Genomic DNA, 513,250 nt, shown 5'->3' on the forward strand with positions numbered 1-513,250 from the left:
CATGTCATTTCGCTATTAAAAGAATGGCATAAAAGTGCCATACCCGTAGCGATCGATGGGTTTTTCGGTGTTCCCCCCCCCCCCCCCCCCTCTTTCAGTAATGCAAAAAGACAAAAAGCCGTTCTTTTCTTATTCTTTTTTTTTTAGTTAGTCACACATCTGTACAGATTATGCAAATAAAAACAACTCAATTGACCATTCGTTAAGCTGGTACCACTACCAGCACAATATTCCATTTTCCCAATGTTGTACAGTTCAGGGACCCTGTATTCTTTGCACAGGGGTTATATAACACTACTAGGACTAAAAACATGCATACAAGTTACGTTCATTTACATGTCTATAGAATACAAGGTCTTCTAAAGAGAAATGGAGAATTATTATTTATTTTTTTTTAAATTAGCAAAACATGAAACCATCTGAACCATCTGTTATTCATAGCCAATCTCTGCTGAGTATACATGGACATATATTCGGGGGGGGGGGGGGGGGGGGAGGGGGGATCTGCATCGTACATTATGCATTTAAGTACATGTATGTCACATTATTATCAAGAACTATTGTGAGGTTTTAAAATGAAAACCTATGCACAAAGTGGGTAAAAAAAAGGTTATCACGATATTATACAGTGTGTTGCTTCTGATTTGTGTTGATGTAAAAGAGAATGAAATTTGCATGTACATCACTGGTTGTTAACAAATACCCTCAGGCATGAAAACATAGGATCACTTCTAAGTTTAGTGGCAGAAGAAAGGATAATTCCAAATCAATTCCCATGACCCCCTTAGCAATTGAACTACATTCATTGTATTACACTGTATTACATTGTATTACTTTGTATCACACCAGTGGTGCACCCAGGATTTGGTTATAGGGGGTGGGGCTCACAAATTTGTTTTTCAAATTTTTTTAAAGATTTTTTTTTTTGGGGGGGGACCTATCTGGACGTTGGTGGTACCACTTACATGTACCCCCCTACATGTATTAAACTACTCGAAAATAGGCCACGCACATATCACCAAGGTCAAATCGTGGGACAAAAAAAATACCAAAAAAAAATTGACAACCTCGGGGGGGGGGGGGGGGGGCCTACTCAAGCACCCTGAGGCCGGACAACCACCCCCCTCCCCCCACCCCGGGTGTGCAACTGCATCACACTGTGTTGTGCTTCTTGATGAATCATCGGAATCACATAGGGTAAGAGGGGGTATTTTTGAAGGGGGGGGGGGGAATCCAACCACTTTCTATTAATCACAAACCTGGGGTCTGACTAGGATTGATCATGCTGCAAATCTGCTACAGAAAGCCTACCTTTGAAACAAATACCTGCTATTAAAAACCGGAAGTGGAAAAATCATCAATTTTGAGCAAAAACTTCAAGGAAAATGACGGACATATCATCGTGTTTACGTTGGAAAGATCTTGCAAATGATCAGTGTGCCCTCAATTTGAGATGGAGTTCATTCAAAAGTTGAGTTTCGCAATGCATATTTAAATCGTACGTATTCCTACGACAGAACCACAAGGCGGGAGTCTGTTACACGTTGTACATGTATGTCTTTTCATAACAAGCGTATTGTCATTGAAAATATTTTTCGAAAAGTTTTGCTTTTATTTTTGGGACTCGAGTCTTATCCTTCGCTCGGAGGGTCGAGTCGAGTCTTCTGTTGAGGGACTCAACTCGAGTCCAGTCATTTGCTCGCAGTGACTCTAGTCGAGTCGAGTTACCCATAGGGACTCCGGTCGAGTCGAGTCGCCAAAAATTATGACTTGAGTCAGAGTCATTACAACTCTGGCAACTGCCGGCAGAAGCATAACTTTGGAGGGGGGGGGGGGTAAGGGCACGCCTCCCCTACTTGAAGCCTGTCCCCCCTCCCCTTAGGCCCCTAAGACACACTGCAAACCCTGGCAGCCCAGGGTTTGGTGCGTTAACTCTAAATGACCAAAAGCATGGAGGACGTCACATGTCCCAGTAATGTAGACTGGTGCCTTACCTCTAAGCCATCGTAGTAAGTAATGATCATCATGCTCAGGCTTCAGGGTATCAGACACAGCTGAACGAAACTGGAATAAAATTGTTGAAACAGATTAAATCAATACCCTGACTATTGTTCACTGCAATAAAAAACAGTATAATGTGACCCTCCAGGAAAAAAAATAAACAGTCGGAAATCACACGGCCGTATTTTGACATAAAGCCTATAATGAATGAGAGTTAATTGATGTGAAGGGCATTATACTACACATTTTGTGGGCAAAACCTCTTTAGGAATTGTACTAAATGAATAGAAACCCATACATTGCTAAATTATTAGTATTCGAGCACTTTTAATTTTTTAAGGTAATGCCACACTCTGTGTCTTAACTTCACGGAATGAAATTAATTCGTTATAGGGGCTCATCTGGGGAAAAAAACCTGATTTTTAACGCATCATGCAGTGCACACTACGCTTAACGCAAAACAGACACATGGATTGTGGGGCTAAATCCATCAAATTTGGTCTGAGAACAAATTTCGTGGTCCACTTTTGCGACCCCTTAAATTCGAGCTGTTTGGATGCTAGTAGTGATTTCATTCCTGAAGTGTTCACCTTTTGCGAACGTTGAAGAAACCATTTTTTTTTTGCATTGGTGATTGGCCACCGCTGTTCCCCAGACACACAACATGTATATCGTACACTGTATGAGAACGACACAAAAAAAGGTATTCGTACTCCGTCGTGTCCGATGTAAACAACCAGGGATTTTTCCTCTTTTCCCAGGAACGGTAAGACATTAGCTTGGTTTCCTTTCAACCAGATGTTGGAAATAGGATAAGTAAACAATCCAAAACATGAAATTTTCGGGGATTTCAGGACCCAGTGCCCCTTTAATGGAAAACTGAATTTTGATTTTCAGTTATTTCCTTTGACCCATCCACAATTTCGAAAAAAATAACGACATTATTAAACATTGACTATTCTGAGTGGCCCCTAATACATTGAAAAAAAAACCCATGAATTTGGAACAGAAAAACCTCTTTTTCAATTTTGTGTTTACCTGATGAAGCTTGTGGAGCTGTTCTGCAGTCAACTGAGGCCTAAGTCCATTCATGGTACCTCCTTATTAATGCACTCCTATCCAATTGATGATAACGATTTTCTCAGCAGACTGTTCATTTGCCGATGCAAATTGAGTTCAGCTGTGAAATAGAACAGTGATAGTGAGAATATGCCCTAGAAAACATGAATATACACACAAAAAGATGGCTGCGTGTTTATGGTGTAAATTGAGGACACACACGTGCAACATCATCAATGAATTGAGGACAGGAACAAATCGAGGATGACCTTGATTAGAAAACGTTTACAAAACCAATAAGCTGTTGCAAAAAAGTTAGAGTATAAACAAAGGCAAACGGAAGAGGAACGATAGAAAATCCTCGATTTACACCATAAACAAACATGTCTGCACACGAACATATGTAAATGTTAACCAGCATTTTTCTGAGCTCAATGATGCTAAACTGGATAATTTTGTGGACAATAAAGATGCCTCCTGTATTAAAAAGTACTGGTAGTCCACAATGCGGTATAAACTAGTCTTAGGAGTTACTGTATTGCAAAAGAACTGAGCTTTTCTGAGGTTGAGCAATATTCAGCTGGTGAGCTGGACAAGTTTCTCCGAAGATTTTATGCCCGCGAGGTGCATACTGCAACAGGAAAATTTGGCACATGAATATGTATGAGGTACAGTAAAACAAATATAACATGGTTTATTTCGAGTGGATAGTCCATATTAGATCTCCATGGTATTGAAAGTTTGCCTTGGGAACTAGTCTGTCAACTTCTAATAGTACCTCAGGCAGCTAGTAATAATATCAACTATCCACCCTCAAATCTAGCCCGAGTAATTTATTAGGCCCAAGTTATCGCCTTTTTTTGTTTCGGCATTCGTACAGTTACGGGCCCCTCTTTAGTTTTGTACTGCTATCACACCAACTTTTGTTTAGTACTACTAAATCACGCCAGACCGTGTCCAACATGTCCAAAAGTTAAAAAGGCGATATAACTAAGGGCAAGTTCGCGCAAGGACTATAGTTAACCATTGGTCGACTAACGCTTGCCCGAACTCTGTCTAGTCGACGATGGTTAACTACGCTAGTCGACTTTTTGGAACCAACCTACTGAGGTTGGTTGCTTCGCTGGCAACCATAGCCGCACGCGTTCATATACAGCAGGGAGCCAGGATCCAGACGTTTTGCAATGACATTTTGACAAGCGTTCGACTAGAGACGTTCGCACTTTGCTATTAGTGCGCAGGCGTAAGGTACGTCACAAATCAACCACTAGTCGACTAATGGTCCTTGTCCGAACTTGGCCTTTGTTGGGCCCAAGTAAGACCCGTGAACGTGGCTTGTTGTAAACTACGCCATGCTCTTGTACCATTTCGATCCGAGCGAAATCGTCCTTCCGTTACAAAAACTGAACACAACTGTAATCAAGCTTTCTTGAAGTTGAACGAAATTCAAGGTAAAATCTGGCCCAAGAATTCGCAAGATCTCGACGTCCTGCAACCTCCTCCTGATGCATGTGATTTATTAGACTCACACCAACCTCTTCCCTAGTGCTTACATGTACTTTATTTCCAAACTCGTTTCCATTATACGAAGCAGGAAGTGGAGACGAGGTTGGATATTCCCCAACTGACGCAAGCGCATTGTATTATACCGTCTTATTTCCAGAGTTGTAACGAGTCACTGATTTTTGTGACTCGAGTCGAGTCGAGTCATTTTAAAGAAGTGACTCGAGTCGAGTCGAGTCATTAGGTCAACAAGGTCGAGTCGAGTCGAGTCGAGTCACAGAGTGTGGTCGAGTCGAGTCGAGTCGGGTCGAGTCGAGTCAAGTATTTAGCTCGAGTCAATTCGAGTCACAAATATTTGAACAGTTAATTACAATAAAAAAGCAACAAACACAAGAGAGAAGGAATACAAGGCACCAGTCTATTACGGAAATCCAAAGACATAAAGTATGTTGTATGGTACCCAACCAACAGTTTCCATTGCTAGCTCACGTCACAGATAAGAAGATGTGAAACTTCGGTCTTATAACTGGTTTGGCTTCGGGTCTAGATTTTGTTGTTTGCTGATCGCTGACAACGTTTAAACCTAATTGCATTATACAAAACTGTTTCTGATTATTTAAAGGTGGGCCCGTCCGTATCCATTTTTGTGTGTGAAATCGGGACATGAATTTAGCCAGCGTTCCACCAAGAACTTCAAAATCGCCCGAAACCAATGATGAAACCACGGATTGAGAAATGCGTTTTAAGTCTGGTTCCGGGTTTAGCATTACATGCTATAGAACCACAAGGTGGGAGTCCGCGACACGGTGTATGTTTGTTGTTTCATTATGGAGGAAGGAAACAGACTGCCGCTTGATATAAACGTACATTATTCGCGAACATTAACGTGACGTGAACAAAAACTGGCAACGCGAACGACGCAGCGTAAGTCATTGCAAATATTTTTCGCAAGTAAGTTTTGCTTTTATTTTGGGACTCGAGTCTTATTAGCCTTCCTCGAGTCGAGTCGAGTCATTCTGATGAGGGACTCGAGTCGAGTCGAGTCATTTGCTCGCAGTGACTCGAGTCGAGTCGAGTCATTTACCCGTCGGGACTCGAGTCGAGTCGAGTCGCCAAAAAATGTGACTCGAGTCGGACTCGAGTCGAGTCATTGACTCGAGTCATTACAACTCTGCTTATTTCGTATAATTAGACTGCCGTTTCCTGTCGCAGCTAAGATAAACATCGTTGTAGACAAGTTTCCAGTCCTTTCCTCTCTCACGGCACGTGGGCGCACGGCTCGCCGCAACGCCAAAATAAGAGGAAATCTTATTTTTATTTTTCTGAACAAATAACAAGGACCTACTTTATAAATACGAGGAATTCCTAAGCAAAAACTGCAGAGCAAATTTACACCTTTTGAACATTTAGTTCTTGTGCTTAAATTTATGCACTAAATAAATAAATAATAACACAAACGGGTGGATCTGGCTTTCAATTAATTGAATTCATCAGATAAAAGTATTCTTGTCTTTTTCACTTTAATATATCCCAATGTTATTAAAATTCAGTTAAAAAAATGCAGTCATTACACTTTTCACCTCTTGTGTCACCTTTTGTGTCTTGTGTCGTTAAAATCTAATTTTGACACGTTCGTATGGGTCTTCATTTTCGGCAAATTTCTTCGAAATGACACATCCTGAATACGCGTGAAGGCAAATATAGAAATCTAGGTACATGTACAATGTAAGTACTCAACCTGCATACGAAATAATGAGATTTGAAGGTTTGCATGGTCATGATGGTGGAAAGATACTACAAGATAAGTTTGCGGTAGCACCATGTGAATAAATCTCTTTTGTGAGTATGTGTGGTTCTCCGGTTCTTTTCAGAACCACACATAGGCCTACTCAGAAAAGAGATTTATTCACATAGTGCTACCGCAAACTTATCTTGTCTTAATACGAAATAATGTATGGCGGATCGATTTCGCTAGGTTCGAAGTGACGCAAGAGCGTGGCATACAACGCCACGTTCACGGGTCTAGGCCCAAGTGTCGACTTAGTTTTAGGCTAGCATTAGCAAGCAATTAGGCCTAAGCCTAGGCCTAATTTAATTATATTAAATTTAAACTAATCTTTAATCCCCTTTTTGATCAAAATATTAAATTCACATCACAATGAACTGTACAAAGAAACTGAAATACTGAATTTTACCAACCAATAATATGAAGAAGTCGGCAGTCTGGTTGCAGATCGAGTACTCCGACTGTATTGTGTTACACTGATGTTTGTTCTCTCAATGCTCGTCGAGCGGAGTTTTATTCCGCAAACCAAACGGACATAACGAACATCATGGATATTTACTATTTAGCCTAGGGCCTAATCCGGAACGGCGGAATTAAGCTGAGCTACAGTAACTCTCAGCCTTTTCCAGATAAATCATACCATGACAGCGTTCCATAAACTCTGCATTACATCTGATGGTAGTGGACGTCATATGCATTAACAGCTGGCATGAATATGATTATTATTGATTCCCAGAAATACCCAACAACAAGTTCGCTCTCTCGCACCTTCGTGGCCGGCCGTCGCGTCGATTCGACATAAAATAAACGAAACTTGCGCGCCGGTATATATGGCGCCCTCTACCGCCCAGCGCGAAAGTTTTGCTTGCAAAGTTTTTTCAGAACGGCCTGATTGGATTCGAATGTGCCTTCCGTACCGTCGACGTGCAATCATGGCATTTGGCACACAGTCGGAAGATTTTTGGCTATATAGCTATAGGGCCATCTCAGATTTGTCCTTTGATAAAGGGAGAATAAGGCCAAAAAAAAAAGTCTCCGGTTTCTGGTATGCGCGCGCGTTGCCGTAGCCATGCGCGTCGGCAAAATGAAAAAGGTTTTTTTTCAATGAAAGATGATGTCTCAAAACCGCCAAACTCACTGGTTTGACTGGAATTCTGCTGCTGCGCAATTTCAACGTGTTTTTAGATGGGGTTATGATCGAGAATTAGCTTTATGTGGCCTCTCTGGACTCCCATATATTGCACTAAGTTTAGTCGGGCACCATTTGCAGTCATCAGCCGACATTTGAAGCAAAAAAGTCAGGTAAAAAAAAAAAAAAGCCGCGTCGCCGCACCACTTTTTGGACAAGCTCCATACCAGAAACCGGAGACTTTTTTTTTTGGCCTTACAAGAAATGGCAGCCCTTTTGAATTTTTTTGCTTGTTATTCTACCTATTAATTTTTTTCAAAGGACAAATCTACGGCGACGGATATATCTTTAAGACGTACAATGTGTCAGTGTGCCAACTAAATCATCATACTTTTATCATCAAAGGCAAAATTGACAAGCCGTTGTTTATGTTTATTTATCCCAGCTAGTTTTCCTTTAGTGAAGGCAAACATTTATGGGCAGTACAGTATAGCTGTGGGTATTCCTGCTCGATCAAGTGCTCAAAGATTTTATCCTGAACTTAATTAAACAATTACTCCTTTCCCTTTCATTCATTCAAGTTACAAGACAAAACATTAACATTTTTTAGTCTCCATCACATCTCGAACAAAAGAACTTCATGTCATCGTGTACGTCATGCATCCAGTCTGAAGCCAGACTACAAGCTATCGAAATGATCTTGTAACACTACGATTTAACTTGGATTGACTTGTGATTTGTTATTGACTTGTGATTTATAGAAAAATATTTGGAGAAATTATGCGCGCAAGTAATAGTTATTCACACAGCCACCCCCCCCCCCCCCAATCAAACACATTACAATACGACGACATGGACAGTTCATAAACGGACCAAATTTATAAGGCCCAATTAAACCAATCATGAATCAATATTGTCAATTATTCGGAATTTAAAAGGAATGTCATGTCAACATACAATTGGTCAGTCGAGGCGGGGGCCGGGGGGGGGGGGGGTGGGGGTGGATATAGCCACACCCAACCAGCCCCTTAGATCCGCCTTGCCTGAAAAAGAACAGAACAGATACCACAACAGATCTACGCAAGGCCTGATTTATATATTCGACCTTGTTTGAAGGACCATCAATCAAACACTATAAGTTACACAAGGATCAGTGCTACCAGTTTTGAAATTAGAAGCATTTTTATGAAATATACATGCCCATGGAGAACTGTACTGTTTTTGTATGTCATACCATACATTGTACATGTAAATCACGTTTTTCATTCAAACCCACTGACACACAATGAACATGTATCTCAGCTGTATGCTATCCCCTCTAAAGTGTCTTCAGTATACCATTGAGTAGACTACATGTACACATGTAGATGAAATCATGTGATTTTTTACCACTGATTCCATACATTTTCTCCAAAAATACTTATCAATTTATGGAGTTTTGTGGGTGTATAGGGACCTGTAAACTCCTTAGGGACGGTGATGGGTGTAAGGGTGCATTGGGAGATTTAGACACATTTTTAGACATATCAATATTTTGAAAGTTAAAAAAATCAAATAAATCTGATTTAAATCAAATCAATCTGATTTAAATCAAATAAATCTGAATTTTTTTTTTTTTAATTAAAAATTAAAAAAAAAATCGCCAACCCTGGTTTTTATACTCATACATAACTGTACTACGTAGTACGTGGTTGTTGGTATTTAGGTTTGTTTGTTGTGCTTAACTATTTTGGCTCACCATAAGTTTTTAAGAGCGACCTCTCGTGACATTAAAAAAGTCTGGCGCCGGCCGTTTCTCCCACGTAATATGAGTAGGCGAGACACACCCGATACCAATCTAGTACGTCGCGCAGGTTGTACATTCTGTTACACTTGTGTGTGTGTACGTACGTCAACGGACTTTTATGCATTATGTATTTTTACTAGGTCAAGTTCGTGAGCAGAACTTTTGGACCAATGAAATTCGATTTATTTCGTCAAAGTTCAGGAATCTAGCGGCAGACTGAAAATGCACTGGCAGTAAAACTGTAGATTTACAATCACAAACAGCGTGTAAACTGTTGCTGTGAGTTGTTTCTCACTTCGTCCGAGGATCATGGACATAATGGAGCACGGAGCGAGACTCGCCGTGGGTTCACTCAGCGACTCGGACGGTCAACCATCACCGGTCCCGCACGCTACCGTCATCGTGGTACTCGTAGGATCGGCCATTGCATTCCAGTGTACAAATGTAGCTCTGAATTTTGCCCCCGTTCCAGAGAAACAGGAAAGGGAGAGAAGATTTAGATGGAGAAACATTGTGACATCGTTTATTCACGCTGTCATTTCTGGATTTTCTGCAAGTTATTGGTGAGTTTTTTCATGTTTTTGGTTCGTAAAAATGTTCATTAATAATTTAATAATATAGACCCATGGATTGGAGGAAGGACTGTTAGGAGTATTTTGTTTACATGCACCAGTATGATACTAATTATATTAGTCCTTTCATTAAGAATAAAATTTGCATAAAAAAAGAAACTGGAAAAAACAGCAAGTTATCTTTAATTATTTTATTAAATTACTAAATTTAGGATAAGCTGGATCAATACTAGCATGTTTGGAGGTAAGCTGATTTTCTTTTCTAAAAAGAAAAAAGAATACGGGGCTGAATTTCATGTTTAAATTAAAAGGAGAAATGAGCTTGGACTGCATGGTCAGTCTGAATAATTGAACATAAACTTCTTAATTATGCATAAATTACAATTTTCAATTAAAGGACACACAATTATAATCAACAAAGGATCCCAGTTTTTATAACATTTAATTGCAGGAAAATGTTTCCATCCCAGGCAGCTAGGATTTTTCTTTACATGTACATGTAATTTGTTCACATATTTATGACTATTTTTAAATATATTTTATTTATTTTGTATGTATGTTAATTGGGGGAGGGTGATTATCACTGATGTGAGAAAGGGGCCTATGGATTGGTGAATCCTTGTAAGTTGTATTGTACTACCATCTACATTGTATAGACATAAGACAGGTGCATACAATGTTCCCCAGTACTATGTTCCCCAATACTTACATGTACGTTCCCCAACCCTAATCCTAACTCAAACCATATAACCCAAACCCTAACCCTAACTGTTACCTTAATGAATTTAGGGAACATAGGTACTGGGGAACATCCGACATCTATAGACCACAAACATGTACAGCATTCTTTATTCTGCACTCACTGGGAACAAATGCTTCTTTCAACGGAGTGCATCCATGGAGAAATTTCTCCATGGTGCATCATAGCAGACGGTCCCTGAATGCTGATTGTCCTGTTACATAACTTTCGATTGTCACCTTTGATCCCTATCTTGCTCAAATTCCAGATAGTGTGTGCGTTGCAGTCATCCAGACACTGTGTGCTATATATATAGACTTACCTTGTGCAATTTAAGTCAATATGTACACATTGTATAATAAACTGATATGGAGCTGATAAAACATGTTTTCAGTGATAAGAAGTAATAAAAAACATTTCTGAATAATTGACGTCCTGCATATTAGAGAGGAGAGTCACACACCTTTTTGTTTTTGAATTTTTTTTAAAAACTGATGTTTTTATAGGAACCATGCCAAATATTTACAGGAACACAAGACGTGATGTACACTCATTACAATGCAGCATTCTCATTGTGCATGGTGATAAAATTGCTGTCTACTGCATGACGATTTTTATGATAATACATGCATGTCTACATTCAATTGAAAATATTTCCTTTCAAATTCAGCACAAAACTACCTCAGGCCACTCTGCGTTCTAATCACATTTTTTTTTTCATTGTGGAGAAACTATAGGCCCTATTTAGTTTTTAGTATAAAAATTATTAGTTATTGTGCATTCACCATATTTTGTTGTATACATTTTTCTGTCCAATCTACTTTTCATAATAAACACCTCACTTCGTGGGAAAATATATTAATATTCCTTTTCAACATTTAGCTTTTTGTTGCAGAGAAGATCTTAACAAAATCTTGAAGATGGATTTCATAAATTCTTAAAAGAAAATGTAATGCTTGAAAAATCTTAAAATTGAAGTCTGATTGTCTTGTAAATATTGTGTACGGATTTAACTTGAATTTTTATAGCATGAAAAGAATGTTGTGTTTTCCTAAAAGAAAAGCGTACGATTAATTTACTACATGTTTTTGAAATAAGAGTATTCTCTGTAAACTCCTTGTAAGATGAATTTTTTTTCTAATCGTGAATTGTGAATGCCTTTTCTGCTAACATTTGTGTTGGCTTCAGACCTTTATGTACATCCATACTTTATTTTACTAAAGAAAGGAAGTGATACTATAGAAACCAATTTTGCGACATACTATTGCCATAAATATTTTAATCATGCGTGGAAAGCAAATATCACATAATATGAATTCATATAACATTACATTATACACTGTTGAATTATTGATTGTATGTAAATTCTGTCTGTTGTGCAACAGTCTGGTGCCGTCATACCGGTATTTGTATCCGGAGAAACTTGACTTTATTTCTGGTTGTGGTCGACATATCCTCACTAATGTTTTATGCAGCTTCACGAGATCACTCGTTTTTCATTGTTCTTCAATTGTATGTCAGACGTGCATGAGATCACATTAGATCACGTCCGAGTAACAAAAAGCAAACTTGTCAGCTTGCCAAAAATGCACAAACCAGGGGGGGGGGGGGGTGGGGGGGACAGACAGAAGGTTCGATTTCATCATAGAGCTAGGAACCATGATTTCATCAACACACCAGTTCGCATGGATATGATAAAGCTCGTATGTTGATTTACCACAAATCCTTTCAAAATTCAATCTACCCTCAGCCGTGCAAATTAATGATGCATAACAGTTAACACAAACCTCTGTCAACACGGAAGTCTGGAGAATAAAATGTGGCGGGGAAAATTTTGCTTTCATTAATTGTTTGTTCATCTTGCTGGGATAAACTGTTCACCCCTCAACCTTACTTGGAGATGAGAACACAAATTGTGTTACAGTACTAGGAGGGTTGTTTTGTGGATGCTGGGAGGGGGGGGGGGTTCTTTAAGAAAACACCCCCCCCCCCCCCCCCCAATAAAAAATTGCAAAATTTGTTTCCTTAATTTTGCAATTTTTTATTCTTGAGGAAAATTCTTCTGTGTTGAACATTTTCTGATTATTTTTATATTCTTTCATATTCTCTATAATGAAACTGGTAAAACTAAGCCAAGGTACTATTGCCAATCTACCTACATGTACCTACCTGGATACTTTCAAGGGCTTTTCAGTAAAACACAAAATTAATTTTACAGACTTATACAGGTAGATGTCCTTCAGTGTACAAATCTGAGGACATCAATCAGGAAATGTAATTGAACAAAATAATATGTATACATGTACATGTGTACATGAAACCATCTATTATCTGCAATCGTGTTCCGTTGAGACAATAGGCCCCCTATATCACTATCTTATGGAAACATAACTGTTTTTTCTTTCAGTTTATTTTCATTACTGTTTTCCTTTCACTGAAGTTGAGATAATTACCGGTATCAGTAAAGACATGTAAACACTTAATCATTATTTTTTCAATTTAGTAATGCTGTTTCATGAAGTACATGTATGGAGATGTTTTGACATACAAATTTACTCGATTTTGGCAACAAGTTAATTATATTCACAGGTGTAAGAATGAACCCTGCGTTCAGTGACTTGAGTTTTATATTCTAAATTGAACTAATAATGTAATCCTCTTGACTTAACTTTCCTTGCATTATTTTCAAATTTAGGGTAGCAGATGAAATGTGTAAATATGCTCTTTGGATGAGCTCGGTTCACAAAAGTCACTGTAGTCATTGAACTGATTGAGTGTTTACATAATGATATTTTACAAAATTGATTCAATGCCAAGTTTACAACTTCTTTCAACAATATTTGTATAGATTGAAGTGGTTGTGTGTTGTCAATGTTCGGCGTCAATACATACATGTACATTGTGTAGGTCAGATTGCTAGGCTTGTGTAAGTGCTGAAGTAGAGAGGTCAACTCAGGTCATTCAGGGATTGACGCGGGCTGCAGTCATTTCGTAACATTCTGAATTTATAACAAAAATCTGAAAGGCCATGAAATGAAAATGAACACAATCACAATACATCATCACCAAAAACCATAGATGTAAAACAAAAAAGAATAGAAAAAACAGGGAATCATAAGAAATGAAATACGCAAAATTTGTATTGTATTATTATTTTTTTTACGTGAGTTACAGCATGGAGCTGTATGTCTAGCTCTATGGTTATAGTGATGTTGTGTACCGGGTGTATTCTATTATAATTTATTGTTTGTAGGCCCATTTTCTGAGTAGTGTTATTTTTAGAAATGCCAGAGAAATGTCTTCTTTTTTTTAGTGTGTATATGAATAATAAACTTGAATTTGATTTGATTTGATAATACCAAAGGCTCTTTAATAAAACTTCCTCCTCTGAAATTGTGTCTAAATTAAGAAATTGAACAACATTCTGTAGATTCTGTAGATTAAAGAATCTAAGATTTGGGCAAGTCCATATTAAATGTTTGTTTACATGGAGTTTGGTGCCGCTTGAAATGTGACAGTGCCCTTATAGTTTTCTACATTTGCAGGATTTTTGAAGGATTGAGGAATGCTTGCCTGGAAGGTTTGTCATGTTAATAATTACAGTATTTCCTTTGTGTTTTTTCCCCGTTAGTTTGTACACGTCACCAGAGATACTTGCAGACATCAAACAACATGTGACAACCATGAGCATGGTGCTTGTGGCACTGTCAGTAGGTAAGAAATATGCCCCCCCCCCCATTTTTTTTTATATTTCAAGGTAATTTGTAAACAGACAAAAACAACTTTTTTTATGTGATGAAATGCCTTATGGACTGTAAGTCTCAAGCATCCTGTTAAATCATGGCAACTGATGTGCTCTCATTTTAAAAATGAGTGGAATTTTGGTATCAATTTGCAATGATGGTCGACCATCATTGGGAAAAAAGCTGACTTTTTTCAAACACTGCCACTAATTTACCAAATTTAGTCCACATTTTGTTTGCAATCGGTTACACATCTTGAACAATCCAGCTACATGTAGGCTAGTTCCCTTACATGAACCTGACTTTTCCACGGCGTCTCTAAATTTGCTCCACTTCGTCTGAAGTAGGGACAGGGAACTATGTACAAGAACAACAGGGGTTTTTTTTTTTTTTGGGGGGGGGGGAGTTTCAAGCATCTATTTCAAAACTTTAAACGGGATCAGTGTAATGATATTTGCTATATAACCTCCGCCCAAATCCATCCATTTCTGAAAATGATCTTTCAAATATATGTACTCTAATATTTTATTTAAATTAAATCATATTCCACAAGTATTTCTTCTATTGTTTGTTGGTGTTTCTTTCAAAGCAAATACATGTACGCTGTAATTTAGGCTTTTTTGAGGTGCGGCGGCCACACAAAGAACTCATTGTATAGTATTCTCGCAAACTAAGTAGCATCATCCTATTGTGGCTGGCATACATGCATGTACCTCAAAAAGGCTAAAGGCAGGATTGAAACTACAATGTAATAGGTTGCCATTTGCCTGCTGTACCGGGACACATCAGAAGACAAAGGAAGTCGCTCATTTCCCCTTGCCGTTACCTCCGCAACCCTTTTATACCTTCTTGCTTCACAAGTCAATTAAAGCAAGATAGTTTCTTCCTCCCCCCCCCCCTCCCAAACTTCTAGGCTCAGTGCCAGTTTCTGTATGCATGGTCAACAAACTTTCCTCTGCTTCAAGACTTGTCAATTTTGTGTGATCCTTCCACAGGTTACTTTGTGTATGACCTCATCGATATACTAATCTATCGGCCAATCAGAAATACTTGGCCGTTAGTCATTCATCACGTCGTTGTAAGTACCTTTTTTAATGATTTTCAAATTCAAACCCAACTGATCGACAAAACAATTTAATTTGTTGCATTGTATTTCTAACTCTATTAAATTTACTACTGATTTAAAAAAAAAAATATTCCAAAGCAAAACACAAGCTAGGGCCGCAATGGAAATACATTTTTACAACTTTTGTTTGCGTTATTCCTGCTTTTTCCACTGTATGGGGGACTCTCTATGATGAATTTTTAATTTACAGTTCTAGATCATAATTTTTTTTTGGGGGGGGGGGGGAATGGTACATGTGGAAATTGCAAATAAATCAAATCAAATAAAGAAATTCAATAACAACTTGAGCAAGACCTAGGATTTTCAGCTGACCACCACCAACTTGTTTTTAAGAGCACAGGGTATGAAAGTTTTATTTCAGGACCCCAGACTGGTTACTTTTGTACACAGAACAGTATATCAGGGATCAACAAAGCGGTAGCCCACAAGCCAAATGTTAGTCAAAACAGCGGCGGGCTAGTCAAACTTTGCCTTAAGGCTGGCAAGTCAACAATTATTGGGCTAGATAGGCAAAGATGAAAGGACAGGAAGAAATAAATCGTTAAGTTCAGAAAGCAAACCTGAATCAATCTGTGTCTAATGTTATTAACTGTTTAGGGTTAAATAATTAGATCTGTTTATTAATTTAATACTGACAAGATTGCCTCAGGATACACATTTTACACGTCATGTTCTGTATGCACATTGTTGTTTATGAGACACTCTATAAAAGAAAAACAAAACATGCAGGCTGGTGAAACTGAAAATGCCCGCGGACTATAGATAGCTATTAAGAATAAGCTTAGAGTCTGTTTCATCAGTAACCCGGCCAGCAGTAGTCAATAAAAAAAAAAATAAGGTCGAACCCTGTATCATATTACAGTCGAGTCTCATTAATACAAACTCGTTTAGATACCTAGCCAAATTGTTTGTTATATCAGAATTTTGTATTAAGAGGAACATCAGTCCCATTCATTGTGCACATAAATGCACAGTCGGGACCAAGGCTTTATGTTTGTTATAACCAGAATTTTGTATAAACAGAGTTTGTACTAACGAGATTTGACTGTACAAAACAATCCAAATTCTATTGTAGTTTCCATAATTGCATGCAACTGTATGTAACGTTTGAAATCCTGTAACCTGAAAAAGAGTAGTGCAGCAGATACACAAAAGTATACAACTCGGCAGCACATTATAGTATGTTTGATAATTGATACTACTCACAATAGCTAGCTGTGCAGATACCTGCATCTCTGTAAAATATAAAAGCAGCATGGTTTATGTGACTACACTGTCTGATATTCAAGGTCACATGACTCCGCTTAGCACACAGCAAGCTGTTTCCTCTCTTGCCTATTAAATTTGTAGTTGGAATTGACATGGTGGGTGTCATGGTGGGTGTGCCGAGTGACAGGCTTGGAATGTCCCAGAGGTCACTGAGGTCACACAGGTCATGACCTCAATTGCTTCCAGTCTTGGACTTCTTGTTCTAAATATATGCTAGAATGCCAAGGCTTTTCATCTTCAGAAAGGAAATATAAAAAGGGGATTTGTGTTTGAAATGCGATTGTGATTGAGGGTAGATAAAAACACCCTAAGGTTTGATTGAAAAAAAAATCAGTTACAGTTCAAGATAGTTATATGTACATCAACATATTATGTGATGTGATCGAGCTAAATGAGTCGTTTGTCAGGAACTTTCATTTGGAGATTTGGGCCAAAATAAGGCCACTTCATCACATCACTTCATCACATCTCTTGGTTTTCTAACTTCCATAATTTTTTCAACTAAATCTGGCATCAGCATGCGGTTTTTCACAGCAGTTATGCTGAGATTGTGCTCTTTTCAAATCTGTAAAAAAATTTTTACCAGGGTCGACAAACGACTCGTTTATTTGATCACATCACATATTTGAGAGAGAAAAATATGTTTGAGAATTTCTTGAAAACGTTTCTTTGAAGTTTGTCTTTTGTAACAAACTTCTGCAAAATCAAAGCTAGACCAAATACCTGTACATTGCATAAACTTTTTATGCAATAATTAAATGTCAAACAGCTGAATCTGTGGCCTGTATGAGATACAAACAGTGTACATGTACATGTGACTTTTTTCTCTCTCTTTTTCTTTTTTTAAATCAAATTCTGTTATTTTAATTTTTTAATTAAATAATCGCATTGTCGTTTTTTAAAAAATTATCCACAATCTGGTTATAATTTTTTTCCAGCTAAATTTAAAAGCTCAGTGCAATTGTGTAAAGACTAGAAACGATCAAGAAGAATTCCAAAAAAGAAAAAAGAAAAGTTCCAGTTCTTTCACTCGTTCCTCATCCTTGTTTTACTGGTTTGTTTTCCCGACAGATTTTCTGCTGCTTTGGCATTTGTCTATACCTCCGCGCCTACGTTGGCTACGCTGTGGTAGCATTAGTGGCCGAAACCAATAGTGTATTCCTCCATTTTAGGCAGATTCTACAAATCATGGGCGTCCCAAAGAGCACGCCCATCTTCCGAATGAACAGCGCCATGAACATCACGACGTATTTAATATTCCGCTTCGGGACGCTATTCTGGATGTTCTATTGGCTGCAGACCCATCGGCATGAGGTACCTCTGATACTGTATCTCATAGCCGCCCTCGGATTGGTCGTCATGGTGATCATAAACATGGTGCTTTTTAAACGCCTGCTGATTAGCGATTACTTATCCCCCGGGGATAAACTGAAGAAAGAGAAAAATGTTTTGGAGAAATAGTCCATGTGATTGCTGTCATGATCGATATCCAACATTTACTTTTGGATACACACATTACCGTCATAATGTGTGAATGTAGAGGTAGTCTGTATGAACACATACTGGCGAACACGATTTAGAATTTCGCATGCAACTGCATAACTACATGGAAGTCACAGTACATTGTAGAGCACCATTTCAGTAAACACTGCAGGACAAAAGATTTGGCAGTGTCATGAACATCTACATATTGTAGAGCTCCCACAATTTTGTTCAATTACATAGAGCATTTGTGGCAAAATTTGCTATGAATTTCAGTTTTGAAGCCCCAATGTGTTGGTTTTGTGACTTGTAGTTCTGTATTACAGATGTATATTTGCAAAATCCATGAAGTGATGCATTTCGGATGAAAGCATACGCACCCACTTGTATGTTTGTGAATGGTTATTGATCTCAATGATGCCAGGAATGTGAAGAACTCCCTGCTCAAGTTCCCCCTCAGTGGTTCCAAAGAAAATTGGGGGGGGGGGGGGGGGGGGGGGGGGACCACTGGGAGGGACAATTGAAATCATGGCTATTCGCATCTGACACTCATGCAACAATGCCAAGAGTTTGAACACAGTCAAAAATAAAAGTCATGTGTTGAGTTGTGTACATGAGCCAGTGCAGCCCCGGCACTATCTCCACCACGTAGCTCTGTGAGTTGTGATAAATCAAACACAATGTACATGTAAACGCCATGGTCCAGTGGTTGCGGTGTCTGACTCGTGTACGAAGGTGCTTGGGTTCAAACCCTGCCAGGAACGTGGTGTTTGTGCCCTTGGGCAAGACACTTAACTACAATTGCCTCTCTCCACCCAGGAGTATAAATGGGTACCTGTGAGGGTCGAGGACCGATTGAGCGCTGATATCGGCTGCCGCGCGGTCTTTAAATTTGGCCTGATGAACGGGGTAATACATTGTAATTGTAAAGCACTTTGAGATTGTGGATACGATGGAAAGCGCTATATATCGTTTCGGTTTTGCGGTAACACCATGTGGTAATAACTACTGCTTAGAAGATATTAGTTCTGAGAAGAACTTGTCCTGCTTATTATCAACTTGCTAAGTAGTTTTTTTGTTCTGTTTAGAACAGTCCTGCTGTAAGTTCTAAAAGAACTTGTCTTTGGTCTCAACGTTTCGACTAGCCTGCTCTAGTCATCGTCAGGAGACTGTCTCCTGACGATGACTAGAGCAGGCTAGTCGAAACGTTGAGACCAAAGACAAGTTCTTTTAGAACTTACAGCAGGACTGTTCTAAACAGAACAAAAAAACTACTTAGCAAGTTGATAATAAGCAGGACAAGTTCTTCTCAGAACTAATATCTTCTAAGCAGTAGTTATTACCACATGGTGTTACCGCAAAACCGAAACGATACCGATACCCCACCATGCAAAGCCTCAAATCTTATATAAGCGCTATATAAGCACTATTATTATTATTATAGAGGACAGGATATTTCGTAAATAATTGTACAGTCAGTTTCAATTTGAAATGTGAGAGTGCAAATGGTTGATCACAGTGCCTTGTGCAATTTAGCTACTACCGATGATCCGGTTGTGTTTATAAGGAGTGCCTCAGAACTTGGATCTCTTGGAATGCCGCACTGTGTTTTTCCAACTCTGAACAGTCTGGATGTTCCAATAGATAAATGTTGGCCTGTTCGTTGGGAATGGTTGAGAATGAGAAGTTATCAGATTTTAGGCTTTCATGGATCGGTATGGTTTTAGTTTGTGGTAACACCATGAGGTAATAACTACTGTCCAGTAGATATTTAGTTCTGAAAAGAACTTGTCCTGCTTATTACTATTAAACTTTCACGAGGTAGTTTTTTCTTCTGATAAGAACAGTCCTGCATTAAGTTTTAAAAGTCTTGGTCTCATCGTTTCGACTAGCCTGCTCTATTCTAGAATTTGTTACATTTCTCGCAAGTGTCCGAGCACGAATTCGTAAATGTTGATCACATTTCATCTCCAGCAAGTTCGGCTATGAATAGATTGTGACGTTGACTTTATACGTACTTCACTCTTGAAGACAGACTGGCCTTAACTCAGAAAAAAACTTGTTCCAGTTTGGAACACACTTGGAAAATTGATTGTTCCCTCCAGGAACACCCACGAATGAAACAGGGATATTACGAGTTTTGAGGCACTCTCTTAAAAGTTGATTAAATTGCTTGGTATTCCATCCAATAACTGACAGGGTTTAAGAAGTGAGATTCAAATGAAGGCTGCATTTTGTAAATATATAGTATTCATGTAAAACGCACAAATATAACACCCTATGCAGTTTGTTAACAGTAATTGGTCTGTGATGTGTATATATTACTGGACATTATATAAATTGGTATTGAAACAAATTCATAGTGATATACAGAGATATTCAGTGATACATAACTGGTTGCTTAACTGGTTAATTGTTATAAATCTAGTTTGACTTTCAAGGAAAACTTGAAAGGTAAAAAAAAAACCCAGCTGATAAGTAATTAAAAAATTTGAGAAAATTGTCATGGAATACAATGATATAAGAGTCAGCTGTTTATTGCTTTCAAGCTAATTATTTGTTTGTGTCCTCAGTTACATGTACCTTGTTTGATTTTAATTGTTTCTGATCAATCTGTTCCATGAGCCAGCCAAAATTAAAATCCTAAACCACAAATGAACAGAACTTGTTCTCAATGTTGAAGAATTTGCTTTCCTTATTCAGTACAAAAACCTGTAACTTAAAAACAGTATTATAAAACTTATGAATGCCTGTTTTTCCATTATTATTTTTTTTGGAAAAATTAAGGTGGGGGGGGGGGGGGAAGGAAGGAGGAGTTGTCAAAATAATGGGGGGACAGTAAGGAGAAGACATTTATAATGGCTGTATGGGAGGGACCGGTATTATCAGTATTAAAAATCATTTAGGTTAAAAATGTACTGTACGTGCAACAATGCCTTTTTTTCATACAATTTGTTACTAAACTAAGCCATTTTTTCCCATTCAGTGTCTCATTCAAAACTTGGACACAACTATGTTTTAGTATGAAACTTGAAAATAACACGGAAAGTCATGATGAGAGGTTTGGTTTTTATACATGTATATACATGTAGTTTTTGTTAAAGAGGTTGTGGAATGCTCGAAGACATTTCCGTCATTTTTCATTTATACTACGCAACATTGGGAGTCCTGTTTATTACGTCACGATTTACTATGTTTTGTTTGCTGCCCAAAACGATAACTTTTACACAAATTGAAAGTTCGGGTCGAAACAGGACCTGAAAAACAGCTCTCAAAAGTACCTTTTGTACTCATTTCATGACAGAAACAATAGTCGTTTTTATTTCATCACACCTTAGGCTACATATCCCCGAAAAATGACGGAAATGTCTTCGAGCATTCCACAACCTCTTTAATTCAGGGAATCTGAGGCTGAATGTACAATGTACATATAATTATAAGAACAACTCCACTGTAGGTTCTGGTTCAGCAATCTGACATGAACAAATCATTTTTACAATGAGCTCTTAATTCACAGTAAACAATAGCGGGAATGCAAAGCTTACACCAACATTAACACACCCACAAAAATGTATGTTAGCAATTTTCCATCATAATTTGATAAGAACATGATTATAGATTAAAGGTTTGTTTGTTTTTGTTTGTGTAGTCAACATGGTGAAGTTCTTTTTATTTTTATGTTTGCATGTTTGAATTTACTGAGTGAAATGTGTGTCCTGAAAACTTGACGTTGGGTTCAAATTAAACAAGGATCTATCGGGCCAATAAAAAAAGTCTCCGGTTTCTGGTATGCGCGCGCGTCGCCGTAGCCATGCGCGTCGGCAAAATGAAAAAGTTTTTTTTCAATGAAAGATGATGTCTCAAAACCGCCAAACTCACTGGTTTGACTGGAATCCTGCTGCTGCACAATTTTAACGTGTTTTTAGATTGGGTTATGGTCGAGAATAAGCTTTATGTGGCCTCTCTGGACTCCCATATATTTGCACTAAGTTTAGTCGGGCACCATTTGCAGTCATCAGCCGACATTTGTAGCAAAAAAAATCAGGTAAAAAAAAATTAAAAGCCGCGTCGCCGCACCACATTTTGGGCAAGCTCCATACCAGAAACCGGAGACTTTTTTTTGGGGGGGGGGCCTTAATAACCCCTTGAGTGATGTACTAGGAACCTAGTAAAAATCACTATTATGGTAAACTCTACAACCAAACTGTTGGACTCTGATTATGGTGGTATGCCCAACCCCATAAAAGCATAATCAGTTTACTAGTGCACTCCTCACTCCAACAGAATCAAACAAAACATGCAGTTGGATTTTGAAGGGTTGGGTTGGTTAGGGTTAATAGAAGTCTAATACAAGTAAATACTAGCTTAGAAAAGCTGAATATTTTTGAATTATTTTATGAGTTATAACTTTTAAAATTACTTATTTGTTGCAGCTGAACTTCGTTGCTGACAGAATACTTGATTCAAAGTAATGCCCCAGTGTTTGTTACATTTTAATCGTGAAGTTTGTGTTAATTTAAGGTTACATTTACAGAATGGTAACAGTTGGTAACAATTGTGATTTTGTTTTTACATGTACATGTATTTATTTTCTGTTATAACTTTACAGTGTGCTTGAACATTACCATTTGTTAATGAATTAAAATTGTCAATGTATTTTTGGAGTTGTAATGAATGATTTTCATAATGTAATTATGGCTAATAAAAATCACCGAAGGTTTTCGTATTCCAAATTTGCCAACTTGATTTATTACACTATAAGATTGCTTCCTTACAGTCATCATGACTAATCCTTGAAAATGTTTTTCCGTCATTATCCCAAACACGAGCTTTCTAAGTTTTATTCTGAAATGACAACTGTGATTGGGTGTTGTTGAGTAAAATCCCTCTAGTCGATTTGTGACCTACATGTTGAGGAGCCTTCTTATGTTTGGTCAGTCACAGACAGTCAAAAATGTCTTCCACTTCCCCTGCCATGCCTTTGTACATTTATACACACTAGTCAAAAACAGTCAGATCACATTCGTGTAAACACTGTGACTTGTCAAATTCCATCAACAGACAAAAGAGGTTTGTAGGTACAGCTGGCATATCAATCACCTCCAGTCAAAGCATGGCTATATCAAATTAACAAGGGGATTCTCAACTGTCAAAAACAGTCACGTGATTGATTTTCACTGCTGTGATGGTGAAGCTGAATTGGTCATTTGCTGATAAAATTCCGTTATTTCATTTTCAGATTTCCTAGTGATAATTGCACATTGCGAGGTAAAATTGTGTTTGCTAGTGTTTTTTTGTAATACCAGACAATGCATGACAAAACTAGAAAGCACTCAGAGAGCGCAAACTTCCGCCAAGGCTAAACAATTCCCCGCCATAATTTTTATTGTCAGTACACCCATATACATGTACTTGCATAAATTGTGAAGAATCCTTAAAAAAAGTCCTGGATCGAGACCCAGATCTTGATAACTGCCAAAATCAAATTGATTGGTACCTGTACCAAGGACCACCCCTGAAAAAAAATTGTCATGCAAATCCATCCATAACTTTTTATTTATCTTGTTAACGGACAAACCAACAAACTAACCAAATCCAATGAAAACGTAACATCCTTGGCGGAGGTAACAGCCAAAATAATTTGTGATACAGCAAAATAGCGTTGAGCTAATACATGTACATGTATGCTGTTGAAACATTTTTAAAAAAAGCAAACGGCGAGCGTTTATAACAGAAGTAAATGTAGTTAACACAACTGGAAACAAATTGTTGCCTGGTTACTAAGTTTTATTACCTGTAATAAGCCACTTGCGAGTTAAATTTGAATAAAATCTGGAACGCTGACTTAATACAATGCTTTGCACGTTTTAACCTAGCATTCTCCCGACCAAAGAGACTGTTACTATATCACGTGATTCGGGGCAAGCCTTATGCTAGCAACCCCCAGCTCCGGCATGGTCTGGTGTCTTTGTGCCATTCTCACCCATTGTGAACGATGTATTGGTGCTGAGCGTCTCTTACGTAACTATGCAAGAGCTTGCCCCGAATCATGTGATTAGCAACAGTGTCTTTGGTCTGGAGAATTCACAGTTAAAATGTGCCAAGCATTCTGAGCAAGTCATTGTACCAGACGTTTTTCAGATGTAAATCCCAAAGGGTATAGGTTACACGCAAATGGCTTATTAGCCAAATGATACACATATGTAGTCTAATTACAAAGAAAAAACAGAATCTGATGGCCACTAAGAACTGGATGTGTGAAAGATAATCACAAATCTTGGAGGCCATTTTATTTGCTCTTTCTCATTTCCCCCCCCCCCCCCCCCCCAAAAAATCACATTCCAGTTGTCATGAAAACGAACTAACAAAATAAGCCATCTGGTACCATGACCTGCTCGAATGCTTGGTGTATTTTAACTCTGAATTCTCTAGGCCAAAAAGACTAACTTTATCACGTGAATCGGGGCAAGTCTTACACTAGCAACCCCCAGCTCCGGCATGGTCTGGTGTCTTTGTGCCATTCTCACCCATTGTGAGCAACGTATTGGTGCTGAGCATCTTTTATGTAACTATGCAAGAGCTTGCCCCAAATCATGTGATATAGCAACAGTGTCTTTGGTCTGGAGAATTCAAAGCTAAAACGTACCAAGCATAAGAGCAAGTCAGTGTACCAGATGTTAAAAATTCACTCGCAAAGGGTATAGGTTATTCGCAAATGGCTTATTCCACTATTTACGCTATTCTCATTCCTGGATGTATGCTGTTTGGAGTTGAAAGGCTTTTAAAGTTCAAACTTGCTTTCTACTGCCTTAAAAAGTTGAAGATTTCATTTTAATCTTAAAGACTGTAATCGGTAAGGCTGGTTTATATCTGTGGTCAAAATGCAGTGAATTTCATGATATCGACAACTGTACTAACATTGTGATGCTTTCGTTTTCACTCTTAATTCGGGTTAAATATGTGACCTGCCACCAAAAAAACCAAAACATAAGGGCTGACTTTTTAAGAATTGAGATGTTTTTATTTCTATATCCAGCAGAACAAGAGTTTTCTAATGGTATGTAACATTGGGGGTACTGAAATTGGTAACAGAAATATAGACAGCCAACTAAATTGAAGTTGTTAACATATTTTTTGAGAAAATGGCATTGAAAAATCCCCCAGTTGTATTACAGTGAATGAACAGGAAATTTAAAAAATGGGAAAGAAAAAAATGGGAATGATAGAAAAGGACTTGCAGATTTTCACCTGAAAACAAAAATCAACTGTCCATTCCAACTTAAGGCTCATATTGTGAGTGACAGGTCAAATATATCATCCTGGCTTAAAGAAAATCACAGCTCTCAGTACAAGTGTTTATTTCACCAACAGAGAATCCAAACAACACAGCATAATTCCAAGGAGCTGTTCCAGTTTTACGATCATTTCCCAGTTGATTTCTGTTTCTTAGTCTTACTCATCTTCTGATCCTTCTCATACTGCTCTCGTCTGTTGGTCAGCTTCCGAACCTTCAAAGAGACAAAACAATGAAGTATTATGAGCATTTATTCTAAGAATCCTCCCAAATCTACCAAAATCCAACGCTGTGCAGTGAAGGAAAGGCAAATTCAAGCCCCTTGTCAAGTAGTATTGGTTTGGCTGTACAACACTTCACAACCTTTCAAGTTTTGCACAACCACTTTTGCCCATAGAGGTAGCACCCACACTTCAAATTCCTTAGAGAAGATGAAGTATGGATAACACTTCAAATTCCTGCACAATTCTTTTGTGTGGTTAAAGCTCAGGGCAAGCAGTGTTTTTTTGTGTGCAGTGACTCTCTGTGTGACACAGTTTCATATCACTTCACTTGAAACTGACATGCAGGGTTTTACAGCATTTTACATATGGTTACTACATTCCCGCTAGGAGGGTTAACCATCATAATCAATTCAACCAGGTTTCCGTGCTGGCATTTTTTATTGAGAGGGTGTTACAGGGTTGATTTTTTTTCCAGAGTGCAGTTGAATTTTGTGAATCTAAGTTTGGTGGCAATCCAACAAGGAAAGTTGTGCTTTGTACTATGGCTATGATCATCATGGTCAGGGGGATGTATCATTCCATTGGCCAAATGAAATGTCCTTGGGCAAGACACTTTACAAAGACTGCCTTCGTTTTACCATAAATGCTTATGGTTCTTGTAACAATAGACTGTTTGCAGTGAGCCCGTAGCAGGGCGATTGATAATAATCATAGTTTTCAGGGCCCAAGTTTATGGAGCTCCCCAGCACAGCAACTTGCTAAGAACAGAAAAAAATGCTTAGCAAGGATTGTTTACCAGCCAAGAAGACATGCAATTTATATTGATTGTGACTGGTACTCGGCTGATCGCAGCTTAGCACATAAAATTGCTGAGCAGATTTTGTTCTGCTTCCCTGAAAGTGGACTGTAGTTAACTAGATCCTTGAGAATGGAGCGGAGTTTGGAAGCGATAGAATTTTAAGCTAGTAATCGGTGCCACTGACCTGTTTCTGTTTGGTCTTGCGTTTCTTCATGAGTTTCTGGTACAGCCGTTTGCGTTTCTTGGTCATCATCATTTCTTGCAGGGATCGCTCCATCCTGGCTTCCTTCTCGGCTTCATAGATGACGTTGACTGGCTGCACCTGACCGGCCTCCACAGACAACCTGGAGGATTCGGCCGTCTGAACATCAGGAGAAATCACATCAAAATCAGTCAAAATCAATAACAAAATGTTAATACAGAGGAACACCGCTATAACAAACATCGTGGGATCCACAGAAAGTGTTCGTAATAACGATCCTTCGGTATAGCTATTTTGAACCGCCGGTACCCTCTTTTGACCAATAAAGAACTGGCATTTCTCACATCCTGCGGTCGCACAAGGAGTCGTCAGGAAACTTTAGCTACGGGTGGTTTTCCCTTTTATTCCTTGGGGAAATAATAGCCATCTATCGCTCTTGAACCTTCAAACACGATGTAACCATGGGTGGTTAGATGTTCGGGAATTAAAAGTGGCCCAAATAGTGTTTAATACATGTTAAGCTGTTGACTTTTTCAACAACAATGTTCGGTACGTTTTGTACATTAAAACCGGGAGCCAAGCATGATGTTCGGTATAGCCGAATGTTCGGTATAGCGGTGTTCGGTATAGCGGCGTTCCACTGTAGGGTCAAGACTATTGAACCTGAGGCAAATTGAGCAAAGTATAATTCCAACATCAAACCAAAGACTACAAAAGCAACAGTTGCCGTTCTGAACTGAATTGAGCCCCGATGTAATGTTTATGTCTGTCAGATCCAAAGGTACTATCTAATGACGTACATGTAACTAAAGCTCCGTATGTATATTTGCAGCAATCCTTCCCGACTCCTCCAAAATCCACAACTGCCAAGGAACCTAATGCTACCTCTACTAGCATGAACACTTCTGCTAAATCCCCTCTTAACACCTTGTGGACTTGGAAGGATCACGGAGGGTGAGGGGAAATAGTCTCACCAAGATGAGCATCTAAAGTATTTCAGACTTTAAAAGTATACTAGAGTCCAGGGTTAAATCTAGGCTGTGGCCAGTGTTCAGGTCTAGTCTGGATTCAACCCATTTTCTAGTTTTAGATTCACTTAGAAAAAGTCTGCGTTTTTGCTGTTATTACCCGAGACCCTGATCGAAAGTTTACATCAATACCGGTGGCAAGTAAAGCAGTGTTGCAGTCGAAGTCATCACAAATCCTCCACTTTCAAATCAATTCACAAGCTATTCAGACGATCTGAGTCAAAAGTGGAACAAACTTTCTGACCACTCCTTTGTTGTTCATCACCTACTACTTGTGAATGGACTTGTGATTAACTTTCTACTGGACCTGTCAACCGCCTCAAACAAGTTCAGCGGGCGGCTGCACAATTTGTCTTCAGTGACTTCCGGAGACACATCTGTGTCTGGCTTGATTAGCACCTTGGGTTGGGAGCAGCTCCACACTAGACGTCTGGTCTCACAACTAACCATGTTTTATAAGATTCATCATGAGCTGGTTAACATAGAGTTCCCACCCATCATTCAACCAGCGCCATTATAGGAAGACATGACCACCAGTTGAAGTTCACCATACCAGATGCATCCATAGATCCGTACAATTACTCCTACCCACAATCCATCCGATTATGGAACCAGCTACCAACAACCGCTGTGCTGTCACCATCCATAACCAGTTTCCAGGAAGCCGCCCTTCTAGCTATCAGAGGAATGAGGCTTCCTGTAGGCTCACATCTCCTCTAGTTCATCACAAGTAGTATGTTTTTAATGCACCCTAAGTTCATCGTTCATTGTCTTCGTCGTCCTGCACTGTTTGGTGACCACCTATTTTCTTTCACTTTAATTATGCACTTTGCCTGTGACGTCACTTCTGCACCATCCTAGTATAGCTGACTAGCTGAATAAGGATTTCACCACTCAAGACTCAAGACTTGTGGCGGACTGGACTTAAACACAGTTGTTTAGCTACAGTGTGATTATAAAAAGTTTGGGCTGCAGCTAAGACTCAAATCAACTCTAGACTTGAGCCAGCTTTTCCAGTTATACACCCAAGTAGACTTCACGTCTGTGTTTTTGCTCTCATTACCTAGGACTCGGACCTGCAACGAACTACATCAGTGATAACTAAGTTAGCTAGAGTGTGGTCTTGTTACCTTTTGTTTCTTGTCATGTTTTTGCTCCTTGCGGTCTTGTTTCTTCGCAAGCTGACTCAAGTGTTTCTCTTCAGCCTCAGCAAGATGAGATTCTTCTTCGTCTTCGCTAACCTCCTTGTCATCATCGTCGTCTTCATCATCATTGTCATCGTCTTCTTCGGTATTCTTCCCTGTTGAAAGCAAATATTGTTTAAACTTCACACTTTGTTTAAGGCATACATGTACATAGTTTTATTTGCATTTATCCCAAAAGTAACCTACCAAATTATTGTCTAAAAGCTTACTTGGGTCAAAGATCGTACCGGTACTAAATACCTGTGAAATTATTCCGTCTGGCTCGCTGTCATTTAGGAGAAATTAAGAAATGTAGGTGATTTCCAACGATCAGTCAACTGACTGATTTTGGAATAAAGAGTTCAACTGACAAAATCGTGTTTCGTGATCAAAATATTGTGCATGGTTTTTTTAAAAAACTGTTTTCTCAAAAAGTGTAATTTCCACTGAGCTGAAAGTTAAACAGCTTAGGTTTTAAACACTCTTCTTTGGATTTTGAGTGGTGTTATGACTGGAAACAAACAAAATACTTGAAAAGCAAATGATTCTAAATGCCTTTCACTTGGTAATGACCAACCTCGCATTACATTGTGAAGAGGATTGTAAAGCACAAATGGTAGGTGTACAAAAACCGCTTTGAGTCACCCGATACAACTGCTTTCCTTAGAAATTTCAATGAAGGCATTTACAGATTTGTGTACTAAGTTAATTGAAATCATCTTACTAGCTTATTCAGAAAACGAAATTTGTAAGGTGGGCGGTGAACCCACATACTTGAAAATGCAAGTACAGCTGTTAAATCTCCCCCAACAAAAAATTACAAAATCAAAACAAAAACTTCCATCAACCAAACAGCTTCATCGGCTTTATCATATCAAACAACTAAATGTTCATTTTTGGATGTGAACCCACAAACATGTAAATGCAAGTCAAGCTGCTCTACCACTTACCTGTCTGGATGCCCATCTGTCGGTCTAGCAGTGTCTGCTTCTCTGGAGGTATGTAATCACCCTCTTTCTCCTGAACGAACGGGGAGAGATGAGGAGGTAGAACCACCCCAGGGAAGTATTCCTCGACTGGCAGGAGGAGACGGGCATTGACGCTGTCAATCACCCACTGGGGTTGTATGTAGTATCTGAGGAATAAAACAAGTAGGAATAATGATGAATACGCCCTTGGCGGGATGGGAACCATATACCACTAAAGTGCAAGTACAGCTGCTCAACCACACACTTTCAAGTAACAGCAAATGAACCCCAAGCCCTATAGATTTTGAATGAGAACCTTCTGGAATACTAATCTCTAACACAGCCAGTAACACAATTATTATTGGCTTTTGCTCTTGAACTCTGTAACTTTAAGCACTGTGAATTCAGTAGTGTACATGTATGAAAGCCTGTCAGAAACGTTTCACACGTACATAAACATATCAACATCAGTCACAGTAACACGCTGAGAATCATTTTATAACTCACAAGTTATATAAATTGCGTGCGTGACATTTTGGCTCCGACCCCCTTTCAAAATCTATTCATAAATACCTAAGACAGTTTACGCATTCCTATTGGTCGAGAGCCCGTCACGTGGCCGGTCTTAAACGGATGATAAAGACATGGCTAGCTGGTCTTAAACACTTTTCCAGTGTCACAATAAAATGTGGACTCCTAAAAATCCAGTGCCTCTTATCATTTCATTGGTTGAACGTTCACAATCCTCACGTAGGCATGCGCAACACTACCAGCGAGTCAGAATTTTATAGTTCTAAATTCAAAACGCAAAGCGCCAGGTGCGTTCTGCGCGACATCGCGCAGAACATAAAAGGGTTGTTTACATCCTACTCGCCAGCTGAACACTCCATTATTTTGCAAGAGGGATGTTTCAAAAGCATAAAGTGAATTTGTTGAACAAAATCGGGATGTTTTGAATGAATTATATGATTTTTTTTTACCGAAAAGGTATTTATGAATGGTAATAAATATGTGCTCCGTCGGTATTTATCACTCTGTTTAAGACCACTTAGATTCTGGGTGCTGATATCAGCACCCAGACTCTAAGTGGTCTTAAACAGAGTGATAAAAACCTCCGGAGCACACATTTATTCCCTTATTAAAAGTAACATTATTTCATTTAAGTTGGGGTAGTTTAGAATAAGCTACAAAACATTCTTGTTATGACGCTTCCTGAATCCCACAAAATCCTTCACCATCATTCTTTTCAAGCCCCAACTACAGTAACAGATTGACTGGGCTCTACCTTTCTCAATCCTGCAAAATACCTCAATAACTTCTGGCAGACATGAACATCATGAGGGATAATAACTATGATGTTGCTGGCTTACCTTGAGAGATACTCCTTGCGTTGCTGCGGTCTATCCACAATCTGATGTGTGATGCTTTCATCCTTGACATCGTATGTCGCTCCAATGAACATTGTCTTGTCCCATGAGACCTGACCACCAAAACATCTACAAAGCCAAATTCAAGGGTTACTTGTAATTGCCTAAAAAACTTATACAAGAGTTCATTAAGCATAGTTGTATTTGAAACCCAAAAGCACAATATCCCTAACCCTCCAGGGTATGTTTTCTAGAACCCTGCCAAACGTAGCAACATGCAACACTTGACTAAGTGACAAGCCTGCCAAATGTAGCAAGATCCATCAGGGGGAAAGTCTCATGGCAGCACTGCCTCAGAGTCCGTGGTCACTGAATGCAGCAGGATACGACTCTGGCATTGTTCAATGGGACTTAGCTCTCATTGTTTCAGAGCTGGCCATTCATGCACTGGTGTTGGTAGCTGAATGCATCAAAGTGCACCAGTTCTTTTCCACCCGATGCATCGTTTTGCGTTTGGCAGGGTTAGGGATATTGTATCTAGCTTGTCACATATACTGTGTAAGCATATGCATACCCACCTGGGCACTACTTTTAGCCAAACGGCAGGGACCCTGACACCACGTGTTAGACTTGTGATTATTTGTGGCTTGCATCCATATCAATGCCTGGTGCCTTTGTTTGAAAGTTGTGTAGACAAACAACATATGGGATATGCAACAACAAACTTATAGACTCCTTGCACAAGTACCCCCTCAATGGTTACAAAGGGAGAGTTGGGGGAGACCACTGGGAGGGACTTGATAGACCTTTATCATGCTGCCACCATTTCAGTCATGTTCCCTGTATCCAATAACAGTACTGAACGATACTGTTTTTGTGCAAAAAGGAACCAGACTATTTTTCCTTCCAGCCTCGCTTTGGTTACGTTGATTTGAATGGGAAAAAAATCAAGATGGCCGCCACACAATAATGGTCTATTGGGCGTACATTGCCACCATATACGCGGCACTCGCATGAAGATAACAATAAAATTCTAAGATTTGTTTCTCACCGTATGACAAATGTTAGCATTTCTCTGGGCACTTCTCGTGACAGGAAGAACTTGCATCCTTCAAACAATGTCTTGAACTTGGCTTCCTTGTCTTGCTCTGCTCTGGCTTCTTGCACCGCCTCACTGTCCAGGCTCTGCCAGACAAACAAAAAGTCTAAGTCAACGAAAGTCCTGAGGGTTTACAAAACTAACGGAACACTTCACAACAATGGTATGATTTTGTTTTCAGAAATATTACATTGGATAAAAATCTATTTGGTTAAGACCAGAATTTTTCATTTTGACAACTATTTTATTTTGAAGTCTTAAGCCACCCTCAGGTCGAGTTTGCGATGACACAGATCAGTTGGCGACTGACTTTTCAGGATGAATCTATGCCTGAGCCACGACCGTCGGAAAAAAAATTAGTTGCGGCCCGAGTGTAATTGCGACGACATCAAGACGATCAGAATCAGTTGGCGCTCAAATAAATCAACAATTGCAAGGGTAGGAACATTTCAACTTTTACGACGTGTTCCCGACAGGCGGGAATCAATCAATCGGAATTGGATTAGTGGTCTTAAACATCACTGACTAGTGTTTAAACGGCGGCTTAAGACCACCCACATAATGGGATCTCGATTATTAGGAATGGGTAGATTGTCTCAGGTTTTTACAAATCTTTGTTTAAAATCATAATCACCACATGACTAACCACATAACAACAACATGACAGCTTGCTAATGCCGATTCAGATCAGATAAACTTACCCCACCAGCCATCAGTTCTTCATCCTGCAAGTTGACCTCTTCGTCTTCCTCTTCTGTGATTGGTTCCTTGCTGACCTTTGCCAGGTCATGGGTCAAGGCCGCGACCCTTTCCTCTTCTTCCTCTTTGTCCATGCAGAAATTACTCTCATTCTCCAGCTGTGTCGATGTGCGGGATTTCTCCGTCAATGAAAGCTGTCAATAACAACCACGATACAAAACTTGAGAATTACCCAAAATAACAAATATGGAGATTGATATTGATATTTTATAGAATTTAACCCACAAGTCCATGTCTAGATCTTTTCGTTGTGATGGAGACACCATTACAGATTAGTGGAAATCTTCCTAAAATGTACATGTACCAGACACACACTGAAGAGCAGCGTGGCTATGATGTTTGACTCGTTTGGAATGCTGCGATGGTTTGAACCCGGCCGTGGGGAACATGGTGTTTGTGTTCTTAGGCAAGACAATTTACCTCAATTCCCTCTCTCAACCCAGCAGTATAAATGAGCACTTATGAGGATATAGAACAGGTTGCACTGATCCCAAGCTAATGCACGAAACTAGTGTCATGACATGATGAGCTGGGGTAATAATTGTGAAGTGCTTTGAGACATTTGTATAAAGTGATAAGCATTACATACATGTATTTGATTATTAATGCCATAATTACAGAAGTACCAATACAGAACACCAGCCAGCAAAGTTCCTAATGTACTAGCCTAAAAACAACGCATCATAAGTACAAGCCAATGAATACATAATAACCCAAAGACACAGCTGGTCCTCAGCATTAGTCTCAATTTATATTTGCAGTGCAGAAATAATGGCAAATAGGAATAAAAAGAAAACATCACTGTCACTGGTCTTAGAGGGGCCAGCCTATAATCCTCTCTGTATCTAAGGCCACGTCCGAATTATTCGACTACGGCTGAAAATTACACACGTGGCTATGGAAGCGGCTGCAGCCACTTCACATAGACTTGTGTGTTATTTCTAGCCATAGCCAAGTAATTAGGACGTGACATGACTAACTGACTGACTGTCACTGGTAAATTAGACTTGTACAAGTCTCACCTTGGCCCGAACAATTGAAGTTGCTGGTCCCAGAGGGCCAGCCTACAGTCTTCTATGTACCTATCTCATGACTGAGTGACTGACTGACTCTCCGACTGTCACTTGTGAATTAGACTTTAGCCTCACCTTGGCCAAAAATTTGACTCAAATGACTACCTTTTCAAACCTCTTACACCAAATTAGTCCGAGACCAGCTTTACTGGGCCCAATTTCATGGCTCTGCTAACCACAGAATTCCGCGTTTACGATCACCATTCTGTGCTAATACTGCTAGCATACAAATTCTGTGCTAGCCCTGTAAGCACAGAATCCTTAGTTATGAGATGTGCGCATGTGCAAAAGTGAAACTTCCTGGTTAATTTGTGAAATACGCTTACCGTAAGCACACAACTTTCTGCTACAGTAAGCTGGGATTTTTTTATAACGGTAAGCAGAGCCAAGATATTGGGCCCTGGGCCCAATTTCATAGCGCTGCTTAACAGTTAGCAGAAATGTTGTGCTTACTACATGTATAGCACAAAAACATGCTGCTTAAGCACTATTTCATGGCATGGATGTGCTAACGGTTGCGCGGGCATGGAGATTTCTATTGTGATGTCACTGATTTAAGCAATTTTTCCTCTATGATTAAGCATGCTTTCGCTGTGTTTACTGCCTAACAGTCTCTATGAAATAGATGGAGGCTCGGTAAGCACAAAGTCAGCTGTTAAGCAGCGCTATGAAATTGGGTCCAGGTCTTGCCTAGTCTTTGTTATGAAGTTATTTGAAATACCTTTGGAGGATAGTGCAGGTTGATGGAAGCATAGAGTCTGAAATTGATGAAGCCAAGCAGGTTGCTGTAGAACTCCACAAATGTGGACATGATTCTCAGATCAATGTCTCTCGGCCGCTGCAAATAGAAAATAAAACAAAATCTTTGTATTAAAATCGCATGGTACTACATAGACTGCTTGCACGGTGCCCTCTCACTGAGGGCAGTGTTTGTTGTTTAAATGTAGCAACAATAAAAGTACAAAGTGTCTACTCATGCGTTTCACACAGGAACAAAAACCTGTTCTTAAAGGGAATATACATCATTTGCTTTTGCTGTAATTTTCAGAAATGGATGGAATTGGGGGGTTGGAAATATATAGCAAATATAGTTACACTGACTTTTTTGAGGTTTTGGGTTCGAAAATGCTATAAAAACCAAGAAAAACAATCATTTTCCTGTAGTCTGGTTCCCTGACTCCATTTAAGAAGAAACAGAGCAGTTTACATATATTGGGGAATTGTAAGGTCAGGGAACCAGTCTAGCTGGCTTGTACCCGTTCATAGGTGTGTAATCGATTGCAAACAAGTGCGATGGTCAACTGGGGCCAGTATTTGAAAAAAGCCAGTTTTTTCCAACGCTGATCGGCCGATCAGCGTTGGAAATTGATACAAAAATACCCCTTTTCTTGAAAATGACAGTATACCAGGTGCCATGATTTTACAGGATGCTTTACACTGTCATTCACTAACAGTCCAGCAAGGTATTTCAAAATGATTTGGTAGTTTTATTTTTTGATGTTTGCAAATGTTGTATTTTCCCTTTAAATGTCAAGTTAGATGCAAGGGGTCTAATATTTCATGAATGTTGTTATTAACCCTTCTAGTCTTCTGCACTTCACAACCCTTCATGTTTTGCAAAACCATGATTGCCAGTAGAGTCAGCACCCATTTCAAATTCCTTTGAGGTAATCTGCGGAGTATGGATAACACTTCAAATCCCTGCACAATTCTTTTGTGTGGTTAAGCTCAGGGCACGCAGGCAGATTCAGTCACGCTTCACTGCTCTCCTCAGTGTTGTTTTTTTGTGTGCAGTGACTCTCTTGTGTGACACGGTTACTGTAACACTTCATATCCCTTCACCTGAAACTGACCTGTGGACTTTTGAAGGGTTTTACATATTGCTTTGAATATTGACCTCTCACTGGAGAGTTAATCGCAAGTACTCAGTGCCAGACGCAATCAAACCAGTATGTTTAAGCAGTGTGTCCAGCACACCGAGCTCTTACACAAGAAGACCCAAAGCACCACCTACTGGTTATGCATGGAATCCATACTGCAAACCATGGTATGGAATTTGATTAAGTCACGGTGGTTAGAGTTGATGTTTTCACAGCTGACACGTTTACGTTATTGGCATACCATAAGATCAATATCGCAGGGTGACCAAGATCATCCAAAGCTTGAAAAACAAAACTTATACAGAAAGATTGATGAAGTTGAACATGTACGAATTTGGAAGCAAGACGACGAGGTGACCTGATTGAGGTTTATAAAATCCTAAACGGCTTGGAAGGCATTGAGGAGAGCAAGCTCTTCTAGAGACACGAAAACCCATTCCAAGTCAGAGGTCACAACCTAAAGCTCTACAAACCAGGATTAAAGAAAGGGTTGAACTGCAGAAAAAAACTTCTTGTCCATCCGAGTTATTTCTGAATGGAACAACCTCCCATCACGTGGTGAATGCAGCCTCAACAAACCTGTTTAAGAACCATGATGCCTATTAGAAAGAAATGGGATATGGGGTCAAAGGCTTAGCCTATTCAATCCCCATCAACCTAAGTGTGTAAGTTAGTAAAAGTGACTCAGTGCATGAACAGAAGTTGACGCTTGGTGGCCACCTTTAAACCCCAGTGAGAGGAACACGCCGCATATGTGCACTCGTTCTCATGCATATGGGAGTGGGACAATATATTAGAGTACGCATTACTTGTTATATTCAGAATGATCACAAAACCTATGGCATCTCTGCATGACAGTGGCGGATCTACAGAGGAGTTTAGGTCTAACCCCCCTCCCCTTGTGCCGCAGGGAAAATCATGCAGAAAAACCACATCAATCTCTGTCTTGTCTTACCGAGTAGTTGAAGCTGTAGGGTACGATCCATGTTACGGTTTGTCCTTGAATCTCCCCTTGGTAGTAGATACCTTTGATTGACAAAAACACCTGCAGGAAAATGCAAAACAAAAGCATTTTATTCCTCAGTCATTAAATTCTTTTTATGTTTCACAATCAACCAGAAAATTGCAGTGTTGCTAATGTTGCTAGCATCGCGACTTTGGGCATGGTCCCTGGCTACATGGCATACATACGGGTTTATGGCTTCTGACTAGCACCCCTTGAGCAAAGAGGCTGGATAGTTCAGTTGGTAGAGAAGCGGAAGTGGTATTCCGGAGGCTACAAGTTCAAATATTTCTGCAATCGATTTCTTGTTCAACCTTACATCGATTCAAACCAGAAATTAATAGACTCCATTCAAATGAGCTGAGCCTTTTTGTAAATCTCACAAAATTCAAACCCAAAACAAACGTGTGAAGCCATTTGAAGGCAACTTTTAGACAAACCTTTCTGAGTGCTCTAGAAGCGATGACAAAATTCATAAATTCCACCATCAGCCGACTGCACAGTGGAATCAGTTTGCTTTCCAGTTTGGCGTTCTTCCTCATAGCAGCAAACGTAGCGCACATTGTCAGCGGATCGTCCAGATCGCGCAAGGCATCCACAAAGGTTGGATATCTGATTGATAAAAAGTGGCAAATGAGCAATAAATCCTCCGTCAGTGTCAGTTTCACTGCTACACTCTCTGGCACAGCAAGACACCAAAGCCATGGGAAACTGTGGTGTGCAGTTGCTCAGTCAGGGAGTGTGGCCTACTGGTTAGGGTTCATGACTTATGATTAGAGGTCAGGGATTTGAATCCAGCTGCTGGTCGGATGTTGTGTCCCTGGGCAAGTGACTTTATTTTACCACCACTTGCCTCTCTCCACCCAGGAGTATAAATGGGTACTGGCATTAGCTGGGGAGTAACCTGCGATGGACTGGTATACCATCCAGGGCGAAAAGAAATAAAGTCAGTCATTTCATGCCAAGGAAACCGGAGATATACACCAGCCTGATGGGTCATATTGGCTTGTGACAGACTTTACTAGTAGCTCAGTCACCATCAAAGGGTAATCTTTGAACTATAAGGTACATTTCCACCTGCTATGATTGCAAAGGTAATTGGCATTTGTGTAATGTGTGGGATTATGAGGTTTGTATGTTTGAAAGAAAAAGTGTGGTGCTATGTAGAACATGAATGAGAACACAGCAATGAGTGGGTAAATTAACATACTATACCTCATACATATTCATGAGCGAGAGCCCAATTTTAACTGGTCAATTAATCATCACACGCCACCTGCTAGTTTTGCTATGTACCAAGCAAACCCACAGGGAATCATGCACAGAGTCAATACGAATGCACAGGCAACAATCACATGGGTTACCAATGCGATTGTCAGCTATACCAGTACATGTGCTTTACTAGCAATCGTGGAATTGATGCATATATCGTTACATTTGTATGACAGTCTTATGGGCAGTGGAGACACATGCGATGCTTAGACACCTAGACAGTCAGATCAACTGACAGATAGACAGTGATAGTCACCTTTCTTTGACGATGTGGTCCACGTTATACACAGGTTTATTATCTTCTAATCTGTCCAACCGGCCCCACTCTCTCTTCTTTTTGGCCGTCTTGACTTTCCTGGCAAAAATCTGAAGAAAACAAAAATCAGAGAATCAGAAAATAAGCAAAGTCATTCATATTCTAGCAAGTCAATAAATGCACTGGAATAAGCAAGACTCTCAAAAGTCAAAAGAGTATTCCAGTTTCTTTTAAATTGCGGACCACGGCACATTTATAATTGGAAGAAGTACTGCTACCAGCATCGTGTACCGAGCTGAGATAAGCTTTTCCCAATCAAGACAGAGTGTGTTCCCAATTAGAGAAAAACAATGTCCTTACTAAAACTTCCAAGCACTTTAAATTATGTGATGGTCACTCAAATATGCAGATCCGAAAACCAAAGATGTTGCTCTGAATAACTCACCTTGTGTGCCCTGAATTTATAGATGATTGGTTCATGGGAGAGAAACAAGATATCCTTGCTGCGATAGAATGTTCTCATCGCCCTCTTGCCTTTGTTAGCTTTAGCTGGATTACTGGGCTGGACCGGATAAACCCCCTTGAGGATGCACAGCCGCCTGTGGGGATAAAGACGAGATCAAGATTAGGATCAGGAATTAATAATAAAAATAATATCAAGTTTTCACACTCAGTCAAATACTTTCTAAATGCTTCCGATGTAAAAGCTAAATTTATACACAATTCTTCACTGTTTTTACAAAGTTTCAGACAGACCTTCAATCTTGTATCAGTCATAAAGATACATTGAGAGATTCCAAAGTTGTTAATTTATTTCATTTTCATAATCTTATGTTGAAGCATTTGATGTTGTATTTCTGCAGGGTTGTTCACACCAAAGCTTGACATTTTGTAGCAATTTGTTCTTTACTTAGCTTACACATTTGTGTAAATTTATAATCTTTTGTTGAAGCAGTAACTGGTGACACTTCAGTGTTTTCCATCACCAAACCAGCTCCATATTTGGTAGAAACTTGGTACATGTAGTTTACACATTAAACATCACTTGCCAATCTGGTATATTTCTTGCAATTTTTAATTCTGTCCTGCTTTACCTGAAATCAACCAACGACAGCTGTAGTTTCTTGACTGCCGACGCCCTGGTGATAAAATTTGTGGCTGTTCCACTTGTAAACTGCAAAATAACACAGGCAATAAAACACATGTACACAAATTTTCATGAGCTCATCTAGGGATGTTATACGCATTAAAGCTACATTTTTTAGGCTATCTAGTTTCTCAAAAATCTCATTGAAATTACAAACATGAAAAATGGCATTCTTCTTTTTTTTTCCATTGACTTACACTGTACTTACATGTAGTTGTTAAAATGTCTGCATGTTGCTTATATTATTTGGTTTGGTGTTTATGTGTTGCATGGTACTTTCTTTGCTATTGTAGCCATTTTGCCCCTGTGTTGCATTGGACTTATACTACTTTTGGCACTCTTAAGGTGCATGTGGTATAATAATTTGATATTTTGAATGCTTTTAAATTGGCTTTTTAAGGTTTTAATTGTTTTCTTCTGGCAAATTAACTTGCATTTTAGTTTAGTTTGCTTCCATGTTTAAGTACATGTCACTGTAGCATTTTAAGTAACTTTTATATTGTTATTTTAAGTACTTTTATTGCCAACGTTTCATAGTTTTTATTGTGAGGCGCTTTGAGGTGTTTTACTATTGTTATCGCGCACTGGATCGACCGATCCAAAAGATGGACAGATTGCGCCCAACATAAATACATATTTTATGAACAACTAGTAGACTAGTACTAGTCATGCTAGTAGTAGTACTAGATGTTATTTTTTTATTCTTTTACTTTCAAGTTTCATGTATTGTAGGGGGTCTATTGTAGGCTACAAAATCCATTTGCTGTCATTGGCTGTGTAAAAACTAAAATATCTCAATTCCACTTTTTCACCTATGGTCCTAAACTACCAAAGCAAATGTCAGTAACTGACATAATGAGAAATCATTAGCATTTATTTGTTTGGGGACTTAAAATTCGTTTGGAAATTTTATTTTAATATGTTTAATTGCCTCCTCGTGTTCCTGTACTTCGTGACTTGCAGTTGCATAGGGCCTACTATTCTTTACACATTTGGTCGCAGATCCTTTCATAAATACAGACACAACACAGAGATGTGACACAAATAACAGACATTTGTTCATCATACATATAAAATGATGTAGGCCAATCGGGTGTCGGACGCTTCGCCCCATTTCCACGTCGCCCCATGTCACTTCGCCCCTAACCACTTCGCCCCATCCCCACTTCGCCCCATCCCCACATCGCCCCATCTCCGCTTCGCCCCATCCCCACTTCGCCCCATCCCCGCTTCGCCCCATCCCCACTTCGCCCCATCCCCACTTCGCCCCATTTAGTATGAAAAAGGTGAAGGCTAGGGGTGCAGACCAAATAAACTGCCAAAGACCCCAGATAATAAATGCTCCCAATTCTAGAAACTTAGGAAAAATACAAACTCTCTGATGAGGTGCTCGAGACACAGATGAGAGAAATGATGGCTCTATCCCATTCAGAGACGCCTCTCCTATTGGCTTGTGAATAAAATCATCAGCCGATGGATTCAAAAGAATCCGTAGGTATGGGTCAGTGAAGGAACTCACTGCCTTGAGGAAAATGTTCCGTTCACTCTCCAAGAGTGAAATTAGGATGTCAAAGGTATTGTCGTTCTCAGATAAGTGGGAGATGGGTTGGTATAGCCGGGTTGGGAACAAAGTTGGATCTTTTACTTCAAGCTTTTTTTCTCGGTAGGGGAGAGCCTATAGCTTGAGAGGTTGGTTATGAATTGTTCATTTGGTGATGGGCTAATTCTTTCCGTTGGTTAGCAATGAGTGAATCTGTTGAAATTGTTTTTTTTTAAGCCAAAAAAATAGATGAGATTTTTTTTTTTACATGTAACGGCTGGGGCGAAGTGGGGATGGGGCGAAGTGGGGATGGGGCGAAGTGGGAATGGGGCGAAGTGGGAATGGGGCGAAGTGGGGATGGGGCGATTTGGGAATGGGGCGAAGTGGGGATGGGGCGAAGTGGTTAGGGGCGAAGTGACATGGGGCGACGTGGAAATGGGGCGAAGTGTCCGACATTCGGCCAATCCTACGCAATACGCAAACACCTGGATTTGTACTGTCCGGATACTGGACAACGTCCTAAAATAAGTTCAGCATTGAAAGTGTCAACTTACCTTCTTTTTTTCTCGTCCCATTTTGACGGTCAAGTTATTACGAAACCTCTTGCAAAAGGTTACCGTATATTTGTGCTTAAAATCTGTTTAAAAATGATAAATAAATTCGACAGGACAGACATCAGCAACGCAATGAAAATGAAGTTGCCCAACTTTTTTTTTTTTTTTACACGTGCGTGGAAAGAAGTAGGACGCCCCCAAGAGGCGGAACTTGCACTTGATTTAGTCTGGCAACCATGATGTCATTGAGAAAATGTTCGAAGTTCTCTCAAGGACGTCTAGGTGGTATCGAGCTGATTTTTGTGCGCACAAAATACGTGAGCTGTAGCTGTTCGTTTAATTTTTGTAATTATTGCCAAAAGCAGGCCCTTTTCGTCGCTGAAAGGTAGATAGATTGCGAACTGTTGTGTATGGTATTGTCCAACAGGTGAAAAAGGTTTAATTGTCATTATTTCACATGCTCAATTTATAAATTTTATGATCGGAAGTGATTGTAGTTTTTGGTTTGTTGTGCACTTCAGTCAGAGGATAGGGTGGGGGGGGGGGGCGCTACTACCACGTGTATAGTTTAATTTTTCGAAGTGGCTATCGTTACGGCATTCGTTGTTTAGCGCCCTCAACGATACTTGGGAAAAAATTCCGTACTCGGACGTCACTTTTTCAATTAATTTTCTAGCGCCAAAAGTTACATCTTTTATGGTTATTCCTCCACTTTCCCTCCTCTACTCTCACCCTCTCCTTTCCTTAATTTCTATTTATTATTTTAATTAATCAGTCAGTTACTTCATCGGGATTCGAACCTCTGACGCTTGCTTGATACACGAGACTCTTAACCGCTAGGCCGCGCACGATCGCTGTTGCAAAAATCAATCTTTGGACGTATTTGAAGTATCCATTGAAATAAACTAAATATTCATGAGAAAATAAATATTCATAATGACGTATTGCACTATCATTGGCAGGCTCATGCGACGTCATGGTTGTTGATGTCACGTGTATAACGTGCCGCTGTCTTTTCAGCCACTACAATCAGTTTTGACCGGCTGCTTCAAGTTATTTCTGCACGACGTATGCATCCAAAATGTGCTCTAAAAACACATTTTGAGTAAATTTTTTTCACCTTTACACAGCTTTCTGGATTTCTCTTGGTTCAAACGACAAGGTGAGGTGACAATTAATATGTTTGGCAGCAGACAAATTGACATCCGAGTATGGAACTTTTCCCGATACTTTTTTTATACGCACGCAGGTATATAATTATTTGTTTTCCCATGTTTTGGTGAGCAGTGCGACAGCTCAGTCGATATTAGTGGGTAGGATTTTGCACTGCGAGGTTGCGGGTTCGCATCTCAGTTTTGCACTCGAATTTTTTTCCTTTTCTAACCTGAGGCTTTGGAGGATTTTTTTTAAAAGGGAAATAAAGTTTGAATTTCATAACGTTCAAATTCACTTTTTTCCTTCTAATTAATTTTTTTCTTCGCATGTTTTTATAAAAGTTGCAGTACTACCGTAACAATAGAAAATGGGAAATGCGTTACAGCTGCCGTAACAATAGCCACTGCGTTAATTTTTCAGTTGTCACTTTTACTCTCATTAATTTATTAAATAAGTGGATCTTATTCTTTGAAATCTGTGGGTTTTGAGGATTTTTTTAAAAAGGAAAATAAAGTCTCAGAAGTAAGAACCATTTGGTTGAATGATTGATGGACTGGTTCCAACAGCCAAAGATCGTTATGTTGAATATTACGTCAGGGAACCAGACAGTTCCGTAACAATAGCAGTTGAAAGTACCGTTAGGGCTTCCATAACGATAGCCATGGCAAATAACTAAACTGTGGTGGGCGGAGGTTCAATAAAATAAATGGTCATTGGCATTGGCAAAATGTCTTTTCCCAGACAATTGCAAAATGATAGACCTTCAAATTGGTGAGAAACAGATCTCAAAAAAAGTGTGGTTGGAGTTGAATTATTTTTTGGTTAATTGCGTGATCCAGAACTGTCGATGATCCGGAACTGTCGCACTGACTGTACTAGTATTTCTTGTTCCAGAAAATGGTTTCATTCAATGAAAGCTTTTGAATTGGAAGAAGTTGGCTATTTGACAACATTTGTTTGATGTAAATGATATTTAAATGTTCGCTTCAGGTAGCTCGGAATAACAAGCTCTCTAGGGCTCATGACATGGGAGATTTAGTGGTGAATCTCCCATGTCATGAGCTTTGGAGCAGGGTATTCCAAGCTACGCTTCAAATGTTGTTGTTTTTTTCCAAATCATTTTCTAGTCCAGTGAATGAATAATCCAACTAAATTAGACAATTAAGTTGAAACCCCCCCCCCTTTATTCATCAAAAGGAAATTGTGTGAAGAAATACATCCATTGTCTTTTCTAAATACTATTTGGATTTTTTTTTGCAGTCTTAGATGTTGCTTCCTTTGAGGAAGCTAATTCCCTGATGTCTGACAAAGCAGATGATGAGAACTCTTCCTTGGACACTCTGCTGGGCAAGTATGGAAGCAGCAAGGCATCCATCCAGCTGGCTCAGCACGGAGAATCCCCCACAGATGACTACGAGGAACAAGGGAATAGAGAGGAGTATACCAGTCAGTTCTTGAGAGAGATCAAAGAGCGGGCTCAAGTGAGTGCTGAAGGTCCTTGGGAAGGGGTTTGGCGGGGGGGGGGGGGGGGGGGGGGGGGCTAGTAAAGCATGTGACCATACATTTAGAAAACTGCTGGAAACAATACTAAATCCATGTTGGAGAATGTACATTTTGTGTTTTTAATTTTACATTTTTTGGTATTGTGCTCCACCCTACATTTGTATGTCTCTTATTGTTAGTCTTGGGAAAATTTTTTGTGGCAATTAACTTCAAGATGGGTGCTTGTAGCAATTTTCCTCTTCACTGATAAATGTTCAAATTTAATTACACTTGTATCTTTTGATTAGATTCTGAGTCGTAATGCTGCAAAGACCCGCAAGGCAGCTCTGCAACATGTGGTCAGCGAGGATAGTCACAAGACCAAGGCAGCTGCAGGTGCTACATCATTGGTGAGTTATTACATGTATCATTGTTGAAGTCTAGTCCATCACAGGTCCGTCACAGGTCCGTCACAAGTCCGTCACAAGTCCGTCACAAGTCCGTCACAAGTCCATCACAAGTCCATCACAAGTCCATTACAAGTCCATCAAAAGGCCATTACAAGTCCATCACAAGTCCATCACAAGTCCATCACAAGTCCATCACAAGTCCATCACAAGTCCATCACAGGTCCATTACAAGTCCATCGCAAGTCCATCACAAGTCCATCACAAGTCCATCACAAGTCCATCACAACTCCATCACAAGTCCCTCACAAATCCATCAAAAGTCCATCCCAAGCCCATCCTAAGTCCATCACAAGTCCCTCACAAATCCATCACAAGTCCATCCCAAGTCCATCACAAGTCCATCACAAGTCCGTCACGATTAACCTATCGCGGTAGAATCGCGTCAACGCAGCTTGTGAAATATTATCCAATTACATAATACACAAATGGACGCGGAATGCGCAAAGTCTGAGACAAATCAAACTTAACGTCTAAGGGGCATGGCTAACTCGCAAACGACGATAGGTCAATTCCATCACAAGTCCATCACAAGTGATGAACATCTGTTACTTGCAACTGTAACAGGAGAATGCTGTTGTCAGGTCATTTGAATTGCCAAAATCAATCTCCTTGATATGCTCCAATTTAATGGATATTTGACTGAAGATTTCAGCCACAAATAATTTACACAAGGGTCAGTGTCCAAACCTGGTAGTAAAAGTATGAATATTCCATTTTGTTTTCTGCACAGATTTGGTAAGGCTCCTGGTAAATTGTCCAGGGGTTGGAGTTAATCCAAAGTTAGATAATCAATGTTATAGTCAATCTTTTATCTTTTTCATTTCTTTGCAGGACTTGTTCATGGACGTCATCAGGAGGGCTGACATCTCAGATGAAAGCCAAACCGAAGCTCCAACTCCTCCAACTAGTGATGAGAGTCTCACAGTGTATTCCAACGACGATCTTCTCCCACCAGTTATTCCTCTAGACTCCGCCCCTGGACAAGGGAGGAGGAGGACACTCTGAACATTTCCCATGATTATTATGAGGGTCTTCAGATTGCGCCCTGGGGGACATCAACGACAGAGTCTTATGATGATGACAATGACAGCGATGACAGTGACAGTACCAGTGAGGAACTGATTGACAATGACGGCGACGATGGCATTGACGGCGAGGATGTTGATGGGGGCTGTGAAGACAGGAGAAGCTCAGCTCAGGATTCCAAACATTCTAAACCAGACGCAGATATTTCTTCAGATTTCGACCTCGCATCATATGCATCAAGTTTTACAAAGGTGGATGGTGGGAACGAAGAAGGTGAAAGCATAGATCAGGACCCGCAGTATTGGCCTCAAAGTCAAGCTTCGGGTTTAGAAGACTCTGGAGTGATGAGTTATCGGGGTAAAGCTGCAGGTGAAGAATCTGACATTGATGAAGAAAGTAGAGAAGACAAAGATGATGAGGTGCTTGAGGAGGAAGAAAGATTCAATGAAGATGGCTTTGTTGTGACATTGGAGGATGAGTCTTTACCCCTTGATCAAAATTCATCGAATTTTCATACAAATAGTACTGGAAGACTTGAAGATTCCGAGATGGTCACTGAGACAGATGATGAGGCAGTTCCGGCTGCTTTGAGAGGAATTCCGACAGAGCATGGCTTAGTTGATGGTGACAGGCTTGTGATGAGGCAGGATACGGACGATAATACTGAACAAATGAAGGATGATGGTGTTGCTGATGCTGCTGAATTCAACTTTGAGATGGAAGCTTGTCCAACTGGAATACAAGAGCCTGACATTGATGGTGCCTCATCCTTTCAAGGTATTCGCTCTGCCTCACCTGTTGCAGACATCCCATTCACCAGTCCTCTTGAAGATGTTGATCTTGAGATGAGTGGAAGGAAACATGTTGAGGAGATGGAGGGAGAAAGTAAAAGTGATGATGCAACACACGATTTAGCAGAGGATCCTGAGGCTCACACGTTGGCCTCGGTTAAGAAGCCTGACGATTCTACTAGTGACAATGTTGAGTTGCAGGTGTATACATGGAACCGAGGGGAAAATGATAATGCAGCTGAGAATGCATCCTTCGTTCCTTCTGAAGTTTCAAGTGAGACTGATTTTGATGCAGATGTTCAGGAGCGAGTGTCATCATTCCTGGATGAGATGCTTGGTGGAGAGGTCCCAGAGGAGAGAACACCGGAGGATAACAGGGAGGATAATGATGACGATTCGATGCTGAGAGCCAATCAAGAATTTTTACCTCAGATACGAAAACCTTTGCTCGATTCTGCGAGAGAGACAATTTCGTCAGAACAGGTCGCTAGAAATGAGGAAAATTCTGAAAGAAATGAGGTGGAAGAAAGATGGTCTGTGACAAGGCGGGAGAAGTCTGTTACATCAGTTGATTATTTCTCCTCACTCTTAATTCAAGATGATGAGGGTCCTACGGATGAGACCAGTCGCATCTCTCCAGGAGAAGGTACAGGGAATAGCACAGTAGAGGAGAAAATGATGCAGGAAAACTTGGACAATTCAACGCAAATCAAGGGCACCAACACCAAAGATGAAGAAGTTCATAAAGGAGAGATTGATGACGATGCTTATTTACACCAACCGGATGTTGATGTAGGCCAAAGTAGTATCTTTAAGAAATCAGAAGAGGCGACACAATCACCAAGATTGACAGAGGCTCCACATCCTCCAACTGCAAACCAAACCAGCTCAACAACCAAAGAAACAAAATCTCAGACAGATGTTCAAGACCAAAGCAAAGAAACTCTGCACACATCAGAAAAACAGCCAGTGAGTTCAAAACCAACTCATGCCGATGTAAAACCAAAAAACTTAACTGCAGGTTTGAGTAGAGAGCAACATCACACAACTGAAAATTCTGTAAAATCAAAGAAATATTTGGAGCAGACAAGGACAAACACAGGGCAAGGAAGAAACTGGAATCTCAAAGGTACTACTGGTCATAAAAACATCACTCATCGAGTTGAACATGGGAAAGACCAAGTGAATACGGCTCCAAACTCCACCAGATTTGGGCAGTGGCCAGAACAAATGACAGAAGTACAAAAGCAAGTGCCTCTCAGTCAGGATAAGTTGAACGATGAGTCAGAGTGTCCCAAGGCACCAGGTAACGTCCGTAGCCTGATAGCGAGGTTCAGCAGTGGCAGTGCCAGCCCCAGCCCTGCGGAATCCCCGCGGTCTGACAGGTCCTTCGATTGGACTGTCTCCTTTACTGATGGAAAGCAGAAGTCCAGGGAGAGATTGTCCAGCACTGGAAGCAGCAGCAGTAATCCTGGCAAGAAGACAAAGTCGCCTCAGGTAAGTGATACAAAAAAATGAAGATCTATTGTCTGGCTTTCGTAAACCTGCGTAGGAGCTAATGTGCCTCTGATGAAACTTCTTCTTGTGTATTTGTGATTTTTGTCAAATGACATCCAAACAGGTAGCTTCTAGAACAAAATTAGTTAGTGTAGACTTTGGTCACAACAGTAACAAGAAATACCTCAAAACCCTATAGACCGTGTGCATTCAGCAGCCATTGGTGCTGTTTATGTTTTTGAATTAAGAAACAATGAATGCACAGGAGATGTACTGATGCGTATGCCTGAATTTCAAAGAATCTTTGAGTATGGCCTTTTCCAAAAATTTAGTAGCCCAAAGTTATTACCCGTTTCTCTTTGTTGTTTTTTCCAGCTTCCTTTTGAAAAATCATCAGGTGAAAGTTCCAGCAACCCACAAGACATACCCTGGATGCAGGAAGTGAGAGAGCGTCGAAGGAGGCGAGAACAGGGAACAGTCTGGGGGAAGCTGCCTCGCTAGGTGATGGTGAAGACAGGGTGCAAGACCTAGCCTAACCTTAAGCCTTGTCCGAATTACTTGGCTGCGGCTTGAAAATACACACGTGCCTATATGGAAGTGGCTGCAGCCACATCCTATCCGCTCCGTTCACAAGTACCCCCTCACCGGCAAAGAAAGTACATTTGGGGGTGGCCGACCGACGCCATCTTGCCTGACTGCAATTTTGCCGAGAAGCGCAAAGCTCGGCCACTGCGTGCACATAGTACAAATCCCCTGGTGTACGTGCATCACACACAAGGAATGGTGCGCGTCAACCAGTGAAATGTCCCGCCCATGGGACGTCGTTGCTAGGTAAAAGGGCGCCCTCTTTTGTTTGTGCATGGAGCCCATAGACCTGTGTGTTATTTCTAGCCGTAGCCAAGTAATTTGGATGTGGCTTTGTAGTTGAAATTTAGTCAATCAGCACGAGTCAAATCACAAGTCAGGTTGTAGGTAACACGGCCCAATTTCTTGGTTCTGCTTACAGTTACGGAAAAGTCCCTGCTTCTGTGCTTACAGTAAGCCTATATCATGTGTTAGCAAGAAATGTTGGCTTCTGCGCTTGCATCCATCCCGTAACTAAGGATTCTGTGCTCAACAGGGTTAGCACAGAATTTTTCTGCTACTGGGGTTAGCACAAAATAGTGATCGTAATCACGGAATTCAGTAGCGCCATGAAATTGGGCCGAGGTTGGGAACAATAACAGAGGAAGGATTTTGTCACAGTTCATGTAAATAGCTTTTGATGTGACTAGTCCGAAAGTTTGGGACTCTCAATACTGTGTATGAGAGTTTTAAATATATGTTATGATATGTGCCAGTTATCATGGTTAGGAGAGTGTTCTAATGTGTTTTTTGATATGTGAATAGTTTTCGTTTTGCTGAAATATCACTAATCTTTACTGTGATCCATGGACAAGCTTGAAAAATGGCGTTTGTGTTCAAAATTCTATGACTGGAAAAGCACATGAGTGATTAGAATGATTCTTTCACTAAAAGAAGGCATATTAATTGGGCTTTCATATCCTACATGTAGCTCTGAAAAGCGCTACATGCAAAACTTCTTTAAAAGAAAATAGGGGGCGCCATTTGGGTTTCCTTTTCGTTTTACTCACCCTGTACATTGCGCACACAAATTTTGCCAAATATGAAAATCCCTAACCTGATTAAAAATGTCACTAAGTAGTCAGAGACATTTTTGAACATTTTGAACTCTAAATCTAGTAATACGAAACCATGTTAATTCTTTGTAAATATATCTCGTTACAGGATGAAATATAAGGATAAGGGTGCCATTTAATTAAAAAGATTTTATTAATTTGCACTAAATTGAAATTATGATATCAAAAATATATTTTTAAACGGACTTGTACATATTTCATTGACAGATTTTTTAGTCTAATATATTTTGGATTCTTATAGCTAACTTTATATTACAATACCAGTATCAGGTTCTTATAAAAGTCTTATAAAACATAAAATAATGTACAAAAAAATATTACTATCTCCTACACAGTGTAGTTAATTATTCATTTTGTTCATTATCAGTCAGTTGAAACAACAGTACTATGTACATTTGTCAGTTTACACAAGCTATTCTTTTAAGAAAGTGGTTGAATTTAAAACAGCTTTGCAAATGTAATTGCTGTTCCAATTTCATCTTATAATTTTCAAAAACAATCATTTTGGCAAGAAGCTTCAAAGCCCCCCCCCCCAAACCCCTCACTTTTGCCACAGACCCCGCCCAAAATAAAGCCACTTACCTACTCAGCCTCAAGTGCAATGGGTTCCACCTACAAATGGTTAGATTCAGAATAGGCAGTAATGCAGCTCCTATGAAATCTCTACCAATTTGTTTCTCTGCAACATTATCACAAAATCTAGAGGTTGGACTCTTATTTTCGACTTTGATCCAAACGGGAGCCTAGCTGCAAATAAGGCTGTGGTTTAGCATAGCGGTCTATATCGTGCCAACCAGACTGACCGTGCAGTTCTGTAACTTCCTTCTTGCCTTAGGATAAAACCAGATATTAATTTATGCCCATCTTGACACGTGTACACCGAGGAATAAGAATCAGTCCTGCTGGACTCCTCTTTTGTGAAGTTACCTTGCACAATGTGTAAACTGTACATGCAGCAACTTTAATGTGCACATAAATATGCACATGTATGTTCCTTTCGGGGTTTTGACAATAAGGATTGGAAACCATTTCCAGTGGTATAGTTTGAACTTTAGTCTTCCTCTTTTTTTTGCAATATAAATGTGCATAAGGTACTACATGTAATAAGTAGGTGGTTGGTTTCGAGATTAAATTAACCCATTTAGAGGGATCATGACATGAATTTTACTTTGGAAAAGATTTCTATTCCTATTTCTATTAGATTTGTATTAAAACTTTTTGAAATCACGTTTGGTTAGTTTTTGGAAACGTGTACTTCTTTTTGACATTTTGTGGCGCTATTGCTGTGATGTCAGTTTAGGAACACACTCTTTAAGTTTTGGGGTTTTCTTCAAATTGTGAACTACATTTGCTCATTGAAAACATTTTATGACAAAAGTTTGCTCTCTTACTGTCATGTATTGACACAAGCTTGAATCACCCTAAACAAACAATTTACGACGGCAAAATTTCCAAATAAACCTGGCAACTTTTGGTGCTGAAATAGCTGTTAACACTGAGGTTTCTGTCCAACACGACATCACACTTTTACTCATGAAAGTCGCATCAGCATCAACGCAAAAAGGCAACAAAAAAAAATCTCTAGAAAGTTGCAAAATGATCATTGAAAATAAGAGTCAAATAGGACACACAGGTGCATTTCAATTAACATTACAATAGCTTTAACTGAAATGACCTTACCACGTTTTTATATCATTGGAGATCACAGCTTTGGATTAAAATTACCAAAATGAAGGTTTATTATGTGAACAATTTCGATATGATCTCGGTGTTGTATTTCAAACGTGCATTACGTGTTTTCACGTTCACTCACACCTTCCCCAAAATAATCCTCTCCTTTCCATTTTTCTCATATTAATATGAAATTTGATACTGCATATTGGCTGGAGAAGATTGTAAAATTTAAATGTTGCAAAAAAAAATTAAAATAGTGTTTACGTAACTCATGCAGCGGGGGCAAACATACAAAAACACAAACGCAAAGCTCTTTTATATCGAAAGTTTGTTGGATGTTAACAAATGGATTTTCTTGAAATAGTCATTCTTCATCCTTTTTCCGTTTGAGGTTTTCCTGCATAAATCTCCCTGAATTGGAGTATTTCTTCCCCTACACAATTTTAGAAATATTTCAACACCAGAAATCAAATGGGCAAGCCTCAGTGGAGATAGCTGTTAAAGTACAATCATTGACAATGTACACGTAGTATTACTGGTAGCCTTAACAGGACATCAGATAACTATAGCCCTATATGGTGAGTCAAAAAAGCGGAACTCACCCCCCCCAAAAAAAAAATATATATTTCATATTTAAAAAAAATTATGTAGCACCAAATATATTATAATGACTGGAATGCCAATTTCATAAGCCACTTTTAGATGAAAAAAATTACTGAAATTTCTCAATCCGTTCAAAGAATATCAACATTTAAACGCAATGGCCCTGAAACCTGTTTCGTCCAAAAAGCACGTAGTTTAGTGTGTATTCTGACTGTTTGGAACAAAAAAATGACACTAAATACTTGTTTCAACAACTGTCAACAACTGTAGTGCACAATATGTTTATTAACAACCCTGGTTAGGCAAACAATATGATTTATAAAATCCACTTTTTTAAAAGACGGGCCTTCAAAAAGACTTTGTTGAATATTTTTAACTTTTAAACTGAGGTTTTATCGCAGGTGATGTTTGAAGACAATTGTGACGACGATTCTTGAAATGGCATTTTTTGGACGAAAGAGGTTTCATTGTGTTTAATGGTTATATTCTTTGAACGGATTGAGCAATATGTGTAATTTGTTTATCGAAAAGTAGCTTATGAAATTGACTTTCCAGTCATTATTTTATTTTTGGTGCTACATATTTTTTTAAATATGAAATATATATTTTTTGGTTTGGGTTCCACTCTTTTTGACTCGCCCTGTATAAGAGAGAGAGTGTCTGCAAACTGTTTTTGTCTGCCTCTTAAATAATATAAAATCGGTTAAAATAATATTAAATAAGTAAAAGTATGGCAATAACTGAGTCTGTGGTCACGTAATTACGAGTAATACACTTGCTGCATAATCGCGCGGTTTTGAATCCACAATGCTCTACAGCCCATATTGGAATCTGACCAACATTAGCCTGTACTGGCTAAGCATTGCTCCTACTTTGGAATCAGTTATTCCCTGAGGAAAAAAACGAATTTTGTGTTTGTGTTCATGGCAGTCAAATACAGGTTTTTGCGTAAAAATTTGGTTGTTAATCAATATGTCAGGGTTGGGCATTTTTCATGTCAATTCTTCTAAAATCTTGTTTGTAAAAACACTTGTTTGTTAAATCAGTTTTGAAACGTTTTTGAAAGCAAAAACAAAAACATGTTTTATCTTGTTAAAAAAACCGGGTTTTAAAAGCATTTCTGTTCTTATAAACATGCTATCTATTGGATTTTGCCACCTAAAAAAAACCAGGAAAAAGAATTTCAAGGCATAGACTAAAAATTGTGGTCATGAATGCTTTTAGTAATAAACCTTATATTTAAACTAATGCACAAATGTATACCAATGAAAGACAGGGGTTGCAGGAACATATACCACTATTAACTTAGTAATTATATCAAATAAGGCTATCAAATCGTGTTCATGTATACTTGACGATTGGAATCGACATCACATACATGTAATATCAACACAGACATAGTGACTGAGGTGCAAAGTGCATGTGTCCAGATGATTTTTTTTCTTTCTTTTTAATAATACAATGAATATAATGCTGCACAAGTCCAAATCAATTATTGTACTATGACACCCACATACAAGTACCGGTATTGATCGCACAGTAAGTCAAATTCTTACTTAATTTTCGAAAATTCTGATCATGTTCATCATCGGCCATTCACATCTGACTAAATAGGGCATTCGATTTCAATTTATATAAGCATCCGAGACTTTGCTCCGGGGTCTACCCGATGTTCCCCAACACCGATGTTCCCCGAAATTATAGGGTTAGGGTTATATTAGTAGGGATTTCGGGGAACATCGGTATTGGCGAACGTAGGTATTGGAAAACATATAGGTAGGTATGCATCCCTTTGGTCCTAACGTTCGTTTTCGTTTCGGAGCATTCTATGTGGGTTTTTTTAAATATAGTTTGTAGCATTTTTTATACATTAAGTTTTTTGATTTTTTTGGGGCGGTTGGCGCATTTAAATCAGCGAACGTCGGTCCGTATATGACCATGCTTTTCTTTTCTTATTCGTTTATGGTCAATCCTTTCCAGCATTTGGTCAATCAAACTGATAAGATTTTAAATAATAGATTATTTTCCTATTTTCTTCTGATGTTAATTTTTCCCGCTGATTCACCCATCGATTTCTTGACGTGCAATGCACCGGGGCATTGGCAATGGTCGTGCCATCAGGAACACTTCTCTTGGGTAATTTCTCCACTGTTTTCTTGGGCCACTTCCTTCCATGAGAAGATCACATCTCCACTCATGCAGGTTCATTCCTGCATCTTGTGCGGCTTCTCTGTCCCCGTCTCTTTGCTGCCAATCTGGGAGGGCCCTGGGGCCGTATTCACAAAACGACTTAAGTCATAAAAAAGCAAGCACCCCACTTAAATATGCGACTTAGACTAGTTTTACAATTTAAGCAGTATTCACAAAGCATTTTTACTAAGCGCCCCACTTATTTTCATGACTTAAATCTAAGTGTGGTCGGACCTGTCTTAAGTCAAGTTAAGTGAGGCACTAGGGTGTCATGGCGGCTTTATTCCTTTCCGTTGGTTGGTATTTTTAGGCACAAAATTGGACTTTCTAGGGGTAGAGCGAAATATCGTCAATGACGAATGATTGTAAAAGGAAAGCCAAGTTGAAATTAATGTGTGACAACCCTTAGATTGTAGTTCGTCGACATTCTGACAGTCATTTTCGAACGATTTGTTGATTTTTATGCGGGCGGCACGGGTACGATTGACGAAACCAATGTAATGGCATGCACAGTCCTACCACGTGACTGCCGAAAGGCTATTAATTAAAATTAACTGTCTTACCTTCCAGCGCGTATGACATAAATCATCATGACAATTTGTTTCATACTCGATAGTAAATAAAATGAACAATTCACTTGTAGTTTAGTTGTTCAAACGACCGTTAAAAACTATGGTAAATAACTACATGCACTGAGAGCATACGATGTGCATGACGAACTAGGTGGACGCGCGCGTGACGCAGATAAGTTTTTGTGTATTAAATTGGGCTTGGAAACTGCGTCGCAGAACACGCGCACGCATGATTATGTTAAGGAAGCACGCACATTATTGATTGAACTGCTGCTGCGTAGGAACGTTTATGACGTACATATTTTGTGCATTGAGCAAGAGTGACTGTTTTGAACACTTAAGTTAAGTTGAGCACTAATATAATTGGGGTGCTTAGATCTTTCGTGAATACCATATTAAGCGTCCCACTTAAGTGAGTAGGGTGCTAAGATTTAAGTCTGGCTTAAGTTATCTCTTAAGTTTGAGTTTTGTGAATACGGCCCCTGATCTCTCTTGACTTCAGCTTAGAAGTCAGAGTGATTCATTTCCGTCATGTTTTGGAATGGGGAATATAGAGGGAGTGTTTTAGCTGGATAAGGGGATGGTGGCAAGTGTGTTCACGTGTTCACTAAGAAAGAGAGGTGTGCATCTACGGATTGAATAGGCCTACGCTTAGATATCTCAAACTTTTCTGGGAATAGGGACATGCATAAATGGCTTAAGAGATGCTTGAGAAATGTGAAGTGTGTTTGCCCATTAATGAATGTGAATGCCCGTTAAACCCCTTATGGTTCAGACGAAATTTAATGAACACCACATGCACAATGCTTTTAATTTATTTGAATGCATCTTTTACATGGACGAGTGAAGCGAAAAGACGATAGAACGCTCGGATAGTGGAGTTGAATGATTCTTTTTTATTGTTGTCGAATGCCGATCTGCGTGATCTTTCAATTTAAACTGAATGAGCCAGGCGTTAAATTGAATGAAAACTTGGTGAAACTGGCCGGGAAAACCTACAACATACTTGAAAATGGAAAAAAACTTGGCTTTCTGACTAAAACAGAATGCTCACGTTGATGTAGTGGTTTTCTCTCATCTTTTACACCTGCTAGCGCTGGTGTTCCAATCCTGCTACGGCCACGTGGATTAGAGATATTTTCCCCAGCCCCACCGATTGTGTGGATTTCACCTATATTCTTCGTTAAAAATTCCTTTTTCTTTTGAGTCATAATTATTTGTATTCCGAGGAAAAATGTAAACGTTACTTGTGGTGCATATTTAGTGGGTGCCAATATATTAATTAAACAATAATTTAAATGGTTTCTGTGGCTATCTTTGTCAAAAAAGAAACACAAATTAACAGGCTTTTCTCTAGATATAATACTATAACTTGGGCAGTATTTTTGCTGGTGAAATATGAATAAGGATTGTATTTATTTATAAGGAACCAACACCTGGCTTATCGATAAATATAAACGTGATAATTAAATGCGACGTCACCGTATTGCTCACCTATGGGCCTTATTCACGAGTCGGCCATATTGGATTGAAAGTGAGGTCAAATCGTGATTTTTGGAACTTGTGTAGAGAAATGAGACCAAGTTAATTTCTAATTAATTCCAGTCCGACTTCCGTGAATAATTTGTAATTAAACATTCCTTGGTGTTTAAAGTCAGCTTTAAAAAAAAAATGACGGTAAATAAGGCTGCATTGTGCCTGCATAAATAGTCTGGCGCCATCCCATTCAACAGTGAACAATTAATGAAATACATTCAGGGAACTCGACAAAAATGGCCAACTCGTGAATAAGGACCATTAGCTGTATACAACTGTACTGCCAAACCTGGTTCACTATGGCGACGAAGCAATGAATTCACTGATGTAATTTGTTAATAAGAAGATTGCAGTCACGGAGTATGTTGATGTAGGCCTATCTTGCTGTCACTGAAGCTAACACAGAATGGAGGGGGCCTGGTGCATGGAACCAAAGGTTTTTATAAAGAAAGGATACACTTGGCTACTCGCGTTGTGTATAAGTGCAGCTGCATATAAAGTAATAAAAGCAAATCTAGCCCACTACACATACACCAAATTCCTGACTAGTGTAGTCTACATGAAAAAAATTATACCCACTGGCTTAATCCATCACTAAACCTTGACTATCCACCATATTAACCTTTGCCCTACTCTTTTCCCTGCCTTTCTTCTCAACCTTGCCGGTCCTTGGCTTTCTGTTCTCTCTCACTGACGTCAATGATGGCCATGTCCTGAGCGGCGGTGACCATATGAAGCAGAGTGATAGCTAACTTGGCGAGAGAGACTGGTGCCGAGATGAGGAGGATCAGACGAAAGATGCCGACAGACACAACGGGAACTGCATACAAAAAGAAACAAAACAAAACACACAGAGGAGTTGGAAATGTATTCTTAATGGAATTAATAAGTTGGTGCATCAGATAACAGCTGGATAAAGTCATTTGCTTATTATGGACAGCTGTTGTTATCTTGATTTTTTTTTCAGGTGTGCCCAACAGGTAATCAAACTATAATGAGGCAGATATTGAGGCTCCGTGCAAGAAATATAGCATATTTTCTTATGTTAAGTATTGAAACATTTTAAGGCCCTGATACAGAAAGTGTACATTGTGCCACCAAGGTTTGCATATTTTAGTGAAGGGTAAAAAAGGTTGATGATGCAGTAATGGACCAATCCAGTAAGCCCCTCCCCCTGCGCACGTGGGCAAATTAACACGTGCTCCTCTCCAATGCCACACTGCATTTTCCTGCCGCGCGCATCATACGCGCGTGCACGCATGTCGGACTTTTGTGCACGCATGTCGGACATAAATCATGGCTGTGATTGGTCAGAATACCATGGGGCGGTGCTTACTGAATTGGTCCATTGTAGTAGCTGCACTGTATTGCACTTGCAGATTATTTAAATCCATGCACAGGGTGCGTAAAAAAACGAAACACAAAATAATGTCGGGACCATTGTCTTAATGAAGTTCTGCATGTAGCACTTTCAAAAGTGTTCTTTCAGCAAAACGAAAACAAATCACACAGGGAAGTGTGTGAATTTTCGGATTGCTGAAAGAACGCACATCATCATATCCCATGGACAGAACTTTAAAACGGTGGTTGTATTTAAAATTCCGTAACTTGAAAAGTACATAAGTGATTTTAAATGATTCTTATACTAAAAAAAAGCTTATGAATTGGCCTTTCATATGCTAGATTTTGAAAGTGCTATGCAGAACTTCACTAAAAACCATGTCCAGACATTTGGGTTTCGTATTTTTTTTTACTCACCCTGTATATAATGTGATGTAGCATTTCAACACTATAGATTAAACACAGCTGTGCAACACCTTCGGAAGGTTAGCATTATTGTTCCAACTATATGTAGGCCCCCTACTTACTCAAAGGTCCCTCAGAGAAATACAGCAGGTACAGCATGATGTAGAACAGCTCATTTCCATAAACCAAAACGTCCAGCACCGGCTAGGAAGACAAAGGCGAGGGGAAAAGTAAAATGAGAAAAATCTACTTATAAAAATCCAGGCATCATTATCAAAATTGCAGAGCTGTGAATATAGGTTCATTAACTTGAATGAAAACTGAAAAAGGGTACACCATATTTTAGTCCTGTACGTGTCAGCTTTAAACTGTCCGGTCTATGACTGACTATACCACAACAAGCAGCCTGACCACTGTGAGTTTTTATTTTCCTTAAAAACATACACAAAACCCAGGTTATTGGTCCTATTACAGGCCATATACAGGGTACATTCAAAAGACAAAAAATCTGTTTGCAGAGTAACAGGATCAACTATACATACTACAGCAGAGAATACAATAAAGTGCTCACAAACAAAATACACAGCTAGCGATACAAAAGGAACGTTAAAAAGATATCAGGGCATAATTGCAGCACCTCCGTATCTATACCAACAATTAGGTACTCAAGGCGCTGGTAATTATGTTTATTTGTAAAGACAGATAAATGAAGGTTATGAGAAATGTGAGACTCATTATGAAGCACCTTTATAAATGGTATACAAGGTGCTGAGGCGCATATTGCAGTGCACCTCATATTTAGTTCTAGAACAGAAAATGCAACTTTGCACAGAACAAAACTTACTTTTGAGGTGTAGTAGATGCGTAGGATGGGGTTGCCAGACATGTCAACCAGTTTATGATTGGAAATTCCCTTCAAGATGGAACTATGAACAAAACATACCAACTCGAAATTAATATGAACCATTTATACAGAAACAAATCAGTCATACAAAACCATGTCAGAATTATTGTGTGGCAATATGAGTGTCAATCATAGCACAGGATGAAAGAGGTCTCTGTCATTTTTACTAAGAATGAAATAATCACTACAAAAGGCATTCTGCCTTTTAATAGGGGCGTCAGGTCGACAAAGTGGTATTTTCCTTGTCTCCCGGCACTTCTTTCAACCAGGTTCGAATCCAATCCTGGCCAGAAAGTGATTCGAGGTTTAGTTTCTAACTGAATTCCAGGGTTTTCCTTCCACTTCCGGTTGCAATGCAGTTCTGAGGAATTCCTGTTTTCAGGAATAAGGAGATAATAGTGCGCTCGAACAGTTTTAAGCGTATGGTTTAAAAATGGCTTCAAAAATACCTTTTTGGGCAAGAAGCGATAACAAGTCAAAACGTTTCAAATTTCCGAGGATTTTGTTCAACCATATTACTTCGTGATTGGTGAAGCAAGCGTCTGGCAATGTCTATGGTATGTGCCTCTCGCGCATTGACGCGCGCACGGCATGTACTACACATAGATATAGAACTTAAGTTCTATATCTATGGTACTATGCACGATGTGGCGCGGCGCAGATCACAGTGTTTTACCGGCGGTTTAAAAACCACCCACGTGACAGGCTCTTGACCAATAGGAATGGGTAAACTGTCTAAGGTATTTATGAATAACATTTACAACTTGTTGACCTTTCATGAAGCAGTGCGCATCGACCAATACATCACAGCTTTAGGTCAGGTGCACTGAGAAAATAATGTACACAAACCAAAGTGGGCGCGGGTTTAGGGCCAAATTCAGAGTGGTATGTTACCTATGGACAAAGAGCCAATGGCCTGCCATGTCAATTGTCATAATGAGCTGGAACCAGAACATGTAGTCAGGGTACAAGACCGACAAGGTCACTAGGAGACACATGCTTGCGCATAGGTCTGTCAACAGGTCAAGCATTTCTCCAAACTTGGTCTCTGTATTCAACGAGATAAAGACATCCGTTAAATTTCTTTGATATTGTAGCGAAACATTTGATATTGACAAGCTAGGCTCAGTCGCCATAGTTTAGTTCGTTAATAAGCCGGCCTCAGGTCGACCTTGCGACGACACAGATCAGTCGGCGACTGACTTTTCAGGATCAAGCTGTGCCTGAGCTGCGACCGTCGGGAACATGTCAGTCGCCGATTTTTTTCGAGCGACCTGCGTGTAACTGCGACGAAATTAAGACGATCGGAATAAGTCGGCGCTCACAAAAATCAACAGTCACAAGAGTAGAAAAAAATTCAACTTCTACGACGACGTCGCGATTGTGAGCGCATCAAGATCATCCTTTTCCAATTATGTAGCCAATCAGCACACTTCACCGGCGCTCCGCGTTCCGCGCAACATCACCCAGTACGCGCGCGTCAATCACCATATAAGGAGATTGTTTACTACTACTTGCGAGAGGATATTCATACCATAGCTAGAGGGGTGTTTAAAAAACACAATGAAGTAAAACTGTTCAATGGGAATACAAGTACATGTACATTTAAGACCGTATCAGGGGAATGCGCGCTGATAAAGGCTCGAGCCGAACCGACCAAGCACATAATTATTCCCTTATTGTTGAGGAAGCCACATGACTGTCTATGCTGTGGAATCGTGGTGGATCGTCGCGTCCCGGCCGGTGACATGAGCATGGTTGAGATTATTTTGCGTCGGGATGCCGCTTGTTTCAAGAGAATCACACGATTTCTCAGTTTGGTAACCTGAGTATTATTTTTCTGCTTGATGCTGACAGTTCCGTCGTGGCGCAAGCAAATCGCAGGTCGACCTGAGGCCGGCTTTAGAATCACGTCAACGCAGCTTGTGAAATATTGTCCAATAAAATCCGAGACAAACAAAACATAGTGTACAAAAACTCCATAGGGTTGTCTAAGGGGCGTGGCTAACTCGCAAACGGCGATAGGTCAGTGCACCTCTTTCTGTTCACAAGAGCTGCTGCTGGCGCATAGCACTGACATTTTCCCACTCAGAGACCGTGATTCTAGAACCGTGTCAGTCTCTCAGGAAGAGTCTGGACGTTTCCGGTGAGTGGGAGACCCGATTGGAAACGTGGAAGCTGTTCACGGATCCTACCAATTTTCTTTTAAAAAATCACGACTGGATGTTTTAAAAGGCGATTTGAAGAGGCTTATTTACTCGCACTAGGTTTACCCTTCATGTTATTTAAAAACTACTGTATACGCAGCCCTTTCCAAGAACTAATGATAAATATTTCACAAGAATTGTTAGGAGGGACTCGAACCCACAACTTCCCACTTGCTAGAGCGGACGTATGTTACCAATTCACGAACACGCTTGCTCAGGTCACATGTATAATAGTCTCAATCCCGTTTAGTCGGGCGGACATCCCGTATCTTCTTACATTGCAATGTCTAGTTCCCTGACCTATTTACTTAAGACTCAATGGTTGAGTCTGAAGTAGTGAATGGTAACTCATAGCAACCGATGAAAACTGGTGTGGAAATGAATACATGTCTTCACATGCCATGTCATCAGCTGACGCAATCCCGCCCACCTCTATAGCAGCAGGTACCTCCTTCTATCAATAGCTTCCATTTTGGAAAACCTTTTCAGGGAAGGGCGGGGGACCACTTGAGGAAGAGGGTGTAATGTAGGGGTGGTAAACTGACCTTGGTTCAAGGTCCTTGCTGCAATGCCATCAAATTCATCCAATAAATAACTCAGCAGATAACACCAAGTGGCCGTGACGTAGTCAGTCCGCATGTAATAGAAGGATATCAGCGCCAGGACAATACGACCATATCCTAAAACAAAAAGGAAGCATGTTTTATTTGTTTTTTTTTGTCGTTTTATTTTAGTTAAATCCACCATTGTACTGAACTTTTCAGTATAATGGTGCCTGGGTGTTTAACACATCCGTTCCGAGTAGGCGTTTTGGTGAAGATAATCCCTTCTCATAGTGTCTAAATAGATGGACAAAGGCCCTCTTTAATCAAGAAAACAATTTCAAGCCAAAAAAGTGTGTAGCTACAGGGTGAGTAAAAAAAAAGCGGAACCCAAACACCAAAATTTTTATTTCATATTTAAAAAAATATGTAGCACCAAAAATAATAATGACTGGAAAGCCAATTTCATAAGTTGCTTTTAGATGAAAAAAGTACTGAAATTGGTCAATCCGTTCAAAGAATATCACCATTTAAACACAATGACCCTAAAACCTCTCTCATTAAAAAAAAAATGCGATTTCAAGAATCGTCGTGACAATTGTCTTCAAACATCACCAGTGATAGAATCTCTGTTTAAACGTTAACAATATTCAACAAAGTCCTTTTGTAGGCCCGTCTTTAAAAAAAAGGAGATTTTATAAATCATATTTGTCTTACCAGGGTTGTCAATAAAGGTATTGTGTATTACAGTTGGTGACAGTTGTTGAAACAAATACCCTGTGTCATTTTCTTTGTTGTTCCAAACATTCAAAACACACAATAAATTGCTTTTTTGAGTTCGACTGATGACACCGTAGGAGAAGGACGTGTCCACACAGGGCTCCGTAACTCCTATTGTCAAAAATTACCCTACCGTGTGCATAGCTTACAGCATGCCACCGAAGCAACGTGGTGGGAAAAGGACCGGCCATGCGGCGCCCCCCGACCCGCTCCCTGCAATATCGAGTGACGAAGAGACCGAGACCGAGACCCGTGGTGACAGAAAGGAAGACCATCATGACGAGTTCGAAGTCTTCGTTCGCTCTACTCTGTCTAAGTTACTGGAGGGCCAGCAACAGCTTGAGGTCAAATTGGCAGCTTCTATAGATTTCAACAGTGAAAGGATTGCTGAGCTGGAAAAGGCCGGGGGGGGGGGCCTCGAAAAGTCCGTCGGTTCCCTGAAGTCTGAGCTAGTGGCGGTGAAAGAGCAGCTTACTAAGATGCGAGTGGACCTCAACAAGCAGGAGAGATTCTCCAGAAGAAACAACCTTCGAGTAGTTGGAGTACCCAGGTCGGTCAACGAAACGTGTTCCGAGAAGATTGAGAATATTTTCAAGACCAGTTTCGGCTTGGACACAAATCCCCCGCGAATTGAGCGCGCCCACCGCGACGGGCAAGACCAAAATGGCCGGCCCGCTCACATCTTGGTCAAACTACTCTCCTACCAAGACAAAGTGAAAGTTTTGAAGGAACGCCGCCGTGCCTTGGAGGGGTCCCAACTCTTCATCGTTGATGATCTAACTGCTGAAGACTGGCAAGAAAAGAAGCGCTGGAAAACTGAGGTAAAGGCTTTGTACGATCAAGGAACCAAGTTGCGATTCTTTGCTGGTCGGTGGAGATCGGGCAACGGAGAAGTCTTCACGTTTCGTGATGAGTAACTGAGCTCAACCCACTTTGTGGGTTCATATTCATGTCATATCTAGCTGTTTTGTTTTTGGGGTAATTCAGCTGTTTTATTTTTTATAATCTTTAAAAGTGAGACCCTGTGTGGAAATGTTAGGTCTTTGTCCTTCCAGAGAGTAACAAATAACTGCGGGTAAACTCGTCGACCTAAAGTAGTGAGTTTTATTTTTCGGAATTGTTTTCTTGTTTGTCGGGTTTGGGATAAAATTAGGTTTGGGGTGGTTAACTCTGGTTTTTTTTTTGTGTGCAGCAATTATGGGTATTAGGTGGGTTTCCTTTGGGTTTACTAAACTATGCATAAAACTCGGGGTCATGAACTTATGTAATGTACATGTAGTGAAGTTTTACCTTCTCTTGTGTGGAGAGGAATTTATTACCATGGTTCGATTTGTATTATATTGTTTTTCATTGCTTATTAATGTCCTTTCGTTGCGTATCAGTGTCCAGCTTTGTCACTGTGAAATATTATGGTCTTCATTTAAGTCGCCATTTTGTACCGGGTTATATATCGGGCCAACGCCCATCCTTTTGTGTTATTTGAATATGTAAGGAATGTCTAGCTCCCACCGTTCTAACACAGTTCGCTTACGTAACTTGTCCATTGCTTCAATGAATTGTCGTGGCCTGGCCGACCACTCCAAAAGGAGAGATGTCTTGCATTTTTTGAGGTCCAAGCAGTATTTCATCTATTGTCTGCAAGACATCCATTGTTCAGACTCCATGCAAGACAGGTTTAGGGCTGAGTGGGGGCTGGACTGTTACTTCTCTTCTTATAAAAGTAATGCCAGAGGCGTGGCTATTCTTTTTAACAATACGTTCGATTTTAAAATTCTTGGTTCCAATATTGATGTAAATGGAAATTTTTTGGCTCTTAGTCTTAGTTTGGAAACACATAATCATAATATTACGCTGATTAATTTATATGGTCCAAACAGGGATGATCCAGATTTCTACGAGAATATCAATAATATTATTTCTGAGTTTGATAACCCTCACACAATTATTTGTGGCGACTGGAATTTAGTTTTAGACGGAAATTTAGACTGTGATAAATATCTTCATGTCAACAATCCTTTAGCAAGAAACAGGGTGTTGGGTCTATGTAGGGACCTCGACCTTATTGACCCGTGGCGTATTCAAAACCCAAACTGCAGGAGATATACTTGGAGACAGCATTCTACACTGAAACAGTCTAGGCTGGATTTCTTTTTAATATCTTCTGAACTTAGTTCCAATTTTGTTTCATCTGAAATTGAGCCAGGTTATCGGACAGACCATTCCTTGGTTGATATTTGTTTCGATTTCAATCAGATCGAGAGGGGACCAGGTTATTGGAAATTTAACAATTCGCTTCTTGCAGATAAAACTTATGTTGACCAGGTGAAAAAAAGTTATTACTGATGTTGTAGAAACTTACGCAGCTTTCCCTTATTTACGCTCGAATTTACACACCATTCACCCCAGAGATATTCATTTTATTATTAATGATCAACTTTTTTTTGAAATGCTATTAATGGTGATTAGAACTAAAACAATTTCTTTTGCAGCCTGGAAGAAAAAGAGTGCTTGCAGAGATGAATCTCGTCTCGAAAAGGAAATTAAAGATTTGTCCAATAAGGTTGCTCAAGGTGATGATAGTCTGTTGGGTACATTGAAGTCTAAACAAACTAGCCTTGTTAATCTTCGTAAAACTAAATTGGATGGTGTAATGATTAGATCTAGAACAAGGTGGATGGAACACGGTGAAAAACCATCCAAATACTTCCTTAATATGGAGAAACGTAATTGTATTAACAAGACTTTTAATCGTGTTATTAATGATGATGGTACCGAATTAAAATCCTCTAGGGATATTATACAAGAGGCACGTTATTTTTATAAAAAACTGTACTCGTCTTCAGAAGGGGAAACAACAGTTAATTTACAATCTATTTTTGAGAATTCTAACTCTCCAGATCTTTCAAATAAGGTACGTGATAGCATAGAGGGCCCCCTGTCCCATCAAGAAATATTAAATGTTTTGAAGAACACAAAAAATGGTAAGTCCCCGGGCTCAGATGGTTTTAGTTTTGAATTTTACAAGTTTTTTTTCAACGATTTATCGTGGTATTTATTACGGTCCCTCAATTTTGGTTATGAAACCGGTGAACTTTCTGTTACTCAGCAGTACGGTATTATTACTTTGTTGCCTAAAGGGATAAACCTCGTCAATTTTTAAAGAACTGGAGACCGATCTCACTATTAAACACTTCGTACAAATTAGCTTCTGGATGTATAGCAGAGAGACTTAAAACATGTCTCTCCTCTCTCATTCATGAAAATCAGAAGGGTTTCTTGCAAGGGCGTTATATTGGTGAGAATATTCGTTTAATGTATGATTTGCTTAATTATACAGAAAAACATAAGATTCCTGGTATGTTTTTATTGATTGACTTCGAGAAAGCTTTTGATTCTGTTTCACATGATTTTGTACTCAAAATTTTGAACCAGTTTAATTTTGGTCCTTCTATACAGAAATTGTTTCGGGTTTTTTACAGTGGAGCGACAGCTTCGGTGTTAGTAAATGAATTCTTATCGGAATCATTTAAAATAGGGCGTGGCTGTCGACAAGGTGATGGTTTGAGCCCTTATTTGTTTCTTTTGTGCGCCGAAATTATGGGCATGATGGTTCGTTGTGATGAGATTTTAAGGGGATTTCAGGTAGATGGCAGAGAATATAGACTTTCTCAGTATGCTGATGATACAGTATTATTTTTAGACGGTTCAGAGCGTTCTTTTGATAGAGCCTTCAAGATTTTGGGCGATTTTGCTAGCATTTCTGGCTTTAAAGTAAATATTGAAAAAACCAATGCGGTGTGGATTGGTGGTAATAAGGGTCGACAGAAAGGTCTATGTGATCATATTAATGTGAAGTGGGTTGGTCCTCAAGATTATTTTAGGGCACTTGGTATTGATTTTTCCACCAACCTTGATAATATGACGACTGTGAATTATAATAGAGTTTTTGATTCTACTTGTAGTTTAATTGACCAGTGGTCTAGAAGAAATTTAACCGTTCTTGGCCGTGTTACCATAGTGAAGTCGCTTATTTTATCCAAATTTACTTTCCTTATTTTGTCACTCCCTGATCCACCTTTGTATTTAATTAAGAATCTAAATGTTATGTTGTATAAATTTATCTGGAAAGGTGGCGATAGAGTTGCCAGGAATCAGATGATTCAGAATTATGGTCATGGGGGAGTTAAGATGATTGATTTGCGATCCTACATCAGCGCTCTTTAGTGTACTTGGATCCGTAGATTATTGAACACTAAGGCCTCAGCTTGGCCCAATCTGTTTTATAAGATTACTGAAATTGAGAATGTGCTTTTTGTGGAAGGCGGTCATTCTAGTATTGTTCATTCACTTAAGAGGACAGCTCACCCTAACCAGTTCTGGATTGACGTTCTCAATGCTTGGAGTTCTTTTGTGCAATGCCATGTGCCAGTTAATCAGAATGATCCTCTTAGCAATGTTTTGTGGAAGAACCACAGAATTACGATTGGGAACAATTGCATTTTTTACAAACACTGGGCAAACAAAGGGGCAAACTTTGTGTCTGACCTACTTGACGATAAAGGTGCTTTTTTGAGCTTGGAACACTTTATGTTAAAATTCAGTATTAGGACTAACTTTCTAGAGTATGGTGGAGTTGTCAAGGCCGTCAAAAATTCTTTTCGTGATCTACTTAAAGGGGTTAAGTCAAATATTTGCTTTCCTTTTATCCCATTAAATTTTGAGATACTTTTGTCAGATAAAAAAGGTTCTACCCGTATTTATCATATTTTTACTTCAGGGAAAAAGGTTGCGAGTAAGTTCATTGACAAATGGGAAACAAAATTGAGTATCAATTTCCCTGCCACTAAATGGTCGGTTTTCTGCAGTATGCCCTTTACGATTACTTGTGATACAAAATTACGATGGTTTCAATACAGATTGGTCCATAGAATCCTGGGCGTCAATTCTTATTTGGTAAAGATCGGTAAAGGGGAGAACGACTTGTGTTCCTTCTGTCATGTAGAAAAGGAAACTCTGATTCACTTATTTTGCACTTTTTGAGATTTCTTTATCGTTCTGGACTCAAATTAGTGTTTGGATTAAGGAGACTTTGAATATTAATGTGTTTGTAGATTACGAGATGATTTTATTTGGCATACTTAACAAAAACTGGAGCGCCCTTAATTTATGTCTTCTCCTATGCCGTTACCACATTTACAAAATGAAGATGAATGGTAGTAAACCGTCTCTTTTAGTATTTAAGAATGAGCTAAAGCGATACTATGTATTGGAAAAATTTATATCTATTACAAATGGTGATCTTGCTAAATATAATGCGAAATGGGATCCATTCTCTCTTTTATGTAATGATTAATATATTATTTGTTTATAATTATTGTAAAACGCAAGAGAAACGTTTCTTCTGAATAAATAAGTTTTCCCTGAGGAAAAAGAAAAGAAAAAAAAAAAAATTGCTTTTTTTTTTTGACGACACAGATTTTAGGGTCATTGCGGTTAAAAGGTGATATTATTTGAACGGAATGAGCAATTTTAGTAAATTTTCATAGCTTATAAAAATGAGCGTTCCCAGTCATTATTATTTTTGGTATAGCTATAAAATCGCCTTGCACATGATGTATTCAGAAACCAAATTAATAATAATTGGGGAAAGACGATATTAACAAAAATATTATGAGCAGCTTTCTGTCCAAAAGAAATGTAAGATTTCACTTGCATATTTATGGTAATCTATTAATTACTACTTATTTATTTTTTATATCGAGAACAACAAAGTTCCCTCTTCCCCTAAACAAACCTACAACATAGCAAATTACATCCAGTTTCCATAGCAAATTACATCCAGTAGCCCTTATATATAATAAATTACATCACAATTGCCCGAAATTCCCACTTTGCGCAGGTTCTGTAGTAGAGCCATGTGAGAATATTATCAATTGGTACTTTGAACACAGCCTTTATCTGTAGCAAATTACATCACAATGCCCGTAATTCCCATTTTAATTTGCCCGGGTAAGGTAGTAGCGCGATGTGGCAATATTAACAATGGGAAAATTCCACACCCCATACCTATCAAAAGTACATCAAATTAACAACATTCCCATTTCCCCAGGTTCAGTAGTAGCCCAACGTAGGAATAGTAATTTGAAATCCCCTTAGCTACAGCAATTACATCAACATTTACGGAAATTCCCACTTTGGTTCAGTAGCAGCGCAATGTGGGAATATTACCAATTGGTAATTTTAACACCCCTTATGAATGGCAAATTAAATCAAAATTGCCCGTAATTCCCATTTAACCCAGTTTCGGTAATATCGCAAAGTGTGAATATTACCCCTGTGTCATTTCAACACCCCATACCTATAGAAAAGTACATCCCCACCGTAGTAGCGCAGTGTATGAATATTACGCATGGGCAATTTAACACCAAGTTTTCTATGGAAAAATGTAATCAACATTTCCCGAAATTCCCACTTTGCCCAGGTTCGGTAGTAGCGCAATGTGCATGGAATCTTACTCATGTGTCATTTCAACACCCACCTATCAAAAAGTACATCCGAATTGACCAAAATTACTACTTTGCTCAGGCTCAGTAGTATTACGATGTAGGATTATTACAAATTACTAAATTTGACGCAAATTCAAACTTTGACTAGGGTCAGTGGCAGTGCAATGAAGGAATATTAACAATGGGCAGTTTGGCTGTCTGGTAGAGTATACTTCTGTATAAATGTTCACTGGCCAATCATTAAAGTATGTTGAAAACTTCGTACAATCATTGTCAATATGTAAGTTTTGGATGTATTTCTACTTTGTCTGGCAGTATTGGAATTCCCACTTTGCCGGGTGTGTGAGTTTGTTTATGGTGTAAATTGAGGAAACACACGTGCAACATCATCGGTGAATCGAGGACAGGAACCAAATCGAGGATGACCTTGATTAGAAAATGTGTACAAAACCGATGAGAGCTGTTGCGAACAGGTCTGCCAATTTGTCATGTAAGGCGTACACATTTCAAGTGAAAGAGGTCGAGTGTTTTTATGCCTAGTATGCCTACTTACTCAGCTGAGGCTTTATTTCTCAAATTCAAATTCGCCGCCAAACGTGGCCACTCGAGATACGCCTCAACATTATGCCACACAGACACTTAACTGTAAGGTTTCCAAAAGAATTTGCGATAAAAATGTTCATAATATTATGCTACTTCGGTATTTTCTCCTTGCGCGTCTCCTAGTTCACGTGACCTTTTAGCGCATCCTTGCTCAGCAAAAGATTCTGTCTCTGCACAGTGATATCTCGGCTGTGTTTTGAGATTTGTTCAGACCTGCATACTCTCGTTGAGTCCCACTTTGCATTTGTTACATTTGTAACACATTTTACATTGCTCACTGCTGACTTGAGTTTATTGGTTCGATAACGTTTGCCTTAAATTGTTCGAAGCTTGCTTTGCCACTTCCTACGCATGTGCTACTTTCTGGAGAGAAAGAAAGAAACAAAAATGGAACTGCTGGTTTTTTTTCAACATGCTGTCTTTTTAGACATTACACTGTTACAATTATAATAAATGAAATATGTTTGAATAAACCTCCCGCTACTTACTCATATGCATTTATCTTTGTACGCAGTTGGCTAAATGTAGAATATAAGAAACATTTTTAGACCAAATTCAAGGCCAAATGTAATAGCTTTTTTTCGTTCTTCAATTTTGCTTCATCCGGAAGAATTTTATGCAAGTATTTTCTAATTAACCGAGCACGGGAAAAGTGGCTTCGATTTTTATTTAAGCTGCACAGAAAAATGATGATCAACATGTCATCTTTCATTTTCTTTTCGTTTTTTTTGGTGGGTTGACGATTGACTTTTCGATATATTCTCACCCAAAGAAGACGACCATTTTTTTTCCCAAAGCGGAAAAGTAGCCATCTTGAAAAACGCTCCCTCCACAGCATGGCAAAACAGCGCCACTTTGGAGCCCAATTGCATCCAAAATGCTCAGAATTGGAACCCCCAAATCTGGGCCAGAGGTTCATTGCCATATCTCTTCAATTCCCCATTTTTATCGCTCTCGGAATTCTCCAACATAGAATATTTTGAGGGTATAACTTTTATTCGTGAGCTCAGCAGAAGGATTTAGGCCTATTTACCGGTGTGCACCCTCAAGAGTTCGATAACCGCGCTGTTACGGGATGTACGCATTCGGAGAAACAAAAATTCCTCGCTAACGCGTGAAATACGCTTACCGTTAACACGGAATTTTCTGCTACAGGAAGCAGGGATTGTTCGCTAACTGTAAGCAGAAATGGAGAGCCAAGAAAGTGGGCCCACAGCATTCAGGCAGACTATACAATTCCCAACAAATGGATACCGATACCCATCTGCTGAAATTGTTACTCCACTTTCTACACAACCGATTGCGTGGTTGGATCAAGCAAAATATTTATACATATTGATTGGGCAATGTCTATCCAAATAACCTAACTAAAAATGTACCCAACGTACGTTGGTCGGTTTTTTTTATTACCCAACTTATTAGTTGAACAAACATGCATCAATAATTCGCATATGGAGTTTACCCATACTATTGTGGCGGGACTGTTCCCGAACCAAGTTATTCCTCGGACCAGGGACTACACAAAGCAGTCTAAAGGCTAAGGATGCAGGCTCGTTTTGGGTGGAAATCTACCGCCGCAGGAATTGATCCCTAAACCTTCTGTTAACTAGGCAATAACACAATAACAAGGACAACTGGCAACTGAATGGTCGGTAATCTCAAGTAACACGATGATTTATTTCAGAGACAACAATTAAATGATTAAATGATTTGGGAGTAATTGTCTTGGGTAGCTTTATTACAACCTGTGGTTTTCGAATATGAGCCCTATTTGCAATACACAACTAATATCGCACTGCTCACTCCAATAATCACTGCACAAACTAATGCTGCATTACAGGAACGCTATAGCAATGCACAGACCAATGCTGCAATATAGAAACACTACAGCAACGCAACAACCAATGCTGCACTGCCTAAACAATATCGCATTGCACAGCTCAGTGCCACTGTGGAGATATGGTTTGTGCGCACGTAGCACTACGAAACCATGGGCCCAGCCCCAATCAACCACAATGCACCCACAAGTGTACGGCTAAACTGTCCAACAGTTCGCCCGCGCGTAGCTAGCATATAGCGCAAATCACCATATAGCAATACACGCCACAGCGAGAGCACACTCAACTCACGTTTGTACAGCTCGCTGCCACTTGCCAGAAACCTCAACGCGTACGTACGTAGCAATCTACTTACGCGCATACATAGCACATGCACTAAACCATTATGATGCACTAAACATATGGGGCTTTGTTAACCAATCGCGTGCGTGCATACACGCACACCCTGACTGCTAAGCCACGCCCAGTCACGGGCGTACTATACTACAGTTCATTCATAAGATTAGAATATAATAACATGAACAAGGGCATAAAACTACACTTTCCGTCACACTATTTTGCCCAGCTCTTTTAACGGTCTAGTAGTACCACATGTAGGCCTATTTTGTTGATAAATGTTGTTGAACAATTAATTAACTTACCTATCAGGTTAGGCACAAACAAAAATATGTTTTCAGCCATTTTCCACAGCCTTTCCAGAGAATTTCAAAGAAACGCTTTCCTCATTTGATGAAAAATGCACTAGTGTTTGGATGACGCGTGCCTTTCAGAGGATCTTGGTGCAAGAACAGATTGGGATGAAATTCCTCTTTTACGGCCGGTCCGTGGCAAGCGAGGTTGCTGGTAGTGTGTTGTGTCTTTATGAAAACACCAAATATTTTAATGCAATATAATCAATACAAAAGAGACCTCATTTACATATGAATTGAGTGGCGTTTTATCATGATCAGGCACCTGTCCATTGCATGTGTACACGTTTTCATCATGCATGGCGTTTTGGGCACTTACGTTAATTCGATGGCCTTCAGGTTTCAGGTTAAGGTTTCAGGTTTATTTATTTCCACAGTATTAATCCATCAAAAGTTAATCATAGAAAGTAATATATAATTAAATAAATAAATGGATATATAAAGATGCAATTAACTAACAGGTGACACTGCTTGTAAGCAATGGTCCCTATATAAAGCAAACACGTGCATTGAGCCTACAGAAAGAAGATAAAAGAGAGGGCATAAGATTGGGAGACAAAAATACCAACAGGGTTCAGTGCACATGTTGCTTACAAAAGCTAAGTTTAACTTACAGATGTGAACAAACAAAAACAGACAAGTACCTAAGGGCATGGGTTATATACAATGTAGGCTCGCTAACTGGATTTAAATGAACAATTGCATTGCAGAGATTCAGCTATAAGCTTCTAACAAAATAGATTTGTAAATACGTTTAAAGGTCGAAATGTTTTTAGAGGCTTTAAGTTTATCAGGAAATGAATTCCAAAGCATGGGTCCCTCGTGTTTAACCGTTTTATGGGCAAAAGAAAAGAAGTACGGGTGTATGGAATGTGAACATTAGAGGCTTGACGAGTAAAGAAAGAATGAATTTCGAGATTCCGAGAAAAAATACTTTTAATGGAGGAAGGTATATTGTTACTGGCTACCTTGTACATGAGGGACCCAAGCTGATAATGATAAATATCATCGAGTTTTAAAGTTTTATGTTTTAAAAACAGGGGATCTGTATGTGCTTTAAAACCTGAGAAGTTTATTATTCGAAGGGCCCGTTTCTGCAAGAGGAGAAGTCTGTTTAAATATTTTTCAGCGTCACCTCCCCATGCGATTATCCCACAATTAATGTATGATACAATCAAGGTATTGTACAGAGAATCAAGAACGGGTCCGAGAAAGAAATGTTTAATCTTATTAACAACACCAATATTCTTAGCGATAATTTTACAAATATGATCGATATGACTTTTCCATGTTAGCCCACAATCAATAAATAATCCCAAAAATTTACAGCAAAGAGTTTGTTTAATAATGGAATCGTTAGTCTTGACTTCACATGGAAGTTCACTAGCAGAATTACTAAATAACATGTAGTTTGATTTGCAGTATTAAGGGATAGCCCATTGATGCGAACCAATTCGCAGCAGAAGCTCCTTGTTAACTGTGTGCACAAGGTGATTAATGTCACTATGTGAAAAAAGTAAATTGGAGTCATCAGCAAACAATATAAATGATGGCACATTTTGTAAAGTCGTTAATATATAATGTGAAAAGCAATTGCCTTTATAATTGGCACACACACGTGGACCAGTACCAGCAAAATGTGTGCCAAACACTTCTCTAGCATGTATGTCAGCCAAATAATAAGCAGAATAAATAGATTGGAATGACTGCCAATAGTAATGATTGTCTGCTTCTAGTCAGGTGGCATATGGTCGGAATCATTATTTTAGGAAGGGTGCCTAATTTGCATTAATTGTTAATACCTGCCGTGTAATTATTTATTCCCATATTTGGGTATATTTATATTTCTTGAAAGGTATAGTTTGGGGATTCTACTTACACATTCTTACTTAAATAACGTTTTCTAAAGCATATCAGAGACTGGATGATTACGAGGACATAATAAAGGTAAAAAATGGCTACCTATATTATACCCTAACATTGGGCGCATTTACCTCTTCCTCGGATACCATCAAGTAGTTTTTCCAAAAGTGAGGACATATGTTATATTGCACCTTAGACTGCACAAACTTTGGTTAAAAAAACTCAAGATTGATCCAGGTTCTTGACTAAAAAACATCCAATATATACTGGGATTTTTGTTTGTTATTAAACTAAAACGCAATACATTTTAATTGGGGTGCAAAACATCCAATCCATATTCATTAAACAAAAAACTATGTCTGGATCCCTCAATGATTGGTGTATATTTAAGAATAATTTTAATATTTAAGACTTTATATTATTGCAGTGACTACATTGCAAAACTGTTGATAATTTGCACAGCACAAATATTTTATCAGACATGGTGTGACTAACTCATACAATAATTGCTTGCTGCCCAACGGCCTCTTATAGGCCCTGGGCCCGCAGCCGCTAGCGCGCCCTCTTTGGACTCTGCCGCTATAGTAATTTGCGTCACAAAGCATCCTTCTTAGCATGAACGTCCTCGTTCATAATAGCTCAAGACCTGAGATTCAAAACATTTACTAAAAAAATCCTTATCTAACTTTTAATCCAAACGACGACAAGGTCCATAACTTCAACAAGTCGGGGCCTCTATACACATGCGCCTCATAAAAGAAATGTTAACTTTAGTTTATAAACTTTAATAAAACTCTATATAAAACTTTAAGAAATTGTGGCTTGGAGAAACGAGTCTAACAAGTTGCGTACTCTTCAGATGCGCTGTTACTTAATCTTGGTCGAACTGGACATCGTACACCCTCTCCAACAGCTGCTCACGATCTTTCACACCTCCTAGTACTCGAGGAGGGTAGACGATACTTACTTCACCTGGGTTACCTTGCCCCTCAGTACCTCTTCCAGAGGTGTCACGTGGGTTGGGCGCAGATCATCTATGGCGTGCGAAGGTGATCCGTTATTGGATGCTGCCTCAGCCGGCTCATGTGGTGACAACACTCCCACCTCCTCTTCACTGCTCTCTGCGTTGTCCTGCTGGGCCATTAAGAACATCCCTGAGGCTTACCACCAAGCGGCTTATGCACTGGGGCTGGCATAGCATTTTCTAACAAGGACAAAGAGGCCGGTGACAAAAATAATCCTCCACTGGCCTCCGGTCCAACAATCGAGAGATCAAGGGCCGGGGGCCTCCTTGAGCGACTGTACCTTGAGCGGACTAACGTTTGGCTGGTGGTTCCTTTTGTGCCTCCAGTTCGTTTTGATGAGTCGGTCGCTTCTCTTCTTGTGGTTGTTCATTGATGTCGTCTTTCTGATGGGGTATACTTAGCGCCTCTGCCCATGTCTCAGCATCTCCAAGATCCTTCACCTTCCGTCCATCTGGTCTCTTCAACGCCATCTGTCTGGTCTCCTTTGACTTGTCTACTCCATCCTCACGTCGCCTCTGTTCCCGCTCTCTCTCAGTCATTACGGCTCCGTTACTACCCCCTTTTAAAGTCCTGTGTCAATTTGTATGTCCTCCTCTGCTTTGTTTGACCCGCCTCTTCCATTGTTTGGTCTATCTACTCTTGTTCTACGCATGCTGAACAATAACGTCCTCTGCGGCGTCATCAAGCACCCTATATTTTCCGTTGCCGAACTTGGGCCCATTCCTTTGAGCCTCAATCTTCTCGAAGTTTTCAATTGCTTAAAGGCTGCCCGTATCGCCTCATCAAGTGTAGAAGGGTTGGCCCGGAACGCCTTCTCTCGAATAGACTGACTAGCTTTCGCATTAGAGAAGTGTTCTCTTGCAAGGCGGTCCCTTGCGGTTTCCGTAAACTCCGGGTAGAAAAAGGACGCTAATTCGCGTACCGCCTGGCCGAGCTCCCGTATGGTTTCTTTCGGCTTCTGCCTCGTACTCCTCAGCTCAATGAGGAAATTTTCTGCTCACTTTCCAGGTCCAAAACGCCCATGCAAAAGCTTGAATAACTCTTCTTCTGTCTGTCCCCATGGTGAAGAAGTACCTTTAATGCCGGACCCTGGAGGCTTGCTGACTGATAACTCCGACGCCTCTTCGTCGTTCTATCCATTGGCTATTTTACATGACTCGAAATGTTCCCTGTGGTCTATTAACGGTTGTTTACATAATTCGAATCGGTCTGGGACAATCCTTGGGCGACCCGAGCTCTTTGTCAGCCTCTCTTGTAACTGCTTATCCCCTTTTATTCGTTGGTCTCGTTTGAGAGGCCATGATGGCTCCTGCGCCTCTTATTCATGACCTTGCTGCTCACTTTTCTCTAGTTCATTTATAACTTCCACTGGCTTCGTTAACTCAACGATCGCCTCCACAGGTTGCGCTGCGTCTCTTCTAATGATAGTAGACTGTGCCTGTGCCATCCAAGACTGATTCTTCTTCATGATACACCTCGGAGGCGTCCAGTTACCTCCAGTAGCCTCCTGTCCCATGCCCTGCACCTGGGAAATGTAGGCAAGTCAATGTGTACACCTGAATCCAGATAAATCCCCTGACCTATGCTACACCAAGCATCCCCTAGTCCAGATATCCTACTCATCAATTTCTCTATTGGGTAGCCTCCTGGCGTGGACTCTCCTGCATTGAACGCTGGAGCTCATCCTCCCTTTCCTGAGGTCCACTCGGAGACTGTCAACCTCTCCTTGAAGTTCCTTAGCAGTCTGGTCTGTTATTATTATTAGTTTGTGTCTACGTCTTAATTGAATTTAGTTTTATCTATTTGAGGTGTCTTACTTATTAATGAATTCTGGTCTTTGCCTCCCCAAGCCTCCTGCAGGCACGAGAACATGGACAAATGGTAGCTAGGCGTATAATTCCACTTCTGACACCATTTGTGGCGGGAATATCTGTTACCCATTCCGTAGTCCCTTTCCCGGATAACCCTCTAAGGATCAGTACCCAAGCAGCTGGGAATGCAGAACCGTTTGGATGGAAATGTACCGCCCTATAAGCGAAGCGGCACTCACCCCATGCCTCTCAACCTCCAAGATGGACAAGGACAGACATTTAAATACACAAACAGTCGATGACCTCAATTACTGATTGATTTATTTACACAGAATCACTATATGGTGGACCTTTCGTTAAATTATAATATAGCCTCTAATAAGTGATTGGTCTCCGAGCCTCTCAATTATCTCTCCGTGCCTTCTGATGCCAGCCCGACCTACTCACACCACCCAGCACGCCGGCAGCGAGCGCAATAGCGTGTGTCTCCCTTTGCGTCTACATGTACGTCTGATTCTAGCAACTGCCCCGCGGCCTCTTATGGGGCCCGCAGCCGCTAGTGCGCCATCTATGGACTCTGCCGCTATAAAGTAATTTGCGCCATACTATACACGCCCTCCCGCTTGGTGACTGACCGGCCAGATGTATACAATGGCACTTCCAACGACGCCCCACTTCTATTGTTACAAGGTTACAATGGGAGGGAATGTAGATGGCCGTCATTTCCATGGGATATTTTCAAAATGCCGGTTGTAAGGATCAAACCATTTTTAATGCAGTGAACGGGTAGGCCTGCTAGCATGCTTTACGCCAAGTAGAGACATGGATCAAGCAGTTAAGGTCATGTGCCCCCCGTTAAGGTCATGTGCCCTGCCCCATTCTGGCATGCTCTTTTGGTCCTTGGGCTGCTATTGTATTTAAAACAACAATATTTGTCTATAGACATACGAATCTATCCTAGTCACACGAATCCGTCTTTATATGCTTAAATCCAAGCCTTTTTGTTTTTTAGTTTCAAAAGTAGAAAAATGAAATAGGGGGCAAGTTGTAGGACTAGGGGTGGGAGGAGACTAGATTGCGGACTCACCCAAGTGTGTCACTGTTTTGTTAATAGGTGGGTTGCCATGAACAGTGTTATGAGTTACAGAATGCTTAACTCGGGGAGGAGGGACCTTTTAATTCCTCCACTGAATCCTGCATTGCCAAAATTATATTTAACATCTAAAAAAAGAACTGATTTCGTGATTTTTTCCGATGGCCAAATTATCAGGGGGGGACTGGGGCGACGATGTTTTTATGAGGCGCGTGTGTCCCCCCCCCCCCCCCACGCACCCCCGTAGCTACGCCGCTGCAAGGCAGATAAAAAAAAAAAATTTAACTCGTTTAAATGTTATTTTGCATTAGAGTATATTTCCAGTGATCAAGCGAACATATTTTTTAATGCTCTCAATGTCTGCAAGAAGTTTACTAGTTTGGGGTAAGCTCACGATGGTTTTACGCATTTGCTATGCATTGGTACATGGATGTGTAATGACACCTTTTTCCACACAAATTTGTTTGAAGAAAAAATCAATGACTAATCCAGGTTCTTGACTTCAAATGAAATAAATGAAGGCATATTTGTAATTTTTGGAAAAGTTTAACTCGATCTTTTGTTCATTGGAATAAGATGAAAAATACTTTTCTTGAAGTACACTTAACGTCTGGATCCGTCAATGACTGGTGTTTTTTCCAGGATGTCCTAGTATGTCTCGCCCACATCATCAGCCTAGTTCCGCCCCTCTGGTTGATAAACATACATCTGATTAATGTGCGTCTCAAAGCAAATGGGCACTGGCCTTTTCTAGCATGTATGTCAGCCAAATAAGCAGAATAAATTGATTGGAATGACTTCCCATTGTCATTTGTGTCTGCTTACTCCTCAAAGGACTGATATAAATATGTAAGCCCTAGAGGTATTATTAATATGTACAAAATGCCAAAACTAATTTCAGGAATTGTAGCTCACTTTAGAACAAATAAAAGCCTGATCAACACAGGGAAATCATATTGATTAAGGCATAACTTCAAAACAAACTTTGATTCATGAAAATACACATGTACTTGCAGATATCATACCGAATATATCTCATTACACTTTCAATCTCATTGCCCATGTATTCCCGTACACAATTTAAGTCTACAGTGATATTCCATGCCACCATCCCTTAACCAAACACGATACAGTTTATTACAACCCTCTACACACTGCCTGACACCTTATTTACCAAAGGCAGTAAAAACAGTAACCAAGACAACATCACAGCACAACCATTGCAATCTATATTGATCCCATTGTGATGTGACAATCTTGTCAATTAAGAGCAAGTAGAAGCTGAAGTTTAATATCACTGATGCAATTAATAGCACGGTAGATAGTGTGATGCCTCATTTCTATCAGGACATTTGAAGATCTACCGTCGGTAGCTGTTTGAAGATTGACTAAAAATCTGGTAAAAGTTACAAATTCTATCTTAAAAGACCATACCGTAAAGAGTGCTTATTTTCGTGAATGCTCGAAACCTTATATTTATTGTGACATTCAACAAATACAGCACTTCCTTGGAGCATAGATTTATGCAAGTGAAATATTTGATGGCAGCCGACCAGAAACAGAATGGAAACCGCAGGAGGGCTATTGGGCTCTAAATCAAAGATTCTTCAAGTAGGTTTTCTATTTATTTTGGCATTGTTTTTCGTTGAAAGCTGTAAACAGAGACGTCACTATGACCAACAAACATTCATTGCTGCAGACAATCGTGCACTTCAGACTTCTACATTTAGAAAGGAACAGGTCAAGTCTGCTGTCCGCTGTGTTAGCTACTGTCATGCTGATAACAACTGCCGATCTGTGAATTATCATAAAACAGAACAACTTTGTCAAATGAACAATTTGACAAGGATGAAAAATCCTACTGATTTCATTACACACTACGGCAGTGTGTACTTTGATGATGATGTAGACACATCTTTCTTCTCTCTGCCTCAGTTCAGAGGTTGTGAAGAGGTCCTTCAAGCTGGTCATAATGTGAGTAGTATCTACACGATATTCCCAGCTGGATTCAATGATGGGCTGCAGGTCTACTGTGAGATGGGGACTGATGGTGGAGGATGGATCGTCATTCAGAGGCATCAAGATGGCAGCGTTGACTTCTACCGCAACTCGACTGACTACCAGCTTGGCTTTGGCAGCTTGTCTGGTGAGTTCTGGCTTGGGAATGACAACCTACGCAGCCTGACTGAGACTGAAGGTAAGTGGCAACTACGAATTGACTTAGAGGACTGGGAGAATAACATAGCTTGGGCTGAATATGACGGCTTTCAGATACATGGAGACAACTACACACTCCAAGTCAACTCATACAATACCCACAGCACTGCAGGAGACTCGCTCACATACCACAATGGAATGATGTTTTCATCTAAAGACAAAGACAATGACATCTATGCACAATCCTGTGCCAAACTTTGTAAAGGTGCGTGGTGGTATAAAAAATGTTACCAATCTAATTTGAATGGAAGATTTGGGCAAGGAACTGCTTCGAGTGGTATAGTATGGAAAACTTGGAGGAACAATTACTACAATCTCAGAAGCTCTTCTATGAAAATGCAATATTTCTAGAACAATTACTTGTTCAAAAGTAAAAATTTGATTTCACAAAAGGAACAATTTTATCTGGATTTCTTTGGGGGCAAAGATGCTATGACGTGATCAAAAATTGGTAAAATGTTATTTTTGTATGGAAAAAGACCTGGTTTTTTATTCTAAATTCAGGATTAAAAAAGCAAGACAAATGTGTCAATTTTTTGTATGTTTTGGCATGAAATGTGATGTTATCTATGAAAATATAACAAAATCTAATGTAACGTTTAGTACAGTACGGAGTAACAAAACACGGTGACACTTAAGGCTGCTAAACTGACAGGCTCCTTAAGTATTGTTGATGTACCCTAACGTGGCGCACTTTTTTCGTCTTCGGTGCTTTGCTTGACCAATATTTCACCCTTAAATACCACAGTAAATAAAATTCCATCAAGCTCTAACATTTCCGCGCATAAATCGTACGTACCCGCAACAAAGTTCCAGAAAAGTTCCATTTTGGCGTACTTTTCCGATTGTACTTTGAAGTGCAAAATAAACCCTTTGAAATGCGCCCAAAATTAGGAAAATAATGTTCCGATAAGCTTGTAGTTGGGTATGTGAGTGGAGATATTGATGATTTATAAGAATTTATCAACTTTAAAGAAATTCTTAAATGTTAACGTTGGATTTTTTGAGATTTGTTCAAGTGCCCCACGTTAGGGAACACTCGGCCGAATTTGTGCCAATTTTCCGGACGCCACTGTCTTTTAATTTCAGACTAAATTTCATGATACTGAAATTGTTCACAAAGGTTCAACGGCAAGAATTATGAAGGTATTAGTCCCAGTATTTAACTGAATGAATTTGAAGTTTTTCAACAAAGAGGTTTGGCAACACTGCATGAGGAAAGACGCGGGAAACCTCGAGGTGCGCCACATTAGGGAACACCACTATACTCTAGGGTATATAGGTATACATGTACTATGCTTGCAGTATTATATGTGCAGCTTTTTAGTATTTAGTTTTTCGTTGATAAAAGGGTATGCACCCGTTAGAAGAAATAAATGGTACTATGTGTTGGTGCAATAAGTGTACGTATATGTTGGACGTAATAAGCGGTACTTGTATTAGTAAAATCAGTGTAAGCAGCTGTGATTGGAATAGCTAGTACTATGTTGGTAACATCAGTATGAGCAGCAGTATTGGTTGCATAATTAGAACCATGTTTGTAAAATTGGAGAATACAGCTAAATAGTTTGGCAAAATTTGCTTCAATATTACAACAACAGGGTATGCCCTGGGGTTAGAATTCAAATAATATTGGTTCCATGCTAATACATTAAGTCCATTCAGCCTTTTTTTAATTACCTGTAGAGCTTTAAGAATTGTACGATACTGCAATAATGATGTATAACAATTGGTAGTTTTTAATTTGTTTTAATAAGATCAACAGAATCTACAGCTTCACTTTAAATTCTTGTTGTTTTCCACATGATAAGAGAAATAACAGTAAAAGGAGGAAACCACTCCTAAATTCATTGAGCAATTTTTTTTCAGTCTTGTATCAAACAACAACAAACCTGACATATTGAAAATCAAAGGCCTTGCACTGCTGTATTGATAAAATATAGGAGCTATGGGACTTCATATGAGTGTTTTCATTGCTTACAAATAATAACGTCACGACGAGACTTTAATTAACTCCAATCAATTCCAATTCATTGCACTGAATTCACGTCTGTATTGTACAAACAATTCCTGGAGCAGCAACCGACCACACTAACAATAGGGGTGTCATATGAACACTTTGCTTTTGGAGATGACGAATTGTTATCAGATAATGTGACCACAAACATCCAATCAGCTTTCCAAAAGTCCAATAGGCTTCTAGGGTACTACAAGACCAACCCACATACCAAGTTAACGCTTACAATAGACCATGTGCCCTGTGACGTCATACCAACAGGCAACCGAAGGGCAACTGACGGGTAACCCAAACATTTTCCCACATTAAACACTTGATGACAACACTTTTACACCAATCACATTTCAAGGATCCAAATGCAGCGCAGAAGAGAACATTTTGCTGAAAGTCAAATCAAATCAAATCAATTCGACATATATTTTCACATTGACATCCTCAGTGACAATTCATATACGTATAAAGAAAATATTGATATACAAAACCTTATTCGCTGAACATATGTTAAATTTCAGTCACAGTCCTGCTGGACGTTTTCAACATTTTGTTTTGTCCAAGTAATCCGATTACTACCCAAAATCAAAAGTAAACGTACTTAGATCACAATATCATTTCTCAGAGAAGACTGCTCTATGCCGTTGTGCGGTGACAGTGTTTGCAATAATTAGAACAGTTAGTTTTGCAGCTGCATTAAATGATACCCTTATCACTACATCGGTATCAAAAAAGAAGGGTGAGCAGCAGCAGCCCTCCATGTAAACATACCTGTATAAATGTAAATGAAAAAGTGTAGAGCTTTGTACAGGAAACAGACAAATACAAAACGTAATTTGATTTTCTTTTGTAGTCACTTTTTTCTTTTTTTTCAGGAATGACTTTTAGAAATGTGTGACAAATGATCTACATGCCAGGTGTTTGAATTAGTAAACGTTTTGTACATAGCTTGTTGCTCATTTTTGGGTTATTTCAAAAAATATCAAATCAACTGTGTATTTAGGTTTTGACATGAACTGAAGACAAAATTATGTTATTTGTTTGTAGGTAGTTGTCACAAGTTAAGTTTAAATAGGACATTCACATTAACTTTGCAATTATTGAAGTGATTCTCATTTCAAGTTAACCATTTCGGGGATAACATTTTGTGTGAATTGTAGCAAATCCAATGTAGATTGACTGAATTATTAAAATGAGTGAACTTGTACTGTTATACCAGACACTGTACATACTTGTATATAAACTAAACATCAATGATCGATCCAGGCTCTTGAGAGGAAATGTAGAATTATTTGTTTGTATAATCTAACTTTAAAAGTACTTTTCTCAGTGTAAATCATTTTAAAATATCGAAAGGTTTAAAAATACATATTACTTAAAGTGAATGACAAAGTATTGTAATGCATGCCTGGATCTATCAGTGGTTAGTGGATATACACAATTAATTAGAATATGTAAGAGTTTAATAATAATACCATTATTACATGCACTGAAATATCTAATATATGACGATAATTTTCACTGCACAAAATAAATTATCGGCCGGAATGTTATTTTGATTTGTGTTTCAACAAACGTATCGTACTATGCTGCTAAAATTAGTGAGGCAAGCTATTGTAACGTGTCTGGGTGCGGTCAAGGGCTTTTCAGGGCGGATTTGCTAGGGAGAATTAGGTCGGGTGCTTGTGACAAATAGCTACGGACGTGGACGGCACACAGACAGACAAATGGCAAAGTAAAATAAACACGGACACAGATGTTGGGTTCAGGAACAATTCTTCTTGTGATCGATATAACTTTATTCCACTTTATTCCACTTACATCATTGCACGAGTCACTGGTCTGCCGCACAAGCTGTCCGAATCGTTAGCACGATCCTCTCAGTTCGACGCCCAGCTGGAAAGTGAGCGCGCTACTAAAAGCCCGCGAAAAACCTGGCTTGTTGCCCAATAACACAAGTACAACGCGCGTGTCACGTACGCAGCGCGCAGTGCAGACGTGACCCGGCCGTGTTCGTTACACCACCCCCTCCTTTAAGGGAGATGTGTCCTCACATCGGCCAATTTTAATTAATAAGCAAATCCAACAATATTTTTGTTTTTTACAAACATCAATTATTTCTCTTAAAAATCAGGCAACAATTATTTCTCTTAAAAATCAGGCAACAATTATTTCTAATTATTGATAAACTCCTTATACTGGCACAAATTTTAATCAAAGTATAAAGCTCAAACACTTAAACTTCAAAAACTTTAATGAATGGCAAGTTTTCCATCGGACTTTCTCAGAAGAAATAACTGTTATAAACTTAACAAAATGTCGTCTTTTATTCTCGGAAGACAAATTTATGCTTTCTAAACAAAATATGCCAAACTTTTGGTTCTCAAATATAAACTTCTTTTGCGCAAACAAGACATCAAAATAATTATTTTAGAAACGTCTGAAAGAACTTTATTAATCAAGAAAACCCCTGGGAAGAAATCTGTCTGTTAATTCGCGTAGGCATTATTCGTAAACAAAACGTTCCTTGGTGATCTTGGCTACGACAGTCTTGCCGTCGAACAGCTCCTGTGTGGTGCGCTCCACAACTCGTCCTTCCCCATGCTCTGTCTGCACTCCCTTGTTACGCGTCTCCACCGAAGCCGTTGAAAGAGTCCCCACCATCGATGTCATAGTTGTCACTCTGCGTACAGGGGCCGGGCAATGGTCATTGCGAGTCTCCACGGCCCGACGATCAGCCTTGTCTGGGTGAAGTTGCAAGACGTCGAGGTTCCGTCCAGGCGTACGGGGAACCTCCGGTTCTGTCGAGGACTCGTGTGCGGCCTCCCAGTGGCGATCTAACTCGTGCTTGCGACGAAAGAGGCTCGGACATGACGGACACTTCAACTTCCCTTTTTCGAGATGCTGCTCATCGATGTGTCTTCGCAGGCTGGCTGCACTTGTAAACTGCTTATGGCAGACTTTGCAGGTATGTTCGCCCTGAGGAGAACGGCTTCGAGCTAGGTCTCGTCCCATCTTTCTGAAATGAAATAAACGAAAAGAACCTCTGGTTATGTACATGTATAATTTCTGGTTGGACTTTCCTGCTTGTCTGCATGATAGGCTATAACTGCCATTCTCCATACCGCTGCGGGGGCCGCCGAGGCCGTTTGGGCCTTACTTCTACTACTGGGTTACATTGCAAAGCCAGGGGACCACCCTCAACTTGAGAAATTGGCTCGGAACTAGCGGGTCTGTCCGGGGCCTCAAATTGATTGATATTCTTTGGGCCTATAAGGTCGGGTCCTCGGTCTCCTCTACAGACATCGTCATTCTCCTGGTAGTCACAGTCAGGGCAATTATCACTGAGCCCATCAATATCGGAGTCGTCGTCCTCCGGGCTATGCGGTGATGAATTATCTCCGGGGTTTGGTACTGCCCTGTGTTCATCCGTCTGTGGTTTTAACCACGTTCGGTCTACGTCACCGTGGAATGGCTTCAACCGATTGACGTGAAGCACTCTTGGCTTGTGTCGGGCACTTTTCTGGACTCGGACAAGTACATCACTGAGTACCTTGGTGATAAGAAGAGGGCCGTCCCATTTCGGCTGCAGTTTGGGGGAAAGGCCGACTTTCTTTGTTCCCACCCTCTCCATAACGGCTCCGCCAATCTCGTAGCGCCCTTTTTTTGCTTTGTGGTTGTAGTTGCCGCGCTGGTATTTGGCCGATTTCTTGAGTTGTTCTCTGGCTAACTCATGGATGGCATCAAACTTGTCCCGCAGGTCTTCTACATAGTCTATGGGCACTCTGTCGGATTCTGGCGGGAAACTGCACATCAAGTCCAGCGGGAGCTCCACCTCTCTTCCGAACAGCATCCGGTTTGGCGTCAGGCCAGTACTTTCGTGCACTGAGGCACGATATGCCATCATGACTAACGGAACGTGATTGTCCCAGTCCTTCTGGTTAGCCGCTGTATATGAGGATAGCATGGTCTTTAGCGTCCTGTTAAAACGTTCGACCTGACCATCGCTCTGTGGGTGAAAGGGGGTTGTCCTCGTCTTATCGATTCCAAGTAAGGCACAAATCTCCTGGAACAACCGGCTTTCGAACTGTCTCCCTTGATCACTATGAAGTTGGCGGGGAGTTCCAAATCTACAGACGAACTCCTTCACGAAGATTTCGGCAACTGTCCTTGCATCCATGGTGGCCATCGGATATGCTTCGGTCCACTTTGAGAAATAGTCAGAGATCACCAAAATGTACCGGTTACCCTCGTTCGTCACTGGTAGTGGTCCTGTAATATCTAACGCCACTCTCTCCAGTGGCACACCAGAAATTTGCTGCTTTAAAAATGCCTTCTGGTGTTTAGCCGGTAGTTTTTGTTTGGCACATTCTAGGCATTTTCTGCACCACAGATCGACGGACTTCTTCATCTTTGACCAGTAGAATCGTGCTTTCGCCTTCTCGTACAGCTTCTTGGCACCAAGGTGCCCTCCAGTCGGTGAGTTATGTAGCTGTTGCAAAACTTCCTTTTGCAGTTTTCGGGGTACGACAAGTCGGTAACGGACTTCATCGCCGGTATCGTCTTCCCACTTCTTGTGCAATGCACCCTCCCGAAGGCAAAGTTGATCCCAGGCACCCCACATGCTCTTTAACTCGGCGCTCTCCGGAGAGACTTCTGTCCATTTTGGTTTTGGTTCTTTAGACTCGATCCACCTGATAATCATCCCAAGGCTTCGATCTTGTAATTGCTGTTGGCGCAACGTTTGAGTGGTCATGCTTTGCAGCCAGTTTGGCTCCACAACCCGGGCAACGGCAAGCCTTATCGACAGTTCCCTTGTTGGACTGCTGCTTCCTTCCTTACTTTGTGGCATGTCCGTCTGCTGGTCATTTGCTGAAGGCTCCATTCCTGGCTTAGATGGCAACAGTACTTCGGTAGTGGGGCAGTCACTCTTTACCTCATCATGATCAGTGACTTCACCAGGAACCCATTCACACTGCCTGCACGGCATCCTGGACATGGCATCCGCGTTCCCATGCCTGCGCCCGGGTCGGTGTTCGATCTGAAAATCGTACTCCGCCAAAACCTGAAGCCACCTTGCCACCTGCCCAACAGGTTCCTTGAATCCAAATAACCATCTTATCGCACCGTGGTCCGTCCGGAGCTTGAACCTCTGTCCATACAGGTAAGGCCGGAAGTGCTTTACGAAGAACACCAGTGCGAGCAGTTCCTTCCTCGTTACGCAGTAGTTTCTTTCGCTTTTCGTTAAGGCTCTACTGGCGTTAGCTATGACCTTTTCAGTTCCGTCCTGTCTCTGTGATAATACGGCCCCGATTCCATAATCGCTGGCGTCTGTGTCTAAGATGAATTCGCCGGTCGCTGAGGGATACGCAAGGACTGGCGAGGAGATCAGTCGAAGCTTCAGAGCATCAAACGCCACCTGACATTCATTGGACCAGACAAAAGCATTGCCCTTTTCAGTAAGTCTGTGGAGGGGTCTGGCCAGCTCAGCGAAACTTGGCACAAAGCGGCGATAATAGGACGCGAGACCGAGGAAACTACGGACTTCGTGTAAGTTGCTCGGGACTGGCCAATTCTGTACTTTCTGAACTTTTTCGGGATCTGTCTTGACGCCCTCGTTTGACACAACGTGACCTAGGTAGGAAACCTGTCGCTGCAGCACATGGCATTTTTTCGGCTGAAGTTTTAATCCAGCTTCCTGAATGCGGGCCAGTATCTGCTGCAGGCGTTTAAGATGTTCGTCAAATGTCCGGCTGTAGACAATTATATCATCAAGATAGACCAAGCAGGTCTGCCATTGCAGACCACGGAGGACCCCCTCCATGAGTCTTTCGAATGTGGACGGGGCATTACACAGCCCAAAGGGCATTACCTCGAACTGGTAAAAGCCGCAGTGGGCTGCAAATGCCGTCTTGTCTTTGTGGTCTTCATCCATTGGCAGTTGCCAGTAACCTGAGGCAAGGTCCAAGGTTGTAAAGTACTGGGAACCCGACAACGTGTCTATGGTGTCGTCTATGCGTGGAATCGGGTATGCATCTTTTCGAGTCACTGCATTTAGGCGGCGATAATCCACGCAGAACCGTACGCTGCCGTCCTTTTTCCGGACTAACACGACTGGTGAAGCCCACGGTCCAGAACTCGGCTTGATGATTCCCTTCTTCAGCATCGACTGAATTTCCTCTTCCACTACGGCCCTTTGTCGGATTGGCAGTCGCCTTGCCGGTTGCTTAATGGGAGTGGCAGATCCTGTTTCGATACGGTGCTTAGCTAGCTTTGTACAACCTAAGTCTTCCGAGTTGGCAGAAAACTGATTTTGATACCTGACCAGCAATTCTTTGAGTTGCATTCTTTGCCCGGCGTCTATCTCTTTAGAGCCTTGCTCATAAAGAGTTTGAAGATGAGCTGGTACCGCAACTTCTACGTCCTGGTAGCCTGCTTCGCTTTCAGCTGTAGAGACCAAGTTAACGCGCTCTATCACATTTGTCTGATCGGATTCTGTGTCAATGGCGGGCCCTACTGCATCCACTGTCAGGAATGTCCCTGCTGTGGCACCCTTGTAGAGGGTCACATGGTCGCTGGTTGGATTCCACAGTCTCACTGGCACTGTCTCTTCAGTCGTGCTCACGAGTGACAAGGCCACAATGAGGTTCTCCCTTTGCACCATTCCAGGTGTTGGCTCTATTAACCCATAGGCCACACCTACGTCACTTTCGCCAAGGCTCCCGACTATAACCATCTCAGTCTGTGGTGGGACAACAACAAGTGTTTCCTTCACAGTCACGCGGCAACACTGCAGTGGTTCCGCTGTATCCCTTAGGGAGAGTTCAGTCCCCCTCCACTTCAGACTCTTCCCGTTGATGTCTATAATACAATTCTCCTCCCGTAGAAAGTCAAGCCCCAGTAGCACGTCATTGCTGACATCAGCTATGATGAACTTGTGTGCTATTAGTTGACCTCCCAACTGGAGTTCTGCTCGTACCTCTCCGATTACTGTCAAGTCCTTTTCATCGGCGAGGTGAACCCGGACATCAGATTTGGTTATACCAGCCTGGGCCTCGACAGGCCACTTACTCACGACTTTCTCTGACAGAATAGACGCCGTTGCCCCAGTGTCAATCAGTGCTACGACGTCCATTCCGTTGATGACAGTGTCCATGTGCAATCCTTCTCCAACAACAGTGACACTCCGGCTCAGTAGATCTTTTGTAGGCCCCTCCCTAATAGCTGCGTCTTGGGCCACAGACACAGCTCCTAACAGTTTCCCGTGGGTTTTGTTGGGTTTGAAACTTGAACTGTCGCCTCCCCCTTCTCCTCACTTCTGTCCTTAGCAAGCTGGGGACAATTTGGCTTGATGTGACCATATTCGTCACACTTGTAGCACCTAGGTCCCTTTCCATCGGCTCTTCGATTTTTGCCTTTGTTTCGGGTGTTTATGGACTTCCGCAACTTTTGCAGTTGGTCTGCCAGTTCTTGGACTTGTTGTTGAAGGGCAGTTGCTGTTTGCTGAACATCACTACTGCTTTGCCCTTCTGGAATTACCCGTGCTGCGGCGGCCCGTACTTTCTTAGGCTCAAAGGTGCTGCGGGCCTTTTCGGCCTTTTGTAAAGCTTCTAATTCAACTGCCGCTGCCAGTGCGTCGTCAAGGGTAGTTGTCCTCATTTGAATGACCCGAATCCTGATTTCGCTGTCTTGTAGAGCGTCCAGAAAATGATCCCTACCCATGCGGTCTCTGCTGTCTGCCGAGAGATCGACATAGACTTTGTCCACCAATCGCCTTATGTCTTCAGCCATTTCCACCAAGCTCTCTGTGTTCTTTTGCCTGCGGCTCCTTAGTTGCGCTCTGTGCAATTCCAGTCTGCCCGTAGGGTCGAAACGTGCCTGCAGAGCCTTTACCAACAATTTGTAGTCACCTGTTGTTTCCTTAGGCAAACCACCTAATATCTGTTGAGCAGGACCATTTAGCAATACTGCCAAGTATTGAAGTTTGTCGCGCTCACGCCAGCCGTTCAGTTCGGCGCACAGTTCAAAGTGCTTGTGGTATTAAGCTGTCCATGATGTCTTTCCGTCGTAACGGTCTGGTTTCATCAAAGGTCTCTCCCGCGGTTGGTCTTTCCCTTTTGGTATTTTTGGATTTGGCTGACTAGGCTTTTCCCGATCTACCGTCGGCTCAGTTGGTGTTCCTCGGATTGGACTCAATCTTGACACTTTTTCACAACCTCCTAACGGTTTCGCGATAGGCCTAGGTGCCGTTCTTTTGTCACAGTTAGCAAACGGCTGACTGCTGGTGTAGAAATCCGGTGTCCTGCCTAGGTTACGCTCAGGCTCATGCAAGTAGCAAGACGGGTCGGGAACCAGGGTCGTCCCCAATGGTGCAAACCTCACTGGAGGTTCTATCCCAGGCCACGTAGCGTCAGCAATTCTGTCTGCACGGCCTGGCTCTCTACCTGGACTGTAACTCATATACTCTGTGAGTTGAGGAAAAGGAGGGAAAATTTCGGTCAGCGCCGGCCCTGGTTTCTGGTGAGCAGAGGTAGACTCGCGGGTCGAGGTATTTGTGGCCATCAGGTCACGGCGATTTCCGGCCGCTGCATTCAAAGATGAATGGTCAGCTTCCATGTGATTTGCAAAGGCTTGGCTCGCATTTCCAGACTGCACACCGTAATGCCATGGGTTCATTCCGGCCGGCTTGCCGGTACCGGGGGCTAGGTCAGCTGGCGCTAGTTGTTCGCCGGTGGAACGACGATCACTATATTTGCTGGAGTGCATTTTGTCAGAACGCAGTCCAAACTTGATTCCGCTGTGGTCTGTAGCAGGTGATTTTCCAACCTGCACCTCTTCTGCGAAATGGGTGTTCTTTTCTATGCAAGCATCGGGGCTGATGTGGTCCCTAGGCAGTTGTACGCTGAACCGACTGGGTAAACTTTGGGTTGGATCCGCCCGGAAAGGTTGGTAGCTCTCCATCGGCGGTGAATCAGGAACATAGCTAAACCTTGGTTCGGAGCCTGCGGCGGCATGGCTGGAAATCCTGGAATCTGGAACACCATATGGGGTGCTCTGTCGAGGCACCACTTTCTCTATTCCGGGTCTAGCGGACTCAGTTCCGCTATTCAAGAAATATTGGTCCGGCTGTGAAGCACCACTGGGTTCGTGTTGCATGCTTTTGGTGTTTACTGACTCATATTTGCTGGCTATAGTTGCCGACAGGGTTTCAATTTCTTTACCAACCTCTTCTAACTCTCTGGTGAGTAGCTTATACAACCGACTTTGTCCCTGTGGTGATGAAAGCAGGTGGGAGTCAGTTCCACAGTTCATCGCAAAGGCCATCGTTCTTTCTCTCACAGCAAAATTAATTCTGTCTTTTATTTATTTAGCAGACTACAATGACTGTCTTTCTGAGCGGCTTTATGGTTTCCGGCCGGTTCTGTGATTCTCCGGGCGGCTTTGGAATTCCGGCCGGCTGTCTGGCTCTCGATCCGGGCGGCTTTGGAATTCCGGTTGGCTGGCTCTCTGGGCGGCTTTGGAATTCCGGTCGGCTGGCTCTCGATCCGGGCGGCTTTGGAATTCCGGTTGGCTGGCTTTCCGGGCGGCTTTGGAATTCCGGTTGGCTGGCTCTCCGGGCGGCTTTGGAATTCCGGCCGGTTGTCTGGCTCTCCGGGCGGCTCTGGAATTCCGGCCGGTTGTCTGGCTCTCCGGGCGGCTTTGGAATTCCGGCCGGCTGGCTGGTTCTCCGGGCGGCTTTGGAATTCCGGCCGGCTGGCTGGTTCTCCGGGCGGCTTTGGAATTCCGGCCGGCTGGCTGGTTTTCCGGGCGGCTTTGGAATTCCGGCCGGCTGGCTGGTTTTCCGGGCGGTTTGTCGGACACGGGGGGGGGGATTTGGTTTGAAAATTCCCTACAACCTACGTTCTAAGCCTAGCTTGGATTAAAATCATAACACAAAAGAGTTCATATCCCGCCGCTGCCACCAATGTAACGTGTCTGGGTGCGGTCAAGGGCTTTTCAGGGCGGATTTGCTAGGGAAAATTAGGTCGGGTGCTTGTGACAAATAGCTACGGACGTGGACGGCACACAGACAGACAAATGGCAAAGTAAAATAAACACGGACACAGATGTTGGGTTCAGGAACAATTCTTCTTGTGATCGATATAACTTTATTCCACTTTATTCCACTTACATCTTTCCTGTCAAATAAGTTGCACGAGTCACTAGTCTGCCGCACAAGCTGTCCGAATCGTTAGCACGATCCTCTCAGTTCGACGCCCAGCTGGAAAGTGAGCGCGCTACTAAAAGCCCGCGAAAAACCTGGCTTGTTGCCCAGTAACACAAGTACAACGCGCGTGTCACGTACGCAGCGCGCAGTGCAGACGTGACCCGGCCGTGTTCGTTACACTATGTTAGGTGAAATATATGGTGTATTGTTATTAAAATTAGTGTTTAAAACTGTTTTTAATAAAATATGGTATTGTGTAAGCAAATTTAGTGAAAGCAGCGATCTTGGCTGAAATTACTGGTACCATGCTGGTAAAGTTACAGTGTTAGATATATTAGATGAAATGTTTGGAACTTAAATATCAGTACACATAGACCTAATGCGTTAGGGCGGAGTCAGAGGGCAAAGGTTTCGTATCACGGGCATAGGCATGAGCAAACACTTTGTGAATTGTTGTAAATACATTAATATAACAATGAACAACCTCTGCAATACATGCAACGCAAAATGTTTATTGTTTGTCAAGTCGGTTGAAAACAATTCGTTTAGATGTAATTTGGATTAGATTATAAATCCCAATGTTGAGCCAGACATTTTCTAATGTTCACGATGTCTGAAAATATTTTTTTAGATTGAGGTAAACTTACCGTGGTTCTACTAATTTACTATGTAGAGACATATATGTGTTGTATTGCACCTTACACTGCACAAACTTGTTTGAAAAAATCAATGATTGATCCAGGTTCTTGACTGGAAAAATATATATATTGGGATTTTGTTATAACCTAACTCGAAACATGTTTGTTATTAGACTAAGAAAATATGTTTTAATTGGAGTGAAAAAAAGCCCAATCTATATTCATTAAACAAAAAACTGTGTCTGGATCCCTCAATGATTGGCGTATATTTAAGAATAATTTTAATATTTAAGACTTAAATTATTGCACTGATTACATTGCAAACTGTTGATAATTTGCAGAGCACAAATATTTTATCAGACACGATGTCACTAACTCATGCTTGCTGTAAATTAATTGCAATTTCAATACAATAACATTTAGTTCCATCAAAAGCAAGGTAAAAGAATAACAATAACCATGAGAACGATAATTGATCTATCAGAACACAAGTAATTGGTGATTTGTGAATTCATAAAAAACCCAGAATATGTAGTGTCATGTTCAAGTCTTTAGCCAACTGTAGCACGATGAGGAATCAATAAATGTTTAGTTGATACCGGTCTGGTATATTTGTTTCAACATTTTGTCCATTTTCAGTTGTTAACATTCTGCCTTTAGGAAGTCTACCTAGGATGTCCCGCCTACATCACCAGCCTAGCTCCGCCCATAAGGACGTCGTATTGGAAGAAATCAGACATCAGATTTATAATTGTACCAAATAACATGAACTATTCCTCACATTGTTTTGGGTGCCATTGGGTGGGGGGGGGGGGGCGACGGATTTTTTTTCGGGGTACGTAGGGGGCTGTACGCAGCTGCAGACTGCCTAATACCTTATTTACCAAAGACAGTAAAAATTCTAACAGAGACAACATCATACCATTGCCTTTGCAATCTGTACTCTTATCATGATGTGACAATCTTGTAACTTAAGAGCAAGCAGAAACTGGAGTTTAATATCATTGATGCAATTAACAATAGCTTGGTAGAGTGTGTGTAGCCGCATTTCTAGCAGGACGAAAAAAAAAATTAGCAAATCGATCTAATATGTCAAAGAATAACTGCGCCATCTATGCTTTATCGATATTAAAATTAGGGCCTATATGAGATGGAAACTGCACGACTCCTATCCCTTTTGTCTTGTGACCATGGACTTTCAATTGGACTCACGTTTAATAGCTCCACGTTCCAATTAATGGCAATAGACCAAGGACAGACGTGTAGACGGTGCATTCAATGACATTGATTTGTAACTAGTTCCAGTCAACTGAACTTCATTTCAATTACCAGCCTCAAGCGTGCTTACAATTAATTGCAGGGAGTTAAGAAAATTGGACTCAATATTAATATTAATTTATTAGGGTATTTTATGGTGATGCTCGAACACGATTTCGAGCATGTGACCAGAATCAACCAATCACTCATTCCCACGTCCATTTGCAAGATCGTACGACCGTGGTATCTACTCATTACTATACAGTAATAAGAACACTTCAGTGTTGCGCATCAATTGGACTCCTTTTGCGGAAAAACTCAGTCGTGACATGGCATCTACAGCAATTCTCTGTATACTCGTATACCACGTGGTTTTCTGCAAGATGATTACATTTTCAGTAACCCAAGACTAGACCTAGTTACATCTGCTGAACAGAAAAATAATTTCGGGATGGAAACTTCATGTCTCTATGACCCTGGCAGAGAGATTCTCATCATAAGTTTAGTTATCATGACAGTTCTAGTTCTGGTTTGTGGATTCCAAGGAGATCACTGTGGAAACCGCAAACACATTTTTATTGCTGCAGAAAATCGTGCACTTCAGACTTCTACACTAAGAGAGGGACATGCCAATAGCTCCTTATGTTATTTGTTGAAAGATGGAATGTATTATTTAACTCGACTTCGCCTAGTTGAATGGAACAATCAATCTTTGAACTTATCAAAATATTCTTACCATTCCACTCATAAACATTTGTATACCAATCAATTCCAGTTCATTGAACTGAATTCACTTGTGTATCGTACACAACATTTCCAGCGCAGCAACCCAACACAATATCAACGAGACTGTCATATAAACACTTTGCTTTCGGAGATTAGGAATTGTTCAACTGGAAACATGTGACATCCAATCAGATATCCCCACATCCACAGCAGTATCCTGTAACGTGCATACAGTTTATATTTTCGAGCCTTAACTGAAACCACTAGTACACCGGTGATGCATGGTGGATTGTGAAAGATTCCTCCAGTTTTCAGAACTTCATGTTCTCACGAACAAAAAGCCATATCAAATAGACTGGGGGTTTTTGGGTTGATATTGTGTTTGCAGTTGGATGCAATAATAGGTATTACGTTGGTAAAATTAGTGTTTACTGCTAAGCTGCAATAAATACTTGGTACTTTGTGGTTAGCATTTAAACCATGTTTTAGATGAAGTAATTGGTTATAGTTTGGTAATATACTTAAGACACTGGTTAATAACACTGGTTTGAGACAATAATATAATAATAGTTCATGCTTGACATCGCACAGGTGCAATGTTGGATATTGAAAGACCTTAGTTATCGTGCATTATATTATACTTGAAGTAATCATAACAAAGCTATTCATGAAAACTGAACCTCGAGGAAATATAATATGAGAAATTATATTTTGATGACAGACTCATCATTAAAATGTCAAAGGCTGTTCTATGACAATCAAACAATTTGGAAAACAGGATCAAAGTTTTTAATGTTGAATAAAGGATTTGAATTTCTTTAATTGTGAAGTTTTCATCAGGATTTCTTTAAAAGTAGGAGGGGCAGGAAAACTGATCGATAATTAAACTCTGTAAAAGCAAATCCTTGTTTTTAAATAAAAAATGCCCTTTATCAGATGAAAACGAAAGACAGTGGTACAAGTTTAACTATGAAAAAGTTTTCAAAAAATTAGTTTACGTGTTGATACAGACCTACATTGCATATAAACACAACACAGAAGAATGGCATTTATAAAATAATGAAAAAAAAAACCACGCAAACAATTCAGACAAATGGGTGAAATGTTGGTGAAACTAGTGTGTGCAGCCATAGTGGCGAAATTCATTGGTACTTTGTTGGTACAATCAGTGTGGGGCTTGCAAAAAGGTATTGTCTTAGTAAATGCAGTGCATGTAGCTGTGTTGAGTAATAAGTTTGGTAAAATTGTGCAAATAAAGCGTATCACTATTGATGGAGCAATCGATACACATTACGATGGTACAATACGTCTATGCAGAGAATTTGGATGCATTTGTAGTTTTGTTTTGAAAAAGTGTTTTCTACCACTCTTGATGAAATAATTTATGATGTTGGAACAATGCATTTTGCTGTATTGGGGAATATCCTTGGATATTATTGACGATAAATATCATAAAGAAAGACATAAAATACTCCATTCTGCCAATTTAACAAATTACACTGGAAACTGCGTGACTACTGTCTCGTTTGCCTATTATTTCATATTATGTCTTCAAACTGATGATAACAGGCCGCGGAATAGGTACGTGACGCATTCAATGCTATTTATATCCAATAAGTTCCAGTCAAGTGCACCACTTTTGAAAGGACATGCAATTGAGGAGAGCACTTAGCATAAAATATTGATTGAAAGAGTCGAGTAGGAAACCTGCCATTCACTGGGTCGAAGAGCTTTAAACATGTGACCAGAAACAACCAATCACCCCTTCCCACGTCCATCGGCGATACTGCTGTCTCTGCTTGTCACTTCAGAAAATTGAGCAATTTTACCACACTCTACCATTTGACATCTTACACTGATATCGACTAAACCTTTTTGTCTCGGAAATTGACATACAACAATTCTGAGCATGTTTGTGTATCCCGAGATGTATTAAGTCTTGTTAAAGTGTCAGAACGCCAAATGGTTCAATTTTCTAATCTGATCGAAATCATATCGATATGGAAAAGCCATGTCGTTCATGTCTAAACGGCCCTAGCAACAAGATTCTAATGATCGTGATGATCTTCACTTTTCTCGTTCATGTGGATGCTTTCCAACGGGATCGCTGTGGCAACGTGAAACAAACATTTTTTTCAGCAGACAATCGTGCACTTCAGACTTCTACATTAAGAGAGGAACAGTTCAAGTCTGCTGTCCGCTGTGTTAGCTACTGTCATGCTGATAACAACTGTCGATCTGTGAATTATCATAGACCAGATCAACTTTGTCAAATGAACAATCTGACAAGGTTGCAAAATCCCAATGATTTCATTACACACTACGGCAGTGTGTACATTGATAATGATGCAGACACATCTCTCTTCTCTGTGCCTCAGTTCAGAGGTTGTGATGAGGTCCTTCAAGCTGGTCATAATGTGAGTGGTATCTACACGATATTCCCAGCTGGATTCAATGATGGGCTACAAGTCTACTGTGACATGGAGACTGATGGAGGGGGATGGATCGTCATTCAGAGGCGTCAAGATGGCAGCGTGGACTTCAACCGCAACTGGGCTGACTACCAGGTTGGCTTTGGCGGCTTGTCTGGTGAGTTCTGGCTTGGGAATGACAACCTACGCAGCCTGACTGAGACTGAAGGTAAGTGGCAACTACGAATAGACTTAGAGGACCGGGAGAATAACACGGCCTGGGCTGAATATGACGACTTTCAGATTCATGGAGACAACTACACACTCAGAGTCAACTCGTGCAATATTTACAGCACTGCCGGAGACTCACTCACATACCACAATGGAATGATGTTTTCAACAAAAGACAAGGACAATGATACAAATAGAATGAAGTTCTGTGCCAAATTGCGTGAAGGTGCGTGGTGGTATAAAAATTGTTATGAATCTAATTTGAATGGACGATTTCGGCCAGGAACCACTAGGGATGGTATAGTATGGAAATCGTGGAGGAAAGATTACTATTATCTGAAAGGCTGTTCGATGAAAATCAAACATTTTGAAAAACTAGAAAATAAGGGTGTTAAAAATAAAGAAATTTGATTTGTATCCATTGACAAGTTCCATGGGGGCAGTAAAGCTGTTATTGGTGATCGATATTTGGCAAGACATATTTTTTACAGGAAATGACAAGATTTTTAATTGAGGGTATATACAAATGACAAGAGAGTTGTGGTACGTTTCTTTTCACAAAATGCGGACACTGAATATATGATAGCATTTTGACAAAATATAGTTAGTATTTGGTAGGTATAAAGTGAGAAAGAAAATAATGTAAATATCAATTCCCCTCCCGGAGATGGAAGTTTAGGCTACTAAGTACTACGTTGGTATTGGTAAAATTACTGTTTGATGCTGTACCTCATGAAATAATTTGTTTGTTGAGAAAAGGATATGCACCTGTGTTATTGTCACTATGTTGGTACAATTAATATATGTAGTGAGCGCGGAGTAGTAGCGCCGTGGGGTTTGAGTCTCGTTGGGGGCGAGTTAACATACACACACAGCGGAGATGAAGTTTCACCAGAGAATCACTGATTATTTATTCATTCATTTGTTTATTCGTCTCCATTGGTTTCTAAGAGTCTAAGGGAATGAGGTGGCCAGTCGCTGCACCAGGCTAAGCACGGCAAACAGTATCTTTCATCATGATTTCCAGCGGTATTCGGGGGAATTATCTTTCTATTTTCCCCAATTCGGAGGCCATTTCGCTCGTCTCTCCCCGTGACTGACACAGATTTCTATCCTTCTCGTTTGTCACTAGTTCCAGAGCACTGCCCCGCGAAGCCTGTTTACCGCTGTCTGGGTTACCTCTCCCTTCTCTTAGAGTAATCAGCATTTGTGTCACTCTAAAGATCCTTAGTAATATTCAAAGAGTATACTTAACAACCACATTATGTAAGATACAGTCTTTTATAAGCACCAAACAATAATTAGTGAGGCCCTATATTATCTTACACGACACCGAATGCCAGTCTTGGCAGACATATCCCTGCGCTGCATGGATACACGTTCTATTTTTAGAATATTGTGCACACACCTGGGCAGGCCAGCTTATTGGCAATTTAACGGTGAGTAGGCGAGCGCCCTCTGTTCGCCAAATTTGTGAATGAGCAACAACAAATCACTATCATAAATCATTTCTCCACATATATATCTGTGTTGGATGAAATGACGGACATATACTATGCTGATATTGCATTAGATTATACAACTTTTTGTATTTAAATAATTGGTAAAATTTTAAAGAAGAAATGTATGCGCTTGTGTTGAAAATGAATCAATTGGTACCATGTTGATACAATCGGTCAATGTAGATAATTTGAAAGAATTGTTGGTGCCTTTTAAAGAAACTAGTGTATGCGGTCATGAAAAGTTGTGTTAGTGGTCATGAGAAATGTAATACATGTAATTAGTGATGTTGGAATAATTCTTTCTAAAAAGAAATACAACGAATTTCCTTTTTTTCGTCAATTTAATTCTTTATTTCATATTAAATAAAGGAATAACCCTTAAAAGGAAAAAAACAGTGATTTCTACATTTCACCAACATTTTTAGTTTGATATCTAGTTCCAACATTATGAGATATTATAATTCAAAGGTCATGTTCGTTTAGAGGCATTGACAAAATATGGAGCTTGTCCAAGAGACCTCATATTCATTGATTTCAATGCCTACACATGATGACGTCAGAATGAGACTTTAATTAATTCCAATCATTTCCAGTTCATTAGAAATCCACGTCTGGTTGGTACAAATATTTTTAGAGTAGCAACTGACCACAAAAACAATAGGGGTGCCATATAAACACTTTTCTTTTTAAGATGATGAAGTTCCTATCAGGAACATCTGACCATGAACATCCAATCAGCTTTCCCCACATCCACCATAATTAATTGACATGCTCTAAATGATTATAAGATGGAATTTTTGCATCGGTGCGATATAAATCAAATTAGGTTTTGCCCTTCACCGACGTTTGAACACTGTATACTCAGTGTGTTACCTCCTGCGTGAAAGTTGGAAAAAAATCACTCGGGTGGGACTCCAACCCACGACCTCCTGCTGTCTAGTGCAGATGTCTTACCACTCGACCACCGAGCTAACGGGATCGGTTGGTCGGTTCGAATCTAATGTATATAGCAGCAGGTACCGCATAATCTATTATAATATGGAATGTTGCGTCGGGGTGATATAAATCACTGAATAAGGCAGTAAATGGAGCAATCCTGAGCTGTTTTATATTGTTTGGTGATAACTTTTACTTGATATCTTGTTTGAAAAAAAACCCTGTAGCTGTGTAGCAAGAAATAATGCATGCATATTTGTACTATGAATATATTAAGTATGCGAAGCTGTGTTGGACTATGTTATATATTGGTCATTTTTTGGTGTTTACCGTTCTACTGAATGTACTAATAGGTTGCGATTTTTAAATTAAATGTGCACCTTTGCAGGATAAGGTTTATGCAGATTAATTTTAGGAAAAGTAGATTATTAGTGATATTAATATGTGTAGATGTTTTTAAAAAGAATTTTAACAAATGATATGGACATTAGATAATGTAACTGAGTAAGATATAAGGCTGTACAATTTCGAATAATTTAGTATCGATTACTCGAAACTGCGTGTAACCGAATATTTGGATTTTCAAAACTTCCGGCTGCAACTGCGGGCTGCGCCGGTAAAAAGTTGCACAAAGAGGGCGCCAATTAATATTTGCGTGCGGCAATCGAGTGCTTTGCAGTTAGTATTATACATGTACAGGGTGAGTAGAAAAAAAGAAACCCAAATGTCGGGACTATTGTTTTAGTAAAGTTCTGCATGAAGCACTTTCAAAATGTAGGATATGAAAGCCCAATTCATAAGCTATCAGTTAGTACAAGAATCATTCAAATCACTTATGTACTTTTCAAGTTACGGAATTTTAAACACAACCACCGTTTTAAAGTTCTGTTCACGGATCACACAAAAAGGGTGCGTTCTATCAGCAAAATGAAAACAATTCACACACATCCCTATGTGATTTGTTTTCGTTTTGCTGAAAAAAACCATTTACCTTTTTGTGATCCGTGGACAGATTTTTCAAGCGGTGCTTGTGTTTAACATTCCGCAACTTGAAAAGGACATAAGTGATTTGAATGATTCTTGTACTAACCAACAGTGGTCCCGACATTTGGGTTTCGTTTTTTACTCACCCTGTATAACTGTAAAGGGTTAAAACCTCATAACAGGAAGTGAACAATGAACCACCGTCAACCAAAAGGTTCCCGTCATCAACAAAAAGTGGCACCTGACAATAAAACACCGCAACTTCACGATAAAATAGCATCACAGTCGTGTGTGTATTTAAAACTATTAATTTATTTGAAGAAACAAAAACACACATTATATCAATTAAAAAAAACCTGAATTATACTACTTTATATTAGTAAATGGTTGGTACTATGTTGCTAATATTACTGAGGGAAACTATATCTAGAGTGGCTTTGTCATATTGCTTTAGTGGTACTTTGTAAAAAGCAGTAAGCATGTACCTTATGCGTTTGACAGACAGAGAGAACGAGGGCTAGGATGTTTGTGTTGCTGAAATAGGCATTAGCAAACCCTTCTGAATTATTGTAACTGAATAAAAAAAAAAAAACCTAGAAGACTGTCTTAGATGCCTGCAATGCATAAGGTATATTATTTGTTAATGCAGATTTAAAAAGTCTTTGACAAGTAATTTTGCATGAGAGTATAGCCAATTTATAAGCCAGATGGTTTCTAATGTTTTCAATGTCTGAATGTATTGTAACGGACAGTTGTATAGCCTTTTGTTGCCATGTTAATCTGTTGTAAGCCGCCGGCGGTGCTGAGGGCCGCCGGCGGAGGGCCTCCGGCGGAGTGCCCTCACCTGTTTCTTTTTTGCTGGGCGTGCACCGGAAATTTGGTTCTATTTAGGGATGCTTGTGGTTTGGCGCGCGCGGGAGGGGATTTGGCAAAGTGCCTTGGCGGCCTGTGGATTGTTATACATTGTGATACATTGCTATCTGTAGTGTGTTTTGAAAGAGCACAAGTGTAACGTTGTAGTTGTTGTTGTTTTGACAGTTTCGCGGAAGGTTATCCGCTGAGTTTTGTTGATAAAATAAAAAGTTTTCTTGTTGGAAATCCTGTGTCCGCTCCCCTTTTCCGTTGTTACCGGTCTTGAGGGACAAGAACCCCTGGTCCACGCTACAGTATTATCTTAAATTGAAGTCAATTTACCGTGGTTCTACCAATTTACTTTGTGTTAATGTATGGATGTTTAATGGCACATTTTACTGGACAAGTATGTTTACAAATCTGAATCAATGGTTGATCCAAGTTTTTGAATTGAAATAATATGGAAATATTTGATAAAAATTGGGATAACAAAACTCTGAGCACTTTTGTTATTTGAATAAAATTAAAATAACTTTCATTTTAGAAGGAAATAATCCATTTATTTCTTTAAGTAAAGATTTTGTGTCTGGATCCACCAATGATGAGGGTATATTTAACAATATTTTCAATAGTTAAGACTTTAATTATTGCACTGATTACATGAGATAAGTATAACAAATTTGCCGAAAATTTGCAAAGCACCAAATATTTTATTAGACAGGTTGTCACTGACTCATGCAATTCTTGAAATAAATCAACACCGATTTCAATTCAATAACATTTTTTCCATCATTGGAAAGGTGGAAGAAAATAGTTATAATCATTAGAACGGTAACATAACCATCAGAGCACGGGTAAATGATAACTTGTGATTTCAGTAAAATCCAGAAAATAAAGAAAAGTGTGGTGTTCAATTCCTTAGCCACCTGTAGTGGCGTATGGAATAATGCTTATACCAAGCAAGATGAGGAATCAATAAATGTTCAGTTGACACCGGTCTGGCATATTTGTTTCAACAATTTGTCCATTTTGCAGTTGTTCTCTTTCTGCCTTCGGTAAGGCCTACTTAGGACGTCCTGGTATGTCCCGCTCTCATCATCAGCCTAGCTCCGCCCCTCAGGTTGATGTACTTCATACATATTTAACTGGTGAATTTGGGTCTCAAAGCGAATGAGCATAATAACCCTTCTATGAGCAGTATAAGCAGATAAAATGGATTGTAAGTGACTTCCAATAGCCATTAGTCTCCGCATGCTCCCCAGCGCATTCTTCCAAGCATATATTAAATTCTTATGGCGTATTTACGATGGTATCTTGAAGATGTCACGTAACCCTTGAAGAAAACATTCAAAAGGTGGAACTACTGATATAGAGGTAATATTTAAAAAAAAAAAAGCCGAGACCAGTTTCAGGAATTTAAGCTCAATTCAATGGGAAAAATAAGATTGATGAAAATATACAAATCACAGTGACCAAGGCTTCAAACAAACTTTGATTGATAACCCTTGGGGGAACCCGTGTGCGAACGTTTTCCGAGGGTGGTAAAGGATATCATTAACATTTCTGCTTCTTATTGGTTGGGACTTGTCTAGCACATACTGAATTATTCATGACATACGTGCGCTCTTACATGGCTTTGCGATCGAGGATAGACACACAAAGGGAGAACAAAAGATCATTTCAGTCCTCGAGTACTTAGTCTATGGGAGAGTGTTATATTACAGGGACAAAGGGAATTACAAAGCATTGTGATCAGATGGCCCATTGAAAATCATCTGTTAGGTGACATGGCGAACATCTGTAAATAAAGCTTATTATTATTATTATTATTATTGTCCTTGAGAGTATAGAAATTCGCGACTGTGTGTGCACACTACACACACTGTAAATATAGAGTGGGTACCGTGGGGATACGCTCAAGAGCCATACATGATTTATAGGGAGATATTCAGATTATTTTATCCCCACCTTTTCGAAATTTATTGGAAAAGAGGTGAGCTACTGTTTCTTTGCTTAGAAATGGTTTTGTAAATTAAATACAAAATAAAGACAGCGGAGCAGAGTTAACACGACTTTGGTACTTTAAAGGTACCAAACATCCACGGGATCTTTCTTGAAAAGCTATCATAGCTGAGAAAATTCTAATATGCAAAATGAAGTTTTAGCCTAGCATAATTCCTTTCAACACCCATCACGATACAACTTTTCTTGAAAAGTGCGTGACAATAAAATACAATAGTCATACAATAGACAATGGGTTATAGAACACATAACTTCTGTCATTTTATATCAATAATTTAGTGATCATCTTTTCACATTCACATTGTGCCATTGGTAAATTGAAATATCATTATTTTCAAAATCATTGTCTAAGCTTATCAGACTGAACACATATTTTTGGGAATTCCTTTTGAGATACCACTTCAATACTCATGAATATGAATATCATGACCCTGCCAATATTGGCCAATCAGACTCAAGTTTACAAGCTCGTGCTCCCAACACACAACACTGACCAATTACAATCGTTCCTCTTGGCTTCAGGACTGGTACCTTCAAAACAATTCAAAGTATTAATCGTTTTGGGTTTTATAGATTTCATGTTTGTTTAACGTGACTTCCGGTTTGAGACGTCATCAGTTAAAAATTCGCAAAATGAAAATTCAGTTAGTTTAGACAGGACTCATCACATTCAAAAATGACTTGGGCAGTTCACTATAGTATGGCATTCACCTAAATCAACTAAACGACTGCAGCGACTACAAGATATCAGTGCCAGACTAATCTCTATCACTAGTAAACATTCTCAGATCACTCCTGTATTAGCAGATCTCCACTGACTTCCAGTATTACACAGAATCAAATACAAACTTGGCCTATTCGTTTACAAAATTCTCCACAACAATGCCCCGAAGTATCTCATCGAGCTCATCCACCCGTACTCAACAGCACGCACCGGACTTCGCTCCAATGAGCTCATAATGCTTCACGAGCCCAGGACCTCCACTCTCTGGGGTGCCAGATCCTTTATTGCAGCGTCAGCCAGAGTGTGGAACCAACTCCCTCTGGCTATCAAATCATCTCCATCCATCACAACGTTTAAGACAAACATAAAATCTCACCTGTACAACCAAGCTTACTCTCACAACACACAATCCTAACTCGACTTTCTCCTCAAGCGCCATGAGCACCTTTTTAGGCGGATACTAGCGCTTTACAAATGTTATTTTGTTTATTATTATCAGAATGAAAAATCTTTTAAAAATATATAAATGACACAAATGTATGGATTGATAACACATTACTTACGTTTGATGACGTCACAGCAACAGTGTAGCTGACAAAAAAATATTCGTGCCATTATGATGCCACGAACATCTTTACTGGATACGAACTAATCAAATGATGAATTTGATTTGAAAAAAAAAACACAGAAAATTGATCACTTTCTGATTCTCCTTATATTAACGTCCGGTTTGATGACGTCAGGATGAAGTCTTGAAACTTCGCAAAGTCATTTGCGTTTGTCCAAAGCATATCTAGGAGCAATTTAGTAAAAACTAAATTTGCAAATGGTTTTGAAATTTTAAAAAGTTCTATGACGTGCCGCTAGGGGCCCCTTTCAAGTGCTGACGTCACCTTTTTTGTATTTGGCATCTCTACTAACATTTCCACAATTTGTTTGATTGTAAGTTAGATTCCTGTCTATTCCTGCATTAATTGTACGTCTGATATTCCCGCATGCTGGTCAGTTCCTGTCAAGTAAGAGACCAGAATGCGCTGATCTCGAGCTGCTGCAAAATAATAATGGTCTAATGGCCTGATGAACAGGGGTAATAATTGCTTGGCGCTTTGAGACCTTTGGTATAAAGCGCTATATTATCACCTCATTACTATTATAACGGCTTTGTGGTGTCTCTACCACCTGACACAAAAATGCGAAAGTAGTTAGAAAGAAATGAGCAGCAAAATCATTGACGCACGATCTACCTGGTTTGATACACACTGTTTTACCATCAGAAACATGAAATAGCATGATAATTAAAAATGGTGTCTTAATTTTTTTCACCCCTTAGTTTTAGATGTCTGTATGACGATTACTGGAATTAAAGTTAAAGACTAAAACCTTACATGAAAATTCAAGCCTAAGATATCTCAAATTTAAATATCTCATATGTGGTTGATCAGCAGGATTCCATCAAATATAGAGCAAGGCGAGGGAAACTGCCGCTGGTAACAAAGGACGCCTTGGGGACGACATGTGAATCAACTCCTGTCAATTACCATTAAGTGAACTGCACCGTATTGTGCAGAATGCAATTAACGTCTCGGAGGTTTATTGAATTGTATTTTGTAACCAGTTCTAGAGAGCAGGCAATAATTGGAATACTAGAACGCAATATTAATTCTGAGGCCATACCTTACGTTTGGAGATGAGGGAATCAATTTAAGGCTTACACATGTGACTTGAAGCGTCCAATCAGCTTTCTCCGCGTAGGCCTACATGTCAAGAACTTGTGACAGTGATATTATTTATATTTTGCTAAGCATCGGTTCTCGGGTTTGGGGACATATTACTCCAACACTGCTACAGGTTAAAAGGTTCTTGGTGGTTGATGCTGCATACGATACGATTCTACTTACATTCTAACAAATCTCTCAGCAGTTTGTAAACTTGACACTGGATGCAGCATGCAGCACAGCATTTCCTTAAATTGAGCAAAACATATATGATAAAATATAGAAGTGCCAATATGGAAAATAGACAAAATCTCCACTTCTCTATCATCAAGATAATTAAACTCAGACTGGCGATTGTCTCAGTGCTTGTGCTAACTGTTGAAGGTTTGTACGGAGAACACTGTAGTAACCTCAAGAAAATTTTCATTGCTGCAGACAATCGTGCACTTCAGACTTCTACATTTAGAGAGAAACATGTCAAGTCTGCTGTCCGCTGTGTTAGCTACTGTCATGCTGATGACAACTGCCGATCTGTGAATTATCATAAAACAGATCAACTTTGTCAAATGAACAATTTGACAAGGATGCAATATCCTGCTGATTTCATTACACACTACGGCAGTGTGTACTTTGATGATGATGTAGACACATCTCTCTTCTCTGTGCCTCAGTTCAGAGGTTGTGATGAGGTCCTTCAAGCTGGTCATAATGTGGGTGGTATCTACACGATATTTCCAGCTGGATTCAATAATGGGCTACAGGTCTACTGTGACATGGAGACTGATGGAGGGGGATGGATCGTCATTCAGAGGCGTCAAGATGGCAGCGTTGACTTCTACCGCAACTGGACTGACTACCAGGTTGGCTTTGGCAGCTTGTCTGGTGAGTTCTGGCTTGGAAATGACAACCTACGCAGCCTGACTGAGACTGAAGGTAAGTGGCAACTACGAATTGACTTAGAGGACTGGGAGAATAACACGACCTGGGCTGAATATGACGACTTTCAGATTCATGGAGATAACTACAAACTCCAAGTCAACTCATACAATACCCACAGCACTGCAGGAGACTCACTCACATACCACGATGGAATGATGTTTTCATCTAAAGACAAAGACAATGACATCTATAGAAATTCCTGTGCCAAAATGCGCAGTGGTGCATGGTGGTATAAAAGTTGTTATCGTTCTAATTTGAATGGAAGATTTGGGCAAGGAACTGCTTGGAATGGTATAGTATGGAAGTCTTGGAGAGGCCCGGGTTATAAACTCAGAAGCTGTTCTTTGAAAATAAAACTTTTGATAAACCCAGACAATTAATTGTTCGGTATCAATGAATTGGATTGTGCAAAATTTCATCAATATTTCTTTAGGGTGGGGGTGGAGTGGGCAGAAATGTTATTAGGTACGTTTAATGAATATAATTTTTTGTTTTTTAGGTCGATCCTCAGGATAAACATGACAACAAAAATGTGACAGTTTCGTTCCATAAAATGCAATGTGGAACTGTGTATTATAAAATGAGCAAACGTTAATCTAGTTTTAGTACGGATTTACAAAACAGTGAGAAAGCATAATTAAAATAACAACCACGATATCACACTCGGGCTACTACATGTAAGTAGGTATTGGTAACAATTTAATGCTGTGCCTCATGGTATAAGTTGTGCTTTGTTGATAAAAGGTTACGTAGCTGTGTTGGAAAATACATGGTACCGTGTTATTTAAAACAACTAATGTACATTGCTGTGGTGGTGAAATAATTGATACTATGTTGGCACAATTAGTGTCCGTATGTTGTAGTTCGCGCTTGTGTCCATTCAACACGAGCACGGGGTTTGAAAACGCCCATAATGTAGGTACAGCTATGTTGGATGAAATAACCGGTACACATTCTATTGGTAAATTTTGAGAACACAGCTGTACTAAATTAAATTATTGATACAGTATGTTTTATGTATGTACCCCTGTTGGAATTGAGAAAAAAAGTACAAGAAATGACATTTTGATGACCTACTCAAAAATAACGAAACCTTATGGGGAACATCACTAAAATCTCAAAGGTTGTTTTATGACAATCTAACAATTCGAAAAACAGGAAAATTGATTTGTGCTCGAAATAAAGGATCTGAATTTGTTTAATTATTTAGTTTCCGCCAACATTTCTTTGAAAGGAGGAGGGACAGGGATACTAATTGATAATGCAGCACTTGTAGAAGCATATTATTGGGTTTTGAAAATAAAGCGTGGCGACTATCAGATGAAAATGAAATGCAGTGTTGCAAGTTTCATTAAGACAGAATACTCCAAGAATGTGTTTGTCGTTTTTCTACAGTCATTTAATGTATATCTACAAGCACAGTAGGATAGCATTTATAAAATATTGACAAAACACACAAAATTCAGACAAATGGATGAACCGTTGGTAAAATTAGTATTTGCAGCTATACTGGCTAAATTCATTTGTACTTTGTTGGTAAAATCAGTGTGTAGGGCTTTGTTGCACAAAGGTATTGTCTTTGTAAATATATTGTATGTAGCTGTGTTGAGTAAAAAAAAAATTGGTATAATGGTGCAAATGAAGCGTATCGCTATTGAAGCAAAATGTTCACATTAATGATGGTACAATAAGTCCATACAGATGTTTTGGATGTATTTGTGGTATTGTTTTTGAAAAAGTATTTTCTAACATTTTGGTTGTAATAATTTATGTTGTTGGAATAATGCATGTTGGTTTAATAGAGGAATATCCATGGAAATGATTGACCGTAAATATCATAAAGAATGACATTTAATCTACCCAGAGTTGTAATGAGTCACTTATTTTTGTGACTCGAGTCGAGTCGAGTCATTTTAAAGAAGTGATTCGAGTCGAGTCGAGTCATAGGTGAAGAAGGTCGAGTCGAGTCGAGTCGCGTCGAGTCACAGAGTGTAGTCGAGTCGAGTCGAGTCGAGTTACGTATTTAGCTCGAGTCAATTCGAGTCACAAATATTTGAACACTATACAATAAATACACAGAGGAAAGTTATTTTTCTGCTTTTTTAAATTTTACATTCAGGCTACTTCATGTGGCGACACCACATTTGACTATTTATGAAAATAAAAAGGGGGTGCCAGCTGATCGTCATTCAACTAATGGGGAAACTGATCAAACCACGTATGTATATATGTATACATTATTCGCAAACATTCTAAAGTGACGTGAACAAAAATCGGCACAAAGTCATTGCAAATATTTTTCGCTTTTGCTTTTGCTTTTTTTTTGGGGGGGGGGACTCGAGTCTTATTAGCCTTCTTAAAGTCGAGTCGAGTCATTCTGATGAGTGACTCGAATCGAGTCGAGTCATTTGCTCGAAGTGACTCGAGTCGAGTTGATTCATTTGCCCTTAGGGACTCCAGTCGAGTCAAGTCACCAAAAAATGTGACTCGAGTCGGACCTGAGTCGAGTCATTAACTCGATTCATTACAACTCTGAACATACCCCATTGTGCCAATTTAACAAATTACACTGGGAACTACGTGACTACTGTCTCATTGGCCTATTATTTCATATTATGTCTTCAAACTGATGAAAACAGGCCGCGGAATAGGTACGTAACGCACTCAATGCTATTGCTATTAATATTAAATATTAAATTTGATCCAGTCAAGTGCACCACTTTTGCAAGGACATGCAATTGAGCAGAGCACTTAGCATACAATATTTATTGAATGAGTCGAGTTGGAAACCTGCCTTTCACTGGGTCGTGTTACAATGTTTGAAGTAAGAGCCTTAAACATGTGACCAGAAACAACCAATCACTCCTTTCCGCGTCCATCGGCGATACTGCTGTCTCTGCTTGTCACTTCAGAAAATTTAGCAATTTTACCACACTCTACCATTTGACATCTTACACTGATATCGACAAAACATTTTTGTCTCGGAAATTGACAAACAACAATTCTGAGCATGTTCGTCTACCCCGAGATGTATTAAGTCTTGTTAAAGTGTCAGAAAGCCAAATGGTTCAAATTTTCTAATCTGATCGAAATCATATCGATATGGAAAAGCCATGTCGTTCGTGTCTAAATGGCCCTAGCAACAAGATTCTAATGATCGTGGTGATCTTCACTTTTCTCGTTCATGTGGATGCTTTCCAACGGGATCGCTGTGGCAACGTGAAACAAACATTTTTTTCAGCAGACAATCGTGCACTTCAGACTTCTACATTTAGACAGCAACAGGTCGAGTCTGCTGTCCGCTGTGTTAGCTACTGTCATGCTGATAACAACTGCCGATCTGTGAATTACCATAAAACAGATCAACTTTGTCAAATGAACAATCTGACAAGGATGCAATATCCTGCTGATTTCATTACACACTACGGCAGTGTGTACTTTGATGATGATGTAGACACATCTCTCTTCTCGGTGCCTCTGTTCAGAGGTTGTGATGAGGTCCTTCAAGCTGATCATAATGTTAGTGGTATCTACACCATATTCCCAGCTGGATTCAATGATGGGCTGCAGGTCTACTGTGACATGGAGACTGATGGAGGGGGGTGGATCGTCATTCAGAGGCGTCTAGATGGCAGCGTCGACTTCTACCGCAACTGGGCTGACTACCAGGTTGGCTTTGGCAGCTTGTCTGGTGAGTTCTGGCTTGGGAATGACAACCTACGCAGCCTGACTGAGACTGAAGGTAAGTGGCGACTACGAATTGACTTAGAGGACTGGGAGAATAACACGGCCTGGGCTGAATATGATGACTTTCAGATTCATGGAGATAACTACGTACTCCAAGTCAACTCGTACAATACAAACAGCACTGCAGGAGACTCACTCATCAGACCACACAATGGAATGATGTTTTCATCTAAAGACAAAGACAATGACAACCATGATGATGAATCCTGTGCCATATTGCGTAAAGGTGCGTGGTGGTATAAAAAATGTTACCGATCTAATTTGAATGGAAGATTTGGGCAAGGAACTGGTAGGGATGGTATAGTATGGGTATCTTGGAGAAAGAATTACTATAATCTCAAAAGCTGTTCTTTGAAAATTAAACATAAAGAACAACACTGAGACTGTTGCTCAAAGTCAAGGAATTGGATTTAACTACTCAAAACGTTTTCCTCTAGATTTTTCTTGGGAAATATGAAGAATGATATTTGGTGTTTATATGGTGGCTTTCGGATTCTTTTGATATGAAGCAAATTTTGGTGATTTCTTAAAGGAAAAGGGCCAGGATTCCATTTTAAGAAAGAAAATTACACGAAAATACCAGCAAGAAAATGGCATAAAAAAGATGGCAGGTTTCGTTATATATAATTGGATCTGGTTTATAAAATAGTATTTCAAATATCATTCTAACATCTAGGAAAACATAAATATAATAATGACAAATAAGAATGATGTGTTTGACAAACACAAAAGCCTTGCTGAGCCTATTTTAAATCTTTTGGCTAATCTACACAACTTGATTTGGCAACTCAGGTTTATGAGTTTATGATCAATAATTAATATATATTAATTTAACCATCATGATCTTGACTTTTGACCTTAAGGTCCGTAATCAATGGGCAACTTCGGACCCTAAGACCAACCCACGTACCGTGACAAAATTTGAAGTTGATATGCCAAGGAAATGTAGACAGATTCTGCTAAAACTTTTCTGTTTGACCATAATGACCCTGAACTTTAACCTATAGGTAAAAAACAATAAACTTATAGTGCACTACAAGACCAACCCACATACTAAGTCAAATTTAACAATAGACCATGTGACATGTGACGTCATACCAACAGGCAACCAAAGGGCAACCGACTGGTAACCCAAACATTTGCTCACATTAAACGGTTGATGACACCACTTTTACACCAATCACATTTCAAAAGATCCAAATTCAGCGCAGAACAGAACAGTTTGCTGAAAGTCAAATCAAATCAAATCAAATCAAATCAATTCGACATTTATTTTCACATCGCCATCCTCAGTGGCAATTTATATACGTATAAAGAAATATCTATATACAAAACCGTATTAGCAGAACATGTGTAATATGTTCATATCAACATATCACATATAGGGATCGCATGAATGAGCTGGGGGAAAAATGAGAATAGATAATTAACAATTGGAGGGAGTATGTTATGAGAATCCGGTTCGTTAGTGTAACGTCATCTCAATTCAACCACACGGTGTAGCATATCACAAATGGAACCGGAAGTTAGCGCAGCTTCAGCGTTTAGGGGCGCTAGTAATCAGTGGTGCGTGTGCGTGTATGACGTTTTACAACGAACCGGATATTGAATATGGCAAGTCGGTAGCGGTGGCGATCAAGTTTTAGAATATCGAGTTTGGCCAATAAAGGAGTGGTATGATTAAGGTAACTTGCATTATTAACAATACGAAAAGCTTTTTCTGCAACGTAAACAGTTTGTTGATACCATGCACGTGGGGATACGTGGCCACAACATCTGTTTTGTAAACAAATGCAACATGGTCTTTACCAATAACACTTAAGGAGATTCACTCAAGTTAATACCATGATAGGATTATGTTTTTCACAAAAGACAAAGACATGTTATAAATCAAATATAAATGAAGGAATGAGAAAGGGTAAAGTATCATATTGCATGGCTCACTGGTAGTACATGCGTTTGTAAAAAGTACATCTATGATATATTGCTATTCATTGGTACCGTGCTTGGAAAACTAGTGCAAAAATAATGAGATATAAAAAGGGTTAATAATTTAAAATGTTGGATTGTTAAGTGTGTTTCTTCGGGTTCTATTTGATCAAGGATTGGTCCAGGTTTGTAGAAGCGAAATGCGGAAAACTATGGGAAATATTTATTTCCTCTTCGTAAATTTCAGTTGAAATTGTATGTACTATACGAACTCGCTTGCAAGTGTGTAAGAAGTTACATAATGCGTAATGGGTAAAAGTTTTCTTGGCAGTTGTGTAAAAGTTTACTTGCTGTATGTGTCAATATATTTACACATTTATTATTTAAAAGACAATTAGTAAACTTTACATAACTTTCAAGTGAAAAAATACTATAAAGCACGACCTGTTTCATTTTAACTGTGCAGCATATCACAGCATATAGCTATAAGTTGGAGAAACGAATACGATGACGTCTGTGACAACAGCTACTTTCGGTCTTTGAAGGTAACATTTTCCTCAAGCTCTTTGTGATTGTCATACCCGTCCCCAATCCATAGCAGTTCTTTGACACTTTGCAAGATAAGATACAACAAAAACCCATGGCCCACAGCTCGGCCGTGGCGAGTATGCACGCATGAATGTATACGTGTACATAGGCGAATACAGGTCAACTCGTACGCGAAGCAACTCGTACGCGACCAACTCGTACACAGCATAACTCGTACGTGGACAAATTCATACGCGGTCTAACTCGTACACAGAATTAAACTCGTATACAAATTATATGCGGTCGACGATTCTTGACTTTTTACTGGGAACGGTGTATCGTTCAATTTCTTTAAATTGGCTAACTTTGGCCTGCATACGAGTTGGCTGGCGTACGAGTTGGCCCGCGTACGACATGTACTATGTACGAGTTGTCTCGCTACGAGTTGGTTCACGTACGAGTTGTATAATACGCGCAGTGGCCTAGTTAAACACTACTAATTTAAGAATATCCTCGGGTTTTTATCGTCCAAAGTGTCCAGGCATTTCTGGGGCTTGGGGACGGTAAAACAATCACAAGAGCTTTAGATAATGTTACCTTGAAAGACCGAAATTAGCTGCTGCACATCCCCTCGTTGTTACAGACGTCACGGTGTACTCTATTTTCACTTAATGCTGTGCTGTGCAAACTGCATCGCGTAACCGCGTGTACGTTTTTACCTTGTTTTTAGTAAGTTTTACCTAATTGCAGTACGTTTTTACATAATTGAGGTAAACTGACTGCTTTACTACTTCAATATGTATTTTTCAATTTACATGTTATCGAGGTACTTTTTTCCCGGCGAATTTTACCGAAATTGTGAATTGTTTACATAACAATTTTTACCTAATTATTTGTACATATCTTTTTGAGGGTGTACGACTTTCTGTGCCAGACAAAGTAGCGGGGCATGGTGGTATAGGAATTGTTATGTCTCAAATTTAAATGGACGATTTTGGCGAGGGAACTTTAAGGATCACATAGTATGGCGGGGTTGGAAAAGCAATGACTATAACCTCAAAATCTGTTCAATGAAAATTAAACCTATTTAAAAAACAAAAAACAAATAGCGATGGTGGTTGTAACTGAACAGCCACAATGCTGTTCGGTAAATGTTTTTGGACGGTACAAAATTAGTTTATGGTTTATCCAGAAACAGTGAAATACATGTATGATAAGTAGAGTCTAAAATGATACTTCTGGTAACACCGGTAGTAAGGCCAGGCCACATGAACTTGACCTTCCCACGGACATTTGTTCAGTTCAGTATAACGCAATTTGCAAAACCAACTGGAATCTACCTTATGCCATTGTGGAGATATGGTGGCCGCAAAATTGCCTCATTAAATATTCATGACGTCATAGCATGACAACAATATAATGCACAATAATAACAATGCAAAATCATTATCTTCGCATTTTGCTTCATAATAATACGATTGTTTATTTGTGAGATATGGTAATAAGGTTTAAAATTAACACTTCCGGTTAAAGCAGAAGGGTCACATAACCTTGACATAAGACGTTGTTTTGTAGAGACTTGTTTAAATTTTATTGAGAAGGTACCCTCAGAAATGTGTTGCTCACTTTCTCCGTTCCAGGAATGATATGAATTGATAAAAACGTAATGTCCATAACTTGTTAATCTAATTATTGCAATCAAAATGTCATCATCAATTATTTTAGGTTGTTCTATTTTACCGAAGACAAATGTTGCATATATGTCTGTAAGTAATTATCATGGCCGAAGTAAGAAAAACAACGTTTTTAATTTCATTTTTCCTCTTTAAACTTACTCCCATGATTCTTCTTTTAAGCATTTTGCAGTTAAGTTTTAATGTCTAGAAGTTGTGTGTGTATTGAAGCTAACCAAATGTGGATTCATTGCATTATTAAATTGTGTAAGCATGAAGTGTTATACCAGAAACTGTAGATACTTGTTAATAAATTTAAGATCAAGGATTGATCCAGGTTCTTGAGAGGAAATGCAGGGGGAAATGCAAATTTGGGTTTTTTTGTATAATAATTTTAAAAGTGCCTTTTTTATTTCAATCAATGGAAAACATGTTACATTTAGCGGATCATAATATCGACAATGAGTCGGTATATAAGATTAATTAGATATGAAAGAGATGTATAATTACATATTTTTAATGCACCGAGGTTATTTAATTGGACAATAGTTTGGACAGCACGAATAAATTATATCGAAATCTGTTCTATGAGAAACTTGTCATTTTAAATGGTAACAAAATATCATTGATAAGCTTAATCTTATGGAAGATGTTTAAACAAATGCACATCTGCTGTACGTGGAACTACCATACCACAGTCAAAAAAACTGAAATAAGTTATTTGTTATATGTTGTTAACATGTGTATTTTTGAGTTGCTCTAAAAACATCTTTATCAAAATATTGATTGGTTTTCTTAGTAATTAAAAATTGAGTAGGACTTTAGTAAAACATGCACAGTTTCATGCATTGACTAGAAAAATTGGGTTTTTTTTACTCATTGCAATTTCAGTTATTTGCATAACTATTTTTTCCAAGTCAATAATACTGACTGGAAAAATCTACGCAGATTGACAGATTTTCAGTTGCACCCAGCTGACCTGAATGGCTAGTCAAATTTAACTGGTTGCTAGTCAAATCTGACTACTGCATTTTTAGTAGTGTCGCACAAGCGTTTTGTACTATGCTGTAAAAATTAGTGAGGCAATCTATTTAGGGTGATATAAGTGGTACAATGGTGTTACAATTAGCTATTGAATCTGTATTGCTGAATAAGTATTGTGTTGTGCATGCAGGGAGAAATAACGTACCATATGCTGGTATATAAGATGATAGTTTTCTTACTTTGTAGATATCATTGCGTATAGACCTTGTGCATAAAGGTCGTCAGAGGGCAATGGTCATACGTATAGCTGATATACGCGTGAGCAAACTCTTTGTTAATTATTGTGACTTAATTTAAATAACAAAGAACAGCCTCTACAGCAACTGCAACGACTACGGTCTATTGTTTGTCAAGGCGAATGAAACATTAATTTGAATGTACTTTTGCGATAGATTATAGATCCAATTTTCGAGCCAGGTGTTTTCTAACTTTCTCAGTGTCCATACATGGTTTCTTAGATTGAGGCAACATTACTATGGTTCTTCATATTTACTATGTGTTGAACGGATGTTTCATGACACCTTTATATTGCACAAACTTGTCTAAAACACTTAAATCAATGGTTGATCCATGTATAAATTCTTGACTCCAAAAAGAAAAATACCATATGTAGCAATATTTAAAATTGTTGGTAAAACTAAACTCGAAACACTTTTGTTATTTGAATAAAATGAAAATATCTTTCAATTTACTAGAGAAAAAAAAGAGATTGTTCTTAAATAAAATATTATATCTGGATCAGTCAATGATTGGTGTATATTTAAGAATATTTTTCATATTTATGACTTTAATTGTTGCACTGATTACAATGCATAAGTAAATCCAATATGTCGATAATTTGCACAGCACAAAATATTTTATCAGACAGGATGTCACTGACTCATGTAATACTTGCTGTAAATTATGGCAATGTCAATTCAATAGCATTTATGACAAATGACTATGACAATGATAACAAATTCTTTAGAACAAGGGTAATTGGGGATTTGTGACTTCAATAAAACCAGAAAACAAAGTATCGTGTTCAATTCCTTACTCTTTAGCCAACTGGTGTATGGAACTGTCATGTTTATAGCAAGCAAGATGAGGAATCAATAAATGCTCAGTTGATACCGGTCTGGTATATTTGTTTCAACATTTTGTCCATTTTTCAGATGTTAACTTTCTGCCTTAAGGTCTACCTAGGATGTCTTAGTATGTCACGCCCATATCACCAGCCTAGCCCCGCCCCTCAAGAGGTCATATTGCAAGAAATCAGACATAAGACGTTTTGTACCAATCACATTACATGCTGTGGGAATAATTGGTCACTTTTGTTAAAAAAAAATAAACAAAAACGAATAATTCAGAATCCTTAAAAAATCAACTTCAATGGGCAAAACTTTATCATGGACTTATGATTTATAAATCAACATAAAGAAATAATATGAAATCTACCAAATGACAGTCAGTTGTAAATACCAAATTGCCCCTAATACCAAATATGTCAAATGTTTTTTTCTTTTCATTTTTCTCTTTTTTTTCCATTAAAATGCAAAAGGTTTGTTGGGTTGCCCGATCATGTAATATTTATGAAAATTTCACAAGTTTGAACGTACGGTGCCTTTATGTGTACGTGTGCACTTATAGCAGACCGAGGTTCTAGACCAGTAACTCGTGGTATATACAAGACCATTGTTCTGTCTGGATTAACCTTTCAGTAGGCAAGACTCGAGTGTCTGTACATTGGTGGCCGTTCAGTAAAACAGTATATGTTGTGATCTTCCTATATTTTCGTTTTTATGCATTTTCACTTATGGAGGGTTTGGCAATCTCGATATCACAGTGCGCATGCGGAGAAACACATGAAAAAAATACCTTGCTGGTGATTGACTGTCAGCTACTGACAGGCATGATGTAACGTGTTGGAGCTGAATAATCCATTCAAAGTTCTCGATTATCACGTGGGATAAAAAGCAATGAATATTTTCTTCAAAGCTCAGCGAAACAATGCTCGCCATTGTTTTTCTTTCAAAATTGTCTTTGACGTCAATAAGACTTATCTTAAAATATACTTGGAGATTTTATTATATTTATTTTATATGAGTAGGCTATGGATTGGTTCGACGTACTGAGCACACACGCTGGCAGTTTAATTAAATACATCGCCCCCTTGCAGTTATACCATCCCTCTCATACCCTAGGGCGCCCTCTCCCGGCGAACAAGGCCACTGTGCCAGTGACGAACATCGCGAATTACCGTTGCGCAGGCATAGCTAGTTACAACCACGCGAGGAAGATGTAGTATGTTATTTGCATTTTCATAAGCCCAAGATCTCTTAGCATATTTTGTACCCTCAAAGCAAATATATTCAAGTTTCCCGAATAAAACTGAAATTTTAATTCTAAATAACTCCACGGAGTCAAGATATTCAGCTGTCCGCTATGCCAAGTATCTAGCCTTGTACCATACTGAGGTAAATAGCATTGGACCGTAGCGGATATATCAATATTAAATAACCTCAGTTTGATCTACAAAAAAGCTGTATAAACTGGGGCGTGAGACCACACTGCAGAAACCTTACTCTGAGGTGACACTTCAAGTCAGCTCGTTTTCCGTTCCTATTAGTGGTGTACTATGTGTTCACTCCGAATAGAGCTTTCAGGTATGTATTCAGTAGTAATGTAGTAATGGGTCTTATCAGACAGGATGTCACTGGCACGTGCAATACTTGCCAAAAAAATAATTGCAATTTCAATTCATTGGTATATATTTCCATTAAAAGCAAGGACGAAATGACCATGAAAACGGTAATAAATCCCTTAGAACAAGGGCAAGTGATGATTTGTGACTTCATTAAAAACCAGAAAACAAAGCATCATGTTCATGTTCAATTCCTTACTCCTTAGCCAGCTTTAGTGGTGTATGGAATAATGGTTATACCAAGAAAGATGACGAATGAATAAATGTTCAGTTGATACCGATGTGGTATATTTGTTTCAACATTTTGTCCATTTTTCAGTTGTTAACATTTGCCTTCAGGTCTGCCTAGCTCCGCCCCTCAAGAGGTCATATTGCGAGAAATCAGACATCAGATGTTTTATACCAATCACATCACATGTTTTGGGAATTATTGCTCACTTTTGCTATAAACAAATAATACGAAAACAAATAATCCAGAATCCTTTAAAAACAGAAATCAACTTGAATGGGCCAAATTTCATCGTACACTTATGTTTTTTTAAATCTACATAAAGGAGTTATGTGAAATCTACCACATGTCAGCCAGTTACCAAGTTGCCCCTAAAACTAAAAAGTGTAAATTGTTAAAATATTTATCTTGTATTTCTGCACACAACTTACTTCTACAGTTACATTCAATGCAACCCTCCCTTAAATAAACGTAATTACTTCAACCCCACATCACTGTCTAACTCCTTATTTACCAAAAGCAGTTAAAACATTTACCAAGACAACATCATACCGTTGCCATGGCAATCTGTATTAAACCTTCACGATGTGAAAACCTTGTCAATTAAGACCAAGTAGAAACTGACGTTTAATGCTGTGGCCGTGATAAACGGGAGTCACAATCTTCCTCTGAGGGCGCTGTTTAAAGCGGACAATATAGGCACTTTTTGACAATAGGTGGCGCTTTTCGTGACCGAAATATTGTCGACGTTCGCGCGGGGTTTCAAAAAAGGGCATTTGTCAAAAATGGCGCTCGTGTAAAACAAAATGAGTACTTGTGAAAAAGGGGCACTCGTTACCAAAAATTGCGGGGGGGGGGGGGTAATTACCCTATGGCCCTAGAAAGTGTGTTTTTTACTTAGAGATAGGTCGGTGTTATTAGTAACCACAATGCTTTGCGATTTCTGCGTTTCCTGCCAAACAGTGTGGGTATAGTTAACCCAGACATACACCATGTGTGTTCTAAAATGTGAAATATTATAATTCCATAGCAGTTTTTTTTTCTGAATACGAGAATGGGTGTTTTTTTTACTGGGGCGGTTCGGTATGTGTGAATTATCATTTACGCAAACACGAATCACCCTTTTTGTTATTATAGCCTAATGATGGTAATGGTTTCGTCTGCCTTTGTGGGACTTGCTGGTGCTCAAACAACACCTTCAATCAAGCAGATAGCAGTAGGCCCTAAAGGTGTGTGGGTATAGTTAACCGTCTCAGACAACCGAATCTCGTATCGACCAGTGACCAGAGAGAACGACTTTGGAGCTTGGGTCCACCATCCTTGGTCCAAGAAGGAAGCCATTACTATCATCCCTAATGGGTACATGTGGTCACTTGGTACCAACGGGTATGTTTATCGTGCAAAGGGAATCACCGATTGAAAGATTGAAATGGGCCAGATAGCCTTTTTTCAATAACCTGTAGAGCTTTAAGAATTGTACGATACTGCAATAAAGATGTATAGCAATTGGTAGTTTTTAATTTGTTTTTAATAAGATCAACAGAATCTGCAGCTTCAATTTAAATTCTTGTTGTTTTCCATATGATAAAAAATAACGGTAAAAGGACAAAAACACTCCTAAATTCATTGAACAAATTTGTTTCAGTCTTGTATCACACAACAACAAAACCTGACATATGGAAAATCAAAGGCCTGGTACTGCTGCATTGATAAAATATAGGAGCTATGGGACTTCATATGAGTGTTTTCATTGCCTACAAATAATAACGTCACGACGAGACTTTAATTAACTCCAATCAATTCACGTCTGTATTGTACAAACAATTTCTAGAGCAGCAACCGACCACACTAACAATATGGTTTCCATATAAACACCTTGCTTTTGGAATTGACGAATTGTTATCGGCGAACATGTGACCACAAACATCTTTCCCCACGTCCAAAGCAGTATCACGTAGCTGCCTTCAGTTTATATTACCGAGCCAAAACTTAAAAAACCACTTATACGTACGCTGTTCATGGTGGATGGTGATAGATTACTCCGTGTTTCTGAACTTCAAGTTCTCATGAGTAAAGTGGACTTATGGAATGCACAATTCGGACATCAAGAAGGACAACTCAACAATGACATTCACCTCGATATTGAATGCAGCAATTAGGTGTACAAGTTGAAGCTTGTCAATAATATGCCAATTTGACCTTAAATGTCACCAATGACTTTTGATGATTTGAAAATAAGTCAATACCGGATGGATAAGGCACGATATCTGAACATCTGCTCTAGCACCAAGAATATTCATCTCACCCTGGTGATATTTACAACCTTAACTCTTCTTGAAAGTCTGCAACCTGCAGATTGCTGTGGTAACCTCCAGCTAACATTCATTGCAGCAGACAATCGTGCACTTACGACATCTACATTTAGAGAGGATCAGATCAAGTCTGCTGTCCGCTGTGTTAGCTACTGTCATGCTGATAACAACTGTCGATCTGTGAATTATCATAAAACAGATCAACTTTGTCAAATGAACAATCTGACAAGGATGCAAAATCCCGATGATTTCATTACACACTACGGCAGTGTGTACTTTGATGATGATGTATACACATCTCTCTTCTCTGTGCCTCAGTTCAGAGGTTGTGATGAGGTCCTTCAAGCTGGTCATAATGTGAGTGGTATCTACACGATATTCCCAGCTGGATTCAATGATGCGCTACAGGTCTACTGTGACATGGAGAATGATGGTGGAGGATGGATCGTCATTCAGAGGCGTCAAGATGGCAGCGTTGACTTCAATCGCAACTGGGCTGACTACCAGTTTGGCTTTGGCAGCTTGTCTGGTGAGTTCTGGCTGGGGAATGACAACCTACGCAGCCTGACTGAGACTAAAGGTAAGTGGCAACTACGAATTGACTTAGAGGACTGGGAGAATAACACGGCCTGGGCTGAATATGATGACTTTCAGATTCACGGAAACGACTACATACTCCGGGTCAACTCATACAATACCAACAGCACTGCAAAAGACTCCCTACAAACTCACAGTGGAATGATGTTTTCAACAAAAGACAAGGACAATGATAAAATTAGAAAATCCTGTGCCATACTTCGTACAGGTGCGTGGTGGTATACGAATTGTTATCGATCTAATTTGAATGGAAGATTTGGGCAAGGAAATGATGTGCGTGGTATAGTATGGAAATCGTTGAGAGGAAATCACTATAATCTCAAAAGCTGTTCTTTGAAAATTAAACATTAACTTAATAGCCAAATTGTTGCCGAAAGTCAAGGAATTGGATTGAACTAATCGAAACGTTTACATCCTGATCTTTCTGCGGAAAAGAGAAGAATGCTATGTGGTGTTTATATAATGGTTTTCGGATTCTTTTGATAAAAAGTACATTTTGGGAATTGTTTTTAAGAAAAAGTGCCAGGATTCCATTTTAAGATGGAAAATTACATGAAAATAAAGGCAGGAAAATGGCAGAAAAAGAATGGCAAGTTTCGTTATATACAATTGGATCTGGTTTATGAAATAGTTTTACAAATATTAATTTTAACGTTGTGGAAAACATAAATATAATATGCAACATAATACATATAAGCACGCAATGCACCATTCAAACTTAAGTCACAGTCCTACTTCGGCGTTTTCAACTTTTTTTTCCCAAGTAATCAGATTACTACCCAAAATCAAAAGTAAACGTACTTAGATCACAATATCATTTCTCAGAGAATACTGCTGAATGCCGTTGTGCGTTGACACACATAGATCATGTGAACGAACAGAAGAAGTAAATGAGAATAAATGATTAACAATTTGAGGGAGTATGTTATGAGTATATTTGAACATGAATATACCAAGTCGGTGGTGGAAGAGATCTTTCAGTTTCAGAAAATTGAGTTTGGTAAATAAAGGAGTTGTATGTTTAAGTTAGCTTGCGTTCTTTACAATAGGAACAGCCTTCTTCTGCAACGTAAAAAGTTTGTTGATAACATGTACATGAACGTGACCGCAACATCCGATTTGTAAACAAATGTAACATGGTCCATACCAACAACATTCTAGGAGACTAATCAAAGGTTTGAGAAAGGGAAATTGGATCACATCGCATGGCTCACTCGGAAGAGCAATCACTGCAACCTCAAAAGTTGTTGTATGAAGATAAAACATTAGTATTAAAAAGGGGGGAGGAAAAGTTGATTTCACACCAACTTCGTACTTACAAAACACAATATCAATATTGGTTAAATTAATGTAAATGTGTTGGATAAAATAATATGTCCTTAATCTCAGCAACAGATGTGTATTTAGATATCTGAAGAAATAATGGGAAATAATAATTATTAGGGTAATTTAATAAGCAGCGTTGGATGAAAGAATTGCTGATGTTGCTAAAATTTTCTATGACAGTAGTTGGTGGTCTTCTGAGTTGTCAAATATATTCTGAAGTATTAGGTGGTACAGAAAAATATAGCTTAATTATCATGAAGGATGTGCTGACGGAATACTGAGTGAGTAGGAATTGGGAAAGTAGGACATGCAACATAATACATATAAGCACGCAATGCATCGTTCAAATTTCAGTCACAGTCCTACTGGACGTTTTCAACATTTTGTTTTGTCCAAGTATTCAGATTACTACCCAAAATCAAAAGTAAACGTACTTAGATCACAATATCACTTCTCAGAGAAGACTGCTCTATGCCGTTGTGCAGTGACAGTGTTTGCAATAATTAGAACAGTTAGTTTTGCAGCTGCATTAAATGATACCCTTATCACTACATCGGTATCAAAAAAGAAGGGTGAGCAGCAGCAGCCCTCCATGTAAACATACCTGTTTAAATGTAAATGAAAAAGTGTAGAGCTTTGTACAGGAAACAGACAAATACAAAACGTAATTTGATTTTCTTTTTTAGTCACTTTTTTCTTTTTTTCAGGAATGACTTTTAGAAATTTGTGACAAATGATCTACATGCCAGGTGTTTGAAATAGTAAACGTTTTGTACATAGCTTGTTGCTCGTTTTGGGTTATTTCAAAAATATCAAATCAACTGTGTATTTAGGTTTTGACATGAACTGAAGACAAAATTATGTTATTTGTTTGTAGGTTGTTGTCACAAGTTAAGTTTAAATAGGACATTCACATTAACTTTGCAGTTATTGAAGTGATTCTCATATCAAGTTAACCATTTCGGGGATGACATTTTGTGTGAATTGTAGAAATCCAATGTAGATTGACTGAATTATTAAAATGAGTGAACATGTACTGTTATACCAGACACTGTATATACTTGTATATAAACTACACATCAATGATCGATCCAGGCTCTTGAGAGGAAATGTAGAATTATTTGCTTGTATAATCTAACGTGAAAAGAACTTGTTCAGTGTAAATCATTGTAAAATATCGACAAGTTTAAAAAGACATATTACTTGAAGTGAATGACAAAGTATAGTAATGCATACCTGGATCTATCAGTGGTTAGTGGATATACACAATTAATTAGAAAATGTAAGAGTTTAATAATTACACCCTTTTTTTTACATGCACTGAAATATCTAAAATATGACAATAATTTTCACTGCACAAAATAAATTATCGGCCAGAATGCTATTTTGATCTGTGTTTCAACAAGCGTATGGTACTATGCTGCTGAAATTAGTGAGGCAAGCTATGTTAGGTGAAATATTTGGTGTATTGTTATTAAAATTAGTGTTTAAAACCGTTTTAAATAAAATATGGTATTGTGTTAGCAAAGTTAGTAAAAGCAGCGAGCTTGGCTGAAATAACTGGTACCATGCTGGTAAAATTATAGTGTTAGATATATTAGATGAAATATTTGGAATTTCGTTAAAATCAGTACGCATAGACCTTATGCGTTAGGGCGGAGTCAGAGGGCAAAGGTTTCGTATCGCGGGCATAGGCATGAGCAAACACTTTGTGAATTTTTGTAAATAAATTAATGTAACAATGAACAACCTCTGAAATACATGCAATGCAAAAGGTCTATTGTTTGTCAAGGCGGTTGAAAACAATTCGTTTAGATGTAATTTGGATTAGATTATAAATCCCAATGTTGAGCCAAACATTTTCTATGTTCACAATGTCTGAAAATATTTTCTTAGATTCAGGTAAACTTACCGTGGTTCTACTAATTTACCATGTGAAGACATATTTATGTTGCATTGCACCTTACACTGCACAAACTTGTTCAAAAAAATCAATGATTGATCCAGGTTCTTGACTGAACAAATATACATATTGGGATTTTGTTATAACTTACCTCCAAACATGTTTGTTTTTAGACTTAGAAAATATGTTTTAATTGGAGTGAAAAAAAGCCCAATCTATATTCATTAAACAAAAAACTATGTCTGGATCCCTAAATGATTGGCGTATATTTAAAAATACATTTAATATTTAAGACTTAAATTATTGCACTGATTTCATTGCAAACTGTTGATAATTTGCACAGCACAAATATTTTATCAGACACGATGTCACTAACTCATGCTTTCTGTAAATTAATTGCAATTTCAATACAATAACATTTAGTTCCACCAAAAGCAAGGTAAAAGAAAAACAATAACCAGGAAAACGATAATTGATCTATCAGAACACAAGTAATTGATGATTTGTGAATTCATAAAAAAAAAAAGAATATATAGTGTCGTGTTCAAGTCCTTAGCCAACTGTAGTGGTGTATGGAATTACGCTTATACCAAGCACGATGAGGAATCAATAAATGCTCAGTTGATACCGGTCTGGTATATTTGTTTCAACATTTTGTCCATGTTCAGTTGTTTACATTTCGCCTTTAGGAAGTCTACGTAGGATGTCCTCAAATGTCCCGCCTACATCACCAGCCTAGCTCCGCCCATCAGGACGTTATATTGGAAGAAATCAGACATCAGACTTATAATTGTACCAAATACCATGACACATTTCTGGAACTATTCCTCACATTTATTTTTAAAAAAAAATGATCTGTAATTTGTATTTGGACAACCCGTTTGATTTATGAGTCTGCATGAGGTATCATACGAAATGTATTAAAAGACACTGTCAATCGTCCATAACAATTATTAAATATTGGAAATATTTATTTTGTATTTCTGCACACATTATAATTTTGCTAGCAGCGTATATCCAGCGTTCTTACGGGGGGGGGGTGATATTACAGCGGGGAACGCCGATAAATAATAGCATGCGTGCTGAAAGGTAGACAGGCTTTTTTCACTGGTCACCCGGACTAGCCTCCGTAAAATAAATAAAAGTGTGGGAAAGAGGTTGGTTAGACACGATCTTTTTGGTGGGGCGCCCTTCAAAGCGAACACTATCAAACAAGAGGTGACGTTCTTCCATGGCGGCACAATTAAAGACGTTTGCGCGACATTAAAAAAGTCACTTGTGAAAAAAAGTCGTTCTCGAAAAAAACCCACCAGATTTCCAGTGGGCGGGGGCGGGGCCGACAGATTTTTTTATGGGGGGCTAGGGGGCTGTACGCAGCTGCAGACTGCCTAACACCTACCAAAGACAATAAAAATGCTTACAGAGGGTCAGAGACACCATCGTATACCATTGCCATTGCAATCTGTGCCCTTATCATGATGTGACAACCTTGTCGCAAGCAGAAGCTGGAGTTTAATATCAATGATGCAATTAATAGCATGGTAGATTGTGTGCAGCGGCATTTCTATTTGGATATTTAAAGATGTACCGTCGGTAGCTATGCAATGATTGGCAGTTATCGGGCGACCTTAAAAACTGTTGAATAAAAAATTAAATCTTTAAAACAGTGTGACGAATTTTGTTTTGGGAATGCTCTTAAAATCCTTGGGAAATATTTCACAACAAATGCATGTAAAACATTGGTATGGTTTTCAAAAAGAGCACACTCTTTAAACATGCTGAATCGGGCGAAATAAGTGATGCATTCGTGGATGAAACAACTAAACAACTTGAGCAATGCTGTGCTGAAGGATATACGTTTGCTACTTAATGCTGTGTTCCATGAAATACTTGGAAGTTTGTTGGTAAATTTGATTATGCAATTTTCTATGATGAAATCATTAGTGCTATTGCTTAATTCGTTGAACTATTTAATCTACTTTCGGCTATATAAGATAATTGCGGACGAAATATTTAGCAAATCGAACTGCTCCATCTATGCTTTACTCTTATTGAAATTAGGGCCTATATGAGATGGAAACCGCACGACTCCTATCCGTTTGGTCTTTAGACCCTGGAGTTTAAATTGGACCCACGTTTAATAGCTCCACGTTCCAATTAATGGCAATGGACCAAGGACAGACGTGTAGACTGTGTATTCAATGGCATTGATTGTTAACTACTTCCAGTCAACTGAACTTCATTCGAATTACCTGCCTCAAGCGTGCCTACAATTTATGGTAGAGATTTAAGAAAATTGGACGCAATATTAATATATAGGGTATTTTATGGTGATGCTTAAACGCGATTTTCAGCATGTGACCAGAAGCAACCAATCACTCGTTCCCACGTCCATTGGCAAGATCGTACGACCGTGGTATCCACTCATCACTATACAGTACTACACTTCAGTGTTGCGCATCAATTTGACTCCTAGACTACTGAAAAATAATCTCTCTTGCGGAAAAATCTCAGTCTTGACAGGGTCATCTAGAGCAATATTCTGCAAGGTGTTTACATTTGCAGTAACACAGTACTAGGCCTAGTTACATCTGCTGAACAAAAAAATAATTTTGCGATGGAAACTTCATGTCTCTATGACCCTGGCAGAGAGATTCTCAAAATAAGTTTAGTAATCATGACAGTTCTGGTTCTGGTTAATGGATTCCAAGGAGATCACTGTGGAAACCGCAAACACATTTTTATTGCTGCAGACAATCGTGCACTTCAGACTTCTACATTTAAACAGGAAGAGGTCAAGTCTGCTGTCCGCTGTGTTAGCTACTGTCATGTTGATAACAACTGCCGATCTGTGAATTATCATGAAACAGATCAACTTTGTCAAATGAACAATCTGACAAGGATGCAAAATCCTGCTGATTTCATTACACACTACGGCAGTGTGTACTTTGATGATGATGTAGACACATCTCTCTTCTCGGTGCCTCAGTTCAGAGGTTGTGATGAGGTCCTTCAAGCTGGTCATAAGGTGAGTGGTATCTACACAATATTCCCAGCTGGATTCAATGATGGGCTACAGGTCTGCTGTGACATGGAGACTGATGGAGGGGGGTGGATCGTCATTCAGAGGCGTCAAGATGGCAGCGTTGACTTCTACCGCAACTGGACTGACTACCAGGTTGGCTTTGGCAGCTTGTCTGGTGAGTTCTGGCTTGGAAATGACAACCTACGCAGCCTGACTGAGACTGAAGGTAAGTGGCAACTACGAATTGACTTAGAGGACTGGGAGAATAACACGACCTGGGCTGAATATGACGACTTTCAGATTCATGGAGATAACTACAAACTCCAAGTCAACTCATACAATACCCACAGCACTGCAGGAGACTCATTCACATACCACGATGGAATGATGTTTTCATCTAAAGACAAAGACAATGACATCTATAGAAATTCCTGTGCCAAAATGCGCAGTGGTGCATGGTGGTATAAAAGTTGTTATCGTTCTAATTTGAATGGAAGATTTGGGCAAGGAACTGCTTGGAATGGTATAGTATGGAAGTCTTGGAGAGGCCCGGGTTATAAACTCAGAAGCTGTTCTTTGAAAATAAAACTTTTGATAAACCCAGACAATTAATTGTTCGATATCAATGAATTGGATTGTGCAAAATTTCATCAATATTTCTTTTGGGTGGGGGCGGAGTGGGCAGAAATGTTTTTAGGTACGTTTAATGAATATAATTGTTGTTTTTTAGGTCGATCCTCAGGATAAACATGACAACAAAAATGTGACAGTGTGTTCCATAAAATGCAATGTAGAACTGTATATGATAAAATTAACAAACATTAATTTAGTTTTAGTACAGATTTAGAAAACAGTGAGAAAGCATAGATAAAATAACAACCGCCCCTCCACAATATTAAACTCGGGCTATTACATGTAAGTAATACGTAGGTATTGGTAACAATTTAATGCTGTACTTGGCAAAGCTGTAAAGCTTTAAAGCTGTTCATTGACAATAACATTTTTGGAAAACCCAGACAATTAATTGTTCGAAAGCAAGGAATTGGATTTTGCAAAATTTTATCAATATTTCTTTGGGGTGGGGGGAGGAGGGTGGAGTGAGCAGAAATGTTATTAGGTGATCGTACGTTTGATAAATATGATTTTTGGTGGTTTTTTCTTTATTTTTTTAAGATAAACATTACATCCAAATTGTGACAGTTTCGTCACTAAAATGCAATGTAGAACTGTATATGATAAAATTAACAAACATTAATTTAGTTTTAGTACGGATTTACAAAACAGTGAGTAAACATAAATAAAATAACAACCGCCCCTCCACAATATTAAACTCGGGCTACTTCATGTAAGTAATACGTAGGTATTGGTAACAATTTAATGCTGTACTTCATGGTATAAGTTATTCTTTGTTGATAAAAGGTCACGTAGCTGTGTTGGAAAATACATGGTACTGTGTTAATGAAAACAATTAATGTACATTGCTGTGGTGGTGAAATAACTGATACTATGTTGGCACAATTAGGCGAGCCATCAGATAACAGACCGTTCGGGTACCGGGTCCGGTATGCTAATTTCTTTCACCCCAATCGGTACGAAGCCAGAAGCCACCCGGTCACTGAAGCGTGACGCCCCAATCCGTCCAAACTGGTGAATCAGGGTTTCACAATAGGCAACATAAATTGAAGTCTGGCCATTGTTGGAGGATTATTCAGCCCAGCGGCAACTTCTATGAAGCTCATCACAGTCATTGTTGCCTACTGGAGGATTAGCGCGTCGCAAATTGATTCCTTTGTGATGAGCCAGAGCCATGGTGCAGAAGCCTGGTGGAGTTAATCCAGGCCGATCGGTTCCATGCAAGATCCCAATCCCTTCAACATACTGGGCGGGCTCAACCCCGAACGGTCCGGGGAGGGATTCTAATTTGAGGGCTCGCCTTAGTGTCCGTATGCTGTAGTTTGCACTTGTATCCATTCAACACGAGAACGGGGTTTGAAAACGCCCATAATGTAGGTACAGCTATGTTGGATGAAATAACCGGTACACATTCTATGTTGGTAAAATTTAAGTTCACAGCTGTACTAAATTGAATTATTGATACAGTATTTTTTAAATGTATGCGCCCATGTTGGAATTGAGAAGAAAAGTATGAAAAATGACATTTTGATGACATACTCAACAATAATGAAAACTTAGGGGGAACATCAATAAAATCTCAAAGGTTGTTTTATGACAATCTAACAATTTGAAAACAGGAAAATTGATTTTGTGCTCAAAATAAAGGATCTGAATTTATTAAATCATTAAGTTTCCACCAACATTTCTTTGAAAGGAGGAAGGACAGGGATACTGATTGATAATGCAACACTGTAGAAGCATATCATTGGGTTTTATTTGTAAAGAATGCCGACTATCAGATGGAAATGAAATGCAGTGTTGCAAGTTTCATTAAGACAGAGTATTCCAAAAATCTGTTTGTCGTTTTTTACAGTCACTTTATGTATATGTACAATCACAGCAGGATAGCATTTATAAAATAATGACAAAACACACAAAATTCCGACAAATGGATGAACTGTTGGTAAAACTAGTGCTTGCAGCTATACTGGCTAAATTCATTTGTACTTTGTTGGTACAATCAATGTGTAGGGCTTTATTGCACAAAAGTATTGTCTTTGTAAATATATTGTATGTAGCTGTGTTGAGTAAAAAAAAATTGGTATCATGGTGCAAATGAAGCGTATCGCTAATGAAGCAATATGTTCACATTAATGATGGTACAATAAGTCCATACAGATGTTTTGGATGTATTTGTGGTATTGTTTTTGAAGAAGTATTTTCTAACATTTTGGGCGTAGTAATTTATGATGTTGGAACAATGCATGTTGGTTTAATTGGGGAATATCCTTGGATATTTTTGACGATAAATACCATAAAGAATGACATTTAATATACCCCATTGTGCCAATTTAACAAATTACACTGGAAATTACGTGACTACTATCTCACTTGCCTATCATTTCATATAATGTCTTCAAACTGATAATAACATGCCAAGGAATAGGTACGTGACGCATTCAATGCTATTAATATCCAATTAATTCCAGTCAAGTGCACCACTTTTGCAAGGACAGGCAATTAAGTAGAGCAATTGGCCGACAATATTTATTGAATAAGTCGAGTAGGAAACCTGCTATGCACTGGGTAATTGTTACCATGTTTGATGTAATAAAGAGCCTTGAACATGTGACCAGAAACAACCAATCACTCCTTCCCACGTCCATCGGCGATACTGCTGTCTCTGCTTGTCACTTCAGAAAATTGAGCAATTTTACCACACTCTACCATTTGACATCTTACACTGATATCGACAAAACATTTTTTGTCTCGGAAATTAACATACAATAATTCTGAGCATGTTTGTCTACCCCGAGATGTATTAAATCTTGTTAAAGTGTCAGAAAGCCAAATATTTCAAATTTTCTAAACTGATTGAAATCATCTCGATATGGAAATGCCATGTCGTTCATGTCTAAACGGCCCTAGCAACAAAATTCTAATGATCGTGGTGATCTTCACTTTTCTCGTTAATGTGGATGCTTTCCAACGAGATCGCTGTGGCAACGTGAAACAAACATTTATTGCAGCATACAATCGTGCACTTCAAACTTCTACATTTAGAGAGGAACATGTCAAGTCTGCTGTCCGCTGTGTTAGCTACTGTCATGCTGATAACAACTGCCGATCTGTGAATTATCATAAAACAGATCAACTTTGTCAAATGAACAATCTGACAAGGATGCAAAATCCTGTTGATTTTATTACACACTACGGCAGTGTGTACTTTGATGATGTAGACACATCTCTCTTCTCTGTGCCCCAGTTCAGAGGTTGTGATGAGGTCCTTCAAGCTGGTCATAATGTGAGTGGTATCTACACGATATTCCCAGCTGGATTCAATGACGGGCTTCAGGTCTACTGTGACATGGAGACTGATGGAGGGGGATGGATCGTCATTCAGAGGCGTCAAGATGGCAGTGTTGACTTCTACCGCAACTGGGCTGACTACCATCTTGGCTTTGGCAGCTTGTCTGGTGAGTTCTGGCTGGGGAATGACAACCTACGCAGCCTGACTGAGACTGAAGGTAAGTGGCAACTACGAATTGACTTAGAGGACTTGGAGAATAACACGGCCTGGGCTGAATATGATGACTTTCAGATTCACGGAAACGACTACATACTCCGGGTCAACTCATACAATACCAACAGCACTGCAAAAGACTCCCTACAAACTCACAGTGGAATGATGTTTTCAACAAAAGACAAGGACAATGATAAAATTAGAAAATCCTGTGCCATACTTCGTACAGGTGCGTGGTGGTATACGAATTGTTATCGATCTAATTTGAATGGAAGATTTGGGCAAGGAAATGGTGTGCGTGGTATAGTATGGAAATCTTGGAGAAAGGATCACTATAATCTCAAAAGCTGTACTTTGAAAATTAAACATTAATATAATAGCCAAATTGTTGCACAAAGTCAAGGAATTGGATTGATCTAATCGAAACGTTTACATCCTGATCTTTCTTCGGAAAAGAGAAGAATGCTATTTGATGTTTTTATAATGGCTTTCGGATTCATTTGATAAAAAGTAAAGTTTGGGAATTGTTTTCAAGAAAAAGTGTCTGGATTCCATTTTAAGATTAAATGGAAAATTACATGAAAATAAAGGCAGGGAAAATGGCAGGGAAAAAAATGGCAAGTTTCGTTATATACAATTGGATCCGGCTTATGAAACAGTATTACAAATGTTAACTTTAACGTTTAGGAAAACTTAAATATAATAATGACAAATAAGAATGATGTGTTGACAAACACAAATGTCTTGCTGAGCACATTTTAAATCTTTTGACCAAGCTACACAACTTGATTTGGCAACTGTTTCTGAGTATATGATCGGAAAATAATTGATATTAATTCAACCATCATGATCTTGAACTTGGACGTATAAGGTTCCGTAATCAATGGGCAACTTGGGACCCTAAGACCAACCCACATACCAAATTTGAAGTTGATATGCCAAGGAATTGTAGACATATTCTGCAAAAACTTGTCTATAGTTTTAACCATAATGACCTTGAACTTGTACCTATGGGTCAAAAACAATATGCTTCTAGGCACTTCAAGACTAACCCACATACCAAGTCAACTCTTACAATAGACCATGTGCCCTGTGACGTCATACTAACAGGCTACCGAAGGGCAACCGACGGGTAACCCAAACATTTTCCCACATTAAACAGTTGATGACACCACTCTACACCAATCACATTTCAACTGAAAAGATCCAAATTCAGCCGGCAGTTTGCTTAAGTCAAATTACATGAAAATAAAGAACTAAATGTAAACATTAAATGTCACACATGAAGGAAAACGGTAAAGCAGTGTTTTTGTACCTCTCTCTTGGACAGGACAAGACTTAAAACAACAACACACGGACAAAGATATGTCAAGAGATTTAAAAGTGAGACACTGTACAATGTGTAATATGAAAAGAAAAGAATGACTAAACAAATCAGGAAAGTAAATTCTTAAACAAACGTTTTGATGATCGACTTTTTTTCCATTATTGAGGGCCAATGAAACCACAGTATAGTACACCCTTTTAAACCAATGTTCAGTATTAGGTAAACTGGTTCTGAATGCCACAGTAGTTCGCACAACCTGTGGTGGCAATCAGTCCATCAACAAACAACTTTTGCCATCCGGCCCTGTACCCTGCCACGAGCCTGAGGTTGTTCAGCCGTCGTACACAGTCTTGGGTGATTTAATCTTGCTTCTTTTACTTCCGTACAAAGGAGTTCCAGGAGATTGGAGCAATGGCGGCCTTGACGTGCTTGGTATCTGGTGCTTCCCACTACGGCAAACTCTACTGCTCTCGGGGCTGGTGCATCAGATACCATCCGGAGAATGTGGCCAAGCATTGACTATCTTTGCCTATTGACCTTCTTGACCTTCTTTGAAAGTGGCTCCTCATCGCAAAGTTTGTAGAAAGTTTGGTTGGATATAAGACTGTTGGGCCAACTCTGTCCGGTGATGGTTCTCAGATGTTTGCGGTGGTATGCATCTAGTTTTCCCGAGTACTGCCTTAGTGCAGCCCAGTTGTTGCAGTTAGTGAGGGACACACAGTACGCGTTGCAGAGACGGAGCCTTGTTTTTTTAGGGATCTTGGAATGTTGAGTTCATCACAGTATGACACCACGTTGAAATGAACTGCTTCTAAAAGGGAAGTTCCATTTTGTCTCCTAAATAGATCACATGAAATGAACAGAAGAAGTAAATGAGAATGAATGATAAATATTTCAGGGAGTATGTTATGAGCATGTTTGAACATGAGTAAACCAAGTCGGTGGTGGTAGAGATAATTCAGTTTCAGAACATCAAGTTGGCAGATAAAGGAGTGGCATAATTATTAATTTGCATTATTCACAATACGAACAGCTTTTTTTCTGCAACGTTAAATGTTTCTTGATACCATGTACATGAAGCGTGACCACAACATCCGATGTGTAAACAAATGTAACATTGTCTTTACCAACAACAACATTCTAGGAGACTCACTCAAAGGTATGAGAAAGGGGAATTTAAGGATCACATCGCATGCCTCACTCGGAAGAGCAATCAATACAACCTCACAAGCTGTTGTATGAAAGTAAACACTTCACAGTGGTTTAAAACCATGCATTACCCAAACATCATCGATTTTCTTGAATCATGGTCAAAAATATTATTGAAAACGAATTCAAATGCAATCGATCACCATGTAGAATATGCTGCACGATCCTCAGCACGTGCATTTTTGTCAAAACGATGTAGATTTTGCTATTCTTGAGTTTAACTCGCCGTTGGTGAGTAGCGCCCGCTGTTGACCAATAGTGTACAGTGTGACAACAGTTTTTTATTAAAGGGCGAAACATCGCGGATCTGGGACAACGTACGTTCATTGCACTGTTTTGTGAAATTAAAAGTAAGACTTACCCATATATGTTTTTATTCAATCTACACAAATGGGACTTATCAATTTACTGGAGAATGTCCATTTTCGAAGGAATGCAGAGTAATTTGTAATCTTTTCCCTCGAAATTTGGGAAATAAAATTAATGATGTGGGCGACACAGGTGAAGTAATGTACGTTTTATTCAGTTGATTTTTAATTTTCTCGGCTGTTTGGTTTTAAGGAAAAGAGGGCGATCATGGAACATCATCAAAATGTTAATTCTAATTTTTTTTTATCAAAAAAAATAATAATCATCAGAAGTACTTTTTAACTTACTCTATTAAGTATCGATTAAAGCCTATGTTGGGCTTAGGAAGGTTTATAAAAGTTATCCGTTCCACGGTGTAAGGTGTTTCTTGCTCATGCGATCGCGAAATATGCCTGGTCTGACCGACCAGGAAACTCATCAAGTCACACTTTTTTGTTTGTCAATGGGCCACGTTTTGTAAACTTGTTTCCATTCACTGTTGATTCGATGTAGAATTTTCTCGGTGCATTGGGGTCCAGGATATCAATGGGCAACATATGTGAAGCTAGTAGTAGATCGGTGCCCGCGTTTTACTTTGAGATCCCTTTAAAAAAAATCCACATTTTGTAGCTTCGGCAAGTTTGTTTCTTATAGAAAAAACAACAGTAAAAAAGACCTTACAATTGAGACGAAAGGCTTTTACAGTTAATGGGCAAACCAGGTTTTGCTGTAAATGAAAGTCATACAGAATCGTACTGAACGCTTTCCCCCACTTCATAATGAAATAGAAAGGACCTATTCCCAAATAAACTGTGCTACAATTATACTCCAAAGTGGTAATTAAACACATGACATTTCGAATAAAAGTTAATGTCTGGCATGTGCAAATACCGATGGGTAACGAAAATAATATTTTCTTTATAAAACTTTACTAGACAATTTCGGACATTAGCTGCTCTACATGACATCAAAAGCCTACAAAGAACCTGTATGTGCGAAATTTTCACCTTTATTTTATGCCAAGGACACTCGGTAAAATGTAATATCTATGTACCTGCGGCATGTACATGTCCAATACGTGACGCGCGCTCACTACAGTGCAAGCAGATCAAAAAGGGAATTCCCCTCTTCATGGTTGTCAACAGAGGGCGCTGTTTTTCTTGCTCAGCCGCTGTATTCTGATCACCGGGCCGGCAAAACTGATCGATTTTTCGGAATGAAGGCGATTTTGTGGGATTTTGCGCTATTTTATTTTCACAGCCAGATAGTTGGTCTAACGATTTATGAAGAAAAAAGTGCAAAATACCCTGGCCGTTGGTGGCCGATTGCAAATGTGTCAAGTTTTGGTTTTGTAAAAAAAATTCTTAAAAAAGCGATTTACTCTTTATGTCTACCCTCATTTTACTGACCTCTTGCTATAGCTATCGATATAAATTATATATCAAACGAAAGACTGATAAAAGATTCAGAAAAAATGGGTTACAGAAAATAACAAGTTAAAGGCCCTGGACACAGCAACTTCTTAAATCTCATGAAGCCAAATTATAATCTGCCATTATTGAATAAAGAGGCATGGTAATAAAATGGAAATTTCGAAGTGAATTACACCTCAAAATAACTTTTTGGTGATTTGAATTATATCTTTAGACATGTCAGGTATAAGCAAAAACAAAAACTGGGGGAAAAAACATTGAGGTGAAATGTCCGAGTCTTAAACCACTGTGCACTTAGTATAAAAAAGGGGGAGGAAAAGTTGATTTGACACCAACTTCGGACTTACAAAACACATTATCAATATTGGTTTAATAAATGTAGATGGGTTGGATAAAATAATACTGTGATGTCCTTAATGTAAGCAATAGATGTATATTTTGATATCTGAAGAAAAAATGGGAAATATTATGAGGGTAATTTAAGAAGCAGCGTTGGATGAGCGTTGGATGAAAGAATTGCTGATGTTGCTGAAACGTACTTTGACAGTAGTTGGTGGTCTTCTGCGTTGTCACATATTCAAAAGTATTAGGTGGTACAGAAGGAAACTAGCTTTAGCATCAAGGATGTGCTGACGGAATACTGGGTGAGTAGGGATAGGGAAAGTATGACATGCAACATAATACACATAAGCACGTAATGCATCGTTCAAATTTCAGCCATAGTCCTACTTGGGCATTTTCAACATTTTTTTGGTCCTAGTAATCAGATTACTACCCAAAATCAAGAGCAAACATATTTAGAACACAATATCATTTCTCAGAGAAGACTGCTCTATGCCGTTGTGCGGTGACGGTGTTTGCAATAATTAGAACAGTTAGTTATGCAGCTGCATTAAATGGTATCCTTATTACTACATCGGTATAAAAACAGAAGGATGCGCAGCAGTGACCCACCATTTAAACTTACCTGTATATATTTTATTAACAGAGTGTAAAGTCTTTTGCAGGATACAAGCAAGTCGTTTGATTTTCGTAACACGTCTTTAAAGTGACTTGTCCAAACTCTTTTCAGGAATTGCTTTTAGAAATTTGTGACAAATGATCTACATGCAAGGTGTTTGAATTAGTAAAACATTTTGAATATAGCTTGTTGCTCGTTTTGAGTTATTTCAATAACAATATCAAATCAACTGTGTATTTATATACTTGAACTGCAGACAAAATGTGCTATTTGTTTGTAGGATGTTGTATTAACTGAAGTATACAAAAGGAGTTTCACATTTAATATTAAAGTTACGGCGACCATGGCGTCCATGGTGATGTCTGAACATCATGTGTGCCACCTTTGAACGACCTAGACAACCATTTGGCCTCCTTTGAGCCTCCAACAGCGACCTGGCCAGTTTTATGGTCGCACAAGGGAGGCCCAAAGGTCACAGCCCTGTGTAAAGGGGGTCTAACATGTAGACTAGTACGGTTTTATAATCTTGTTTCCAATCAAGGTTGCAGAAATAAAACCAAGATTATTCAGGCTGTGTGTATAAAACTCTTTTGTTGCCCTCCCTTTCAATAATGTACCCTTTTCTTCTCCACCTGTTTCTGACCCACTATTACCCCCTCCTCCCCATTCAATCTAATACTCTCCTTTGTTCCACCCCCCTTACAGCACACTCCCTTCCATCTACCCCTCATCTGATCCTTGCCACTACACCCCTTTGTTCCCTTATCCCTTGATCTTCACCATACTAGTCTTCCCCCTCCCCCATCCCTATTTAGTGTTTCTCCTTCCAACCCTGCATACTTGTGTGTCCCCTACATATGTGTTTCTAGTTCCTCCGTCTTTTGCCTCTGACGAAGGCCTTGCTAAGCTGAATCATTCAGACATCAGGCCATTTTAGCTTTTGATTTAAAAATAAATATAAAAATATACTCTTTGTTTTGCAACTGGTTTTTACTTTTTTTTAATAACTGAAATCGGTAGGTACTGAAAAATAAAATACCTCGACGGTGTCTGAAAATACACCCAGAATTTCATATTTCAAAGACATATATAACAGAGGTCATGCTGTTTTAAGCAGTCAGACAAAAACAATTCTTTAAAAATATCTTCAAGAAACATATCGGCTTATTTTTTTCTTCTTGAGAACAATATGTTTTTTTTTGTCAATACTCCAAACTCGAACACGTTGATAATAGTATACGCAACCACTTATGCAGTTTTCACGACTGTTCTATTGATCCTTAATTTTCCTGGACCCTTATTATGTTGCTAGTGCTCTTGTCTTCTAATGGTAACCATGACAATTTAAATGACAGACGATAGAAGTACCATTGCTAGGTCTATGTGTAGTATCCACATATTAAGAACAATTGTGCAGGGAATGGTTGAGTGGGTGGAAATAGTAGCTTAATTGTGGCTGAGGGACAGATAAAACAAAACAAAAACAAAAATAACAACGTCACCGAGACAACCTCTGAAATACATGAAACCAGAAGCATGTGACCAGAAGCAACCAATCACTCGTTCCCACGTCCATTGGCAAGAGCGTACGACCGTGGTATCTACTCATCACTACAGTAATAAGAACACTTCAGTGTTGCGCATCAATTGGACTCATAGACTACTGAAAATCAATCGCTTTTGCGGAAAAATCGCAGTCTTGACAGGGCCATCTACAGCAATTCTCTGTATACTCGTATACCACATGGTTTTCTGCAAGATGATTACATTTTCAGTAACCCAGGACTAGACCTAGTTACATCTGCTGAACAGAAAAATAATTTTGGGATGGAAACTTCATGTCTCTATGACCCTGGCAGAGAGATTCTCATCATAAGTTTAGTAATCATGACAGTTCTAGGTCTTGTTAATGGATTCCAAGGAGATCACTGTGGAAACCGCAAACACATTTTTATTGCTGCAGAAAATCGTGCACTTCAGACTTCTACATTAAGAGAGGAGCAGGTCAAGTCTGCTGTCCGCTGTGTTAGCTACTGTCATGCTGATAACAACTGTCGATCTGTGAATTATCATGAAACAGATCAACTTTGTCAAATGAACAATCTGACAAGGATGCAAAATCCTGCTGATTTCTTTACACACTACGGCAGTGTGTACTTTGATGATGATGTACACACATCTCTATTCTCTGTGCCGCAGTTCAGAGGTTGTGATGAGGTCCTTCAAGCTGGTCATAATGTGAGTGGTATCTACACGATATTCACAGCTGGATTCAATGATGGGCTACAGGTCTACTGTGACATGGAGACTGATGGAGGGGGATGGATCGTCATTCAGAGGCGTCAAGATGGCAGCGTTGACTTCTACCGCAACTGGGCTGACTACCAGGTTGGCTTTGGCAGCTTGTCTGGTGAGTTCTGGCTTGGGAATGACAACCTACGCAGCCTGACTGAGACTGAAGGTAAGTGGCAACTTCGAATTGACTTAGAGGACTGGGAGGATAACACGGACTGGGAGAATAACACGGCCTGGGCTGAATATGACGACTTTCAGATTCATGGAGACAACTACACACTCCAAGTCAACTCATACAATACCCACAGCACTGCAGGAGACTCGCTCACATACCACAATGGAACGATGTTTTCAACTAAAGACAAGGACAATGATACATTTAAAAAGAAATTATGTGCCAAACTGCGCAAAGGTGCGTGGTGGTATATACGTTGTTATGAATCTAATTTGAATGGACGATTTGGGCAAGGAACCAATAGGGATGGTATAGTATGGAAATCGTGGAGGAAAGATTACTATAATCTGAAAAGCTGTTCGATGAAAATCAAACATTTTGAAAAACAGGAAAATAAGAATGTTAAAGATGAAGACATTTGATTTGTATCCATTGATAAGTTCCATGGGGGGCAGTAAAGCTGTTATTTGTGATCGATTTTTGGCAAGACATATTTTTAACGGGAAGTGACAAGGTTTTTAATTGAGGGTATAAACAAATGAAAAGAAAGTTGTGGTACGTTTCTTTTCACAAAATGCGGACACTGAATATATGATAGCATTTTGACAAAATATAGTAGGCCTAAGTTTTTGGTACGAATAAAGTGAGAAAGAAAAAAAAAAGGTAAATATCAATTCCCCTCCCAGAGATGGGAGGTTAGGCTACTGAGTACTACGTTGGTATTGGTGAAATTAATGTTTGATGCTCATGAAATAATTTGTTTGTTGAGAAAAGGATGTGCACCTGTGTTTTTGTCACTATGTTGGTACAATTAATGTATCTGTGTTGGATGAAATGACGGACATATACTATGCTGATATTGCATTAGATTATACAACTTTGTGTATTTACATAATTGGTAAAATTTTTAAGAAGAAATGTATGCGCTTGTGTTGAAAATGACTCAATTGGTACCATGTTGATACAATCAGTCCATGTAGATAATTTGAAAGAATTATTGGTGCCTTTTCAAGAAACTAGTGTAAGCGGTCATGAGAAGTTGTGTTAGCGGTCATGAGAAATGTAATACATGCAATTGGTGATGTTGGAATAATTCTTTCTAAAAAAAACAAGATCGTTAACAGAACAACGTTTACACAACGAATTTCCTTTTTTTCGTCAATTCAATTCTTAATTATTTCATATTAAATAAAGGAATAACTCTTAAAAGGAGAAAAACAGTGATTTCTACATTTCACTAACATTTTTAGTTTGATATCTAGTTCCAACATATTATATTAATATAGGTTTTCTCGGTCAATTTCGGCAAATGAGCAGCCAATTTAACCACTATGCTATTCTATTTCGCGCGAAATCAAATGCTACTGAAAAGGGTCATTCGATTTCGTTTTATGACCAGTCAAATGTACTGTTGCGTCATTCGATTTAACAAAATAATCATGCAATTTAACAATTCAACAAAGCAACATTCTAATTCGCAGGAGCTTTTTGAGGCGTGTGGTTAGTCATTCAAATTCATTTTTGGGCAGTCATTTCTGGAATTTGTGCAATCTAAAAAACGCTTTCTTAAATTTTTGTTTCCTTAAGAATGCTGAAGGCATAATTACGGTTCACTTTTTGGTACTTGAGTCACTTTGCCGATGTACTTCGAAGACGAGCTTTCGCTACAGTTTTACACGCATATTTCTAGAAATGGCAGCTCGTGGTCGCTACGCTAGAGTGGCCCAGGTAGATCGAGAAAGGTTGATTGAGGCCTTCGAGGGAAACGAGCAAAACTACCTCGAGCTTGCGGTCAATTTGAACATCAACAAGTCCACAGCCAGATCAATTGTTGCAACATAGTTGAGGACTGGAAGGCGAGAGACGCTGGCAAGAGGAGGAGCAACCCACAGCAAGATGGATGATGAGATGCGAAACAATCTGCAGGGCATCCTTGACGCTAATCCCGTCTTGCCACTTCAACAAATGAAGGCTAGTTTGAGTGAGATCTGCCAGAGAAGTCCCAGGTCCATAGCCAGGGCCTTGGATGGGATGATGATTACACTGAAACTAGTGGAGGACGTCCCTGATGCAAGAAATTCCCCTGAAGTTCTTGATCAACGCGTCCAGTATGGTGAGTACGTGGTTCCTGCAGCATGGTGTTCTGGCGCATCTAGTCTTCATTGACGAGACAGGTTATAACGTCTGGACTCGACGCTCCCAGGGTAGAGCTCCACGAGGGATCGCTGCAAGACGAGTCGTCGACAGACAACGAGGGAGAAATTGCAATGTCACCTTCGCTGTTTCTAGTGAAGTAGGCTTGGTGCACCACCGAATCGCATACGAAACTGTGACGCGAGAGAGATTCGAGGAGTTTCTTGCGGACACAATTCAAGAGTGTGATGCAGTTTTCCCAGACGACGAACCCATTTACCTCATATACGACAATGCGAGGCCTCACGTGCGAGCCCAACTCCCTGAAGGTGCCAAGCCAATGATCCAGCTGAAGTGCCTCCCTCCCTACTCCCCATTCCTGAACAGCACGGAGATGGCACACTCTGCATTCAAGGCTGCAGTTAAACGCATCCTTGGGTTACCTGAATGGCAACAACGTGTCGGAGACAGACAGGCTGCCCAGCAAGCAGGAATGAACATGCAGCAGTGGAGGTGCGATCTCCTTCAACAAGCAGCCATCCAGAGCGTCGATGTCATCACCCAAGTGAAGTGCATGCAGTGGTACAACCATACCCAAACATATATGCCAAGATGTCTGGCACGCCAACAGATTGATGGTTGAGGAAGAAACAACATAAACAATAAAAAACAGGAAAAACATAAAGAAACACCCCATTCAAAAACAATACAAAATTAGGTCTTGGTCAGTTATCCAAAAAAGATTCTCCCCCCCCCCAAAAAAAAAAAGAAATGAAGAAGAAAACAAAGAAGAAGAAAAAACCTCATTGGCCCCATGTAAAGTCTACTGGAAGCATAAATAAAGAAAACAAGGTTTGCCTGAATTAAAGTGAAGATACGAAACAGTTGCCTAGTACAGTTTATCTGTTTATTCGTATTTCTTTAGTCGTACTTATTTGAATTCTTTTTAAGCGAAATTGATTGCCTCTTTACGAAATTGAAAAAAAATTAAATCAGTAAAATCTCCAGTCGAACCAGCTTTGCTAAATTGAATGATGATTGTGTGTCACGAAAAAGAATGACGATATGCTAAATTGAACACAGTGCTACAGAAATTTGAATGCCTCAAAACGAAATTGAATGGCCGAATTCTGAATTTGAAACGCAGTAACAACTGGAGAGGCAAAATAGCTTCAATTCGAACGCACAAAAATTAAATTGGCTGCTCATTTGCAGAAATTGACCGAGAAAACCTATATTAATTCAAAGGTCATGTTCGTGTAGAGGCATTGACAAAATAATATGGAGCTTGTCCAAGGGACCTTATATTCATTGATTTCAATGCCTACACATGATGACGTCACAATGAGACATTAATTAATTCCAATAATTTCCAGTTCATTAGAAATCCACGTCTGGTTGGTAAAGACAATTTTAGAGCAGCAACTGACTACATTAACCATAGGGGTGCCATATAAACACTTTTCTTTTTAAGATGACGAAGTTCCTATCAGGAACATATGACCATGAACATCCAATCAGCGTTCCTCACATCCACCATAATTAATTGACATGCTCTAAATGATTATAAGATGGAATTTTTGCGTCGGGGTGATATAAATCAAATATGGTTTTGCCCTTCACCGACGTTTGAACACTGTATACTCAGTGTGTTACCTCCCGAGTGAAAGTTGGAAAAAAATCACTCGGGTGGGACTCGAACCCACGACCTCCTGCTTTCTGGTTCAGATGTCTTACCACTCGACCACCGAGCTAACAGGATCGGTTGGTCGGTTCGAATCTAATGTACCAGTAATTACAGCTGAACAGTCTGTCCTTGAGATGTTGATGTTCATGGGGATGTGAAGGAAGTGATTGAAAGTTAGGAATCACTTGTACCTGCTTAATTGTGTCATGCGAGTGCTCTTCGTGTTTGCTTCATGCCATAAATTACAACATGGCAACAGAATTTGTTATTGTCACAATCAATTAAAACAATTGGAAACAACATAATTTAAAGAAGGGGAAAACCTTATTTGATGAACTCCATATATTTTTGCCGTTTTTTTAATTTTTACTTTTTTTAATATTGTTTGACTACTTTAAAGTGTAAATCTGATGAAGAAACTCTAACTTAGGAGTACGACAATGTGTACTAGTTTTTGCAAAACTTGAACATGTAGAAACTTGACAAAAGTAAAAAGTTAAAGGTGGATGTTTCATCTGTTATAGGAACTCGGACCCTAAACCCCACAGCCACCCCTTGGTTTCAGCAATGACCACTAACGGATATTTAAATGCAACTTTAATTTTACATTGGACCTCATTGTAAACCTGATTCGAAAAAAAAAATTTGGAGCAAGAAAATATTGATTTATTTTTTAAAATTTCAGTCATGGAATATAGATTTGTACATGTAGACCAAAACATTGAGAGATGGTAGCCAGATATGGATTGGTCTGCCCCCCCATCCCTCTTTGTGATTCTCCTTCCAACCCTGCATGTCTGTGTGTCCCCTACATGTTTGTTTCTTGTTCCTCTGTCATTTACCTCTGAAGAAGGCCTGGCTAAGGCTGAAATGTAATGCCACTTTATTTTTGTTTAATGTCAATAACGTTACATATACTATAGAAGATAGATGAACCATATTTGCCTGATCTATCTTCTGTTAATCTGCCCGCCGTCATCGTCGTCATTAGCATATTTGAGAATATGGCCCACACAATAGAAGGGCGCTGTCACAAACTGAATGTGGTGGGTGAGATGTACTTTTAGGATTCATGGCTCAGTGCCCACGCCTCTCTGTGTTTTGTACCGTGCCATCGTATCGCCCGCATCAGCTACTTTGCTGGGCAATTTACTTGAATATTTTAGTGATTAACAAGTACGACATATTGCCAATTTATTAATAGTTTATTATGATGTCCGTAAACAGCATATTGACATTTAGGAAGGAGACGAGGCAGGCAATTATACTCTATTTTTGTGTGACCATGGCAGTAGCTCAATTTGTGTTTATCACAGATGAAAAGATGTATATATGGCGAGTCAAAATGAAAGTGACCGTATGATAAAAAAAAATGGCAGGCTCCATTTTGTAAAAAATATAATTTGGATAAAGAACATGTTATTGAGTAGTTATTGTGAACATTTCACGTAATTTGCATACTCTATTCCCAAATCGTGTCTATTTCAATAAAGAGATCACAAAATTCAGCTGTCCACCACTAATACCAATTTAACGGTCTACGAATTGATGAATATCCATTAATAAATATAATGAAAAAAAAACTTTTTCCCGCCTCCACGAATAAAGGAAAAATTGAAAATGAAAATAGAAAAAAATCACCAATATTTCTAGGGAAAAAGAGTTGAATTGTTCCCCATATTCAAAATACAAAATCTGACGGTAAAAATAATGTTTCAGTCTTGATTCATTAGATTTAAATCTCAGTTGTATTTAGAATCAATGAGGATGGCTGTAAGTGCTTGTTTCATCAGATCATCCAACAATAAAAACGAGAAATAAGAAGAGGAGCAATGGTTATTGGACTATGCCTCACTCACTAGAAAGTGAAGAGAGACATGTCCATAAGCATCACACTGCAGTCACATCTGCCCTAAACTGATTCTTTACTTAACCCTAAAAGGGCCGGGGTGCGGAATCCACCCCCCTCACTTTTTGGCTGGTCTCGACTCGAGACCAGCCAAAATATCGAGACCAAAGGGGACCTAGACAAAGACCGAGACCACAGCTCCCGAGACCGAGACCGAGACCGAGACCGGCAAAAAGTGGTCTCGAGACCGAGACCGGTCTCGAGACCAACAACACTGTAATGTACATAGCAGCAGGTACCGAATAAACTATTATAAGATGGAATTTAGCGTCGGGGTGATATAAATCACTGAATAAGGCAGTAAATGGAGCAATCTTGAGCTGTTTTATATTGTTTGGTGATAACTGTTACGTGATATCTTGTTTGAAAAAAAAATGTAGCTGTGTAGCAAGAACTAATGCATATTTGTAGTATGAATACATTAAGTATGTGAAGCTGTGTAGGACTATGTTATATATTGGTCATATTTTTTTTTTTTGCAGTTCTACTGAATGCACCAATAGGTTGCAATCTTTAAATTAAAGTGTGCACCTTTGTAGGATAAAGTTTATGCAGATTAATTTTAGGGAAAGTAGATTATTAGTGTTATTGATATGTGTAGATGTTTTTAAAAAGAACTTTTACAAATGATATGGACATTAGATAATGTAACTGTGTAAGATATAAGGCTGTACAATGTCGAATAATTTAGTATCGATTACTCGAAACTGCGTTTGACCGAAAATTTGGATTTTCGAAACTTCTGGCTGCAACTGCGGGCCGCGCCGGTGAAAAGTTGCACAAAGAGCGCGCCAATTAATATTTGCGTGCGGCAATCGAGTACTTTGCAGTTAGTATTATACATGTACAGGGTGAGTAGAAAAAAAGAAACCCAAATGTCGGGACTATTGTTTTAGTGAAGTTCTGCATAAAGCACCTTCAAAATGTAGGATTTAAAAGCCCAATTCATAAGCTATCAGTTAGTACAAGAATCATTCAAATCACTGATGTACTGTGACGAAACAGGGGTACAGGTATATGCAGACTTGTGTAGGAGTCTAGGTCATAGGAATTATTTATGCGCGTGATCTAGGACATCCGGTGCGTGCTTATAATGCCGAAGTGCGCGTGGACCAATCAGCAATAAATTGTGCTGCGTGATCAGGAGATTAATAATTCATGGTGTACAGGGACCAATCAGCACCGCGTATTATGCAGGCTGTGCGCGAATTAGCATGCTGTGGCGTGGGGTCCTGGGATCATCTCTTTAGTTCGCAAGATGGCGTCAATGCAGTAGGAATGCGTTCTGGTGCTGTTGCCAAGTCGCAAGAAGCCAAGCTTCGGGGTTCAGGGACGAGTCAAGTCGCGGTGCCGTTGCTGGGGTCTTCGTTGCTGTTGCGTACTCGGTCGGGAGTAGGAGCTCATCTCTGACGGTGGACGCTCTGGTGCGGCTGGGTTCGGGAGTTGATGCTCTGGGTTTAGCTAGCAGTAAGCTAAGTGTTGTCTAGTAATATATTGAATGAAGTTGTAGCTCAAGGTCTGTTATTCAGTGTCGATTATCTAAGATAATTGGGGACAAAGATTTAGATGGAATACTAGCCGTGAAATAAAGGCTGATTATCGTGATTGCTTGTCGTGGGTTGGACACCATTCGGTGGGGTTTTACGACAGAGGCGATCATTGCCGTAATCATTGAACTAGCTTGCCTGGCGAGTTTACTCTTTGCCGTGTTCTGAGCACTTGTGAGGGTTACCTGTTTCGTGTGAGGGTTATTTGGGTTACAACCTGCTTTGACGCTGAATTGGGTTGAGGGAATGAGGGTTACCTTTCCTCTGTGAGGTTTATTGGGACAGCTCAATCTGTGAGAGGGTTATTGGAACTGTGACACAGGGATTATAATTGTATAAGTTCATTATCATGTGGTGCAGTTGACCACGTGAGGGTTACCTAAGGCGACGTTTACTACAAAGGGTGCAGTTGAACCTTGTTACAAGCAGTGAGGGTTACTGTCTATATGTGAGATATTCCTCGCCTCGTTAATTGCTGTTATTGTGCATTATTGTAGAATATTGTTAAGCTGCAATTATTTACAATAATCTTTTGATGATTGAGATTCTTGAATAAACCTTATCGATAATCGTCTTTGGAATCACTAGTCTCTGTGAGGTTTACTCAGGTTCTCTGTGAGGGTTACCATGTTCACTGAGGGTTACCTAGGTCTGCCGTGAGGGTTACCTGAGTTCACCTTGAGGCCTATTGTCGCTACTTGTATATTGCTCTAATTACATTCAATTGATTACTCAATCACAAAACGGTGGTATATTTACACCAAACGAACAGCCCCTAGGCTTAGTCCGCCGTTCGTTAATTGTCCCCCCTTGCGTATGGGTAGCCGCTCACCCGTTCGTTAGGCTAATAAATATTTTTGTGGGATAATAGGAGTTGGCTAGAGTCGTGGGATAAATAAGACCAGTTTCCCCTGGGTTCCGCCAATCACCGGTTCCGCCACAAATAGTGTCAGGGGTCGGTTTCGCCACAGTACTTTTCAAGTTACGGAATTTTAAACACAACCACCGTTTTAAAGTTCTGTCCACAGATCACACAAAAGGTGTGCGTTCTTTCAGCAAAATGAAAACAATTCACACACATCACTATGTGATTTGTTTTCGTTTTGCTGAAAAAAGCACTTACCTTTTTGTGATCCGTGGACAGATTTTTCAAACGGTGCTTGTGTTTAAAATTCCGCAACTTGAAAAGGACATAAGTGATTTGAATGATTCTTGTACTAACCAACAGTGGTCCCAACATTTGGGTTTCGTTTTTAATCACCCTGTATAACTGTAAAGGGTTAAAACCTCATAAAAGGAAGTGAACAATGAACCACCGTCAACCAAAAGGTTCCCGTCGACAACAATAAAACACCGCAACTTTACTATAAAATAGCATCACAGTCGTGTGTGTATTTAAAACTATTAATTTATTCACAGAAAAAACACACACATTATATCAAGTGAAAAAACTTAAATTCTACTTTTATTAGATTAGTAAACGGTTGGTACTATGTTGCTAATATTACTGAGGGAAACTATATCTAGAGGGCTTTGTTACATTGCTTTAGTGGTACTTTGTAAAAAGCAGTAAGCATAGACCTTATGCGTTTGAGAGGCAGAGAGAACGAGGGCTAGGCTGTTTGTGTTGCTGAAATAGGCATTAGCAAACCCTTCTGAATTATAAACAAAGAAGACCGTCTTAGATGCCTGCAATGCATAAGGTCTGTTATTTGTTAATGCAGATTAAAAAAATCTTTGACAAGTTATTTTGCATGAGAGTATAGCCAATTTATAAGCCAGATGGTTTCTTATGTTCTCAATGTCTGAAAGTATTATCTTAAATAGAAGTCAATTTATCGTGGTTCTACACATTTACTTTGTCTTGATGTAAGGATGTTTAATGGCACATTTAACTGCACAAGTATGTTTACAAATCTGAATCAATGGTTGATCCAGGTTTTTGAATTGAAATAATATGGAAATATTTGATAAAAATTGGAATAACAAAACTCGGGGCAATTGGGTTATTTGCATAAACTTAAAATAACTTTTATTTAGAAGAAAATAATCCATTTATTTCTTTAAGTAAAGATTTAGTGTCTTGATCCACCAATGATGAGGGTATATTTAACAATATTTTCAATAGTTCAGACTTTAATTATTGCACTGATAACATGAGATAAGTATAACAAATTTGTCGAAATTTGCACAGCACCTAACATTTTTGTCACTGACTCCTGCAATTCTTGATATAAATTAACACCGATTTCAATTCAATAACATTTTTTCCATCATTGGAAAGTTTTTTTTACTCACCCTGTATAACTGTAAAGGGTTAAAACCTCATAAAAGTAAGTGAACAATGAACCACAAAGTTCCCGTCGACAACAAAAAGTGGCGCCTGACAATAACACACCGCAAATTTACGATAAATTAGCATCACAGTCGTGTGTGTATTTAAAATTATTAATACATTTGCAGAAAACAAAACACACATAATATCAAGTGAAAAAAACTTAAATTCTACTTTGATTATGTTAGTAAACGGATGGTACTATCTTGCTAATATTACTGATGGAAACTATGTCTAGAGTGGCTTTGTTACATTGCTTTAGTGGTACTTTGTAAAAAGCAGTAAGCATGGACCTTATGCGTTTGACAGGCAGAGAGAACGAGGGCTAGGATGTTTGTGTCGCTGAAATAGGCATTAGCAAACCCTTCTGAATTATTGTAACTGAATAAAAAAAAACCCAAAGAAGACTGTCTTAGATGCCTGCAATGCATTAGGTCTGTTATTTGTTAATGCAGATTAAAAAAATCTTTGACAAGTTATTTTGCATGAGAGTATAGCCAATTTATAAGCCAGATGGTTTCTAATGTCAGTGTATTGTGGTTCTACACATTTACTTTGTGTTGATGTAAGGATGTTTAATGGCACATTTTACTGCACAAGTATGTTTACAAATCTGAATCAATGGTTGATCCAGGTTTTTGAATTGAAATAATATGGAAATATTTGATAAAAATTGGGATAACAAAACTCGGAGCACTTTTGTTATTTGAATAAAATTAAAATAACTTTCATTTTAGAAGGAAATAATCCATTTATTTCTTTAAGCAAAGATTTAGTGTCTGGATCCACCAATGATGAGGGTATATTTAACAATATTTTCAATAGTTAAGACTTTAATTGTTGCACTGATTACATGAGATAAGTATAACAAATTTGTCGAAAATTTGCACAGCACCAAACATTTTATTAGACAGGATGTCACTGACTCATGCGATTCTTGAAAAAAATCAACACCGATTTCAATTCAATAACATTTTTTCCATCATTGGAAAGGTGGAAGAAAATATTTATAATCATTAGAACGGTAACATATCCATCAGAGCACGGGTAAATGATAACTTGTGATTTCAGTAAAAACCAGAAAATAAAGAAAAGTGTGGTGTTCAATTCCTTAGCTACCTGTAGTGGTGTATGGAATAATGCTTATACCAAGCAAGATGAGGAATCAATAAATGTTCAGTTGACACCAGTCTGGCATATTTGTTTCAACAATTTTTCTATTTTGCAGTTGTTCTCTTTCTGCCTTCGGGAAGGCCTACTTAGGACGTCCTAGTATGTCCCGCCCTCATCATCAGCCTAGCTCCGCCCCTCAGGTTGATGTACTTCATAAATATTCAACAGGTGAATTTGCGTCTCAAAGCAAATAGCATAATAACCCTTCTTAAGCATGTATGTCAGCCAAATAAGCAGAATAAATGGATTAGAATGATTTCCCATAGCCATTAGTCTTCGCATGCTCCACAGCGGATTCTTCCAAGCATATATAAAATTCGTATGATGTATTTACGATGGGTATCTTGGAGATGCCAAATAACCCTTGAAGAAAACATTCATAAGATGGAATTACTGATAAAGAGGTAATATTAAAAAAAAAAAAAAAAAAAAAACATGCCAAGATTCGTTTCAGGAATTTTAGCTCCATTCAATGGGAAAAATAAGATTGATGAAAATATACAATTCAAAGTGACCAAGGCTTCAAACGAACTTTGATTGATAACCCTTGGTGTAACCCGTGTGCGAACGTTTTCCGAGGGTGGTAAAAGGATATCATTAACATTTCTGCTTTTTATTGGTTGGGTCTTATCTTGCACATACTGAATTATTCATGACATACGTGCGCTCTTGCATGGCTTTGCGATCGAGGATAGACACACAAAGGAGAACGAAAGATCCTTTCAGTCCTCGAGTGCTTAGTCTATGGGAGAGTGTAATATTACAGGGACAAAGGGAATCACAAATCATTGTCCTTGAGAGTATAGAAATTCGCGACTGTGCGTGCACACTACACACACTGTAAATATAGAGTGGGTACCGTGGGGATACGCTCAAGAGCCATACATGATTTATAGGGAGATATTCAGATTATTTTATCCCTACCTCTTCGAAATTTATTGGAAAAGAGGTGAGCTAATGTTTCTTGGCTTACAAATTGTTTTGTAAATTAAATACAAATAAAGACAGCGGAGCAGAGTAAACATGACTTTGGCACTTTAAAGGTACAAACATCCATTGGATCTTTCTTGAAAAGCTATCATCGTTTTGTAAATATTAAGTTGCAAAATGAAGGTTTAGCCTAGCATAATTCCTTTCAACACCATCATGATACAACTTTTCTTGAAAAGTGCGTGACAATAATTTACAATAGTCAAAATAATAGACAGTGGGTTATAGAACACATGACTTTTGTTATTATATATCAAGAATTTAGTGATCCTCTTTTCACATAAACATTGTGGCATTGGTAAATTGAAATATAATTATTTACAAAATCATTGTCTAAGCTTATCAGACTGAACAAAGTTTCTTGGGAATCCCTTTTGAGATACCATTTCAATACTCATGAATATAAATATCATGACCCTGCCAATATTGGCCAATCACACTCAAGTTTACAAGCTCGTGCTCCCAACACACATCTCTGACCAATTACAATCGTTCCTCTTGTCTTCAGGACTGGTACCTTCAAAACAATTCTAAGTATTTGGGTTTTATAGATTTCATGTTACTTAAACGTGACTTCCGGTTTGAGACGTCATCAGTTGAAAATTCGCAAAATGAAAATTCAGTTAGTTAAGACAGGACTCATCACATTAGAAAATTACTTGGGCAGTTCACTATAGTAGGGCATTAACCTAAATCGACTAAACGACTGCAGCGACTACAAGACATTAGTGCCAGACTAATCTCTATCACTAGTAAACATTCTCAGATCACTCCTGTATTAGCAGATCTCCACTGACTTCCAGTATTACACAGAATCAAATACAAACTTGGCCTATTCGTTTACGAAATTCTCCACAACAATGCGCCGGAGTATCTCATCGAGCTCATCCACCCGTACTCAACAGTACGTGCCGGACTTCGCTCCAGTGAGCTCATGATCTTCACGAGCCCAGGACCTCCACTCTATGGGGTGCCAGATCCTTTACTGCAGCGTCAGCCCGAGTGTGGAACCAACTCCCTCTAGCTATCAAATCATCTCCATCCATCACAACATTTAAGACTAACATAAAATCTCACCTGTACAAACAAGCTTACTCTCACAACACACAATCCTTACTTGACTTTCTCCTCAAGCGCCGTGAGCACCTTTTTAGGTGGATACTGGCGCTTTACAAATGTTTTTTATTGATTATTATTAGAGTGAAAAATCTTTTGAAAGTATATAAATGACACAAATGTATGGATCAATAGCACTTTACTTCCAGTTTGATGACGTTACAGCATATTCAGTGTAGCTGACATAACAATATTCGTGCCATTATGATGCCACGAACATCTTCACTGGATACAAATTAATCAAATGATGAATTTGATTAATTCGTAAACACTGAAAATTGATCATTTTCTGATTCTCCTCATACTAACGTCCGGTTTGATGACGTCATGATGACGTGAAACTTCGCAAAGTCATTTGCGTTTGTCCAAAGACTATCTAGGACCAATTTAGTAAAACAAAATTGCCAACTAGTTTTGAAATTTTAAAAAGTTCAACTTTCTATGACGTGCCGCTAGGGGGCCCCGTTCAAGTGAAAACGTCATCATGCCTTTTTTGTATTTGGCATCTCTAATAACATTTCCACGATTTGTTTGATTGTAAGTTAGATTCCTGTCTATTCCTGCATTAATTGTACGTCTGATATTCCCGCATGCTGGTCTGTTCCTGTCAAGTAAGAGACCAGAATGCGCTGATTTCGAGCTGCTGCAAAATAATAATGGCCTAATGGCCTGATGAACAGGGGTAATATTAGCAAAGCGCTTTGAGACCTTTGGTATAAAGCGCTATATTATCACCACATTTTTATTATAACAGCTTTGTGGTGTCTCTACCACCTGACACGCAAATGCAAAAGTAGTGAAAAAGTAATGAGCAGTAAAGCATTGACGCACGATCTACCTGCTTTGATACACACTGTTTAACCATCAGAACCATGAAAATAGCATGATAATTGAAAATGGTGACTATTTTATTCACCCCTTAATTTTAGATTTCTGTGTAATGATTACTAGAATTAAAGTAAAAGACTAAAACCTTACATGAAAATTCAAGCCTGAGATATCTCACATTTACATATCTCATATGTGGTTGATCACGAGCATCCATCAAATATAGAGCAAGGCGAGGGAAACTGCCGCTCTAACAAAGGACGCCTTGGCGATGACATGTGAATCAACTCCTGTCAATTACCATTAAGTGAACTGCACGGTATTGTCCAGAATGCAATTTACGTCTAGGAGGTTTATTGAATTGTGTTCTGTAACCATTTCTAGAGAGCAGGAAATAATTGGAATACTAGAACGCAATATTAATTCTGAGGCCATACCTTACGTTTGGAGATGAGGGAATCAATTTAAGGCTTACACATGTGACTTGAAGCGGCCAATCAGCTTTCTCCGCGTAGGCCTACATGTCAAGAACTTGTGACAGTGATATTATTTATATTTATTTATAAGCATCGGTTCTCGGATTTATACACATAAGCACGCAATGCATCGTTCAAATTTCAGTCATAGTCCTACTTGGGCATTTTAAACATTTTGTTTTGTCCAAGTAATCAGATTACTACCCAAAATCAAGAGCAAACATACTTAGAACAATATCATTTCTCAGAAAAGACTGCTCTATGCCGTTGTGCGGTGACAGTGCTTGCAATAATTAGAACAGTTAGTTTTGCAGCTGCATTAAATGGTATCCTTATTACTACATCGGTATAAAAAAAAACAGAAGGATGCGCAGCAGTGACCCACCATGTAAACATACCTGTATTCAATTCAATAACAGAGTGTATAGTCTTTTGCAGGATACAAGCAAGTCGTTTGATTTTCGTAACACGTCTTTAAAGTGACTTGTCCAAACTTTTTTCAAGAATTTGTGACAAATGATCTAATAGCAAGGTGTTTGAATTAGTAAAACATTTTGAATATTGCTTGTTGCTCGTTTTGAGATATTTCAATAACAATATCAAATCAACTGTGTATTTATATACTTGAACTGCAGACAAAATGTGCTATTTGTTTGTAGGATGTTGTCATAACTGAAGTATACAAAAGGAGTTTCACTTTTAATATTGAAGTTACGGCGACCATGGCGTCCATGGTGATGTCTGAACATCCTGTGTGCCACCTTTGAACGACCTAGACAACCATTTGGCCTCCTTAGAGCCTCCAACGGCGACCTGGCCAGTTTTATGGTCGCACAAGGGAGGCCCAAAGGTCACAGCCCTGTGTAAAGGGGGTCTAACATGTAGACTAGTACGGTTTTATAATCTTGTTTCCAATTAAAGTTGCAGAAATAAAACCAAGATTATTCAGGCTATGTGTATAAAACTCTTTTGTTGCCCTCCCTTTCAATAATGTACCCTTTTCTTATCCACCTGTTTCTGACCCACTATTACCCCCTCCTCCCCATTCAATCTAATACTCTCCTTTGTTCCACCCCCCTTACAGCACACTCCCTTCCATCTACCCCTCATCTTATCCTTGCCACTACACCCCTTTGTTCCCTTATCCCTTGATCTTCACCATACTAGTCTTCCCCCTCCCCCATCCCTATTTAGTGTTTCTCCTTCCAACCCTGCATACTTGTGTGTCCCCTACATATGTGTTTCTAGTTCCTCCGTCTTTTGCCTCTGACGAAGGCCTTGCTAAGCTGAATCATTCAGGCCATTTTAGTTTTTGATTTAAAAATAAATATAAAATATACTCTTTGTTTTGCAACTGGTTTTTACTTTTTTTAATAACTGAAATCGGTAGGTACTGAAAAATAAAATACCTCGACGGTGACTGAAAAAACACCCAGAACTTCATATTTCAAAAACATTTATAGCAGAGGTCATGCTGTTTTAAGCAGTCAGACAAAAACAATTCTTTAAAAAAATATATTCAAGAAACATATCAGCTTTTGTTTTCTTCTTGAGAACAATATTTTGTTTGTCAATACTCCGAACACGAATTGATGAAAAGCATACGCAACCACTTATGCAGTTTTCACGACGGAGTGTTCCATTGATCCTTAATTTTCCTGGACCCTTATCGTGTTGGTAGTGCTCTTGTCTTCTAATGGTAACCATGACAATTTAAATGACAGACGATAGAAGTACCAATATTGCTAGGTCTATAAGTGTAGTATCCATATATTAAGTACAATGGTGAAGGGAATGGTTGAGTGGGTGGAAATAGTAGCTTAATTGTGGCTGAAGGACAGATAAAACAAAACAAAAACAAAAATAACAACGTCACCGAGACAACCTCTGAAATACATGCAACCAGAAGCATGTGACCAGAAGCAACCAATCACTCGTTCCCACGTCCATTGGCAAGAGCGTACGACCGTGGTATCTACTCATCACTACAGTAATAAGAACACTTCAGTGTTGCGCATCAATTGGACTCCTAGACTACTGAAAAACAATCGCTTTTGCGGAAAAATCGCAGTCTTGACAGGGGCTTCTTCAGCAATACTCTTTGTATACTCGTACACCATGTGGTTTTCTGCAGGGTGTTTAAATTTCCAGTAACCCACTATTATGCCTAGTTACATCTGTTGAACAGAAAAATAATTTTGCGATGAAAACTTCATGTCTGTATGACCCTGCCAGAGAGATTCTCAAGATAAGTTTAGTAATCATAGCAGTCCACGTCCATTGGCAAGATCGTACGACCGTGGTATCTCCTCATCACTATACAGTACTACACTTCAGTGTTGCGCATCAATTGGACTCCTAGACTACTGAAATATAATCTCTCTTGCGGAAAAATCAGTCTTGACAGGAGCATCTAGAGCAATTCTGCAAGGTGTTTAAGTTTTCAGTAACACAGTACTAGGCCTAGTTACATCTGCTGAACAGAAAAATAATTTTGCGATGGAAACTTCATGTCTCTATGACCCTGGCAGAGAGATTTTCAAGATAAGTTTAGTAACCATGGCAGTTCTAATCCTGGTTAATGGATTCCAAGGAGATCACTGTGGAAACCGCAAACACATTTCTATTGCTGCAGACAATCGTGCACTTCAGACTTTTACATTTAGAGAGGAACAGATCAAGTCTGCTGTCCGCTGTGTTAGCTACTGTCATGCTGATAACAACTGCCGATCTGTGAATTATCATAAAACAGATCAACTTTGTCAAATGAACAATCTGACAAGGATGCAATATCCTGCTGATTTCTTTACACACTACGGCAGTGTGTACTTTGATGATGATGTACACACATCTCTATTCTCTGTGCCGCAGTTCAGAGGTTGTGATGAGGTCCTTCAAGCTGGTCATAATGTGAGTGGTATCTACACGATAATCCCAGCTGGATTCAATGATGGGCTACAGGTCTACTGTGACATGGAGACTGATGGAGGGGGATGGATCGTCATTCAGAGGCGTCAAGATGGCAGCGTTGACTTCAGCCGCAACTGGGCTGACTACCAGGTTGGATTTGGCAGCTTGTCTGGTGAGTTCTGGCTTGGGAATGACAACCTACGCAGCCTGACTGAGACTGAAGGTAAGTGGCAGCTACGAATAGACTTAGAGGACTGGGAGTATAACACGGCCTGGGCTGAATATGACGACTTTCAGATTCGTGGAGATAACTACAAACTCCGAATTGACTCATACAACTCCTACAGCACTGCAGGAGACTCACTTACAAGACATAATAAAATGATGTTTTCAACTAAAGACAGGGACAATGACAGAGGTACATCTGACTGTGCCATAGAACACAACGGAGCATGGTGGTTTATTGCTTGTTATCATTCTTATTTGAACGGAAAATTTGGGCAAGGATTAAAGGTTCGGAGTGGCATAGCCTGGAAAACTTGGAGGAACAATAGTAATAATCTCAAAAGCTGTTCGATGAAAATCAAACATTTTGAAAAACAGGAAAACATTTATGTTGATTGAAAATAAAGGAATTTGATTTGATCGGGCGGGTGGCGGGCTGGGTCAGGGATGTTATTAAGTGATCCATATTTGATAAAATATAATTGTTCAAGGAAAATAAGCAGCAGTTCAATTAAGGATAAAAATGACAATAAAGGGGGGGGGGGCAAGTTTCATTTTATAAAACACGTTCGAGTATATTGATCATTGTTGGATGAAAAAAAATACACTTTGTTTCAAATTGTTAGGTGTTAAGCAAAAAATAATTTGTGAGTATTTCCAGCTGTGATTATTTGAAGCTTTATTGGACTTAAACTTGACTCAAGTCGGAATTGCCTTAAGTCGGTATCTAAAAAAAATAAGTTTAAACTAGTGGTTGTAAGAACAACCACACGATCTTGGGCCATGGATTACCGCAAACTTTGCCACACACATCAACTAAAAAAGCATGTTAAAATGCATGTTTGACTTTTTCAACATGCCGCCAGAGGGCGCTCTAACATTTGATTACGTCGCCTGTAACATTTTTTTTGTACAGTACTGTCTAGGCAGACACTCACATCGTTGAAAGCAAGTTTGCAATTTCTGCCAATTGCAAATAAAAAGGCACTTCCGGTTTCGACCGGAAGGAAGGGTCACGTGATTTTGCACTTAACACCGAAAATGAAGACCCTGCAATATTGTATCGATTGCCATAAAAACAAAAATCAAATCTGTAGCAGTTGTTTTATATTGAATTTCAAAGATTAAATCTAGAAATCTTTGATTGCTTGTAATATGATACTTGATACGTTATTACCAGAACGTTCAAGAGCTATGTTAACTGTGGTATATATAGCCAAATCTTGATTATATCTATCACGGTTGATTTTTTTGCCATTTTTGAAGGTTAAAAGATCTTTTTATTGTATTTTTCGGTTTGATGATGTAATCAATTTTTTGTCGCGAACAAGTCTTGTCTGCATTATGGTCATTATGTACATTAATTTTGAAGCGATTACCGCGATTACCGCGATTACCGCGATTAAAATGCCACTAGAGGGCGCTCCAACACTTCATGGCGTCACCCATTTTTATTTTGAAGGTCAATCCAGGCAGACACTAAAATCGTTGAAAGCAAGTTCATATCTTTTTTTCCACTTCAAAGTATTAGGCACTTCCGGTTTCGACCGAAAGGAAGAGTCACGTGATTTTACGCGCACAAGATAAAACGAAGAGCTTGTAGTATCATGTCGATTCCCCCAAAATTCAAGTTCCGGTCTCTCAAGGTTGATTTTATATGGAATTTCAAAGATTAAATTTACTACTTTTGGAGTGCCGTCACGTAATCCAAGATGACGTCATAATGACGTAATTGCAAACAACTACATCTTCAGTGGGTTGTACATTCATGAATTGACAATTGAAGTTCATATATGTTTTCATTTTGACAAACAGTTCTGGAGAAGAACTTGTCTTGAAGAAGAAAAATAACAACAAAAACAAGAATATTGAATTCATACAATTAATTCATAGAATAACAATAGGTGTTGGGCTCAAGGCCAAACACCTAAACAAAAATTACAATAATCACTTAGTTTACATCTTTCCAGAAGCACGACAAGGTGCACCTCAGCACGCGTTCCAATTCAGTGCCGTATTACAATGCGCGCACATGTACATTGTACAACACGCTGTTTCTGTCTTGTATTACGCTCGAGGACAGACCCACAAAAGGTGTGCACATGCATGTGTGTGTGCGTGTACAGATATGCGGTGCCTGAGTAAGCAATTACTGCATCACTTGAAAATAACATGTACATGTACGTTTTTAACATGATGGTCCGGAGTCGACCCAGACCTGGGCCAAGTCTATATTGGACTATGTACTGTATTGATCATTATAATTATTTGTACTTGCGGTACGGCTGAATGCAATAATATGTACTTGACCACAATCTCTGATTTGTAAACAAATGTAACATGGTCTTTACCAACAACACTCTAGGAGACTCACAGCAGCAGCCTACCATGTAAACATACCTGTATAAATGTAAATTAAAAAGTGTAGAGCTTTGTACAGGATACAAACATATACAAAATGTAATTTGATTTTTCTTTTGCAGTCACTTGTCAAATTTTTCCTTTTTTTCAGGAATTACTTTTACAAATGTGTGACAAATGATCTACATGCCAGGTGTTTGAATTAGTAAACGTTTTGTACATAGCTTGTTGCTCATTTTTGGGTTATTTCAAAAAATATCAAATCAACTGTGTATTTAGGATTTGACATGAACTGAAGACAAAATATGTTATTTGTTTGTAAGTCATTGTTATAACTGAAGTTTAAACAGGAAATTCACATTAATTTTGCAGTTACTGAAGTAATTCTCTTTTCAAGTTAACCATTTCGCGGATAACATTTGTGTGAATTGTAGCAAATCCAATGTAGATTGACTGAATTATTAAAATGAGTGAACTTGTACTGTTATACCAGACACTGTATATATTTGTATATAAACTAAACATCAATGATCGATCCAGGCTCTTGAGAGGAAATGTAGAATTATTTGCTTGTATAATCTAACGTGAAAAGAACTTTTTTTCAGTGTAAATCATTTTAAAATATCGAAAGGTTTAAAAAGACATATTACTTGAAGTGAATGACAAAGTATAGTAATGCATGCCTGGATCTATCAGTGGTTAGTGGATATACATAATTAATTAGAATATGTAAGAGTTTAATAATTACACCCTTTTTTACATGCACTGAAATATCTAAAATATGACAATAATTTTCACTGCACAAAATAAATTATCGGCCAGAATGTTATTTTGATCTGTGTTTTAACAAACGTAAGGTACTATGCTGTTCAAATTAGTGAGGCAAGCTATGTTAGGTAAAATTTATGGTGTATTGTTATAAAAATTAGTGTTTAAAACTGTTGGTATTGTGTTAAAATATGGTATTGTGTTAGATAGTTAGTTAGTGAAAGCAGCGATCTTGGCTGAAATAACTGGTACCATGCTGGTAAAATTATAGTGTTAGATATAGATGAAATGTTTGGAACTTAAAAAATCAGTACGCATAGACCTTATGCGTTAGGGCGGAGTCAGAGAGCAAAGGTTTCGTATCACGGGCAAAGGCATGAGCAAACACTTTGAGAATTGTTGTAAATATATTAATATAACAATGAACAACCTCTGAAATACATGCAACGCAAAAGGTCTATTGTTTGTCAAGGCGGTTGAAAACAATTCGTTTAGGTGTAATTTGGATTAGATTATCAATCCAAATGTTGAGCCAGACTTTTTCTAATGTTCACAATGTCTGAAAATATTTTCTTAGATTGAGATAAACTCACCGTGGTTCTACTAATTTACTATGTGAAGACATATATATGTTGTATTGCACCTTACACTGCACAAACTTGTTTGAAAAAATCAATGATTGATCCAGGTTCTTAAAAATAATATATATATTGGGATTTTGTTATATAACTCGAAACATGTTTGTAATTACACTAAGAAAATAAGTTTTAATTGGAGTGAAAAAAAGCCCAATCTATATTCATTAAACAAAGAACTATGTCTGGATCCCTCAATGGTTGGCGTATATTTCAAAATACATTTAATATTTAAGACTTAAATTATTGCACTGATTACATTGCAAACTGTTGATAATTTGCACAGCACAAAATATTTTATCAGACACAATGTCACTGATCGACTTATGTAATACTTGCTGTAAATTATGGCAATTTCAATTCAATAGCATTTATGACAAATGACTATGACACTGATAACAAATTCTTTAGACCACGGGTAATTGGGGATTTGTGACTTCATTAAAACCAGAAAACAAAGTATCGTGTTCAATTCTTTACTCTTTAGCCAACTGTAGTGGTGTATGGAATTGTCATGTTTATAGCAAGAAAGTTGAGGAATCAATAAATACTCAGTTGATACCGGTCTGGTATATTGGTTTCAACATTTTGTCCATTTTTCAGATGTTAACTTACTGCCTTTAGGTCTGCCCAGGATGTCTTATGTTACGCCCATATCACCAGCCTAGCTCCGCCCCTCAAGAGGTCGTATTGCGAGAAATCAGACATCAGACGTTTTGTACCAATCACATCACATGTTTTGGGTATTATTGCTCACTTCTGCTATAAACAAATGATATACAAAAACAAATAATACAGAATCCTTAAAAAATAAACTCCAATGGGCAAAACTTTATTATGGACTTGTGATTTATAAATCTACATAAAAGAATAATATAAAATCTACCAAATGACAGTCAGCTAGTCGTAGTACCAAATTGCCGCTAATACCAAATATGTCAAATGTTAAATATTCATCTTGTACATTGTATTTCTTCACACAACTTACTTCTACTGTTATACTCCATGCCACCTTCCCTTAAACAAACATAGTAAAGTTTACTTCAACCCCACTCTGTCTAGCTCCTAATTTACTAAAAGCAGTTAAAACAGTTACCAAGACAACATCATACCATTGCCATGGAAATCTGTACCGACCCTTCATGGTGTGAAAACCTTGTCATTCAAGACCAAGTAAAAACTGAAGTTTAATACAGTGGCCGTGAATACAAACGGGGGGGGGGGGGGGGGGGGATGCAATCTTCCTCTGAGGGCGCTGTTCAAAGCAGACGATATTACTGACAATAGTCGCCCTTTTCATTGCGGCAATTATTGCCGACGTTCGCCCGAAGCTTCAAAAAGGGCACTCGTCAGAATTAGCGCTCGTGTGAAAAAAATGGGCACTTGTGAAAAAAAGGGCACTCGTTCGTTACAAATAAATGCGGGGGAGGGTAATTACCCCCATCCCCCCCCCCCCCGACACGGAGATAAGTCGGTTAGTTAACACAATACTTTGCGATTTCTGCATTTCCTGCCCAACATTTGTCCCTAGGGCGCCCTCTCCGCGAACAAGTATTGTAGCGGAAAGTGTAGGGACTTATAGCTAGTTTATTAACAACGTCATCCCTATTGCACTAACGTAAATTCACTGTGTGTTGGTGACTGGGCGGAGCATAAGAGCCCAGTGGCTGAATGCGCGTACGCTATTGGTTGCCTAAGGCCCATAGGTTTAGTGCATGCATTTGTGTTTGTGCGGCGTATGCATGTTCACGTGAGGGCTATTCACGTGATCGCGCGAAGGAGTTGTGCTGTGGACAGCGGACGGTACGGTCGTGTATTGCTCGCGTTCTGTGTTTTGGGTAATGCTGACGCGCACTGTGTAAGGCGCTGGCCCTGACTGTGCTGAAGTTACGCTGTGTGATGCTGACGCGCAGCCGTACAAGTGAATGTACGGTACGATGTTGACCCTAGCTTGCATGGGTAAGGCGTAAATCAGGTTAAGGCTGACAGCGTGTATTACTTACATTGGCGTGCATTGCTTACATTGGCGTGTGTTATTTACATTAGGTACATTGTTTACTTAGGTACATTGTTTACTTAGGTACATTGGTTACTTAGTGTACATTGGTTACTGAGTGAACGTTGCTGACTTAGTGTGCATTGTTTACCGCAGTGTACATTGTTGACTAAGCCGTGCATTGTTTACATTAGTGTACATTGTTGACTTAGCAGTGCATTGTTTACAATGGGCGCATTGTTCAAGCTGTGCGCGTTGCTGCTTAGTTGAGCTGTCAGTTAACTCCCAAGTGTAATTAAGTGACCCTGATAATTAACAACCTCATTAAGACTCAATCACTACTGCCTATTTCTTGATTATTGTATAATAAATTACATTCATATTTGTTGTGCCGACAATCCTGTTGTCCAGGTGTATTTGTTGTTGGTTTATTGTGCAATTAACAGTGGGTAATCACAATCATCATAATCGGCGGTATATTTCCTCCAAAACGGACCTGCTCCCTAGGCCTTGAGGTCGCTCTGAGTGGTCTCTCGTCTTGGGAAAGCTTGCGTTCGGGAAGATCAGCTACACTCTAATAGGTGTCAGACTTGGTCCCAACGAACTTAGGTTTGGCCCGGGGAGATCCCCGCCACAAATGGTGTCAGAAGTGGGATGATTTTGATTGATTAAGTGATTTCTCTGCTAAGTTATTTGATTGCACATTGTGTTTTGACTAGTATTGCTAATTGTACTGTGCTTTAATCGGTTGGTTGTTGTTTGTTTTTGTGTGTGTGTGATTGTTGTGGTTGTTTTCAATTATGAGCAGAGGCTCTCAGGGTCAAGCGGGCACCTCAAGTGCTGAGGCCGAGGTGCACGACTGCGAATGGAAGCTCAATTTCTGCAGTGGGAAAAAGATCTCATTGCAAAGAAGTTGAAGGCTGCCATGGAGATGCAGTCGGGTGGTTCCCCAAATGGAAGGAACACGATCACGCCAGGTGGGAGCCGGCGTATGTTCCATCAGGTAGATACCGATGTTGAGCTGAGGTTGCCCGAAGAGACTACTGGGTATGTCTCCGGAGCAACGGGGAAACCAGAGTCAGACACAAAAATGGTGACTGACGGGGCCCACAAACGTGGGAGAGAGGTGAGCTTTATGGAAAGTACGCCTCTGAAAGACTCAGGCTCAAGGATAAAACCCCGAGCAGGGTCGACGCCAATCGCCCTGGAACGCGAGAGTCAAGTCATAGACGACTTGACGCTGTTCCTGTCCGGGAAAGATGGCGTGGAACAGGGTAAGCCAAGTACTAACCCGTTCATTCGGGATAGGGAGAAAGTGAACCCTACACAAGTGCACAGTGATCTGCTAAGTTTCGCAACTCGACCAGTCGAGGCGAAAAACAGCAGTTCAGCTGAAAGAGTGGACAGCTCGTCAGTAGGTCCTTGGCCACTGAAACGAGAGGCACGTGTCCATGGCGACTTAGGTCTGAAGGGAAGTGAAAGGCCACCAAATCGTAGGCCAAACATAACCCCTGACCGGTACAGCAGGAAAGTGCTCTGGAAAGAGTACTTCCGCCATTTTGAGTCATGCCGTGAGGTAAACCAGTGGAGCAAAGAGCAAGCTGCAAAGTGGTTATCCGCAAGCTTGCAAGGGGATGCTCTACGGTTGGTGGGCGACTCTGGGCAAAAGCACACGTACAGTGCGCTTGTCAAGTTGCTTGAGCGTAGGTTTTGGTCAGCTTGACAGAGTGAGAATTATCTCGTTGAGTTAAGACACCGGCGCCAAAAGCAGAAAGAGGGATTGCTCGAATTAGGGCAAGCAATCCATGAGTTAACGGTGCGAGCATACCCTGAAATACAGGAAGAAGCTCGAGAGAAGTTGGCAAAGAACCACTTCATAGATGCCGTTGACAGCCTCTCAATTAGAGAGGGCATCAATAGAGCCCGTCCAAAAACTTTGGACGAAGCAGTCCAGGCTGCCCTGGAGACTGAGAATTTTGACACGGTCGAACAGCACAGATTGCTGGACCGGCAGCCCGCCAAATTGGCAAGGGCTCTGGACTTTGGCACAGAGCGGAGGCTCGTGAATTTAGAGCAAAGTCTTAAAGAGCAGGCCAAGACATTGAAATCTGTGGCCGAGTTGGTCAAGTCATTGTCCGACCAGATCAAAGGCCAGGGTCAAGGCAAGGGCGTGTTGTCTCCCAAGACACACAAGCCCGGGAAAGCCGAACCTGGAACCTTGAAGTGTTTCAAATGTGGTGAGAAAGGGCATTTTGCCCGGGAGTGTAAGTCAGCCCCCCGGAAGACCCGCGGGAAGGCTGAAGGGTCTAGAGGGTCCAAATGCAGACTCCGTGAACCCAAGGGTGGAGAAGTGAGGTCCAAACGTGAGGATGGGCAACGAGTAATTACATGTACTCTGCCTGATCCAAGCCGTGGTCCTCAGTATGGGTTGTTTGTGGATGGGATGGTAAGCGCAACCAAGTGTCGATTCTTGATTGACACGGGGTCCACCGACACTCTAATCAGTAGTGCAGTGTATTACCAAATCCCGAAAGGGAAAAGACCCGTCTTGGAGACGGTAGATGTCCAAGTCAAACAGGTGGACGGAAGCCAGTTAGCTGTGCTTGGCATGGCTCTGGTTGAGGTGCAAGTTGGCAGGACCACGCACCAAGTGAAGGTTGTATTTGCTGAGATCAAATACAGTGGCATCCTGGGCATGGATTTTCTCATGTCAACAGGTGGAAACATAGACTTCCAGTTAAGGGAGTGGAGGCTCAATGGTGAGCGAATCAAGTGCACAAATGATGCAGGCGAGCCCTTTTTGGGTCGTGTGGTAGTTTTTAAAACTAAGGTAACCCCACCAGGTCATGAAGCTGTGGTCCCCGGCAAAATTGCTCGGAAGGGTCCCGACTTGCTCGGGCCAGCCATGGTAAGACCGGTGGAAGGTGGTGGTGACATAGCCAAGAAAGGCTTGAAGTTGGCCAGATCTCTGGTTGAGACTGAAGCCGATGTTGTTCCGCTGCAGGTCTTCCATCCCGGAAGGGAGAAAAGAGTTGGCCTTGAGGGAACAGTAGCGAGAGTGGTCTCCCAAATTGAGGCCAGTCCAATTCATGACGAATTGAACATGAAGGCAAACACAGGGATGGAGTTGCCCCTGTGTTCACAAGACTTAATTGAGTGGGGTACAGCAAATGTAGAGGCTAAGTATAATGTTGATGTCCGGGAATGTTCGAAAGACTTCCAGGATGAATTGTCCAAGGTTGACCATGACATTGGTCGCACGGACGTGATCAGGCATCACATAAGCACTGGTGATGCTGGGTCGATCAAAGAGCACAGAGGCAAAACTAAGCTTCGAAATGCTGATGGGATATCCAGATGGCCATGCAAACAGTGCGGCCGTGATGAAGAATATGAGACAACTGGTGAAATACCCGAGGGTAAACCTCAAGGGAGTGAGTTCTTGGTTAGGGGCGTAGCTGCCCAACCAACCCTGTCACAAGATGCTTTAATAATAGCACAGTTGCAGGATGACACCGTGAGTTGGCTCATAAGGTTGAAAGAAGGGGGTCAAAGTCGACCAGAGTGGAAGACAATCGCCCACTCATCAGCAGCATGCAAGACCAATGGTCGCAGTAGGGCCAGAAGGAAGTCGGCTGCTAAGAGAAGGGTTGCCCCTCATAGCAGAACCGAGTTCGAGTGCCCATGTAACGAGTAGCAAAAGGCTTGCTCGGGCCATTGGACAATGGAACCGTTGGGCATTTCGTTGAAATTCCCAGCAAAATCTGTAAATAGTTGTGTATAAATGTTCATGTTTTTGGTTCGAGCTCAGGAGTTCTGCATGTCGTCATCCTGTGGTAGTCGAGTGTCTTTGCCAAGCTTGGCATGGAGATGGTTAAACCGGCGAAGCAAGCCAGGAGAACCAGTCGTCTAAGGGACGAGCCTGCCCAGAGCTTCAAGGCATCAGCGACACGACTAAAGGAGTCAACCCCATCCATGAAGAGGACTAGGACGGAGACCCGATGCATGATGGTACCACGACCCAGATGTGGCTGGATGGCAACAGAGTCGCCACCGACGAGCACAACAGGGGATACTTCGAGCAGGTCAAGTCTAGGCAGACGAGGTTAGTCCGATGGGAGACAGCGAGCGACGAGCTTCGAACAGTTTCACCGTAAAATGTTGAGTTATAGTTTTCACTAAAATTAAATGTTTATTGTCGATTAGGAAAAATCAATGAATCAAGATTCCTCCATTTTCATAATCTTCAAAATCTTGTAAATTTGTAAGTTTAACGGTTAATGCATCGCCTAATTTCAACAGTTAAATCATCCTCTAAATTTGTGTAAAATGCTGTGTACATTTTCTGTAAAATTCTGGTGGATATTTAATGAGCGAAATTTGATTCAGATTCTGTATAATCTCACCCTGTGAAATTTTGTGAATATTTAATGAGGTAAATTTTGGAGTTCTTGTGTACCTTTGACTGTGCACAGGAATCTTGTGAATATTTAAGGAGCTCAGAAATCTGCCCCCCCCCTTCTTATGTTTTATATTGAATTATAAACAAAAAGTTAAGTCGTATGTTTTCTATTGATTTATAAAGAAAAAGTTAAATCTTATGTTTTCTTTTGAACTTTAAAGGAAAAGTTAAACCTTATGTTTTATATTGAATGATAAAGAGGAAGTTAGGGTTTAGGTACACTTCCCTTTTATTTTTATTATGGTTATGGAGTATGAGGCCATACCCCACCAAGCTCGGGCCTATGTAGCGGAAAGTGTAGGGACTTATAGCTAGTTTATTTACAACGTCATCCCTATTGCACTAACGTAAATTCACTGTGTGTTGGTGACTGGGCGGAGCATAAGAGCCCAGTGGCTGAATGCGCGTACGCTATTGGTTGCCTAAGGCCCATAGGTTTAGTGCATGCATTTGTGTTTGTGCGGCGTATGCATGTTCACGAGGGCTATTCACGTGATCGCGCGAAGGAGTTGTGCTGTGGACAGCGGACGGTACGGTCGTGTATTGCTCGCGTTCTGTGTTTTGGGTAATGCTGACGCGCACTGTGTAAGGCGCTGGCCCTGACTGTGCTGAAGTTACGCTGTGTGATGCTGACGCGCAGCCGTACAAGTGAATGTACGGTACGATGCTGACCCTAGCTTGCATAGGTTAAGGCTGACAGCGTGTATTACTTACATTGGCGTGCATTGCTTACATTGGCGTGTGTTATTTACATTAGGTACATTGTTTACTTAGGTACATTGTTTACTTAGGTACATTGTTTACTTAGTGTACATTGGTTACTGAGTGAACGTTGCTGACTTAGTGTGCATTGTTTACCGCAGTGTACATTGTTGACTAAGCCGTGCATTGTTTACATTAGTGTACATTGTTGACTTAGCAGTGCATTGTTTACATTGGGTGCATTGTTCAAGCTGTGCGCATTGCTGCTTAGTTGAGCTGTCAGTTAACTCCCAAGTGTAATTAAGTGACCCTGATAATTAACAACCTCATTACGACTCAATCACTACTACCTATTTCTTGATTATTGTATAATAAATTACGTTCATATTTGTTGTGCCGACAATCCTGTTGTCCAGGTGTATTTGTTGTTGGTTTATTGTGCAATTAACAGTGGGTAATCACAATCATCATAATCGGCGGTATATTTCCTCCAAAACGGACCTGCTCCCTAGGCCTTGAAGTCGCTCTGAGTGGTCTCTCGTCTTGGGAAAGCTTGCGTTCGGGAAGATCAGCTACACTCTAATAGGTGTCAGACTTGGTCCCAACGAACTTAGGTTTGGCCCGGGGAGATCCCCGCCACAGTATTCAGTTACGGTATTGTGGCGCTGATCGAACCGGGGCTCCCCAAACTCAGGTCGCCCTGGCCTCCTGACTAAACCTTGGGTAAGCCTAGACGAGCGGTGATCTAGGTGACCTAGGGAATGCGTCCGTTCGGAAGGCCGTATGCCGCCAACACGTACAAAGTAGTCTCCTTAAGGGTGTTCACTTAAGGGAGGGACATCAACTGACAGACTGAACAAACGATGAAGGAACAGACACTGACACCTTTATTCATCAGACAACGACGACAATCAAGTTCTTTAATTCTCTATTGGGTTCAATTAGAATGTAAGAGTTAATCAACAATAATTACTGAATGAAACGGCACCTGCGTCAAGGGTGGACTATTCGCAGCGCTCCCCCACGCTCTTTTGCGACTTACTATCAGGCAACCCCAAGTTACCGGCGGCAGGACTCCCGAGGCCCCAGTGGATACAGCCCACGAGGTAGCAACACACGGACCAAGATTCAGATCCCCGGTGTGTCTCCGGCTACTAACCTCCTGTCCTCGCCCAGTCGTCAGCACGTCAGTGCAGCAACACGACAACGCACACACACACGTCCGTTCTCCACGAGACGCCGCAATTCACGTCCGTTCTCGACGACGCGCTGTGACCAACTCCTCCCGCGCGAACGGACCCAACTACAGAGGGCGCTGCGCAAGCTCGCTGCAGCTCGCTCTATAAATAACTCGCTGCAAGCACACCGTTGCGCTACACAGCCTCACCCTTAAGTTCAGGCCGTCCTCGGTCTTAAAAACTGGTATAACTAAAAGCAAAGGATGTGCTTGCTCCTAGCATGAAACAATAATTGTCAAAGTAATTTTCACTTAAGGCAATAAACTTAAGGTGAAGGTGAAACTTTGACACAACTCTAGTCACTTAAGGTAATGAACTTGAGGTAAACATTTGCAGGCATACTAAAGTAAACATCTACTTCGCTGGCAATTTCAGTTCACTTTTTGACTCTAACCAAATGATTTAAATAAAGATCTCTCACCGTACCTCTGTACACTTTACATACACAATGTAAAACTGTTTTACATGCAAAAGGTTCTCATGAAAATAAACACAACTCTGACTTAAGAGTCTTAAAATACAAAAAGGGTTTCAGTAACTTTCAACTTTAAGTAACTTTAAACAACAGTTTAGTCAAGCAACAACTTTGAATAAATCACGCCCTTAAGGTCATGAAAACAAAACTTAAGTTGCAGTTCTTAAGGTTCTTGATCAAGATGAAACTTAAGATGACTTTGCAGATATATAGCTACTGAAGAACAAAACCGGCAGTGAAGTTGACCTCGTAGGTTCTCTCAGTGATTTCTTCAGAAACCTTGACACCGTTCTGGAACCTTGATGTGGTGTGCACCTCCTTGACACGCCGGACCTTTCCAGCCATCATTATCTCCAAGTCGGGGGTGCTGACAGGTACTGCACGCTGTGACCCACGTTCATCTCCACGGATTTTGAACACTCTGGCTGAGGCTGGCTTGGGAGATGAGGTTCCCTGCGCAACACCAGTCGCAGGATAAGTGATGTGGTGCTTCTTCTCCTTACACTTCAGGGAACTTCCTTCAAGGACTCGCCCAAGGCTAATCTGCTGGGAAGGGGATACGGCTGCGGTATTACTCGGCTCACCATGAAGCACAACACGCACATCCTCCTCGTCCTCACTTCCACTCTCGGATTTCAGATCTTGAACAAGGGCCATCATTCCCTTCGGCTTTCCACCAGATCTGTGTTCCAAGGATTGCGGCTGTTGGCTAAGGCACTGATCGACCAACGACAATGAGCACGGGGAAAGGGACAACTCAGGAGCGTCCTCGGTCTCCATCCGTCCAGGAGTTAAGGGTACCGGCCATTTTAAGGCATCCTCGGTCGACGGCTCCTCTTTCCCCGTTTCAGACTCCTCTGCCGCCTTCGGCTGCTTCCCGCTGGGATTCCCAGTATCCTCAGTCATTTCTGAAGCTCGGCGCTTGTCAGGACGATCCTTCTGTCGCTCCTTGTTAGCCTGCCTACTCCCTGCATCAGCCTTTCCACGTTTGTGTTCTTCTTCCGTCTCCGGGTAGATCTTGGCCAAGTCATCCAGAGATGAAGGGTGGTGATTGTTGTAGTGCACCTTCAGATTATCCTTCCTCGTGTAGCCCCGCTCACACTTCAAGCAGAAGAACAAGATCTGCCTTGACCCATGACTACTCTCATGCTTGTCGAACCTCCTCTTGTTTATGAAGGTGTCACCGCACTCCTTACACTTGAAAAGTCGCACTGTGTCCCAGTCCTTGGGTCGACTCCACTCCTTTTTCTTGTCCATCCTTCAGTAGATTTTTCAACTGCAAAACGAAAAATAAACACCAAGGTAAGCCTCCTTAATACTTGTACATCCCCCCTTGAATTTGTCCTGCTTACGTCACTTATGTAATTCTGATCATCTCAATCTTTGATTAACGATAACGCTGAGGTGGCCGCCGCTGGCGCAGTGGGTTCTTTCTCGCCCGCGCTGGGCTTTGCACCACTGGCGCAGGTGCTATTTCAGTTCTAGTCGGTACTGAGGGTTGCACATGTTCCACATGTGCCTCCGGTGTCAAGTTCTCTTGAATTGACTCCTTGCTTCCCATCTGCTCATCTGCTCCTGCTAACTCCTCTGTTTCAGGTAGATTGGCTTCCTCAAGTGACTCTACTTCAGGTGAGGCCTGTGTTTCCTGGTCACTACCTTGGCTCACTTCACTTATCTCTTGCAGCTGAGTTTCGGGAGAAACTTGATTGTCTTCCTCCTGACTACTACTCCTCCTTTTGGCCCAAGGCTTCAACGGTTTTCCCTCATAGGGCTTGAGGCGGTCGCTGTGGACAACCTTCATCTTTTCCCCACTCTTCCCTTGAATCCTATAAGTCACGTCGGATAGTTTGTCCAGTATCAGGTATGGACCTTCCCATCTGCACATCAACTTTGGAGATACCCCTTTCTTTTTCGCTGGGTTAAACAACCAGCAGAACTTGCCCTCGACGAACTGTTCCTTGCAGACGTTCCTGTCGTAGTGGCGCTTCTGCCTCCTGGCACTCTTCGCAAGGCACTTACGGGCTCTGTCATGAGATCGCTGCATCCTCATCCGCATCTCTTGGGCATAGTCCAAGTCTTGCGTCTCCTCCTCTGCAGATGGTTCCCCAATTGTCAGATCAATTGGAAGGGAAACTTCCCTGCCAAGCATGACCATGTTGGGTGTTTCCCCCGTTGATTCCTGTGGAGTACTACGGTACGCCGCTGTTGCAAAAGGCAACTCTCTATCCCAGTCTTTCTTGTTTCCCTGGTCCTTCATCATGATTGCTACAATGTTCACTAGTGTCCGATTAAAGCGCTCGACCATGCCGTCTGATTTAGGGTTGTATGGTGTTGTCCGAGTCTTTTCTACGCCAAGGATCTTACAAACTTCGGCAAGTAAGTTCGCCTCAAAGTTCCTTCCCTGGTCGGTGTGCAACGTCCTGGGAACTCCAAACCTGCACACGAACTCCTCGACAAATCGCACCGCAACGGTGACCGCCTTTTCGTCAGGGATGGGATACGCTTCAAACCATTTACTGAAGTAATCACCGATCACAAGGATGTATCGGTTTCCACTGGTTGTTACAGGGAAGGGCCCACAGATATCCATAGCCACTCGCTCGACAGGTACCCCAAATAAGTGTTGTTGTAGAGGTGCATTTTGCTTCTTGCTCGGCAACTTCCTCGCCGCACATAAGTCGCACCGCCTAATGAAGGACCTGACATCAGCACTAAGGCCTGACCAATGGAACTTAAGGCGTACCTTGGTCATGGTCCGTTTTGTACCCAGGTGACCGCTTGTCCTTACTGCATGCATCTCCCGCAGTATCTCCTCCCGATACTCTTGTGGCACTACAGTCTGCCAATGCACCTCCCGTCCATCGTGGGACTCCCACCGACGCTGCAAGATCCCTTGTCGGACTGTCAATTGTTCCCATTGCAGCCAGTAATTCTTTGCAGCTGTGGATTTTGGAGAAACTATCTCCCAGTCAGGGCGTGTGCCTGCCTCTTCCTTAGCCTGAATAAGCCAGTTCATCTGCTCGTCCTCGAGTTGAGCCCTTCTCCAACCTTCCTTTGAGATTTGGGGTTGCACCCCCACCACGCGTAAGTCTGCTCGAACCTCTGCGTCTTGATCCGAAGTGTCCATCACAACACTTCTTTCCACAGATTTCCCTTCATCTTCGTCACAGCTGATTTCGTCTCTTCCGCACCGTGAGCGGGGTCGGTGTGACAGGCTATCAGCATTCTGGTGTGACTCCCCAGCCCGATGTCTGTCAACACACTTGATCCGCTCCCCATTTACAGTAAATGTCAAGTTTCTAAAATCCAGCCTCCCATTGGTCGGCAACAAGTAATCCATTCCCAGGATTCCTTCGACTTCCAGTTGTGCAAAAACAACACAAACTACTCTCACTGTCTTCCCAACCTGGACCTCTACACAGGCGCTTCCCATAGTCTTGATTAAGGTACCGTCTGCACCATGCACCCCAACTCCTTCAGTGTTCAGCGTAGGTCTTCTTTCTGGTGACATATTGTAGTACGTCGACGCAGAAAGTAAGGTGTTTGTAGCTCCGGTATCGATCAGCATGTTCACCTTCACTCCCCTAACCACAGCAGGTACGAAAAGTCCACTTCCCTGTCGCAGCGTCTCCCTTAAGGTTGGCACCTCAAGGGTGGGCAAGCCTCCTCGCCCGCAACTCAAGGGGGATTCCTTAAGGGTTTCCTCTCCTCGCAGTTGTCTATCACTCTCAAGCGGTACCTGGTGGGTCTTCACTGATCCACCTCCCCTTTGGAGGTGGCCTCCTTTGAATTTGTCTGACCCTTGACTTCTTCCAGCCCTCTCACGGGTCCCTGAGATGGCTGCATGTCGTTTATCCGACATCCTTGATCTCCTGGCCTTCGGCTTCTTGCAGTCTCGCGCAAAATGTCCTTTGCACCTGCAATTGTGGCAAACGTCCTCAGTGTTTGCCTTCCTGCGTCCGAAAGGTCGTATCGTATCCTTGCTCCCAGTAGGAACATTCTCCCCTAGACGGGAAATTATCTGCTGGACAGCTCGATCTACGACTGCCTGATTAACCGGAACCTCTCCCGTAGCCTCCACGGTTGGTTCTGTTTCCACCATTCTTGCATACTTCTTGGTTTTGTCTGCAGCTCGCTGCTCCTCCACCTTGTGGTAGCTCTCAGCAGCCAGAGATGCCTTTATCGAGTCATCCAGGGATGTTGGTTTGGCCCTGAAAATTGCTTCTCTAATTGCCCTATTTCCAACTGAATCCATGAAATGTCCTCTCGCTAATCGATCCCTTCCTTCCTCTGAGAATTCGGGATACGCTAACGCAGAGAGTTCCCTGATACTCTGCCCTAACTCCTGTAATGTCTCTTTTTCTCCCTGCCGACGATGTCGCAGCTCCATTAAATGGTACTCCGCCTGTTGACCTGGGCCGAACCTCTGGTCTAACGAGCTGATTAAATCCCTGAAGGAATATTTCTTACCCTCCGGCTGGCAACCCAACACACTTAAGGCTGGTCCCTGGAGGCTTGCAGCAAGAAACACCTTCGCTTGACCATCGTTCCATCCATTGGCCACACGACAGGCCATGAAGTGTGCCTTGTAGTCCTTCCAAGGCACCTTACCGTTAAATCTATCCGGACAAATGTTCGGTTTCTTCAACTTAATCTCTGTTTCAGCCACGTCCTCCTTGACTGGCTCCGATGTGTTTTTCTCCTTAAGGACCGTTCCTGCAGGTCCATCTTTCTTGGTTGTCTCCAAGGTACATTCCTCTCTCACAGAGGTCGCCATCGTATTGGCTGGTGTTGCTGGCACTGTTCCCAAGGGTGACAGTCTTGGTGTAAGCGAAAACAACTCAGGAGTTTTAATTCCTGGTGTCATTTCCAGTCCACGCTGCGTAGACTCCAGCAACTCCCCTTTTATTTTCTCCAGTTCGTCCTTCAGACGCTGCCTTTCCTCAATGGCATCCTGAAGAAGTTCCTCTCCTCTCTGGTTATCCATCCTAAGAATGGCAATTTCTTCCTCCATCATGTCTGTATTCAGCAGTTCCATTCCCTTTATCCTCGATCCTCAAGGTTCCTGATGTACGCTTTTATCCCACTTCTGACACCAATGTGGCGCTGATCGAACCGGGGCTCCCCAAACTCAGGTCGCCCTGGCCTCCTGACTAAACCTTGGGTAAGCCTAGACGAGCGGTGATCTAGGTGACCTAGGGAATGCGTCCGTTCGGAAGGCCGTATGCCGCCAACACGTACAAAGTAGTCTCCTTAAGGGTGTTCACTTAAGGGAGGGACATCAACTGACAGACTGAACAAACGATGAAGGAACAGACACTGACACCTTTATTCATCAGACAACGACGACAATCAAGTTCTTTAATTCTCTATTGGGTTCAATTAGAATGTAAGAGTTAATCAACAATAATTACTGAATGAAACGGCACCTGCGTCAAGGGTGGACTATTCGCAGCGCTCCCCCACGCTCTTTTGCGACTTACTATCAGGCAACCCCAAGTTACCGGCGGCAGGACTCCCGAGGCCCCAGTGGATACAGCCCACGAGGTAGCAACACACGGACCAAGATTCAGATCCCCGGTGTGTCTCCGGCTACTAACCTCCTGTCCTCGCCCAGTCGTCAGCACGTCAGTGCAGCAACACGACAACGCACACACACACGTCCGTTCTCCACGAGACGCCGCAATTCACGTCCGTTCTCGACGACGCGCTGTGACCAACTCCTCCCGCGCGAACGGACCCAACTACAGAGGGCGCTGCGCAAGCTCGCTGCAGCTCGCTCTATAAATAACTCGCTGCAAGCACACCGTTGCGCTACAGTATTAAAAGGCTATTACATGTACATGCATTATGTCTTAGTTTTTGTCTTACTCAAAAACTACTGGGTACATCTTGGTCAAATTACGACTGATCAGTACAGAAATTCCTTAGCAATCCAGCCAGAATCTTTGTTTGGCCCAAAACAGTGATAATGTGTACAAAATTATGCATTTATGACAAATGATACTGAAAAAAAGTTTCACTTTGTATATGTGCAAGGCGAGTGTGAAGAATAACCTGCAGGGATACAAAACAATAAACAATTTATTTGTTTACCAATTAAAATTGACAAATTATCCAAAATAACTGAAATGTATTCTTGGGGAAATACCCCTAGTTCAACAATATGAATATCTGATATATATAAATATATATACATGTATATTTTTTATTTAACTACAAACTATAATTTCGATGATTTAATCAAGGAAAATGATCTTTTCAAGATGGAGAATCTGTAATATATCAACTGCTCCCTTTTGTCTACAAACAGCTTTTATCATTTCAAGAACAAATGCTCCTAATCCATACAAAGAACACCCAATATATTTCTGGTTAAAAAATCCCAGAGTACATGTACATATATTCAATTTTCGATGTTGGTATACCCAATTCTTGGTAGGCTTATTCACATGACACACCCATTCTATTTATCCGTTGGTACCCATTTCTCGGTAGGCCTATCCACCCGGTACACCCATTCAGCAGGATGGAAGTATCCTCTATAGACAACGTCGTCAGGTGTGGTGTCATAGTGATAATGTCCCCCAGCACCATGATGACTGAAGCAATGGGTATGCTCAATCCTCAAATCTAACCCCTGAAATTCCAACAAAAGAACCATAAATGTCAGTTCTGGCAAAGCTACAGTAGTCAAGTCTTCACAAGTCAATCTTGACATTAAATTCACCTCTGCCCGAAGGGCAACTTCATTTTTAAAACATTCACGAGGCCTGAGTAATACATGAATTGCCATCAAAATATGACACCCAAGTAACCATTTCATATTGGACTGGTAACTTTGAAAACTTCAGCAAAAAAAAATAAAAAAATAATGATATACAAAAATGCAAGTATCTTCAACTCTGTCAACAACTACTTCAAGATGACACAGGTTTTGGAATGAAACACTGATCGCACTTACTTAAGGTCAAAGAGCAAAGCTATTAGGACAGGACCAGAGAATTGAGCTCGAGACTTTTTGACTTCCAGAAATGAACAAAAATACATGTAAAAGAAATAACTCCAACTTACCGGATCATGTGAATAGAAGACACTGAGACAGATGATCGGTGCGTCAAACTCAATAAACTTCAGCCACTCCTCGTTTTCTTTAATGCTGGTGATGGGAGTTGGACAGAAATCAGGCTGGGGGAAATATCAGGAGGACTGGTTGTGTAAATCCTTGGTTAAAAGGGAAACAAGCAGCGGCATAGGCAAGATGGACGGGGCATGGGGGGGGGGGGCTCAGCCCCCACTACAAAATTGTGTGCCCCCCCCCCCCCCCCACTGGAAATTTGTTACTGGAAGTGACCATGGTTGACGGTTTTAACAGAAATTGGGAACCCAAATGTAACATCCACCCCCCCCCCCCCCCCCCCCCCCCAAGGTGAGAAACCTGGCTACACAGCTGGAAACAAATATATATTGGAAAAAACTGGCTTTTTTCAAATATTGCCCCCATTTTACCATATTTAGTTAGTCCACATTTTGTTTGCAATCGATTACACTCCTATGAACGGGTACAAGCCAGCTAGCCTGGCTCCCTGACCTTACAATTCCCCGACGTCTACAAATTAGCTCCGTTTCATCTTAAGTGGGATCGGGGAACCAGACAAGAACATGATTGTTTTGTTTTATTTGTTTCTTCCAGCATCTACGAACACAAAACTTCAAACAAGTCAGTGTAACAATATTTACAATAAAATACCAACCCTCCAAATCCATCCATTTCTGAAGATTACATCAAAAACATGTGTTGTATGTATTCCCTTTAAGTCGATTCAGAATGGCTGTTGACTGGTCTTTTCCTCCAATAATCCTATTTCAAATGTTTGGTCTAGGGTGAGACTTGAGCAAGTCTGATTAATAAGTGAGAGTCAGTGAGTCAGTCGTACAAAGAAGACTTTAGGCTGGCCACTCTGGGACCAGCAAAAAGAAGCAGAAGGAGTAATATGTACCATGATATGTAGCCATGCTTTGCCTTGTTCAATCATAAAACTTCCGCCCAATCCCACCGGCTTCTCTCCATATCGCTCGTTCATCACTTCCCTCATGGCCGCCACAAAATCAGCCTCTCCAGTTCTCTTGCTGGCTTTTACTTCCAATACCTAAGCAGAAACAAACCTTTATCAGTATTGGAACATAATCCACTGGAGAAACCCTGGGTATGTTCTATGCGCTCAAAGTTTTCAAACGGTGTCAAGCCCAATGTAAAGAAATAGTGGATGGACTCTACCTTCCTCAATCCTACAAAATATTCCACTGTGCAGGAGCCCAATGGCATGCTCTTTGTACCTACCAAGTTTCACGTGGCATCAAACCCTATGTACACGTTGAAGTATAGTGGCTGGGCTGTTTCTTCCTCAACCCTACAAAATCCTACAAACTGTTTTAAACTTCATTTCCCCCCCCCCCCCTGTTTTTTTTCTTCTTTTTTTTGAGGTGTTGAAATCCAACCATAAAACATGTTTTTAAAAGACAGGACTAATTTTCAAAACCATGTTTTAAACAGAATAAAAACGTGTATTTTCTGTTTGCTTTCGGTTCGGGTAGGTATCAGTATTAAAACCCTCCTTGGTGTCACATGACCACAACATGCAAATTTCAAACAATTTTACCACATTGTATCACACTGATCTCCCTACAAAAATCTGGATAGCCCATTGGCTGTTAGAAGTCACCGTCTGCCATATACACTCCGAAAACAAAAGCTTTGTAAAGAAATTTGATTGATATCTACACTTTTACAACGGGAATAAATGTGTGCTCCGGAGGTTTTTATCACTCTGTTTAAGACTGCTTAGAGTCTGGGTGCTGATAATTACCCGAGCCGGAGGCGAGGGTAATTATCAGCACCCAGACTCTAAGCAGTCTTAAACTGAGTGATAAATACCAACCGAGCACATATTTATTCCCATTCATAAATACCTTTTTGGTAAAAAAATCAAATAATTCGTTCAAAAATCCCGATTTTGTTCAACAAGTTCTCTTCATGCTTTTTGAAACATCCCTCTAGCAAAATAATGGAATCTTCAGCTGGCGAGTAAGATGTAAACAACCCTTTTATGGAGATTGACGCGCGCGTAGCATGTTCTGCGCGAAGTTGCGCAGAACGCACCTGGGGCGTTGCGTTATGAATTTAGAACTATAAAATTCTGACTCGCTGGTAGTGTTGCGCATGCCTACTTGAGGATTGTGAACGTTCCACCAATAAAACGGTAAGAGGCACTGGATTTTTAGGAGTCCAAATTTTATTGAGACAGTGGAAAAGTGTTTAAGACCAGCTAGCCATGTCTTTATCATCCGTTTAAGACTAGCCACGTGACGTGCTCTTGACCAATAAGAATAGCTAAACTGTCTGAGGTATTTATGAATCAACAATATATTACGTTTTGGTTTAATTTTTTTTAAATGGCAACAAAATATAGTTTATAAAAGAATTCTGTTAAGAAAAAAAAGGTTTAGATACTTTTAGACGACTCTATATTAATTATTTTGAACAATGGGAGTGGTTGAGGCTGGTTTCCTCCCCACATTCAAATGGAAGGATCGGGAACCAGCATGTAGCTTCATTGTTTGTAAAGCTCGGAATGGACAATGAGCTATACAGATTTTATGAATGAAGATCAGTGCATTGCATACCTTTCCTGGTTTGCCTTCTGAACAATAGAGATTAACCATGAGGGCGCACTCCGTACTCGAGCATTTCTCCAATATTGGCTGTCCACTGTCGACGTCTAGTCTGATGTCATGTGTGCAATTGCTGCCTTCCTTAGCAGCTGTTGAGGCTACAAGGTTTGGCATCAGCTGAAATTTTAGAAAAAAACAAACAAACAAATAGATAAAAAATGTATACATAGTTTGCAACTTCTTTGCATCTGAGTGGGTGTACTTCTATCATGAATAGTTATAAGGGGAACAGGGTGTTACAACTGATAATGTAGTAACCAACGGATAATGTATCACCAACCGATAATGTCAAACAAATTGACCGATACTGTATCACCAACCGATAATTTAACAGAAATTGACCGATAGTGTAGTAAAAATGTACTACACTATCAGTCGATTGTTGTTACATTATCAGTCTTAACCGATAATGTAACAAATATTGACCGATAGTGTGGTAACATTTACTGCACTATCGGTCAATTTCTGTTACATTATCGGTTAGTGATACATTATCGGTCATTTTGTGTGACATTATCGGTTGGTGATACATTATCCGTTGGTTACTACATTATCAGTTGTAACACAGGGCAACTTGATATATAAACAGCTCCTTTACTCCTTAATTATTAAGCCATGCAACCCTTCAAGTTTGACTGGTTCGTCCACTTCTTAGACTCGTAATCCTAAAAGTGTTTTTTAACATTTCAGTTTGGAGAGCATTAGATTCCTAGAGAATGAACTACAACTGACTTACGATTTCATTTGTGATTTGACTCGTGACCGTTTCTTTTATTTGACTTGTGATTGACTTATGATTTGACTAATGATTTGACTTATGATTGACTTATGATTTGATTTATGATTGACTTACGATTTGACTTATGATTGACTTATGATTTGACTTGTGGTTGACTCAACAGCTCTTCATATTCCGGATATAAAGAGAAGTGATAAAACAAACCTCACTGTTTACTCCGACGTGTTTATAAGGCCCAGCCCCGGCCCCAATCATAAACGCACCAGGGAGGTCTGCTAACTCAGCGACCTTTTCCATATCGTAAATCTGAAATTGAAACATCAATCATTCACTAACTTTTTAGATCCATCAGAAAAACTGAATATTAAATTACAAGCACAAAAAGCCTTAAAAGGACCCATGATATGAATTTCACTCAATTTGTGTATTGAGTTGAGTTACACGTACTAAAGCCCGGTTCATACTCAGCGCGAAAGCAAAAGTTGAACATATTCCAACACGGGCGAATTTCGCAGCGAATGTTTCATGACGTCAAATTTGCTTCGCATTCGCATGAAGTATGAACCGGGCTTTACTTGGAGGGGGGGGGGGGGGGGAAGAGGGGCGGGGGGCAGGGTGTGGCGAGTCAGCAGAATGGTGTGTCTGCACGTCGGCAAATGTGCTGCAACGAAGAGTGCCACCTATTGTCAAAAAGTGTCCAAGATTGTCCGCTTTTGAACCGCGCCTCCAATACTTCGATATCCACGTAGGTCCCCCAACTTCTTAACCTTCGGGCAGCAAAGTTACCGGAAATATTCCTGGCTACATTTCAATACAGAGTGTCTGTCGCTAAATTTGTTCAATTGTTTCAAGCACACCCATTGATACCTTATCAAGCTTGGGCAGCGGATGAATGTTAGGTATTCCTCCTACATCCACAGCCCTTGAACTCCCACATAATCCTACAAATACCAAGAAATGAAAATGTCAGAATCAAACATTAGCAAATGAGGTAAATAAAATAGGAATTTTTTTGAAGTTGAACAAAGAAATTGACCAAAGCGGGGTTAGAAACTGCGACCTTCGTGTGGGGGCGACAGCCCCCCATGTAACCTTATCGCCCCCCCCCCAGTCGCCCCCCCCCCCCAACTGAGATTTTGAGTTTCTAAAAAAATTATCATTGATCTACATGACGCCCCCCCCCCCCCATGAAATGTTCCAGCCCCCCCCCAGCGCCCCCCCCCCTGAAAAATTCCTGGCTACGCCACTGACCCTGTGTGTGCCTTCTAATTCTAGGAGTGCATTTTAAACATTATTCTCATGTTTGGAGTCAATTATTGTTTTATATTTTTTGCTTGAGAATTCCCTTGTGGGCTTGAAAGCGTGAGAATAACCTGAAATGCGTGAGTCTCACGCTCAATGCGCAAGAGTTGGCAGGCCTGCTTTTTGCAAGCAGGGATTGACCCTTGACAGTTTTGAAATCGGGTGCCAAGGAAGTGCCCTCAATTTGGCGCGTTTGGGTAGGCCTACAAAGCGCCCTCTCCTGCCCATGCACAAATCCATTACGAAGCTGGGTCCCAGTTTTGTAGTTCATACTTCACCTGGTGCTGCTAGAGTGAATGGCTGCTGACTTAAATCTGGACAATCCACAACGCTGACGGACACCGAAGCAAAATATGACTTCAAACCATCCTCCAGAACTACAGTTCACGAAAAGCCAGATAAGTACGTAAATTAGCATCGATTGAAGGTGATGAGCTATGAAATAATTTCCTGAATTGACAAAAATGATCATTTTTCCATGTAACTGAATGAGTTTACATGAGTTCTATAGCCGGGTTATCAAGAAAATACAAATCATTTATGGAAAACTAAAGTAGGCCTAACATTTATTCATAAATTATTGGGAAAAAAACCTAAAACTAAAAGTTTGCACATTCGTTTTGTAGCAACCTACTCAATTAAGATTGAAGAGGTCAAGTATGCGCACGCTTCATACAACCCAAAAATTACTTTCACCTTATTCAGTCTCCCTTTTGAACCCCCACCCCCCCCCCACTACATCTTACCAATTTAATTGTAATTTAATTTTTTATCAATACTCCCCCACTTTACGTTTAACCGATTTTACACCCTCCCCCCACAAAAAAAACCTGGGCAACTTTTTAAAAACAAGTCCCAATTTGGCAATGCCTCTCTCCCCCTCCCCCCCCCCCACCGTACCGCCACAGTACATGTTATTGTTTATAGGTAGGGCATGGAGCTATAAACACATGGCCATGGGTAGGCTAGCCCCACTAGTGTGGCCGCGGTATGCTGCGCTGAACCTCTGGCCACACACCGTGGTCCGCGCACTACGGAGGACGTTTTCGGAAAATATACAGGCAGTTTCTTACATACGGTTGTATTCTACGATGTCCCATCTATCACTTCTGGGATGCTTAGGTGTAATGATGTTCAATTTTCCGAGATATTCTTGAATCTTTCTGGAGCCCATATGCACTCGAGAAACGTCCGGTGATGGCAGCCATTTTGAATGTGACAAGAGATGACCTCAAGCTGTGACGTCGCGTTTATGCAAATTGCTTGTCGAGCGAGGGCGCGAGTTGCAAATGCGACGGCTGTTTCCTGTGTCGCGCGCATCATCTAAGCCGTCGACATCGGTGCCCACACAGTGCATGCGCAGGGTATTATTTTAATTTTTATTTGGAGCAGGAAACAGCCGTCGCATTTGCAACTCGCGCCCTCGCTCGACAAGCAATTTGCATAAACGCGACGTCACAGCTTGAGGTCATCTCTTGTCACATTCAAAATGGCTGCCATCACCAGACGTTTCACAAGTGCATATGAGCTCCAGAAAGATTCAAGAATATCTCGGAAAATTGAACATCATTACACCTAAGCATCCCAGAAGTGATAGATGGGACATCATAGAATACAACCATATGTAAGAAACTGCCTGTAAATTTTATGCAAACTTCGTCCTCAGTAGTGCGCGGTACCACGGTGTGTGGCCAGAGGTTCAGCGCAGCATACCGCGGCCACACTAGTGGGGCTATGGGTAGGCTAACTTTAAAAGAATGTCAGACAAGTCGACCGTTGAGACAACTCGACTCGGGACAAGTCGACCGTTGAGACAAGTCGACCGTTGAGACAAGTCGCCCGTTGAGACAACTCGACTCGGGACAACTCGACCGTTGAGACAGCTCGACTTAACGGAAATGTATACACGTGGAGCGGAAAGTGTTGCATGGCAGGACCGATCCCGGGCGCGGCGCGGGCAAACTTGATGCACAGAGGGCGCGTCGGGCCGGCGCGCCCCGCCCGTGAGGACCGGGCCCAGCCCGGCACGCGGGCACGTCGACCGGGGCGGCAAGTGGGCGCACAGGCCCGGCATAAACGATGTCACCGTGCACGGTACGGCCACGATGACCGACCGGGGATGGGATAAGTGGGCGCACAGGCCCGGCAAAAACGATGTCACCGTGCGCGGTACGGCCACGCTGACCGGGGATAAGTGCACGCACAGGCCCGGCTGCGCTATATCGGCTCTGTTATCATGGTTATATCCAACAACAAAAAACAACTCATGTGTCATCACTCCCAAACGGCGATCAGCCGCCGTAAAAATCCCTGGGACTATCCCCAAAACAAGCAACAAAAACATGCGAGGCGACTTGTCTTAACGGTCGACTTGTCTCAAGGGTCGACTTGTCTTTCCAATTATCGCACATACGGTCGACTTGTCTCAACGGTCGAGTTGTCTCAACGGTCGACTTGTCCCGAGTCGAGTTGTCTCAACGGTCGACTTGTCTGACCCCCCTTTAAAACTTCCTTTTTGCATGCACTGATCAGCTGATCATGCTGATGCAGGCCACTGATGCATATCATGATGCCAACAAAATCACCACTAAAAACTGTGATTTTTATGCCCTAGCTCACCTGTCGCTAGCTCTTCCAGATCTGGAACATGGAGGGCTTTCTTCTCTACTGGCAAACTCATGATCAATCCTAATAAAATATATGAACAATCTACCAAAAAGTGCAGCGTAGCCGTAGTCACGTCTAAGGATTCTCGATATCGCCCAGAATCGAGGCACGTGTTGACACAGACCAGCTGATATGGAGCTATTTTTAGCTCCACTTTTTTGGCTACCACCCCTATGTAAAGGTGGATATTCGGGTGTGTTTGCTCAACAAAAACAGCAAAAATAAATATCTTGTTTTCGAGAAACTTATTAACATATTGTTCATAATATATTTAGGGATTCATAATATATTTAGAATGATGTGTTTTTTTCCCCTTTTATTTAATCAAAGTGGATGTCATTGATAATATTCCACACCACAGATTTGTTTGTGCAAAGTTCCCCCCGCACGTGGCTTGGCCTAATGTAGCGCCCTCAATAGTTTATGTTTCATGAACGTTTGCTTGCAAAAGTTGGGAAGTTGGAGACGTATTGTATCTAGCGGGAAATTTGATATTTTGTTGTAGTGAGTTTTACAATGTATTACTTAGAGTAAAATAGACCTGGGTAACTGTTCAAAATTATGTACAAAATATTGCAACAATGTAGGGCTTGTGACTTTGTTGTGCGAAATGGTGGGGGTGTGTAACAATAGCAAAGTCAAAAGTGGCAAATAGCATTAGCGCTGTGGGATGTCTGTCATGTCTGTATCTGTATCAGTTGCTCCAGCTAAACGGTAGAATCCGCATCCCGCTAGAGTTGGGGCGGCTGTGCTGGAGCTAGTTGACTTAGGTTTTGGTTCCCTCCCCAATGACGTGGTCTACTAAGGCTTGTTTAAACTGGTTTAAGATGTCTTCATATTCTTCATTCTTACGCTGCCCCCCCCCCCCCAGAATTCTTTCCACTACATTATTATTATGTCTCTTATTTTTATATACTTTCATGTCCACTCTACTTTTCATCGTTAAATCTTTTCCTACCCCTAGGTAAGGGACCTTGCGTTGCAACAGTATAATTGTTAAGAATCGGTGAACGAGGATGTAGCTAGACTTGCCAAGCACAGCCGGTGCTCGGCATCGACAAGACCGTTATCTTGTCGCGCATTCTTAAGAATGTGCTCTCAATCTGGAAGAGGTTTTTTGCGAAGATTGCGCAAAGATCCGATTGCGCAATCATAAGAATGTGCATACGCATTCTTATGATTGCGCAAATCACAAGAAAGCGCACAACAACTTCAAACTTTATTGTTTCTAACAAAATTGGAAATGTTTCTCAGTCCCAGATTCATTTCTTGTCAACATTTTTGCAGTGGCCTGCTAGTCTGCTAGTGGAGTGCTATAAAACCTTCAGTGAGATGGTGTATGATGAAAGAAGTGGCGTCAGAATTCTTCAATTTTCTCGACTCTTTTGATCATACAAAATTGTGTTCAAAGGAATTTTTACCCTTTCTACATGTAGGCCTAGCAACAATTTTGTTGGAAACAAATCAAAAGACAATTATACGCAATGTATGACAGTATCTGTGCAAAATATATTCAAATGCATGAATTGAAAAAAAAAAAAAAAAGGAGGCAGCCGGGTACTTCTAGAATTAGAAATAGAAAGCTTCTCTCCGTCAGCAGCCTTCTAATTCTAGAAGTAGCGGCCGGGAAAGAAAAGGAAGCAGGCAGGGATGAAAAACTGGTTTTGTTCTTCTTGGCCTTCTATTCTAAAAATCTTGTTATCCTTGGCATTGTGCAAATTCACTCAACTGTCCAAGACTCAAGCAGTAGAGTATTTATCACACATCTAGCTCCAAAAATTTGCCAAAATGATGACGACTTGACAAAAATACCTCAATATAAATCATGGCACATGGCTGGAGCACACAGTGTGGCATGGAACGATGCACTTGTTGTTGGCAACGTACGCAATGGGCGAGGCCTGATGCAGGGCTTACGCCCGAACAATGACAATAGCCCCAAATATTGTTGAGACAGTCCAAACAGTAGTTGGGCCAATCCTAACTGTAACTGGGATTGTCCAAACTAAAGTTGGGATGATGCCATAGTTGGGCCTTTTTTTGGGGGGGGGGCATAATAGCACCTCTGTCAAACATATGGAAAACTGCAATATTGAGACTTTTTTTCCAAACTAGGAAAGATGTAGTCCAACTAACTTTGACCCTACTTATCGGCTTTCTTAATCTGGCGCCAGATCATGTCCGAATGTTAAAAAGGCGATAAGTAGGGTCAAAGTAACTTGGACAAGGAAAAAATGACAATTTTGTTTAATTATGTTTGGAAAGTGGCATCAGATAAGTAGGGTCAAAGTAACTTGGACACGGCAAAAATGACAATTTTGTTTAATTATGTTTGGAAAGTGGCATCAGGATAAACTACATATTTCCAAACTAAAGTTTGCACTTTCAGGTTTATGATAATTTGGGTGACTGAATTCTCCTTTCCTCTTCCCCACCATAACAAAGGCAAACTTTCTCAAAGCGATGCAACTCATTAACCATGCTATGTTTGAAGACGGTCAGAGCATACTGACCGGAACGTCGAGTTTATACCTCTGGTTCTTTTCAGAACCATTCTCTTAGTTGAGAAATTATTCGCACATGGTGTTTCCGCAAACCTTTCATTATCATGCTATGTTTTGTTTCAGGTTTCCAGAAAGATGAGTGTTGTATCATGACAACTGAGATGAAACAATGACCCTTCTTAGTGTAGGACTGTGCCCAGCATTGACAAAAGAAACAGTAGATGCACTGAATGGTGGAGGAATAAAAACAGGTAGGATGAAATGACAAATCATTTATATGTCAGGAGAAAATGAAGAAAGTTTTTGGAATTTGTCTTTTGAAATTGAACTCAAGTTTTGAAGGAGACTCGGGTAAACTGAGAAATTAATATACATTTTGTGAAAATTCAGAACAAAATTTTGGTTTTGTAGGATAATGAGCAGAATGGATTTTCATTCAATTTTTTTTTTTGTGATTAAAAAAGTATCCCACAACAGAAAAGTTGTGCAAAATTGTTAAATTTTTATTGAAAACTTTTCAAGGGAGCATTTATTACTTGAATTAAACATCTTGCATGAGTGCTTAAGCCATACATTGTGATTACATTTTGAAAAACCTTTATTCGTCTTCGGTTCTGAGGCTGTCTATACACAACTTTGAGAGTTATTTTCAGGCCAGTGACTGGCAGTGCTGTTGTGTTTAATGCCGCGTTTCTTGTGTTATTCATGATTTATTTCCTTCTTCAGTGCTGGATTTTATCTGCGCAGATGTTGAAGACCTGGCTCAGAAATGCTCCATCTCATACAAGGTACAGAAAATGAGAACTGCAGAGAAGCTATTAACCCTAACTCCCTAGCGTCTTTACTAGGAACTGGACCAAGTCTATCAAATTCCATCAATCACTGTGCATCCAATACTGTGCATGACATAATGGAATCCACCACTGACGCACTGGTTGACATCAAGGGCGGATCCAGAACACAATTTTGGGGGGGGGCCAAAAAAAAATTTGGTGCCCCAAAAAATTGAGTCCAAAAAATTACGGCGTGGTTTTTTTTTTGATTCTAGATGCGCTGTGGTGCGATCTGAGGCAATTTCTGACCACTTTAACCAATGTTTTTTTGAGGAAAAGATGGTGGTGTACTCATTGCCTGCATTTATTGCGATGTCACATTAAAAAAAAAAAATTGGTTTCGTTTTGGGGGGGGGGGGGCCCATGGCCCCCTTTGGCCCCCCCCTGGATCCGCCCTTGGTTGACATTCATGGACTTGCTACCGGTACATATGGCTTTTATCACAATAGCAGTACAGGAAGCTAGGCAAAATCAATCGTTTACCCCTATCACTGCTTCAAGCCATTAGGCCCAAGTCCATCATACTCCATCAATATTTAGTCAAACCAGGCGACCTGGACCAATCAAGTCCCCCAAAATCCAACAAAATGGGAGGATGGATTTTGATGGAGTTGGGGTAGTTAGGGTTAAATAGGTTAATTTGTGTAGCAGTACTTTCCTTGCTTCAACCGCTGTGACCCGGGTTTGATTCCTTCCTGGGTCAATATGTGAATTGTATTTTCAGTACCTGCCTGATTCCGTGGTTTTCCCCAGAATATCATTCTGGGGTTTTCCTCCTACCTCTGAAACTGTAATTTCTTCTCAATGTCTTCTCCCTACTAATACAGGGTTTCTTCATGCTTTCGAGCTACAGTGCCTGGGGCGCTTTTGTGGAATCCTTGGTTTTCGTTATAAGAAATAACTGCCAGTTGCCACTTTTCCCAAAATGCTTTGAAGCTCTGGTGCAAATTCACTGAAGTACCAGTTGTGATAACGTGTTTCTTTTTGCTTTTTTCTTCTTCAGGTTTTGCAATCAATCAGGAGATTGTTGCTTGCCCAGTATTCATCCTTCCCCGTCAATGGAGCTGATCTCCATGACGACGTGATGTCATCAGTTGCTATCCTATCAACTGGATGCAGCAGGTACATGTAGACACTTAAGACACAAGTTCTCTCTCGTTAGCTCCAGATCTTACTCAAATGCATTCCTTTGTGACTAGACTTGTGAATGAACTTGTGATGTGCTTGCTACAGACTTGGGGACTTGTGATGGACTTGTGATGGAATGGACTTCAACACTGTTGAAAGTGTCGATCTAACACTAATGTAAGATGCACTCCCTTTATGCAGTTGAAAGTTGGTCGTGCACATTCGTACTCATGAATGAACATTGCTACTTTCATGAACGAACTAGCTAGTGCATGCAGTGTGCATGATGCATCCTTTCTTTGCTCTTGTGAGGTGACGCACTCTCCAGTTGGAAGTTTTGAGATGGCTCGTAACTTAATTAACCCTTTCATTTCCACGTTGTTTATTGACTTGGCTCTCCCAAGGACAAAATTGTTTGTTCAGTCATGCGGAAATCACTACAGCGTGAACAAAATGACCACAAGTGGAAAACTCACTTTTTCAACCCATATTTTCACTGCCAAGTGTGTGTAAATGTTGTTCCTTGAAGTGTACTCTTTTATGTGTTGTAAAAATCAAGTCCAAATGTACAAAAATAAGAAAGTTATGCCTGTTTGTTGATCTGGTCCCATTTATCAAACTGCAAGCCATTTCACCACATGACCAAATGGCACTCCATACCTCAAATTGTGCGTGGATACTTCTAAAACACTTTTCTTAATTTTTTGTAATGGTAACACTATGAGTAAACTACACCATTAGAACGATCCGAAAAAAAACACTCTTTCCGTTGGTATATGGTTGATATAGGGGCGGCCAAACTTATCAACATGCCGCCTGTCTGAAAAGTAGTGAATAAATCTTTGTTGAGTGTGTTCTGTGTGTGGTTTCCCGGTCGGCTAAAGTCGCCTATGGTAAGCAGCAGGGGGTATTCCATGTCGACAAAAGTCACCCATGGTAAGGAAAGGCTTAAGAAGAGTCAGAGAGCAGCTTAATTAACCCAAAGTCTGCCAGACACAACACAGTGCATCAGGTTGGGAAGTGTGTGGGAGCTTGCTGCTAGTACATCAGTTTTAAAGCATTCAATTATGTCCTCAACACACTAACCCAAATCCTCTATTGTTGTTTTTTAGCTAGAAACCCTGCTCAGTAGCCCTTAACACCAGGGCATTAGTGGTAGATTCTGAGACAATGGGAGCTAGTGCCATCCTGTTGTAGTTGGCAATCACAGACTCTGAGGCAGTTTGGCCTTGAGATTTTTGACCCGATTGATCTTGCTGTACTGGGCAGGATTATTTTGACATGTGTTGCATATTGTTTCGTTTAGAAGGGTTTCTTGCTCAAATATTAGGGTTCATGTGATGAGGACACAGAATTGAATGCTTTAAAACTCTTCATTTATGACAAATGTCACTTAATGTCACAAGTTTTGTCCCCACAGTCTTGACGAGTTACTCGATGGAGGTCTGTACACATCAGAGTTGACTGAGATAACAGGAGGTCCAGCAACAGGCAAAACACAGGTAAATTTGGAATTTTTCTCTGGTCAACACTGGGCCCAGTTTCATAGCTGCAAAGCACAGAATTTTCTGCTAACAGAGCCTCCGTCTATTTCATGGAGACCGTAAGCAGTAAGTGCAGCAAAAGGCTTTACCCCCGAGAAAAAAGTTGCCAAAATCTACACTAATAACAATACTGTTTGAACTTTGAAGCAAGGCAACCGACAAATTAGGTTTCAATCTCTATTGCGAATTTTCTAACATTACCAGCAAAATCAATTTTTTGGGTCAAGATGAGACTTATGCAACTTACTTACAACAGAAAGTCAGGGAGTCGGTTGATTCAGTCAGTCAATCAGTCGGTCGAACAGCAAAAATCTAAATTATCAATTGTCAATTTGATCTTTTCAGCTGTGCATGACCACAGCAGCCAGTGTAGCTACTACAGCTCAGCAGAATGTCTTATACATTGATACTAATGGTGGGTTCAGCAGCCAAAGACTACAAGACATCATGGCAGCGAGAGGCAACACAGACAAGGTATGATATCGGTGAATATAGATTCTGACTATTCTGTGTGACCACTCGCAAGAGTTCCATTTAAAAAAATTTTTTTTTTTGGGGGGGGGGGGGGGGGGAAGCTCTAGTGATGCCTTCATCTGAGTATGCACAAGCCCATTGCGTCTTTCTGAGGGTGTTTGATACAAGGAAGCAATGGCTTTCGATTCCTGGGTTCGAATCCTGCCAGGAACATGGTGTTTGTGCCCTTGGGCAAGACACTTAACTACAATTGCCTCTCAACCCAGGAGTATGAATGAGTACCTGTGAGGGTGGAGGGCCGAATGTGCACTGATAATCGGCTGCCGTGTGGTCCCATGGCCTGATGAACGGGGGAATAATTGTAAAGCGCTTTGAGATTGTTGATACAATGGAAAGCGCAATATGAGCGGTACAACTTTTTATTATTTATTTTAGATAAATTCCTGCTGATCTTCTTTGTATCTATCTCACTGACTGACTGACCGACTGACTGATTGTAACTTGTAAATTATTTAGCATGGTTGTTGGCTGATAAGAGAGGCCAATGCTATGGTATAGTATGACCTTATGGGCTTCGTGCGCAAACAAGGGAGGGTGCTTTTTACCACTTCCGAGAGCCCCATGGACGGGACACACCACTTGTGCATGCTGGTTCGCGCGCTTAAATCGTGAAGTACGCACAGAGAATCTTATTCTGAATGTGCACAAAACCATAGCGTCTTCGCGTGAGCGTCATCAGCAATGCATTCCAATGTCTCTCCCAGTGGTCTCCCCCAACTCTCCCTTTCTTGCCGTTGAGGGGGTACTTGTGCACGGAGCCCATAAGGGGCTAAATCTGGCCCATTGTGTAGACCAGATGCATGAAAGGACTTCCAGTGAATAGCCATTTTAAATCGTTTGAATATGATTTTGTGCACTCTGAGACCAGCTTTATTGGGCTCACCTTGTTTTGTTTTCAGAATTTTTGTCTGGGCTTTTCCTCCATTTTTTTAACTGAAGATTGTCTTCTTTCTTTCCGTATGTCCTTGCTTGCAAGGTACAGTGCCTAAATTGGTAATAACTACGACAAATCAATCACTTTTTTCTCTTATAACTGCACAGATCATGGCAGCGGCTTTCCAGAGGCTGCGCTGCGCCAGGACCTTTGACCTTTTTGAACTCCTCAGCTTGTTGGAAATGACCAAGTCGTCCATGGACAGTGGTAGCGATGCCTTCTACGCGTCACTGAAGCTGGTAGTAGTAGACTCGGTGACTGCAGTCGTTGCTCCGGTGCTAGGGGGTCAGCAGACAGAAGGTGGGAAAGATTAGAGTAACTAGAGATATGCAAATTCCCGAGTGCAAACATTTGAGTCTTTTCAGAAACCCACACAGCTCAAATAAATAGATTTATTGCCAAATGGTTTTACCGTGGTCTTTCACTTGACATGCACATAAATTGTTGAAGTAAAATTGTCTTTTGAACTGAAAGTTTAATGCCAGTCAAAACAAAAAAACCTGAACAATTTGACAGACAACATTATATGGAGTGCCGTGGCCTCGTGGTCTGGAGCATTGAATTTGTGGTCTGCGGGTAATTCTGTAGGTTGTGGGTTCGAGTCCAGCCTGGGGTTATGGTGCGTGTGCCCTTGGGCAAGGCACTTTGTCACTCATTGCTTCTCTCCACCCAGCAGTAAATGAGTACCTGTGAGGGCAGAGGTGGTTATTGTAGTTGATTTTAGCTGCTTTCCACCAAAATGGCAGCATCGAGGGAGCTGAGATTGTCTTTGGAATGTTTCACTGACCCAATGAGCAGGGTAATAATGATGTAGCGCCTTGAGCACCAACAATGGTGGATATGTGTGCTTTATATCTACACTTTATTATCTGGTATCTTGGTCTGCAGGTCATGGTATGATGATACACCTTGCTAGATCACTCAAAGCTCTGGCTGTGGAGTATTCAGTCGCTGTTCTTGTGAGTATAAAAAAGGTTTTATTTCTGTTCAGTAATTTGTTAGAATATCTGTGCAACAGGCATGAGATTTTTCAGACTTTTTTCTGAAATCAGACTTTTGAATTTGAGAGAAAGATATTATCAGTACCCAAAGAAATGCATCTTTCAGACCTGTCATACAATTTTCAGACTATTAAATTGAAATGTCATACCTGGTGCAAAAAACGTTGAGGTACTGTCTATAACCCCTTGTTACCACGGCGACTCAAGTCGACAAGATATTTATCTCCTGCTGTTACCATGGGCAACATATTTTCAGGGTTCCCAGCCACTCTGGAAATCAGGGAAAACCTCAGAAAACAGTTTCCATTCTTCCAGTCAGGGAAAACTCAGGGAATTTGGGGAAAACACCAAAACATCTGGGAAACTCAAGGAATTTGACAGTGACCCAGAAGGGAAGGTTTTGGCTAGTTTGGCGTATGTGCGTCTTGTGCCATGTGTCCAAGTTGGGTCCATTGACCGACTGGCTATGGTGGCTTTGGATATCATCAGTATCCTTGCTTTGCTGCAACCACTTCTTGACTTCCCAGCAAAAAACAAAGTGAAAATATTTCTCATGGAAAACTCAGGGAATTTTGTTTTCATATAAGTGCTGGGAACGATGTTTTGTTTTGACAAGGAAACCTTACGCAGAACACCCACACATCAGATACAGTCAGTGGCTTTCAACAAGCTGGCATGTTAGTATGTTTTGCCATCCATACATCAACCGTATACCGTATGTTTGGATTGTTCTGATCGTGTAGGTAATTCATAATGGCTTGCTCTGATAACGTTAGCAATGTTACAGAATTTTGAGAAAACTGCCTCAGACATGGGTCGTTCTATAAATTTAGGGTCCAAGTTTGACATTTGCCCTGTCCCTATTATCTTGGTACTTTGTAATTTGCCATTCAAGTATCATTGAGAATGACTTCAAATGGTTTTTTTTAGTTGTTGGGTAGGTAGTCTGCTATTCATAATCACTCTTGGAGGATGACTGCATTAAGGAGTGCATCAAATGTTTAAAATCATAGGCATCAGATGTAACAGGGACAGGAAAATAGTGTATAGAATGACCCACCTATTCATGCACTGTTTGAGGTATGGAGTGCCATTTAGTCACATGATGAAATACACATGTAGTTTGCAGTTGGTTAAATGGAATTAGAATTGTTTAAATGGCAGTAAGTCTCAATGATTTTGTCCATCTTTAGCTGACCAATAACCAAGTCCGAGGTGACGGTACCCAGCGCAAGCCAGCCCTTGGTCGTACCTGGTCCCATGTACCGCACTGTCGCCTGCTCCTCACTCATGATAGATCGGACGATGCTAGTTTGTGTACTGTTAACCGTCCAATCAACAGGGAGGCCAGGATTATCAAGTCCGGAAGACAGGTGACTGGATTTTCAAAGTTTCTGTAATAATTCACAGAATTACAAACTGTCATGAAAAAAACTTGAAGCTTATCTGTATTTTAGTGAAATATAGTTCATTTCTAACAATGTTAAAAAACAAACTTTAAAAATGAGTTCATAAAAAATGTCTTAGTACGTCCTACACCATGGTGTTTCGGGCCGAATTCTACTACTGCAAAAAAGTTGGATGAAAATCTTAATTTTTTTTTAATCATTGCAGGAACTCAACTGATACGTTTTATCAAAACTAAATTCTGTTTGTTGATCTTAACTATTATTATGCACTGTTGTATTGTCCAAAATGCACATCCGAAAATACTGTCCAAAATACTGTAACGTTTGCAGCCATATTGCTCTAGAACTTAACATTGTTTTACTTTTGAGTTTAAGGTCTTTACATTTACATTGCTTTATTTACAGCCTATCAATGTGAGTTGCACCTTTAAGATTGACGACTCAGGCATCTGCAGTTGACATCCAGTAGCATCATTGTCATATGGTGTAGGAAGAAGTCAACTTTCTGACTTCAAACCTGCTGTTGTAATTTGTTGAAGTCCATGGATTGATCCACATTTCAGTGCACCCTCATGAGCTGAATGGGGTATGATTAGGATCAGGTTGAAAAGGTTGCAATAGCGGTACTTTCCTTGCCTCCCACCGGGTTCGATTCCCGACTAAGCCAACATGTGGATTTGGTTTTCAAGTTCTTGTATCTGATTCTGATCCACAATTTGCATCCTCTAATCCGCCCAACTGGCCCGACGAACAGTGGAACCTGGAATGGAAGAAGAATAACTCATCTCCGCTACATACAGTCACAAACAAAGAAACCTCCAGGCCATAAACTTGACCGTTCCACCTGGGTCAAACTCAACAGACTTTGCTGTGGCTGGTGTCGCACGAAGGACTTCATGGTCATGATTGAGCAGAATAAGAGTCAGGCCTCGTTGAGTGTGACCGCATTCAGACCGTAGAGCACCTGATCTCAAGATGCCGTCTCTACAAAAACCCTCACAGGAAGAATGGCTTGAGGCACTTGAATGAAGACACTAATGACTGGCTGAAGAATCTACAAGTGCACCTGTCATCTTCAAACGAATGACGATCTGAATCTGTGGGTTTTTTCTAAGAATTATTTTTGGGGAGTTTCCCAAAAATGAAATGTCCTTCCTAATAATTCGAGTTTCGTGGACTATCCTTGCTGAATGCCAAATAAAAATTTAAAAATTGTTTTGGATATGTTTACATCTTGGCTTGCAAGTGCTGAAAATATAGAAAATTGCATGTTCGGGACTACTTTTGTGCAGAGACAAATACTAGCAAGTGATTATTGTAGTTTGTGCGTCATTCAGTTAGCAATGGATCATCTTTTTTAGCGAGGGCAAACTCTGACCCACGTAAATCAGATTGTGAGCACCATAGTAAAAAAAAAAAGTGAAAACACTTGAGCTCTCAGGAAGATACTAAATAGCGCCCTCTCTAGTTGTTACAGTGAAGGGATAGACATTTGAGAATCCGTTCTTGTACGGGTGAAAGTCATAAGAGCTGGTGTTGAGTTATGGACTTGGTGCACAAGTGCCCCCTCTACGGTTACAAAGGGAGAGTTGGGGGAAGACCACTGTGAGGGACATTTAAGCCAGCCTACTTCGTGTCATTCCCGCGCACTCGGTACGTTTTCTTTCACACTTTTGTGGTAGGATGTGGCCACATTTTAGACGAGAGATTTCAGAGCTCAACTTTGACGGAAAAACAATATCAAGATAGCTGGATTTTTAATTTCCAATTTTATTTTATTATATACACTTTTACAGCTGTATCAACTGTAAAATAAATAAATCATTAAATGAACGATTGACAGATATCTACAAATGGTAAAAACTCCAAGCAAATTTGGTCACTGAAAAAAAGAAAGATTTTTTTTTAAGTCCTTTTCTCAGTTTGATGACACTCGCTGATCAAAATCACATTTTGGCCTTTGAATCCTGACACACTTTACATGAAACAAAATTATGATAATGTCTGTTCACATGGTCACTTTCAAACACAAGCAAAAAACAAGTTGTATAAGCTTTTTACGATGGAATGTGCGTTGGGGAGATGTAAATTTGTTACTGGGTTTTGCCCTTCACAAACGTATTTATGAACACGCTATATTCAGTGTCCTCGGAGGGCTTGCGAGAAAAATCACAGGCTTACTCGGGTGGGACTCAAACCCACAACCTCCTGCTTACTAGTGCAGACGCCTATAAACTATGTTGAACAAACTGCTTATGCTACATAACATTTAACCATTACAAGACTTGGTAAACTAGCTTCATACGTAGGGATACTCAAAAAGAAAACAAAGCTCTACAAAATGAGTATTAAAAAGGGAGGCAAGTTTTGCGGTTGCAAAAAAAGAAAGTCAAACTTCACATGCAGGGTTTAAAAATAAAGACTTCACCTGTAATTATATTTGTCGATTACAAATATTCAGTCCACAACAAAAGCTCTGGTCCAAAAAACAAGATACTACCTATCAATAAGGTATAATTAGGAGCAAGTTCCAGTGAGGACTATGATTACTATAGTTTGACTAACTTCAATTGAACGTAGGATGGTGGGACTAAGTCTAGTTGACTATTTGGAACCGGAGTTTGGGGCTGAGTTCCATCGCTGGTTACCAATAGCCATGTGAATCACAATGCCAGCAGGGAGCAAGGTTCAAAAGTTTCATGACGACATGTTTTACAAGAGTTTGACCAGAGGCGTAATGTTTACCAGTTGCATCATGCCAAAACCACTTGTCGACTTGTGGTCCTTGAACTTGCTAATGGATTGAACTCATCAAAATAAGTAAACTTACATCAAGACCAAGAAAGAAAGACTTTTGTGCACTTGATGTTGATTTGACATTGTGCATATTTCAGTGTTGTTTCACTGGATGGTTGACAGCGTGTCTTTAGCAGCTTGCATTCTCTTCCTTGCTTTCTGGAACAACTCTGTCATCAAAACAAAAATCACAAAAACTAAAATGAATACAAGGTCTGGGCTTGAAGAACAAAAACAAACTTATTGCCTGTTTTATAAGTTTGGAAAACAGTTTTGAGCCAAATTTTTCTGAATCACAAAGACACTAAAACTTGGATATAATTCCATAAAATTATTAGCAGTATGGATAACTCACCCAGAACATTTTGGACGGATGCTTGCATTGTAAGGCCACTGAAACAGGAAAATCAGGAAAAAAATCAGGTTGCAATCAGTGTAAAAATTGAGGACAGTTATGCGGTAAAAATATAGGGGAACGGGTGGCTTAAATTTTAGGTATCTAAAATTTTATAGAAGTGAGATCAGGAAGAATTTGAAATGTAAAGAAGTGTACACTTTCCATTTACTCTAGTGACCAGTCAAAATGTCCAATACCCCCCCCTCCCCATTTTGTCCCTTCATGGGTGCCAGATTGTTTCACTGCTTACCACATGTATGTCAATAAAAAGTTATTATATAAAAAAAAGTCAATTGTTAAATCCCATACTCCCTCAAAAGTCGCAGAGTTTTCTTCGACGTTTGCACCTAATTCGACAGCTGAAGATTGCCTTTACGTGGCCACTAACATTTACTTTGCCTTCATGTTTGAGATGGCCTTACCCGAGTCTGTCCAGCAATGTGCCCACCTTCCGTCTGGAGTCCACCTTATCCATGAAGATCCTGAAACAAAAAGATCCAGGGATGAGCTGGGAACCATTGTCAGAAACGTGCATATATCACAATTACACAGCCCTGCCAACACTCAATATTGCAATAAATGTTTGTTTTACTATGGAATTACATGGTAGATATGAGAGCAGGGTTTTATGTGTACAAGACTATTTTTAAGCAATTCTAAACTTATTGTTATTGAGAATCTAGTGCAGTTAAAGGTTTATAGGATCTATTGCATTTATCTCTAAATTCATCTCAAAGGAATTAGTATCAGAAAGCTTTACTTGGATAACAGTTTGTTCTGATACTAAATACCCCATGAAATTATTCCGTCTGGCTTGCTGTCATTCAGAAGAAATAAAAAATGTAGGTGACTTCCAGAGATCAGTCAATTGGCTGATTTTTGGAAGTAAAGAAAGCTATTAATGAAATCGTGTTTTGTGATCACAAGGTTGGGCATGGTTTGTTACTGTGTTACTTAGTTCTCAAAAAGTGCAATATCCACTGAGATGATACTTCAACAGGTTAAGTTTTGAACATTTTTCTTTGGATTTTTATTAGTTTATTTGTGTTATGATTAGAAATAAACAAAATGCATGAAAAGGAAATGATCCTATACGCCTTTAAAAATGCCTCCAAGTTACGTGTGGAGACCAGTAGAACATTTGCATGGTGAATGAAATCATTCTTCATGGCAAATTTTTCAGAGCAAAACATTCTTAACCCTTTCGTTATGTTGATGTGCATGTCAAAATAAGCATCTCATATTCCATGCGCGTGCCTGCGTACGAAGTTTATTGTAGACTTGGATTTTTCCGTTTGCATGCACATTTTGGAAGGATGCCTAGAAGTCACCCTTTGCAAAGATCAATTGAGCCTCTAATGTGGCCTTCACAGAAAATAACACCAATGTCTTGCTGGTCCCAGAGGGCCATGTCACTTTGTGACTTAGACGAAGAGAAGATGAAAAGAGCTGGGCAGTGCTATCATATAGGATTACAGCTTTATGCTAATGGCTAAGTTCTCAAGAAGAGAATAAGCAAGATACTCCATATCAAAAAACAATAACGGGGCAAGTTCAGTTAAGACGCAACTTATCTCCTGGATCCAAAGGTTATCAACATCATTTTACTCACTGGCTCTGCTGCAGCACGTTCAAGTTCAATGTGACACTTCCTGTTGCCTCGGTCCGGAACCCAAACCGACTCATCACAGCGCCCTCGTGCGTCGGTGGGACGGCCACGTATGTGGGGTCTTCAAGTTCGGGTGAGCCGCCGATGAAGAAGCGACGCAAGTTGTTGAAGGCGTGTTGGCCCGAGGGTCGCCATGTTTGGACTTCAACTGTGTGAGTACCTAACATGCAAAAGTAAGAGGGGATAACAGTGTGATGAAGCATTTATAAACATGGTTTCAAAACGTGTGGTTTAAAACTACAGTCCATCATTTGCAGCTATCTAAAAGTAACTGATGAAATTACTGTTAAAAAGCATACTTGGTTTAATGATAGCAATGGGACTTGACTCCCTGTGAAATTATTCTTTCTGGCAAGCTATCATTTTGAAGAAAGCAATGAAATAGGCCATTTCCAACGATGTGTCAACAGACGCATTTTTGGAAATTGCCGTTAGTAGTTCGTTTCTAATTTGGCAAAGCGTTGACTCGACGCACACGCGCGTCCGCAAGCATTGACACGACGCACATGTGCGTGTGGTTGCTATAACTTGTCAGTTCAGTGCACGACATCGTGTAGCTGCAATCGGCGGAATGAGAACGTGTTCCGGCCACTGAATTCGGGCGCAATTCAAAACATGACTCGGCAACTTTTGATTTGAAATCAAGATCCTAGAATATTGGGGTTTTTGGGAGGAAAATACAGCATTCACTGAGCTGAAACTTCATCAGGTTAGTTGTTCAGCACCCTTCTTTAGATTTTGAGCGCTTTTGTTGCTTCAAACGAACAAAATGCACACATTACGAATGATGTACTCTACCTCTAAACCGGACAGGGGCCTAGCTGAAGGCGAGGGCTATTTTTGGTGACCTGGCCTCCGACTGGTTTTAGACCACAATATCCCCTTTCACAAATAACTTTATGGTCAAAGACTATAACATGTCAAAGCTATTTTTGGGGGGGGGGACACTTGAGTATGTACCTACCAGGTGTTGATGGAATGGTCAGGTACCCGTACCCCTCTGTGCGATATCTCTGCCAGGAATCAATAGACAGGACCTCTAGGAAGATCTGTGGCCATTGAGGCAGTAGTGGTTCACGCTGGTCAGCCTCGCCCATCTCATCTTGTTTGTAGAACAACTCGAAGTCAAACGGGTAGCAGAAGTAAGCTACATTCTCCTGAACATAGAAAGAAAAAAGTGCTTAATAAACTTCAATAATGAATATAATTTGATAAGCACTATATACACAGTGCTTTCTGAGAAGTTGCAGGAGAAATTTCACAACTTTGGGTGGGACTCGAACCCCCGACCCCCTGCTTACTAGTGCAGATGCCTTACCAATCGACTACTGAACTCACAAGTTCAAATCTAAGCACACTTTGTTAATTGCTTTACATTGTATTAAACTCACTCTGTCAATTTCCTTGGTGCTGCATGTCTGAGTGACACCGGAGAGTTCTTGAGCCGTGTCAGTAGACCAGTCTAAATCAAAGAAGAAAACAAACATTGCCAGAATGAAGACGGACATTTTCAAATGATCAGCTTTCTAGAAATTGAGACTTAATATGTGAACAGTTGTAGTGATATATTTTCTACATCAATTGAAACTATTTTCTCACCAACAGGGGCAAACAATTTACCAGGAAAGAAAACTGCAAAAATTTGAATCTGGGTCACAAAGAACCTGTTAGTTCAGTCATGTATTGACTCCGTGCACAAGTACCCTCTCAACGGTTACAAAGGGAGAGTTGGGGGAGACCACTGGGAGAGACATTCAAACGCATTGCCGACGATGCCTGACACTCACGTGAAGACGCTAAAACAAGTTGTGCGTACTTTGTGCAATAAGCACGCGAGCAAGTACGATCACGCGGTGTGTCTCGTTCACTGGGCTCTCTAAAGTGGTAAAAAAGCGCCCCCTCTTGTTCATGCACGGAGCGCATATTGTATGCAGAATTTGTAATCAGTCAAATACAAATGAAATACGAGATCCGGCACTTGAAGTTTAGGGAAGGAATCTGAGTAACTCTCAACCCAAGTAGTGCCTGTGTGGTCTTAAAGATAAGTTTTTTTTTCCGAAAGAGGAACTATTCCTGCAAAAGCAAAGATTGCCCTTTCAGAGAGCATAATTTGAAGAATGCAAGAATTTTCAACTTACGCTTGGGTAGCTCCACAAAGAAGTGGACGTAGAGATTGTCATACTCGTAGTTCTTCGCGGAGACTATTTCACCGTAGACCAACAGTCTCAGAATTCCAGCTGATACCTGGTGAAATATAATACACTGATAGTAAGGTGTAAAGTTCAACAATAATAATGACTTCAAATTTATTTAGCGCAAATTCTGGTGCAAATGCTCTTTATATTTAACAAGACAAAACAAGCCTATTAAAGCTGGTCCCAGAGCACACAAAATTCTATTAAATTGATTCAGAATGACCATTCACTGGAAGTCTTTTCGTGCATCTGGTCTTCACAAATGGCTGGATTTAGCCCATTCATTGGTTTCACGGGTAATCCTACACTGGGTTATCCTATACAATAGCACTGCCTTGCTGGGCAGTGAGTCAGTAGGTAAGTCAGTCAGTCAAGCAGCTACCTGTTCAAAATCGTGGCCCACCATTGCACCGACGTAATCCATATGCCTCTGATACAACTCTCTAAACATCTTGGTCTCTCTGTCTTGATCTCGTTGAGCCATCGGCTGCGAGGCGAGCTCTAGAGTGTACTCAAACGTGTCGCGTCGTGTGGACTCAGTCACGATGGTGTAGGGTGAACGGTAGCGGTTGAAGTCTGGTGTGACTGACAAAACGCCATGGGTGTCATACTGCCATAAGAAAAGAAACACCAAAGTATAAAACTGGTGTAAATAAATTAGAATGCCTTGCTCAAACACAAATTAGGAATCGCATCAATAATTTAGAAAATCTTCAGAAATAACCAAAACGATCCATGTAAAGTTTTTTAAAAAATGTATCATTGCACTGAATTTCATATCTGTGCAATTTCACAACATTCGTTAAACGAATTGTAACAATGAAAATAGTACAAGGCACTGAATGTTTCTGATATTCATTAGACAATGGCAATTATAAATACCTTGATAGTGCACAGGATGTATTCGTCCAGTACTGTAGGTTCACTGATAACACAAGAAAGAGAAATTTATATTGTGAGTTTAATTGATATACAACAGTTCATGCATTAACGCTCCTGCTATTTAAGCAGTGGCGGACAGTCCAAATTCACTTCCAATTCCCCTGCTATACTTTTAACAAAGGGTAGTCACCAGCAGTCAGATCATATGTCAAGCAAGCACTGTGACTAGTCAAACTGGGTCAACAGACAAAGCAGGCAAGTTGTGGTCACAGCTGTATTATCACTCTCCTGGAGTCAAAAGCATAGCTGTATCAAGTTACTTAAGCAGTCCAAGGCAGTCAATCCTGCTTTATGTGGGCTGGGAATTCTTAAGGGTTGAAAACAGACACTTGACTGATTTTGACTTCAAAGACAACTTGGCACAGAATGTATGTTTGCATAGGAGGGTTAAGCTTGTTCACCTGTATATGTGTAGCATTTGTGCTACATTGTATTACACTGTATTTATTTACTGATGAATTGATACTCACTCTTCCACTGCGCTGAGGTCCGCCATAATGTACATCGTCTGTACTGGAGTGTTGACGACATGAGCGCTACGTTTATGTTCCTCAGAAGGTGCATCAATGACTGGGTTGATCTTAGGTTGGAATGAGCTCGCATCACCATAGCTACAAATACACACAAAGGAGCATTAGCAACATCAGTTGCTTTAATCATTGGTGTATAATTAAAATGTGTAGTTGATGACACAACTTATCTCAAAGCAAAATGTTTTGACTTGCTGTCTGATTTTTATTTTTATAAACTTCAGCCAGATTATGCATTTAATACACACATTGATTCAACACTCTTAAACCGTTGCTATGACGTCACACTATTGTTAAAAGTGCGGATTCGGACTACGAATCTGTTACACTGGTCAAAAAGTGTGGATTCGGAACGACGAATCTTTAGTAAAGTGTGGATTCGGAATTACGAATCCACAGTTTGAACACGTCGGACAATTGTTCTCCATAATGAGCATTAATAGGACCGCCTGTATGAAAACTTTCCTTCCGATTCAGACTCTCCGCCGTCACTGCAAAAACTACTTTGAGTCAGAAAGAAATCGTCGTCTGAACTATCCATGTTGACGGAAGGAGCCTACACACAAAATGACTCGGTTGTACGGGTGTGGCGATACACATACTAAACACGCCACGATGCTTGATTACGTATAAGAGCCTCGAAAAACTCCCTTGTAAATTACCCTAATTGCCACGACTCGACACGAGATATGCCAGTCTTTTCATCTCCACTCACTGGACTGTTAATGACAATACTTCTTTTGATACAATGGTTTAAGTCAGAGAATACACTCGCAAGTGTGGATTCTTCATTTACGAATTCACTCGGCGCTTCGCGCCTCGTGAATTCTTAAATTACGAATCCACACTTTCTCGTGTATGCTCCTAAACATGACAAATGTTCATCTATGGAAAATTCAGACTAGATCACAACGTGCTGTGTGCTGTTCCCACATGGAGTATATGACCTGACGATTTGACCCTCACCCATCTCTTCTCCTCTCTGTCTGTTTTCTCCGCCGGACGTTCTGCATCTTCTGAGTCAGAAAGGAAGGGGTCTCTTTGCTCGATGTGGTTACCTCATTTTGCTGAGGGTAAAAGAAGCACAAAATTTAAAATGTAAAAAAATCGTGGGTTGAAGATTAACCAAAAAAAATAGGGACTGCAGTTCTACACAGCTTCTAAAAGTAACAAACATTCTTCCCAACTGGAATATTTTTCTTGGAAGTTTTTAAGGTTTTCAGCTTATTAGGGAATTATTTTGGGAGGATCGGGGAGGGGTAAGGTGGCATTGTTGGCTCCAGAGTGTCCACTGGCTGACGAACTGGGCCGCTACTTACTGATTTAATCTCCTTCAAACTAAGGGAGAATTTTGAGGGAATGGGGGGGGGGGTATTGAGAAAGGTGCAACCTCGCCACTTGTGTCATTGGTTTCCTGCAGAAAGGGTGATTTTGGCGCATTCAGGTAAATTCCCAGACAAAAAATGCCCATGGCCTAAAAAATAAGTAAGAGATTTTGCAGAGGGAGGAGAAGCCCACTCTCATACCTCCTCAAGACTGGCAAATGTATCGTGGTCCACGTAGGAGAAGATCCTGGTAGTAGACCTCCCGTCTCCATCTTCGTACATTGTCCTGATCTCTCGGTGGTACTTCTCCTCGATGGGTCGGTTACAGTTCTCAGAGTCACGGAAGAGTTCCACCTCACGTTGACTGAAGAGCTTCTGCTGCCATTTCAGGGTGTAGGTCTCGTCATCTTCTGGTCGGACTTGAGCTGTGAAATAAATCATTCCGAACAGGCAGATGGGAAAATGTTAGGACTCAAAGTAAGTATCTGTCACTTTAATTGTGGTACAATAGAACATTGCTTTGACGAGAATGATAGGGTCCACAAAAGAATGCTCGTTATAGTGGTCATTTGTTTTCGGCCACTAGCATGACACTCCCAATTGACAAAATCTTCATTCTACATCATCGATAATAATTTGTTATTTTCACGTTTTGGCGATCGGAGAATTCGTTGCCATCGCGGATCCAATGTTGTAGACCGGTTCCTATCCTTCAACTGCTGTTTGAAACCAGTTCACTATAACTGCGGATGAGATTTGAATTTTTGACGTTTGAATGCAGTTGAGAGGGTTTCTCGATGAGACAAATGGACAATATGAATGTCTTTTCCTGAAGAATTCAGAAATCTTCGGTATAACTGTACATTAAAATTCATGAGTCAAAGGGTGAAGCTCATTATAGCCGAATGTTCGGTATAGTGGTGTTCCTTATAGTGACGTGCGTTATAGCCACGTTCTACTGTATTAACGTAAGAAACACTTTCGGCAGAATATTCAGCCAGTGGCGCACCCAGGATTTGGTTGGGGGGGGGGCTAAAAATTTTTTCAAAAAATGTTGCCCAAAATTTTTGGCCGCAGAAAAAAAAATTGGAGTTTTTTTTAGGGGGGGGGGGGAGGAGGGGGGGCTGACTATTTTGACGTTGGTGGCGCCATTTACACCCCTATTATACTACTCGAAAATAGGCCCCATACATATCACCAATGTCCAATCGTGGGACTACAAAAAAAAAATTACCAAAAAAATAAATAAAAACAATTACAACCTCTTGGGGTGGGGGTGGGGGGGGGGGGGGCTCAAGCCCCCCAAGCACCCTCTCATACATACATTTAATGGAGCGTCGACTGCCCATCTGTCTCATTGCCATTCCTTCATGACTGGGCCCGGCCTCCTCATTAGTATACGCTGTAGGGACTAGACTGGTTCCAGTTACACGCTTCAAGTGTACCCTGAAAGAGCGAAAAAAAATTGTCATGTTAACTTATTACAGCCAGAAATTATTTCTATTTTTTCCCCCTTTAACCAAATGAAAAGTGTCTGGTATACATAACTCCGGCATTTTGCTACTTTTAGAAAAAAATCCAGTTTTGCAAAAATGTAGAAAGTGGCTCAGATAAGGCAGCTGAAATACTTTTAAATAAACATTTTTTTTTATTCCTCACTCTATATATTATGATTTTTGCATTTTTTTTGTAATTTTCATTTTAATAAATAAAATGAAATTTATTGTAATTTATTATGTTAAAGGGGCACTAGGTCCTGAAATCCCTGAAAATTTCATATTTTGGATTGTTTACTTATCCTATTTCAAACATCTGGTTGAAAGGAAACCAACCTAATGTCTTACCGTTCCCGAGAAAAGACAAGAAAAACCCCGGTTGTTTACATCGGACACGACGGAGCAGTAATATGTTTTTCCTGTTATTCCCTGTTTCATTTGTACGATTTACACGTTGTGTGTCCTGGAACAGAGGTGACCAATCACCAATGCAATGTTCCAGGACCCAGTGTCCCTTTACTAATCACATCTAAATTTCATTTAGATTTCATCTTTATTTTCTGACTCATGGCTCTGATGCTTTTTGTTTGTTATTGTTTTTTGGTTTCCAAGGACCAGTACAATCAGCTGTCAAATAATGTAAATAGCCTCACAATACATGTAGGTGGGCGCGGTCATCCAGGAATTTTTGACATTGGCTTATCTAGCTCCCAGACTTATGTTCTTGAAGTTGAAACTCAATCAATGGTTTTTGAGTCTTGAGTACTGAATGGTAACACATAGCAACCAATGAAAACTGGTGTGCAAATGAAAAGATGTTTTCATCGGCTGACGTCAGCCCGCCCACACCTATACTTAAATTACTAAAAAAAAAAATTAGCAAACACAAAAAAAAACTATTATCAGATTCTTACAATCATGACAATGTACATGTATAGTCGGACTCCCTATTATCGCGGCATCCCTATTATCGCGGCATGGGAAATTTCTCTTTTCACAATGTCAAAACTCCTTCAAGTGGCGATTTTTATCCAGTTCACCAGTCATCAAGGATTTTCTACCGAGTTGTATAAAAAGGACGATTAAAAAATGTTGTGTCTTTCGGGACTTTTAACGATTTTAATAAATATTAACGTTTTCCAAAACTGTCTGCTAAAAGGTACCGTTTATATTTTAACATAAATCTTTAATTGCGCTCTGTCCATGAAAGTTCCATTGTCTGGTTCCCTTTCTTCAGCTGCAAATGTAAAATGAAGTCGAACGACGATATTTGCAGCGCGAAATCGTAACAACTTTTACGGGATCAAAATAAGCACCGCGCGTTAGCGAAAATAAAACGGCACACCGTGTAAAGTGAATGGTGCCCTCAATCGCCGATCAGTAGACTTGCCTCAGGGATTTGTGTTCTCCTTTCGGGGGAAGGGCAGGGTCTTAAGAAATCATCCAGCAGAAAATTTGTCTTTAATCAACTTGAACGTTACAGGGAAAATATCAGACTTTATTCAGGGGGTGTTTTGGTCAAAGATAAACTATGAACAAAAAATTTGGGATCATTATAAAAACCACTTCCCGCATACCGCGATAATAGGGAGTCCACCTCCGTTCGCACACGCCGCGCATGTCTATTTTCACAGGCATCGTACACGGAATAAACCACACCACCCGTCAGATTTTTTTATATTAATTTAAAAAGGAAGAGTTATACTACACATAAGACAGGACAATTCTGGAAGGTTAGTGGGCAATCTCTATTCCGAACGAGAAACGTGATAAGTACCGCGATAATACGGCGTTCCATCCTACTAGTACTTCTTAGAATTTTTGTAATTATCCTAATTTATCTGCGATTATGTATTTTCTTGGCCTTCTTTGACAAAAACATGTTGAACATAAGAAGAAAAAAAATAGACAAAGACCTAAGTCCCTGATATAGAAGGCATTGTTAACTTTAACTTAAGAGCAAAACACAAAATACAGTATTGTTGATGTACCCTAACGTGGCGCGGCCCCTAACGTGGCGCACTTTGATTTTTCGCCTGTAGCGCCTAGCTAGAGCAAAAGTTTTAACTGAAATTTCACAGAAAGTGAACTTTCATCAAGTTATAAACACTCCCGTTCATAAATCGCGAGTTTATTTACCCGCTACAAAGTTAAAAGAAAAAATTATTTTGGCGTGATTTTCCGATTTTATTTTCAAGTGCAAAGTGAACCCTTTGAAAATGCCCCGAAAAATAAGAAAACAATTTTGTGACAAACATCTGGCTGGGTATGTAAGTAGAGATAATAATGATTTATCAGAATTTATCAAGTTTTCAGAAATTCTTAAATGTTAATTTGGAATTTTCCGAGATTTATTTAAGTGCGCCACGTTAGGGAACACTCCGCCAAATTGTGCCCAATTTCCGGACGCCACCGTTTTTTTAATTTCGGCTTAAATTTTATGAAACTGAAATTGTTCACAGAGGTTAAACAGCAAGCATTAATAAGGTAAAAGTACCAGTATTTCACTGCATGAATTTGAGGTTTGTCAACAAAGAGGTTTGGCAACACTACACGAGGAAATTTGGGTAAGCTTCGAAGTGCGCCACGTTAGGGAACACGACTATATATATTCAAAAGTTCATTGACCCCATTCGACCTAAACAAAATTAATACAACCACAACGCAGGCCAGCCACGGCTCCTCGTAACAGGAAAACCCTCATTTTTAGTCCATATAAAGTGGGTAATTTGCATTTTTCCACAACCATAGAGGTAAACAATCTTGGCCCCTTTGATCTTGATCCTTACTTGATTTTGAAATTCTTGATAGGATCCCTTGAACGGTAATACGCCGTTCCGAGGTCATTCCCTCCACTGTCTTCCGCCATTTTCCCAAACTGGAATTAGGTTGCCTAGATATTTGGACGAAGGTATTTTCTCCAAAATGAGTAAACAATAACAAGTTATTGTTTTTATCATTTCTCCCTACACATGTAATAAATGGACATTTTATGGTTTATAAAAATTATAAAAACATTAATAAAGAGACTTTTATACTGTTATTTGAATAACTAATTATTATTTTGGAACATGATGGCATTTATTTCTCACCCTCATTTGTGTGCATCCCCATTTTAAAATAGCATGGTCTAACATATTGCACAGTCTGGTATCTATACAGTTATGCTATTTTCGTTATTGAAAATACTTCGTGCGTGACATTGGGTTCCAGACCTAAGGTGAAGGTCGTTGACCTACTTACGACGTCACTGCAAGATGGCGCTCTCTCTAGGCATTTATGGCTAGCAGACAACCGCCAGAAAGGTACGAGATTTCTCCTTTTTCAAAGCTTTATATTGATGTTTTCTTCCGTCTATCGGTTATTTGATTACTAAGGAGTTTTCCTGTGTTCATTATTATGTTTTTAAATACTAAATGTATCAGAAATCAGACGTTACTTTAAGTTCATTCTTCACAAAATTTTCATGTTTTTCAATCATCTGACATTTCTGATTGACAACATGTCACTCATTGTCAATCATGTCAGTAAATTTTTGAAGTGACTATTTTCACGGATGCCGTAGGCCTAATGTGTTTTCAACGGCTAAGAATTGTAACACAACATAACATTGCGAATCTATATCATTATCAAATGAGGCTTTAAATTCCAACAGCGATTGAAGCAGGCTTTTTCGTTACATGACTTTTCCAGAAGGACAAAAGCAACTGACCTCGACATGACGGCAAACTTCAAAAGATCATAACTTAAAAACTACAAAGGTAACACTTATCAAATGTACCTGTCATAACTCCTGATATCTCAGGGTTATACCAACCAGAAATGAATGAAATCGGACAACTAGTTCTGAAGATATTAAAAATGTGATGCAATGCCCAAGCCCAAGGTGCTCCATTTGAAGTGCATCTTCCTCTGTGTGCGAATCCATGGTCATCGCACTTTGGCCCAACTTTGTGGACTTTTCTTGACTCAGACGGAAAGTACTTTTTTCCTGTTTCCATGAATAATAATGGGTTAAAAACCTACCGCTTGAACTTAAATTTACATTCTTGAATCTCTGAAATTAAATCTTTGTGTGTGAGAAGCATCGATCGGCCATTTCGTAAGTGCATGTGCACAATGTCAAATTAGAATTTGTGATGAAAATATGGGCAAAAGAAATTGTACATCCAACTGCTTGTCAGTAACAAGCAAAATTAGACATTAGAGCATCTTTTCAGAAACTTTCATGATATTCCGATGTCTGTGAGCCAACGGAAATAAATCCAATGTAAGTGAAGCGCAGCATGTGATTGTGAGACTGGATCGCTCCGTACTATGTCACTGTCATTGTCACGTGATGTCATGCGGCATTTCACATATTGGTCAATTGAACATGGACAGTAGTGTGCCACAGCTAAATAACGAAAATAATAAGATTACTCATGCATTTTTGTCCATAAAAAGGCACCAGTAGTATCTTCAAAAAAGTGAAATCTTCACTTCTGGTCATCCAATTTTAAAAATTCAAAAAGTTTTTCATTTCTAAAAGCCAGTCTGACATCTTAAAAGCAAATTCAGGTTTAACCCTTACTCTCTGAGGGTAGTTTACTGCATGTCAGTTGGTTATGCCAATGCCCTCCAGCTGCAGTTTATTGGAGGATACTTTGATGTAGCAGTGAAGGCTCCAATTGGCAGGAGTTGGAGGCCCTGGAGGGTGCCTGATACTGACCAGCTGGGGGCACTCACTTTGTTATCAGAGGACTCTCATTGTTCTCTGTGGCATGTATTGGAGTGCCTGTCCAGTTACCCTTGAAATGACATGGCAGATATTGGAGGGCCATGCAAAAAACATAGGAGATTTTCTTGAGGCACAATTGGCATGCGTTGGAGGGTCTAGTAGGGTAAGGGTTAATAAGAGCTAGAAAAAAAAAGAATGTAAAATTGTGTGCCGAACATGCTGGAAGCATGGAAAATGTTGAGTTCGATTCCTAGAAATATCGTTTTACTTTTCACAAAATATGTATTTTCTTACCTTTATTTGAATTACTTATAGGAACTCTGTTGATTGACTGTGCCCCCATAAGTTGTGTGCCACAGATACTGGAATTCCTCTGTAATTAGAGCCACATAGCAACGTGTGCTAAATATCCTGAAAAATTGCATTTCCTGAATTTGAGACAGTTTTTTTTTTTCACCTGGTAATCACTACGGAAGTTTCATATCAGGGAAATCAAAAGCTCAAAGGTGCATGACAAGTATTTAACTATAATTCTGGGAATCTCTGTGTGGCAAATATTAAGTGAAATTGTTTTCTGACAAGTATCTAACTACAGTGTATAAGTCCGGGAATGTCAGGGTGTCTGTGTGTGTGTGTGTATCTGTCTGTCTGTACTTCGATTATCTCCAGAACTGGGCACTGTATGAAGTTTAAAAGTGGCAGGTGTATTGCTTGGGACCGGATGAGCGGTTCTCGAAAAAGCTGCAAAAAGCTGCAATTTAGCCCCATTTGTCTCATAAAAGATTTGGCCTGTGTATGTGTGTGCATAGAGCTAGCTGACCTTCACGGGGAGAGGGGGGCCTATTCCGTTATCAACAGTGGGTACTTCACTGGGGGGCTATTCCATATCAACAATGGGTAAATAAACAATGGCACACCTTTCTTCCTCATGTTTTCTTACTAAAATTCAAGGAATCTCTGTGTGTCTGTCCACAAATGTCTGGTCAACCTGTGACTGTGAGTGTGCGTTCAACCTGTGAAAACAACACCATTGAATCATGTGCGTTGTTTGCATAATTTATGAGCAGTTTCCAAAAACGCTGCAAGCAACCAATCCCAGCAGCCAAGCATTTTGCCTCGTCCGAACAGGCACATTTTCAACAGGTACTGCACTAGTCTAATCTAATTGACGATTACAGCGTGTGAAATTCTCTTAATAATCCTTATGTCATCAAATCTCGACCCATTTCACATGTTCCTAATGCTTGAGCTGAACTTGTTCACTACATGTATGCCTACACTGTCCCCAGTCATTTTTTTTCCATTCATGCTCAGGTCATCTCGCACAGTCTGTGTGTTCTGCATTTTATCAACATTACATGTATGCACTGTATTTAGATTTTTAATTTTTTTCGTCGATATTAAATTTTTCAAGGTACATGCAAATGTACTTGTAGTAAATGTACCGTAGTAAATCAAAACGTGGCATCTGATCAGTAAAATTCTTTCTCAAGTGTCTACAAACACATGTGAAGTGGTATGCCTAGTGCCTACAATGTACATGTACATATGTACATGTACGTACACAAGATTGAACCAGTACTGACCATAGAGGGCGGTATATAGTACATGTACACAAAACTGTGTTTTTAGATACTTGTACATATATATACCTTCAAAACCTTGTTGCTAAAATTAAGTACCACCGGCACATTACATTTTGTTATTAGCCTGCAGCACATGTACATGTACATGTACAATGTAGGTAATTCTCTCTTCATTCCTAATCCCTAAACTATGTGACATCAAGTAAACTGTGAAACATGTGGCAGGTTATTACACTTTCATAACAGAAATATCACTGTATTCCTAAACATTTTTGTTTATTGATTTCTGCACATGTCCCTACTGAATTGTTCATGCAATACATGTACATTGACATTTTCAGGTTAAATCAATTCCATGCTATCCTCTTGTTTTTGTTCAAGAGAACCATTGTCATAAAAGCCTAGACTTGTGCATGCTGGCCTGCATGGCGCCTTTTCCCATCTACATACATCGATTGCCTGAGTATCTGTCAACAGTTTTAAAAGGAACCACAATTTTTACCTTGGAACATATTTTATGCAATTTTCCATTCTTCCGAAATGCATGAAAACTGCAAAAGTTTGCTTTTGGTTAAGATGTTTTTAAAGTGCAATTTTCTTCAAAACTTGAATGTTCCATGCTTTTCTGGTCAACTGAGGGCGCTGTTGCTGTGATTGATGTCAGTAAGGGACAGACTCTTTAGTGAAGAGGTTCCCTGTTCATATTGTTAACCTAAAAGTTTGCTCATGGAAAACATTTGTGCATAAAGTTTGCTCATTGACTTAATGCCATGCACTGAAACATCAGTCAATAACCAAAAGACAGAAAATTTAGCAAAAAAGTCAAAATTCTGACAGCTTTTGTGGCTGAAGCAGCCATAAACACTTAAGTTTAGCCTTGAATGATGCGACAGTTTCGCTCATGAAAAAGGAAATCTGCATGAGCATAAAAACCAAAAAATGTACCAAAAGTAACACCCTTGAAATGGCAATATAAAAATTGAAAATACAGTTAATACATGAAGGACACAAAAGTGCATTTTTAAGGATTGCATTAATCAAATATAATCTATTTCACGGGCATTTATAAAATAAAAAAAAACACAGCTGTGTGGCAGTTGTGCATTCATATCTGATCATGTCAGCTGCAGATTACACGCACTGTACTGTTGAACTGGTATTTTCATCTCATTAGTAATTTAATTGGTTTTTAAATCCAAAAACACCTGTTGATTGTGCTTTAGACCTTTTGATTATAATTAATGAGAATTTAGCATTTTTTAGACTAGGGAATTACAGCCATATCTTATGGGATGGTTGGTCCTGGTAACATAAGTTAGGGTGATAATACTTCGGGTTGAAAGGACAGGACGTTTCTGTGAGAATAAATTTAATTAATGGTTACAATTTACATGTATAAGCATAAAACAGGAAAATTAATTGACCTTGGGATGTTTGTTAGAATATTAAATTGAAAAAAATATATGTCCGTTAAATATACATGTATATCACCTTTTTAGGACGTACTGGTAGGGTACATTCGTCATGGCAGTTTCTTGATTCAACCATAAAATATGTACTCACTAAACAGTGTAAATTGACCAATTTCATATTAAAAGTACATGTAATATATCTAAAAAAAGAAAAGAAAAAGGAAAGTAGGAAACCATTTATTTATTTTTATTCCTTTGAAAGGAATGTTGGTGCAGACAAAATGGGTAATTTACAAATCATTGTGTCCAGGAAAAATAATTATATAAAAGTAATATTGATAGCCATCGCTTTTTGTCTCCTTTTCACTGTAAGGACACAGTCATCTTTCCAGGGGTATTCTTTTGCCATTTTCATGTATCACATTACCCGGTAGCTTTAGTTTGAAAAACAAAAATTATGACATTTTATCCGGCCGAGCTATTTTTAGTCAGTTCTGCCGGTTTTATCCTAGTATCCCTATCTGTCATTGTATCAGGTGAACATTGAACTTCCCTTCAATTCAATAATCAATTTGTCATTTGATATTCTGACAAACAACTAAATAATGAGGGAAAATAGTCTCAATGGAGCTTCAAAGAGTCATTCTTATTCGTCGTTCCGAATCATGCGAGCTATATGTACGTGGGAGGTGGCTGCTTACAGTCAAAGTACAAATATTTGTGACGACGGTAAGGTCCCCCTGCGGGTAAAATACAAAATTCAAATTTTTGGGGGTTTTGAATAACACATTTTTTTTTATTTGAATGGTTTTGCACCTATGTACATTTGTCTGTGTCCCATTTAACCTTATTTTCAGTTTTTGTTTTGCCATTTTCAAGGGTTTAGGCCCTATTGGTGCCTTTTTTGGCTTTTATGCTAATCCCAATTTCCATATTCATGAGCAAATTCAGCAAAACTATCATTCCAGACAAGAAGTTGCTAGAATTTTGGATACTTTGCTGTCATAAATTTCTTTTCTTGGTGGTTCTTTAATTGTGTTTTTGATGGTAAGCCAGTGAGCAACCCTTTTTTTCACAAATGTTTTATGTGACAAATTTTGGGTTCACAATTTAAACAGAAAACCCTAACATGCTTAAACTGAACAGTGTCTTCCTGAAATGACATCACAGCTACATTGCCCTCAGTTGTCTGGAAAAGCATGGACAATTTGTCTAAAGAAGCGCACTTTTCAATAAAATTAACCAAAAAGGAATGTTGAATAGTTTTTATACATTGAAAAGGCGTAGAAAGTTGCACAAAATTTTTGCTCAGAAAAAGTTGTTGCATAAACCCTTCCAGCATTTCAATCAATTGAAGTTTGTAGGTTTTTAATTAACCCTAACCGCCCTGAATCCTCCAAAATCCTTTTTGCAAATTGGAGGAACTTGTAGGATTGAGGTTACATGGCAAAAGTGCGTTGCTGATTTCGGAGTATGCACTGTGTCAAGGTCTTGGGCCGGACCTTGTGTTGTTTATGCTCAGTCGTGCATAAATTTAGTCCTTGATTATACTTGAGATCCTCCGCACTGCTCCAGGATGTCACTGCCTCTGCCTCAACCTATTGACAGTCATAGCCGGAGGATTTTGCAGGATTTAGGCAGTGGTCACCCCTCCATGGACCATATTCAAGAAATAATGGAGGAATTTGCAGGATTGAGGCTATATGCTATTTTTCCATGAGGCCAATTGGAGGATTTTGCAGGATTGAGGCTACATCCTAGCAAAAAGGCCTAGGGAGTTAGGGTTAATTTGTCTGTGTGCTTAGGTGTTTGGAGGAGAAGCCTTCAGTATAGACCTTTAGCATGCTGCTACCATTTCAGTCATGTTCCCCCGTATCCAATAACAGTACTGAATGATAATGTTTTTGGTGCAAAAAGGAGCCAGACTTTTTTTCCTTCCAGCGTCGCTTTGGTTACGTTGATTTGAATTGGAAAAAAATCAAGATGGCCGCAACATGAAAATGGTCTATACCATTGTCTTGTGAAGGTACATTAATAACAATGCAGTATTTTATTACCTTTTGCTGGTCCCAGAGGGCCATCCTTGTCTCTTCTTTCTACCTTACTCACTGATTTACCGACTCACTGACTATAAACTGTCACGTGTGAGCTAGGAAACGCTATCATACAGGACTACCCATTTACGCCAATAAACCATCTGGCCCTCGAAAATGTAGACCAGATGCACCAAAAGACTTCCAGTGAATAATCATTCTGAATCAATTCAAGTGAATTCTGGGATTGAAATTTCTAACTTCTAACTTGTAACTATGGTGTCTTGAAAGTGTCTTACTTGGTCTCTCTGAAATCTAGATTAACATTAAAATATCTGTAGTGAACAGAATCCAACCATGAGGATTTGGAATGATTTTTGGGTTTGTTAGAGTACCAGAGTCCCGGGACATACCGTTATTTCGTTTTACCATTTTTGATTTCCTCAAAAACAAAAACAGTAAACGCACCGTTGACCGTTTTTTCATTTTACAGTTTTGTAAAACGGTCAAACGGTATTAGGTCACAAAAAACAATGACCTTTTTGTTGTTTTTCTTAATTGTTGAAAGCGATAAACGGTTAGTTGCTTCATTTCAGAGTGTTGTTTTACAAGAACATGAGAATGAAAAACGGTCAATAGTCCTGTCGACCATTGTTTTGAATTACAATGTAGGTTAGGCAATTAAGCAATGCACCTAGGAATGTTAATGCGTCCTCATGGGATCGAGTCATTGCCTGGGACCCAATTAAATTACCCTCCTCACATTTCGTTCTCACGACATAGTTTTCGAACTGGCTATTGAAGAGCCGCGCCGAACTCCCATTTCCTTCAAATATCTGCAACTTCTTCAAACATATTACCATCCTGTATCCATTGTAAGTAATGTCCTCCTTTCAAGTTTTCCAGCGCCATTTTTGCTTGCAACTCTTAAGCCCCACCAACTGAATCGCGTGAGAAGGGGGTCACGGTCACGCCAGGAATCATCACACCACGCATTATGCCGAGGTAACACTTTTTCATGTAAAGCATGGTCCCCCTCCATCCCCCTTGCCCAGCACCACAAAATGCACCACGGACTGTTCACTATGACACTGAAAAAAGGTCTGTATTCTATACTGACCGTTTTGCTGTTTTTCAAAGTTATTTGTGTAAAACTGTAAAACAAAAATCATTGATCGTTATGCTGTAATGAATTTGATTAAACTTATAAAACAGAGAAACCGTATTTATCTTAATACCATTTGACCGTTTTACAAAACTGTAAAACGACAAAACGGTCAATGGTTTGTTTACTGTTTTTGTTTTGAGGAAATGCAAAACGGTAAAACGAAATAACGGTATGTCCCGGGATTTACCAGTACTACAGGTGTTATTCATCTGAACTAGGTCATTCTAATACCAACTTTTTTGTCATCAATTGAATCATTGTACCAGTAATTGTGCAAAGGGATGCTTCTATTCACTAGTTGTACCTGGTTGACAAAGGGCATGTTTGAGTAATATTATTCCTCTCAATCAGCACAGCAATCACATTGTTGTCCCCTCACACACACTGACTCCTTTAGTCACTGGATCATGTTTTATTCATGAGAATCCAGGAAAACCAAACCAAACACCCCTGGGACATAACAGTAATGTGTGTCCCTCCCCCCCCCCCCCCCCCCCCATTGATTGGGCGGCAGTGTCATGAATGTCCCACATCAATCAGAGTTGTTTTGACTACGGAAATATGCCAACGAGTCTGATCTTGTGAACTTGGTCCTGATAGCCTGGGCCCCATGAAACATCTCACTATCTTAGAAATATAAATATCATCATAGTAAAGTACATGTAGAACTGCATGTTGCATGGACATACTGAGCTAATTTGTGTCCTCATTAAAAAAATAAGCCTCTGTACTGATGACGTCACACTTTGTTTTTAACGTATGCTTTCTTATGGGAGCCTGGTGTGGACCAAGGTGTTGTAGAAAGCGCCAACAAACTGAGGCTTATTGACCGAGGACCATTCACAGGCTATACATCCATTGACTGTTTGACTTGTAAAGTATCTATTTTCTGTGATTTGCATGTCTTTTTGGGGGGCAGTAAGCATAGAGGCCAAAAAAAAAACCAGTTGTGTTTCCTATTACAAATGTACATTGGTAAAAAATGTATTTTAGGTAAACTATACATTTTTGGTTCAACATTTTTATAGCCAGAAACAAATTAGGGTGGGATGATGATTTTATTTATTTTTTTCATTTTTGAAATTGCTTTTAATTTGTATTTTGTATGGTAAAAATGATACGTATTTTAAAACTTTTTTAAATCTAGAAAATTATTTAAATGAAATAAGTTTCTTCACAAGGTACAAATGTATGTACATTGTAAATCTACCGGTATTTTTTATTGGGTGGAAAACTCTAATTCCTAGGCTTTTGCAAAGAAAAGTTATTAAATTAAGGATTTTACTTTCACGTCTGATCGCTGGGTCAAAGAGAAATTGAAACTCCACTCATTAATCCGACAACACCGTTACACAGCATTCATCACAAAGTCTGCGGAACTGGCTGAGAGATTAGAGGTCAGCCAGGGGTCGTCCAACGTCTCATTCAACAGATGCCGTGGTACATGTTGACCTACAAATAGGCAGAAACAGTACGTGATGACTGCCCTAGTCTTGTGGATCGTACAACCGGAGCGTTCATACTGGGGATGAGTGCTAATACCTATTATGCTTAGAGCAGTGTACATGTAGTGACTGTGCATGTACCGTATATTACATCATGCCGTGGACTGTGGAGGTGCGTGTTGAACAGCTTTGACAGACGTGTTCAGTGGAGATGTGTAACCCCCCAGTGGATATGGCATAATATTAGACGTGCACGTGGAGGGTTAAATGCTCATTAGTCGGTGGAGAGGCTTACGGGGGTGTGCCGATCCATACCGTGTCGCTCCGTGGCCAGTCGTTGAGAGCTCCGCGAGCTGTGTCTCGCAGTCTCGTCGTCTGTCTCGTCGTCTGTCTCGTGGCGATTTCCTTGGAGGGACGGGAAATGAACACCGGCAACTGAATGTATCGTAGACACTTGGCCATGAGGTATAGCATGTATATTGTGTCATCGAGAGTGTTGTACGGTAGATTAAGTACATTGTATAGCAAATGAGACCTTGAGATTGCTTGAATGGATTATGGAAAATCCTGGCCACAGGATATGTGCTGGGAATTGTTAAATTGGCGGATTAATGTGGTTATTGAGCATCTGTTATTCGCATCTGAACATATCAAATGTGGATGTACATGTATTGGTGTAGCAAACATGTAAATTTATGTATGTACATTTATTTGTTTGTGGTGTAAAACGAGGACACTCATGTGAAGCATCAGCAAGTAATTAAGGACAGAGTCAAATTGAGGACGACCTCTATTAGAAACATGTACAAAACCAATGAAGGTGTATCAAAAAGGAATATAGAGCAAAAGGTCAGTGATGAGGAACAATAAAAAAATCCTCGATTTACACCGCAAACAAACATGCTGTATGTGTGTACATAGAGCAAAGTTCCTTGCTCTATGGTGTGTACATGGATGGATACATATGTGTGCATTACTGGTAATGTGAATGATACATGTACGTACATGTACGTACAAATACATGTGAAAATTAATATTGTACCATAGTAATTGAGTACTGAATCGAGGTTCGAATGCATTTGCACTGTATTTCATGTACATGTTCCTACATTTTGTACAAGTATGTATTGCGAAGTATGGAAGTGATACATGTACATTTGTAAAATATAATAAATTACATGTACATGCAGTGTGAAGCCGCACATACATGTACTGCACCTTGTTATAACCCTTAGCCCCTGTACCGCCCCAAACCGCCCTGCTTAATTGTTGCTCCTCATAACTGCCCAACAACTCTTAGGTTGTGTGGATGCACCAGTGAGTAATTGAAGAACAATGTAATGTAGTACGGGTGTCAATGGATTTATACGCAGTAGGATGCAGCTATTATTAGGATGTGAGTCTATTATAAAACCATGCTTATTAGCATTGCTTGTGCCTGTTCAGAATTCGCACTTGCTTCCTTTAAGTTTCATCTATGTTCTTATTTGTACAAGCAGTAAATGAACGGTAAACATTATTAGAACTCATTTTTTTTCTTGAATCAACAGACTATCATATTCAATCGACTTCAACCACATTCAAGTAGACTTGATCAAGTTTTTTTTATGAGGGCAGGTGTGTTTTTTTTAAACAAAATGTTGTACTTGTATCCTTTCCATTTCCAAATATAACGGTACATTGACCGGTATCTTCACAATTTTATATCAACCTGCATATTTCAGATCATTAAATATACATACTGGTAGCTCATTGAAATTTTACTTCCTGCAATATGTTATTTTATTTATTTTTAACCTTTTCTAGGAAATGCAGTTTGAAAGCAGTTCGAAAGGAAAACAGTGGCAATCTGTGTTTGCCATGTTTGCTGGCAGTAAGCAATAAATCACGGTTGCACCATGTAATGGTTGCACCATCTTTTCTGAGTTTATGAGGTTCTTGAAAAGAACCAAGGAAACTCAAAATGTTTTTTTTTTAAATTGCAATCAGCAATTGAAGACGGTCAGAGCATAGGCTTACTGACTGGAACGTCGAGTTTATACCTCTGGTTCTTTTCAGAACCATTCTCTTAGTCAGTTAGTTGGGAAATGATTCGCACATGGTGTTTCCGCAAACCTTTCATTATTTGCAATCAGCATGAGTATTGTTCCTCTACCTCCGAATACACAAGTTTTGGGTTTGGAGTACACAACCACTGAACAAATTGTAGTAATTTTTGTCATGAGGTACCACCAGGCTCTTTCGTCCTTGCCCTACAACGGACTTAACCACTCGACAAACTGTAGTACATGTAATTTTTGTCATGACGTACCACCACGCTCTTTCGTCCTTGCCCTACAACGGACTGAACACACAACAGTACATGTTGTTTGGAAACCATACCCGGTAGCTTAATCACAATACAACGTTTGCGTGAAGCGTAAAGGCTATTGGCAGGGAACACTAAATTGGTCTGCGTCGAACCACGAAGGTTGCCATAAATAGTGACATATATGCTGTCTGCATTTGTGAATGGATTACCTTTCCACATGTCTTGTGGCTTGTTCTTTTTTATGTTCCTTTTTAAAAAAAATGATTTTGATGCGTAGCGATAATGTCACAGTACAAATATGATGTGCATGTTTTAATATTCTTCTCTTGAAATGACATTTGAAAATAATACGATGTAGATTAAGTAGGTTATTGTGCATAGCCATATGAGCTGTGTGCCTTTTATCTTTCTCAGTTCATGTGCGCTTATTGTACATGAACATTTTAAATACAAAATGTTCAGGTTTATGTGTACATAAAACTGTTGTGCATGCATAGTACTGGTGACCATGAGTTTTATTAAATAATAAGATAGTAACTTAGGTGAACATACATGTACATGAATTCTTCTTGATTCTCATCGAGAATGTTTTGATGAAATGTCTCTAACAGAGTATTAATTTTCAAAAAAAAAAATTAATGACTGATCAAAAAATTATGAACGTTGATGATTATCCAACTGCCTTTAATCCTTCAAGATCTAATATATTAGGTTTTTGTTTGGGGTATTATTTTGATGGATACAGGAGGTCCCAATCTTATAATAAGAATACATTTGTACAAATAAATGGAATGAAGTCCATGTACTTGTATGCATGGTGTGAGTTTATGGGATGATAATTTATTGCACAGTTCGGGATTTTGAAGGAATAAGGAGACCTCCTAGCAAAAATACAGTGGAATGTCCACAATGGAGGCCTTTTCTTATAAAATGGAAGTCTATTGGCTAGGGTCGGGAGTACACAAAGCAAATTACATTCAAATGTGCGTACATTTAGCTTATACAGTTGTACATGTAACTATTATTCATACATACACATTATACACGCGCGAAAACCTTACCATTCTTTCTTTCCCATTGTACACGGCAAGGTACATATAAGACATGTCAGGGCAATGAATTGTGGATACAATCCCTAATAGAATTCGCATGAAATCACACTGCAATATTAAACAGGTTAGACCACATTCGTATGTTGTCTGGTAATATTAAATTTGCATTGCAATTTCCACCATGGCCATGCATATTGTTGGTTAATGGCTCCACGCACAGTACCCGTACCGGTACATGTACATTGAGTGGACGTGTACGTTATTACAGCACATGCACACGTTTTCAGTGTGGCCTATTATACAAGCCTTCAGAACATAATCCTGGTGAGTCAACGGTAGATATTGGCTAAAAATAGCTACAGCCCTGGATATTGGAATCATTGTGCTCTGTTACTAGTAGAGACTGTATATTTTTTACATGTACCGGTACATGTACACGTATGTGAGTTAATGATTACAACAAATAAAATTTTAAAAAGTCAAATCTTGGGGAGTCCGGTTGGCGCAGCGGTTCTTTCCTCGCCTTCCACTGCTGTGTTCTGGGTTCGATTCCTGCCCTGGCCACATGTGGATTAATTGAGTTCTCTCTACAGGTTTCTTCAGGCTTTCGAGCTACAGTGCCTAGGGCGCTTTTGAAGAATCATTGGTTTCAGTATCAGAAATAATTAATAATAATAATACAAGTTGAACTCAAACTTAAATTGAGAATTTGAAGTCAAACGAACGGTTGCTTCAAAGTTCCAAGGTCTTGAAATGAGTTCAATTTTGCAAATTTGCAGAGCACAATATGTATTTGCCTTGACATTACAAATTTGCATTCACTTTCAAGCCGTGTATAAACTAGCCATTAGTGTTTAAACGAACATGCATGCACATACTTTATGTATATAAAATGTTTTATTGCTTCTCCCCCTCCCCCCTGTCTCTCATACAGGCCCCCTAGTGGGCAGCCCATGACAGAGACAATGTCCCATTACAAGCGGCCTCGTACCCAGAGCCCTCAGGCCCACCGTGAGATCCCTCAGGGGTATATCTACGTGACTCCTGCCGACCAGCAACGGTTTCCTATGACTGCTGCTGGACAGCACTACTCAGCGATGTACCCACACCAGGCTGCACGGCATCAGGTAGGTAGCGATCAAGTGAGCAACGTGCATGCAGGTCAGACTTTTGTAGACGCATACATGTCGGACATAAATCCAAAGATTTGATTGGTCAAGCCATCACAAGTCAATCACAAGTCATCACAGGTCATCTTAAGCCATCACAAGTCGTCATAAGCCACCACAAGTCCATCACAAGACATCACAAGTCATCACAAGTCATCACAAGTCATCACAAGCCATCACAAGTCATCACAAGTCCATCAAAAGTCCTCACAAGTCAATCACAAGTCATCACAAGCCATCACAAGTCAATCGCAAGCCATCACAAGCCATCACAAGTCCATCAAAAGTCCTCACAAGTCAATCACAAGTCATCACAAGCCATCACAAGTCCATCACAAGTCATCTCAATCCATCACAAGTCATCACAAGTCCATCCAAAATCATCACAAGTCATCACAAGCCATCACAAGTCATCACAAGTCATCACAAGTCAATCACAAGTCGATCACAAGTCATCACAAGTCAATCACAAGTCGATCACAAGTCATCACTAGTCCTCCAGTCCCAAATCAACTCGCAGGCTATTCAAATGAAGTCTGATAAAGGCTTTCCTTTGTTATTGTTCATCCCCGGTTAATTGATAAGACTTCTAAATAGACCTTATTTGGAGCAGCCATCTTAGAGGGCAATGCCTGTGTTTAGCTGGGATTCGCATGAGTGAGCCTTTTGTAGCATTCATTGTTATTAAATTAAAATAATTAAAGATGTCCTCTAAAATTGCTGCTACGCATACTTGTCTATTGACTTGTGATGTACTCGTGACCAGACTTGTGATGTACATGTACTTGTGATCCATTACAAGTACAGGGGCCAATTACACAGCGCTGCTAAGCACAAAAATTTGCTTAGCACAAAAGTCTGGCTTATAAAAGCAGGTTACCAGCCAAAACTCCATGTGAAGTGTATTGCTCATGATCAGTATTCAGCTGTTGTTTGCTTAGCATGAAAATCACATGGAGGTTTGGCTGATAACCTGCTTTTATAATTCAGACTTTTTTGTGCTAAGCAAATTTTAGTGCTTAGCAGCGGCGTGAAATTGGGCTCAGGTCTCGACCACAACACTTAATTAAATCAACTCCTTTAATGTTTAGGAGGAAACTTGTGCTGGACCCTCTTAGCTCTAATGTACATACTTCAATTTAATTGGCTTTTGACTAGCGCCCCTCGAATTTAGACATTGACAAAATGGGGAACCGCCAACATACAATGTAGGGCTGGATAGCTCAGTTGGTAGAGCACCAGAACGGCAATCCGGTGGTCATAGGTTTAAACTCCGCTCAGCTCAATTTCTTTGTTCAACCCTTAAATTACTTCAGTTTATGCTTACAGGGAAACACCGTGTTCAGTACATAAATCAGCATTTCATATCTTTCACATTACATGTATATATCTTCTTGTGAACTTAACTCCATATAACTCTATTTCTCAGATCAGTAAGCTCAGCCAAAAAAATTATTCAAAAAAGTAGCAAACTAAAGAGGCAGTGACATAACAATTGTTATCTCCATTCATGCATAGACACTTTCACTGTGGAATAGGCTTCAGGTTAGCATAATTGTCCCACTTTTTGCCCCATAAGTTGGGCCCCAATACTTCTTCCAACTCACTCTATTGCTCATAGTAAATCGAACAGTTATATGGAACATCTCGCTTTTGAGATAACTTTCTAGAGTCAAACCATTTGGGAGCAGGATTATTTTTAGCAGCTGCCTCCCAAGAGTATGTGCAAGGAAACAGGAAAGATTTCGTTAGGTCCTATGTGAAATCAACCTTGAAGCAAGCACCTTCCCTCTCCAAAATCAGCTGACTTCGTGTAAGCCAAGAACTCAAGATTTTTTTTCTTTCAAAAATGACAAATTTCTAGGGGATAAGTCTAGTAAATCCACTTCCAAATTGGACTTGTCATATTTTTTAGTATTTTTTGGAGGCCGTCAACAGGATTCTCCTAATCAGGTGTCGTTAAACATCTCGCTTCCTATTTTGTCACCCTGCCGTGCCTAATTGAGTGATGTCGTTCATTGTCACTTTTACTCATGTGCGACCTCAGTCAGTGTTGTCGGAGAGTGTCGGGGGATTTACCGGCCGAGTTTTAGTACGAGGAGCTCGGCCGAAGAGAGTGTTTTGGTTGCAGATGGCCCGTGTAAATTGCTTTTCCCTGTGCTGCTAAAGCATGGAAGTGCAGTTCATTAAAGAATAATAGGACAGAAAGAGGTCATTCCCTTCAAAAACATTGCAAAGGCTCCTGACTGTCCCTGTGAAGAATTGTTTGATATACCGGTACTTGTACTTTGATTTAGTTTGTAGTTCAAATCAAAGATATTATCTTTTTATAGCCTAATTAAGATACCGGTACCTGTAAAGTTGAGCTTGTTTGACACTAAATGTAATGTACAAGATGGAGTGAGCCTCTTAAATTTAAATTCACTTTGTTGAAATCTGTTTTGGCAGTTTAGAAAATCCATTGGCCACCAAAGGATTTGGGGCTGTCAGAATTTCTTTAGGTCTGAAAAATTTTGACAAGTCTTGAAATTCTTGTCCTAGAATTATTTGAATGTCTATCAGTGCAGATAGTAGAAATACGATGTACTGCACTATTCTTGATGTACACGTACTGCTATTCTTGATCCCATGGATATCAAATGAAATAATTTGTCCAATTTGCTTGAAATTGTTATATTCCAGTAATTGACCTGATGTTCATTTACCTGTTCTCTCCACATATTCTGTAACTTTTTCTTTTTGAGTTGTCCTTTTTTGAGTTGCGCATTGTATCTTGTGAAAATGCACAATATTAATTGTGTTATTATTATTATTATTATTAGAAAAAATGTTGTTCATGTCTTTATTGCAGAATGTGCAGGATATTATCATGAAGACTAAAACTAGCAGTTGCAAAGCTCAAAATAAAATTGAAAAAAACACCACCAAATTTGTGGAAGCTGAATATGTAATTATTTCAATAATCTGAACAACTAATGTCATTATCTGCAGGAAATAGCGGTTGATTATCGTGATCAGAGAGGAGATCAGTTTAATATTCGAAGACGACCTTCTTTGCTCTCTGAGTTCCAAGGACACACGGGAACAGAACGTGACCGGTAAGTCGTTTTCACTCAACACTTCAGAGAAAGCACGATCAAACACTTAATCCCTTAACAGTCAGTAACCGTTAAAGGGAAGATACAACATTTGCAAACATCACAAAACGAAATGATCAAATTATCGCAAAATACCTTACTGGATTGTTAGGGATGACAGTCTAAAGCATCCTGTAAAATCATGGCTCCTGGTGTGCTGACATTTTTAAGAAAAATGGTATTTTTCCAACGCTGGTCGGCCGACCATCGTTGGAGAAAACTGGCTATTTTTCAAAAATTGCTCCGAATTTTTCATAATTAGTTATTCCGCATTTTCTTTGCAATTGAATACACACCTGTGAAGAGGTACAAGTCTGCTACACTGATTGTCTGACCTTACAATTCCCCAAAGTCTATTAATTGCTCCGTTTTATCTTAAGTGGGGTCAGGGAACCAGACTGCAAATACATGATTGGTTTTCTTGGTTTTTCCAGCATCTACAAGCCCAAACGTGAAAAAAGTCATTTTAACAATATTTGCTATAACATACTAATCCTCCAAATCCATTTATTTCTGAAAATTGCAGCAAAAGCAAATGTTGTACATGTACATTCCCTTTAAAGCTCCTTTTGAATGCTATTCTGACTACCATAATTAGAAGCCATAATTGTGGTGGTGCATACACATGAACTATACTCATGGCTCTGCTTATTATAGCAAAAGATCCCTGCTTACTGTAGCAGAAAATTCTGTGCTTACAGTAAGCATTTTACACTGGTTATCAAAGGGTGTTAGTCACGATATCTAGTGAACGATCCAGAGAAATGATCCAGAACTCCTAGTCTGTAATCTCCTTGACCATTACAAGATGATGCATGTATAAGATTTGGCAAAAGACATTTTCAGGTTTATTCACTGAGCTCATAAATGCTCTGTCACAGACATCACATACGTGTAATGCTGGAATTAAATTACACTTGTCAAATTTTTGACAGCGATATGCGTAAATTATGGTGCGTTCTGGCTGTTAGTCTGTACTTTTGCTGCTGGCTACTTAACATACAGATTTGTTTTCGTTGAGTTTACCGATCTTTTTCGGATGAAGCTGAATCAATCATTCAATTTTCCGCTCTAGGAGCAATGAATACTACAGCTTTGAACCGGTCCGAGCACCACCTGTCACCACACAGACCGAGACGGAGCCAGTCTTGGCCCCAAAGCGCCCTCGACTTTCCATGGAGAGCCAAGAAGACGTCAAGCCAATTAGACCGGTACCCTTGGCCACCGATCCACGCTTGCACATTGCTCAGCCCGAGATCAAGAAGGTACAAATCTCTATTTGTCAACCATCTGTCAATTTTCTGTCAACAATTCGCCAATTCCTACCAACAACTTGCTGTAGATACAGGCACGTGCCGTTTAAAACCCTTGCACGACTGTTAAGAAATTACAGTCAGAGTTGCAGTTTAATCATCCAAACTCAGTAATAAGTCATTCAGTCTCAAGTCGAGGCAAACACTATTCAAATAAACTACGATAGCACTTTCCTTTACCATTGTTAATCTTCTGTTGCTCATTTACATCCATCTACCCAACGATTATGAGCTGTTCAGAGTCAGTGCTTTGGCAGAAAAGATCATGCAGACTGCATTTATTTTACATTGAAAGATTTTGTCTGACTCAAGATCCGACTGGTATACATATCTCTGGGTTATTTTATAAGCTTCCCTGGTTCTCAGTCGGTACCCCACCCCCTTGCCCTGTCATGCCAACCGCAAGACACAGGAAGTCATTAGAATTAGTCTTGGCACCAGCTTGTCTGTGGTTACCAGCCAAGAAGCCGGTGGGGATACGAAAGAAAGTGCACTCTGGAGCCAGGCCTCGTTAATTACCCCTACCTACCTGTGCCTCAGCACCAGGTGTGCGGACATCCTGAGACTGGTTCCTGAATGGGACGGCCCGGAACCAGACCAAGGGGTCAACTTAATGGTGTTTAATAGAAACTGTATCAAGGTAGATTCACTTGACCCAACATGATTCGACTAAACCAACACCAATATGTAAATCCGTCATGTACATGTGGTGCTCCTTCGACCAATAACCTATTTACATGTACAACTTGCCAAAATGCGTGCGCAGTCGCATCTCAAATTTGAAGAGTGTACAAAAATGTACAACCTGTGCAAGAGTGCATGACCTGGTTATTCTTTACGTCTTTACGACTTGGAACAATAGGTTTCCTGTGATGACAGTAACCCGAGGACCTCAGCCCAAGTCCTCGGGAGATTTTCATGTACAAACTTTATGGGACATTTCGAGAAAAAGTTGAAGTACAAAATATAGGAACAAAAAAACAAAACATAACCCCTCCTGCTATCTGAACGGTCACAGACAGTCAAAAAATCAATCCGCTCCCCTGCCATGCCTTTGACACATGCTACATGTAGTCACCAACAGTCGGATTATATTTCCAGCAAGCACTGTGACTAGTCAAATTCAGTCCACAGACAAAAGCAGGCAAGTAGCAGGCACAGCTGGTTTATCAATCACCTACAGTCAAAGCGCCTCAAGTTACATGTACATAAACAGTTACTACCAGTCAGTCCTGCTTATAATAGACCATTAGCATGTTGCGGCCATTTCAATTTTTTTCCCATTCAAATCAACGTAGCCAAAGCAAGGCTGGAAGGAAAAATAGTCTGGTTCCTTTTTGTATGCAAAAAAAATCACTCAGTACTTTTATTGGATGCAGGGAACAAGACTGAAATGGTGGCAGCATGATAAAGGTCTATAGGCTGGGAGCTCTTAACTTTTGAAAACAGTCACTTGATTGATTTTGACTGAATGGACAACTTGGCACATACATGTAACGTACCTTTGCAGAAGTGGGTTAAGTGTCCATGTTACATAGTGGAGTACAACCAGACTATGTGACTGTGCATGACTACATCCATGGGTGGTTGACCAAGAAATTTGAACCAATATGAACCAATGTTTTCACACTGACTGCTGTTGATGCGTTTGCATTGCAAGAGATTCTTACGGCCTCTTCTACAAGAACATAAGGTCATGACCAAAATCATTCCAAATTAAACATAGACACTTTGTTCTGCAGTAACCCCTTTTCATCAACGTTGAACCATTTTTACCCTGTGAAAAGGTATCCAATTACAAACGTTAAACTCCCTCTAATCCCATTCGTCTGAGTTATTCTTCCATGATTCAAGTCTGTTACAATCAACCTGATAATTTCCCACCCCTGGATGTGACGCTGTGACCCTCCATCCCCCATCCACAATAAGGCCTTATCAATCAGCCTGTACTTCCGTTTTCGTGACAAAGAGGCCACAGTTCACTTGAAGCGTGCACGCAAGTTTTGTAGCGAGGGCAAACCAACCACGGCCAGCCGTTGGTTGCACCAGGCCAAAAATAAGTTGGCAGTATCGCGAAGGCCACAGCAGTAAAAGAACCTGTTCTGGTGAAACAGCCTCCTCCTAAATTTCCTGCCAACTTCAACCGATTTAATTTGGTGCAGTTGATTTAGTTTTCATTCCATGACTATTATTTCATTATTAAACATTAGAATGCATTTTTTTTTTTAAATTAAAACAACTGATTGAAAACCTTAGCTTTGAATGCAATTATGAATTACAAGATGAGCATTTACTTTTTTGATTCATAGAAAAGATCAAAGGCCAATGGCATGCTTTTTAGAGAAAAAGAAAGTTGTTTATGCTTCCTTAATTACTCTCAATCATTGGAAAATGTTTTCGCATTTACGAATCAAAGCACTTATGAAAATTGAACTGCTCAAAACAAACTAAATTAATTCACCAAAGTGCTGATGGGTGTCACCCCTGAAACACGTTTTTATTTTCTTGCTGCGATGCGTGCTGGTTTAGCGACTTTAGTCAGTCATCATGCCGGGGTCCTATCACTTCCTAGTCTCAGGCGCCCCTCTTTGCGATAACTTGCTCACCTAGGGGTATAACTTCTGCAGGTGTGCCACGCAACTTTTTTATGCAGTCCATCTGATACTTAAGGGGGTACCGCAAAGCTCATAACCCCCCCCCCCCCCTTGCCTCACCCATGCCTTGATAGCACCTGTCGTTAATTTCAGTGTGGGGTGTAGTCATACCCTCAGTAGCGTGTGAATCAAAGGTGACTTGGCTGTTACACTTTGCCCACGGACCCTCTCATTCATTCATAAACCATGCACAGCATTTGTAGTTAACCCTAATTCCCTAGGCATTTTTGCTAGGATGTAACCTCAATCCTGCAAAATCCTCCAACTGCCTCCATGTAAAAATTGCGTTCAGCCTCAATCCTGTAAAATCCTCCGTTATTTCTTGAATGCGGTCCTTGGAGGGATGACCGCTGCCTCAATCCTGCAAAAATCCTCCAGCAATCACTGTCAATGTGTTGAGGCAGAGCCAGTGACGTCTTGGAGCAGTGCGAAGGATTTCAAGTATAATTAACCGGAAGGCCTAAAATTTATGCACGGCTGAGCATAAACAACACAAGGTCCGGCCTAAGACCTTGACACAGTGCATCCTCCAAAATCAGCCACATATTTTTGCCATATAGCCTCAATCCTGCAAAATCCTCCAGCAATCACTGTCAATATGTTGAGGCAGAGCCATTGACATCCTGGAGCAGTGCGGAGGATTTCAAGTATTTAATCAAGGACTAAATGTATGCACAGCTGAGCGTAAACAACACAAGGTCCAGCCTAAGACCTAGACACAGTGCATCCTCCAAAATCAGCCACACATTTTTGCCATGTAGCCTCAAATCCTCCATTTTGCACAGAGGATTTTGGAGGATTTGGGAAGGTTAGAGTTAATGTAATGGATTCCATGCACGTTCTCCCTCAATGGTTACAAAGGGAGAGTAGGGGAGACCACTAGGGACATTCAAATGCATTGCATTGCATTGCAAACGCATTGCAAATGGCACCTGACGCTCATGCGAAGATGCTAAACACAAGTTTTTGCAGAATCAGAAAAAAACTGATTTGAACCATCTCAAATTGCAACGTGGAACTCCCACAGTGTTCCACTTTTATTTCATAGAGATGACATCTCCAAAAACAAATATTTTAAAATGTGAAAAGTCTAAACAAATGAAGAATCCAATTACATTGTACATACATGGCAGGGCATTTCTCATTATTATAATGTCCCAGACCTGGTTCGATGTTTTTACTGTCTTGTATGGGGTTTGTTTTGAAGCCCAAGGTTTGCTCTGGTGTCTAGACTTCAATCTTGATAAGGAAGCCACACACCTCACAATCAATGTCCGGGATTCCTTGGACAACAGTGTTTTTTTTATTCGAGATAGGAAAGCATTCCTATTTAATGTCGAGTGGCCCCAGCAAAGAAGCCTTATCAATCATTTGACATTTGATTGAACCAGTTGTCAAAACTGATCAAATTTCCAACCAATTCAATTGACACTGATATGTAGAGCCGATGAGAATCTTTCCATCAGTATCTTAACTAGACGAGGCTAACCCAGTAAAGCTGGTCCCAAAGTGCACAATATTCTACTCAATTTGTTCTGTGTAATCCTATAGGATAGCACTGCCCAGATAACACTGAGTCAGTGAGGTACAATGAGGACTAAAGGGTCACCCTCTCTGGGACCACCTAAAAATATGATAATTATAATATTTGTGAAATGTATTTTATCCAATGTTCTTCATAATTTTGATGTACCATAGCACTGCATATAATACCAATTCACGTCCAGACTATAAATGTATAGTGCAGTTGTATTCTGAACTAAGAATCTAGTTTTCTGCACAAAATCAAAGTGATGAAAATCTGTTCCAATCGTATCAATTAATCTATCTTGACACCAACGGTACTTCACCAGACAGGTAACTACCGGTACCAAGATTGCCCACCAAAGAACATTATTTTCTGTGGTGATATGCATTGTCCGATGTCTGTGATAGTCAGGCATGCAACTTTTCCTCGGATCAGCTGATTTCCTCTTTTTTTCACTTCCATTGTGTGCCATTGAAAATAGAAAAACACGGTACAAAGTCTTGGAAAGATTTGAATTTCCTCTTTTTTTTGTGACTTCCCAGTTGCATTCCTGAATAGTAATAATGTGTATCACATCTTACATTTATACACGTCCTGCATTTTGATTGCGTTCACGTGGTTCAGCGACACTCGTCTATTTACACATTCCGACAGTTCCATAATGTTCCTTGACATGCTTGAGGAATGCACCGGTAGGTCACTAGTCTTCAGGAGCAGTCCCTGTATTTACCCAACCCCACCGAGCCCAATCCAAGACATTGAAACATCTCTCCTCACAATCCAAAATATGGTTTAGTTTAATAACTTGCCAGCCCCCTCCAAATCTGTCAGCGTATCAATTTAGCATAAAGTAACAGACTGTTCCCCATAGAGCTCAGCTGCTCATCACTCCACACAGACAGCCCCAGGGCTTGGACAATATTGCACCTGCATTTCATAAAAAAAGACGCCTGGCGAAATTAAAATCTGGAAAATGCGTTCAAATCCTTGGAATGTTAGTGCATGGGGATTCCCAGACAATGCAGGCTAAGTTACTCAAGGTATGGTACATGTACATGTAAGTGTGTATTTGCCTGCAATTGGGGACCCCCTATTGTCCCTCTTTTGTTTGTACTTAAAACTTTTTAGGAAGACCTCCCATATGTTTTGCACACGAAGACCTCCCATATGTTTTGTACAGGTACACAAATCCAAATCGGGGACCGCTCGGGAATTGGGGACCCTATTGTCCTCTATTGTTCAACGTCCCATATTGAAAACGCAAACAGGCACGATAACCACTCTTACAATGAAGTTGTAACAATGAAGTTGATCTGTCACCGCAAAAGGAGCATAAAGTCAGACTTTCTGAAGAAGTTACATGTTTTTACATGTACTTTTCTGGATTCTGCAGAATAAGAGCTTTCTAATGGTGTATAACATTTAAGGGTACTGAGTTTAGTAACATAAAAGTATAGATCGCCAACTAAATTGAAGTTGTAAAACTAACTTATTAGCAAATATATTGTAGCATTTGAAAATCCTGCTGTTGTCATGGTTGTGTTTCGGTGAATGAACAGTCAACTATTAAAACAAGATGAAAGTAGGTTTTAAAGATGTTTGATAGAACCAAAATAAAATTGGAAGAAATGAAAAAAACAAAAAACAGGAGTTACAGATCGAGGTTCACCTGAAAAAAAAATTACAACCCCTTTAAATTTTGGTTTTGCCCACTGTACTGCAAATTGGCATTTTCCGTTTTAATGCTTATTTCGCGGTGACAGGCCACATTTGGAAGTTTAGGTGTTTTAGGATTCTCCTCAGTCTTTACGAGGAATAACGGTATTTAAAAAAAAAACACAAAAAAAGGTCCCACTCTTTGTGCAAATTTTAAAAGTTTAATGAAATTAATGCAAAAGAAGCAAATAATTCAGATCCTACAAATGAATCAATTCATTGTTATTAACTATGAAACAAAAAATATTTTGTACAAAATTTGTGTATAAATACCACCCTCCCCCAACCCGAAAAGTAATATTGCTCAAAATAACAAAGAACAACATGGTCCACATGTGAAGAAAAATGGAAAAGACCGCCTATAAAAAGCCTCTTTCCCTTCCCAATGAAAAACAAAATCTTGGCTTGGCCAGTACACCACTGCATTCTTGCACAACCTATGTGTCGGATGATTCTCATTTGCTTGTATGAAATTTGATCCCAAGTATCTCCAATGAGGGTGGACCGTCTGACATTTCTCCGTTACGCAAACTCACTCGTCAGTCACCAAAACTGGGACACCGCTAAAATCCAACGCGTCCAGCCGATAGAAAAAATGTGGTTAACGTGCCAGCCGGGGAACCGGCCAAATCCAGTGGGATTAGCCGCACACGCCTGACGCAGATACCGGCTAACTGGCACAAGCTTTAATGTTTCCTGATCAAATGACAATGTTTTTAGTCTGTGGAATAAGAGTACTGTGTGTTAAAAGGAGAATATCAAGATATTCTTGTCGGCTCAATTTTGAGTTAAGTCGGGGTTGGTTACTTCCCACAGTCCTGGCAAAATCCTGGAATTTCAAGCTATTATGGAAAGTCATGGAATTTGGGGCTTTTTTTGATACAAGGAGTCATGGAAAGTTCATATTCCAAGACAAAAAGTCATGGAATACTGCACAACCTATACGTGATGATTCGTAATATTTGGCCACAGCTTCCAGTTTGCATTCCAGTTTACTATACTTCATTTTTCATGCATATACAAATATGCTCTATACTCATTTCTCGTGCAATGCACATTTGTGATGCCTCTGTGGTTAGTGGTCAAAAAGTGTGCCTAACTGGAATGCTGAAAGGGAGTGGTGTTCCTTGCCTCCAGAGCAATTGTCTCTAGAAACTGGCCATGATTAGCCCTATTCTGTCCTGCAAAAGTCCTGCAAAAGTCATAGAAAAGTCACGGAAAAGTCAGGGAATTTCATTTCAAGATTTCTGTGGGAACCTTGTATGTGTACTGCCTCGCTTTCAGTCCTTGCATTGTACGCACACCAAATAAATGCAGTCATGTACAGTATTACTTCTCACTGGCTGAACTCCCATTCAATTTGACATAACAATTAAGATGCAGTGACAGTGACGTCATGGAATTTGTCACGTATATTCCCCCCTATTCCTGACTTGTCTTTATCTCTTTATTGTTCTCAGGAGCAGCCGTACTTCCCCAAGGTTGAGAATGTTTCGCCCACCCCCATTGAGCAGGAGTCCCCATCTAAACTGTCCAAGGAAGGCCTGGTCCAATCTATGCAGAGAGTGGATCGGGAGATTGCCAAAGTGGAGAATCAGATCAGTAAACTCAAGAAGAAACAGGTAATGGCAGGCTACATTGGGCTCTCCCACTGACCTACGTGACCCGGCATACATCCGGGTATCGGGAAGTCAGCGCCGCCATTGTAGTAGGCGAAGATTGACTAGTGGCATACATGTAGGTAGTAGGCAAGCTGTGATGGAGGACAAAAACTGTGAGAAAAAGCGGAGCCAACACCCAGTGCTGGGTCGGCACGATTATGACGTCCGTATATGGCACAAGTAGGGACCATTATGCCATTTGATAAGAAGTTGCGGTTATTTTACGTGAAAATAAAGCTCTACTCTCTAGTTTACAACATACCCTTTTCATTTTGGCATATTTGGAGGGGACTCGGATCAACCGAAAAAAAATTGTTTTCGGACAGGCAAACTGTGTATAAATTTTCCATTGATTAGACTATGCAGTTATTCCACACAACTGCAAAAGTGGATCCTTCAATACTGTAACTTCTTACTGTTTCAAACTGTGCAAAACGTTGAGTCCCTCTGGTTCTTTTCAGAACCTCACAAACTCACAAAAGAGATTTGTCACATGGTGCTACCGTAAACCTTTATCTTATTGCTACTTTCACCATACAAACCTTCAAATCTTATCTGACTGGTGAATTACTAATGAATGAACTTGTGACAGACTTGTGACAGACTTGTGATTGACTTGTGACAGACTTGTGACAGACTTGTGACGGACTTGTGACAGACTTGTGACAGACTTGTGACGGACTTGTGACAGACTTGTGACAGACTTGTGATGGACTTGTGACAGACTTGTGACAGACTTGTGACAGACTTGTGACGGACTTGTGGTGGACTCGACTACAACAATACAGCCAATACATTTCACAATCTTGCTCATAGGTCTGTGTAATGGGAAGGGTTGTATTGAAGTTCTCAATACTCAATTCTTGACATTGCTTTCTTTGACCTCAAGCAGCAGGAACTAGAGGAACGAGCAACCAAGCCACCCCAGACAGACAAGCCAGAGTCACCTAGCAGCCTGATACCCGAACCTAAACAACAGAACATCATACAGGTCATATATGCCGAGAACAGGGTGAGTGCCTGATACCAGAACCTCAGCAATAGAACCTCATACAGGTCATATATGCTGAGAACCGGGTGAGTGCCTGATACCCGAACCTAAACAACATAACATCATATAGGTCATACATGTTTATGCTGAGAACAGGGTGAGTGCCTGATACCAGAACCTCGGCAACAGAACCTCAGCAACAGAACCTCATACAGGTCATATATGCTGAGAATAGAGTGAGTGCCTGATACCAGAACCTCAGCAACAGAACCTCATACAGGTCATATATGCTGAGAACAAGGTGAGTGCCTGATACCAGAACCTCAGCAACAGAACCTCATACAGGTCATATATGCTGAGAATAGGGTGAGTGCCTGATACCAGAACCTCAGCAACAGAACCTCATACAGGTCATATATGCTGAGAATAGAGTGAGTGCCTGATACCAGAACCTCAGCAACAGAACCTCATACAGGCCATATATGCTGAGAATAGAGTGAGTGCCTGATACCAGAACCTCAGCAACAGAACCTCATACAGGTCATATATGCTGAGAATAGAGTGAGTGCCTGATACCAGAACCTCAGCAACAGAACCTCATACAGGTCATATATGCTGAGAACAAGGTGAGTGCCTGATACCAGAACCTCAGCAACAGAACCTCATACAGGTCATATATGCTGAGAATAGGGTGAGTGCCTGATACCAGAACCTCAGCAACAGAACCTCATACAGGTCATATATGCTGAGAATAGAGTGAGTGCCTGATACCAGAACCTCAGCAACAGAACCTCATACAGGCCATATATGCTGAGAATAGAGTGAGTGCCTGATACCAGAACCTCAGCAACAGAACCTCATACAGGCCATATATGCTGAGAATAGGGTGAGTGCCTGATACCAGAACCTCAGCAACAGAACCTCATACAGGCCATATATGCTGAGAATAGAGTGAGTGCCTGATACCAGAACCTCAGCAACAGAACCTCATACAGGTCATATATGCTGAGAATAGAGTGAGTGCCTGATACCAGAACCTCAGCAACAGAACCTCATACAGGCCATATATGCTGAGAATAGAGTGAGTGCCTGATACCAGAACCTCAGCAATAGAACCTCATACAGGTCATATATGCTGAGAATAGAGTGAGTGCCTGATACCAGAACCTCAGCAACAGAACCTCATATAGGTCATGTATGCTGAGAATAGGGTGAGTGCCTGATACCAGAACCTCAGCAACAGAACCTCATACAGGTCATATATGCTGAGAACATAATTTTTGTTACTTTTTTCCCTCAGAGAAAGGCTGAAGCAGCTCACAATATGCTTGCCAACCTTGGACCTGGTAATGACTTGGTAAGTTGAAACAGCTTTTTGCAGTAAAATTCTGCATTCTGCAGAAATTGTGTGAATTGAAGACACCCAAGTTTAGGGACACAGTTTTGGAAAACGATGCACCCTCAATAGCAATTTCCTATTACACAGCAACAGGGTCATGGGAAATATGTCATAATCTTGTCCAAACATTTTCAGAATCTTCCAAATATAAAACAAAGGTAGTCTAAAAACAAGTCTAAAACATGTCAAAAAATAATCCAAACATGCCCATAAACAAGTCCACAACACAGTCAAATCATGAAACTTGTCCAGAAGATACAGTAATATCTACATGTACATGTTGCTGTTGAAGCCTTGAGAGTTTTGCCAACTTGACACCAGACAACTTGACCCCGTGACCTCATCCATTATAAAGTTAAAAATAGAGCCATTATCTCATGGTTCTTCCTGTAGTCTCATTAACCAGCCGTCCTGTAAGCCTTCAAAGGTCATTATCTGGGGTCAACTTGAGCCCTAGGTAAGACACAGGCAGACAGTAGGAGAACACAGGAAGAAGACCAATGGTGTTAAAGTTTCTCTCGCCTGTACAAAATTGAAAAAGAAAAAATCAACAATAAAAAAATCACTCATTAGATTATATCAAGTAGACTTTCAGAAAAGCATTTCTTTCATCTGTAAACATTAAGAGCTTGTTTGTATGGGCTGTCACAAGGGCATACAGTGATGAGCACCAGATTTTGCAAAAAAATTGCATGAGATTGAATTCTGTTCAGTGTTTTGCGGTGTTTGTTGGTTATTTTGTATTTTTGAGTATATCTTGAAATATGTCTTGAAACATTAACCCTGACTCCCTACTGTCTTTTACTAAGTACTGGACCGAGTCCGCCAAAATCCATCAATCACACTGCTTCCAATGCATGCTTTGCTTTAGGCCTCCAGGCCCAAGTCCATCATACTCCATCAATATTTAGTCGAACCAAGCCTGCAGGACCAAGTCCCCAAAATCCACCAAAATGGGGGATGGATTTTGGTGGAGTTGGGAAGGGCTAGGGATAATAACTAGTTTTTAATTTTGCGATGTTGACTTTCCGTAGTTTGCCAACCTTACATGGTGCCAACTTTAAAAAGTGCCAAACTTAAAAAGTGCCAAACTTAAAAATTGCCAAGCTATGTTGACAAAGGAAGGTCTATAGCCTCTGGCACAATAAGTTAAGGCTCCATGGCTCCTATGCAATTTGTCATAACATACACTTGATGAAAGCAAAGGACATGAGAAGGCAGAATATAGAAGTTACAATATAAATGGAAAAAAAATATGTAGTACACATGTTAGGCTAACCACATTCCCAGAAGATGATCATTGTAAGACAGTTACCCTGTGATGTGTTCAGTGAGCAGCAAGAGTTGTTCAAGTTGTAGTGAGATACAGATGTCCATAATTCCTGTGACTGTTCATTAAAGGGAAAATACAACGTTTGCAAACATCAAAAAATAAAACTACCAAATCATTTTGAAATACCTTGCTGGACTGTTAGTGAATGACAGTGTAAAGCATCCTGTAAAATCATGGCACCTGGTATACTGTCATTTTCAAGAAAAGTGGTATTTTTGTATCAATTTCCAACGCTGATATGCCGATCAACGTTGGAAACAACTGGCTTTTTTTTCCAAATACTGGCCCCAATTGACCATCGCACTTGTTTGCAATCGATTACAAACCTATGAACGGGTACGAGCCAGCTAGACTGGTTCCCTGACCTTACAATTCCCCAATGTATGTTAAAGGCTCTGTTTCTTCTTATATGGAGTCAGGGAACCAGACTACAGGAAAATGATCGTTTTTCTTGGTTTTTATAGCATTTTCAAACACAAAACCTCAAAAAGTCAGTGTAACTATATTTGCTATATATTTCCAACCCCCCAATTCCATCCATTTCTGAAAATTACAGCAAAAGCAAATGATGTATATTCCCTTTAACCCTAACAGTCCTGAATCCTCCAATTTTAATACAATTTTGCGCACCCCCTAGGAAGTGAGGGTCAAAACAAGGATCAAGTTTTTATAAAAAACAAAGAGTCTGTTCTGATGATGACACATTGCAATTCCAGCATTATGAAAGGAAGTGTAATGTCCTTGACAGAGCCAATTAACCATGATATCTAATTAATGATTCAGAGATATGATCCAAAACTCCTAGTCTGTAATCTCATTGACCATTACTAGATGGTGGATGTATAAGATTTGAAAAGGACATTGTCAGGTTTATTCACTGAGCTATTCAATGCTCTGTCACAGACATTACATAACGCTGGATTGCCCACATAACCAGGAAAAGCCATTCCAAAATACCTTCAATTATCCCTTACCCCTAGTACTTCCTCAGGACTACCCTGCTAAATCCAACAGAGTCCATGCGGTTCAGTTGCCTGCTGAATCCAACATTTTGCATGAGGAATGTACACAAGGGGTTAACTGCTCAATCCAACAGGCTCCATCGGGTATGTGACATTGTTGGATCCTGTTGGATTCAGCAGGGCTAGGGTTAAGTTTAAATCAGAATGACTTTTACCTGCTTCAGTACTTTACGTACATATTCAGTTTTCTAATACATAAAAATAGATCTTTGTTCTCTGGATAGAATTATTCCAAGCTCTCTTCCGGTTTTCTGGACCTAGGGTTCAGATTATTTCAATGACATTTTTTTCAAAACATGCAATTTTGTTTACTCTTAATGCCCACTGGTTGTTCTCTAGGAGTAAATAACCATGAAACGGGGAGAGAAAGCAACTACTGGGGCAAGGACTCCCAAATTGAGAGGAAATCATTTCCATCCTCTTGGGTTTAGAGGAGATTAGTAGAAAATTAGGAGAGCGAGTCGGCACGTATCCAGCCGTCTGCATCTTGTGACATGTTAGTGATCACTCAAGATGAAATCTTTACTTTTCCGTTTGGAAAAGAAAAGCTAAGGGATATAGGAATTAGTGGTGAAGTTATGCCAACATTTTTCTTTTAAAAGCACGAGACTAAATTTTTGGAATTTAATATGTTAATGTGGGTTTGATCCCCAGAGGATTTGAAAATTGAAAACAGTTTGACCATGGCGGAATCTTTCTAATCTTGCCTTGCTGGGAAAAAAATGTCAGACCCTCAAACTGTTTTATTTGTATTTTGCAATTCAGTCTATTCAGTAAGCAGTTTGTAGCAGGTTAATTCTATTTTTGTCCGATGAGAAACTTTGTTATTTTTAGAATTCAAAACTTCTGAAGTTTCAACTTTAAAAAAAGTTTACAAAGGATTTTAAAGTCAAGTATAAAATAGAATCCGAAGACAAAGCAAAGGTTTTGATACCACCCTAACCCCTACCCCCTCTCCACCCCAGCCCCCAACCCCACTCCACCCCATCCCCACCCAAATTCCTAGCCCCACCCCACCCCCACTCTCAACTTCGACTCCCCATCCCATCCCATCCCACCCCAACCCTAACCACTCCCAATTTCCCAACCTCAACCCGACCCCCACCTCCACCCCCGACCCATACCCCATCCCCACCCAACCCACAACCCCACCCCCACCCTAACCCACCCCAACCCACCCCCACCCTACAAGTGCATGAGCCTACTCCTGTGTACCGTATAAGGGAATTTAATACATGAATTACAAAGATTCAAATTGTGAACGACCTGTTGTTTAAAATATTACCAAACTCGGCTTGTAACTGTCACTCAAATAAGTGCATTACAATCCCATCCCTCTACCCCCTCCCCCTAAGGGTCTAGATACCCCATTCTTTTATCCATCCAACCCCTAATCTAATTAGGAAGCGCCACGATGTTATCTCGGACAGTGATTCAAGGCCGATAGGCTGCCCCAGTCATACTCCGGGTTTCGGGCGTCCCCCGGGACCCATCGCAAAAAGAGCGTTGGCACGCATGGCCAATGATAGATGGGTCGGTCTTACGCAGTTTCCCCCCGGGAAAGGGGTTTGGAGTTTTAAGGATGGCATCGTGTAAGGAGCATGGTGGATGCATGCAATCGTCTATACAGTCTGAATCAGTTCAAAGGCGTGACGTTTTGATCTCGGCAAATCTTTGTTAAAGGCAAAATGGCAAAAGCATGGATGAAACTAGAACAGTTTTATGTCGGGTAGAAAGACAAAAAGAGTGGAGAATCAAGAGAAAGATTGAGGTGTAAAGATAGGGGGGCAAGGTAGGAGAATAAGACAGATTTAAAGGAGGTCCCAAAAAACTTTGGAATCTTCCGTGACTGAGTTATTGATAATTGAGCACTTCACCTCCTGATAATGTAGAGGTTATCATTTACAACTGAGGACTTGCAACACATGGTTAATCTGAGGACCTGAACCCAAGTCCTCTGTAGTTTTTTCCAGTCCTCGTTACCTTGAAACTGTGTAAATTTGTCATACAAGTATCATTAAGAATGACATCAAAAATTGGAGTGGTAGTTTACTATTCATTTCACTCTTAGACGTGTTAGAGGACGACTGCATGAAGGAGTGCGTCAAAATTATAGAATCATAGATGTCAGATGTAACAGGAAAAACGTGGACCCCATCTTTATAGAATGGCCCACATTGAATGGAAAGTTTTTAGGTAGCAGACCAGTAAATAAACTTCCATAGACCCTAATGGTAAATGCTCACACTTCAGAAATTCGGGAAAAATACTCACAACTCTCCAAGGTGTTCAAGACACACATCAAATTAAAGCTTATTTCATCATCTTTCATTTTCTTTTCAATTTTCGGGGGGTTAACTGATGACTTTTAGGAGAAATTTCCATCCGAAGATGATCACCCCTGAAAATAGTCCTGAAGCCCATCGCCATGTTGAAAAACGATGCCTACACTCCATTGCAAAATAGAGCGCTTTAAGGGCCCAAAATTCATCCAAATTGAACGGAACTACAAGCTCACCGTCCTATGCACGGCTTCCACCCATATTTTTTACAAACCCTCAAGTTCATGGCCCTCAGCATGCTCAAATACTGAAGATTTTGAGGGCATGCAAATCGTGATTTGGCCGGCGCAGGCAATTTCGGACCGATTTACTGGCCTGCAACCTATTAAGTGCCTTGAATGGAAGGTTTTAAGTACTACTAAAGTCAACCAGCTAGGTGGAAAAGTTGTGATCTTAACTGACCCATTCAGGGGATGATGCAGGGCATTGGAAGAAAGCAAGTCAGTGGCCTTCAGGTCGTTGAACCCAAGGCTTGTTCAATCAGGAGATTTCCTTCAGATCGGGGATTAATACAGCTGCAGGATATATGCTGCAACTGACCTTTGACCTAAGCAGTCACGGGTAGCGAAGCATGTCCAGTCAAGGTTCATGTCAAACTTTCTCAAGAACGGAATCATATATAAGAAAAAATCCACATACTACGGAAAAAGACTGCTGAAAATTAAATGTAAGCAGTCTACACCACATGGTACATGGGCTTCTCATGTGCATTTTTTAAAGCAAAACTCTGTCTTTGGTCAGCATATATTTGTTTTTAGTGACGCCATGGCAACAGCTCCAGGCAGCTAAGTCATTTTCATACCACTGTTTCATAAACTTCTTTTGCTGAAAGTTAATCGATATAGGAAGACAAGTTTGTTGATTAAAGAAAGTGTTGGTTAGCGTATAAAAGATGATGTGTGAATTCATGAGTTGTACAAAGACAGAATCAAAATGGCCGATCTCACTTCAAGCGTCCAACAAAAGAATGACATCTTCAACAAATATTGCCCAAGAACTTCTGCCAATTTACTGAAATACCTCAACATGCCTTGTGAGTCCTCATAGAAACAAACCAGTCCATCTCCGACATATCCTGGAGAAGGATATGCGGTTAGTTTGGCTAAGGTAAACTCCGATTTGGGTTTTGTCGCTAGACAAGGGGGTTGCAGCCTGGGCGTAACATTGAACCGTTTCCCTTAGGGAGACACACTTATTAGCTGCAAGGGAAGGAACACTGTGTGTTTGGTCGGTTTAAATTTAGCAAGGTGACCTTTACGTTTGTCTTTAGCTTTGGGGGAACGTGGGAGAATGCTTCGGATGATAGGCCCTACTGCCTATTTTTAGCGCTGTCATCCAATTCTATTATATTTGCCTATCTATTCTATATTTAGTTTATATGAGTTTTAAATTTCATTAATTGGAAATTTATCATTTCTCAACCCTTAAAAGTTCACCAAGTTGTTGGGAATGAAGAAGCCATAATTTGGAGCTAAGACTTGTGTGATGCAATGTTGCACGCTCTACATGTCATTTCAGCATCTTTCTTGACTGTTCTAAATTCTTACCTTCATATTCATTAAATTTGTCTCATTTATTTTTTTAATAACACTCTTTTAGCAAGAAAATGACAGAAATATTTCTGTAACATTCCTGACCAGCGAAGTCCAAAATTGATTATTCTTTACTCAAAATCTTTCCAATCCCAAATTGCCAATTCCTGAGCTCAAATTTTGTTTCTGTTTTTTTTTCTTCTCAATTTACAGCCGATGTACAACCAGCCGTCTGACAGTGAGCAGTACCAAGAAAATCTTAACACGTAAGTACATGTTGTTGCCATGTGAAGCATTACTATTCCCATTTTATAATATCAGTTTCAAACCCTCACGACCCACAACAGTGGTCGCAACCCTGTAAGCGCTAACCGTAAGCATGGAATTTTCTGCTATAGTAAGCAGAGATTCTTTGCTAACTGTAAGCAGAGCCATGAAATTAGGCCCAGATTTCTGCGGTAAGCAGAACTTGACTCGGAAGCCATTCTGCTCCACGTCAACTTGACAAGTCTCAAATTGACATCGACAGCGGTTGCATGACTGTATAGCCCAGAGGTCGGTGACCGCTAGGTTATCCGGGCCTGCAGATTAGTAAACTGTGTGAACGAGTCCAGGTGTTAAACATAGCCATTATCGTGGGCAACTGGTGTGAGCAGGGAACCATGCATTTGACCTCAGCGAATCTCAGACTTCAAAATCCCAAAGACACATTCCACATTGATTGGTTCGTCAACCACTAGGTTTGCTGCATCCAAACTCGCGTCAACGTAGACTGCTGATATAATATTTATGTTCTTTCCATGAAACATTTCCTGTTGTGTAATTGAGAAATTGCTTTTGGTAATCCTTTTGACCGGATGAAGATTAGTTAAACCAGCATCCTTTTGACCAGATGTATTAGTTGTTTTGATGAGTCCAGCCAGCATGTATCTTTCAACACCAAGGCACTGGGGTTTTACGGAGTATAAGATCACCTGTGGTTAGGGTACCTAGTATCCCCCTTCCCTTGTGCCCACCCTTGTGCTCAGCTTTCTGCCCACCCTTGTGCTACTTCTACCCCTAGGCTAGGGGAGACTTGTGGGGTGAAACGCTAGACCCTACTGTCGGGACTCGAGCCCATGACGAACACTTGTTTTCTCACTGCGTTATTTTTCAAGGACGCGTAGTCTCTAGAAGTCCCCCTTATAATTTCCACCATGTGTTCTTGATCGCCAGCCATCAATCCAAACATGATTAAGATCACCTGTGTTCTCGGAGGTGGGCGTGTGTTATCTTAGCTCATGTTGATGGATGATTTCATCAGCGAACTAACCCCCCCTCCCCAACCCAGTCAGTCCCTTGCTAGTCATCCTAAACCCGCAAGTACGGGTCGTGATGATGTCATCCCGTGTGTTTGCAATGGACCGATTAGTGACCGGATCCATCCGTGCTGGATTTCAATTTGCGAATGCGTAATTTCATTTGGTATGGAAAGCGGGAATTCTCAGAAGTTCAGTTTGGCCTTGACCTTGTGATTAAAACCATGGATAGGCCAACGAGGAAAGATGCTTCTCTTTTTTTAGGGGGGGGGGGCAGGACTGTCCAGACATTTGCCAGGAAATGCTCTGTCTCCCAAGTTGAAGCATTCCTCCATGGTTGAAGCCACTGAGTGATTTTCCACGAGTTGTAATTCAAAATCTGTGGCAGTTTTACCATTTTGCTATGCCAAAATTTACAGGCTGCCATTTACATGTTAAATGTGTGCTTTTGCTAAAACAAAATATATTTTAAACATTCTTACCCATGTGCAGTGTACAGTTTTGTTCAAACAAAAGTGCAGACTCAGAGTTAAATACCTCACTTGAAGGAAAACTCTGTGGTAAACATATGCTAAGCACAAGAAATGTTGACTAGCAAAAATAGGTTACCAGCTAAAATATAAGTTGATTTGTGTTGCTTGCGAGTGGTTCTCAACTAATTGTTACCATTTTCTGCAGAATTCTTCCTGTTGTGCCCCATGTATATTAAAGATTGTTGAAAATACTCGGATATTAGGGATTTCTTTTTCAGTGCGCAAGCATAGGGTTTGTAAATTACATTGAAGATGATGTTGATAAATCTGAGGAGCCTAGGAGCATTTCTCAAAGAGTGAATTTCTGGCTGCCTAGTCAAAACAAAATAAATCCTCTTCTCTGCCATGCCTTTATACACAGTTTAGTCACCAATAGTCAGATCATGTTTCTTGTACAGCTGGCTTATCAATCATCTGCAGTCAAAGCAAAGTTGTATCAAGTCACTTAAACAGTCACAGTCAGTCAATCCTGTTTAATTGTTGAAAAACAGTCATTTGATTGATTTTGTGTGCTGGAATGACCTCGTTGAATTGCTAGCCAGAGAGGGAGAAATAATAGTTTCAGTTCAATTGTTTTGGAGATATGTTTTTTAAGAGATGACAATAATTGTAAAGTTTTACCAAAAACCCTTTTCTGAATATGTTTAAATTTACTTGTACTTGCACTGGTACTGCGGTACATAGCAGAACTGTGAGATAACACGGTTAGTCTGGAGTTAAACCCCATGTTCCTTTAATAATTTAAATCTTGATTCTCTTCCCAGGAATGTGGAGATGAAAAGAAAGCTCATCCTCTATTTCAAACGAAGAAATAGTGCCAAGAAGATGAGGGTATGTCATTTGTTCAGACTTTCACCTCCCAAATAATTCCTTAAGTAGCTTTAACCTCGTTGACAAATTTTAGAAATTACACCCATACAGTTGTGCTGTAAACTGTGAGGCGTCAATTGTTTGTGAATTTCAAAAGTACATTTTTTAATTGTGGAAAATCCAATTTGTTTACTACTTTCTTTTATTTTCTGGTAATGAAACAAAAGTGTGCAGGCACCGTATACCCCAGAAACCTACAAGTCTGTTATGAAGACAAGACACATGAGAAATGGTTATCTTTAGAAGTGGAAGGAATTGTACACGAGAGTGTGCATTTCAAATATGAAACATTAAGTTTTAATCAAAGGTGCTAGCAACAGGATCCATTGACGAGACTCTAAAATTGTACTTAGGTTTCCCCCGTTTTCTCAAAATGTGTAGTATCCACTGAGCTGAAACTACAACAGTTTAGTTGGTGTGCACTCTTCCTAAGATTTTGAGTAATTTTGATGCGTCAGCCTAAAAAAAATGCACAAATTGCAAATGATTCTATGTATGTTTTAGGCTTTGTTCATAGAGGAGAGACTTTAGGGCCACCAACCAACTTCTATTACGTATTTGTGCGTGCATGAAACCAGCTGATTGTGGGCTGGTCTGCAATGTTTTGTTGATCCGTTAATTCCTTCAATTAGCGTGTCAGCTGCGGTTAAGCCGGTTATCTAAAAGCCTTGGATGAGACCTTGCCCTACAGGAGGGATGGGAGGGGGGGGGTGTTGAGAGGGAAGGGGGGGGGGGGAGGGGAAGGATCCTGAATCACTGATAAAGTTGTGTATCTCAACCCCACCCGGAACGCTTCAGGATGAAAAAGTACACTGACCTTTGTCCTAGCACCTGTTTATATACATCCATGCCTTGGAACAAGGATGTCAGATTGCATGAGTTATAATGGGAAGGACGTACTAACGATCAGGGATCTAACCTTAAGCCAGTACTTGGCCTGTTTGAGCTTTTGTAATCTTTTGTCCTTTTCCAAGTAACGGCATTTGTGTCGTATACAAAAAGGTCTCGGTAATAAGAATGAGGGTTAAATCATCGATATACATACACGCAATTTGTACAACGTTTGCACGCACACAGAGCAGCCGAGATTATGTGTGGATTTTGTCTCTTACAAATTTAGATATAACAAAATTCAGCTGTTGCCCTTGTGATTTCCCTGGGTAGCAGGTGGAGGACAAAATTTAAAAAAGAACGAAAACTTAACATTCTAAAGCCAAGTTTGAGTAATCATGTCTCTCTCCCTAATTTTTTTTTTTTTTTGGCAAGGACATTTCAAAACTTTAATCCTAACCCCTTGAGCACTTTTACTTGAAAGTATCCTGAATTCGCCAAAATCCACCAATTTTGTCATGCAATAAAATGTTGGTGTCCTGAGTCCATCAGAATCCACCAGTGAGTCCATCAGAATCCACCAGTGTAGTACATATACCTCGTACACACCACACATTTAACCAAATGTTGAGATCCTGAATCCAGCAACGTCCCCAAACTGCTCAATATAGAGGTATCCTGAATCCATCAAAACCCTGCAGTACATTTAGGCTTACTGTCCTGAATCCATCCAAATCCCCCATTTTTTTTCAATATGGAGGTATCCTGAATCCGCCAAAATCCTCCAAAACAGGGGTGTGGATTTTGATGGTTTCAGGTACGTTAGGGTTAAAGTTGCATTCCCCGTGTCTTTTTTTCAGTTTCATCCCTAAAGGTAGATTTCCAAATAGCAATACAAAAGTTATTCTCCCATCAAGTTCATATAAAACTGAGTGTTGATTTTGAAGGATTTGTATTTCTCACAATTGAATTGTTTGTCACAATTTAGTTTATTTAGTGTCACAGTGCTAGAATTCTTTTCAAAATATAAATCTGTGGGAATCTGGAATCCTCTTTCCTTAAGTTAACCTTATCCCTATGTTTAAAGGTAATATACAACATTTGCAAACATCAACAAACAAAACTACCAAATTATTATGAGGTACCTTACTTGACTGTAAGAGAATAATAGTCTCAAGCATCCTATGAAATCGTGGCACCTGGTGTGCTGTCATTTTCAAGAAAAGTGGTATTTTGTATCAATTTCCAAGGATGGTTGGCCGACCATCATTGGTCCAGCATTTTTCCACATTTTTTCCACATTTTTCCAGCATCTATGAACACAAAACTTTAAGCAGGTCAGTGTAACAATATTTACTATAACAAACTAACCCCCAAATCCATCCAATTCTGAAAATTACAGCAAAAGCAACTTATGTTGTATATTATAACTTATGTTGTATATTACCAGGTACGGTACGTGCAATATTCATACCTTGATGCTACTCTTTCTATTCTTTAGGAGAGATACCTGTGCCAAAGATATGATCAGCTCTTTGGGGTGTGGGAGAAGAGGATGGAACGGCTGGAGAACAATCCCAAGAGAAAGTGAGTACTATGAGAATCTGAAGAGAACATTCTCTTTCCAGATGGTAATCTGAAGAGAACATTCTCTTTCCAGATGGTAAGCTGAAGAGGACATTTTCTTTCCAGGCGGCAATTTGAAGTGCACATTCTCTTTCCAGGGGGCAACTTGAAGAGGATGTTCCCTTTCGGGGGGGGGGGGGCAATCTGAAGAGGATGTTCTCTTTCTAGGGTTCAATTTTAGGTTCTTTCCTGACAACACATTGCTCTTTTTACCATATCGTCACTGTTTTCACGAAGAGGCGAATTTAGTATTTCACTGTCTGAACAAACATTTGAGATAATTGCGTTTAAAGTTGGTCCTTTTTTCATTTGACAATTTGAAACATAAAGATGCATAAAATATGCAAGATTTAGGTATCGGAGGAAAGAAGAGCTTCTAATCTTCCTAAATGTAGCAAACTTTAAGAAAAATAGGTGATTAGTTTTGCAGAATTAATCAATTAAAGAGAAGTGACTGTTCCTGAAAACGCAAAAAAAAACCCAATTAGCAAATTCGCCCCTTCGTGAAAACGCTAAAGTGTCTATGCGCAGATTTCGCCCTTCTGCGATCTGAGTCAATGCATTTTTTGTACAGTACGCGCAGATTCTTCCCCACTGAGCATGCACTTGAAGTTCGCCCCTTTGGGAAAATGTTTTATTGCACGCGCATGGAATTCGCCCTTTCGTGATATACGCGCTATTGTATTACAATGTATTTATTTACTGAAAATTTATTAATACCATAGATTGCGGAAATTCACCCCTTCGTGAAAACACAAAACGGCACTTTGGGCAAATTCGCCCATTCATTAATTAGGTTAATTAAGATTTTAATTAATTTTTTGAAAGTATAGCCTCACCAGGTTGTAGATATTGATATATTTATTCATTTTCACACAAAAAACTAAATTTCTAAAAACAGACGATTTTCATGAAATTCGCCCCTTCGTGAAAACGGTGACGATATATCTGTAGTCAAATATATCTGAGCCCTCTATGGTTTCATGAATTCAACCGGAAGTAAAAACAGTGTTGTAATATAGAGTACAGTGAACAAATGTTGTGAGATAGGAGTTAATTTACCAGGGCCACCCACGTGGTCAATTATATGTAGAATGTTAAAAATAGTAAACTAAATTTCAACAATACCATTATGTTTTATGGTGTAAATTTACAGACCTCACATTTTGTTTTACAATGATAAGCATAAACACCTGTTTGTTTTCAGAGCCAAAGATGCCAAGGTGCGAGAATACTTTGAGAAACAATTCCCAGAGATCCGTAAACAACGAGAACAACAGGAGAGATTCTCCAGGTAAGAAACAGAACTTGCACAGAATTGCACTAGTGCTGTAAAGTTGTTTTGTGATCGATAAGAAACGATGTATAAAACATGTTGCATCATTTATAGTGCGAATTAATCATACCAAAATAATAACCTTTTTTGCAACTTTTCAAATAAACAAGGGAAACTGCCTAGGTTTATTATAATAATTTTAAAATTTGAACAAAAGTTGACTGGAGCAGGGTTTGAACCTGCAACCTCCGGATTGCTGTTCCAGTGCTCTACCGTCTGAGCTATCCATCCCTATGTTTGCAGTTCGCCATTTTGTCCATGTCTTTGTTCAAAGGGCGCTAGACAGAAGCCATCAACCCGTATTTGAAGCTTACGATCAGTGGATGGTACGAGATGTGGCCATTACTTCCACTCATTTCGCACGCGGCCCACACTTGTGTTTTGAAGTTGGAACTTGAATTTGTTTAAGCTTGGTCATATTTTTTTCATTTGTTCATGTTTTTTTTTTTCTAGGGCTGGGACCCGAAGTAGCTGGGGCAACATTGCCCGTAGCGACGCTGAGTTGGCCGAGATTGTAGACGGCTTGAATGAACAGGAAGCCAATGATAGACACATCCGTAGCCTGGCCGTGGTGCCCCCGCTACTGTTTGATGCTGAGCAGAGAAGGGTCAAATTCATCAACAAAAATGGTAAACACAACGTTGCTTTATTCCAAGTTTTCAAAACTTTCAGATGTTTTTTTCAGCTACCAGTGTTTTTACGGCCTGGAAAAAAGTCATGGAATTTTATTTTCAATTTCCTAGTCTGGAAAAGTCAGCAAAAGTGACAGAAAATGGAAATAAATTAATATTAATGTAAACGTAGGCACAGGTTACCGGTCTGTTGCATATGGTGAGGAAAGGATGGCTATAAGGTGAGAAGGGAGGCCATCGCTTGTCAACAAGTCGCCTGTGTGTTATCAGTATCTTAGTTGCTTTGCTGCAACCACCTCTTGACTTCCAAGCAACCTCGTTGAAGTGAAAAGTTTTCTCATAAAATTGTGGAAAATTTGTCAGTGAAAACTCTGTGAATTTTGTTTTCATAAAGTGCTGCTACTTCTATGAATAGCTTTATAATGGAATCCAGTTTAGTTATTTATAGAAGTCTCTAACTTCCCATCATTTTTCCTTGATCCCTTTGAAGGTCTGGTTGAGGATCCTCTGAAGGAACACAAGAATCGTCTACGACTGAACATCTGGGACGACGAGGAGAAGGAGATCTTTAGAGAGAAGTTTATCCTTCATCCCAAGAACTTCCAGCTTGTGGCTTCCTTTCTGGAGAGGAAGGTAAGGACTCATCTCCTTCGAGACTCCAGGATAAGCCGCGGAAGACTTTATCTGCAATAGGGCCATTGTATTGGGACTACTTGTAGGATTCTGAACAACATATGAGTATTTAAGAAATGTTCAGTTTCCCAAACTTGATCGAGTTCAAATACAACTCTTAGTATGCATATCCTAAAACGGGTTGTGTAAAAGTAGCTTTATCTTCTTCATCCTTTTCCTGAATAAGATGAAATTATGATTTTATCAGAAAATTCCAAGCGCCGCACAGCTGTATGAAAAGAATTAAATATAGTTGCTGATGTTCATGTTATGATACTGTGGCTAATTCAGTCAATACTCTTGAAATCCTTGATCCTTTACGTGCCAGCGGCCCGGACCATGTTGTAGCCGCATCCTTTGCAATTCAGCATCCCAACTGCGAGTAAGGATGATTAGCCTCCCAAATTATTTTATTATTATTAAAAATCACTCAAAGCCTCGATCATTTTCTGTCATCCAATTATCCACAAAAATTTAATCAAAGTTCCCCCACAGAGCTTCCAAATGGAAGCCTATTTCCAGACCCAATGTTATCTCCTTCTAATTTTTTCCCTATAAATAACCAAAATCTTATTCATGCTGATCCATCATTTGACAGCCAGGTACGCCTTTCCTTGGCAAGTTGCCAAGTGTCGCTAAACATTCCCCAGGGCCGAATCGAGACGTAGTTGGGCGGAACTCTTAATTCCTCTAATTTCCTCTAATTTAGAAGCAGATTTTGAAGTTCTAACATTTTGCCGTTCGCCAAAAAGTACGGAAGTTCCCTGTATCAAAGTGAAACCTGACCCCACCGTAGTTCCTTTCTTGAAGGCCCCTTGGAAGTTTTAGTTATTTCAATGTGTTTTTTTGGAAGAAACTCCCCTGTCTTATTGATGTGTCTCAAGATTTTTTGGGGGGACTATTGAAACGTCTTCATAATGACAAGTCGCCCAACGGTAGCTAGGGAGACTTTCTGTCCATTAGCAACTATACTCCTTTGTATTACAACGTGTTTATTCACTGATAATCCACAAAAAGTACAGTGCTCGGGCAGTGTAGGGAGTAATAGGCAGGGCGGTTTGGGGCGGTACAAGATGTAACGGTTTAATGCAGATTTTTGTTCATCGGAGTTCAACTGGCAATGTTGAAACACTCAACACGGACATGCTTCTGTCCTCTGATGTTTATTTTACCCCCGCCCCCTTGCCTTTTTATGTATTGTTTGGTCCTGCACAGTATTTTCTAGAAAGTGCACCAAAAATTAGATACAGGTTCCACATGATAACATTATAATATTATAAGATAGAATTCCATCTTATGCGGTACCCGCTGCTATGTGAATCAGATTCGAACCGGCCAACCGATCCCGTTAACTCGGTGGTCGAGTGGTAAGACATCTGCACTAGAAAGTAGGAGGTCGTGGGTTCGAGTCCCACCCGAGTGATTTTTTCCAACTTTCACTCGGGAGGTAACACACTGAGTATACAGTGTTTAAACATTGGTGAAGGGCAAAACCTAATTTGATTTTAATTGTAATAGATTCCCATCCCATGGAGGCATTCCCCATCATCAGTGATTTGTATCTCACATTTATCATCATTCCTAAAACTTTAAAGGCATATACATTGTACATGTAGGATCGTTTACTTTTCATGCATTTTGTTCATTTCCAATAATAACACCACTCAAAACCCTAAGAAGAATGTTCAACACCTAACCTGTTGAAGTTTCAGCTCAGAAGATATTACACTTTTTCAAGAAAACAGTGAAAATCAATGCACAACCTTTTGATCACGAAAAACAATTTCGTCTGTACAAACTCTTTATTTCCAAAACTCAGTCAATTAACTGAATGGGGAAATCACCTTTAAGATTTCTTCTAAATGACAGCAAGCCAGACAGAATCATTTCATGGGATGTTTAGCACCAGTGCGCTCTTTAATCCAATAATCTTTTTGATAATAATTTGGTAGATTACTTTTTAGATAGATGCAAATGATCCAATATGTTTTTTAAAAGTAGTTTGAAAATTTTGCAGTTTTCCAGAGCTATTCCGTTGATATCTTGTTTTCTGTTCTCTTGCCCATTTCAGAGCATTGCAGACTGCGTTCTGTACTACTACCAAACCAAAAAGAACGAGAGTTACAAACAGATGCTGCGTAAAACTCACGTCAGTAAGCGTAAGAAGGGCTTCCCTCCTAAGGCGTCGGTCAGTCGTAATCAGCAGGTGGAGATTGAAGTCAAGGAGGAGAAGGACAAGGACGTGGAGGAATCAACGGACCAGTAAGTTAAACAAGACGAGGCGAGACTAATAAAACTAGTCCTAATGCACAAAATTGTATCTAATTGATTCAGAATGGATATTTTTTGGACGTCTTTTCATACATCATATACGTTTGGTGGACCAGATTTGACCTGTTACAGGGTAAGCCTATACAATAGCACTGCCCAGCTCTCTTCACTAGACAACAACCTAATATTTTTGGCTGTTAGCTGAGTATAGTGATAGTAAGCCCAGAATTCTGAGGTTAGCCGAATTACAAAATTGGGCCCTGGTTTTAAAGGGAATATACATCATTTGCTTTTGCTGTAATTTTCAGAAATGGATGGAATTGGGGGGTTGGCAATATATAGCAAATATAGTTACACTGACTTTTTTGAGGTTTTGGGTTCGAAAACGCTATAAAAACCAAGAAACACAATCATTTTCCTGTAGTCTGGTTCCCTGACTCCTATAAGAAGAAACAGAGCCGTTTACATACATTGGGGAATTGTAAGGTCAGGGAATCAGTCTAGCTGGCTTGTACCCGTTCATAGGTGTGTAATCGATTGCAAACAAGTGCGATGGTCAATTGGGGCCAGTATTTGAAAAAAGCCAGTTTTTTTTCCAACGCTGATCGGCCGATCAGCGTTAGAAATTGATACAAAAATACCACTTTTCTTGAAAATGACAGTATACCAGGTGCCATGATTTTACAGGATGCTTTACACTGTCTTTCACAAACAGTCCAGCAAGGTATTTCAAAATGATTTGGTAGTTTTATTTTTTGATGTTTGCAAATGTTGTATTTTCCCTTTAAATGAGGACTTTACCAACTGAGCTATCCTCCCCTGTACCGGTATGTAAGCCGCCTCCCTGGATATCACTGTGGTCTGGTGTCTTTAGTCCAAACCACGTGGCCAGTGATCAAGCCCAAAAACCAATTTTCTCTTACACCTGACTAATTGAGTCACGTTAAGACTTGGAAATCCTGTCCGTTTGCATTTTCTCTCTAGCCTCAAACCTGGTCTAATCTAACCCTGGTCACATTTGATGTTGGCAACGTGTCTAGACCTGACACATCTTTGGGTAGGATATTATTCTGATGGTTTATGGAAGTCCACAAGGAAAGCACGATTAGTGACATCAGGACCTCATCGGCAAACGTTATTGGAAACTTCCAAAGACTCTCTGACAAAATTTTGTCGAATCATCCAAATGTCTGCATACGTTGTGAATGTTACAGACGAAAGAGTATAATGTGAGCCAATGATGCTTAAAGCCACGAAGGATCATTTGCAATTACCGGGAACATACCTACCAATTTAATGACAGAGACCGTGCTCAAAGTGAAGATAGGGATGGTACCTAATATCCTTTAGGTGGTTTCAAAATAGTGTGCCAGCGGGCACACTTTTTTACGTGCGTTAGCAACTGAATCTAGTTTCGAGATGCAAACAATTGTGCACACGTTTTCTCTGTTTTCTCAAAAAGTACGGTATAGTATCCACTGAGCTGAAATTCAAAGGTTTGCTTTGTCCATAGTGCATGAAAGCTATTCAAGAGAGGACGCCTTTTGACCACTTTGGAGAGCCAAGTAGAGCAGACACACAGTTTGCTAATTTTATTCTGAATGCACGCAAAGCTTTAACGTTTTAGCCGGAGTGTCAGGCGTCATCAGCAGTGCGTTTGAATGTCCCTCCTAGTGGTCTCCCCCAACTCTCCCTTTGTAACCATTGAGGGGGTACTTGTGCACTGAGCCCATCATATACCGGTAGATACCAATTTGCTTGAAACTCCTTCTTTGGGCAAGTTCGCACAAGAATTATTGTCAACCATAGTTCGACTAAGTTAGCCTGAACTCCGTCTAGACGACGATGGTTGGACTACTCTAGTCAACTATTTATGACCAGCCTACCGCGGCTGGTCGCGTCACGATTTATAGCTGGTTATCAATAGCAATTACAATAGCATAGTGCAAAGGAGACCAACTATCAACAAAAATGGTGGAAAAGCGCTAAATTTCATTTTCATTGCACAGTTTTTCCATGTTAGTTTGCGGTTATGTCACTTTTGTCACCATTGTACAATAATATTGGCGATTATGTAAGATGTCTTAAACTATACACTATCAAAATTATTTGTGTAAATGAAGAGAAACAACAAGTGTTGAATAATTGTGCGACCGCCATTTTCTGATGGTCGTTGACATGATAATAGTTTGACTAGAGTGGTTCACACTTCAACTTCAGTGCGAATGTGCTAGGTACGTCACGAACCAACCCCTAGTTAACCACTGGTCCGTGCTCGAACTTGCCCTTAGATTAGGGCGTTGACTTAGTTGAAGAATGCATCATGCGGGTTTACTGCTGATTCCCGCATCCAGGTTAGCTGTTTTGACAGCCTTTATCTAAGTTAAGGACCTGTAAATCCAGGTTAATACCAGTATGTATACAGCCATGAATTGACTCACTGACTCAACCGCATCTGTCGAGGTGACAGGCTGTATCACGTTGCTAACCGCTGCGGTTTTAAACTCCCTGCACCCTCAGGCTATGAACGTCTGATTGGTTGTAGCTGGTACCCGGCGACAGCTACATTAATAATCAGGGATATCCCCTCCGCCCTCTGCATTAATAGATCCTCCTGTTGGCTTTTGTCTGGCGCCATGCCAGCAAGCTCTATTAATAGCCGCTGCTGGAGCAGATCACCAGTTGCCCAGTTCCTGCGTTTGGTTTTTATCATTTCATCATTGCCTGGGGCTCTTTGGCTGGTTATGCAGCGCTTCATTGTTGATTTTGATTACTTCTAGTTTTTTCAGGAAAGTGTAGAGACGTACCATTGAAATCGCTCTGAATTAATCTTGAAATAAGCTTTATGAGTTTCAAGTTTCGACAATTTCTTGATACCCGAAATACTCTTGAGGCAGATAATGTGGTTGCCAAAACAATCTGCTGTGCTGCCATGACAACAAAGACATTTTGTATAGCAGTAACACAGTAATGTGAGGTCCACTTGCAACAATTTGTGTACATTATACAACTTTATACAAAGAACCAATCCAAACATGCACAACAATGATTACATTCTTGGGCATGCAGGTTTTGTGTAATGGATCGTAAGTTGATTGTGTGGCTGCACAACAAATTTTCTTGGAGAAATTAATGGTGTTTTTTAGGCACTGTTGTGAGTTAGGCACTGCTGTATACTTTTTGTAATCATTGCCATTCCATTATTTAAACACTTCAGGAAATAGCTTCATTTTATGTTTAAATGTGTGTGAAACTTAAAGGCAAAACCTCAACTAATAGCAAGAAATATTGTCTTGTAAATCATATATTTGTTGCATGTGAGCCATTGAAACAATTGAGATGGTTTTGTTGAGGTTTCACTTTAAGAAATGAAAATAAGAAATGAGGAGCTGCTGCTTGCTGCTGACCAATGCAGCAGCCCGAAAAGATTTTGATTATTTATGCAAGAAATTCTGCTTTGATTGATGTCGGGCTATCTAACCTCTACCATGTCTACAATTTGTGATTTTTTTACAGGTCCAAGGATAAAGACAAGTCTTCCAAGGACAAAGACAAAGTCAAGGAAGAAATGAAAGACTCCAAAGAGGAAACCAAAGATGACAAGCAGGAGGCAAAAAAGGAGAAAGGGGAGGAGCCAGAGACAGACAAGATGGAGACTGATAGCAAAGATAAGAAGAATGAATTGATGACGAGTGAGAAAGGCGAGGGGAGCAACAAGGAGAGATCCAGTAGCACCCCAATCAAGACGGAACCATGTACCTCTGACTGTAAGTAGGCAAAGGGTCATTGTTTCCCCTAGATTTTGAGAGAGTGGGGCGTACAGTGGTATTCCTAATCAACGTTGGGCCTGAAACCGCACGCTCACTTGCATACTTAAGCTTACTCAATCCAAGCTTGCCAGATACAGATGCACGTACTCACGGACGCTTGATGAAGTCGTATTGAAAATATCCGATGTATTTGTCCGGTCTGACGACTTTGTTACAGAAACAAGTTCAAAGTACTTTTTGTTGCACTTTTTTTGTGAGGTTGTATTTAACGGGGAAAAAAGCCTGAGGTGACAGCTGAAACTTGTGAAAGGGCCACCTTGCAATTTTTCCAAATCCTCCAAAATCTTCTTTGCAAATGGAGGATTTTGCAGGATTGAGGCTATATGGCAAAAATGTGTGGCTGATTTTGGAGAATGCACTGTGTCGAGGTCTTGGGCCGGACCTTGTGTTGTTTATGCTCAGCCTTGTATGAATTTAGGCCTCGATTATACTTGGAAAGCCTTCGCACTGCTCCAGGATGTCACTGGCTCTGCCTCAAAATATGGATGTGATTGCTGGAGGATTTTGCAGGATTGAAGGTGTTTGCCTGAGAGTCTTAAGTTTTGATTCCATCTGTTCCTCAGCCTCCCCCAACACATGTTCCCTGTGCAAAAACCAACTAGACACCTACAGCTTGAGCAGACCGGTCAATGAGAGCAACTGCGATACGTTCGGGGTCAACAAGACCGAGGTCACGCCCAACATGAGGGCGTGCAGTCGCTGCCGATGCAGGTCCATCAAACGCAGGTAGGTCAGAGGTTAATTGGGTCAGGTCAAAGGTCACTTGGGTCGGATCAAGGGTCACAGATGAGTAACCAAACAGCCTAGGGGCATGCAAAACCAGTGGTCAACTACATAGTGCTGTTGACAGAAAACATTGAATGCAACTTGAGATGCAAAGCTGAAATTTGCGCAGAGCTAGACAATACTAACGTGCATTGGTTGGGCTCTGTGCGCGAACAAGAGAGGGCGCTGTTTTGCCACTTTAGGGTTTCACAGTCACAGAAAAAAACGGGGAAAGAAATCCTGGAACTTAAAACTGTCATGGAAATTCATGAAAAAGTCATGGAAAATTGATATTCCTGGAAAAAAGTCATGGAATCCTGCACAACCCGGATGCGCTGATGTATTATAACTGGCTATGGCAGTCTTCCAGTTTGCATTCCAGTTATATTGTACTGTTGCGTGCTGGGTGTACCATTGTCATGTTTAAGGTTAAGCGGTCTTGTGCCATTCTTGAAGACTGAACTGTAGGAACCCTGCTGAAATGTCGTCCTAAATTCCATCAATGTGTTCAGCTTACAATTTTATTGTGTCAGTAATGATAACAATGTGGATTCAGAAAGTGAATATATCCACCAAATAGGTGCCACTACCTGGTACCAAAGTTTGAATTCCCCTTGTCTCGTTGACTTCCGAACTTTGAGGATATGTAAAACCAACGTCAAATATTGTTGTCGATGAATTCCAGCCCTCCAACCGGAGTTTGCCTGCAGAATCAACTGGAGTAAAAATCCCTTCCAAATGTGAAAAGGAAAAAACAGATTGTGTCAATGTCACTAGTCAGGTGGTTATTGGTGTGTTTATTGCCTGCAGTAATACATTATGTCTGCAAGCAGGATATTCAATGAAATCTTCAAAGTTTAAGGATGGCGAGGGTAAAAGGGCGTTTGAATGTACGGTATCCAATTCCTGGAGACGGTTAATGCCTAGCATGTCATTGAAGGTCTTCTCAGGAAATTTTGGGGGATAGGTTCATCCTGCTTTCATTTGATCTTGCGTTTCCTGTGATGACTTTCTTCAAGACGACAATGTTCTCATCCCTTAAAGGTAGACCTCTTCAAGAATCTTGGTGAGGAGGCAGTATACATGCATGAGGCATTGTACATGTAGCACACGGATGAGGGTCCGTTAACCCATAAGCATTTGTATAACATTGCACTACACTGTATTTACTCCTTGACGAATTCATAAGACGAATTCATAAGACGAATTCATAAGACGAATTCATAAGACGAATTCATAAGACCAGACAGTGCTGGGACAGTGTGGGGCAGTACCAGGAGTCACGGGCAGGGCGCTTTGGGGCAGTACAGGAACAAATTGGTTAAACAGAAACTATTTTGTTACATTCTCACTTTTGAAATGTTACAGTTCTTAAGATCATGGTTTAACAATAACTTGTGACAAAGGAATTTCTGTGTAGTGTCCCCCTGTGGCCCTCCCCCTTTCCCCCTCGAACCCGTCCCTTCCCTTCCCAACACCTGTTCCACTGAAAGTCAGTGTTTTACTTTTCATCAAGTGACATTTCCCAACATCTCTTCTATACAATGTGATCAGGCAAAATCGCTCAATTTTTATAACCTGAACATCCCACCACTTTCAAAATGTTCTAGTTTTCCGCCAGCATTTCAAGTACCCCTTATGAACCAGAAACTTTGAAATTTTTTTAAAATCGGATCTTCAGAAACAGTTATCAAGTTCTTTTTCTTAAATCCCCCACCTGATTCCAATTCTAATTGGGGTCATCTGAGAAGTCCCTTTAAATCCGAAGAGTTTATCTGAACCCTTGGTTCAACACCACAGCTTGGCTTCTAGGAATTTTATAACTTCTAGGAATTTTATAACTTTGAGCTGATCCCAAACTGGAATGAGATTGTGCCAAGACTGCGATGAGTTTCTTGTTTGTTTCTGGCACTGAGCCAAAGACGCATGGGAGTATATACCGGGTATTCTCTGAGCTGAGGGACAATGTATTACGATTTAGAAACGTGGTCAAGGGAAGATGTAGATATGAGGCAATGTCAGTTGATTAGATCACGATTGGATGTGGCGGGACAACATGGGATAAACATGTAAAAAAGTTCAAAAGTAAAGGGGATGAACCTGTGTTCACAGCAACGGGGTGGCCATCTCTCTCTCATATGCTGGTGTGGGGGGATCGCCACGCCTCCTCCACAGCGAGTCTGTTGCCTTCCCAGCATTGAATAATGCCGGTACCCATTTAACACCTGGGTTGAGAGGAGTAATTGAGGTAAAGCGCCTTACTCAACATGTGATTTACTAAAAACCTAAAGAAAGGTTGTGTTTCTAACCCTTTAAATTACAGTGCACTTTTTTGAGGGTGATGAAATGAGATTTTTAAAAATGATCGTTTTAACAGAAGAGAGATCCCTTTAAGGCATGTCACCATAACAGCTCTGGCCAACGTAATCAAGTTTAGCGTTCGGCTGGGATCATTAATTCAATTTAGATGCCGCCAATGCTTAAGGTGGCACCAGAGTGAAGCATTGCATGCGTGTCGACAACTAAAACTGCCGCCGCCCCCTAACACGCACAGCTCAGACCTCTCTAACACTTGTTGACGTGACCCAGTCGGTACGCGGAGCTGATGGAATGGTGAAGTTTAAGGCAGTAAAAAAAAAAGTGCCTTGGCCCCCGAGCACGCAAACGGGAAATTACCCTGTGAGTGACTCAGTCAGTCTTCCCGTGCTGAGGCATACCCCACCCTAGTGATAGAGGATCATATCTGGAAAGACTCAGGCCGCAACTGAAGAGGGGTTGCCGCAACGACCTGGATGATTCCAGCAACAGGGTTGCTACAGGGGTAGGGGGACGGGCTGATTATAGGGATCCGTATTTAGCACAACTCTAGGACCTCATTAAAAATGGCGGAAGTGCTGATGGTGTTGTGGTGTTTTATATACTATTTTTTGTATCTTTGGGGTGGATTGTGGTCAAGTTTGTTGGGGGGGGGGTGGTTTCGGAGTTGTGCGTGCCAGATTTCTGTCAGGATAAGTGTCAGGTTAATGATCTATAGGGTGTTGCTAAAGTCAGGAGTCATGATGGTTGGTGGGGGGTGGAATATGGGGTATGTTAAATTGACGTAGCAGTTTTAGTCCTGTTAAGAAACTAAACGTGAGTTTTATTTTATGCGAATGGTGCTGAAAATCTACAGGCCTCCTCGTCGTATTTATTTTTGTTGTATTTCTTTCTAAAGGGAGATCCTCATTTACCTAAGGATAGCTGCACTTGTCAAATTACTATTTTACAAGCTTATCTTTCTGTAATTGAAAGTTCAAATTGTACTCTTTTTCTTGTTCATTTGTTTAGTTTGTTTGCATTACCGGTACCAGCACACAAAAATAAAACTTCGTGTTAATGTGCTACACAATGTGTACAAAATAGATTGAACATGTGCATGTTAAAGGTACAACGTAGAGTAGATCATTTGCAGCTACCGGTATCCAAACAGTAACTGACCAAATTATTGTTAAAAAGCATACTTGGTTTAAAGATAGTAATGTCACTAAACTCCCTGTGAAATTGTTCCTTCTGGCGTGCTGTCCTTTTGAAGAAAACAAACAAGGTCATTGCCAAAGATGAGTCAAGTGACGCATTTTTGGAAATGTTTGTTAGTATTGGGTTTGTAGTTGAGCGAATCTGTGAATGGGTGCGCGTAAACATTGGCACGATGCACACACATGCGCGGTTGCTATTAATCATCGGTTCAGTGCGTGACGCTGCGTAGCTGCAATCGGCTGAATGAGAACGTGTTCTGGAGGCTGGTTTCAGGCGCAATTCCAAATATGACTTGGCAACTTTTAATTTGAAATCGAGATCCTAGTGTAGAATAGTGTTTTCTCGGAATATACAGCATTCACTGAGCTAAAACTTCATCAGGTTAGTCTTTAGATTTTGAGCACTTTTGTTGCTTCAAACGAGACAAAAAATGCAAAAATGACAAATGATATACTCTACCTTTAAATTATAACATATTGGTGTTACCAGTCTTTCAGCGCAGAGTCATGTTTTCACCCCAAAACTCCAAATCACCAATTCCAAAGATTGCAAAGTCAGGCTACAAGTTCTATCTAATTTCCCTAGCTTCCACTGAAAAGCTGTACCCTTTCCTTTCCTTTTAGTTTTTTTTTTATAATCACAATTTTCTCTTTTTTGTCCTCAAATTTCATTGGTCAATGACCCCATCAGGTAAGGTCTAAAATCACCAACGGTCCATCAACACCAAGGTTGAAACGTCGCCTATAATCCCTCTCAATTCGCAAAACAATTCAAGGTGCCTAGCGCCACTCACCTGTCTGTTCTTAAAACGAGGCAAAAATAAGTCTTTTGTCGATGTCTAAAGAGGTCTTAGCCTTCCACGTTGATTGAATAAGACTGACAGGGTTAAATATGTCGCGGCGGCGTCTGTCAGCTGCCGTTTTGAATTTTCAGGGAAAACGTGTGACGGCATTCTAAAGAGACTGGTATTCCACTGGGATGGGTGGAGGGATGTGGATAAAACCCCAGGGAATGAAGACGAGAAAAAAAGATTGATGATCAAAAGAGTTTGGACTGCTGATTGATGGCTTTACTTCTATTTTTTATTGTGGGGGTGAAGAGTAGTGTTCCAAACAAGAGGTTTGGCTCCTGTGCTGAAAATGTTATACAGGTTGAGCAAAAAAAAACGAAACCCAAATGTCAGGACCATTGTTTTAGTGAAGTTCTACATGTAGCACTTTCAAAACCTAGGTTAGAAAGCCCAATTCATGAGCTTTCTTTTAGTATAACAATCATTAAAATCACTTATGTACTTTTCAAGTTACAGAGTTTAAACACAACTGCCGTTTTAAGGTTCTCTCCATGGATCACAAAAAAGTTTAGTGTTCTTTCAGCAAAACGAAAAACAGATCACATAAGGATGTGTGTGAATTGTTTTTATTTTGCTGAAAGAACACACACCTTAAGTACATGAGTGATTGGAATGATTTTTGTACTAAAATAAAGCTTATAAATTGGGCTTTCATCTATCCTAGGTTTTGAAAGTGCTACATGCAGAACTTCACTAAAACAATGGTCCCGACATTTGGGTTTCGGGGTTTTTTTACTCACCCTGTACTGCCCCACTAAATTCAAGTTTTCCCTGTAGTGGAATCCGGCGACCAGAATTACTGTGGTGGTGTCAAACTCACGGGCATACTGCACGTATTCTTAAAGACTAGGCGCACACCCATTTTGGTGTTCCTATTGGTCGAAGGAGCCCGGGGTGTACATGTATGTGTACTACCTGAGCGTGACTCACGTGAGCCTGGTTCCACCGCAGAAAATGGCTGCCGCCGGAATTGTCTATAAAATGTTAAACAAACTTCTATATTTTGGTCATCCTCTCTATCTTGAATGATTTTCTTATTTCTTTTCTTTGTCATGTGCCAATTACTGGTGCGAGAGATGTTGCATCATTATTACCCCCGTTTGTCAGGCCTCTAAACATTCCTAAGAACACCTCAGATCCCTTGGAGAATGCAGCACAATGCTCACATTTTAGGACCTACAGCCAAAAAAAGAATGTCCTTACGGGTACTCATGTAACCCTGCTGGCGAAGAGAAAGTCATGACAAAGTGTCTTGCTTAAGGACACAGGTTTTAAGAGACTGCAGGAGCTTCTTGTCGCCCACATATTATCAAAAAGGTACGTGTACGGTACCGTACCTTGGTGCTCATTAAATTAGTTCACGTCATATGATTATGCAAAAGTTATGCGGCATTTGGAACGGATGACGGATAAACACGCAACAAGCAAGGCTGGAAATATCTGTCAGCAACCCTCTCGCAGCGAGCGAGGCCATAAATGTCAGGGTGTGTACCCGCAGATGACTGCCTGAACCCATCTGGCATCGAGGTTCTGAAAAACAATCCCACAATCCATTCAATCTCAAAATAATCCCGGCGCGAACTGGTTACCCCTAACTCTCTAGGGTGTGGGGAAAATCTTATCAAAATTTAAGAATTCCAAGGATTATTAGGGTTATGACACTATATGAATATCAGTGTCTTATCATAATAAAATATTATCCACTTTTTTTTTTAGATGTCCAATGCCATTCTGCAAGACTCCCCGGAGGCGAGTGAGACGTCTCAAGAGTTTGCCAGCCAAGTGGGCGGAGCTACCCCATGACCAGAAGAAAGGCATCTCTGAGGAGCTAGGTAGGATATTGGTGACTCTTTCGTTTAAATAGTTTTTGATTGCTCAAATATTTCCATCTGCCAGTAAAAGGGTGGAATTTCAGCCAGACTATATCAAAAAAGTCAGTTAGGTTTATTGACCTTACTTGGAATGTCTGGGTCACAGGAAATATACCTAATGTAAACACCGCAAAAAAAAGGAAGTCCACTTTCATTGGAGGGGTCATAATTTTTGAAATCTGATCTTCATATGATAACGTCATTTAGGTAGACCGTGGGGGAATGTTGTTAGCCACATTTTGATTTTTGGTTACGCGTGTGGAAATTTGTGACATGACAATATCGCACTACCGAAACAAATCCCAGGGAATATGGATCGCATAGTGCTTGTATGCATGGGAGCCCGCGGGCTATTCGAATGACCCGAGGACCAATTACGGGCATGTGTGGTTATGCTTAGCAATTTCTCCTCACATTAATCTTTTGAATTTGCAACTTTTCCAACTGCGTAATTTTTCATAAACCGTTGTCAATCTTGGACAATTTACAGTCTTTGGTAGCAAACGGGGTATCAAAATATAGCTTACAAAATTCCCCAAAGGTCTATATAAATGACATGACATCATCATCATAAGACGATCAGATTCAACATTATGACCCCTCTAACGAGTGTGGACTTTCTTTTGTTGTGGTATTTATTATGTTCACGGAGAAAATGTTGGAAAACGCTGTTTACTTGCAGCAGCAGTTTTTGGCCCGTTTTTGCGTATTTCAAGCATCAACTTTGAGCCCGAGACTCTCAACAAAAAACTGGCACCGCATAAAATGTTTTTAGTTCCCTGTGAGATTCACTGTGAGATTTCAGGTTCCATACAAACGTCAGAATTATACACATAACAGTTCTAGCACACACATGTTTGAAGAACATGTTGAAAAGAGAAACGTATGATTGGAGACAACTAGTTCTCCAACAGCTCGATTGTCAAGGATCAAAGTTTGGTACCTCAAAATTCCTTCATGCGGTAATGACAAGAAAACAGCAAATTTTTAAGGTATAGTTGTGTAAACGTTCGTATTCTGCTTTTTAACGATCTTTCCAACTAAAATCATTTGGTAGTATAAGGTTTTTTTAGCCCAAATGGACATAATCTCTTAAAAGTACATGTACTCCTTTGACCTTCCTAGTCTTCTGCACTTCACAACCCTTCAAGGGTTGCAAAACCTCATTTGCCCGTAGAGTTAGCACCCACAGTTCAAATTCCTTTGACGTAACATTCTGTGGAGTATGGATAACACTTCAAATCCCTGCACAATTCTTTTGTGTGGTTAAGCTCAGGGCAAGCCGGCAGATTTGGTCATGCTACACTGTTCTCCAATGTGTTTTTTTAATGTAGTGACTCTCTCTCTGTGACACAGTTACTTGAACACTTCATATCCCTTCACCTGAAACTGACCTGCAGGGTTTTGAAGGGAGGTACCTATTGCTCTGAATATTGACTCCCCACTGGAAGGGTTAATTGATTATTAAACTATCGTGGTAGAAATGTGTCAACGCAGCTTGTGAAATATTGTCCAATTACATGATATACAAATGGACATGGTACACGCAAAATCTGAGACAAACATTACTCAACGTACAAAAGTTCCATAGGATTGTCTACTAAAGGGGCATGGCTAATTTGCAAATGGCGATGGGTCAATTGACTGTATGGTTGATATTTTTACACCAGGCCTACCAGTGGACCAGATCACCAACAAGTGTTGTGCAGCGTGCTTCAATCGTATCGCTAGGAAGCTAGGCACGGACGGGACAGAGCTAGAAGGCACTGGGACCACGCCACCACCGGATGGACAAGAACCAGGTATAAACTTTCAATTTCTGAAGTAAAAAAAGATTCCCATGGACATTTTTCTTGTCTGTGCTACATCACCTATTGACTTCCAAGTAATTGTTAAGTTGAAAATATTCCACATGGAATTTTGGAAATTTAATTATTTTGGGAATAATTCACTGCTTATCAGTCTTACGCATTGTTAAGGCCCAATTTAGTAACTTAGCATACAATTGCCACAAAATTTGCACATCCTGAAAAGATTGTTTGAAAAAACACACAACCTGTGCAAATGTTACTGGTCATTTTGTTTATGATTTCTAATTATTTCTGGTAATAAACCATCAACCATGATTACTCAAAAGTGCCCTATAGGCACTGTGGCTCGCAAGCCTGATGAAACCTGTAGAGAGGAGACAATGAGAAGAAATGACAGTTTTAGAGGTGGGAGGAAAACCCCAGAAGAGTAGTTAGAGGAAAACCCACGGACTCAGGTAGGGACTGAAAACCCAATCCACATATTGGCCCAGGCAGAATTCGAACCTAGGTCACAGCTGTCGAAGGCAAGGAAAGTACCGCTACGCCAACCTGACTCCCCACGCCAACAAGACTTCTCGTCACTAAAGGGAGCGCTTTGCGAAATACAAAAACGAGCTTTGGAGCATCCCAGTAATGTTGGAAAGCCAGCCCAGTAAACAATGCAACTCAGATTGGTGATTGATATAAATTGCCGTTATTGTTATTATTATTATTTTTTATTATATTTATGAATGATAATATTTTCATTTTACACAGGGCATATAGTTACACATTTCATCCACTGTGCCGATTAAAAAATGGAGGTTCTTTTTGTTTGTTTCTGTTGCAGTAATCAATGAAACTTCAAGATGGACTGAAGAGGAGATGGAGATCGCCAAAGAAGGTTTGCTCAAACTCATTTCATTTGATTTCAATTCCAGCAGTACCCATAACTATCAAACCTGCTTACCGTTAGCAAAAAAATTCTGCTTTAAGTGGCGGAAAATTTGGTGCTTATGGTAAGCGTATTTCATGGGATAGCGAGGATGTTTGGCTTCTGCACTTGCATACATCCCATAACTAAGGTTTCTGTGCTTACATGGTTAGCACAGACTTTTTCTGCTAGCGTGGTTAGCACAGATTGGTGATTGTAAGTGCAGAATTGTGTGTTTAGCAGAGCCATGAAAATGGGCCCGTAAAGTGCTAAGGGGAGTCAGGTTGGGGTAGCGGTACTTTCCTCGCCTTCCACCGCTGTGACCGGGGTTCGAATCCCGCCTGGGCCAATATGTGGATTGGGTTTTCAGTCCCTGCCTGATTCCGTGGGTTTCCCCAGAATATTCTTCTGGGCTTTTCCTCCCACTTCTAAAACTGTAACTTCTTCTCATTGTCTTCTCTCAATTTATCCATCCTGTTATTGGCGCTTGCGCTGTTGGATGTGGCTGAAATAAAATAAAATAAAATAAATAAGACAAATTTAATTGTCCTGGTGAAGTACATACATCGATTATGAGATAATAAGATGGCTGTAAAATACCTTACTGATAATGTACCAGAACAAAATTTTTTGACTGATTCTCTAAAATCATGTTGTAAATAAAAGATCAGCTAAAAATTGTTTAGGTGGTTTTTTGAGAACTTTGAAATCCTCTATATACCTTTTGTTTTAGTTAAATGCAACATTTGTAAACATAAAAAAAACAACTACTAAATATTATGAAATACCTTACTTGACTGTACATGTAAGTGAATAATAGTCTCAAGCATCCTGTGAAATCATGGCACCTTGTGTGCTGCCATTTTCAAGAAAAGTGGATTTTTGTATCAATATCCAATGATGGACGGCTAATCATCATTGGAAAAGAACTGACTTTTTTCAAATACTACCTCCAGTTTAGTTCATCCACATTTTGTTTGCAATCGGTAACGCATCTGTGAACAGGTGCAAGCCAGCTAGTCTGGTTCCTTGACCTGACAACCCCCCAACGTCTAAAAATTACTCCATTTGGTCTGAATTAGGGTCAGACAACCAGACTACAAGAACAGCATATTTCACAAAAATGCTTAACTGAATTGACCCAACCCGAATATCCAAACGCAAAACTGAAACCGACCCGACCAAACTGAAATGATGGCGAAATCGACCCGACCCGACCCAAAGTCAGTGTCAGGTTGGGTCAGTTTCGGTTTGAGGTCGGTTTTGTACAACATTATTTCAGACGTGTGTGACATTTTGATCAGTCACTTGTGTGGCATTTTGTAATTAAAAGTATGCTAATTTATGTACAGAAAGTCCATCTTATGAAGCGTCTTAAGAAATATGCATTTTTAGTCTACTTACTAGCAATACTTTAGTGAACAGTAATCATTTGTATTTACATCACATAAAAAACTTCGCACAAAAGTGGAATTTTTGTATCAACTTCCAACAGTAGTCGGCTAACCATCATTGGAAAAAAAAAGACTTTTTTTTTCAAATACTGCCCCCAATTTACCAAATTTAGTTAGTCCACATTTTGTTTGCAATCAGGTACACAACTTTGAACAGGTGCAAGCCAGCTAGTCTGTTTCCCTGAACTGACAACTCTCCAACATGTATAAATTACTCCGTTCGGTCTGAAGTAGGGTCAGACAACCAAACTAAAAGAACAGCCTATATTTCTTGGTTTTTCAGCTTCTATGAACACAAAACTTTAAACAGGTCAAGCATTGTTTTGTGTTTTGGGTTTTTTGTGGGGTTTTTTTCCGTTTTACTTTGGTTTATTTCGGGTTTTACACAAAGAGGGTTAACTTAATTGACCCAACCCGAATCCAAATGCAAAACCAAAACCGATCTGACCCAACTGAAATGATGGAAAAACCGCCCCGACCTGACCCGAATTCGGTTTTGGGTCGGGTCAATTTTGGTTTCGGACCGGTTTGTACAACATTATTTTCAGACTTGCACAGGTGGTATGGTGATCCAAGCGTATACATAATTTGATGCAACTTTTGAGCAGAAAATTTACAATGTACATGTATGTGTGACTGGAATTACGACAAGTTATTGTTAAGTAGATATTTACAATGGAAGGGTTACATGGACACATGTAATTACCTTTGCTGGTTTTCTCACCAAAAAAAGGTAATCACAGTATGCACTGTGTATGTAAACAGTATAATACTCACTCATTGATAAGGACAAACCAAAACCTCATTTCTGTTATCAAATTCTGTTGTCTAATTGTCATTGAGTGTTCTTTTTAACCCTAACTCCCTAGCTTGATTTACTAGGAACCATTCCCATCCTGGCAAATTCCAACTCCATATGGCAAACTGCACACGCATATTTCTGACTTTGATTTTGGAGGTGTGCCAGCCCCTGTCAGTTTAGGGAAACTGTACCCATCCTGACAGATTCCAACAAAACATGCCGTTGGGGTTTGATGGGTTGAGTTCTGTTAGGGTTAATCTTTCATCCCATCGACTACAAGTACGCACATGCTATCACTAAATTATTATTTCTCACCATTCCTTTCCATAGCAATTTTTTTTGTTTTAGTTTCTTAAAATCAAATTTACTTGGCACTCCCATTTGCGTGATCTACATGTACATGTATAAACAGGTTTTCAGACTGTCAGGTTGCAGCTTTAACACTGTTCGTGTCCATCAGTCAGTTTCCACTCGGTTCCCCTTGCATAGATGGCTTGCACTCATCAGTTACCAGAGAACATTGTTCTTGACACCTTTCAAACAATTGACTCTTGATGTGCGTACTGCTGCCCTTGTGCTGATGGCTCGGTGCCAGTCAGCCCAGGACATTGTTCCTGAGTACTTGCAAGTGACTGCTGGCTCTCTGCTGGTTCTGGATGTACACACTGTTCCCCTTGCATGGATGGCTTGTAGTCAGTCAGACTAGAGCATTGTTCCTGATGAGAACTTGCAAGCGCTGGGGTCCCCGCTGGTTCTGCATGTACCTCAACATGCACTTGAACATGCTGCTGACTGTGCATGGATGCCTTACTGCTGCTTTGCCTGGAACATTGATCTTGACAGCTGTCCAGTGACTGCTGACTCTCTGTGTGTTGTGCATGCCCTTGGCTTGGTGGCTTGCTGCTGCTTGGCCTGGCAGCACGGTGCTCTTGGTCATTTTCTGCCTGTGGGATCACGCGAAGCTCAATCTGCTTCCCTGGCTGCGATGGTCGGCTGGGATTCCGTCTTGGGCAGCAACGACTGCACAGTTTCAAGAATGAGAAAGCCTCAACTACAGCTGTACGATAGTCAGCATTTGTGGCACTGTAGACTAGGGGATTGATTGAGCTATTGATGAGTCGCAAGATTTCCATACATAGAACCACAATATGACTTTTTTTCCCAAGTTCTAGAAACGCAACAGCCTGGGCAGGCAAAGAATAATCCATTAACTTGATTACTATACTTGAACCTGCAATGGCCAGTGAGTTCAGAATGAAGAAAACAGCAGTATTGGTTGTAACCATACAGAGGACCTTGCCTGCTGGCTTGGGACGGTTTGGCAACAGGGCTGATTGCTTGCACACTTTCACCAGTACATAGATGTACAAAACAAGAGCGACTATTAAACAGACAATGTTGATAGGGAAATTAATCCAAAAGAGGACATCACGCAAAACACTCTCTGGTAAGAATGCTAGAATCACACCAACAATAATTGTAGGCACCCAGATTCCTGCTGATATCTTTACTGCTCGAGATTTAGAGGCCTTTTCTTTAAATGTCAGAGGATTGCGCACTGCAGAGAATCTCTCAGCTGCTATGGTAACCACAAAGAAATTGGAAGCTGCTAGGAACGTGTACCGCAGAACTTTTAATGCTTTTTTGGCTAGTGAGAAGTTGCACTCTGACATGTACTCTGAAGGTGAACACAGTGCAACTATAAAGTCAGTCATAAGGTAGAGCGAGTCAGCCACAGCCAGATTGGATAAGTAGGTGTTGATGATTGTACGCATGGACTTCACTCGAAGGACTGTGAAGAGAAAGACGAAGTTCAAGAAAAGGCCAAGTGGTGCAATGATATCAATGCTGAGGTACAGTATTTGTTCAAATTGATGAAAACTCTCGGTATAGTCAATCAGGGCCCTCCCTATCGATGAAGAGGAGCCGTTTTGGTAGCCATCACCCATAGTTCATGTTCATTGTAGCATTGATTTCCATGTCTAACATTGTGCTCAGGTGCAACAAAGAGTGGTCTGCCCTATCACAAGATCACTCCAGTTTTATACTAACAGGGATTGTAAGACCTTGAGAAATCTGAAGTTGAAACTAAAAGCTTCTTCACGTTTCCTTCTAATTTGTCCTTCCCTTGTTTCTGTAAGACCAAGTAACAAAATGAACCTGTTTCTTGTCCCCACCTGCTTCCTTTTCCCCACCCACCCCTTTCTTTCTTTTGAAATCATACATTTTGTCTTGGTATATTTTTTCAGCGAAATTGTAGCTATGTATTTTCAAGTTTAAAAGCTTGTAGAAAGGCTGACGTCTCCTTGTGACACAGAAGTTATTAGCAAAAGAGTTGAGAAAATGGAGGAATCCATCCGCCATCTTAGAAAATGTACCATCTTGAGTGGAAGGGCAGCCTCTCCTTTTTTTCCCAAAACATCAGGACAAGAAACTTGTTTTAATTACCTGAGCTACTAAAATGTGACTTTTGTTTTCATTGTTTTCACTGCACTGTAACAAAATCAAACAACAGAGTTTCACCATTGACATTGGAATATGTGAAATGTTTTCTTAGGGTTTTGATTTCCGTTTCATTCGTAAAAATTTTACTATTTTAACAAGAAAATGAAAATGTAAACGAACATGAAAACAAGCAAGATTGTTTCGGGGTTCTCCATATAACTTCTCTTGTCCTTCAGTGTCAGGTCAGTGTCCCTGTACAAAAATATCTTACTGTTTACTCTGTATTGTAATGATGATCTTATTTGATGGAATAACCCTGCAAAAATGTTTGTTCAAGTGAAATGATTAAAACAAACCGGGAAGGCAGATTTAAGAATTCTAGTATTCACTTGGAAATGGCATCAGATTGCAAGTGATCATGGTTCACATTTTTCATTCCAGAGAGTGAGGCAAATTGTGCACCCAGCTCATAGAGGCATGTGATCTTAGGAAATCATAATAGTACCGGAGTCTTATATAACGCACATATCTACCAACAATTAGGTACTCAAGGCGCTGGTAATTAGGTCTATTTTTAAAGACAGGTAAATGAAATTGATGAGAAATATGAGACCCATTATGTAGCACCTTTATAAGGATGTACAAGGTGCTGCGGCGTATGTTGCAGCCACTGCCAGAAACACCGGGGCAAACCCCTTCTCTTAGCGATAAGTGTTGCTGAGTTATTTAACGTGCATTACACAACACACGGGACCTGTGGCTTTACGTCCCATCCGAAGGATGAAGCAATAATGGTAAAGTGCCTTGCTCAAGAGCACAAGGACCATGTTCCCCGTCAGGATTCGAAACCCATGTACCACGGCACACGAGTCAAACACCGTTACCATTGGACCACAACTCCCCAATGAAAAGAAAAGAAAGAACATGAATAAACGTGACTTTTCATTGAAGCGATGAATATTCCAAACTTGAAATTTCTCATGTGTGTTATGATATCTTTGTACACAAGAAGGTCATTTTCGATGAGGTACGAAAATGTATGTACATTTGTTCTAGAATCACGCTTGCAATTGTTAACTCTACAAACTTAGATTGCTGATGTTACAAAACCTGCCCACATTTTGTGAATTCACTTTTTAGTCGCAGTCTCATCTTGAGATGCTGGATCAGTGATTGACCAATGAGTATATTTTTAACCGGAGGACGCGGACTCTATAACACCGCCATGTTGTGCTATAAGGGAGGCAATCATATCGAGTTGCAGGCAATTTGAGGATCTGGTGGCCGAACACTTTGAGTCGTGGATGAAGGTTAAAAAAAGAGTGAAACATATGGACGTTGGTAGATGAATTTGAAAAAAAAAAGGAATTTGGTTTAATGAATATGAGAGATTGTAATGTAGAAGGGAATCGTAAGCTGGTTTGTTGTTACATTGTATACCTCAATCCCTGTATATTTACCTGTCCTTCTTTACTTAACCCCCTACATTATGAACTTCATTAGGAGCCTTCCGAGTCATTCCATGTGAAATAACCCAAAAAATATAATAAGAATAAGACATATTGTTATGGAACTCTGATCATACATTAAATGGATCATTTACATGACTGCACATTAACTAAACAGCATCAACTCATAAAGTAACATTCGGACAAGCCCATGTTCAGTTCATCAGACAGTAGACCTTTACTTAAGTTTTGTTGTTTCTGTCACACATTGACTCGTCCACTGTTTTCTGTTCTGTGAAGGTTTGCTGAAACATGGCCGAGACTGGGCCTCCATCTCCAAATCCGTCGGTACCAAGACAGAAGCTCAGTGCAAGAACTTCTACTTCAACTACAAGAGGAAATTCAACCTGGAGCAGATCCTGGAGGAGCACAACAGGAAAGCCAAGGTATGCTGATGGTAGCAAGGCCCTGCAAACATACAACCTCCTAATGGAACTATGCAGGGTGGATAAAAAAACCGAAACCGAAATATTATTGCTAATTGGAACAAAAGTAGGGCACATGTGAATCAAAGGGAGATATCTTCTATTAGGGTTGAATCTCCTCTTTAAAATGACACCCTGGTCATGTCATTACATTCACGGTTGACTGAGCAGTGACCAATTTTATGAAAGAGTCTATTTAAAGGCTTGCGCCACTTTTCATTGTGAAATCTCTTTTTCCCCCCACCTGCCTTGATTGGCAACCATAGCCTTTCACTCTGTGACAATTGACACAACAAAAACCAAAAATTGAAAATTCTCTTGATAGACCCTTTCAAAAATTGGTCACTGCTCAGTCAACGGTGAATGTAATGACATGATCAGGGGTTATTTTAAAGAGGAGATTCAACCCTAACAAAAGATATCTCCCTTTGATTCACGTGTGCCCTACTTCTGTTCCAATTTATAATAATATCTAGGTTGCGGTTTTTTTATCCACCCTGTAATGTAGATAAACTGTTGTCGAAATGGCGGCGCTCTATGTGCCAAACGAACAAGTGTCACTTGTTGGTAAAGCTCCAAAACAGTTTCGGAGGTCACAGGTTCAAACCCCGCTTTAGTGCTCAACTTTTCAAAAAATGTTGCAGTTCACCTAGTCAGTTTTCCTTTGTGGTTCATTTGCGAATTTGTAATACAAAGCCGTATCCTCTCTGAGAGATCCCTGTTTGCTATTTTCCTGGTCTGCATCGTGACTTTGGGCGTGATCTCTGTCTACCTGGCATACACAGGTTTATGGCTTCTGACTAGTGCCCTTGAACAAAGATATTGACGAATTGGGGAACCGCTTTCAGATTCACACCGTGCTCCAGTCAATTTCTTTGTTCAACTTTTAAGAAAAAACTTTTAAAATCCTCGAAAAAATCAATTGTGACTCGAAGCGAAAGTTTTCCAGCAATATATGGACGAACTGCAGATGTAGAAAAATGGGAAATTTCAGCAATGATGGGAACATTACATTAATTGTGCGTGTCGGCAAATTTGGAAAACATATGAAGGCGACAACTCAGGAAGACAGTTTGCCTTTGTGGCCAGTCTTCACCAAGGTTGGTGGCAAACAGTCGGTCCCACTTTTACAGATGTTGCCAACGTTATGGTAGCTTTGTACATTTTGTTTCTTTTCGGAAGCACTGCAGGTGTTAATCACACAATTGAAAGTTTAGGTTGTGTACGGTGAAGAATAGAATATAGGAGAAATTTGAAGATACACCATGTGAAGTGATTTCTCCGATCATAATATTGAGTTGAACATTATTTCATTTCGTTTCCTGGCGACAGTTGGAGCATACTATCAGAAACCTGGAGTTGTTAGTTCTGATACTTTTAAAAACCAACTCTCTTTTCTTAATTAGTCATTTAAAGGTTTAACCAAAAAAAGCAACAAAGGAGGCAATTTTAAATTGAAAGGGTGACTCAAAGTTATTTGTAGAACTTGAACATATTGCAGTGTGAAATCATACTCTTTATTCTTTAGGCGGAAAGGGAACACCGCATCTCCACCACAGAAAGCACCGTTTCTACGCTGACGGCCATGTCGGATGACGATGATGATTCCATGATGTTCAGCGACGAAGACAACGATGCTGACAATGACCTGGGGAGCTCAGACACTGACAGCGCCAGCGAGAACGAAGGAGATGGCTTGCCCAGAAAGCCTAAGAAAGGAGGCGGAGGAGAGGTGGGTCTTGGAGCAGCTGAGCCAATGGAGGTGGGAGCTCCTAGTGGAGGGCCTGGGATGGCTCCGAGTAGCGCCGGTGGGGACAACAAGGGGAGTTTACCGGACACAGGGCATGACAAAAACCAGTCGGGAAACGACAAGGGTGGTGGTAGGGCAAGCGAACAACAAGAGGGGGCCAGACGCGAGGTTGCAAACCCCGAACAACAACCAAAACAGCAGCAGATGGTAGACGCTGACGCTGCTAAGAAGCCGACATCAGAATCGCAGCAACCTCCTGGTCCATCCTCTCAACCCGACAGGTCATCTCTGACATCAGAGATGCCGTCAACCCATGCCGAACTCCCCCCGGGACCGACCCTCACTTCGTCGCGCCCGCGTGATGATGACGACTCCAGCGCTACCTGCAGTGCAGACGAAGATGTGGAAGCCGTGGTTATCCAAGAACCGACCAACTCCTCAATGATGCCACTGACTCGCAGAGCCCTGGAGAGTCAAGGACAGGGAGGCGACAAAGTCTCCTCAAGCGACGAGAAGCGATACATCCGCTCACTCCACCAGCTTCCAACCAGCAGAGAGCGATTAGGAGAACTCTCCTCCTCATCGCAACCTCCATCCCAGCCGCCAGCTCAGGCCCTACAGGAACGTAGGCAATCTAGGGTGGAGGCCCCTGGGGATGCCACCAGCTCGGGGAAGCCTAACCAGACCCTGGCCGAGTATCTCGGAATGGAAGGCAAGGTCAATAACATCAAGGATTTGATTGACTCAGCCATTGACAGGCATCTTGGTAGGTGTTGACTTTATCTTCTCAATGAATTTCAAGTATTCAAATTTCTGGAGAAATTCTCACCATAATGCAGTTTATAAGAAATTTGGTAAATATACAAGACACATCACCTCATGATAGCCCAACACACATTAACCCACTGCGCACGGGAAGCGGTCATGGCCGCGGCCGCTAATCCTCATTGGAATGCAGTTGCCAGCTGTGGTATGCCGTGGCACACGTCTAGTGGGTAGTTCCACAGCTGCTGCTTTTGTGCAGTCCCGCTACCACACAAAGGCTGTGCAGTCATGCGGGCCACTTGCTCTATGTGTGGAGGAATGTCCCCATTATAACCCGTCCTTAACGTGTTAAAGATGGGTCAGTTGACAAACCCTGGTAAGGAGGTTCTTCAATTGATTTCATGTAACACTATCTTTATACACAGGATTTTTTTTAAGTTTCATAATTTTTTATAGTCTTAGATAAAAAATCTAAAAACCAGTATAGACCATGCCGAGCACGCTAACAACTCTATCACGAAGGCCCCCTTCAATGGTGAAAGCATTGTGCTAGCTATTGTTCAGATCATCCTTTACGGCACAGTTGCTTTGCACAATTATGCGATTGCGTGCATGATGGTTTCTCCATTGAAGGGGGGCTTGTGAGCGTACAGTGAATCATGTGCCCAAATTCGTCTATAATACCTGTTTTGGTGCTTAAAAGGGTCCATGACATGACATTTTCTGAGGAACACATAATATTGTGCAACTTTCTACTCCTCTTAATGTATGTGACTTCCCTTTTTGGTTAATTTTATTGAAAGGTGCACTTCTTTAAACATTCTTTTTTTAAATTCCCATGCTTTTCCAGACAACTGAGGATATTGTTGCAGTGATGTCATTTCAGGAAGAAGTCCCAAATTTGCTCATTTAAAACATTTGTGAGAAAGTTTGCTCACTAGATTACTGTCGTGTACTGACACATCAACGAATCGGCAAAGAAAAGGAAATTGATGACGGCAAAACATCCAAAATTCTGGCAACTTTTGATGCTGAAATAGCTATAACATTGAGATTTCTGCCTGAAATGGCATCAGACCTTTGATCATGAATATAAATATGGAAATTTGCATTCGCATTAAAACCAAAAAGGCACCAAAGTACCCTTAAAATGTCCAAATGATAATTGAAAATAAGGTTAAATGGGACACAAAGGTGCATTTTAAGGATTGCATTAAACAAATTACATTGCATGGGCCCTTTAAATTACATGTGCCTGAAATGGCACTGTTTCATGTGATGATTTCATGACTCAAGTTTCTTTTAATCCTCTTTTTGTCTCCAGGAAATTCCTCCACTGCTAGTTCTCCCGGCCAGCAGGACTCGGTGACAAGCAACCCTTCGAGTCTCTCCGATCCCCGTCGGAGTCCAGCATCTGCCAAGGACCCCAAGGATTCCCAAGAAGGCCGCCGCTCCTCAGAGAGCATGTACAGAGACATGCACTCGGGGCGGAGCTCCTCCTGGGCAGACTCCAGCGACAGCAAAGACCGTCGGCCGTCGGTGTCTAGAGCAGACCCTGGGATGGCGTACGTCTCGCCCCACATCTCCCACACGTCTCAAGTCCATCAGAGAACCCAACAACAGCAACAGAAGCAGCTACAGGATCGGGATGTCTATGAAGTGGGAAGCAGCCACCCGGATATACCCAGTATGAGGTACCCAAGTGGAGCCATCAGTCGGGCGTTGTACCCAGGCACCCGCTACCAACGAGACGCCCATGGAGAGATCTACCCAGACCGGGATCAACACCCTCATGTCTCCTCCCCTCCTGGTGCAGCCACTGGAGCCCGGCCGGCCAGGTCTGGTTCCCCATTTGCCCTGGTACCCATGGACAGGGTTTCACAGTCGCAGCAGCAGCACCGGCCTATCCCGCATCTCAGATCCACGAACGTGCCACCACCCCCTCCGCTGATCAACAAGTTATCACCCAAGGCCATCAAGACTGAGAAGCCATCGCCGCTAGGCCAGCCCCACAGTGGATCTATCACACAGGGTACTCCCATTAACTTCTCCACAGCAGGCAACCCTCCCACAAGGTGCGTTTGAGAGTTGTAGTCGAGTCTAGAACAAATCCATCACAAGTCAAATCACAAGTCAATATCAAGTATGGTCCCAAGTATGGGGGGGAGGGGGGGTTGAACAAGGAATGCCTTTGTCTCTTGGGGTGCTATGGTCCAAGTGTTACAATATTTGACTCCTGTGTCGTGGTACGTGGGTTGGAACTGTGACAGGGAACATGGTGCTTGTGTCCTTGGGCAAGACACTTAACTGCAATTGCCTCTCTCCACTCAGAAGTACAAATGGGTACCTATGAAGGTAGAGACCAGGATGCGCTGATCTCGAGCTGCTGCAGAAAATGGTCTCATTCCTGATGAACAGGGGTAATAATTGTAACGCACTTTGGAACCTTAGGTATAGAGCACTATATAAGCACCCCATTGTTAATTGAAAAGCTGAAAGGTTTTTTTTATAATGAAGCTGAATACTGCTATTTATGCTTTACCCGGCAAACAGTAACCTATACAGTCATTTTGCAATGCATATTTTTGGCTGAATCTCACATGGAATTCCCACTCTTTCTCCAGTCGATATGAGAGGCCCCCAGCGGGCTATGACGGCCTCCTTGTCAAGGGCCAGCCGTCAGCGACATCCCCACGGCAGGAGGGGGTAGCAGGTGGAGGGGGTTCCATTACCCAGGGCACACCCATCAACAGAGGGGGACGGGAGATGCCAGGGTCTATCATGAGGGGGACACCGATGCAATCCCAGTCCCACGAACCCTCCGGATCTAAAGGTATGCATCTGGTGCGAGAATGGGGTGACAAATAATTTTTAGTGTAAAGAATTGTTGGTTCTTAGATAATCTGTGTTTATGGTTTAGTGACGTTTTGGACAGGACATAATCCAGCATAACTGTATGAACTGTTAAAAAAATGTTCTGACCCATTCATTTTTAACCTTAACGTAACAGATATATTCAATATATTTGCACATGTCCTTTTTGTATCGTTACTGCCTCAAAAGCTTCCCATCATTTTGATGTATCGCAAAGCTTTCCCATAATTTTTGATGCGATTATTGTGATAAAAGCTGCAGTGGAGGTAAAAATGATAGTACCATTGAGTAATCGCTCCATGACTGTACCATCGGTAAACTAAATGGTTGTAGGCAATTCAGTTTTCTCCAACACAACAAAGCCGGAGAACAAATGATATTAACTTTCCCCCTGAAATCTATATGTGGGTCACAGAAGGGACTATTGGCATGACTAGGACCCTCAACAGCTCGTAGATTTATGAGCTGGAGATGACCGTTGCTCATTTGACCCTTGTAAAAGTCAGACCTGTACTCATTGCCCGAGGATAATGGCATTGTGGGGGAGTTTCTAGACAGTTGTGAAAAATGCCAAAGTGTGTATGGTTTGATGACTAGTAAAGACTGCCAAAGTGTATGAATTGAAGAAAACGTGTACAAAACCCACAACCTTTAATGTGACCTAACATAACGCCTGATTACGTCATCGTGACGAAAATCTCTGGCATACATCTTCAGGTGGTGGCCCAAGTTTGTGCCAAGTCTGAAGTTGACCGGATTTACGAAAGTTCCAAAGTGCTTTGGTGGAAGGAGAGGAGTCTGAAAAAAAGGGGGAAGGAAAAAAGATTACGGATTTACAAAAGTGCCAAAGTGAGTGGGTAGAAAGAGAGGAGTCTGACAAAAAAGGGGGAAGGAAAAAAGAAAATTTTAACGAAAACAAGAGCTGTTTCGGAGGGAGCTAATATTTTCCCTGGATATATTTTCCCTGACCCTTTCTGCCTTCTCTAGATTCCAGAGTTAACCATGAGAGTCAACGAACCACTCCCAGCGGTTACGAAGCGGGCACATCGAGGAGCACCCCGGTCTCCTATGAAGGGGACCGGCCGCGGGTCACCCAGGCAACCTCCCGTCACGATCAACTCATGCATCGCAGTATATATGAAAACGCATTGGCTAGAGGGTCACCGGTGTATGTGGATACCAGTGGAACTGTGCGAGGTATGCGCGACTGACACTTGTCACAAGTTATCATCTATTTTTGTTGAAGTTCAACAAAAAATTTGACTGGAGTGCGGTTTGAACGTGTTACACGTACCTCTGATTGCTGTGCGGTACTCTACCACCTGAGCTATCCAGCCCTATGTTGGTGGTTCCTCATTTTGTCAATGTCTTTGTTCAAGGGGCACTATTCAGAAGCCATTAACACATATATGCCATGTAGCCAGGGATCACGCCTGCAAACATGGGAAGTAACAAACAAGGATCTTTCAGAGAGGATGCAGCTTTTTTGTTACAGTTTACTGTCTACATGTAGATTTTTTAATAGTCGCATTAAATATCCAGATGAAGTTGTAGACAAGATTATCCACAGTGAGCCCATTGTATTAGACATTAGTCTCAGAATGGTTGACAACTTTCCCAGAATCTTTACACCGTTAGGTTATCATCACTGTTTACAAATTGATAACATCATTGTGGGAAGATTCAAGGGAAGTTGTTCAGAAATCTGGCTATTAACAGATCAATTTGTCTACACATATCCCAGATATTTATATCATTCCTCAAAACCCTCCTATGCAAACATGCATTTTCAATGCACGCACAATGAAAAACCTGTAACTTTGTTGAAATTGTTTTAAACAAGGCTCCATTTTTTTTAGGAGATAAAATGATTTCAGGGGAAGACATTTTTGCTATTTTGGGGGTTTCATATTATTTCAAGTGACATCATTTAACAATCACAACTTCACTGAGATATCCATTGTACAGATCAATAATGAGTGGGATTTAGAGAAATATGAAAGTTGAAAATTTGTAAATTAACTGAAACTCTTTTAACTGAAACTCTTGCAGCAACCAACCCATTTGAGCGTCCCATGCCCCACATGGATCCGTCAGCATTATACTTGGCACACCAACAGCAACGGGATTACATGAATCTGATGGCCAGATCAAGTCAGCCAGACACAACGTCCTTCAACAGCTCCAAGGAAACGCTAGCCGGTATGTCAGGAGAATACTCAACCACTCCATATCGGTCACACTAATTAACCCTTCTGGTCTTTTGCACTTCAAGTTTTGCTTGAACTCTTTTGCCCATGGAGTTAGTTTCGAGTTAGTAAGGGTGACGTCTAAACACGCTAATCCCTCCTGCCTTTGTACACACACACAAAGTCCGTGAAGTCTGTGGAGGAGGACCGTGTGTTGATCATAAATTGTTGTACAATTTACGCTCAAGTGCACAACTCAGAGTACTGAAACATATGAGGTTTCGGCAAGAAATATCGTACAGATACTGTTGAAATGACTCTTGTGAATCAGTATTTTTGGCGTTTAGCTGTACGTCAGAAGTTGGCTGGAAAATTTTGCCTTTTGCAAAAATCGAAGTTTACGGCAAAAAATAATCCCGGCGCCAAGTGTTAGGCTCAGGGCAAGCAGGCAGATTCTGTCATGCTTCACTGCTCTTCACAGTGCAATGTTTTTGGCAGTGCTGTTTGACACTCACATCCATCCTGAAATGATAATGTCTATATTCCAATTTAGCATGCATATCTTTTACTATGCAGGTGATTTTGCAACAGCAAAACAGATGAGCATGCGGACCTCCACAATTGCAGGTACTTGCATACTTGAATTTGTATTTATAACGAAAAAGTAGTTCAGCATTTTGGGGGCAAAGGGACCAGTGCCTGGATTGATTGGTTGTTCAAAGGTTACGGGTTCCAATCCTGTTTGTAATACTCAAATTGAATTCATAGAACGCCTGTAAGCATGACCATAGCCAGCTCTTTAACCAAAACCTTCATGCACAGAAATCAATGAAGCAGATATGGTCTTTGATGAAAGCAACAAGTTATGACTATTTTAATTAAAAAAATCACAAAATTCAGCTGTCCTCTATTGAGCATTTACCATTCTACGAACTGATGAATACCCTTTAAATACAATGAAACGTGGACGTCTTCTGACCTCCATGAGTGAACGAAAACTTGCAAAGGAAAACAGACAAAAATGGCAATCAGTATTTCAGAAAAAAAAAGAGTTGTCTTGTTCCTTTTATTCAAAACACAAAATCTGACAGTAAAGAGTATGTTGCAGTCTCGACTCAAATGATTAAAATCTCATTTGTATTTGAATGCTTGTGTGTAATCTGTAATTCTCACTCAGCTCAATAGCTTCCAATGGCATTCCATGGACATTTATAAAAAAATAAGTTCTTTTAAAAAGTAAAACATGCATAACCTCTGAAAGCATGGATCAATTTCAGTAATCTTTTCTTGTGCAGATGAGTGGAAGAACATGCTCTTTTAAGACACACTTCAATGGTGCCCCAAATTTGATTGCTTTTTAAGTAAAAACAAACTTTGATCCAGGTCATTTTCTTTTTGACTCACCCTACACAGTGGACTAGATCTAGCCCATTGGTTATTAGCGTTGCAGGGTAATCCTATTTTACACTTCTAGAGTAAAATGAGACTAAGCAAGTCTCTTTCACAAGTTACAGTCAGTCAGTGCACAAAGGACTGTAGGCTTGCACCTTTTGGACCATCAAAAATTCTAATGAATGCAAAATGCTTTTTCTGTGTGTACTCTTGCTGTTGTCATTTTATACGTGTCTGTGTGTGTTTCAGTTCACTGTAAGTTCGGTCATCAATCTGAACCAAACTTAAAAGGCGGTCTGTGGAGAGAAGGCCGACGTCCAAAAAATCCTTTCCAATATAGATATTTACGAGGTCTCTGGAGATCTCAGCTCAGTATTACTAATGACTCTAACATGTGGGCCTTTCCACACTAAAGGGGTTCAATAGTGTGACGTGGGATTGGGAAATAAAGCAGGATAATAATATCAAGTTGTTTGTCCTATTTTCCACTTCTACATTCCCAGCCCATTGTTGAGGATTGTGCTTTTAAAGAATTTAAGACTTTCTTGACAAGATATTTATGCTCACAGTGCTACGTACGTAAAAAGGACAGAAAGTTTGCCAGGGGAATGGCGCAAGTTTTACTATGTGTAATCTTTCTGTGTGTAATCTTGTTGTCATTTTATACAATTTTTTAGGGGACTATGCAACAGCCAAACAGATGAGCCAACAGCAACAGCAACAGCAGCAACAACAACAACAGCAGCAGCAGCAGCAGCAGCAGTTGCCGCATCAACTGGTAGGCCAGCCAATCACTCCACAGATGGCACAGCAGATCAGCCAATCAGTGGCCCAGCGTGGTAGCCAGTACCCACCAACCACCACCAAGGATTCCAGACTGTCTCCTAGACGAGAGTCGCCCATGTCTAAGAACTTTCCTCCAGGACAGCAACATGTCTTAGATCCACAGATCCAGCAACAGATGCTGCAACAATATGCACAGGTAGGCATCGGGGGAATCTTTTCCTAAAGACTTCAGTTCTAGAGCTGCGCTGAACCAAATTGTTCCAACGAGTTAGATTCATTACAGGAACAGTTCAACATTTGAAAAAGATAGAAACGACTGTATCCAAAGATCAACTTTCACTGTATTTTTGCAACAGCTCTCAGAGTCTAGAATTCCCATTTGACACTGAAATCTGTTTGAATCAAGAAGAGTTACTCCTAATGCATGTTGGTTCAGCAGGATTCTGGAATGCTAGTCTGAAACATTGGTAATTCTGCTTAATACTTGGAACTTCCCAGATTTTTTAATAATCCTGCACTGTGCAGTAAACTGTTTGGCGCATGTTCTATACATGTACGTCAACTTTCAAGTCTCGAAGACATTAAATAGTGGCAGGGCAATACCTTCCACAATCCTACTGCGAAGTTCCCGAAGGATTTGGAAGCATCTTGGATAGTGAGGGTTAACACATATTCTTTATTAAGTTTGGTAGATTACTGGTGAGATTTTTTTTTCTGCCACAATTGGGTTTTAGGTGCTTTTGATTCTTGTCAGACTGTGCTGCCCAAAAATGCCAGCTACGTAAACCTTTGGTTGCAAACATCCTATAGATGATAATTCTGCATTTGAGCGTTGCTGTTTCTTTTTGTAATAAACAAATACATGTAAATGGAATTCAATCTAGATGACTTAATTCAGTTTTTAAAATGAAGTGGTATGTGATTGATTTGAGATTTGGATTTCCTTTTCTGTCCCTACAGAGTGGACAGATTGTCTACCTGCCCTATTTCCCCCCGGGTCATTCCCACATACTAGCTCATCAGCACTACCCAGGGGGTATCCCCTCCCCCCACCACCCCCACCCCTCCATCAGTCCCCACACCACACAGGCACACCCGTCATCCCAACACCCTGCCCACAGCGACCGACGCACAACCTCTCCAATGCAGCAGCAGCAGCAGCAGCAGAGAGAAGTCACGTCACCGGCTGAACACTACGCCCAGCAGCAAGCCGTGAATTTATCCCACAGATGGCCTGCGCCTCCAAGTGTGGGTGCCGTGCGCTTCAAGCTCCCACCCAGGGGGTCTAGCCCGGGTGCCCATCCGGGCTCGGGGGTGCACCCAGTCACCCATCCGGGTTCCTTCCCATCAACGTGCTCCCATCCTGCAACCGCTGCTCATAGCATCACTACAGTCCACCCAGCCTACTCCGCCCATCTCCCCGGTGCCCATATGGTGGGTAGCAGCCACCCAGGAGCCCATCACATGAGAGGTACAATGGGCGGGAGCATCATGACGGGGACACCCATCAGGCCTCCACCCAGTATCACCTCGGGAACGCCCAATCCAGAGCTGAGGGAGGAAACGCCAAGAAGTCGAGCAGAAAGCACTTCAGGTATGTAGGCTTCTTAGTGCATTCTTGAATACAAATGCAAAGGAACCCAATATAGTATTTATCTTATTATTTACTTGTTTGGTTTAAAAAGGCACCATTACAATAATACAATAATTTAAAATGAATGAGTTACAATGGTTATCACAAAATATTTGGGGAAAAAACAAGGAATGCTATGAGTTTTTAAAAAATAATTTTCCAGACTTTTATAGCAGTTCACTGCCTTAATTTGATGAAATTTAAAGTAAACATAATTGAAATCAAGGTGATTTCATTTTTATTTCATTTCATCAAAATTTATTTCCAATTCCATCAATCAATAGGAATACAATGTATATAAATAAATAGAAGAGGAGGATTTGGAGGCACAGCCAGAAAAGGCACAGCTTGTGTTAGGGAGTGCCCATACAATTACAAACACTGCAGTACAGACTACATTGACAAAGCACAAACAGTGCATATTAAATACACAAAACGAATACACACACGATTCCAGTGGTTGATCCAACGGTTAAAAAGAAAAGAAAATGTTTAGTAAGGATGAATATGATAGTAGAAATTAAAATTTAAAAATCACTTTTGAAGGAGGTAAAATGTAAGATTACGTTAAAAACTGAATAAGCTTTGACTATTCCTGAGACTTGCAGACAAATCACAATCCATTCCAGTGAAGTGGCCCAGAGTGCCTTATACTGTGTTTAAAGGCAGATGTCCTGAACTTGGAGATATGCAGTAGGGAAGATGACCTAGTATTATAGCTGTGTATATTATGATTAGGTTGAACCTAGCCCAGGTTGGACGACATCTTCATTGCATTACGACTGACGTCCAGGGTTAAATTGTACCACCGTAGCGCAACAATTATAACACATTTTTTTCTTCATATTTTTACCTGATGGAGGAAGCCGAAAATTTTGTTAACATATTTCTTGTGTCCAGAATTGTGCAAATTAAGCCGCAAATTTAGACAAAGATGGAAATTTTGATGAGAAACAGACGAGGTTGACGCAGCGAAATTAAAAGGTGTGTCACAGGTGATGCCCTCTGTCATCCAAACAAAACATGTTTTTAATATCCTTGCTACATTGGGCACAGACCCTACTCAACTGGTTCATTTGTATAAATGATGCGTCTACTGTTCATGGTGCCATTTATCATATGCAGAGAGTTACGCTTTCCTTTATTAAACTTGACAGGATCTGGTGGTAGCAAGTCTCCTGGTGCAGCTAGTGGTTCGGAAGCTTTTCGCACACTTGTCCATGTAGCTGCCTCAGCTGAAACACTTGGAACAGCACAGGAAAAAGGTGACCCAACTATAGAATGTACACTTCCATGTAGCAAGGATATTAAAAACATGTCTTGTTTGGGCTTTTGAACCAGTGTATCAATTGAATTATATAAATTGAATGTTTGTCTTTGATTTCAGAAGCAAGAAGACAGCAACAAGCCATTCATGAGAGTAGAGAGCGTGATGCCAGCTCCTCTAGCGAATCCCACGGCTATCCACGACGACCCTACTCAACTGGTTCCAGCCACTCGGGTCCAAGCCAAGAGCGGTGGATCTCTACGTCATCTGATAACCAGATGGCCCATCGGGAAACTGCCCCGTCTGGAAGCAGTCGCTTGACGCCCAAGGGACGGGAATCAGAGAGTAAAGAGAGGAAGGAGGAGGTCAGACACAAGGAGCAACAGCAGAGAAACCACAATATGGAACGAGAAGCCTCAGCCATCTTTGCTGCTCTCTTTGAGAAGGACAAGCAGTCATCCCGGGTCTCAACTGAAGAGGACTCGGAGAGCTCCAGCCGCCCACTGACAGCGGCCAGTCTGATTGATGTGATCATCACACGCTCCATCAACCAACCCATGTTGGACAATCATGACCAAGGGACTGACTCGGACAGCGGTGATGGGTTGTCTGTTGGACCGAGCGTGGCTTCCTCCAAAGAGAAGTCCAGCAAGAATGTGTCCGACTCAGACTCGCTGCAGCCGGAGAATGGAGACAGTAATGCTGTACCCTCATCGTCAACAGAGCGTTCTCCAAGTTCAGGAAAGGATCCGAAGCAACAAGAGAAGGAGGCATCTGGAGAACAGCAGGAAAGGCCTCAGGAAAGCCTGGTCCCGGTGACTTCACCATCCCCACTACCCATTACCCTGGCTGAACACATAGACACTATCATCTCCATGGACTACAATAAATCTGACCAGGTGAGTCAGGCATCTACATCAGCAGCCACTTCTGCCACCGGAAGCTCATCCTTGAAGCGAGATCGTGTAAAGCCATCAGGTGTGGATACCACAGAAAGCCGGGAACAGGGACCATCCTCTAGCTCTCCTCGTGCTAGATACAGGACACCAGATAGTGAAGTCGGATCAACCAATGATGCAGCAAGGAGAAGCAGCCCAGTTGCCTCATCCCTGCAGAGTATCCATGGTGCTCGCAGCAGCAGCAGCAGTAGTGACTCCAGAATGAGGAATTCGGGATTGATGTCTTACGGTGGGCCTGCGGAACCGAGTGTCAATAGCTCCAAAGAAGGTAGTCCAAGAAGCAGGGCTGCCTCCACAGCTTCTGATATATCAAGTGCTTCTGCATCCCCAGCCAGTGCCAGACCGGACAGCTACTCAAACAGGGTTTCCTCCCAGTGGGGTTCACGTAAGGACCAAGAAGCGACATCTGCTGGTAGGGTCTCAAGGAGCTCATCGGAACAGAGTCGAGAGGCTTCACCAGTCAGTGTCAGTGATATGACTCCATCTGCTGTGTCTTGGCAGAGGAAGTATCAACAGGAAGGTAATGGAGCCGACAGCAGTGAGAATGCTACCAGAGGATCCCAGCCACGATTCAGGGTCCACAGCTCTCAGTCAACCTCCCCACACCAGCCAGAAAGCTGGGGAATGGCTGATTCCAACCGGCCACCATCTCGAGGTAGACGCAGGGACTCACCAAAGACCATTGTGGAGCCTGGATCAAGCTCCTCTTCTGTGCTGGATGCAGCCTCAAGCAGCGAAGACAGATCTCGTTTTACTCCTGGTCCTGCAGAGAGTGGAGTCAGCGATAGCCAACGGCAGCTCAGCAGCAGCCAATCAGGCCTCAAGTCCAGATCAGAAGCTGAGAGCTCTCGCAGCAACAACCCAGCTCCCCAGAGCACCTCTCATGAGTACAACTCAGATAGTCCTCTGCAACCTGCTGATAGTATGTCCCAAATGAGACAGTCTCTGATGGGTACAGGCCAATCAGTGGTGAATAGATCTCCAAAGAATGGACAACCTAGCATGCTTCCAAGCAGCAGTCAAGGTAGACAGCCTCAGAGGAAGGACACTGGCTTGTTCCGGTTTGATCTCCAGAAGTCCATCGACCGTATGATTGAATCTCAAGTGAGGATGGAAACACCATCCAGGATGGACCAGCAGGTCAGAATGGATGATTATGTGACGCGGCTTGTGGAGGCTGAGATGTCTAGCTCTCGGTCTTCTCCACAGCGCTGCGATAGCAGAGAGAGCACCAGCACGGCCGAGTCTGGTGCCCTGGAGGTGGATGAAAGCCGACTGTCTGATGTCTCAGACTTGGACAATCACGAGGCAGAATCAATCCAGCAACCAAATGTCTCACAGCAGCGTCCTAGAGGTTCAAGCCCGAGACTGCCTTCCCGAGATAACAGGGATGGGGAAGCAGCTCCAAGTTCAACACCTGTTGATGGTGCTGCAAGGCTGAGTGTGGGCTCTTCAAGTGGAATTGGTAGTAACAGGGCATCAGGTGTTATCTCTCCAAATATAGCCGCACAGCCTCAGCTCGATCCCTCTAACCAACCAAGCCAATCAGTACCCACTTCCTCACCATCCCCTGTCTCTCACCAGGGTTTCCCAACCTCGGGCACCGGGCAGGCAGGGAACCAGTTTGCATATTCAGCCTTATCGTTCAGATCAGCGGCAGGAGTAGCCCCTGCTGCCTCCTCCTCAACAACAAGCTCCGCCCAGAACCATCTAGCCAACGTTCATCTCAGGATCCCCTCCCCCCACCTTGGACCCGCTAGGGGGCCATCACCAGTCCCTGGTCCAGGAATAGCTGGTGTTCGTGAGAGGGAACCAGCACCTTTGCTGTCCTCTCAGTACGAGACCTTATCAGATAGTGATTAACCTAGATAAGTAGGAGATTACAAATAGTGTTGTTTGTTAAGTTGTAGTCGATTACCAACGACTTGGTAATTAATATTGATCTCCAAAGCTTACGGAGAACCTAAGACTGAAGTATGTTTATTTTATGTTTCTTTTGTCAACTTTCTTACTGATATGCACATCTTTGTGATAAAAGATGGACTGACTTTTTTAAACCATGCAAAAAATACTCTCTACAGAAGTACATGTACCATTCGTGGTGAGATGTCTGTTTACAGACACATGGTTACAGGTTATTTGCAGAAAAATCTTTATTTGATCAGATTTAATATGCCGCTAAACAAGTTTGCCCTGTTTTATTGCAGATTTACCATATTTGTAATAACCATCGCTGTACAAGAATGCGTTTCTTTGGGCTAAAAACAAAACGACTAAACAAAACCATTGATTAAAATTAAGAATCTAGCTTTATTTTGATCTTGAAAATGAAAATATGATGCCAGTGTTTCGTGAAAAATTCTGTTAACCTTTGATTGTTACCCTCTCCTTGAGGAAAAAAAATGTCCAAGACATTTTGTCATTCATTTGTAATTTTGTTTTAGTTTTACTGTAGGAAAAAAAACTGTTAAAACAGTCAAACATGTTTTTATTTAGACTTTTAGTTGTGTGTTAAAAGATTAGGAAAAAAATTGTCATTTTGATGAAAAGTGAATGTGGCTGCTTTTTAGTATTATGATAAGTTTGGTTGTTTTAAAAATAGCTTTTGATGGCAAGAATGCTCTGAAATTTTGGCTTGATATTCCAGAGCCATTGTATCACAAACCCTCCAGAATCAATCAAATTCTAACGCTTCTGTTTGATTGTTTTTGATGGTTTCAGGACGTTACAGCCAATTATTTTGCAAGACCATCATTCAATGAATTTTGGGTCCAAAGTGTGATATTTTTTTTTTGTTCCTGTTACCGTGGTACTTTGTCATTTGCCATTCAAGTATCATGAATGACTTCAAACAATAAATTTATTTATTGGGTAGGTAGTTTGCTATTCATAACCACTCTTGGAGGACGACTGCATGAAGGAGTGCATCGGAATTATAAAATCACAGATGTTATATGTAACAGGGACAGGGAAAAAAAGTGGACCCCAAATTTATAGAATAACCCAATAACATAACGTGGGCATTGATGACGAGAGTTGGATTTTTGGGGACTTCCTTGTTGAAAATCATCCCTGTTCTCTTGTGAATATTGTGTGATCACAAGAATTGCCTAGGTTTAGGGTTAACTATTTGTTTTTGATGTTTAGCAAATTTTCCCTCCATAACTGGTTGGTTCTAAGTCCTCCCAAGTCAGTCGTAAGACGTCTCAAGTCACAAGCTCTTCATATGAAGAGGGGCAGCGTTCTCTGTTGCTTGCAACTTGCTGGTGACTTGAATTGTGATTGACTTTACAACTCTGGTTTTGAATTGGCCTAACATTAGCTGGTCACGCACACAAAAGAAAATGTAAAAAATCATGACAGCAAATTTTGTGTTCGCACCCCCTGCTAAAAAAAAGACGTTTGGCTGTTGTGAGAGAAGTGCGTTATCTTATTACAGTGTCAATATGAGTGGAACTTTAGGCTGAAATCTGTAGGTTTAGAAAGCAAAAGTCGGTCCACTAACAAGAAGGGTCACTGAACGCAGTTTCTGATAGAATCGTGTTTGGTATGAAGGATGTACATAAAGTTGTACTGTTGTTTTGCAGCGCTCAAGTCTGCCTGTTCATATTAACTGGCGCTGCAATTTCTCTGAAACTTCAGTGTTAATGATAAGTGTGATGCATGACTGTATGAGTCTCGTTGTTACACAGTCATAGATGCACTCAGTCACTCACAAATCACTTGTGTTATGAGTAAGCCACTAAGAAGTCGAATATCAGCAAGTTTCAGGACCATTTTAGTCAGCTAGTGGTTTATTTGTGACTTAACCCTAACACCGCAAAAAAAGAAAGTCCACACTCATTGGAGGGGTCATAATTTTGAATCTGATCGTCTTTATAATGAAGTCATTTATGTAGACCTTTGGAAATTTTGCTAGCTACATTTTGATACCCATTGCGACTAAAGACTGTGAATCATCAAAGATTGACAATGGTTTATGAAAAATGATGCCGTTTGAAAAGTTGCAAATTTTAAGATTACGCGAGGAGAAATTGCTAAGCGCAAACACACATGCTCGTAATTGGCCCCTATCGACTGCACACTGCCCGAACAAAGCGCGGGTAATTCAATTTCCCGTGCTCCCATGCATACAAGCACTGTGCGATCAATATTTTCTGCCGTTCATTTTGGGCAGTGTTACATTGTCAGGCAGCAATTTCCACTTGCGCACTCTTTAAATTTGCAACTTTTCAAACTGTGTCATTTTTCATAAACTGTTGTCAATGTTGGACGATTTACCTTCTTTGGTAGCAAAGGGGGCATTAAAATGTAGCTAACTTTCCCCAAAGGTCTATATAGATGACGTTAACACAAAACGATCAGATTCCAAAATTATGACTCCTCCAATGAGTGTCGATTTTCTTTTTTGCAGTGTTTACATCTGCAGGAAAGAGTTCCATGTGGACATCACTTGACACCCTGTGCACAAACCCTTTGAGACTAGTCTGATAAAATTCCAAGTGTTTTCTTAATACTTCAGTATTCGCCCTGCTAAATTTGACTTTTTAGGACACGTTATCGCTTTCTGATGGCTGATAGGTCACTGCATGGAAACATTAGTGATGTCCATGTTTGGAATATTTTCCCATCTGCACACACATACATGTACCAACGTGAAAATGCTTTTAGTCAAACGCTGGTTGAAAAGTCATCACAAAAACTTCTCCGTCCTGCTTCCTGAAATTGGACCATTGTTTTGCAGTGCAAGCAGCGCTACTGGTCGGTCCTACTAAAATGCGTCAACAAGCGTCAACCCGTTATTGGGTTATTCAATACGTGAAGCTAGCCATACAACCCATGCGTGAAGTGTACAATGCCAATCCAAACAAGATGGCGGCCAACACTAACTCGACAAACTCGTCGTACATTTCGCGTTGAAAAAACAACTTGTGAAATAATTTTAACTTTAATTTATATGCTGAAGGTGTTCTCTGTCGCTATTTCTACCATATATAGCTTTTTTGATGAACCAAAACTTATACCAAATTTGTTGACGATGGGTTGACGACCGTTGACGCTTGTGGACACCAGTTGACAAATGGTTGTCGCTTAAGACGCATTTTAGTAGGACCCCTACTTGTTAATTTTCACTGGATAATTTATCAAAAAGAGAACAGAAGGGTTTTTTTTTTTGATGATTTTATATGCATGGTTTATGTTGAGCAGTGAGCTTTTTATTAGTGAATACTCACTCAACTCGTTGCTTCTATGGTTTTTATACTTTCAAAGAAAGTTTTGAGAGCTGTCTCGCCTAAATATTACTGCAAGTTACTAACAGCGTAAAGTTTCTAATGTTTTCTTAAAAGGTACAAATTTGTGTGATTGTAAGATACCTATACAAAAAAAAACAAGTATTGATGTTAAACTACCAAAAGTTTGTGATATTTTTGTCAACCAAAGTTTTACCACCTCTGAAGTGTTTTGTTTTCTTGTAATTTGGAACTTGTCACTTTGTTTTTGTTGAGATTTTTTTGGGCGGGAAAATTGAGGTGGAAAAACTAATGTACAGATTTTCTGTTGGTGAAGATATTCATTAAAAACGATGACTGTTGACTGAATATTGCTGGATCAGTGTTATTATTCTTGCACATCAATCACATTTTTGCTTAAAATTGAATTACTGTAGTAATTTCTGTGCTTTGGTTGTACAATATATTTTGACTTAAAATCAGAATATTAAAATCTACATTTAAACTTGACCCCCCCCCCAAAAAAATTGAAAATGTTTATAGCCACACCAAAACTGTCATACAAGACCAAATGCACTAGTGACTGAGTAATGCCAGTCCACATGTGATTTACAACAGACCTCTGTCCAAAATATAAAATAAGAAAAGAAACTTGTCAGTTTTTTAACTGAACTGTTTTAATTCAACAATTAACTCATATGCAATTCACCAATTAAAGGAACGCTTTTACTTTCCCTAGATTCAGTTTTTTTAATAGTTTGAGAGGGCGCTGTAACCAGTCAAAAAATGTTAGGTATAGTGCCCGATCAGGCACTATACTCGCGCGATGTCTTGACGCATGTCTAGTTCACGATGACGCAAATTTCATGCACTAGCCTATATTAGTGAACCCCACGCAGGGGCGTAAATCCGGGGGGGGGGATAGTGGGTATATATCCCCCCCTCCACTTTTGACTAGGGGGGATGAGCTATTGAATCATCCCCCCCCCCCCCACTTTTTCATGGTGAGAAAAAAAAGACAAGTCGACCGTTGAGACAACTCGACTCGAGACAAGTCGACCGTTGAGACAACTCGACCGTTGAGACAAGTCGACTCGCATGTTTTTGAGGTAGTACCGGGGATTTTGACGGGGGGATTATGACGATCGCCGTTTGGCTGATCGCCGTTTCGGAGTTATGGTAGATGAGGTTTTTTTGGTCGGGCCGGGTTGATATACGGTTGGGGTTGCCGCTGGGCGAGATGATAGGTTTAGCTGCATTAGTTTAGAAAAATGATGGCCCTATTCTATTCAAACTTGCCTTTTGTTGCATATAACAGAGTCGATATAGCCCAGTGTGATTGTCCGTGCACATCGTTCTTTTTTTCCGGGCCTGTGTGCGCACTTATCCCGCGCCCGGTCAACGCACGGTACCGGTGTCACATGAAAATCCGACTCCTATGAAAATCGGACCCCTATTTCCCTATTATTGGTTGATCCCTCGCACGTGACAGGTCACTCTCCCGAAACGATCCTAAAAAATAGCCTAGTATCGTACTCACGCGTGCGCAGTACTACCAGTGAGTCCAAATTTCGGGGCCGTATCATAAGTCCGACGCCTCATAGGTCCGACGCCTCATAAGTCCGAAATTTCGGACTTATGAGGTGTCGGACTTATGAGGCATACAATTTATTAATTCCGCTTCATAGATCCGACGCCTCATAAGTCCGACGCCTTATAAGTCCGACAAATTAAACGCCTCGTTTTTACGTTGTCGGACTAATGAGGCGTCGGACTTATGAGGCGTCGGACCTATGAGGCGTCGGACTTATGAGGCGTCGGACCTATGAGGCGTCGGACTTATGAGGCGTCGGACCTTTGAGGCGTCGGACTAATGGGCCTTTATTTGGTTAGGGGATGCGATTTTGTCGGACTTATGAGGCGTCGGACCTATGAGGCGTCGGACTTATGAGCGGACCCCCACATTTCATGGAGTCGGATATTCACGCTACACCTGTCCGCGGCATCTTTCTTGCCGGGCCTGCGCGCCCACTTGCCGGTCAACTTGTCCGTACCGTGCACGGTGACATCGTTTTTGCCGGGCCTGTGCGCGCACTTGTCGCCGGTCAACGTAGCCGTACCGTGCACAGTGGGTGACATCGTTTTTGCTGGGCATGTGCGCCCACTTGCCGCCGCCGCGCCGGTCGACGTGGCCGTGCCGTGCACGGTGTGAGGTCGGTTTGATGCGCTGGTACGGTGCGCGCATACAGTTCGGGATTCGGTACCGCATTAGACCGACCATTGCGTTAATATTATTTCATTATTTGTATACACAAAATATATTTGGACCCAAACTTTGCATTAACACTTAATTATTTTTCTATTTACAGATGATCCAGTGGCTCGCCAATGAACCATTTGTGTTGCTTGAGACGATTCATGAGGTGATCCATATAAAGTGCCGTCCGCGATGAATCGATGTCACTTCAGGATTGACAAGTTCACAAGCATGACGAAAATTAAAAACCCTTAGCTATCAGGTCATAAAGTTATAATCTAAACGCCTTCAAGAACACAGAGATATGAAGACATGTGTTTTAGATCCATCAAGCACTCAGTTAGCAGTCTTAAATAGTTTTCTAAAAACAAATCCCTGTACATCATAACTCATATTTTGTTTATTTGGATAAGAATTTAATAAGAATTCAAAATTTAATAATCGAGATGTTTAGAGATTTGTACACATATGTTTTAGACCAGCACTCGGCAGTCTCAAACAGTTTTCTAAAATCAAATCCTTACCTCGTATACAGTTTATTTGGATAAGAAGTTTATAAAAATGAATTTTGAGTCCTGGCGTTTCCTCAAAAATAGAAAAAAAATATTTAGGTAGACATTGTGGCACACAAACTAACTTCTTTTATAATGGAAATTAATCAAAAATATATATTTGTTATGCACAGGTTTTTCAAATGAAACGCAGTGCAAATGTGATAATTTTCTCTCCTCAAGTATAATACAGAAGCGTGTACATGTACGTGCATTGATATCACAGCTGGTCGTTATTAATCGATCAGCATTTTTTGGCTTTCTGAAACGTTAGGTTCATCATTCTATTATGTCGCCCTGTCACCGAAGTATTCGGTACAGTACAATGTAATAGCTCCGTGGCTGACGACCAGTTGACAGGTGTCAACTACTGCCTGCACGCTGATTGGTCTTCGTTGATACAAAGCGGCGTATTACGGTTGCCGACTTCTGAACCTTGCGCTCTCGTCTGTGGAGAACACCGGACCGCCGGCCCATTGGAAGGGGATTTGAATAGTCCGTGCGCGTTGAGCCAGTGTCGTGATCATAATTAAAACTTCTCTTTGGAAATAAAGAGACTGGCCAAAAACTGCATGGACTAAAATGCCACTAGACATGTATCCGCATCTCTTTGTGAGTGTACATGGTTGATAAAAATAAGTCCAATTGCACAATTGGCCAATTAGTCTGGTGAGGGTTTGGAAACATCCAGGAACTCTTTAAATTATTCCACAATGTATCATTTTAAAGAGAGCAAATTATTACTGTTTTTCTGAAACCTGGTAAAAAGGGCAAAAATGTAATACATGATTCGACTGGTAAGCTATACTCTATATTCTGTCTCTTTTGACTCATTATTGGTAACTGCTGACTGTATGCAAGAGACGTACATGACTTTGTATACGGCCTGATTGGTAAAAAAATAAACCTGTCGGTTTTTATCACCATAGGTGTTTATGTCACCATCAGCCCAGGGATAATCACCAATGTCCATTAATGAATTTTTCCGAGGAACACGATTTGTGCAACTTCCCTCTATCCTTAAAGATAATGTACAACATTTGCTTTTGCTGCAATTTTCAGAAATAAATGGATTTGGAGAATTAGTATGTTATAGCAAATTTGGTTAAACTTACTTGTTTCACGTTTTGGGCTTGTATATGCTGGAAAAACCAATAAACCAATCATGTTCTTGTAGTCCGGCTCCCTGAACGGAGAAATGTAAAGACTTTGGGGAATTGTAAGGTCAAAGAATCACTCTAGCAGGCTTGTACCCCCTTCACAAGTGTGCAATAAATTGCAAAGCAAGTGCGGAATAAACAAGTGAAAAAGTATGAAAACTACATGTATCTGACAACCCTTTGTAGTTAATTTTATTCAAAGTGAACTTCTTTAAACATTTGAATTCCATGCTTTTCCTTGTGGAAACCAACTTTTGCTGTTTGGCTTAGACCTAAGTACCCAATAAAGGAAAATAATAAGGGACACTCGCAGCGTCCCCTAGCAAGCATTTGCAATTGTGCCTAACGTACGTGCGCAACAGAGGTTCAAACAACGTCCCAAATCACAATGACAGCGGCGACGCTTGCGAGCCGTGTGATGTTTTGCGGTTGATTGGCAGTGCAGGTGTCCAAGGTGTCAATCAAACGACGAGCTCACTGACAGTCGGCAAAATTGAACATCACAGGTACGAAATTCCCCTATAAAACCAAGGCATTCCATCAGTCGTCGTCATTCATTCGAAGACACCACTTATATCGTTACAATGCCTGTTCGCACCCGAAAGTTGAAGCCGACTTCCAAGTCCTCTGCGCAGTACCCCTGCATTAGATGTGGGGAGGAAGTCTCCTCCAAGCAGCACGCTTTTCAGTGCGACGGTTGCCACCATTGGCAACACCGGCGTTGTTGCCCAGGTTAGTTTCCCCCTGTATAAAAACATTTTGTTACCGCATAATTTTATATTGAAAATCCAGAGTGCTCCAGGTTATTTTTCTCTCGCATGTTCATGATTGAGTCAAAGACAAATTTCAATTGAACAAGTTGTGAGGACTGACAGGATAGATAACTAAACTAGCTGCCTCTTTGTGATTTATTTTTCTTTCCGCCATAACATTTCAACTTTTGGAGTTGTAGATTGGAACGATTTCCGTTTTCGATGTTCATCTAATGTCGCAGTGGTGTTTTCCACCCCCCCCCCCCCCCACCAAAAAAAAAAAAAAAAAGAACTCGGAGATAACAAAGTTTCTATGTATCTGAAAGCTTAGGCTGATATTCTATGTCATGTACTTGAGCCTTGGCTAGGTATTAATCTATTCCTACAGTTTTGTACCTATATGCATGCTCCACGATATAAGTTAATTTTTGAAAAATGTGAGGAAGCAATAATTTTTTAATGATGTAATAATGGTCATTTTAATCACTTTCCCCGCAATATTTAAGATGGTTAAATTTGTCTGCCAACAGGGGCCATTGTGTTGGGCAGGTTACATCGCCAAAAAGCAATGCATGTACATTTTTGCAACCTCTCCCCTTGCTTTTCACATTAAATTTGGGGTGGAAATTGTTTTTTTGAGGGGGATGAACTTTTCTGCATGCAATTTGTACACAAAAAGTACTTTGACCCTTGAAAAAGTGTTCTATTGTTGTTGTTTTCACATTATTTTCACATTACCAATAACCTTGTTAATTACTTGATTCAGTGGGGTATACATTCATTCCCTGTTACTGGCCGAAATGAAGAATACAAGTATTAGATAAGATAAAAAGGCCATTCAAGGTGCCAAATATATAACATAACAAGGCACATTATGATTTTTTTCTCTCTTGGCAGGTATCACCTTGGCGTTTTACAGAGACGCAATGAAAAGCGAAGACCAATTCGCTTGGAAGTGCACCCTGTGTGTTGCAGCTATGCCAGTGCTAAGGGATCCAACTGCCAATGGAGAACTGGTAAGTTTGCATATTCACTTTGCTTTTAGCGTCGAAGAATTCAATTTCTTGAACTTTTTGAATCCGGACCACTTTCTTGATCACATACCGTACAAATGGATTTGAATTTTAAAAAAAGGAGGAGAGCATATTCAAATTCTACTAAATTCTAGCACCAAACATAACTAGTTTGGTACAAGTTCACACAAGGTTTTGTGATCATACCGTAAACCGTTCGGAAAAAAATTGTGCTTTGTTTTGATTTCAGGCTAATGTCTTCATTTTGAATTCACCTAACTTTGACCTTCCGGTACACCCGGAAGTAAAGGTCAAGCCAGTTTACGTACCAAAAATGTTTTAATAGTTAATGGTCTATCTCATTACAGAATACCATCATCATTGATTATTGAGTTAAAGAGTTATAGGTGAAAGTAATTGATCACTTTTTCAGATAAAATCCCTCGTAATTTGACACCTGATGATGTAATCATGACGTCAGAGTAATATGCACCACTTTGGCTGAGGGCCGATATATATTAAAAGTTACAAGTTCATTCCATTATACCGTTTTGGAGAAAACCCACGGAGAAGTATTGTCCAGAAAAAAAAGGAAAGAAAGAAGATTTAATTGAGAACAAATCCAGACAGTGGTCGGGTTGTGCCCGACCACTCAATAAGTCCCCAGGCTAAACAATTTGCCCCGGTCTTGGCAAACTGCAAAACAACTTTTTGTAGGTTTCAATATCCCGATGTCAATTTGAACATGCTTTCTTCCTATGTTAAATTCAAATCCATTTGTACATGGTATATGTGATAAAGAAAGTGGCCCGGATGAGAGATACTTTTCTTAAAAAGCAAATTTGATACACCAATAAAGCATATCTTTAAAGAGCTTAACATTAGAGAGCATGTCAAACTTTCCTTTGTTTTCTGGGAGTAAGTTCCACTTTTTGAGTGGTCGGGCACAACCCAACCACTCTCTGTTTTTGTTCTGATAAATCTTTCTTTTTTTTCCCAGACAATACTTCTCCGCGGCTTTTCTCCTAAACGGTTCATGATATGAACTTGTAAGTTTCAATATATATCGACCCTCATCCCTAGTGGTGCATATTACTCTGATGTCATGATGATGTCATCGGGTATCAAATTACAAGTGATTTCAGCTGAAAAAGTGATCAATTACTTTAACCTAAAACTCTTGAACAAAATAATCAATGATGTTTGTATTTCGTTATTTTTTGTTGTGTACGTGAACTCGTTTGACCTTTACTTCCGGGTCTACCGGAAGTTCAATTTTGGGTGAATTTACTTATGATAGTGTTTAGTGAGGACTGCCAGACAAAAAAAAGTGGGATGATGTCATCTTTCGAAAGGGCGCCCCCTAGTGGCACATAACACAGTGTTTACTCTTTCTAATTTGAAAACCATCCGTTCAAATTTTACCAAATCGGTCCTTGATGGTCTTTGATTAACCAAAAATAACTTGGCAAGGTTTCAAATTCATGACGTCATCAGACCAGAAGTTACCCCTGTGAGAATTTGAAAAAGACCATATTCTAAAATTCGATTCATGTCGTATATCTTCGTACCAAGTTACGATATCCATTACAATGTTCACTTATTGCTGCCAAATACTGTGACATCATCAAACCGGAAGTTATCATGTTAAACAGCTTGCTTAGACAATAGTGGCCTATATTTCTTAAAAACTTTTTTTTTGTGGGTAATTTTGAAGGACTGATTTGTGTACTGTTCATAATTATGCACTTTTGCCAAGGAGTACCTTTGTGACAAAAGCAAAATAGCCCCCTCTTACATGTATTGATGAGAGGATTTGCTACATTTTCTTGTCACTTTCAATGAACACAAGTATTAACTTCTTGTATGTATTTTTGCAACACGTAATAATGTGCATAAAAACAAGATAGGCTGAATTTCTACTGCATGTTTCCTTTAAAAAAGTGCCTGTCATCAAACTTGCTCGACATTTTCACTGCCACGGTATACCAACAGAAGTGACATTTCAGTGGCTTGTTGAGATGCACTGGTATACTGCAGCTATATTCTCCATTATATACACATGTTTTAATCACAATATTTCTTTTAAATAAAGGTTTCACCAAGAGACCCAAGTGTGACCGGCCAGACTTAAATTCCTGTAATTATGCTGCCAGGTCCCGTCTGTAAAATATTTCTTTGTCGATGTCTGATATTTTTAGCATAAACAGCGATGCGAAAGTTGTCGAAGCATGCGAGCGCCCTCTTGTGTTTTCCGTTGAATAGAGCATACATAGTTGCGTAACAATTTGCATATGACATGCAGTGCGAAAAAGCCTTTTATTCCGTGCAGTGTCTCAAAAGCATAGGGCTTCGGACGCACATTCCGTGAATTTTTCACTAGTTTTCTTGGAGAGTAAGCAAGCATGGGTAGGTCACTTGACTGCTTGTCGTTGCTGCTGCCAGCCACACCTTATTGCGAGCCAGCTTGTCTATATTTTGCTGTTTCTCACGTGGTTTTGCCATGGTTAGCACGCCGCATGTGCATACACATATCGTGTACATGCATATCGTGTAGTTTGCCCAAACATCCCGAGGCATAGGTACACAGGCCGCAACTGCTCCGGTAAGTGTTTCAACTTCATAAATTTTGATGTTATCTTAAATAGCACTTTACGACACATTTTTATGCCATGAATACTCAAGGTTGGAAGCCAAGTCTGTATGAAACATTTTTATGCTATAAAATAAATATCCCAGGTTGAAAGCCAAGTCTATATGAAAATTGTGCATAATATGACTTGAATTTTCGATACCGAACCTTGTAATATTGACTGTGTACTTGCACATACTTCGATCCTAAATATGTTGAATTATAGGGTCAATTCACTTTATTGAACTCAAATTTGGATAGCGTGGATGGAAAGAGAAATAAGAGAATGTTCTAGCCTGAAATGAAACACATGAGACATAAAGAAGGATGTACGAATACAGAATATTGAATACTCTTTTTATGAGCATTGCTGTTTAAAACAAACAAATGTTAAGAAATAGATGTATACTGTATAAAATGCATTATAAATTCATCAATATAGAATAACTACGGATGGGTACACATGTACTGTGGAGATGAAACATTTTGATGGCACTGATGGTTATTTAATATTCCTTCATCGAAACATTAATTAATATTTATGAGATTACTTAATATGTACAGTAATTTTATTACAGCTACTGCTTGTAGTTCTGTGGTTCCTGATGGTCACAAATAGAGAAGCCTTCTCGAGTAGACCAGTGTATCCCTTATCCAGCATCCATAATATTTGGGTACGTGTATAAAACATTATTGCTTGAAATGTGCCTAAGAAATTGGAGATTTAGAGATTAATGTGTTGTAAAATTATTGCATAGCAAGTGCTTATGGAGATTATTTCTCCTTGATTAAATTTTTATGCCTTTAATATTTGTATGCCTCTCGTAAGAAATGTACTTGTAAATTCGCAGCAAAAACATTTCTATGGAACAAATCAATGGAAATTGAGGTTTATAGAACCAGTAAAGCAATTTCTCAAGATAAGATATAACCAAGGATAAGGAGAGATGGTTATTTCAAATAATTAAATAATTGAATATTGGATTCATAGTCATTGTATATTTGTAAATAAATTAATTTCTATTCTTCTGTTTTCTGTTATTACAGACTGCTGAAGAATGACTGTCGTTTTTTTGTAGTTTTTTGTTTTTTGTAGTAATAAAATTTTTATCAATTTATAGTGGAATATATACCCAGTGTCACTTTCAAATTTTCTGCGTAACCTTTCCAGCTCGGTTACAAAAATGGCGTAGTCGGCAGGATGTCATAAAAGGCATCTTAATTTGTGACACTTTGATCAAATATAAACGACAGTCATTATTATCATCATCATCATCATCATCATTATCTTTAATGACAACCTTCTGGAGAGAAGCATCTTTGATCTGAAGGGTGGTTTGCTGCAGCAGTGCGTTTACATCATCTAGTCTCCGGACAGCTGCCCAGATGTTCGTCTGAAGTGAGAGTATTTTTACATGTAGCTACACACATCTTCCCCACAGTTTGGCACCGTCGTCTGAGACAGATTGGAGAGACATTCTTCACATTACCTGTTTTTCAGCCGACCGGCCGTGGAGTGTGCTGCTAGTATTCAGCTATAGAACTCTTTCACTGATGGTGAACTGTAAACATATTCACTGGGAACAATGTCTTGCAGTCAAGATTTTTAACATTTTAATACTGCACATTCATTTGTATTTGCAAAAGTTTTGCGGCATTTTGAACGGATGACGGATAAACAATCTTGGACAATTTACTGTCTTTGGTAGCAAACGGGGTATCAAAATGTAGCTTACAAAATTCCCAAAAGGTCTATATAAATGACATCATCATCATAAGACAATCAGATTCAACATTATGACCCCTCCAATGAGTGTGGACTTTCTTTTGTTGTGGTATTTATTATGTTCACGGAGAAAATATTAGAAATCACTGTTTACTTACATCAGATGCAGCAGCGGTTTTTGGCCATGTTTTTACGTTTTTCAAGCATCAATTTTGAGACCGACTCTCAATAAAAGACTGGTGCTGCATAAAATGTTTTTAAGTTCCCTGTGAGATTCACTGCGAGATATCAGGTTCCATACAAGCTTCAGAATTATACACATGACATTCAAGCACACGCATGTTTGAAGAATAATTTGAAAAGAGAAATGCATGGCTAGAATGACAGGTACCCCGGTAGTTCTCCAACAGCTCGATAGTAATTACACGAAAACAGCAAATTTCCAAAGTATATTTGCGCGAACGTTTGTGTACTACTTTTTAACGACTTTTCAACTAACATTGTTTGGTAGTAAAAGGGTTTTCGAACCCACATAGACAAATTCTCTTGAAGGTGCTCCTTTGACCTTCCTAGTCTTCTACACTTCACAACCCTTCAAGGGTTGCAAAGCCTCATTTGCCCGTAGAGTCAGCACCCACATTTAAATTCCTTTGATGTAATCTGTGGAGTATGGATAACATTTCAAATCCCTGCACAATTCTTTTGTGTGGTTAAGCTCAGGGCACGCAGGCAGATTCAGTCACGCTTCACTGCTCTCCACAGTGCTTTTTTTTAAGGACTCTCTGTGTGACTCAGTTACTTTAACACTTCGTATCCCTTCACCTGAAACTGACCTGCAGGGTTTTGAAGGGAGGTACCTATTGCTCTGAATATTGACTCCCCACTGGAAGGGTTAATTGATTATTAAAGTATTAGTAGAATTGTGTCAACGCAGCTTGTGAAATATTGTCCAATAACATGATATACAAATGGACATGGTACCCCCAAAATCTGAGACAAACAAAACTCACGTACAAAAGTTCCATAGGATTGTCCAAGGGGCATGGCTAATTCGCAAACGGTGATAGGTCAATTGACTGTATGTTGGATGTTTTTACACCAGGCCTACCAGTGGACCAGATCACCAACAAGTGTTGTGCAGCGTGCTTCAATCGTATCGCTAGGAAGCTAGGCACGGACGGGACAGAGCTAGAAGGCACTGGGACCACGCCACCACCGGATGGACAAGAACCAGGTATAAACTTTCAATTTCTGAAGTAAAAAAAAAGATTCCCATAGACATTTTTCTTGTCTGTGCTACATCACCTATTGACTTCCAAGTAACCTCATTAAGTTGAAAATATTCCACATGGAATCTTGGAAATTTAATTATTTTGGGAATAATTCACTGCTTATCAGTCTTGCGCATTGTTAAGGCCCAATTTAGTAACTTGGCATACAATTGCCACAAAATTTGCACATCCTGAAAAGATTTTTTGAAAAACACACACAACCTGTGCAAAATGTTGTTGGTCATTTTGTTTATGATTTCTAATTATTTCGGTAATAAACCATCAACCATGATTACTCAAAAGTGCCCTAGGCACTGTGGCTCGCAAGCCTGACGAAACCTGTAGAGAGGAGACAATGAGAAGAAATGACAGTTTTAGAGGTGGGAGGAAAACCCCAGAAGAATATTCTGAGGAAACCCACAGAATCAGGTAGGGACTGAAAACCCAATCCACATGGTGGCCCAGGCAGGAATCGAAACCCGGGTCACGGGCAGTGGAAGGCGAGAAAAGTACCGCTATGCCAACCAGACTCCATGTCTCTGAAGGGAGTGCATTGTGTGAAATACCAAAGCGAGCTTTCGAGTGTAAAGCCAGCCTAGTAATAGGTCTCTCTCAAATGACATCAGTTCCTACAGACCAGCCACTTGCATCGGCATTTTGAACGTCAACTTGCATAACGCGTATTGGCTGCGTTATATTTCGAACTCGTTTCGAGCAACAAGTGCGCTTGATTGGAACATTTTTAACACTGCCCAAGGCGTGCTTGATTGCGTAAAATACGCACTGCAGTTCTCCTACAGAGATGGCAGTCTTTGAGAGAGGCCTGTCACAACAAAGTGGGCAACTCGGATTGTTCAATATTTATGAATGAATTAATGTGTTCACTGTACACAGGGCATATTACATGTAGTTACACTTGTCATTCACTGTACATACCAAATATAAAATGGAGTTGGATTTTTTTTGTTTCTGCTGCAGTCATCAACGAAACCTCAAGATGGACTGAAGAGGAGATGGAGATTGCCAAAGAAGGTTTGCTTAAAATCTTTTCATTAAATTCCATTCCAGCAGTATCCATGTCTATCAAACCTGCTTAGCAAAAATCCCTGCTTTAAGTAGCAGAAAATTTGGTGCTTATGGTAAGCGTATTTCATGGGATAGTGAGGATGTTTGGCTTCTGCGCATGCGTACATCCGGTAACTAACAATTCTTTGCTTACAGGGTTAGCACAGAGTTTTTCTGCTAGCGTGGTTAGCACAGAATGGTGATTGTAAGCGTGGATTCTGTGGTTAGCAGAGCCATACATTGCGCCCCGTAAAGTGCTAAGGCTGATTTAATTGTCCTGATGAAGTACATACATCAATTATGAGATAATAAGATGGCTGTAAAATACCTTACTGAGAATTTACCAAAAAAAGCATTGTGACTGATTCTCCAAAATCATGTTAAAATAATGATCAGCTAAAATTTGTTTATGTGATTTTTGGAGAACTTTGAAATCCTTTATATACCTTTTGTTTTAGTTAAATGCAACATTTGTAAACATCAAAAAACCAAAAGTACTAAATATTATGAAATACCTTACTTGACTGTACATGTAAGTGAATAATAGTCTCAAGCATCCTGGGAAATCATGGCACCTTGTGTGCTGCCATTTTCAAGAAAAGTGGATTTTTTGTATCAATATCCAATGATGGACGGCTAATCATCATTGGAAAAGAACTGACTTATTTCAAATACTACCTCCAGTTTACCAAATTTAGTTAATCCACATTTTGTTTGCAATCGGTAACGCGTCTGTGAACAGGTGCAAGCCAGTTAGTCTGGTTCCTTGACCTGACAACCCCCCAACGTCTAAAAATTACTCCATATGGTCTGAATTAGGGTCAGACAACCAGACTACAAGAACAGCATATTTTGCAAAAATGCTTAACTGAATTGACCTAACCTGAATATCCAAACGCAAAACTGAAACCTACCCGACCCAACTGAAATGATGGCAAAATCGACCTGACCCGACCAGAGCCAAAGTCAGTGTCAGGTTGGGTCAGTTTCGGTTTGAGGTCAGGTTTGTGCAACATTTTTTCAGACTTGCACAGGTGGTATGGTAATCCAAGTGCGCACATAATTTGATGCAACTTTTTAGCAGAATACATGTATTTACAATGTATGTGTGACAGGAATTACGACAAGGTGTTTTTCGTCTCTTTAAAGGAAATATTTACAATGGAAGGGTTACATGGACACATGTAACTACCTTTGCTGGTTTTCTCACCAAAAGGTAATCACAGTATGCACTGTATATGTAAACAGTATAATAGTACAGTATAAGGACAAACCAAAACCTCATTTCTGTTATCAAATTCTGTTGTCTAATTGTCATGAAGAGTTCTTTTTAACCCTAACTCCCTAGCTTGATCTACTAGGAACCATACCCATCCTGGCAAATTCCAGCACCGTGTTGGAAACTGCACACACACATTTCTGACTTTGTTTCTGGAGGTGTGCCAACCCAATGTAAAAGTCTGTCAGTTTAGGGGTACTGTACCCATCCTGACAGATTCCAACAAATGAATGGGGTTTGATGGGTTGAGTTCTGTTAGGGTTAATCTTTCATACCATCAAATACCAGTACGCATACATCACTAAATTATTAGTTCTCACCATTCCTTTCCAAAGCAAATTTCTTGTTTTAGTTTCTTCACATCAAATTTACTTGGCACTCCTATTTGCGTGATCTATATGTACACGTGTAAACAGGTTTTCAGACTGTCAGGTTGCAGCTTTAACACTGTTCGTGTCCATCAGTCAGTTTCCACTCAGTTCCCACTCAGTTCCCCTTGCATGGATGGCTTGCACTCATCAGTTACCAAAGAACATTGTTCTTGACACCTTTCAAACGATTGACTCTTGATGTGCATACTGCTGCCCTTGTGCTGATGGCTCGGTGCCAGTCAGCCCAGGGCATTGTTCCTGAGTACTTGCAAGTGACTGCTGGCTCTCTGCTGGTTCTGGATGTACACACTGTTCCCCTTGTATAGATGGCTTGCAGTCAGTCAGACTAGAGCATTGTTCCTGATGAGAACTTGCAAGCGCTGGGGTCCCCGCTGGTTCTGCATGTACCTCAACGTGCACTTGAACATGGTGCTGAGTGTGCATGGATGCCTTGCTGCTGTTTTGCCTGGAACATTGTTCTTGACAGCTGTCCTGTGATTGCTGACTCTCTGTGTGTTGTGCATGCCCTTGGCTTGGTGGCTTGCTGCTGCTTGGCCTGGCAGCACGGTGCTCTTGGTCATTTTCTGCCTGTGGAATCACGCGAAGCTCAATCTGCTTCCCTGGCTTCAATGGTCGGCTGGGATTCCGTCTTGGGCAGCAGCGACAGCACAGTTTCAGGAATGAGAAAGCCTCAACTACAGCTGTACGATAGTCAGCGTTTGTGGCACTGTAGACTAGGGAATTGATTGAGCTATTGATGAGTTGCAAGATAACGGTACACAGAGCCACGATCATACCATTTTTTGCGAGTTCTACAGACGCAATAGGCTTGACAGACCCAGAAAAATACACTAATTTGATTGTCATGACTGTATCTGCAATGTCCAACGAGTTCAGAATGAAGAAAACAGCAGTATTGGTTGTAACCATACAGAGGACCTTGCCTGCTGGCTTGGGACGGTTGGGCAAGAGGGCGGATTGCTTGCGAACTTTCACCACTACATAGATGTACAAAACAAGAGAGTGACTATTAAACAGACAATGTTGATAAGAAAATTAATCCAAAGGATGACATAAGAGAAGACAGGCTCTGGTATGAATACCAGAATCACACCAACAATAACTGTTGGCACCCTGATTCCTGCTGATATCTTTGCTGCTCGAGATTTAGAGGCTTTTTTTTTAGATGTCAGAGGATTGCGCACTGCAGAGAATCTCTCAGCTGCTATGGTAACCACAAAGAAATTAGAAGCTGCTAGGAATGTGTACCGCACAATTTGAAATGCTGTTTGGGCTTGTGAGAAGTTGTACTCTGAAGGTGAAAACAGTGCAGCTATAAAGTCAGTCGTAAGGAAGAGCGAGTCAGCCACAGCCAGATTGGATAAGTAGATGTTGATGATTGTACGCATGGACTTCATTCGAATGACTGTGAAGAGAAAGACAAAGTTCAAGAAAAGGCCAAGCGGTGCAATGATTTCCATGCTGAGGTTATATATTTCTATATTTTCATATACACTGTCTTGAAAGTCCCTCCGGAGCCTCTCAATCGATGAAGAGGAGCCGTCTTGGTAGCCATCACCCATAGTTCATGTTCATTGTAGCATTGATGTCCATGTCTAACATTGTGCTCAGGTGCAACAAAGAGTGGTCTGCCCTATCACAAGATCACTCCAGTTTTATACTAACTGGGAATATAAAACCTTGAGAAATCTGGAGTTGAAACTAAAAGCTTCTTCACGTTTCCTTCTTATTTTTCCTTTCCTTGTTTCTGTAAGACCAAGTGAAAATATGAACATGTTTCTTGTTCCTGCCTGCTTCCCTCCCTCACCCACCTCCTTTCTTCATTTTTTAAATCATACATGTACAATATATTTTGTCTTGTTATACAGGATGAGTCAAAAAAGCGGAACCCAAACCCCCAAAAATATTTTTCATATTTAACAAAATATGTAGCACCAAAAATAATAATGACTGGAAAGCCAATTTAAAAAACTACTTTGAGATGAAAAAAATTCCTTAAATTGCTCAATCAGTGCAAAGAATATCAGCATTTAAACACAATGACCCTAAAACCTGTTTCGTCTCCCCCCCCCCCCCCCCAAAAGCAATTCATTGTGTATTCTGACTGTTTGGAACAACAAAGAAAACGAGACAGAATACTTGTTTCAACAGCTGTATTACACAATATCTTTATTAACAACCCTGGTTAGGCAAACAATATGATTTATAAAATCCAATTGTTTTTTAAAGACGGGGCTTCAAAATGACTGTGTTGAATATTTTTAACTTTTAAACTGAGGTTTTATCGCTCGTGATGTTTGAAGACAATTGTGACAACGATTCTTGAAATCGCATTTTTGGACAAAACAGGTTTTGGGGTCATTGTGTCTTAATGGTGATATTCTTTGAACGGATTGAGCAATTTCAGTAATGTTTTCATCTAAAAGTAGCCTATGAAATTGGCTTTCCAGTCATTATTATTTTTGGTGCTCCAGATTTTTTTAAACATCAAATATAACTTTTGGGGTTTGGGTTCCGCATTATTTAACTCGCCCTGTATGTGTCCAGCACAATCATGACAATTCTAGCTATGTATTTGCAAGTTTGAAATCTTGTAGAAAGGGTGACAGCTCCTTTGGACACAGAAGTATGAGGAAAAGAATTGAGAAAATGGAAAAATCCATCCACCATCTTAGAAATCTACCATCTTGAGTAAAAGAAAGGTCCGCCTTTTTTTTCTTTTCAAAAATTCAGGACGAGAAACTTGTTTATTTGGCCTGAGCTACTAAAGTGTAACTTTTGTTTCTGTTGTTTTCACACTGTAATAAAATAATACAACAGAGTGAGAAATGTTTTCTTAAGGTTTTGATTTTAGTTTCATTCGTGAAATATTTACTACATGTATTTTAACAAGAAAATGAAAATGTAAAGGAATATGAAAACAAGCAAGATCGTTTCGGTGTTCTCTTCTCTTATCCTTCAGTGTCAGGTCAGTGTCCCTGTACACAAATGCTGAGTAGGTTGAATTTTTTGCAGCATATCTTACTGTTTCTGTATTGTAATGATGATCTTATTTGATGGAATAACCCTGCAAAAAAGTTTGTTCAAGTTAAATGATTAAAACAAACCGGGAAGGCAGATTTAAGAATTCTAGTATTCACATGGAAATGGCATCAGATTGCAAGTGATCATGGTCCACATTTACAGAATGTATAAACAATGTACAACCTCTGCTTTTGTTTTACTAAATGGGAATTGTTCAGTGGTCACATGTGTGACATTTTGATCAATCACATGTGTGGCATTTTGTAATTAAAAGTATGCTAATTTATGCACAGAAAGTTCATCTTACGAAGCGTCTTAAGAAATTTTGTATTTTTAGTCTACCTACTAGCAACACTTTAGTGAACAGTAATCATTTGTATTTACATCACATAAAAAACTTCGCCCAAAAGTGGAATTTTTGTATCAATTTCCAACAGTAGTCGGCAAACCATCATTGGAAAAAAAAATAACTTTTTTCAAATACTGCCCCCAATTTACCAAATTTAGTTAGTCCACATTTTGTTTGCAATCAGGTACACAACTTTGAACAGGTGCAAGCCAGCTAGTCTGTTTCCCTGAACTGACAACTCTCCAACATGTATAAATTACTCCGTTCGGCCTGAAGTAGGGTCAGACAACCAAACTAAAAGAACAGCCTATTTTTATCGGTTTTTCAGCTTCTATGAACACAAAACTTTAAACAGGTCAAGCATTGTTTTGTGTTTTGGTTTTTTTGTGGGTTTTTTTTCGTTTTACTTTGGTTTATTTCGGGTTTTACACAAAGAGGGTTAACTTAATTGACCCAACCCGAATCCAAATGCAAAACCAACACCCAACTGAAATGATGGAAAAACCGCTCCGACCTGACCCGAATTCGGTTTTGGGTCGGGTCAATTTTGGTTTCGGACCGGTTTGTACAACATTATTTTCAGACTTGCACAGGTGGTATGGTGATCCAAGCGTACACATAATTTGATGCAACTTTTGAGCAGAAAATTTACAATGTACATGTATGTGTGACTGGAATTACGACAAGTTATTGTTAAGTAGATATTTACAATGGAAGGGTTACATGGACACATGTAATTACCTTTGCTGGTTTTCTCATACAAAGATAATCACAGTATGCACTGTGTATGTAAACAGTATAATACTTACTCTTGATAAGTACAAACCAAAACCTCATTTCTGTTATCAAATTCTGTTGCTTAATTGTCATGAAGAGTTCTTTTTAACCCTAACTCCCTAGCATGATTTACATTGTACTAGGAACAATACCCATCCTGGCAAATTCCAGCACCGTGTTGGAAACTGCACACACATATTTCTGACTTTGTTCCTGGAGGTGTGCCAACCCAATGTAAAAGTCTGTCATTTTTAGGGGTACTGTACCCATCCTGACAGATTCCAACAAATGAATGGGGTTTGATGGGTTGAGTTCTGTTAGGGTTAATCTTTCATCCCATCAAATACCAGTACGCATACATCACTAAATTATTAGTTCTCACCGTTCCTTTCCAAAGCAAATTTCTTGTTTTAGTTTCTTCGCATCAAATTTACTTGGCACTCCCATTTGCGTGATCTAAATGTACATGTGTAAACAGGTTTTCAGACTGTCAGGTTACAGCTATAACAATCGTCGTCTCCATCAGTCAGTTTCCACTCGGTTCCCCTTGCATTGATGGCTTGCACTCATCAGTTACCAGAGAACATTGTTCTTGACACCTTTCAAACAATTGACTCTTGATGTACATACTGCTGCCCTTGTGCTGATGGCTCGATGCCAGTCAGCCCAGGACATTGTTCCTGAGTACTTGCAAGTGACTGCTGGCTCTCTGCTGGTTCTGGATGTACACACTGTTCCCCTTGCATGGATGGCTTGCAGTCAGTCAAACTAGAGCATTGTTCCTGATGAGAACTTGCAAGCGCTGGGGTCTCCGCTGGTTCTGCATGTACCTCAACATGCACTTGAACATGCTGCTGACTGTGCATACATGTAGATGCCTTGCTGCTGTTTTGCCTGGAACATTGTTCTTGACAGCTGTCCAGTGACTGCTGACTCTCTGTGTGTTGTACATGCCCTTGGCTTGGTGGCTTGCTGCTGCTTGGCCTGGCAGCACGGTGCTCTTGGTCATTTTCTGCCTGTGGAATCACACGAAGCTCAATCTGCTTCCCTGGCTGCGATGGTCGGCTGGGATTCCGTCTTTGGCAGCAACGACAGCACAGTTTCAGGAATGAGAAAGCCTCAACTACAGCTGTACGATAGTCAGCGTTTGTGGCACTGTAGACTAGGGAATTGATTGAGCTGTTGATGAGTTGCAAGATATTGGAACATGTACTCACAATATCACTTTTTTTCGCAAGTTCTACAAACGCAACAGCCTGGGCAGGCCATGAATAATCTATTAACTTGATTACTATACTTCCAGCTGCAATGGACAGCGAGTTCAGAATGAAGAAAACAGCAGTATTGGTTGTAACCATACAGAGGACCTTGCCTGCTGGCTTGGGACGGTTTGGCAACAGGGCGGATTGCTTGCGTACTTTCACTATTACATAGATGTACAAAGCAAGAGTGACTATTAAACAGACAATGCTGATAAGGAAATGAATCCAAAAGAGGATTTCAGTGAAGACTGTCTCTGGTAAGAATACTAGAATCACACCAACAATAATTGTAGGCACCCAGATTCCTGCTGATATCTTTGCTGCTCGAGATTTAGAGGCCTTTTCTTTAAATGTCAGAGGATTGCGCACTGCAGAGAATCTCTCAGCTGCTATGGTAACCACAAAGAAATTAGAAGCTGCTATGAACGTGTACCGCACACTTAGGATGGCTGTTTGGCCTAGTGTGTTGTATTCTGAAGGTGAAAACAGTGCAGCTATAAAGTCAGTCATAAGGTAGAATGAGTCAGCTACAGCCAGATTGAATAAGTAGATATTGATGATTGTACGCATGGACTTCACTCGAATGACTGTGAAGAGAAAGACAAAGTTCAAGAAGAGGCCTATTGGTGCAACTATTTCAATGCTGAGCTGCAGTATTTGACTAGTTTCTTCTAAACTGTCTTGATAGTCCCTCCAGACTCTGTCAGTCAATGAAGAGGAGCCGTTTTGGTAGCCATCACCCATAGTTCATATTCATTGTAGCATTGATTTCCATGTCTAACATTGTGCTCAGGTGCAACAAAGAGTGGTCTGCCCTATCACAAGATCACTCCAGTTTTATACTAACAGGGAATATAAGACATTGAGAAATCTGGAGTTGAAACTAAAAGTTTCTTCACGTTTCCTTCTAATTTGTCCTTTCCTTGTTTCTGTAAGATCAAGTGAAAAATTAACACGTTTCTTTACCCTGTCTGCTTCCTTTTCCCCACCCACCTCCTTTCTTCATTTTGGATTACATGTACAATATATTTTGTCTTGTTATACAGAGTGAGTCAAAAAACGTGGAAACCAAACCTATTTCGTCTAAAAAAAAACCCAATTTATTGTGTATTCTGAGTGTTTGCAACAACAAAGAAAATGATACAGTATACTTTAAATCTCAACAACTGTATTACACAATATCTTTATTAACAACCCTGGTTAGGCAAACAATATGATTTATGAAATCCCTTTTTTTTTTAAAGACGGGCCTTCAAAATGACTTTGTTGAATGTTTTTAACTTTTAAACTGAGGTTTTATCGCTGGTGATGTTTGAAGATAATTGTGATGAAGATTCTAGAAATCGCATTTTCGGACAAAACAGGTTTTGGGGTCATTGTGTTTAAATGGTGATATTCTTTGAACAGATTGAGCAATTTCAGTAATGTTTTCATCTAAAAGTAGCCTATGAAATTAGCTTTCCAGTCATTATTATTTTTGGTGCTACATATTTTTTAAATATCAAATATAACTTTTGGGGTTTGGGTTCCACACTTTTTTAACTCACCCTGTATGTGTCCAGCAAAATTGTAGCTATGTATTTGCAAGTTTAAAATCTTGTAGAAAGGGTGACAGCTCCTTTGGACACAGAAGTATGAGCAAAACAGTTGAGAAAATGGAGGAATCCATCCGCCATCTTGGAAAATCCGCCATCTTGAGTAAAAGAAAGGGCCGCCTCTTTTTTTTCTCTCAAAAATTCAGGACGAGAAACTTGTTTATTTGGCCTGAGCTACTAAAATGTAACTTTTGTTTCTGTTGTTTTCACAGCACTGTAATAAAATCATACAACAGAGTGAGAAATGTTTTCTTAAGGTTTTGATTTTAGTTTCATTTGTAAAATCTTTACTGTTTTAACAAGAAAATGAAAATGTAAACGAATATGAAAACAAGCAAGATCATTTCGGCGTTCTCCATATATATTCTCTTATCCTTCAGTGTCAGGTCAGCGTCCCTGTACAAAAACGCTGAGTAGTTTGAATTTTTGCAGCATATCTTACTGTTTCTGTATTGTAATGATGATCTTATTTGATGGAATAACCCTGCCAAAATGTTTGTTCTATTTTTAAAGACAGGTAAAAGAAATTGATGAGAAATATGAGACCCATTATGTAGCACCTTTATAAGGACATACAAGATGCTGCGGCGCATATTGCAGCCACTGCCAGAAACACCGGGGCAAACCCTATCTCTTAGCGATAAGTGTTACTGGGTTCTTTAACATGTTTTACACAACACACGGGACCTGTGGCTTTACGTCCCATCCAAAGGATGAAGCAATAATGGTAAAGTGCCTTGCTCAAGAGCACAAGGACCATGTTCCTCGTCAGGATTCGACAGTACCACAGTACACAAGTCAAACACCGTAACCATTGGACCACAGCCCCCCAATGAAAAGAAAAGAAAGAACATGAATAAACGTGACTTTTCATTGAAGCGATGAATATTCAAAACTTGAAATTTCTCATGTGTGTTATGATATCTTTGTACACAAGAAGGTCATTTTGTTTCGATGAGGTACGAAAATGTATGTTGATTTGTTCTAGAATAATGCTTGCAATTGTTAACTCTACAAACTTAGATTGCTGATGTTACAAAACCTGCCCACATTTTGTGAATTCACTTTTTAGTCGCAGTCTCATCTTGAGATGTTGGATCAGTGATTGACCAATGAGTATTTTTTTAACCGGAGGACGCGGACTCTATAACACCGCCATGTTGTGCTATAAGGGAGGCAATCATATCGAGTTGCAGGCAATTTGAGGATCTGGTGGCCGAACACTTTAAGTCGTGGATGGAGGTTGAAAAAGAGTGAAACATGTGGACGTCGGTAGATGAATTTAAAAAAAAAGAAATTTGGTTTGATGAATATGAGAGATTGATGTAGAAGGGAATCATAATCTGGTTTGTTGATATTTACTTGTTCTTCATGCATACCTCTATCCCTATATATTTACCTGTCCTTCTTTCCTTAACCCCAACATTATGAACTTCATTAGGAGCCTTCCGAGTCATTCCATGTGAAATAACCCAAAAAATATAATAAGAATAAAAGGTATTGCTATGGAACTCTGATCATACATTAAATGGATCATTTACATGACTGCACATTAGCTAAACAGCATCAACTCATAAGGTAAAATGCGGATAAGCCCATGTTCTGTTCATCAGACAGTAGACCTTTACTTAAGTTTTGTTGTTTCTGTCACACATTGACTCATCCACTGTTTTCTGTTCTGTGAAGGTTTGCTGAAACATGGCCGAGACTGGGCCTCCATTTCCAAATCCGTCGGTACCAAGACAGAAGCTCAGTGCAAGAACTTCTACTTCAACTACAAGAGGAAATTTAACCTGGAGCAAATCCTGGAGGAGCACAACAGGAAAGCTAAGGTATGCTGATGGTAGCAAGGCCTTGCAAACATACAACCTCCTAATGGAACTATGCAGGGTGGATAAAAAAAACCGAAACCGAAATATTATTGCTAATTGGAACAAAAGTAGGGCACATGTGAATCAAAGAGAGATATCCTCTGTTAGGGTCGAATCTCCTCTTTAAAATGACACCCTGGTCATGTCATTACATTCACGGTTGACTGAGCAGTGACCAATTTTATGAAAGGGTCTATTTAGAGGCTTGCGCCACTTTTCATAGTGAAATCTCTTTTTCCCCCCACCTGCCTTGATTGGCAACCATAGCCTTTCACTCTGTGACAATTGACACAACAAAAACCAAAAATTGAAAATTCTCTTGATAGACCCTTTCAAAAATTGGTCACTGCTCAGTCAACGGTGAATGTAATGACATGATCAGGGGTTATTTTAAAGAGGAGATTCAACCCTAACAAAAGATATCTCCCTTTGATTCACGTGTGCCCTACTTCTGTTCCAATTTATAATAATATCTAGGTTGCGGTTTTTTTATCCACCCTGTAATGTAGATAAACTGTTGTCGAAATGGCGGCGCTCTATGTGCCAAACGAACAAGTGTCACTTGTTGGTAAAGCTCCAAAACAGTTTCGGAGGTCACAGGTTCAAACCCCGCTTTAGTGCTCAACTTTTCAAAAAATGTTGCAGTTCACCTAGTCAGTTTTCCTTTGTGGTTCATTTGCGAATTTGTAATACAAAGCCGTATCCTCTCTGAGAGATCCCTGTTTGCTATTTTCCTGGTCTGCATCGTGACTTTGGACATGATCCCTGTCTACATGGCATACAGGTACACAGGTTTATGGCTTCTGACTAGTGCCCTTTGAACAAAGATATTGACGAATTGGGGAACCGCTTTCAGATTCACACCGTGCTCCAGTCAATTTCTTTGTTCAACTTTTAAGAAAAAACTTTTAAAATCCTCGAAAAAATCAATTGTGACTCGAAGCGAAAGTTTTCCAGCAATATATGGACGAACTGCAGATGTAGAAAAATGGGAAATTTCAGCAATGATGGGAACATTACATTCATTGTGCGTGTCGGCAAATTTGGAAAACATATGAACGCGACAACTCAGGAAGACCGTTTGCCTTTGTGGCAAGTCTTCACCAACGTTGGTGGCAAACAGTCGCTTCCACTTTTACAGATGTTGCCAACGTTATGGTAGCTTTGTACATTTTGTTTCTTTTCGGAAGCACTGCAGGTGTTAATCACACAATTGAAAGTTTAGGTTGTGTACGGTGAAGAATAGAATATAGGAGAAATTTGAAGATACACCATGTGAAGTGATTTCTCCGATCATAATATTGAGTTGAACATTATTTCATTTCGTTTCCTGGCGACAGTTGGAGCATACTATCAGAAACCTGGAGTTGTTAGTTCTGATACTTTTAAAAACCAACTCTCTTTTCTTAATTAGTCATTTAAAGGTTTAACCAAAAAAAGCAACAAAGGAGGCAATTTTAAATTGAAAGGGTGACTCAAAGTTATTTGTAGAACTTGAACATATTGCAGTGTGAAATCATACTCTTTATTCTTTAGGCGGAAAGGGAACACCGCATCTCCACCACAGAAAGCACCGTTTCTACGCTGACGGCCATGTCGGATGACGATGATGATTCCATGATGTTCAGCGACGAAGACAACGATGCTGACAATGACCTGGGGAGCTCAGACACTGACAGCGCCAGCGAGAACGAAGGAGATGGCTTGCCCAGAAAGCCTAAGAAAGGAGGCGGAGGAGAGGTGGATCTTGGAGCAGCTGAGCCGATGGAGGTGGGAGCTCCTAGTGGAGGGTCTGGGATGGCTCCGAGTAGCGCCGGTGGGGACAACAAGGGGAGTTTACCGGACACAGGGCATGACAAAAACCAGTCGGGAAACGACAAGGGTGGTGGTAGGGCAAGCGAACAACAAGAGGGGGCCAGACGCGAGGTTGCAAACCCCGAACAACAACCAAAACAGCAGCAGATGGTAGACGCTGACGCTGCTAAGAAGCCGACATCAGAATCGCAGCAACCTCCTGGTCCATCCTCTCAACCCGACAGGTCATCTCTGACATCAGAGATGCCGTCAACCCATGCCGAACTCCCCCCGGGACCGACCCTCACTTCGTCGCGCCCGCGTGATGATGACGACTCCAGCGCTACCTGCAGTGCAGACGAAGATGTGGAAGCCGTGGTTATCCAAGAACCGACCAACTCCTCAATGATGCCACTGACTCGCAGAGCCCTGGAGAGTCAAGGACAGGGAGGCGACAAAGTCTCCTCAAGCGACGAGAAGCGATACATCCGCTCACTCCACCAGCTTCCAACCAGCAGAGAGCGATTAGGAGAACTCTCCTCCTCATCGCAACCTCCATCCCAGCCGCCAGCTCAGGCCCTACCGGAACGTAGGCAATCTAGGGTGGAGGCCCCTGTGGATGCCACCAGCTCGGGGAAGCCTAACCAGACCCTGGCCGAGTATCTCGGAATGGAAGGCAAAGTCAATAACATCAAGGATTTGATTGACTCGGCCATTGACAGGCATCTTGGTAGGTGTTGACTTTATCTTCTCAATGAATTTCAAGTACCGGTATTCAAGTTTCTGGAAAAATTCTCACCATAATGTAGTTTATAAGAAATTTGGTAAATATACAAGACACATCACCTCATGATAACCCAACACACATTGAAGATGGGTCAGTTGACAAACCCTGGTAAGGAGGTTCCTCAATTGATTTCATGTAACACTATCTTTATACACAGGATTTTTTATAAGTTTCTTAATTTTTTTAAAGATAAAAATCTAAAAACCAGTTATAGACCATTCCGAGCACGCTAACAACTCTATCACGGAGGCCCCCTTCAATGGTGAAAGCATTGTGCTAGCTATTGTTCAGATCGTCCACAATTATGCAATTGCATGCATGATCATTTCTCCTTGAAAAGGGGGCTTGTGAGTGTACAGTGAATCATGTGCCCATATTTGTTTATATTAATATTACCTGTATTTGTACTTAAAGGGTCCATGAGATGAAGGTTTCTTGGAACACATGTTGTGCAACTTTCTACTCCTCTTAAATGTATGAGAACTAGTGGACATCCCTTTGTTGGTTAATTTTATTGAAAAGTGCACTTCTTTAAACATTTTGTAAAAAATCCCATGCTTTTCCAGACAGTTGAGGGTGCTGTTGCTGTGATGTCATTTCAGGAAGTAAGGGTTTTCTGTTCAAAAAATTCCAAAATTTTCTCACTGAAAACATTTGTGAGAAAGTTGGCTCACTGGATTACGCCATGTGCTGACACATCAACGAATTGGCAAAGAAAAGAACATTTATGACAGCAAAACATCCAAACTTTTGATGCTGAAATAGCTGCAACATTGAGATTTCTGCCTGAAATGGCATCAGACCTTTGATCATGAATATAAATATGGAAATTTGCATTCGCATTAAAACCAAAAAGGCACCAAAGTACCCTTAAAATGTCCAAATGATAATTGAAAATAAGGTTAAGTGGGACACAAAGGTGCATTTTTAAGGATTGCATTAAACAAAAATTACATTGCATGGGCCCTTTAAATTACACATGCCTGAAATGGCACTGTTTTCATGTGATGATTTCATGACTCAAATTTCTTGTGATCCACTTTTTGTCTCCTGGAAATTCCTCCACTGCTAGTTCTCCCGGCCAGCAGGACTCGGTGACAAGCAACCCTTCGAGTCTCTCCGATCCCCGTCGGAGTCCAGCATCTGCCAAGGACCCCAAAGATTCCCAAGAAGGCCGCCGCTCCTCAGAGAGCATGTACAGAGACATGCACTCGGGGCGCAGCTCCTCCTGGGCAGACTCCAGCGACAGCAAAGACCGTCGGCCGTCTGTGTCTAGAGCAGACCCTGGCATGGCGTACGTCTCGCCCCACATCTCCCACACATCTCAAGTCCATCAGAGAACCCAACAACAGCAACAGAAGCAGCTGCAGGATCGGGATGTCTATGAAGTGGGAAGCAGCCACCCGGATATACCCAGTATGAGGTACCCAAGCGGAGCCATCGGTCGGGCGTTGTACCCAGGCACCCGCTACCCACGAGACGCCCATGGAGAGATCTACCCAGACCGGGATCAACACCCTCATGTCTCCTCCCCTCCTGGTGTAGCCCCTGGAGCCCGGCCGGCCAGGTCTGGTTCCCCATTTGCCCTGGTACCCATGGACAGGGTTTCACAGTCGCAGCAGCAGCACCGGCCTATCCCGCATTCCAGATCCACGAACGTGCCACCACCCCCTCCGCTGATCAACAAGTTATCACCCAAGGCCATCAAGACTGAGAAGCCATCCCCGCTAGGCCAGCCCCACAGTGGATCTATCACACAGGGTACTCCTATTAACTTCTCCACAGCAGGCAACCCTCCCACAAGGTGCGTTTGAGAGTTGTAGTCAAGTCAAGAACAAATCCATCACAAGTCAAATCACAAGTCAATATCAAATATGGTCCCAAGTATGGGGGGGGAGGGGTTATCAAGGAATGCCTTTGACTCTTGGGGTGCTATGGTCCAAGTGTTACAATATTTGACTCATGTGTCGTGGTACGTGGGTTGGAACTGTGACAGGGAACATGGTGCTTGTGCCCTTGGGCAAGACACTTAACTGCAATTGCCTCTCTCCACTCAGAAGTACAAATGGGTACCTGTGAAGGTAGAGACCAGGATGCGCTGATCTCGAGCTGCTGCAGAAAATGGTCTCATTCCTGATGAACAGGGATAATAATTGTAACGCACTTTGAAACCTTAGGTATAGAGCACTATATAAGCACCCCATTGTTAATTGAAAAGCTGAAAGATTTTTTTTTATAATGAAGCTGAATACTGCTATTTATGCTTTACCCGGCAAACAGTAACCTATGCAGTCATTTTGCAATGCATATTTTTGGCTGAATCTCACATGGAATTCCCACTCTTTCTCCAGTCGATATGAGAGGCCCCCAGCGGGCTATGACGGCCTCCTTGTCAAGGGCCAGCCGTCAGCGACATCCCCACGGCAGGAGGGGGTAGCAGGTGGAGGGGGTTCCATTACCCAGGGCACACCCATCAACAGAGGGGGACGGGAGATGGCAGGGTCTATCATGAGGGGGACACCGATGCAATCCCAGTCCCATGAACCCTCCGGATCTAAAGGTATGCATCTGGTGCGAGAATGGGGTGACAAATAATTTTTAGTGTAAAGAATTGTTGGTTCTTAGATAATCTGTGTTTATGGTTTAGGGACGTTTTAGACAGTGCACAATGTGAACTGTCAAGAAATTGTTCTGACCCATTCATTTTTAACCTTAACGTAACAAATATATTCAAGATATTTGCACATGTCCTTTTTGTATCATTACTGCCTCAAAAGCTTCCCATCATTTTGATGTATCACAAAGCTTTCCCATAATTTTTTTTTTTGTGAATGTAGTGATAAAAGGTGATAATTGTGATAAAAGCTGCAGTTGAGGTAAAATTGATAGTACCATTGAGTTATCGCTCCATGACTGTACCATCGGTAAACTAAATGGTTGTAGGCAATTCAGTTTTTTTCCAACACAACAAAGCCGGAGAGCAAATGATATTAAATTTCCCCCTTAAATCTATATGTGGGTCACAGAAGGGTTTATTGGCATGACTAGGAGCCTCGAGGGCTTGTAGACTTATGAGCAGGAGATGACCATTTTGACATTGCCCATTTGACCCTTGTAGTCAGACCTGTACCTTTTGCCGAGGATAATGGCATTGTGGGGGAGTTTCTAGACAGTTGTGAAAAATGCCCAAGTGTGTATGGTTTGATGACTAGTAAAGTGCCAAAGTGTATGAATTGAAGAAAACGTGTACAAAACCTTTGGAGAAAAAAGCTCTTCTTTAATGTGACGTAACATAATGCCTGATTACATCATCACAATGAAAATGTTCAGCATACACCTTCAGGTGGTGGCCCTAGTGTGTGCCAAGTCTGAAGTCGATCGGATTTATGAAAGTGCCAAAGTGTATGGGTGGAAGGAGAGGAGTCTGAAGGAAGGGAGGGGGAAGGAAAAAAGAAAATGTTAACAAAAACAAGAGCTGTTTGGGTGTATGCACTCTGAAAGAGCGAATAATTTCCCAGGATATATTTTCCCTGACCCTTTCTGCCTTCTCTAGATTCCAGAGTTAACCATGAGAGTCAACGAACCACTCCCAGCGGTTACGAAGCGGGCACATCGAGAAGTACCCCGGTCTCCTATGAAGGGGACCGGCCACGGGTCACCCAGGCAACCTCCCGTCACGATCAACTCATGCATCGCAGTATATATGAAAACGCATTGGCTAGAGGGTCACCGGTGTATGTGGATACCAGTGGAACTGTACGAGGTATGCGTGACTGACACTTGTCACAAGTTATCATCTATTTTTGTTAAAGTTCAACAAAAAATTTGACTGGAGTGCGGTTTGAACGTGTTACACGTACCTCTGATTGCTGTGCGGTACTCTACCACCTGAGCTATCCAGCCCTATGTTGGTGGTTCCTCATTTTGTCAATGTCTTTGTTCAAGGGGCACTATTCAGAAGCCATTAACACATATATGCCATGTAGCCAGGGATCACGCCTGCAAACATGGGAAGTAACAAACAAGGATCTTTCAGAGAGGATGCAGCTTTTTTGTTACAGTTTACTGTCTACATGCAGATTTTTTAATAGTCGCATTAAATATCCAGATGAAGTTGTAGACAAGATTATCCACAGTGAGCCCATTGTATTAGACATTAGTCTCAGAATGGTTGACAACTTTCCCAGAATCTTTACACCGTTAGGTTATCATCACTGTTTACAAATTGATAACATCATTGTGGGAAGATTCAAGGGAAGTTGTTCAGAAATCTGGCTATTAACAGATCAATTTGTCTACACATATCCCAGATATTTATATCATTCCTCAAAACCCTCCTATGCAAACATGCATTTTCAATGCACGCACAATGAAAAACCTGTAACTTTGTTGAAATTGTTTTAAACAAGGCTCCATTTTTTTTAGGAGATAAAATGATTTCAGGGGAAGACATTTTTGCTATTTTGGGGGTTTCATATTATTTCAAGTGACATCATTTAACAATCACAACTTCACTGAGATATCCATTGTACAGATCAATAATGAGTGGGATTTAGAGAAATATGAAAGTTGAAAATTTGTAAATTAACTGAAACTCTTTTAACTGAAACTCTTGCAGCAACCAACCCATTTGAGCGTCCCATGCCCCACATGGATCCGTCAGCATTGTACCTGGCACACCAACAGCAACGGGATTACATGAATCTGATGGCCAGATCAAGTCAGCCAGACACAACGTCCTTCAACAGCTCCAAGGAAACACTAGCCGGTATGTCAGGAGAATACTCAACCACTCCATATTGGTCACACTAATTAACCCTTCTGGTCTTTTGCACTTCAAGTTTTGCTTGAACTCTTTTGCCCACGGAGTTAGTTTCGAGTTAGTAAGGGTGACGTCTAAACATGCTAATCCCTCGTGCCTTTGTACACACACAAAGTCCGTGAAGTCTGTGGAGGAGGACCGTGTGTTGATCATAAATTGTTGTACAATTTACGCTCAAGTGCACAACTCAGAGTACTGAAACATATGAGGTTTCGGCAAGAAATATCGTACAGATACTGTTGTAATGACTCTTGTGAATCAGTATTTTTGGCGTTTAGCTGTACGTCAGAAGTTGGCTGGAAAATTTTGCCTTTTGCAAAAATCGAAGTTTACGGCAAAAAATAATCCCGGCGCCAAGTGTTAGGCTCAGGGCAAGCAGGCAGATTCTGTCATGCTTCACTGCTCTTCACAGTGCAATGTTTTTGGCAGTGCTGTTTGACACTCACATCCATCCTGAAATGATAATGTCTATATTCCAATTTAGCATGCATATCTTTTACTATGCAGGTGATTTTGCAACAGCAAAACAGATGAGCATGCGGACCTCCACAATTGCAGGTACTTGCATACTTGAATTTGTATTTATAACGAAAAAGTAGTTCAGCATTTTGGGGGCAAAGGGACCAGTGCCTGGATTGATTGGTTGTTCAAAGGTTACGGGTTCCAATCCTGTTTGTAATACTCAAATTGAATTCATAGAACGCCTGTAAGCATGACCATAGCCAGCTCTTTAACCAAAACCTTCATGCACAGAAATCAATGAAGCAGATATGGTCTTTGATGAAAGCAACAAGTTATGACTATTTTAATTAAAAAAATCACAAAATTCAGCTGTCCTCTATTGAGCATTTACCATTCTACGAACTGATGAATACCCTTTAAATACAATGAAACGTGGACGTCTTCTGACCTCCATGAGTGAACGAAAACTTGCAAAGGAAAACAGACAAAAATGGCAATCAGTATTTCAGAAAAAAAAAGAGTTGTCTTGTTCCTTTTATTCAAAACACAAAATCTGACAGTAAAGAGTATGTTGCAGTCTCGACTCAAATGATTAAAATCTCATTTGTATTTGAATGCTTGTGTGTAATCTGTAATTCTCACTCAGCTCAATAGCTTCCAATGGCATTCCATGGACATTTATAAAAAAATAAGTTCTTTTAAAAAGTAAAACATGCATAACCTCTGAAAGCATGGATCAATTTCAGTAATCTTTTCTTGTGCAGATGAGTGGAAGAACATGCTCTTTTAAGACACACTTCAATGGTGCCCCAAATTTGATTGCTTTTTAAGTAAAAACAAACTTTGATCCAGGTCATTTTCTTTTTGACTCACCCTACACAGTGGACTAGATCTAGCCCATTGGTTATTAGCGTTGCAGGGTAATCCTATTTTACACTTCTAGAGTAAAATGAGACTAAGCAAGTCTCTTTCACAAGTTACAGTCAGTCAGTGCACAAAGGACTGTAGGCTTGCACCTTTTGGACCATCAAAAATTCTAATGAATGCAAAATGCTTTTTCTGTGTGTACTCTTGCTGTTGTCATTTTATACGTGTCTGTGTGTGTTTCAGTTCACTGTAAGTTCGGTCATCAATCTGAACCAAACTTAAAAGGCGGTCTGTGGAGAGAAGGCCGACGTCCAAAAAATCCTTTCCAATATAGATATTTACGAGGTCTCTGGAGATCTCAGCTCAGTATTACTAATGACTCTAACATGTGGGCCTTTCCACACTAAAGGGGTTCAATAGTGTGACGTGGGATTGGGAAATAAAGCAGGATAATAATATCAAGTTGTTTGTCCTATTTTCCACTTCTACATTCCCAGCCCATTGTTGAGGATTGTGCTTTTAAAGAATTTAAGACTTTCTTGACAAGATATTTATGCTCACAGTGCTACGTACGTAAAAAGGACAGAAAGTTTGCCAGGGGAATGGCGCAAGTTTTACTATGGGTAATCTTTCTGTGTGTAATCTTGTTGTCATTTTATACAATTTTTTAGGGGACTATGCAACAGCCAAACAGATGAGCCAACAGCAACAGCAACAGCAGCAACAACAACAACAGCAGCAGCAGCAGCAGCAGTTGCCGCATCAACTGGTAGGCCAGCCAATCACTCCACAGATGGCACAGCAGATCAGCCAATCAGTGGCCCAGCGTGGTAGCCAGTACCCACCAACCACCACCAAGGATTCCAGACTGTCTCCTAGACGAGAGTCGCCCATGTCTAAGAACTTTCCTCCAGGACAGCAACATGTCTTAGATCCACAGATCCAGCAACAGATGCTGCAACAATATGCACAGGTAGGCATCGGGGGAATCTTTTCCTAAAGACTTCAGTTCTAGAGCTGCGCTGAACCAAATTGTTCCAACGAGTTAGATTCATTACAGGAACAGTTCAACATTTGAAAAAGATAGAAACGACTGTATCCAAAGATCAACTTTCACTGTATTTTTGCAACAACTCTCAGAGTCTAGAATTCCTATTTGACATTGAAATCTGTTTGAATCAAGAAGAGTTACTCCTAATACATTTCGGTTCAGCAGGATTCTGGAATGCTGGTCTGAAACATTGGTAATTCTGCTTAATTCTAGGAACTTCCCAGATTTTTTTATAATCCTGCACTGTGCAGTAAACTGTTTGGCACATGTTCTATACATGCACGTCAACTTTCAAGTCTCGAAGACATTAATTAGTGGCAGGGCTATACCTCCGACATCCTACTGCGAAGTTCCTGACCGATTTGGAAGCATCTTGGATAGTGAGGGTTAACACATATTCTTTATTAAGTTTGGTAGATTAGTGGTGGAGATGTTTTTTTCTGCCACAATTGGGTTTCAGGTGCTTATATTCTTGTCAGACTGTGCTGACCAAAAATGCCAGCTACGTAAACCTTTGGTAGCAAACATCCTGTAGATGATAATTCTGCATTTGAGTGTTGTTTTTCTTTTTAAACACATACATGTAAATGTAATTCAGTCCACTTGACTTAATTTAGTTTTTAATATGAACTGGTTTGTGATTGATTTGAGATTTGGATTTCCTTTTCTGTCCCTACAGAGTGGACAGATTGTCTACCTGCCCTATTTCCCCCCGGGTCATTCCCACATACTAGCTCATCAGCACTACCCAGGGGGTATCCCCTCCCCCCACCACCCCCACCCCTCCATCAGTCCCCACACCACGCAGGCACACCCGTCATCCCAACACCCTGCCCACAGCGACCGACGCACAACCTCTCCAATGCAGCAGCAGCAGCAGCAGCAGCAGAGAGAAGTCACGTCACCGGCTGAACACTACGCCCAGCAGCAAGCCGTGAATTTATCCCACAGATGGCCTGCGCCTCCAAGTGTGGGTGCCGTGCGCTTCAAGCTCCCACCCAGGGGGTCCAGCCCGGGTGCCCATCCGGGCTCGGGGGTGCACCCTGTCACCCATCCGGGTTCCTTCCCATCAACGTGCTCCCATCCTGCCACCGCTGCTCATAGCATCACCACAGTCCACCCGGCCTACTCCGCCCATCTCCCCGGTGCCCATATGGTGGGTAGCAGCCACCCAGGAGCCCATCACATGAGAGGTACAATGGGCGGGAGCATCATGACGGGGACACCCATCAGGCCTCCACCCAGTATCACCTCGGGAACGCCCAATCCAGAGCTGAGGGAGGAAACGCCAAGAAGTCGAGCAGAAAGCACTTCAGGTATGTAGGCTTCTTAGTGCATTCGTGAATACAAATGCAAAGGAACCCAATATAGTATTTATCTTATTATTTACTTGTTTGGTTTAAAAGGGCACCAATACAATAATACAATAATTAAAAATGAATGAGTTACAATGGTTATCACGAAATATTCGGTGAAAAAACAAGAAATGCTATGAGTTTTTAAAAAATAATTTTCCAGACTTTTATAGCAGTTCGTTAATTTGATGAAATTTAAAGTAAACATAATTGAAATCATGGTGATTTCATTTTCATTTCATTTCATCAAAATTTATTTCCAATTCCATCAATCAATAGGAATACAATGTATATAAATAAATAGAAGAGGAGGATTTGGAGGCACAGCCAAAAACGCACAGCTTGTGTTAGGGAGTGCCCATACAATTACAAACACTGCAGTACAGACTAAATTGACAAAGCACAAGAAGTACATATTAAATACACAAAACGAATACACACACGATTCCAGTGGTTGATCCAGCTGTCAAAAAGAAAAGAAAATATTTAATAAGGATGGATATGATAGTAGAAATTAAAATTAAAAAAATCACTTTTGAAGAAGGTAAAACGTAAGATTACGTTGAAAACTGAATAAGCTGCGACTATTCCTGAGACTTGCAGACAAATCACAATCCATTCCGGTGAAGTGTCCCAGAGTGCCTTATACTGTGTTTAAAGGCAGATGTCCCGAACTTGGAGATGTAGGGAAGATGACCTAGTATTATAGCTGTGTATATTATGATTAGGTTGCACCTAGCCCAGGTTGGACGACGTCTTCATTGCATTACGACTGACGTCCAGGGTTAAGTTGTATCACCGTAGCGAAACAATTATAACACATTTTTTTCTTCATATTTTTACCTGATGGAGGAAGCTGAAATTTTGTTAACATATTTCTTGTGTCCAGAATTGTGCAAATTAAGCCGCAAATTTAGACAAAGATGGAAATTTTGATGAGAAACAGACGAGGTTGACGGAGCGAAATTAAAAGGTGTGTCACAGGTGATGCCCTCTGACATCCAAACAAAACATGTTTTTAATATCCTTGCTACATTGGGCACAGACCCTACTCAACTGGTTCATTTGTATAAATGATGCGTCTACTGTTCATGGTGCCATTTATCATATGCAGAGAGTTACGCTTTCCTTTATTAAACTTGACAGGATCTGGTGGTAGCAAGTCTCCTGGTGCAGCTAGTGGTTCGGAAGCTTTTCGCACACTTGTCCATGTAGCTGCCTCAGCTGAAACACTTGGAACAGCACAGGAAAAAGGTGACCCAACTATAGAATGTACACTTCCATGTAGCAAGGATATTAAAAACATGTCTTGTTTGGGCTTTTGAACCAGTGTATCAATTGAATTATATAAATTGAATGTTTGTCTTTGATTTCAGAAGCAAGAAGACAGCAACAAGCCATTCATGAGAGTAGAGAGCGTGATGCCAGCTCCTCTAGCGAATCCCACAGCTATCCACGACGACCATACTCAACTGGTTCCAGCCACTCGGGTCCAAGCCAAGAGCGGTGGATCTCTACGTCATCTGATAACCAGATGGCCCATCGGGAAGCTGCCCCGTCTGGAAGCAGTCGCTTGACGCCCAAGGGACGGGAATCAGAGAGTAAAGAGAGGAAGGAGGAGGTCAGACACAAGGAGCAACAGCAGAGAAACCACAATATGGAACGAGAAGCCTCAGCCATTTTTGCTGCTCTCTTTGAGAAGGACAAGCAGTCATCCCGGGTCTCAACTGAAGAGGACTCGGAGAGCTCCAGCCGCCCACTGACGGCGGCCAGTCTGATTGATGTGATCATCACACGCTCCATCAACCAACCCATGTTGGACAATCATGACCAAGGGACTGACTCGGACAGCGGTGATGGGTTGTCTGTTGGACCGAGCGTGGCTTCCTCCAAAGAGAAGTCCAGCAAGAATGTGTCCGACTCAGACTCGCTGCAGCCGGAGAATGGAGACAGTAATGCTGTACCCTCATCGTCAACAGAGCGTTCTCCAAGTTCAGGAAAGGATCCGAAGCAACAAGAGAAGGAGGCATCTGGAGAACAGCAGGAAAGGCCTCAGGAAAGCCTGGTCCCGGTGACTTCACCATCCCCACTACCCATTACCCTGGCTGAACATATAGACACTATCATCTCCATGGACTACAATAAATCTGACCAGGTGAGTCAGGCATCTACATCAGCAGCCACTTCTGCCACCGGAAGCTCATCCTTGAAGCGAGATCGTGTAAAGCCATCAGGTGTGGATACCACAGAAAGCCGGGAACAGGGACCATCCTCTAGCTCTCCTCGTGCTAGATACAGGACACCAGATAGTGAAGTCGGATCAACCAATGATGCAGCAAGGAGAAGCAGCCCAGTTGCCTCATCCCTGCAGAGTATCCATGGTGCTCGCAGCAGCAGCAGCAGTAGTGACTCCAGAATGAGGAATTCGGGATTGATGTCTTACGGTGGGCCTGCGGAACCGAGTGTCAATAGCTCCAAAGAAGGTAGTCCAAGAAGCAGGGCTGCCTCCACAGCTTCTGATATATCAAGTGCTTCTGCATCCCCAGCCAGTGCCAGACCGGACAGCTACTCAAACAGGGTTTCCTCCCAGTGGGGTTCACGTAAGGACCAAGAAGCGACATCTGCTGGTAGGGTCTCAAGGAGCTCATCGGAACAGAGTCGAGAGGCTTCACCAGTCAGTGTCAGTGATATGACTCCATCTGCTGTGTCTTGGCAGAGGAAGTATCAACAGGAAGGTAATGGAGCCGACAGCAGTGAGAATGCTACCAGAGGATCCCAGCCACGATTCAGGGTCCACAGCTCTCAGTCAACCTCCCCACACCAGCCAGAAAGCTGGGGAATGGCTGATTCCAACCGGCCACCATCTCGAGGTAGACGCAGGGACTCACCAAAGACCATTGTGGAGCCTGGATCAAGCTCCTCTTCTGTGCTGGATGCAGCCTCAAGCAGCGAAGACAGATCTCGTTTTACTCCTGGTCCTGCAGAGAGTGGAGTCAGCGATAGCCAACGGCAGCTCAGCAGCAGCCAATCAGGCCTCAAGTCCAGATCAGAAGCTGAGAGCTCTCGCAGCAACAACCCAGCTCCCCAGAGCACCTCTCATGAGTACAACTCAGATAGTCCTCTGCAACCTGCTGATAGTATGTCCCAAATGAGACAGTCTCTGATGGGTACAGGCCAATCAGTGGTGAATAGATCTCCAAAGAATGGACAACCAAGCATGCTTCCAAGCAGCAGTCAAGGTAGACAGCCTCAGAGGAAGGACACTGGCTTGTTCCGGTTTGATCTCCAGAAGTCCATCGACCGTATGATTGAATCTCAAGTGAGGATGGAGACACCATCCAGGATGGACCAGCAGGTCAGAATGGATGATTATGTGACGCGGCTTGTGGAGGCTGAGATGTCTAGCTCTCGGTCTTCTCCACAGCGCTGCGATAGCAGAGAGAGCACCAGCACGGCCGAGTCTGGTGCCCTGGAGGTGGATGAAAGCCGACTGTCTGATGTCTCAGACTTGGACAATCACGAGGCAGAATCAGTCCAGCAACCAAATGTCTCACAGCAGCGTCCTAGAGGTTCAAGCCCGAGACTGCCTTCCCGAGATAACAGGGAGGGGGAAGCAGCTCCAAGTTCAACACCTGTTGATGGTGCTGCAAGGCTGAGTGTGGGCTCTTCAAGTGGAATTGGTAGTAACAGGGCATCAGGTGTTATCTCTCCAAATATAGCCGCACAGCCTCAGCTCGATCCCTCTAACCAACCAAGCCAATCAGTACCCACTTCCTCACCATCCCCTGTCTCTCACCAGGTTTTCCCAACCTTGGGCACCGGGCAGACAGGGAACCAGTTTGCATATTCAGCCTTATCGTTCAGATCAGCGGCAGGAGTAGCCCCTGCTGCCTCCTCCTCTACAACAAGCTCCGCCCAGAACCATCTAGCCAACGTTCATCTCAGGATCCCCTCCCCCCACCTTGGACCCGCTAGGGGGCCATCACCAGTCCCTGGTCCAGGAATAGCTGGTGTTCGTGAGAGGGAACCAGCACCTTTGCTGTCCTCTCAGTACGAGACCCTATCAGATAGTGATTAACCTAGATAAGTAGGAGATTACAAATAGTGTTGTTTGTTAAGTTGTAGTCGTTATTATTGATTATTGGAATCAACGACTTGGTAATTAATATTGATCTCCAAAGCTTACGGAGAACCTAAGACTGAAGTATGTTTATTTTATGGTTTTTATTGTCAACTTTCTTACTGATATGCACATCTTTGTGATAAAAGATGGACTGACTTTTTTAAACCATGCAAAAGATACTCTCTACAGAAGTACATGTACCATTCGTGGTGAGATGTCTTTTTACAGACACATGGTTACAGGTTATTTGCAGAAAAAAAATCTTTATTTGATCAGATTTAATATGCCGCTAAACAAGTTTGCCCTGTTTTATTGCAGATTTACCATATTTGTAATAACCATCGCTGTACAAGAATGCGTTTCTTTGGGCTAAAAACAAAACGACTAAACAAAACCATGATTCAAATTAAGAATCTAGCTTTATTTTGATCTTGAAAATGAAAATATGATGCCAGTGTTTCGTGAAAAATTCTGTTAACCTTTGATTGTTACCCTTTCCTTGAGGAAAAAAAATGTCCAAGACATTTTGTTATTCATTTGTAATTTTGTTTTAGTTTTACTGTAGAAAAAAACTGTTAAAACAGTCAAACATGGTTTTTTTTAGACTTTTAGTTGTGTGTTAAAAGATTAGGAAAAAATTTGTCATTTTGATGAAAAGTGAATGTGGCTGCTTTTTAGTATTATGATAAGTTTGGTTGTTTTAAAAATAGCTTTTGATGGCAAGAATGCTCTGAAATGTCGGCTTGATATTCCAGAGCCATTGTATCACAAACCCTCCAGAATCCATCAAATTCTGACGCTTCTGTTTGATTGTTTTTGATGGTTTCAGGACGTTACAGCCAATTACTTTGCAAGAGCATCATTCAATGAATTTTGGGTCCAAAGTGTGATATTTTTTTGTTGTTCCTGTTACCTTGGTACTTTGTCATTTGCCATTCAAGTATCATGAATGACTTCAAACAATAAATTTATTTATTGGGTAGGTAGTTTGCTATTCATAACCACTCTTGGAGGATGACTGCATGAAGAAGTGCATCAGAATTATAAAATCACAGATGTTACATGTAACAGGGACAGGAAAAAAAGTGGACCCCAAATTTATAGAATAACCCAATAACATAACGTGGGCATTGATGACGAGAGTTGGATTTTTGGGGACTTCCTTGTCGAAAATCATCCCTGTTCTCGCAAAAATTGCCTGGGTTTAGGGTTAACTATTTGCTTTTGACGTTTAGCAAATTTCCCTCTGTAACTGGTTGGTTCTAAGTCCTCCCAAGTCAGTCGTAAGACGTCTCAAGTCACAAGCTCTTCATATGAAGAGGAGCAGACATAACATTTTCTGTTGCTTGCAATTTGCTGGTGATTTGAATTGTGATTGACTTTACAACTCTGGTTTTGAATTGGCCTAACATTAGCTGGTCACGTACACAAAAGAAAAGTTTAAAAAATCATGACAGCAAATTTTGTGTTCGCACCCCCTGCCAAAAAAAGACGTTTGGCTGTTGTGAGAGAAGTGCGTTATCTTATTACAGTGTCAATATGAGTGGAACTTTAGGCTGAAATCTGTAGGTTTAGAAAGCAAAAGTCGGTCCACTAACGAGAAGGGTCACTGAACGCAGTTTCTGATAGAAACGTGTTTGGTATGAAGGATGTACATAAAGTTGTACTGTTGTTTTGCAGCGCTCAAGTCTGCCTGTTCATATTAACTGGCGCTGCAATTTCTCTGAAACTTCAGTGTTAATGATAAGTGTGATGCATGACTGTATGAGTCTCATTGTTACACAGTCATAGATGCACTCCGTCACTCACAAAGCACTTGTGTTATGAGTAAGCCACTAAGAAGTCGAATATCAGCAAGTTTCAGGACCATTTTAGTCCACTAGTGATTTATTTGTGACTTAATCCTAACACCGCAAAAAAAGAAAGTCCATGCTCATGGGGGGGGGGGTCATAATTTTGAACCTGATCGTCTTTATAATGAAGTCATTTATGTAGACCTTTGGAAAATTTTGCTAGCTACATTTTGATACCCCATTGCGACCAAAGACTGTGAATCATCAAAGATTGATAATGGTTTATGAAAAATGATGCAGTTTGAAAAGTTGCAAAGTTAAAGATTACGCGAGGAGAAATTGCTAAGCGCAAACACACATGCCCATAATTGACCCCTATCGAATGCACACTGCCCGAACAAAGCGCGGGTAATTCAATTTCGCGTGCTCCCATGCATACAAGCACTGTGCGATCGATATTTTCTGCCGTTCATTTTGGGCAGTGTTACATTGTCACGCAGCAATTTTCACTTGCGCACTCTTTAAATTTGCAACTTTTCAAACTGTGTCATTTTTCATAATCTGTTGTCAATGTTGGACGATTTACCTTCTTTGGTAGCAAAGGGGATATCAAAATGTAGCTAACTTTCCCCAAAGGTCTATATAGATGACGTTAACACAAAACGATCAGATTCCAAAATTATGACTCCTCCAATGAGTATCGACTTTCTTTTTTGCGGTGTTTACATATGTAGGAAAGAGTTCCATACCTGGACATCACTTGACACCCTGTGCACAAACCCTATGAGACTGGTCTGAACAATTCCAAGTGTTTTCTTAATACTTCAGTATTCGCCCTGCTAAATTTGACTTTTTAGGACACGTTATCGCTTTCTGATGGCTGATAGGTTACTGCAGGGAAACATTAGTGATGTCCATGTATGGAATTCTTTCCCATCTGCACACACATACATGTACCAACGTGAAAATGCTTTTAGTCAAACACTGGTTGAAAAGTCATCACAAAAACTTCTCCGTCCTGCTTCCTGAAATTGGACCATTGTTTTGCAGTGCAAGCAGCACTACTGGTCGGTCCTACTAAAATGTGTCAACAAGCGTCAACGGTCGTCAACCCGTTATTAGGTTATTCTATACGTGAAGCTAGCCATACAACGCATGCATGAAGTGTACGGTGCCAATCCAAACAAGATGGCGGCCAACACTAACTCGACAAACTCGTCGTACGTTTCGCGTTGAAAAAACAACTTGTGAAATAATGTTAACTTTAATTTATATGCTGAAGGTGTTCTTTGTTGCTATTTCTACCATATAAAGCTGTTTTGATGTTCCAAAACTTATACCAAATTTGTTGACAATGGGTTGACGACCGTTGACGCTTGTGGACGCCAATTGACAAATGGTTGACGTTTAGGACACATTTCAGTAGGACCCTACTTGTTAATTTTCACTGTATAATTTATCAAAACAGAGAACGGAAGGGTGTTTTTTTTTTTTTTTATATACATGGTTTATGTTGAGCAGTGAGCTTTTTATTAGTGAATACGCACTCAACTCGTTGCTTCTATGGTTTTTATACTTTCAAAGAAAGTTTCGAGTGCTGTCTCGCCTAAATATTACTGCAAGTTACTAACAGCGTAAAGTTTCTAATGTTTTCTTAAAAGGTACAAATTTGTGTGATTGTAAGATACCTATACAAAAAAAAACAAGTATTGATGTTAAACTACAAAAAGTTTGTGATATTTTTGTCAACCAAAGTTTTACCACCTCTGAAGTGTTTTGTTTTCTTGTAATTTGGAACTTGTCACTTTGTTTTTGTTGAGATTTTTTTGGGCGGGAAAATTGAGGTGGAAAAACTAATGTACAGATTTTCTGTTGGTGAAGATATTCATTAAAAACGATGACTGTTGACTGAATATTGCTGGATCAGTGTTATTATTCTTGCACATCAATCACATTTTTGCTTAAAATTGAATTACTGTAGTAATTTCTGTGCTTTGGTTGTACAATATGCTTATGATTTTGTTATTTTGACTTAGTCAGAATAATAAAATCTACATGTAAACTTGACCCCCCCCCCAACAAAAAAATAATTGAAAATGTTTATAGCCACACCAAAACTGTCGTACAAGACCAAATGCACTAGTGACTGAGTAATGCCAGTCCACATGTGATTTACAACAGACCTCTGTCCAAAATATAAGATAAGAAACGAAATTTTTCAGAGTTTTATAATTGAACTGTTTTAATAATTCAACAATTAACTCATAAGCAATTCACAAATTTAAGGAACGCTTTTACTTTCCCTAGATTCAGTTTTTTTAATAGTTTGAGAGGGCGCTGTAACCAGTCAAAAAATGTTAGGTATAGTGCCCGATCAGGCACTATACTCGCGCGATGTCTTGACGCATGTCTAGTTCACGATGACGCAAATTTCATGCACTAGCCTATATTAGTGAACCCCACGCAGGGGCGTAAATCCCAGGGGGGGGGGTAGTGGGTATATTCCCCCCCCCCCTCCCCTTTTTGACTAGGGGGATGAGCTATTGAATCATTCCCCCCCCCCCCCCCCCCCCCCACTTTTTCGTGGTGAGAAAAAAAATTGAAGATTTCGAGGTATTTTTCAAAGGGGGTCAGACAAGTCGACCGTTAGACAACTCGACTCGAGACAAGTCGACCGTTGAGACAACTCGACCGCTGAGACAAGTCGACCGTATGTGCGATAAATGGAAAGACAAGTCGACCGCTGAGACAAGTCGACCGCCGAGACAAGTCGACCGCCGAGACAAGTCGACCGCTGAAACAAGTCGACTCGCATGTTTTTGAGGTAGTACCGGGGATTTTGACGGGGGGATTTTGACGATCGCCGTTTGGCTGATCGCCGTTTGGGAGTTATGATACATGAGGGTTTTTTTGGTCGGGCCGGGTTGATATACGGTTGGGGTTGCCGCTGGGCGAGATGATAGGTTTAGCTGCATTAGTTTAGGAAAATGATGGCCCTATTCTATTCAAACTTGCCTTTTGTTGCATAAACAAATATAGCCCAGTGGGATTGTCCGTGCACATCGTTCTTTTTTTTCCGGGCCTGTGTGCGCACTTATCCCGCGCCCGGTCAACGTGGCCGTACCGTGCACGGTACCGGTACGCGGCATCTTTCTTGCCGGGCCTGCGCGCCCACTTGCCGGTCAACTTGTCCGTACCGTGCACGGTGACATCGTTTTTGCCGGGCCTGTGCGCGCACTTGTCGCCGGTCAACGTAGCCGTAACGTGCACAGTGGGTGACATCGTTTTTGCCGGGCATGTGCGCCCACTTGCCGCCGCCGCCGCGCCGGTCGACGTGGCCGTGCCGTGCACGGTGTGACGTCGGTTTGATGCGCTGGTACGGTGCGCGCATACAGTTCGGGATTCGGTACCGCATTAGACCGACCATTGCGTTATTATTATTTCATTATTTGTATACACAAAATATATTTTGACCCAAACTTTGCATTAACACTTAATTATTTTTCTATTTACAGATGATCCAGTGGCTCGCCAATGAACCATTTGTGTTGCTTGAGACGATTCATGAGGTGATCCATATAAAGTGCCGTCCGCGATGAATCGATGTCACTTCAGGATTGACAAGTTCACATGCATGACGAAATTAAAAACCCTTAGCTATCAGGTCATAAAGTTATAATCTAAACGCCTTCAAGAACACAGAGATATGAAGACATGTGTTTTAGATCCATCAAGCACTCAGTTAGCAGTCTTAAATAGTTTTCTAAAAACAAATCCCTGTACATCATAACTCATATTTTGTTTATTTGGATAAGAATTTAATAAGAATTCAAAATTTAATAATCGAGATGTTTAGAGATTTGTACACATATGTTTTAGACCAGCACTCGGCAGTCTCAAACAGTTTTCTAAAATCAAATCCTTACCTCGTATACAGTTTATTTGGATAAGAAGTTTATAAAAATGAATTTTGAGTCCTGGCGTTTCCTCAAAAATAGAAAAAAATATTTAGGTAGACATTGTGACACACAAACTAACTTCTTTTATAATGGAAATTAATCAAAAATATATGTTTGTTATGCACAGGTTTTTCAAATGAAACGCAGTGCAAATGTGATAATTGTCTCTCCTCAAGTATAATACAGAAGCGTGTACATGTACGTGCATTGATATCACAGCTGGTCGTTATTAATTGATCAGCATTTTTTGGCTTTCTGAAACGTTAGGTTCATCATTCTATTATGTCGCCCTGTCACCGAAGTATTCGGTACAGTACAATGTAATAGCTCCGTGGCTGACGACCAGTTGACAGGTGTCAACTACTGCCTGCACGCTGATTGGTCTTCGTTGATACAAAGCGGCGTATTACGGTTGCCGACTTCTGAACCTTGCGCTCTCGTCTGTGGAGAACACCGGACCGCCGGCCCATTGGAAGGGGATTTGAATAGTCCGGGCGCGTTGAGCCAGTGTCGTGATCATAATTAAAACTTCTCTTTGGAAATAAAGAGACTGGCCAAAAACTGCATGGACTAAAATGCCACTAGACATGTATCCGCATCTCTTTGTGAGTGTACATGGTTGATAAAAATCAGTCCAATTGCGCAATTGGCCAATTAGTCTGGTGAGGGTTTGGAAACATCCAGGAACTCTTTAAATTATTCCACAATGTATCATTTTAAAGAGAGCAAATTATTACTGTTTTTCTAAAACCTGGTAAAAAGGGCAAAAATGTAATACATGATTCGACTGGTAAGCTATACTCTATATTCTGTCTCTTTTGACTCATTATTGGTAACTGCTGACTGTACGCAAAAGACGTACATGACTTTGTATACGGCCTGATTGGTAAAAAAATAAACCTGTCGGTTTTTATCACCATAGGTGTTTATGTCACCATCAGCCCAGGGATAATCACCAATGTCCATTAATGAATTTTTCTGAGGAACACGATTTGTGCAACTTCCCTCTATCCTTAAAGAGAATGTACATTACAACATTTGCTTTTGCTGCAATTTTCAGAAATAAATGGATTTGGAGGATTGGTATGAATTATAGCAAATTTTGTTAAACTTACTTGTTTCACGTTTTGGGCTTGTATATGCTTGAAAAACCAATAAACCAATCATGTTCTTGTAGTCCGGCTCCCTGAACGGAGAAATGTAAAGACTTTGGGGAATTGTAAGGTCAAAGAATCAATCTAGCAGGCTTGTACCCCTTCACAAGTGTGCAATAAATTGCAAAGCAAGTGCGGAATAAACAAGTGAAAAAGTATGAAAACTACATGTATCTGACACCCCTTTGTAGTTAATTTTATTCAAAGTGAACTTCTTTAAACATTTGAATTCCATGCTTTTCCTTGTGGAAACCAACTTTTGCTGTTTGGCTTAGGCCAAAAAAAAAAGTCTCCGGTTTCTGGTATGCGCGCGCGTCGCCATAGCCATGCGCGTCGGCAAAATGAAAAAGTTTTTTTTTTCAATGAAAGATGATGTCTCAAAACCGTCAAACTCACTGGTTTGACTGGAATCCTGCTGCTGCACAATTTTAACGTGTTTTTAGATGGGGTTATGGTCGAGAATAAGCTTTATGTGGCCTCTCTGGACTCCCATATATTTGCACTAAGTTTAGTCGGGCACCATTTGCAGTCATCAGCCGACATTTGAAGCAAAAAAATCAGGTAAAAAAAAAAAAGCCGCGTCGCCGCACCACTTTTTGGGCAAGCTCCATACCAGAAACCGGAGACTTTTTTTTTTGGCCTTAGACCTAGGTACCCAATAAAGGAAAATAATAAGGGACACTCGCAGCTTCCCCTAGCAAGCATTTGCAATTGTGCCTAACGTACGTGCATAACAGAGGTTCAAACAACGTCCCAAATCACAATGACAGCGGCGACGCTTGCGAGCCGTGTGATGTTTTGCGGTTGATTGGCAGTGCAGGTGTCCAAGATGTCAATCAAACGACGAGCTCACTGACAGTCGGCAAAATTGAACATCACAGGTACGAAATTCCCCTATAAAACCAAGGCATTCCATTAGTCGTCGTCATTCGTTCGAAGACACCACTTATATCGTTACAATGCCTGTTCGCACCCGAAAGTTGAAGCCGACTTCCAAGTCCTCGGCGCAGTACCCCTGTATTAGATGTGGGGAGGAAGTCTCCTCCAAGCAGCACGCTTTTCAGTGCGACGGTTGCCACCATTGGCAACACCGGCGTTGTTGCCCAGGTTAGTTTCCCCCTGTATAAAAACATTTTGTTACCGCATAATTTTATATTGAAAATCCAGAGTGCTCCAGGTTATTTTTCTCTCGCATGTTCATGATTGAGTCAAAGACAAATTTCAATTGAACAAGTTGTGAGGACTGACAGGATAGATAACTAAACTAGCTGCCTCTTTGTGATTTATTTTTTTTTCCGCCATAACATTTCAACTTTTGGAGTTGTAGATTGGAACGATTTCCGTTTTCGATGTTCATCTAATGTCGCAGTGGTGTTTTCCACCCCCCCCCCCACCAAAAAGAAAAAAGAAAAAAAAGAACTCGGATATAACAAAGTTTCTATGTATCTGAAAGCTTAGGCTTATATTCTATGTCATGTACTTGAGCCTTGGCTAGGTATTAATCTATTCCTACAGTTTTGTACCTATATGCATGCTCCACGATATAAGTTAATTTTTGAAAAATGTGAGGAAGCAATAATTTTTTAATGATGTAATAATGGTCATTTTAATCACTTTCCCCGCAATATTTAAGATGGTTATATTTGTCTGCCAACAGGGGCCATTGTGTGGGGCAGGTTACATCGCCAAAAAGCAATGCATGTACATTTTGCAACCTCTCCCCTTGCTTTTCACATTAAATTTGGGGTGGAAATTGTTTTTTTGAGGGGGGATGAACTTTTCTGCATGCAATTTGTACACAAAAAGTACTTTGACCCTTGAAAAAGTGTTCTATTGTTGTTGTTTTCACATTATTTTCACATTACCAATAACCTTGTTAATTACTTGATTCAGTGGGGTATACATTCATTCCCTGTTACTGGCCGAAATGAAGAATACAAGTATTAGATAAGATAAAAAGGCCATTCAAGGTGCCAAATATATAACATAACAAGGCACATTATGATTTTTTTCTCTCTTGGCAGGTATCACCTTGGCATTTACAGAGACGCAATGAGAAGCGGAGACCAATTCGCTTGGAAGTGCACCCTGTGTGTTGCAGCTATGCCAGTGCTAAGGGATCCAACTGCCAATGGAGAACCGGTAAGTTTGCATATTCACTTTGCTTTTAGCGTCGAAGAATTCAATTTCTTGAACTTTTTGAATCCGGACCACTTTCTTGATCACATACCGTACAAATGGATTTGAATTTTTTTAAAAGGAGGAGAGCATATTCAAATTCTACTAAATTCAAGCACCAAACATAACTAGTTTGGTACAAGTTCACACAAGGTTTTGTGATCATACCGTAAACCGTTCGGAAAAAATTGTGCTTTGTTTTGATTTCAGGCTAATATCTTCATTTTGAATTCACCTAACTTTGACCTTCCGGTACACCCGGAAGTAAAGGTCAAGCCAGTTTACGTACCAAAAATGTTTTAATAGTTAATGGTCTATCTCATTACAGAATACCATCATCATTGATTATTGAGTTCAAGAGTTATAGGTGAAAGTAATTGATCACTTTTTCAGATAAAATCCCTCGTAATTTGACACCTGATGATGTAATCATGACGTCAGAGTAATATGCACCACTTTGGCTGAGGGCCGATATATATTAAAAGTTACAAGTTCATTCCATTATACCGTTTTGGAGAAAACCCACGGAGAAGTATTGTCCAGAAAAAAAAGGAAAGAAAGAAGATTTAATTGAGAACAAATCCAGACAGTGGTCGGGTTGTGCCCGACCACTCAATAAGTCCCCAGGCTAAACAATTTGCCCCGGTCTTGGCAAACTGCAAAACAACTTTTTGTAGGTTTCAATATCCCGATGTCAATTTGAACATGCTTTCTTCCTATGTTAAATTCAAATCCATTTGTACATGGTATATGTGATAAAGAAAGTGGCCCGGATGAGAGATACTTTTCTTAAAAAGCAAATTTGATACACCAATAAAGCATATCTTTAAAGAGCTTAACATTAGAGAGCATGTCAAACTTTCCTTTGTTTTCTGGGAGTAAGTTCCACTTTTTGAGTGGTCGGGCACAACCCAACCACTCTCTGTTTTTGTTCTGATAAATCTTTCTTTTTTTTCCCAGACAATACTTCTCCGCGGCTTTTCTCCTAAACGGTTCATGATATGAACTTGTAAGTTTCAATATATATCGACCCTCATCCCTAGTGGTGCATATTACTCTGATGTCATGATGATGTCATCGGGTATCAAATTACAAGTGATTTCAGCTGAAAAAGTGATCAATTACTTTAACCTAAAACTCTTGAACAAAATAATCAATGATGTTTGTATTTCGTTATTTTTTGTTGTGTACGTGAACTCGTTTGACCTTTACTTCCAGGTCTACCGGAAGTTCAATTTTGGGTGAATTTACTTATGATAGTGTTTAGTGAGGACTGCCAGACAAAAAAAAAGTGGGATGACGCCCCCCCCCCCCCCCCCCGGCCCTTTTAGGGTTAAACAGCTTGCTTAGACAATAGTGGCCTATATTTCTTAAAAACTTTTTTTTTGTGGGTAATTTTGAAGGACTGATTTGTGTACTGTTCATAATTATGCACTTTTGCCAAGGAGTACCTTTGTGACAAAAGCAAAATAGCCCCCCCTCTTACATGTATTGATGAGAGGATTTGCTACATTTTCTTGTCACTTTCGATGAACACAAGTATTAACTTCTTGTATGTATTTTTGCAACACGTAATAACGTGCATAAAAACAAGATAGGCTGAATTTCTACTGCATGTTTCCTTTAAAAAGTGCCTTTTGCTCGACATTTTCACTGCCACGGTATACCAACAGAAGTGACATTTCAGTGGCTTGTTGAGATGCACTGGTATACTGCAGCTATATTTCTCCATTATATACACATGTTTTAATCACAATATTTCTTTTTAATAAAGGTTTCACCAAGAGACCCAAGTGTGACCGGCCAGACTTAAATTCCTGTAATTATGCTGCCAGGTCCCGTCTGTAAAATATTTCTTTGTCGATGTCTGATATTTTTAGCATAAACAGCGATGCGAAAGTTGTCGGAGCATGCGAGCGCCCTCTTGTGTTTTCCGTTGAATAGAGCATACATAGTTGCGTAACAATTTGCATATGACATGCAGTGCGAAAAAGCCTTTTATTCCGTGCAGTGTCTCAAAAGCATAGGGCTTCGGACGCACATTCCGTGAATTTTTCACTAGTTTTTTGGCAAGTAAGCAAGCATGGGTAGGTCACTTGACTGCTTGTCGTTGCTGCTGCCAGCCACACCTTATTGCGAGCCAGCCAGAGAAATAAGAGAATGTTCTAGCCTGAAATGAAACACATGAGACATAAAGAAGGATGTACGAATACAGAATATTGAATACTCTTTTTATGAGCATTGCTGTTTAAAACAAACAAATGTTAAGAAATAGATGTACTGTATAAAATGCATTATAAATTCATCAATATAGAATAACTACGGATGGGTACACATGTACTGTGGAGATGAAACATTTTGATGGCACTGATGGTTATTTAATATTCCTTCATCGAAAACATTTATTAATATTTATGAGATTACTTAATATGTACAGTAATTTTATTACAGCTACTGCTTGTAGTTCTGTGGTTCCTGATGGTCACAAATAGAGAAGCCTTCTCGAGTAGACCAGTGTATCCCTTATCCAGCATCCATAATATTTGGGTACGTGTATAAAACATTATTGCTTGAAATGTGCCTAAGAAATTGGAGATTTAGAGATTTGGAGATTAATGTGTTGTAAAATTATTGCATAGCAAGTGCTTATGGAGATTATTTCTCCTTGATTAAATTTGTATGCCTTTAATATTTTTATGCCTCTCGTAAGAAATGTACTTGTAAATTCGCAGCAAAAACATTTCTATGGAACAAATCAATGGAAATTGAGGTTTATAGAACCAGTAAAGCAATTTCTCAAGATAAGATATAACCAAGGATAAGGAGAGATGGTTATTTCAAATAATTAAATAATTGAATATTGGATTCATAGTCATTGTATATTTGTAAAAAAATTAATTTCTATTCTTCTGTTTTCTGTTATTACAGACTGCTGAAGAATGACTGTCGTTTTTTTGTAGTTTTTTGTTTTTTGTAGTAATAAAATTTTGATCAATTTATAGTGGAATATATACCCAGTGTCACTTTCAAATTTTCTGCGTAACCTTTCCAGCTCGGTTACAAAAATGGCGTAGTCGGCAGGATGTCATAAAAGGCATCTTAATTTGTGACACTTTGATCAAATATAAACGACAGTCATTATTATCATCATCATCATCATCATCATCATTATCTTCAATGACAACCTTCTGGAGAGAAGCATCTTTGATCTGAAGGGTGGTTTGCTGCAGCAGTGCGTTTTACATCATCTAGTCATCTGAAGGATAGTGTAATATATGGCCAAATTGGGAGTTTTAGATTTAAGGTCCATTGAGGTCATCTCATTTCACTAGTCATATACTAATGGTAGACAATCTTTTATCGTGCTCTTGACCATGTGTACATATTATCATTGTCTAACTTCATTCTGAACAACTGGTGAAGGATTTTTTTAAGTAAACATTTCCTGTCCACTGTCTCACTCAGTCTAGAGCTGCCAAGATAATTTTTTGTCTTTTGAGAATATTTTCACCTCTTCAATCATTATACTTCCCCTATTACACAATTTTAATCCCGGATGATTGTGACCGGCCAGACTTAAATTCCTGTAATTATGTTGCCAGGTCCCGTCTGTAAAATATTTCTTTGTCGATGTCTGATACATCACAAAAAAGTTTAGTGTTCTTTCAGCAAAACGAAAACAGATCACATAAGGATGTGTGTGAATTGTTTTCATTTTGCTGAAAGAACACACACCTTAAGTACATGAGTGATTTGAATGATTTTTGTCCTAAAATAAAGCTTATAAATTGGGCTTTCATACCGGTATATCCTAGGTTTTGAAAGTGCTACATGCAGAACTTCACTTAAACAATCCCACAATCCATTCAATCTCAAAATAATCCCGGCACGAACTGGTCACCCCAAACTCTCTAGGGTGTGGGGAAAATCTTTTCAAAATTTCAGGATTCAGGATTATTAGGGTTATGACACTATATGAATATCAGTGTCTTATCATAATAAAATATTATCCACTTTTGTTTTAGATGTCCAATGCCATTCTGCAAGACTCCCCGGAGGCGAGTGAGACGTCTCAAGAGTTTGCCAGCCAAGTGGGCGGAGCTACCCCATGACCAGAAGAAAGGCATCTCTGAGGAGCTAGGTAGGATATTGGTGACTCTTTCGTTTAAATAGTTTGTGAGTGTTCAAATATTTCCATCTGCCAGTTAAAGGGTGGAATTTAGGCCAGACTTTGTTAAAAAAGTCAGTTAGGATTATTGACCTTACTTGAAATGTCTGGGTCACAGGAAATATACCTAATGTAAACACTGCAATAAAAGGAAGTCCACTTTCATTGGAGGGGTCATAATTTTTGAAATCTGATCTTCTTATGATAACGTCATTTAGGTAGACCGTGGGGGAATGTTGTTAGCTACATTTTGAGACCCATTTTTTGGTTACGCGTGTGGAAATTTGTGACATGACAATATCGCACTACCGAAACAAATCCCAGGGAATATGGATCGCATAGTGCTTGTATGCATGGGAGCCCGCGGGCTATTCGAATGACCCAGGGGCCAATTACGGGCATGTGTGGTTACGCTTAGCAATTTCTCCTCACATTAATCTTTTAAATTTGCAACTTTTCCAACTTCAAAACATGATTCAGCAACTTTTGATTTGAAATCGAGATCCTAGAATGTTGTTTTTCTCGGAATATACAGCTGAAGCTGAGCTGAAACTTCATCAGGTTTCAGTACCCTTCTTTAGATTTTCAGCACTTTTGCTGCTTCAAGCGAACAAAATGCATAAATTACAAATGATGGACTATACCTTTAAAGTAGATATTTACAATGGAAGGGTTACATGTACATGGACACATGTAATTACCTTTGCTGGTTTTCTCACCAAAAGGTAATCACAGTATGCACTGTGTATGTAAACAGTATAATACTTGCTCATTGATAAGGACAAACCAGTCCTCATTTCTGTTATCAAATTCTGTTGTCTAATTGTCATGAAGAGTTCTTTTTAACCCTAACTCCCTAGCATGATTTACTAGGAACAATACCCATCCTGGCAAATTCCAGCACCGTGTTGGAAACTGCACACACATATTTCTGACTTTGTTTCTGGAGGTGTGCCAACCCAATGTAAAAGTCTGTCAGTTTAGGGGAACTGTACCCATCCTGACAGATTCCAACAAAACATGGTGTTGGGGTTTGATGGGTTGAGTTCTGTGAGGGTTAATCTTCATCCCATCAACTACGAGTACAGATATGCAATCACTAAATTATTATTTCTCACCGTTCCTTTCCATAGCAAATTTCTTGTTTTGGTTTCTTCACATCAAATTTACTTGGCACTCCTATTTGCGTGATCTACATGTACATGTATAAACAGGTTTTAAGACTGTCATGTTCCAGCTTTAACACTGTTCGTGTCCATCAGTCAGTTTCCACTCAGTTCCCCTTGCATGGATGGCTTGCACTCATCAGTTACCAGAGAACATTGTTCTTGACACCTTTCAAACAATTGACTCTTGATGTGCATACTGCTGCCCTTGTGCTGATGGCTCGGTGCCAGTCAGCCCAGGACATTGTTCCTGAGTACTTGCAAGTGACTGCTGGCTCTCTGCTGGTTCTGGATGTACACACTGTTCCCCTTGCATGGATGGCTTGCAGTCAGTCAGACTAGAGCATTGTTCCCGATGAGAACTTGCAAGCGCTGGGGACCCTGCTGGTTCTGCATGTACCTCAACATGCACTTGAACATGCTGCTGACTGTACATGGATGCCTTGCTGCTGCTTTGCCTGGAACATTGTTCTTGACAGCTGTCCAGTGACTGTTGACTCTCTGTGTGTTGTACATGCCCTTGGCTTGGTGGCTTGCTGCTGCTTGGCCTGGCAGCATGGTGCTCTTGGTCATTGTCTGCCTTTGGAATCACGCGAAGCTCAATCTGCTTCCCTGGCTGGGATGGTCGGCTGGGATTCCATCTTGGGCAGCAGTGACAGCACAGTTTCAGGAATGAGAAAGCCTCAACTACAGCTGTACGATAGTCAGCATTTGTGGCACTGTAGACTAGGGAATTGATTGAGCAATTTATGAGTTGCAAGATTTGGATACATAGATTCACAATATGACTTTTTTTTCCAAGTTCTACATACACAACAGCCTGGGCAGGCCAAGAATAATGAACTACCTTGATTGCAATACTTGCATTTGCAATGGCCAGTGAGTTCAGAATGAAGAAAACAGCAGTATTGGTTACAATCATACAGAGGACCTTGCCTGCTCGCTTGGGACGGTTTGGCAACAGGGCTGATTGCTTGTGCACTTTCACCACTACATAGATGTACAAAACAAGAGTAACTATAAAACAGACAATGCTGGTAAGGAAATGAATCCAAAAGCAGATGTCAATGAAGACAGTGTCTGGTATGAATACCAGAATCACACCAACAATAATTGTTGGCACCCAGATTCCTGCTGATATCTTTGCTGCTCGAGATTTAGAGGCTTTTTCTTTAAATGTCAGAGGATTGCGCACTGCAGAGAATCTCTCAGCTGCTATGGTAACCACAAAGAAATTAGAAGCTGCCAGGAACATGTATCGCATTATTAGAGTGGCTTTCCAGGCTTGTAAAGAGTTGTAATCTGAATGTGAATACAGTGCCCATATAAAGTCAGTCATAAGGTAGAGGGAGTCAGCCACAGCCAGATTGGATAAGTAGATGTTGATGATTGTACGCATGGACTTCACTCGAATGACTGTGAAGAGAAAGACAAAGTTCAAGAAAAGGCCGATTGGTGCAATGATATCAGTGCTGAGGGACTGTATTTGTTGATTTTTATCTAAACTCTCGACAAAGTCCCTCCGGAGCCTCCCAATCGATGAAGAGGAGCCATTTTGGTAGCCATCACCCATAGTTCATGTACATTGTAGCATTGATTTCCATGTCTAACATTGTGCTCAGGTGCAACAAAGAGTGGTCTGCCCTATCACAAGATCACTCCAGTTTTATACTAACAGGGAATATAAGACCTTGAGAAATCCGGAGTTGAAACTAAAAGCTTCTTCACGTTTCCTTCTAATATTTCCTTTCCTTGTTTCTATGAGATCAAGTAAAAAATGAACATGTTTCTTGTCCCTGTCTGCTTCCTTTTCCCCGCCCACCTCCTTTCTTCATTTTGGATCACATGTACAATATATTTTGTCTTGTTTTACAGGATGAGTAAAAAAACGTGGAAACCAAACCTATTTCGTCTAAAAAAAAAAAAAAAAAATATTGTGTATTCTGACTGTTTGGAACAACAAAGAAAATGATACAGTATACTTTAAATCTCAACAACTGTATTACACAATATCTTTATTAACAACCCTGGTTAGGCAAACAATATGATTTATGAAATCCCTTTTTTTTTAAGACGGGCCTTCAAAATGACTTTGTTGATTGTTTTCAACTTTTAAACTGAGGTTTTATCGCTGGTGATGTTTCAAGATAATTGTGACGAGGATTCTTGAAATCGCATTTTCGGACAAAACAGGTTTTGGGGTCATTGTGTTTTAATGGTGATATTCTTTGAACGGATTCAGCAATTTCAGTAATGTTTTCATCTAAAAGTAGCCTATGAAATTAGCTTTCCAGTCATTATTAGTTTTGGTGCTACATATTTTTTAAATATCAAATATAATTTTGGGGGTTTGGGTTCCGCATTTTTTAGCTCACCCTGTATGTGTCCAGCAAAATTGTAGCTATGTATTTGCAAGTTTGAAAGCTTGTAGAAAGGGTGACAGCTCCTTTGGACACAGAAGTATGAGCAAAACAGTTGAGAAAATGGAGGAATCCATCCGCCATTTTGAAAAATCCGCCGTCTTGAGTAAAAGAAAGGGCCGCCTCTTTTTTTCTCTCAAAAATTCAGGACGAGAAACTTGTTCATTTGGCCTGAGCTACTAAAATGTAACTTTTGTTTCTGTTGTTTTCACAGCAGTGTAATAAAATCATACAACAGAGTGAGAAATGTTTTCTTAAGGTTTTGATTTTAGTTTCATTTGTAAAATCTTTACTATTTTAACAAGAAAATGAAAATGTAAACGAATATGAAAACAAGCAAGATCATTTCGGTGTTCTCTTCTCTTATCCTTCAGTGTCAGGTCAGTGTCCCTGTACAAAAACGCCGAGTAGTTTGAATTTTTGCAGCATATCTTACTGTTTTCTCTGTATTGTAATGATGATCTTATTTGATGGAATAACCCTGCCAAAATGTTTGTTCAAGTTAAATGATTAAAACAAACCGGGAAGGCAGATTTAAGAATTCTAGTATTCACATGGAAATGGCATCAGATTGCAAGTGATCATGGTTCACATTTACAGAATGCATAAACAATGTACACCCTCTGCTTTAGTTTTACTAAATGGGAATTGTTCAGTGGTCAAGTGTGTGACATTTTGATCAGTCACTTGTGTGGCATTTTGTAATTAAAATTATTCTAATTTTTGCATGGAAAGACCAACTTATGAAGCATCTTAAGAAATTTGCATTTTTAGTCTACTTACTTGCAACACTTTAGTGAACAGTAATCATTTGTATTTACATCACATAAACACTTCGCCCAAAAGTGGCATTTTTGTATTAATTTTCAACGATAGTCTGCTAACCGGCATTTGGAAATAGACTTTTTTCAAATACTGCCCCCAATTTACCAAATTTAGTTAGTCCATTTTGTTTGCAATCGGGTACACTTCCGTGAACGGGTGTATGCCAGTTAGTCTGGTTTCCTGACTTGACAACTCCCCGACGTCTATAAATTACTCCATTTGGTGTGAAGCAGGGCCAGACGACCAGACTAAAAGAACATCATTTTTTTCCCCGGTTTTTCCAGCTTCTATGAACATAAAACTTGAAACACATCAATCTTGGGGTTTTTTTGGTTAACTTTGGTATTTCAGGGGTTTTTTTTCCAACCCAAATATCTAAATGCCAAATCGAAACCAACCTGACCCAAATGAAATGATGGTAAAAAATGTACAGCATTTTTTTTCAGACTTGCACAGGTGGTATGGTGATTCAAGCGCACACATAATTTGATGCAACTTTTTAGCAGAAAATTTACAATGTACATGTTTGTGTGACTGGAATTACGACAAGTGATTGTTAAGTAGATATTTACATTGTACAATGGAAGGGTTACATGGACACATGTGATTACCTTTGCTGGTTTTCTCACACAAAAGGTAATCACAGTATGCACTGTGTATGTAAACAGTATAATACTTACTCATTGATAAGGACAAACCAAAACCTCATTTCTGTTATCAAATTCTGTTGCTTAATTGTCATGAAGAGTTCTTTTTAACCCTAACTCCCTAGGGGTGCAGACCAGTAAATCGGTCCGAAATTGCCTGCGCCGGCCAAATCACGATTTGCATGCCCTCAAAATCTTCGATATTTGAGCATGCTGTGGGCCATGAACTTGAGGGTTTGTAAAAAATATGGGTGGAAGCCGTGCACAGGACTGGGAGCTTGCAGTTCTGTGTAATTTTGATGTAATTTGGACCCTAAAAGCGCTCTATTTTGCAATGGAGTGTAGGCATCGTTTTTCAAAATGGCGATGGGCTTCAGGACTATTTTCAGGGGTGATCATCTTCAGATGGAAATTTCTCCTAAAAGTCATCAGTTGACCCCCCAAAAATTGAAAAGAAAATGAAAGATGATGAAATAAGCTTTACTTTGATGTGTGTCTCGAACATCTTGGAGAGTTGTGAGTATTTTTCCCGAATTTTTGAAGTGGGAGCATTTAGCATTGGGGTCTATGGAAGTTTATTTACTGGTCTGCTACCTATAGTTTCAAAATGGCGCCTTCCACCGTTTGTTGTCAAATGTTTGCGGAGTGTTTTTTTTTCAGGGGGGGGGGGCGGAACCGGGGGGGGGGGGGGGCAGCGTTTCAAAAGGGGTCACCAATGGCGGTTCCGCAACAAATGCGCCCAAAATCTGAATAGGGCCGATGGACCGTCCTCCGATCACAGCAATTTCGAGCGAACAAGGGGGGGGGGTAATTTGGGGTCGGAAGGAGCAAAAACTCAATAAACGCCCGTTGGGGGCGCCCTACAGTAAGGTAGCCGCAAACAGAGGGCTTGTTTTCAGGCCAGAAATCGCAGTCGGAGATTTTTTTTCTCGCAATTTTTTGATGAAATATGAGTCATCCATCCTTCCTCGTGCCGTACAAGTGGTTTGGAAAATTTTTTCAAAACCTCGCTTCTTTATAGGGTGCAGACCAGTAAATCGGTCCGAAATTGCCTGCGCCGGCCAAATCACGATTTGCATGCCCTCAAAATCTTCGATATTTGAGCATGCTGTGGGCCATGAACTTGAGGGTTTGTAAAAAATATGGGTGGAAGCTGTGCACAGGACTGGGAGCTTGTAGTTCTGTGTAATTTTGATGTAATTTGGACCCTAAAAGTGCTCTATTTTGCAATGGAGTGTAGGCATCGTTTTTCAAAATGGCGATGGGCTTCAGGACTATTTTCAGGGGTGATCGTCTTCAGATGGAAATTTCTCCTAAAAGTCATCAGTTGACCCCCCGAAAATTGAAAAGAAAATGAAAGATGATGAAATAAGCTTTACTTTGATGTGTGTCTCGAACACCTTGGAGAGTTGTGAGTATTTTTCCCGATTTTTTGAAGTGGGAGCATTTAGCATTGGGGTCTATGGAAGTTTACTTACTGGTCTGCTACCCTAGCATGATTTACTAGGAACCATACCCATCCTGGCAAATTCCAACACCATATGGGAAACTGCACACGCATATTTCTGACTTTGTTTCTGGAGGTGTGCCAACCCAATGTAAAAGACTGTCAGTTTAGGGGAACTGCATGTACCCATCCTGACAGATTCCAACAAAACATGCCGTTGGGGTTTGATGGGTTGAGTTCTGTTGGGGTCAATCTTTCATCTATCAACTACAAGTACGCATACTCTATCACTAATTTATTTTCTCACCATTCCTTTCCATAGCAAATTACTTGTTTTAGTTTCTTCACATCAAATTTACTTGGCACTCCCATTTTGCGTTATCTACATTGTACATGTACATGTATAAACAGGTTTTAGACTGTCAGGTTACAGCTTTAACACTCTTCGTGTCCATCAGTCAGTTTCCACTTGGTTCCCCTTGCATGGATGGCTTGCACTCATCAGTTACCAGAGAACATTGTTCTTTACACCTTTCAAACGATTGACTCTTGATGTGCATACTGCTGCCCTTGTGCTGATGGCTCGGTGCCAGTCAGCCCAGGACATTGTTCCTGAGTACTTGCAAGTGGCTGCTGGCTCTCTGCTGGTTCTGGATGTACACACTGTTCCCCTTGCATGGATAGCTTGCAGTCAGTCAGACTAGAGCATTGTTCCTGATGAGAACTTGCAAGCGCTGGGGTCCCCGCTGGTTCTGCATGTACCTCAACATGCACTTGAACATGCTGCTGACTGTGCATGGATGCCTTGCTGCTGCTTTGCCTGGAACATTGGGATCACACGAAGCTCAATCTGCTTCCCTGGCTGCGATGGTCGGCTGGGATTCCGTCTTGGGCAGCAACGACAGCACAGTTTCAAGAATGAGAAAGCCTCAACTACAGCTGTACGATAGTCAGCATTTGTGGCACTGTAGACTAGGGGATTGATTGAGCTATTGATGAGTTGCAAGATTTCCGTACATAGAGTCACGATGGCACTTTTTTCCCCAAGTTCTACATATGCAACAGCCTGGGCAGGCCATGAAAAAGACACTAACTTGATTACTATACTTGCATCTGCAATGGCTAGTGAGTTCAGAATGAAGAAAACAGCAGTATTGGTTGTAACCATACAGAGGACCTTGCCTGCTGGCTTGGGACGGTTTGGCAACAGGACTGATTGCTTGCGAACTTTCACCACTACATAGATGTACAAAACAAGAGTAACTATAAAACAGACAATGCTGATAAGAAAATTAATCCAAAAGAGGACGTCAGTGAAGACAGGCTCTGGTAAGAATATCAGAATCACAGCAACAATAATTGTCGGCACCCAGATTCCTGCTGATATCTTTGCTGCTCGAGATTTAGAGGCCTTTTCTTTAAATGTCAGAGGATTGCGCACTGCAGAGAATCTCTCGGCTGCTATGGTAACCACAAAGAAATAAGAAGCTGCCAGGAACGTGTACCGCAGAATTGGAAATGCTCTTTGGGCTTGTAAGAAGTTGTACTCTGAAGGTGAATACAGTGCCCATATAAAGTCACTCATAAGGTAGAGTGAGTCAGCCACAGCCAGATTGGATAAGTAGATGTTGATGATTGTACGCATGGACTTCACTCGAAGGACTGTGAAGAGAAAGACGAAGTTCAAGAAAAGGCCAAGTGGTGCAATGATATCAATGCTGAGGTACACTTTTTGTTCAGTTTTATGTAAACTCTCGGTATAGTCAATCAGGGCCCTCCATATTGATGAAGAGGAGCTGTCTTGGTATCCATCACCCATAGTTCATGTTCATTGTAGCATTGATTTCCATGTCTAACATTGTGCTCAGGTGCAACAAAGAGTGGTCTGCCCTATCACAAGATCACTCCAGTTTTATACTAACAGGGAATATAAAACCTTGAGAAATCTGGAGTTGAAACGAAAAGCTTCTTCACGTTTCCTTCTTATTTTTCCTTTCCTTGTTTCTGTAAGACCAAATGAAAATATGAACATGTTTCTTGTCCCTGCCTGCTTCCCTCCCTCACCCACCTCCTTTCTTCATTTTATAAATCATACATGTACAGTATATTTTGTCTTGTTATACAGGATGAGTCAAAAAAGCGGAACCCAAACCCCCAAAAATATTAGTCATATTTAACAAAATATGTAGCACCAAAAATAATAATGACTGGAAAGCCAATTTGAAAAACTACTTTAAGATGAAAAAAAATTCCTGAAATTGCTCAATCAGTGCAAAGAATATCAGCATTTAAACACAATGACCCTAAAACCTGTTTCGTCTCCCCCCCCCCCAAAAAAAAGCAATTTATTGTGTATTCTGACTATTTGGAACAACAAAGAAAACGAGACAGAATACTTGTTTCAACAGCTGTATTACACAATATCTTTATTAACAACCCTGGTTAGGCAAACAATAGGATTGATAAAATCCAATTGTTTTTTAAAGACGGGGCTTCAAAATGACTGTGTTGAATATTTTTAACTTTTAAACTGAGGTTTTATCGCTGGTGATGTTTGAAGATAATTGTGACGAAGATTCTAGAAATCGCATTTTCGGACAAAACAGGTTTGGGGGTCATTGTGTTTAAATGGTGATATTCTTTGAACGGATTGAGCAATTTCAGTAATGTTTTCATCTAAAAGTAGCCTATGAAATTGGCTTCCAGTCATTATTATTTTTGGTGCTCCAGATTTTTTTAAACATCAAATATAATTTTTGGGGTTTGGGTTCCACACTTTTTTAGCTCACCCTGTATGTGTCCAGCAAAATTGTAGCTATGTATTTACAAGTTTGAAAGCTTATAGAAAGGGTGACGGCTCCTTTGGACACAGAAGTATGAGCAAAACAGTTGAGAAAATGGAGGAATCCATCCGCCATCTTGGAAAATCCGCCATCTTGAGTAAAAGAAAGGGCCACCTCTTTTTCTTCTCTCAAAAATTCAGGACGAGAAACTTGTTTATTTGGCCTGAGCTACTAAAATGTAACTTTTGTTTCTATTGTTTTCACAGCACTGTAATAAAATCATACAACAGAGTGAGAAATGTTTTCTGAAGGTTTTGATTTTAGTTTCATTTGTAAAATCTTTACTATTTTAACAAGAAAATGAAAATGTAAACGAATATGAAAACAAGCAAGATCGTTTCGGTGTTCTCTATATATATATTCTCTTATCCTTCAGTGTCAGGTCAGTGTCCCTGTACAAAAAGCCGAGTAGTTTGAATGTTTGCAGCATATCTTACTGTCTCTGTATTGTAATGATGATTACAATGATTACAATGATTTCTGTGTTGAGCTGCCCTATTTGTAGAATTTTATCTGAATTGTCTAGATAGTCCCTCCGGAGCCTCCCAATCAATGAAGAGGAGCTGTCTTGGTATCCATCACCCATAGTTCATGTTCATTGTAGCAATGATTCTAACATTGTGCTCAGGTGCAACAAATAGTCACAAGATCACTCCAGGTTTATACTAACAAGGATTGTAAGACCTTGAGAAATCTGGAGTTGAAACTAAAAGCTTCTTCACGTTTCCTTCTAATTTTTCCTTTCCTTGTTCTCGTAAAATCAAGTAAAAAATTAACATGTTTCTCATCCTTGCCTGCTTCCTTTTCCCCGCCCACCACCTTTCTTCATTTTTTAAATCATAGATGTACAATATATTTTGTCTTGTTGTATTTTCCAGCAAAATTGTAGCTATGTATTATGCAAGTTTATAATCCTGTAGAAAGGATGAGGGCTCCTTTGGACTTAGAAGTATGAGCAAAACAGTTGAGAAAATGGTGGAATTCATCTGCCACCTTAGAAATCTACCATCTTGAGTGGAAAAAAAGGGCCGCCTCTTTTTGTTTTTCTCAAAAATTCATGACAAGAAACTTATTTATTTGGCCTGAGATACTAAATGTAACTTTTGTTTCCATTGTTTTCACAGCACTGTAACAAAATCAAACAACAGAGTTTCACCATTGTCATTGGAATATGAGAAATGTTTTCTTAGGGTTTTGATTTTCGTTTCATTCATAAAATTTTTACTTTTTTATCAAAAAAATGAAAATGTAAACGAATATGAAAACAAGCAAGATCATTTCGGTGTTCTCCAAATTCTCTTATCCTTCAGTGTCAGGTCAGCGTCCCTGTACATAAATGCTGAGTAGTTTGAATTTGTGCAGCATATCTTACTGTTTACTCTGTATTGTAATGATGATCTTATTTGATGGAATAACCCTGCCAAAATGTTTGTTCAAGTTAAATAATTAAAACAAACCGGGAAGGCAGATTTAAGAATTCTAGTATTCACATGGAAATGGCATCAGATTGCAAGTGATCATGGTTCACATTTTTCATTCCAGAGAGTGAGGCAAATTGTGCACCTAGCTTAGAGAGGCATGTGATCTAAAGAAATAATAGTACCGGAGTGTTATATAATGCATGTATCTACCAACAATTAGGTACTCAAGGCGCTGGTAATTAGGTCTATTTTTAAAGACAGGTAAATGAAATTTATGAGAAATATGAGACCCATTATGTAGCACCTTTATAAAGGGTATACAAGGTGCTGCGGTGCATATTGCAGCCTCTGCCAGAAACACCGGGGCAAACCCCTTCTCTTAGCGATAAGTGTTATGTGGTTCTTTAACATGCTTTACACAACACACGGGACCTGTGGCTTTACGTCCCATCCGAAGGATGAAGCAATAATGGTAAAGTGCCTTGCTCAAGAGCACAAGGACAATGTTCCCCGTCAGGATTCGAAACCCATGTACCACGGCACACAAGTCAAACACAGTAACCATTGGACCACAGCCCCCCAATGAAAAGAAAAGAAAGAACATGAATAAACATGACTTTTCATTGAAGCGATGAATATTCAAAACTTGAAATTCCTCATTTGTGTTATGATATCTTTGTACACAAGAAGGTCATTTTGTTTCGATGACGTACGAAAATGTATGTACATTTGTTCTAGAATCACGCTTGCAATTGTTAACTCTGCAAACTTAGATTGCTGATGTTACAAAAACGTGCCCGCCAACATTTTGTGAGTTCACTTTTTAGTCGCAGTCTCATCTTGAGATGCTGGATCAGTGATTGACCAATGAGTATATTTTTAACCGGAGGACGTGGACTCTATAACATCGCCATGTTGTGCTATAAGGGAGGCAATCATATAGAGTTGCAGGCAATTTGAGGATCTGGTGGCCGAACACTTTGAGTCGTGGATAGAGGTTGAAAAAGAGTGAAACATGTGGACGTCGGTAGATGAATTTTTTTTAAAAAAGGAATTTGGTTTGATGAATATGAGAGATTGATGTAGAAGGGAATCATAATCTGGTTTGTTGCTATTTATACTTTTTCTTCATGTTTACCTCAATCTCTATATATTTACCTGTCCTTCTTTACTTAACCCCCTACATTATGAACTTCATGAGGAGCCTTCCGAGTCATTCCATGTGAAATAACTCAAAAAATATAATAAGAATAAGACGTATTGCTATGGAACTCTGATCATACATTATATGGATCATTTACATGACTGCACATTAACTAAACAGCATCAACTCATAAAGTAAAATGCGGATAAGCCCATACTCTGTTCATCAAACAGAATAGACCTCTACTTAAGTTTAGTTGTTTGTGTCACACATTGACTCGTCCACTGTTTTCTGTTCTCCAAAGGTTTGCTGAAACATGGCCGAGACTGGGCCTCCATTTCCAAATCCGTCGGTACCAAGACAGAAGCTCAGTGCAAGAACTTCTACTTCAACTACAAGAGGAAATTCAACCTGGAGCAAATCCTGGAGGAGCACAACAGGAAAGCCAAGGTATGCTGATTGTAGCAAGGCCCTGCAAGCAATTTTTTTTTCGTAGGCGGGATGCTCCAAAGTCATGCATAATTCAGTTTTCCTTTGAATCGTCGCAAGATACTTAGGTTGTCATTCTCTTTTTTCCTTTAAAATAAAATTAACGATAAATTCAGAGAAGAAAAACAGTCGCTGAAAGTGAGCAGCGACGACGTGGATTCGAACCAGGGATCTTAGTATCCATAGCCCATCTCGCTAGGCTACTGTGTGGTAGCTCAACGACATCCATACTGGTTGACTATTAAAAAAAAACAACAATGCTCTTGATATCATTCTTCTGTTTCATGAATAAACATACTGGCCCAATCAAAACTATTGAATTATTCATGACTTTCCCTTTGTGGCTCATTTGAAAATTTGTAATACAAAGCCGTATCCTCTCTGAGTGATCCCTGTTTGCTATTTCCCTGGTCTGCATCGTGACTTCGGACATAATCTCTGTCTACATGGCATACACAGGTTTATGGCTTCTGGTAGTGCCCTTTGAACAAAGATATTGACGAATTGGGGAACCGCCAACATAGGCCTAGATAGCTCAGTTGGTAGAGCACTGGAACGGTAATTTGGAGGTTTCAGATTCAAACCCGGCTCAGTCAATTTCTTTGTTCAACTTTTCAGAAAAACGTTTACAATCCAAAAAAAAACCAATTGTGACTCGAAGCGAAAGTTTTCCAGCAATATATGGACGAACTGCAGATGTAGAAAAATGGGAAATTTCAGCAATGATGGGAACATTACATTCATTGTGCATGTCGGCAAATTTGGAAAACATATGAAGGCGACAACTCAGGAAGACCGTTTGCCTTTGTGGCCAGTCTTCACCAACGTTGGTGGCAAACAGTCGGTCCCACTTTTACAGATGTTGCCAACGTTATGGTACAATGTAGCTTTGTACATTTTGTTTCTTTTTGGAAGCACTGCAGGTGTTAATCACACAATTGAAAGTTTAGGTTGTGTACGGTGAAGAATGGAATATAGGACAAATTTGAAGATTCACCATGGGAAGTGATTTCTCCGATCATAATATTGAGTTGAACATTATTTCTTTTCGTTTCCTGGCGACAGTCGGAGCATACTGTCAGAAACATGGAGTTGTTAGTTCCGATACTTCTAAAAACCATCTCTCTTTTCTTAATTAGTCATTTAAAGGTTTAGCCAAAAAAAAGCAAAATATGAGGCAATTTTAAATTGAAAGGGTGAGTCAAAGTTACTTGTAGTACTTGAAAATATTACAGAGTGAAATGATACGCTTTATTCTTTTATAGGTGGAAAGGGAACATCGCATCTCCACGACAGAAAGTACCGTTTCCACGCTGACGGCCATGTCGGATGACGATGATGATTCCATGATGTTCAGCGACGAAGACAACGATGCTGATAATGACTTGGGGAGCTCAGACACTGACAGCGCCAGCGAGAACGAAGGAGATGGCTTGCCCAGAAAGCCTAAGAAAGGAGGCGGAGGAGAGGTGGATCTTGGAGCAGCTCAGCCGATGGAGGTGGGAGCTCCTAGTGGAGGGTCTGGGATGGCTCCGAGTAGCGCCGGTGGGGACAACAAGGGGAGTTTACCGGACACAGGGCATGACAAAAACCAGTCGGGAAACGACAAGGGTGGTGGTAGGGCAAGCGAACAACAAGAGGGGGCCAGACGCGAGGTTGCAAACCCCGAACAACAACCAAAACAGCAGCAGATGGTAGACGCTGACGCTGCTAAGAAGCCGACATCGGAATCGCAGCAACCTCCTGGTCCATCCTCTCAACCCGACAGGTCATCTCTGACATCAGAGATGCCGTCAACCCATGCCGAACTCCCCCCGGGACCGACCCTCACTTCGTCGCGCCCGCGTGATGATGACGACTCCAGCGCTACCTGCAGTGCAGACGAAGATGTGGAAGCCGTGGTTATCCAAGAACCGACCAACTCATCAATGATGCCACTGACTCGCAGAGCCCTGGAGAGTCAAGGACAGGGAGGCGACAAAGTCTCCTCAAGCGACGAGAAGCGATACATCCGCTCACTCCACCAGCTTCCAACCAGCAGAGAGCGATTAGGAGAACTCTCCTCCTCATCGCAACCTCCATCCCAGCCGCCAGCTCAGGCCCTACAGGAACGTAGGCAATCTAGGGTGGAGGCCCCTGGGGATGCCACCAGCTCGGGGAAGCCTAACCAGACCCTGGCCGAGTATCTCGGAATGGAAGGCAAGGTCAATAACATCAAGGATTTGATTGACTCAGCCATTGACAGGCATCTTGGTAGGTGTTGACTTTATCTTCTCAATGAATTTCAAGTATTCAAATTTCTGGAGAAATTCTCACCATAATGCAGTTTATAAGAAATTTGGTAAATATACAAGACACATCACCTCATGATAGCCCAACACACATTAACCCACTGCGCACGGGAAGCGGTCATGGCCGCGGCCGCTAATCCTCATTGGAATGCAGTTGCCAGCTGTGGTATGCCGTGGCACACGTCTAGTGGGTAGTTCCACAGCTGCTGCTTTTGTGCAGTCCCGCTACCACACAAAGGCTGTGCAGTCATGCGGGCCACTTGCTCTATGTGTGGAGGAATGTCCCCATTATAACCCGTCCTTAAGGGGTTAAAGATGGGTCAGTTGACAAACCCTGGTAAGGAGGTTCTTCAATTGATGTCATGTAACACTATCTTTATACACAGGATTTTTTTTAAGTTTCATAATTTTTATAGTCAAAGATAAAAAATCTAAAAACCAGTATAGACCATGCCGAGCACGCTAACAACTCTATCACGAAGGCCCCCTTCAATGGTGAAAGCATTGTGCTAGCTATTGTTCAGATCATCCTTTACGGCACAGTTGCTTTGCACAATTATGCAATTGCATGCATGATGGTTTCTCCATTGAAGGGGGGCTTGTGAGCGTACAGTGAATCATGTGCCCAAATTCGTCTATAATACCTGTTTTGGTGCTTAAAAGGGTCCATGACATGACATTTTCTGAGGAACACATAATATTGTGCAACTTTCTACTCCTCTTAATGTATGTGACATCCCTTTTTGGTTAATTTTATTGAAAGGTGCACTTCTTTAAACATTTTTTTTTAATTCCCATGCTTTTCCAGACAACTGAGGATATTGTTGCAGTGATGTCATTTCAGGAAGACACTGTTCGGTTTAGGCAATTTCTGTTCAGATTTTGAACTCCCAAATGTGCTCATTGAAAACATTTGTGAGAAAGTTTGCTCACTAGATTACTGTCATGTACTGACACATCAACGAATCGGCAAAGAAAAGGAAATTGATGACGGCAAAACATCCAAAATTCTGGCAACTTTTGATGCTGAAATAGCTATAACATTGAGATTTCTGCCTGAAATGGCATCAGACCTTTGATCATGAATATAAATATGGAAATTTGCATTCGCATTAAAACCAAAAAGGCACCAAAGTACCCTTAAAATGTCCAAATGATAATTGAAAATAAGGTTAAATGGGACACAAAGGTGCATTTTTAAGGATTGCATTAAACAAATTACATTGCATGGGCCCTTTAAATTACACGTGCCTGAAATGGCACTGTTTCATGTGATGATTTCATGACTCAAGTTTCTTTTAATCCTCTTTTTGTGTCCAGGAAATTCCTCCACTGCTAGTTCTCCCGGCCAGCAGGACTCGGTGACAAGCAACCCTTCGAGTCTCTCCGATCCCCGTCGGAGTCCAGCATCTGCCAAGGACCCCAAGGATTCCCAAGAAGGCCGCCGCTCCTCAGAGAGCATGTACAGAGACATGCACTCGGGGCGCAGCTCCTCCTGGGCAGACTCCAGCGACAGCAAAGACCGTCGGCCGTCTGTGTCTAGAGCAGACCCTGGCATGGCGTACGTCTCGCCCCACATCTCCCACACATCTCAAGTCCATCAGAGAACCCAACAACAGCAACAGAAGCAGCTACAGGATAGGGATGTCTATGAAGTGGGAAGCAGCCACCCGGATATACCCAGTATGAGGTACCCAAGTGGAGCCATCGGTCGGGCGTTGTACCCAGGCACCCGCTACCAACGAGACGCCCATGGAGAGATCTACCCAGACCGGGATCAACACCCTCATGTCTCCTCCCCTCCTGGAGCCCGGCCGGCCAGGTCTGGTTCCCCATTTGCCCTGGTACCCATGGACAGGGTTTCGCAGTCGCAGCAGCAGCTCCGGCCTAACCCGCTTCTCAGACCCACGAAGGGGAACGTGCCACCACCCCCTCCGCTGATCAACAAGTTATCACCCAAGGCCATCAAGACTGAGAAGCCATCCCCGCTAGGCCAGCCCCACAGTGGATCTATCACACAGGGTACTCCCATTAACTTCTCCACAGCAGGCAACCCTCCCACAAGGTGCGTTTGAGAGTTGTAGTCGAGTCTAGAACAAATCCATCACAAGTCAAATCACAAGTCAATATCAAGTTTGGTCCCAAGTATAGGGGGGGGGTGAACAAGGAATGCCTTTGTCTCTTGGGGTGCTATGGTCCAAGTGTTACAATATTTGACTCATGTGTCGTGGTACGTGGGTTGGAACTGTGACAGGGAACATGGTGCTTGTGTCCTTGGGCACGACACTTAACTGCAATTGCCTCCCTCCACCCAGGAGTGTAAATGGGTACATGTGAAGGTAGAGGCCAGGATGCGCTGATCTCGAGCTGCTGCAGGGTCTCATTCCTGATGAACAGGGATAATAATTGTAAAGCACTTTGAAACCTTAGGTATAGAGCACTATATAAGCACCACATTGTTAATTAAAAAGCTGAAAGGTTTTTTTATAATGAAGCTGAATACTGCTGTTTATGCTTTACCCGGCAAACAGTAACCTATACAGTCATTTTGCAATGCATAGTTTTGGCTGAATCTCACATGGAATATCCACTCTTTCTCCAGTCGATACGAGAGACCCCCAGCGGGCTATGACGGCCTCCTTGTCAAGGGCCAGCCGTCAGCGACATCCCCACGGCAGGAGGGGGTAGCAGGTGGAGGGGGTTCCATTACCCAGGGCACACCCATCAACAGAGGGGGACGGGAGATGGCAGGGTCTATCATGAGGGGGACACCGATGCAATCCCAGTCCCACGAACCCTCCGGATCTAAAGGTATGCATCTGGTGCGAGAATGGGGTGACAAATAATTTTTAGTGTAAAGAATTGTTGGTTCTTAGATAATCTGTGTTTATGGTTTAGTGACGTTTTGGACAGGACATAATCCAGCATAACTGTATGAACTGTTAAAAAAATGTTCTGACCCATTCATTTTTAACCTTAACGTAACAGATATATTCAATATATTTGCACATGTCCTTTTTGTATCGTTACTGCCTCAAAAGCTTCCCATCATTTTGATGTATCGCAAAGCTTTCCCATAGTTTTTGATGCGATTATTGTGATAAAAGCTGCAGTGGAGGTAAAAATGATAGTACCATTGAGTTATCGCTCCATGACTGTACCATCGGTAAACTAAATGGTTGTAGGCAATTCAGTTTTCTCCAACACAACAAAGCCGGAGAACAAATGATATTAACTTTCCCCCTGAAATCTATATGTGGGTCACAGAAGGGACTATTGGCATGACTAGGACCCTCAACAGCTCGTAGATTTATGAGCTGGAGATGACCGTTGCTCATTTGACCCTTGTAAAAGTCAGACCTGTACTCATTGCCCGAGGATAATGGCATTGTGGGGGAGTTTCTAGACAGTTGTGAAAAATGCCAAAGTGTGTATGGTTTGATGACTAGTAAAGACTGCCAAAGTGTATGAATTGAAGAAAACGTGTACAAAACCCACAACCTTTAATGTGACCTAACATAACGCCTGATTACGTCATCGTGACGAAAATCTCTGGCATACATCTTCAGGTGGTGGCCCAAGTTTGTGCCAAGTCTGAAGTTGACCGGATTTACGAAAGTTCCAAAGTGCTTTGGTGGAAGGAGAGGAGTCTGAAAAAAAGGGGGAAGGAAAAAAGATTACGGATTTACAAAAGTGCCAAAGTGAGTGGGTAGAAAGAGAGGAGTCTGACAAAAAAGGGGGAAGGAAAAAAGAAAATTTCAACGAAAACAAGAGCTGTTTCGGAGGGAGCTAATATTTTCCCTGGATATATTTTCCCTGACCCTTTCTGCCTTCTCTAGATTCCAGAGTTAACCATGAGAGTCAACGAACCACTCCCAGCGGTTACGAAGCGGGCACATCGAGGAGTACCCCGGTCTCCTATGAAGGGGACCGGCCACGGGTCACCCAGGCAACCTCCCGTCACGATCAACTCATGCATCGCAGTATATATGAAAACGCATTGGCTAGAGGGTCACCGGTGTATGTGGATACCAGTGGAACTGTACGAGGTATGCGTGACTGACACTTGTCACAAGTTATCATCTATTTTTGTTAAAGTTCAACAAAGAATTTGACTGGAGTGCGGTTTGAACGTGTTACACGTACCTCTGATTGCTGTGCGGTACTCTACCACCTGAGCTATCCAGCCCTATGTTGGTGGTTCCTCATTTTGTCAATGTCTTTGTTCAAGGGGCACTATTCAGAAGCCATTAACACATATATGCCATGTAGCCAGGGATCACGCCCTAAGTCATAATCAGCTGCAAACATGGGAAGTAACAAACAAGGATCTTTCAGAGAGGATGCAGCTTTTTTGTTACAGTTTACAGTCTACTTGTAGATTTTTTAATAGTCGCATTAAATATCCAGATGAAGTTGTAGACAAGATTATCCACAGTGAGCCCATTGTATTAGACATTAGTCTCAGAATGGTTGACAACTTTCCCAGAATCTTTACACCGTTAGGTTATCATCACTGTTTACAAATTCATAACACCATTGTGGGAAGATTTGAGGACAGTTGTTCCGAGTTCTGGCTATTAACAGATCAATTTGTCTACAAATATCCCAGATATTTATATCATTCCTCAAAACCCTCCTATGTAAACATGCATTTTCAATGCACGCACAATGAAAAACCTGTAATTTTGTTGAAATTGTTTTAAACAAGGCTCCATTTTTTTGGGAGATAAAATGACATCAGAAAAAGATATTTTTGCTATTTTGGGGTTTCTATATTATTTTGAGTGACATCATTTAACAATCACAACTTCACTGAGATAACAACCATTATACTTGTACAATGAATGGGATTTAGAGAAATGTAAAATATAAGATTGAACTGAGATTTGAAGGTTTGCATGGTGGAAAGATACTAAGACAAGATAAGTTTGTGCTGACACCATGTGAATAAATCTCTTTTGTGAGTATGTGTGGTTCTGAAAAGAACCGGAGGGACTCAACGTTTCGAACAGTATGCTCTGCCCGTCGTCAGGAGAATGAGGGATTCCAACAATAATGCCATGATTCTCACGCCTCACCGCACCCATCCTTATAACATCGCATCATGATTCTCACGCCTCACCGCACCCATCCTTATAACATCGCATCATCGTTGGAATCCCTCATTCTCCTGACGACGGGCAGAGCATACTGTTCGAAACGTTGAGTCCCTCTGGTTCTTTTCAAAACCACACATACTCATAAGATTGAAAATTTGGTTTTACTGAAACTCTTTTAACGGAAACTCTTGCAGCAACCAACCCATTTGAGCGTCCCATGCCCCACATGGATCCATCAGCATTATACCTGGCACACCAACAGCAACGGGATTACATGAATCTGATGGCCAGATCAAGTCAGCCAGACACAACGTCCTTCAACAGCTCCAAGGAAACACTAGCCGGTATGTCAGGAGAATACTCACCCACTCCATATCGGTCACACTAATTAACCCTTCTGGTCGTTTGCATTTCAAGTTTTGCTTGAACTTTTTGGCCCATAGAGTTAGTTTAGAGTTAGTAAGGGTGGCGTCTAAACACGCTAATCCCTCGTGCCTTTTGTACACACACACAAAGTCTGTGAAGTCTGTGGAGGCGGACCGTGTGTTGATCTTGAATTGGCCGTTGTGCACAGTCTATTGTTGTTCAATTTACGCTCAAGTGCACACTGCGGAGTGTTGAAACGTATGAGGTTTCAGCAAGAAATATCGTACAAATGCTGTTGAAATGACTCTTGTGAATCAGTATTTGTGGCGTTGAGCTGTACGTCAGAAGTTGGCTGGAAGATTTTGCCTTTTGCGAAAATCGAAATTTTCGGCAACAATAATCCCGGCACGAAGTGTTAGGCTCAGGGGCAAGCAGGCAGATTCTGTCACGTTTCACTGCTCTTCAAACTGCAATGTTTTAGGCAGTGCTGTTTGACACTCACATCCATCCTGAAATAATAATGTCGATATTCCAATTCATTATTCATATCTTTTACTATGCAGGTGATTTTGCAACGGCAAAGCAAATGAGCATGCGGACCTCCACAATTGCAGGTACTTGCATACTTGAGTTTCTATTTATAACGAAAAAGTAGTTCAGCATTTTTGGGGGAAAGGGACCAGTGCCTGGATTGATCGGTTGTTCAAAGGTTACAGGTTCCAATCCTGTTTGTAGTACTCAAGTTGAATTCATAGAACGCCATAATGTCAGAAGAACATGGCCATAGCCAGCTCTTTAACCAAAACCTTCATGCACAGAAAACAATGAAGCAGATATGGTCTTTGATGAAAGAAACAAGTTATGACTATTTTAATAAAAAAAATCACAAAATTCAGCTGTCCTCTACTGAGCATTTACCATTCTACGAACTGATGAATACCCTTTAAATACAATGAAACGTGGACGTCTTCTGACCTCCATGAGTGAACGAAAACTTGCAAAGGAAAACAGACAAAAATGGCAATCAGTATTTCAGAAAAAAAAAGAGTTGTCTTGTTCCTTTTATTCAAAACACAAAATCTGACAGTAAAGAGTATGTTGCAGTCTCGACTCAAATGATTAAAATCTCATTTGTATTTGAATGCTTGTGTGTAATCTGTAATTCTCACTCAGCTCAATAGCTTCCAATGGCATTCCATGGACATCTATAAAAAAATAAGTTCTTTTAAAAAGTAAAACATGCATAACCTCTGAAAGCATGGATCAATTTCAGTAATCTTTTCTTGTGCAGATGAGTGGAAGAACATGCTCTTTTAAGACACACTTCAATGGTGCCCCAAATTTGATTGCTTTTTAAGTAAAAACAAACTTTGATCCAGGTCATTTTCTTTTTGACTCACCCTACACAGTGGACTAGATCTAGCCCATTGGTTATTAGCGTTGCAGGGTAATCCTATTTTACACTTCTAGAGTAAAATGAGACTAAGCAAGTCTCTTTCACAAGTTACAGTCAGTCAGTGCACAAAGGACTGTAGGCTTGCACCTTTTGGACCATCAAAAATTCTAATGAATGCAAAATGCTTTTTCTGTGTGTTCTCTTGCTGTTGTCATTTTATACGTGTCTGTGTGTGTGTTTCAGTTCACTGTAAGTTCGGTCATCAATCTGAACCAAACTTAAAAGGCGGTCTGTGGAGAGAAGGCCGACGTCCAAAAAATCCTTTCCAATATAGATATTTACGAGGTCTCTGGAGATCTCAGCTCAGTATTACTAATGACTCTAACATGTGGGCCTTTCCACACTAAAGGGGTTCAATAGTGTGACGTGGGATTGGGAAATAAAGCAGGATAATAATATCAAGTTGTTTGTCCTATTTTCCACTTCTACATTCCCAGCCCATTGTTGAGTATTGTGCTTTTAAAGAATTTAAGACTTTCTTGACAAGATATTTATGCTCACAGTGCTACGTACATAACAAGGACAGAAAGTTTGCCAGGGGAATGGCGCAAGTTTTACTGTGTGTAATCTTTCTGTGTGTAATCTTGTTGTCATTTTATACAATTTTTTAGGGGACTATGCAACAGCCAAACAGATGAGCCAACAGCAACAGCAGCAACAGCAGCAGCAACAACAACAGCAGCAACAGCAGCAGCAGCAGTTGCCGCATCAACTGGTAGGCCAGCCAATCACTCCACAGATGGCACAGCAGATCAGCCAATCAGTGGCCCAGCGTGGCAGCCAGTACCCACCAACCACCACCAAGGATTCCAGACTGTCTCCTAGACGAGAGTCACCCATGTCTAAGAACTTTCCTCCAGGACAGCAACATGTCTTAGATCCACAGATCCAGCAACAGATGCTGCAACAATATGCACAGGTAGGAATCGGGGGAATCTTTTCCTAAAGACTTCAGTTCTAGAGTTGCGCTGAACCAAATTGTTCCAACGAGTTAGATTCATTACAGGAACAGTTCAACATTTGAAAAAGATAGAAACGACTGTATCCAAAGATCAACTTTCACTGTATTTTTGCAACAGCTCTCAGAGTCTAGAATTCCCATTTGACACTGAAATCTGTTTGAATCAAGAAGAGTTACTCCTAATGCATGTTGGTTCAGCAGGATTCTGGACTGCTAGTCTGAAACATTGGTAATTCTGCTTAATACTTGGAACTTCCCAGATTTTTTAATAATCCTGCACTGTGCAGTAAACTGTTTGGCACATGTTCTATACATGTACGTCAACTTTCAAGTCTCGAAGACATTAATTAGTGGCAGGGCTATACCTTCCACAATCCTACTGCGAAGTTCCAGAAGGATTTGGAAGCATCTTGGATAGTGAGGGTTAACACATATTCTTTATTAAGTTTGGTAGATTACTGGTGAGATTTTTTTTTCTGCCACAATTGGGTTTTAGGTGCTTTTGATTCTTGTCAGACTGTGCTGCCCAAAAATGCCAGCTACGTAAACCTTTGGTAGCAAACATCCTGTAGATGATAATTCTGCATTTGAGTGTTGTTTTTCTTTTTAAACACGTACAAGTAAATGTAATTCAGTCCACTTGAATTAATTTAGTTTTTAATATGAACTGGTTTGTGATTGATTTGAGATTTGGATTTCCTTTTCTGTCCCTACAGAGTGGACAGATTGTCTACCTGCCCTATTTCCCCCCGGGTCATTCCCACATACTAGCTCATCAGCACTACCCAGGGGGTATCCCCTCCCCCCACCACCCCCACCCCTCCATCAGTCCCCACACCACGCAGGCACACCCGTCATCCCAACACCCTGCCCACAGCGACCGACGCACAACCTCTCCAATGCAGCAGCAGCAGCAGCAGCAGCAGAGAGAAGTCACGTCACCGGCTGAACACTACGCCCAGCAGCAAGCCGTGAATTTATCCCACAGATGGCCTGCGCCTCCAAGTGTGGGTGCCGTGCGCTTCAAGCTCCCACCCAGGGGTTCCAGCCCGGGTGCCCATCCGGGCTCGGGGGTGCACCCTGTCACCCATCCGGGTTCCTTCCCATCAACATGCTCCCATCCTGCAACCGCTGCTCATAGCATCACTACAGTCCACCCGGCCTACTCCGCCCATCTCTCCGGTGCCCATATGGTGGGTAGCAGCCACCCAGGAGCCCATCACATGAGAGGTACAATGGGTGGGAGCATCATGACGGGGACACCCATCAGGCCTCCACCCAGTATCACCTCGGGAACACCCAATCCAGAGCTGAGGGAGGAAACGCCAAGAAGTCGAGCAGAAAGCACTTCAGGTATGTAGGCTTCTTAGTGCATTCTTGAATACAAATGCAAAGGAACCCAATATAGTATTTATCTTATTATTTACTTGTTTGGTTTAAAAGGGCACCAATACAATACTTCAATAATTTAAAATAAATTAGTTACAATGGTTATCACAAAATATTTGGGGGAAAAAACAAGGAATGGTATGAGTTTTAAAAAAGAATTTTCCAGACTTTTATTGCAGTTCACTGCCTTAATTTGATGAAATTTAAACTATAAACATAATTGAAATCAAGGTGATTTCATTTTCATTTCATTTCATCAAAATTTATTTCCAGTTCCATCAATCAATAGCAATACAATGTATATAAATAAATAGAAGAGGAGGATTTGGAGCACAGCCAAAAAAGCACAGCTCGTGTTAGGGAGTGCCCATACAATTACAAACACTACAGTACAGACTGAATTGACAAAACACAAACAGTACATATTAAATACGCAAAACGAATACATACACGATTCCAGTGGTTGATCCAACGGTGAAAAAGAAAAGAAAATATTTAATAAGGATGGATATGATAGTAGAAATTAAAATTAAAAAATCACTTTTGAAGAGGGTAAAACGTAAGATTACGTTGAAAACTGAATAAGCTGCGACTATTCCTGAGACTTGCAGACAAATCACAATCCATTCTAGTGAAGTGGCCCAGAGTGCCTTATACAGTCGACTCTCGTTATGAAGAACTTTTTTGGACCCAGCCAAATTGTTTCTTATATCAGAATTTTGTATTAAGAGGAACATCAGTCCCATTCATTGTGCACATAAATGCACAGTCGGGACCAAGGCTTTATGTTTGTTATAACCAGAATTTTGTATTAACAGAGTTTGTACTAACGAGAGTCGACTGTACTGTGTTTAAAGGCAGATGTCCTGAACTTGGAGATATGCAGTAGGGAAGATGACCTAGTATTATAGCTGTGTATATTATGATTAGGTTGAACCTAGCCCAGGTTGGACGACGTCTTCATTGCATTACGACTGACGTCCAGGGTATAAATTCTACCACCATGGCGAAACACATTTTTTTATAACACATTTTTTTCATATTTTTACCTGATGGAGGAAGCCGAAATTTTGTTTACATACATGTATTTCTTGTGTCCAGAATTGTGCAAATTAAGCCACAAATTTAGACGAAGATGGAACTTTTGATGAGAAACGGACGAGGTTGACGGAGCAAAATTAACAGGTGTGTCACATCTTGAAAGGGCGCCCTCTGACATCCAAACAAAACATGTTTATAATATCCTTGCTGCATTGGGGCACAGACCCTACTCAACTGGTTCATTGTTATAAATGATGCGTCTACTGTTCATGGTGCCATTTATCATGCAAAGAGTTACGTTTTCCTTTATTAAAATTGACAGGATCTGGTGGTAGCAAGTCTCCTGGTGCAGCTAGTGGTTCGGAAGCTTTTCGCACACTTGTCCATGTAGCTGCCTCAGCTGAAACACTTGGAACAGCACAGGAAAAAGGTGACCCAACTATAGAATGTACACTTCCATGTAGCAAGGATATTAAAAACACGTCTTGTTTGGGCTTTTGAACCAGTGTATAAATTGAATTATATAAATTGAATGTTTGTCTTTGATTTCAGAAGCAAGAAGACAGCAACAAGCCATTCATGAGAGTAGAGAGCGTGATGCCAGCTCCTCTAGCGAATCCCACGGCTATCCACGACGACCCTACTCAACTGGTTCCAGCCACTCGGGTCCAAGCCAAGAGCGGTGGATCTCTACGTCATCTGATAACCAGATGGCCCATCGGGAAGCTGCCCCGTCTGGAAGCAGTCGCTTGACGCCCAAGGGACGGGAATCAGAGAGTAAAGAGAGGAAGGAGGAGGTCAGACACAAGGAGCAACAGCAGAGAAACCACAATATGGAACGAGAAGCCTCAGCCATCTTTGCTGCTCTCTTTGAGAAGGACAAGCAGTCATCCCGGGTCTCAACTGAAGAGGACTCGGAGAGCTCCAGCCGCCCACTTACGGCGGCCAGTCTGATTGATGTGATCATCACACGCTCCATCAACCAACCCATGTTGGACAATCATGACCAAGGGACTGACTCGGACAGCGGTGATGGGTTGTCTGTTGGACCGAGCGTGGCTTCCTCCAAAGAGAAGTCCAGCAAGAATGTGTCCGACTCAGACTCGCTGCAGCCGGAGAATGGAGACAGTAATGCTGTACCCTCATCGTCAACAGAGCGTTCTCCAAGTTCAGGAAAGGATCCGAAGCACCAAGAGCAGGAGGCATCTGGAGAACAGCAGGAGAGGCCTCAGGAAAGCCTGGTCCCGGTGACTTCACCATCCCCACTTCCCATTACCCTGGCTGAACATATAGACACTATCATCTCCATGGACTACAATAAATCTGACCAGGTGAGTCAGGCATCTACATCAGCAGCCGCTTCTGCCACCGGAAGCTCATCCTTGAAGCGAGATCGTGTAAAGTCATCAGGTGTGGATACCACAGAAAGCCGGGAACAGGGACCATCCTCTAGCTCTCCTCGTGCTAGATACAGGACACCCGATAGTGAAGTCGGATCAACCAATGATGCAGCAAGGAGAAGCAGCCCGGTTGCCTCATCCCTGCAGAGTATCCATGGTGCTCGCAGCAGCAGCAGCAGTAGTGACTCCAGAATGAGGAATTCGGGATTGATGTCTTACGGTGGGCCTGCGGAACCGAGTGTCAATAGCTCCAAAGAAGGTAGTCCAAGAAGCAGGGCTGCCTCCACAGCTTCTGATATATCAAGTGCTTCTGCATCCCCAGCCAGTGCCAGACCGGACAGCTACTCCAACAGGGTTTCCTCCCAGTGGGGTTCACGTAAGGACCAAGAAGCGACATCTGCTGGTAGGGTCTCAAGGAGCTCATCGGAACAGAGTCGAGAGGCTTCACCAGTCAGTGTCAGTGATATGACTCCATCTGCTGTGTCTTGGCAGAGGAAGTATCAACAGGAAGGTAATGGAGCCGACAGCAGTGAGAATGCTACCAGAGGATCCCAGCCACGATTCAGGGTCCACAGCTCTCAGTCAACCTCCCCACACCAGCCAGAAAGCTGGGGAATGGCTGATTCCAACCGGCCACCATCCCGAGGTAGACGCAGGGACTCACCAAAGACCATTGTGGAGCCTGGATCAAGCTCCTCTTCTGTGCTGGATGCAGCCTCAAGCAGCGAAGACAGATCTCGTTTTACTCCTGGTCCTGTAGAGAGTGGAGTCAGCGATAGCCAACGGCAGCTCAGCAGCAGCCAATCAGGCCTCAAGTCCAGATCAGAAGCTGAGAGCTCTCGCAGCAACAACCCAGCTCCCCAGAGCACCTCTCATGAGTACAACTCAGATAGTCCTCTGCAACCTGCTGATAGTATGTCCCAAATGAGACAGTCTGTGATGGGTACAGCCCAATCAGTGGTGAATAGATCTCCAAAGAATGGACAACCTAGCATGCTTCCAAGCAGCAGTCAAGGTAGACAGCCTCAGAGGAAGGACACTGGCTTGTTCCGGTTTGATCTTCAGAAGTCCATCGACCGTATGATTGAATCTCAAGTGAGGATGGAGACACCATCCAGGATGGACCAGCAGGTCAGAATGGATGATTATGTGACGCGGCTTGTGGAGGCTGAGATGTCTAGCTCCCGGTCTTCTCCACAGCGCTGCGATAGCAGAGAGAGCACCAGCACGGCCGAGTCTGGTGCCCTGGAGGTGGATGAAAGCCGACTGTCTGATGTCTCAGACTTGGACAATCACGAGGCAGAATCAGTCCAGCAACCAAATGTCTCACAGCAGCGTCCTAGAGGTTCAAGCCCGAGACTGCCTTCCCGAGATAACAGGGATGGGGAAGCAGCTCCAAGTTCAACACCCGTTGATGGTGCTGCAAGGCTGAGTGTGGGCTCTTCAAGTGGAATTGGTAGTAACAGGGCATCAGGTGTTATCTCTCCAAATATAGCCGCACAGCCTCAGCTCGATCCCTCTAACCAACCAAGCCAATCAGTACCCACTTCCTCACCATCCCCTGTCTCTCACCAGGGTTTCCCAACCTCGGGCACCGGGCAGGCAGGGAACCAGTTTGCATATTCAGCCTTATCGTTCAGATCAGCGGCAGGAGTAGCCCCTGCTGCCTCCTCCTCTACAACAAGCTCCGCCCAGAACCATCTAGCCAACGTTCATCTCAGGATCCCCTCCCCCCACCTTGGACCCGCTAGGGGGCCATCACCAGTCCCTGGTCCAGGAATAGCTGGTGTTCGTGAGAGGGAACCAGCACCTTTGCTGTCCTCTCAGTACGAGACCTTATCAGATAGTGATTAACCTAGATAAGTAGGAGATTACAAATAGTGTTGTTTGTTAAGTTGTAGTCGTTATTATTGATTAGTGGAATCAATGACTTGGTAATTAATATTGATCTCCAAAGCTTACGGAGAACCTAAGACTGAAGTACGTTTATTTTATGTTTTTTTGTCAACTTTCTTACTGATATGCACATTTTTGTGATAAAAGATGGACTGACTTTTTAAACCATGCAAAAGATACTCTCTACAGAAGTACATGTACCATTCGTGGTGAGGTGTCTTTTTACAGACACATGGTTACAGGTTATTTGCAGAAAAATCTTTATTTGATCAGATTTAATATATCGCTAAACAAGTTTGCCCTGTTTTATTGCAGATTTACCATATTTGTAATAACCATCGCTGTACAAGAATGCGTTTCTTTGGGCTAAAAACAAAACGACTAAACAAAACCATTGATTCAAATTAAGAATCTAGCTTTATTTTGATCTTGACAATGAAAATATGATGCCAGTGTTTCGTGAAAAATTCTGTTAACCTTTGATTGTTACCCTTTCCTTGAGGAAAAAAAATGTCCAAGACATTTTGTCATTCATTTGTAATTTTGTTTTAGTTTTACTGTAGGAAAAAAAACTGTTAAAACATGTTTTTATTTAGACTTTTAGTTGTGTGTTAAAAGATTAGGAAAAAAATTGTCATTTTGATGAAAAGTGAATGTGGCTGCTTTTTAGTATTATGATAAGTTTGGTTGTTTTAAAAATAGCTTTTGATGGCAAGAATGCTCTGAAATTTTGGCTTGATATTCCAGAGCCATTGTATCACAAACCCTCCAGAATCAATCAAATTCTAACGCTTCTGTTTGATTGTTTTTGATGGTTTCAGGACGTTACAGCCAATTATTTTGCAAGACCATCATTCAATGAATTTTGGGTCCAAAGTGTGATATTTTTTTTGTTGTTCCTGTTACCGTGGTACTTTGTCATTTGCCATTCAAGTATCATGAATGACTTCAAACAATAAATTTATTTATTGGGTAGGTAGTTTGCTATTCATAACCACTCTTGGAGGACGACTGCATGAAGGAGTGCATCGGAATTATAAAATCACAGATGTTATATGTAACAGGGACAGGGAAAAAAAGTGGACCCCAAATTTATAGAATAACCCAATAACATAACGTGGGCATTGATGACGAGAGTTGGATTTTTGGGGACTTCCTTGTTGAAAATCATCCCTGTTCTCTTGTGAATATTGTGTGATCACAAGAATTGCCTAGGTTTAGGGTTAACTATTTGTTTTTGATGTTTAGCAAATTTTCCCTCCATAACTGGTTGGTTCTAAGTCCTCCCAAGTCAGTCGTAAGACGTCTCAAGTCACAAGCTCTTCATATGAAGAGGGGCAGCGTTCTCTGTTGCTTGCAACTTGCTGGTGACTTGAATTGTGATTGACTTTACAACTCTGGTTTTGAATTGGCCTAACATTAGCTGGTCACGCACACAAAAAGAAAATTAAAAAAATCATGACAGCAAATTTTGTGTTCGCACCCCCTGCCAAAAAAAAGACGTTTGGCTGTTGTGAGAGAAGTGTGTTATCTTATTACAGTGTCAATATGAGTGAAACTTTAGGCTGAAATCTGTAGGTTTAGAAAGCAAAAGTCGGTCCACTAACAAGAAGGGTCACTGAACGCAGTTTCTGATAGCATCGTGTTCGGTATGAAGGATGTACATAAAGTTGTACTGTTGTTTTGCAGCGCTCAAGTCTGCCTGTTCATATTAACTGGCGCTGCAATTTCTCTGAAACTTCAGTGTTAATGATAAGTGTAATGTATGACTGTATGAGTCTCGTTGTTACACAGTCATAGATGCACTCAGTCACTCACAAAGCACTTGTGTTACGAGTAAGCCACTAGGAAGTCGAATATGAGCAAGTTTCAGGACCATTTTAGTCAACTAGTGGTTTATTTGTGACTTAACCCTAACACCGCAAAAAAAGAAAGTCCATGCTCATGGGGGGGGGGGGGGGGGCAGGTCATAATTTTGAATCTGATCGTCTTTATAATGAAGTCATTTATGTAGACCTTTGGGAAATTTTGCTAGCTACATTTTGATACCCCATTGCGACCAAAGACTGTGAATCATCAAAGATTGACAATGGTTTATGAAAAATGATGCCGTTTGAAAAGTTGCAAATTTTAAGATTACGCGAGGAGAAATTGCTAAGCGCAAACACACATGCCCGTAATTGGCCCCTATCGACTGCACAATGCCCGGACAAAGCGCGGGTAATTCAATGCTCCCATGCATACAAGCACTGTGCGATCAATATTTTCTGCCGCTCATTTTGGGCAGTGTTACATTGTCACGCAGCAATTTCCACTTGCACACTCTTTAAATTTGCAACTTTTCAAACTGTGTCATTTTTCATAAACTGTTGTCAATGTTGGACGATTTACCTTCTTTGGTAGCAAAGGGGGTATTAAACTGTAGCTAACTTTCCCCAAAGGTCTATATAGATGATGTTAACACAAAACGATCAGATTCCAAAATAATTACCTCCTCCAATGAGTGTGGAATTTCTTCTTTTTTTTCTTTTTTTTGCAGTGTTTACATCTGCAGGAAAGAGTTCCATACATGTGGACATCACTTGACACCCTGTGCACAAACCCTATGAGACTGGTCTGAACAATTCCAAGTGTTTTCTTAATGCTTCAATATTTTCCCTGCTAAATTCGACTTTTTAGGACACGTTATCGCTTTCTGATGGCTGATAGGTCACTGCAGGGAAACATTAGTGATGCCCATGTTTGGAATTCTTTCCCATCTGCACACACATACATGTACCAACGTGAAAATGCTTTTAGTCAAACACTGGTTGAAAAGTCATCACAAAAACTTCTCCGTCCTGCTTCCTGAAATTGGACCATTGTTTTGCAGTGCAAGCAGCACTACTGGTCGGTCCTACTAAAATGCGTCAACAAGCGTCAACGGTCGTCAACCCGTTATTAGGTTATTCTATACGTGAAGCTAGCCATACAATGCGTGCGTGAAGTGTACAGTGCCAATCCAAACAAGATGGCGGCCAACACTAACTCGACAAACTCGTCGTACGTTTCGCGTTGAAACAAAAAAATTGAAATAATTTTAACTTTAATTTATTTGCTGAAGGTGTTCTCTGTCGCTATTTCTACCATATATAGCTTTTTTGATGAACCAAAACTTATACCAAATTTGTTGACGATGGGTTGACGACCGTTGACGCTTGTGGACACCAGTTGACAAATGGTTGACGCTTATAAGACGCATTTTAGTAGGACCCCTACTTGTTAATTTTCACTGGATAATTTATCAAAAAGAGAACAGAAGGTTTTTTTATGATTTTATATGCATGGTTTATGTTGAGCAGTGAGCTTTTTATTAGTGAATACTCAACTCGTTGCTTCTATGGTTTTTATACTTTCAAAGAAAGTTTCGAGAGCTGTCACGCCTAAATATTACTGCAAGTTACTAACAGCATAAAGTTTCTAATGTTTTCTTAAAAGGTACAAATTTGTGTGATTGTAAGATACCTATACAAACAAAAAACAAGTATTGATGTTAAACTGCAAAAAAGTTTGTGATATTTTTGTCAACCAAAGTTTTACCACCTCTGAAGTGTTTTGTTTTCTTGTAATTTGGAACTTGTCACTTTGTTTTTGTTGAGTTTTTTTTGGCGGGAAAATTGAGGTGGAAAAACTAATGTACAGATTTTCTGTTGGTGAAGATATTCATTAAAAACATGACTGTTGACTGAATATTGCTGGATCAGTGTTTTTATTCTTGCACATCAATCACATTTTTGCTTAAAATTGAATTACTGTAGTAATTTCTGTGCTTGGTTGTACAATATATTTTGACTTAAAGTCAGAATAATAAAATCTTGAACCCCCCGCCAAAAAAAAATTGAAAATGTTTATAGCCACACCAAAACTGTCATACAAGACCAAATGCACTAGTGACTGAGTAATGCCAGTCCACATGTGATTTACAACACACCTCTGTCCAAAATATAAAATAAGAAAAGAAACTTTTCAGAGTTTTATAATTGAACTGTTTTAATTCAACAATTAACCCATATGCAATTCAATTAAAGAACGCTTTTACTTTCCCTAGATTCAGTTTTTTTAATAGTTTGAGAGGGCGCTGTAACCAGTCAAAAAATGTTAGGTATAGTGCCCGATCAGGCACTATACTCGCGCGATGTCTTGACGCATGTCTAGTTCACGATGACGCAAATTTCAGGAACTAGCCTATATTAGTGAACCCCACGCAGGGGCGTAAATATCCCCCCCCCCTCCACTTTTTGACTAGGGGGATGAGCTATTGAATCATCCCCCCTCCCCCCCCCCCCCCCCCCCCCCCCCACTTTTTCGTGGTGAGAAAAAAAATCGAAGATTTCGAGGTATTTTTCAAAGGGGGGTCAGACAAGTCGACCGTTGAGACAACTCGACTCGAGATAAGTCGACCGTTGAGACAACTCGACCGTTGAGACAAGTCGACCGTATGTGCGATAAATGGAAAGACAAGTCGACCGTTGAGACAAGTCGACCGTTGAGACAAGTCGACCGTTGAGACAAGTCGACCGTTGAGACAAGTCGACCGTTGAGACAAGTCGACCGTTGAGACAAGTCGACCGTTGAGACAAGTCGACCGTTGAGACAAGTCGACCGTTGAGACAAGTCGACCGTTGAGACAAGTCGACCGTTGAGACAAGTCGACCGTTGAGACAAGTCGACCGTTGAGACAAGTCGACCGTTGAGACAAGTCGACCGTTGAGACAAGTCGACCGTTGAGACAAGTCGACTCGCATGTTTTTGAGGTAGTACCGGGGATTTTGACGGGGGGATTTTGACGATCGCCGTTATGGTAGATGAGGTTTTTTTGGTCGGGCCGGGTTGATATACGGTTGGGGTTGCCGCTGGGCGAGATGATAGGTTTAGCTGCATTAGTTTAGGAAAATGATGGCCCTATTCTATTCAAACTTGCCTTTTGTTGCATATAACAGAGTCGATATAGCGCAGTGTGATTGTCCGTGCACATCGTTCTTTTTTTCCGGGCCTGTGTGCGCACTTATCCCGCGCCCGGTCAACGTGGCCGTACCGTGCACGGTACCGGTACGCGGCATCTTTCTTGCCGGGCCTGCGCGCCCACTTGCCGGTCAACTTGTCCGTACTGTGCACGGTGACATCGTTTTTGCCGGGCCTGTGCGCCCACTTGCCGCCGCCGCGCCGGTCGACGTGGCCGTGCCGTGCACGGTGTGACGTCGGTTTGATGCGCTGGTACGGTGCGCGCATACAGTTCGGGATTCGGTACCGCCTTAGACCGACCATTGCGTTAATATTATTTCATTATTTGTATACACAAAATATATTTTGACCCAAACTTTGCATTAACACTTAATTATTTTTCTATTTACAGATGATCCAGTGGCTCGCCAATGAACCATTTGTGTTGCTTGAGACGATTCATGAGGTGATCCATATAAAGTGCCGTCCGCGATGAATCGATGTCACTTCAGGATTGACAAGTTCACATGCATGACGAAATTAAAAACCCTGTAATAGCTATCAGGTCATAAAGTTATAATCTAAACGCCTTCAAGAACACAGTTAGCAGTCTTAAATAGTTTTCTAAAAACAAATCCCTGTACATCATAACTCATATTTTGTTTATTTGGATAAGAATTGGTCTTCGTTGATACAAAGCGGCGCAAGGCCGTAGGAAGCGGTACGGCAGGTACGGCTATGGCCGTACCAATAATAACAGGCATATCTTCTTTTTTTTTTAAATGTATACAAGGCCTTGCATGGCCCCAAGGGTGGATTTTTTTGTTTTTGGTTTCTAGATGCTCTGTGGTGCGATCTGAGGCAATTTCTGACCACTTAAACCATTTTTTTAAAGGAAAAGATGGTGGTGTATGCAGTACCTGCCTCTATTGCGACGACACTGAAAAAAAATGGGTTCCATTTTTTTTCGGGGGGGGGGGGGGGGCATGGCCCCCGTTGCCCTCCCCCAAATTTTTCTTGTGTTGTTTTTGTGTTTTGTTTTGTTGTTTTAAGGGAAAGGGCGTAATCATATATGTCGCCACTAGGCCTACCTGTTAAGTTAAACGTAATGGCGATTGGCCGCCACCATGAATTTTAGTTGTTCTCAGACTAGTACTTGTGTTTGCTTAAAAAGAAGTGGTTTTCTAAATGAGAAAATAGCAAGGAAGAACCGGTTTTGTGCAAGCAAAATTCATGGAATAATCCGTTGAAGTTAATATCTTGTTGGAAAATTCCAAAATCATTCAAAGAAAGTAATTACCGCTGTGAATCAGAGTTTATGAAGGGACGGAAAGTGGGATTTGCTATCAACAAGACCGTTCGTCATTCTTTACCTGATGGGATGTGAATCGATTGGAGGATGAGAGACTCTGCGAGCTGATGTATTTTTTTTAGAAAAAAAAAAACTTAACAAATACGCTCGGCAGTTCAATCATGTACCCATACCGGTGAATTAAATTTCTAAAAAATACATCAGCCCGCAGAGCCTCTCGTCCTCCAATTTGATTCACATCCCATAAAAGGTAAATAATGAGAAACGGCCCTGTTGATGCTGATAGCAAATCCCACTTTCCGTCCCTTCATAAACTCTGATTCACGGCGGCAACTTTCTTGAAATGATTTTGGAATTTTCCAACAAGATATTAGTATCAACGGATTATTCCCTGAATTTTGCTTGCACAATACCGGTTCTTCCTTGCTATTTTCTCAGCTAGAAAACCACTTCTTTAAAAAAAAAACACCACAAGTACAAGTCTGAGGAAAACTAAAATTCATGGTTAAATTCCATTTAACTTAACGTGCAGTGCATGGCGACATGCATGATTACGCCCTTTCCCTGTAAACACAATCATGGATCAAGCTAAAGAGCACAAATCTAGAAAGAGAGTCAAGCTACAGTTTTTATGTAAAGTTCATCAAGTGACATATACTGGTTAAACTTGCAGATGTGCAGTGCTCCAAAATGTGTCTTGTACAAATTACGAAGAATAAAATTCCCTGTATACATGCATAGTGTGGGGGGGGGGGAGTGGCTTTTGGTTACATTTGGGAGGGATTGGGTCAAATCCTGGATCTGCCTCTGCAGGCCTGCCAACTCTAACACATTGAGCGTAAGACTCACACATTTCAGGTTATTCTCATGCTTTAACGCCGACATAGGATTTCTCACGCAAAAAAAAAATATATATAAAAAGATATTTGACTCCAAACTTAAAAATGATGTTTAAATGATGATAGCTCAAAAAAAGGTTAAAGTGGTCAGAAATTGCCTCAGATCGCATCACAGAGCGTCTGGAATCCAAAATTTTTCGGGGCCCTTAAGCGGGCCCCGAACCCCACGCCGTTAGGGCTTCGCGCTACGCGCTCGCATCAACTGAGCTCCCTGCCCTGAGATGAGCCTGACCAATAAATATTAGCTTCCTACGGGCCTGAAGCGGCGTATTATACGGTTGCCGACTTCTGAACCTTGCGCTCTCGTCTGTGGAGAACACCGGACCGCCGGCCCATTGGAAGGGGATTTGAATAGTCCGGTCGAGCCAGTGTCGTGATCATAATTAAAAACTTCTCTTTGGAAATAAAGAGACTGGCCAAAAACTGCATGGACTAAAATGCCACTAGACATGTATCCGCATCTCTTTGTGAGTGTACATGGTTGATAAAAATAAGTCCAATTGCACAATTGGCCAATTAGTCTGGTGAGGGTTTGGAAACATCCAGGAACTCTTTAAATTATTCCACAATGTATCATTTTAAAGAGAGCAAATTATTACTGTTTTTCTGAAACCTGGTAAAAAGGGCAAAAATGTAATACATGATTCGACTGGTAAGCTATACTCTATATTCTGTCTCTTTTGACTCATTATTGGTAACTGCTGACTGTATGCAAGAGACGTACATGACTTTGTATACGGCCTGATTGGTAAAAAAATAAACCTGTCGGTTTTTATCACCATAGGTGTTTATGTCACCATCAGCCCAGGGATAATCACCAATGTCCATTAATGAATTTTTCTGAGGAACACGATTTGTGCAACTTCCCTCTATCCTTAAAGAGAATGTACAACATTTGCTTTTGCTGCAATTTTCAGAAATAAATGGATTTGGAGGATTAGTATGTTATAGCAAATTTTGTTAAACTTACTTGTTTCACGTTTTGGGCTTGTATATGCTGGAAAAACCAATAAACCAATCATGTTCTTGTAGTCCGGCTCCCTGAACGAAGAAATGTAAAGACTTTGGGGAATTGTAAGGTCAAAGAATCACTCTAGCAGGCTTGTACCCCCTTCACAAGTGTGCAATAAATTGCAAAGCAAGTGCTCAATAAACAAGTGAAAAAGTATGAAAACTACATGTATCTGACACCCCTTTGTAGTTAATTTTATTCAAAGTGAACTTCTTTAAACATTTGAATTCCATGCTTTTCCTTGTGGAAACCAACTTTTGCTGTTTGGCTTAGACCTAGGTACCCAATAAAGGAAAATAATAAGGGACACTCGCAGCGTCCCCTAGCAAGCATTTGCAATTCGTCACCGTTTTCACGAAGAGCCACATATCTCCAAAATTACAATTTTTTTCGATTTTGATTTTTTTTCGATATTTCGCATTAAAACAATGTACTTAACCATTTTTACATGTTTCTGTAAGCAAAACATCATTAATTTCTAAGTTACATTAATGTTGCAAGGGGCAGAAATCTCGATAACTGCATTTTGCGTTTTCACGAAGAGCCACATACATTTTGGCCCTTTGAACGCGTACAAAACCCATTGCACGGAAATACGTAAAAGTAGGTCAAATGAGATTTGCGTTTTCACGAAGAGCCACATATCTTTGTTACATTTTCAGGCGCGCGCGCGTACTCACGCGCGCCTATGGAAATACACGTTGAACAGAAAGGGCCAATATGTCGGAAACGTGAATTTGCGTTTTCACAAAGAGCCACATATCTTTACTAATTAATTTCCACTAATTAACTGCTTTATTTAGTCTTATTATCGGGTTTATGTAAAACTTCAGCTCACGTAGAATCGTGTGATGGTTTTCTTGCTGCACAAAGTTGTTGCAAAGTAGTATTTCTTGCAGTTTTAAAATATGAGAAACTTCTTTTGTGATTATCTCGAAAACACTTTACTTCAAAATCAACATAATATATATAGTATGTGGCTGTTCGTGAAAACGGTGACGAATTGTGCCTAACGTACGTGCATGAACGTCCCAAATCACAATGACAGCGGCGACGCTTGCGAGCCGTATGATGTTTTGCGGTTGATTGGCAGTGCAGGTGTCCAAGATGTCAATCAAACGACGAGCTCACTGACAGTCGGCAAAATTGAACATCACAGGTACGAAATTCCCCTATAAAACCAAGGCATTCCATCAGTCGTCGTCATTCGTTCGAAGACATCACTTATATCGTTACAATGCCTGTTCGCACCCGAAAGTTGAAGCCGACTTCCAAGTCCTCGGCGCAGTACCCCTGTATTAGATGTGGGGAGGAAGTCTCCTCGTAGCAGCACGCTTTTCAGTGCGACGGTTGCCACCATTGGCAACACCGGCGTTGTTGCCCAGGTTAGTTTCCCCCTGTATAAAAACATTTTGTTACCGCATAATTTTATATTGAAAATCCAGAGTGCTCCAGGTTATTTTTCTCTCGCATGTTCATGATTGAGTCAAAGACAAATTTCAATTGAACAAGTTGTGAGGACTGACAGGATAGATAACTAAACTAGCTGCCTCTTTGTGATTTATTTTTCTTTCCGCCATAACATTTCAACTTTTGGAGTTGTAGATTGGAACGATTTCCGTTTTCGATGTTCATCTAATGTCGCAGTGGTGTTTTCCACCCCCCCCCCCCCCCCCCCACCAAAAAGAAAAAAGAAAAAAAAGAACTCGGATATAACAAAGTTTCTATGTATCTGAAAGCTTAGGCTTATATTCTATGTCATGTACTTGAGCCTTGGCTAGGTATTAATCTATTCCTACAGTTTTGTACCTATATGCATGCTCCACGATATAAGTTAATTTCTGAAAAATGTGAGGAAGCAATAATTTTTTAATGATGTAATAATGGTCATTTTAATCACTTTCCCCGCAATATTTAAGATGGTTAAATTTGTCTGCCAACAGGGGCCATTGTGTGGGGCAGGTTACATCGCCAAAAAGCAATACATGTACATTTTGCAACCTCTCCCCTTGCTTTTCACATTAAATTTGGGGTGGAAATGTTTTTTTGAGGGGGGATGAACTTTTCTGCATGCAATTTGTACACAAAAAGTACTTTGACCCTTGAAAAAGTGTTCTATTGTTGTTGTTTTCACATTATTTTCACATTACCAATAACCTTGTTAATTACTTGATTCAGTGGGGTATACATTCATTCCCTGTTACTGGCCGAAATGAAGAATACAAGTATTAGATAAGATAAAAATGCCATTCAAGGTGCCAAATATATAACATAACAAGGCACATTATAATTTTGTTCTCTCTTGGCAGGTATCACCTTGGCGTTTTACAGAGACGCAATGAAAAGCGGAGACCAATTCGCTTGGAAGTGCACCCTGTGTGTTGCAGCTATGCCAGTGCTAAGGGATCCAACTGCCAATGGAGAACCGGTAAGTTTGCATATTCACTTTGCTTTTAGCGTCGAAGAATTCAATTTCTTGAACTTTTTGAATCCGGACCACTTTCTTGATCACATACCGTACAAATGGATTTGAATTTTAAGGAGGAGAGCATATTCAAATTCTACTAAATTCTAGCACCAAACGTAACTAGTTTGGTACAAGTTCACACAAGGTTTTGTGATCATACCGTAAACCGTTCGGAAAAAAATTGTGCTTTGTTTTGATTTCAGGCTAATGTCTTCATTTTGAATTCACCTAACTTTGACCTTCCGGTACACCCGGAAGTAAAGGTCAAGCCAGTTTACGTACCAAAAATGTTAAACAGTTAATGGTCTATCTCATTACAGAATACCATCATCATTGATGATTGAGTTCAAGAGTTATAGGTGAAAGTAATTGATCACTTTTTCAGATAAAATCCCTCGTAATTTGACACCTGATGACGTAATCATGACGTCAGAGTAATATGCACCACTTCGGCTGAGGGCCGATATATATTAAAAGTTACAAGTTCATTCCATATACCGTTTTGGAGAAAACCCACGGAGAAGTATTGTCCGGGAAAAAAAAAGGAAAGAAAGAAGATTTAATTGAGAACAAATCCAGACAGTGGTCGGGTTGTGCCCGACCACTCAATAAGTCCCCAGGCTAAACAATTTGCCCCGGTGTTGGCAAACTGCAAAACAACTTTTTGTAGGTTTCAATATCCCGATGTCAATTTGAACATGCTTTCTTCCTATGTTAAATTCAATTCCATTTGTACATGGTATATGTGTTAAAGAAAGTGGCCCGGATGAGAGATACTTTTCTTAAAAAGCAAATTTGATACACTAATAAAGCATATCTTTAAAGAGCTTAACATTGGAGAGCATGTCAAACTTTCCTTTGTTTTCTGTGAGTAAGTTCCACTTTTTGAGTGGTCGGGCACAACCCAACCACTCTCTGTTTTTGTTCTGATAAATCTTTCTTTTTTTCCGGACAATACTTCTCCGCGGCTTTTCTCCAAAACGGTTCATGATATGAACTTGTAAGTTTCAATATATATCGACCCTCATCCCTAGTGGTGCATATTACTCTGATGTCATGATGACGTCATCGGGTATCAAATTACTAGTGATTTTAGCTGAAAAAGTGATCAATTACTTTAACCTATAACTCTTGAACAAAATAATCAATGATGTTTGTATTTCGTTATTTTTTGTTGTGTACGTGAACTCGTTTGACCTTTACTTCCGGGTCTACCGGAAGGTCAATTTTGGGTGAATTTACTTATGATAGTGTTTAGTGAGGACTGCCAGACAAAAAAAAGTGGGATGACGTCATCTTTCGAAAGGGCGCCCCCTAGTGGCACATAACACAGTGTTTACTCTTTCTAATTTGAAAACCATCCGTTCAAATTTTACCAAATCGGTCCTTGATGTTCTTTGATTAACCAAAAATAACTTGGCAAGGTTTCAAATTCATGACGTCATCAGACCAGAAGTTACCCCTGTGATAATTTGAAAACAACCATATTCTGACATTCGATTCATGTCGTATATCTTCGTACCAAGTTACGATATCCATTACAATGTTCACTTATTGCTGCCAAATACTGTGACATCATCAAACCGGAAGTTATCATGTTAAACAGCTTGCTTAGACAATAGTGGCCTATATTTCTTAAAAACTTTTTTTTTGTGGGTAATTTTGAAGGACTGATTTGTGTACTGTTCATAATTATGCACTTTTGCCAAGGAGTACCTTTGTGACAAAAGCAAAATAGCCCCCTCTTACATGTATTGATGAGAGGATTTGCTACATTTTCTTGTCACTTTCGATGAACACAAGTATTAACTTCTTGTATGTATTTTTGCAACACGTAATAACGTGCATAAAAACAAGATAGGCTGAATTTCTACTGCATGTTTCCTTTAAAAAGTGCCTTTTGCTCGACATTTTCACTGCCACGGTATACCAACAGAAGTGACATTTCAGTGGCTTGTTGAGATGCACTGGTATACTGCAGCTATATTTCTCCATTATATACACATGTTTTAATCACAATATTTCTTTTTAATAAAGGTTTCACCAAGAGACCCAAGTGTGACCGGCCAGACTTAAATTCCTGTAATTATGCTGCCAGGTCCCGTCTGTAAAATATTTCTTTGTCGATGTCTGATATTTTTAGCATAAACAGCGATGCGAAAGTTGTCGGAGCATGCGAGCGCCCTCTTGTGTTTTCCGTTGAATAGAGCATACATAGTTGCGTAACAATTTGCATATGACATGCAGTGCGAAAAAGCCTTTTATTCCGTGCAGTGTCTCAAAAGCATAGGGCTTCGGACGCACATTCCGTGAATTTTTCACTAGTTTTTTGGCAAGTAAGCAAGCATGGGTAGGTCACTTGACTGCTTGTCGTTGCTGCTGCCAGCCACACCTTATTGCGAGCCAGCTTGTCTATATTTTGCTGTTTCTCACGTGGTTTTGCCATGGTTAGCACGCCGCATGTGCATACACATATCGTGTACATGCATATCGTGTAGTTTGCCCAAACATCCCGAGGCATAGGTACACAGGCCACAACTGCTCCGGTAAGTGTTTCAACTTCATAAATTTTGATGTTATCTTAAATAGCACTTTACGACACATTTTTATGCCATGAATACTCAAGGTTGGAAGCCAAGTCTGTATGAAACATTTTTATGCTATAAAATAAATATCCCAGGTTGAAAGCCAAGTCTATATGAAAATTGTGCATAATATGACTTGAATTTTCGATACCGAACCTTGTAATATTGACTGTGTACTTGCACATACTTCGATCCTAAATATGTTGAATTATAGGGTCAATTCACTTTATTGAACTCAAATTTGGATAGCGTGGATGGAAAGAGAAATAAGAGAATGTTCTAGCCTGAAATGAAACACATGAGACATAAAGAAGGATGTACGAATACAGAATATTGAATACTCTTTTTATGAGCATTGCTGTTTAAAACAAACAAATGTTAAGAAATAGATGTACTGTATAAAATGCATTATAAATTCATCAATATAGAATAACTACGGATGGGTACACATGTACTGTGGAGATGAAACATTTTGATGGCACTGATGGTTATTTAATATTCCTTCATCGAAAACATTTATTAATATTTATGAGATTACTTAATATGTACAGTAATTTTATTACAGCTACTGCTTGTAGTTCTGTGGTTCCTGATGGTCACAAATAGAGAAGCCTTCTCGAGTAGACCAGTGTATCCCTTATCCAGCATCCATAATATTTGGGTACGTGTATAAAACATTATTGCTTGAAATGTGCCTAAGAAATTGGAGATTTGGAGATTTAGAGATTTGGAGATTAATGTGTTGTAAAATTATTGCATAGCAAGTGCTTATGGAGATTATTTCTCCTTGATTAAATTTTTATGCCTTTAATATTTTTATGCCTCTCGTAAGAAATGTACTTGTAAATTCGCAGCAAAAACATTGCTATGGAACAAATCAATGGAAATTGAGGTTTATAGAACCAGTAAAGCAATTTCTCAAGATAAGATATAACCAAGGATAAGGAGAGATGGTTATTTCAAATAATTAAATAATTGAATATTGGATTCATAGTCATTGTATATTTGTAAAAAAATTAATTTCTATTCTTCTGTTTTCTGTTATTACAGACTGCTGAAGAATGACTGTCGTTTTTTTGTAGTTTTTCGTTTTTTGTAGTAATAAAATTTTGATCAATTTATAGTGGAATATATACCCAGTGTCACTTTCAAATTTTCTGCGTAACCTTTCCAGCTCGGTTACAAAAATGGCGTAGTCGGCAGGATGTCATAAAAGGCATCTTAATTTGTGACACTTTGATCAAATATAAACGACAGTCATTATTATCATCATCATCATCATCATCATCATTATCTTCAATGACAACCTTCTGGAGAGAAGCATCTTTGATCTGAAGGGTGGTTTGCTGCAGCAGTGCGTTTTACATCATCTAGTCATCTGAAGGATAGTGTAATATATGGCCAAATTGGGAGTTTTAGATTTAAGGTCCATTGAGGTCATCTCATTTCTCTAGTCATATACTAATGGTAGACAATCTTTTATCGTGCTCTTGACCATGTGTACATATTATCATTGTCTAACTTCATTCTGAACAACTGGTGAAGGATTTTTTTAAGTAAACATTTCCTGTCCACTGTCTCACTCAGTCTAGAGCTGCCAAGATAATTTTTTGTCTTTTGAGAATATTTTCACCTCTTCAATCATTATACTTCCCCTATTACACAATTTTAATCCCAGATGATTGTGACCGGCCAGACTTAAATTCCTGTAATTATGTTGCCAGGTCCCGTCTGTAAAATATTTCTTTGTCGATGTCTGATACATCACAAAAAAGTTTAGTGTTCTTTCAGCAAAACGAAAACAGATCACATAAGGATGTGTGTGAATTGTTTTCATTTTGCTGAAAGAACACACACCTTAAGTACATGAGTGATTTGAATGATTTTTGTCCTAAAATAAAGCTTATAAATTGGGCTTTCATACCGGTATATCCTAGGTTTTGAAAGTGCTACATGCAGAACTTCACTTAAACAATCCCACAATCCATTCAATCTCAAAATAATCCCGGCACGAACTGGTTACCCCAAACTCTCTAGGGTGTGGGGAAAATCTTTTCAAAATTTCAGGATTCAGGATTATTAGGGTTATGACACTATATGAATATCAGTGTCTTATCATAATAAAATATTATCCACTTTTGTTTTAGATGTCCAATGCCATTCTGCAAGACTCCCCGGAGGCGAGTGAGACGTCTCAAGAGTTTGCCAGCCAAGTGGGCGGAGCTACCCCATGACCAGAAGAAAGGCATCTCTGAGGAGCTAGGTAGGATATTGGTGACTCTTTCGTTTAAATAGTTTGTGAGTGTTCAAATATTTCCATCTGCCAGTTAAAGGGTGGAATTTAGGCCAGACTTTGTTAAAAAAGTCAGTTAGGATTATTGACCTTACTTGAAATGTCTGGGTGACAGGAAATATACCTAATGTAAACACTGCAATAAAAGGAAGTCCACTTTCATTGGAGGGGTCATAATTTTTGAAATCTGATCTTCTTATGATAACGTCATTTAGGTAGACCGTGGGGGAATGTTGTTAGCTACATTTTGAGACCCATTTTTTGGTTACACGTGTGGAAATTTGTGACATGACAATATCGCACTACCGAAACAAATCCCAGGGAATATGGATCGCATAGTGCTTGTATGCATGGGAGCCCGCGGGCTATTCGAATGACCCAGGGGCCAATTACGGGCATGTGTGGTTATGCTTAACAATTTCTCCTCACATTAATCTTTTAAATTTGCAACTTTTCCAACTTCAAAACATGATTCAGCAACTTTTGATTTGAAATCGAGATCCTAGAATGTTGTTTTTCTCGGAATATACAGCTGAAGCTGAGCTGAAACTTCATCAGGTTTCAGTACCCTTCTTTAGATTTTCAGCACTTTTGCTGCTTCAAGCGAACAAAATGCATAAATTACAAATGATGGACTATACCTTTAAAGTAGATATTTACAATGGAAGGGTTACATGTACATGGACACATGTAATTACCTTTGCTGGTTTTCTCACCAAAAGGTAATCACAGTATGCACTGTGTATGTAAACAGTATAATACTTGCTCATTGATAAGGACAAACCAGTCCTCATTTCTGTTATCAAATTCTGTTGTCTAATTGTCATGAAGAGTTCTTTTTAACCCTAACTCCCTAGCATGATTTACTAGGAACAATACCCATCCTGGCAAATTCCAGCACCGTGTTGGAAACTGCACACACATATTTCTGACTTTGTTTCTGGAGGTGTGCCAACCCAATGTAAAAGTCTGTCAGTTTAGGGGAACTGTACCCATCCTGACAGATTCCAACAAAACATGGTGTTGGGGTTTGATGGGTTGAGTTCTGTGAGAGTTAATCTTCATCCCATCAACTACGAGTACAGATATGCAATCACTAAATTATTATTTCTAACCGTTCCTTTCCATAGCAAATTTCTTGTTTTGGTTTCTTCACATCAAATTTACTTGGCACTCCTATTTGCGTGATCTACATGTACATGTATAAACAGGTTTTAAGACTGTCAGGTTGCAGCTTTAACACTGTTCGTGTCCATCAGTCAGTTTCCACTCAGTTCCCCTTGCATGGATGGCTTGCACTCATCAGTTACCAGAGAACATTGTTCTTGACACCTTTCAAACAATTGACTCTTGATGTGCATACTGCTGCCCTTGTGCTGATGGCTCGGTGCCAGTCAGCCCAGGACATTGTTCCTGAGTACTTGCAAGTGACTGCTGGCTCTCTGCTGGTTCTGGATGTACACACTGTTCCCCTTGCATGGATGGCTTGCAGTCAGTCAGACTAGAGCATTGTTCCCGATGAGAACTTGCAAGCGCTGGGGACCCTGCTGGTTCTGCATGTACCTCAACATGCACTTGAACATGCTGCTGACTGTGCATGGATGCCTTGCTGCTGCTTTGCCTGGAACATTGTTCTTGACGGCTGTCCAGTGACTGTTGACTCTCTGTGTGTTGTACATGCCCTTGGCTTGGTGGCTTGCTGCTGCTTGGCCTGGCAGCATGGTGCTCTTGGTCATTGTCTGCCTTTGGAATCACGCGAAGCTCAATCTGCTTCCCTGGCTGGGATGGTCGGCTGGGATTCCATCTTGGGCAGCAGTGACAGCACAGTTTCAGGAATGAGAAAGCCTCAACTACAGCTGCACGATAGTCAGCGTTTGTGGCGCTGTAGACTAGGGAATTGATTGAGCAATTTATGAGTTGCAAGATTTGGATACATAGATTCACAATATGACTTTTTTTTCCAAGTTCTACATACACAACAGCCTGGGCAGGCCAAGAATAATGAACTACCTTGATTGCAATACTTGCATTTGCAATGGCCAGTGAGTTCAGAATGAAGAAAACAGCAGTATTGGTTACAATCATACAGAGGACCTTGCCTGCTCGCTTGGGACGGTTTGGCAACAGGGCTGATTGCTTGTGCACTTTCACCACTACATAGATGTACAAAACAAGAGTAACTATAAAACAGACAATGCTGGTAAGGAAATGAATCCAAAAGAAGATGTCAATGAAGACAGTGTCTGGTATGAATACCAGAATCACACCAACAATAATTGTTGGCACCCAGATTCCTGCTGATATCTTTGCTGCTCGAGATTTAGAGGCTTTTTCTTTAAATGTCAGAGGATTGCGCACTGCAGAGAATCTCTCGGCTGCTATGGTAACCACAAAGAAATTAGAAGCTGCCAGGAACATGTATCGCATTATTAGAGTGGCTTTCCAGGCTTGTAAAGAGTTGTAATCTGAATGTGAATACAGTGCCCATATAAAGTCAGTCATAAGGTAGAGGGAGTCAGCCACAGCCAGATTGGATAAGTAGATGTTGATGATTGTACGCATGGACTTCACTCGAATGACTGTGAAGAGAAAGACAAGGTTCAAGAAAAGGCCAAGTGGTGCAATGATTTCCGTGCTGAGGTAAAATATTTGATCAGTTTCCTCTTCACTGTCTGTAAAGTCCCTCCAGAGCCTCCCAGTCGATGAAGAGGAGCCGTTTTGGTAGCCATCACCCATAGTTCATGTACATTGTAGCATTGATTTCCATGTCTAACATTGTGCTCAGGTGCAACAAAGAGTGGCCTGCACTATCACAAGATCACTCCAGTTTTATACTAACAGGGAAAATAAGACCTTGAGAAATCTGGAGTTGAAACTAAAAGCTTCTTCACGTTTCCTTCTTATTTTTCCTTTCCTTGTTTCTGTAAGACCAAGTACAAAAATGAACATGTTTCTTGTCCCTGCCTGCTTCCTTCCCTCACCCACCTCCTTTCTTCATTTTTTAAATCATACATGTACAATATATTTTGTCTTGTTATACAGGATGAGTAAAAAAAAGCGGAAACCCAAACCCCCACAAATATATTTCATATTTAACAAAATATGTAGCACCAAAAATAATAATGACTGGAAAGCCAATTTGAAAAACTACTTTAAGATGAAAAAAATACTGAAATTGCTCAATCAGTTCAAAGAATATCAGCATTTAAGCGCAATGACCCTAAAACCTGTTTCGTCCCCCCTCCCCCCCAAGAAAAAAACATCGGTGAAGGGCAAAACCTAATTTGATTAATATCACCCCGACGCAAAATTCCATCTTATAATAGTTCATGCGGTACCCGCTGCTATGTACATCAGATTCGAACCAGCCAACTGATCCCGTTAGCTCGGTGGTCGAGTGGTAAGACATCTGCAGTAGAAAGCCGGAGGTCTTGGGTTCGAGTCCCACCCGAGTGATTTTTTCCAACTTTCACTCGGAAGGTAACACACTGAGTATACAGTGTTTAAACGTCGGTGAAGGGCAAAACCTAATTTGATTTATATCACCCCGACGCAAAATTCCATCTTATAATCACCCTGTATGTGTCCAGCAAAATTGTAGCTATGTATTTGCAAGTTTAAAATCTTGTAGAAAGTGTGACAGCTCCTTTGGACACAGAAGTATGAACAGAAGAGTTGAGAAAATGGAGGAATCCATCAACCATCTTAGAAATCTACCATCTTGAGTGGAAAAAAAGGGCCGCCTCTTTATGTTTTTCTCAAAAATTTGGGACGAGAAACTTATTCATTTGGCCTGAGCTACTAAATGTAACTTTTGTTTCCATTGTTTTCACAGCACTGTTATAAAATCATACAACAGAGTTTCACAATTGACATTGGTGTATGAGAAATGTTTTCATAGGGTTTTGATTTTAGTTTCATTCATAAAATTTTTACTTTTTTAACAAGAAAATGAAAATGTAAACGAATATGAAAACAAGCAAGATCGTTTCGGTGTTCTCTTCTCTTATCCTTCAGTGTCAGGTCAGTGTCCCTGTACAAAATGCTGAGTAGTTTGAATTTCTGCAGCATATCTTACTGTTTCTGTATTGTAATGATGATCTTATTTGATGGAATAACCCTGCAAAAGTGTTTGCTCAATATAAATGATAAAACAAACCGGGAAGGCAGATTTAAGAATTCGAGTATTCACATGGAAATGGCATCAGATTGCAAGTGATCATGGTTGACATTTACAGAATGCATAAACAATGTACACCCTCTGCTTTAGTTTTACTAAACGGGAGTTGTTCAGTGGTCACGTGTGTGACATTTTGATCAGTCACTTGTTGGGACATTTTGTAATTGAAAATATGCTAATTTATGCATGAAAAGACCAACTTATGAAACATCTTAAGAAATTTGCATCTTTAGTCTACTTACTAGCAACACTTTAGTGAACAGTAATCATTTGTATTTACATCACATACAAAACTTCGCCCAAAAGTGTCATTTTTGTATCAATTTCCAACACTAGTCGGCAAACCATCATTGGAAAAAAAAAAATGACTTTTTTCAAATACTGCCCCCAATTTACCAAATTTAGTTAGTCCACATTTTGTTTGCAATCAGGTACACAACCTTGCACAGGTGCAAGCCAGCTAGTCTGGTTCCCTGAACTGACAACTCTCCAACATGTATAAAGTAGGGTCAGACAACCAAACTAAAAGAACAGCATATTTTTCTTGGTTTTTCAGCTTCTATGAACACAAAACTTTAAACAGGTCAAGCAATGTTTCGTGTTTTGGGTTTTTTTTTTTTTTTTTTTTACTTTGGTTTATTTCGGGTTTTTCAGAAAGAGTTTTAACTGAATTGACCCAACCCGAATCCAAATGCAAAACCGAAACTGACCCGACTCAACTGAAATGATGGACAAACTGACCCGACCTGACCCGAAGTCGGTTTTGGGTCGGGTCAATTTTGGTTTCGGATCCAGTTTGTACAACATTATTTCAGACTTGCACAGGTGGTGTGGTGATCCAAGCGCACACATAATTTGATGCAACTTTTTGGCAGAAATTTTACAATGTACATGTTTGTGTGACTGGAATTTCGACAAGTTATTGTTAAAGTAGATATTTACAATGGAAGGGTTACATGGACACATGTAATTACCTTTGCTGGTTTTCTCACAAAAAAGGTAATCACAGTATGCACTGTGTATGTAAACAGTATAATACTTACTCATTTATAAGGACAAACCAGAATCTCATTTCTGTTATCAAATTCTGTTGCTTAATTGTCATGAAGAGTTCTTTTTAACCCTAACTCCCTAACTTGATTTACTAGGAACCATACCCATCCTGGCAAATTCCAACACCATATGGGAAACTGCACACGCATATTTCTGACTCTGTTTCTGGAGGTGTGCCAACCCAATGTAAAAGACTGTCAGTTCAGGGGAACTGTACCCATCCTGACAGATTCCAACAAAAGAATGGGTTTTGATGAATTGAGTTCTGTTAGGGTTAATCTTTCATCCCATCAAATACCAGTACGCATATGCTATCACTAAATTATTATGCTATCACCGTTCCTTTCCATAGCAAATTTCTTGTTTTAGTTTCTTCACATCAAATTTACTTGGCACTCCCATTTGCGTGATCTACATGTACATGTATAAACAGGTTTTCAGACTGTCAGGTTACAGCTTTAACACTATTCATGTCCATCAGTCAGTTTTCACTCGGTTCCCCTTGCATGGATGGCTTGCACTCATCAGTTACCAGAGAACATTGTTCTTGACACCTTTCAAACGATTGACTCTTGATGTACATACTGCTGCCCTTGTGCTGATGGCTCGGTGCCAGTCAGCCCAGGACATTGTTCCTGAGCACTTGCAAGTGACTGCTGGCTCTCTGCTGGTTCTGGATGTACACACTGTTCCCCTTGCATGGATGGCTTGCAGTCAGTCAGACTAGAGCATTGTTCCTGATGAGAACTTGCAGGTTCTGTGCTCCCTGCTGGTTCTGCATGTACCTCAACATGCACTTGAACATGCTGCTGACTGTGCATGGATGCCTTGCTGCTGCTTGGCCTGGAACATTGTTCTTGACAGCTGTCCAGTGACTGCTGACTCTCTGTGTGTTGTACATGCCCTTGGCTTGGTGGCTTGCTGCTGCTTGGCCTGGCAGCACGGTGCTCTTGGTCATTTTCTGCCTTTGGAATCACGCGAAGCTCAATCTGCTTCCCTGGCTGAGATGGTCGGCTGGAATTCCGTCTTGGGCAGCAGCGACAGCACAGTTTCAGGAATGAGAAAGCCTCAACTACAGCTGTACGATAGTCAGCATTTGTGGCGCTGTAGACAAGGGGATTGATGGAGCTATTGATGAGTTGCAAGATAACGGTACACAGAGCCACGATAAAACCATTTTTTGCGAGTTCTACAAACGCCATAGGCTTGGCAGACCCAGAAAAATACACTAATTGGATTGTCATGACTAAATTTGCAATGTCCAACGTGTTCAGAATGAAGAAAACAGCAGTATTGGTTGTAACCATACAGAGGACCTTGCCTGCTTGCTTGGGACGGTTTGGCAACAGGGCTGATTGTTTGCGAACTTTCACCACTACATAGATGTACAAAACAAGAGTAACTATTAAACAGACAATGCTGATAAGGAAATGAATCCAAAAGAGGACGTCAGTGAAGACTGTCTCTGGTAAGAATACTAGAATCACACCAACAATAATTGTCGGCACCCAGATTCCTGTTGATATCTTTGCTGCTCGAGATTTAGAGGCCTTTTCTTTAAATGTCAGAGGATTGCGCACTGCAGAGAATCTCTCAGCTGCTATGGTAACCACAAAGAAATTAGAAGCTGCTAGGAACGTGTACCGCACAATTTTAAATGCTCTTTGGGCTTGTGAAGAGTTGTAATCTGAATGTGAATACAGTGCAGCTATAAAGTCAGTCATAAGGTAGAGGGAGTCAGCCACAGCCAGATTGGATAAGTAGATATTGATGATTGTACGCATGGACTTCACTCGAATGACTGTGAAGAGAAAGACAAAGTTCAAGAAGAGGCCAATTGGTGCAACTATTTCAATGCTGAGCTGCTGTATTTGAACAGTTTCTTCTAAACTGTCTTGAAAGTCCCTCCAGACTCTGTCAGTCAGTGAAGAGGAGCTGTTTTGGTAGCCATCACCCGTAGTCCATGTACATTGTAGCATTGATTTCCATGTCTAACATTGTGCTCAGGTGCAACAAAGAGTGGTCTGCCCTATCACAAGATCACTCCAGTTTTATACTAACAGGGAAAATAAGACCTTGAGAAATCTGGAGTTGAAACTAAAAGCTTCTTCACGTTTCCTTCTAATTTGTCCTTCCCTTGTTTCTGTAAGACCAAGTAACAAAATGAACATGTTTCTTGTCCCCACCTGCTTCCTTTTCCCCGCCCACCTCCTTTCTTTCTTTTGAAATCATACATTTTGTCTTGCTATATTTTTCCAGCGAAATTGTAGCTATGTATTTTCAAGTTTAAAAGCTTGTAGAAAGGTTGACGGCTCCTTTGGACACAGAAGTATGAGCAAAAGAGTTGAGAAAATGAAGGAATCCATCCGCCATCTTAGAAGATGTACCATCTTGAGTGGAAGGGCAGCCTCTCCTTTTTTCCCCAAAACATCAGGACAAGAAACTTGTTTAAATTACCTGAGCTACTAAAATGTGACTTTTGTTTTCATTGTTTTCACAGCACTGTAACAAAATCAAACAACAGAGTTTCACCATTGACATTGGAATATGTGAAATGTTTTCTTAGGGTTTTGATTTTCGTTTCATTCGTAAAAATTTTACTATTTTAACAAGAAAATGAAAATGTAAACGAACATGAAAACAAGCAAGATCGTTTCGGGGTTCTCCATATATATTCTCTTATCCTTCAGTGTCAGGTCAGTGTCCCTGTACAAAAATGCCGAGTAATTTGAATTTTTGCAGCATATCTTACTGTTTACTCTGTATTGTAATGATGATCTTATTTGATGGAATAACCCTGCAAAAATGTTTGTTCAAGTGAAATGATTAAAACAAACCGGGAAGGCAGATTTAAGAATTCTAGTATTCACATGGAAATGGCATCAGATTGCAAGTGATCATGGTTCACATTTTTCATTCCAGAGAGTGAGGCAAATTGTGCTCCTAGCTCAGAGAGGCATGTGATCTTAAGAAATAATAGTACCGGAGTGTTATATAACGCATGTGTCTACCAACAATTAGGTACTCAAGGCGCTGGTAATTAGGTCTATTTTTAAAGACAGGTAAATGAAATTTATGAGAAATATGAGACCCATTATGTAGCACCTTTATAAGGATATACAAGGTGCTGCGGCGCATATTGCAGCCACTGCCAGAAACACCGGGGCAAACCCTTTCTCTTAGCGATAAGTGTTATGTGGTTCTTTAACATGCTTTACACAACACACGGGACCTGTGGCTCTACGTCCCATCCGAAGGATGAAGCAATAATGGTAAAGTGCCTTGCTCAAGAGCACAAGGACCATGTTCCCCGTCAGGATTCGAAACCCATGTACCACGGCACACGAGTCAAACACCGTAACCATTGAACCTAAGCCCCCCCAATGAAAAGAAAAGAAAGAATATGAATAAACGTGACTTTTCATTGAAGCGATGAATATTCAAAACTTGAAATTTCTCATGTGTGTTATGATATCTTTGTACACAAGAAGGTCATTTTGTTTCGATGAGGTAAGAAAATGTATGTACATTTGTTCTAGAATCACGCTTGCAATTGTTAACTCTGCAAACTATTGCTGATGTTGCAAAAACCTGCCCGCCAACATTTTGTGAGTTCACTTTTTAGTCGCAGTCTCATCTTGAGATGTTGGATCAGTGATTGACCAATGAGTATTTTTTTAACCGGAGGACGCGGACTCTATAACACCGCCATGTTGTGCTATAAGGGAGGCAATCATATCGAGTTGCAGGCAATTTGAGGATCTGGTGGCCGAACACTTTGAGTCGTGGATGAAGGTTGAAAAGGAGTGAAACATATGGACGTCGGTAGATGAATTGAAAAAAAAAAAGGGATTTGGTTTGATGAATATGAGAGATTAAGGTTGCAAACTCTGAACAACAACCAAAACAGCAGCAGATGGTAGACGCTGACGCTGCTAAGAAGCCGACATCGGAATCGCAGCAACCTCCTGGTCCATCCTCTAAATTTCCTCTTAAATTTCCCCCTGAAATCTATATGTGGGTCACAGAAGGGTCTATTGGCATGACTAGGAGCCTCGAGGGCTTGTAGACTGATGAGCAGGAGATGACCATTTTGACATTGCCCATTTGACCCTTGTAGTCAGACCTGTACCTTTTGCCGAGGATAATGGCATTGTGGGGGAGTTTCTAGACAGTTGTGAAAAATGCCCAAGTGTGTATGGTTTGATGACTAGTAAAGTGCCAAAGTGTATGAATTGAAGAAAACGTGTACAAAACCTTTGGAGAAAAAGCGCTTCTTTAATGTGACGTAACATAATGCCTGATTACATCATCACAACGAAAATGTTCAGCATACACCTTCAGGTGGTGGCCCTAGTGTGTGCCAAGTCTGAAGTCGATCGGATTTATGAAAGTGCCAAAGTGTATGGGTGGAAGGAGAGGAGTCTGAAGGAAGGGAGGGGGAAGGAAAAAAGAAAATGTTAACAAAAACAAGAGCTGTTTGGGTGTATGCACTCCGAAAGAGCGAATAATTTCCCAGGATATATTTTCCCTGACCCTTTCTGCCTTCTCTAGATTCCAGAGTTAACCATGAGAGTCAACGAACCACTCCCAGCGGTTACGAAGCGGGCACATCGAGAAGTACCCCGGTCTCCTATGAAGGGGACCGGCCACGGGTCACCCAGGCAACCTCCCGTCACGAGCAACTCATGCATCGCAGTATATATGAAAACGCATTGGCTAGAGGGTCACCGGTGTATGTGGATACCAGTGGAACTGTACGAGGTATGCGCGACTGACACTTGTCACAAGTTATCATCTATTTTTGTTAAAGTTCAACAAAAAATTTGACTGGAGTGCGGTTTGAACGTGTTACACGTACCTCTGATTCCTGTGCGGTACTCTACCACCTGAGCTATCCAGCCCTATGTTGGTGGTTCCTCATTTTGTCAATGTCTTTGTTCAAGGGGCACTATTCAGAAGCCATTAACACATATATGCCATGTAGCCAGGGATCACGCCCTAAGTCATAATCAGCTGCAAACATGGGAAGTAACAAACAAGGATCTTTCAGAGAGGATGCAGCTTTTTTGTTACAGTTTACTGTCTACATGTAGATTTTTTAATAGTCGCATTAAATATCCAGATGAAGTTGTAGACAAGATTATCCACAGTGACCCCATTGTATTAGACATTAGTCTCAGAGTGGTTGACAACTTTCCCAGAATCTTTACACCGTTAGGTTATCATCACTGTTTACAAATTGATAACATCATTGTGGGAAGATTCGAGGGAAGTTAAGAATTCTTGCTTTTACATGTACAGATCAGTTTATCTACAAATATCCCAGATATTTATATCACTCCTTAAAACCCTCCTATGCAAACATGCATTTTCAGTGCACGCACAATGAAAAACCTGTAATTTTGTTGAAATTGTTTTAAACAAGGCTCCATTTTTTGGGGGGAGATAAAATGACATCAGAAAAAGATATTTTTGCTATTTTGGGGTTTCTATATTATTTCGAGTGACATCATTTAACAATCACAACTTCACTGAGATAACAACCATTATACATGTACAATGAATGGGATTTAGAGAAATGTAAAATATAAGATTGAACTGAGATTTGAAGGTTTGCATGGTGGAAAGATACTAAGACAAGATAAGTTTGTAGTGACACCATGTGAATAAATCTCTTTTGTGAGTATGTGTGGTTCTGAAAAAAACCAGAGGGACTCAACGTTTCGAACAGTATGCTCTGCCCGTCGTCAGGAGAATGATGGATTCCAACGATAATGCCATGATTCTCACGCCTCACCGCACCCATCCTTATAACATCGCATCATCGTTGGAATCCCTCATTCTCCTGACGACGGGCAGAGCATACTGTTCGAAACGTTGAGTCCCTCCGGTTGTTTTCAGAACCACACATACTCATAAGATTGAAAATTTGGTTTTACTGAAACTCTTTTAACGGAAACTCTTGCAGCAACCAACCCATTTGAGCGTCCCATGCCCCACATGGATCCATCAGCATTATACCTGGCACACCAACAGCAACGGGATTACATGAATCTGATGGCCAGATCAAGTCAGCCAGACACAACTTCCTTCAACAGCTCCAAGGAAACGCTAGCCGGTAAGTCAGGAGAATACTCAACCACTCCATATCGGTCACACTAATTAACCCTTCTGGTCTGTTGCACTTCAAGTTTTGCTTGAACTCTTTTGCCCATGGAGTTAGTTTCGAGTTAGTAAGGGTGACATCTAAACACGCTAATCCCTCGTGCCTTTTGTACACACACACAAAGTCCGTGAAGTCTGTGGAGGTGGACCGTGTGTTGATCTTGAATTGGCCGTTGTGCACGGCCTATTGTTGTTCAATTTACGCTCAAGTGCACACCGCGGAGTATTGAAACGTATGACGTTTCAGCAAGAAATATCGTACAAATGCTGTTGAAATGACTCTAGCGAATCAGTATTTGTGGCGTTTGGCTGTACATCAGAAGTTGGCTGGAAAATTTTGCCTTTTGTGAAAATCGAAATTTACGGCAAAAATAATCCCGGCGCGAAGTGTTAGGCTCAAGGGCAAGCAGGCAGATTCTGTCACGTTTCACTGCTCTTCAAACTGCAATGTTTTAGGCAGTGCTGTTTGACACTCACATCCATCCTGAAATGATAATGTCTATATTCCAATTTAACATGCATATCTTTTACTATGCAGGTGATTTTGCAACAGCAAAACAGATGAGCATGCGGACCTCCACAATTGCAGGTACTTGTATACTTGAATTTGTATTTATAACGAAAGAGTAGTTCAGCATTTTGGGGGCAAAGGGACCAGTGCCTGGATTGATCAGTTGTTCAAAGGTTACGGGTTCCAATCCTGTCTGTAGTACTCAAGTTGAATTCATAGAACGCCGATAATGTAAGAAGAACATGACCATAGCCAGCTCTTTAACCAAAACCTTAATTCATGCACAGAAAACAATGAAGCAGATATGGTCTTTGATGAAAGAAACAAGTTATGACTATTTTAATTTAAAAAATCACAAAATTCAGCTGTCCTCTACTGAGCATTTACCATTCTACGAACTGATGAATACCCTTTAAATACAATGAAACGTGGACGTCTTCTGACCTCCATGAGTGAACGAAAACTTGCAAAGGAAAACAGACAAAAATGACAATCAGTATTTCAGAAAAAAAAAAGAATTGTCTTGTTCCTTTTATTCAAAATACAAAATCTGACAGTAAAAAGTATGTTCCAGTCTCAACTCAAATGATTAAAATCTCATTTGTATTTGAGTGCCTGTGTGTAATCTGTAATTCTCACTCAGCTCAATAGCTTCCAATGGCATTCCATGGACATCTATAAAAAAATAAGTTCTTTTAAAAAGTAAAACATGCATAACCTCTGAAAGCATGGATCAATTTCAGTAATCTTTTCTTGTGCAGATGAGTGGAAGAACATGCTCTTTTAAGACACACTTCAATGGTGCATCAAATTTGATTGCATTTTAAGTAAAACAAAACTTTGATCCAGGTCATTTTCTTTTTGACTCACCCTACACAGTGGACTAGATCTAGCCCATTGGTTATTAGCATTGCAGGGTAATCCTATTTCACACTTTTAGAGTAAAATGAGACTAAGCAAGTCTCTTTCACAAGTTACAGTCAGTCAGTGCACAAAGGACTAAAGGCTTGCCCCTTCTGGAACGTCAAAAATTCTAATGAATGCAAAATGCTTTTTCTGTGTGTACTCTTGCTGTTGTCATTTTATACGTGTCTGTGTGTGTGTTTCAGTTCACTGTAAGTTCAGTCATCAATCTCAACCAAACTTAAAAGGTGGTCTGTGGAGAGAAGGCCAACGTCAAAAAAATCCTTTCCAATATAGATTTTTACGAGGTCTCTGGAGAGCTCAGCTCAGTATTACTAATGACTCTAACATGTGGGCCTTTCCACACTGAAGGGGTTCAATAGTGTGACGTGGGATTGGGAAATAAAGCAGGATAATAAGATCAAGTTGTTTGTCCTATTTCCCACTTCTACATTCCCAGCCCATTGTTGAGGATTGTGCTTTTAAAGAATTTAAGACTTTTGTGACAAGATATTTATGCTCACAGTGCTACGTACGTAACATGGACAGAAAGTTTGCAAGGGGAATGGTGCAAGTTTTACTGTGTGTAATCTTTCTGTGTGTAATCTTGTTGTCATTTTATACAATTTTTCAGGGGACTATGCAACAGCCAAACAGATGAGCCAACAGCAACAGCAACAGCAGCAACAACAACAGCAACAGCAGCAACAGCAGTTGCCGCATCAACTGGTAGGCCAGCCAATCACTCCACAGATGGCACAGCAGATCAGCCAATCAGTGGCCCAGCGTGGCAGCCAGTTCCCACCAACCACCACCAAGGATTCTAGACTGTCTCCTAGACGAGAGTCACCCATGTCTAAGAACTTTCCTCCAGGACAGCAACATGTCTTAGATCCACAGATCCAGCAACAGATGCTGCAACAATATGCACAGGTAGGAATCGGGGGAATCTTTTCCTAAAGACTTCAGTTCTACAGTTGCGCTGAACCAAATTGTTCCAACGAGTTAGATTCATTACAGGAACAGTTCAACATTTGAAAAAGATAGAAACGACTATATCCAAAGATCAACTTTCACTGTATTTTTGCAACAACTCTCAGAGTCTAGAATTCCCATTTGACACTGAAATCCGTTCGGATCAAGAAGAGTTACTCCTAATACATTTTGCAGGATTCTGGAATGCTAGTCTGAAACATTGGTAATTCTGCTTAATACTTGGAACTTCCCAGATTTTATAATAATCCTGCACTGTGCAGTAAACTGTTTGGCACATGTTCTATACATGTACGTCAACTTTCAAGTCTCGAAGACATTAATTAGTGGCAGGGCTATACCTTCCACAATCCTACTGCGAAGTTCCCGACCGATTTGGAAGCATCTTGGATAGTGAGGGTTAACTCATATTCTTTATTAAGTTTGGTAGATTACTGGTGGAGATGTTTTTTTTCTGCCACAATTGGGTTTCAGGTGCTTATGTTCTTGTCAGACTGTGCTGACCAAAAATGCCTACGTAAACCTTTGGTAGCAAACATCCTGTAGATGATAATTCTGCATTTGAGTGTGGTGTTTTTTTTTTAAACACATACATGTAAATGTAATTCAGTCCACTTGAATTAATTTAGTTTTTAATATGAACTGGTTTGTGATTGATTTGAGATTTGGATTTCCTTTTCTGTCCCTACAGAGTGGACAGATTGTCTACCTGCCCTATTTCCCCCCGGGTCATTCCCACATACTAGCTCATCAGCACTACCCAGGGGGTATCCCCTCCCCCCACCACCCCCACCCCTCCATCAGTCCCCACACCACACAGGCACACCCGTCATCCCAACACCCTGCCCACAGCGACCGACGCACAACCTCTCCAATGCAGCAGCAGCAACAACAGCAGCAGCAGCAGCAGAGAGAAGTGACCTCACCGGCTGAACACTACGCCCAGCAGCAAGCCGTGAATTTATCCCACAGATGGCCTGCGCCTCCAAGTGTGGGTGCCGTGCGCTTCAAGCTCCCACCCAGGGGTTCCAGCCCGGGTGCCCATCCGGGCTCGGGGGTGCACCCTGTCACCCATCCGGGTTCCTTCCCATCAACATGCTCCCATCCTGCCACCGCTGCTCATAGCATCACCACAGTCCACCCAGCCTACTCCGCCCATCTTCCCGGTGCCCATATGGTGGCTAGCAGCCACCCAGGAGCCCATCACATGAGAGGTACAATGGGCGGGAGCATCATGACGGGGACACCCATCAGGCCTCCACCCAGTATCACCTCGGGAACGCCCAATCCAGAGCTGAGGGAGGAAACGCCAAGAAGTCGAGCAGAAAGCACTTCAGGTATGTAGGCTTCTTAGTGCATTCGTGAATACAAATGCAAAGGAACCCAATATAGTATTTATCTTATTATTTACTTGTTTGGTTTAAAAGGGCACCAATACAATAATACAATAATTAAAAATGAATGAGTTACAATGGTTATCACGAAATATTCGGTGAAAAAACAAGGAATGCTATGAGTGTTTAAAAAATAATTTTCCAGACTTTTATAGCAGTTCACTGCCTTAATTTGATGAAATTTAAACTAAACATAATTGAAATCATGGTGATTTCATTTTCATTTCATTTCATCAAAATGTATTTCCAATTCCATCAATCAATAGGAATACAATGTATATCAATAAATAGAAGAGGAGGATTTGGAGGCACAGCCAAAAAAACGCACAGCTTGTGTTAGGGAGTGCCCATACAATAATAAACACTACAGTACAGACTGAATTGACAAAACAAAAACAGTGCATATCAAATACACACAAGATTGCAGTGGTTGATCCAACGGTTAAAAAGAAAAGAAAATATTTAATAAGGATGGATATGATAGTAGAAATTAAAATTTAAAAAATCACTTTTGAAGAAGGTAAAACGTTGTAAGAACATTGAAAACTGAATAAGCTCTGACTGACTATTCATTAGACTTACAGGCAATCCATTCCAGTGAAGTGGCCCAGAGTGCCTTATACTGTGTTTAAAGGCAGATGTCCCGAACTTGGAGATATGCAGTAGGGAAGATGACCTAGTATTATAGCTGTGTATATTATGATTAGGTTGCACCTAGCCCAGGTTGGACTACGTCTTCATTGCATTACGACTGACGTCCAGGGTTAAATTGTACCACCGTAGCAAACCAATTATAACACATTTTTTGTCTTCACATTTTTACCTGATGGAGGAAGCCGAAAATTTGTGTACATACATGTATTTCTTGTGTCCAGAATTGTGCAAATTAAGCCGCAAATTTAGACGAAGATGGAAATTTTGATGAAAAACGGACGAGGTTGACGGAGCGAAATTAAAAGGTGTGTCACATCTTGAAAGGGCGCCCTCTGACATCCAAACCAAACATGTTTTTAATATCCTTGCTACATTGGGCACAGACCCTACTCAACTGGTTCATTTTTATAAATGATGCGTCTACTGTTCATGGTGCCATTTATCATGCAGAGAGTTACGTTTTCCTTTATTAAACTTGACAGGATCTGGTGGTAGCAAGTCTCCTGGTGCAGCTAGTGGTTCGGAAGCTTTTCGCACACTTGTCCATGTAGCTGCCTCAGCTGAAACACTTGGAACAGCACAGGAAAAAGGTGACCAACTATAGAATGTACACTTCCATGTAGCAAGGATATTAAAAACATGTCTTGTTTGGGCTTTTGAACCAGTGTATAAATTGAATTATATAAATTGAATTATTGTCTTTGATTTCAGAAGCAAGGAGACAGCAACAAGCCATTCATGAGAGTAGAGAGCGTGATGCCAGCTCCTCTAGCGAATCCCACGGCTATCCACGACGACCCTACTCAACTGGTTCCAGCCACTCGGGTCCAAGCCAAAAGCGGTGGATCTCTACGTCGTCTGATAACCAGATGGCCCATCGGGAAGCTGCCCCGTCTGGAAGCAGTCGCTTGACGCCCAAGGGACGGGAATCAGAGAGTAAAGAGAGGAAGGAGGAGGTCAGACACAAGGAGCAACAGCAGAGAAACCACAACATGGAACGAGAAGCCTCAGCCATCTTTGCTGCTCTCTTTGAGAAGGACAAGCAGTCATCCCGGGTCTCAACTGAAGAGGACTCGGAGAGCTCCAGCCGCCCACTGACGGCGGCCAGTCTGATTGATGTGATCATCACACGCTCCATCAACCAACCCATGTTGGACAATCATGACCAAGGGACTGACTCGGACAGCGGTGATGGGTTGTCTGTTGGACCGAGCGTGGCTTCCTCCAAAGAGAAGTCCAGCAAGAATGTGTCCGACTCAGACTCGCTGCAGCCGGAGAATGGAGACAGTAATGCTGTACCCTCATCGTCAACAGAGCGTTCTCCAAGTTCAGGAAAGGATCCGAAGCAACAAGAGAAGGAGGCATCTGGAGAACAGCAGGAGAGGCCTCAGGAAAGCCTGGTCCCGGTGACTTCACCATCCCCACTACCCATTACCCTGGCTGAACATATAGACACTATCATCTCCATGGACTACAATAAATCTGACCAGGTGAGTCAGGCATCTACATCAGCAGCCACTTCTGCCACCGGAAGCTCATCCTTGAAGCGAGATCGTGTAAAGCCATCAGGTGTGGATACCACAGAAAGCCGGGAACAGGGACCATCCTCTAGCTCTCCTCGTGCTAGATACAGGACACCCGATAGTGAAGTCGGATCAACCAATGATGCAGCAAGGAGAAGCAACCCGGTTGCCTCATCCCTGCAGAGTATCCATGGTGCTCGCAGCAGCAGCAGCAGTAGTAGTGACTGCAGAATGAGGAATTCGGGATTGATGTCTTACGGTGGGCCTGCGGAACCGAGTGTCAATAGCTCCAAAGAAGGTAGTCCAAGAAGCAGGGCTGCCTCCACAGCTTCTGATATATCAAGTGCTTCTGCATCCCCAGCCAGTGCCAGACCGGACAGCTACTCGAACAGGGTTTCCTCCCAGTGGGGTTCACGTAAGGACCAAGAAGCGACATCTGCTGGTAGGGTCTCAAGGAGCTCATCGGAACAGAGTCGAGAGGCTTCACCAGTCAGTGTCAGTGATATGACTCCATCTGCTGTGTCTTGGCAGAGGAAGTATCAACAGGAAGGTAACGGAGCCGACAGCAGTGAGAATGCTACCAGAGGATCCCAGCCACGATTCAGGGTCCACAGCTCTCAGTCAACCTCCCCACACCAGCCAGAAAGCTGGGGAATGGCTGATTCCAACCGGCCACCATCTCGAGGTAGACGCAGGGACTCACCAAAGACCATTGTGGAGCCTGGGTCAAGCTCCTCTTCTGTGCTGGATGCAGCCTCAAGCAGCGAAGACAGATCTCGTTTTACTCCTGGTCCTGTAGAGAGTGGAGTCAGCGATAGCCAACGGCAGCTCAGCAGCAGCCAATCAGGCCTCAAGTCCAGATCAGAAGCTGAGAGCTCCCGCAGCAACAACCCAGCTCCCCAGAGCACCTCTCATGAGTACAACTCAGATAGTCCTCTGCAACCTGCTGATAGTATGTCCCAAATGAGACAGTCTGTGATGGGTACAGCCCAATCAGTGGTGAATAGATCTCCAAAGAATGGACAACCTAGCATGCTTCCAAGCAGCAGTCAAGGTAGACAGCCTCAGAGGAAGGACACTGGCTTGTTCCGGTTTGATCTCCAGAAGTCCATCGACCGTATGATTGAATCTCAAGTGAGGATGGAGACACCATCCAGGATGGACCAGCAGGTCAGAATGGATGATTATGTGACGCGGCTTGTGGAGGCTGAGATGTCTAGCTCCCGGTCTTCTCCACAGCGCTGCGATAGCAGAGAGAGCACCAGCACGGCCGAGTCTGGTGCCCTGGAGGTGGATGAAAGCCGACTGTCTGATGTCTCAGACTTGGACAATCACGAGGCAGAATCAGTCCAGCAACCAAATGTCTCACAGCAGCGTCCTAGAGGTTCAAGCCCGAGACTGCCTTCCCGAGATAACAGGGATGGGGAAGCAGCTCCAAGTTCAACACCTGTTGATGGTGCTGCAAGGCTGAGTGTGGGCTCTTCAAGTGGAATTGGTAGTAACAGGGCATCAGGTGTTATCTCTCCAAATATAGCCGCACAGCCTCAGCTCGATCCCTCTAACCAACCCAGCCAATCAGTACCCACTTCCTCACCATCCCCTGTCTCTCACCAGGGTTTCCCATCCTCGGGCACCGGGCAGGCAGGGAACCAGTTTGCATATTCAGCCTTATCGTTCAGATCAGCGGCAGGAGTAGCCCCTGCTGCCTCCTCCTCTACAACAAGCTCCGCCCAGAACCATCTAGCCAATGTTCATCTCAGGATCCCCTCCCCCCACCTTGGACCCGCTAGGGGGCCATCACCAGTCCCTGGTCCAGGAATAGCTGGTGTTCGTGAGAGGGAACCAGCACCTTTGCTGTCCTCTCAGTACGAGACCTTATCAGATAGTGATTAACCTAGATAAGTAGGAGATTACAAATAGTGTTGTTTGTTAAGTTGTAGTCGTTATTATTGATTATTGGAATCAACAACTTGGTAATTAATATTGATCTCCAAAGCTTACGGACAACCTAAGACTGAAGTATGTTTATTTTATGTTTCTTTTGTCAACTTTCTTACTCATATGCACATCTTTGTGATAAAAGATGGACTGACTTTTTTAAACCATGCAAAAAATACTCTCTACAGAAGTACATGTACCATTCGTGGTGAGATGTCTGTTTACAGACACATGGTTACAGGTTATTTGCAGAAAAATCTTTATTTGATCAGATTTAATATGCCGCTAAACAAGTTTGCCCTGTTTTATTGCAGATTTACCATATTTGTAATAACCATCGCTGTACAAGAATGCGTTTCTTTGGGCTAAAAACAAAACGACTAAACAAAACCATTGATTAAAATTAAGAATCTAGCTTTATTTTGATCTTGAAAATGAAAATATGATGCCAGTGTTTCGTGAAAAATTCTGTTAACCTTTGATTGTTACCCTCTCCTTGAGGAAAAAAAATGTCCAAGACATTTTGTCATTCATTTGTAATTTTGTTTTAGTTTTACTGTAGGAAAAAAAACTGTTAAAACAGTCAAACATGTTTTTATTTAGACTTTTAGTTGTGTGTTAAAAAATGGTCATTTTGATGAAAAGTGAATGTGGCTGCTTTTTAGTATTATGATAAGTTTGGTTGTTTTAAAAATAGCTTTTGATGGCAAGAATGCTCTGAAATTTTGGCTTGATATTTCAGAGCCATTGTATCACAAACCCTCCAGAATCCATCAAATTCTAACGCTTCTGTTTGATTGTTTTTGATGGTTTCAGGACGTTACAGCCAATTACTTTGCAAGAGCATCATTCAATGAATTTTGGGTCCAAAGTGTGATATGTTTTGTTGTTCCTGTTACCTTGGTACTTTGTCATTTGCCATTCAAGTGTCATGAATGAGTTCAAACAATAAATTTATTTATTGGGTAGGTAGTTTGCTGTTCATAACCACTCTTGGAGGATGACTGCATGAATGAGTGCATCGGAATTATAAAATCACAGATGTTATATGTAACAGGGACAGGAGAAAAAGTGGACCCCAAATTTATAGAATAACCCAATAACATAACGTGGGCATTGATGATGAGAGTTGGATTTTTGGGGACTTCCTTGTTGAAAATCATCCCTGTTCTCTTGTGAATTTTGTGTGCTCGCAAGAATTGCCTAGGGTTAGGATTAACTATTTGTTTTTGATGTTTAGCAAATTTTCCCTCCATAACTGGTTGGTTCTAAGTCCTCCCAAGTCAGTTGTAAGACGTCTCAAGTCACAAGCTGTTCATATGAAGAGGGGCAGCGTTCTCTGTTGCTTGCAACTTGCTGGTGACTTGAATTGTGATTGACTTTACAACTCTGGTTTTGAATTGGCCTAACATTAGCTGGTCACGCACACAAAAGAAAATGTAAAAAATCATGTCGGCAAATTTTGTGTTCGCACCCCTGCTAAAAAAAAGACGTTTGGCTGTTGTGAGAGAAGTGTGTTATCTTATTACAGTGTCAATAAAAGTGGAACTTTAGGCTGAAATCTGTAGGTTTAGAAAGCAAAAGTCAGTCCACTAACAAGAAGGGTCACTGAACGCAGTTTCTGATAGAATCGTGTTTGGTATGAAGGATGTACATAAAGTTGTACTGTTGTTTTGCAGCGCTGCCTGTTCATATTAACTGGCGCTACAATTTCTCTGAAACTTCAGTGTTAATGATAAGTGTAATGTATGACTGTATGAGTCTCGTTGTTACACAGTCATAGATGCACTCGGTCACTCACAAAGCACTTGTGTTATGAGTAAGCCACTAGGAAGTCGAATATGAGCAAGTTTCAGGACCATTTTAGTCAGCTAGTGGTTTATTTGTGACTTAACCCTAACACCGCAAAAAAAGAAAGTCCACACTCATTGGAGGGGTCATAATTTTGAATCTGATCGTCTTTATAATGAAGTCATTTATGTAGACCTTTGGAAAATGTTGTTAGCTACATTTTGATACCCCATTGCGACCAATGAAAAATGATGCCGTTTGAAAAGTAGCAAATTTTAAGATTACGCGAGGAGAAATTGCTAAGCGCAAACACACATGCCCGTAATTGGCCCCTATCGACTGCACAGTGGCCAAACAAAGCGCAGGTAATTCAATTTCGCGTGCTCCCATGCATACAAGCACTGTGCGATCAATATTCCCTTTTGTTCGTTGCTGGCAGTGTAACATTGTCACGCAGCAATTTCCACTCGCGCACTCTTTCAATTTGCAACTTTTCAAACTGCATCATTTTTCATAAACCGTTGTCAATGTTAGACGATTTGCCTTCTTTGGTAGCAAAGGGGGTATCAAAATATAGCTAACATTCCCCAAAGGTCTATATAGATGACGTTAACACAAAACGATCAGATTCCAAAATTATGACTCCTCCAATGAGTGTGGAATTCCTTCTTTTTTTTTCTTTTTTTTTTGCAGTGTTTACATCTGCAGGAAAGAGTTCCATACTTGGACATCACTTGACACCCTGTGCACAAACCCTATGAGACTGGTCTGAAAAGTTCCAACTGTTTTCTTAATGCTTCAATATTTTCCCTGCTAAATTTGACTTTTTAGGACACGTTATCGCTTTCTGATGGCTGATAGGTCACTGCAGGGAAACATTAGTGATGTCCATGTTTGGAATATTTTCCCATCTGCACACACATACATGTACCAACGTGAAAATGCTTTTAGTCAAACACTGGTTGAAAAGTCATCACAAAAACTTCTCCGTCCTGCTTCCTGAAATTGGACCATTGTTTTGCAGTGCAAGCAGCACTACTGGTCGGTCCTACTAAAATGTGTCAACAAGCGTCAACGGTCGTCAACCCGTTATTAGGTTATTCTATACGTGAAGCTAGCCATACAATGCGTGCGTGAAGTGTACGGTGCCAATCCAAACAAGATGGCGGCCAACACTAACTCGACAAACTCGTCGTACGTTTCGCTTTGAAAAAACAACTTGTGAAATAATGTTAACTTTAATTTATATGCTGAAGGTGTTCTTTGTTGCTATTTCTACCATATAAAGCTTCTTTGATGTTCCAAAACTTATACCAAATTTGTTGACAATGGGTTGACGACCGTTGACGCTTGTGGAGGCCAGTTGACAAATGGTTGACGCTTAAGACGCATTTTAGTAGGACCCTACTGGTTAATTTTCACTGGATAATTTATCAAAAGGAGAACAGAAGGGTTTTTTTTATGATTTTATATGCATGGTTTATGTTGAGCAGTGAGCTTTTTATTAGTGAATACTCACTCAACTCGTTGCTTCTATGGTTTTTATACTTTCAAAGAAAGTTTCGAGTGCTGTCACGCCTAAATATTACTGCAAGTTACTAACAGCGTAAAGTTTCTAATGTTTTCTTAAAAGGTACAAATTTGTGTGATTGTAAGATACCTATACAAAAAAAAACAAGTATTGATGTTAAACTACAAAAAGTTTGTGATATTTTTGTCAACCAAAGTTTTACCACCTCTGAAGTGTTTTGTTTTCTTGTCATTTGGAACTTGTCACTTTGTTTTTGTTGAGATTTTTTTGGGCGGGAAAATTGAGGTGGAAAAACTAATGTACAGATTTTCTGTTGGTGAAGATATTCATTAAAAACAATGAATGTTGACTGAATATTGCTGGATCAGTGTTTTTATTCTTGCACATCAATCACATTTTTGCTTAAAATTGAATTACTGTAGTAATTTCTGTGCTTTGGTTGTACAATATATTTTGACTTAAAGTCAGAATAATAAAATCTACATGTAAACTTGACCCCCCCCCCAAAAAAAAATGAACATTTTTAAAGCCACACCAAAACTGTCATACAAGACCAAATGCACTAGTGACTGAGTAATGCCAGTCCACATGTGATTTACAACAGACCTCTGTCCAACATATAAAATAAGAAAAGAAACTTGTCAGAGTTTTATAACTGAAGTGTTTTAATTCAACAATTAACTCATAAGCAATTCACCAATTAAAGGAACGCTTTTACTTTCCCTAGATTCAGTTTTTTTTAATAGTTTGAGAGGGCGCTGTAACCAGTCAAAAATGTTAGGTATATAGTGCCCGATCAGGCACTATACTCGCGCGATGTCTTGACGCATGTCTAGTTCACAGTTTATTTGGATAAGAAGTTTATAAAAATGAATTTTGAGTCCTGGCGTTTCCTCAAAAATAGAAAAAAATATTTAGGTAGACATTGTGACACACAAACTAACTTCTTTTATAATGGAAATTAATCAAAAATATATGTTTGTTATGCACAGGTTTTTCAAATGAAACGCAGTGCAAATGTGATAATTTTCTCTCCTCAAGTATAATACAGAAGCGTGTACATGTACATGCATTGATATCACAGCTGGTCGTTATTAATCGATCAGCATTTTTTGGCTTTCTGAAACGTTAGGTTCATCATTCTATTATGTCGCCCTGTCACCGAAGTATTCGGTACAGTACAATGTAATAGCTCCGTGGCTGACGACCAGTTGACAGGTGTCAACTACTGCCTGCACGCTGATTGGTCTTCGTTGATACAAAGCGGCGTATTACGGTTGCCGACTTCTGAACCTTGCGCTCTCGTCTGTGGAGAACACCGGACCGCCGGCCCATTGGAAGGGGATTTGAATAGTCCGTGCGCGTTGAGCCAGTGTCGTGATCATAATTAAAACTTCTCTTTGGAAATAAAGAGACTGGCCAAAAACTGCATGGACTAAAATGCCACTAGACATGTATCCGCATCTCTTTGTGAGTGTACATGGTTGATAAAAATAAGTCCAATTGCACAATTGGCCAATTAGTCTGGTGAGGGTTTGGAAACATCCAGGAACTCTTTAAATTATTCCACAATGTATCATTTTAAAGAGAGCAAATTATTACTGTTTTTCTGAAACCTGGTAAAAAGGGCAAAAATGTAATACATGATTCGACTGGTAAGCTATACTCTATATTCTGTCTCTTTTGACTCATTATTGGTAACTGCTGACTGTATGCAAGAGACGTACATGACTTTGTATACGGCCTGATTGGTAAAAAAATAAACCTGTCGGTTTTTATCACCATAGGTGTTTATGTCACCATCAGCCCAGGGATAATCACCAATGTCCATTAATGAATTTTTCCGAGGAACACGATTTGTGCAACTTCCCTCTATCCTTAAAGAGAATGTACAACATTTGCTTTTGCTGCAATTTTCAGAAATAAATGGATTTGGAGAATTAGTATGTTATAGCAAATTTGGTTAAACTTACTTGTTTCACGTTTTGGGCTTGTATATGCTGGAAAAACCAATAAACCAATCATGTTCTTGTAGTCCGGCTCCCTGAACGGAGAAATGTAAAGACTTTGGGGAATTGTAAGGTCAAAGAATCACTCTAGCAGGCTTGTACCCCCTTCACAAGTGTGCAATAAATTGCAAAGCAAGTGCGGAATAAACAAGTGAAAAAGTATGAAAACTACATGTATCTGACAACCCTTTGTAGTTAATTTTATTCAAAGTGAACTTCTTTAAACATTTGAATTCCATGCTTTTCCTTGTGGAAACCAACTTTTGCTGTTTGGCTTAGACCTAAGTACCCAATAAAGGAAAATAATAAGGGACACTCGCAGCGTCCCCTAGCAAGCATTTGCAATTGTGCCTAACGTACGTGCGCAACAGAGGTTCAAACAACGTCCCAAATCACAATGACAGCGGCGACGCTTGCGAGCCGTGTGATGTTTTGCGGTTGATCGGCAGTGCAGGTGTCCAAGATGTCAATCAAACGACGAGCTCACTGACAGTCGGCAAAATTGAACATCACAGGTACGAAATTCCCCTATAAAACCAAGGCATTCCATCAGTCGTCGTCATTCGTTCGAAGACACCACTTATATCGTTACAATGCCTGTTCGCACCCAAAAGTTGAAGCCGACTTCCAAGTCCTCTGCGCAGTACCCCTGTATTAGATGTGGGGAGGAAGTCTCCTCGTAGCAGCACGCTTTTCAGTGCGACGGTTGCCACCATTGGCAACACGGGGCCGTATCATAAGTCCGACGCCTCATAGGTCCGACGCCTCATAAGTCCGAAATTTCGGACTTATGAGGCGTCGGACTTATGAGGCATACAATTTATTTATTCCGCCTCATAGGTCCGACGCCTCATAAGTCCGACGCCTCATAAGTCCGACAACGGAAAAAGAGGCGTTTAATTTGTCGGACTTACGAGGCGTCGGACCTATGAGGCGTCGGATCTATGAGGCGACGGACTTATGAGGCGTCGGACCTATGAGGCGTCGGACTTATGGGCCTTTATTTGGTTAGGTTATGCGATTTTGTCGGACTAATATGAGGCGTCGGACCTATGAGGCGTCGGACTTATGAGCGGACCCCGGCAACACCGGCGTTGTTGCCCAGGTTAGTTTCCCCCTGTATAAAAACATTTTGTTACCGCATAATTTTATATTGAAAATCCAGAGTGCTCCAGGTTATTTTTCTCTCGCATGTTCATGATTGAGTCAAAGACAAATTTCAATTGAACAAGTTGTGAGGACTGACAGGATAGATAACTAAACTAGCTGCCTCTTTGTGATTTATTTTTCTTTCCGCCATAACATTTCAACTTTTGGAGTTGTAGATTGGAACGATTTCCGTTTTCGATGTTCATCTAATGTCGCAGTGGTGTTTTCCACCCCCCCCCCCACCAAAAAAAAAAAAAAAAAAAGAACTCGGAGATAACAAAGTTTCAATGTATCTGAAAGCTTAGGCTTATATTCTATGTCATGTACTTGAGCCTTGGCTAGGTATTAATCTATTCCTACAGTTTTGTACCTATATGCATGCTCCACGATATAAGTTAATTTCTGAAAAATGTGAGGAAGCAATAATTTGTTAATGATGTAATAATGGTCATTTTAATCACTTTCCCCGCAATATTTAAGATGGTTATATTTGTCTGCCAACAGGGGCCATTGTGTGGGGCAGGTTACATCGCCAAAAAGCAATGCATGTACATTTTGCAACCTCTCCCCTTGCTTTTCACATTAAATTTGGGGTGGAAATGTTTTTTTGAGGGGGGATGAACTTTTCTGCATGCAATTTGTACACAAAAAGTACTTTGACCCTTGAAAAAGTGTTCTATTGTTGTTGTTTTCACATTATTTTCACATTACCAATAACCTTGTTAATTACTTGATTCAGTGGGGTATACATTCATTCCCTGTTACTGGCCGAAATGAAGAATACAAGTATTAGATAAGATAAAAAGGCCATTCAAGGTGCCAAATATATAACATAACAAGGCACATTATGATTTTTTTCTCTCTTGGCAGGTATCACCTTGGCGTTTTACAGAGACGCAATGAAAAGCGAAGACCAATTCGCTTGGAAGTGCACCCTGTGTGTTGCAGCTATGCCAGTGCTAAGGGATCCAACTGCCAATGGAGAACTGGTAAGTTTGCATATTCACTTTGCTTTTAGCGTCGAAGAATTCAATTTCTTGAACTTTTTGAATCCGGACCACTTTCTTGATCACATACCGTACAAATGGATTTGAATTTTAAAAAAAGGAGGAGAGCATATTCAAATTCTACTAAATTCAAGCACCAGACATAACTAGTTTGGTACAAGTTCACACAAGGTTTTGTGATCATACCGTAAACCGTTTGGAAAAAATTGTGCTTTGTTTTGATTTCAGGCTAATGTCTTCATTTTGAATTCACCTAACTTTGACCTTCCGGTACACCCGGAAGTAAAGGTCAAGCCAGTTTACATACCAAAAATGTTTAACAGTTAATGGTCTATCTCATTACAGAATACCATCATCATTGATTATTGAGTTCAAGAGTTATAGGTGAAAGTAATTGATCACTTTTTCAGATAAAATCCCTCGTAATTTGACACCTGATGACGTAATCATGACGTCAGAGTAATATGCACCACTTCGGTTGAGGGCCGATATATATTAAAAGTTACAAGTTCATTCCATATACCGTTTTGGAGAAAACCCACGGAGAAGTATTGTCCGGGAAAAAAAAAGGAAAGAAAGAAGATTTAATTGAGAACAAATCCAGACAGTGGTCGGGTTGTGCCCGACCACTCAATAAGTCCCCAGGCTAAACAATTTGCCCCGGTCTTGGCAAACTGCAAAACAACTTTTTGTAGGTTTCAATATCCCGATGTCAATTTGAACATGCTTTCTTCCTATGTTAAATTCAATTCCATTTGTACATGGTATATGTGTTAAAGAAAGTGGCCCGGATGAGAGATACTTTTCTTAAAAAGCAAATTTGATACACTAATAAAGCATATCTTTAAAGAGCTTAACATTGGAGAGCATGTCAAACTTTCCTTTGTTTTCTGTGAGTAAGTTCCACTTTTTGAGTGGTCGGGCACAACCCAACCACTCTCTGTTTTTGTTCTGATAAATCTTTCTTTTTTTCCGGACAATACTTCTCCGCGGCTTTTCTCCAAAACGGTTCATGATATGAACTTGTAAATTTCAATATATATCGACCCTCATCCCTAGTGGTGCATATTACTCTGATGTCATGATGACGTCATCGGGTATCAAATTACTAGTGATTTTAGCTGAAAAAGTGATCAATTACTTTAACCTATAACTCTTGAACAAAATAATCAATGATGTTTGTATTTCGTTATTTTTTGTTGTGTACGTGAACTCGTTTGACCTTTACTTCCGGGTCTACCGGAAGGTCAATTTTGGGTGAATTTACTTATGATAGTGTTTAGTGAGGACTGCCAGACAAAAAAAAGTGGGATGACGTCATCTTTCGAAAGGGCGCCCCCTAGTGGCACATAACACAGTGTTTACTCTTTCTAATTTGAAAACCATCCGTTCAAATTTTACCAAATCGGTCCTTGATGTTCTTTGATTAACCAAAAATAACTTGGCAAGGTTTCAAATTCATGACGTCATCAGACCAGAAGTTACCCCTGTGATAATTTGAAAACAACCATATTCTGACATTCGATTCATGTCGTATATCTTCGTACCAAGTTACGATATCCATTACAATGTTCACTTATTGCTGCCAAATACTGTGACATCATCAAACCGGAAGTTATCATGTTAAACAGCTTGCTTAGACAATAGTGGCCTATATTTCTTAAAAACTTTTTTTTTGTGGGTAATTTTGAAGGACTGATTTGTGTACTGTTCATAATTATGCACTTTTGCCAAGGAGTACCTTTGTGACAAAAGCAAAATAGCCCCCTCTTACATGTATTGATGAGAGGATTTGCTACATTTTCTTGTCACTTTCGATGAACACAAGTATTAACTTCTTGTATGTATTTTTGCAACACGTAATAACGTGCATAAAAACAAGATAGGCTGAATTTCTACTGCATGTTTCCTTTAAAAAGTGCCTTTTGCTCGACATTTTCACTGCCACGGTATACCAACAGAAGTGACATTTCAGTGGCTTGTTGAGATGCACTGGTATACTGCAGCTATATTTCTCCATTATATACACATGTTTTAATCACAATATTTCTTTTTAATAAAGGTTTCACCAAGAGACCCAAGTGTGACCGGCCAGACTTAAATTCCTGTAATTATGCTGCCAGGTCCCGTCTGTAAAATATTTCTTTGTCGATGTCTGATATTTTTAGCATAAACAGCGATGCGAAAGTTGTCGGAGCATGCGAGCGCCCTCTTGTGTTTTCCGTTGAATAGAGCATACATAGTTGCGTAACAATTTGCATATGACATGCAGTGCGAAAAAGCCTTTTATTCCGTGCAGTGTCTCAAAAGCATAGGGCTTCGGACGCACATTCCGTGAATTTTTCACTAGTTTTTTGGCAAGTAAGCAAGCATGGGTAGGTCACTTGACTGCTTGTCGTTGCTGCTGCCAGCCACACCTTATTGCGAGCCAGCTTGTCTATATTTTGCTGTTTCTCACGTGGTTTTGCCATGGTTAGCACGCCGCATGTGCATACACATATCGTGTACATGCATATCGTGTAGTTTGCCCAAACATCCCGAGGCATAGGTACACAGGCCACAACTGCTCCGGTAAGTGTTTCAACTTCATAAATTTTGATGTTATCTTAAATAGCACTTTACGACACATTTTTATGCCATGAATACTCAAGGTTGGAAGCCAAGTCTGTATGAAACATTTTTATGCTATAAAATAAATATCCCAGGTTGGAAGCCAAGTCTATATGAAAATTGTGCATAATATGACTTGAATTTTCGATACCGAACCTTGTAATATTGACTGTGTACTTGCACATACTTCGATCCTAAATATGTTGAATTATAGGGTCAATTCACTTTATTGAACTCAAATTTGGATAGCGTGTATGGAAAGAGAAATAAGAGAATGTTCTAGCCTGAAATGAAACACATGAGACATTTTGATGGCACTGATGATTATTTAATATTCCTTCATCGAAACATTTATTAATATTTATGAGATTACTTAATATGTACAGTAATTTTATTACAGCTACTGCTTGTGGTTCTGTGGTTCCTGATGGTCACAAATAGAGAAGCCTTCTCGAGTAGACCAGTGTATCCCTTATCCAGCATCCATAATATTTGGGTACGTGTATAAAACATTATTGCTTGAAATGTGCCTAAGAAATTGGAGATTTGGAGATTAATGTGTTGTAAAATTATTGCATAGCAAGTGCTTATGGAGATTATTTCTCCTTGATTAAATTTTTATGCCTTTAATACTTTTATGCCTCTCGTAAGAAATGTACTTGTAAATTGGCAGCAAAAACATTTCTATGGAACAAATCAATGGAAATTGAGGTTTATAGAACCAGTAAAGCAATTTCTCAAGATAAGATATAACCAAGGCTAAGGAGAGATGGTTATTTCAAATAATTAAATAATTGAATATTGGATTCATAGTCATTGTATATTTGTAAATAAATTAATTTCTATTCTTCTGTTTTCTGTTATTACAGACTGCTGAAGAATGACTGTCGTTTTTTTTGTAGTTTTTTGTTTTTTGTAGTAATAAAATTTTGATCAGTTTATAGTGGAATATATACCCAGTGTCACTTTCAAATTTTCTGCGTAACCTTTCCAGCTCGGTTACAAATATGGCGTAGTCGGCAGGATGTCATAAAAGACATCTTAATTTGTGACACTTTGATCAAATATAAACGACAGTCATTATTATCATCATCATCATCATCATCATTATCTTCAATGACAACCTTCTGGAGAGAAGCATCTTTGATCTGAAGGGTGGTTTGCTGCAGCAGTGCGTTTTACATCATCTAGTCTCCGGACAGCTGCCCAGATGTTCGTCTGAAGTGAGAGTATTTTTACATGTAGCTACACACATCTTCCCCACAGTTTGGCACCGTCGTCTGAGACAGATTGGAGAGACATTCTTCACATTACCTGTTTTTCAGCCGACCGGCCGTGGAGTGTGCTGCTAGTATTCAGCTACAGAACTCTTTCACTGATGGTGAACTGTAAACATATTCACTGGGAACAATGTCTTGCAGTCAAGATTTTTAACATTTTAATACTGCACATTCATTTGTATTTGCAAAAGTTTTGCGGCATTTTGAACGGATGACGGATAAACACGCAACAAGCAAGGCCGGAAATATCTGTCAGCAACCCTCTCGCAGCGAGCGAGGCCATAAATGTCAGGGTGTGTACCCGCAGATGACCGCCGAAACCCATCTGGCATCGAGGTTCTGAAAAAAAAAAACACAATCCATTCAATCTCAAAATAATCCCGGCGCGAACTGGTTACCCCTAACTCTCTAGGGTGTGGGGAAAATCTTATCAAAATTTAAGGATTCCAAGGATTATTAGGGTTATGACACTATATGAATATCAGTGTCTTATCATAATAAAATATTATCCCCTTTTTGTTTAGATGTCCAATGCCATTCTGCAAGACTCCCCGGAGGCGAGTGAGACGTCTCAAGAGTTTGCCAGCCAAGTGGGCGGAGCTACCCCATGACCAGAAGAAAGGCATCTCTGAGGAGCTAGGTAGGATATTGGTGACTCTTTCGTTTAAATAATTTTTAATTGCTCAAATATTTCCATCTGCCAGTTAAATGGTGGAATTTCAGCCAGACTATATCAAAAAAGTCAGTTAGGTTTATTGACCTTACTTGGAATGTCCGGGTCACAGGAAATAGCCCTAATGTAAACACCGCAAAAAAAAAGGAAGTCCACTTTCATTGGAGGGGTCATAATTTTTGAAATCTGATCTTCTTATGATAACGTCATGTAGGTAGACCGTGGGGGAATGTTGTTAGCTACATTTTGATACCCATTTTTTGGTTACGCGTGTGGAAATTTGTGACATGACAATATCGCACTACCGAAACAAATCCCAGGAAATATGGATCGCATAGTGCTTGTATGCATGGGAGCCTGCGTGCTATTCGAATGACCCAGGGACCAATTGTAGGCATGTGACACTTGTTCCTTGACCTGACAACCCCCCAACGTCTAAAAATTACTCCATATGGTCTGAATTAGGGTCAGACAACCAGACTACAAGAACAGCATATTTCGCAAAAATGCTTAACTGAATTGACCCAACCCGAATATCCAAACGCAAAACTGAAACCGACCTGACCCAACTGAAATGATGGCAAAATCGACCTGATCCGACCCGACCCAAAGTCAGTGTCAAGTTGGGTCAGTTTCGGTTTGAGATCAGGTTTGTGCAACATTTTTTCAGACTTGCACAGGTGGTATGGTAATCCAAGTGCGCACATAATTTGATGCAACTTTTTTAATAGCAGAATACATGTATTTACAATGTATGTGTGACAGGAATTACGGCAAGGTGTTTTTCGTCTCTTTAAAGTAAATATTTACAATGGAAGGGTTACATGGACACATGTAACTACCTTTGCTGGTTTTCTCACCAAAAGGTAATCACAGTATGCACTGTATATGTAAACAGTATAATAGTACAGTATAAGGACAAACCAAAACCTCATTTCTGTTATCAAATTCTGTTATAATTGTCATGAAGAGTTCTTTTTAACCCTAACTCCCTAGCTTGATCTACTAGGAACCATACCCATCCTGGCAAATTCCAGCACCGTGTTGGAAACTGCACACACACATTTCTGACTTTGTTTCTGGAGGTTTGCCAACCCAATGTAAAAGTCTGTCAGTTTAGGGGTACTGTACCCATCCTGACAGATTCCAACAAATGAATGGGGTTTGATGGGTTGAGTTCTGTTAGGGTTAATCTTTCATCCCATCAAATACCAGTACGCATATGCTATCACTAAATTATTAGTTCTCACCGTTCCTTTCCAAAGCAAATTTCTTGTTTTAGTTTCTTCACATCAAATTTACTTGGCACTCCTATTTGCGTGATCTATATGTACATGTGTAAACAGGTTTTCAGACTGTCAGGTTGCAGCTTTAACACTGTTCGTGTCCATCAGTCAGTTTCCACTTGGTTCCCTTGCATGGATGGCTTGCATTCATCAGTTACCAGAGAACATTGTTCTTGACACCTTTCAAACAATTGACTCTTGATGTGCATACTGCTGCCCTTGTGCTGATGGCTCGGTGCCCGTCAGCCCAGGACATTGTTCCTGAGCACTTGCAAGTGACTGCTGGCTCTCTGCTGGTTCTGGATGTACACACTGTTCCCCTTGCATGGATGGCTTGCAGTCCGTCAGACTAGAGCATTGTTCCTGATGAGAACTTGCAAGCGCTGGGGTCTCCGCTGGTTCTGCATGTACCTCAACGTGCACTTGAACATGCTGCTGACTGTGCATGGATGCCTTGCTGCTGCTTTGCCTGGAACATTGTTCTTGGCAGCTGTCCAGTGACTGCTGACTCTCTCTGTGTTGTGTATGCCCTTGGCTTGGTGGCTTGCTGCTGCTTGGCCTGGCAGCACGGTGCTCTTGGTCATTTTCTGCCTTTGGAATCACGCGAAGCTCAATCAATAGGCTTGGCAGACCCAGAAAAATACACTAATTTGATTGTCATGACTGTATCTGCAATGTCCAACGAGTTCAGAATGAAGAAAACAGCAGTATTGGTTGTAACCATACAGAGGACCTTGCCTGCTTGCTTGGGACGGTTCGGCAACAGGGCTGACTGCTTGCGAACTTTCACCACAACATAGATGTACAAAACAAGAGTAACTATTAAACAGACAATGTTGATAAGAAAATTAATCAAAAGGAGGACATTAGAGGAGACAGGCTCTGGTATAAATACCAGAATCACACCAACAATAATTGTTGGCACCCAGATTCCTGCTGATATCTTTGCTGCTCGAGATTTAGAGGCCTTTTCTTTAAATGTCAGAGGATTGCGCACTGCAGAGAATCTCTCAGCTGCTATGGTAACCACGAAGAAATTAGAAGCTGCTAAGAACGTGTACCGCACACTTTGGACAGCTGTTTGGCCTAATGGGTTGTACTCTACAGGTGAAATCAATTCAAACATAAAGTCAGTCATAAGGAAGAGCAAGTCAGCCACAGCCAGATTGGATAAGTAGATGTTGATGATTGTACGCATGGACTTCACTCTAATAACTGTGAAGAGATAGACAAAGTTCAAGAAAAGGCTGATTGGTGCAACGATTTTCGTGCTGAGGTACTGTTTTTGTTCAGTTTGATCATAACTGTCTAGAAAGTCCCTCCGGAGCCTCCCAATCAATGAAGAGGAGCTGTCTTGGTAGCCATCACCCATAGTTCATGTTCATTGTAGCATTGATTTCCATGTCTAACATTGTGCTCAGGTGCAACAAAGAGTGGTCTTCCCTATCACAAGATCACTCCAGTTTTATACTGCAGTTTTATACTAACAAGAAATCAGAAATCTGGAGTTGAAACTAAAAGCTTCTTCAAGTTTCCTTCTTATTTTTCCTTTCCTTGTTTCTATAAGATCAAGTAAAAAATGAACATGTTTCTTGTCCCTGTCTGCTTCCTTTTCCCCGCCCACCTCCTTTCTTCATTTTTTAAATCATACATGTACAATATATTTTGTCTTGTTATACAGGATGAGTAAAAAAAGCGGAACCCAAACCCCCACAAATATATTTCATATTTAACAAAATATGTAGCACCAAAAATAATAATGACTGGAAAGCCAATTTGAAAAACTACTTTAAGATGAAAAAAATACTGAAATTGCTCAATCAGTTCAAAGAATATCAGCATTTAAGCGCAATGACCCTAAAACCTGTTTCGTCCTCCCCCCCCCCCCCAAAAAAAGGTGAAGGGCAAAACCTAATTTGATTAATATCACCCCGATGCAAAATTCCATCTTATAATAGTTCATGCGGTACCCGCTGCTATGTACATCAGATTCGAACCAGCCAACTGATCCCGTTAGCTCGGTGGTTGAGTGGTAAGACATCTGCAGTAGAAAGCCTGAGGTCTTGGGTTCGAGTCCCATCCGAGTGATTTTTTTCCAACTTTCACTCGGGAGGTAACACACTGAGTATAGACCGCTTGCAGATGCGTTCGATAATCGACGCGGGAAGGCGCGCGACGCCATCTTGTGGGACAAGCGTATATCTATCCATGCACATTTTGTCCCAAAACATGGCGTCGCACACCTTTGCGCGTCAATTATCGATCGCGTCTGCAAGCGGTCTTTACAGTGTTTAAACGTCGGTGAAGGGCAAAACCTAAATTGATTTATATCACCCCGACGCAAAATTCCATCTTATAATCACCCTGTATGTGTCCAGCAAAATTGAAGCTATGTATTTGCAAGTTTAAAATCTTGTAGAAAGTGTGATGGCTCCTTTGGACACAGAAGTATGAACAGAAGAGTTGAGAAAATGGAGGAATCCATCCGCCATCTTAGAAATCTACCATCTTGAGTGGAAAAATGGGCCGCCTCTTTATGTTTTTCTCAAAAATTCGGGACGAGAAACTTATTCATTTGGCCTGAGCTACTAAATGTAACTTTTGTTTCCATTGTTTTCACAGCACTGTTATAAAATCATACAACAGAGTTTCACAATTGACATTGGTGTATGAGAAATGTTTTCATAGGGTTTTGATTTTAGTTTCATTCATAAAATTTTTACTTTTTTAACAAGAAAATGTAAACGAATATGAAAACAAGCAAGATCGTTTCGGTGTTTTCTTCTCTTATCCTTCAGTGTCAGGTCAGTGTCCCTGTACAAAAATGCCGAGTAGTTTGAATTTTTGCAGCATATCTTACTGTTTCTGTATTGTAATGATGATCTTATTTGATGGAATAACCCTGCCAAAATGTTTGTTCAAGTTAAATGTTTGTTCGAGTTGGAAAGACCAACTTATGAAACATCTTAAGAAATTTGCATTTTTAGTCTACTTACTAGCAACACTTTAGTGAACAGAAATAATTTGTATTTACATCACATAAAAAACTTCGCCCAAAAGTGTCATTTTTGTATCAATTTTCAACGATAGTCTGCTAACCGGCATTTGGAAAAATAACTTTTTTCAAATACTGCCCCCAATTTACCAAATTTAGTTAGTCCATTTTGTTTGCAATCGGGTACACATCCGTGAACGGGTGTATGCCAGCTAGTCTGGTTTCCTGACTTGACAACTCCCCGACGTCTATAAATTACTCCATTTGGTCTGAAGCAGGGCCAGACAACCAGACTAAAAGAACAGCATTTTTGCTATTAAACAGACAATGCTGATAAGGAAAGTAATCCAAAAGAGGATGTCATTGAAGACTGTCTCTGGTAAGAATACTAGAATCACACCAACAATAATTGTCGGCACCCAGATTCCTGCTGATATCTTTGCTGCTCGAGATTTAGAGACTTTTTCTTTAAATGTCAGATGATTGCGCACTGCAGAGAATCTCTCAGCTGCTATGGTAACCACAAAGAAATTAGAAACTGCTAGGAACGTAGACCGCCCACTTAAATATGCTGTTTGGGCAAGTGTGTAGTACTCGTTAGGTGTAAACAATGTATATAAAAAGTCAGTCATAAGGAAGAGCAAGTCAGCCACAGCCAGATTGAATAAGTAGATATTGATGATTGTATGCATGGACTTCACACGAACAACTGTGAAGAGAAAGACGAAGTTCAAAAAAAGGCCAAGTGGTGCAATGATTTTCGTACTGCGTTGATATATTTGTCGAGTTTGATCTGCACTGTCTAAAAAGTCCCTCCAGAGCCTCCCTATCGATGAAGAGGAGCTGTTTTGGTAGCCATCACCCATAGTTCATGTTCATTGTACATTGATTTCCTTGTCTAACATTGTGCTCAGGTGCAACAAAGAGTGGTCTGCCCTATCACAAGATCACTCCAGTTTTAACCTAATAGGGAATGTACGGTAAGATCTTGAGAAATCTGGAGTTGAAACAAAAAGTTCTTTCAAGTTTCCTTCAAATTTTTTCTTTCCTTGTTTCTGTAAGATCAAGTAACAAAATTAACACGTTTCTTGTCCCTGCCTGCTTCCTTTTCCCCGCCCACCTCCTTTCTTCTTCTTATTTTTAATCATACATGTTCAATATATTTTGCCATTGGTTTCATAGCACTGTAATAAAATCATGCAACAGAGTTTCACAATTGACATTGGTACATGTACCGTATATGAGAAATGTTTTCATAGGGTTTTGATTTTCGTTTTATCTGTAAACTTTTTACATTTTTCACAAGAAAATGAAGAGGTATTAAACAAAAATGAAAACAAGTAAGATCGTTTCGCTGTTCTCCGAATAATCTGTTGTCCTTCAGTGTTGAGGAAGTTTTTTTCATACCTGAATTTGCTTTGGGTATTTCATCTGCAAAAGGACAAGTACCTCAGAAGGCTTTTACCAGTGCATACAATAATTTTTACAATTAAAAGGTCAGCGTCTTTGTACACAAATCTGACAAGTTTTAATTTTTGCAGCATATGTTACTGTTTCCTCTGTAATAATGAACTTATTTAAATGGAATAACCCTGCAAAATTATTTGTTCAAGTAAATGATTAAAAAATCGGGAACGCAGATTTAAGAATTCTAGTATTCACATGGAAATTGCAACAGATTGCAAGTGATCATGGTTCACATTTACAGAATGCATAAACAATGTACACCCTCTGCTTTAGTTTTACTAAATGGGAATTGTTCAGTGGTCATGTGTGTGACATTTTGATCAATCACTTGTGTGGCATTTTGTAATTAAAAGTATGTTAATATATGTACAGAAAGTCCATCTTATGAAGCGTCTTAAGAAATTTGCATTTTTAGTCTACTTACTAGCAACACTTTAGTGAACAGTAATCATTTGTATTTACATCACATAAAAAACGTCACCCAAAAGTGGCATTTTTGTATCAATTTCCAACAATAGTCGGCTAACCATCATTGAAAAAAAAATGACTTTTTCCAAATACTGCCCCAATTTACCAAATTTAGTTAGTCCATTTTGTTTGCAATCGGGTACACATCCGTGAACGGGTGTATGCCAGCTAGTCTGGTTTCCCGACTTGACAACTCCCAGCATCTATAAATTACTCCATTTGGTCTGAAGCAGGGCCAGACGACCAGAAGAAAATGACGTCATTTTTTTTTTTTGGTTTTTCCAGCTTCTATGAACACCAAACTTGAAACACATCAATCTTTGGGTTTTTTTTGGTTTACTTTGGTATTTCAGGGGTTTTTTCCAACCCAATATCCAAATGCCAAATCAAAACCAACCTGACCCAAATGAAATGATGGTAAAAAAATGTACAGTATTTTTTTTCTTCAGACTTGCACAGGTGGTATGATGATCCAAGCGCACACATACCGGTAATTGGATGCAACTTTTTAGCAGCAATTTTACAATGTACATGTTTGTGTGACTGGAATTACGACAAGTTATTGTTAAGTAGATATTTACAATGGAAGGATTAATACATAGACACATGTAATTACCTTTGCTGGTTTTCTCACAAAAACAAGGTAATCACAGTATGCACTGTGTATGTAAACAGTATAATACCTACTCATTGATAAGGACAAACCAATCCTCATTTCTGTTATCAAATTCTGTTGCTTTATTGCCATGAAGAGTTCTTTTTAACCCTAACTCCCTAGCTTAATTTACTAGGAACCATACCCATTCTGGTAAATTCCAACACCATATGGGAAACTGCACACACATATTTCTGACTTTGATTTTGGAGGTGTGCCAACCCAATGTAAAGACTGTCAGTTTAGGGGAACTGTACCCATCCTGACAGATTCCAACAAAAGAATGGGGTTTGATGGGTTGAGTTCTGTTAGGGTTAATCTTTCATCCCATCAAATACCAGTACGCATATGTTATTATTGAATTATTAGTTCTCACCATTCCTTTCCATAGCCAATTTCTTGTTTTAGTTTCTTCACATCAAATTTACTTGGCACTCCCAGAATTTGTGTGATCTACATGTACATGTATAAACAGGTTATAAGACTGTCAGGTTGCAGCTTTAACACTGTTCATGTCCATCAGTCAGTTTCCACTCGGTTCCCCTTGCATGGATGGCTTGCACTCATCAGTTAGCAGAGAACATTGTTCTTGACACCTTTCAAACAATTGACTCTTGATGTGCATACTGCTGCCCTTGTGCTGATGGCTCGGTGCCAGTCAGCCCAGGACATTGTTCCTGAGTACCGGTACTTGCAAGTGACTGCTGGTTCTCTGCTGGTTCTGGATGTACACACTGTTCCCCTTGAATGGATGACTTGCAGTCAGTTAGACTAGAGCATTGTTCCTGATGAGAACTTGCAGGCTCTGTGCTCCCTGCTGGTTCTGCATGTACCTCAACATGCACTTGAACATGCTGCTGACTGTACATGGATGCCTTGCTGCTGCTTTGCCTGGAACATTGTTCTTGACAGCTGTCCTGTGACTGCTGACTCTCTGTGTGTTGTGCATGCCCTTGGCTTGGTGGCTTGCTGCTGCTTGGCCTGGCAGCACGGTGCTCGTGGTCATTTTCTGCCTGTGGAATCACACGAAGCTCAATCTGCTTCCCTGTCTGTGATGGTCGGCTGGGATTCCGTCTTGGGCAGCAACGACAGCACAGTTTCAGGAATGAGAAAGCCTCAACCACAGCTGTACGATAGTCAGCATTTGTGGCGCTGTAGACTAGGGGATTGATTGAGCTATTGATGAGTCGCAAGATATCTGCACATAGATTCACAATATGACTTTTTTTCCCAAGTTCTACAAACGCAACAGCCTGGGCAGGCCAAGAATAATAAACTACCTTGATTGCAATAATTCCACCTGCAATGGCCAGTGAGTTCAGAATGAAGAAAACAGCAGTATTGGTTGTAACCATACAGAGGACCTTGCCTGCTGGCTTGGGACGGTTCGGCAACGGGGCTGCTTGCTTGCGAACTTTCAACACTACATAGATGTACAAAGCAAGAGTAACTATAAAACAGACAATGTTGATAAGGAAATTAATCCAAAAGAGGATGTCAATGAAGACAGTCTCTGGTAAGAATGCCAGAATCACACTAACAATAATTGTAGGCACCCAGATTCCTGCTGATATCTTTGCTGCTCGAGATTTAGAGGCCTTTTCTTTAAATGTCAGAGGACTGCGCACTGCAGAGAATCTCTCAGCTGCTATGGTAACCACAAAGAAATGAGAAACTGCCAGGAACGTGTACCGCACAACTACAAATGCTCTTTGGGCTTGTAAGAAGTTGTACTTTATAGGTGAAAACAGTGCAGCTATAAAGTCAGTCATAAGATAGAGCGAGTCAGCCACAGCCAGATTGGATAAGTAGATGTTGATGATTGTACGCATGGACTTCACTCGAAGGACTGTGAAGAGAAAGACAAAGTTCAAGAAAAGGCCAAGTGGTGCAATGATTTCCGTGCTGAGGTGTTGTTTTTGTAAAATTTGATCATAACTGTCTAGAAAGTCCCTCCGGAGCCTCCCAATGGATGAAGAGGAGCTGTCTTGGTAGCCATCACCCATAGTTCATGTACATTGTAGCATTGATTTCCATGTCTAACATTGTGCTCAGGTGCAACAAAGAGTGGTCTGCCCTATCACAAGATCACTCCAGTTTTATACTAACAGGGAAAATAAGACCTTGAGAAATCTGGAGTTGAAACTAAAAGCTTCTTCACGTTTCCTTCTTATTTTTCCTTTCCTTGTTTCTGTAAAACCAAGTAAAAAAGATGAACATGTTTCTTGTTCCTGCCTGCTTCCTTCCCTCGCCCACCTCCTTTCTTAATTTTTTAAATCATACATGTACAATATATTTTGTCTTGTTAAACAGGATGAGTCAAAAAAGCGGAACCCAAACCCCCAAAAATATATTTCATATTTAACAAAATATGTAGCACCAAAAATAATAATGACTGGAAAGCCAATTTCAAAAGCTACTTTAAGGTGAAAAAAAATACTGAAATTGCTCAATCAGTTCAAAGAATATCAGCATTTAAGCGCAATGACCCTAAAACCTGTTTCGTCCCCCCCCCCCCCAAAAAAAACGTCGGTGAAGGGCAAAACCTAACTTGATTAATATCACCCCGACGCAAAATCCCATCTTATAATAGTTCATGCGGTACCCGCTGCTATGTACATCAGATTCGAAACCAGCCAACCGATCCAGTTAGCTCGGTGGTCAAGTTGTAAGACATCTGCACTAGAAAGCAGAAGGTTCGAGTCCCACCCGAGGGATTTTTTCCAACTTTCACTCGGGAGGTAACACACTGAGTATACAGTGTTTAAACGTCGGTGAAGGCCAAAACCTAATTTGATTTATATCACCCCGACGCAAAATTACATCTTGTAATCACCCTGTATGTGTCCAGCAAAATTGTAGCTATGTATTTGCAAGTTTAAAATCTTGTAGAAAGTGTGACGGCTCCTTTGGACACAGAAGTATGAACAGAACAGTTGAGAAAATGGAGGAATCCATCCGCCATCTTAGAAAATCCGCCATCTTGAGTAAAAAGAAAGGGCCGCCTCATTTTTTCCTAACAAATTCAGGACGAGAAACTTGTTTATTTGGCCTAAGCTACTAAAATGTAACTTTTGTTTCTATTGTTTTTACAGCACTGTAATAAAGTCATACAACAGAGTGAGAAATGTTTTCTGAAGGTTTTGATTTTAGTTTCATTTGTAAAATCTTTACTATTTTAACAAGAAAATGAAAATGTAAACGAATATGAAAACAAGCAAGATCGTTTCGGTGTTCTATATATATATTCTCTTATCCTTTAGTGTCAGGTCAGTGTCCCTGTACAAAAAGCCGAGTAGTTTGAATGTTTGCAGCATATCTTACTGTCTCTGTATTGTAATGATGATCTTATTTGATGGAATAACCCTGCCAAAAATCTTTGTTCAAGTTAAATGATTAAATCAAACTGGGAAGGCAGATTTAAGAATTCTAGTATTCACATTGAAATGGCATCAGATTGCAAGTGATTATGGTTCACATTTACAGAATGCATACACAATGTACACCCTCTGCTTTAGTTTTACTAAATGGGAATTGTTCAGTGGTCACGTGTGTGACATTTTGATCAGTCACTTGTGTGGCATTTTGTAATTAAAAGTATGCTAATTTATGTACAGAAAGTCCATCTTATGAAGCGTCTTAAGAAATATGCATTTTTAGTCTACTTACTAGCAATACTTTAGTGAACAGTAATCATTTGTATTTACATCACATAAAAAACTTCGCACAAAAGTGGAATTTTTGTATCAACTTCCAACAGTAGTCGGCTAACCATCATTGGAAAAAAAAAGACTTTTTTTTTCAAATACTGCCCCCAATTTACCAAATTTAGTTAGTCCACATTTTGTTTGCAATCAGGTACACAACTTTGAACAGGTGCAAGCCAGCTAGTCTGTTTCCCTGAACTGACAACTCTCCAACATGTATAAATTACTCCGTTCGGTCTGAAGTAGGGTCAGACAACCAAACTAAAAGAACAGCCTATTTTTCTTGGTTTTTCAGCTTCTATGAACACAAAACTTTAAACAGGTCAAGCATTGTTTTGTGTTTTGGGTTTTTTGTGGTTTTTTTTTCCGTTTTACTTTGGTTTATCTCGGGTTTTACACAAAGAGGGTTGACTTAATTGACCCAACCCGAATCCAAATGCAAAACCAAAACCGATCTGACCCAACTGAAATGATGGAAAAACCGCCCCGACCTGACCCGAATTCGGTTTTGGGTCGGGTCAATTTTGGTTTCGGACCGGTTTGTACAACATTATTTTCAGACTTGCACAGGTGGTATGGTGATCCAAGCGTATACATAATTTGATGCAACTTTTGAGCAGAAAATTTACAATGTACATGTATGTGTGACTGGAATTACGACAAGTTATTGTTAAGTAGATATTTACAATGGAAGGGTTACATGGACACATGTAATTACCTTTGCTGGTTTTCTCACCAAAAAAAGGTAATCACAGTATGCACTGTGTATGTAAACAGTATAATACTCACTCATTGATAAGGACAAACCAAAACCTCATTTCTGTTATCAAATTCTGTTGTCTAATTGTCATTGAGTGTTCTTTTTAACCCTAACTCCCTAGCTTGATTTACTAGGAACCATTCCCATCCTGGCAAATTCCAACTCCATATGGCAAACTGCACACGCATATTTCTGACTTTGATTTTGGAGGTGTGCCAGCCCCTGTCAGTTTAGGGAAACTGTACCCATCCTGACAGATTCCAACAAAACATGCCGTTGGGGTTTGATGGGTTGAGTTCTGTTAGGGTTAATCTTTCATCCCATCGACTACAAGTACGCACATGCTATCACTAAATTATTATTTCTCACCATTCCTTTCCATAGCAATTTTTTTTGTTTTAGTTTCTTAAAATCAAATTTACTTGGCACTCCCATTTGCGTGATCTACATGTACATGTATAAACAGGTTTTCAGACTGTCAGGTTGCAGCTTTAACACTGTTCGTGTCCATCAGTCAGTTTCCACTCGGTTCCCCTTGCATAGATGGCTTGCACTCATCAGTTACCAGAGAACATTGTTCTTGACACCTTTCAAACAATTGACTCTTGATGTGCGTACTGCTGCCCTTGTGCTGATGGCTCGGTGCCAGTCAGCCCAGGACATTGTTCCTGAGTACTTGCAAGTGACTGCTGGCTCTCTGCTGGTTCTGGATGTACACACTGTTCCCCTTGCATGGATGGCTTGTAGTCAGTCAGACTAGAGCATTGTTCCTGATGAGAACTTGCAAGCGCTGGGGTCCCCGCTGGTTCTGCATGTACCTCAACATGCACTTGAACATGCTGCTGACTGTGCATGGATGCCTTACTGCTGCTTTGCCTGGAACATTGATCTTGACAGCTGTCCAGTGACTGCTGACTCTCTGTGTGTTGTGCATGCCCTTGGCTTGGTGGCTTGCTGCTGCTTGGCCTGGCAGCACGGTGCTCTTGGTCATTTTCTGCCTGTGGGATCACGCGAAGCTCAATCTGCTTCCCTGGCTGCGATGGTCGGCTGGGATTCCGTCTTGGGCAGCAACGACTGCACAGTTTCAAGAATGAGAAAGCCTCAACTACAGCTGTACGATAGTCAGCATTTGTGGCACTGTAGACTAGGGGATTGATTGAGCTATTGATGAGTCGCAAGATTTCCATACATAGAACCACAATATGACTTTTTTTCCCAAGTTCTAGAAACGCAACAGCCTGGGCAGGCAAAGAATAATCCATAAACTTGATTACTATACTTGAACCTGCAATGGCCAGTGAGTTCAGAATGAAGAAAACAGCAGTATTGGTTGTAACCATACAGAGGACCTTGCCTGCTGGCTTGGGACGGTTTGGCAACAGGGCTGATTGCTTGCACACTTTCACCAGTACATAGATGTACAAAACAAGAGCGACTATTAAACAGACAATGTTGATAGGGAAATTAATCCAAAAGAGGACATCACGCAAAACACTCTCTGGTAAGAATGCTAGAATCACACCAACAATAATTGTAGGCACCCAGATTCCTGCTGATATCTTTACTGCTCGAGATTTAGAGGCCTTTTCTTTAAATGTCAGAGGATTGCGCACTGCAGAGAATCTCTCAGCTGCTATGGTAACCACAAAGAAATTGGAAGCTGCTAGGAACGTGTACCGCAGAACTTTTAATGTTTTTTTGGCTAGTGAGAAGTTGCACTCTGACATGTACTCTGAAGGTGAACACAGTGCAACTATAAAGTCAGTCATAAGGTAGAGCGAGTCAGCCACAGCCAGATTGGATAAGTAGGTGTTGATGATTGTACGCATGGACTTCACTCGAAGGACTGTGAAGAGAAAGACGAAGTTCAAGAAAAGGCCAAGTGGTGCAATGATATCAATGCTGAGGTACAGTATTTGTTCAAATTGATGAAAACTCTCGGTATAGTCAATCAGGGCCCTCCCTATCGATGAAGAGGAGCCGTTTTGGTAGCCATCACCCATAGTTCATGTTCATTGTAGCATTGATTTCCATGTCTAACATTGTGCTCAGGTGCAACAAAGAGTGGTCTGCCCTATCACAAGATCACTCCAGTTTTATACTAACAGGGATTGTAAGACCTTGAGAAATCTGAAGTTGAAACTAAAAGCTTCTTCACGTTTCCTTCTAATTTGTCCTTCCCTTGTTTCTGTAAGACCAAGTAACAAAATGAACCTGTTTCTTGTCCCCACCTGCTTCCTTTTCCCCACCCACCCCTTTCTTTCTTTTGAAATCATACATTTTGTCTTGGTATATTTTTTCAGCGAAATTGTAGCTATGTATTTTCAAGTTTAAAAGCTTGTAGAAAGGCTGACGTCTCCTTGTGACACAGAAGTTATTAGCAAAAGAGTTGAGAAAATGGAGGAATCCATCCGCCATCTTAGAAAATGTACCATCTTGAGTGGAAGGGCAGCCTCTCCTTTTTTTCCCAAAACATCAGGACAAGAAACTTGTTTTAATTACCTGAGCTACTAAAATGTGACTTTTGTTTTCATTGTTTTCACTGCACTGTAACAAAATCAAACAACAGAGTTTCACCATTGACATTGGAATATGTGAAATGTTTTCTTAGGGTTTTGATTTCCGTTTCATTCGTAAAAATTTTACTATTTTAACAAGAAAATGAAAATGTAAACGAACATGAAAACAAGCAAGATTGTTTCGGGGTTCTCCATATAACTTCTCTTGTCCTTCAGTGTCAGGTCAGTGTCCCTGTACAAAAATGCCGAGTAGTTTGAATTTTTGCAGCATATCTTACTGTTTACTCTGTATTGTAATGATGATCTTATTTGATGGAATAACCCTGCAAAAATGTTTGTTCAAGTGAAATGATTAAAACAAACCGGGAAGGCAGATTTAAGAATTCTAGTATTCACTTGGAAATGGCATCAGATTGCAAGTGATCATGGTTCACATTTTTCATTCCAGAGAGTGAGGCAAATTGTGCACCCAGCTCATAGAGGCATGTGATCTTAGGAAATCATAATAGTACCGGAGTCTTATATAACGCACATATCTACCAACAATTAGGTACTCAAGGCGCTGGTAATTAGGTCTATTTTTAAAGACAGGTAAATGAAATTGATGAGAAATATGAGACCCATTATGTAGCACCTTTATAAGGATGTACAAGGTGCTGCGGCGTATGTTGCAGCCACTGCCAGAAACACCGGGGCAAACCCCTTCTCTTAGCGATAAGTGTTGCTGAGTTATTTAACGTGCATTACACAACACACGGGACCTGTGGCTTTACGTCCCATCCGAAGGATGAAGCAATAATGGTAAAGTGCCTTGCTCAAGAGCACAAGGACCATGTTCCCCGTCAGGATTCGAAACCCATGTACCACGGCACACGAGTCAAACACCGTTACCATTGGACCACAACTCCCCAATGAAAAGAAAAGAAAGAACATGAATAAACGTGACTTTTCATTGAAGCGATGAATATTCCAAACTTGAAATTTCTCATGTGTGTTATGATATCTTTGTACACAAGAAGGTCATTTTCGATGAGGTACGAAAATGTATGTACATTTGTTCTAGAATCACGCTTGCAATTGTTAACTCTACAAACTTAGATTGCTGATGTTACAAAACCTGCCCACATTTTGTGAATTCACTTTTTAGTCGCAGTCTCATCTTGAGATGCTGGATCAGTGATTGACCAATGAGTATATTTTTAACCGGAGGACGCGGACTCTATAACACCGCCATGTTGTGCTATAAGGGAGGCAATCATATCGAGTTGCAGGCAATTTGAGGATCTGGTGGCCGAACACTTTGAGTCGTGGATGAAGGTTAAAAAAAGAGTGAAACATATGGACGTTGGTAGATGAATTTGAAAAAAAAAAGGAATTTGGTTTAATGAATATGAGAGATTGTAATGTAGAAGGGAATCGTAAGCTGGTTTGTTGTTACATTGTATACCTCAATCCCTGTATATTTACCTGTCCTTCTTTACTTAACCCCCTACATTATGAACTTCATTAGGAGCCTTCCGAGTCATTCCATGTGAAATAACCCAAAAAATATAATAAGAATAAGACATATTGTTATGGAACTCTGATCATACATTAAATGGATCATTTACATGACTGCACATTAACTAAACAGCATCAACTCATAAAGTAACATGCGGACAAGCCCATGTTCAGTTCATCAGACAGTAGACCTTTACTTAAGTTTTGTTGTTTCTGTCACACATTGACTCGTCCACTGTTTTCTGTTCTGTGAAGGTTTGCTGAAACATGGCCGAGACTGGGCCTCCATCTCCAAATCCGTCGGTACCAAGACAGAAGCTCAGTGCAAGAACTTCTACTTCAACTACAAGAGGAAATTCAACCTGGAGCAGATCCTGGAGGAGCACAACAGGAAAGCCAAGGTATGCTGATGGTAGCAAGGCCCCTTCAAACATACAACCTCCTAATGGAACTATGCAGGGTGGATAAAAAAACCGAAACCGAAATATTATTGCTAATTGGAACAAAAGTAGGGCACATGTGAATCAAAGGGAGATATCTTCTATTAGGGTTGAATCTCCTCTTTAAAATGACACCCTGGTCATGTCATTACATTCACGGTTGACTGAGCAGTGACCAATTTTATGAAAGAGTCTATTTAAAGGCTTGCGCCACTTTTCATTGTGAAATCTCTTTTTCCCCCCACCTGCCTTGATTGGCAACCATAGCCTTTCACTCTGTGACAATTGACACAACAAAAACCAAAAATTGAAAATTCTCTTGATAGACCCTTTCAAAAATTGGTCACTGCTCAGTCAACGGTGAATGTAATGACATGATCAGGGGTTATTTTAAAGAGGAGATTCAACCCTAACAAAAGATATCTCCCTTTGATTCACGTGTGCCCTACTTCTGTTCCAATTTATAATAATATCTAGGTTGCGGTTTTTTTATCCACCCTGTAATGTAGATAAACTGTTGTCGAAATGGCGGCGCTCTATGTGCCAAACGAACAAGTGTCACTTGTTGGTAAAGCTCCAAAACAGTTTCGGAGGTCACAGGTTCAAACCCCGCTTTAGTGCTCAACTTTTCAAAAAATGTTGCAGTTCACCTAGTCAGTTTTCCTTTGTGGTTCATTTGCGAATTTGTAATACAAAGCCGTATCCTCTCTGAGAGATCCCTGTTTGCTATTTTCCTGGTCTGCATCGTGACTTTGGGCGTGATCTCTGTCTACCTGGCATACACAGGTTTATGGCTTCTGACTAGTGCCCTTTGAACAAAGACATTGACGAATTGGGGAACCGCTTTCAGATTCACACCGTGCTCCAGTCAATTTCTTTGTTCAACTTTTAAGAAAAAACTTTTAAAATCCTCGAAAAAATCAATTGTTACTAGAAGCGAAAGTTTTCCAGCAATATATGGACGAACTGCAGATGTAGAAAAATGGGAAATTTCAGCAATGATGGGAACATTACATTAATTGTGCGTGTCGGCAAATTTGGAAAACATATGAAGGCGACAACTCAGGAAGACCGTTTGCCTTTGTGGCCAGTCTTCACCAACGTTGGTGGCAAACAGTCGGTCCCACTTTTACAGATGTTGCCAACGTTATGGTAGCTTTGTACATTTTGTTTCTTTTCGGAAGCACTGCAGGTGTTAATCACACAATTGAAAGTTTAGGTTGTGTACGGTGAAGAATAGAATATAGGAGAAATTTGAAGATACACCATGTGAAGTGATTTCTCCGATCATAATATTGAGTTGAACATTATTTCATTTCGTTTCCTGGCGACAGTTGGAGCATACTATCAGAAACCTGGAGTTGTTAGTTCTGATACTTTTAAAAACCAACTCTCTTTTCTTAATTAGTCATTTAAAGGTTTAACCAAAAAAAGCAACAAAGGAGGCAATTTTAAATTGAAAGGGTGACTCAAAGTTATTTGTAGAACTTGAACATATTACAGTGTGAAATCATACTCTTTATTCTTTAGGCGGAAAGGGAACACCGCATCTCCACCACAGAAAGCACCGTTTCTACGCTGACGGCCATGTCGGATGACGATGATGATTCCATGATGTTCAGCGACGAAGACAACGATGCTGACAATGACCTGGGGAGCTCAGACACTGACAGCGCCAGCGAGAACGAAGGAGATGGCTTGCCCAGAAAGCCTAAGAAAGGAGGCGGAGGAGAGGTGGGTCTTGGAGCAGCTGAGCCAATGGAGGTGGGAGCTCCTAGTGGAGGGTCTGGGATGGCTCCGAGTAGCGCCGGTGGGGACAACAAGGGGAGTTTACCGGACACAGGGCATGACAAAAACCAGTCGGGAAACGACAAGGGTGGTGGTAGGGCAAGCGAACAACAAGAGGGGGCCAGACGCGAGGTTGCAAACCCCGAACAACAACCAAAACAGCAGCAGATGGTAGACGCTGACGCTGCTAAGAAGCCGACATCAGAATCGCAGCAACCTCCTGGTCCATCCTCTCAACCCGACAGGTCATCTCTGACATCAGAGATGCCGTCAACCCATGCCGAACTCCCCCCGGGACCGACCCTCACTTCGTCGCGCCCGCGTGATGATGACGACTCCAGCGCTACCTGCAGTGCAGACGAAGATGTGGAAGCCGTGGTTATCCAAGAACCGACCAACTCCTCAATGATGCCACTGACTCGCAGAGCCCTGGAGAGTCAAGGACAGGGAGGCGACAAAGTCTCCTCAAGCGACGAGAAGCGATACATCCGCTCACTCCACCAGCTTCCAACCAGCAGAGAGCGATTAGGAGAACTCTCCTCCTCATCGCAACCTCCATCCCAGCCGCCAGCTCAGGCCCTACCGGAACGTAGGCAATCTAGGGTGGAGGCCCCTGTGGATGCCACCAGCTCGGGGAAGCCTAACCAGACCCTGGCCGAGTATCTCGGAATGGAAGGCAAAGTCAATAACATCAAGGATTTGATTGACTCGGCCATTGACAGGCATCTTGGTAGGTGTTGACTTTATCTTCTCAATGAATTTCAAGTACCGGTATTCAAGTTTCTGGAAAAATTCTCACCATAATGTAGTTTATAAGAAATTTGGTAAATATACAAGACACATCACCTCATGATAACCCAACACACATTGAAGATGGGTCAGTTGACAAACCCTCGTAAGGAGGTTCCTCAATTGATTTCATGTAACACTATCTTTATACACAGGATTTTTTATAAGTTTCTTAATTTTTTTAAAGATAAAAATCTAAAAACCAGTTATAGACCATTCCGAGCACGCTAACAACTCTATCACGGAGGCCCCCTTCAATGGTGAAAGCATTGTGCTAGCTATTGTTCAGATCGTCCACAATTATGCAATTGCATGCATGATCATTTCTCCTTTAAAAGGGGGCTTGTGAGTGTACAGTGAATCATGTGCCCATATTTGTTTATATTAATATTACCTGTATTTGTACTTAAAGGGTCCATGAGATGAAGGTTTCTTGGAACACATGTTGTGCAACTTTCTACTCCTCTTAAATGTATGAGAACTAGTGGACATCCCTTTGTTGGTTAATTTTATTGAAAAGTGCACTTCTTTAAACATTTTGTAAAAAATCCCATGCTTTTCCAGACAGTTGAGGGTGCTGTTGCTGTGATGTCATTTCAGGAAGTAAGGGTTTTCTGTTCAAATTTTGAACTCCAAAATTTTCTCACTGAAAACATTTGTGAGAAAGTTGGCTCACTGGATTACGCCATGTGCTGACACATCAACGAATTGGCAAAGAAAAGAAAATTTTTATGACGGCAAAACATCCAAACTTTTGATGCTGAAATAGCTGCAACATTGAGATTTCTGCCTGAAATGGCATCAGACTTTTGATCATGAATATAAATATGGAAATTTGCATTCGCATTAAAACCAAAAAGGCACCAAAATACCCTTAAAATGTCCAAATGATAATTGAAAATAAGGTTAAATGGGACACAAAGGTGCATTTTTAATGATTGAATTACTGAAATGGCACTGTTTCATGTGATGATTTCTTGACTCAAGTTTCTTTTGATACTCTTTTTGTCTCCAGGAAATTCCTCCACTGCTAGTTCTCCCGGCCAGCAGGACTCGGTGACAAGCAACCCTTCGAGTCTCTCCGATCCCCATCGGAGTCCAGCATCTGCCAAGGACCCCAAGGATTCCCAAGAAGGCCGCCGCTCCTCAGAGAGCATGTACAGAGACATGCACTCGGGGCGGAGCTCCTCCTGGGCAGACTCCAGCGACAGCAAAGACCGTCGGCCGTCGGTGTCTAGAGCAGACCCTGGGATGGCGTACGTCTCGCCCCACATCTCCCACACGTCTCAAGTCCATCAGAGAACCCAACAACAGCAACAGAAGCAGCTACAGGATCGGGATGTCTATGAAGTGGGAAGCAGCCACCCGGATATACCCAGTATGAGGTACCCAAGCGGAGCCATCGGTCGGGCGTTGTACCAAGGCACCCGCTACCCACGAGACGCCCATGGAGAGATCTACCCAGACCGGGATCAACACCCTCATGTCTCCTCCCCTCCTGGTGTACCCACTGGAGCCCGGCAGGCCAGGTCTAGTTCCCCATTTGCCCTGGTACCCATGGACAGGGTTTCGCAGTCGCAGCAGCAGCACCGGCCTATCCCGCTTCCCAGATCCACGAAGGGGAACGTGCCACCACCCCCTCCGCTGATCAACAAGTTATCACCCAAGGCCATCAAGACTGAGAAGCCATCGCCGCTAGGCCAGCCCCACAGTGGATCTATCACACAGGGTACTCCCATTAACTTCTCCACAGCAGGCAACCCTCCCACAAGGTGCGTTTGAGAGTTGTAGTCAAGTCAAGAAAAAATCCATCACAAGTCAAATCACAAGTCAATATCAAGTATGGTCCCAAGTATGGGGGGGGGGAGGGGTTATCAAGGAATGCCTTTGTCTCTTGGGGTGCTGTGGTCCAAGTGTTACAGTATTTGACTCATGTGTCGTGGTACGTGGGTTGGAACTGTGACAGGGAACATGGTGCTTGTGCCCTTGGGCAAGACACTTTACTACAATTGCCTCTCTCCGCCCAGGAGTGTAAATGGGTACCTGTGAAGGTAGAGACCAGGATGCGCTGATCTCGAGCTGCTGCAGAAAAATGGTCTCATTCCTGATGAACAGGGATAATAATTGTAACGCACTTTGAAACCTTAGGTATAGAGCACTATATAAGCACCACATTGTTAATTGAAAAGCTGAAAGGTTTTTTTATAATGAAGCTGAATACTGCTATTTATGCTTTACCCGGCAAACAGTAACCTATATACAGTCATTTTGCAATGCATAGTTTTGGCTGAATCTCACATGGAATACCCACTCTTTCTCCAGTCGATACGAGAGGCCCCCAGCAGGCTATGACGGCCTCCTTGTCAAGGGCCAGCCGTCAGCGACATCCCCACGGCAGGAGGGAGTAGCAGGTGGAGGGGGTTCCATTACCCAGGGCACACCCATCAACAGAGGGGGACGGGAGATGCCAGGGTCTATCATGAGGGGGACACCGATGCAATCCCAGTCCCACGAACCCTCCGGATCTAAAGGTATGCATCTGGTGCGAGAATGGGGTGACAAATAATTTTTAGTGTAAAGAATTGTTGGTTCTTAGATAATCTGTGTTTATGGTTTAGTGACGTTTTGGACAGGACACAATCCAGCATAACTGTGTGAACTGTCAAGAAAATGTTCTGACCCATTCATTTTTAACCTTAACGTAACAGATATATTCAATATATTTGCACATGTCCTTTTTGTATCGTTACTGCCTCTAAAGCTTCCCATCATTTGGATGTATCGCAAAGCTTTCCCATAATTTTTTATGTGAATGTAGTGATAAAAGGTGATAATTGTGATAAAAGCTGCAGTGGAGGTAAAATTGATAGTACCATTGAGTTATCGCTCCTTGACTGTACCATCGGTAAACTAAATGGTTGTAGGCAATTCAGTTTTCTCCAACACAACAAAGCCGGAGAACAAATGATATTAAATTTCCCCCTGAAATCTATATGTGGGTCACAGAAGGGACTATTGGCATGACTAGGACCCTCAACAGCTCGTAGATTTATGAGCTGGAGATGACCGTTGCTCATTTGACCCTTGTAAAAGTCAGACCTGTACTCTTTTCCCGAGGATAATGGCATTGTGGGGGAGTTTCTAGACAGTTGTGAAAAATGCCAAAGTGTGTATGGTTTGATGACTAGTAAAGACTGCCAAAGTGTATGAATTGAAGAAAACGTGTACAAAACCCACAACCTTTAATGTGACCTAACATAACGCCTGATTACGTCATCGTGACGAAAATCTCTGGCATACATCTTCAGGTGGTGGCCCAAGTGTGTGCCAAGTCTGAAGTTGACCGGATTTACAAAAGTGCCAAAGTGCTTGGGTGGAAGGAGAGGAGTCTGAAAAAAAGGGGGAAGGAAAAAAGATTACGGATTTACAAAAGTGCCAAAGTGTGTGGGTAGAAAGAGAGGAGTCTGAAAAAAGGGGAAGGAAAAAAGAAAATTTTAACGAAAACAAGAGCTGTTTCGGAGGGAGCTAATATTTTCCCTGGATATATTTTCCCTGACCCTTTCTGCCTTCTCTAGATTCCAGAGTTAACCATGAGAGTCAACGAACCACTCCCAGCGGTTACGAAGCGGGCACATCGAGAAGTACCCCGGTCTCCTATGAAGGGGACCGGCCACGGGTCACCCAGGCAACCTCCCGTCACGATCAACTCATGCATCGCAGTATATATGAAAACGCATTGGCTAGAGGCTCACCGGTGTATGTGGATACCAGTGGAACTGTGCGAGGTATGCGTGACTGACACTTGTCACAAGTTATCATCTATTTTTGTTAAAGTTCAACAAAGAATTTGACTGGAGTGGGGTTTGAACGTGTAACCTCCGGATTGCCGTTCCAGTGCTCTACCAACTGAGCTATCCAGCCCTATGTTGGCGGTTCCCCAATTTGTCAATGTCTTCATTTAAGGGCTGCTAGTCAGAAGCCATAAACCTGTATATGCGATGTAGCAAAGGATCACGCCCTAAGTCATAATCAGCAACATTAGCAATGCTGCAAACATGGGAAGTAACAAACAAGGATCTTTCAGCTGTTCAGATAGCATACTGCTTTTTGTTACAGTTTACTGTCTACATGTAAATTTTTGAATCGTCGCATTAAATGTCCAGATTAAGTTGTAGACAAGATTATCCACAGTGACCCCATTGTATTAGACATTAGTCTCAGAATGGTTGACAACTTTCCCAGAATCTTTACGCCGTTAGGTTATCATCACTGTTTCCAAATTGATAACATCATTGTGGGAAGATTCAAGGGGTTTGTTCAGAATTCTGGCTATTAACAGATCAATTTGTCTACAAATATCCCAGATATTTATATCATTCCTTAAAACTCTCCTATGCAAACATACATTTTCAATGCACGCACAATGAAAAGCCTGTAATTTTGTTGAAATTGTTTTAAACAGGCTCCATTTTTGGGGGGAGATAAAATGACATCAGAAAAAGATATTTTTGCTATTTTGGGGTTTCTATATTATTTCGAGTGACATCATTTAACAATCACAACTTCACTGAGATAACAACCATTATACATGTACAATGAATGGGATTTAGAGAAATGTAAAATATAAGATTGAACTGAGATTTGAAGGTTTGCATGGTGGAAAGATACTAAGACAAGATAAGTTTGTGGTGACACCATGTGAATAAATTTCTTTTGTGAGTATGTGTGGTTCTGAAAAGAACCGGAGGGACTCAACGTTTCGAACAGTATGCTCTGCCCGTCGTCAGGAGAATGAGGGATTCCAGTGATAATGCCATGATTCTCACGCCTCACCGCACCCATCCTTATAACATCGCACCATGATTCTCACGCCTCACCGCACCCATCCTTATAACATCGCATCATCGTTGGAATCCCTCATTCTCCTGACGACGGGCAGAGCATACTGTTCAAAACGTTGAGTCCCTCTGGTTCTTTTCAAAACCACACATACTCATAAGATTGAAAATTTGGTTTTACTGAAACTCTTTTAACGGAAACTCTTGCAGCAACCAACCCATTTGAGCGTCCCATGCCCCACATGGATCCATCAGCATTATACCTGGCACACCAACAGCAACGGGATTACATGAATCTGATGGCCAGATCAAGTCAGCCAGACACAACGTCCTTCAACAGCTCCAAGGAAACACTAGCCGGTATGTCAGGAGAATACTCACCCACTCCATATCGGTCACACTAATTAACCCTTCTGGTCTTTTGCACTTCAAGTTTTGCTTGAACTCTTTTGCCCATAGAGTTAGTTTCGAGTTAGTAAGGGTGGCGTCTAAACACGCTGATCCCTCGTGCCTTTTGTACACACACACACAAAGTCTGTGAAGTCTGTGGAGGCGGACCGTGTGTTGATCTTTAATTGGCCGTTGTGCACGGCCTATTGTTGTTCAATTTACGCTCAAGTGCACACCGCGGAGTATTGAAACATATGAGGTTTCAGCAAGAAATATCGTACAAATGCTGTTGAAATGACTCTTGCGAATCAGTATTTGTGGCGTTGAGCTGTATGTCAGAAGTTGGCTGGAAGATTTGCCTTTTGCGAAAATCGAAATTTTCGGCAACAATAATCCCGGCGCGAAGTGTTAGGCTCAGGGGCAAGCAGGCAGATTCTGTCACGTTTCACTGCTCTTCACACTGCAATGTTTTAGGCAGTGATGTTTGACACTCACATCCATCCTGAAATTATAATGTCTATATTCATAATCAACATTCATATCTTTTACTATGCAGGTGATTTTGCAACGGCAAAGCAGATGAGCATGCGGACCTCCACAATTGCAGGTACTTGCATACTTGAATTTCTATTTGTAACGAAAAAGTAGTTCAGCATTTTGGGGGCAAAGGGACCAGTGCCTGGATTGATCAGTTGTTCAAAGGTTACGGGTTCCAATCCTGTTTGTAGTACTCAAGTTGAATTCATAGAACGCTGATAATGTAAGAAGAACATGACCATAGCCAGCTCTTTAACCAAAACCTTCATGCACAGAAAACAATGAAGCAGATATGGTCTTTGATGATAGAAACAAGTTATGACTATTCTAATAAAAAAAAATCACAAAATTCAGCTGTCTAATACTGAGCATTTACCATTCTACGAGCTGATAAATACCCTTTAAATACAATGAAACGTGTACGTTTTCTGACCTCCATGAGTGAACGAAAACTTGCAAAGGAAAACAGACAAAAATGGCCATCAGTAATTCAGAAAAAAAAGAGTTGATTTGTTCCTTTTATTCAAAACACAAAATCTGACAGTTAATAAAACTATGTTTCAGTCTTGACTCAAATGATTAAAATCTCATTTGTATTTGAATGCCTGTGTTTAATCTGTAATTCTCACTCAGCTCAATAGCTTCAAATGGCATTCCATGGACAGCTATAAAAAATAAGTTCTTTTAAAAAGTAAAACATGCATAACCTCTGAAAGCATGGATCAATTTCAGTAATCTGAAATGATGAAAGGAAGAACATGCTCTTTTAAGACACACTTCAATGGTGCAGGTCTGTGAAGAGAAGGCTGACTTCAAAAAAATCCTTTCCAATATAGATTTTTACGAGGTCTCTGGAGAGCTCAGCTCAGTATTACTAATGACTCTAACATGTGGGCCTTTCCACACTAAAGGGGTACAAAAGTGTGACGTGGGATTGGGAAATAAAGCAGGATAATAATATCAAGTTGTTTGTCCTATTTTCCACTTCTACATTCCCAGCCCATTGTTGAGGATTGTGCTTTTAAAGAATTTAAGACTTTCTTGACAAGATATTTATGCTCACAGTGCTATATACGTAAAAAGGACAGAAAGTTTGCCAGGGGAATGGCGCAAGTTTTACTGTGTGTAATCTTTCTGTGTGTAATCTTGTCATTTTATACAATTTTTTAGGGGACTATGCAACAGCCAAACAGATGAGCCAACAGCAACAGCAGCAGCAACAGCAGCAACAACAACAACAGCAGCAACAGCAGCAGCAGCAGCAGTTGCCGCATCAACTGGTAGGCCAGCCAATCACTCCACAGATGGCACAGCAGATCAGCCAATCGGTGGCCCAGCGTGGCAGCCAGTACCCACCAACCACCACCAAGGATTCCAGACTGTCTCCTAGACGAGAGTCACCCATGTCTAAGAACTTTCCTCCAGGACAGCAACATGTCTTAGATCCACAGATCCAGCAACAGATGCTGCAACAATATGCACAGGTAGGAATCGGGGGAATCTTTCCCTAAAGACTTCAGTTCTAGAGTTGCGCTGAACCAAATTGTTCCAATGAGTTAGATTCATTACAGGAACAGTTCAACATTTGAAAAAGATAGGAACGACTGTATCCAAAGATCAACATTCACTGTATTTTTGCAACAACTCTCAGAGTCTAGAATTCCCATTTGACACTAAAATCCGTTCGGATCAAGAAGAGTTACTCCTAATACATGTTGGTTCAGCAGGATTCTGGAATGCTAGTCTGAAACATTGGTAATTCTGCTAAATTCTAGGAACTTCCCAGATTTTTTTATAATCCTGCACTGTGCAGTAAACTGTTTGGCACATGTTCTATACATGTACGTCAACTTTCAAGTCTCGAAGACATTAAATAGTGGCAGCGCTATACCTTCCACAATCCTGCCGCAAAGCTCCCAACCCATTTGGAAACATCTTGGATAGTGAGGGTTAACTCATATTCTTTATTAAGTTTGGTAGATTACTAGGAGAGATTTTTTTTCTGCCACAAGTGGGTTTTAGGTGCTTTTGTTCTTGTCAGACTGTGCTGACCAAAAATGCCAGCTACGTAAACCTTTGGTTGCAAACATCCTGTAGATGATAATTCTGCATTTGATTGTTGTTTTGCTTTTTAAACACGTACAAGTAAATGTAATTCAGTCCACTTGAATTAATTTAGTTTTTAATATGAACTGGTTTGTGATTGATTTGAGATTTGGATTTCCTTTTCTGCCCCTACAGAGTGGACAGATTGTCTACCTGCCCTATTTCCCCCCGGGTCATTCCCACATACTAGCTCATCAGCACTACCCAGGGGGTATCCCCTCCCCCCACCACCCCCACCCCTCCATCAGTCCCCACACCACACAGGCACACCCGTCATCCCAACACCCTGCCCACAGCGACCGACGCACAACCTCTCCAATGCAGCAGCAGCAGCAGCAGCAGCAGAGAGAAGTCACGTCACCGGCTGAACACTACGCCCAGCAGCAAGCCGTGAATTTATCCCACAGATGGCCTGCGCCTCCAAGTGTGGGTGCCGTGCGCTTCAAGCTCCCACCCAGGGGGTCTAGCCCGGGTGCCCATCCGGGCTCGGGGGTGCACCCTGTCACCCATCCGGGTTCCTTCCCATCAACATGCTCCCATCCTGCAACCGCTGCTCATAGCATCACTACAGTCCACCCGGCCTACTCCGCCCATCTCTCCGGTGCCCATATGGTGGGTAGCAGCCACCCAGGAGCCCATCACATGAGAGGTACAATGGGTGGGAGCATCATGACGGGGACACCCATCAGGCCTCCACCCAGTATCACCTCGGGAACACCCAATCCAGAGCTGAGGGAGGAAACGCCAAGAAGTCGAGCAGAAAGCACTTCAGGTATGTAGGCTTCTTAGTGCATTCTTGAATACAAATGCAAAGGAACCCAATATAGTATTTATCTTATTATTTACTTGTTTGGTTTAAAAGGGCACCAATACAATACTTCAATAATTTAAAATAAATTAGTTACAATGGTTATCACAAAATATTTGGGGGAAAAAACAAGGAATGGTATGAGTTTTTAAAAAAGAATTTTCCAGACTTTTATTGCAGTTCACTGCCTTAATTTGATGAAATTTAAACTATAAACATAATTGAAATCAAGGTGATTTCATTTTCATTTCATTTCATCAAAATTTATTTCCAGTTCCATCAATCAATAGCAATACAATGTATATAAATAAATAGAAGAGGAGGATTTGGAGCACAGCCAAAAAAGCACAGCTCGTGTTAGGGAGTGCCCATACAATTACAAACACTACAGTACAGACTGAATTGACAAAACACAAACAGTACATATTAAATACACAAAACGAATACACACACGATTCCAGTGGTTGATCCAACGGTGAAAAAGAAAAGAAAATATTTAATAAGGATGGATATGATAGTAGAAATTAAAATTAAAAAATCACTTTTGAAGAGGGTAAAACGTAAGATTACGTTGAAAACTGAATAAGCTGCGACTATTCCTGAGACTTGCAGACAAATCACAATCCATTCCAGTGAAGTGGCCCAGAGTGCCTTATACAGTCGACTCTCGTTATGAAGAACTTTTTTGGACCCAGCCAAATTGTTTCTTATATCAGAATTTTGTATTAAGAGGAACATCAGTCCCATTCATTGTGCACATAAATGCACAGTCGGGACCAAGGCTTTATGTTTGTTATAACCAGAATTTTGTATTAACAGAGTTTGTACTAACGAGAGTCGACTGTACTGTGTTTAAAGGCAGATGTCCTGAACTTGGAGATATGCAGTAGGGAAGATGACCTAGTATTATAGCTTTGTATATTATGATTAGGTTGAACCTAGCCCAGGTTGGACGACGTCTTCATTGCATTACGACTGACGTCCAGGGTATAAATTCTACCACCATGGCGAAACACATTTTTTTATAACACATTTTTTTCATATTTTTACCTGATGGAGGAAGCCGAAATTTTGTTTACATACATGTATTTCTTGTGTCCAGAATTGTGCAAATTAAGCCACAAATTTAGACGAAGATGGAACTTTTGATGAGAAACGGACGAGGTTGACGGAGCAAAATTAACAGGTGTGTCACATCTTGAAAGGGCGCCCTCTGACATCCAAACAAAACATGTTTATAATATCCTTGCTGCATTGGGGCACAGACCCTACTCAACTGGTTCATTGTTATAAATGATGCGTCTACTGTTCATGGTGCCATTTATCATGCAAAGAGTTACGTTTTCCTTTATTAAAATTGACAGGATCTGGTGGTAGCAAGTCTCCTGGTGCAGCTAGTGGTTCGGAAGCTTTTCGCACACTTGTCCATGTAGCTGCCTCAGCTGAAACACTTGGAACAGCACAGGAAAAAGGTGACCCAACTATAGAATGTACACTTCCATGTAGCAAGGATATTAAAAACACGTCTTGTTTGGGCTTTTGAACCAGTGTATAAATTGAATTATATAAATTGAATGTTTGTCTTTGATTTCAGAAGCAAGAAGACAGCAACAAGCCATTCATGAGAGTAGAGAGCGTGATGCCAGCTCCTCTAGCGAATCCCACGGCTATCCACGACGACCCTACTCAACTGGTTCCAGCCACTCGGGTCCAAGCCAAGAGCGGTGGATCTCTACGTCATCTGATAACCAGATGGCCCATCGGGAAGCTGCCCCGTCTGGAAGCAGTCGCTTGACGCCCAAGGGACGGGAATCAGAGAGTAAAGAGAGGAAGGAGGAGGTCAGACACAAGGAGCAACAGCAGAGAAACCACAATATGGAACGAGAAGCCTCAGCCATCTTTGCTGCTCTCTTTGAGAAGGACAAGCAGTCATCCCGGGTCTCAACTGAAGAGGACTCGGAGAGCTCCAGCCGCCCACTGACGGCGGCCAGTCTGATTGATGTGATCATCACACGCTCCATCAACCAACCCATGTTGGACAATCATGACCAAGGGACTGACTCAGACAGCGGTGATGGGTTGTCTGTTGGACCGAGCGTGGCTTCCTCCAAAGAGAAGTCCAGCAAGAATGTGTCCGACTCAGACTCGCTGCAGCCGGAGAATGGAGACAGTAATGCTGTACCCTCATCGTCAACAGAGCGTTCTCCAAGTTCAGGAAAGGATCCGAAGCACCAAGAGCAGGAGGCATCTGGAGAACAGCAGGAGAGGCCTCAGGAAAGCCTGGTCCCGGTGACTTCACCATCCCCACTTCCCATTACCCTGGCTGAACATATAGACACTATCATCTCCATGGACTACAATAAATCTGACCAGGTGAGTCAGGCATCTACATCAGCAGCCACTTCTGCCACCGGAAGCTCATCCTTGAAGCGAGATCGTGTAAAGTCATCAGGTGTGGATACCACAGAAAGCCGGGAACAGGGACCATCCTCTAGCTCTCCTCGTGCTAGATACAGGACACCCGATAGTGAAGTCGGATCAACCAATGATGCAGCAAGGAGAAGCAGCCCGGTTGCCTCATCCCTGCAGAGTATCCATGGTGCTCGCAGCAGCAGCAGCAGTAGTGACTCCAGAATGAGGAATTCGGGATTGATGTCTTACGGTGGGCCTGCGGAACCGAGTGTCAATAGCTCCAAAGAAGGTAGTCCAAGAAGCAGGGCTGCCTCCACAGCTTCTGATATATCAAGTGCTTCTGCATCCCCAGCCAGTGCCAGACCGGACAGCTACTCCAACAGGGTTTCCTCCCAGTGGGGTTCACGTAAGGACCAAGAAGCGACATCTGCTGGTAGGGTCTCAAGGAGCTCATCGGAACAGAGTCGAGAGGCTTCACCAGTCAGTGTCAGTGATATGACTCCATCTGCTGTGTCTTGGCAGAGGAAGTATCAACAGGAAGGTAATGGAGCCGACAGCAGTGAGAATGCTACCAGAGGATCCCAGCCACGATTCAGGGTCCACAGCTCTCAGTCAACCTCCCCACACCAGCCAGAAAGCTGGGGAATGGCTGATTCCAACCGGCCACCATCCCGAGGTAGACGCAGGGACTCACCAAAGACCATTGTGGAGCCTGGATCAAGCTCCTCTTCTGTGCTGGATGCAGCCTCAAGCAGCGAAGACAGATCTCGTTTTACTCCTGGTCCTGTAGAGAGTGGAGTCAGCGATAGCCAACGGCAGCTCAGCAGCAGCCAATCAGGCCTCAAGTCCAGATCAGAAGCTGAGAGCTCTCGCAGCAACAACCCAGCTCCCCAGAGCACCTCTCATGAGTACAACTCAGATAGTCCTCTGCAACCTGCTGATAGTATGTCCCAAATGAGACAGTCTCTGATGGGTACAGCCCAATCAGTGGTGAATAGATCTCCAAAGAATGGACAACCTAGCATGCTTCCAAGCAGCAGTCAAGGTAGACAGCCTCAGAGGAAGGACACTGGCTTGTTCCGGTTTGATCTTCAGAAGTCCATCGACCGTATGATTGAATCTCAAGTGAGGATGGAGACACCATCCAGGATGGACCAGCAGGTCAGAATGGATGATTATGTGACGCGGCTTGTGGAGGCTGAGATGTCTAGCTCCCGGTCTTCTCCACAGCGCTGCGATAGCAGAGAGAGCACCAGCACGGCCGAGTCTGGTGCCCTGGAGGTGGATGAAAGCCGACTGTCTGATGTCTCAGACTTGGACAATCACGAGGCAGAATCAGTCCAGCAACCAAATGTCTCACAGCAGCGTCCTAGAGGTTCAAGCCCGAGACTGCCTTCCCGAGATAACAGGGATGGGGAAGCAGCTCCAAGTTCAACACCCGTTGATGGTGCTGCAAGGCTGAGTGTGGGCTCTTCAAGTGGAATTGGTAGTAACAGGGCATCAGGTGTTATCTCTCCAAATATAGCCGCACAGCCTCAGCTCGATCCCTCTAACCAACCAAGCCAATCAGTACCCACTTCCTCACCATCCCCTGTCTCTCACCAGGGTTTCCCAACCTCGGGCACCGGGCAGGCAGGGAACCAGTTTGCATATTCAGCCTTATCGTTCAGATCAGCGGCAGGAGTAGCCCCTGCTGCCTCCTCCTCTACAACAAGCTCCGCCCAGAACCATCTAGCCAACGTTCATCTCAGGATCCCCTCCCCCCACCTTGGACCCGCTAGGGGGCCATCACCAGTCCCTGGTCCAGGAATAGCTGGTGTTCGTGAGAGGGAACCAGCACCTTTGCTGTCCTCTCAGTACGAGACCTTATCAGATAGTGATTAACCTAGATAAGTAGGAGATTACAAATAGTGTTGTTTGTTAAGTTGTAGTCGTTATTATTGATTAGTGGAATCAATGACTTGGTAATTAATATTGATCTCCAAAGCTTACGGAGAACCTAAGACTGAAGTACGTTTATTTTATGTTTTTTTGTCAACTTTCTTACTGATATGCACATTTTTGTGATAAAAGATGGACTGACTTTTTAAACCATGCAAAAGATACTCTCTACAGAAGTACATGTACCATTCGTGGTGAGGTGTCTTTTTACAGACACATGGTTACAGGTTATTTGCAGAAAAATCTTTATTTGATCAGATTTAATATATCGCTAAACAAGTTTGCCCTGTTTTATTGCAGATTTACCATATTTGTAATAACCATCGCTGTACAAGAATGCGTTTCTTTGGGCTAAAAACAAAACGACTAAACAAAACCATTGATTCAAATTAAGAATCTAGCTTTATTTTGATCTTGACAATGAAAATATGATGCCAGTGTTTCGTGAAAAATTCTGTTAACCTTTGATTGTTACCCTTTCCTTGAGGAAAAAAAATGTCCAAGACATTTTGTCATTCATTTGTAATTTTGTTTTAGTTTTACTGTAGAAAAAAAAACTGTTAAAACAGTCAAACATGTTTTTATTTAGACTTTTAGTTGTGTGTTAAAAGTTAGGAAAAAATGGTCATTTTGATGAAAAGTGAATGTGGCTGCTTTTTAGTATTATGATAAGTTTGGTTGTTTTAAAAATAGCTTTTGATGACAAGAATGCTCTGAAATGTCGGCTTGATATTCCAGAGCCATTGTATCACAAACCCTCCAGAATCCATCAAATTCTAACGCTTCTGTTTGATTGTTTTTTATGGTTTCAGGACGTTACAGCCAATTACTTTGCAAGAGCATCATTCAATGAATTTTGGGTCCAAAGTGTGATTTTTTTGTTCCTGTTACCGTGGTACTTTGTCATTTGCCATTCAAGTATCATGAATGACTTCAAACAATAAATTTATTTATTGGGTAGGTAGTTTGCTATTCATAACCACTCTTGGAGAACGACTGCATGAAGGAGTGCATCAGAATTATGAAATCACAGATGTTATATGTAACAGGGACAGGACAAAAAAGTGGACCCCAAATTTATAGAATAACCCAATAACATAACGTGGGCATTGATGATGAGAGTTGGATTTTGGGGACTTCCTTGTTGAAAATCATCCCTGTTCTCTTGTGAATTTTGTGTGCTCGCAAGAATTACCTAGGGTTAGGATTAACTATTTGTTTTTGATGTTTAGCAAATTTTCCCTCCATAACTGGTTGGTTCTAAGTCCTCCCAAGTCAGTTGTAAGACGTCTCAAGTCACAAGCTGTTCATATGAAGAGGGGCAGCATTCTCTGTTGCTTGCAACTTGCTGGTGACTTGAATTGTGATTGACTTTACAACTCTGGTTTTGAATTGGCCTAACATTAGCTGGTCACGCACACAAAAGAAAATGTAAAAAATCATGACAGCAAATTTTGTGTTCGCACCCCCTGCCAAAAAAAGACGTTTGGCTGTTGTGAGAGAAGTGCGTTATCTTATTACAGTGTCAATAAGAGTGGAACTTTAGGCTGAAATCTGTAGGTTTAGAAAGCAAAAGTCGGTCCACTAACAAGAAGGGTCACTGAACGCAGTTTCTGATAGAATCGTGTTTGGTATGAAGGATGTACATAAAGTTGTACTGTTGTTTTGCAGCGCTCAAGTCTGCCTGTTCATATTAACTGGCGCTGCAATTTCTCTGAAACTTCAGTGTTAATGATAAGTGTGATGCATGACTGTATGAGTCTCGTTGTTACACAGTCATAGATGCACTCAGTCACTCACAAAGCACTTGTGTTACGAGTAAGCCACTAGGAAGTCGAATATCAGCAAGTTTCAGGACCATTTTAGTCCACTAGTGGTTTATTTGTGACTTAACCCTAACACCGCAAAAAAAGAAAGTCCATACTCAAGGGGGGGCGGGTCATAATTTTGAATCTGATCGTCTTTGTAATGGAGTCATTTATGTAGACCTTTGGGTAATTTTGTTAGCTACATTTGGATACCCCATTGCGACCAAAGACTGTACATCTTCAAAGATTGACAATGGTTTATGAAAAATGATGCAGTTTGAAAGGTTGCAAATTTAGAGATTACGCGAGGAGAAATTGCTAAGCGCAAACACACATGCCCGTAATTGGCCCCTATCGACTACACACTGCCCGAACAAAGCGCGGGTAATTCAATTTCGCGTGCTCCCATGCATACAAGCACTGTGCAATCAATATTTTCTGCCGCTCATTTTGGGCAGTGTTACATTGTCACGCAGCAATTTCCACTCGCGCACTCTTTACATTTGCAACTTTTCAAAACTGCGTCATTTTTCATAAACTGTTGTCAATGTTGGACGATTTACCTTCTTTGGTAGCAAAGGGGATTTCGAAATGTAGCTAACTTTCCCCAAAGGTCTATATAGATGATGTTAACACAAAACGATCAGATTCCAAAATTGTGACCCCTCCAATGAGTGGCGACTTTCTTTTTTTTTGCGGTGTTTACATCTGCAGGAAAGAGTTCCATGTGGACATCACTTGACACCCTGTGCACAAACCCTATGAGACTAGTCTGATAAAATTCCAAGTGTTTTCTTAATACTTCAGTATTCGCCCTGCTAAATTTGACTTTTTAAGGCCACGTTATCGCTTTCTGATGGGTGATAGGTCACTGCAGGGAAACATTAGTGATGCCCATGTTTGGAATTCTTTCCCATCTGCACACACATACATGTACCAACGTGAAAATGCTTTTAGTCAAACACTGGTTGAAAAGTCATCACAAAAACTTCTCCGTCCTGCTTCCTGAAATTGGACCATTGTTTTGCAGTGCAAGCAGCACTACTGGTCGGTCCTACTAAAATGCGTCAACAAGCGTCAACGGTCGTCAACCCGTTATTAGGTTATTCTATACGTGAAGCTAGCCATATAACGCGTGCGTGAAGTGTACAATGCCAATCCAAACAATATGGCGGCCAACACTAACTCGACAAACTCGTTGTACGTTTCGCGTTGAAAAAACAACTTGTGAAATAATGTTAACTTTAATTTATATGCTGAAGGTGTTCTTTGTCGCTATTTCTACCATATATAGCTTTTTTGATGTTCCAAAACTTATACCAAATTTGTTGACAATGGGTTGACGACCGTTGACGCTTGTGGACACCAGTTGACAAATGGTTGACGCTTATAAGGACACATTTAGTAGGACCCCTACTTGTTAATTTTCACTGGATAATTTATCAAAAAGAGAACAAGGGTTGTCTTTTTTATGATTTTATATGCATGGTTTATGTTGAGCAGTGAGCTTTTTATTAGTGAATACTCACTCAACTCGTTGCTTCTATGGTTTTTATACTTTCAAAGAAAGTTTCGAGTGCTGTCTCGCCTAAATATTACTGCAAGTTACTAACAGCGTAAAGTTTCTAATGTTTTCTTAAAAGGTACAAATTTGTGTGATTGTAAGATACCTATAAAAAAAAAACAAGTATTGATGTTAAAACTACAAAAAGTTTGTGATATTTTTGTCAACCAAAGTTTTACCACCTCTGAAGTGTTTTGTTTTCTTGTAATTTGGAACTTGTCACTTTGTTTTTGTTGAGATTTTTTTGGGCGGGAAAATTGAGGTGGAAAAACTAATGTACAGATTTTCTGTTGGTGAAGATATTCATTAAAAACAATGACTGTTGACTGAATATTGCTGGATCAGTGTTTTTATTCTTGCACATTAATCACATTTTTGCTTAAAATTGAATTACTGTAGTATTTTCTGTGCTTTGGTTGTACAATATATTTTGACTTAAAAGTCAGAATAATAAAATCTACATGTAAACTTGACCCCCCCCCAAAAAAAAATTGAACATTTTTATAGCCACACCAAAACTATCGTACAATGCACTAGTGACTGATTAATGCCAGTCCACATGTGATTTACAACACACCTCTGTCCAAAATATAAAATAAGTAAAGAAACTTTTCAGAGTTTTATAATTGAACTGTTTTAATAATTCAACAATTAACTCATAAGCAATTCACCAAGTAAAGGAAAGCTTTTACTTTCCCTAGATTCAGTTTTTTAGTTTGAGAGGGCGCTGTAACCAGTCAAAAAATGTTAGGTATAGTGCCCGATCGGGCACTATACTCGCGCGATGTCTTGACGCATGTCTAGTTCACGCTGACGCAAATTTCATGCACTAGCCTATATTAGTGAACCCCACGCAGGGGCGTAAATCCCGGGGGGATAGTGGGTATATATCCCCCCCCCCCCCTCCACTTTTTGACTAAGGGGGATGAGTTATTGAATGATTTTGGTCATCCCCCATCTCCCCCACTCGCTGGCACAGATTTACGCCACTGACCCAATGTGCCCGCGTTTCAGCCAACCATGATAAAGAACCAGCAAAAGGTGTGTTATGATTGTTGCTATAAAACATGCTATGATGCTAGAATACAGTAGTAACTTTACTAGAACAAAAAGCCCAGAATAGTTTACTGTGAACCTAATTTACATGAAGCAGCATTTATTTCAATGAACACAATCATGGATGTGCTTGTGAAATTGAGTCACAACCGCCCCCAATGAAACCGAAACTACCAAACCGATGATTATTGCACTTAATAAGAATGCTTCATCTATGTGTAGCTTTCACTCTAACTAGGCCCCAAATTAATTTGTAATAACTTCAAGCTCTACTTGGATAAAATATATATATTTTAAATATTCCTTTTTCGGAGCATCCGAATGTTAACAGTTATCTGTAATGAAGCAACTAATGCAAGACTTTTGCTTGCTTATAAGCTGAACAACTTCATGTAAAAGCGAAGAGCATTTTGATGTTAGAACACAGCACTGATATTCACCAGAGTTGAAATGAGTTGTGCTTTTGCAAAATTTGCAGTGCAAAAACTTTACATCAACAATTCCCGTTCAGTTTTGTAAAAAGTATGAACAAGCCTTAGGCCCCAAAAAAAAGTCTCCTGTTTCTGGTATGGAGCTTGCCCAAAAAGTGGTGCAGCGATGCGGCTTTTTTTTTTTTTACCTGATTTTTTTGGCCTCAAATGTCGGCTGATGACTGCAAATGGTGCCCGACTAAACTTAGTGCAAATATATGGGAGTCCAGAGAGGCCACATAAAGCTTATTCTCGATCATAACCCCATCCAAAAACACGTTAAAATTGTGCAGCAGCAGGTTTCCAGTCAAATCAGTGAGTTTGGCGCTTTTGAGACATCATCTTTCATTGAAAAAAAAACTTTTTCATTTTGCCAACGCGCATGGCTACGGCAACGCGCGCGCATACCAGAAACCGGAGACTTTTTTTTTTGGCCTTAAGAGTTCCCATGGCTGCTGAAAAAATTGACAAGATTTAAGAAAACAGTGGTGTCAGACCCACATGTTGCAAGAGGTGGGGGGGGGGGGTCGAACAACACACCCCAAGTTCGACAAAGAGCCTTCTTTAGCGAACCACTTTTTATCTTTAACATGATAAAAAAATTATCTTTTTATCTTTATCTTTAAAGTTTTCATGTTTAACAGCAAGATACTTTTAATACATGCCTTGTTCAAATGTTCAGATTTCAAACAGTTCCCATTGATCGTACTCTTAGACTGTACAGGAAGACGGATGCATATAGGCAAAACTTATTTTTGCAAAAACAAAGTTGCATTTTTCAAACATTAATTTTTTTGGAGGAAAGGGAATTTGGTGCATATTTTTACATCATTAACTAGCATAATAACAAAAGCTTCCAAAATGAGAGAAAGGGCCAATATTTGCTGAATAAAATGTGCCATGTTTCATTCGACTGGAGAAAGGCCAAACAAGGCATCTGATGGGCCTAGGGGAAAGCACCGCTCAGCAAGATGCGTAACTGAACTTGCCCAATGATTTATGATTAACAAATCATACTGCATAAAACAGGGTCAAAGTTCAAGTAAATTGAAGCAAAGCATGATGGGAGATATCACATAGCGGCAAGATGATTAAGAACAAGGTTGATATCCCCAATTGCTCCCATAAAATAATGTGTGATTCTGACCACAGACTTTGTTCTCATGATTGATGCTCTGAATACAACGGAACATTGAGACCCTCAACCTCGTTCTTTTTGTGCAAGGCACTAGAGTTTCCTCCGGAGAATTGTCCGCAATCTTCTCATTCTAATCTCTCGTCTCCTTCCTCAACATCTTTGAGATCCAAGACTTCCACGGTTCCCTGCCCCTTGGTGCTGGAGCGTACCAACTCATCCATCTCACGGTAGCACCCGGGATCGACCAGACAAACCTGAAAGCAAGTAACGTAATAAAGTCATGTGGTCTGATATCTTTACAAATGAATTTTCTTGCTGTCAATTGGAACTATGGCTCAAAATGAAGTCAACTCTGAACTACAGCAGCTCAGCTCAGCTCATATCTAATCACTGCACCTAATCAACCCTCCCTCTCTGGCTTGCAAATCAGCTACAACAGTCAAAATCAATCAAGTGACTGTTTTTAACAGTTAAGAGTTCCCTTGATTTGACACAGCAATGCTTTGACTGGAGGTGATCGATATGCCAGCTGTACCTACCACCTTATTTTGGTACAGTCACGGAACCACAGAGAAATGACAAACCAAACAAAATGGTAATTACAACACTTGCTTCTTCCTACATGTATGAGCCAACTTGAGGCCCGAAAAACTTTCCGACAACTGTACAAAGTTCCCAAAATTTACTTTCAATGTGACATACATGGAGTTAAAACTGTAACAGTTCGTGTGTCAAATAGCAAAAACTAGAATGGTGCTATACATTATGCATATCTTTATCCACCATCTCAAAATTCAGGGACAGTCTTCCCTTGCTTTCCCAAAAAATGATATTTAGGCTTTTTCCGGTTCACGCCCCCTTTCCCCGAGTTTCCCAAAATAATGTCGTACAATACTGCAAATCTTGTTTTCCTGCTCAAGACAATTGGTTTTTGTATTGTGTTGCTTACATCTTAACCACCCTATCCCCCATCTGGATCTGCCACTGCAGTCTCATTTTTTTCTCCTGTGGCAGCAATATCAAATACTGCCCTCTATGTTCATGCACACAGTCCATTACACCTCCTCCATCTTGGCCCTACTCACCATCTCGAGTTCCTCCCCAAACTCCTCCCTCTCCAAGGTCTTAATCAACGTCTTCAGTTTACTCTTGACTTTCTTGCCTTCCTTGATGGGCAGCGTGATCCTTAGCCTCATCTGGGCACGGTCGATGGGCATCGTTTCCGTCTCCTTCAACTTCTTGATGACATCAAGTGCCTGTAAGGTCAAAGGTCAACATTCATTTGGTTTGACACAGTTAGGGGCAACCCCAGCAAAAGATTGACTATTGTCATCCAGAACGACTCTGAAGTATCTTTGTTTCAAACGTCACTCAAATCAAGGGAAAACTAATGTATACAGTTGGTTCGTCACCTACGTAATTTCATAACTCTATACTCAGATTTGTCCGTGGCTTAGGAGAAAAATAGTCACAAGCTGATGTCTGCACTAGTAAGCAGGAGGTCGTGGGTTCGAGTCCCACCCGAGTAAGCTTGTGATTTTTTTCTTCTCTTGAGCCCTTAAACAACATTTAAATTACATAGGTGAACGGCAAAACCCCCTATTAAATCTAGGTCAATATTTTAGTATATTTGACTCTCCATATATACCAATCTGGGATCTAAAATTTGAAGAAAAATGTAACAAGGATTTTTGGATTGACCGAGTCTCTGACTACCACTGTTTACCTGTTGTTTGGTGCCCCTGTTTGGTTTCACCGATATGTGGACATCTTTCATGGCCCGCTCTATCATTCCCACAGTGTATGGCCTCTTGGTCTCTGGATTGACGCACTTCTCGGCAACAATTGTAGCGATGTCACGGAACATGGACTCCAGCTGCTGCTGTCGCTCTTTCTCTGAAACCTGGAGCTCACCTTTAGCTAAAATCTGCGAGAAAAATATGAACTCTTTCATTTGTGGAACAAAGCACAGGATCCATGGCGCCAAGGAGCGCCATGGTCCAGTGGCTACAGTGTTTGCCGTGGTACATGGGTTCGAACCCTGACAGAGAACATGGTGCTTGTGCCCTTGGGCAAGACACTTTACTACTATTTACTCTCTCCACCCAGGAGTATAAATGGGTACCTGTGAGGGTAGAGACCAGATTGCGCTGATCTCGGCTGCAGATAAGTGGCGTCATGGCCTGATGAACAGGGGTAATAACTGCGAAGTGCTTTGAGACCTAGCTTTAATGGAAAGCGCCTTATAAGTGACACACATTATTTTATGGCAATGCTTAATCATTACTTGCACATGTGTTAAGCATGTATTTCCAATGCTAAACAGCAAATATGGGTTACCAGCCAAGAGGTCATGCAATATATACTACTAGGGACAAATCCTCAGCTAATTTTGTTTCTGCTAAGAATTAAGCTCCTTGAAAATCAGCCCAAAGCATGACAGTAAAAAAAAGTGAAAGTGATTCTTCTTTATAGAACCTACAGATTGTGAAATGAATTTTTGTTGCAAGACTTGTGCACTTCCATGCTAGTTAATTCATCAATAATTCTCTTTGAACAAAGCCAGAAATATGGGTTTTTTGAAGATAGCTAAAAACAAATAACTTATGAAATGTTAATTTTTAAGGATAAACCACAGATATTTTCACTCAGGTTTACATTCTTTACAAGATTAACGTCTACTTAAAATACTTTTTTTCCCCTTTATTTACATTTTACCTGTTTGCATATTTCTGTCTGGTCCTCTGTATTGAAAGCTTTCATCAAATCTTCCCTCTTTGCTCCTTGTCCTTTGGATACATTGGTGAAGACTGTGTGAGTCTGTAGAACCTCATCAATGTCTTTCTCCCTGTAAGTGTGGAAAATGGAAATTGTTGGGGGTAAAATATTTGTAAACGGTAAAATTTCATCACCATAATTAAACATCACAAAAGTTCACATGCTAGTTTAATCCTGTCATGCCTGTAGTGTCATTTGAGTTGACAGACCTGTAAAACTCAATGGATGTCATTGAAAATTAAATTCGGAAAGAACAATTCAAATTAAATAGCTAGGGCCTATATCATTTAAATTTATTCAATATTCTGACACAATTGCAACCTCTACTAGAAGTATACCCCAACTCCCATCCCCACCCCGCATCCCCACACTGCTTCCCCACCCACACCCTGCATCCCCACCCCCACCCCACTTCCGCCCCGCATCCCCACCCCACAACCCAACCCCACCCCACAGCCCAACCTCACGAATCCCCAGCACCACCCCCGCATCCCCACTTTTACCCCGCATCCCCGCCGCCCGCCCCACATCCCCACCCCCACTTCCCCACTTCCATCCTGCATAATCACCCAATGTCAACCCCCACCCACCCAGTAAAATAAAAACATATACACATTTAAATATGCTCGTTGCTACAATAACTTACAAAGGTACGCCCACAAAATGGAATATGAGAACCTTGCCTAACCTAGTCCATTCACTCACACTTTATTTCTCCACGACATGACTTTGTTTTTGTAGCAGGCGATTTCGAAGCGTTTCCCCGCTTTTTTCATCCTGACAATCGCTACATTTGTCAGCCGAATCTGGTTGGTGGGTGTGAAAATTGCTGCCATGATCTCAGTTGAGAAATTACTGTAGAATTGTAAAAAATGAAACTGTGAAGTTTCCACTCCACTCACACAGCAGCATGCGTTTACAGCGACAGCCGTAGGTATGTCACAATGTCACGAAATGCATGCGATCAAAACAACAAATCACTTCCGGGTTACAGGGCATGTCGTGGCTGTTCTCTTTCCAGTGTATTTAGTAGAGAAAAATAAGATAATTTCCATCAGAATACATTTCCTCGTTTGTCTTTTAACAAAGTATTTCCCTCCTTAATAAAGGCATTATTTCAATGTTTTGTAACTGTTCTGGACTGATTACTTCTTTCCTTGTGGATAGAAATATAGTGAAAATATCGATGGGTTTTCCCCGTTGGAGAAGTATCAGCACAATCACTGCGCACGGTACACATGCTATCTAGTGCACTGTAGGATACTGTGTGCACATTTGCCTATGAAGCGCGCCACACATGCATTACTGTGTCTAGCAGCATGTATGGTATAGCGTAGCGGTCGAGCTTGCACTTTCATTGGAAATTCACAAACTTAATTGGGAACTTCCCCCGATTTCATCAGTTTTGCCGTCGACTCACCACCTCCCTATCCTGCATAATGATCACGTAGGCTTGCCAGACAGCCTCAAAAATGGACGAACGGGCAGAAGAGCCCCTCATCAATGTTCAACATGTTTTCCAGGTAAGGATATCTCTCCGGTCAAAATGTCATTTTTTTTTTCAACGTGTGCATTTATCGGTGTTGTTCAAAACACAATGTATCTGATTGCATTGCGTCGAACTTGTCAAATATTATGATTAATCGTGTATTCCCGACATCTCCCTGAAAAAGGCTGAATCAAATAAATAGTACATTTGAGCAGTGAAGATATAAATGAGGCTTTTACTGGATATTTTTTAGATCTTTCAAAATTTAATTGTGATTTCTTTAATTTTCTTGACAGAATGTAGTCCAAGTAGCTAAGCATGCTAAGCATGCTAAGTCATTGTAAGTAGGACCATGGTAGGACATTTGGAGATGGTCAAGCCAACTATCACTTGACCATCTCCAAATGTTCAAAAAGGGCTATTCGTAGAGTCCTAGTTACTCGGACTAGACAGAATGTATCTGAATCTCATTGTGTCTTTCTCATAGCGTTGCGTAGTGGCTGTCGTTCTGGCAGCCATAATGCAATTTTCAACGGCGCAAGGCACACTGAATCGCACGTCACCAACCATAAACCACGTAGGAACATTGTAATTTCTACCCCAAGAAACTGTTCAAAAGTACTATAAAGGTGTCATAATTAAGAGAAGTCTGCTTTAGGTTGAAACAGTCAATTTTGAGTATTAAAAAACACCCTTGACTCTAGTTTGATCGAAACTAAACACAGGCCCTGCACTGCCATGACTACACTAATGCCTTTTCAACTGCTATTGTTACTTAGGCCAATCAACATTGATATTTAGGTTTTTATCACCTCCCTCCTCAATGATTACTCCCACCCCGAATTTTTTCAGAAAGTGTGTTTTTTCCTCAAAAAATTTTCCGGACAAATTTCTCACCAAATCCACAGGCAGGGTTACACTGTGAGCTTCATTATACCCTTTCTAAATTCTAGACATTTGTAAACCCTTGGTCATTAAACAGCTGACTGGTACTTAATATTAAGTAGTTTTCATATTTGTTGTGTCTTTTTTTTTTTATCTGACTTTCACTCCTCAATTCACTTTGAATATGAAGAAGTGGAATTAATAAAATATAAATTCCCCTTCCGACCGATTTTTTTTTTCAGTATTGAGTGATGAAAACCTAAAAACCAATGTTGATTGGCCTTACGGCATTGAAAAAGACCAAATGTTGCGAATCTAGACCCAGTATGAGTGCCAGTATCAACTGGGGCGGAAGAAGTCCTTTTGAAATTGTGGCCCCAGCGAATCAGTCAATAGCATCATAAGACTTCACAATTTGCCACAGATTCTGCCCGAAAAAATTGCCAAAATGACAGCAAAGACTTGACAAAATACCTTATAAATTACCTCCTGGCTTCTCAAGGTGTCAAAGAAAGAAAAAAGAAAGAAAATTACAGAAATGCAGAAAGTTTTTAATTAGAAAACAAAGGAATGTGAATCTTAAGAATTGTGAACCACGGGAAATGAGAACGCAAACCAACTTACTTTACTGAACATTACTGGCACTATTCTTGAATCACTGACTCAGCTTGTGATGTACAAAAGCAACAGGATTTAAAATAACAGCAAATTAAATATTAAATACTATAGAAAAGAATGTCCATCTCCTTAGTTTGAATCAGATGAATGTCGGATGCCCAGCCTACATTTAATGTTGCAATTTGCAATAAATTAGAACACAAAAATACCTGTGCCTTCATTGCTGATGATGTATTGCTGGTGATGTTTTGTCAACTCAAAAACTCAATTTACTCTGGCTCCTGACCAAATTTACAAAGTGAAAGGTTTCTCGTCATCAGTGGTCATGCTGCTCATTAAAATCCAATGGTAAATGTATATTCTGGACTGACAACAGTGTTGATGGATGTATAATAAAATTAACTTTTTCATAATTTAAAAGATTTACTATCCAAAAATGTTTGCATAAAAATTGCCTACATGTGCCTTTTACCAATACAATGTTTTTAAAACTAAAACGCGTACTGAGTTGAGGGATTTGCCACTTTTTTTCAAATAACATTGTGGATTGAAATGAACTGAATTTGAATTAAACAACCCATGCACATGTTTCATTAAAACTAAATTTTGCAAACTGAACTTTGATTTCATAAAATTTGCATTTTATCTGGCGTAGGATTTTGTGGTTTTGCACAGAAATATTCATAAAATGAGGATGGAATGACATTGACCTGACTCATCAATTATTCCTGGCAAGTGACCCCATTAAAAAGTCACTGCCCTCTCATTTGTACATGTATTTTCTTTTTTCAAGAATAATAATTAAATAAACCATTCCTATTTATTGAGGGTCCTTGACAACAATCTGCGGGACGGTGGGCTTTTAGCCCGCAGATAGATTGAAATTGCAGATAATCTCGGTTGGATTTAATTTGTGATGACTTGCTAGGGAAAAGACTCTGCCCTCCGTTCATTTTGTGAAATATATTCTGCATTTTACGCTCGTTTGCACACTGCGGATGATTTCCACCGAGAAACTGGAATTACATTTTGAATTAACATCACGGTACGAACCGATTAATTGTAAACAATACACGTGTACGGGACTCGAGTGTTATGGGAAGAAGAGAAAATTATGAATGAATATTTCAGATGTTATGCATACTGGTACATGCACACATTAGTGTACACATGAATAGAATGGTACACATTACTCAGTGCTTTTTGAACAGTCTTTAATTTAAAGCTATAGTCCATCATTTGTAATTTGTGCATTTAGTTCGTTTGAAGCAACAAAAGTGTTCAAAATCTAATTTAGGATACTGAACAACTAACCTGATGAAGTTTCAGCTCAGCTTCAGCTGTATATATTCCGAGAAAAACAGCAGTCTAGGATCTCAATTTCAAATCAAAAGTTGCTGAATCATGTTTTGAATTGGGCCTGAATTCAGCGTCCGAGACGCGTTCTCACTGAGCCAATTGCAGCTATACGCGATGTCGCGCACTGATCCGACGAATTATTGCAACCGCGTGTGCGTCGTGCCAATGCTTCGCCAAATAACAAAACGAACTACTAATTAAAATTTTCCTACGGTGCGTCTTAAGACGCACCGTTGGAAAGGCCTTCTTTCGTTGATTACTTCAAAATGACAGCTTGCCAGAAAGAATAATTTCACAGGGAGTTTAGTCCCCTTACTATCTTTCAACCAAGTATGTTTTTCAACAATAATTACGCCAGTTACTTTTCGGATGGCTGCAAATGATGGACTATAGCTTTAACCCTAACCCCCTAGGCCCTTGTTGCTTACAGCCATCCTCAATCCTCCAAAATCCTCCAAAATATTCCAAAATTTTGCAACTCCGCCTAAATTTTTCAAAATTGTCAGACAGTCCTGCCTCAAAATGCATTCATCCTCAATCCTCCAAAATCCTCCTCATCCCAAAACTTTGCACTCGTGTTTAAATGAAGGATAACCAACGCCAAATCCTTCAAAATCATCAGACAGTCCTGCCTCAAAATGCATTTATCCTCAATCCTCCAAAATCCTCTTGTGCTTCAATCATTATTCATCCTCAATCCTCCAAAATCCTCATGTGCTTCAATCACCATTCATCCTCAATCCTCCAGAATCCTCATTTGATTCAATCACCATTCATCCTCAATCCTCTAGAATCCTCCAAAACCGCCAGGAGGATTTTGGAGGAGGGAGGTGGGTTAGGGTTAAGAGCTTTGTTCCTGAATATAATTACCAGCATACACATAATCCTAACCCCCTAGGCCCTTTTGGCTTAAGAACCATCCTCAATCCCGCAAAATCCTCCAATTGCCACCATGTGGCAATTGATTCAGCTTCAATCCTCCAAAATCATCTGTTACTTGAATTTGTTCAATGGAGGGGTGACCATTGCCTCAATCCTTCAACATGTTCCAAATCCTCCGACAATCACTGTTAATGGGTTGAGGCAGTGCCGATGACATTCAGAAGCAGTGCGGATGATATCGAGCATAATGCAGGGCTTACTTATGCATGACTGAACATGAGCAATGCTGGGTACAGCCTACGAACGCGACACAATGCATCCTCCAAAATCAACCGTCACTTTTTGCCATCAGCCTCAATCCTCCAAAATCCTGCAATTAACCATCTGTAGGATTTTGGAGGATTGAGAAGGGTTAGGGTTAACCCTAACCCCCTAGGCCCTTGTTGCTTACAACCATCCTCAATCCTCCAAAATCCTCCAAAATTTTCCAAAATTTTGCAACTCCGCCTAAATTTTTCAAAATTGTCAGACAGTCCTGCCTCAAAATGCATTCATCCTCAATCCTCCAAAATCCTCCTCATCCCAAAACTTTGCACTCGTGTTTAAATGAAGGATAACCAACGCCAAATCCTTCAAAATCACCAGACAGTCCTGCCTCAAAATGCATTCATCCTCAATCCTCCAAAATCCTCTTGTGCTTCAATCACCATTCATCCTCAATCCTCCAAAATCCTCATGTGCTTCAATCACCATTCATCCTCAATCCTCCAGAATCCTCATTTGATTCAATCACCATTCATCCTCAATCCTCTAGAATCCTCCAAAACCGCCAGGAGGATTTTGGAGGAGTGAGGTGGGTTAGGGTTAATTAAAGTTGCATAACCCGTGCTCTTAAAAAAAAGTTTGTACGTTTTGTTAAAAACAAAAGAAAAATTGACGATTTTTAGCATCTGCTTCCCTCTGAAAAGCCCTTTCATTTTACGTGCTTTCATTTTTGTGTCAGTTACGTACAAATGGACCAACTGTTAATATCCACTTTGAATTGTCAGGCCGCAAATACAAAGTTTGTAAAGTAATAAATTGTAAAACAACAGTGGGGCGATTTTTTTTTATTCAATGTCTCATTCAAAAATGTAGAACTTCATAAGGGCCTACGTACATGTACAAAAACATGTATGTATGTACTGCTAGAAAAATTGCAAGTGAATGACAAATCAATTTTTGGGGGGTCAAACTAGTCTGACATACATCTAGCACGGGGACTACATCGTATAAATAACATCTGTTAAAGACTACAAAAGTACTGGTATATTTTTCTGTGTGTCGAATGGTTAATTTTTATCCCCAGAATTTAAGTAAAGCTTATGGAAAATGTACATGTCTATTATGATGTCAGTCAACAAGGATGAAGTCTGTACATTTTCACCACACACGTTTGTGATTGGCAGTAAGTCAAGTTTGTAAACCAAAACTGTACTGTAGGTTGCAAAAAAGTTATTACTTCTGTTTTCGATCGGATGTTTCATTTTTCATACACACAGTTCCTGATTCCCTTACCACAAATAAAACATTCTATACAAGGAAATCAAAACCAACGCTTTGAAACATAATTCTGAGGCCTGAAAGAATAGTTGAAGGTTTCTCAAAGTGTAATATATTGTGTTGATAGAGTTATGTTCCGATACATGTAAAACTTTACAAAAAGCAATCCACAGCTTTTATTACAGAAATATGTGTACAGTGTACAATTGTACATCCAGATTTCAAGCCCAACATCTTTTTCACCGATTGTGACCAGCTCTCATCTGAGTTTGGCTTAGCAAGTAAAAATTTCTTAGAAATTTGCTTATAAGATTGACAAAGTTTGGCTTGACAAAACTTTCCACAATGTTTACCGTATTGGTTATGTGACACAGATTCATAATTCTATAAAATTCACATGCATACATTACATTCGTAAGAGTTTTTACTCTGTAGATACAGGTACGTGTATGTATGCGTACCTCCAGTTTGTGTCCTTATTAACTTAGGTACGGTACAATGTAGGTACGTAGGATCTTTGCTTTTGTGCATTTTTTTGTTTGGAGCAACAAATTTGCTCCAAATCTTAAGCAGGATGCATGTAACAACTAATCTGTTGAAGTTTCAGCTGAGGGGATATATATTCTACATTCAGAGGGAAAAGAAAATAATGTATGCTCAACTTTCTGGTTCGTGTAACTGGATTCAATTGCTAACGCATGTGGAAAAAAGTGTGCCTGCAGGCACACTTTTTTAAACAACCAAACAAAATGGTTATTTTCTTCCAAATGATATCATTTTAGGTTGATTAATTTCACAAGGTATTCGGGAACAGTCCTTTCTTCACTATGAGCAAGGCTTTTCTCATTAAATCAGCTGGTCCATTTTGCGGTAATACCAATGTTCCTACATACGGGTATGTGTGCCTTTATTATTTACGTAGACATGGATCTTGTACAGATGTTTCTAACCCCCAACACTGGTTATTTGCTCTGGTTTTGGAATTTAAATGTTTTTTTAAAAGTACAGAAAATGTTGCATTGGTTTACTGCACAATATTTGATTTGGCAAATTCACGATGGTTCTTAGAAAACAAATATTAGGGGTTAGGGATGCAAGTATTTGGCCCATTTCAATCAACATTCCATCACAAAAGTCTCTCTGTTCCTTGATATTTTATTCCACTTGTGTTGTCATGGGTTACACTATCACCATAATTAGAATGTGAAGTTCGCTGCTTGATAACAAAGGTTCCAAGTTTGACTTTAGGATTATCAGTTCAGGGACTTGGAGTCCATGAAATTTGTCGGCTCTGACTCACAACATCATAATTGGATTAAAAAAGTATAGAATTCCTATCAAATGGTTTTAGATTGTTTCGACTGTCAAACCAGGCACAAACATGTAGAGCCTACTTGTAGACCGTTGCTGTTTATTCCTCAAACTGTCCCAAATTGCCTTTGATTTTCAGTACACGGTAACCATGGTAACTGTATTTATGCGCCAGAATTTAGAAAATAGCCACAGAGATCAGACGATTGGACTGTGCCATTGCTCAAAATCTTGCTATCATTTGAAAATACATAGAATGTACACAATAACATCTGTGTGAACTGTGAGTGTGAATATCTCAATATTGAATCTTTTTGCAAGTTTGAGGTGATACAAAGTACATGACTTTTCGAAATTACATCATTTACATGCACGGTACATGTACGGCAGTGTACCAGTACAGGGTGGGTCAAAAATGACAGCGACAGGAATTAATGATTTTACCGTACCTTAAAAGCAATTACATTTGATAGAATACACCAATGAAGCATGTATTAAAACCCTTACCCTACTAGACCCTCCAACGCATGCCAATATGTGCCTCAAGAAAATCTCCTATGTTTTTTGCATGGCCCTCCAATATCTGCCATGTCATTTCAAGGGTAACTGGACAGGCACTCCAATACATGCCACAGAGAACAATGAGAGTCCTCTGATAACAAAGTGAGTGCCCCCAGCTGGTCAGTATCAGGCACCCTCCAGGGCCTCCAACTCCTGCCAATTGGAGCCTTCACTGTTAAGACCAACTATCTGCCAATAAACTGCAGCTGGAGGGCATTGGCATAACCAACTGACATGCAGTAAACTACCCTCAGAGAGTAAGGGTTAAACGAGCATGCTCTTCAACTCGTGAAAAAAAGAATGGCTGAAATTGATCCATGCTATCAGAAGTTATGTACTAAAACAAACCATTTTTACAGCCGTCCATGGACACTGATGGAATGCTTAATGCTTTGAAGCTACAAATGTACCCCAATTAAGCTGAGTCAGAACCAGAGATTACATACATGCATTCAAATACAAATGAGATTTCACTGAAGTCAAGACTTGAAATATTTTTACTGTCACATTTTTTTTTAATACCTGTATGAGGAGTAAACCAAGTCGTTTTTTTAAATGAGAATGCGTGACTTTTGTCAAATTTCCTTTGGAAGTTTCGTTCATTGTATAAGTTTTATAAAGGGTGTTCATCAGTGCGTAACGGTGAATGATCAATGGTGGACAGCTGAATTTTGTGGAATTTCTATTAACCCTTACCCTACTAGACCCTCCAACGCATGCCAATATGTGCCTCAAGAAAATCTCCTATGTTTTTTGCATGGCCCTCCAATATCTGCCATGTCATTTCAAGGGTAACTGGACAGGCACTCCAATACATGCCACAGAGAACAATGAGAGTCCTCTGATAACAATCAAGTGCCCCCAGCTGGTCAGTATCAGGCACCCTCCAGGGCCTCCAACTCCTGCCAATTGGAGCCTTCACTGCTACATCAAAGTATCCTCCAATAAACTGCAGCTGGAGGGCATTGGCATAACCAACTGACATGCAGTAAACTACCCTCAGAGAGTAAGGGTTAAAAAAGAAATATCTTTGTGAAAAGAGTATGCAAATTACATAGAATTTTCACTACTAGTCTTTTATCCTGTACTGGTACCGGTATACGTACTAAATTTGTATTAAATGGAGCGAGCCATGTATCTTTTAAATATTTTTTTCTAACTCGGTTACTTGGTTTTTTGACTCACCCTGTACATGTGTCAAATACCAGTATAGTGAGGTGGATTTAAGTGACTCACTTCAATGTGTCCTTGAACGAGTTTCACGTTGCATTTTATGTACATAATGTGTCATCCTCATCACAAATTATTGTGAAAGTGGTTACCTTAATCTATCGTACCTACAAAAAACCACAAGGATGTTTTGAAGGAATTTTGGGAAGGTACATGTCCAGTATGATACAGTACAGTACACCCCCCCCCCCCCCCACCCTGCCTTGAAACTTTGCTAACCCCTAGGCCCTTTTGGCTAGGATTAGGAACCATCCTCAATCCTGCAAAGTCTTCCAATTGCCACCGTGTAAACATTGCACTCAGCCTCCATCTTCCAAAATCATCTGTTGTTTCTTTAATTTGTTCAGTGACGTGGAGGGGTGACGTTGCCTCAATCCTTCAAACTCCTCCACCAATCACTGTTAAATGGGTTGAGGCAGTGCTGATGACACTCAGAAGTAGTGCGGATGACATCGAGCATAATACAGGGTCATCCTCCAAAATCAAGCAACAGTTTTTTGCCATTCATCCTCAATCCTCCAAAACCCTCCAAACCCACCTGGATTTTGGAGGGGTGTGGAGAGTTTAGGGTTATAGGGTAACAAGAAAAAGAGTTGTCATGGCTCCTGCACATGGCACATAGATTTGGAGGATACAGGAAGGTATTTATTTTTTTAACCCTAACCATCCCAAATCCTCCAAAATCCTTTTTGGAAATTGGAGGAATTTGCAGGATTGAGGTTACGGAACATGGCAAAAGTGCGTTGCTGATTTCGGAGGACACACTGTGTCAAGGTCTTGGGCCGGACCATGTGTTGCTTATGCTCAGCCATGCATAAATTTAGTCCTTGATTATGCTAGAAATCCTCCGTACTGCTCCAGGATGTCACTGGCCAAGCCTCGACATATTGACAGTCATAGCCGGAGGATTTTGCAGGATTGAGGCAGTGGTCATCCCTCCAAGAACCACATTCAAGAAATAATGGAGGATTTTGCAGGATTGAGGCTATATTTATTTTGCCATGAGGCCAATTGGAGGGTTTTGCAGGATTCAGGTTGCATCCTAGCAAAAATGCCTAGGGAGTTAGGGTTAATGCCTTGGAAAATAAGGTCAGTGCACTGTACATGTAGGCCCTATATTGATTAATAAGCACTCATGAATACTAACAGACTAATACCAGAAATTAAAAATTCATGCTTTTGAAGTAGCCTTGAGTATTTCAAGGAATTAATTTTCAAAATGTGGGAACCTCGTTCTTTTTTTTTTGGGGGGGGGAGTCCTAGGGCATTGGGGAAGGTTATTGGTGGTGCAAATTCAAGTTCATGAACACGTACATTGCTACTGATGTGAACTTTACATTGACGGGTTCACGAAGGGAACATCGATAATTGTGCATACCTCCACACTGCGGCTATTCGTAGTCTTGAAAGAGAAACACACAGGAGGTGTTTATCGATGCACGGTGCGATAACTTAACGGTTGACAGGCAACAGAACGGTCAGGTAGTCTGGTCCTAATTTGACTCACAACCCAATTGCCCCCCCCCCCCCCCCCCCCCCCCCGGGCTGCTGTTGTTGAATATATACGGCTCGTCACAGAGTGAAGGTGGAACATTATGCGAAGGTTTGCCATGAAATTCAAATTGTAAGGGTTAGGACAAATTGATGGCATTAACTCTCAACCGAAAGAATACATGTAAGCTGATGCAGAGCTGACAAAAATATTCATGAAATGCGTTCTGGCATTTTAATCCTGTCCGCTTTTTTTTTTTTTTGTATTAGATGCATTAAGCCTACGTGATTTATGCACACAAATATGCATTTTTTCTTGTTGGTTCAAAATATGAATATGATTATATTGAATTTAGATTGAATTATGTTTTGTCATTCTGTTAATAATCCAACATAATAGGCAATAGCCGTTTACATTGTGCATGAGCACGTATTCATTTGTGTTCTTTTCTTCACAATTATAATATGAAGAAGTTCCAAAAGACTTTTTTATTTTCATTAGGACCGCAAACAAATTAGGACCGCAAACAAATTACAGTGTATTCTCTATTTTGTACACATGTATGCATGATACATGTATAGCTTTATGTATGCATACGGTAGATCTGTATCTGGATATTTCTAGATACAAATATAATTGGCATTCTCACACTAATGGGGTATAATTGACTGCAAATTTGGGATTTGCGAGGGGGACAATGGAGGGTTCATGTACCAGTACAGGAAAAAAAGATATTTTGTTCAGTTTTTTCCCCTACATTCCTGAGGCCTTACTGATCATGTCTAATGATCATGACTTTCTCTGTTAATACTTTACAAATTACAGGGGTCATCGTAAATAATCACGTTTGCAAGTAACATGAACAGAATGTTTGCAACAAACTTGACAGGACACTAATTATCACGTTCATGAATTTACCCAATTAATGTCATCTCATTTTTATTCATAACCCATTTACATGTGTAGGATTGCTAACAGCCTCAATAAACATGACTTTCTTGGTCATTAAGATGTTAAAGTGACAAACTTCTCTCCATGTTACATACCGGTACTTGTACTTAATATTTTGAGCATAATATTCTGTGACGTCTTAAATACACAGCAGACTGTTTTTACAGGTACATGTACAATGCTGTAGATGAGAACTTTCTATCAGTATTTTTAACATACTTTCTGTCCATGTAATTATGTTACATACGTACTTTACGTAGCATACCGGTACTGGTATCTTGTAAAATATGCCTGGAAAGTGTTACATTTTTTGTGAGCACAATCCTCAACAATTGGGTGGGAATGTACACGTACAAGAGGATCTAGACAACTTGATATTATTATCCTGCTTCATTTCCCAATCCCATGTCACACTTTTGTACCCCATTAGCTGATTAGTGTGGAAAGACCCACTTAGGGTCTAAAGGAAGTGCACAAATTTGCATTCAAGGATCATTGAGAATGACTTCAAACAGTTATGTTGGGTACATGTACACGTGGTTTGCCATTCAGAATCACTCTTGGAGGACGACCAAGGAGTGCATTTATGCATTTATAATTCTTATAATTTATGATTTTATAATTCTTATAAGAATTCTTATAAGAATTATAAAATCATAGATGTCACATGTAACAGGGACAGGAAAAAAAGGGCCGTAAATTTATAGAGCGACCCATCTGTACTTAAAATGTATACACCTCATTACTTGAATGCCACTGAATATTTCGGAATTTACAACTACTATAGCCAGAGTACGTCTCCAATCAAACAGAGATGTTCGTAAACAAAATACCCTGAGTACCGGTACCCTCCTATTTTCACAAGTGGCCTTCTTGGTACATTTACCGGTAGAATCCATCACTGTTAGCAGTCAACCAATGACACAATCTATGTAAACAAATTTATACTGGCTGGGTCCTAAAGCTCTGAATATAAATTTAAAAAGGTCAGTTTTTGATGAGTTTGAGAAACTTAAGTTACAAAAAAAGTAGATTTTATGAATATGCTTTAATTAATGATAGGCCTACCTTTTCAATAATTGCTTTGCCATTGGTCAATTGCATTTGTGACGTAATAGAAAATGGAATTCAGAAAAGAAGTATTTGCTAAAACAGAAACCGTAAACGAAATTCAGCCTTCACAAGTAAGCCAGTAAGGCCGAATAAAAAAAAAAGTCTTTTATTTTTTATTTTTTTCAAGATGGCCGTCATTTTAAAATTTCCTGCAACCGTTGGTGTTTCCACTGTTCAAAGACACTTTTAAAATGAAAGATAAGTTGGACAAGAGAACTGAACATACATTGTATTTAGTGTCATTTAGAGTTGTATCAGATGGTATTGGTATTTATTTTTCGATGAATTTATGGACTTTTTCTGTGGTTTCTTTTACTGCATTTTTCAAAAATAAAAAATCACAAAAAATCCAGGCGGCCTCCAAAAATGAAGCGGGCGGGGACGAGAAACATGTTTTTTTTTTTTACTTCGCCTAATCTGAATGCAATTTAGAGATATGAATTATGACACTCCTTGGAAATAATTAACGGCAACGCACTTATCATGTTTCCCCTCGCAGATATCATGGATTTATACAGCAGTTTACAAATTCCCCTGAATGTAGTTTGTCAGAGTGATTTAGAGCAGGCTTGAGAACTCCAGTTGAATTAAAACCGACAGTAAATTTCTTTTTATTCCCAGCGCGGGCCCAGGCATTTCTGCCCGTATCTCAGCCGCGATGTGCCACGTTATTTCCCTTGTTTGTCGGGAATGTGTGAAATGCCATCCTAGTGCAAGTGCGGGTCCCTGTGGGATATCGCTGGGATGTATCGTTCCGTATCGTCCGGACTTTGAAGCGAGGTGTCGTTGGGATTCCCTCTAGGATTCTGATTGCAATCGAGTTCAGTGATAGTTCGTCTGCTCGTTACTGGTCAACTCTGATTTCAGTGGCGTATCGGTACAGCCATGTACTTTGGATTTAAAAAAAAAAAAGGTCTAAATTGGAAAAATTGTCTTGAAAAGCAAGCTTTTATTTTACAAACAAAATTTAACATACAATGTATGTGTCTACAAGTGTAGTAATTGGTTTTCTGCTACTTTTTTTTTTTTTTTTAATAAAAAAAAAATTCTCCACTTTTATCTTTCTGCATTGTATAAGATTTTAGCAAAAGTGAAGATTGATTCCCCCCCCCCCTGATTTTTCCGAGTTTCACCTCGAAAAACTTTTTTTTTTTCGATGCTATTTTCCTAAATATACATGTATATACATGTAACAGGGTCTATTTACTTTTGAATGAGACATTGAACAAAAAAAATCCACCGAAATTGAGTTAATTTGAGCTAAGTTTTACAAAATTGAATATTTGCCTCTCACGGGGCTGGTTATTTTGTGCATAAAAGGAAAACTCTTTTTCAGAGAGTTGTAGACGCCATACTTTTTCAAAACAAAACATACAAATAGAAAATTTCTGTTTTCATACAAATAGAAAATTTCTGTTTTCGCCTCTGAAGAAGAACTTGCTAAGTTCGCAACGTCAGGCCACATTAATTTTTAGAAATAGAAAATTTGTTAGAAGGAAAAAAATGCATTTCTTTATGAGCATGATGTGTACATGTACATGTACATTTTTAAATTGGACTTGGAGTAATTTAGAATCACCTTTATATGAAGTGATAAATTCTTTCTTCTAATGCCGAGTTAAAAAAAAATTGAATGAGAAACTTATTTATCTCTTGAAAAATACAACTCAATCTGTGTTCCTTCCATGCCGTATTTTTATGATACAAAATTCTTTATTTTTTATTCAATAATAACCATTGCAACCCAATCATTATAACTTTTTGAATTTTTGTACTGGTGTCCTTTTAAACCAAAATGGTTTTTTTTTTATTTCAAATGAAATACATTTAGTACATAATACTGTCGTTTTTGCTTCTACGCCGCAATACACTCGTTGCATGCTTCTTTCATCAACATTCACATCTGTTGACGTCAATGGCTGGACAATTTTTTTTTCTTCTGAAAGTTGAAGGATTTATGAGATTTCAGAATTATTGACTGTAGGGTTTCTAGATTGCATTTCACTTTCAGGATGACTGTTATCCCCAGGGAGTGCCACAAATCTGTTGGCACTGCTTGTGAAATGCTAAGGGTTATTTTGGAGAGGGTTTTCCGGTTGTGTTGCCAGATTTTGAACGATATTGAAAGTCCTCAAAAACAAGACAAATGTTACTCGACATACTTACTCGAATTCCCAACCGCTGTTTTTAGATAATTTGGTTTTTAACATTTTAAATCAGACAAATAAATTACATTATTTAAACAACCTTCCTATTGTTTGATCAGTCACTGACAGTCAATAATATCTTCTACTTTTCTGCCATGCATTTGAATACAGATTAGTTTTTTAAAAAAAATCACATCGATGATCACATCTGTGTGAACACACGTCCCGTTTGTATCCTTGTGGAGACATCATTTTGTTCTCGTGTACAAACAGGTTAGAGGGTCGAAAGCTAAATTTTCAAAATGCTCCTATTGGAACCAGAATTACTTTCCTGGGTCGAAATTCTGACCAAATGTCCCTTACATAAAATAAACCTCAATTAAGTACACCTTGGAAATTACTAGTTTTTGAGTAAAATCCATATCTATTTCGCAAAATCCTTGTGGAGACCTTTACACGTACCTTTAGACATTTCCTTATGGAGACCGCATCCTTTTGTTCTGTATTATACCCAGGTCTCCACAGGGTAGCAGTTTTGGAATCACTGTGACCAGTAGGTACATTACAGCTGACATTATCAATCACCTCCAGTCAAAGCATGGCTATATCAAATTCTCAAGGGAATTCATAATCATCAAAAACAATCACTTGGTTGATTTTGGTTGTAAATTGTGGAAGACCTACATTGTAGACTCCATACACACTCAGTACGTAGATGGCACTTTGTGATCACTTTCTAGAGCCCCAGGGGTGAGCTAACGTGTGTGCTTGCGGTGTGAGTGTTTAATACTGAAATTTGTATCCTTGTGGAGACATTTCTTTGTTCTCGTGTACTAAAGTTTCGAAGTTTGAAAGTACAGTTTCAAAATGCTCTTATTTTAACCAGAATTAATTTCCTTGGCTGAAATTCGAACTTAATATCCCTTTTCTAAAACTCTTGCATTTGTGACCGATCAACATAGGTTGGAAATTCCTAGTTTTTGAGTAAAATCCATCTATTTCATGGAAACAACGTACATGTACACATTGTGTATGTAAACATTGTACATGTATACATGTACATTGTACATGTACTGTACACATGTGCCGTACATGTACGATTTCTTCAAAATGTGCACAAACTCATTGCACCTTCACATGAATATCAGGCGTCGTCACCAACATGTTCAAATGACCCTCCCAGTGGTGTCCCTCAACTTTCCCTTCGCAGCCACTGGGGAGGGTGAGGGTACCGGGGAGGGTGAGGGTACCGGTACATCGTGTGGAGTCGAAATCTCTACAGGAGATTCAGAAATGGCCTAATATTACCAGTCAGCTGTGAATGCTAGAAACAACTCTGGACTTTCATATTGGCAGCAGAGGCATCTGTTCCTCTGGCCTTGGCCTTGCTGCCCCATGAAATAGTCCCTCACGTAATTGGATTTTCTGACAGAAGTACCCTTGACCGAGAAAATGTTTTTGCCAGCCAATTTAGGTTTTGTTTGTTTGTACCGGTATGTCGGGTTGTTTGCTGGGTTGTAAATGTATGTTTATTTGTTTAATTGTATTGCATTTACATCACCTTCCTTTCAGATCCTTTAAAATTCAAAAAGAGGTGTGAGAGGATTTTGTAGGACTAAGGAACACGAAGCCCAGTCACTACATGTAATACTTTACAAAACAAGTATACATGTAACAGGGGTAGATCGATGTAAGAAGCCTGGCAAAGTGCCACATGTGGGATTTAGGACTAGAACTTATCGCTCTATACATTGTAAACTTCGTTGACCTTCCAACCTTGTCCCAGAGGGGCCAGCCTATAGTCATCTGTGTACCTGACTGACTGACTGACTCACTGTCTGACTGGCTGACTGTCACTTGTGAATTAGACTTGCATAAGTCTCACCTTAGCCCAAAAGTTTGAAATAAAATTATCTCACAACACCAGTGAATGGGTTAAATCCAGCCGATTGTGTAGACCACAATCACCACATGCATGACAAGACTTCCAGTGAAAAGCCATTCTAAATCAATGGAGCAGAATTGTGTGCACTCTGGGACCAGCTTTCCTAGTCTTGTTTTATACCGTCTGATATTTCTTCGCAGCTTTCAAGTTATGGCGTGAAGCAGGAGCAGGTGACCTTCCCCCGCGTGACCATGTCGTCTCACCGCTGGATCTGTTGCCGTCACACCAGCCGTAAACGCAAGAAGGTGGACTGTATCACGGCAATCAATCTGACCCGCAAGACGCCGCGCTCGCTGACGTGGCCCTGCGTGGCGGACTCGGCCATGATGAATCCTAGGAAACCATGGCTGGCACTCAAAGGTTTGTTGACATGATGCACTATAAAATTTGAGTGAAATACCGGTAGCGCCATTTTTTGGGTACAAACACCATCTAGTGAAATTGCCCATCTACATGTATTGAAAAAAAGTTAAGTAAGGCCAAAAAAAAATAATAATCAGTCTCTGGTCAGACCGAAGTTCCGGAATTGATGCGGCGATGCATTTTTTTGGGGGGGGGGGGGTTTGGCTTTTTTTTTTTTTTCAAGCTTGAATTGTACAGACAAGGTGGGTACTATTTTACTTTTATGTGTCCTCATTATACATTGGTGTCCTCCATAATTTGCCTTGGTTCCCTTTATCATTTGCCTTGGTGCAATTTCCCCATTCCTTGGTACTCCTTGGTACAAACATTTGAGGAGGTGCGGCAATAGAGAGCGCTGTTGTAGCTGCTGTGTTAATTTGAAGGAAAAAAAGGTTGACGCGCATGATTAAAATTGACGCGCGCGCTGACCAGAGACCGAGTACTTTTTTGGGGGGCCTAAACCTTAACTTGTGTAAAGGTAATATACAATGTATCATGTGCACATCATAGCTAGAACTACATGAAAGATTGGGCACACATGCAGCAACTTTTTGCTGTGATAACCGACGCATACATAACTCAGTAATTTTGATAAATATGTATGGGGTATAGTAAAACAAATATAACACGGTTTATTTCAGACGAATAGTCGATCATTCCCCTCGGTATTGGAAGTTGACAAGCTAGTGCTGTCGGCTTCGCCTCAGGAACTAGTTTGTCAACGTCCAATACCTTGGGGAGCTAATATTCACTGGACCATTTCCTCTATCCGCCATAAACCATTCAAATATTTATGTGGCACATTCATAAAAGAAAATATAGAAACCAAGCACATGTACCATGTTGATTGTGGTTGGGAACAGTATATCGGTATATCACACACTCAAGTGACAATCTCATGACTCAAGTGCAAACTTATGGTCTATTGGTCATGTGTATGCATTGACATGCCTTATTACACACACGCACATGTGTATATGTGACATTCAATAGGAATTTTGTCCACCCCCATAAACTTAAACAAACCCAACCTGTTTGTTTGCTCAAGATCCTGAGAGCCAAGCCTCTTGTTTATTTGATTATTCCCGTTATAGTCGGGCGGCATTTCCAAGTCTTCAACATAGTGGCGGAGAAGCAGCTTCACCGGTGTACGACCAAAGACGACGTGCAATATTGGACGTGGATCAGTGATGACATCATCGGGATGGTGGGAGCTAAGGCCGTGTATCACTGGGATCTCTCACCACCAGGTAAGGCTGTGCCCGAGGTGCTTGGGTACGGCTAGCTATTACACATGAGCGACTGCTCATAGACGTGTGTGTTACCGTCTGCCATGGTCATGTTTTTGAGAAACAGTCGTAGGAGTTGGGTTGGCGCATTGGTACTTTCCTCACCTTTCACCGAATTCCTTTGCATGTCATCTTCACGAAACAGCAAATGTCCATTATTTTATAGTGACAGTAAAATCCTGATAACTCAAATCGTATAACTCAAAACTCCATTTACATTGTACCTCGAAGTAGTACTCCATAGCCGTCAAGAGAAAAGGATATTATGTACATGAATACCCCCCCATAACTCGAAATTGGGAACCTTGCTTTTAAATTGTGAACTCTCGAATTTTTTACCCATTCCCTTGATATTTGTACAAGCATTACATTCAGTGTGTGGACTTCTGAACAAAAGAGGTCCACATAAACCAGGTAGCAGCGAAGTTGTGTGGACTTGCCCACGTCCACACAAGGTTTTCCCCTCTCTGGAAAACAGGTTTAGAGGCATTTTTGGGTTAGGTTTATTTGTGGCAAAATGAAGAGAAACACTAAAGGGAATCTTAGAAAAAAATTGGGTTGAAAGATTTTTCACAGTGTGAGTAAAATAAATTTGTTTTACAGGTTTTCTTAACTACACGTAAACAAAGGAATGTCCAAACTACATGTGTACATATGTAGCGTAAATATGCGTGACTTAGTGAGAGTTTACTGTATGTGAACTCATACGGTAGTGTACAGATGTATTCTACTTTTTTACAATCTTTCCAACTTCTATAATTTCATGATGCATTTTTGAGCTCAAGCTGTTTTTTTTCTCTAGAAAGCAATGCTATATCATATATGCCTTTTTGTGAAGATTTTGTTTTTGTTTTGTCATCATTTTAGCTGATTTGGGACCTCAGAAGGTTTTCATCAGACACGGTAGACTGAGTTTCTGTCAGATCATTGGCTACAAGGCGGACCCTACGCAGCGATGGCTGGCACTGGTGGGACTCTTCAGGGAATTTGACAATGAGGTAGGCTTCCGTGGTGGCCATGTTTGTCTGGTATCCATATTATGGATTAACTAACCACTTGAAGAAGTGGTCACAATGTAGGGGCCAGTCTGGGATCGTATTACAGAGCATGGACTTTACGGGTCATAGAGCTAGAGCATAAGCTTGCTGTACGCAACGTAGCCTACTTGGCCTATTGATATGGAATTATTAAAATTTTGTACAGCTATTTTCTTCTTTTTTTTTCATTTGTTTATGAACCAATCCCATTACACCTGAAACTGAAATGCACAAACACTAAATGAACATTTCATTTCATTCTGCGAAAAAAAGAATGCACAAATCCAGATGTGTTTCATTGATGACTTGTATTAATTTAACCCTCCTATGCAAACATGCATTCTGTGCCAAGTTGTCCTTGCAGTCAAAATCAATCAAGTGACTGTTTTCAAGAGCTCTGTACGAATTCCCAGCCCACATAAAGCAGGATTGACTGCCTTGGACTGCTTAAGTAACTTGATACAGCTATGCTTTGACTCCAGGAGAGTGATAAAACAGCTGTGACCACAACTTGCCTGCTTTGTCTGTTGACCCAGTTTGACTAGTCACAGTGCTTGCTTGACATATGATCTGACTGCTGGTGACTACCCTTTGTTAAAAGTATAGCAGGGGAAGTGGAAGTGAATTTGGACTGTCCGTGTCTGCTTAAAGCTATAGTCCATCATTTGTAATTAGTGCATTTTGTTCGTTTGAAGCAACAAACGTGTTCAAAATCTAATGAAGGATACTGAACAACTTACTTGATGAAGTTTCAGCTCAGCTTCAGCTGTATATTCCGAGAAAAACAGCATTCTAAGATCTCAATTTCAAATCAAAAGTTACTGAATCATGTTTTGAATTGTTTTGAATTGCAGCTATACGTGACGTCGCGCACTGATCCGACGAATTATAACAACCGCGCCCGCGTGTGCGTCGTTCCAATACTTGTGCGCGCTGCGCTGAATAACAAAACGAACTACTAATTTAAATTTTCCTACGGTGCTTCTTAAGAATCACCGTTGGAAATGCCTTCTTTCGTTGATTACTTCAAAATGACAGCTTCCCAGAAAGAATAATTTCACAGGGAGTTTAGTCCCCCTTACTATCTTTCAACCAAGTTTGTTTTTCAACAATAATTACGCCAGTTACTTTTCGATTGGCTGCAAATGATGGACTATAGCTTTAAATAGCAGGAGGGTTAATTAATACCGCAGAAAATGCAACTCTGCAGACTGCGTTGTGTTTACATGTAGAGCACTACATGTGAAATTCAATTCCACTAACAGTTTGTTCTGCTGTACATACATGAATTCTAAATGACCGTGCTCAGGACACTCCCGCAAGTTTTCTCAGGCCTCACAGCAAAACCTTTAAGCACCTATAAAACCTTGAACTTTGGACCCTGTTTTATTTTTAAAGTAGCCTATACACTGGTAACCTATAAAAACCTATATTTTTATTCCGCCATACAATAAAAAAAAATAAAATAAAGACAATTTTAAAAGTCAATTTGACCCACAAGTTTAGTTATCATAATGCCAACATAAGAACATTGGCAGTATACTATCTAAGATGATTTCTACAAATGTTTTAGAATTGGGTCATTTACATGAAATGCGTTTCAGGTAGATTTATCCTGTGTCGAGAACTTGAGGGATGCAATTTGTTATATTTCTGCTACCTCACACTGCAAAATTGCATGGTGTTTCCTTCAATCTGACTGCTCCGCACTTGAAGGGGTACCAGTACTTGCTTAGCACCATTCTGCAAAGAGGTGAAAGTTTCTGTATTTTAAGGAACTCTCTTGAACTGTAATCTTTCCAACGGTTTTTCTTGATATCGTTCTTGTTATTCCATAGTCCGACAACCTCAGTTGTGTATCGGGTCTAACCCAAGTCTACTCCGTGGACCATAAGTACAGTCAGCCCATCGATGCACAAGCCATCGCGTTTGCAACGTACCGACGGAGTGAAAATATCTTGCCTTCCAGTTTCCTCTGCCTTGCCAACCGGTCCCCGGCCCAGCAGGGAAAGGTAACCATCTCAGATGTTTGCTCATGGACTGTGCTTGTGAACAAGAGAGGGCGCCGTTTTCCTTTGCAATGATAGCCCAAGAGAAGGAGGCTTGGCTTTTGCTGGGTCATGCGTGCTATTCATTTTATTGGCTTATTAGTGGTTGATTTGTGACATGATTTATGCCAGCGCGCTGTAGTAATGTGCAAATGTCTCTAGTTGAGTGATGGTTAAAAGTTCACGAAATATCTTGGTCATGGCTACCTGCTGTGCATTACACAGCACAGCAAGGGTCTGTGATATGCGAGCAGATTCGGCGATTAATTATGCAAAACGAGACTGCGTCTTGACCTCGAGATTCTGACCATTCAGCGGGCGCCTTCTATATCGGGTCTTCGGTAGCCAGTTTTGATAGCCAGTGTCGGGTTTTATTAGATCACTATGCCCGTTATTATATTATAAAAACATGGCATCCAAATTGACCAATCAACAGCTTAGTCCAGATTTTGGAGTGAAATGATGTCATGTCAACTCCGATTGGCTGGCACGCGGGGTTGCATAAATTTGCATGCTTAGATATATCCGACGTTGGACTATAGAGACAGAGGGGGCTCCATTGGACAACGGGTGATATTCAGACTACCTGTCCGTAGATACTGCCTTGAAATAATCTGGTTTGGCTTTTTCTTGTTTTTGTGTTCAGCTTCACATCATAGAGCTAGGACCCCACAAACCCGGCAATACTGCTCTCATCAGCTGTACAGAGCAACTCTTTTTTGACGAGAGTGATAACTGTGACTTCCCTGTTTCTGTTCAGGTAAAGACATTTTGGCAAACTTGAATCTGGTCATGTCTGTGTTTTTAGCCCTGAATGGCATTTTAATCAACAATTACTTTCTCAAGCTGCAGATGCTGTGTACGTGCTCAGGAAAGGAAAAAACGTAACGCCCAGTGATTTTTTTTTTAAAAGCTCAAGGAAACCGTCATGGCCATAATTCTTAACAAACCAATTTTCACCTACGGTTGATTTTACAAAACAGTGCAAAGAATTAACCCAACAAATTTGCTCCGCAGCTGCACAATAAACTCACAATCTTTGTCACAAAACTTGAATTTTTTTGGGCCCCCCAAAAAGTGTTCTGGATCCGCCGTTGCTTCCTGCTTACTAGTGCAGACATCTTACCACTAGACCACCAAGCTTGCCGGGGTCGGCTGGCTGGTTCGATGTAGCAGCGGGTACCGCAACACTTCTATAAATAGCATTGCTATCATTTTCTCATGTCACTTTTCACCTCCATGTTGCAGATTTGTTCAAATTATGGCCTGGTGTACGTCTTGACAAAGCTCGGCCATGTCAAAGTGTGTGATATTGAAACGGGTACCCACCTTTCTAGTGCTAGCGTCTCTCCACTGACTCTCTTCACTGGGGCACCAGACTCTGAAGGCAAGCGGGCTCTGACAGTGGACAGAGCCGGAAAGGTGAGATTATTAACAAACAAAAATTAAAGACAATACCGTCCTGGATCCTTTAAAATCCACCAGATTTTGAAGTTTTTTGTAGGAATGAGGAAGGTAGAGCCCAGCCATAATGACTTTATGTGGGACTTGGTGCACCTTGAAACTTGGTAGGTACAAAGATGTGCCATCGGTTTCATACACAGCAAATGATTTTGTTGGATTAAGGAAGGTAGAGCCCAGCCACTAGGATTTTATGTGGGGCTTGATACCACTTGAAACTCGGTAGGTACAAAGAGTGTGCGATTGGTTTCATACACAGTGGAGGATTTTGTAGGATTGAGGAAGGTATGGCCCAGCCAATATTACTTTATGAGGGGCTTAAAAGCCCTGGAGTAAGTTTATGTACAACGAAGGTACCTTTTGGTTTCTTCACAGTGGAGGATGTTAGAGGTTTTAGTCAAGTTCTTAGTAACCTTGTCTTTAGAGTTTGGGTTTAAGCCATGTAGGAACATTTACGAGACCCTGAAAATTGTGCATCCTGTTTTTTGGGTATTCTTAAAATGTATAGTATCCATTGAGCTGAAGGGTCAACCATTTAGTTGTTATGCATCCTTCTTAAGATTTTGGACAGTTTTGTTGCTTCCAAAAGCAAATGTTCATATGTACCTTTAACAGAGGCTGTTACACTTTTAAAGACTGAGATTTTGAAAGATGGTGAAAAATTTCTTTGGTTTTAGTTCACTCAAAAAAATCGTACAACCTGCTTACACTGAATATGAGAAACGGTTGTGCAGTTTGTTTGTTTTTTCAAGCTTTTTGTTATTTTGAAATAACATTCTCTCCTTCTTGGTTTTGTCCTCCAGTTTTCTGCAGTCGGTGTCCATGAACGTGCATTCATAGAATATACACGAACTCAGCTGAAACGACCAGCCATTGCCAGACGACTGGAGAAGTGCATGTTCCCAGAATGAACCATTCTGCTTTCGGGAAACAGTGTTGTGATAATGATAACTAGAATGCACTTTTAGGAGTGAAAACGTAACATGTGCCAAAGTTTGGAAATGCCACCGCTTCGCCAGTAGGGATATCTAATGACATGCTGTGCCAAGAGTATTTGGTATATGTTGCATTAGCTGGGAACCGGCTAGCGATGGATACCAGGAGCATAGCATGTGTACACAACACACTAGATGTCATTGGCTACAAACGTGCATGCTTGCCACGGCAGAGGGACTGCATTATTCTTGAGATTTTTATCCAAAGTAAATTTTGTGGTCTCCACAACGAAGCATCAAGATACTGTGGCGTAAAAAAAAAATTGTTCTTCGTTACGCTTTTGTCTGACATAGAACAGTCTCGAGTCTGGTGTGTGGTCAGACATGCTGAGGTCAAGGGTCATTACCCAGGATGCAGTGTGGAAAATGATCTCGTAGGTGTAGTCGATTGGTGCAGTTTTATGCAAATGAGAAATGGCCAGTAAGATGCACTGTGTGTGAATACCCATCATACATGAGGATAAAATACAAAATGGCTACCGGAGGATTAGACTGGTAATCTGCCGTCTTGAAAGCTGGTGGTGACATCTCAACTGAACAAGGAATTGTGGGTGCACATCTTTGAGTGCATCTAAAGCAACCTTGATCCTTGGTCATCATTGCTATGATACCAGGAGGAAAGCCTATCTTGCAAGGGTCTTCAAGTCAGTCAGGAGTAAGTTACTACCTAGGAGGGCAGATGGAAAAACAAAATTATCCCAGTTGCTGATCAAGAGGCAAATTCTTGACGACTGCCATGGCAAAGAAAGACGGTTTTTCCCTGCTGCTTTGTGGATGTTGGAATCAGTAACTTCAAATGAATCAATTAAAATTGTCTGCAGTAGGAATTAATTGGTAGGTACTAGGCATTGAGAAGCGATTTGATTAGTCTTGGCTGAAGACGCTGTTGATCGATATAGGATTGTGCATATCTAACGGCATGATAAGACTAGCGCGCCTGCTCACACTAACGTCTAGGGAAATTCGTAGTTCCTGCTTAAAGTTTTCTTGATTTTCTCCCTAGGCTTTCCTACGGAACCAATCAGTGGTTGTTAAATGAGTTATAGTCAGTTGTGCGCGCTCGCACAATGGTTGTAAACATATGTGCTGTGCATGTGCAGTGACCAAGATCGCTAATTGCATGTAGATATGCAACGCAGTGATACCCCGCATAAAATGGCCACGCCCCATTTGCTGCAAATTTCCCAAGACGTTAGTGCAAGAAAGTTGGAAAACAATTGTGCAAGGGCGCTCTACAGCAATGCAACCATCGCTATTGATCACTGACGTCTTGGGCCAACACTCTGATTTGATGTGTCCAGGGTACGAAAAGGATACTTGGAAAATGTTCAACATTTCTTTGTGAGGATTTATCATCATCATGCTCCCCCAAAAACTGGTGCTTTTCTAATTGTCAGTATTTTTAGTAGGTCTAGAACTATAAGGGATTAAACATGGCATTGTTTCCCGTTGAGTTTTTAGTGACAAGAACGTGCTGTGGTTTTTGTGAATTGTTGCTGTAGGAAGTCCAATCCCACCACGTTCGTGTGAGCATTTCCACTATGTTTCACTATTTGTGTAATAGGGTAGAATGGAATGTGTATTTGTAGGGTCTTAATAACAATATGTCCGTGTATATGAAGTAACTTTGTTCAAGCCACGCTAGCTATCCACCAGGTAAGATTGAAATGTATATTTAGAAATTCACGAAGTTGTACAGTAATCCATCATTATATCCAATATATATATACAGAAGAATTTTGGACAACCTTTATGGCCAAAGATAGTGACATATTTTTTAATGCCACATTTGAGGACGATTAATAACTTTGAAATGTAAAGTTGAAAGTGGCATTTTAAAACTACTTTCACTTCATTGATCAAATTATCCTACATGTATGTGGTAGTGTTACCCCCGACGGACAGGTGTACTGTCATTTTAAATCATCTCAACTCCCTTGGGAGAGAACCAAGCCATGATTGGCCGTGTCGTCACAGTTGCCGTGAAATTTATGAAGACAAGCTTCTGTTGTGTAATATTTGATGTAAATCATCTCGCCTGCGAAGTGGGCGACAGGCGGTGAAGCTACCTCCCCCAGGTAGCAGGCGAGGCAAAGCCTCGTTTTGTTGAAAGCTCATAAAACCTTGCAAGACTTGGAAGTCAGGTTGGCGTAGCGGTACTTTCCTCGCCTTCCACCGCTGTGACCCAGGTTCAAATCCTGCCTGGGTCAATGATTGGGTTTTCAGTCCCTACCTGATTCGGTGGGTTTTCCCCCGAATATCTTCTGGGCTTTTCCTCCCACCTCTAAAAACTGTAATTTCTTCTCATTGTCTTCTCTCTGTCTTCTCTCTAAGTTGGTGTGATGTAAAGCATCCCCTGGGATGCTTTACCAACTAAAATATACAGATACAGACTTGAAACCAAAATTTTTAGAAGACAGCGGTAGCTTTCTTGGAGAGCAACTTAATTTCCCTTTTGTGTTCATCCCCAAAAAAACTTTTGACCTTTCTTCTAATAAATCATTAAAAACAAAATTGTATTAAAAACACTACAATTTAGAGCATTGCAGTCAATCAGTCGAGCTGCAGGATTTTGTTTAACTCCAGAAGTTTAGTTGTTAACCTTTTTTAAGAAAGAAAATTATGAGAAGGGATGGGGTATTTTCAGGAGGGTCAAAACAGAGGTCTTTTCATGATGTGATGTTCATCAAGAAAAAAATGCCTTGTATTGGAGACAGATTTTGAATGAGTCCATTGTACATGTACATGTACAAACCTGGAACGTTAACTGATAGTGTATGTAATTCAGACAGATTACAACTTCTCCTGTAAGGCATGCTGATTCGTTGAAGAATGCTCTTTCTTTTTGTTGTTTGATTTTGTGGGTTTGGGGGCTGGATAATGTTTGCATGAATATTTTTTAATTGGTTCCAGTATTACTTGTATAACAGGGAGTTAAAAAGATTATTTTCACAATATTGACAGGTTTTTTTATATGATACATGTAACTTGTTCACATTTTCATTTGTATCATGGTTACGTGGCTGCTTTTTGATACTTTTCCAAATGTTTACAGTTCATTTGATTAACTTTTTATTTTGTGGAAAAGAATTTACAAACAAGTTTTAATTTGAAGGGGAGTTAGGTTGCAAAAAAAGGAGGGTTCAATTTTGTGTCGTAGTGAGTTTGTATACAAGCATTGGAGTTACATGCTAGACCAGAACTTGAGAACTATTCATTTTTGTGTTAATTATATATTTTCTTCGGAGATTGCGTAAGTGGAGGATTTCAAAGGATTGAGGCTACATGTATATGGCAAAAATGTGTGGCTGCATGAATTTGGAGGATGCACTGTGTCTAGGTCTTGCGCCCGACCTTGTGTTGTTTATGCTCAGCTGTGCATAAATTTGGGCCTAGACTATACTTGAAATCCTCAGCACTGCTCCAGATGTCACTTCCGCACTGCTCCAGGATGTCACTGGCTCTGCCTCAGCATATTGACAGTGATTACTGGAGGCTTTTGCAGGATCGAGGCAGGGGTCAGCTCTCCAAGGACCACATTCAAGAAATAATGGAGGATTGTGCAGGATTGAGGTTGCATCCTAGCAAAAATGTCTAGGGAGGTAGGGTTAGTTAATCATGATTTGGGGAGACAAAATACGATGGAATTTCTCACTCTTGTATATTGTTGTATTTGTGGGTTTAACATGCAGTTAAAAATGGGTGTCGATCTTTCCGAGTATAGACGCTTTGCAATTAAGCAGCCATCTTGGAGGTATCTTCATATTTTTTTTTTTCAGCAACCAAAATATGAATTACTCGGGCTTCTCCCAATGTAGCTGTAATGCGCAAAGGAACTAATGTCGGTTGTACTCTTATTGCAAAATGTTTGTTTTTGTTATTTCTTAAACTGAAGAACCACCAGGATTTCTTGATTTTAACACCCTCCGGTTATTTATTTTTGTAAGTTCTGAGATCTTTTTAAGTTATTCATTGTAACTTGTCGGGTAATACCACTTCACAGTGTACATGTACATTTTTTTGTATATATATCACATGTATACAATGTATCAGGTATTTTTGCATCACAGGTGACAGCTTTTAACTGTACATGACACAGCTGCTACAATTAAGTACATTCAGTGTAAAATGTAGATATTTAGTGCAAAAAGCTACTTTTGTAAGTGTTATGAACAAGAATAGCCCAAGATGGACACATATATGATGTGCTGAATTGACGTAGGACGCTCATTTCAGCCATGTTATGGATACAAGAATTTTGATCAAAATTCTATTTCAACGCCGTTTTCATTGCACATTTTCAATTAATTTTGGTAACTATTTTGATTTGAATAATTTACCATAATTTAGGTATTACGATTGAAAATTTTGTAATCATTTGTTTAAATTTTAAACTACTTTTGTGGACAAATTGTTGGATCATTTTTTGTGATATTCATTACTTTTTAGAGGAATGACCCTCATTTACAAGTGACCTTGAAATATATCCCTTTAAAAAAATCAGTCTTTCTTGATAATTATGTAAATTTTGTGGTTAGGGGTGCAATTGCTGTTAAGAGTAAAGACGAAAGATAGTTTGTGCAATCTCAAATATGAAACCACAAAGTTGATGTGTACACTGGAATTGTTTTTGTGTTTTGTTTTGTTTTAAATTGTGTAATGTATTCTAAGTTAAAGCGAATGTGTTTGTCTTTAGTTGTAAAATTTGTTTTGCTCGGATAGGATCCATATCTGTAAAATGTATATAAAAAAAGTAAATGCAAGTATTCAGTTTTGGCATGCAGTGACTCGACCACATCAGGGTTCAATTTAGTTGCGGTATTTTTAGGTTTTAAAATATTAATCCTGAAGTATTATCTGAATATGTTTGTTTGTGTCAATGCAAGGTAATTGTTTAATTATGATTCATAAATACCTGAGACAGTAACCATATCTTTTGGTCGAGAGCCCGTCAGGTGGGTGGTTTTAAACCACTGATAAAACACCGCTGTGTTCTGTGCCACATCACGTGGTATGCAACGCGCACGCAAATTTCTAAATACGGAGATTTTGAGCACTACACACGCAAGGCACATACCATAGACATGGCCAGAGGGGCGTTTCAAAAACCTGAAGTGAAATTGTTGAACAAAATTGTTGAAAATCTGAGAATTTTCGACTTGTTTTGACCGAAAGGTATTTACGAATGGAAAAAAAAACCATGTGCTTGGCCAGTACATTTGTATTAAACAAGTGTTTAAAACCGGCAAAGCACATATTTATTCCCTTATTAAAAATAATTGTCCCTTAAATAACCCGTTTGCTGATATCAGTAAGAAATATTGATGAAACGGTGACAAATCTTTCGCTGTACATTTTTTGTGTAAATTGAGATGATTGATATTGATTGCTACCAAGATTTTATGATGCCAGTTTAGCAAAATCAACTGACTGAAAATGTATTTATTGTGAATGCTCTTTCATTTAGGTGTACTGAGAATGTACGGTGAAAGTTTGAGGCTCATATATTTTGGGGAGGATAAAAAAAAAAGAGAAAAAGGTTCCAATTGTGTGATAAGTGGATTCAGTGGCGACTGGGTATAATTTATAAGATTATTTTATTGTTTGTTTGTTGGAAACCTTTGCCGGGTATAGTTGCCATGCAAAATAATAGACATGTATGTGCCCAGATGCTTTTAAACTTCATTGTAGATGTTTATCAATCATGACAAAAAATTTGCTTGCAAACTCCATGCTGATTCAAATTAAAGAATTGTCAGAACTTTTAGGCCAAAAAAAAAAAGTCTCCGGTTTCTGGTATGTACGCGCGTCGCCGTAGCCATGCACGTCGGCAAAATGAAAAAGTTTTTTTTTCAATACAAGATGATGTCTCAAAACCGCCAAACTCACTGGTTTGACTGGAATCCTGCTGCTGCACAATTTTAACGTGTTTTTAGATGGGGTTATGATCGAGAATAAGCTTTATGTGGCCTCTCTGGACTCCCATATATTTGCACTAAGTTTAGTCGGGCACCATTTGCAGTCATCAGCCGACATTTGAAGCCAAAAAAAAAAAAAAAAAGCCGCGTCGCCGCACCACTTTTGGGGCAAGCTCCATACCAGAAACCGGAGACTTTTTTTTTTGGCCTTATGTACGAAGTCTTTTTTTTTTTTTTTTTGCTGTGAATGAAATTAATGTGCTGCTCGTTATTTGGACTTTGTAATTAAGTAAACTTGTTTGGATTGAATGTTGCACCTTTTATCTAGTCAGAAGTCTTTAATGTCGGCGTGCGTGTACATGATGTAAACAAAACAATAAACAAGGAATATCCAAGAATTTGGGTTTAATTTGTTCCTGTCTGTCTTTTCATTATGTAGTTCATTTAGGAGAGCAACAAATTTGACATTAATCCTTTGTAATTTTCTTCACGACCAAAACATGTTCAAACTCATGTTTTGTTTTAATTCAATTGAACAATTAAATCATACAATTTCTGTCACCACTGGCCTACAATATACTAACAAGGCATCTATCTTGGCAATTACTATGATTAAAAAGATTTCAAGTACAAAATTCGATTGTCCAACCGGAACTGTAACAAGTGATTTAAATATTAAAAAAACAGCGAGCACACTTCATTTCAATTGCTTATTAAATAAATCATTTGCATACACGATTGATTAAAGTTGCATAGTAACATTCGCCTTTAAGAGACTTGACTTTCATGTCTATTAACAGTTTCTTATTCAAACTTTTTAAAACTACTTTGATAGATTGAATATCAAACATTAAAAAAATCACTTCATCATTTACATAGCACTGATTTTAAACTTTAAAAATCTCTACATGTATAAATATAATACATGTGAATTCATACGACAATGTTTCATCCACTGTTAAAATCATTCAAAATATAATTCATTTTTTTAAATCACTCAAATCAAGTAATATTTATAATAAAAAATTTAAACTATAGTCAAATTTGAGCACACAACAAGCTTCACTACTTACAAAATTTCCCAATAGTAGTTGGTATCTAAATGTTTAAAGAAAACGTACCCGGTAACAGGATAAAAATCTTCAGAAAAATCTTCTTTTTTTTCAATTTCTATTTCACGGCTCAAAGCAGTGGGAGAAAAAAGCAACAATTTCTATATAGGAATACTTGAACATTGTACTTGAATGCTTTGAATATTGTTCGTGATTGAATCCATGGTGAAATATGACAAGTTTGTTTCCAAAGCGCCGTTTTGTTACATTGTAGAATCCCGCTCTCTCCTTGCTGGCCAAAGTCGGCTTCGACTGGTTTTGTACATTTAAACACAATTTATGAATACAATCAAGACAATTTAAAAACGCAATGAAGCTAAAGATGTAGCGAAGAAAACAGCTAATCTACTGGTAAAATATGCTTACTGCCTTACTGCTTTTGAAAAACATTTAATCCTTGATGATAATACAAAGGAATTTTCATCTAAAAAATGTAAAATCACACCAAATTTGCATAATATTTGAAGTTTACAAAGAAGCGATATTAAAATCACTCAATTATGAAAGATTACGTTTCAAATCACTTGGCATCATCATTTTTTTTTTTTAGGAAAAACTGTACAAGTATTGCAATTGGATACACGTCACTGTTTATCGTTTCATTACAATTTGTTCTGGATTCTACATTCTGTATGTAAAAAGGCATTGTTCAATCCCAAACATATTTTTATATCAAATTGTATCTGCTTTCCCAGACATAATATTTTGATATAAAAATTCACTTGAATTCACACAGCAACGGAAGTTAAGACCATTCACTTTTCATTTACAGATCTTAAAAATGACATACAACATACCGGTATCTCAACAAATTTAAGCAGGTTTTTAACTTGCAATTTTGAGGGATAATATTCCCCATTGTTATTGTTGTTACTTTTTTACCATTTTCATGTTTTGGTATAACATTTTATAGAGCTTGCACTTTCAAACAAATGCATTCCCTTTTGGCAAGGTGCCAATTATTCATTCAGCTGCTGACCTTTAACCCTTGACCCTTAACCTCCAGTCTTAGCATTCTGCTTCTGCTCTGATTGGACAGGTTTGACAATCTTCTCTTTTTCTGCCTTTGGCACTTGAGGTTTCTGCCCCCTGGTTTTGGATTCTTTCAACTTTTCTGGTTTTGTGCCATCCATCCTGCTCTCTTTAGACTCGGACTCTTTCTGAACCGTCTCTTCTAGTTTTCTTTCTCTCTTCACATCTTTGGCATCTTTCCTTGTGCTCTCCTTCTCTACTTTGACCTGCTCCTCCTTTCTCTTTCCCGCATCCTTTTCCTTAGTACCTTCTCCCCCTGGCGCCTTCTCTGTCTTGACATCCTTAGCTATGGTCTCCTCTTCTCTCGTCTCAACTTTCTTCATCTTTTCATCATCTGCTTGTTTGGGTTTCACGTCTGCATGTGGCGTTGCTTTTTTCGCCGTCTTCTTGTCTGGGGTTGGTTTCTTGTCTTTGAGTACTGTCTCTTTTTTCTCCTGTCTGCTCGTCTCTGATGCCTGCTTTGTCTCTCCTTCCTTCTCAGCTCTTCTTGGTTTCACATCAGCATCCTTGGATGTCTTCTTATCCATCTTTTTATCGACGGTCTGTCTCTTCTCTTCCTTGGATGCTTTTGTCTTCTCCTGTTCACTCACCTTAGATGCCTTTTTCTCTTGTCCGCTTGATTTCTTTGCTTCATCCTTCTTCGCTCCTTTGCCTTTCTTGTCAGGTGTCGCAGTCTCTTTCTTCTTCTCAGTCCTCGTCTTCTTTCCTTCTTCCTTTGTTGTTCCTCCCGTCTCCTTTATCTTATCCCTCGCCACTGCCATCCCCTCCAAGCCGTTCCTCAAGCTAACCAAGGTGTCCTTGTGGGAGTTTTTCAGGTTCTTCTCCACCAGCGTCTGTGCCAGCCAGGGGCACGTTATCGTCAGGTACTCGGTCAAGAACGTCCCTGGCATAGCTCGCCCCTCACGATGCTCAAAGGTCATTCTGCTGTGGACTTTGAGCAGGTAACCGCGGAGAAAGCCGAAGTTATACAGGACCTCTTCATTTGGTCTGAAAAAAGGAAAAATTTTATTAATGATTCACACTGGTATGAAAATAAGAGAGCTGCAACAATTAAAACTGGAATGAATCAACAATGATAAATAAACAGTGTAATCATATATACAGTCAAGCTTGGTTTAAATCTATTGTGTTTTAGGGGGGGGTTCTTTGTTTTTACACAACACAGATCCGGGGGGGGGGGGGGAGGGCAAGATCTGTTAACAACAAAAAAATCATAGTAAATCATGAAAAATAATGAACCCCCCCCCCCCCCCTGCTCTGACACAAAAAATAAACTATACTAGTAATAATATCCGCCTGTGCATAAAAATACTGAAAGAGCCAGCTTGGTTAGGGGGTATTTATACAATAGTCTGTAATATAAACTTAATAATCGACGGGTGGAGGCCATGTGTCCAGAAAAATCTGTGGACATTTCAGACTTTTTTGCTGATGAACAGACAGAACTTCAGACGAATTACAAATGACTGTAGCTGCAGACTCACTTTGATAACGTCAAGCGTATCTCCATGTTGAATGGAAACTCATAGTCCCAGAGCAGTGGGATGGCCTTCTCCACCAGATACAACTTTTCTTTTACTCCATCCTTCCTTGTACGCTGTTTCACCAAGGTACACTTCCCTCTGTTAACAAAATGTGGGGGACAATTTGTGATGAAAAAAGGTAACTATATGCACTGTGGAAACTACGCTGAATGAAGATGTCGTGATGACATCGAAAGCTACGTCGCTGCAATATTTTTTATTCAAAAACAGGTATCTAAATATTTCTTATATGCACTGTGGCGATCTGCCGTCGCACTTTAGACAAAAGTTTCAAAATCATTTTGGGCCTATGTTAATTCTCTTTTTAAAGTTTGCTGGAATTTTTTGGAATGAACTGTTTTTCAAAAATAATAGGGCTTGGGCCTAGCCGCCTAGGCCTAATACTTTATCAGGAAATGGGCTTGATTCGGGTGGTTCTGGCTGAAAAATAGCATTTTTGGGGGGGGGGGCACAAAGCAGTTTTTTGGTTAAATTTGGAACTGATTAAAACCATGATTACCAGAACTAGGAAAAGTCAACTGAAAGTGGCATAGCCATCGGTAGACTTTTGACGGAAAAATGTTGCCACTTTTTTCTTCGTATAGGTCTATCATCTCAATGAAGGTCAGTCATTGCAAAAATGATGATAAGACGTTAATCTGGGACTGATGAGAAACATTTCCAATTTTGTTAGGAAATACTAAAACAATTTTCTTGATTCTCCAGACCATAGACTTTGATGTGTACAGTAGGGCCTACACATCTGCTGAAGTGGCGTCAGGTTGCAACATTTTTTCCCACTTTTGAACCAATGTCACTTGAATTCATGGATTAGGCATAGGCCTAGCTAGTTGAACCATGGTTGAGCCGAAAGCAGACTGCATAATGACTGCGCGTCAGACCCCTAAAGCTACGCGGTCCTATTTCTACGCACTCACTTTAGCTTTGCGTGTGACAATGCGCGCGCATTGCAACTGCAACATCGCAACTGCAAGCGTTACTGTGCAGATTATGCATGGAGGGCGGAGGATATTTATTAGGCAGTGGATATTTAGCCGGAGACGGTAAACCTTTAGCTTGCCGGATATGCACTGAACATGCGCAGTTACTTTTTTTTTGTACTTAAACATTTTCCAGTGACAATTTTAGTCTGGCTCCATGCCAACATTATCATTGTAACTTCATATTCACAAGATGGGAATCGGACCATTTACAATTTCGGACTTTATTTCCCTTTTAAAAAATCCTCCAGATCAGAGCCACAAAATATTCCCGCTCATGAGATCCGTTGCTTATCCACATAATCCACTAGGCCACAGGTGCTACACAACCGTTGGTGGTAATTTAATATATCTTATTCAGCCCTATCTTAGAGAGTACAGCGCCCTCTGTTGATAGGATTGCCGCTGGCAATATATCCACTATCTAGCAGACGAACTCACCCTATCGAATGTTTTTCGATCGTCCTCTTTAAATCCGACATAAAATCGTACACGTCTTCCGGCGATTTGTACATGAATATGTCATTCTTCACCGTGAAAGTTGTAGGTCTGAAGAGAAAGTATGCGGCTATCGCCACTAATACTACAATAAAAACTGACTTCATGACGAAAATTTAGACTTTTTCGCCCGCGACTTCTCAGCTTTTCTTTACCAAAACCTAATTCTGTTTGACGATCGGTTGCCTGACGTCGATATATTGCAGTGCGGTCAAACAGACGTATACTTTTTGCAGACGACACAGGGAGCCCGACTGAAATAAAAGGTGCAAAGTTCGAAGAGCGCCGCCAAGTAAAGCTCAACAGAGGGCGCTCGACCATTTCTTCTAAAATTAGACGGCGAAACATTTCAAGTATGCGTAAAATGTTTCATTAGACGCGCGCACAGACGAAGTATGACAAGGATTAAAACATTGAATACTTTAAAGACATTATCTTCGATATGGTTACAGCATGTCGGAAGGAATAACTTACAGGGGATTGAGGAGAAGGGCCTACAAAATAAAATCTGTTGTCGAATGAAGGGGGTTTTCTAATAAAAAGAAGTGTCCCTAATTTTGTTGTGCATCTAGCTGGTACCGGCCGTGTTCTAATACCGCTTGTAATAACTGTTGGATATCAATTAAAACAAAATGTTTTTTTCTGGTGGATTACTGTAACAAATTAAATGTTTAACCCCATCCCCAACCATTTGCTATTTCTAATCTCTAGCCTAGCCTATGCTATGTCCATCCATTGTCCAATGTCGAATGTATAGCTAAGCCCTGGCCCTCCCCATCCTTCCAAGTTGTCTTCTGCTTGTCTTGCCCATGTCGAACCCATGAGAGATGGGAGGTCATCTCTCTATCTTCTTTTTTTTTACCTGCCTCTTCTTCTTTTCCCTGTCCTTGGTTGCCATTCTGTTTATCGTTTTGTTCATCTGTACGAGCCAGGTGTCCACCTATATATAGCATTTGCGTTCCGTTGCTCTTTGGACTGACTGAAGTTTACTTTCCAGATGTTTGGTTGTTGACCACGTTTCTGACCCATATTATGTTGTTGATGGAATACACTGGTTATACATTCTCCTTCCCAATGACATGGGTACACTGTAAAAACAGTGTTTAGCATTTAAACACATCAGAAACGTGTTTATAGTTTAATACGTTTAGGAATGTGTTTCAATTCTAAACGTTTACCACTTTTTAATGTTGTGAAACTAAACGTGTTTACGTTTTGGACATGTGCTTAGGATTGTATATCTAAATGCGCTTAGGAAGGTGTTTAAATGCTAAACATATTATTCATTGTATGTCAAACGGATAATGCTTGTCACAGAAAAAGGACATCTAAACATCTCATGGTGCTAAACGTGTGGAAAAATTGGGTACAGAATTAGTGTTTAGAAATGTGTTTAAATTCTAAACACCATTTTTACAGTGTATGTTCTTGTTGCACATGATTTCCTTATGTCCTTCACTTTACTTCTTCCTTTGTACAATATTTCATTAAACTGTTTGGCCCAGTTACTTGTACTCCTCAACTCTCTCTATTTCATGGTCCTCTACTTTGATATTCTGATCTGTTTGTTTGTTTGGGTTTTTTTTTTTTTTTTTTTTTGCTCTCTCTGTTCAAATCATTAAGTTGAATTTCCATGTTTTTCACTGTTGAGGTAATTAGGGTCACGTCATTTGCATATCGGAGGGTCTGTTAATGTTTCGCCATCCACGTTGACTCACATTTCCTCTAGAGGTAACTTCTTGAAGATAGCCTCCATGCATAGCTGTTGTGAACACCTTTGGCAACACTCCCCGACATTGTCACGATCTGCGAGACATCTTTATATTTATATTTATATTTTCTACAGTGGACCAAATTATTTCCAGTAGATCAAATGTAGGTTTTCCCGCACATTAAAAGAAATTCATTCAAATTCATAAACGGTTTCTTTCAATTTCGACTTGAAAATTCATGATCTTGCAAACCCCATGTTCAATTTCGTCTTTGGTCGCTCATTTTTGCACTTTGTTCAAACAATATCATACCTTAGCGATACTTTTTCGTGAAAGACAATTCAATTTCGTCGTCGACAATTGCCGATTGTACGATAGATGAATCAATTTTGTCACTTTGCAATTCAATGTTATATACAGTTCAATCAAATTCGTCTCATGATTGTATGCTATCTTAGGTATTTTTACGTTTTCATCTGTCCATTTCTACTACTTAAAACATAATTTATATGCTTTATTTTGTTGTGTCTGCTCAGTATCTGCTAACAGTTTAAACGTAGGTCTATAACCTTAAATAAGCATTCTTCGTGTAATAATTATAGGTTTTCCCGGCCATTTTAAAACACTTTTCATCCAAATTCACCAACAGGCTGTAACATTCAATTTCGTGCGAGAAAAATTTGTACACGCTTTTAATTACTCATTTACCATTCGATTTAATTAGTCATTTACCATTCGATTTCAAAGTTTGGTCACCCTCTTTAGTCACCGACTCGATAAATATTCGTCATTACAGATCGAATTCGTCTGTAATGACGAATTGCACGAATTTGTTGCCGAGTTGCAGAATTCAGAGATCGAATTCGTCTCATATAAATCAATTAGACGAATTTGATTTCTGAATAACGAGGTTTGGCGTAGGCAAGACGAAATCGAATACTTCAGGACGAAAGCGTGTGTTCGTTGAAATTGTCTGATAAAAAGACAAAAATAGTCCAGCGGATATGTGAAAAAAATGTGCACTTTTGCATAAAAGTATGAAGCCCATATAAAAGCATGAAACTTGGCACATATGTTTATTTCCCTGCGAGAAAATGTTTTAGATGTGGAGCCACCGCAAATTTTCCTTTTTAGGGGCTTGGCATCCATTTAAAAAAAAGGGGGGCGGGACTTGTCGTGCCCGCAGTGAAAACGGTTGTTCCCACTTGTCACCAAAGCAGGAAACTTCACAAAGACATAATTGTATAGATTATAAGTGTTTTCCAGATTTGGAGCTACCGCAAACGTACCTTTTTGGAGCTTGGCAGCCATTTTATATAAGGGGGGGGGGTAATTATTATGCCCACCTTGGTAAAAATTGTGCCCATATTTCATGAACGTATAAAACGTCCCACAGACGTTTATGTTCATGAGAAAAAAAAATCCAGATGTGGAGCCATCTCAAACACACCCTTTTAGGGGCGTGGCAACCATATTAGGAAAAAGGGGGGGCCGCGGGCGGGGTTTTCATGATGCCCACCATGGAAATATTGTTCCCACATTCACAGAGAAATAGAACTTTCCACAGACACTGACATTCATGAGAAAACAAATTCAAGATGTGGAGCTATCGCAATCGCAAACACACCCTTTTAGGGGCGTGGCAGCCATGTTGAAAAAAGGGGCGGGGTTCTCATTATGCCTACCACGGGGAAAAATGTGCCCACATCTCATAAACGAAAGAAGCTAATTCCAACTGACATAAATATTCACGAGAAAAAAAATCAGACGTGGAGCCACTGCAAACACACCATTTTAGGGGCGTGGCAGACATAGTAAAATGTGTGTGTGTGTGGGGGGGGGGGTAGTCATGATGCCCCTATAAAAAGAAGTTGTGCCTACCTTTCATAAACGGATTAAGCTCCACACAGACAATATATTCATGAAAATCTTTCTTTTTCCGAACATGAAGCCATCATAAACCTACCCTTTTAGAGGCGCGGCATCCATTTTCAAAATGGGGGGGGGGGGAGGGAGGTACTCAATATGCCCACCGTGGAAAATTTTGATCGCTTTTCATATGACAAAATCCACCTCAGATAGGTCTTTTAATATGTTGGAGTAGGGCCGCCTTTATAGTTGGAAGTGACTATTCACATTCGAAAAAAGAAAGATTCTCATAAATGTAATGTGGTAAATTAATATGGTGGTAAATTAATATGGTTGCCACGCCCCTAAAAGGGTGTGTTCGAGATGGCTCCACATCTGGAATTTTTTTTCTCATGAACATAAACGTCTTTGGGACGTTTTATTCGTTCATGAAATATGGACACAATTTTTCCCAAGGTGGGCATCATAATTCCCCCCCTTTTTTAAATGGCTACCACGCCCCCAAAAAGGTACTTTTGTGGTGGCTCCAAATCTGGAAAACACTTATAATCTATATAATTATGTCTTTGTGAAGTTTCCTGCTTTTGTGACAAATGGGAACAACCGTTTTCACCATGGGCGTCGCGAGGGGGGGGGGGGGGGCAAGGGGGGCACTTGCCCCCCCCCCCCCCCCCCCCCCCCTGGAAAAGCAAAAAAAAGAAAAAAGAAAGACCCAAAAAAAGAAGAAAAAAAAATTTAAAAAAAGAGGCGCGAAGACAAAGTGGTGTAAATTTAATGAGTTGGGGGGGGGGGGGGAAATGTCCCTGCCCCCTCTAAAACTGATAATTCGAAAATGTGTTGAAAAATACAAGCATTTTTGGTCAAAAAATTTTTTGCCCCCCTCAAGAAAAAATCCTGGCGACGCCCATGGTTTTCACTGCGGGCACGACACGTCCCGCCCCCTTTTTTAAAAGGATGCCACGCCCCTAAAAAGGTAAATTTGCGATGGCTCCACATCTAAAACAGTTTCTGGCGTGAATATGAACATCTGTGCCAAGTTTCACGCTTTTATGCAAAAGTGCACAATTCATCGATATTTTGTCACATAATATATCCGCTGGACTAGAAATCGATGTTGATCGACGAATTTAAATGTAGGTTTTCCCAGCGAATTTCCAAATTTTTTTAATCAGTTTCATTATCAGCCATTCAATTTCGCGTGAGTTTTGCACATGTGGTCCAATTGGGGTTTCTTTTTCGTTTGGGTTATATTCAATTTCATTTTTAGGCAGCCAAGATTTCACTGTGAATGTTCGTTTTCGTTTTCGGGCAGCCTATTTCGTTTTGGTGCATTCAAAACATAACTTGTAGCAGTCTTAAATTAAGTCTTTGCAACCTTTTGACGGTTGACGCATTCAAATTAGTGCACATCTGTGCGCTTATAACGTATAACCATGCTTTTCGTTTCTTATTCGTTTATGGGCAATCGCTTTCATCGTTTGGTCATTTAAATTAGTAAGATTTTTTATCGATATGTTTTCCTATTTTTCACCGAGGTTCATTCCCCCCCCCCCAAAAAAAACCTTGATGACTGTAAAATTTACAATGTTACAAATCAACTGATATGAGGGAAACAACATGCAACGAAGTAATGAATTGAAAAGGAATAAGATAATTTCTTTTTCACTGTTGATCTTTTCTACTTATTTAAACGTTTGATCAAGGGGCTTTTTTACGTTGACGATTTCTTGACGTGCAAGACATCGGGACACGTAATATGTTTGGAAACGGCTGTACCGTCAGGAACACTTCTCTTGCGTTATTTCTTAAATGTGTTCTTGCGTATGTCTGACAGAACACTTACCATATTCATAGGGCCCATGCAAACTTTTCAATGCAATACATCTTTGTGAGACACATTTAACCTAATTTGCAAGTTTTATTTTCCATTTTGAGGGGTTTTTGGTGCCTTCTCCGTTTTTATGCTAATGCAAAGTTTCATATTCAGTAGAAAACCTGTGATGGCGTTCCGAGCATGAATAATATAGGTTTTCCCGGACAATTTTGGAAAATGTGCGTTTGAATGTGTAAAACATAAATTCAATTTGGCGCCGAGTTTGAGAACGACGTACATCCTGGTTTCATTTTCGCAACAACTAGCATTCGATTTCATTTTGCATCAATCAAATGAATGAATATGCATAACGTTTCATTTAAGGAATTACAAATACGTGATTAGGTTTTCGGTTTGACCTATGCGTTGCCGATTATTACGAATGTGCAATCCAATTCGCAGAAAATCGATTGTCTATTGTGACACAGGCTAAATTGAACATTCTTTTTCATTTGTTACAATTTGAATTCGCATTTGCTGCATTCAGTTTAAATAAATTATACAGGCCTATACAAATCATGATACAACTTTGATTCATTAATTAATTATTCATTAATTAATCATTTATAATCAATGTATGCCTTATTGATCATTAATGTGTTTGTTCTTATATACACAAAGGCCTATGTGAAATGTAGGTAAATGAAGTGTGAAAATGATATATGATGTGACCAATATGAAATCACTCAAAATAATCTTGTAGCCATATTATTGAGACGGTAAAGGGACACATCACGTGTCATGTTACATGGGATCTGCATGGGGAATTTCTGAATATTCAAAAATTCAATCATTCAATCAACCATTCCTTAACTGTTACTTTAACACATAAATGAATTCCAATGCTTGACCAGGCATACGTTAAATAACACTGCGAGGGAAATCAGCTGCACATTTAGCGAAAAAGATTGATGAGAAATTAAAAGGAAAACAGGATTGCGGATGTGCCTTCGATTTCGCACTAAAATGAAATGTCAATACACTAAATGCAGTGCACATTCGGGAAATCGTACGCTGACTTTTTACAACTGAATGCACTTTCACGGAAAAAGAATTATCATTTGTTAAATAGAAACAGAGATTTGGAACGTTCATTCTATTTCGCACGAAAACGAATGCTTCTTTTACAAATTCGTGTACACATTTTCCGAAATTGTCCGGGAAAACCTATATTACACGGCTATTTCAGCAAAAAAAGTTGCTAGAATTTTGGACATTTTGCCGTCAGAAATTTCTTTTATTTGGTGATTATATGATGTGTCAGTACATGGCAGTAAGCCAATGACCATCCCTTTCCCACAAAAGTTGTTAATTAGCAAATTTTGGATGAATAATTTGAAAGAAAAAACCCTAAACTGATCAGTGTCTTCCTGAAATGACATCACAGTAACAGCGTTAGTCCGGAAAAACATGGAAACTTTCAAATGCTTAAAGAAGTGCACATTTGCAATAAGATTAACCCAAAAAGTGTTGTCAAATGTATAGTTTTCTTACATTTCACAGAGTTGCGCAAAAAGAATTCCTGTGAAAGATTGATTGCACATACCCTTTATTAAAGAAAGAAAGTCAATCTACGGTTAGAAGTCATCAAATATGATTTACGCTAAGGAATACGGACACGTATGATATGAAGTCTTAAAAGATGTTTGACAAAATGTGAAACATGTTTGCCCATTAATGAAAACGAATGCCCGATCAACTCCTTACTAATGGTTTAGACGAAATTGAATGAACAACGCGATACTTTTAATATGAATGCATCTTTGATAGGGACGAGTGAAGCTAAAGGCGATAGAATGCTTGGATAGTGAAATTAAATGATTCTTTTTGATTGTCGAATGCCGATCTGCATGATCTTTCAATTTCAATCTAAATCGAATGAGCCAGGCGTTAATTGAATGACAATTTTGTGAAATTGGCCGGGAAAAACCTATATTAGAAACGGTGAATTGGAATGATAAACGTTTTAAAATAGCCGGGATAACCCATATATTATGCAAAATTGTATTCTTTTACAATACTTATTTGTGTATCCATTTAGTTCTTTGACAGTTTTATGCGTCAACAACTGAAAGAAATAAGTTATACACACATACACACGCAAATGAAAATGCATACTTTCCATTTCATGCAAGAAATAGGTAGGCCTATAATTATGCACTTATGAAAAGCAAAATGTGTTCATATTTTTTTCACATCTTTCGGAAACAATCAATTCAGTTCTTTTTCTTGTCTTTTGAATTGGTTGTTAAACCTTCAATTTCTCGTCTTGCAATGCACCATGCCAAATACGTCTGTGCACGGTATACCAGTATGCGCATTTGTTTGGTGAATTGGCGAAAATGTCTTGAAATCGATAGAATAATTAACGACGAATTCAATCCTTACATTGTGTAGATGATCATCAGGTGAGACAATTCCATTTTGACGACATCGAATGGACAAATGTTGACATTGATTGACCATTGATCTTTGGAATGACCAATGACTAAATTCATTGTAGCATTTGCGCGTTCCAGTCTTCTCGAGACGAACTTGAAATTAACCGTTTATGAATGTGAATGAATTAAGTTTTAAAATGTGCGGGAGAACCTATATCAAGGTATGGAGTTTGCAAATATTTTAGTTTTCCATTTGCCTTCTATGTGGACTCTGTGCATAACATTCTGATTTTTGTCATAACATGTTTGGAAAACTCATATGTTACTGCAACTTCTCATTAAATTGGCCAATGTTTATCAACTACCTGCAGGCTCCCACACTCCCGAAATCATCGATAAGTGTCAAGGGCGGATCAAGCTTTCAAAAAAAAGGGGGGGGGGGCTTGCCTAAGGGAATGTTGTGAAATCTACGATGCTTTCTCCTGCATTCCAAGGCAATTTGAGAATACAATTTAGGAACTTTTAGCTTTACATTTATTTTTGGCCAATTTTTTTTTACTATAACATTAGTCAGCGGCTAACTTAAAAAAATAATCTTATTGCTCTCATCATTTGCGTGTTAGTATGTGTTGTTTTCTGTCTACTTTTCTTTTATGAGTGATTTCTTTGTCTATTTTACTTCAGTGTAATATTAATAATGAGGGCTGTTTTTGGAAAGCTTAAGCAGTTTTTTAAAAACTGAAATGCACCACCTTCGGTAAAGATTACAATTAATTTAAAAATAAAATAAAGCGGATGTAGATGGCTGGAAGTTCAAACGAAACAAGACAATCTTAATAAAGCTGGGCCCCGAGGAGCGTAACACTATACAATAGCACTGACCGAATTGCAAGTGAGTCAGTCAGTCAGTCAGATACTACTGGACACTAGACTGGCCGCGTAATTTTTTTCCTAGGAGGGTTAGGGGCAAAATCATGAATAATTCAGTTTTTCCTTTGAATCATTGCAAGACTTAGGTTCTCGTTCTATTTTCCCCTTAATTTAAAATTATCTCAGTGATAAATTTGGCGAAGAAAAATAGCTGATGAAAATCAGCAGCGATGACGTGGATTTGAACCAGGGATCTTTGTATCCACTAGGCTACTGTGTGGTAGCTCGACGACAACCGTTCTTTAAAATGCTTTAATGTATTGTAACTAGTTGAGTAACTAACAACAATGCAGTTGATGTCATTGTCCGTTCTCATGGATAAACATGAATTATTCATGACATTGCCCCTAACCCTCCTAGGAATAAAAATTACGCAGGCTGGCCCTCTGAGACCAGTAAATAGATGAAAGGGAGGGAGATGGGACACACAAAAAAGTTTAAATTGTCGGCCAAAGATCGTTTTAAATAGAGAAATGTTGATCATTTTATTTGTCATATAATAGCAAGCATTAAAGCTTCAAATTACAACGCTGATTGGGTTCTTGTGCAACGTCCAAGAATGAATGGCCTTAAGACTTACTTTGAAATATCTAGTTATAAAATGCAACCCAATTAATACTGAAATACGTTTCAAAATGTTGCAACACAAGGTTATTGAGTACGTTTTAAGCCCCAAAGACCAAAAGTATAAGTTAGTAAGCGCAAATTCAGGCCGGAATATGAGTAAATACACAAACAGACGGAAACAAGTATGCAAAAAATGTTCCAATATTTACCAAAGGACTTGGAGTCAATTTATAGTCCTTTGTCAAATACCCCAACGTTTTCAACATAACCTTTTGTCCTATTAGATACCTCAGCTTCCACCAGTATTAAACAGAGCCAAAAAGACCAAGTCTTTTAAATATATTCTTATTCATGTTAAATTCAATTATAAAATCTTTAATTCCATCATGATGGTTGAACTCAGAAATGGACAATGTGAAAACAACAGCTCATGTTGTCAATCACTTCCCAGCATGGTAATAATCAGCTTTCATTTCATGTGATTAGAGACATGTGGCACCCAGATATGAATGGTTCAAACTCTGGGTTTCGACAGTCTGAATGAATAACCTGTAGAAAAAAAATTCTATACGTGAAATGTTTATAATAGTATAAAACAAAGGGAATTTTTAAAAATAAAATCATACAATACCAGAATTGTTATGTTTATTCTTAGGCATGTAAAGAAAATATATATTTATACAAACGAACCGGGAAAACTCAATTAACTTTGCCGACAGTTATGAACGTTTCCGACAGTTATGCTCTGCCTGTCGTCAGGTGAGCATACTGTACTGTAAGAAACGTTCACTTTCCCTGATTCGTTTCAGAAACTCACAAATAAGATTTGTTATATGGTGCTAACGTTAACTTAATACCAACTCTGACACAGCCCCAGTTTTCTGACCCCTACATCCATGTCTTTCACAACTGCAATCACTTATATAAAGCTTTAACCCTCTTATGCAAATATGCATTCTGAGCCATGCTGTTACTTGGGTCAATATTGGTCAAGTGACCATTGGTTCCTTGCTCTATGGTTAAAAGTATACCAGGGGAATGGAAGGAAACTTTGACTGTTTGCGACCTTTTAAACAGCAGGGGGTTGGTTAATTTATTTCAACTTTTCGAAGCAGCTTTCCCAGCAGCTAATTCCCACATACATGTAGTCCAGAAACCATCTGATGGTATGTTGCCTAATGTTGGTATATTAGCGATTCCTGGATCATGAAAGCAAGTGTATTGTCCATAACAGAGCCAATTAACCATGGCCTCTTCATTAATGATTCAAAGAAATTATCAAAGACTCCTAGTCTGTAAATTTCCTTGACCATTACTAACTGATTTTAGGGGGAGTGTGTGGCCTAGTGGTTAGGGTTCGTGACTCATGATCAGAGGGTCCGGGGTTCGAATCCAGCCGCTGGTCATATATTGTGTCCTTGGGCAAGGCACTTCACCCCCACTTGCCCCTCTCCACCCAGGAGTATAAATGGGTACCGGCATTAGCTGGGGAGTAACCTGCGATGGACTAGCATCCCATCCAGGGGGAGTAGAAATATTCTCAGTCGTTTCATGCTACTGAAACCGGAGATAAACGCCGACCTGATGGGCCACATTGGCTCGGGACAGACTTTACTTTACTACTAACTGATTTTAAGGTATATTCACCGAGCTGTGTCACGGACATTGCGTAATGCTGGAATTGCCCATATATAACCCCCTGACGTACTCTTGTCAAGTCAGATTTTTCCTTGTCAAAACAAATACAGCTTTTAGCTAGAAAAAAAATATGTGAAATATGGGACATGTAAAAGACAAAATAAATAATTTGTTTTAGTGAGCCTTCCAGGAAGGGGATCTAAAAGTCTTACAATTTTTTTGGACAATGACAATACATACAAAGGTAAGGGCTGGGTTTATGAGGTCTTATGAATCCCCCCCAAAAAATCAACATTAAACAAAACCAATTGCATGGTGCTGAAATTTTCAAGTAGAATCCGATTCTATGTAAAGTAATAGTGGCTAGGCTCAACCTTCCTCAGACTTGAAAAATCTTCCTAAACCAATTCAAAGGTTGAATCCAGAAGTCGAACAACCGTCGAGTCAAATTCATACTTGCACATTACAAGGCACATGTACATGTATATCCGCCAAGTCTTGTCAATTAAAAAATTGCCACCAACTACCAAAAAATAAAAGTTGTGAATGCTTTAACAGAAAGCAGATTTGAGAGTCATGATTTCTTTTTATGCAAGAACCGAACATCAAAATTACAATGAAGAAATTACGGTACTGTGAGACCCGCTCCAGCAAGATTCAATTTTACTTCTTTCAAATGAATTTCTGTCAATGGGCAATATTTTTGGCCTATTGCTCAAAAATATGGCCAAAAGACAATCACAACTGCATAGAGATGTGTTTGTTTTTTTGTTGCTAAAACCTTCCTTAATCCCTTTTTTGGGCTAAAATCTTCCTTACCCCTAATTTCCTAGGCATTTTTGCTAGGATGCAACCTCAATCCTGCACAATCCTCCAAATGCCTCCATGTAAAAATTGCATACAGCCTCAATCCTCCAAAAACCTCCATTTATTGTCTTGAATGTGGTCCTTGGTCAATTCTGCAAAATCCTCGAACAATCACTGTCAATGTGTTGAGGCAGAGCCAGTGACATCCTGGAGCAGTACAAATGATTTCAAGTATATTATAGGCCTAAATGTACGCACGGCCGAGAATATACAACACAAGGTCCGGCCTGAGACTTTGACACAGTGCATCCTCCAAAACTTAAGCCACACATTTTTGCCGATTATAGCCTCAGTCCTGCAAAATCTTTCATTCTGCAAAGAGGATTTTGGAGGATTTGGGAAGGTTAGGGTTAACCCATGGAATAACCACTGATCTCTCTATAAAAATCTGGATAGCCCATTAGCTGTTAGAAGTGAAGTCATCGTCTGCCAAATTACCACTCCAAGAACAATAGATTTGTAAAGGAGGATTTTTAATTATATTAACCATGTACACTTTTTATTCAACGAATTAAATGACAAAATATATTTTTATAAAATTTCTGTTTAGAAAAAAAAAGTTCATATACTTCTAGACGACTTTATTATAATGGAGGGATCCGAAACCAGTGCATAGCTTCACTCTTTCATACAGCTTGGAATGGCTTCGATCTATCCAGATTTTTTTAGTTGAAATCAGTAGGAATAACCCATTGGCATATTTCTTGGACACTAGGTCCCAAAGTGTGTTGGCTGTTCCATCCTGAATCCATTGAAATCCTACAAGACCAAGCAGTGGATTTTAATGGAGTCCTATTAACCATCCCTCTCTGGCTGAAATTCAACAAAGCCATCCCAGCAGTCAAAATCTGCGACTGTTTTTAAAGGTTTTATAAAAGTTCCGTTTACATATAACCAGCATTGACTGGCAGTGACTGTTTATGTACCTTGATTAAGCTACACTTTGACTGAAGGCGATTGATGAGCTGGATGTGCCTACCAGTTACTTGCTTTTGTCTGTCGATGGAATTTGACTAGTCACAGTGCCTACAAGAAATGTGATCGGACTGTTGGTGACTAACCTGTGTATAAAGGCATGGCAGGGGAAGAGGATTGATTATGACTGTCTGTGTCTGTTCAGACAGCAGGACGTAAGTGGGCTACAAGCTCAAGTATCAACGTTTACAAAGAGAGAGAGTTGGGGGAGACCACTGGGAGGGATATTCCAACGTGTTGCCAATGACGCCTGACCATAGATATCAGACAAATGAATTCTTCTGATACCTATGCGCCCGACACTCACGCGAAGACACTGTGTTTGTGCACATTCAGAATATGTGTCGTGCAAACTCCATGCCATACGCGCACAAACCAGTACGCGCATGTACCAGTAGGCACACGAACCAGTAGGCGTACGCACCAGTGGACATACGCACCAGTGGGTGTATGCACCAGTAGGCGTACGCACCAGTAGGCGTACGCACCAGTAGGCGTACGCACCAGTAGGCGTACGCACCAGTAGGCGTACGCACCAGTAGGCGTATGCACCAGTAGGCGTACGCACCAGTAGGCCCACACACCAGTAGGCGCACATAGTGTGTCCTGTCTACAGGGATCTTAAAAGTGATAAAAAATGCCATCTTCTGTTCGTGCACAGAGTCCTTAGTGTAACTGGCTTTAAATACTGTACTGATATGTTAACCTAATACTGATGTTATTGTCATAATGAACCGATGCCGGCATTGAGCCTAACCTTGTCCCCAGGCCTGAATGAAAACTCAAAATCCTTGGGTGCCTCAAAGATAAGAACTACGGTGGATCCAAGGTTGAACTCTCCAATGCCTTGACCCCTGGAGACCCTGATACCAGGGGCAGGGACGTCTTTGGTGTGGGTATCGGACTCTGGGGAGGTGGGGTTGATGGTGTAGTCATGGTCGTGGTAATCGCCTTGCTGGAACTTGCCTTTGACATTGGTGCGGAGCTCCTAAACAAAATAGAAAAGGTCACAGTTTCAAATTACTACAGACTTTGGGCCAGGGGAAAAATCATATTTCACGAAATCCTCTGGGGTAGTTCATTCTTACCTTAACCTAAAGAGTGATGAAACCTGATTATCTTCAATAAACATTATCAAATGACCCAATGTGAGGCTCTGTAAACTGACTTATGACAGATTTGTAATCGCCTCAGTCACAAGCAATCACAAGCCATCACAAATCATAACAAGTCATCACAAGTCATCACAAGTCATCACAAGTCATCACAAGCCATCACAAGTCATCACAAGTCAACACAAGCCATCACAAGTCATCGCAAGTCCATCACAAGTCCATCACAAGTCCATCACAAGTCAACACAAGCCATCACAAGTCATCACAAGTCCATCACAAGTCATCATAAGCCATCACAAGTCAACACAACTCAAGCCACAAGCTACTCAGCTGAACTGTGACATTCTTTGTCATTGTTTATCTCCTGTCAATTGTGATCAGGCTTGTGAAATTGACTTAAAGGAACATGAAATAAAATTTTGATTGCATTTTTTTTGCTTAAATCAATAAAGGATGATGTTATCAACAATATTTTGTGTATGGCGGTGTTTATTTTCTGGGATAATGGGGGAAAATAATTTGTGAACATGTTTGGTCAAACTACTCTGCCCCACAAAGGGAAGCTTCATTAACATAAAACTTCGCGAGGGGTATGACGCAAGTTAAGGCAGCGACTTGCCGCGCTGCGGGGGCACCAGCATTGCGGCGTGCATCATAATACATGTACATATACATTGCGGCACTGAAAGTTTTTCTGGTGTTTCGTTCGGAATCGAGGAGATATAACACCCGATTTTCGGCCATACCGACAAGGTGTGTGGCTGCTGGGTGTAGCAAAACTACCAAGGATGGAGTAAGCCTTCATTTGTTTCCAGTAAATCCGAAATATCGGAGCATTTGGAGAGCCAAAGTGAAGGTAAATACCAGAGCAAAGTCATGAAAGTGGTCCGGGCCCAGTGAGTTCGCGGCCCTCTGCGCTGCACTTTGAGCCGTCGTGTTTTGATGCTGGTCTGTACAGCAACAAGGCATGCCCCTAAAAAACATCGAGTCAGTGTCTGAATCATTAGAACTCTTATTCGAATCGGACGAATCTGTACCATTTGCATCGGATTCGCTAAGGCAAGAAGAGGACGGTCTTCGGAACTTTCACGGTCATGACGGTCGTCGTTGTGTTCATTCGACAACGGTGGCACCGTGGCACGTCCACTGTACATGTAGACACATTCGTACGTGTGCATATAATGCCACGTACGGGTATGCGGCGGCTGCGCATACACACAGCACAGTAGCTTCGCTAATCCGTCTCGTACCCAGACGTCATTTACGGGCCCTGGATTTCTCTGCCTTTTTTTACGTCATGAACAGCGCCCTCATTTGGAGTTGCCGCGAAAATCAAAAAGGGGGGGTTCATTTTGGACGGCAAATTACCACACTAAACGTACACCAGAACCAGTTCTGCTTTTAATTCACATTTAATACACATAAATGAAGGTATATATAAAATAAAATACGTTATGAAAATTTTGGACTGCATGTTTCCTTTAAGAATTAACTTCTGATTGACTTGTGATTCTTAAACTCAGTGACAACTCGGACTACCGATAAAACTCACCTTGTCAAAGTAAATATTGATGGATCCTACGTTGGTGGCACCGACTGCTGTCATTGAGAAATCCGTGCTCCCATTCACCACGAAGAACGACTCGCTCATTCATTGAGAAAAGACCGGGGATCCAGCGAGCGATACCCGGATTGACCGAGAACAGGAGACCTGCGAATACATGGACAAAGCAAAACAAAATCAACAAATGGAACTGGCTGTTAAACAAGCATTCCTGGTTATCTTAAAGCCATTTTGATCCACGTGTTATACCACGTTCGTTTACACAACTGGATGTTGTGGTCATGTATATGGTTTTTTGGTCTGTATTTGTCTTGTTATTTTTGGTATTTCTATAGTTTTTGGATTTGTTCTGTACATGTATATACATTTTGTCTGTTCTTGTTTTTGTGCTGTTGAGGTTGACTAAATAATAATAATAATAATAATAGTAATGCCAATCTGTACTCTCCTACACTGCATGTTCATCTGTTGAAATATGATTGGTATGAAAGTGGTGACATAAACGGTTTAATGCAGGTACACTACCATGCACAACGAGCTTGCGACGTCAACTGTTGACATGGTCTATAAGTTAACTAATATTAAAGTGTGAATGTCTAGCTTTAAATTTTTCTCAAAAGTAAGGCACTTGAGCTTAAAAGCCTGGAGGAGAGGTGACAATGAGAAGAAATTACAGTTTTAGAGGTGGGAGGAAAACCTTAGAAGAATATTATGGGAACCCACGTAGGGAATCAGGTAGGGACTGAAAACCCAATCCACATGTGGACCAGGGCAGGAATCGAACCCGGAAGGCGAGGAATGTAACCACTGCGCCAACCTGACTCCCCAAAAGTTGAAGAATGTCAAACGTCGTCACCAATCTCCAGGAACTTGCTCCAGACTGTACTTTTTGATGCATACAATCACTGGAAACCAACCATGCAGTCGAACTAGACAATTCAAATCATTGGGGACTGACGTGAATGCATGCTTTCGTTCAAAGAAAATAAGCATTAATTAGCTGATCTTTTGTGCTTTCAATGAATGAAAATAACAAGACCTCTAAGATGGCTGCCATATGCAAAGGGTCTACTGAACAGACATTTTTTTTAAAAAAATGCCAGGTAGTAAGAAGTGAAGGTACACTGTAAAGTGTATACGTCGCACTGCAGTCTGCATCACAGTACTTAGCATTATTCAATTACATGGAAATTGTCAGACTCAGTAACCTTAAAAAGGCCCATGGTAATTACAATTTTAAGTACGTGTACTAATACCGTAATCTAGTTTCCTGTGCCATATGGTTTCGAGTCTTCCAATGTTTTACATGTATGTCATTGGAATTAAACATGCCATATCATTTTTTTTAACGTTTGGTTGCAATTTACTGCAAGAGTTATACAAAATGCCAGAAATGGAGTCTGTTATGCCCCTTTTATTCTTAATTGGAAGTAATGAAGAAATGTACAGGGCTGACATACAAATTTAGTGCTAAAAACACTAATTTCTTGGAATTGCTAAACAAAAATAGAAAGATGTGAATTCTAGCATTTGGTGAAAGGGATGTCTTCAGCGGCAGCGCAACATTTTTGAAAGTAGGGGGGGGGGGGGAGGGCAAGGCACCGGGGGGGGGGGGGGGGGGAGGTGTTGATAATTAATCCTTGTTTGGTTTCAAAGCTTGGCCAAATGTTGGGGCCAAGGTAAAATCGCTACATTTTGAAAGGTGGTTGGGGGGGGGGGGGCGCAAACACCCTGCCCGATGACGCCTGACATTCACGCAAAGATGCTTCAGATTAAAATTACTCTTCACTTCACACTATACACCTGAACGCGCTCGCAATGTGTCCCGTCCGCTTGCCTCTCGGAAAGTGGTCCAGAAGCAGTCTCTCTTGTACCTGATCGGAGCCCACTAAGCTCTTACTGGACTTACCAGGGAAATGCCTCCTGTGTTTAATGGTCCAGTCCGTGGGTGAATGGAAGCGATGGTAGTCACCAGGGGCTAGATACAGAATACACTGATACAGACTGTTACCGGGCCTGGTCTTTATGCAAGTTTGGTACTCGTCATTGGAGATCTGTAAAGAAGAGTGAGACATATGTCATTAATCCTAGCAGTCCCAAATCCATCCAAATCCACACCCTGGTTTCGGTGGATTATTTTTCTAATGTTTTACCTTTACATCCCATGTGAGTTTCACCTTCTTGTTGTTTTAAATTGTTTGGGTATTTTTTCTTTTCCTTGAACTTTAACAATTATGCATTGTATATTAATTAAAAGCATGCTAATTAAATATGTACAGAGACAGAGAGGTAGACTCACACACGTACAAGGTGGAATGGT

At 40.4% G+C, this 513,250-nt stretch overlaps 23 protein-coding genes, 4 long non-coding RNA genes, 1 other non-coding gene and 1 pseudogene across 35 annotated transcripts in view; 19 read left to right on the forward strand and 10 right to left on the reverse strand.

Annotated features, from left to right (window-relative positions):
* The window catches only part of LOC119730520 (SEC14-like protein 2), a gene marked incomplete in the record, with an annotated part of 20,552 nt that extends 13,399 nt beyond the window's left edge, over window positions 1-7,153 (reverse strand). Inside the window, 3 exon segments of the mRNA XM_038203488.1 lie at window positions 1,995-2,064; window positions 3,040-3,181; window positions 6,763-7,153. Of these exon segments, the coding sequence (XP_038059416.1) occupies window positions 1,995-2,064; window positions 3,040-3,093 (124 nt within the window).
* A 2,180-nt stretch (window positions 7,154-9,333) lies between these two features.
* LOC119730740 (TLC domain-containing protein 2-like) lies at window positions 9,334-18,224 on the forward strand. The gene is made up of 4 exons (XM_038203762.1): window positions 9,334-9,827; window positions 14,207-14,289; window positions 15,314-15,396; window positions 17,785-18,224. Exons 1-4 carry the CDS (start codon window positions 9,574-9,576, stop codon window positions 18,172-18,174), a joined length of 810 nt encoding a protein of 269 aa, XP_038059690.1. The 5' UTR covers window positions 9,334-9,573; the 3' UTR covers window positions 18,175-18,224.
* A 6,281-nt stretch (window positions 18,225-24,505) lies between these two features.
* Window positions 24,506-42,016, reverse strand: LOC119730937 (pescadillo homolog). Its single transcript, XM_038204008.1, has 14 exons — window positions 41,845-42,016; window positions 39,698-39,777; window positions 39,049-39,202; window positions 38,604-38,713; window positions 37,516-37,687; window positions 37,028-37,117; window positions 34,914-35,030; window positions 33,062-33,253; window positions 32,313-32,446; window positions 31,265-31,390; window positions 29,877-30,061; window positions 28,873-29,042; window positions 26,697-26,873; window positions 24,506-25,703 (listed from the first exon to the last, which is right to left on the reverse strand). Exons 1-14 carry the CDS (start codon window positions 41,863-41,865, stop codon window positions 25,617-25,619), a joined length of 1,815 nt encoding a protein of 604 aa, XP_038059936.1. The 5' UTR covers window positions 41,866-42,016; the 3' UTR covers window positions 24,506-25,616.
* Window positions 42,017-42,063: 47 nt separating this feature from the next.
* LOC119730938 lies at window positions 42,064-49,074 on the forward strand (annotated as a pseudogene).
* Window positions 49,075-57,109: 8,035 nt separating this feature from the next.
* LOC119730939 (CDP-diacylglycerol--inositol 3-phosphatidyltransferase-like) lies at window positions 57,110-72,516 on the reverse strand. The gene is made up of 6 exons (XM_038204009.1): window positions 72,308-72,516; window positions 61,943-62,077; window positions 60,085-60,238; window positions 59,131-59,212; window positions 58,409-58,490; window positions 57,110-57,360 (listed from the first exon to the last, which is right to left on the reverse strand). Exons 1-6 carry the CDS (start codon window positions 72,345-72,347, stop codon window positions 57,194-57,196), a joined length of 660 nt encoding a protein of 219 aa, XP_038059937.1. The 5' UTR covers window positions 72,348-72,516; the 3' UTR covers window positions 57,110-57,193.
* Window positions 72,517-79,995: 7,479 nt separating this feature from the next.
* Window positions 79,996-80,506, forward strand: LOC119729997 (ficolin-2-like). The gene is made up of 2 exons (XM_038202788.1): window positions 79,996-80,344; window positions 80,469-80,506. Exons 1-2 carry the CDS (start codon window positions 79,996-79,998, stop codon window positions 80,504-80,506), a joined length of 387 nt encoding a protein of 128 aa, XP_038058716.1.
* Window positions 80,507-97,200: 16,694 nt separating this feature from the next.
* LOC119729998 (microfibril-associated glycoprotein 4-like) lies at window positions 97,201-99,042 on the forward strand. Its single transcript, XM_038202789.1, has 2 exons — window positions 97,201-98,140; window positions 98,975-99,042. The coding sequence occupies exons 1-2, from the start codon at window positions 97,201-97,203 to the stop codon at window positions 99,040-99,042; spliced, it is 1,008 nt and encodes a 335-aa protein (XP_038058717.1).
* An 8,065-nt stretch (window positions 99,043-107,107) lies between these two features.
* On the forward strand, window positions 107,108-107,896 carry LOC119729999 (ficolin-2-like). Its single transcript, XM_038202790.1, has one exon. It carries the CDS (start codon window positions 107,144-107,146, stop codon window positions 107,894-107,896), a length of 753 nt encoding a protein of 250 aa, XP_038058718.1. The 5' UTR covers window positions 107,108-107,143.
* Window positions 107,897-110,909: 3,013 nt separating this feature from the next.
* LOC119730000 lies at window positions 110,910-129,259 on the forward strand. Its single transcript, XM_038202791.1, has 4 exons — window positions 110,910-111,489; window positions 121,705-122,538; window positions 128,358-128,738; window positions 129,243-129,259. The coding sequence occupies exons 1-4, from the start codon at window positions 110,910-110,912 to the stop codon at window positions 129,257-129,259; spliced, it is 1,812 nt and encodes a 603-aa protein (XP_038058719.1).
* Window positions 129,260-139,815: 10,556 nt separating this feature from the next.
* LOC119730001 (ficolin-3-like) lies at window positions 139,816-147,614 on the forward strand. Its single transcript, XM_038202792.1, has 2 exons — window positions 139,816-140,635; window positions 147,430-147,614. Exons 1-2 carry the CDS (start codon window positions 139,816-139,818, stop codon window positions 147,612-147,614), a joined length of 1,005 nt encoding a protein of 334 aa, XP_038058720.1.
* Window positions 147,615-157,151: 9,537 nt separating this feature from the next.
* On the forward strand, window positions 157,152-158,998 carry LOC119730002 (ficolin-2-like). Its single transcript, XM_038202793.1, has 2 exons — window positions 157,152-157,920; window positions 158,994-158,998. The coding sequence occupies exons 1-2, from the start codon at window positions 157,152-157,154 to the stop codon at window positions 158,996-158,998; spliced, it is 774 nt and encodes a 257-aa protein (XP_038058721.1).
* A 12,704-nt stretch (window positions 158,999-171,702) lies between these two features.
* Window positions 171,703-176,059, reverse strand: LOC119729953. Its single transcript, XM_038202745.1, has one exon. It carries the CDS (start codon window positions 175,400-175,402, stop codon window positions 171,752-171,754), a length of 3,651 nt encoding a protein of 1,216 aa, XP_038058673.1. The 5' UTR covers window positions 175,403-176,059; the 3' UTR covers window positions 171,703-171,751.
* Window positions 176,060-176,425: 366 nt separating this feature from the next.
* On the reverse strand, window positions 176,426-184,996 carry LOC119729956 (ester hydrolase C11orf54-like). 2 transcript variants are annotated; one of them, XM_038202749.1, is made up of 8 exons: window positions 184,757-184,995; window positions 182,416-182,514; window positions 181,703-181,776; window positions 181,040-181,141; window positions 180,049-180,213; window positions 178,365-178,514; window positions 177,439-177,552; window positions 176,426-177,004 (listed from the first exon to the last, which is right to left on the reverse strand). In XM_038202749.1, the coding sequence occupies exons 1-8, from the start codon at window positions 184,815-184,817 to the stop codon at window positions 176,831-176,833; spliced, it is 939 nt and encodes a 312-aa protein (XP_038058677.1). In that variant the 5' UTR covers window positions 184,818-184,995; the 3' UTR covers window positions 176,426-176,830. The 2 variants fall into 2 exon arrangements, with proteins under 2 accessions (XP_038058677.1, XP_038058678.1); XM_038202750.1 differs by lacking the exon at window positions 182,416-182,514 and having other exon boundaries at window positions 184,757-184,996.
* A 208-nt stretch (window positions 184,997-185,204) lies between these two features.
* LOC119729955 (DNA repair protein RAD51 homolog 4-like) lies at window positions 185,205-197,638 on the forward strand. 2 transcript variants are annotated; one of them, XM_038202747.1, is made up of 10 exons: window positions 185,205-185,308; window positions 187,432-187,559; window positions 188,035-188,096; window positions 189,145-189,263; window positions 190,690-190,771; window positions 191,159-191,287; window positions 192,389-192,581; window positions 193,170-193,240; window positions 194,476-194,655; window positions 195,097-197,638. In XM_038202747.1, the coding sequence occupies exons 2-10, from the start codon at window positions 187,478-187,480 to the stop codon at window positions 195,148-195,150; spliced, it is 972 nt and encodes a 323-aa protein (XP_038058675.1). In that variant the 5' UTR covers window positions 185,205-185,308; window positions 187,432-187,477; the 3' UTR covers window positions 195,151-197,638. The 2 variants fall into 2 exon arrangements, with proteins under 2 accessions (XP_038058675.1, XP_038058676.1); XM_038202748.1 differs by having other exon boundaries at window positions 185,217-185,349.
* Window positions 196,446-208,938, reverse strand: LOC119729954 (Meckel syndrome type 1 protein-like). Its single transcript, XM_038202746.1, has 14 exons — window positions 208,831-208,938; window positions 205,870-205,991; window positions 204,747-204,970; window positions 204,187-204,287; window positions 203,161-203,301; window positions 202,631-202,673; window positions 202,131-202,358; window positions 201,692-201,797; window positions 200,945-201,015; window positions 200,518-200,710; window positions 199,497-199,713; window positions 198,307-198,366; window positions 197,843-197,880; window positions 196,446-197,657 (listed from the first exon to the last, which is right to left on the reverse strand). The coding sequence occupies exons 1-14, from the start codon at window positions 208,908-208,910 to the stop codon at window positions 197,593-197,595; spliced, it is 1,689 nt and encodes a 562-aa protein (XP_038058674.1). The 5' UTR covers window positions 208,911-208,938; the 3' UTR covers window positions 196,446-197,592.
* A 286-nt stretch (window positions 208,939-209,224) lies between these two features.
* LOC119730974 (nuclear receptor corepressor 1-like) lies at window positions 209,225-290,268 on the forward strand. 6 transcript variants are annotated; one of them, XM_038204050.1, is made up of 30 exons: window positions 209,225-209,346; window positions 222,703-222,895; window positions 225,929-226,035; window positions 227,150-227,339; window positions 234,746-234,907; window positions 235,836-235,958; window positions 237,238-237,294; window positions 243,779-243,831; window positions 246,161-246,227; window positions 248,599-248,684; window positions 249,931-250,017; window positions 250,513-250,688; window positions 251,182-251,324; window positions 253,435-253,625; window positions 257,151-257,401; window positions 258,028-258,190; window positions 264,312-264,427; window positions 266,137-266,268; window positions 267,107-267,160; window positions 273,640-273,785; window positions 275,353-276,340; window positions 277,664-278,414; window positions 278,964-279,172; window positions 280,201-280,410; window positions 281,266-281,415; window positions 281,979-282,029; window positions 283,472-283,776; window positions 284,541-285,174; window positions 286,371-286,478; window positions 286,601-290,268. In XM_038204050.1, the coding sequence occupies exons 1-30, from the start codon at window positions 209,321-209,323 to the stop codon at window positions 289,300-289,302; spliced, it is 8,631 nt and encodes a 2,876-aa protein (XP_038059978.1). In that variant the 5' UTR covers window positions 209,225-209,320; the 3' UTR covers window positions 289,303-290,268. The 6 variants fall into 6 exon arrangements, with proteins under 6 accessions (XP_038059978.1, XP_038059981.1, XP_038059980.1 ...); XM_038204053.1 differs by having other exon boundaries at window positions 286,604-290,268; XM_038204052.1 differs by having other exon boundaries at window positions 235,839-235,958.
* On the reverse strand, window positions 250,218-250,290 carry Trnaa-agc. The gene has a single exon. It is a non-coding gene; the product is annotated as a tRNA-Ala (tRNA).
* Window positions 290,269-297,187: 6,919 nt separating the features above from the next.
* On the forward strand, window positions 297,188-333,444 carry LOC119730247 (nuclear receptor corepressor 1-like). Its single transcript, XM_038203056.1, has 15 exons — window positions 297,188-297,370; window positions 298,288-298,406; window positions 303,864-303,995; window positions 305,011-305,064; window positions 315,462-315,607; window positions 317,183-318,170; window positions 319,281-320,031; window positions 320,579-320,787; window positions 321,781-321,990; window positions 322,846-322,995; window positions 323,557-323,607; window positions 325,050-325,351; window positions 326,109-326,745; window positions 327,931-328,038; window positions 328,161-333,444. The coding sequence occupies exons 1-15, from the start codon at window positions 297,288-297,290 to the stop codon at window positions 330,860-330,862; spliced, it is 6,642 nt and encodes a 2,213-aa protein (XP_038058984.1). The 5' UTR covers window positions 297,188-297,287; the 3' UTR covers window positions 330,863-333,444.
* On the forward strand, window positions 300,115-302,053 carry LOC119730248. The gene is made up of 2 exons (XR_005271350.1): window positions 300,115-301,008; window positions 301,614-302,053. It is a non-coding gene; the product is annotated as an uncharacterized LOC119730248 (long non-coding RNA).
* Window positions 333,445-342,248: 8,804 nt separating the features above from the next.
* Window positions 342,249-342,950, forward strand: LOC119730158. Its single transcript, XR_005271344.1, has 2 exons — window positions 342,249-342,538; window positions 342,920-342,950. It is a non-coding gene; the product is annotated as an uncharacterized LOC119730158 (long non-coding RNA).
* A 106-nt stretch (window positions 342,951-343,056) lies between these two features.
* On the forward strand, window positions 343,057-373,037 carry LOC119730004 (nuclear receptor corepressor 2-like). The gene is made up of 13 exons (XM_038202794.1): window positions 343,057-343,061; window positions 344,017-344,132; window positions 356,377-356,522; window positions 357,827-358,814; window positions 360,173-360,917; window positions 361,455-361,663; window positions 362,692-362,901; window positions 364,149-364,298; window positions 364,884-364,934; window positions 366,388-366,695; window positions 367,454-368,090; window positions 369,490-369,597; window positions 369,720-373,037. The coding sequence occupies exons 1-13, from the start codon at window positions 343,057-343,059 to the stop codon at window positions 372,419-372,421; spliced, it is 6,375 nt and encodes a 2,124-aa protein (XP_038058722.1). The 3' UTR covers window positions 372,422-373,037.
* An 8,952-nt stretch (window positions 373,038-381,989) lies between these two features.
* On the forward strand, window positions 381,990-385,456 carry LOC119729967. The gene is made up of 3 exons (XR_005271329.1): window positions 381,990-382,051; window positions 382,976-383,094; window positions 385,171-385,456. It is a non-coding gene; the product is annotated as an uncharacterized LOC119729967 (long non-coding RNA).
* Window positions 385,457-386,089: 633 nt separating this feature from the next.
* Window positions 386,090-386,799, forward strand: LOC119729966. Its single transcript, XR_005271328.1, has 2 exons — window positions 386,090-386,379; window positions 386,769-386,799. It is a non-coding gene; the product is annotated as an uncharacterized LOC119729966 (long non-coding RNA).
* Window positions 386,800-397,797: 10,998 nt separating this feature from the next.
* LOC119730550 (serine/arginine repetitive matrix protein 2-like) lies at window positions 397,798-407,946 on the forward strand. The gene is made up of 7 exons (XM_038203524.1): window positions 397,798-398,008; window positions 399,216-399,365; window positions 399,951-400,001; window positions 401,461-401,759; window positions 402,511-403,156; window positions 404,350-404,457; window positions 404,579-407,946. The coding sequence occupies exons 1-7, from the start codon at window positions 397,933-397,935 to the stop codon at window positions 407,281-407,283; spliced, it is 4,035 nt and encodes a 1,344-aa protein (XP_038059452.1). The 5' UTR covers window positions 397,798-397,932; the 3' UTR covers window positions 407,284-407,946.
* An 11,290-nt stretch (window positions 407,947-419,236) lies between these two features.
* Window positions 419,237-451,786, forward strand: LOC119730005 (hornerin-like). Its single transcript, XM_038202795.1, has 12 exons — window positions 419,237-419,345; window positions 434,991-435,136; window positions 436,706-437,693; window positions 438,768-439,524; window positions 440,075-440,283; window positions 441,328-441,537; window positions 442,801-442,950; window positions 443,537-443,587; window positions 444,688-445,001; window positions 445,759-446,395; window positions 447,796-447,903; window positions 448,026-451,786. Exons 1-12 carry the CDS (start codon window positions 419,237-419,239, stop codon window positions 450,725-450,727), a joined length of 6,381 nt encoding a protein of 2,126 aa, XP_038058723.1. The 3' UTR covers window positions 450,728-451,786.
* Window positions 451,787-456,451: 4,665 nt separating this feature from the next.
* On the reverse strand, window positions 456,452-460,635 carry LOC119730408 (ribosome maturation protein SBDS-like). Its single transcript, XM_038203285.1, has 5 exons — window positions 460,304-460,635; window positions 459,539-459,668; window positions 458,547-458,747; window positions 457,906-458,076; window positions 456,452-457,074 (listed from the first exon to the last, which is right to left on the reverse strand). Exons 1-5 carry the CDS (start codon window positions 460,432-460,434, stop codon window positions 456,946-456,948), a joined length of 762 nt encoding a protein of 253 aa, XP_038059213.1. The 5' UTR covers window positions 460,435-460,635; the 3' UTR covers window positions 456,452-456,945.
* Window positions 460,636-460,857: 222 nt separating this feature from the next.
* Window positions 460,858-485,767, forward strand: LOC119730407 (clathrin heavy chain-like). Its single transcript, XM_038203284.1, has 8 exons — window positions 460,858-461,121; window positions 477,264-477,483; window positions 478,620-478,775; window positions 479,682-479,812; window positions 481,690-481,863; window positions 482,546-482,659; window positions 483,148-483,321; window positions 484,164-485,767. The coding sequence occupies exons 1-8, from the start codon at window positions 461,071-461,073 to the stop codon at window positions 484,269-484,271; spliced, it is 1,128 nt and encodes a 375-aa protein (XP_038059212.1). The 5' UTR covers window positions 460,858-461,070; the 3' UTR covers window positions 484,272-485,767.
* A 5,248-nt stretch (window positions 485,768-491,015) lies between these two features.
* LOC119730376 (neurofilament heavy polypeptide-like) lies at window positions 491,016-495,669 on the reverse strand. The gene is made up of 3 exons (XM_038203239.1): window positions 495,383-495,669; window positions 493,902-494,039; window positions 491,016-493,404 (listed from the first exon to the last, which is right to left on the reverse strand). Exons 1-3 carry the CDS (start codon window positions 495,544-495,546, stop codon window positions 492,381-492,383), a joined length of 1,326 nt encoding a protein of 441 aa, XP_038059167.1. The 5' UTR covers window positions 495,547-495,669; the 3' UTR covers window positions 491,016-492,380.
* Window positions 495,670-508,927: 13,258 nt separating this feature from the next.
* The window catches only part of LOC119730384 (phosphatidylserine decarboxylase proenzyme, mitochondrial-like), a gene marked incomplete in the record, with an annotated part of 5,210 nt that continues 887 nt past the window's right edge, over window positions 508,928-513,250 (reverse strand). Inside the window, 4 exon segments of the mRNA XM_038203250.1 lie at window positions 508,928-509,239; window positions 510,919-510,979; window positions 510,981-511,077; window positions 512,840-512,984. Of these exon segments, the coding sequence (XP_038059178.1) occupies window positions 508,976-509,239; window positions 510,919-510,979; window positions 510,981-511,077; window positions 512,840-512,984 (567 nt within the window).

Source organism: Patiria miniata, unplaced genomic scaffold, assembly GCF_015706575.1.
Source record: "Patiria miniata isolate m_02_andy unplaced genomic scaffold, ASM1570657v1 HiC_scaffold_22, whole genome shotgun sequence".
NCBI classification, from domain to species: domain Eukaryota; kingdom Metazoa; phylum Echinodermata; class Asteroidea; order Valvatida; family Asterinidae; genus Patiria; species Patiria miniata.

Coding starts and splice junctions, on each gene's coding strand:
- LOC119729953 (XM_038202745.1), bottom strand. CDS start 175,402: ATGGAACTGCTGAATACAGACATGATGGAGGAAGAAATTGCCATTCTT.
- LOC119730247 (XM_038203056.1), top strand. CDS start 297,288: ATGTGGGGAGGAAGTCTCCTCCAAGCAGCACGCTTTTCAGTGCGACGG. Junction 298,407..303,863: donor CAACTGCCAATGGAGAACTG/GTAAGTTTGCAT, acceptor TTTTTACACCAG/GCCTACCAGTGGACCAGATC. Junction 305,065..315,461: donor GATGGAGATTGCCAAAGAAG/GTTTGCTTAAAA, acceptor TGTTCTGTGAAG/GTTTGCTGAAACATGGCCGA.
- LOC119730407 (XM_038203284.1), top strand. CDS start 461,071: ATGGACGAACGGGCAGAAGAGCCCCTCATCAATGTTCAACATGTTTTC. Junction 481,864..482,545: donor CCCCGGCCCAGCAGGGAAAG/GTAACCATCTCA, acceptor TTTTGTGTTCAG/CTTCACATCATAGAGCTAGG. Junction 482,660..483,147: donor ACTTCCCTGTTTCTGTTCAG/GTAAAGACATTT, acceptor TCCATGTTGCAG/ATTTGTTCAAATTATGGCCT.
- LOC119730000 (XM_038202791.1), top strand. CDS start 110,910: ATGCAATATCCTGCTGATTTCATTACACACTACGGCAGTGTGTACTTT. Junction 111,490..121,704: donor CTGTGCCATATTGCGTAAAG/GTGCGTGGTGGT, acceptor TGCAACCTGCAG/ATTGCTGTGGTAACCTCCAG. Junction 122,539..128,357: donor GCAAGGAAATGATGTGCGTG/GTATAGTATGGA, acceptor ATCATGAAACAG/ATCAACTTTGTCAAATGAAC.
- LOC119729999 (XM_038202790.1), top strand. CDS start 107,144: ATGAACAATTTGACAAGGATGCAATATCCTGCTGATTTCATTACACAC.
- LOC119730939 (XM_038204009.1), bottom strand. CDS start 72,347: ATGGCTGAAAACATATTTTTGTTTGTGCCTAACCTGATAG. Junction 62,078..72,307: donor GTTTGTGCCTAACCTGATAG/GTAAGTTAATTA, acceptor TTTTTGTTTTAG/GATATGGTCGTATTGTCCTG. Junction 60,239..61,942: donor AGCAAGGACCTTGAACCAAG/GTCAGTTTACCA, acceptor CGTTGAATACAG/AGACCAAGTTTGGAGAAATG.
- LOC119730376 (XM_038203239.1), bottom strand. CDS start 495,546: ATGAAGTCAGTTTTTATTGTAGTATTAGTGGCGATAGCCGCATACTTT. Junction 494,040..495,382: donor ATCGAAAAACATTCGATAGG/GTGAGTTCGTCT, acceptor TTTTGTTAACAG/AGGGAAGTGTACCTTGGTGA. Junction 493,405..493,901: donor ATACGCTTGACGTTATCAAA/GTGAGTCTGCAG, acceptor TCCTTTTTTCAG/ACCAAATGAAGAGGTCCTGT.
- LOC119729956 (XM_038202749.1), bottom strand. CDS start 184,817: ATGAGTTTGCCAGTAGAGAAGAAAGCCCTCCATGTTCCAGATCTGGAA. Junction 182,515..184,756: donor TCTGGAAGAGCTAGCGACAG/GTGAGCTAGGGC, acceptor CGTGAACTGTAG/TTCTGGAGGATGGTTTGAAG. Junction 181,142..181,702: donor CGCTGCCCAAGCTTGATAAG/GTATCAATGGGT, acceptor TTTCAATTTCAG/ATTTACGATATGGAAAAGGT.
- LOC119730740 (XM_038203762.1), top strand. CDS start 9,574: ATGGACATAATGGAGCACGGAGCGAGACTCGCCGTGGGTTCACTCAGC. Junction 9,828..14,206: donor GGATTTTCTGCAAGTTATTG/GTGAGTTTTTTC, acceptor TTTCCCCGTTAG/TTTGTACACGTCACCAGAGA. Junction 15,397..17,784: donor TAGTCATTCATCACGTCGTT/GTAAGTACCTTT, acceptor TTTTCCCGACAG/ATTTTCTGCTGCTTTGGCAT.
- LOC119730937 (XM_038204008.1), bottom strand. CDS start 41,865: ATGGGACGAGAAAAAAAGAAG. Junction 37,688..38,603: donor GACCACATCGTCAAAGAAAG/GTGACTATCACT, acceptor TTTATCAATCAG/ATATCCAACCTTTGTGGATG. Junction 31,391..32,312: donor ATGCTAACATTTGTCATACG/GTGAGAAACAAA, acceptor TTGGCTTTGTAG/ATGTTTTGGTGGTCAGGTCT.
- LOC119730974 (XM_038204050.1), top strand. CDS start 209,321: ATGGCTAGCAGACAACCGCCAGAAAG. Junction 248,685..249,930: donor GAGAACAATCCCAAGAGAAA/GTGAGTACTATG, acceptor GTTTGTTTTCAG/AGCCAAAGATGCCAAGGTGC. Junction 257,402..258,027: donor GGAACCATGTACCTCTGACT/GTAAGTAGGCAA, acceptor TCTGTTCCTCAG/CCTCCCCCAACACATGTTCC.
- LOC119729998 (XM_038202789.1), top strand. CDS start 97,201: ATGGAAAAGCCATGTCGTTCATGTCTAAACGGCCCTAGCAACAAGATT. Junction 98,141..98,974: donor GCCAGGAACCACTAGGGATG/GTATAGTATGGA, acceptor GTTTGTCACTAG/TTCCAGAGCACTGCCCCGCG.
- LOC119730550 (XM_038203524.1), top strand. CDS start 397,933: ATGCATCGCAGTATATATGAAAACGCATTGGCTAGAGGGTCACCGGTG. Junction 403,157..404,349: donor TCGAGCAGAAAGCACTTCAG/GTATGTAGGCTT, acceptor TAAACTTGACAG/GATCTGGTGGTAGCAAGTCT. Junction 404,458..404,578: donor TGGAACAGCACAGGAAAAAG/GTGACCAACTAT, acceptor CTTTGATTTCAG/AAGCAAGGAGACAGCAACAA.
- LOC119730004 (XM_038202794.1), top strand. Junction 360,918..361,454: donor GCAGGCAACCCTCCCACAAG/GTGCGTTTGAGA, acceptor CTCTTTCTCCAG/TCGATACGAGAGACCCCCAG. Junction 369,598..369,719: donor TGGAACAGCACAGGAAAAAG/GTGACCCAACTA, acceptor CTTTGATTTCAG/AAGCAAGAAGACAGCAACAA.
- LOC119729955 (XM_038202747.1), top strand. CDS start 187,478: ATGACCCTTCTTAGTGTAGGACTGTGCCCAGCATTGACAAAAGAAACA. Junction 190,772..191,158: donor CAGCAACAGGCAAAACACAG/GTAAATTTGGAA, acceptor TGATCTTTTCAG/CTGTGCATGACCACAGCAGC. Junction 191,288..192,388: donor CGAGAGGCAACACAGACAAG/GTATGATATCGG, acceptor ATAACTGCACAG/ATCATGGCAGCGGCTTTCCA.
- LOC119730005 (XM_038202795.1), top strand. CDS start 419,237: ATGCCATTCTGCAAGACTCCCCGGAGGCGAGTGAGACGTCTCAAGAGT. Junction 441,538..442,800: donor TACCAGTGGAACTGTGCGAG/GTATGCGTGACT, acceptor AAACTCTTGCAG/CAACCAACCCATTTGAGCGT. Junction 445,002..445,758: donor TGCTGCAACAATATGCACAG/GTAGGAATCGGG, acceptor CTGCCCCTACAG/AGTGGACAGATTGTCTACCT.
- LOC119730002 (XM_038202793.1), top strand. CDS start 157,152: ATGGCAGTTCTAATCCTGGTTAATGGATTCCAAGGAGATCACTGTGGA.
- LOC119730001 (XM_038202792.1), top strand. CDS start 139,816: ATGACAGTTCTAGGTCTTGTTAATGGATTCCAAGGAGATCACTGTGGA. Junction 140,636..147,429: donor ATGTGCCAAACTGCGCAAAG/GTGCGTGGTGGT, acceptor GCTGTTGCCAAG/TCGCAAGAAGCCAAGCTTCG.
- LOC119729997 (XM_038202788.1), top strand. CDS start 79,996: ATGAAAAATCCTACTGATTTCATTACACACTACGGCAGTGTGTACTTT. Junction 80,345..80,468: donor CAGCCTGACTGAGACTGAAG/GTAAGTGGCAAC, acceptor CAATACCCACAG/CACTGCAGGAGACTCGCTCA.
- LOC119729954 (XM_038202746.1), bottom strand. CDS start 208,910: ATGGCGGAAGACAGTGGAGGGAATGACCTCGGAACGGCGTATTACCGT. Junction 202,359..202,630: donor ACATCCTGTGCACTATCAAG/GTATTTATAATT, acceptor TTCTTATGGCAG/TATGACACCCATGGCGTTTT. Junction 200,711..200,944: donor GCACCAAGGAAATTGACAGA/GTGAGTTTAATA, acceptor TTCTATGTTCAG/GAGAATGTAGCTTACTTCTG.
- LOC119730408 (XM_038203285.1), bottom strand. CDS start 460,434: ATGGCAGCAATTTTCACACCCACCAACCAGATTCGGCTGACAAATGTA. Junction 459,669..460,303: donor ATGTCGTGGAGAAATAAAGT/GTGAGTGAATGG, acceptor CCACACTTACAG/GGAGAAAGACATTGATGAGG. Junction 457,075..457,905: donor TTGGGGAGGAACTCGAGATG/GTGAGTAGGGCC, acceptor ACTTGCTTTCAG/GTTTGTCTGGTCGATCCCGG.